The 576,716-nt window shown below is 41.6% G+C and overlaps 1 protein-coding gene, 2 pseudogenes and 5 gene segments (V, D, J or C); all 8 read left to right on the forward strand.

Moving 5' to 3' along the window:
- Nucleotides 1–17,654: 17,654 nt before the first annotated feature.
- On the forward strand, nt 17,655–30,290 carry LOC126060237 (immunoglobulin lambda-1 light chain-like). The gene is made up of 4 exons (XM_049856355.1): nt 17,655–17,743; nt 17,966–18,319; nt 19,810–19,894; nt 30,059–30,290. Exons 1-4 carry the CDS (start codon nt 17,656–17,658, stop codon nt 30,288–30,290), a joined length of 759 nt encoding a protein of 252 aa, XP_049712312.1. The 5' UTR covers nt 17,655.
- Nucleotides 30,291–44,894: 14,604 nt separating this feature from the next.
- Nucleotides 44,895–380,282, forward strand: LOC126060238 (immunoglobulin kappa variable 4-1-like). The segment is given in 3 exon segments: nt 44,895–44,977; nt 379,241–379,588; nt 380,191–380,282. Coding segments are annotated over 3 exon segments (489 nt in total).
- Nucleotides 380,283–401,441: 21,159 nt separating this feature from the next.
- On the forward strand, nt 401,442–402,071 carry LOC126060239 (immunoglobulin kappa variable 4-1-like). The segment is given in 2 exon segments: nt 401,442–401,533; nt 401,758–402,071. Coding segments are annotated over 2 exon segments (402 nt in total).
- Nucleotides 402,072–409,150: 7,079 nt separating this feature from the next.
- Nucleotides 409,151–409,972, forward strand: LOC126060445 (immunoglobulin kappa variable 4-1-like). The segment is given in 2 exon segments: nt 409,151–409,221; nt 409,447–409,972. Coding segments are annotated over 2 exon segments (483 nt in total).
- A 29,921-nt stretch (nt 409,973–439,893) lies between these two features.
- Nucleotides 439,894–485,550, forward strand: LOC126060241 (immunoglobulin kappa variable 3-11-like). The segment is given in 3 exon segments: nt 439,894–439,976; nt 483,738–484,087; nt 485,368–485,550. Coding segments are annotated over 3 exon segments (582 nt in total).
- A 44,994-nt stretch (nt 485,551–530,544) lies between these two features.
- On the forward strand, nt 530,545–531,360 carry LOC126060458 (immunoglobulin kappa variable 4-1-like; annotated as a pseudogene).
- A 12,000-nt stretch (nt 531,361–543,360) lies between these two features.
- On the forward strand, nt 543,361–544,012 carry LOC126060452 (immunoglobulin kappa variable 4-1-like). The segment is given in 2 exon segments: nt 543,361–543,438; nt 543,662–544,012. Coding segments are annotated over 2 exon segments (363 nt in total).
- A 28,235-nt stretch (nt 544,013–572,247) lies between these two features.
- LOC126060242 (immunoglobulin kappa variable 3-11-like) lies at nt 572,248–574,503 on the forward strand (annotated as a pseudogene).
- Nucleotides 574,504–576,716: the final 2,213 nt, after the last annotated feature.

Raw genomic sequence — 576,716 nt, forward strand, 5'->3', positions numbered from 1 at the left:
GTTGACAATTATTCAGATAGGAAAGATCTTGGGAGGAGTGGATTTGGGGAGAAAAATCAGGAATTTTAGGTTTGAGTTGTGTATTAGACCTCCACCTGTGGCTGTCAAGTAGACAATTGGACTTGAGTTTGGAGTTCAGCAGAGAGATATGGGCTGGAGAATTAAATCTGATAAGCAATGAAATGAGTGTTGCATAGATGAAGAGCAAAAGATGCCCAGGGACTGAGCTTTCAGGCAAGGGAGACAAGGAGGAACCAGCAAAGGAGTCTGAGAAGGAGCAGTGTGGATGGAAAAGAAGACGTGTGATGCCCGGGAGCTCAGTGAGGAGGCTGTATTAAGGAGGAAGGCGTCACCAATGTGTTTAACGTCACTGGTGTATTTGGTAAGAGGACTGAAAAGTGACCACTGGATTGGCCAGTGTGGAAGTCTTCGGTGGCTTTGAGTAGAGCAGTTTCTATGAGGAGTTGGGGTTAACAACTTCAATGGAGGGAGCCCAAGGGAGTATGAAAAGAGACAGTCTGTGTTTGGTGACTACATACAAGTGTTTCAATGAGCTTTAAGGTAAAGGAGAAGAGTGAAAGAGGACATAACTGGAGGGAGGTGTGAAATTGAAAGATTTTTTTTAAAATACTGTTTCATGCTGATAGGAATGATGCTAAAGTGAGGGGAACATGGACAGTTTAGAAAAGAGAGGTGAGGAATGCCAAGAAATACCCTTGGAAGGGAGAGGGGTTTAAGAGCAGAGGGCCGGGCCTCAGGTAGGAAGGCTGTCTGCTCATCTATAGTAATAGGAAGGAAGGAAGGAAGGAAGGAAGGAAAGAAGGAAGGAAGGAAGGAAGGAAGGAAGGAAGGAAGGAAGGAAGGAAGGAAGGAAGGAAGGAAGGAAGGAAGGAAGGAAGGAAGGAAGGAAGGAAGGAAGGAAGGAAGGAAGGAAGGAAGGAAGGAAGGAAGGAAGGAAGGAAGGAAGGAAGGAAGGAAGCACACACATGGGGGTGTAGACGCATGTGGATCAGAAGAAGCATGAGAGGAGCTAGCGGAAGCTCATCCAAGACACAGGAAATGAGGTCATTTGCTGAAAGGTAGGATGAGAAGTAGGTGTTAAAACTTGAAGAGAAAAGAAAAGAGAAAGGGTGGAGACTGAACCAACCAGGTAAATGAAGTACCAGTGTGAGGCAGGATTAAGGGCTGTCCTGAGGTAGTGTGCATAAATTTGTGGTGAGAGAATCAGAATAATCATGTGTTTTTCTCCAGCCACATTAGGGCCATGGAGGCAGGTATGCGGAGGGTGGAGTTTCCAGGGTTTAGGTTTTGCGAGATGAATGTGATGAAATAAGAGAGGGGCCATGGCGTTCTTGGTTTGGCTGAGGGCATTATTATAAAGGAGAAGCTTGGAATTTTAAATATCAAATCGACTTAACAGCAACTAACAACAAGAAGTAGGGAAAAGGGAATGTGAGGGGTGCAGACACAGCCAAAATAGATTTTGTAAAAACCTCTTTTCAGAAAAAGGTCAAATTCTGACTCATAAAATACAAGAAACGTTTTGTTTTTCCCCCGATGGAAGGAACTTATTTCCTCTTCCTCACTTTCATATTTGGATTTGTTGTTGTTGTTGTGAAAATGTGTTTGGAAAGACATAACTTGCATTGCTTTTACACAAGAGTAAGCAGGGCTCTAGTACTTTCTCAACCCTGAGATGTGTTCTCTGACATAAACTTGATCAGGGACAGAAGGACAGGAATGCCCAGGGGATAGTGGCTCTAGCCTTTGCCCTAGAGAGGAGGTGCTGTTCTGGGGCAGCAGGAAAGGCATTTGGGAGTCAGGGTTGACGCAGGTTAGAGAGGGTCAGATGGGACTGCAAATGGCCACCTAGTGACACCCAGGGTGAGGGCTGGAAACAGATTTGAAGGAAGCAAGCAGGAAGGGCAGGAGGCCTGCTCTCTTTTGGAGCCAGAGAAGGCCCAGCTGCCGATTTTCTGACTACTTCATGCCAACGTTTTTGCGTGATCAAAACAAATAAACCACAGCAGTCTCTGGGACAGTGTCTAGTAAGTGAGACCTTCTCCCACCTCTGCCCTGGTAAGAGGTTTATGATTGGGGTCACATTATTATGAGAGGATATCTTGATTTTGGAACACAGCAGTTTGTTGTACTACCTTTGATCTGAGGGTGAGGATGGTGAGAGTGAAGTTGGCCTCAGACCACCACCACTGAAGCGGGCGGGCACCCCATCAACGCGGGTGGAAGTGAAGTCAGTGAGGGCCTTAGGAGTCTGTCTAGGTTAAGTGGCCTCTCAGGTCAGTGTAGAGAAGACTCTGACTGGCCCTTCAGCTGATGGAAGCCCTTCCAGGGAGAGCTGTGAAGCCTGTGTCACTGCCGCCTGCTGGCAGGAACCTGCAATGACAGTGACACGGGATGATGCAGAGATTCTGTGCAATCAGGGATAGAAGAAACAGTGAAGCCAAAATGAACTCTGTCTACGATAGGTGGACAGGCCTGTGTTGCTGTAGCATTTATTTCATGTCTCATTTTAAAATTGTAGCTCTGAATGGAAGGATTCCTCTGGAGAGAAAACTCCCTCTCTAGGTTTGCAAATATCCTCTTCCAGGAAGAGAGCAGAGCAGGAGCCTGAGGTTCTGGATGGTGTCACTATCCTGCAGCTTCTCTCTCCTGTGATGTTGTTCAGGTTCCATTCTCCAGAAAAGGCTCCATTAATGAGGCTCAGGTCAGCAGGGCTGGGCCCAGGGTGGGGTGGTGGCGAGGGGACATTTACGGCAAGCGCCAGGGACTTTGATGGTGAAAGTCTTAGGACACAGGGTTGTGGTAAAAAAATATTGAAGGTGCTCTTTTCTGACTTACTCTTTGAATATGGCAGTGATGGGCACCTATGGTCTTGGATTATCTTCCCCAAATGAAGATTTAGCTAGCAATGTGGCGCTAATGTTTTGTGCTAGACTACTACTGAAAGGTTAACAGTTCGAATCCACCCTGAAGGGCTTGGAAGAAAGACCTAGTGATGCACTTCTGTAAGATGAAAAGCCATTTGCTGTTGACTTGATTCTGACTCATGGTGACCCCACGTGCGTCAATGGTGTGATTTTCAGTGATTCATTTCTCAGAAGCAGATCGCCAGGTTTTTGTTTATTTTATTTTACTTGATTTTGAGGCTACTGTTTTTGGACTAGGAGCTGAGTGCATTAACTGTTAAATATGATTTTTCATGAGTTAATTATTTTTTGATTGTTTCATGCGTGACGGTACATCTTCTCCTTGTTATTCCATTTAGCCTACAAGTGGAAGTCTGTCTGCTATTGAGTTTTAAAATTTTGGTGACTCTATTTCTAATTTGTAGAAATTCAACTCGTTCTTCTTCAGATTTGAAGTGTGCCCATTTTTGTTTTCTGTACCTTGCATACAATGTTAAGTTTGTCATCTGTTTCTTTGAATAAACTCATATAATGGCCAAATGTGAAGTATGAACAGAGCTCCTTCTGTTCCCTGTTATTTCTGTTGCATCACATTCGTATTCATATCATGTTGTTGTTCTGCATCATCACATTGGGGCCAACTGATAGTGACCCTCTGTGTACAACAAACAGAAACACCCGCTGGTCCTGAGCCGACCTCACAGCCTTTGCTATGTTTGAGCCCAATGTTGCAGCCACTGTGTCAACCCATTTCCTTGAGGCTCTTTCTCTTTTTCTCAGACACTCTCCTTTATGACGCATGATCTCTTGCAGGGACTGATCCCTCCTGATACTACATCCAAAGTAAGAGAGATGAAGTCTCACCTTCAAGGCTGAAGAGTTCCAGGCCCACCGAGACCATCCATACCTGGAAAGAAACTCTTTGAAGAGTTGACATTCAATCACAACTTTACAAGGAAATCCTGCTTGTTTTTCCCTCTCCATTTCCACAAATGATTCTAGAGCCCTCTTATCATGTCCTACCCAATGTGGGCATGAAAGATTCCACTTTCTCTTTGGTTCACATTTCCTCTGAGATCTAAGCCCTCCTGGACGCTAGCTCAATATAGGCTGCCTGAGGACTTTCAATACGAGTAAATTCGGGGCCTGTCTTCCATTTCTCTGGCCCCTCCATAGCCCCGGAATCTAATATCAAGTGCTTGCAGTGTCTTTTAGGTATCCTTCAGGATACAAGTATCTTCAGAGCTCAGATATTTTCTAGCTATAAATTTTTTATCAAACATTGAGGAAAAAATTTCCCATATTCTTCCCTTTCCTTCAATTTTTTTTCCAGCTTTTTTTATTGCTTTACGAAACTGTTGTTTTAAGGAAACTAATCCAACATTCATGTAGCCTGAACAGATTTAAAATTGTTTTTAAGTTAAAATTGAAGCTCTTCATTAAATTTTAGGTGTTTCAAGCAATTCAGTTGTGATGGGCTGCTAACCTAAAGGTTGGCAGTTTGAGCACACCCAGTGGTACCCTGGAGGAAAAGCCTGTCAGTATGCTTCTATAAAGAATATAGGCAAGAAAACCCTATGGAGCAGCTCTACTGTGTAACACATGTGGTTGTCATGAGCTGGAATCCACTGGACTACGAGTTTTCTTTTTTTTTTCTTTGAGAGATTTTAGAGCTTCTGTGAACCTGCTTTGTCTTTTCTAATCATAAAATTATACTTTATGTGATATATTTGGCTCTTGAAGTACATTGCCTAGTTTCACAAACTGTCGCCCATGTAATTTGCTTTCCATTCACTGACTGCTTTGCATAGGCCCCTCCAACACCAGGCTGGCTGCTCAGATACTATAAACAGGGCCTTTGCTATGGGAGCTGATCTGCATCAGGCAGGCAGGGCCAGCAAGATGGTGCCAGACACTCTCGTCCTCATGTCCCTGTTGCTCTGGGCCTCTGGTGAGAAATGAAAAGTGTTTCAATCTCTCTAGAGTAGTATCTTTCTAGAGTTGAAAAATGACTTTAACATAGAGCGGGAAATGACAGTTATTTGTAAAATGGAACCAACTATTTGCTGATATATAATGTCACTAAATGTTGTGGTATAAATGGTATCTTTTAATGTATACGTGAAAAAGTGTGTGTATACATATATGCATGGTAATTATCTACTCTGCTTGCAGGTGCCAGTGGGGACATTGTGCTGACCCAGTCTCCAGCCTCTCTGGCTAAGTCTCAAGGAGAAACAATCACCATCAACTGCAAGGCCAGCCAGAGTGTGTGCAGCTACTTAGCCTGGTACCAGCAGAAGCCAGGACAGGCTCCTAAGCTGCTCATCTACGATGCATCGAAACGGGGTTCTGGGGTCCCTGACCGGTTCAGTGGCAGTGGGTCTGGGACAGACTTCACTCACCATCAGCAACTTCCAGGCTGAAGACATCTCAGTTTATTATTGTCAGCAAGATTATGATAATCCACCTCCCACAGTGCTTCAGCCTCGAACACAAACCCTCCCAAGGGCTACAGGCCAGTGAGTCTTCACTGCACCAGCTGCTTCCTTTCTGCTCAGCCCTGAATATGCACGCTTCCTCTGTCTGCCCCAAAGGCCACATCTCCTGAAGAATTCCTTACAGGATTTCTAGGTTCCAAGGGAAAATTAAGGGATGTGGCTTCTTCTGGATCCCCTTTTGTGGTAAAATATAGAAAAAAGAATGCTGTGAAAATCCCTCGTGGGCTTTTTCAGGACCTTTCATATCACAGAAACCTCCTTGTTTCGCATGGATAGATCACATGACTGATTCGGGAAAGGGTCCAGTGAGTTTTCTACCCTGAAAGATCAGTTCTCTCTTCCTTGTGCCTTCTTGACTCTAGAAAGCTCTCATTTTAATTCATTATTTTATCGGACTTTTTCCTTTTTTTACCATCATCCCTCAAAAGTCTGCACCTAACCCAGTATTAAACCTGGATCCTTCATATTTTTAACCTCCCTCACAGAAGATAGTATTTCTGCCTTACTTTTACCTTCAATGAATCCTGTTTTCCAGCCAAGCCATCCTGGTCAATGTCAATGAAGGTGTTTTCCTGCTCTAAGCTTCTATTTTACTGACCTTTTCTCCTCTCTCCATGTCTTTCAGTGGGACTCATTCTTTCAAAGGCCAGCCTGTAACTCATTAACCGTATAACCCTAGAAACATGTGACAGCTTTCTCATGTTCTATTTTCATTAGTTTTCAATTCCTCTTTAAATTAATCCCCTGGGCGCCCAAGATTAATTTAGTGACTGAAGGAAATCATGGTTCTTTCTTCTTGTTAGTTGCCATCTTGTCAGCCCCTGACTCATGATGACCCCATGCACAATAAGATCCGAATGTTGTCATCCAAAGGGTTTTCATTGGCTGCTTTTTCTGAACTAGATCACCAGGCCTTTCTCTCTAGTCTCTACCATTCTGAAAGTGCTGCTGAAACCTCTTCAGCATCACAACATGCATAGAGGAAGTGAGGTGAATGAGGCCTGTAGGCCCCTCCTCGGGTTTATGCAGTTGCCAGCCTGAGTAGTGTTTCCAGTCAGTGTAGAGGAGACTCTGACTGGCCCTGCAGCTAATGGAGACTTTCTCTCCTGGGAGACAGCAGAGATTCTGGCACCTAGGGAGCAGGATCTGCCCCCTGGGACCTAAAATGAGAGGCACCCAAGGATGATCCAGAGATACTGTGCCATCAGGGATAGAAGGAAAATCAAACCAAAATGGTCTCTAACTGGGTAATGTGGACAGGCCTGTGTGGCTTGTAACATTTATTTCACATCTCTTTTCAAATCGTAGACCTATCTGAATAGGGGGATCACTCTGGAGAGAAAACTCCATGTTCAGGTTTTGTCTCACCTGGAACATAGTAGAGCAGGAGCCTAGCATCTGGGTGGTGCCCATCCTGCAGCTTCTCTTTGTGTGATGTTGCTCAGATTCCATCCCCCAAGAAATTCTATTTCATAGCTTTGTTTTTTCTTTTTTTTCAACTTGGTTGTGTTATCCCTGATTGCACAGTGGCTAAGAGCTATGGTTGCTAACGAAAAGGTTAGTAGTCCAAATCGACTGGCCGCACCTTGGGATCTTTATGGGGCAGTTTTGCTCTGTCCTATATGTCACTGTGTGTTGGAATCGACTCGATGGGAAAGGGTGTTTTTTTCTTGTTGTTGCTGTTGAGAACATGCCCAAGACAGCACACACTGATTCAACAGTTTCTGTACTTCGTAGCTCTTTATGAGGTTCAGATCAGCAGGTGTGAGCTCAGGTTGGGGTGTGCCAAACAAACATTTATGCAAAGAACCACAGAGTGTAATGGTGAAATCCTTAGATCAATGGATTCTGGTTCAAAAACTTCCACACTGCATGCTTCTTACTTTTTGAATAGGGCAGTACTATTTGAATATGGTAAAAATGTTTTTTTGGGATTCTCTGATAACAATAGTTATATTTTAGTTTTCCTGACATAATTGCTGCAGGTCACTGAGTGGTGCAAATAGTTCACGCTCAGCTACTAAACTAAAGCTTGGCAGTTGGGACCCACCCAGCGGAGCCGCAGAAGAAAGGCTTAGTGGTCTGCTTCCATGAAGATTACGGCACAGAAAAGTCTATGGAGCTCGGGTCTGCTCTGTAACTCATATGGTTGCTAGGAATTGGAATCAAGTCAATGGTAATGGGTTTGATTTTGGTCAATTACAGTTTGGAATGGAAAAACATTCTTGAAGAGCACTTATTGAAACTGCTCATGAGGAAATGGTACTAATGCTCAATTCACAGAGTCAACAATGTTTGCAAACAGAATGGTTGCAGAGGCTTCCAATATCCAGTGTTCCATCACTGGTGTCCAGTGGTGATGGAGCCAATCCATCTGTGGCGGTGGTGGGATCATACACAAACAGCTTCTTTCTCTGATTTATCATGAACTGTGCTTTTGCCAGCTCATTTCATGTACATTTTCTACACCATGATCTGTACAATTTCACTCAAATCTGCATGTCACCCAGTAATCATTTCATTTTCTGCTTAGTTTAGACTTGGTTGGTTTCTCTTCTTTGCAATCAAAATCCCTGACTGATAAGGATATATTTCAATATTTGACAGTACCAGATTTTTATCAATGTTTTTTCACCTTGAATGTTACTATTCATACCAACCATTTTACATTTCTGATTTTTGGAGTTGCAGAAAAAAAAATCTCATCAGTATATTACTCATTTTTGTTGTTGTTGTTAGGTGCTATCCAGTCAGTTCCAACTCTTAGCAACCATATGAACAACACAATGAAACACTGCCCAGTCCTAGGCCATCCTCATAGTTCTTGTTATGCTTGAGCCCATTGTTGTAGCCACTGAGTCAATCCATCACTTTGAGGACCTTCCTCTGTTTTGTTGACCCTCTACTTTACCAAGGATAATGTCCTTCTGCAGGGACTGATCCCTTCTGAGAACATATCCAAGGTATGTGAGCCGAAGTTTCGCCACCCTCCCTCCTTTAGGAGTAAAGATCAATCTGGTTGTACTTCTTCCAAGACAAATTTGTTCCTTCTAGAAGTCCATGGTATCTTCAATATTCTTCACCAACACAATAATTCAAAGGCATCAATTCTTCTTTGGTTTTCCTTATTCATTGCCCAACTTTCACATGTACAGGCGGCGATTGAAAACATCATGGCTTGGTTCACATGCATCTAAGTCTTTAAAGTGAAGCGTTTGCTTTTTAACACTTTAGACAGGTCTTTTGCAGCCAATGTTCCCAGTGCAATGCATCCTTTGATTTCTTGAATGTTGCTTCCATGGTCATTGATTATGGATCCAAGGACAATGAAATCCATGACAATTTCAGTGTTTTGTCCTTTTATTATGATGTTACTTCTTGGCCCAGTTGTGAGGATTTTTGCTTTCTTTACGTTGAGGTGTAATCCATACTGAAGGCTATGGTCCTTGATCTTAATCGGTAAATGCTTCAAGTCCTCTTCATTTTTAGCAAACAAGTTTGTGTCATCTGCATCATGCAGGTTGCTAAAGAGTCTTCCTCCAACCCTGATTCCTCATTCTTCTTCATATAATCCACCTTCTCAAATTATATGCTCAGCATAGAGACTGAATAAGTATGATGAAAGGATACAACTGTGACACACACATTTTATGACTTTAAACCATCCAGCACCTCTTTATTCTCTTTGAATGACTGCCTGTTGACCTATGCACAGGTCCTCAAGCACACATTTAGGTGTTCTGGAAATTCCATTCTTCGCAATGTTATCCAGAATATGTTACAAACCACACAGTGGAATGCCTTTGCATAGTCAATAAAACACAGGTAAATATCTTTCTGGTATTATCTGCTTTTAGCCAGGATCCATCTGACATTAGCAATGATATCCCTTGTCCCAGGTTGCTCTCTGAATCTGGCTTGCATTTCTAGCAGTTCCCTGCCAATATAATGCTGTAGCCACTTTTGAAAGAATATTGTTCGATGATTTCCACATTCAGTTGGATTACCTTTCGTGGGAATAGGCATAAATATGGACAGAGTCTTAAAAATCTTACCTTTAGAAAGAAAAAACATTTCTTTCATTCTGTATCCTTCTAGTAGTTTATGGAGTAAATGTCATTCTACATTTTTCACTTTGCTTTTTATTTTTGAAACCCAACTTATAAAATTTCTCGAAATCATTTTTCACAACACAAAGTAATTGGGGAAATTCAACGGTTGCAGATTTAGCATCTTGTGTCTCCTATATATTTACAAAAGGATTTCTGGAAGTTCAAAAACCGGCATCTTCACAAATTCTTCTTAGCCACGCTCCCCCTGAGGACATCTAATAGGGAATCATATTTCAACTATCTTAATTCAAGGGGAACCGCAAGTGGTAAAATAAGAAACGGGGTGTTGGGAAAGTGGGAAAATACTAATGGCTAAATATCATCAAATATTATCCTGATGAAATATACAAAAAGCCTACTTAACCTCCACATGTATTCAACTTGTGTTGCTACTGTCTCTGTCAAATGTATGCCTGTCATACTGAACAAATTTAACTGACAAATGTACACAGGCAGGAGGATTAGGATGAGCTCTCAGTCAGCTCTCCTGACATCTTGTCTAGTTGCTCAGAGGCACTTGGACGTCCTCCATTCTCCCTGCTGGCTCTGCCAGGTCAAGACTGGTGCAGCTGACCGGCCACGAACAGGCAGCATCTGAGGTGTAGCAGAGGCACACATGGTCTAGAGTCCTCAGCTTCAACCTATTCCCCTGAGGTCTCCGACGTCTTCCTCTTAGCAGCCTCAGAGAATCTGCTGGGACTGCTCCCCACACAGGCCACACATTTGGGCAGCTAGGACACCCCAAGCAGAGAGGTTTGCGTGCAGGGCTGGACCACTGTGGGAGGAAGTCGTATACTTCGCTGTCAGTAATAAACTGGAACATCCTCAGCCTCCTCCCTGCTGATTTTCCGAGTGAAATCTGCTCCTGACCCACTGGGACCTGAGAGAACAGGCTTGATGCCCTATAGATTAGGAGCTGTGGAGGCTGGCCCGGCTTCTGTTGGTCCTAGTTCAGATAAGTGTAACCATCACTATGTAGGAGGCTCTGACTCTACTTGTAGGAGATGGTGGCTGCCTCTCTAAGCATGACTGGCAGAGAGACTGGAGTGTGAGTCACCACAGTATCCCCATTGCAAGTTAAAATTATGAGAGAGAAATGAAAGGTTACATGCCAATATTAAGGAGGATTTTCAAGATTCCCTTTCGCTATTTATTTCAGACTAATTAATTGTTTTGTGTGAGTGTTTTTGTGTGTGTGTGAAATTACTATACATACCCTAAACCAGACAATTAAAAAAAAGAAAAATAGCCTGAGAATGCCAAGCATAAAAGAGCCCCTTTCTTTTCTAAAATCTTTACCAGAGATCAGGTCCCTCTTGTTCTTGTTCTCCTGAGTTTCACAGGTCTGAACACCACATTTCTCCCACAGTGTGTGTGACATCCTCACCTAACTTGAGAACAGAATGCACAGGGGAAGCAGTGGTGCCCTGAGAGCTGACCCTCCCCATCTCCTTCTCCTTTCCCATCCCCCCTCTATCCTCACCAAGGATCCACACCATTAACAACCCCAGGAGCTGAGCAGGAAACCTCATTTTACAAGTTGATCTGCTGAGTCCTGGTAAGGAAAGGCAGATTAGAGCTCAACTTGTATCTCAGACTTGGCCAGGGAAGGTCCTCCCTGGGGAACAATATGCAAATCCCTTGGTGGGTACAGCAGTGTGGAGAGGACCAAGGGGAGGGTGGGCCTCTCCTATGAGCAATTAAACAAGTGTCTTCTGTGTTTAGAGGAAAACCAACAGACAGAAATTTGGTCCTGCCTAGAGTAGTGGTCACTTTGGATTGTAAAATGCTGTATTCATGTCAAGGACACATTGCACATGGCCCTGACACTGTAAAAAAACATCAGAGACCCTGAAGATGGACAGATGAGTGTCTAGGGCCATCCTGCATGGTTCTCGCTCGGGTAACCTAAAAAAGGAATCATTCCCCACACCCACCATGCTGATCCACAGAGTGTCTGCAAATAATGAGATGGACCTGAGATCATTCGAGATTGTCTGGTATCCAGTAGTTAAGTAGAAACTTTAGTGAAGGGTAAGGCAGTACACAATAGCACAGAAGCCAGCACAACTTGTACAAGACAAGGTCATGGTAGCTCTGTAGATGCATCCAAACTCCCTAAGGGACCGAATTGCTGGGCTGAGGGCTGAGAGGACTGTGATCTTGGGGTATATCTAGCTGAACTGCCATAACATAGTTTGTAAAGAATATGTTCTACATTCTACTTTGGTGAGTAGTGTCTGGGGCCTTAAAAGCCTGTGAGCTGCCATCTAGGATACTCCACTTGTCTCCCTGCCTTGGGAGTAAGGAATAATGAAGAAAACTAAAGATACAAAGGAAAGATTAGTCCAAAGCACTAATGGACCAAATCTACCACAGCTTCCACCAGACTGAGTCCAGTACAACGAGAGGGTGTCTTGCTACCATCACTGACTGCTGTAACAGAGACTAAAATAGAGGTTCCCAGAAAGACCTGGAGATAAATGTAGAAAAAATTCTAACTCAGAAAGAAAGACCAGACCTGCTGGCCTGACAGAGACTAGAGAAACCCTGAGAGTATGGCCCCTGACATGCTTTCAGCTCAGTAATGAGTTCACTCCTGAAGTTTACCCTTCCGCCAAAGGTTGAACAGACCCAAGGAACAAAACAAAGCTAAAGGAGTGCACCAGCCCTGGGACAGGAATTGAAAGGCAGGATAGAATAAGAAAGATAACAATAGAGAACAAAGGATTGAGAAGGAAAAGTGTTGACATGTCATGGGGTGGTCAACTAATGTCATAGAACACTGTGTGTGCTAAATGTTTGATGAAAAAGAAGTTTGTTCTGTAAACCTTCATCGAAAGTACAATTAAAAAAACAAAAAACAGATTCCTGCTAAAAAATATTGTCTGGTATATGGTGATACCAGGTTAATTGATTAAGAATGTTGGAATCTAGTGCTACAAACTCTCTATCCCTGGGACTCAGTGAATGAAACTCCTAAAGAGCCTCAAGTCAAAAGAGGAAAGAAAAAATTGTCTCTTATACATACACAGCCAATAGCCCAGTTTAAGGCAAGGGGAAAAGAGGAAAGAATTTTTATGCCTCAGGTAGTGAATATGATATTCCTGGTAACCACTTGTTGACCTTGATGAATATTCTATCTTATTTGTCTTTCTTTATATGCATATATAAAGTTGTTCTGTTAGGTTCAGTAATGAATCAAATATAATCGAATCAATTTGAATCAAATCAAATTGAATTAAATAGGACAGAATGAAATAACAAAATATGATAAAATGAAACCTCATCAAAGAAATTTGAGCTCCCTAGAATTAAAAAAAAAAAAATTTTTTTTTTTTTTAAATAGTCAGGGAAAACCATACAGTTGAACAAAAATTTAGAGGCTATAAGACCTAGATAGAAACTTCCTTGGGCAGATCTCACTCCACTTTCATATTCTTTTCCTTGGAAATTAGAAACCTCCTTATTTGGTTCTCTTATACCCGAATATCTTGGCAGTCCTGGGTGAAATTTGAAACTAATTATGAGAATTAATCTTAATTGTCCGTCCCAGAATGCACCAGCATTATTTATTTAAGGCAAAGTAAAGATTCAAGGAGTCTCTGGGTGGCACAAACAGATTGCACTCACCTACTAAACCAAAGATTGATGACTCATAAACCCCCCATCGGTGCCACCAGAGAAAGGCCAGGAAATCAGCTTCCATAAGGATTACAGGGAAGGGAACCCTCTGGAGCTCACTTCTGCTGTGACATATATAGAGTAACCATTATTTGGAAGTAGCATGAAGATAATGGGTTTGGTTTTTTTTTTATGAATTATTTTCATTTTTAAAAGGGCAAAACTTGTTGATTATATTAAAAAAAGTATAGCAAATGTTTACTTGTCAATAATATTTCTGAGTAGCAAAAGAGCAATATCTTTTATTTCTGTGTTGATACTAAAGTTACAGGATTCATTAAAACTGATGTACCCTGGATTCAAACTGTACAATTAATATTGCTCGTAACAAAGCTCTTTTACCCTCAGAACTTGTACCAAAAAAAAGATAGTGGAAAAACTCTTATAAAAGTTGCCTGAGATTGATATCTGCAGGCAAACAGAGGGACAGGGACAGGAAAAGGGAGACAGAGAGAGAGGAAGAATTTGACTCAATGGCAGTGAGTTTGTTTTTTTTGGTTTTATAACAGTAACACTTTAATGTGTCAGGCAAATACAGACATTTTGGACTGCAAGCTGAAACAGGAGAAACATGTCAACAATTTGACCTGAGTGCCCCCTAGTGTGCTGTTGACTTAGGACCAAAAACCAAAAACCAAAAACCAAACCTGTGCTGGAGTGGAAAGGGACTCATTGGGATCCCAAAGGACAGAGTAGAATCACTCCATAAGGTATCCAAGGAGCGCCTGGTGGATTCAAACTGCCAACCTTTTCATTAGCAGCCTAACCCTTAACCAGTACGCCACCAGGGTTTCCTAAATACAAAAGAAGTACAGAATCTCCACTCTCCAATGTTTGGCCCTCCTAACAAGGAGCCCTGGTTTTGCAGTGGTTAAAGTGCTCGAATGGTAACCAAAAGGTCTTTGGTTTGAATCCACCATCCACTCTGCAGGAGAAAGATGGGGCAGTGCTCTTCCGTTAAAGATTTACACCCTTGGAAACTCTATGCAGCACTTCAACTCTGTCCTACAGGGCCGCTGTGAGTCAGGATCAACCCAAGGGCAGTGGGTTAACTAGAGCACCTGCTTCCATAAAGAAACCCCATGGGGCAGCTCTACTCGGTCCAAAAAGGTTTCTATGACTCAGAAGTGACTCAGCAGCAGCAGGTTATTAACCTAGAGCTCAGGAGTCCCTGGGTGGTGCAAGCAGTTCAAACACTTGGCTGCTGAGCAAAAGTCTGGAAGTTTGAGTCTCCAAGAGGCTTATCAGGAGAAAGGCAAGTTGGCCTGCTTCAGACCAGTCAGCCACTGAAAACCCTACGGAGCCCAGTTCTACTCTTACACACACGGGGTCACCATGAGTCTCAGTTGACAACATGGTAACTGGGTTCAATAGAGCACAAATCCAGGGATCAAGTCGAGATGAGCTAGGGGGTCTGAAAATGACCCGGAGGCTCTTCCTGGGTTGCCAGGCAACATGTTGGCTGAGGTCTGGTGGCTGATGTCCCCCCGTTGAAGGTGATCTTAAGCTTTTATTTATGAGAACTGTCCTCTATAAGCTGGCACAAAATGGTGTGAAATATTGTCCCCCCCATTTTTGTTGTGTGCCCAATAGACAAGGTGTAAGGAGGAATATACATTCTATCTCTGCATCTTTACCGTGTGCCTTTTTTCTTAAAGGAACGAAGCAACTGGTAGGCCTCTGAGTTCTGGACTTTCATTCCACCCCCAGGTATACTGGTGTGGCCCCTTCACCAGGTACATGGAGTTGGCCAGCGTCGAGAGGGCCTCAGAGCAGTAAAGGCTCCGTAGCACATCCAGCATGCAGTGCGGTCAGTTAGGATGTAGGAGACTGAACAAGGCAATCAACCGTCCTGACATAACTGACACTTAGAGGACACCCTCCAAACAACAGCAGGAAACACTTTTCTTTTCAAACACTTGCTAAGATAGGCCTATAACAACACTCAATCAAATTCAATGAGTTCAAATCATGTGAATTATTCCCCTTCAGCTGCTGGGAAGTCTTTCCCAGGGAGACAGTCAGGGTCCTGGAGACTGTGTCACCACCATCTGCTGGCAGGAACCTGCATTGACAGGCACATGGGATGATGCAGAGATGCTGTGCAATCAGGGATACAAGAAACAACCAAACCAAAATAATCTCTATCTGCGATAGGTGGACAGGCCCGTGTTGCTTGTAGCATTTTTTCATGTCTCATTTCAAAATCGTAGCTCTGAATGGAAGGATTACTCTGAAGAGAAAACTCCATCGTTAGGTTTGCAAATATCCTCTCTCCTGGAACAGAGCAGAACAGGAGCCTGAGGTTCTGGGTGGTGTCACCATCCTGCAGCTTCTCTCTCGTGTGATGTTGTTCAGGTTCCACCCTCCAGAAAAGGCTCCATTTATGAGGCTCAGATCAGCAGGGCTGAGCCCAGGGTGGGGTGGTGGTGAGGGGACATTTACAGCAAGAGCCAGGGAGTGTGATGGTTAAAGTCTCAGAGCACAGGGTTGTGGTAAAAAATCTGGTAGGTGCTCTTTTCTGACTTACTCTTTGAATATGGCAGTGATGGGCACCTATGGTCTTGGATTATCCTCCCCAGATGAAGATTTAACTAGTGATGTGGAGCTAATGTTTGTGCTTGACTACTACAGAAAGGTTAGAAGTTCGAATCCACCTCTGGGTCCTTGAAGAAAGGCCTAGCGATGCACTTCTGTAAGATGAAAAGCCACTTCATTCTGACTCATGGTGACCCCACGTGTGTCAATGGTATGGTTTTCAATGATTAATCTCGGAAGTAGATCACCAGGTTTTTTGTTTATTTTATTTTCTTTGGTTTTGAGGCTAGGACTAGGAGCTGAGTGTATTAACTGTTAAATATAATTTTTAATAAGTTAATTATTTTTCTATTGTTTCATGCATGATGATAAATCTTGCCCTTGTTATTCCATCTAGCCTACAAGTGGAAGTCTGCCTACCGCTGAGTTTTAAAATTATGGTAACTCTATTTCTAAATTGTAGAAATTCAAGTTGGTCTTGTTCAGTTCTGAAGTGTCCCCATTTTAGTTTTCCGTGCCTTGCCTACAAAGTTAAGTTAGTCATTTGTTTCTTTGAATAAACTCGTATAATGCCCAAATGTGAAGTATGAACAGAACTCCTTTTGTTCTCTTTTATTTCTGTTGCATCATATTCGTATTCATATCATGTTGTTGTTCTGCATCATCACATTGGGTCCGATTGATAGTGACCCTCTGTGTACAACAAACCGAAACACCCCCTGGTCCTGAGCCGTCCTCACAGCCTTTGCTATGTTTGAGCCCAATATTACAGCCACTGTGTCAACCCATTTCCTTGAGGCTCTTTCCCTTTTTCTCTGACCCTCTACCTTAGGACCCATGATCTCCTGCAAGGACTGATCCCTCCTGATAATATATCAAAAGTAAGAGAAATGAAGTCTCACTTTCAAGGCTGAAGAGTTCCAGGCACACCGAGGCCATCCCTACCTGGAATGAAACTCTTTGAAGAGTCGGCATTCAGTCACAACGTTACAAGAAAATCCTGCTTGTTTTTTCCTCTCCATTTCCACAAATGATTACAGAACCCTGTTATCAGGTCCTTCCTACTGTGGGCATGATAGGTTCCACTTTCTCATTGGTTCACGTTTCCTTTGTGATCTGAGCCCTCCCGGACCCTAGCTCAGTATGGGCTCCCTGAGGACTTTCAATACGAGTAAATTCGGGGCCTTTTTTCCATTTCTCTTTTTTTTTTCCGTAGCCCTGGAATCCAATGTCAAGTGCTTGCAGTGTCTTTTAGGTATCCTTCAGGATACAGTATCTTCAGAGCTCAGACATTTTCTAGCTATAAATTTTTATCAAACACTGAGGCAAAAATTTCCCGTGTTCTTCCCTTTCCTTCTATTTTTTTTCCAGCATTTTTTACTGTTTCACAAAACCGTTGATTTGAGGAAACTAGTCCAATATTTATGGAACCTGAACCCATTTCAAATGGTTTTTTAGTTAAAATTGAAGGTATTCATTAGATTTTAGGTGTTTCAAGCAGCTGGATGGGCTGCTAACCTGAAGATTGGCCCTTTGAACACACCCAGGGCTATCCTGGAAGAAAAGCCTGTCAGTCTGCTTCTATAAAGAATGCAGGCCAGAAAACCCTATGGGGCAGCTCTACTGTGTAACACATCTGGTTTTCATGAGTTGGAATGTGCTGGACTGCAAGGTTTTTTTTGTTTTTTTGAGAGGTATTAGAGCTTCTACGATCCTGCTTTGTCTTTTCTCTTCATAAAATTATAGGTTATGTGATATATTTGGCTCTTGAAGTACATTGGCTAGTTTCACAACCTCTCTCCCATGTAATTTGCTTTCCATTCACTGACTGCTTTGCATAGGCCCCTCCAACACCAGGCTGGCTGCTCAGATACTATAAGCAGGGCCTTTGCTATGGGAGCTGATCTGCATCAGGCAGGCAGGGCCAGCAAGATGGTGCCACACACTCTGGTCCTCATGTCCCTGTTGCTCTGGGCCTCTGGTGAGAAATGAAAAGTGTTTCAATCTCTCTAGAGTAGTATCTTTCTAGAGTTGAAAAATGGTTTTAACAAATAGTGGGAAATGACAGTTATTTGCAAAATGGAAACAATTTTATTTGCTGATGTGTAATATTATTAGATGTTGTGGTATGAATGGTGTATTTTAATGTATGTGTGAAAAAGTGTGTGTATAAATGTATACATGGTAATTGTGTACTCTGCAGGTGCCAGTGGGGACACTGTGCTGACCCAGTCCCCAGCCTCTCTGGCTAAGTCTCAAGGAGAAACGGTCACCATCAACTGCAAGGCCAGCCAGAGTGTGAGCAGCAGCTACTTATCCTGGTACCAGCAGAAGCCAGGACAGGCTCCTAAGCTGCTCATCTATGGTGCATCCAGCCGGGCATCTGGGGTCCCTGACCGGTTCAGTGGCAGTGGGTCAGGGACAGACTTCACTTTCACCATCAGCAACTTCCAGCCTGAAGACGCCGCAGTTTATTACTGTCAGCAAGATTATAGTTATCAAGCTCCCACAGTGCTTCAGCCTCGAACAAAAACCTCCTCCCCAGGGCTAAAGGCCAGTGAGTCTTCAGTGCACCAGCTGCTTCCTTTCTGCTCAGCCCTGAAAGTGCACGCCTCCTCTCTCTGCCTCAAAGACCACATTTCCCGACCAATTCCTTGGAGCATGTGCAGGTTTCAGGAGAAAATTAAGGGATGTGGCTTCTTCTGGATCTCCTTTTGTGGGAAATTATAGAAAAAAGAAAGCTCTAAAAATCTCTCATAGGCTTTGTCAGGAGTTTTCATATCACAGGAACTTGCTTGTTTCACAAGGATAGATCACATGACTGATTTGGGGAAACATCCAGTGTGTTTTACCCCCTGAAAGATCAGTTAATTCTCTCTTCCCTGTGCTTCCTTACCTCTGAAATATTCTCATTTTAATTCTTAGATTTCCTGGACTTTTTTCTTTGTTATCAATCACCCCTCACAACTGTGGACCTAACCCAGTATTAAACTTGGGCCCTTCATACTTAAAATCTCCCTTACAGGACGAAATATTCCTCTCTTACTTTTTCCTTCCATGGATCCTGTTTTCAACCAAAGCTTTCCCGGTCAATGTCAATGAAGGTGTTTTCTTGCTCTAAGCTGCCATTTGACTGCCCTTTTCTCCTCTCCATTTCCGTCAGTGACACTCATTCTTTCAAAGGTGAGACTCTAACTCATTAACCCTTTTACTCTAGAAACATGTGACAGCTTTCCCATGTTCTTTTTTCATTAGTTCTCAATTCCTCTTTACATTAATCCCTTGGGTGCCCAAATTTAATTTAGTGACTGAAGGAAATCACGGTCCTTTCCTGTTGTTAGCTGCCATCTTGTGACTCCATGACTCATGACAATTCAATGAACAATATTATTGTTGTGATCCACACAGGGTTTTCACTGGCTGATTTCTCAGAAGTAGGTGACCAGGCTTTCTTTCTACTCTGTATTAATCTGCAAGTGCTACAGAAACCTGTCCAGCATCACAAGATGTGTAGAGGAAGTGTGGTAAATGAGGCCTGTAGGTCCCTGCTCCAGTTTATGCTAACAACCCAAACAGTGTTCCCACTCAGGGTAGATGAGAACCTGACTGGCCCTGCAGCTAGGGAGACTTTCTTTCCTCAGAGACAGCAGAGATTCTGCCACCTACTCAGCAGGATCTGCCCCCTCTGGAACCTAAAATGTCAGATACACGAGGATAATCTAGAGATGCTCTGTAATCAGGGAGAGAAGGAAGATCAAACCAATGGTCTCTAACTGGGACAAGTGGACAGGCCTGGATGGCTTGTAACATTTATTTCATATCCCAGTTCAAAATGTAGGCCTATCTGAATAGGAGGATCACTATGAAGAGAAAACTCCATGTCTAGGAGATGAGCCTTCTGGGGCAGATAGAGGAAGTGTGCATGTTCAGGACTGTGGAGGAAAGAAGCAGCTGGTGCAGTGAAGACTCACAGACCTCCAGCCCTGCGAGGAAGCTTGTGTTCCAGGCTGAAGCACTGTGAGAGGGTAGCCATAATTTTGCTCACAGCAATAACCTGCCTCATCGTCAGCCTGGAAGCTGCTGATGGTGAGAGTGAATTCTGCCCCAGACCCACTGCCACGACGCCGGTCAGGTATCTCGGATGCCTAGTGGGATGCAAAAGAGATAAGCAGCTAAGGAGCCTGTGCTGCCTCCTGCCGGTACCAGGGTAAAATGCTGCTCACAGTCTGACTGGACTTGTACTGATGGTGACCTTTCCTCCTGGAGACACAGTCAAGGAGACAGGAGTCTGTGTTACCATGATGTCCCCACTGACACCTGTGATCAGAGAGGACAATTACTATACATACATATACACACTTTTTCCTAGGCACATTAAAATACACCATTTTAAATGTGCATTTCAGTGGAATACATGTCACACATCATTAACCCATTATTTACCACTGCGTCCTGAAATCATTTTTCAGCTCTACAAAGAAACTTCCCTAAAGGGATTGAAGCACTTTTCAACTCTCACCAGAGACCCAGAGCAACAGGAATAGGAGGACAGGAGCCTGTAACACCATCTTGCTGCCTTCACTTGCCTGTTAAAGATCAGCTCACATTGCAAAGTCCCCATTTATAAAATATGAGCAGCCAGACTTGGCCTGGAGGGTTTATGCAAAGCCATCATTGAATATCGAAGCAAAGTACATGGGCAATTTGTTGTGAAACTAAGCAATGTAAATCAAGATCCAATAATGAGAAAACACAAAGTAGTCAGCTTTGAAGCTCTAATATCAACTAAGAACCTCTAAAACTACAAACATGAGATTCTCCTTAGAAGTGTTTCTATTTGAAATAAGGAAAAAAAAAAAATGAAATGGGTTCAATGATGGGCTAGTTTCCTGAGATCTACAATCATGGTGAAATAATACAAAATGCTAGAAAGATATAAAAGAAAGAACAGACGACAATGGAGAACTTTTGGATCACTTTTTGATAAAAATTTATGACCCGAAAATGTCTGATTTCTAAAGCCACGTTGTATCCTGAAGGACAGTTTAAGGTCACTACATACACTAAAGATTTAATTCTAGCATATGTAAGATCCAAGGAAATGGACGACAGGCCCAGAAATTACCTGTGTGGGGAGTCCTGAGGGACCTTATGTTGTGCTAGAGCCAAGGGAGGAGGACTATAATCCCAAAGTCAGTGTGAAGCAAAGAAAGTGACCCTATCCTTCCCACAGCTCCTAGAAAACGATCAAAGGGCTTTAGGGCCATTGTGGAAATGGACAGGAAAAAATAAGCAAGATTTCCTTGGGAAGTTGTGTCTGAAAGTCAACTTTCCAAGGAATTTCACTCCAGGCGTGTATGGCCTAGGTGATTTTGAAACTCTCCAACCTTGAAATTTGTTTCAGAAAGCCCAATAGATAGGTCCGACAAGTGGAAGGTGCTCTGGAAGAGGGCACACCCATCATAAATCCTCAGGACACCTCACAAATAATTTTTCAAAGACTGATACCCCCAAGAAGTCAGAGATCCTTAACAGCCAAGAAAATAAGATAAGTAGGATATGAATATGAGGGTAATGCAACTGAAATAACAGAGAACAAAAGGCATTCTCTTCATGCTTCAGATTTGGGAGCTATGTGAGTTTATCTAAAGAAATAAATGATAAACTTTATATAGCATGCAAGGCACAAAAACTAAAAGCAGGGTACTACAAATCTGAAAAAAAATTTCCAGAAATTAGATACAGAATTCATGTCTGTCAGTTTGTCATACTGTGGGGGCTTGCGTATTGCTGTGATGCTGGTAGCTATGCTGCTGATATACAAATACCAGGAGGGTCACCACAGTGGACAGATTTCAGCTGAGCTTCCAGACTAAGACAAACTAGGAAGAAGGACCTGGTGGTCTGCTTCTGAAAGAATTTGCCAGTGAAAGCCTTATTAATAGCAGCAGAACAATGTCTGTTACAGTGCCAGAAGATGAGCCCCTCAGGCTGGAAGGCACTCAAAAGACGACTGGGGAAGAGCTGCCTCCTGAGAGTTGACCTTAATGACACTCATGGAGTCAACCTTTCGGGACATTGGTGTGGTGATGTGGCATGACTCAAAATGAGAAGAAACAGCTGAATAGCCATTAATAATTGAAATGTGGAATGTATGAAGTACGACTCTTAGAAAATGAGAGATTGTCAAAAGTGAAATAGAATGCATAAAGATCAATACCCTAGGCATTAGTCAGCTGAAATGGACTGGTTTTGTCATTTTGAGTCGGAAAATCGTATGGCCTACTATGCCGGGAATGACAACCTGAAGGGAATGGCGTTGCACTTTTCATCAAGAAGAATATTTCAAAATCTATCCTGGAGTACAAGGCTGACAGTGACAGAAGAACATCCACAGGCCTACAAGTAAGACCAGTTAATACGAGTAATATTCAAATTTACCCACCAACCGCTAAGGCCAAAGACGACGAAATAGAAGATTTTTACCAAGTTCTGTGGTCTGAAATTGATTGAATATGCAATCAGGATGGTGTTTGGAAGGAGAAAGTTGGAAATAAAAAAGGATCGGTATATGGAAAATATGGCCTTGGTGATAGAAAGCACTGCGGAGATTGCAAAATTTGGGGAGTATGAAAAGAGACAGTCTTGGTTTCGTGACTACATAGAAGCCTTTCAGTGAGTGAAACAGGACCTAGCTGGAGGGGATATGAAATCAGCAGAGTTTTTAAAAATGATGTTTCATGCTGATAGAAATGAAGCTAATGTGAGGGGAACATGGATAACTCAGAAAAGAGAGGTGAGAAATGCCAGGATGCCCTTGGAGGGGCAGGGTATAGGAGCAGAGGGCCTGGCCTCAGGTAGGAGGACTGTCTGCTCATCTACAGTAATAGGAAGGAAGGAAGGAAGGCAGCACATGGGGGTGTAGACGCCTGTGGATCAGAAGGTGCATGACAGGAGCTACTGGAAGCTTGTCCAAGACACGGGAAATGAGGTCATTTGCTGAAAGGTAGGATGAGAAGTAGGTGTTGAAACTTGAAGAGAAAAGAAAAGACAAAGTGTGGAGACTGAATGAACCAGGTAAATGAAGTATGATTGTGAGGCAGGATTAAGGCTTCTCCTGAGGTAGTGTGCATAAATTTACGATGAAAGAATGAGAATAATTACGTGTTTTTCTCCAGCCACATTACGAATATAGATGCAGGTGTGTGGAGGGTGGAGTTTTTTCCAGGGCTTAGGTTTTGCAAGATGAATGTGATGAAGTAAGGGAGAGGCCGTGGCGTCCTTGGTTTGGGTGAGGGCATTTTTATAAAGGAGAAGCTTGGAATATGAACCCAATGGCAGCTAGCAACAAGAAACAGGGAAATGGGAATATGAGGGGTGCAGAGAAAACCAAAATAGATTTGTTAAAAACTTCTTTTAAGAAAAAGGTAAAATTCTGTCTTATACAAAAAAAAAAGGAGACACTCCGTTTTTTAATTTTTCTTTTGCTTGAAGGACCGTATTTTCTGTTCCTCAGTTTTATACTAGGAATTTTTTTTGTTTTTTTACATATTTGGGATAATATAACTTGCATTGCTTTTATACAAAAGGCAAGCAGGGATCTAGTATTTTTCATTCCTGAGATGTTTTCTCTGACATAAACTTGAGTGGGGAAACAGGGACAGGAATGCTCAGGGGATAGTGGCTCTAGCCTTTGGCTTAGAGAGGAGGTGCTGTTCCAGGGCAGCAATAAAGGCCTTTGAGAGTCAGGGTTGACGCAGCTTAGAGAGGGTCAGATGGCACTGCAAATGCCCTCCTAGTGACGCCCAGGGTGAGAGCTGAAAGCAGATTTGAAGGACGTGAGCAGGAAGGGCAGGAGGCTTGCTCTCTTTTGGAGCCAGAGAAGGCCCAGTTGCTGCTTTTCTGACTACTTCATGCCAACTTTTTTGTGTGATCAAAACAAATAAGCCACAGCGATCTCTGTGACAGTTTCTAATAAGTGGGACCCTTCCCCCACTTCTGCCCTGGTAAGAGGTTTATGATTGGGGTCACATTATTATGAGAGGATATCTTGATTTTGGAACACAGCAGTTTGTTGTACTGTCTTTGATCCAATGGTGCTGATAGCAAGAGCGAAGTTGGCCTCAGATCCACTGCCAGTGAAGTGGGTGAACACACTATCAACGTTGGTGGAAGTGTGGTAAATGAGGACCCTAGGAGTCTTCCCAGTTAAGTGCTGTCTCAGGTCATTGTAGAGAAGACTCTGACTGGCCCTTCAGCTGATGGAGACTCTCTCCCAGGGAGACAGCCAGGGGTTCTGGTGCCTGTGTCTTCGCTATCTGCTGGCAGAAGCCTGTAATGACAGGCACAGGGGTATGATGCAGAGATGCTGGGCAATCAGGGATAGAAGAAATAACCAAACCAATAGAATCTGTATCTGTGATTAGTGGACGGGCCTGTGTTGCTGTAGCACTTATTTCATATCTTATTTTAAAATTGTAGATGGAAATGGAAGGATTACTCTGGAGAGAAAACTCCGTCTCCAGGTTTGCAAATATCCTCTCCCCTGGAACGGAGCAGAGCAGGAGCCTGAGGTTCTGGGTGGTGTCACCATTCTGCAGCTTCTCTCTCGTGTGATGTTGCTCAGGTTCCACCCTCCAGAAAAGGCTCCACTATGAGGCTCAGGTCAGCAGGGCTGAGCCCAGGTGGGGTGCTGGCAAGGAGACCTTTACTCCAAGACCCAGGGAGCATGATGGCGATGTCTTAGAGCACAGGGTTGTGCTAGAAAATCTTATAGGGCACTCTCTTCTAACTTCCTTTTTAAATATGGCAGTCATGGAAAACTTTCACCTTGTGTTCTCTGTCCAAACCTAAGGTTTTTCTAGAGATATGGAGCAAATGTTTCATGCTAGAATTCTTACAGAGAAAGTTAGCAGTTCAAATCCACCCATGAGGCCTTGGAAGAAAGGACTGAGAGTCTTCTTTTACAAGATTAAAAACTGTTTGCAGTTGAGTAGATTCTGACTTATGGTGACCCCACCTGTGTCCTAGTAATGCTGTAATCACAGTGTTTTCAAAGGCTGATTCTTCAGAAGTAGATTGTCAGGCATTTTGTTTGTTTGTTTTTTTCTGTTTTTGAGGTGACTTTTGATAGCCTAGGAGCTAAGGATATTAACCGTTAAATATATGTTTTATTACTTAATTCTTTTTTTGGTTGTTTCATGTGTGAGGGTAAACTTTGTCCTTGTCATTGCATCTAGCCTACAAGGGGAAGTCTTTCTTCCACTGACTTAAAATTTTGGTAATTCCATTTCTAATTTCTAGAAATTCGATTGGTTGTTTTCAGATCTGAAGTGTCCCTGTTTTAGTTTCCTGTAGTTCCTCACTTATTTCTTTAAAAAAAAAAAAAAACCCTATAATGCCCAAATCTGAAGTGTGAATAGAACTCCTTTTTTTTTGTTACTTCTGTTGCATCACATTTGTATTCATAACCTGTTGTTGTTGTTGTTAAGTTAGGTGCCATCAAATCTGTTCCAAGTCATAGTGACCATAAGTACAACAGAACAAAACACTTCCTGGTCCTACGACATTCTCAAAATCTTTACTATCTTCAAGCCCTTTTTTGAAGCCATTGTGTCAATCCATCTCATTTAGGGTGCTCACTCCTCTATGCCAAGAAATTTGCAAGACAGTTACCTGACCTACTGACTGGAAGAGGTCCACATTTATGCCTATTCCCAAGAACGTTGATCCAACAGAATGAGGGAATTATCAAACAATATTGTTAATATCACACACAAGCAAAATGTTGCTGAAGATCATTCAAAAGCAGCTGCGGCAGTAGTGTATCGACAGGTAACAGCCAGAAACTCAGGCTGGATTCAGAAGAGGATGTGGAACCAGGGATGTCATTGCTGAGGTCAGGTGGGTCCTCGCTGAAAGCAGAGAACACCAGAAAGATGTTTACCTGTGTTTTATTGACTGTGCAAAAGCACTTGACTGTGCGGATAATGACAAATTATGGATAACACTGCGAAGAATGAGAATTCCATAACACTTAATTGCGGTCATCAGGAACCTGCACATAGATCAAGAGGCAGTTGTTAGGACAGAACAATGGGATACTGAGTGCTTTAAAGTCAGGAAAGTTGTGCGTCAGGTTTGTATTCTTTCACCATACCTATTCAATCTGTATGCTGAGCAAATAATCTGAGAAGCTGGACCATATGAAGAAAACCATGGCCTCAGGGCTGGAGGAAGACTCATGAACAACCTGTGTTATCCAGATGACACAACCTTGCTTGCTGAAAGTGAAGAGGGCTTCAAGCACTTACTGATGAAGATCATAGACCACAGCCTTCAGTATGGATTACACCTCAACATGAAGAAAACAAAAATCCTCACAACTAGACCAATAAGCCACATCATGATAAACAGAGTGAAGACTGAAGTTGTCAAGGATTTCATTTTACTTGAATCCACAATCAACACCCATGAAAGCAGCTGTCAAGAAATCAAAAGATGTGTTGCATTGCGCAACTCTGCTGCAAAGGGCCTCTTTAAAGTGTTGAAAACAAAGATATCGCCTTGAAGGCAAAGGTGTGCTTGACCCAAGTCGTGGTATTTTCAATCGCATCACATGCATCTGAAACCTGGACATGACAAAGGAAGAAGGAAGACCAAAGAAGAATTGATGCCTTTGATTTGTGGCGTCGCTGAAGAATATTGAATAGTTCATGGACTACAAAAAGAACGAAAAAAACTGTCTTGGGACAAGTACAACTAGAATACCCCTCAGAAGCAAGGATGGTGAGACTGTGTCTTACATACTTTGGACATGTTGTCAGGAGGGATCAGTCCCTGGACAAGGACATCGTGGTTGGTAAAAGTACAGGGTCAGTGGGAAAGAGGAAGGCCCTCAACAAGATGGATTGACACAGCAGCTTCAACAACGGGCTCAAGCATAACAATGATTATAAGGATGGCGCAGGACTGGGCGCTGTTTTCGCTCTGTGCTACATAGGGTCACTATAAGTTGGAACCGACTTGACGGCACCTAACGACAACAACTACATTCATTGGCCAGCTTGTGCATGCATATGAGGTGATTGAAAATACCATGGCTTGGTCAGGTTAATGTTCGTCCTCCTAGTGATCAAAAAAAAAAAAAAAAAAAAATTACCGTCCAGTTGATTTCGACTCATAGAACAGAGTAGAACTGTCCCATAGGGTTTCCACAGAACTCCTGGTAGATTCAAACTGCCGACCTTTTGGTTAACAGCCGTAGCTCCTAGTGACATGTTTGGTTTTCAACACTTTAAAGAGGTCTTTTGCAGCTAATTTGTCCAAATCAATACATTGTTTGATTTCTTGACTGCTGCTTCCACGAGCATTGATTGCGGATTCAATTAAAATGAAATCCTTGACAATTCAATATTTTCTCCGTTTAATATAATGTTCCTTACTGGTGCAGTTGTGAAGATTTTTGTTTTCTTTATGTGAGTTGTAATCCATTCTGAAAGCTGTAGTTTTTGATCTTCATCAGTAAGTGCTTCAAATCCTCTGTGCTTTTAGCAAGCAAGGCTATACTAGTTATGTTTTGTCCTTGGATGTCAAGAGTCTCTGACTTCTTGGTGATGTTGGCCCTTGAAAAATTATTTGTGAGGCTTCCTGAAGATTTATGATGGGCGTGCCCTCTTCCAGAGGGGCTTCCATTTGTTGGCCCTACCAGTTGGACTACCTTAAAACAACTTCAAGATTGAAGAGTTCCAGGAACACCAAGGCCATGCATACCTGGAACGAAACTCCTTGAAGTGTTCATGTTTAATCACAACTTCAAAATGAAATCCTGTATTTTTTTTTTTCCTGTGGGTTTTAGTGGGTACTTCCACAATGAATCTAGAGCCTTATTATCAGTTCCTAGCCATGGTGGGCATGATAGATTCTACTTTCTCTTTGGTTCACACTTACTTTGAGATTCGAGCTCTCCTGGACCCTTTACTTAATAGGGTCCCTGAAGACTCTCCACAAGGGTAAATTCTGAACCTGTCTTCCATTTCTCTGGCACAGTCCTGGCATTCCAGGCATAGTCCATCTCAAGTGTTTGCAGTGTCTTTCAAGTATCCTTCAGGATAAAAGTATCTTTAGAGCTCATTTTCTAGGTATAATTTTTTATGAAAAATTGAGGCAGAAATTTTCCGTATTCTTCCATTTCTCTTGCCATTTTTTTCAGGGTTTTTTATTTTTTCTCAAAACTGTTGACTTGAGGAACTAGTCTACCATTTATGGGATCTTAACCCATTTAAAGCTGTGAGTTAGAACAGAAACCATTCTTTAGATCACGGTGCGTTAAGTAGTTTGTGATGGGCTGCTAACCTGAAGTTTAGCAGTTGGAACCCAACTAGTGCTACCATAGAAGAAAAGTCTCACGGTCTGCTTCTGTAAAGAATACAGGCAAGAAAACCCTATGGAGCAATCCTACGATGTACCACTTGGGGTCTCCATAAGTTGGAACACATTGAGTTGCAACAGGATTTTTTGTTTGTGTAAGTTGATATTAGAGCTTCTAAGTCACTGCTGGGTCTTTTCTAGTCATAGAATTATACTTCCTATGATAATATTTTTGGCTCTTAATGTCTATTGGTTAGTTTTACAAATCACTGCCCATGAAATTTGCATTCATTTCACTGAATGCTTTGCATAGGCCCCTCCACACCCAGACTGGCTGCTCAGGGATTATAAATAGGGCCTTTGCAATGTGACCTTATCTGCATCAGGAAGGCAGGGGCAGCAAGATGGTGCCACAGGCTCTAGTCCTCATGCCCCTGTTGCCCTGGGCCTCTGGTGAGAAATTAAAAGTTCTTTAATCCCTCTAAAATAGTTTCTTTGTAGAGCTGAAAAATGGTTTTAAGACATAGTGGGAGACGACTGCTATTTGCAAAATGAAACCATTTACGTGCTGATATGGAATATCACTAAATGTTGGGGTATAAATAGTATCTTTTAATGTGTGTATGAAAAAGTGTCTGTATATATGTCTGAATAGTAATTGTCCACTGTGATTACAGGTGCCAGTGGGGACATTGTGATGACCCAGTCTCCAGCCTCTCTGGCTAAGTCTCAAGGAGAAACGGTCACCATCAACTGCAAGGCCAGCCAGAGTGTGAGCAGCTACTTAGCCTGGTACCAGCAGAAACTAGGACAGGCTCTTAAGCAACTCATCTCTCGGGCATCTAATCGGGATCCTGGGGTCCCTGACCAGTTCAGTGGCAGTGGGTCTGGGACAGACTTCACTCTCACCATCACCAACTTCCAGGCTGAAGACGCCGCAGTTTACTACTGTATGCAAGGTTATAATAATTCACCTACAGTGCTTCAGCCTCGAACACAAACCTCCTCCCGAGGGCTACAGGCCAGTGAGCCTTGACTGCACCAGCTGCTTCCTTTCTGCTCAGCCCTGAACGTGCAGGCTTCCTCTCTCTGCCCCAAAGGCCACATCTCCTGACGAATTCGTTACAGTATTTGTAGGTTCCAGGGGAAAATTAAGGGCTGTGGCTTCTTCTGGATCCACTTTTAGGGTAAAATATAGAAAAAAGAATGCTGTAAAAATGCCTTGTGGGCTTTTTCAGGACTTTTCATATCACAGGAACCTCCTTGTTTCGCATGGATAGATCACATGACTGATTCAGGAAAGGGTCCAGTGAGTTTTCTACCCTGAAAGATCAGTTCTCTCTTCCTTGTGCCTTCTTGACTCTAGAAAGTTCTCATTTTAATTCCTTCTTTTCCTGGACTTTTTCCTTTTTCTACAATCAACCCTCACAAGTCTGCACCTAACCCAATATTAAACCTGGGTCCTTCATATTTAAAATCTCCCTCACAGAAAGCAGCTTTTTTCCTTCCATGGATCCTGTTTTCCAGCCAAGCCATCCTGGTCAATGTCAATGAAGGTGTTTTCCTGCTCTAAGCTTCTATTTTACCGCCCTTTTCTCCCCTCTCCATGTCTTTCAGTGGCACTCATTCTTTCAAATGCCAGTCTCTAACTCATTAACCCTATCACCCTAGAAACATGTGACAGCTTTCCCATGTTCTACTTTCATTAGTTTTCAATTCCTCTTTAAATTAATCCCTTTGGCACCCAAGATTAATTTAGTGACCCAAGGAAATCATGGTTCTTTCTTCTTCTTAGTTGCCATCTTGTCAGCCCCTGAGCCATGACAACCCAATGAACAATAAGATCTGACTGTTGTCATCCATACGATTTTCACTGGCTGATTTTTCAGAAGATGATCACCAGACCTTTCTCTCTGGTCTCTATTAGTCTGAAAGTGCTGCTGAAACCTGTTCAGCATCAGAACAACATGCATAGAGGAAGTGAGGTGAATGAGGCCTGTAGGTCCCTCCTCAGGTTTATGCAGATGCCAGCCCAAGTAGTGTTTCCAGTCAGTGTAGACGAGAGTCCAACTGGCCCTGCAGCTAATGGAGACTTTCTCTCCTGGGAGACAGCAGAGATCCTGGCACCTAGTGAGCAGGATGTGCCCGTTGGAACCTAAAATGACAGACACACGAGGACGATCCAGAAACAGTGTGCAATGAGGGATAGAAGGGAAACTAAACCAAATTGGTCTATAACTGGGACAAGTGGACAGGTCTGTGTGGTGTGTAACATTTATTTCATAACTCTTTTCAAATTGTAGACCTATCTGAATAGGAGGCTCACTCTGGAGAGAAAACTCCATGTCTAGGTTTTTTCTCACCTGGAACAGAGAAGAGCAGGAGCTTAGCATTTAGGTGGTGCCCATCCTGCAGCTTCTCTTTGTGTGATGTTGCTCAGATTCCATCCCCAAGAAACTCCATTTCATAGCTTTTTTTTTTTCTTTTTCAATTTGGTTGTGTTAACCCTGGTTGCACAGTGGTTAAGAGCTATGGTTGCTAATGAAAACGTTAGCAGTTTGAATCTACTGGCCGCACCTTGGAAACTTTATGGGGCAGTTTTACTCTGTCCTATATGTCACTGTACGTTGGAATCAACTCGATGGGAAAGGGTTTCGTTTTCTTGTTGTCGCTGCTGAGAACACACACAAGAAAGCACACACTAATTCAACAGTTTCTATATTCGCAGCCTTTTATGAGGTTCAGTTCAGCAGGTGTGAGCTCAGTTTGGGGTGTGCCAAGCGACCATTTATGTAAAGAACCAAGAAGTCTAATGTTGAAGTTCATAGATCCAAGGATTGTGGTTCAAAAACTTCTAAAGTGCAGGCTTCTTACATTTTGAATAGGGCAGTACTATTTGAATATGGCAGATACGGGTTTTTTGGATTCTCTGATGACAATAGTTATATTTTAGTTTTCCTGCCATAATTACTGATGTTGCTGAGTGGTGCAGACAGTTCGTGCTCAGCTACTAACCTAAAGCTTGGCAGTTGGGACCCACCCAGTGGAGCCACAGAAGAAAGGCTTAGTGGTCTGCTTCCATGAAGATTGAAGCACAGAAAAGTCTATGGAGCTCAGGGCTGCTCTGTAACTCATGTGGTTGCTGGGAATTGGAATCAAGTCAATGGTAATGGGTTTGATTTTGGTTGATTACACTTTCTGGGAATGGAAATATATTCTTGAAGAGAACTTATTGAAACTGTTCATGAGAAATTGGTACTAATGCTCAATCAGGGAGTCAAAAATGTTTGCAAACAGAGTGGTAGCAGAGGCTTCCAACAGCCAATGTGCCATCACTGGTGTCCAGTGGTGGTGGACCCAGTCCATCTGTGGTGGTGGTGGGATCACATACAACTTCTTTCTCTGATTTATCGTGAACTATGCTTTTGCCAGCTCATTTCCTGTACATTTTCTACACCACGTTCTGTAGACTTTCAGTCAAATCTGCATGTCACCCAGTAATCATTTCGTTTTCTGCTTAGTTTAGATTTGGTTGGTTTCTCTTGTTTGCAGTCAAAATTCCTGACTGATGAGAATATATTTCAATATTTGACAGAATTAAATCTTCATCAATGAATATTACTGTTTATACTAATCATTATACATTTCTGATTTTTGGATTTCCCAAAAAAAATCATCAGTATATTGCTCATTTCTGTTGTTGTTTGGTGCTGTACAGTCAGTTCCAACTCTTAGCGACCGTATGAACAACACAATGAAACACTGCCCAGTCCTAGACCATCTTCATAATTCTTGTTGTGCTTGAGACCATTGTTGCAGCCACTGAGTCAGTCCATCACATTGAGGGTCTTCCTCTTTTTTGTTGACCCTCTACGTTACCAAGCATAATGTCCTTCTGCAGGGACTAATCCCTCCTGATAACATACCCAAAGTATGTGAGATGAAGTTTCTCCACCTTCCCTCCTAAAGATCACTCTGGCTGTACTTCTTCCAAGACAAATTTGTTCCTTCTGGAAGTCCACAGTATGTTTAATATTCTTCGCCAACACAATAATTCAAAGGCATTAATTCTTCTTTGGTCTTCCTTATTCATTGCCCAACTTTCACATGCATAGGAGGCGATTGAAAACATCATGGCTTGGTTCACATGCACCTTAGCCTTTAAAGTGAAGTCTTTGCTTTTTAAGACTTTAGAGAAGTGTTTTGCAGCCAATGTTCCCAGTGCAATGCATCCTTTGATTTCTTGAATGTTGCTTCCATAGGCATTGATTAGGGATCCAAGGACAATGAAATCCATGACAATTTCAACGTTTTCTCCATTTATCATGGTGTTACTTATTGGCCCAGCTGTGAGGATTTTTGTTTTCTTTACATTGAGGTGTAATCCACACTGAAGCCTGTGGTCCTTGATCTTCTTCAGTAAATGCCTCAAGTCCTCTTCATTTTCAGCAAACAAGTTTGTGTCATCTGCATCATGCAGGTTGCTAAAGAGTCTTCCTCCAATCCTGATTCCTCATTCTCTTCATATAATCCATCTTCTCAAATTATTTGCTCAGCATAGAGACTGAATAAGTATGGTGAAAGGATACAACTGTGACACACACATGTTTTTTACTTTAAACCATGCAGCACCTCCTTATTCTCTTTGAATGACTGCCTGTTGACTTGTGTACAGGTCTCATTAGGTGCTCTGCAATTCCCACGCTTCACAATGTTATCCATAATTTGTTACAAACCACACAGTTGAATGCCTTTGCATAGTCAATAAAACACAGGTAAATATCTTTCTGGTATTACCTGCTTTTAGCCAGGATCCATCTGACATTAGCAATGATATCCCTTCTTCCAGGTTGTTTTCTGAATCTGGCTTGCATTTCTGGCAGTTCCCTGCCAATACACTGCTGTAGCCACTTTTGAATGAATGTTGTTCAATGATTTCCACATCCAGGGGGATTACATTTCGTGGGAATAGGCAAAAATATGGACACAGTTTTAAAATTCTGACCTTTAGAAAGAAGAACATTTCTGTCATTCTGTATCATTCTAGTAGTTTATGGAGTAAATGTTGTCCCTCAACTTTTAGTTTGTTTTTTATTTTTAAAACCCAGCTTATTCCCAGAAATCATTTTTCTCAACACGAAGTAATTGGGGAAATTCAACGCTTGCGGAATTAGCATCTTGTGCCTCCTATACATTTACAAAAGTCTTTCTGGAAGCTCAAAAACCAGCATCTTCACAAATTCTTCTCAGCCACACCCCCCACCCCAGGACATCTAATATAGAATGATATTTTAAGTATCTTAATTCTAGGGCAAGTGTAAGTGGTAAAATGAGAATCAGGGGGTTGGGAAAGTGGGACAATACTAATGGTTAAATATCACCAAATACTATCCTGATGAAATACACAAAAAGGCTACTTAACCTCCACATGTATTCAACTTATGATGCCACTGTCTGTGTCAAATGTCTGCCTGCCATGCTGACTAAATTTAACTGACAAATGGACACGGGCAGGAGGATTAGGATGAGCTCTCAGTCAGCTCTCCTGGCATCTGACCTAGTTGCTCAGAGGCACCTGGACCTTCTCCATCCTCCCTGCTGGCTCTGCCATGTCAAGACTGGTGCAGCTGACCGGCCACAAACAGGCAGTATCTAAGGTGTAGCAGAGGCACTCATGGTCCAGAGTCCTCAGCTGTAAACCCATTCCCCTGAGGTCTCCAACATCTTCCTCTTAGCAGCCTCAGAGAATCTGCTCGGACTGCTCCCCACACAGGCCACACGTTTGGGCGGCTGGGCCACCCCAAGCAGAGAGGTTTGTGTGCAGGGCTGGACGACTGTGGGAGGAACTTGTGTACTTTGCTGGCAGTAATAAACTGCAACATCCTCAGCCTCCACCCTGCTGATTTTCGGAGTGAAATCTGTTCCTGACCCCCTGGAACCCAAAAGAACAGGCTTGATGCCCTATAGATTAGGAGCTGTGGAGGCTGGCCCGGCTTCTGCTAGTCCTAGTTCAGACAGGTGTAACCATCACTATGTTGGAGGCTCTGACTTGAATTGTAGGAGGTGGTGGCTGGCTCTCTGAGCATGACTGGTAGAGAGACTGGAGTGTGAGTCACCACAACATCCCCACTGGAAATAAAAATTGTGAGAGAGAAGAGAAAGGTCACTACCACTATTAAAAATGATTTTCAAGATTCCCTTTCACTATTTATTTCAGGCTAATTAATTGTGTGTGTGTGTGTGTGTGTGAGTGTATGAGTCTGTGTGTGTGAAATTTTTGTTCATACCCCAAACGAGACAATAATAATAAAAAAAAAAAAGCCTGAGAATGCCAGGCATAAAAGAACTTCTTTCTATGCTAAAATCTTCACCAGAGAGCAGGTCCCTCTTACTCTTGCGTTCTCTTTTTTTTCACAGATCTGAACACCACATGACTCTCCTAGCGGCTGTAACATAGGCCTCTAACTTGAGAACAGAATGCACACAGGAACCTGTGGTGCCCCCAGTGCTGACCCTCTCCACCTCCTTCTCCTTTCCCATCCCCTCTCTGTCCTCACCAGGGATCCAGAGCATTAACAGCCCCAGGAGCTGAACAGAAAACCTCATTTTGAGAAGTTGAACGAATAAATCCTGATCAGAAAAGGCAGATTAGAGCTGACCTTTTATCTCAGACTTGGCCAGGGAAGGTGCTCCCTGGGGAACAATATGCAAATCCCTTGGTGGGTGCAGCAGTGTGGAGAGAACCAAGGGGAGGGTGGACCTCTCCTGTGAGCAAATAACAAAGAGTCTTCTGTGTTTGGAGGAAAACCAACAGAAATAAAGCTAGTACTGCCTGCAATAGTGGTTACTTTGGAGTGTAGAAGGCTGTATTCATGTCAAGGACACAACGCACATGGCCCTGACACTGTAAGAAAACAACAGAGACCCTGAAGATGGACAGATGGGTGTCTAGGGCCATCCTGCATGGTTCTCTCTCAGATTATCTAAAAAAGGAATCATTCCCTACACCCACCATGCTGATCCACAGAGTGTGTGCAAATAATGAGTTGGACTTGAGATCATTCAAGTTTGTCTGGTATCCAATAGATAAGTGGAAACTTTGGTGAAGAGTAAGACAGTACACAATAGTGGGGAAGGCAGCAGAAATTGTACAAGAGAAGGTCATGGTAGCTCCATAGATGCATCCAGACTCCCTAAGGGACCGAATTGCTGAGCTGAGGGCTGAGGAAACTGTGATCTCGGGGAATATCTAGTTCAATTGCCATAACATAGTTTATAAAGAACATGTTCTACATTCTACTTTGGTGAGTAGTGTCTGGGGTCTTAAAAGCCTGTGAGGAGCCATCTAGGATATTCCACTTGTCTCACCCCTTTGGGAGTAAGGAATAATGAAGAAATCTAAAGATGCAAGGGAAAGATTAGTCCAAAGGACTAATGGACCACATCTACCACGGCTTTCACCAGACTAAGTCCAGTACAATGAGACTTTGTCCTGCTACCACCACTGACTGCTGTGACAGAGATCACAATAGAGGGTCCCATAAAGAGTTGGATAAAAACGTAGGAAAAAATTCCAACTCAAAAAGAAAGACCAGACCTGCTGCCCTGACAGAGACTAGAGAAACCTTAAGAATATGGCCCCCAAAACACTTTCAGCTCAGTAATGAATTCACTCCTCAATTTTCCCTTCAGCCAAAGATTGAACAGACCCAGGGAACAAAACAAGGCTAAAAGAGTGCACCAGCCTTGGGACAGGAATTGAAAGTCAGGACAGAATAGGAAAGATGGTAATAGGGCACAAAGTGTTGAGAAGGGACAGTGTTGTCATGTCATGGGGTGGTCAACTAATGTCAGAGAACACTGTGTGTACTAAATGTTTCATGAAAAAGTAGCTTATTCCGTAAATCTTCATCTAAAGTACAATTAAAAACAAACAAACAAGCAATAAAAAACAAATTCCTAGTAAAAACTATTGCCTAGTGTCTGCTGATACCAGGTTAATTGTTTAAGAATGTTTGAATCTAGTGCTACAACTTTCTTTCGCTGGGGCCCAGTGAAGGCAACTCGTAAAGAGCCTCAAGTCAATAGAGCTTGATAGGGAAGAAGAAATTTGTGTCTTATACATAGTTAGCTAATAGCCCAGTTTAAGGCAAGGGGAAAAGAGGAAGGAATTTTTATGCCTCAGGTAGTGAATATGATATTCCTGGTAACCACTTGTTAAACTTGATGAATATTCCATTTTATTTCTCTTTCTGTGTATGTATATATGAAGTCATTGTTGTTAGGTGCTGGAAGTCGGTTCTGATTTATGGCAAACCTGTGGACACCACAAGGAGTCAGTGCCCAGTCCTGCAGCAGCCTTAGAATCATTGCTATCTTTGAGCCCATTGTTGCAGCCACTGTGTCAAGCCATCTTGTTCTAAGCATGAAGTCCTTCTCCGGGGACTGGTCCTTCCTGATAACATCTCCAAAGTACATGAGATGAATTCTTCTCGTTCTGGCTTCTAAGGAGCATTCTGGCTCTAATTCTTCCAAGACAGATTTGTTTGTTCTTCTGGAAGTTCATGACATAGTGAATATCTTTTTCCACAGCATAATTCAAAGGCATTAATTTTTTCTTCAGTCTTCCTTATTGATTGTCCAGCTTTCACATGAAAATGAGGCAACTGAAAATGCCATGGTTTGGGTCAGGTGCACTATAGTTCTCAAAGTGACATCTTTGCTTTTTAAAACTTCAAAGAGTTCTTTTGCAGGAGATATGCCCAATGAAATAAGTTGTTTGATTTCCTGACTGCTCCTTCCATGAGCGTTGTTTGTGGACTCAAGTAAAATGAAATCCTTGACGATGGCAATCTTTTCTCCACTTATCATGATGATGATTGATCCATTTGTGAGGATTTTTGTTGTCCTCATGTTGAAGTGCAATCAAAACTGAAGGCTGTACTCTTTGATCTTCATCCATAAGTGGCTTCAAGCCTTTTCTTTCTACAAGCATGGTTGTGTCATCTGCATATTGTAGGTTGTTAATGAGTCTTCCTCCAATCCTGAATCTGTATTCTTCTTCATATAGTCCAGCTTTTCAAACTATTTGCTCAGCATACAGATTGAATAAGTATGGTGAAAAGATACTACCCTGATGTATGTCCTTTCTGATTTTAAACCATGCAATATCTCTTTGGTCTGTTCCAATGACTGCCTCTTGCTCTATGTACAATTTTCTCATGTCCACAATTAAGTGTTCTGAAATTCCATTATGAAGGATTGTTTGATTTCTTAACATATTGAACTAAAATATCCAGAAATTGAAAAATCTTGTCAAAAATAATTCTTGCTTAGAAAATGGCTTTGTAATGTTCTTATGTTACCTGTGCACAGACAGTATAATATTCCTAATTCTAAAAGAATCACTGTCTCCTGTAAGTTAGGAAACCATACTCTGGCTTGGACAACAAAACTGACCAACAGTCAAAGATGGTCACCCCCCACCAGGCACAAATAACAAGGGCTGGTAAAAGAATGTTAGAAATAACCTCCATTCGTTCCTATGGGGAACAGCAGATCTCACTAATTCTCTCATCTTGATCACACTCAAAGGAACGTTGAAACTTGTATAAATAGATCACATAGTAGATTATCTACTGTAGTTTGGTGTACATTGAAACGGAAGCTAGGGTGGCAGTTTGGTGTACACTGAATTGGTGTACATTGATTTGGAAGCTAGGGTGTGATTTGTAGGACTTGGGAAAAAGCTGTGGGGGTGGAACGCTTTGAGCCTGTTACCCTTGTGTCAGTGTTTATGGGGCAGAGAGTGTGATATTCTCACAGATTCTGTAGACTTTGTTTTGTAGACTTTGTTACCCAAATAGCCCAAACCCTCACAGATTTACACAACAGGTCCATTTCCCACCTGGACCCAAATGGAGGTTCTTTCTGATAAAAGGTGAGATTTTTCCTTTGGTAGGACTTGAGATTAAGCCCCCAGCAGAAGGAGCTTTCCACCTGCAGGTGGGCATGAATGGATTCCTTAGCACCAGAAAAAAAAACCAAGGCATTACAAATAACAATTTGCTGCTATTTACAAACAGCAAATTGTCACGCACTAGGGGATACATTCATGGATAAATATTCTGACTGCAGGCAGCTCAGGACAGCTCTGTGAATATGTTTACCTTCTGAGTTTAGATGTTCTCTCTAAACTCTGTGAAAAACAAGGATGTTAACATGCCAGACTTTTGTGGAGGCTCAAGACCCTATTCTCCATCTTCCTAATCTGAGTCTGTTTCCAAACGTCTGAATTATTTTTCTTTTTTTTTTTCCTAGAATACATGGAAAGATCTGGTAGAGACACACAACTGAGTCTTAAGATAGGTGGGGGAAACATTTGCTGATTCCTTCAGTTGATCCCCAGCTCACTCCAAAGGGGACATTCATTCCATTGACTGTTTTGGCATTCTCTGCCTTGTAAGTTACCTCATCTGAGATCCCCTCTCAGGACTCACCCCTGAGGAAAGGGTCCTCTGTCTTCAAAACATGGCCTCCTTAGAAGTCACAACTTGCCTGCAAGTTTGATGGTGATGTCTGTCTGTTTGTCTGACCTTGTAAGAAGGCCTGTTTCACCTTAGAGATGGAGAGTGGAGGACCCAAGAAAACCCTGGGTGCCAAAAGGGAATTCTAGTCTTTTTAAATTGTTGCTGAAACTACCTTTGGCATGAGGATTTGTATGGATATACCAAGATGACAAAGACAATGTTATTTTTGTAATAGTTTTATTTTGGATAGTATGGTTTACCTACAGAAAAAAAGGAGAATATAGACTGAGACTTCTCCAATTCCATGATTCTTCTTTCATATTAAACAGTTTCAAGCATTTAAAAACCTGCTTATATGAATTATAAAAAGGAGATTTTAAGACCATCTAGGAAAATCAAAAACCAGTTAAATTACTTAAAATGATTTCTGAAGTCAGTTGATTCTGCCTTAACCACTTTGTCTCATCGCCTATTAGCAAACATTGAAAACTGAAAGCAAGAGTCAAGGGCTCAATGAACTATTTAGTAACCATTCTTTGTCTTATAATAATAATACAATCTCTTCATTAGGAAGTGACAACAGTAACTTTCAGCTTTAAGAAGGAAGCATTTTCTCAGCAGTAAACTTCAACCCTATCTTGGACTTCTTGTCAGGAACCAAGGATAACCCAAAGCTACTGCTCTTTGAAACATAAACTAGTCATCCTTCAGTATGCCATGGATTGAACTCTGTCCCCCCAAAAATGTGTGTATCAACTTGTTAGGCCATGATTCCCAGTATTGTGTGGTTGTCTTCCATTTTCTGATTGTAATTTCATGTTGAGAGGATTAGGATGGGTGTGTAACACCACCCTTATTCTGGTCACTCCCCTGATCCAAGATAAAGGGAATTTCCCTGGGGTGTGTCATGAACCACCATTTATCTCTCAAGAGAGAAAAAGAAAGGGTAGGAAGTAGAGAGTTGGGGACTTCAGACCACCAAGGAAGCAGCACCAGGAGCAAGAGTGCTTCCTTTGGACCTTGGGTGCCTCAGCCTGAGAAACTCCTACACCAGGGGAAGATTGATGACAAGAACTATTCCTCCAGAGCCAATAAAGAGGAAAAGCCTTCTCCTGGAGCCGACACACTGAGTTTGGACTTGAAACCTACTTGCCTGTGAGAGAATAAATTTCTCTTTGTGAAAGTCATCTACCTGTGGTATTTCTGTTACAGCAGCACCAGATGACTCAGAGCACTTCTAGAAATTTGTATGTTGACCCCTCTACAACAGCTCTTAGGCCAAGGTGAGAATGGAGGGTCAGTAATAAATCGAATATAATCTAATCAATTTGAATCAAATCAAATTGAATTAAATAGGATAGAAGGAAATAATACATTAAGATAAAATGAAACCAAATCAAACAAATTTGAGCTCCCTAGAATAGTCAGGGGATAAAACCATAAAACTGAACAAAAATTTGGAGGCTATAAGAACTAGATAGAGACTTGCTTGGGCAGATCTCACTCTTCTTTCATATTCTTTTCCTTGGATATTAGGAACCTCCTTATTTGGTTCTCTCATACCCGAATATCTTGGCAGTCCTGGGTGAAAGTTGAAACTAATTATGAGAATTAATCTTAATTGTCTGTCCCAGAATGCACCAGCAGTATTAATTTAAGGCAAAGTAAAGGTTCAAGTAGTCCCTGGGTGGCACAGTTTGCACTCACCCACCAATCGAAACATTGATGACTCAAACCCCCCCCCAGCGGTGCCACCAAAGAAAGGCCAGGAAATCAGTTTCCATAAAGATTACATGAAAGGAAACCCTGTGGAGCTCACTTCTGCTGTGACACACATGGGGTAACCATTATTTGGAAGGACCATGAAGACAATGGGTTTGGTATTTATTATTATTATTATTATTATTATTGTTTTTAAAAAGGGAAAACTTGTTGATTATATGAAAAAAATTATAGCAAATATTTGCTTTTCAATAGTATGTCCGAGTAGCAAAAGAGCAATAAGTTTTGTTTCTGGCTTGATACTAAAGTTACAAGATTCAGTAAAACTGATTTACTTTGGATTCAAACTATACAGTTAATATTGGTAGTAACACCAGCTCTTCTACCCTCAGAATTTGTAGGCAAAAAGAAGATAGTGGAAAACCTCTTAAGAAAGTTGCCCGAGATTAACATTTGCAGGGAAACAGAAGGGGAGGAGAGGAAAGAGGAGACAGAGAGAGAAAGAGAGAGAGGAAGAATTTGACTCAATGACAGTGAGTTTGGTTTGGATTTTTTGGTTTTATAACATTAACACTTTAATGATTTAGACAAATACAAAAAGCATTTTGCACTGCAAGCTGAAACAGGAGAAACATGTCAAGAATATGACCTGAGTACCCCCTAGTGTGCTGTTGACATAGGACCAAAAACCAAACTTGTGGTGGAGTGAAACAGACTCATAGTGACCCTATAGGACAGAGTAGAATCACCCCATAAGGTTTTCAAGGAGTACCTGGTGGATTCAAAGCACCAAATTTTTGGTTAGCAGTCGAACTCTTAACCACTACACCACCAGGGTTTCCTAAATACAAAAGAAATACAGAAACTACACTCTCCAATGTTTGGCCCTCCTAACAAGGAACCCTGGTTTTGCAGTGGTTAAAGTGCTTGATGGTAACCAAAAGGTCTTTGGTTTGAAGCTACCACCGCTCTGCAGAAGAAAGATGGCGCAGTCCTCTTCTGTTAAAGATTTACACCCTTGGAAACTCTATGGAGCATTTCAACTCTGTCCTAGAGGGCCGCTATGAGTCAGGATCAACTCAAGGGCAGTGGGTTAACTAGAGCACCTGCTTCCATAAAAAAACCCTATGGGGCAGTTCTACTCTGTCCAAAAAGGTTTCTATGACTCAGAATTGACTCAACAGCAGGAAGTTATTAAACTAGAACTCAGGAGTCCATGGGTGGTGCAAGCAGTTCAAACACTTGGCTCCTAAGCAAAAGGCTGGAAGTTTGAGTCTCCAAGAGGCTTATCAGGAGAAAGGCAAGTTGGCCTGATTCAGACCAGTCAGCCACTGAAAACCCTATGGAGCACAGTTCTACTCTTGCAAACATGGGGTCCCCATGAGTCCCAGCTGACAGCACATTACCTGGTTAAGTAGAGCACAAACCCAGGGTTCATGTCAAGATGAGCTAGAAGATGAGCTAGGGGGTCTGAAAACAACCTGGAGGCTTTTCCTGGATTTCCAGACAACATGTTGGCTGAGGTCTGGTGGCTAATGTCCCCTAGTTGAAGGTGATCTTAAGCTTTTATTTCTGAGAACTGTCCTCTGTAGCTGGCACAAAATGAAAAGAAATATTGTCCCCACTATAAATGTCATGCGCCCTATAGACAAGGTGTAAGGGGGAATATGCATTCCATGTCTGCATCTTTACCATGTGCCTTTTTTCTTAAAGGAAAAAAGCAACTGGTACGCCTCTTTGAGTTCTGGACCTTCATTCCACCCCCGGGTATACTGGTGTGGCCCATACGCCAGGTAGATGGAGTTGGCCAGCATTGAGAGGGTCTCAGAGTAGTAAAGGCTCTGTAGCAGGTCCAGGATGTAATGCGGCCATTTAGGGTGTAGGAGACTGAACAAGGCTTTCAACCATCCTGACATAACTGACACTTAGAGGACACTCTTCAAACAACAGCAGGAAACACTTTTCTTTTGAAACACTTGATAAAATAAGCCACGTTATGGCCTGTAACAACTCTCGATAAAATACAATGATTTCAAATCATGTGAATTATGGCCCTTCAGCTGCTGGAGACTCTCTCCCAGGGAGACAGCCAGGGGTTCTGGAGAGTGTGTCATCGCCACCTGGTGGCAGGAACCTGCAATGACAGGCACATGGGATGATGCAGAGATGCTGTGCAATCAGGGATCCAAGAAACAACCAAACCAAAATAATCTCTATCTGCGATAGGCGGACAGGCCTGTGTTGCTGGTAGCATTTATTTCATATCTCATTTTAAAATTGTAGCTCTGAATGGAAGGATCACTCTGAAGAGAAAACTCCATCTCTGGGTTTGCAAATATCCTCTTCCCTAGAACAGAGCAGAGCAGGGGCCGGGGATTCTGGATGGTGTCACCATCCTGCAGCTTCTCTCTCGTGTGATGATGTTCACGTTCCATTCTCCAGAAAAGGCTCCATTTATGAGGCTCAGGTCAGCAGGGCTGAGCCCAGGGAGGGGTGGCAGTGAGGGGACATTTACAGCAAGAGCCAGGGAGTTTGATGGTGAAAGTCTCAGAGCACAGGGTTGTGGGAAAAAATCAATAAGTGCTCTTTTCTGACTTACTCTTTGAATACAGTAGTGATGGGCATCTTTGATCTTGGATTATCTTCCCCAAATGAAGATTTAACTAACGATGTGGAGCTAATGTTTTGTGCTTGACCACTACTTAAAGGTTAGCAGTTCAAATTCACCCCTGGGGCCTTGGAAGAAAGGCCTAGCAATGCACTTCTGTGAGATGAAAAGCCATTTGCTGTTGACTTGATTCCGACTCACGGTGACCCCACGTGTGTCAATGGTATGATTTTCAATGATTCATTTCTCAGAGGTAGATCGCCAGGTTTTTTGTTTATTTTATTTTATTTAGTTTTGATGCTACTGTTTTTGGACTAGAAGCTGAGCACATTAAGTGTTAAATATAATTTTTAATGAGTTAATAAGTTTTTGATTGTTTCATGTGTGATGGTAAATCTTGCCTTTGTTATTCCATCTAGCCTACAAGTGGAAGTCTGTCTTCCACTGAGTTTCCAAATTTTGGTAACTCTATTTCTAAACTGTAGAAATTCAACTTATTCATCTTCAGATTTGAAGTGTCCTCATTTTTTATTTCCGTACCTTGCATGCAATGTTTAGTTTGTCATCTGTTTCTTTGAATAAACTCGCATAATGCCAAATGTGAAGTATGATCAGAATCCTTTTGTTCCCTGTTATTTCTGTTGCATCACATTCATATTCATATCATGTTGTTGTTCTGCATCATCACATTGGGTCCAACTGATAGTGACCCTCTGTGTACAACAAACCGAAACATCCCCTGGTCCTGAGCCGTCCTCACAGCCTTTGCTGTGTTTGAGCCCAATGTTGCAGCCACTGTGTCAACCCATTTCTTTGAGGCTCTTTCTCTTTTTTGCTGACCCTCTACTTATGAGACATGATCTCCTGCAGGGACTGGTCCCTCCTGATAATACCTCCAAAGTAAGAGAAATGAAGTCTCACCTTCAAGGCTGAAGAGCTCCAGGTCCACTGAGGCCATCCATACCTGGAAAGAAACTCTTTGAAGAGTTGGCATTCAATCACAACTTTACAATGAAATCCTGCTTGTTTTTTCCTCTCATTTCCACAAATGATTCTAGAGCCCTCTTTTCAAGTCCTACCCATTGCGGGCCTGAAAAGTTCCACTTTCTCTTTGGTTCACATTTCCTTTGTGATCTAAGCCCTCCTGAATGCTAGCTCAATATAGGCTCCCTGAGGACGTTCATTTCGAGTAAATTCGGGGCCTGTCTTCCATTTCTCTGGCCCCTCCATAAGCCCTGGAATCCAATCTCAAGTATGTGCAGTGTCTTTTAGGTATCCTTCAGGATACAACTATCTTCAGAGCTCAGACATTTTCTAGCTATAAATTTTTATGTAGCAATGAGGCAAAAATTTCCCATATACTCCCCTCTGCTTCTATTTTTTTCCAGCTTTTTTTTATTGTTTTCCGAAACTGTTGTTGTAAGGAAACTAGGCCAACATTTATGTAACCTGAACTGATTTAAAATTGTTTTTAAGTTAAAATTGTAGCTCTTCATTAGATTTTAGGTGTTCCAAGCAGTTGTGACGGGCTGCTAACCTAAAGGTTGGCAGTTTGAACACACTCAGTCTACCCTGGAAGAAAAGCCTGTCAGTCTGCTTCTATAAAGAATACAGGCAAGAAAACCCTATAGAGCACCTCTGGTGCATAACACATGTGGTTGTCATGATTTAGAATCCACTGGACTGCAAGTTTTTTTTTAAGATATTAGAGCTCCTATGAACCTGCTTTGTCTTTTATAGTCATAAAATTATACTTTGTGATATATTTGGCTCTTGAAGTACATTGGCTAGTTTCACAACCTATCGCCCATGTAATTTGCTTTCAATTCACTGACTGCTTTGCATAGGCCCCTCCAACACCAGGCTGGCTGCTCAGATACTATAAACAGGGCCTTTGCTATGGGAGCTGATCTGCATCAGGCAGGCAGGGGCAGCAAGATGGTGCCATACACTCTGGTCCTCGCGTCCCTGTTGCTCTGGGCCTCTGGTGAGAAATTAAAACTGTTTCAATCTCTCCAGAGTAGTATCTTTCTAGAGTAGGAAAATGATTTTAACATAGAGTGGGAAATGACAGTTATTTGTAAAATGGAACCAATAACTTGCTGATATGTAATATCACTAGACGTTGTGGTGTATTTTAATCTGTGTGTGAAAAAGTGTGTGTATATACATATAAATGGTAATTGTCTACTCTGATTGCAGGTGCCAGTGGGGACATTGTGGTGACCCAGTCTCCAGCCTCTCTGGCTAAGTCTCAAGGAGAAACGGTCACCATCAACTGCAAGGCCAGCCAGAGTGTGAGCAGCTACTTACACTGGTACCAGCAGAAACTAGGACAGACTCCTAAGCGACTCATCTATAGCGCAACGAACCGGGCATCTGGGGTCCCTGACCGGTTCAGTGGCAGTGGGTCAGGGACAGACTTCACTTTCACCATCAGCAACTTCCAGCCTGAAGACACCGCAGTTTATTATTGTCAGCTGTATTATAGTGCTAACACCCACAGTGCTTCAGCCTCGAACAAAAACCTCCTCCCGAGGGCTACAGCCTAGTGAGTCTTCACTGCACCAGCTGCTTCCTTTCTGCTCAGCCCTCAACATGCACTCTTCCTCTGTCTGCCCCAAGGAACACATCTCCTGAGGAAATCCTTGGAGTATTTGCAGGTTCCAAGGGAAAATTAAGGGATGTGCCTTCTTCTGGACCCCATTTTGTGGTAAATTATAGAAAAAAGAAAACTCTAAAAATCTCTTGTAAGTTTTGTCAGGAGTTTTCATATCACAAGAACCTGCTTGTTTCACAAGGATAGATCACATGGCTGATTTGGGGAGGCATCTGGTGAGTTTTTCCTCCTGATGGATCAGTTAGTTCTCTCTTCCCTGTGCTTCCTTGCCTCTGAAATGTTCTCTTTTTAATTCTTAGATTTCCTGGACTTATTACTTTCTATGCAATCACCACTCACAACTCTGGACCTAACCAAGTATTAAACTTGGGCCCTTCATACTTAACATCTCCCTCAGAGGACAAAATAATGCTCTTTTATTTTTTCCTTCCATGGATCCTGTTTTCCCACAAAGCTTTCCTGGTCAATGGCAATGAAGGTGTTTTCTTGCTCTAAGCTGCCATTTCACTGCCCTTTTCTCCTCTCCATTTCCTTCAGTGACACTCATTCGTTCAAAGGCCAGACTCTAGCTCATTAACCCTTTTACTCTAGAAACATGTGACAGCTTTCCCATGTTTTTTTCCATTAGTTGTCAATTCCTCTTTACATTAATCCCTTGGGTGCCCAAGTTTAATTTAGCGACTGAAGGAAATCATGGTCCTTTCCTGCTGTTAGTTGCCACCTTGTGACTCCATGACTCATGACAATTCAATGAACAATATTATTGTTGTGATCCACAGGGTTTTCACTGGCTGATTTCTAGTCTGCCTTTACCTGCAAGTGCTACAGAAGCCTGTTCAGCATCCCAACAGCATGTGTGGAGGAAGTGTGGTAAACGAGGCCCGTCGGTCCCTGCTCCGGTTTATGCTCACAACGCAAGTAGTGTTTCCAGTCGGTGTAGATGAGACCCTGACTGACCCTGCAGCTAGGGAGACTGTCTCTCCTCGGAGGCAGCAGAGATTCTGCCACCTACTCAGCAGGATCTGCCCCCTCTGGAACCTAAAATATCAGACACACGAGGATAATCCAAAGACGCTGTGTAATCAGGGAGAGAAGGAAGACCAAACCAATGGTCTCTAACTGGGACAAGTGGACAGGCCTGGTTGGCTTGTAGCATTTATTTCATATCTCATTTCAAAATTAGGCCTATCTGAATAGGAGGATCACTCTGGAGAGAAAACTCCATGTCTGGGAGATGAGGCTTCTGGGGCAGATAGAGGAAGTGTGCGTGTTCAGGACTGTGGAGGAAGGAAGCAGCTGGTGCAGTGAAGACTCACAGACCTCCAGCCCTGGGAGGAGGCCTGTGTTCCAGGCTGAAGCACTGTGAGAGGGTGGCCATAATGTTGCTAACAGCAGTAATCCACCTCATCGTCAGCCTGGAGGCTGCTGATGGTGAGAGTGAAGTCTGCCCCAGACCCACTGCCATGACGCCGGTCAAGGATCTCAGATGCCTAGTGGGATGCAACGGAGATAAGCAGCTTAGGAGCCTGTGCTGCTTCCTGCCGGCACCAGGCTAAAACGCTGCTCACAGTCTGGCTGGACTTGTACTGATGGTGACTTTTCCTCCTGGAGACACAGTCAAGGAGACAGGAGACTGTGTTACCATGATGTCCCCACTGGCACCTGCGATCAAAGACAACAATTAGTATACATGCATACACACACTTTTTCCTAGGCACATTAAAATACACCATTTTAAATGTGCATTTCAGTGGAATACGTGTCACACATCATTAACCCATTATTTACCACTACGTCCTGAAATCATTTTTCAGCTCTACAAAGAAACTTCTCTAAAGGGATTGAAGCACTTTTCAACTCTCACCAGAGACCCAGAGCAACAGGAATATGAGGACAGAAGCCTGTAACACCATCTTGCTGCCTTCACCTACCTGATAAAGATCAGTTCACATTGCAAAGCCTCTCTTTATAAAATATGAGCAGCCAGACTGGGCTTGGAGGGACTACGCAAAGCCATCATTGAACATGGAAGCAAAGTACATGGACAGTGGGTTGTGAAACTAACCAGTGTAAATCAAGAGCCAATAACTAGAAAAGACAAATTTTTTTTTTTTTTTTTAGAAACTCTAATATCAACTAAGAAGCTCTAAAACTACAAGCATTAGCTTCTCTGAAGAAGAGTTTCTATTTGAAATTAGGAAAAAGAAAAAATTGAAATGGGCTCAAGGTCCATAAATGATGGGCTAGTTTCCTGAGATCTATAATCCTGGTGAAATAATACAAAATGCTAGAAATATATAAAAGAAAGACTAGATGAGAGTGGAGAACTTTTGGCTCACTTTTTGAAAAAAATTTATGGCCAGAAAATGTCTGAGGTCTATAGCCACTTTTTATCCTGAAGGACAGTTTAAGGTCACTGCATACACTAAAGATTTAATTCTAGGGTATGTAAGATCCAGGGAAATGGAAGACAGGCCCAGAAGTTACCCATGTGGAGAGTCCTGAGAGACCCTATGTTGCACTAGAGCCAAGGGGGAGGGCTGTAATCCCAAAGTCAGTGTGAAGCAAAGAAAGTGACCCTATCCTTCCCACAGCTCCTAGGAAATGATCGAAGGGCTCTAGGGTCATTGTGGAAATGGACAGGAAAATATAAGCAAGATTTCCTTGGGAAGTTGTGTCTGAAAGTCAACTTTCCAAGGAATTGCACTCCAGGTGTGCATGGCTTAGGTGATTCTGGAACTCTCCAACCTGGAAATTAGTTTAAGAAAGCCCAGTAGATAGGTCCAACAAGTGGAAGCTGCTCTGGAAGAGGGCACACCCATCGTAAATCCTCAGGACACCTCACAAATAATTTTTCAAAGACTGATACCACCAAGAAGTCAGAGATCCTTAACACCCAAGAACATGAGATAACTGGGATATGAATATGAAGGTGATGCAACTGAAATAACAGAGAACAAAGGCATTCTCTTCACGCTTTAGATTTGGGAGCTGTGTGAGTTTATTTAGACAAATAAATGATAAACTTTATATATCATGCAAGGCACAAAAACTAAAAGCAGGGCACTCCATTTCTGGAAAAAAAAATTTCCAGAAATTAGGTACAGAATTCATGTCTGTCAGTTTGTCATACTGTGGGGGCTTGGGTATTGCTGTGATGCTGGTAGCTATGCTGCTGATATACAAATACCAGGAGGGTCACCACAGTGGACAGATTTCAGCTGAGCTTCCAGACTAAGACAAACTAGGAAGAAGGACCTGGTGGTCTGCTTCTGAAATAATCAGCCAGGAAAGCCTTATTAATAGCAGGAGAACAATGTCTGTTACAGTGCCAGAAGATGAGCCCCTCAGGCTGGAAGACACTCAAAAGACGACTGGGGAAGAGCTGCCTCCTTAGAGTTGACCTTAATGACATACATGGAATCAAGCTTTCGGGACACTGGTGTGGTGATGTGGCTTGGCTCAAAATGAGAAGAAACAGCTGAAAACATCCAATAATAATTGAAATGTGGAATGTATGAAGTAAGAGTCTTAGAAAATGAGAAATTGTCAAACTTGAAATAGATCAATATCCTAGATATTAGTCAGCTGAAATGGACTGGTATTGGTCGTTTTGAGTCGGAAAATCATATGGCCTACTATGCAGGGAAGGAGAACTTGAAGGGAATGGCATTGCACTTATCATCAACAAGAACATTTCAAAATCTATCCTGAAGTACAAGGCTCACAGTGCTAGAATAACATCTACAGGCCCACAAATAAGACCAGTTAATACAGGTAGTATTCAAATTTACCCACCAACCACTAAGGCCAAAGATGAAGAAGTAGAAGATTTTTACCAAGTTCTGTGGCCTGAAATTGATTGAATATGCAATCAGGATGGTGTTTGGAATGAGAAAGCTGGAAATAAAGAAGATCAGCACATGCAAAATATGGCCCTGGTGGTAGAAAGAATTGTGGAGATTGCATAATTTGGGGAGTATGAAAAGAGATGGTCTCGGTTTGGTGACTACATAGACGTCTTTCAATGAGTGAAACAGGACATAACTGGAGGGGGATGTGAAATCAGCAGAGTTTTTAAAAATGATGTTTCATGCTGACAGAAATGATGCTAAAGTGAGGGGAACATGGATAACTCAGAAAAGAGAGGTGAGGAATGCCAAGATGCCCTTGGAGGGACAGGGGTATAGGAGCAGAGGGCCTGGCCTCAGGTAGGAGGGCTGTCTGCTCCTGTACAGTAATAGGAAGGAAGGAAGGAAGGCAGTACATGGGGGTGTAGACACCTGTGGATCAGAAGATGCATGAGAGGAGCTAGTGGAAGCTCGTCCAAGACACAGGAAATGAGGTCATTTGCTGAAAGGCAGGATGAGAAGTAGGTGTTAAAACTTGAAGAGAAAAGAAAAGACAAAGGGTGGAGACTGAATGAACCAGGTAAATGAGGTAGGATTGTGAGGCAGGACTAAGAGCTGTCCTGAGGTAGTGTGCATAAATTTATGGTGAGATTAAACAGAATAATTATGTGTTTTTCTCCAGCCACATTACGAATATGGATGCAGGAGTGTGGAGGGTGGAGTTTTTTCCAGGGTTTAGGTTTTGCAAGATGAATGTGATGGAATGAGGGAGGGGCCATGGCATTCTTCGTTTGGGTGAGGGCATTATAATAAAGGAGAAGATTGGAATTTACAGTGGTTTTATGAATTGAATGTGAACTCAATGGCAGCTATACACAAGAAGTAGGGAAATGGGAATATGAGGGTACAGAGAAAGCCAAAACAGATTTGTTCAAATATTCTTTTAAGAAAAAAGTAAAATTTTGTCTTAGAAAATACAAAAAAAAAAAAAGGACACACTCCGTTTTTTAATTTTTCTTATGATTGAAGGACCTTGTTTTCTGTTCCTCAGTTTTATACTAGGAATTTTTTTTTTTTTTTAATGTATTTGGGGTAAAATAACTTGCGTTGCTTTTATACAAAAGACAAGCAGGGTTCTAGTATTTTTATTCCGGAGATGTTTTCTCTGACATAAACTTGAGTGGGGAAACAGGGACAAGAATGCTCAGGGGATAGTGGCTCTTGCCTTTGGCCTAGAGAGGAGGTGCTGTTCAGGGCAGCAGTAAAGGCGCTTGGGAGTCAGGGTTGACACAGGTTAGAGAGGGTCAGATGGGACTGCAAATGACCACCTAGTGACACCCAGGGTGAGGGCTGAGAGCAGATTTGAAGCAAGTGAGCCGGAAGGGCAGGAGGCCTGCTCTCTTTTGGAGCCAGAGAAGGCTCAGCTGCTGATTTTCTGACTATTTCATGCCAACTTTTTTGCATGATCAAAACGAATAAACCACAGCAATCCCTGTGACAGTGTCTAGTAAGTGGGACCCTCCCCCCACTTCTGCCCTGGTAAGAGGTTTATATCTGGGGTCACATTATTATGAGAGGATATCTTGATTTTGGAACACAGCAGTTTGTTGTACTATCTTTGATCTGATGGTGCTGATAGCAGGAGTGAAGTTGGCCTCAGATCCACTGCCAGTGAAGTGGGTGGACACACTATCAACATTGGTGGAAGTGTGGTAAATGAGGACCTTAGGAGTCTTCCCAGTTAAGTGGTGTCTCAGGTCATTTTAGAGAAGACTCTGACTGGCCCTTCAGCTGATGGAGACTCTCTCCCAGGGAGACAGCCAGGGGTTCTGGTGCCTGTGTCTTCGCCATCTGCTGGCAGAAGCCTGTAATGACAGGCACAGGGGTATGATGCAGAGATGCTGGGCAATCAGGGATAGAAGAAACAACCAAACCAAAAGAATCTATATCTGCGATAGGTGGATGGGACTGTGTTGCTGCAGCACTTATTTCATATCTCATTTTAAAATTGTAGATGGAAATGGAAGGATTACTCTGGAGAGAAAACTCCGTCTCTAGGATTCCACATATCCTCTCCCCTGGAACAGAGCAGAGGAGGAGCCTGAGGGTCTGGATGGTGTCACCATCCTGCAGCTTTTCTCTCGTGTGATATTGCTCAGGTTCCACCCTCCAGAAAAGGCTCCTCTATGAGGCTCAGGTCAGCAGGGCTTAGCCCAGGTGGGGTGCTGGCAAGGAGGCCTTTACGCCAAGACACAGGGAGCATGATGGTGACGTCTTAGGGCACAAGGTTGTGGTAGAAAATCTTGTAGGGTGCTCCCTTCTAACTTCCTTTTTAAATATGGCAGTCATGGCCACCTTTCACCTTGTGTTCTCTGCCCAAAACTAAGATTTATCTAGAGATGTGGAACAACTGTTTCAGGCTGGAACTCTTACAGAGAAAATTAGCAGTTCGAATTCACACATTAGGCCTCGGTAGAAAGGCCTGACAGTCTTCTTTTATAAGAATAAAAATTGTCTGCAGTTGAGTAGATTCTGACTTATGGTGACCCCACCTGTGTCCGAGTAGTACTGTGACCACAGTGTTTTCAAAGGCTGATTTTTCAGAAGTCGATTGCCAGGCATTTTGTTTGCTCGTTTGTTTGTTTTTTTCTGTTTTTGAGATCACTTTTGATAGCCTAGGAGCTGAGGGTGTTAACCGTTATATGTAAGTTTTATTAATTAATTCTTTTTTTGGTTGTCTCATGTGTGAGGGTAAACTTTGTCCTTGTTATTGCATGTAGCCTACGAGTGGAAGTCTTTCTTCCACTGACTTCCAACTTTTAAAACTTTGGTAATTCCATTTCTAATATCTAGAAATTCAATTGGTTGTTTTTCAGATCTGAAGTGTCCCTGTTTTAGTTTCCTGTCGTTCCTCATTTATTTCTTTACAAAAAACTCCTATAATGCCCAAATCTGAAGTGTGAATAGAACTCCTTTTTTTGTTGTTACTTCTGTTGCATCACATTTGTATTCATATCCTGTTATTGTTGTTAGGTGCCATAAGTACAACAGGACAAAACACTCCCTGGTCCTACGCTATTCTCAAAATCTTTGCTGTCTTCAAGCTCATTTTTGTAGCCATTGTGTCAATCCATCTCATTTAGGGTCTTTCTATTTTTGCTGACCCTCTGCTTTACCAAGAATGACGTCCTTCTCCAGGAACTGGTCCTTCCTAATAAAATGTCCAAAGTAAGAGAGATGAAGTCTTGCCATCCTGAAGGATACTTAAAAGTCACTGAAAACCCTTGAGATACGATTCAAGGACTGTGCTTGGATTGTCAAGGCTATGCCAGAGAAATGGAAGACAGGCCCAGAATTCACACTTGTGGAAAGTCCTCAGGGACCCTATTGAGCTAGGGCCCAGGAGACCTGGAATCATTGGCCAGGGCCATTCTGGCTCCAAAACAGATAGGTTCATTCTTCTGTTTGTTCATGGTATACTCAACACCATAATTTAAAAGCATCAATTCTTCTTTGGTCTTTCTTATTCATTGGCGTTCAGCCATTTCAAGAGGTAGGGTATGATCAGGAACCAGTGGTGCTAAAGGAAGAAGTCCAAGCTGCACTGAAGGCATTGGTGATAAACAAGGCTCCAGGAATTGACAGAATATCAAGTGAGATGTTTCAACAAATGGATGCAGTGCTGGAAGTGCTCACTCCTCTATGCCAAGAAATTTGCAAGACAGCTACCTGACCTACTGCCTGGAAGAGAGCCACATTTATGCCTATTCCCAAGAAAGCTGATCCAACAGAATGAGGAAATTATCAAAAAATATCATTAATATCACGCACAAGCAAAATGTTGCTGAAGATCATTCAAAAGCAGCTGCAGCAGTAGTATATCGACAGGTAACAGCCAGGAACTCAGGCTGCATTCAGAAGAGGATGTGGAACCAGGGATGTCAGTGCTGAGGTCAGGTGGGTCCTGGCAGTGAATACCAGAAAGATGTTTACCCGTGTTTTGTTGACTGTGCAAAAGCATTTGACTGTGTGGATAATGACAAATTATGGATAACACTGCAAAGAATGGGAATTCCATGACACTTAACTGTGGTCATCAGGAACCTGCACATAGATCAAGAGGCAGTTGTTCGGACAGAACAAGGGAATACTGAGTGGTTTAAAGTCAGGAGAGTTGTGTGTCAGGGATGTATTTTTTCACCATACCTATTCAATCTGTATGTTGAGCAAATAATCTGAGAAGCTGGACTATATGAAGAAAAGCATGGCCTCAAGGTTGAAGGAAGGCTCATGAACAACCTGTATTATGGAGATGACACAACCTTGCTTGCTGAAAGTGAAGAGGACTTAGAGCACTTACTGATGAAGACCTAAGACCACAGCCTTCAGTATGTATTACACCTCAACATTAAGAAAACAAAAATCCTCACTACTACACCAATAAACCACATCATGATAAACAGAGAGAAGACTGAAGTTGTCAAGGATTTCATTTTACTTGGATCCACAATCAACACCCATGAAAGCAGCTGTCAAGAAATCCAAAGATGCATTGCATTGGGCAACTCTGCTGCAAAGGACGTCTGTAAAGTGTTGAAAACAAAGATGTCGCCTTGAAGTCAAAGGTGCGCCTGACCCAAGCTGTGGTATTTTCAATCTCATCACATGCATGTGAAAGCTGGACATGAAAAAGGAAGACCAAAGAACAATTGAAGCCTTTGATTTGTGTCATTGCTGAAGAATATTGAAGAGTTCATGGACTACCAAAAGAATGAACAAATCTGTCTTGGAAGAAGTACAACTAGAATGCTCCTTAGAAGCAAGGATGATGAGACTGTGTCTTACATACTTCGGACATGTTCTCAGGAGGGATCAGTCCCTGGACAAGGACATCATGGTTGTTAAACTACAGGGTCAGTGGAAAAGAGGAAGGCCTTCAACAAGATGGATTGACACAGCGGCTTCAACAATGGGCTCAAGCATAGCAATGATTATAAGGATGGCACAGGACTGGGCGCTATTTTCGTTCTGTGCTACATAGGGTTGCTATAAGTTGGAACCAACTTGACTGCACCTAACAACAGCAACTACATTCATTGGCCAGCTTTTGCATGCATATGAGGTGATTAAAGATACCATGGCTTGGTCAGGCTAACCTTAGTCCTCCTAGTGACAAAAAAAAAAAAATTACCGTCCAGTTGATTTTGACTCATAGCAACCCTATAGAACAGAGTAGAACTGCCCAATAGGGTTTCCACAGAGCTTCTGGTACATTCAAACTGCCGACCTTTTGGTTAACTGCAATAGCTCCTAGTGACATGTTTGCTTTTCAACACCTTAAAGGGTGTTGATTTGTCCAAATCAATACATTGTTTGATTTCTTGACTGCTGCTTCTGGGAGCATTGATTGTGGATTCAATTAAAATGAAATCCTTGATAACTTCAGTATTTTCTCCATTTAATATAATGTTACTTATTGGTGCAGTTGTGAAGATTTTTGTTTTCTTTATGTGAGTTGTAATCCATTCTGAAGGCTGTAGTTTTTGATCTTCATCAGTAAGACCTTCAAATCCTCTATGCTTTTAGTACGCAAGGCTATACTAGTTATGTTTTGTTCTTGGATGTCAAGAGTCTCTGAATTCTTGGTGATATTGGCCCTTGAAAAATTATTTGTGAGGTTTCCGGAAGCTTTATGATGGATGCGCCCTCTTCCAGAGGGGCTTCCATTTGTTGGCCCTACCAGTTGGGCTACCTTAAAGAACTTCAAGATTGAAGAGTTCCAGGCACACCAAGGCCTGGAATGAAACTCCTTGAAGTGTTCATGTTTAATCACAACTTCAAAATGCAATCCTGTATTTTTTTTTTTTTTCCTGTCTATTTCCACAATGAATCTAGAGCCTTATTATCACTTCCTAGCCATGGTGGGCATGATAGATTCCACTTTCTCTTTGGTTCACGCTTACTTTGAGATTCGAGCTCTCCCGGACCCTACTTAATAGAGTCCCTGAGGACTTTCCACAAGAGTAAATTCTGGACCTGTCTTCCATTTCTCTGGCATAGTCCTGGCATTCCAGGCATAGTCCTGGAATCCTATCTCAAGTGTTTGCAGTATCTTTCAAGCATCCTTCAGGATAAAAGTATCTTTGGAGCTCATTTTCTAGGTATAATTTTTTATGAAAAATTGAGGCAGAAATTTTCCATATTCTTCCATTTCCCTTGTTATTTTTTTCTAGCATTTTTAATTATTTCTCAAAACTGTTGATTTGAGGAAACTAGTCCATCATTTACGGAATCTTAACCCATTTGAAACTGTTCGTGAGTTAGAACAGAAGCCATTCTTTAGATCACGGTGCTTCAAGCAGTTTGTGACGGGCTGCCAACCTGAAGGTTAGCAGTTGGAACCCAACTAGTGGTGCCACAGAAGAAAAGTCTGACAATCTGCTTCTGTAAAGAATACAGGCAAGAAAACCCTATGGAGCAGTTCTACTCTGTACCACATGGGGTCTCCATAAGTTGGAATACACTGAGTTGCAACAGGTTTATTTGTTTGGGTAAGTTGATTTTACAGCTTCTAAGTCATTACTGTGTCTTTTCTAGTGATAAAATTACACTTTCTGTGAAAATATTTTTGGCTCTTAATGTCTATTGGTTGGTTTTACAAATCACTGCCCATGAAATTTGCATTCAGTTCACTGAATGCCCCTCCACACCCGGGCTGGCTGCTCAGATATTATAAATGGGGCCTTTGCAATGTGACCTTATCTGCATCAGGCAGGCAGGGGCAGCAAGATGGTGCCACAGTCTCTAGTCCTCATGTCCCTGTTGCTGTGGGCCTCTGGTGAGAAATTAAAAGTGCTTCAATCCCTCTAAAATAGTTTCTTTGTAGAGCTGAAAAATGATTTTAAGACATCGTGGGAAATGATTGTTATTTTCAAAATGAAGCCAATTATGTGCTGATATGTAATATCACTAAATGTTGTGGTATAAATAGTATATTTAAATGTGTGTGTATATATGTCTGAATAGTAATTGTCCACTGTGATTACAGGTGCCAATGGGGACATTGTGATGACCCAGTCTCCAGCCTCTCTGGCTATGTCTCAAGGAGAAACGGTCACCATCAACTGCAAGGCCAGCCAGAGTGTGAGCAGCTACTTAGCCTGGTACCAGCAGAAACCAGGAGAGGGTCCGAAGCGACTCATCTCTGGTGCATCAAAACCGGGATTCTGGGGTCCCTGACCGGTTCAGTGGCAGTGGGTCTGGGACAAACTTCACTTTCACCATCAGCAACTTCCAGGCTGAAGACGCCACAGTTTACTACTGTAGGCAAGGTTATAATAATCCACCCACAGTGCTTCAGCCTCAAACACAAACCTCCTCCTGAGGGCTACAGGCCAGTGAGTCTTCACTACACCAGCTGCTTCCTTTCTGCTCAGCCCTGAACATGCACGCTTCCTCTGTCTGCCCCAAAGGCCGCATCTCCTAACTAATTCCTCATAGTATTTGCAGGTTCCAGGGGAAAATTAAGGGATGTGGCTTTTTCTGGATCCCCTTTTGTGGGAAATTATAGAAAAAAGAATGTTGTAAAAATCCCTTGTAGGCTTTGTCACGAGTTTTCATATCACAGGAACCTCCTTGTTTTGCATGGATAGATCACATGACTGATTCGGGAAGGGGTCCAGTGAGTTTTCTACCCTGAAAGATCAGTTCTCTCTTCATTGTGCCTTCTTGACTCTAGAACGTTCTCATTTTAATTTCTTATTTTCCTGGACGTTCTCTTTTTTCTGCAATCAACCCTCACAACTCTGCACCTAACCCGATATTCAACCTGGGTCCTTCATATTTAAAATCTCCCTCACAGAAGGTAGTATCCTCTCTTACTTTTTTCCTTCCATGGATCCTGTTTTCCAGCCAAGCCTTCCTGGGCAATGTCAATGCTCTAAGCTCCTGCTCTAAGCTCCCTTTGTACTGCCCTTTTCTCCTCTCTCCATGTCTTTCGGTGGCACTCATTCTTTTAAAGGCCAGTCTTTAATTCATTAACCCTATTACTTTAGAAACATGTGACAGCTTTCCCATGTTCTATTTTAATTGGTTGTCAATTCCTCTTTAAATTAATCCCTTTGTCACCCAGGATTAATTTAGTGACCGAAGGAAATCATGGTTCTTTCTCGTTGTTAGTTGCCATCTTCTCAGCCCTGAGTCCTGACAACCCAATGAACAATAAGGTCTGACTATTGTCATCCACAGGATTTTCACTGGCTGATTTTTCAGAAGTAGATCACCAGCCCTTTCTCTCTGGTCTATATTAGTCTGAAAGGGCTGCTGAAGCCTGTTCAACATCACAACAACATGCATAGAGGAAGTGAGGTAAATGAGGCCTCTGGGCCCCTCCTCAGGTTTATGTAGATGCCAGCCTAAGTTGTGTTTCCAGTCAGTGTAGAGGAGACTCCGACTGGCCCTGCAGCTAATGGAGACTTTCTCTCCTGGAAGACAGCAGAGATTCTGACCCCTAGTGAGCAGGATCTGCCCGCTGTGACCTAAAAGGACAGGCACCCAAGGATGATCCAGAGATACTGTGCAGTCAGGGATAGAAGGGAAATCAAACGAAAATGGTCTCGAACTGAGACAAGTGGACAGGCCCTTGTGGCTTGTAACATTTATTTCATATCTCTTTTCAAATCGTAGACCTTTCTGAATAGGAGGATGACTCTGGAGGGAAAACTCCATGTCTAGGTTTTGTCTCAGCTGGAACATAGTAGAGCAGGAGCCTAGCATCTGGGTGGTGCCTGCCCTGCAGCTTCTCTTTGTGTGATGTTGCTCAGATTCCATCCCCCAAGAAATTCTCTTTCATAGCTTTTTTTTTTTTTTTTTCAATTTTGTATTTTGTTGTAGGAGCACTGGTCACACAGTGGTTAAGAGCTATATTTGATAACCAAAAGGTCAGCAGTTCAAATCTACTGGCTGCACCTTGGAAACTCTATGGGGCAGTTCTATTCTTTCTTATACGTCACTATGAGTTGAAATTGTCCTGAAGGGAAAGAGTTTCGTTTTTTGTTGTTGTTGTTGTTATTGCTGTTGAGAATATACACAAGAAAGCACACACTAGTTCAACAGTTTCTATCCTGCATAGCTTTTTATGAGGTTCAGGTCAGCAGATGTGAGCTTGAGCTTAGGTTGGGGTGTGGGAAGGGCACATTTATGCAAAGAACATCGGAGAGTAATGGTGACATTCTTAGATCACAGGATTGTGGTTAATGAAGTTGTAAACTGCATGTTTCTTTTTGAATAGGGCAGTACTACTTGAATATGGCATATACTACTTTTGTGGAGGATCTGATGAAAATAATTATATTTTAGTTTTCCTCTTACACTTGCTGTAGGTCCCTGAGTGGTACAAATAGTTTGTGGTCAGTTACTAACTGACAGGTTGACAGTTGGAACTCATCCAGTGCAGCCACAGAAGAAAGGCTTAGTGGTCTGCTTCCATAAAGATTACAGCACAGAAAAGTCTACGGAGCTCAGGGCTGCTCTGTAACACATGTGGTTGCTAGGAATTAGAATCAAGTCAATGGTAATGGGTTTGATTTTGGTTGATTACAGCTTCTGCGAATGAAAATATATACTTTCTTTTTTTAATTAATTTTTATTAAGCTTCAAGTGAACATTTACCATTACAATCAGTCTGTCACATGTAGGTTTACATACATCTTACTCCCTTCTCCCACTTGCTCTCCCCCTATTGAGTCAGCCCTTTCAGTCTCTCGTTTCGTGCCAATTTTGCCATCTTCCCTCTCTATCTTCCCATCCCCTCTCCAGTCAAGAGTTGCCAACACTCTCTCCAGTGTCCACCTGATTTAATTAGCTCACTCTTCATCAGCATCTCTCTCCCCCCGCTGACCTGTCCTTTTCATGCCTGATGAGTTGTCTTCGGGGATGGTTCCTGTCCTGTGCCATCAGAAGGTCTGGGGAGCATTGTCTCCGGGATTCCTCTAGTCGCAGTCATACCATTAAGTATGGTCTTTTTCCAGAAGAACTAGTTGGTGCCTGGCCACAATCGATGACTGCCCTGACAGGGAGCACAGCAGAGGACCCCTGAGGGAGCGGGAGATCAGTGGGATACAGACCCCAAATTCTCATAAAAAGACCAAACTTAATGGTCTGACTGAGACTAGAGGAATCCCGGCGGCCATGGTCCCCAGACCTTCTGTTGGCACAGGACAGGAACCATCCCCGAAGACAACTCATCAGACATGAAAGGGACTGGTCAGCGGGGGGGAGAGAGATGCTGATGAAGAGTGAGCTAATGATATCAGGTGGACACTTGAGAGTGTGTTGGCAACTCTTGTCTGGAGGGGGGATGGGAGGATAGAGAGAGAGGGAAGCCGGCAAAATTGTCAAGAAAGGAGAGACTGAAAGGGCTGACTCAAGAGGGGGAGAGCAAGTGGGAGTAGGGAGTGAGATGTATGTAAACTTATATGTGACAGACTGATTGGATTTGTAAACGTTCACTTGAAGCTTAATAACAGTTATAAAAAAAAAAAGGACTATCCCAGCACCAAAAAAAAAAAAAAAAAAAAAAAAGGGAACCTAATTTGCTGTGTAAACTTTCACTGAAAACACAATAAAATATTATTTAAAAAAAAAAAAAAAAGTATGGTCTTTTTATGAGAATTTGGGGTCTGCATCCCATTGGTCTCCTGCTCCCTCAGGAGTTGTCTGTTGTGCTCCCTGACAGGGCAGACATCGATTGTGGCCGGGCACCGACTAGTTCTTCTGGTCTCAGGATGATGTAGGTCTCTGGTTCATGTGGCCCTTTCTGTCTCTTGGGTTCTTAGTTGTCGTGTGACCTTGGTGTTCTTCCTTTGCCTTTGCTCCAGGTGGGTTGAGACCAATTGATGTATCTTAGATGGCCGCTTGTTGGCATTTAGGACCCCAGGCACCACGATTCAAAGTGGGATGCAGAATGTTTTCATAATAGAATTATTTTGCCCATTGACTTCGAAGTCCCCTCAAACCAAGTTCCCCAGACCCCAGCCCCTGCTCCGCTGACTTTTGAAGCATTCATTTTATCCCGGAAACCTCTCTGCTTTTAGTCCAGTCCAATTAGGCTGACCTTCCTTGTATTGAGTGTTGTCTTTCCCTTCACCCAAAGCAGTTCTTATCTACTGATTGATCGATAAAAAACCCTCTCCCTCCCTCCCTCCCTCCCCCCTTTGTAACCACAAAAGTATGTGTTCTTCTCCGTTTTTTCTATTTCTCAAGATCTTATAATAGTGGTCTTATACAATGTTTGTCCTTTTACCTCTGACTCAATTCGCTCAGCATAATGCCTTCCAGATTCCTCCATGTTATGAAATGTTTCAGAGATTCGTCACTGTTCTTTATCGATGCGTAGTATTCCATTGTGTGAATATACCACAATTTATTTACCCATTCATCCGTTGACGGACATCTTGGTTGCTTCCAGCTTTTTGCTATTGTAAACAGAGCTGCAATAAACATGGGTGTGCATATATCTGTTTGTGTGAAGGCTCTTGTATCTATAGGGTATATTCCGAGGAGTGGGATTTCTGGGCTGTATGGTAGTTCTATTTCTAACTGTTTAAGATAACTCCAGATGGATTTCCAAAGTGGTTGTACCATTTTACATTCCCACCAGCAGTGTATGAGAGTTCCAATCTCTCCGCAGCCTCTCCAACATTTATTATTTTGTGTTTTTTGGATTAATGCCAGTCTAGTTGGTGTGAGATGAAATCTCATCGTAGTTTTAATTTGCATTTCTCTAATGGCTAATGATCAGGAGCATTTTCTCATGTATCTGTTGGCTGCCTGAATATCTTCTTTAGTGAAATGTGTGTTTATATCCTTTGCCCACTTCTTGATTGGGTTGTTTGTCTTTTTGTGGTTGAGTTTTGACAGAGTCATGTAGATTTTAGAGATCAGGCGCTGGTCTCAGATGTCATAGCTGAATATTCTTTCCCAGTCTGTAGGTGGTCTTTTTACTCTTTTGGTGAAGTCTTTAGATGAGCATAGGTGTTTGATTTTTAGGAGCTCCCAGTTATCTGGTTTCTCTTCATCATTTTTGGTAATGTTTTGTATTCTGTTTATGCCCTGTATTAGGGCTCCTAGGGTTGTCCCTATTTTTTCTTCCGTGATCTTTATCCTTTTAGTCTTTATGTTTAGGTCTTTGATCCACTTGGAGTTAGTTTTTGTGCATGGTGTGAGGTATGGGTCCTGTTTCATTGTTTGCAAATAGATATCCAGTTACGCCAGCACCATTTGTTAAAAAGACTATTATTTCCCCAATTGACTGACACTGGTCCTTTGTCAAATATCAGCTTCTCATACATGGATGGATTTATATCTGGGTTCTCAATTCTGTTCCATTGGTCTATGTGCCTGTTGTTGTACCAGTACCAGGCTGTTTTGACTACTGTGGCTGTATAATAGGTTCTGAAATCAGGTAGAGTGAGGCCTCCCACTTTCTTCTTCTTTTTCAGTAATGCTTTGCTTATCCGGGGGTTCTTTTCCTTCCATATGAAATTGGTGATTTGTTTCTCTATCCCCTTAAAATATGACATTGGTATTTGGATCGGAAGTGTGTTATATGTATAGATGGCTTTTGGTAGAATAGACATTTTTACTATGTGAAGTCTTCCTATCCATGAGCAAGGTATGTTTTTCCACTTAAGTATGTCCTTTTGAATTTCTTGTAGTAGAGCTTTGGAGTTTTCTTTGTATAGGTCTTTTACATCCTTGGTAAGATTTATTCCTAAGTATTTTATCTTCTTGGGGACTACTGTGAATGGTATTGATTTGGTTATTTCCTCTTCGGTGTTCTTTTTGTTGATGTAGAGGAATCCAAGTGATTTTTGTATGTTTATTTTATAACCTGAGACTCTTCCAAACTCTTCTATTAGTTTCAGTAGTTTGCTGGAGGATTCCTTAGGGTTTTCCATGTATACGATCATGTCATCTGCAAATAGTGATAGCTTTACTTCCTCCTTGCCAATCTGGATACCCTTTATTTCTTTGTCTAGCCTAATTGCCCTGGCTAAGACTTCAAGTACGATGTTGAATAAGAGCGGTGATAAAGGGCATCCTTGTCTGGTTCCCGTTCTCAAGGGAAATGCTTTCAGGTTCTCTCCATTTAGAGTGATATTGGCTGTTGGCTTTGCATAGATGCCCTTTATTATGTTGAGGAATTTTCCTTCAATTCCTATTTTGGTAAGAGTTTTTATCATAAATGGGTGTTGAACTTTGTCAAATGCCTTTTCTGCATCTATTGATAAGATCATGTGGTTTTTATCTTTTGTTTTATTTATGTGATGGATTACATTAATGGTTTTTCTGATATTAAACCAGCCTTGCATACCTGGTATAAATCCCACTTGATCAGGGTGAATTATTTTTTTGATGTGTTGTTGGATTCTATTGGCTAGAATTTTGTTGAGGATTTTTGCATCAATGTTCATGAGGGATATAGGTCTATAATTTTCTTTTTTTGTAATGTCTTTACCTGGTTTTGGTATCAGGGAGATGGTAGCTTCATAGAATGAGTTGGGTAGTATTCCGTCATTTTCTATGCTTTGAAATACCTTCAGTAGTAGTGGTGTTAAGTCTTCTCTGAAGGTTTGGTAGAACTCTGCAGTGAAGCCGTTTGGGCCAGGGCTTTTTTTTGTTGGGAGTTTTTTGATTACCGTTTCAATCTCTTTTTTTGTTATGGGTCTATTTAGTTGTTCTACTTCTGAATGTGTTAGTTTAGGTAGGTAGCATTTTTCCAAGAATTTATCCATTTCTTCTAGGTTTTCAAATTTCTTAGAGTACAATTTTTCATAGTAATCTGAAATGATTCTTTTAATTTCATTTGGCTCTGTTGTGATGTGGTCCTTCTCGTTTCTTATTCAGGTTATTGGTTTCCTTTCCTGTTTTTCTTTAGTCAGTCTAGCCAATGGTTTATCAATTTTGTTAATTTTTTCAAAGAACCAGCTTTTGGCTTTGTTAATTTTTTCAATTGTTTTTCTGTTCTCTAATTCATTTAGTTCAGCTCTAATTTTTATTATTTGTTTTCTTCTGGTGCCTGATGGGTTCTTTTGTTGCTCACTTTCTATTTGTTCAAGTTGTCGGGACAGTTCTCTGATTTTGGCTCTTTCTTCTTTTTGTATGTGTGCATTTATCGATATAAATTGGCCTCTGAGCACTGCTTTTGTTGTGTCCCAGAGGTTTTGATAGGAAGTATTTTCATTCTCTTTGCTTTCTAAGAATTTCTTTATTCCCTCCTTGATGTCTTGTATAACCCAGTCTTTTTTCAGGAGGGTATTGTTCATTTTCCAAGTATTTGATTTCTTTTCCCTCATTTTTCTGTTATTGATCTCTAGTTTTATTGCCTTGTGGTCTGAGAAGATGCTTTGTAATATTTCGATGTTTTGGACTCTGCAAAGATTTGTTTTATGACCTAATATGTGGTCTATTCTAGAGAATGTTCCATGTGCACTAGAAAAAAAAGTATATTTTGCAGCATTTGGGTGGAGAGTTCTGTATAAGTCAATGAGGTCAAGTTGGTTGATTGTTGTAATTAGGTCTTCCGTGTCTCTATTGAGCTTCTTACTGGATGCCCTGTCCTTCTCCGAAAGTGGTGTGTTGAAGTCTCCTACTATAAATGTGGAGGTGTCTATCTCACTTTTCAATTCTGTTAAAATTTGATTTATGTATCTTGCAGCCCTGTCATTGGGTGCATAAATATTTAATATGGTTATGTCTTCCTGACCAATTGTCCCTTTTATCATTATATAGTGTCCTTCTTTATCCTTTGTGGTGGATTTAAGTCTAAAGTCTATTTTGTCAGAAATTAATATTGCTACTCCTCTTCTTTTTTGCTTATTGTTTGCTTGATATATTTTTTTGCATCCTTTGAGTTTTAGTTTGTTTGTGTCTCTAAGTCTAAGGTGTGTCTCTTGTAGGCAGCATATAGATGGATCGTGTTTCTTTTTCCAGTCCGTGACTCTCTGTCTCTTTATTGGTGCATTTAGTCCATTTACATTCAGGGTAATTACAGATAAATAAGTTTTTAGTGCTGTCATTTTGATGCCTTTTCATGCGTGTTGTTGGCCTTTTCATTTTTCCACATACTTTTTTGTGCTGAGACGTTTTTCTTAGTAGATTGTGAGATCCTCATTTTCATAATGTTTAACTTTATGTTAGTTGAGTCGTTATGTTTTTCTTGGCTTTTTTCTTGAGTTATGGAATAGATATTCCTTTTTGTGGTTAGTTTATTATTTACCCCTATCTTTCTAAGTAAAAACCTAACTTGTATTGTTCTATATCGCCTTGTATCACTCTCCATCTGGCAGTTCAATGCCTCCTATATTTAGTCCCTCTTTTTGATTATTGTGATCTTTTACCTATTGATTTCCATGATTCCCTGTTATGTGTATTATTTTGCTTATTTATTTATTTTTTAGAATTAATCTTAATTTGTTTGTTTTCGTGCTTTCCCTATTTGAGTTGCGTTGATATCAGGACGTTCTGTTTTGTGACCTTGTATTGTGCTGCTACCTGATATTATTGGTCATCAGGCCAAACAATCTCCTTTAGCATTTCTTGCAGTCTTGGTTTAGTTTTTGCAAATTCTCTAAACTTGTGTTTATCTGTAAATGTCTTGATTTCGCCTTCATATTTCAGAGAGAGTTTTGCTGGATATATGATCCTTGGTTGGCAGTTTTTCTCTTTCAGTGCTCTGTATACGTCGTCCCATTCCCTTCTTGCCTGCATGGTTTCTGCTGAGTAGTCTGAACTTATTCTTATTGATTCTCCCTTGAAGGAAACCTTTCTTTTCTCCCTGGCTGCTTTTAAAATTTTCTGTTTGTCTTTGGTTTGGGCAAGTTTGATGATAATATGTCTTGGTGTTTTTCTTTTTGGATCAATCTTAAATGGGGTTCGATGAGCATCTTGGATAGATATCCTTTCGTCTTTCATGATGTCAGGGAAGTTTTGTGTCAGGAGTTCTTCAACTATTTTCTCTGTGTTTTTTGTTCCCCCTCCCTGTTCTGGGACTCCAATCACTCGCAAGTTATCCTTCTTGATAGAGTCCGACATGATTCTTAGGGTTTCTTCATTTTTTTTTTAATTCTTTTATCTGATTTTTTTTTTCAACTATGTTGGTGTTGATTCCCTGGTCCTCCAGAAGTCCCAGTCTACATTCTAATTGCTCGAGTCTGCTCCTCTGACTTCCTATTGTGTTGTCTAATTCTGTAATTTTATTGTTAATCTTTTGGATTTCTACATGCTGTCTCTCTATGGATTCTTGCAACTTAGTAATTTTTCCACTATGTTCTTGAATAATCTTTTTGAGTTCTTCAACAGTTTTATCAGTGTGTTCCTTGGCTTTTTCTGCAGTTATCCTAATTTCATTTGGGATGTCTTTAAGCATTCTGTAAATTAGTTTTTTATATTCTGTATCTGATAATTCCAGGATCGTATCTTCATTTCGGAAAGATTTTGATTCTTTTGTTTGGAGGGTTGGAGAAGCTGTCATGGTCTGCTTCTTTATGTGGTTTGATATGGACTGCTGTCTCCGAGCCATCACTGGGAAACCAGTTTTTCCAGAAAATCCGCAAAAAAAAAAATGCAGTCAGATCCCTATCAGAGTTCTCCCTCTGGCTCAGGCTTTTCGGATGTTAATGGAGCCGCCTGGGGAGCGTGGGGGAGGGGTCAGGGAGCTAGGAGTGTAGCACCTCAGAATATAGCCAGAGTTGTTTGTCTTACTTGGAATGACTCTTATATCTGAGATTTCCATGGGGCGCGTCGCCTATATGTACTGGGTGTGTGGAGATTACCCCCCGGGAGGTCTGGCCCGCTGGTGTCACGGTCAGATCCTCCGCTGTCAGCCCCACCCCCGAGGTTAAGGCTCCCCTACTGGGACGGTGCACTCCCCTCTCCAAAATCCGTCGCTGCCTCCCGGGGGCTCCCCGTCCTTCCAGCCGCGTCCCACACCGCTCCCGCGAACCAAGTGCGACTGCGTGTCCCGGCTGGGACGCCGCTCTCCCCACTCCAAGACCAGTCGCTTCCTCCCGGGGACTTCTCCCTCTGGCGCACGGCGCCGCTCACGAGAACTGGGTGGGCGCCTCCCGCACTAACGAGTGTGCCCCCCCCCCGGGGTCAATTTAGGGAAATGTAGCTGGTCCCCGTGCTCACGCCCCGCCCGCTTCCCGCCAAACTCCCGGCGGGATGGCTCCCCGGCTGGGACGCTGCTCTCCCTGCGCCAAGACCAGTCACTGCTTCCCGGGGACTTCTCCCACCGGCTTCGCCGCCATGCCAGCAGCGCCAACTGGCTGGGCTCGCTCCCAGGATGAGTTCGGGGGCTAGAGCTGGGCCCCTTGTCTGTGCCATCTGCCCCCCTGGGCTCTGCCTCAAATCGGGCTCCGAAGGTCACCTGCCTGGTGCGCTGGCTCCTGGCTCTGAAAACAATCGCTGTCTCCCCGTACTTGTTCGTTCTCCGTCTCTAAATCTTTGTTTGTTGTTCAGAGTTCGTAGATTGTTATGTATGTGATCGATTCACTTGTTTTTCCGAGTCTTTGTTGCAAGAGGGATCCACGGTAGTGTCCACCTAGTCCGCCATCTTGGCCCCGCCTCCTGAAAATATATTCTTGAAGAGCACTTATTAAAACTGTTCCTGAGGAAATTGTACTAATGCTCAATTCACAGAGTCAACAATGTTTGCAAACAGAATGGTAGCAGAGGCTTCCAATATCCAAAGTTCCATCACTGGTGTCCAGTGGTGGTGGAGCCAGTCCATCTGTGGTGGTGGTGGGATCACATACAATCTCTTTCTCTGCTGTATCGTGAACTGTGCTTTTGCCAGCTGGTTTCATGTACCTTTTCTACACCACGGTCTGTACACTTTCACTCAAATCTACATGTCACCCAGTAATCATTTCATTTTCTGCTTAGTTTAGACTTGGTTTGTTTCTCTTGTTTGCAATCAAAATTCCTGACTGATAAGAATATATTTGAATATTTGACAGTATTAGATCTTCATCAATGTTTTTTCCCCTTGAATATTACTGTTTATACTAACCATTTTGCATTTCTGATTTTTGGAGTTGCAAAAAAAAAAAATCTCATCAGTAATTGCTTATTTTTGCTGTTGCTGTTGTCAGGTGCTATGCAGCCATTTCCAACTCTTAGCAACCCTATGAACAACATGACGAAACACTGCCATCTTGACAATTTTTGTTATTTCAGCCCATTGTTGCAAGCACTGAGTCAATCCATCACGTTGAGGGTCTTTCTCCTTTTTTGTTGTCCCTCTACTTTACTAAGCATAATGTCCTTCTGCAGGGATTGATCCCTCCTGATAACTTATGCAACGTATGTGATACGAAGTTTCACCATCTTCCCTCCTAAAGATCACTCTGGCTGTACTTCTTCCAACACAAATTTGTTCCTTCTTCTGGACGTCCATGGTGTGTTCAATATTCTTCACCAATAGAATAATTCAAAGGCGTCATTTCTTCTTTGGCCTTCCTTATTCATTGCCAAACTTCTGATGAAAAAGAAGTGATTGAAAATATCATGGGTTGGTTCTTATCCATCTTAGCCTTTAAAGTGACATCTTTGGTTTGTAACACTTTAAAGAGGTCTTTTGTAGCCAAATTGCCCAGTGCAATGCATCCTTTGATTTCTCGAATGCTGTTTCTGTGGGCATTGATTGTGGATCCAAGGAAAATGAAATCCATGACAATTTCAGTATTTTCTCCATTTATCTTGATGTTACTTATTGACCCAGTTGTGAGGATTTTTGTTTTCTTTATGTTGAGGTGTAATCCATACTGAAGGCTGTGGTCCTTCATCTTCATCAGTAAATGCTTCAAGTCCCCTTTATTTTCAGCAAACAAGTTTGTGTCATCTGCATCATGCATGTTCCTAATGAGTCTTCCTCCAATCCTGATTCCTCATTCTTCTTCATAGAATCCAGCTTCTCAAATTATTTGCTGGGCATATAGACTAAATTAGTATGGTGAAAGGATACAACCATGACACACACATTTTTTGAATGTAAACCATGCCAAAAAAAAAAAAAAAAAAACCCAGGGCCATCGAATCACTTCTGACTCATAGCGAGCCTATAGGACAGAGTAGAACTGTCCCATAGAGCTTCCATGCAGTGCCTGGCAGATTCGAACTGCAGACCCTTTGGTTAGCAGCCATAGCACTTAACCACTAAGCCAACACGTTTTCTGTAAACCATGCAGGATATCCTTATTCTGTTTGAGTGACTGCCTGTTGATCTATGTACAGGTCCCTCATGGGTACATTTAGGTGTTCTGGAATTCCCATTCTTCAGAATTGTTGTCCATAATTTGTTACAAATCACACAGTTAAATGCCTTTGCATAGTCAATAAAACACAGGTAAACAACTTTCTGGTATTATCTGCTTTCAGCCAAGATCCTTCTGACATTAGCAATGATATTCCTTGTTCCACATTGTTTTCTGAATCTGGCTTGCATTTCTGGCAGTTCCGTGTCAATATACTGCTGTAGCCGCTTTTAAATGAATATTGTTCAAAAATTTCTACACCCGGTTGGATTACCTTTCATGGGAATAGGCATAAATATGGAACTTTTCCAGTTGGTTGACCACGTATCTGTCTTCCAAGTTTCTAGGCATAGACAACTGAGAACTGCCAGCACTGCATCTGTTTGTTGAAACACCTCCATTGGTATTGGGTCAATTCCCAAAGTCCTGTTTTTCCCCAATGCTTTCAGTGCAGCTTGAACTTCTTCTTTCTTCATTACTGTCAGTTCCTGATCATATGTTACCTCCTGAAATGTTTGAAAGTTGACCTATTCTTTTGGGTATAGTTACTCTGTGCATTCCTTCCATCTTCTTTTGATGCTTCATGTGTTGTCTAGTATTGTCCTCGTAGAATCCCTCAGTATTACAACTTGAGACTTGAATTTCTTCTTCAGTTCTTTCAGCCTGAGAAATGCTGAGTATGTGCTTCCCTTTTGATTTTCTATCTCCAGATCTTTGCACATGTCATCATAATACTTTACTTTGTCATCTCAAGCGACCCTTCAAAAACTTCTGTTTAGCTCTTTTACTTCATCATTTTTTCCTTTTGCTTTAGCTATTTGACATTGAAGAGCAATTCTCAGAGTCTCTTCTGACATCCATTTAGGTCTTTCCTTTCCCTCCTGTCTTCTTCGTGACCTCTTGTTTCCTTCATGTGTGATGTCCTTGACGTCATTCAACAACTCGGCTGGTTTTCAGTCATTAGTGTTCCATGTGTCAACTCTGTTCCTGAGATGGTCTCTAAATTCAGGTGGAATATACCCAAGGTCATACTTTGGCTCTCAAGGACTGGTTCTAATTTACTTCAGTTTCGACTTGACCTTGCATATCAGTGATTGATGGTCTGATTTGCACTCAGCCCCTGATCTTGTTCTGACTTGTGATATTGAGATTTTCCATCGTCTCTTTCCACAGATGTAGTTGATTTGATTTCTGTGTATTCCATCTTGTGGGGTCCATGTGTATAGTCACCATTTATATTGACGGAAAAAGGGATTTGCAATGAAGAAGTCTTTGGTCTTGCAGTATTCAATCATGCGGTCTCTGGCATCATTTCTATCACCAAGGCCATAATTTCCAAATACTGATCCTTCTTTTTTTTCCCCCAACTTTTGCATTCCCATTACCAGCAATTATCAGTGCATCCTGATTGCATATTCGTTCAATTTCAGGCTGCAGAAATTGGTAAAAATCTTGTATTTCTTCATCTTTGACCTTAGTAGTTTGTTGGTAAATTTGAATAATAGTCAAATTAACCGGTCTTCCTTTTAGATGTCTGGATGTTAGTCTATCCCGAACTGCATTGTACTTTGTATTTTTTTTTTTTTTTTTGATGATGAATTCAATGCCATTCCTCTTCAAGTTATCATTTCCTACATATTAGACCATATGATTTTCTGATTCAAAATGACTAGTGCCTGTCCATTTCAGGTGACTAATGACTAAAATATTGATGTTTATGCATTCTGTTTCATTTTTGACAATGTTCATTTTCCTAGACTTGTATTTTGCACATTCCACATTTAGATTATTAATGGATGTACTGAGCTGTTTCTTCTCATTTTGAGTCATGCCACATCAGCACATGAATGTCCTGAAAACTTGACTCCATGTATTTCATTAAGGTCAACTCTACTGTAAGGAAGCAGCTCTTCTCCAGCCCTCCTTTCAGTGTATTTCAACCTAAGAGGCTCATCTTCTGGCACTATTTAACAGATATTTTTCTGTTGCTATTAATAAGATTTCACTGGCTAATTCTTTCAGAAGCAGACCACCAGGTCCTTTTTCTAGTCTGCCTTAGCCTGGAAGCTCAGCTGAAACCTGTCCACTGTGGTGACCCTGCTGGTATTATTATATTGGCAGCTTAGCTTTCAGCATCAAAGCAACAAGTAAGTCCCCACAGCATGACAAGCTGACAGAAGTTTATTCTATATCTAATTTCTAGAGATTTGTTTTTTCAGATCTCTAGTACCCTTGCATTTAGTTTTCTGTGCCTTGCATGGAATGTAAAGGTTATCATTTATATCTTTATAAAAACTCACATAACTCCCAAATCTAATGTGTAAGGAGAACTCCTTTTGATCTCTGTTATTTCACTTTCATCACGTTCATATTCATATGCTAGTTAGCTTATGTTCTTGGATATCAAGAAAGTCTGACTTCTTGGTGGTATCAGTCTTTGAAAAATTTTTTGTGAGGTGTTCTGCAGATTTATGATGTGCGCGCCCTCTTACAGAGCAGCTTCCATTTGTTGATTCTATTATTTGGGGTATCTCAAACTAATATCCAGGTTGGAAAGGACCACACACATAGGCCATACACAGTTGCGGTTGAACTGCTTGGAACAGTGACTTTCAGATGTAACTTTACAAGGAAAACTTGCTTATTTTTTTCTGTCCATGTAGTTTGCTTCCACGTTCAATGATGTCTTCGTATAGACCCTCCAGGCCCAGTCTGGCTGTTCAGATTATATAAATGGGGGCTTTGCAATGTGCACTGATTTTTATCAGGCAGGTGGAGGCAGTAAGATGGTGTTATAGGCTCCTGTCCTCATGTCCCTGTTGCTCTGGGTCTCTGGTGAGAAACGAAAAGTGCCTCAATCCCTTGAGAGAAGTATCTTTGTAGAGCTGAACAGTGGGAAATGATGGCTATTTCCAAAATTGACTCAATTATGTGGGACATGTATTCCACTAAAATGCGCATTTAAAACGCCATATTTTAATGTGCCTATGAAAAAGTGTGTGCATACATGTATGTATGATAATTGTCCTCTCTGATTGCAGGTGACAGTGGAGACATCGTGATAACCCAGCCTCCAGTCTCCCTGACTGTGTGTCCAGAAAAAGCGGTCACCATCAGAGCAAGTCCAGCCAGAGTGCTAGCATCACCTTAGCCTGGAGCCAGCAGAAAACAGGACACTCTTCTAAGTTGCTTTTCTCCCTGGCATCCAACTGGGCGTCTGAGATCCTTGACTCCTTTAGAAGCAGTGGGCCTGGGACAGACTTCACTCTCACCATCAGCAGCCTCCAGGCTGAAGATGAGGCAGATTATTGTTAGCATCATTATGGCTGCCCTCTCACAGTGCTTCAGCCTGGAACACAAGCCTCCTCCCCAGGGCTGGAGGCTTATGAGTCTTCACTGCACCACCTGCTTCCTTCCCACACAGTCCTGAACATGAACACTTCCTCTATCAGCCCCAGAAGCCTCATCTCCTGTCTAATCCCTTGGGCCCTTGAGAAAAATAACAGCCAAGGACTTTTCTAAACTCCTTTTTCTGGGACATTACTGTAGAAAAATGCTGCAAACATTTCTTATAGCCTTTGCCATGTCAGGAATTTTCATAGTACAGAAACCTGCATGTTTCACATGGCTAGATCACAAGACTCATCCAGAGAAGCATTCAGTGAGTTTTATACCCTGAAAGATGAATTCTCTCTTCCCTGTGCCATCTTGACTCTGGAATATTTCCAATTTAACTCCTTGTCTCCCTGACTTTTCCCTTTCTCTGTAATTACCCCTTAAATCTTGACTTTCCCAAGATTAAATCTTTAACCCTTCATATTCTGAACCTCCCTTTCTGAACCTCCCTCATAGTAGGAAGTATACCTCTCTTTCTTTTTCCTTCCATAGATCCCCTTTTTGGCCAAGCCTTTCTGATCAATGTCACTGATGGTGTTTTTCTGCTCTACCTCTTTTTTTATTGACCTTTCTCTTCTCTTCATTTCTTTCAGTGGTTTTCATTCTTTCAAAAGCAAATGTCTAATTCATTAACCCCCTCCCTCTACGAATATGTAATATTATTCCCACATCTTTCTTCATTAACTGACAACTTTAAGTTCACTCCCTGGGCTCCCCAGTCTAACTTGGTGACTGAAGGAAATCATGGTTCTTTTTTGTTGTTAGCTGCTGTGGTTCCTACAACAATGGTGATTTCAGGAAGAATGGGATCGGGTCACGGTGATTCTTAGGGTTGTCACTGGCTCATTTTTCTATCTTGATCTCCAGGCCTTTCTTCCTAGTTGGTGTTAGTCTGGAAGTTTCCCTAAAACCTGATCAACATCATTGCAATGTGCAAGCCTCCACTGACAGAGTATTGCCTGTGTTTGAGGAGCATTGGCTGGGCATCAAACCCAGGTCTCCTGCATGGAGGAAAGAATTCTACCACTGAACCACTGCTGCCACCCAGGGTTCTTTGTTCAGCTATAACTGAATCCTTCTGACAGCATTTAATTAACATTCTCATCTCAGTGTAATAATACAAAAACTCCAGGTATTCTAGTGTTACTTCTGTGTCTCCTTCTGGAACACATGCATTGATAAAATATGGCATCAGAATGATATTAAAAAAAAAAAAAGGATCAGTATACTGTGAAGATTCTTATGTACATAACAATACCTTTTCTCTAACAACGAGAAATATTTTCAAAGAATGGATGTTAAAGTTTCCATGTCATTTATTCACTCAAGGTAAATTAACGAGAGCTTACTCTGTGTCCTACTCAGATACATTGCTTTCATCCTAGTAGGGGAAGATGGAAAATAAACCCACGGATAAGTTAAAATTTACTAAGTGATTTTGTAACCAGCATGAAGAAAAATGAAGAGGGGGAAAGAATAAGAGCTTGCTGGTGTAAGATGTTGTCTTAGTTGTCTAGTGCTGCTATAAGTGAAATATCACAAGGGGATGGGTGTAGTGAATTGAAATTTATTGTCTTACAGTCTAAGAGGCTAGAAGCCCCAGTTAAGAGTGCCAGCTCTAGTAGAAGGCTTTCTGTCTCTCTCGGCTCTGGAAAAAGGTCTTTGTCTTCAATTTTCCCCTGGTCTAGGAGCTTCTCAGCACAGGAACACCCAGTCCAAAGAATGAGCTCCCCTCCTGGTTTTTCACTCTTGGTAGTGGAAGTCTCTACTATCTGCTCAATTCCCTCTTTTATATTTCAAAAGAGATCAACTCAAGATAATCCTAATCCTGTAGTTTGAGTCCTGCCTCATTAATGTAACTGCCTCTAATCCTGCCTCATTAACATCATACCCAGAACCAAGCCAGTGAAACATGTTAATGTTAATGTTTTATTAACATTATAGATGTAGGATTTATAACACATAGGATAATCACAACAGATCAAAAAATCTTGGGCAACCGCACAATACCAGAAATTATGGCCTAGCCAAGTTGACATACATTTTTGTGGGACACCCTTCAATCCACAACAGATGAGTAGCAATTTGAATAAGGATGATATATCAGTTAGCTCTTGCCATCCACAAAACCCAGTGGCTAAAAGCAATAAGCATTTTTATTGCTTTCATGTTTATTGGTGAGTTGGACCAATAAAGAGATCTGTTGATATGGACCAGTCTTGAGTGATCTTGTCTGGAAAGCTCATGCATTTACAGTTATCTGGCAGGCCACCTGGGTGCTAGCTCATCTAGAAAGGCTGAGGTAACTTTCACATGTCTGTAGTTGGCTGGCCATCAGATGCGGCTATTGAGGTGACTTGGCCACATGTCTCTCATCACTTGGCAGAATGAAACTAGCTTGTTGTGTTAGCAATTGGAAGAATTCCAAGAGTATGTAAAAGCACATAAGTACCGTTGAAGTCTAGGTTCAATACTGGCACAGTGTCTCTTTTGCTGCATGTTATCTATCAACACAATTCACACAACCAATTCATACTGAAGGAGAGGGCAAATGGCACTTATCCCCTAATAGGAGCAGCTACGAAGTCATGTCACCAGTAGTATGGATACAGGGAGGGATAAAGAATTGGGGAGTTTTTGCAATTGCTATACAATAGATGGTGATGGAAGGCTACACTGAGAAGGAATGAACTGATTAAAGTTTTAATGTTGGTGAGAAAATGAGTCATAGGAATATCTCCAGGCAAAAATGTTGTAGGTAGATGAAATCACACATTTCTGAGGCAGAAATATAACCAGCATATTGGAAAAGAGGCAAGGAAGCCAGTGTTGGTAAGGCAGTGTTCTGAAGGGTAGTGTGGGCGATAAGGGCAAAGAAATAACGAAGGGGCTCATTTTGTAGAATTTGTAAGCTACTTTAAGGTTTTTCTTTTCATTTTAAAGAATGCGATAATAACTGGAATAGTTTCAAAAAAGGACATGACTGGATTTGTAGCTTAACAGGAACTCCTTGGGGGACACCGGCAGGAGAAGTATAAGTTAGCAGGCCATTACCATCATCCAGGTAGAAAGGACAATTGCTTTGGTGATGGTAGTAGCAGTGGAGCGGATGAGGAGTGGCATATTTTGAAAATAGATATACAATATTCTAATCTGACGAGGGTAAGTCCTGCTCCCTGTGACCCTTCAATTCAATTGAGAGACACCAGACCTTTGAGAAAGATAAAGTAGAATTTATTGCAAGCCAGTCAAGCAAGGAGTTCAGAGACTAAGTCTCAAATCAAGTTGGGGATTCTAGGACAGATGTAGTGTTATGCAGAATTCATGAACATTCTGAGAATGTACTGGGATTTTCAGGATCTAGGTGCCATGTATCAGAGTGTATTTGGGGTGCAATATGGCAGCAAGAAGGACAACTTTGTGGCTAATTGCCCACGTCTCAATAGAGGGGGTTCCACGGTGGGTGGTGAAGCGATCTCGAGAAGAGGAGCAGAAAGATGGACGTTGGGTTGTTACAAATGATGCTCCAACAGGAGCTCACAGGACCTGATATGATGGAAGAAGGGGGAACAGTTTAACCCTGTTGGTTACAGTATCCTAAAGATTTTGTCAAAGAGCATGAGAAGTCTCAAGATGACTGCAAGGTTTTGCTGTGAGTAACTAGGAGGGCACAGCTGACAATTATTCAGATCGGAAAGACCTTCGGAGGAGTGGACTTGGGGAGGAAAATCAGGAATTTTAGGTTTAAGTTGGGTATTAGACCTCCACCTGTGGCTGTCAAGTAGACAATTGGACTTGAGTTTGCTGTTCAGTGGAGAGATATGGGCTGGAGAATTAAATCTGACAAGCAATGAAATGAGTGTTGCATAGATGAAGAGCAAAAGATGCCCAGGGACTGAGCTTTCAGGCAACGGAGACTAGGAGAAACCAGCAAAGGAGTCTGAGAAGGCGCAGTGTGGACGGAAGACAAGAAGTGTGATGCCCGGGAGCTCAGTGAGGAGATTGTATTACAGAGAAAGTCATCACCAATGTGTTTAATGCCACTGATGTATTTGGTAAGAAGACTCAAAAGTGACTGCTGGATTCGTAAGTGTGGAAGACTTCGGTGGCTTTGAGTAGAGCAGTTTCTATGAGAAGGTGGGGTTAACACCTTCAATGGAAGGAGCCCAAGGGAGTATGAAAAGAGACAGTCTGGGTTTGGTGACTACATACAAGGGTTTCAATGAGCTTTAAGCTAAAGGAGAAGAATGAAAGAGGACATAACTGGAGAGTGATGTGAAATCAAAAGATTCTTTAAAAAATACTGTTGCATGCTGATAGGAGTGATGCTAAAGTGAGGGGAACATGGATAGTTTAGAAAAGAGACAAATGCCAAGAAATGCACTTAGAAGGGACAGCAGTATGGAAGCATAGGGACTGGCCACAGGTACGAGCACTGTCTGCTCATCTACAGTAATAGGAAGGAAGGAAGGAAGGCAGAACATGGGGGTGTAGACGCCTGTGAATCAGAAAATGCATGAGAGGAATTAGTGGAAGATCTTCCAAGACCCAGGAAATGAGGTCATTTGCTGAAAGGTAGGATGAGAAGTAGTTGTTACAACTGGAAGTGAAAAGAAAAGAGAAAGGTTAGAGACTGAACCAACCAGGTAAATGAAGTACCAGTGTGAGGCAGGATTAAGTGCTGTCCTGAGGTAGTGTGCATGAATTTATGATGAGAGAATCAGAATAATTATGTGTTTTTCTCCAGCCACATTAGGGCCATGGAGGCAGGTATGTGGAGGGTGGAGTTTCCAGGGTTTAGGTTTTGCAAGATGAATGCAATGAAATAAGAGAGGGGCCATGACATTCTTGGTTTGGCTGAGGGCTTTATCATAAAGGAGAAGCTTGGAAATTTAAATACAAAATCAACTCGACAGCAGCTAACAACAAGAGGTAGGGAAATGGGAATATGAGGGGTGCAGACACAGCCAAAATAGATTTTTTAAAAACCTCTTTTCAAAAAAAGGTAAAATTCTGACTCATAAAATGCAAGAAAGAACAGACACTTTTTTTTTTTTTTTTGATGGAAGGAACTTATTTTCTCTTCCTCAGTTTCATATTTGGATTTTTTGTTGCTGTGAAAATGTGTTTGGGAAGACATAACCTGCATTGCTTTTACACAAGAGTAAGCAGGGCTTTAGTACTTTCTCACCCTTAAGATGTTTTCTCCGACACAAACTTGAGTGGGAACCCAAGGACAGGAATGCTCAGGGGATAGTGGCCCTAGCCTTTGGCCTAGAGAGGAGGTGCTGTTCTGGGGCAGCATCAAAGGCATTTGGGAATCGGGGTTGACGCAGGTTAGAGAGGGTCTGATGGAACTGCAAATGACCACGTAGTGACGCCCGGGGTGAGGGCTGAAAGCGAATTTGAAGGAAATGAGCAGGAAGGGCTGGAGGCCTGTTCTCTTTTGGAGCCAGAGAAGGCCCAGCTGCCGATTTTCTGACTACTTCATGCCAACTTTTTTGCATGATCAAAACAAACCACAGCAATCCCTGTGACAGTGTCTAATAAGTGAGACCTTCCCCCACCTCTGCCCTGGTAGGAGGTTTATATCTGGGGTCACATTATTTTGAGAGAATATCTTGATTTTGGAACACAGCAGTTTGTTGTACTATCTTTGATCTGATGGTGAGGATGGTGAGAGCGAAGTTGGCCTCAGACCACCGCCACTGAAGCAGGCGGGCACCCCATCAACGCGGGTGGAAGTGAAGTCAATCAGGGCCTTAGGAGTCTGCCTAGGTTAAGTGGCCTCTCAGGTCAGTGTAGAGAAGACTCTGACTGGCCCTTCAGCTGATGGAAGCTCTTCCAGGGAGAGCTGTGAGGCCTGTATCACCGCCATCTCCTGGCAGGAACGTGCAACGACATGCACACGGGATGATGAAGAGATTTCTGTGCAATCAGGGATACAAGAAACAATGAAGCCAAAATGAACCCTGTCTACCATAGGTGGACAGGCCTGTGTAGCTGTAGCATTTATTTCATATCTCATTGTAAAATTGTAGCTCTGAATGGAAGGATTACTCTGAAGAGAAAACTCCCTCTCTAGGTTTGCAAATATCCTCTTCCAGGAACAGAGCAGTGCAGGAGCCTGAGGTTCTGGATGGTGTCACCATCCTGCAGCTTCTCTCTTGTGTGATGTTGTTCAGGTTCCACTCCCCAGAAAAGTTTCCATTTATGAGGCTCAGGACAGCAGGGCTGAGCCCAGGGTGGGGTGGTGGTGAGGGGACATTTACACCAAGCGCCAGGGACTTTGATGGTGAAAGTCTTGGGACACAGGGTTGTGGTAAAAAATCTTGTAGGTGCTCTTTTCTGACTTACTCTTTGAATATGGCAGTGATGGGCACCTATGGTCTTGGATTATCTTCCCCAAATGAAGATTTAACTAAGGACATGGAGCTAATATTTTTTGCTTGACCACTACTGAAAGGTTAGCAGTTCGAATCCACCCTTGGGGCCTTGGAAGAAAGGCCTAGCAATGCAGTTCTGTAAGATGACAAGCCATTTGCTGTTGACTTGATTCTGACTGATGGTGACCCCATGTGTGTCAATGGTATGATTTTCAAAGATTTTCATGATTTTAAATGATTCATTTCTCAGAAGTAGATCTCCAGGTGTTTTGTTTATTTTCCTTAGTTTTGAGGCTACTGTTTGTGGACTGGGAGCTGAGTGCATTAACACTAAAATATAATTTTAAACTGGTTAATAATTTTTTTGATTGTTTAATGCATGATGGTAAATCTTCTCCTTGTTATTCCATCTAGCCTACAATTGGAAGTCTGTCTTCCACTAAGTTTTAAAATTTTGGTAACACTATTTCTAATTTGCAGAAATTCAACTTGTCCTTCTTCAGATCTAAAGTGTCCCCATTTATGTTTTCTGTACCTTGCATACAATGTTAAGTTTCTCTTTGTTTCTTTGAATAAACTCTTATAATGCCCAAATGTGAAGTATGAACAGAGCTCCTTTTGTTCCCTGTTATTTCTGTTGCATCACGTCTGTATTCATATCATGTTGTTGTTCTGCATCATCACATTAGGTCCGACTGATAGTGACCCTCTTTGTACAACAAACCGAAACACCCCTGGACCTGAGCCGTCCTCACAGCCTTTGCTATGTTTCAGCCCAAAGTAGCAGCCACTGTGTCAAGCCATTTTTTTGAGGCTCTTTGTCTTTTTCGCTGCCCCTCTCCTTTATGATGCATGATCTCCTACAAGGACTGGTCCCTCCTGATAATATATTCAAAGTAAGAGAGGTGAAGTCTCACCTTCAAGGCTAAAGAGTTCCAGGCCCACCGAGGCCATCCATTCGTGGAAAGAAACTCTTTGAAGAGTTGGCATTCAGTCACAACTTTACAAGGAAATCCTGCTTGTTTTTTCCTCTCCATTTCCACAAATGATTCTAGAGTCCTCTTATCAGGTTCTACCCACTGTGGGCATGATAGGTTCCACTTTCTCTTTGGTTCACACTTCCTTTGTGATCTGAGCCCCCCTGGACCCTAACTCAATGCAGGCTCCCTGAGGACTTTCAATGAGAGTAAATTCGGGGCCTGTCTTCCATTTTTCTGGCCCTTCCATAGCCCCGGAATCCAATCTCAAGTGCTTGCAGTGTCTTTTAGGTATCCTTCAGGATACAAGTATCTTCAGAGCTCAGACATTTTCTAGCTATAAATTTTTATGAAACATTGAGGCAAAAATTTCCCATATTCTTCCCTTTCCTTCTTTTTTTTTCCAGCATTTTTTACTGTTTCACAAAACCATTGATTTGAGGAAACTAGTCCAACATTTATGGAACCTGAACCTATTTCAAATGGTTTTTTAGTTAAAATTGAAGCTATTCATTAGATTTTAGGTGTTTCCAGCAGCCGGATGGGCTGCTAACCTGAAGATTGGCAGTTTGAACACAGCCAGTGGTACCCTGGAAGAAAAGCCTGTCACTCTGCTTCTATAAAGAATGCAGGCAAGAAAACCCTATGGGGCAGCTGTACTGTGTAAGACATCTGGTTTTCATTAGTTGGAATGTGCTGGACTGCAAGTTTTTTTTTGTTTGTTTTTGAGAGGTATTAGAACTTCTACGATCCTGCTTTGTCTTTTCTCTTCATAAAATTGTGCTTTATGTGATATATTTGGCTCTTGAAGTACATTGGCTAGTTTCACAACCTATCGCCCATGTAATTTGCTTTCCATTCACTGACTGCTTTGCATAGGCCCCTCCAACAGCAGCCTGGCTGCTCAGATACTATAAACAGGGCCTTTGCTACAGGAGCTGATCTGTATCAGGCAGGCAGGGGCAGCAAGATGGTGCCACACACTCTGGTCCTCATGTCCCTGTTGCTCTGGGCCTCTGGTGAGAAATGAAAAGTGTTTCAACCTCTCCAGAGTAGTATCTTTCTAGAGTTGATAAATGATGTTAACATGTAGTGTTAATGGCAGTTATTTGTAAAAGGGAACCAATTATTTGTTGATATTTAATATCACTAGATGTTGTGATATAAATGGTATATTTTAATGTATTTGTGAAAAAGTGTGTGTATATATGAATACATGGTAATTGTCTACTCTGATTGCAGATGCCAGTGGGGACATTGTGATGACCCAGTCTCCAGCCTCTCTGGCTAAGTCTCAAGGAGAAACGGTCACCATCAACTGCAAGGCCAGTCAGAGTGTGAGCAGCTACTTAAACTGGTACCAGCAGAAACCAGGACAGGCTCCTAAGCTGCTCATCTATGGTGCATCCAGCCGGGCATCTGGGGTCCCTGACCGGTTCAGTGGCAGTGGGTCAGGGACAGACTTCACTCTCACCATCAGCAACTTCCAGGCTGATGATGCTGCAGTTTTTTACTGTCAGCAACATTATAACACTGCACCCACAGTGCCTCAGCCCCGAGCACAAACCTCCTCTGGAGGGCTACAGGCTAGTGACTGTTCACTGCACCAGCTGCTTCCTTTCTGCTCAGCCCTGAACTTGCACTCTTCCTCTGTCTACCTCAAGGAACACATTTCCTGAAGAATTCCTTGGAGAATTTATAGATTCCAGGGGAAAATTAAGGGATGTGGCTTCTTCTGGATCCCCTCTTGTGGGAAATTATAGAAAAAAGAAAGCTCTAAAAATCTCTCATAGGCTTTGTGAGGAGTTTTCATATCACAGGAATGTGCTTGCTTCACAAAGATACATCACACGACTGATCTGGGGAAACATCCAGTGTGTTTTAGCCCCTGAAAGATCAGTTAATTCTCTCTTCCCTGTGCTTCCTTGCCTCTGAAATGTTCTCATTTTAATTTTTAGATTTCCTGGACTTTTTTCTTTCTTATCAGTCACCCCTCACAACTCTGGACCTAACCCAGTATTAAACTGGGGCCCTTCATACTTACAATCTCCCTTACAGGACGAAATATTCCTCTTACTTTTTCCTTCCATGGATCCTGTTTTCAAACAAAGCTTTCCCGGTCAATGGCAATGAAGGTGTTTTCTTGTTCTAAGCTGCCATTTCACTGCCCTTTTCTCCTCTCCATTTCCGTCAGTGACACTCATTCTTTCAAAGCTGAGACTCCAACTCATTAACCCTTTTACTCTAGAAACATGTGACAGCTTTCCCATGTTCTTTTTTCATTAGTTTCAATTCCTCTTTACATTAATCCCTTGGGTGGGCAAGTTTAATTTAGTGACTGAAGGAAATCATGGTTCTTTCCTGTTGTTAGCTGCTACCTTGTGACTCCATGACTCATGACAATCCAATGAACAATATTATTGTTGTCATCCACAGGGTTTTCACTGGCTAATTTCTCAGAAGTAGATCACCACACTTTCTTTCTAGTCTGCATTAATCTGCAAGTGCTACAGGAACCTGTCCAGCATCCCAACAACATTTGTAGAGGAAGTATGGTAAACTAGGCCCATAGGTCCCTGCTCCGGTTTATGCTGACAACCCAAGTAGTGTTCTATGTCAGTGTAGACGAGACTCTGACTGGCCCTGCAGCTAGGGAGACGGTCTCTCCTCAGAGGCAGCAGAGATTCTGGCACCTACTCAGCAGGATCTGCCCTCTGGAACCTAAAATGTCAGACACATGAGCATAATCCAGAGATGCTGTGTAATCAGGGAGAGAAGGAAGATCAAACCAATGGTCTCTAACTGGGACAAGTGGACAGGCCTGGTTGGCTTGTAACATTTATTTCATATCTCATTTCAAAATGTAAGCCTATCTGAATAGGAGGACTACTACGGAGAGAAAACTCCATGTGTAGGAGACGAGGCTTCTGGGGCAGATAGAGCAAGTATGCATGTTCAGGAATGTGGAGGAAGGAAGCAGCTGGTGCAGTGAAGACTCACAGGCCTCCAGCCCTGGGAGGAGGCTTGTGTTCCAGGCTGAAGCACTGTGAGAGTGTAGCCATAATGTTGCTAACAGCAATAACCTGCCTCATCCTCAGCCTGGAAGCTGCTGATGGTGAGAGTGATGTCTGCCCCAGACCCACTGCCAGGACACCAGTCAGGGATCTCAGATGCCTAGTGGGATGCAAAGGAGATAAGCAGCTTAGGAGCCTGTGCTGCTTCCTGCCGGTACCAGGCTAAAATGCTGCTAACACTTTGGCTGGACTTGTACTGATGGTGACCTTTCCTCCTGGAGACACAGTCAAGGAGACTGGAGTCTGTGTTACCATGATGTCCCCACTGACACCTGTGATCAGAGAGGACAATTACTATACATACATATACACACTTTTTCCTAGGCACATTAAAATACATCATTTTAAATGTACCTTTCAGTGGAATACATGTCACACATCATTAACCCATTATTTCCCACTACATCCTAAAATCATTTTTCAGCTCTACAAAGAAACTTCTCTAAAGGGATTGAAGCACTTTTCATTTCTCACCAGAGACCCAGAGCAAAAGGAACATGAGGACAGGAGCCTGTAACGCCATCTTGCTGCCTTCACCTGCCTGATAAAGATCAGCTCACATTGCAAATTTCCCATTTATAATATATGAGCAGCCAGACTTGGCCTGGAGGGTCTATGCAAAGCCATCATTGAATATGCAAGCAAAATACGTGGGCAATTGGTTGTGAAACTAAGCAATGTAAATCAAGATCTAATAACTAGAAAACACAAAGTAGTCAACTTAGAAGCTCTAATACCACCTAAAAATCTCTAAAACTACAAACAAGAGATTCTCTCAAGAAGAGTTTCTATTTGAAATAACAGAAAAAAAAAAAAAAGTGAAATGGGTTCAATGATGGGCTAGTTTCCTGAGATCTACAATCGTGGTGAAATAATACAAAATGCTACAAATATATAAAAGAAAGAATAGACGACAATGGAGAACTTTTGGCTCACTTCTTGATAAAAATTTATGACCAGAAACTGTCTGAATTCTAAAGCCACGTTGTATCCTGAAGGACATTTTAAGGTCACTGCATACACTAAAGATTTAAGTCTAGCGTATGTAAGATCCAAGGAAATGGAATACAGGCCCAGAAATTACCCAAGTGGGGAGTCCTGAGGGACCTTATGTTGTGCTAGAGCCAAGGGAGGAGGACTATAATCCCAAAGTCAGTGTGAAGCAAAGAAAGAGACCCTATCCTTGCCACAACTCCTAGAAAATGATCAAAGGGCTTTAGGGCCATTGTGGAAATGGACAGGAAAATATAAGCAAGATTTCCTTGGGAAGTTGTGTCTGAAAGTCAACTTTCCAAAGAGTTTCACTCCAGGTGTGTATGGCCTAGGTGATTTTGGAACTCTCCAACCTGGAAATTTGTTTAAGAAAGCCCAATAGATAGGTCCAACAAGTGGAAGCTGCTCTGGAAGAGGACACACCCATCATAAATCCTCTGGACACCTCACAAATAATTTTTCAAAGACTGATACCCCCAAGAAGTCAGAGATCCTCAGCATCCAAGAAAATAGGATAACTAGGATATGAATCTGAAGGTGATACAACTGAAAGAACAGAGAACAAAAGGGATTCTCTTCACGCTTTAGATTTGGGAGCTATGTGAGTTTATTTAAAGAAATAAATGATAAACTTTATTTAGCATGCAAGGCACAAAAACTAAAAGGAGGGCACTACAGATGTGAAAAAAAATTTCCAGAAATTAGATACAGAATTCATGTCTGTCAGTTTGTCATACCGTGGGGACTTGAGTATTGCTGTGATGCTGGTAGCTATGCTGCTGATATACAAATACCAGGAGGGTCACCACAGTGGACAGATTTCAGCTGAGCTTCCAGACTAAGACAAACCAGGAAGAAGGACCTGGTGGTCTGCTTCTGAAAGAATTAGCCAGGGAAAGCCTTAATAATAGCAGCAGAACAATGTCTGTTACAGTGCCAGAAGATGAGCCCCTCAGGCTGGAAGGCATTCAAAAGACGACTGGGGAAGAGCTGCCTCCTTAGAGTTGACCTTAATGACACGCATGGAGTCAAGCTTTTGGGACATTGGTGTGGCGATGTGGCTTGACTCAAAATAAGAAACAGCTGAACATCCATTAAGAATTCAAATGTGGAATGTATGAAGTACAAGTCTTAGAAAATGAGAAATTCTCAAAAGTGAAGTAGAATGCATAAAGATCAATATCCTAGGCATTAGTCAGCTGAAATGGACTGGTATTGTCATTTTGAGTCGGAAAATCGTACGGCCTACTATGCCGGGAATGACAACCTGAAGAGAATGGCGTTGCACTTTTCATCAAGAATAATATTTCAAAATCTATCCTGAAGTACAAGGCTGACAGTGACAGAATAACATCTACAGGCCTACAAGTAAGACCAGTTAATACGAGTAGCATTCAAATTTACCCACCAACCACTAAAGCCAAAGACGAAGACATAGAAGATTTTTACCAAGTTCTGTGGTCTGAAATTGATCGAATATGCAATCAGGATGGTGATTGGAATGAGAAAGTTGCAAATAAAGAAGGATCAATATATGGAAAATATGGCCTTGGTGATAGAAAGCACTGCGGAGATTGCAAAATTAGGGGAGTATGAAAAGAGACAGTCTCGGTTTGGTGACTACATAGAAGCCTTTCAATGAGTGAAATAGGACATAACTGGAGGGGATGTGAAATCAGCACAGTTTTTAAAAATGATGTTTCATGCTGACAGAAATGAAGCTAATGTGAGGGAAACATGGATAACTCAGAAAAGAGAGGTGAGAAATGCCAGGATGCCCTTGGAGGGACAGGGGTATAGGATCAGACTGCCTGGCCTCAGGTAGGAGGGCTGTCTGCTCATCTACAGTAATAGGAAGGAAGGAAGGCAGGCAGCACATGGGGGTGTAGGCGCCTGTGGATCAGAAGATGCATGAGAGGAGCTAGGGGAAGCTCGTCCAAGACACAGGAAATGAGGTCATTTGCTGAAAGGCAGGATGAGAAGTAGGTGTTAAAACTTGAAGAGAAGAGAAAAGACAAAGGGTGGAGACTGAATGAACCAGGTCAATAAAGTAGGATTGTGAGGCAGGATTAAGGGCTGTCCTGAGGTAGTGTGCATAAATTTATGATGAGAGAATCAGAGGAATTACGTGTTTTTTCATGCCACATTACGAACATGGATGCAGGTGTGTGGAGGGTGGAGTTTTTTCCAGGGTTTAGGTTTTGCAAGATGAATGTAATGAAATAAGGGAGGGGCCGTGATATCCTTGGTTTAGGTGAGGCCGTTATTATAAAGGAGAAGCTTGGAATTTACAGTGGGTATGAATTGAATATGAACTCAATGGCAGCTAACAACAAGAAACAGGGAAATGGGAATATGAGGGGTACAGAAAAAGCCAAAATAGATTTGTTAAAAACTTCTTTTCATAAAAAGATAAAATTCTACCTTATAAAATATAAAAAAAAGAAAAAGGAGACACTCCGTTTTTTAATTTTTCTTATGATTGAAGGACTTTATTCTCTGTTCCTCAGTTTTGTACTAGGAACTTTTTTTTTTTTAATGTGTTTGAGATGATAAAACTTGCATTGCTTTTATACAAAAGCAAGCAGGGATCTAGTATTTTTCATTCTTGAGATCTTTTCTCTGACATAAACTTGAGTGGGGAAACAGGGACAGGAATGCCCAGGGGATAGTGGCTCTAGCCTTTGGCCTAGAGAGGAGATGCTGTTTCCGGGCAGCAGTAAAGGCTTTTGGGAGTCAGGGTTGACGCACGTTAGAGAGGGGCAGATGGGACTGCAAATGGCCACCTAGTGACGCCCAGGATGAGGGCTGAGAGCAGATTTGAAGGAAGTGAGCGGGAAGGGCAGAAGGCCTGCTCTCTTTTGGAGCCAGAGAAGGCCTAGTTGCCGATTTTCTGACTACTTCATGCCAACTTTTTTGCGTGATCAAAACAAATAAACCACAGCAATCTCTGTGACAATGTCTAGTAAGTGGGACCCTTCCCTCACCTCTGCCCTGGTAAGAGGTTTATATTTGGGGTCACATTATTATGAGAGGAGGATATCTTGATTTTGGAACGCAGCAATTTGTTGTACTATCTTTGATCCGGTAGTGCTGATAGCAAGAGTGAAGCCGGCCTCAGATCCACTGCCGGTGAAGCGGGTGGACACACTATCAACGTTGGTGGAAATGAGGACCTTAGGAGTCTTCCCAGTTAAGTGGGTCTCAGGTTATTGTAGAGAAGACTCTCACTGGCCCTTCAGCTGATGGAGACTCTCTCCTTGGGAGACAGCCAGGGGTTCTGGAGCCTGTGTCTTCGCCATCTGCTGGCAGAAACCTGTAATGACAGGCACAGGGGTATGATGCAGAGATGCTGGGCAATCAGGGACAGAAGAAATAACCAAACCAAAATAATCTATATCTGCGATTGGTGAATGGGCCTGTGTTGCTGTAGCACTTATTTCATATCTCATTTCAAAATTGTAGATGGGAATGGAAGGATTACTCTGGAGAGAAAACTCCGTCTCCAGGTGTGTAAATATCCTCTCCCCTGGAATAGAGCAGAGCAGGAGCCTGAGGTTCTGGGTGGTGTCACCATCCTGCAGCTTCTCTCTCGTGTGATGTTGCTCGGGTTCCACTCCCCAGAAAACGCTCCACTATGAGGCTCAGGAAAGCAGGGCTGAGCCCAGGTGGGGTGCTGGCATGGAGACCTTTACGCCAAGACCCAGGGAGTATGCTGGTGACGTCTTAGAGCACAGGGTTGTGGTACAAAATCTTATAGGGTGCTCTCTTCTAACTTCCTTTTTAAATATGGCAGTCATGGACACCTTTCACCTTGTGTTCTTTGTCCAAAACTAAGATTTATCTAGAGATGTGGAGCAAATGTTTCATGCTGGAACTCTTACTGAGAAAGTTAGCAGTTCGAATCCACCCATGAGGTCTTGGAAGAAAGGCCTGACAGTCTTCTTTTATAAGATTAAAAACTGTTTGCAGTTGAGTAGATTCCGACTCATGGTGACCCCACCTGTGTCCTAGTAGCGCTGTGACCACAGTGTTTTCAAAGGCTGATTCTTCAGAAGTAGATTGCCAGGCATTTTGTTTGCTTGCTTTTTTGTTTTTATCTATTTTTGGGGTGACTTTTGATAGCCTAGGAGCTGAGGACTTTAACCGTTACATGTAATTTTTATTACTTAATTCTTCTTTTGGTTGTTTAACGTGTCAGGGTAAATTTTGTTCTTGTTATTGCATCTAGCCTACAAGTGGAAGTCTTTCTTCCACTGACTTCTAAAATTTTAAAATTTCATTTCTAATTTGTAAAATTCAATTGGTTGTTTTTTCAGATCTAAAGTATCCCTGTTTTAGTTTCCTGTAGTTCCTTATTTATTTCTTTAAAAAAACTCCTGTAATGCCCAAATCTGAAGTGTGAATAGAACTCCTTTTTTTTTTCTTACTTCTGTTGCATCACATTTGTATTCATATCCTGTTGTTGTTGTTGTTGTTGTTAGGTGCCATCAAATCAGTTCCAACTCATAGTGACCATAAGGAAAACAGAACAAAACACTCCCTGGTCCTACGCCATTCTCAAAATCTCTCCCTACCTTCAAGCCCTTTTATGCAGCCACTGTGTCAATCCACCTCATTTAGGGTCCTCTTATTTTTGCTGACCCTCTGCTTTACCAGGAATGATGTCCTTCTCCAGGAACTGGCCCTTCCTGATAACATGTCCAAAGTAAGAGAGATGAAGTCTTGCCATCATGAAGGATATATTACAGTTACTCCAAACACTTGAGATAGGATTCAAGGACTGTGCCTGAAATGCCAGGACTATGCCAGAGAAATAGAAGACAGGCCCAAAATTTATGCTTGTGGAAAATCCTCAGGGACCCTGTTAAGCTAGAGTCCAGGAGAGCTAGAATCATTGGCCATGAGCATTCTGGCTCCAAAATAGGTTGGTTCATTCTTCTGTCAGTTCATGGTATACTCAACACCATAATTTAAAAGCATCAATTCTTCTTTGGTCTTTCTTATTCATTGGTGTTCAACCATTTCAAGAGGTAGTGTATGATCAGGAACCAGTGGTGCTAAAGGAAGAAGTCCAAGCTGCACTGAAGGCATTGGAGATAAACAAGGCTCCAGAATATGACAAAATACCAACTGAGATGTTTCAACAAATAGATGCAGTGCTGGAAGTGCTCACTCCTCTATGCCAAGAAATTTGCAAGACAGCTACCTGACCGATCCACTGGAAGAGATCCACATTTTTGCCTATTCCCAAGAAAGCTGATCCAACAGAATGAGGGAATTATCAAACAATATCATTAATATCATGCACAAGCAAAATGTTGCTGAAGATCATTCAAAAGCAGCTGCGGCAGTAGTACATCGACAGGTAACAGCCAGAAACTCAGGCTGGATTCAGAAGAGGATGTGGAACCAGGGATGTCATTGCTGAGGTCAGGTGGGTCCTGGCTGAAAGCAGAGAATACCAGAAAGATGTTTACCTGTGTTTTATTGACTGTGCAAAAGCATTTGACTGTATGGATAATAACAAATTATGGATAATGCTGTGAAGAATGGGAATTCCAGAACCCTTAATTGCGCAAATCAGGAACCTGCACATAGATCAAGAGGCAGTTGTTAGGACAGAACAAGGGGATACTGAGTGGTTTAAAGTCAGGAAAGCTGTGCGTCAGGGTTGTATTTTTTCACCATACCTATTCAGTCTGTATGCTGAGCAATAATCTGAGAAGCTGGACTATATGAAGAAAAACATGGCCTCAGGGTTGGAGGAAGACTCATTAACAACCTGTGTTATTCAGATGACACAACCTTGCTTGCTGAAAGTGAAGAGGACTTTGAGCACTTACTGATGAAGTCCTAAGACCACAGCCTTCAGTATGGATTACACCTCAACATGAAGAAAACAAAAATCCTCACAACTAGACCAATAAGCCACATCATGATAAACAGAGAGAAGACTGAAGTTGTCAAGGATTTCATTTTACTTGGATCCACAATCAACACCCATGAAAGCAGCTGTCAAGAAATCAAAAGATGCATTGCATTGGGCAAGTCTGCTGCAAAGGGCCTCTGTAAAGTGTTGAAAACAAAGACGTCCCCTTGAAGACAAAGGTGCACCTGACCTAAGCCGTGGTATTTTCAATCAGGTCACACGCATGTGAAAGGTAGACATGAAAAAGGAAGGCCAAAGAAGAATTGATGCCTTTGAATTCCTTATTTTTCTGGACTTTTTACTTTTTCAGCAATCAACCCTCACAACTCTGCACCTAACCCGATATTATATCTGGATCCTTCATATTTAAAATCTCCTTCACAGAAGGTAATCTTCCTCTCTTACTTTTTTCCTTCCATGGATCCTGTTTTCAGGCAAGCCATCCTGGACAATATCAATGAAGGTGTTTTCCTGCTCTAAGCTCCCATTTTACCGCCCTTTTCTCCTCTCTCCATGTCTTTCAGTGTCACTCCTTCTTTCAAAAGCTAGTCTCTAACTCATTAGCCCTATCACCCTAGAAACATGTGACAGCTTTCCCATGTTCTATTTTCATTAGTTGTCAATTCCTCTTTAAATTAATCCTTTGGGCACCCAAGATTAATTTAGCGACTGAAGGAAATCATGGTTCTTTCTTGTTGTTAGTTGCCATCTTATCAGCCCCTGAGTCATGACAGCCCAAGGAAAAATAAGATCTGACTGTTGTCAGCCAAAGGGTTTTCACTGGCTGATTTTTCAGAAGCAGATCACCAGGCCTTTCTCTCTAGTCTCTATTAGACTGAAAGTGCTGCTGAAACCTGTTCAGCATCACAACAACATGCATAGAGGAAGTGAGGTGAATGAGGCCTGTAGGTCCCTCCTCAGGTTTATGCAGATGCCAGCCTAAGTAGTGTTTCCAGTCAGTGTACAGGAGACTCCGACTGGCCTTGCAGCTAATGGAGACTTTCTCTCCTGGGAGACAGCAGACATTCTGGCACCTAGTGAGCAGGATCTGCCTGCTGGAACCTAAACTGACAGGCACCCGAAGATGATCCAGCGATACTGTGCAATCAGGGATAGAAGGAAAATCAAACCAAAAAGATCTCTAACTGGGACAAGTGGACAGGCTCCTGTGGCTTGTAACATTTATTTCATATCTCTTTTCAAATTGTAGACCTATCAGAACAGGAGGATGCCTCTGGAGAGAAAACTCCCTGTCTAGGTTTTGTCTCCCCTGGAACATAGTAGAGCAGGAGCCTAGCATCTGGGTGGTGCCCATCCTGCAGCTTCTCTTTGTATGATTTTGTTCAGATTCCATCCCCCAAGAAATCTCTTTCATGGCTTTATTTATTTTTTTTTTTTCAATTTTTTATTTGGTTCTGGAGCCCTGGTTGCACAGTGGCTAAGAGCTATGTTTGCTAACCAAAAGGTCAGCAGTTCGAATCTACTGGCTGCACCTTGGAAACTCCATGGGGCAGTTCTACTCTGTCCTATATGTCACTATGAGTTAGAACTGACTCGATGGAAAAGGGTTTCGTTTCTTTGTTGTTCTTATTCCTGTTGAGAACACAGACGAGAAAGCACACACTGGTTCAACAATTTCTATCCTTCATAGCTTTTTATGAGGTTCAGGTCAGCAGATGTGAGCTCAGGTTGGGGTGGCAAGGGGACATTTATGCAAAGAAACTTGGAGTGTAATGGTGAACTTCTTAGATCACAGGATTGTGGTTAATAATCTTGTAAACTGCATGTTTCTTATTTTTGAATAGGGCAGTACTATTTGAATATGGCATATACTCTTTTTGTGGATTCTCTGATGAAAATAGTTATATTTTAGTTTTCCTCTTACACTTGCTGTAGGTCCCTGAATGGTGCAAATAGTTTGCGCTCAGCTGCTAACCTAAAGGTTGGCAGTTGGAGCCCACCCAGTGGAGCCCCAGAAGAAAGGCTTAGTGGTCTGCTTCCATAAGGATTACAGCACAGAAAAGTCTACGGAGCTCAGGGCTGCTCTGTAACACAAGTGGTTGCTAGGAATTGGAATCAAGTCAATGGTAATGGGTTTGATTTTGGTTGATTACAGTTTCTGGGAATGGAAATATATTCCTGAAGGGCACTTATTGAAACTGTACCTGAGGAAATGGTACTAATGCTCAATTCACAGAGTCAAAAATGTTTGCAGACAGAATGGTAGCAGAGGCTTCCAATATTCAATGTTCCATCGCTGGTGTCCAGTGCTGGTGGAGCCAGTCCATCAGTGCTGGTGGTGGGATCATAGACAACCTCTTTCTCTACTTTTATTGTGGACTGTGCTTTTGCCAGCTGGTCTCATGTACATTTTCTACACCATGGTCTGTAGAGTTTCAGTCAAATCTGCATGTCACCCAGTAATCATTTTGTTTTCTGCTTAGTTTAGAGTTGGTTGGTTTCTCTTGTTTGCAATCAAAATCCCTGACTGATAAGAACGTATTTGAATATTTGACAGAGTTAGATTTTCACCAAAATTTTTCCCCCTTGAATATTCATTTTTATACTAACATTTTACATTTCTAATTTTTGGAGTTGCAAAAAAAGAAATTTCATTAGTATTTTGTTCATTTTTGTTGTTATTGTTAGGTGCTGTCCAGTTGCTTCTGACCCTTAGCGACCCTATGAACAACATGATGAAACACTGCCCAGGCCCGGGCCATCCTCACAATTTTTGTTATTTGAGCCCATTGTTGCAAGCACTGAGTCAATCCATCTCATTGAGGGTCTTTCTCTTTTTTCATTGACCCTCTGCTTTACTAAGCATAATGTCCTTCTGCAGGGACTGATCCCTCCTGATAACTTATCCAACGTATGTGAGATGAAGTTTCACCATTCTCCCTCCTAAAGATCACTCTGGCTGTACTTCTTCCAAGGCGAATTTGTTCCTTCTTCTGGATGTCCACGGTGTGTTCAATACTCTTCACCAACATAGTAATTCAAAGACGTCAATTCTTCTTGAGTCTTCCTTATTCCTTGTCCAACTTTCACATGCAAAAGAAGTGATTGAAAACACCAAGGCGTCTTAGTCTTTAAAGTGACATCTTTGCTTTTCAACACTTCAAAGAGGCCTTTTGCAGCCAAATTCCCCAGTGCAATGCATCCTTTGATTTCTTGAATGCTGTTTCTGTGGGCATTGATTGTGGATCCAAGGAAAAAGAAATCCATGACAATTTCAGTATTTTCTCCATTTATCATGATGTTACTTATTGGCCCAGTAGTGAGGGTTTTTGTTTTCTTTATGTTGAAGTGTAATCCGTACTGAAGGCTGTGGTCCTTCATCTTCATCAGTAAATGCTTCAAGTCCCCTTCATTTTCAGCAAACAAGTTTGTGTCATCTGCATCATGCAGGTTGCTAATGAGTCTTCCTCCAATCCTGATTCCTCATTCTTCTTCATATAATCCAGCTTCTCAAATTATTTGCACAGCATATAGACTGCATAAGCATGGTGAAAGGATACAACCATGACACAGGCATTTTTTGTCTGTAAATCGTGCCAAAAAAAAAAAAAAAAAAACCCGGTACGATCCAGTCAATTCTGACTCATAGTGACCCTATACGACAGAGTAGAACTGCCCCATAGAGTTTCCAAGGAGCGCCTGGTGGATTCAAACTGCCAATCCTTTGGTTAGAAGCTGTAGCACTTAACCACTACGCCACCACATTTTCTGTAAACCATGCAGTATCTCCTTATTCTGTTTAAATGACTGCCTCTCAATTTATGTGCAGCTTCCTCATGCGTACATTTAGGTGTTCTGGAATTCCCATTCTTCCCAATTGTTATCCATAATTTGTTACAAACCACACAGTCGAATGCGTTTGCATAGTCAATAAAACCCAGGTAAACAACTTTCTGGTTTTATCTGCTTTCAGCCAAGATCCATCAGACATTAGCAATGATATCCCTTGTTTCACATTGTTTTCTGAATCTGGCTTGCATTTCTGGCAGTTCTTTGTCAATATACTGCTGTAGCCACTTTTGAATGAATATTGTTCAATAATTTCTACACCTGGTTGGATTTTCTTTCACGGGAATAGGCATAAATGTGGAACTTTTCCAGTCGGTTGGCCACGTACCTCTCTTCTGAGTTTCTTGGCATAGACGACTGAGAACTGCCAGCACGGCATCTGTTTGTTGAAACACCTCAATTGCTATTGGGTCAATTCTGAGAGCCTTGTTTTTCCCCAATGCTTTCAGTGCAGCTTGAACTTCTTCCTTCAGTTCCTGATGATATGTTTCCTCCTGAAATGTTTGAACATTGACCTATTCTTTTTGGTATAGTTACTCCGTGTATTCCTTCCACCTTCTTTTGATGCTTCATGTGTTGACTAGTATTGTCCTCGTCGAATCCCTCAGTATTGCAACTTGAAACTTGAATTTTTTCTTCAGTTCTTTCAGCCTGAGAAATGCTGAGTATGTGCTTCTCTTTTGATTTTCTATCTCCAGACCTTTGCACATGTCATCATATACTTTACTTTGTCTTCTCGAGCTGCCCTTCAAAAACTTCTGTTTAGCTCTTTTACTTCTTCATTTTTTCCTTTTGCTTTAGCTCCTTGACATTCAAGAGCAATTCTCAGAGTCTCTTCTGACATCCATTTAGGTCTTTCCTTTCCCTCCTGTCTTCTTCGTGACCTCTTGTTTCCTTCATGTATGATGTCCTTGATGTCATTCACCAACTCGGCTGGTTTTTGGTCATTAGTGTTCAACGTGTCAACTCTGTTCCTGAGATGGTCTCTAAATTCAGCTGGGATATACTCAAGGTTGTACTTTGGCTCTCAAGTACTTGTTCTAATTTTCTTCCATTTTGACTTGAACTTGCATAGGAGTAATTGATGGTCTGATTTGCACTCAGCCCCTGACCTTGTTCTGATTTATGATATTGAGCTTTTCCATCATCTCTTTTCACAGCTATAGTTGATTTGATTTCTGTGTATTCCATCTTGTGGGGTCCATGTGTTTAGTCGCCATTTATATTGGTGGAAAAAGGTATTTGCAATGAAGAAGTCTTTGGCCTTGCAATATTCAATCATGCAATCTCTGGCATCATTTCTATCACCAAGGCCATAATTTCCAAATACAGATCCTTCTTTTTTTTCCCCAACTTTTGCATTCCCATCACCAGTAATTATCAGTGCATCCTGATTGCATATACGATCAATTTCAGACTGCAGAAATTGGTAAAAATCTTGTATTTCTTCATCTTTAACCTTAGTAGTTTGTTGGTAACTTTGAGTAATAGTCGTATTAACTGGTCTTCCTTTAGATGTCTGGATGTTAGTCTATCACTGACAGCATTGTACTTTGTATTTTTTTTTTTTTTTTTTTTTGGTGATGAATGCAATGCCATTCCTCTTCAAGTTATTGTTCCCTGCATAGCAGACCATATGATTTTCTGATTCAAAATGACCAGTGCCAGTCCATTTCAGCAGACTAATGACTAAAATATTGATGTTTATGCATAAAAATGTTCATTTTCCTAGACTCGTATTTTGTACATTCCACTTTTAGATTTTGATGGATGTATTAAGCTGTTTCTTCTCATTTTAAGTCATGCCACATCAGCACATGAATGTCCTGAATTCTTTACTCCTTGTATTTCATTAAGGTCAACTCTACTGTAAGGAAGCAGCTCTTCTCCAGCCCTCCATTTAGTGTATTTCAACCTAAAGGACTCTTTTCTGGCACTATTTAACAGATATTGTCCTGTTGCTATTAAGAAGATTTCACTGGCTAATTCTTTCAGAAGCAGACCACCAGGTCCTTTTTCTAGTCTGCCCTAGTCTGGAAGCTCAGCTGAAACCTGCCCTCTGTGGTGACCCTGCTAGTATTATTATATTGGCAGCATAGCTTTCAGCATCAAAGCAACACGCAAGTCCCCACAGGACGGCAAACTGACAGAAGTGTATTCTATATCTAATTTCTAGAAAATTTTTTTTTCAGATCTCTAGTACCCCTGCTTATAGTTTTCCGTGCCTTGCATGGAATGTAAAGGTTATCATTTATTTCTTTATAAAAACTCAAGTAACTCCCAAGTCTAAAGTGTAAGGAGGACTCCTTTTGTTCTCTGTTATTTCACATTCATCACGTTCATATTCATATCCTAGTCATCTTATGTTCTTGGATACCAAGAATGTCTGAATTCTCGGTGGCATCAGTCTTTAAAAAATTATTTGTGAAGCGTTCCGTGTATTTATAATGGGCGTGCCCTCTTACACAGCAGTTTCCATTTGTGGGTTCTATCAGTTGTGCTATCTTAAACTAATTTCAAGGTTGTAGACATCCAGACACACAGAGACCATACACACTTGGAGTTAAACTCCCTTGAGTATTGACTTTCAGATGCAACTTTCCAAGGAAATCCTGCTTATTTTTTCTGTCCATGTAGTTTGCTTCCACGTTCAATGATGTCTTCGTATAGACCCTCCAGGCCCAGTCTGGTTGCTCAGATTATATAAATGTGGGCTTTGCAATGTGCGCTGATTTTTATCAGGCAGGTGGAGGTAGCAAGATGGTGTTACACGCTCCTGTCCTCATGTCCCTGTTACTCGGGGTCTCTGCTGAGAAATGACAAGTTCCTCAATTCCTTGAGAGAAGTATCTTTATAGAGTTGAAGAATGATATTAAGACGTAGTGGGAAAGGATGGCTATTTCCAAAACTGACTCAGTTATGTGTGAAATGTATTCCACTAAAATGCACATTTAAAATGGTATATTTTAATGTGCCTATGAAAAAGCATGTGTATACACGTGTGTATGGTAATTGTCCTCTCTGATTGTAGGTGTCAGTGGAGACATCGTGATAACCCAGCCTCCTGTCTCCCTGACTGTGTCTCCAGGAGAAACAGTCACCATCAGAGAAAGTCCAGCCAAAGTGTTAGCAACGTCTTAGTCTCATACAAGCAGAAACCAGGATAGTCTCCTAAGCTTCTTATGTCCTTGGCATCCAACTGGACATATGAGATACCTGACAGTTTATTGGCATTAGGTCTGGGACAGACTTCACTCTCAGCATCAGCAGCCTCCAGGCTGAGGATGAGGCAGATTATTGCTGTTAGCAACATTATGGCTACCCTCTCACAGTGCTTCAGCCTGGAACACAAGCCTCCTCACCAGGGCTGCAGGCCTGTGACTCTTCAATGCACCTGCTGCTTCCTTCCCACACAGTCCTGAACATGCACACTTCCTCTGTCTGCCCCACACGCCTCATCTCCTGACTAATTCCTTGGGCTCTTGACGAAAGTAAGAGCCACGGACTTTTCTAAACTCCTTTTTCTGGGACATTACTGTAGAAAAATGCTGTAAACATTTCTTATAGCCTTTGTCATGTCAGGGATTTTCATAGTACAGAAACCTGCATGTTTCACATGGCTAGATCACAAGGCTCATATGGAGAAGCACTCAGTGAGTTTTACACCCTGAGACATGAGTTCTCTCTTCCCTGTGCTATCTTGACTGTGGAATATTCCCATTTTAATTCCTTCTTTCCCTGGCTTTTTCCTTTCTCTGTAATTACCCCTTAACTCTTGACTTTCCCAAGATTAAATCTTTACCCTTCATATTCTGAACCTCCCCTGTAGAAGGTAGTATTCTTCTCTTTCTTTTTCCTTCCACAGGTCCCCTTTTTGACCAGACCTTCTGGTCCATGCAACCGATGGTGTTTTTATGTTCCACCTCCTTTTTTAATTGACCTTCGTCTTCTCTCCATTTCTTTCAGTGGTATTCATTCTTTCAAAAGCTAGTGTCTAATTCATCAACGCTACCACTCTGTAAATATGTGATTTTATTCCCACATCTTTGTTCATTAACTCTCAACTTTAAGTTCACCCCCTGGGCAACCCAGTCTAATTTGTTGACTGAAGGAAATCATGCTTCTTTTTTATAGTTAGCTGCTGTGGTTCCAACAACAATGGTGATTTCATGCAGAATGGGATTGGGTCATGGTGATTCATAGGGTTGTCACTGGTTAATTTTTCTATGTTGATCTCCAGGCCTTTCTTCCTAGTTGGTCTTAGCCTGAAAGTTTCCCTAAAATCTGTTCAACGTCATAGCAATATGCAAGCCTCCACTGACAGAGGAGTAGTGCCTGTGTTTGAGGAGCACTGGCTGGGCATCAAACCCAGGTCTCCTGCATGGAGGCAAGAATTCCACCACTGAACCATTGCTGCCACCCAGGTTTCTTTGTTCAGGTATAGTTGAATCCTTCTGACAACATTTAATTAACATTCTCATCTCAGTGTAATAATACAAAAACTCCAGGTATTCTAGTGTTACTTCTGTTTCTCCTTCTGAAATACATGTATTGATAAAATTTGGCATCAGAGTCATCTCAAAAAAACTTGATCAGTATACTGTGAACATTCTTATGTATATTACAGCACCTTTTCTCTAACAATGAGAAATATTTTCAAAGAATGTATGTTAAAGCTTCTATGTCATTTATTCACTCAAGATATATTAATTGAGAGCTTACTATGTGTCATACTCAGATACATTGCTTTCATCCTAGTTGGGGAAGAGGGAAAATAAACACATGGATAAGTAAAAATTTACTAAGTAATTTTGTAACTGGCATGAAGAAAAATAAAGAGCAGGAAGGAGTAAGAGCTTGCTGGTGTAAGATGTTGTCTTTGTTATCTTGTGCTGTTATAACAGAAATACCACAAGGGGATGGGTTTACTGAAGTTTATTCTCTCACAGCCTAGGAAGCTAGAAGTCCCAATTAAGAATCCCACCTCTATTAGGAGGCTTTCTCTCTCTGTTGGCTCTGGAGAAAGGTCTTTGTCATCAACCTTCCTCTGGTCTGGGAGCTTCTCAGCACAGGGACACCCAGTCCAAAGAACGAGCTCTCCTCCTGGTTCTTCACTCTTGGTGGTAGAAGTCTCTAGTCTCTGCTCGATTCTCTCTTTTATATTTCAAAAGAGATCAACTCAGGATAAACTTAATCCTGTAGTTTGATCCCTGCCTCATTAATGTAACTGCCTCTGATCGTGCCTCATTAACATCATAGATGTAGGATTGATAACACATGGAAGAATCCCATCAGGTCAAAAAATCTTGGACGACCACACAATACTGGAAATCATGGCCTAGCCAAGTTGACATACATTTTTGTGGGACACAATTCAATCCACAACAGATGAGTAGCAATTTGAGTAAGGATGATGTATCAGGTAGCTCTTGCCATCCACATAAGCCATCCAGAAACCCAGTGACTAAAAGCAATAAGCATTTTTATTGCTTTCATGTTTATTGGTGAGTTGGACCAATAAAGACTTCTGCTGATATGGACCAGTCTTGAGTGATCTTGTCTGGAAAGTTGATGCATTTACAGTTATCTGGCAGGTCACCTGAGTGCTAGCTCATCTGGAAAGGCTCAGGTAACTTTCACATGTCTGTAGTTGGCTGGCCATCAGATGCGGCTATTGAGGTGACTTGGCCGCATTTCTGTAAACACTTGCCAGACTGAAACCAGTTTGTTGTGATAGCAATTGGCAGAATTCCAAGAGAGTAAGTAAAAGCACATAAGTACTGTTGAAGTCTAGGTTCAATACCGGCACAGTGTCTCTTTTGCTGCATGTTATCTGTCAACACAATTCATACAACCAACTCATATTGAAGGAGAGGGCAAATAGCACTTATCCCCTAATAGAAGCAGCTACAAAGTTATGTCACCAGTAGTATAGAAACAGGGAGGGATAAAGAATTGGGGTGTTTTTGCAATTGGTCTACAATAGATGGTGATGGAAGGCTGCACTGAGAAGGAATGAACCGATCAAAGTCTCAATGTTGGTGAGAAAATGAGTCATACGAATATCTCCAGGCAAAAGTGTTGCAGTTGGACTAAATCACACATTTCTGAGGCAGAAATACAACCTGCATGTTGGGAAAGAGGCAAGGAAGCCAGTGTTGGTGAAGCAGCATTGTGAAGGGTAGTGTGGGTAATAAGGACAAAGAAATAATGAAGGGGCTCATTTTGTAGGATTTGTAGACTACTTTAAGGATTTTCTTTTCATGTTAAAGGATGTGATAATGACAGGAATAGTTCTCAAAAGAGGACATAATTTGATTTTTAGCTTAACAGGAACTCTTTGGAGGACAAGGGCAGGAGAAGTATCAGTTAGCTGGCCATTACCATCATCCAGGTAGAGAGGACAATTGCTTTGGTGATGGTAGTGGCAGTGGAGGGGATGAGGAGTGGCATATTTTGAAAATAAATATACAATATTGTAATCTAACGAGGGTGAGTCCTGCTCCCTGTTACCCCTCAATTCAGGTGAGAGACACCAGGCCTTTGAGAAAGATAAACTAGACTTTACTGCAAGCCAGTCAAGCAAGGAGTTCAGAGACCAAATCTCAAATCAAGTTCCCTCGACTAGGGGATTCTAGGGCAGTTGTAAGGTTGTGCAGAGCTCATGAAATTGCTGAGAATATGCTGGCAATTTCAGGAACTAGACACCATATATCAGAGTGCATTTGGCGAGCAATATGGCAGCAGGGAGGACAACTTTGTGGCTAATTGTCCATGTCTGAATGGGGGGGGTGAGGCAGTGGGTGGTGAAGTGGCCTTGAGAAGAGGACCAGTAAGATGGACGTTGGGCTGTTATACAGAATGCTTCATCAGGAGCTCACAGGCCCTGGTATGATGGGAGTAGGGGGAACAATTTAACGCTGCCAGTAACAGTATCCTGAAGATTTTGTCAAAGAGCATGAGAAGTCTCGAGGTGACTTCAAGGTTTTGCTCTGAGTAAGTAGAAGGGCAGAGCTGACAATTATTCAGATAGGAAAGACCTTGGGAGGAGCGGATTTGGCTAGGAAAATCAGGAATTTAAGGTTTGAGTTGTGTACTAGACGTCCACACGTGACTGTCAAGTAGAAAATTGGACTTGAATTTCAAGTTCAGCAGAGAGATATGGACTGAAGAATTAAATCTGATAAGCAATGAAATGAGTGTTGCATAGATGAAGGGCAAATGATGCCCATGGTCTGAGCTTTCAAGCTAGGGAGACAAGGAGGAACCAGCAAAGGAGTCTGAGAAGGAGCAGTGTGGACGGAAAACAAAAAGTGTGATGCCCGGGAGCTCAGTGAGGAGGCTGTATTAGGGAGGAAGGCATCACCAATGTGTTTAATGTCACTGATGTATTTAGTAAGAGGACTCAAAAGTGACTGCTGGCTTGGTCAGTGTTGAAGTCTTCGGTGGCTTTGAGTAGAGCAGTTTGTATGTGAAGGTGGGGTTAACAACTTCAATGGAGGGAGCCCAAGGGAGTATGAAAAGAGACAGTGTGCGTTTGGTGACTACATACAAGTGTTTCAATGAGCTTTAAGGTAAAGGAGAAGAGTGAAAGAGGACATAACTGGAAGGAGATGTAAAATCAAAAGATTTTTTGAAAAAAATGCTGTTTCATCCTGATAGGAATGATGCTAAAGTGAGGGGAACATGGACAGTTTAGAAAAGAGAGGTGAGGAATGACAAGAAATACCCTTGGAAGGGACAGCAGTATAGGAGCGGAGGGCCGGGCCTCAGGTAGGAGGGCTGCCTGCTCATCTACAGTAAGAGGAAGGAAGGAAGGAAGGCAGCACATGGGGGTGTAGATGCCTGTGGGTCAGAAGATGCTTGAGAGGAGCTGGTGGAAGCTCTTCCAAGAAACAGGAAATGAGGTCATTTGCTGAACGGTAGGATGAGAAGTAGGTGCTACAACTTGGAGAGAAAAGAAGAGAGAAAGGCTAGAGACTGAGCCAACCAGGTAAATGAAGTACCGTAGTGAGACAGGATTAAGGGCTGTCCTGAGGTAGTGTGCATGAATTTATGATGAGAGAATCAGAATAATTATGTGTTTTTCTCCAGCCACATTAGGGCCATGGAGGCAGGTATGTGGAGGGTGGAGTTTCCAGGGTTTAGGTTTTGCAAGATGAATGCAATGAAATAAGAGAAGGGCCATGACATTCTTGGTTTGGCTGAGGGCATTGTTATAAAGGAGAAGCTTAGAATTTTAAATATAAAATCAACTCGACAGCAGCTAACAACAAGAAGTAGGGAAATGGGAATGTGAGGGGTGCAGACACAGCCAAAATAGATTTTTTAAAAACCTCTTTTCAGAAAAAGGTAAAATTCTGACTCATAAAATACAAGAAACAGCAGACAGAACATTTTTCTTTTTCTTTTTTTTTTTTTTTTTTATGGAAGGAACTTATTTTCTCTTTCTCAGTTTCATATTTGGATTTGTTGTTGGTGTGAAAATGTGTTTGGGAAGACATAACTTGCATTGCTTTTACACAAGAGTAAGCAGGGCTTTAGTACTTTCTCAACCCTGAGATGTTTTCTCTGACATAAACTTGAGTGGGGACCCAAGGACAGGAATGCCTAGGGGATAGGGGCTCTGGCCTTTGCCCTAGAGAGGAGGTGCTGTTCTGGGGCAGCAGTAAAGGCATTTGGGAGTCAGGGTTGACGCAGGTTAGAGAGGGTCGGATGGGACAGCAAATGATCACGTAGTGATGCCCAGGGTGAGGGACGAAAGCAAATTTGAAGGACGTGAGCAGGAAGGGCTGGAGGCCTGTACTCTTTTGGAGCCAGAGAAGGCCGAGCTGTTGATTTTCTGACTACTTCATGCCATCTTTTTTACATGTTCAAAACAAATAAACCACAGCAATCTCTGTGACAGTGTCTAGTAAGTGAGAGCTCCCCCCACCTGTTCCCTGGTAAGAGGTTTATATCCGGGGTCACATTATTTTGAGAGGATATCTTGATTTTGGAACACAGCAGTTTGTTGTACTATATTTGACCTGATGGTGAGGATGGTGAGAGTGAAGTTGGCCTCAGATCCACTGCCACTGAAGCAGGCGGGCACCCCATCAACGTGGGTGGAAGTGAAGTCAATGAGGGCCTTAGGAGTCTCCCCAGGTTAAGTGGCCTCTCAGGTCAGTGTAGAGAAGACTCTGACTGGCCCTTCAGTTGATGGAAGCTCTTCCAGGGAGACCTGTGAGGCCTGTGTCATGGCCATCTGCTGGCAGGAACCTGCAATGAGATGCACACGGGATGCTGCTGAGACTCTGTGCCATCAGGGATACAAGAAACAATGAAGCCAAAATGAACTCTGTCTACCATAGGTGGACAGGCCTGTGTAGCTGTAGCATTTATTTCACTTCTCATTTTAAAATTGTAGCTCTGAATGGAAGGATTACTCTGGAGAGAAAACTCCCTCTCTAGGTTTGCAAATATCCTCTTCCAGAAAGAGAGCAGAGCAGGAACCTGAGGTTCTGGATGGTGTCACCATCCTGCAGCTTCTCTCTCGTGTGATGTTGTTCAGCTTCCACTCTCCAGAAAAGGCTCCATTAATGAAGCTCAGGACAGCAGGGCTGAGCCCAGGGTGGGGTGGTGGTGAGGGGACATTTACGCCAAGCGCCAGGTACTTTGATGGTGAAAGTCTTAGGACACAGGTTTGCGGTAAAAAATCTTAAAAAAAAAAAAAAAAAACAATGCAGTTGAAAAACTTGTAGGTGCTCTTTCCTGACTTACTCTTTGAATACAGTAGTGATGGGCACTTTTGATCTTGGATTATTTTCCCCAAATGAAAATTTAACTAATGATGTGGAGCTAATGTTTTGTGCTTGACTACTATTGAAAGGTTAGCAGTTGGAATCCTCCCGTGCTGCCTTGGAAGAAAGACCTAGTGATGCACTTCTGTAAGATGAAAAGGCATTTGCTGTTGACTTGATTCTGACTCATGGTGACCCCACGTGCGTCAATGGTATCATTTTCAATGATTCATTTCTCAGAAGTAGATCGCCAGGTTTTTTGTTTACTTTATTTTTTATTTTATTTAGTTTTGAGGTTACTGTTTTTGGACTAGGAGCTGAGTGCATTAACTGTTAAATGTAATTTTTAATTAGTTAATTATTTTTTGACTGTTTCACGCATGGTGGTAAATCTTGCCCTTGTTATTCCATCTAGCCAACAAATGGAAGTCTGTCTGCTGCTGAGTTTTAAAATTTTGGTAACTCCATTACTAATTTGTAGAAATTCAACTTGTTCTTCTTCAGATCTGAAGTGTCCCCATTTTTGTTTTCTGTACCTTGCATACAATGTTAAGTTTGTCATTTGTTTCTTTAAATAAACTCGTATAATGCCCAAATGTGAAGTATGAACTGAGCTCCTTCTGTTTCCTGTTATTTCTGTTGCATCACATTCGTATTCATATCATGTTGTTGTTCTGCATCATCACATTGGGGCCAACTGATAGTGACCCTCTGTGTACAACAAACCGAAACACCCCCTGGTCCTGAGCCGTCCTCACAGCCTTTGCTATGTTTGAGCCCAATGTTGCAGCCACTGTGTCAAACCATTGCTTTGAGGCTCTTTCTCGTTTTTGCTGACCCTCTACCTTATGACGCATGATCTCCTGCAAGGACTGGTCCCTCCTGATAATATATCCAAAGCGAGGTGAAGTCTCACCTTCAAGGCTGAAGAGTCCCAGGCCCACCGAGGCCATCCATACCTGGAATGAAACTCTTTGAAGAGTTGACATTCAATCACAAATTTACAAAGAAATCCTGCTTGCTTTTTCCTCTCCATTTCCACAAATGATTCTAGAGCCCTCTTATCAGGTCCTACTCACTGTGAGCATGATAGGTTCCACTTTCTCTTTGGGTCACACTTCCTTCGTGATCTGAGCTCTCCTGGACCCTTGCTCAATATAGGCTCCCTCAGGACTTTCAATGAGAGTGATTCGGGCCATTTCTCCGTATTTCTGGCCCTTCCGTAGCCCTGGAATCCAATCTCAAGTGCTTGCAGTGTTTTCAGGTATCCTTCAGAACACGAGTATCTTCAGCGCTCAGGCATTTTTTAGCTATAAAATTTTATTAAGCATTGAGGCAAAAAATTTCCCATATTCTTTCATTTCCTCGTTATTTTTTTCCAACATGTTTTATTATTTCCCCAAACTGTTGATTTGACCAAACTAGTCCAACATTTATTGGGTTTCTGGGGTTTTAGTCTAACAATTATGGAACCTAAACACATTTGAAATTGTTTTTAACTTAAAATTGAAGCTATTCATTAAGTTACCGGTTTTTCAAGCAGTTGTGCTGGGCTATTAACATAAAGGTTGGCAGTTTGAACACACCCAGTGGTACCCAGGAAAAAAAGTATGTCAGTCTGCTTCTATAAAGAACACAGGCAAGAAAAGCTTATGGGGCAGCCCTACTGTGTGACACATGTGGTTGTCATGAGTTGGAATCCGCTGGACTGCACTTTTTTGTTTTGTTTTGTTTGAGAGATACTAGAGCTTCTATGACCCTGCTTTGTCTTTTCTAGTCATGAAATTATACTTTATGTGATATATTTGGCTCTTGAAGTACATTGGCTAGTTTCACAACCTATCTCCCATGTAATTTGCTTTCCATTCACTGCCTGCTTTGCATAGGCCCCTCCAACACCAGGCTGGCTGCTCAGATACTATAAACAGGGCCTTTGCTATTGGAGCTGATCTGCATCAGGCAGGCAGGGGCAGCAAGATGGTGCCACACATTCTGGTCCTCATGTCCCTGTTGCTCTGGGCCTCTGGTGAGAAATGAAAAGTGTTTCCATCTCTCTAGAGTAGTATCTTTCTAGAGTTGAAAAAAGATTTTAACATAGAGTGGGAAATGACAGTTATTTGCAAAATGGAACCAATTATTTGCTGATATGTAATATCATTAGATATTGTGGTATATTTTAATGTATGTGTGAAAAAGAGTGTGTACATATGTATGCATGGTAATTGTCTACTCTGATTGCAGGTGCCAGTGGGGACATTGTGGTGACCCAGTCTCCAGGCTCTCTGGCTAAGTCTCAAGGAGAAACGGTCACCATCAACTGCAAGGCCAGCCAGAGTGTGAGCAGCTTCTTAAACTGGTACCAGCAGAAGCCAGGACAGGCTCCTAAGCAGCTCATCTATTATGCATCCAGCCGCGTATCTGGGGTCCCTGACCGGTTCAGTGGCAGTGGGTCTGGGACAGACTTCACTCTCACCATCAACAACTTCCAGGCTGATGATGCCGCAGTTTATTATTGTCTGCAATATAATAACTCGCCTCCCACAGTGCTTCAGTCTCGAACACATACCTCCTTCCGAGGGCTACAGGCCAGTGAGTCTTCACTGCACCAGCTGCTTCCTTTCTGCTCAGCCCTGAACATGCACACTTCCTCCGTCTGCCCTAAAGACCACATCTCCTGACTGATCCCTTACAGTATGTGCAGATTCCAGGAGAAACTTAAGGGATGTGGCTTCTTCTGGATCCTCTTTTGTGGGAAATTATAGAAAAAAGAATGCTCTAAAAATCTCTTGTAGGCTTTGTCAGGAGTTTTCATAACACAGGAACCTGGTCGTTTTATGAGGATAGATGACATGACTGGTTTGGGGAAGGGTCCAGTGAGTTTTATACCCTGAAGGATTAGTTCTGTCTTCCTTGTGCCTTCTTTACTCTAGAGAATTCTCATTTTAATTCCTTATTTTCCTGGACCCTTTTCCTTCTCTGCAATTACCCCTCACAGCTCTGGACCTGACCCAGTATTGAATCTGTGCCCTTCGTGTTTAAAATTCCCTCACAGAATGTGATCTTCCTCTCTTCCTTTTTCCTTCCATGGATTCTGTTTTCCAGCCAAGCCTTCCTGGGCAATGTCAGTGAAGGTGTTTTCCTACTCTAAGCTCCCGTTTTACTGCCCTTTTCTCCTCTCTCCATTTCTTTCAGTGGCACTCATTCTTTCAAAGTCCAGTCTATAACTCATTAACCCTAACACACTAGAAACAGGGCCCAGTTTTACCATACTTTTTTTCATTATTTCCTCTCTAAATTAATCCCTTGGGCACCCAGGATTAATTTCGTGGCTAAAGGAAATCACGTTTTTTTCTTGTCGTTAGCTGCCATCTTGTCAGCCCCTAAGTCATGACAAACCAACGAACAATAAAATCTGACTGTTTTCATCCATGGGATTTTCACTGGCTGATTTTTCAGAAGTTGATCACCAGGCCTTTCTCTCTAGTCTCTATTAGTCTGAAAGTTCTGCTGAAGCCTGTTTAGCATCACAACACCGTGCATAGAGGAAGTGAGGTGAAGGAGGCATGTAGGTCCCTCCTCAGGTTTATGCAGAAGCCAGCCTAAGTAGTGTTTCCAGTCAGTGTAGAGGAGACTCCGACTGGCCCTGCAGCTAATGGAGACTTTCTCTCCTGGGAGACAGCAGACATTCTGGCACCTAGTGAGCAGGATCTGCCTGTTGGGACCTAAAATGACAGGCACCTGAGGATGATCCAGAGTTACTGTGCAATCAAGAATAGAAGGAAAATCAAATTAAAATGGTCTCTAACTGGGACAAGAGGACAGGCTTGTGTGGCTTGTAACATTTATTTCACATCTCTTTTCTAATTGTAGACCTATCTGAACAGGAGGATCACCCTGGAGAGAAAACTCCATGTCTAGGTTTTTTCTCACCTGGAACATAACAGAGCAGGAGCCTAGTACCTGGGTGGCACCCATACTGCAGCTTCTCTTTGTGTGGTGTTGCTCAGATTCTATCCTTCAAGAAACTATATTTCATAGCTTTTTTTTTTTTTTTTTTCAGTTTGATCGTGGTAAACCTGGTTGCACATTGGTTAAGAGCTATGGTTGCTAACGAAAAGGTTAGCAGTTCGCATCTACTGGCCACACCTTGGAAACTTTATGGGGCAGTTTTACTCTGTCCGATGTGTCCCTATGTGTTGGAATCAACTCGATGGGAAAGGGTTGCAATTTGTTGTTGTTGGTGTTGAGAATATACACAAGAAAGCACACACTGACTCAAAAGTTTCTGTACTTCGTAGATTTTTATGACATTTAGGTCAGCAGGTGTGAGCTCAGGTTGGGGTGTGCCAAGCGAACATTTATGCAAAGAACCACAGAGTGTAATGGTGAAATTCTTAGATCAACGGGTTGTGGTACAAAAACTTCTAAAGTGCACGTTTCTTACTTTTTGAATAAAATAGGGCAGTGCTATTTGAATATGTCAAATATGGCTTTTTAGATTGTCTGATGACAATAGTTATATTTTATTTTTCCTGCCATAATTCCTGAAGTTGCCTGAGTGGTGTAGGCAGTTCGTGCTCAGCAAGTAACCTAAAGGATGGCAGTAGGGACCCACCCAGCGGAGCCACAGAAGAAAGCTTTAGTGGTCTGCTTCCATGAAGGTTATAGAACAGAAATGTCTATGGAGCTCAGGGCTGCTCTGTAACACATGTGGTTGCTAGGAATTGGAATCAAGTCAATGGTAATGGGTTTCATATTGGTTGATTACAGTTTCTGGGAATGTAAATACATTCTTGAAGACCACTTATTCTAACTGTTCCTGAGGAAATGGCACTAATGCTCAATTCACAGAGTCAACAATATTTGCAAACAGAATGGTAGCAGAGGCTTCCGATATCCAAAGTTTCATCGCTGGTGTCCAGTGGTGCTGGAGCCAGTCCATCTGTGGCGGTGGTGGGATCACATACAAACAACTTCTTTCTCTGATTTATCGTGAACTGTGCTTTTGCCAGCTGGTTTCATGTACCGTTTCTACACCATGTTCTGTAGACTTTCAGTCAAATCTGCATGTCACCCAGTAACCATTTCATTTTCTGCTTAGTTTAGACTTGGTTGGTTTCTCTTGTTTGCAATCAAAATCCCTGACTGATAAGAATATATTTCAATATTTGACAGTATTAGATCTTCATCAAAGTTTTTTCACCTTGAATATTAATGTTTATAGTAACCGTTTTACATTTCTGATTTTTGAAGTTTCAAAAAAAAAAAATCTCATCAGTATCTTGCTCAGTTTTGTTGTTGTTGCTGTTAGATGCTGTCCGGTCAGCTCCAACTCCTAGCGACTGTATGAACAACACAATGTAACACTGCCCAGTCCTAGGCCATCCTTATCAGTCTTGTTAGGCTTGTGCCCATTGTTGCAGCCACTGAGGCAATCCATCGCATTGAGGGTCTTCCTCTGTTTTGTTGACCCTCTACTTTACCAAGCATAATGTCCTTCTGCTGGAACTGATCCCTCCTGAGAACATATCCAAAGTATGTACGACGATGTTTCACCACCCTACCTCCTAAAGATCACTCTGGCTGTACTTCTTCCAAGACAAATTTGTTCCTTCTGAAAGTCCATGGTATGTTCAACGTTCTTCACCAAAACAATAATTCAAAGGCATCAATTCTTCTTTGGTCTTCCTTATTCATTTCCCAACTTTCACATACATAGGAGGCGATTGAAGACATCATGACTTGGTTCAGGTGCACCTTAGTTTTTAAAGTGACGCCTTTGCTTTTTAACACTTTAGAGAGGATTTTTCCAGCCAATTTGCCCAATGCCATGCATCCTTTGATTTCTTGAATGTTGCTTCCATGGTCATTGATTAGGGATCTAAGGACAATGAAATCCATGACAATTTCAGTGTTTTGTCTATTTATCAGGATGTTACTTATTGGCCCAGTTGTGAAGATTTTTGTTGTCTTTATGTTGAAGCATAATCCATACTGAAGGCAGTGGTCCTTGATCTTCATCAGTAAATGCTTCAAGTCCTCTCCATTTTCAGCAAACAAGTTTGTGTCATCTGCATCATGCAGGTTGCTAAAGACTCTTCCTCCAATACTGATTCCTTATCCTTCTTTATGTAATCCATCTTCTCAAACTATTTGAGCAGCATATAGATTAAGTAAGTATGGTGAAAGGATACAACCATGACACACACATTTTATGACTTTAAACCATGCAGAACCTCCTTATTCTCTTTGAATGTCTGCCTGTTGATCTAAGTACAGGTCCTCATGCACACATTTAGGTGTTCTGGATTTCCCACTCTTTGCAATGTTATCCACAGTATGTTACAAACCACACAGTTGACTGCCTTTGCAGAGTCAATAAAACACAGGTAAATAACTTTCTGTTATTATCTGCTTTTAGCCAGGATCCATCTGACATTAGCAATGATATTCCTTGTTCCACGTTGTTGTCTGAATCTGGCTTGTACTTCTGGCAGTTCCCTTCCAATATACTACTGTAGCCACTTTTGAATGAATATTGTTTGATGATTTCCACATTCAGTTGGATTACCTTTCATGGGAATAGGTATACATATGGACACAGTCTTAAAATTCTGACCTTTAGAAAGAAAAACATTTCTGTCATTCTGTATCCTTCTAGTAGTTTATTGAATAAATGTTGTTCTACATCTTTTGGTTTGCTTTTTATTTTTAAAACCCAACTTATAACATTCCTAGAAATCATTTTTCTCAACATGAAGTAATTGGTGAAATTCAACGCTTGAGGAATTAGCATCTTGTGTCCCCTATACATTTATAAAAGCCTTTTTGGAGGCTCAAAAACCAGCATCTTCACAAATTCTTCTCAGCCACACTCCCCCTGAGGACATCTAATAGAGAATCATATTTCAACTACCTTAATTCAAGGGGAACTGTAAGTGGTAAAATGAGAAGCAGGGGGTTGGGAAAGTGGGATAATACTAATGGCTAAACATCACCAAATATTATCCTGATGAAATACACAAAAAGCCTACTTAACCTCCAGATGTATTCCACTTGTGTTGCCACTGTCTGTGTCAAATGTCTGCCTGCCATGCTGACTAAATTTAACTGACAAATGTACATAGGCAGGAGGTTTAGGATGAGCTCTCAGTTGGCTGTCCTGGCATCTGGTCTAGTTGCTCAGAGGCACTTGGACCTCCTCCATCCTCCCTGCTGGCTCTGCCATGTCAAGACTGATGCAGCCGACTGGCCATGAACAGGCAGTGTTTGAGGTGTAGCAGAGGCACTCATGGTCCAGAGTTCTCAGCTCCAACCCATTTCACTGAGGTCTCCAACGTCTTCCTCTTAGCAGCCTCAGAGAATCTGCTGGGACTGCTCCCCACACAGACCACACATTTAGGCAGCTGGGCCACCCCAAGCAGAGAGGTTTGTGTGCAGGGCTGGACTACTGTGGGAGGAAGTTGTATACTTTGCTGGCAGTAATAAACTGGAACATCCTCAGCCTCCACCCTGCTGATTTACAGAGTGAAATCTGTTCCTGACCCACTGGGACCCAGGGAACAAGCTTGATGCCCTATAGAATAGGAGCTGTGGAGCCTGGCCCGGCTTCTGCTGGTCCTAGTTCAGATAGGTGTACCATCATTAAGTAGGAGGCTCTGGCTTGACTTGTAGGAGATGGTGGCTGGCTCTCTAAGCATGACTGGCAGAAAGATTGGAGTGTGAGTCACCATAATATTCCCATGGGAAGTTAAAATTATGAGAGAGAAGTGAAAGGTTACTGCCAATATTAAGAAGGGTTTTAAAGATTTCTTTCAGGCTAATTAATTGTGTGTGCATGTGTGAGTGTGTGAGTGTGTGTGGGTGTGTGAAATTTTAATTCATACCCCAAACCAGACAAACAGAAAAAAAAATAGCCTGAGAATGCCAGGCATAAAAGAACCTCTTTCTTCGCTAAAATCTTCACCAGAGAAGAGGTCCCTCTTACTCTTGTGTTCTCTTCTGTTTCACAGATCTGAACACCACATGACTCTCCTAGTGGCTGTGACATAGGCATCTGACTTGAGAACAGAATACACAGGAACCTGTGGTGCCCCCAGAGCTCACCCTCCCCACCTCTTTCTCCTTTCCCATCCCGGCTCTGTCCTCACCAGGATCCAGAGCATTAACAGCCCCAGGGGCTGAGCAGGAAACCTCATTTTGAGAAGATGAATGAATAAATCCTGATAAGTAAAGGCAGATTGGAGCTGACCTTTTATCTCAGACTTGGTCAGGGAAGGTCTTCCCTGGGGAACAATATGCAAATCCCTTGGTGGGTGCAGCAGTGTGGAGAGAACCAAAGGGAGAATGGACCTCTCCTGTGAGCAAATAACAAAGTGTCTTCTGTGTTTGGAGGACTAGCAGCAGAGGTAAAATTGGTACTGCCTGCAGTAGTGGTCACTTTGGATTGTAAAAGGCTGTATTCATGTCAAGAACACAATGCCTACGGCACTGACACTGTAAGAAAACATCAGAGACCCTGAAAATGGACACATGGGTGTCTAGGGCCATCCTGCATGGTTTTCTCTCAGCTAATCTAAAAAAAGGAATCATTCCCCACACCCACCATGCTGACCCACAGAGTGTCTGCAAATAATGAGTTGGACTTGAGATCATTCGATTTTGTCTGGTATCCAACAGATAAGTGGAAACTTTGGTGAAGAGTAAGACAGTACACAATAGTGGGGAAGGCAGCAGAAATTGTACAAGACAAGGTCATGGTAGCTCCATAGACACATCCAAACTCCCTAATGGACCGAATTGCTGGGCTGAGGGCTGAGGGCACTGTGATCTCGGGGAATATCTAGCTCAATTGCCATAACATAGTTTGTAAAGAATATGTTCTACATTCTACTTTGGTGAGTAGTGTCTGGGGTCTTAAAAGACTGTGAGCTGCCATCTAGTATACTCCACTTGTCTCACCCCTTTGAAAGTAAGAATAAGTTGTTTGAATTCCTGACTGCTCCTTCTATGAGCGTTGTTTTTGGACTCAAGTAAAATGAAATCCTTGACAATGTCAATCTTTTCTCCATTTATCATGATGATGATTATTGATCCATTTGTGAGGGTTTTTGTTGTCCTTATGTTGAAGTGCAATCAAAACTAAAGGCTATAGTCTTTGATCTTCATCCATAAGTGGCTTCAAGTCTTTTTTTCTACAAATATGGTTGTGTCATCTGCATGTTGCAGGTTGCTAATGAGTCTTCCTCCAATCCTGATGCTGTATTCTTCTTCACACAGTCCAGCTTTTCAATCTATTTGCTCAGCATACAGATTGAATAAGTATGGTGAAAAGATACTACCCTGATGTATAAATTTTGTGATTTTAAACCATGCAGTATCTCCTTGCTCTGTTCAAATAACTGCCTCTCGTTCTCTGTACAGTTTTCTCTTGTGCACAGTTAAGTGTTGTGAAATTCCATTATGAAGGACTGTTTGATTTCTTAACATATTGAACTAAAATGTCCAGAAAATGAAAAATCTTGCAAAAAAATATTTCTTGCTTAGAAAATGGCTTTGAAATTTTCTTTAGTTACCTATACACAGACAGTATAATATTCCTAATTCTAAAAGAGTCACTGTCTCCTGTAAGTTAGGAAGCCATACTCTGGCTTGGACAACAAAACTTACCAAACGTCAAAGATGGTCACCCCCTAATAGGTACAAAGAACAATGTTACTGCAAATTGTGGATTTGTGCCACTTCTTGCCAGTCAGTAGTGAGATAAGTGGAGGAAAGGAGCAATACAGCTTTATTGGACACCGTACTCAGGAGACCGAGGGGGCAAAATTTCCTCTCAATTCTGTTTGCCCCGAGAGGGCTACAAAAGGGTTTTATAGTGAGAGGGTCAGGGTTTAGAAATTCCCAGGAGTGTTGATTCTTCTTCGAGGGGGACGTAATGATAAAGAGGCTTATTGTTGATGTCTTGGAGGCTTCTTTACGCCATCCTGGTTTCGGTCACTGGATGGGTCCGGGTTATGCTCAATTATCTCGGGTCCTGATGGCATCTCTCATTGTTTTTTTCACCTAGGAGAGAAGCATGGTTTAATCAACAACAAAAATCTTGATTACCTTCTTTTTCTACAATGGAATTTCTTTTTCTACAGTGGAACAAACGTGAGACAGATTCCAGAGCAAATAATCGACATTTTCAAAGACTAAAGATTTTAATCACAGCTTATACAGCTAAACTAGAAAACATATTCGCTCTTATTTTAATACTAAAACATTACAGAAAATGTATTTTCTCTACTTCAAGCCCTCCTTTTTCTGAAGGTTTCTCAATTTTGGGAAACGGGGAGTCGCTCAATTTGGCTACTTCCTGCTAAAGGGAGCATGAAGTCGGGAATGTTCAATTAGTGTGGTTGTTAGAAGTAGACTTAGAATAAAAGGCAGTAGTGTCTAATTGAATCAGATGGTGAACATTCCCTTGGTTTACTGGAGAATTTCCTCAGCCAATTAGGGCAAATATATTTCCTGCCTTTAAGGTGGTCTCAGTTCCTTTGGCCCAGATTTTTAGAAAACAGGGAACACAAATATGCACCATTAAAATTACAATTCACGAGGTGACAAGAGGGTCTAACAACATCCTATGGATGGGAATACATTCGAGATCCAATCCCACAATCCACTGGGCCGTGCTAAGGGATTTGTCCTTTTAGCAACTTCTTGGATTTCTTTTAATCTGAAGTCCACTTCCCCCGAAGTGTTAATCCAGGTACAACAAGTCTTATTAATCATGGCACAAACATGCCCTGATTCTGCCAATAGGAAGTCCAACGCAATTCTGTCGTCTAAGACCACTTCTGCCAGGGAATTTAAGGAGGCTTGCTGGGCCTTCAGGCCTCTTTCTGTACCCATGGCTAACAAATGGATTGTATCTGAAAGGTTTTTAATAGCCATTTCCATAAAGTATATGCCTAATCTGGGGATTATGGTCCTCAGATACCACTAACCAAAACCAGTTTCTTCTAACACTGGGTTATATCCGTCATTCTGGGTTTCTAATGTAACAGGATCTACAGAGAAAACATCGTGCTTTTCTCTTGATAGATGTGGGATGCTGGTGGTATAATAGACTTGGGTGGTGAAGACTAGGAACCCTAGGGTGCATTGACCCACAAAGTGGATCCCATTTAAGCATTGGATGGCCCAAGTCCAGAGTGAATTAAATGAATTGGGTGACTCACTATTGGGGTATGGCTTACGTCTCCATAGAAAAGTATAACCTGGAGGGGCATATGAAGACAAATTTTCATTTGGGACATCTGGAAGCCTTGAATGAAAATGTAATAAATGAGAGTTGACACGAGAGTCATTGCATGAAGAGAGGAGTCGGAAATCCCTGAAAATTTCCTGATATACTCATACTCGGGGTACTTGGGACTTTAATTCCCAATTTCCTTTTTCACTATGGTTATACAGATTAGAGAGGAAAAAACAAGGGATGGAAAAAGGATATTGCACTAATCTTGCCCTTACAGGTGCTCAGGGAGCACGGTGTGTTAACACACCTCCAGACATAATTTTATCATAGCCGAAAACTAGGGCAGCCATAAGACTTAGGGGTGCACCAGGTCTTGGCAAATAGTGGCACACCCAGCAATCACTGAGATTCCCTCCCTTAGCCACAGCTTGGGACATGGTACCTGGACCATTAGGTGACCAGTCCCTGCCATCTGGAAGGTGAGATGATTCTTTTTTCCCAATAATAATCATATGAGTCCCCTGCCCCCGGCTGATTTTGACATCCATAGGAGATCTTTTGCTATATTTCACACAGAAATATGTCCCTGTATTAGATAGAGTAACTAACATTGCAGATAATAATAGAGAAATCACAAGTTTTAGACTGAGTAATGTCTGTCGTGAGGGAAGCTTGAGGAAAATTCCCAGTCACTCCCCAAACTATAAACTACCTTTCATCTGAAGATTCCCGAATCCACGTAATAGGACCTACAAGAGTTAAAGTCAAAATAACACAAGAGAGATTCAGGGTATCTCCTACTTGTAAAGTCAAGATGCCTCCTGACTGGAGAATTGCAGGAGCCTGCCTTGACTCTTTTCTGTTCGGAGCAGGCCTGACCCATGCAGTTACTCTGGCCACTTTCAGAGAGGAATGAGTAGTCAGAAGGACTTCATATGGTCCCAACCAGATGGGGGCCAGTTGTTCTTCTGGATGTTGATTTTTCCAAACCTTTAACAGGGCCCGATCTCCTGGTTTGAACTTTTGAAGAGGCACATCAGAGGGGAAAGACAAATGGGAAGAGGCATATTTGTTAATGGTATTTATAACTGCTCCTAAGGATCAGCCCCAATCTCTCTTTTCAACTTCTGCCATGATGGAGGTGGGGAAAGTTGACCGTTTCAGGAATGGTCCCCATATGTAAGTTCATAAGGACTCAACTTAAGTCCACTTCGAGCGGCCACCCGGATCCTAAGTAGGGCGATTGGTAATACTTGTAACCAAGTGGAGTGGGTTTCTTGGCAAACTTTAGCTAGAGTCTTTTTCAAAGTATGGTTCATCTTTTCAGTCTTTCCAGTAGATTGCATTCTCTATGCTGAGTGCAGTTTCCAGGTGACGTCTAAGGCTTTATTAAGTTCTTGATTTACCTGGGCCACAAAGGCTCCCCCACTGTCGCTCTGAATTGAGAGTGGCAAACCAAATCGGGCAATAATCTCTTTGAGTAATGCCTTAGTCACTTCTTGAGCTTGTTCACTCTGGCAAGGAAAAGCCTCTACCCACCCAGAGTATGTGTCTACAAAAACCAGTAAATATCAGAAGTTTCTAGGTGCTCGAGGCATTACTGTAAAATCTACTTGCCAATTTTTTCCCACGTTCATTCCTCAGTGCTGGATTCTTGGCTCTCCTGGGTGGGGTACTCTCTTTGGATTGTTTTTAGCACATAACGGACATCTTTTAGTGACCTCTTATACTGTCTTAAGAATCTTTGGTCCCCCAACAATTTGTTGAATCCATTCGAGACTTGGTCTCTTCCATAGTGCATGCTTTCATGTAGTGTTGATATTATGTTGTACACTTGGTCTTCTGGTAACAATATTTTTTCTCCAGAATTAGCCAACTAGAGTGTGGTGAAGACTGAAACCCCCACTCTTTTGCTCTATCTAAATCTTGGGTAGTATATGTTGGCTTGGGGAATTCATTGAGTTTTAAGTGGGGAATCAGGGCTAACTGTTGTCCTGCCTTTCTCTATTCTTGTAAGGCAACCGTTTTTGCTTTTATGTCAGCTTTTCGATTTCCAATGGCCTCAAAGGACTGGCCTTTTTGATGCTCTGCTCAATATACCACTGCCATATGAAGGGGATCGTGAACAGCTTTTAAAAGCTCAAGGATCTCAGGCACATTTTTTATTTCTTTATTAGCAGCTGTGAGGAGTCTTCTCTCCTTCCATAAGGCTCCGTGGGAATGTAAAACTAAATGAGCGTACCTGCTGTCCGTGTAAATGGTCACTCGCTTCCCTTTTCCCAGACAGAGAGCCCAACTGAGAGCTATGAGCTCAGCTTTCTGGGGTGAAGTTCCCTCATGCAAGGGGGCAGCCTCCAAGATATTTGTCAGGGTTACCACTGCATATCCTGCTGCTCAATGTCATTCATGCATGAAGCTACTTCTATCTGTGAATATTTGAACCTCAGAATCCTGCAGTGCGACATTAGACAGGTCAGGCCCACTTGAATAGACTTCTTCAATGACCTCCACACAGTCGTGCATTGGCGGGTCTTCAGATACTGGCAGCAAGGTAGCGGGGTTCAGGGAGGAGACAGCTTCTAAAACAACATTAGAGTTATCTAGTAGGATGGCCTGACACCGTCCCATGCAGCCTGCCATAAGCCAGAAACCCCCTTTTTTGCTCTAAGAGAGGAAGAAGTGTGTGGGGGGTATTTACAGTCACCTTTTGGTTTTTTTTTTTTTTGGCCAAGTGTGAGCTTTTCAGCTTCCAGGAGCAAGTCGCAGGTTACAGCCACCACTTGTAAACAGAGTGGCCATCCCTTAGCCACAGTGTCCAATTGCTTTGAGAAGTATGCCACAGGGTGCCAGGCTGGGCCCCAAGTCTGACTCAAAACTCCCACAGCAATCCCCTTCCTCTTATGCACAAATAGTTCAAAAGGCTTCTGTAAATCAGGCAGTCTCAGTGCTGAGGCCATCATCAACTTATATTTAATTTTCTTCAAAGGCTTGCTGACATTTTTTAGTCCCTACTAAAGGTTCCCTTTCTTCTCCTTTTAAGGCTTTGTAAAGGGGTGTGATTTTTCCAATTATATAAGTCAGAGGTGGAAAACAGAGCATATCCCAGTATCAGCTTCCGAGTACGGCCTGTTTCATCCACCCCTGCTGGTGCCTCTCGAAGGGGATATTGCCCTGCCTGGTGTTCCGGGGCTCCCTCACTGCAAAATGTACCATGTTGGGTATAAGAAGGGGAAACCATATCCCAAGCCACGTCTCTACTTTCTGTCTCCTCCATGTCTCCCGTTTCTGCTCCCCTCAATGGACTAGTAGTAGAGTCTGTTTCTGACCCCAGTGGGGACGTGTGCATTCTACTCCTCCAACCCTGTTTTCCACCAGCAGCAGCATCACCCCCACCGTAAGGAGGAGGAGTCTCAGCCAGAACCAGACTCCATCCCTGCAGCAAGGGGTCCTGACTGGAAGAATCGGGAAGCACTTTTGGCTTCTCTGTGCCAAAACTTGGTTACAAGGTGCATATTCTGATATAGCGACATAAAAGCTTGAACATAGGGGACTTCGTCTCATTTCTTTTCTCTTCTACAAAACAGATCCAATTGAAAGATTGTATTAAAGTTTAAAAACCCAAACATAGGCCAAGCTTATTGACTTGCCAATTTATATTGTGGACAAACACTTTTGCATGGAAAAATCAACTTCTTTTTAGTCATTGGGGCATAACTATAGTGCTTCCATGTGGTCAGAAAACATTCCCAAGAGGGACTGTACCAGTATGGAGGATCCCCCTCCCATCCCTGGTCCCTGGTGAAGTTTCTCAACTGTGACGCAAGGCCAGGCCCTTCTCTTTTCTGCTTGAATGCAATCTGTGGCCCCATCTGCTTGAAATTGAATCTCTGCTGTTATCAACTTAATTTCAGTTAAAATGCCCCTGATACCTGTTTTTGGTCCCCAATTCTCACTGAGACATTTTTCCAACAACACCTGAGCTTGATGTGCTACTGAAAATTTATGAAACCAGTCGTCATGCTCCAAAAACCAAGACCAAAACTATTCATGAATATGGGGACAGGTCATATACAGATAGGGGCTGAAATGGCAGCACAGACAGCGCAGTACCTCCCTTGCCTCAGCTGGGCACTCTGTCAGTCAAGTTCAAACAAAGTTCCCACATTCACACATATACATACACACATACGCATACACACCTGCACCAGCTACTTGGCCTGGCTCCCATTCATCCCCAGCAATCTCAGCCTCCCAGACAACCCCTAGAATGACAGAGGTAAACTTGACAGCCTCAGCTGCCTCAACCTCTCAGAAAATTCTTAGGATGACAGAGGTAATCTTGACAGCCTCAGCTGCCTCAATTTCCCAGACAATCCTTAGAATGACAGAGGTAATCCTGACAGCCTCATTCACACACCCAAAAAAACAAAACCAAGACTTTAGAGCCACCAAGAGTCCCTTATGCGAACCTACTCACAGGGTCAGTCATCCGAAGCAGCACTGGCTTCAGAAACCAAGCGTCTATACCCCCTCTGGGCTTGCTCTGTGTGCCCTGGCCCTGAGCACAACAGGGAGAGCATTCGCGGACTCGCCCTAGGGGTTTTCTTTTTTTTAATCTTGCGCCCTGCTTACCTTGTTTCTGCGCGATTAAGGACGCATGGTGCCTTGGCAAATATAAGGACAGGGCAATGTTTCCCTTCTACGGTAAAAAAAAAAAAAAAAAAAACCTGTAGCAGCCGCTTAAGGGTTAATTGGCCTGTCCCTGCCCAGCCAGGGGCCTCCTGGTCTCCAGCTGCAAAGTGCGCCATGTTGGGGCCAGAATTTGTTACCACAAATTGTGGATTCCAGCCACTTGCCACAAGTCAATAGTGAGACCGGAAGAGGTAAGCAGCAAGAGGGCTTGTTGAACATCCTGTTCAAGAGACAGAGGGGGCAAAGTTTCCCCCATTTTCTGTCTGCCCCAAAACAAAAGGGTTTTATAGGGAGAGGGTCAGGGTTTAGAAATTCCCAGGAATGTTGATTCTTGTTTGAGGGGAACATAATGACCAAGTGACTTATTGTTGATGTCTTGCAGGCCTCTTTAGGCCATCTTGGTTTCGGTCACTGGATGGGGCCGGGTTTTGCTCAGTTATCTCGGGTACTGATGGTATTGCTCATTGTTTTTGTCACCTTGGAGAGAAGCATGGTTTACTCAACAACAAAAATCTTGATTACCTTCTTTTTCTACAGTAGAATTTGTTTTTCTACAATGGAACCATCGTGAGACAGATTCCAGAGCAAATAATCGACATTTTCAAAGACTAAAGATTTTAATCACAGCTTATACAGCTAAACTAGAAAATATATTCTCTCTTATTTTAATACTAAAACACCACAGAAAATGTATTTTCTCTACTTCAACAAGAGCTGGTAAAAGAACATTAAAAATAACCTGCATTTGGTCCCTCTGGGGAGCAGCAGATCTCCCTAATTCTCTCATCTTGATCAAAGGAATGTGGAAACTTCTGTAAGTTGGTCACATAGTAGACGGCACTGGTTTTTCATAGTAGATTATCTCTACTGTAGTTTGGTGTGCATTGAATTGGAAGCTAGGGTGGCAGTTTGGTGTACATTGGATTGGTGTACATTAAATTGGAAGCTTGGGTGTGATTTGTAGGACTTGGGAAACAGCTGTGGAGGTGGAGCTCTTTGAGTCTGTTACCCTAAACCCAGTTACCCTAGTGTCAGTGTTTAAGGGGCAGAGAGTATGATATTCTCGCACATTCTGCAGACTTTCTTCTGTAGACTTTGTTACCCAAATAGTCCAAACCCGAACAGATTTACACAAGAGGTCCATTTCCTACCTGGACCCAAATGGAGGTACTTTCTGATAAGACATGAGAGTTTTTCCTTTGATAGGAATTGAGATCAAGCCCCCAGCAGAGGGAGCTTTGCACCTGAGGGTGGACTTGAATGGATTCCTTAGCTCTGAGGCATTGCAAATAACAATTTGCTGCTATTTACAAACAGGGAGTTGTCCTCCACTGGGAGACGCATTCATGGATAAATATTCTGACTGCAGGGAGCTCAGGACAGCTCTGGGAATATGTTTATCTTCTGAGTTTAGGTGTTCTCTCTAAACTCTGTGAAAAACAGGCATGTTAACATGCCTGACACTTGTGGAGGCTCAAGACCCTATTCTCCATCTTCCTAATCTGAGTCTGTTTCCAAATGTCTGAATTATTTTTCTTTCTTTTTTCTTAGAATAAATGCAAAAATCCCATAGAGACACAGATCTGAGTCTTAGGAGAGGTGGCAGAAACATCTGCTGGCTCTTTCTGCTGATCCCCAGCTCACCACAAAGGGGACATTAACTCCAGTGACTATCTTGGGATTCTCTGCCTTCTAAGTTACCTTATCTGAGATCCCCTCTCAGGACTCACCCCTGAGGAAAGGGGCCTCTGTCTCCAAAACATGGCCTCCTAAGAAGTCACAACCTGCCTGGAAGTTTAATGGTGAGGTCTGTCCGTTTGTCTGACCTTGTAAGGAGGCCTGGTTCACCTTAGAGATGGACAGTGGAGGACCCAAGACAACTTTGGGGGCCAAAAGAGAATTCTAGTCTTTTTAAATTGTTGCTGAAACTTCCTTTGTCATGAGGATTTGTATGGATATAACAAGATGACAAAGAAAATGTTATTTTTGTAATGGTTTTATTTGGATATTATGGTTTACCTACAGAAAAATGGAGAATATAGACTGAGAGTTCTCCAATTCCATGATTCTTTCTTATTAAACAGTTTCAAGAATTTAAAAAACTGCTTATATGAATTTTACAAAGGAGATTTTAAGACCCTCTGGGAAAATCAAACACCAATTAAATCACTTAAAATGATTTCTGAAGTCAGTTGATTCTGCCTTAACCACTTTGTCTCATCACATATTAGCAAACATTGAAAACTGAAAGCAAGAGTCAAGGGCTCAATGAACTATTTACTAGCCATTCTTTGTCTTATAATAATAGTACAGCCTCTTCCTTAGCAAGTGGAAACAGTGACTTTCATCTTTAAGAAGGAAGTATTCTCTCAGCAGTAAACTTCAGCCCTATCTTGGACTTCTTGTCAGGAAACAAGGATAACCCAAAGTTACTGCTCTTTGAAACATAAACTAGTCATGTTTCAGTATGCCATGGATTGAATTATGTTCCCCCAAAAGTGTGTGTATCAACTTGATTAGGCCAAGATTCCCAGTATTGTGTGTTTGTCCTCCATTTTGTAATTGTAATTTTATGTTGAGAGGATTAGGGTGGGTTTGTAACACCACTTTTACTCTGGTCACTCCCCTGATCCAAGGTAAAGGGAGTTTCCCTGGGGTGTGGCCCCAACCACCTTTTTTCTCTCAAGAGATAAAAGGAAAGGGAAACAAGCAGAGAGTTGAGGACCATAGACCACCAAGCAAGCTGCACCTGAAGCAAGAGTACTTCCTTTGGACAGTGGTTTCCTAAATACAAAATAAGTACAGAATCTACACTCTCAAATTTTTGGCCCTCCTAACAATGAGCCCTGGTTTTGCAGTAGTTAAGGTGCTTGGATGGTAACCAAAACGTCTCTGGTTTGAACCCACCATCAGCTCTACAGGGGTAAGATGGGGCATTCCTCTTCTGTTAAAGATTTACAGCCATGGAAACTCTAGGGAGAAGTTCAACTCTGTCCTATAAGGCCACTATGAGTCAGAATCAATTCAAGGGCAATGGGTTAACTAGAGCACCTACTTTCATAAAGAAACCCTACGGAGCAGTTCCACTCTGTCCAAAAAGGTTTCTATGACTTGGAATTGACACAACAGCTGCAGGTTATAAAACTAGAGCTCAGGGGTCCCTGGGTAGTGCAAGCAGTTCAACCACTTGGCTGCTAAGCAAAAGGCTGGAAGTTTGAGTCTCCAAGAGGCTTATCAGGAGAAAGGCAAGTTGGCCTGCTTCAGACCAGTCAGCCATTGAAAGCCCTATGTAGCCCAGTTCTATTCTTACACACACGGGGTCACCAGGAGTCTCAGTTGACAACATGGTAACTGGGTTCAATAGAGCACAAATCCAGGGATCAAGTCGAGATGAGCTCGGGGGTCTGAAAATGACCCGGAGGCTCTTCCTGGGTTGCCAGGCAACATGTTGGCTGAGGTCTGGTGGCTGATGTCCCCTAGTCTAAGGTGATGTTAAGCTTTTATTTCTGAGAACTGTCCTCTATAGCTGGCAGAAAATGGTGTGAAATATTGTCCCCACAAAAAATTTTCTGTGCCTCATAGACAAGGTGTAAGAGGGAATATACATTCTACCTCAGCATCTCTACTGTGTGCCTTTTTTCTTAAAGGAAGGAAGCACCTGGTAGGCCTCTTTGAGTTCTGGACCTTCATTCCACCCCGAGGTGTACTGGTGTGGCCCATATACAAGGTATATGGAGTTGGCCAGCGTTGAGAGGGCCTCAAAGTAGTAAAGGCTCTGTAGCAGGTCCAGTATGCTGTGCGACCAGTTAGGATGTAGGAGACTGAACAAGGCTATCAACCATCCTGACATAACTGACACTTAGAGAACACTCTCCAAACAACAGCAGGAAACACTTTTCTTTTAAAACACTTGCTAAGATAGACCATTTTATGGCCTATAACATCTCTCAATAAAATTCAGTGAGTTGAAATCATGTGAATTTTGGCCCTTCAGCTGCTGGGGACCCTCTCCCAGGGAGATAGCCAGGGGTTTTGGAGACTGTGTCACTGCCATCTGCTGGTAGGAACCTGCTATGACAGGCACATGGGATGATGCAGAGATGCTGTGCAATCAGGGATACAACAAACAACCAAACCAAAATAATCTCTATCTGGGATAGGTGGACAGGCCTGTGTCACTTGTCGCATTTATTTCATATCTCATTTTAAAATCGTAGCTCTGAATGGAAGGATTACTCTGAAGGGAAAACTCCATCTCTAGTTTTGCAAATATCCTCTCCCCTGGAACAGAGCAGAGCAGGAGCCTGAGGTTCTGGATGGTGTCACCAGCCTGCAGCTTCTCTCTCATGTGATGCTGTTCAGGTTCCATTCTCCAGAAAAGGCTCCATTTATGAGGCTCAGGTCAGCAGGGCTGAGCCCAGGGTGGCTGGTGGTGAGGGGACATTTAAGGCAAGAGCCTGGGAGTTTGATGGTGAAAGTCTCAGAGCACAGGATTGTGGTAAAAAATCTTGTAGGCACTCTTTTCTGCCTTCCTGTTTGAATATGGCAGTGATGGACACATATGGTCTTGGATTATCTTCCCCAAATGAAGATTTAACTAGTGATGTGGAGCTAATGTTTTGTGCTAGACTACTACTGAAAGGTTAGCAGTTCGAATCCACCCGTGGGGCCTTGTAAGAAAGGCCTAGCAATGCACTTCTGTAAGATGAAAAGGCATTTGCTGTTGACTTGATTCTGACTCATGGTGACCCTGATGTATGTCAATGGTATGATTTTCAAAGATTTTCAATGATTCATTTCTCAGAAGTAGATCTCCAGGTTTTTTATTATTTTCTTTTCCTTAGTTTTGAGGCTACTATTTTTGGACTCGAAGCTGAGTGCATTAACACTAAAATATAATCTTTAATTAGTTAATTATTTTTTGATTGTTTCATGCATGATGGTGAATCTTGTTCTTGTTATTCCATCTAGCCTACAGTGGAAGTCTGTCTTCCACTGAGTTTTAAAATTTGGGGGATTTGGGCACCTAAGATTAATTTAGTGATGGAACGAAATCATGGTTCTTTCTTCTTGTTAGTTGAAATCTTGTCAGCCCTGCCAATGAACAATAAGATCTGACTGTTTTGATCCATGGGATTTTCACTGGCTGATTTTTCAGAAGTTGATCACCAGGCCTCTCTCTCTAGTCTGTATTAGCCTGAAAGTGCTGCTGAAGCCTGTTCAGCATCACAACAACATGCATAGGGGAAGTGAGGTGAATGAGGCCTGTAGGTCCCTCCTCAGGTTTATGCAGAAGCCAGCCTCAGTAGTGTTTCCAGTCAGTGTAGAAGAGACTCCGACGGGCCCTGCAGTTAATGGAGACATTCTCTCCTGCAAGACAGCAGAGATTCTGGCACCTAGCGAGCAGAATATTCCCCCTGGAACCTAAAAGGACAGGCAGGTAAGGATGATCCAGAGATACTGGGCAATCAGGGATGCAAGGAAAATCAAACCAAAATGGTCTCTAACTGGGAAATGCGGACAGGCCTATGGGGCTTGTAACATTTATTTCATGTCTCTTTTCAAATTGTAGACCTATCTGAATAGGGGGATCACTCTGGAGAGAAAACTCCATGTCTAGGTTTTTTCTCACCTGGAACACAGCAGAGCAGGAGTCTAGCATCTGGGTGGTGTCCGTCCTGCAGCTTCTCTTTGTGTGATGTTGCTCAGGTTCCATCCCCCAAGAAACTCTATTTCGTAGCTTTATGTATTTTTTTTCAATTTGGTTGTGGCAACCCTGATTGCACAGTGGTTAAGAGCTATGGTTCCTAACCAAAAGGTTAGCAGTTAGAATCTACGGGCCGCACCTTGGAAACTTTATGGGGCAGTTTTAGTCTGTTGTATATGTCACTATATGTTGGAATTGACTCGATGGGAAAGAGTTGCATTTTTTTGTTGTTGCTTTTGAGAACATACACAAGAAAGCACACACTGATTCAACAGTTTGTCTACTTTATAGCTTTTTATGAGGTTCAGGTCAGCAGATGTGAGCTCAGGTTGGGGTGTGCCAAGCGAACATTTATGCAAAGAACCATGGAGTGTAATGTTGAAATTCTTAGACCAAAGGACTGTGGTTCAAAACTTCTAAACTGCATGTTTCTTATTTTTTGAATAGGGCAGTGCTATTCGAATATGGCGAATATGGTGTTCTTGGATTCTCTGATGCAAGTAGTTATATTTTAGTTTTTGTGCCGTAATTGCTGAAGGTTCCTGAGTGGTGCAGACAGTTTGTGCTCAGCTACTAACCTAAATGTTGGCACTTGGGACCTACCCAGTGGAGCCACAGAAGAAAGGCTTAGTGGTCTGCTTCCATGAAGATTACAGCACAGAAAAGTCTATGGAGCTCAGGGCTGCTCTGTAACACATGTGGTTGCTAGGAATTGGAATCAAGTCAATGGTAATGGGTTGATTTTGGTTGATTACACTTTCCGGGAATGGCAATACATTCTTGAAGAGCACTTAGTGAAACTGTTCATGAGGAAATGGTAATAATGCTCAAATCACAGAGTCAAAAATATTTACAAAGACTTCACGGTCTTATATACAGAAATCCCTAAGGAATCCTCAAGAAAACTACTGAGACTAACAGAAAAGTTCGGCAGAGTTTCAGGTTACAAGATAAACATGCAAAAATCAGTTGGATTCCTCTACGTCAACAAAAAAGAACATCGAAGAGGAAACCACCAAATCATTAGCATTCACAGTAGCCCCCAAGAAGATAAAATACTTAGGAATAATTCTTACCAAAAATTTAAAAGACCTATACAAAGAAAACTACAAAGTACTACTGCAAGAAACTAAAAGGAACCTACGTAAGTGGAAAAACATACCTTGCTTATGGATAGGAAGAGTTAACACAGTAAAAATGTCTATTCTACCAAAAGCCATCTATATACACAATGCACTTCCAATCCAAACTCCAACGACATTTTTTAATGGCATGGAGAAACAAATCACCAACTTCATATGGAAGGGAAAGAAGCCCCAGATAAGTAAAGCTTTACTGAAAAAAGAAGAACAAAGTGGGAAGCCTCACTCTGCCTGGTTTTAGAACATATTATACAGCCACAGTAGTCAAAACAGCCTGGTACTGGTACAACAACAGGCACATAGACCAATGGAACAGAATTGAGAACCCAGATATAAATCCATCCACATATGAGCAGCTGATATTTAACAAAGGCCCCATGCCAGTTAATTGGGGAAAAGATAGTCTTTTGAACAAATTGTGCTGGCATAACTGGATATCCATCTGCAAAAAAATGAAACAGGACCTGTACCTCACACCATGCACAAAAACTAACTCCAAATGGATCAAAGACCTAAACATAAAGTCTAAAACGATAAAGGTCGTGGAAGAAAAAATAGGGACAACGTTAGGAGACCTAATACAAGGCATAAACAGAATACAATACATTACTTAAAATAACGAAAAGACACCAAATAACTAGGAACTCCTAATAATCAAACACCTATGCTCATCTAAAGACTTCACCAAAAGAGTAAAAAGACCACCTACAGATTGGGAAAGATTTTCCAGCTATGACATCTCCGACCAGTGCCTGATCTCTAAAATCTATATGATTCTGCTAAAACTCAACCACAAAAAGACAAATATCCCAATTAAAAATTGGGCAAAGAATACGAGCGTGCACATCACTAAAGAAGATATTCAGGGGGATAACAGATACATGAGGAAATGCTGTCGATCATTAGCCATTAGAGAAATGCAAATTAAAACTATGATGAGATTCCATCTCTCTCCCACAAGGCTGGCATTAATCCAAAAAACACAAAATAATAAATGTTGGAGAGGCTGTGGAAAGACTGGAACACTTATACACTGCTGGTGGGAATGTCAAATGGTACAACCACGCTGGAAGGTGATCTGGCGTGTCCTTAAACACCTAGAAATGGAACTACCATAAAAAAAAAAAGACCCAGAAATCCCACTCCAAGAAATATATCCTAGAGAAATAAGAGACTTTACACAAACAGATCTATGCACACCCACGTTTATTGCAGCACTGTTTACAATAGCAAAAAGTTGGAAGCAACCAAGGTGTCCTTCAATGGACGAATAGATAAATAAATTGTGGTATATTCACACAATGGAATACTACGCATCAATAAAGAAGAGTGATGAATCTGTGAAACATTTCATAACATGGAGGAACCTGGAAGGCATTATGCTGAGTGAAATTAGTCAGATGCAAAAGGACAAATATGGTATAAGACCACTATTATAAGATCTTGAGAAATAGTTTAAACGGAGAAGAACCCATTCTTTTGTGATTACAAGAGGAGGGAGGGAGGGAGGGCAGGAGAGGGTTATTACCGATTAGATAGTACATAAGAACTCCTTTAGGTGAAGGGAAGGACAGCACTCAATACAGGGGAGGTCAGCACAACTGGACTGGACCAAAAGCAAAGAAGTTTCCTGAATAAACTGAATGATTCGAAGGTCAGCGGAGCAGGGGCGGGAGTTTGGGAACTATGGCTTCAGGGGACACCTAAGTCGTTGGCGAAATAAATTCTTTTAAGAAAACATTCTGCATCCCACTCTGAAGTGTGGTGTCAGGGGTCTTAAATGCTAACAAGCGGCCATCTAAGATGCATCAATGAGTCTCAACTCACCTAGATTAAAGAAGAATGAAGGACACCAAAGTCACAAGGTAATTATGAGCCCAAGAGACAGAAAGGGCTACATGAACCAGAGACTACATCATCCTGAGACCAGAAGAACTACATGGTGCCTGGCCAAAACCGATGACTGCCCTGTCAGGGAGCACAACAGAGAACCCCTGAGGGAGCAGGAGAACAGTGGGATGCAGACCCCAAATTCTCATAAAAAGACCAGACTTAATGGTCTAAGACTAGAAGAATCCCAGCAATCATGGTCCCCAAACCTTCTGTTGGCCCAGGACAGGAACCACTCCCGAAGCCAACTCATCAGATATGGATTGGACTGGACAATGGGTTGGAGAGAGATGCCAACAAGGAGTGAGCTATTTGCATCAGATGGACACTTGAGACTATGTTGGCCTCTCCTGTCTCGAGGGGAGATGGGAGGGTTGAGGGGGTTAGAAACTGGCAAAACGGTGACCAAAGGAGAGTCTGGAAGGATGGAGCAGTCTGACTCATCAGGGGGAGAGTAAGTGGGATTATGTAGTAAGGTGTATACAAGTTTATATGTGGGAGACTGACTTGATTTGTAAACTTTCACTTAAAACACAATAAAAATTATTTTAAAAAATGTTTCCAAACACAATGGTATCAGAGGCTTCCAATATGCAATGTCCCATCACTGGTGTCCAGTGGTGGTGACCCAGCCCATCTGTGGTGGTGGTGGAATCATATGCAAATTCCTTCTCTGATTTATCATGAACTGCTCTTTTGCCAGGTGGATTCATGCACATTTTCTACGCCATGTTCTGTAGACTTTCGGTCAGATCTGCATGACACTCGGTAATCATTTCATTTTCTGCTTAGTTTAGACTTGGTTGGTTTCTGTTGTTTGCAATCAAAATCCCTGACTGATAAGGATATATTCCAATATTTGACAGTATTAAATCTTCATCAAAGTTTTTTCACCTTGAATATTAACGTTTATACTAAGCATGTTACATAATGTCATTAGTATATTGTTCATTTTTTTGTTGTTGTTGGTGTTAGGTGCTGTCCAGTCAGTTCCAACTCTTAGCGACTCTGTGAACAACACAATGAAACACTGCCCAGTCCTAGGCCATCCTCATAATTCCTTTTATGCTTGAGCCCATTGTTGCAGACACTGAGTCAATCCATCTCGTTGAGTGTCTTTCTCTTTTTTTGTTGACCCTCTACTTTACTAAGCATAATGTCCTTCTGCAGGGACTGATCCCTCCTGATAACTTATCCAACGTATGTGAAGCGAAGTTTCACCATCCTCCCTCTTAAAGATCACTCTGGCTGTACTTCTTCCAACACAAATTTGTCCCTTCTTCTGGACGTCCATGGTGTGTTTGATATTCTTCACCAACACAATAATTCAAAGACCTCAATTCTTCTTTGATCTTCCTTATGCATTGCCAAACTTTCACTCGAAAAAGAAGTGATTGAAAACATCGTGGCTCTGTTCTTATACACCTTAGTCTTTAAAACGACATCTTTAATTTGTAACACTTTAAAGAGGTCTTTTGCAGCCAAATTGCCCAGTGCAAGGCATCCTTTGATTTCTTGAATGCTGTTTCTGCGGGCATTGATTGTGGATCCAAGGACAATGAAATCCATGACAATTTCAGTATTTTCTCCATTTATCATGATGTTACTTATTGGCCCAGTTGTGAGGATTTTTGTTTTCTTTATGTTGAAGCGTAATCCATACTGAAGGCTGTGGTCTTTGATCTTCATCAGTAAATGCTTCAAGTCCCCTTCATTTTCAGCAAACAAGTTTGTGTCATCTGCATCATACATGATGATAATGAGTCTTCCTCCAATCCGGATTCCTCATTCTTCTTCATAGAATCCATCTTGTCAAATTATTTGCTCAGCATGTAGACTAAGCATGGCGAAAGGATACAACTGTGATGCACACATTATTTGACTGTAAACCATGCCAAAAAAAACCCAGTACCATTGAGTCAATTCTGATAGGACAGAGTAGAACTGCCCCATAGAGTTTCCAAGGAGCGCCTGGCAGATTCGAACTGCTGACCCTTTGGTTAGCAACCGTAGCACTTAACCACTATGCCACCAGGGTTTCTGTAAACCACCCAGTATCTCGTTATTCTGCTTGAACGACTGCCTCTTGATCTATGTACAGGTTCCTCACGAGCACACTTAGGCGTTCTGGAATTCCCATTCTTCCCAATTGTTATCCATGATTTGTTACAAACCACACAGTTGAATGCCTTTGCGTAGTCAATAAAACACAGGTAAACAACTTTCTGGTTTTATCTGCTTTCAGCCAAGATCCATTTGACTTTAGCAATGATATCCCTTGTTCCACTTTGTTTTCTGAATCTGGCTTGCATTTCTGGCAGGTCCCTGTCATATACTGCTGTGGCCACTTTTAAATTAATATTGTTCAATAATTTCTACACCCGGTTGAATTACGTTTCATGGAATAGGCATAAATATGGAACTTTTCTGGTAGGTTGGCCACGTACCTGTCTTCCAAGTTTCTAGACATAGACAACTGAGAACTGCCAGCACTGCATCTGTTTGTTGAAACACCTCCATTGGTATTGGGTCAATTCCCAGAGTCTTGTTTTTCCCCAATGCTTTCAGTACATCTTGAACTTCTTCTTCCTTCATTACTATCAGTTCCTGATCATACGTTACCTCCTGAAATGTTTGAACGTTGACCTATTCTTTTTGGTATAGTTACTCTGTGTATTCCTCCCACCTTCTTTTGATGCTTCATGTGTTGTCTAGTATTGTCCTCATAGAATCCCTCAATATTGCAACTTGAGACTTGAATTTTTCCTCAGTTCTTTCAGCCTGAGAAATGCTGAGCATGTGCTTCCCTTTCGATTTTCTATCTCCAGACCTTTGCACATGTCATCATAATACTTTACTTTGTCTTCTCGAGTTGCCCTTCAAAAACTTCTGTTTAGCTCTTTTACTGCATCATTTTTTCCTTTTGCTTTAGCTCCTTGACATTCAAGAGCAATTCTCAGAGTCTCTTGTGACACCGATTTAGGTCTTTCCTTTCCCTCCTGTCTTCTTCGTGACCTCTTGCTTCCTTCATGTATGATGTCCTTGATGTCATTCAACAACTCGGCTGGTTTTCAGTCATTAGTGTTCAAAGTGTCAACTCTGTTCCTGAGACGGTCTCTAAATTCAGGTGGGATATACTCAAGGTCATTCTTTGGCTCTCAAGGACTGGTTCTAATTTTCTTCAGTTTTGACTTGAACTTGCATATGAGTAATTGAAGGTCTGATTTGCAGTCAACCCCTGACCTTGTTCTGACTTATGATATTGAACTTGTCCATCGTCTCTTTCCACAGATGTACTTGATTTGATTTCTGTGTATTCCATCTTGTGGGGTCCATGTGTATAGTCACCATTTATATTGACAGAAAAAGGGATTTGCAATGAAGAAGTCTTTGGTCTTGCAATATTCAATCATGCACTCTCTGGCATCGTTTCTATCACCAAGGCCATATTTTCCAAATAATGACCCTTTTTTTTTCCAGCTTTTGCATTCCAATCACCAGTAATTATCAGTGCATCCTGATTGCATATACGATCAATTTCGGACTGCAGAAGTTGGTAAAAATCTTGTATTTCTTCATCTTTGACCTTAGTAGTTTGTGGATAAATTCAAGCAATAGTCAAATTAACTGATCTTCCTTTTAGATGTCTGGATGTTAGTCTATCCCTGACAGCATTGTACTTTGTATTTTTGTTTCATGATGAATGCAATGCCATTCCCCTTCAAGTTATCATTCTCTACATAGTAGACCATATGATTTTCTGATTCAATATGACCAGTGCCTGTCCATTCCAACTGACTAATGACTAAAATATTGATGTTTATGCATTCTATTTCATTTTTGACAATGTTCATTTTCCTAGACTGGTATTTTGTACATTCCACATTTAGATTATTAATGGATGTGTTGAGTTGTTTCTTCTCCTTTTGAATCATGCCACATCAGCACATGAATGTCCTGAAAACTTGACTCCATGTATTTCATTAAGGTCACCTCTACTTTAAGGAGGCAGCTCTCTCCTAGCCCTCTTTTGAGTGTCTGTCAACCTCAGGGACTCATCTTCTGGCACTATTTAACAGATATTGTTCTGTTGCTATTAATAAGATTTCACTGGCTAATTCTTTCAGAAGCAGACCACCAGGTCCTTTTTCTAGTCTGTCTTAGTCTGGAAGCTCAGCTGAAACCTGTCCACTGTCGTGATCCTGCTGGTATTATTATACTGGCAGAATAACTTCCAGCATCAAAGCAACACATAAGTCCCCACAGCATGACAAGCTGACAGAAGTGTATTCTATATCTAATTTCTAGAAAAATGTTTTTTCAGATCTCTAGTACCCATGCTTTTAGTTTTCTGTGCCTTGCAGGGAATGTAAAGGTTATCATTTATTTTTTTAGAAAAACTCACATAACTCCCAAGTCTAAAGAGTAAAGAGGACTCGATTTGTTCTCTGTTATTTCACTTTCATCACGTTCATATTCATAACTTAGTTATCTTATTTTCTTGGATATCAAGAAAGTCTGACTTCTTGGTGGTATCAGTCTTTGAAAAATTATTTGTGAGGTATTCTGCAGATTTATGTTGGGTGTGCCCTGTTACAGAGCAGCTTCCATTTGTTGGTTCTATCATTTGGGCTATCTGGAACTAATTTCAAGGTTGGAGAGGTCCAGACACGCTTAGACCATACACACTTGGGGTTAAACTCCTTGGGGCATTGACTTTCACATGCAACTTTCCAAGGAAAACTTGCTTATTTTTTCTGTCCATGGAGTTTGCTTCCAAGTTCAATGATGGCTTTGCATAGACCCTCCAGGTCCAGTCTGGCTGCTTGGATTATATAAATGGGGGCTTTGCAATGTGCACTGATTTTTATCAGGCAGGTGGAGGCAGCAAAATGGTGTTACAGGCTCTGCTCTCATGTCCCTGTTGCTCTGGGTCTCTGGTGAGATATGAAAATTGCCTCAATCCATTCAGAGAAGTATCTTTGTAGAGCTGAACAATGATATTAAGACCTAGTGGAAATGATGGCTATTTCCAAAATTGACTCAATTATGTGTGACATGTGTTCCAGTAAAATGCACATTTAAAATGGCATATTTTAATGTGCCTATGAAAAAGTGTGTGTATACATGTATGTAAGGTAATTGTCCTCTCTGATTGCAGGTGTCGGTGGAGACATCGTGATAACCCAGCCTCCAGTCTCCCTGACTGTGTCTCCAGCAGAAACGGTCAGCATCAGAACAAGACCAGTGAGAGTGTTAGTTAGCATCACCTTAGCCTGGTACCAGCAGAAAACAGGGCACTCTTCTAAGTTGCTTATCTCCCTGGCATCCAACTGGGCATCTGAGATCCCTGACTCCTTTAGAGGCAGTGGGCCTCGGACAGACTTCACTCTTACCATCAGCAGCCTCCAGGCTGAAGATGAGGCAGATTATTGTTAGCAGCATTATGGCTGCCCTCTCACAGTGCTTCAGCCTGGAACACAAGCCTCCTCCCCATGGCTGGAGGCCTATGAGTCTTCACTGCCCTGGCTGCTTCCTTCCCACACAGTCCTGAACATGCGCATTTCCTGTATCTGCCCCTCATGCCTATCTCCTGACTAATTCCTTGGGCCCTTGAGGAAAGTAAGAGCCACAGGCTTTTCTAAACTCTTTTTTGTGGGACATTACTGTAGAAAAACGCTCTAAACACTTCTTATAGCCTTTGTCAGGTCAGGAATTTTCATAGTACAGAAACCTGAATGTTTCACATGGCTAGATCACAAGACTCATCTGGAGAAGCACTCAGTGAGATTTACACCCTGAAAGATGAGTTCTCTCTTCCCTGTGCCATCTTCACCCTGGAATATTCCCAGTTTAATTCCTTGTCTCCCTGACTTTTTCCTTTCCCTGTAATTACACCTTAACTCTTGACTTTCCCAAGATTAAAACTTTAAGCCTTCATATTCTGAACCTTCCTCATAGAAGATAGTATTCCCCTCCTGCTTTTTCCTTCCACAGATCCCCTTTTTGGCCAAGCCTTTCTGGTCAGTGTCACTGATGGTGTTTTGCTGCTCTACCTCCTTTTTTATTGACCTTTCTCTTCTCTCCATTTCTTTCAGTGGTTTTCATTCTTTCAAAAGCAAGTGTCTAATCCATTAACCCTTTCACTCTAGAAATATGTGACATTATTTCCGCATCTTTTTCCATTAACTGACAACTTTAATTTCACTCCCTGGGCACCCCAGTCTAACTCGTTGACTGAAGGAAATCATGGTCCTTTTTTGTTGTTAGCTGCTGTGGCTCCTAGAACAATGGTGATTTCATGAGAATGGGATCGGTGAGAGTTGTCACTGGCTGATTTTTCTATGTTGATCTCCACGCCTTTCTCCCTACTTGGTTTTAGTCTGGAAGTTTCCCTAAAATCTATTCACCATCATAGCTATATGCAAGCCTCCACTGACAGAGGAGTAGTACCTGTGTTTGCGGAGCATTGGCGGGGCATCAAATCCCAGTCTCCTGCATGGAGGCAAGTATTCAACCCCTGAACCACTGCTGCCACCCAGGGTTCTTTGTTCGACTATAGTTGAATCCTTCTGACAACAATTAATTAACATTCTCATCTCAGTGTAATAATACAAAAACTCCAGATATTCTGGTGTTACTTCTGTATCTCCTTCTGAAATACATATATTGATAAAATTTGGCATCAGAGTGATCTCAGAAAAACTTGATCAGGATACTGTAAACGTTCTTATGTACATAACAGCACCTTTTCTCTAACAAAGAGAAGTATTTTCAAGGAATGGATGTTAAAGTTTCCATGTTGTTTATTCACTCAAAATATATTAATTGAGAGTTTACTGTGTGTCATACTCAGATACGTTGCTTTCATCCTAGTTGGGGAAGATGGAAAATAAACACATGGAGAAGTTAAAATTTACTAAGTAATTTTGTAACTGGAATGAAGAAAAATAAAGAGGGGAAAGGAATAAGAGTTTGCTGGTGTAAGATGTTGTCTTATTTTTCTAGTGCTGCTACAAGTGCAATATCACAAGGGGATGGGTTTAATGAAGTGAAATTTATTTTCTCACAACCTAGGAGGTTAGAAGCCCCAGTTAAGAATGCCAGCTGTAGTAGAAGGCTTTCTCTCCTTGTCGGCTCTGGAGAAAGGTCTTTGTCATCAATCTTCCCCTGGTCTAGGAGCTTCTCAGCACAGGAACATCCAGTCCAAAGAATGAGCTCCCCTCCGGGCTCTTCACTCTTGGTGGTAGAAGTCTCTACTCTCTGCTCAAGTCTCTCTTTTATATTTCAAAAGAGATCAAGTCAAGATAAACCTAATCCTGTAGTTTGAGTCCTGCCTCATTAATGTAACTGCCTCTAATCCTGCCTTATTAACATCATAGATGTAGGATTGATAACACATAGGATAATCACATCAGATCAAAAAATCTTGGACAACAACACAATACTGGAAATCATGGCCTAGCCAAGTAGACAAACATTTTTGTGGGACACATTTCAATCCACAGCAGATGAGTAGCACTTTGAATAAGGATGATGTATCAGTTAGCTCTTGCCAACCATGTAAACCATCCAGAAACCCTGTGGCTAAAAGCAATAAGCATTTTTATTGCTTTCATGATTATTGCTGAGTTGGACCAATAAAGAGATCTGTTGATATGGACCAGTCTTGAGTGATCTTGTCTGGAAAGTTCATGCATTTACAGTTATCTGGCAGGTCACCTGGATGCTAGCTCATCTAGAAAGGCTCAGGTAACTTTCACATGTCTGTAGTTGGCTGGCCATCAGATGCAGCTATTGAGTTGACTTGGCCACATTTCTTTAAACACTTGCCAGACTGAAACTAGTTTGTTGTGATAGCAATTGGGAGAATTCCAAGAGAGTAAGTAAAAGCACATAAGTACTGTTGAAGTCTAGGTTCAATACCGGCACAGTGTCTCTTTTGCTGCATGTTATCTATCAACACAATTCACACAACCAACTCATATGAAGGAGAGGGCAAATAGCACTTATCCCCTAACAGCAGCAGCTACACAGTCATGTCACCAGTAGTATGGATACAGGGAGGGATAAAGAATTGGGGTGTTTTTACAATTGCTCTGCAATAGATGGTGATGGAAGGCTGCATTGAGAAGGAATGAACTGATCAAAGCCTCAATGTTGGTGAGAAAATGAGTCATAGGAATATCTCCAGGCAAAAGTGTTGTAGTTAGACAAAATCACGCATTTCTGGGGCAGAAATGTAACCAGCATGTTGGGAAAGAGGCAAGGAAGCCAGTGTTGATGAAGCAGCATTGTGAAGGGTAGTGTGGGTAATCAGGACAAAAAAATAATGAAGGGACTCTTTTCGTAGGATTTGTAGACTACTTTAAGGATTTTCTTTTCATTTTAAAGGATGTGATAATGACTGGAATAGTTCTCAAAAGCGGACATGATTTGATTTTTAGCTTAACAGGAACTCTTTGGAGGACAAGGGCAGGAGAAGTATCAGTTAGCTGGCCATTACCATCATCCAGGTAGACAGGACAATTGCTTTGGTGATGGTAGTAGCAGTGGAGGGGATGAGGAGTGGCATATTTTGAAAATAAATATACAATATTGTAATCTGACGAGGGTGAGTCCTGCTCCCTGTGACCCTTCAATTCAGTTGAGAGACACCAGGTCTTTGAGAAAGATAAACTAGACTTTATTGCAAGCCAGCCAAGCAAGGAGTTCAGAGACCAAATCTCAAATCAAGCTCCCTCAATTTGGGGATTCTAGGGCAGTTGTAAGGTTATGCAGAGCTCATGAAATTGCTGAGAACATGCTGGCAATTTCAGGAACTAGACACCACATATCAGAGTGCATTTGGAGAGCAATATGGCAGCAGGAAGGACAACTTTGTGGCTAATTGCCCATGTCTGAATGGAGGGGGTGAGGCAGTGGGTGGTGAAGTGGCCTTGAGAAGAGGACCAGTAAGATGGACGTTGGGCTGTTATACAGAATGCTTCCTCAGGAGCTCACAGACCCGGGTATGATGGGAGCAGGGAGAACAGTTTAACCCTGTCAGTTACAGTACCCTGAAGATTTTGTCAAAGAGCATGAGAAGTCTTGAGGTGACTTCAAGGTTTTGCTCTGAGTAAGTAGAAGGGCAGAGTTGACAATTAGTCAGATAGGAAAGACCTTGGGAGGAGTGGATTTGGCGAGGAAAATCAGGAATTTCAGGTTTGAGTTGTGTACTAGACCTCCACATGTGACTGTCAAGTAGAAAATTGGACTTGAATTTGGAGTTCAGCAGAGTGATATGGACTGAAGAATTAAATCTGATAAGCAATGAAATGAGTGTTGCATAGATGAAGGGCAAAAGATGCCCAGGATCTGAGCTTTCAGCAAGGGAGACAAGGAGGAACCAGCAAAGGACTCTGAGAAGGAGCAGTGTGGACGGAAAACAAAAAGTGTGATGCCTGGGAGCTCAGTGAGGAGACTGTATTAAGGAGGAAGGCATCATCAATGTGTTTACTGTCACTGAGGTATTTGTTAAGAGGACTCAAAAGTGGCCACTGGATTGGTCAGTGTGGAAGTCTTCAGTGGCTTTGAGTAGAGCACTTTCTATGAGAAGGTGGGGTTAACTACTTCAATGGAGGGAGCCCAAGGGAGTATGGAAAGAGACAGTCTGGGTTTGGTGACTACATACAATTGTTTCAATGAGCTTTAAGGTAAAGGAGAAGAGTGAAAGAGGACATAACTGGAGGGAGATGTGAAATGAATAGATCTTTTGAAAAAATACTGTTTCATGCTGATAGGAATGATGCTAAAGTGAGGGGGAAATGGATCGTTGAGAAAAGAGATGAAAGGAATGAGAAGAGATACCCTTGAAAGGGACAGGGGTTTAGGAGCAGAGGGCCTGGCCTCAAGGAGGAGGACTGTCTGCTCATCTACAGTAATAGGAAGGAAGGAAGGAAGGAAGGAAGGAAGGAAGGAAGGAAGGAAGGAAGGAAGGAAGGAAGGAAGGAAGGAAGGAAGGAAGGAAGGAAGGAAGGAAGGCAGGCAGGCAGGCAGGCAGGCAGGCAGGCAGGCAGGCAGGCAGGCAGGCAGGCAGGCAGGCAGGCAGGCAGGCAGGCAGGCAGGCAGGCAGGCAGGCAGCACATGGGGGTGTAGACGCCTGTGGATCAGAAGATGCATGAGAGGAGCTAGTGGAAGCTCTTCCAAGAAACAGGAAATGAGGTCATTTGCTGAAAGGTAGGATGAGAAGTAGGTGCTACAACTTGAAGAAAAAAGAAAAGAGAAAGCTAGAGACTGAACCAACCAGGTAAATGAAGTATCAGCGTGAGGCAGGATTAAGGGCTGTCCTGAGGTAGTGTGCATAAATTTACAATGAGAGAATCAAAATAATTATGTGTTTTTCTCCAGCCACATTGTGAACATGGATGCAGGTGTGTAGAGGGTGGAGTTTTTTCCAGGGTTTAGGTTTTGTAAAATGAATGTGATGAAATAAGGGAGGGCCATGGCATCCTTGGTTTGGGTGAGGGCATTATTATAAAGGAGAAGCTTGGAATTTACAGTGGGTATGAATTTAATATCAACTTAGTGGCAGCTAATGACAAGGAAGTAGGGAAATGAGAATATGAGGGGTACAGAGAAAGCCAAAAGAGATTTGTTAAAAACTTCTTTTAAGAAGAAGGTAAAATTCTGTCTTATAAAATACAAAAAAAAAAAGAAAAGGACACACTCCATTTTTAAATTTTTCTTATAATTGAAGGACCTTATTTTCTGTTACTCAGTTTTGTACTAGGAATTTTTTCTTTTTTTTTTTAAACGTATTTGGGATAATATAACTTGCCTTGCTTTTATACAAAAGGCAAGCAGGGATCTAGTATTTTCTCGTTCCTGAGATCTTTTCTCTGACATAAACTTGAGTGGTGAAACAGGGACAGAAATGTCCAGGGGATAGTGGCTCTAGCCTTTGGCCTAGAGAGGAGGTGCTGTTCTGGGGCAGCAGTAAAGGCATTTGGGAGTCAGGGTTGACACAGGTTAGAGAGGGTCAGATGGGACTGCAAACGGCCACCTAGTGACGCCCAGGGTGAGGGCTGAGAGCAGATTTAAAGGACGTGAGCAGGAAGGGCAGGAGGCCTGTTCTCTTTTGGAGCCAGAGAAGGCCTAGTTGCCGATTTTCTGACTACTTCATGCCAAATTTTGCGTGATCAAAACAAATAAACAACGGCAATCTCTGTGAGAGTTCCTAGTAAGTGAGACCTTCCCCCACCTCTGCCCTGGTAAGAGGTTTGTATCTGGGGTCACATTGTTATGAGAGGATATCTCGATTTTGGAACACAGCAGTTTGTTGTACTATCTTTGATCTGATGGTGAGGATGGTGAGAGTGAAGTTGGCCTCAGACCACTGCCACTGAACCGGGCGGGCACCCCATCAACGCGAGTGGAAATGAAATCAATCAGGGCCTTAGGAGTCTGTCCAGGTTAAGCGGCCTCTCAGGTCAGTGTAGAGAAGACTCTGACTTGCCCTTCAGCTGATGGAAGCTCTTCCAGGGAGACATGTGAGGCCTGTGTCACTGTCATCTGCTGGCAGGAACCTGCAATGACAGTCACACAGGAGGATGCAGAGATTCTGTGCAATCAGGGACACAAGAAACCATGAAGCCAAAATAGCCTAACTGTGATAGGTGGACATGTCTCTGTTGCTGTAGCATTTCTTTGAGGCTTTCTCTTTTTTGCTGACCCGCTGCTTTATGATGCATGATCTCCTGCAGGGACTGGTCCCTCCTGATAATATATCCAAAGTAAGAGAGATGAAATCTCACCTTCAAGGCTGAAGACTTCCAGGCCTACCGAGGCCATCCACAACTAGAAAGAAACTCTTCGAAGAGCTGGCATTCGATCACAACTTTACAAGGAAATCCTGCTTGTTTTTATCTCTCCATTTCCACAAATAATTCTAGAACCCTCTTATCAGGCCCTACCCACTATGGGCATGATAGGTCCCACTTTCTCTTTGGTTCACACCTCCTTTGTGATCTAGCCCTCCTGAACCCTAGCTCGATACAGGCTCCCTGAAGACTTTCAATACGAGTAATTCGGGGCCTGTCTTCCATTTCTCTGGCCCTTCCATACCCTGGAATCCAATCTCAAGTGCTTGCAGTGTCTTTTAGGCATGCTTCAGGATACGAGTATCATCAGAGCTCAGACATTTTCTAGCTATAAATTTTATCAAACACTGAGGCAAAAATTTCCCATATTCTTCCGTTTCCTTGTTTTTTTTTTTTTTTCCCCAGCATTTTTTATTGTTTCACAAAACTGTTGATTTGAGGAAACTAGTGCAACATTTATGGAACCTGAACCCATTTAAAATTGTTTTTAAGCTAAAATTGAAGCTCTTCATTAGATCTTGGGTGCTTCAAGCAGTTGTGATGGGCTGCTAACCTGAAGGCTGGGAGTTTGAACACACCAGGTGGTACCCTGGAAGAAAAGCCTGTCAGTCTGCTTCTATAAAGAACACAGGCAAGAAAACCTTACGGAGCAGCTCTACTGCATAACACATGTGGTTGTCATGAGTTGGAATTCACTGGACTACAAGTTTTGTTTTTTTTTTTTTTAGACATTAGAGCTTCTGTGACCCTGCTTTGTCTTTTCTAGTCATGAAATTATACTTTATGTGATATATTTGACTCTTGAAGTACATTGGCTGGTTTTATAACCTGTCGCCCATGTAGTTTGCTTTCAGTTCACTGACTGCTTTGCATAGGCCCCTCCAACACCAGGCTGGCTGCTCAGATACTATAAACAGGGCCTTTGCTATGGGAGCTGATCTGCATCAGGCAGGCAGGGCCAGCAAGATGGTGCCACACACTCTGGTCCTCATGTCCCTGTTGCTCTGGGCCTCTGGTGAGAAATGAAAAGTGTTTCAATCTCTCTAGAGTAGTATCTTTCTAGAGTTGAAAAATGACTTTAACATATAGTGGCACATGAGAGTTATTTGCAAAATGGAACCAATTATTTGCTGATATGTAATATGTTGTGGTAAAAATGGTATATTTTAATATATGTGTGAAAAAGAGTGTGTATCAATGTATACATGGTAATTGTGTACTCCGATTGCAGGTGCCAGTGGGGACACTGTGCTGACCCAGTCTCCAGCCTCTCTGGCTAAGTCTCAAGGAGAAACGGTCACCATCAACTGCAAGGCCAGCCAGAGTGTGAGCAGCTACTTATCCTGGTACCAGCAGAAGCCAGGACAGGCTCCTAAGCTGCTCATCTACAAGGCATCAAGCCGGGCATCTGGGGTCCCTGACCGGTTCAGTGGCAGTGGGTCAGGGACAGACTTCACTTTCACCATCAGCAACTTCCAGCCTGAAGACGCCGCAGTTTATTATTGTCAGCAGAGTTATAATAATCCACCTCCCACAGTGCTTCAGCCTCGAACACAAACCTTGTCCCGAGGGTTGCAGGCCAGTGAGTCTTCACTGCACCAGCTGCTTCCTTTCTGATCAGCCCTGAACGTGCACGATTCCTCTGTCTGCCCCAAAGGCAACATCTCCTGATGAATTCCTTACAGTATTTCCAGATTCCAGGGGAAAATTAAGGGATGTGGCTTCTTCTGGATCCCCTTTTGTGGTAAAATATAGAAAAAAGAATGCTGTAAAAATCCCTTGCGGGCTTTTTCAGGACATTTCATGTCACAGGAACCTCCTAGTTTTGTATGGATAGATGACATGACTGATTCAGGAAAGGGTCCAGTGAGTTTTCTACTCTGAAAGATCAGTTCTCTCTTCCTTGTGGCTTCTTGACTCTAGAAAGTTCTCATTTTAATTCATTATTTTCCTGGACTTTTTCCTTTTTCTACCATCAACCCTCACAAGTCTGCACCTAACCCGATATTAAACCTGGATCCTTCATATTTATAATCTCCCTCACAGAAGATAGCATTTCTGCCTTACTTTTACCTTCAATGAATCCTGTTTTCCAGCCAAGCCATCCTGGACAATGTCAATGAAGGTGTTTCCCTGCTCTAAGCTTCTATTTTACTGACCTTTTCCTCTCTCTATATGTCTTTCAGTGGGACTCATTCTTTCAAAGGCCAGCCTCTAACTCATTAACCCTATCACCCTAGAAACGTGTGACAGCTTTCTCATGTTCTATTTTCATTAGTTTTCAATTTCTCCTTAAATTAATCCCTCGGGTGCCCAAGATTAATTTAGCGACTGAAGGAAATCATGGTTCTTTCTTCTTGTTACATGCCGTCTTGTCAGCCCCTGACTCATGATGACCCCATGCACAATAAGATCCAAATGTTGTCATCCAAAGGGTTTTCATTGGCTGCTTTTTCTGAACTAGATCACCAGGCCTTTCTCTCTAGTCTCTACTATTCTGAAAGTGCTGCTGAAACCTCTTCAGCATCACAACACGCATAGAGAAAGTGAGGTGAATGAGGCCTGTAGGTCCTTCCGCAGGTTTATGCAGATGCCAGCCTGAGTAGTGTTTCCAGTCAGTGTAGAGGAGACTCCGACTGGCCCTGCAGCTAATGGAGACTTTCTCTCCTGGGAGACAGCAGAGATTCTGGCACCTAGTGAGCAGGATCTACCCCCTGGGACCTAAAAGGAGAGGCACCCAAGGATGATCCAGAGATACTGTGCCATCAGGGATAGAAGGGAAATCAAACCAAAATGGTCTCTAACTGGGTAATGCGGACAGGCCTGTGTGGCTTGTAACATTTATTTCACATCTCTTTTCAAATCGTAGACCTATCTGAATAGGGGGATCACTCTGGAGAGAAAACTCCATATCTAGTTTTTGTCTCACCTGGATCATAGTAGAGCAGGAGCCTAGCATCTGGGTGATGCCCATCCTGCAGCTTCTCTTTGTGTGATGTTGCTCAGATTCCATCCCCCAAGAAACTCTATTTCATAGCTTTGTTTTTTCTTTTTTTTCAACTTGGTTGTGTTATCCCTGGTTGCACAGTGGCTAAGAGCTATGGTTGCTAACGAAAAGGTTAGTAGTCCAAATCTACTGGCCGCACCTTGGGATCGTTATGGGGCAGTGTTGCTCTGTCCTATATGTCACTCTGTGTTGGAATCGACTCGATGGGAAAGGGTGTTCTTTTCTTGTTGTTGCTGTTGAGAACATGCCCAAGACAGCACACACTGATTCAACAGTTTCTGTACTTCGTAGCTGTTTATGAGGTTCAGATCAGCAGGTGTGAGCTCAGGTTGGGGTGTGCCAAACAAACATTTATGCAAAGAACCACGGAGTGTAATGGTGAAATTTTTAGATCAAAGGATTCTGGTTCAAAAACTTCTACACTGCATGCTTCTTACTTTTTGAATAGGGCAGTACTATTTGAATATGGTAAAAATGTTTTTTTTGGATTCTCTGATAACAATAGTTATATTTTAGTTTTCCTGCCATAATTGCTGCAGGTGACTGAGTGGTGCAAATAGTTCGTGCTCAGCTACTAAACTAAAAGCTTGGCAGTTGGGACCCACCCAGGAGAGCCGCACAAGAAAGGCTTAGTGGTCTGCTTCCATGAAGATTACGGCACAGAAAAGTCTATGGAGCTCGGGTCTGCTCTGTAACTCATGTGGTTGCAAGGAATTGGAATCAAGTCAATGGTAATGGGTTTGATTTTGGTCAGTTACAGTTTGGAATGGAAATACATTCTTGAAGAGCACTTATTGAAACTGCTCATGAGGAAATGGTACTAATGCTCAATTCACAGAGTCAACAATGTTTGCAAACAGAATGGTTGCAGAGGCTTCCGATATCCAGTGTTCCATCACTGGTGTCCAGTGCTGGTAGAGCCAGTCCATCTGTGGTGGTGGTGGGATCATATACAAACAACCTCTTTCTCTGATTTATCATGAACTGTGCTTTTGCCAGCTCATTTCATGTACATTTTCTACACCATGATCTGTACAATTTCACTCAAATCTGCATGTCACCCAGTAATCATTTCATTTTCTGCTTAGTTCAGACTTGGTTGGTTTCTCTTCTTTGCAATCAAAATCCCTGACTGATAAGAATATATTTCAATATTTGACAGGACCAGATTTTTATCAATGTTTTTTCACCTTGAATGTTACCATTCATACTAACCATTTTACATTTCTGATTTTTGGAGTAGCAGAAAAAAAAATCTCATCAGTATATTACTCATTTTTGTTGTTGTTGTTAGGTGCTATCCAGTCAGTTCCAACTCTTAGCAACCATATGAACAACACAATGAAACACTGCCCAGGCCTAGGCCATCCTTATAATTCTTGTTATGCTTGAGACCATTGTTGTAGCCACTGAGTCAATCCATCACTTTGAGGGCCCTCCTCTGTTTTGTTGACCCTCTACTTTACCAAGCATAATGTCCTTCTGCAGGGACTGATCCCTCCTGAGAACATATCCAAGGTATGTGACCGGAAGTTTCGCCACCCTCCCTCCTAAAGATCACTCTGCTTGTACTTCTTCGAAGACAAATTTGTTTCTTCTAGAAGTCCATGGTATCTTCAATATTCTTCACCAACACAATAATTCAAAGGCATCAATTCTTCTTTGGTCTTCTTATTCATTGCCCAACTTTCACATGTATGGGAGACGATTGAAAACATCATGGCTTGGTTCACATGCATCTCAGTCTTTAAAGTGAAACCTTTGGTTTTTAACACTTTAGACAGGTCTTTTGCAACCAATGTCCCCAGTGCAATGCATCCTTTGATTTCTTGAATGTTGCTTCCATGGTCATTGATTATGGATTCAAGGGCAATGAAGTCCATGACAATTTCAGTGTTTTGTCCTTTCATTATGATGCTACTTATTGGCCCAGTTGTAAGGATTTTTGCTTTCTTTATGTTGAGGTGTAATCCATACTGAAGGCTATGGTCCTTGATCTTCATCAGTAAATGCTTCAAGTCCTCTTCATTTTTAGCAAACAAGTTTGTGTCATCCGCATCATGCAGGTTGCTCAAGAGTCTTCCTCCAATCCTGATTCCTCATTCTTCTTCATATAATCCATCTTCTCAAATTATATGCTCAGCATAGAGACTGAATAAGTATGGTGAAAGGATACAACTGTGCCACACACATTTTATGACTTTAAACCATGCAGCACCTCTTTATTCTCTTTGAATGATTGCCTGTTGACCTATGCACAGGTCCTCAAGCACACATTTAGGTGTTCTGGAATTCCCATTCTTTGCAATGTTATCCAGAATATGTTACAAACCACACAGTGGAATGCCTTTGCATAGTCAATAAAACACAGGTAAATATCTTTCTGGTATTATCTGCTTTTAGCCAGGATCCACCATCTGACATTAGCAATGATATCCCCTCTTCCAGGCTGTGTCTGAATCTGGCTTGCATTTCTGGCAGTTCCCAGCCAATATACTGCTGTAGCCACATTTGAAGGAATATTGTTTGATGATTTCCACATTCAGTTGGATTACCTTTCGTGGGAATAGGTATAAATATGGACACAGTCTTAAAATTCTTACCTTTAGAAAGAAAAACATTTCTGTCATTCTGTATCATTCTAGTAGTTTATGGAGTAAATGTCATTCTACATCTTTCACTTTGTTTTTAATTTTTAAAACCCAACTCTTAAAATTTCTCAAAATCATTTTTCTCAACACAAAGTAATTGGGGAAATTCAACGGTTGTGGAATTAGCATCTTGTGTCTCCTATACATTTACAAAAGGATTTCTGGAAGCTCAAAAACCGGCATCTTCACCAATTCTTCTCAGCCACACTCCCCCTGAGGACATCTAATAGAGAATCATATTTCAACTATCTTAATTGACGGGGAACCGCAAGTGGTAAAATAAGAAGCGGGGTGTTGGGAAAGTGGGAAAATACTAATGGCTAAATATCATCAAATAGTATCCTGATGAAATATACAAAAAGCCTACTTAACCTCCACATGTATTTAACTTGTGTTGCTACTATCTCTGTCAAATGTATGCCTGTCATGCTGAACAAATTTAACTGACAAATGTACACAGGCAGGAGGATTAGGATGAGCTCTCAGTCAGCTCTCCTGACATCTTGTCTAGTTGCTCAGAGGCACTTGGACCTCCTCCATTCTCCCTGCTGGCTCTGCCATGTCAGGACTGGTGCAGCTGACCGGCCACGAACAGGCAGCATCTGAGGTGTAGCAGAGGCACACATGGTCTAGAGTCCTCTGCTTCAACCTATTCCCCTGAGGTCTCCGACGTCTTCCTCTTAGCAGCTTCAGAGAATCTGCTGGACTGCTCCCCACACAGGCCACACATTTGGGCAGCTAGGCCACCCCAAGCAGAGAGGTTTGCGTGCAGGGCTGGACCACTGTGGGAGGAAGTCGTATACTTTGCTGGCAGTAATAAACTGGAACATCCTCAGCCTCCACCCTGCTGATTTTCAGAGCGAAATCTGTTCCTGACCCCCTGGGACCTGAGAGAACAGGCTTGATGTCCTATAGATTAGGAGCTGTGAATGCTGGCCTGGCTTCTGCTCGTCCTAGTTCAGATAAGTGTAACCATCACTATGTAGGAGGCTCTGACTCTACTTGTAGGAGATGGTGGCTGGCTCTCTAAGCATGACTGACAGAGAGACTGGAGTGTGGGTCACCACAGTATCCCCATTGCAAGTTAAAATTATGAGAGAGAAGTGAAAGGCTACATGCCAATATTAAGGAGGATTTTCAAGATTCCCTTTCTCTATTTATTTCATGCTAATTGTTTTTTGTGTGTGAGTGTGTTTGTGTGTGTGTGAAATTATTATACATACCCTAAACCAGACAATTAAAAAAACGAAAAACAGCCTGAGAATGCCAGGCATAAAAGAGCCCCTTTCTTTTCTAAAATCTTCACCAGAGATCAGGTCCCTCTTGTTCTTGTTCTTGTTCTCCTGAGTGTCACAGGTCTGAACACCACATTTCTCCCACAGTATGTGTGACATCCTTACCTAACTTCAGAACAGAATGCACAGGGGAAGCAGTGGTACCCTGAGAGCTGACCCTCCCCATCTCCTTCTCCGTTGCCATCCCCTCTCTATCCTCACCAAGGATCCAGAGCATTAACAGCCCCAGGAGCTGAGCAGGAAACCTCATTTTAGAAGTTGATCTGATGAGTCCTGGTAAGGAAAGGCAGATTAGAGCTGAACTTATATCTCAGACTTTGTCAGGGAAGGTCCTCCCTGGGGAACAATATGCAAATCCCTTGGTGGGTACAGCAGTGTGGAGAGGACCAAGGGGAGGGTGGGCCTCTCCTATGAGCAATTAAACAAGTGTCTTCTGCGTTTAGAGGAAAACCAACAGACAGAAAGTTGGTACTGCCTAGAGTAGTGATCACTTTGGATTGTAAAATGCTGTATTCATGTCAAGGACACATTGCACATGGCCCTGACACTGTAAGAAAACATCGGAGACCCTGAAGATGGACAGATGAGTGTCTGGGGCCATTCTGCATGGTTCTCACTCAGCTAAACTAAAAAAGGAATCATTCCCCACACCCACCATGCTGATCCACAGAGTGTCTGCAAATAATGAGATGGACCTGAGATCATTCGAGATTGTCTGGTATCCAATAGTTAAGTAGAAATTTTAGTGAAGGGTAATGCAGTACACAATAGCGCAGAAGCCAGCACAACTTGTACAAGACAAGGTCATGGTAGTTCTATAGATGCATCCAAACTCCCTAAGGGACCGAATTGCTGGGCTGAGGGCTGAGAGGACTGTGATCTCGGGGTATATCTAGCTCAACTGCTGTAACATAGTTTGTAAAGAATATGTTCTACGTTCTACTTATGGTGAGTAGTGTCTGGGGTCTTAAAAGCCTGTGAGCTGCCATCTAGGATACTCCACTTGTCTCACTGCTTTGGGAGTAAGGATAATGAAGAAAACTAAAGATACAATGGAAAGATTAGTCCAAAGGACTAATAGACCAAATCTACCAGAGCTTCCACCAGACTGAGTCCAGTACAACGAGAGGGTGTCTTGCTACAATCACTGACTGCTGTGACAGAGACTAAAATAGAGGTTCCTAGAAAGACCTGGAGATAAATGTAGAAAAAAATTCTAACTCAGAAAGAAAGACCAGACCTGCTGGCCTGACCGAGACTAGAGAAACCCTGAGAGTATGGCCCCCGACATGCTTTCAGCTCAGTAATGAGTTCACTCCTGAAGTTTACCCTTCCGCCAAAGGTTGAACAGACCCACGGAACAAAACAAGGCTAAAGGAGTGCACCAGCCCTGGGACAGGAATTGAAAGGCAGGAGAGAATAGGAAAGATAACAATAGGGAACAAAGGATTGAGAAGGGAAAGTGTTGATATGTCCTGGGGTGGTCAACTAATGTCATAGAACACTGTGTGTGCTAAATGCTTGATGAAAAAGAAGTTTGTTCTGTAAACCTTCAACTAAAGTACAATTAAAAAAACAAAAAACAGATTCCCACTAAAAAATATTGTCTGGTATAAGGTGATACCAGGTTAATTGATTAAGAATGTTGGAATCTAGTGCTACAAACTCTCTTTCCCTGGGACTCAGTGAATGAAACTCCTAAACAGCCTCAAGTCAAAAGAGCTTGATAGGAAAGAAAAAAATTTCTCTTATACATACACAAGCAATAGCCCAGTTTAAGGCAAGGGGAAAAGAAGAAAGAATTTTTATGCCTCAGGTAGTGAATATGATATTCCTCGTAACCACTTGTTGACCTTGATGAATATTCTATCTTATTTCTCTTTCTTTACATGCATATATAAAGTTGTTCTGTTAGGTTCAGCAATGAATGAAATATAATCAAATCAAATTGAATCAAATCTAATTGAATTAAATAGGATAGAATGAAATAACAAAATATGATAAAATGAAACCTCATCAAAGAAATTTGAGCTCCCTTTTTTTTTTTAGAATAGTCAGGGGATAAATCCATAAAGTTGAACAAAAATTTAGAGGCTATAAGACCTAGATAGAAACTTACTTGGGCAGATCTCATGCCTCTTTCATCCTCTTTTCCTTGGAAATTAGGAACCTCCTTATTTGGTTCTCTCATAGGTGAATATCTTGCCATCCCTGGGTGACGTTTGAAACTAATTATGAGTATTGATCTTAATTGTCCATTCCAGAATGCACCAGCATTATTTATTTAAGGCAAAGTAAATTCTCAAGTAGTCTCTGGGTGGCACAAACAGATTGCACTCACCTACTAAACCAAAGATTGATGACTCAAACCCCCCATCGGTGCCACCACAGAAAGGCCAGGAAATCAGCTTCCATAAGGATTACAGGGAAGGGAACCCTGTGGAGCTTACTTCTGCTGTGACACACATAAAGTAACCATTATTTGGAAGGACCATGAAGATAATGGGCTTGATTTTTGTTTTTTTCATTTTTAAAAGGACAAAACTTGTTGATTATATTAAAAAATGTATAGCAAATGTTCACTTGTCAATAATATTTCTGAGTAGCAAAAGAGCAATATCTCTTATTTCTGTCTTGATACTAAAGTTACAAGATTCATTAAAACTGATGTACCCTGGATTCAAACTGTACAATTAATATTGCTCAAAACAATAGCTATTTTACCCTCAGAACGTGTACAAGAAAAACGATAGTGGAAAAACTCTTATAAAAGATGCCCGAGATTGATATCTGCAGGCAAACAGAGGGACAGGGACAGGAAAAGGGAGACAGAGAGAGGAAGAATTTGACTCAATGGCAGTGAGTTTGGTTTTTTTGGTTTTATAACAGTAACACTTTAATGTGTCAGGCAAATACAGACATTTTGGACTGCAAGCAGAAACAGGAGAAACATGTCAACAATTTGACCTGAGTGCCCTCTAGTGTCCTGTTGACTTAGGACCAAAAACCAAAAACCAAAGTTGTGGTGGAGTGGAAAGGGACTCATAGTGATCCCAAAGGACAGAGTAGAATCATTCCATAAGGTTTCCAAGGAGCGCCTGGTGGATTCAAACTGCCAACCTTTTGATTAGCAGCCTAACCCTTAACCACTACGCCACCAGGGTTTCCTAAATACAAAAGAAGTACAGAATCTCCACTCTCCAATGTTTGGCCCTCTTAACAAGGAGCCCTGGTTTTGCAGTGGTTAAAGTGCTCGGATGGTAACCAAAAGGTCTGTGGTTTGAACCCAGCATCCGCTCTGCAGGAGAAAGATGGGGCAGTCCTCTTCCGTTAAAGATTTACACCCTTGGGAACTCTATGCAGCACTTCAACTCTGTCCTAGAGGGCCGCTGTGAGTCAGGATCAACCCAAGGGCAGTGGGTTAACTAGAGCACCTGCTTCCATAAAGAAACCCTATGGGGCAGCTCTACTCTGTGCAAAAAGGTTTCTATGACTCGGAATTGACTCAACAGCAGCAGGTTATTGAACTGGAGCTCAGGAGGCCCTGGGTGGTGCAAGCAGTTCAAACACTTGGCTGCTGAGCAAAAGGCTGGAAGTTTGAGTCTCCAAGAGGCTTATCAGGAGAAAGGCAAGTTGGCCTGCTTCAGACCAGTCAGCCACTGAAAACCCTACGGAGCCCAGTTCTACTCTTACACACACGGGGTCACCAGGAGTCTCAGCTGACAACATGGTAACTGGCTAAGTAGAGCACAAATCCAGGGATCAAGTCGAGATGAGCTCGGGGGTCTGAAAACGACCTGGAGGCTCTTCCTGGGTCGCCAGGCAGCATGTTGGCTGAGGTCTGGTGGCTGATGTCCCCTAGTTGAAGGGCATGTTAAGCTTTTCTTTCTGAGAAACGTCCTCTGTAGCTGGCACAAAATGGTGTGAAATATTGTCCCCCCCTTAAGATAAATGTTGTGTACCCCATAGACAAGGTGTAGGGAAGAATATACATTCTACCTCAGCATCTTTACCGTGTGCCTTTTTTCTTAAAGGAACGAAGCAACTGGTAGGCCTCTTTGAGTTCTGGACTTTCATTCCACCCCCAGGTATACTGGTGTGGCCCATACACCAGGTACATGGACTCGGCCAGCATTGAGAGGGCCTCAGCGTAGTAGAGGCTCTGTAGCGCGTCCAGCATGCCGTGCGGTCAGTTAGGATGTAGGAGACTGAACAAGGCTATCAACCATCCTGACATAACTGACACTTAGAGGACACTCTCCAAACAACAGCAGGAAACACTTTTCTTTTCAAACACTTGCTAAGATGGGCCTGTAACAACTCACAATCAAATTCAAAGAGTTCAAATCATGTGAATTATTCCCCTTCAGCTGCTAGGAAGTGTCTCCCAGGGAGACAGCCAGGGTCCTGGAGACTGTGTCATCGCCATCTGCTGGCAGGAACCTGCAATGACAGGCACATGGGATGATGCAGAGACGCTGTGCAATCAGGGATACAAGGAACAACCAAACCAAAATAATCTCTATCTGTGATAGGCGGACAGGCCCATGTTGCTTGTAGCATTTTTTCATATCTCACTTCAAAATAGTATCTCTGAATGGAAGGACTACACTGAATAGAAAACTCCATCGCTAGGTTTGCAAATATCCTCTCTCCTGGAACAGAGAAGAGCAGGAGCCTGAGGTTCTGGGTGGCGTCACCATCCTGCAGGTTCTCTCTCTTGTGATGTTGTTCAGGTTCCATCCTCCAGAAAAGGCTCCATTTATGAGGCTCAGATCAGCAGGGCTGAGCCCAGGGTAGGGTGGTGGTGAGGGGACATTTACAGCAAGAGCCAGGGAGTGTGATGGTTAAAGTCTCAGAGCACAGGGTGGTGGGAGAAAATCTTGCAGGAGCTCTTTTCTGACTTACTCTTTGAATATGGCAGTGATGGGCACCTATGGTCTTGGATTATCTTCCCCAGATGAAGATTTAACTAGTGATGTGGAGCTAATGTTTGTGCTGGACTACTACTGAAAAGTTAGCAGTTCGAATCCACCTGTGGGTCTTTGAAGAAAGGCCTAGCGATGCACTTCTGTAAGATGAAAAGCCACTTGATTCTGACTCATGGTGACCCCATGTGTGTCAATGGTATGGTTTTCAATGATTAATCTCGGAAGTAGATCGCCAGGTTTTTGTTTATTTTATTTTATTTGGTTTTGAGGCTAGGACTAGGAGCTGAGTGTATTAACTGTTAAATATAATTTTTAATTGTTTAATTATTTTTTGATTTTTTGATGCGTGATGGTAAATCTTGCCCTTGTTATTCCATCTAGCCTACAAGTGGAAGTCTGCCTACCGCTGAGTTTTAAAATTATGGTAACTCTATTTCTAAATTGTAGAAATTCGAGTTGGTCTTGTTCAGTTCTGAAGTGTCCCCATTTTAGTTTTCCATGCCTTGCATACAAAGTTAAGTTTGTCATTTGTTTCTTTGAATAAACTCGTATAACACCCAAATGTGAAGTATGAACAGAACTCCTTTTGTTCTCTGTTATTTCTGTTGCATCACATTTGTATTCATATCATGTTGTTGTTCTGCATCATCACATTGGTTCCAACTGATAGTGACCCTCTGTGTACAACAAACCGAAACACCCGCTGGTCCTGAGCCGTCCTCACAGCCTTTGCTATGTTTGAGCCCAGTGTTGCAGCCACTGTGTCAACCCATTTCTTTGTGGCTATTTCCCTTTTTCTCTGACCCTCTACCTTATGACGCATGATCTCCTGCAAGGACTGGTCCCTCCTGATAATATATCAAAAGTAAGAGAAATGAAGTCTCACCTTCAAGGCTGAAGAGTTCCAGGCACACCGAGGCCATCCACACCTGGAATGAAACTCTTTGAAGAGTCGGCATTCAGTCACAACTTTACAAGGAAATCCTGCTTGATTTTTCCTCTCCATTTCCACAAATGATTCTAGAGCCCTCTTATCAGGTCCTTCCCACTGTGGGCATGATAGGTTCCACTTTCTCGTTGGTTCACATTTCCTTTGTGATCTGAGCCCTCCCGGACCCTAGCTCAGTATGGGCTCCCTGAAGACTTTCAATAGGAGTAAATTTGGGGCCTGTCTTCCATTTCTCTGGCCTTTCCATAGCCCTGGAATCCAATCTCAAGTGCTTGCAGCGTCTTTTAGGTATCCTTCAGGATACAGTATCTTCAGAGCTCAGACATTTTCTAGCTATAAATTTTTATCCAACACTGAGGCAAAAATTTCCCATATTCTTCCCTTTCCTTCTTTTTTTTTTCCAGCATTTTTTACTGTGTCACAAAACTGTTGATTTGAGGAAACTAGTCCAACATTTATGGAACCTGAACCCATTTCAAATGGTTTTTTAGTTAAAATTGAAGGTATTCATTAGATTTTAGGTGTTTCAAGCAGCTGGATGAGCTGCTAAGCTGAAGATTGGCCGTTTGAACACACCCAGGGCTATCCTGGAAGAAAAGCCTGTCGGTCTGCTTTTATAAAGAATGCAGGCAAGAAAACCCTATGGGGCAGCTGTACTGTGTAACACATCTGGTTTTCATGAGTTGGAATGTGCTGGACTACAAGTTTTTTTTTTTGTTTTTTTGAGAGGTATTAGAGCTTCTACGATCCGCTTTGTCTTTTCTCTTCATAAAATTATACTTTATGTGCTATATTTGGCTCTTGAAGTACATTGGCTAGTTTCACAACCTATCTCTCATGTAATTTGCTTTCCATTCACTGACTGCTTTGCATAGGCCCCTCCAACACCAGGCTGGCTGCTCAGATACTATAAACAGGGCCTTTGCTATTGGAGCTGATCTGCATCAGGCAGGCAGGGGCAGCAAGATGGTGCCACACACTCTGGTCCTCATTTCCCTGTTGCTTTGGGCCTCTGGTGAGAAATGAAAAGTGTTTCAACCTCTCCAGAGTAGTATCTTTCTAGGGTTGATAAAGGATTTTAACATATAACGTTAATGACAGTTATTTGTAAAATGGAACCAATTATTTGTTGATATTTAATATCACTAGATGTTGTGGTATAAATGGTATATTTTAATGTATGTGTGAAAAAGTGTGTGTATGAATGTATACATGGTAATTGTCTACTCTGATTGCAGGTGCCAGTGGGGACACTGTGCTGACCCAGTCTCCAGCCTCTCTGGCTAAGTCTCAAGGAGAAACGGTCACCATCAACTGCAAGGCCAGCCAGAGTGTGAGCAGCTACTTATCCTGGTACCAGCAGAAGCCAGGACAGGCTCCTAAGCTGCTCATCTACAAGGCATCAAGCCGGGCATCTGGGGTCCCTGACCGGTTCAGTGGCAGTAGGTCAGGGACAGACTTCACGTTCACCATCAGCAACTTCCAGCCTGAAGATGTCGCAGTTTATTACTGTCAGCAAGATTATAGTTATCAAGCTCCCACAGTGCTTCAGCTTCGAACAAAAACCTCCCCCCGAGGGCTAAAGGCCAGTGAGTCTTCAGTGCACCAGCTGCTTCCTTTCTGCTCAGCCCTGAAAGTGCACGCCTCCTCTCTCTGCCTCAAAGACCACATTTCCTGACTAATTCCTTGGAGTATGTGCAGGTTTCAGGAGAAACTTAAGGGATGTGGCTTCTTCTGGATCCCCTTTTGTGGGAAATTATAGAAAAAAGAAAGCTCTAAAAATCTCTCATAAGCTTTGTCAGGAGTTTTCATATCACAGGAACTTGCTTGTTTCACAAGGATAGATCACTTGACTGATCTGGGGAAACATCCAGTGTGTTTTACCCCCTGAAAGATCAGTTACTTCTCTCTTCCCTGTGCTTCCTTGCCTCTGAAATGTTTTCATTTTAATTTTTAGATTTCCTGGACGTTTTTCTTTCTTATCAATCACCCCTCACAACTCTGGACCTAACCCAGTATTAAACTGGGGCCCTTCATACTTAAAATCTCCCTTACAGGACGAAATATTCCTATCTTACTTTTTCCTTCCATGGATCCTGTTTTCAAACAAAGCTTTCCCGGTCAATGTCAGTGAAGGTGTTTTCTTGCTCTAAGCTGCCATTTCACTGCCCTTTTCTCCTCTTCATTTCTGTCAGTGACACTCATTCTTTCAAAGGTGAGACTCTAACTCATTAACCCTTTTACTCTAGAAACATGTGACAGCTTTCCCATGTTCTTTTTCATTAGTTCTCAATTCCTCTTTACATTAATCCCTTGGGTGCCAAATTTAATTTCGTGACTCAAGGAAATCACGGTCCTTTCCTGTTGTTAGCTGCCACCTTGTGACTCCATGACTCATGACAATTCAATGAACAATATTATTGTTGTGATCCACAGGGTTTTCACTGGCTGATTTCTCAGAAGTAGGTGACCAGGCTTTCTTTCTAGTCTGTATTAATCTGCAAGTGCTACAGAAACCTGTCCAGCATCACAACAAGATGTGTAGAGGAAGGGTGGTAAATGAGGCCTGTAGGTCCCTGTTCCAGTTTATGCTGACAACCCAAATAGTGTTTCCATTCTGTGTAGATGAGACCCTGACTGGCCCTGCAGCTAGGGAGACTGTCTCTCCTCGGAGACAGCAGAGATTCTGGCACCTACTCAGCAGGATCTGCCCTCTGGAACCTAAAATATCAGACACACGAGGATAATCCAGAGAAGCTGTGTAATCAGGGAGAGAAGGAAGATGAAACCAATGGTCTCTAACTGGGACAAGTGGACAGGCCTGATTGGCTTGTAACATTTATTTCATATCCTAGTTCAAAATGTAGGCCTATCTGAATAGGAGGATCACTATGGAGAGAAAACTCCATGTCTAGGAGATGAGGCTTCTGGGGCAGATAGAGGAAGTGTGCATGTTCAGGACTGTGGAGGAAAGAAGCAGCTGGTGCAGTGAAGACTCACAGACCTCTATCCCTGGGAGGAGGCTTGTGTTCCAGGCTGAAGCACTGTGAGAGGGTAGCCATAATGTTGCTCACAGCAATAACCTGCCTCATCCTCAGCCTGGAGGCTGCTGATGGTGAGAGTGAAGTCTGCCCCAGACCCACTGCCAGGACGCCGGTCAGATATCTCGGAGGCCTACTGGGATGCAAAAGAGATAAGCAGCTAAGGAGCCTGTGCTGCTTCCTGCCGGTACCAGGCTAAAATGCTGCTCACAGTCTGACTGGACTTGTACTGATGGTGACCTTTCCTCCTGGAGACACAGTCAAGGAGAGAGGAGTCTGTGTTACCATGATGTCCCCACTGACACCTGTGATCAGAGAGGACAATAACTATACATACATGCACACACTTTTTCCTAGGCACATTAAAATACACCATTTTAAATGTGCATTTCAGTGGAATACATGTCACACATCATTAACCCATTATTTACCACTACATCCTAAAATCATTTTTCAGCTCTACAAAGAAACTTCTCTAAAGGGATTGAAGCACTTTTCAACTCTCACCAGAGACCCAGAGCAACAGGAATAGGAGGACAGGGGCCTGTAACACCATCTTGCTGCCTTCACCTGCCTGTTAAAGATCAGCTCACATTGCAAAGTCCCCATTTGTAAAATATGAGCAGCCAGACTTGGCCTGGAGAGTTTATGCAAAGCCATCATTGAATATCGAAGCAAAGTACATGGGCAATTGGTTGTGAAACTAAGCAATGTAAATCAAGATCCAATAACGAGAAAACACAAAGTCGTCAACTTAGAAGCTCTAATACCACCTAAGAAGCTCTAAAACTACAAACACGAGCTTCTCCTCAGAAGTGTTTCTGTTTGAAATAAGGAAAAAAAAAAATGAAATGGGTTCAATGATGGGCTAGTTTCCTGAGATATACAATCGTGGTGAAATAATACAAAAAGCTAGAAAGATATAAAAGAAAGAACAGATGGCAATGGAGAACTTTTGGATCACTTTTTGATAAAAATTTATGACCAGAAAATGTCTGATTTCTAAAGCCACGTTGTATCCTGAGGGACAGTTTAAGGTCACTACATACACTAAAGATTTTATTCTAGCGTATCTAAAATCCAAGGAAATGGAAGACAGGCCTAGAAATTACCTGTGTGGGGAGTCCTGAGGGACCTTATGTTGTGCTAGAGCCAAGGGAGGAGGACTATAATCCCAAAGTCAGTGTGAAGCAAGGAAAGTGACCCTATCCTTCCCACAGCTCCTAGAAAACGATCAAAGGGCTTTAGGGCCATTGTGGAAATGGACAGGAAAAAATAAGCAAGTTTTCCTTGGGAAGTTGTGTCTCAAAGTCAACTTTCCAAGGAGTTTCACTCCAGGTGTGTATGGCCTAGGTGATTTTGAAACTCTCCAACCTTGAAATTTGTTTAAGGAAGCCCCATAGATAGGTCCGACAAGTGGAAGCTGCTCTGGAAGAGGGCACACCCATCATAAATCCTCAGGACACCTCACAAATAATTTTTCAAAAACTGATACCACCAAAAAGTCAGAGATCCTTAACACCCAAGAATATGAGATAACTGGGATATGAATATGAAGGTGATGCAACTGAAATAACAGGGAACAAAAGGCATTCTCTTCACGCTTTAGATTTGGGAGCTGTGTGAGTTTATTTAGACAAATGATAAACTTTATATTGCACGCAAGGCACACAAACTAAAAGCAGGGCACTACAGATCTGAAAAAAAATTTCCAGAAATTAGATACAGAATTCACGTCTGTCAGGTTGTCATACTGTGGGGACTGGCGTATTGTTGTGATGCCGGTAGCTATGCTGCTGATATACAAATACGAGGAGGGTCACCACAGTGGACAGATTTCAGCTGAGCTTGGAGACCAAGACAAACCAGGAAGAAGGACCTGGCTGTCTGCTTCTGAAAGAATTAGCCAGTGAAAGCCTTATTAATAGCAGCAGAACAATGTCTGTTACAGTGCCAGAAGATGAGCCCCTCAGGCTGGAAGGCACTCAAAAGATGACTGGGGAAGAGCTGCCTCCTTAGAGTTGACCTTAATGACACTCATGGAGTCAACCTTTCGGGACATTGGTGTGGCGATGTGGCATGACTCAAAATGAGAAGAAACAGCTGAACAGCCATTAATAATTGAAATGTGGAATGTATGAAGTACGACTCTTAGAAAATGAGAAATTGTCAAAAGTGAAGTAGAATGCATAAAGATCAATACCCTAGGCATTAGTCAGCTGAAATGGACTGGTATTGTCATTTTGATTCGGAAAATCGTATGGCCTACTATGCCGGGAATGACAACCTGAAGGGAATGGCGTTGCACTTTTCATCAAGAAGAATATTTCAAAATCTATCCTGAAGTACAAGGCTGACAGTGACAGAATAACATCTACAGGCCTACCAGTAAGACCAGTTAATACGAGTAATATTCAAATTTACCCACCAACCACTAAGGCCAGAGACGAAGACATAGAAGATTTTTACCAAGTTCTGTGGACTGAAATTGATTGAATATGCAATCAGGATGGTGTTTGGAATGAGAAAGTTGGAAATAAAGAAGGATCGGTATATGGAAAATATGGCCTTGGTGATAGAAAGCACTGCGGAGATTGCAAAATTAGGGGAGTATGAAAGGAGACGGTCTCGGTTTGGTGACTCCATAGAAGCCTTTCAATGAGTGAAACAGGACATAGCTGGAGGGGATGTGAAATCAGCAGAGTTTTTAAAAATGATGTTTCATGCTGAGAGAAATGAAGCTAATGTGAGGGGAACACAGATAACTCAGAAAAGAGAGGTGAGAAATGCCAGAATGCCCTTGGAGGGACACGGTATAGGAGCAGAGGGCCTGGCCTCAGGTAGGAGGACTGTCTGCTCATCTACAGTAACAGGAAGGAAGGAAGGAAGGCAGCACATGGGGGTGTAGACGCCTGTGGATCAGAAGATGCGTGAGAGGAGCTAGTGGAAGCTTGTCCAAGACACGGGAAATCAGGTCATTTGCTGAAAGGTAGGATGAGAAGTAGGTGTTGAAACTTGAAGAGGAAAGAAAAGACAAAGGGAGGAGACTGAATGAACCAGGTAAATGAAGAATGATTGTGAGGCAGGATTAAGGCTTCTCCTGAGGTAGTGTGCATAAATTTACAATGAAAGAATGAGAATAATTACGTGTTTTTCTCCAGCCACATTAGGAACATGGATGCAGGTGTGTGGAGGGTGGAGTTTTTTCCAGGGCTTAGGTTTTGCAAGGTGAATGTGATGAAATAAGGGAGAGGCCGTGGTGTCCTTGGTTTGGGTGAGGGCATTTTTATAAAGGAGAAGCTTGGAATATGAACTCAATGGCAGCTAGCAACAAGAAACAAGAAAATGGGAATATGAGGGGTGCAGAGAAAGCCAAAATAGATTTGTTAAAAACTTCTTTTAAGAAAAAGGTAAAATTCTGTCTTATACAAAAAAAAAGGAGACACTCTGTTTTTTAATTTTTCTTATGATTGAAGGACCTTATTTTCTGTTCCTCAGTTTTATACTAGGAATTTTTTTTTTTAATGTATTTGGGATAATATGACTTGCATTGCTTTTATACAAAAGGCAAGCAGGGATCTAGTATTTTTCATTCCTGAGATGTTTTCTCTGACATAAACTTGAGTGGGGAAATAGGGACAGGAATGCTCCGGGGATAGTGGCTCTAGCCTTTGGCTTAGAGAGGAGGTGCTGTTCCAGGACAGCAATAAAGGCCTTTGTGAGTCAGGGTTGACGCAGGTTAGAGAGGGTCAGATGGCACTGCAAATGCCCTCCTAGTGACGCCCAGGGTGAGAGCTGAAAGCAGATTTGAAGGACGTGAGCAGGAAGGGCAGGAGGCTTGCTCTCTTTTGGAGCCAGAGAAGGCCCAGTTGCCGATTTTCTCACTACTTCATGCCAACTTTTTTGTGTGATCAAAATAAATAAGACACAGCAATTTCTGTGACAGTGTCTAGTAAGTGGGACCCTTCCCCCACTTCTGCCCTGGTAAGAGGTTTATATCTGGGGTCACACTATTTTGAGAGGATATCTTGATTTTGGAACGCAGTAATTTGTTGTACTATCTTTGATCCGATGGTGCTGATAGCAAGAGCGAAGTTGGCCTCAGATCGACTGCCAGTGAAGCGGGTGGACACACTCTCAACGTTGGTGGAAGTGAGGTAAATGAGGACCCTAGGAGTCTTCCCAGTTAAGTGGTGTCTCAGGTCATTGCAGAGAAGACTCTGACTGGCCCTTCAGCTGATGGAGACTCTCTCCCCGGGAGACAGCCTGGGGTTCTGGTGCCTGTGTCTTCACCATCTGCTGGCAGAAACCTGTAATGACAGGCACAGGGGTATGATGCAGAGATGCTGGGCAATCAGGGATAGAAGAAACAACCAAACCAAAAGAATCTATATCTGCGATTGGTGGACGGGACTGTGTTGCTGCAGCACTTATTTCATATCTCATTTTAAAATTGTAGATGGAAATGGAAGGATTACTCTGGAGAGAAAACTCTGTCTCTAAGTTTGCAAATATCCTCTCCCCTGGAACAGAGCAGAGCAGGAGCCTGAGGTTCTGGGTGGTGTCACCATTCTGCAGCTTCTCTCTCGTGTGATGTTGCTCAGGTTCCTCCCTCCAGAAAAGGCTCCACTATGAGGCGCAGTTCAGGAGGGCTGAGCCCAGGTGGGGTGGTGGCAAGGAGACCTTTACTCCAAGACCAGGGTGTATGATGGTAACATCTTAGAGCCCAGGGTTGTGGTAGAAAATCTTATAGGGCACTCTCTTCTAACTTCCTTTTTAAATATGGCAGTCATGGACACCTTTCACCTTGTGTTCTCTGTCCAAAACTAAGGTTTTTCTAGAGATATGGAGCAAATGTTTCATGCTAGAACTCTTACAGAGAAAGTTAGCAGTTCAAATCCACCCATGAGGCCTGGGAAGAAAGGACTGACAGTCTTCTTTTACAAGATTAAAAACTGTTTGCAGTTGAGGAGATTCTGACTGATGGTGACCCCACTTGTGTCCTAGTAATGCTGTGACCACAGTGTTTTCAAAGGCTGATTCTTCAGAAGTAGATTCCCAGGGATTTTGTTTGTTTGTTTGTTTGCTTTTTTCTGCTTTTGAGGTGACTTTTGATAGCCTAGGAGCTAAGGATGTTAACCGTTGAATATATGTTTTATTAATTAATTCTTTTTTTGGTTGTTTCATGTGTGAGGGTAAACTTTGTCCTTCTCTTTGCATCTAGCCTACAAGGGGAAGTCTTTCTTCCACTGATTTTAAAATTTTGGTATTTCCATTTCTAATTTCTAGAAATTCAGTTGGTTGTTTTCAGATCTGAAGTGTCCCTGTTTTAGTTTCCTGTAGTTCATCACTTATTTCTTTAAAAAAAAAAAAAAAACCCTATAATGCCCAAATCTGAAGTGTGAATAGAACTCCTTTTTTTTTGTTACTTTTGTTGTATCACATTTGTATTCATAACCTGTTGTTGGTGTTGTTAAGTTAGGTTCCATCAAATCTGTTCCAACTCATAGTGACCATAAGTACAACAGAACAAAACACTCCCTGGTCCTACGCCATTCTCAAAATCTTTACGATCTTCAAGCCCTTTTTTGAAGCCATTGTGTCAATCCATCTCATTTAGGGTGCTCACTCCTCTATGCCAAGAAATTTGCAAGACAGTTACCTGACCTACCGACTGGAAGAGGTCCACATTTATGCTTATTCCCAAGAAAGCTGATCCAACAGAATGAGGAAATTATCAAAAAATGTCATTAATATCACACAAAAGCAAAATGTTGCTGAAGATCATTCAAAAGCAGCTGTGGCAGTAGTATACCGACAGGCAACTGCCAGAAACTCAGGCTGCATTCAGAAGAGGATGTGGAACCAGGGATGTCATTGCTGAGGTCAGGTGGGTCCTCGCTGAAAGCAGAGAGCACCAGAAAGATGTTTACCTGTGTTTTATTGACTGCACAAAAGCACTTGACTTTGTGGATAATGACAAATTATGGATAACACTGGGAAGAATGAGAATTCCAGAACACTTAATGGCGGTCATTAGGAACCTGTACAGAGATCAAGAGGCAGCTGTTAGGACAGAACAATGGGATACTGAGTGGTTTAAAGTCAGGAAAGTTGGGTGTCAGGTTTGTATTCTTTCACCATACCTGTTCAATCTGTATGCGGAGCAATAATCTGAGAAGCTGGACCATATGAAGAAAACCATGGCCTCAGGGTTGGAGGAAGACTCATGAACAACCTGTATTATCCAGATGACACAACCTTGCTTGCTGAAAGTGAAGAGGGCTTCAAGCACTTACTGATGAAGATCATAGACCACAGCCTTCAGTATGGATTACACCTCAACATGAAGAAAACAAAAATCCTCACAACTAGACCAATAAGCCACATCATGATAAACAGAGTGAAGACTGAAGTTGTCAAGGATTTCATTTTACTTGGATCCACAATCAACACCCATGAAAGCAGCTGTCAAGAAATCAAAAGATGTGTTGCATTGCACAACTCTGCTGCAAAGGGCCTCTTTAAAGTGTTGAAAACAAAGATATCGCCTTGAAGACAAAGGTGTGCCTGACCCAAGTCGTGGTATTTTCAATCGCATCACATGCATCTGAAAGCTGGACGTGAAAAAGGAAGAAGGAAGACCAAAGAAGAATTGATGCCTTTGATTTGTGGCGTCGCTGAAGAATACTGAATAGTTCATGGACTACAAAAAGAACGAAAAAAACTGTCTTGGGACAAGTACAACTAAAATGCCCCTCAGAAGCAAGGATGGTGAGACTGTGTCTTACATACTTTGGACATGTTGTCAGGAGGGATCAGTCCCTGGACAAGGACATCATGGTTGGTAAAAGTACAGGGTCAGTGGGAAAGAGGAAGGCCCTCAACAAGATGGATTGACACAGCGGCTTCAACAATGGGCTCAAGCATAACAGTGATTATAAGGATGGCGCAGGACTGGGCGCTGTTTTCGCTCTGCGCTACATAGGGTCGCTATGAGTTGGAACCGACTTGACGGCACCTAACAACAACAACTACATTCATTGGCCAGCTTTCGCATGCATATCAGGTGATTGAAAATACCATGGCTTGGTCAGGTTAAGGTTAGTCCTCCTAGTGACAAGAAAAAAAAAAAAAATTATCATCCAGTTCATTTTGACTCATAGAACAGAGTAGAACTGCCCCATAGGGTTTCCACAGAGCTCCTGGTAGATTCAAACTGCCTACCTTTTGGTTAACAGCCGTAGCTCCTAGTGACATGTTTGGTTTTCAACACTTTAAAGAGGTCTTTTGCAGCTAATTTGTCCAAGTCAAGACGTTGTTTGATTTCTTGACTGCTGCTTCCACGAGCATTGATTGCAGATTCAATTAAAATGAAGTCCTTGACAATTCAATATTTTCTCCATTTAATATAATGTTCCTTACTGGTGCAGTTGTGAAGATTTTTGTTTTCTTTATGTGAGTTGTAATCCATTCTGAAGGCTGTAGTTTTTGATCTTCATCAGTAAGTGCTTCAGATCCTCTGTGCTTTTAGCAAGCAAGGCTATCCTAGTTATGTTTTGTCCTTGGATGTCAAGAGTCTCTGACTTCTTGGTGATATTGGCCCTTGAAAAATTGTTTGTGAGATTTCCTGAAGATTTATGATGGGCGTGCCCTCTTCCAGAGGGGCTTCCATTTGTTGGCCCTACCAGCTGGACTACCTTAAAACAACTTCAAGATTGAAGAGTTCCTGGCACACCAAGGCCACGCATAACTGGAATGAAACTCCTTGAAGTGTTCATGTTTAATTACAACTTCAAAATGAAATCCTGTATTTTTTTTTTTTCCTGTGGGTTTTTGTGGGTACTTCCACAATGAATCTAGAGCCTTGTTATCATTTCCTAGCCATGGTGGGCATGATAGATTCCACTTTCTCTTTAGTTCACACGTACTTTGAGATTGGAGCTCTCCTGGACCCTACTTAATAGGGTCCCTGAAGACTCTCCACAAGGGTAAATTCTGGACCTGTCTTCCATTTCTCTGGCATAGTCCTGGCATTCCTGGCATAGTCCTGGAATCCCATCTCAAGTGTTTCCAGTGTCTTTCAAGTATCCTTCAGGATAAAAGTATGTTTAGAGCTCATTTTCTAGGTATAATTTTTTATGAAAAATTGAGGCAGAAATTTTCCATATTCTTCCATTTCTCTTGCCATTTTTTTTCAGGATTTTTAATTTTTTCTCGAAACTGTTGACTTGAGGAAACTAGTCTGCCATTTATGGGATCTTAACCCATTTAAAACAGAACAGAAACCATTCTTTAGATCACGGTGCGTTAAGTAGTTTGTGATGGGCTGCTAACCTGAAGTTTAGCAGTTGGAACCCAACTAGTGCTACCATAGAAGAAAAGTCTGATGGTCTGCTTCTGTAAAGAACACAGGCAAGAAAACCCTATGGAGCAATTCTACGATGTACCACTTGGGGTCTCAGAAAGTTGGAATACACTGAGTTGCAACAGGATTTTTTGTTTGTGTAAGTTGATATTAGAGCTTCTAAGTCACTACTGGGTCTTTTCTAGTCATAGAATTACACTTCCTGTGATAATATTTTTGGCTCTTCATGTCTATTGGTTAGTTTTACAAATCACTGCCCATGAAATTTGCATTCATTTCACTGAATGCTTTGCATAGACCCCTCCACACCCAGACTGGCAGCTCAGGGATTATAAATGGGGCCTTTGCAATGTGACCTTATCTGCATCAGGAAGGCAGGGGCAGCAAGATGGTGCCACAGGCTCTAGTCCTCATGCCCCTGTTGCCCTGGGCCTCTGGTGAGAAATTAAAAGTTCTTTAATCCCTCTAAAATAGTTTCTTTGTAGAGCTGAAAAATGGTTTTAAGACATAGTGGGAGACGACTGCTATTTGCAAAATGAAACCATTTACGTGCTGATATGGAATATCACTAAATGTTGGGGTATAAATAGTATCTTTTAATGTGTGTATGAAAAAGTATCTGTATATATGTCTGAATAGTAATTGTCCACTGTGATTACAGGTGCCAGTGGGGACATTGTGATGACCCAGTCTCCAGCCTCTCTGGCTAAGTCTCAAGGAGAAACAGTCACCATCAACTGCAAGGCCAGCCAGAGTGTGAGCAGCTACTTAGCCTGGTACCAGCAGAAACTAGGACAGGCTCTTAAGCAACTCATCTCTCGGGCATCTAATCGGGATCCTGGGGTCCCTGACCAGTTCAGTGGCAGTGGGTCTGGGACAGACTTCACTCTCACCATCACCAACTTCCAGGCTGAAGACGCCGCAGTTTACTACTGTATGCAAGGTTATAATAATCCACCTACAGTGCTTCAGCCTCGAACACAAACCTCCTCCCGAGGGCTACAGGCCAGTGAACCTTGACTGCACCAGCTGCTTCCTTTCTGCTCAGCCCTGAACGTGCAGGCTTCCTCTCTCTGCCCCAAAGGCCACATCTCCTGACAAATTCGTTACAGTATTTGTAGGTTCCAGGGGAAAATTAAGGGCTGTGGCTTCTTCTGGATCCACTTTTAGGGTAAAATATAGAAAAAAGAATGCTGTAAAAATGCCTTGTGGGCTTTTTCAGGACTTTCCATATCACAGGAACCTCCCTGTTTCACATGGATAGATCACATGACTGATTCAGGAAAGGGTCCAGTGAGTTTTCTACCCTGAAAGATCAGTTCTCTCTTCCTTGTGCCTTCTTGACTCTAGAAAGTTCTCATTTTAATTCCTTCTTTTCCTGGACTTTTTCCTTTTTCTACAATCAACCCTCACAAGTCTGCACCTAACCCAATATTAAACCTGGGTCCTTCATATTTAAAATCTCCCTCACAGAAAGCAGCTTTTTTCCTTCCATGGATCCTGTTTTCCAGCCAAGCCATCCTGGTCAATGTCAATGAAGGTGTTTTCCTGCTCTAAGCTTCTATTTTACCGCCCTTTTCTCCCCTCTCCATGTCTTTCAGTGGCACTCATTCTTTCAAATGCCAGTCTCTAACTCATTAGCCCTATCACCCTAGAAACATGTGACAGCTTTCCCATGTTCTACTTTCATTAGTTTTCAATTCCTCTTTAAATTAATCCCTTTGGCACCCAAGATTAATTTAGTGACCCAAGGAAATCATGGTTCTTTCTTCTTCTTAGTTGCCATCTTGTCAGCCCCTGAGCCATGACAACCCAATGAACAATAAGATCTGACTGTTGTCATCCATACGATTTTCACTGGCTGCTTTTTCAGAAGATGATCACCAGACCTTTCTCTCTGGTCTCTATTAGTCTGAAAGTGCTGCTGAAACCTGTTCAGCATCAGAACAACATGCATAGAGGAAGTGAGGTGAATGAGGCCTGTAGGTCCCTCCTCAGGTTTATGCAGATGCCAGCCCAAGTAGTGTTTCCAGTCAGTGTAGACGAGACTCCAACTGGCCCTGCAGCTAATGGAGACTTTCTCTCCTGGGAGACAGCAGAGATCCTGGCACCTAGTGAGCAGGATATGCCAGTTGGAACCTAAAATGACAGACACACGAGGACGATCCAGAAACAGTGTGCAATGAGGGATAGAAGGGAAACTAAACCAAATTGGTCTCTAACTGGGACAAGTGGACAGGTCTGTGTGGTGTGTAACATTTATTTCATAACTCTTTTCAAACTGTAGACCTATCTGAATAGGAGGCTCACTCTGGAGAGAAAACTCCATGTCTAGGTTTTTTCTCACCTGGAACAGAGAAGAGCAGGAGCCTAGCATTTAGGTGGTGCCCATCCTGCAGCTTCTCTTTGTGTGATGTTGCTCAGATTCCATCCCCAAGAAACTCCATTTCATAGCTTTTTTTTTTTCTTGTTCAATTTGGTTGTGTTAACCCTGGTTGCACAGTGGTTAAGAGCTATGGTTGCTAATGAAAACGTTAGCAGTTTGAATCTACTGGCCGCACCTTGGAAACTTTATGGGGCAGTTTTATTCTGTCCTATATGTCACTGTACGTTGGAATCAACTCGATGGGAAAGGGTTTCGTTTTCTTGTTGTCGCTGCTGAGAACACACACAAGAAAGCACACACTAATTCAACAGTTTCTATATTCGCAGCCTTTTATGAGGTTCAGTTCAGCAGGTGTGAGCTCAGTTTGGGGTGTGCCAAGTGACCATTTATGTAAAGAACCAAGAAGTCTAATGTTGAAGTTCATAGATCCAAGGATTGTGGTTCAAAAACTTCTAAAGTGCAGGCTTCTTACATTTTGAATAGGGCAGTACTATTTTAATATGGCAGATACGGGTTTTTTGGATTCTCTGATGACAATAGTTATATTTTAGTTTTCCTGCCATAATTACTGATGTTGCTGAGTGGTGCAGACAGTTCGTGCTCAGCTACTAACCTAAAGCTTGGCAGCTGGGACCCACCCAGTGGAGCCACAGAAGAAAGGCTTAGTGGTCTGCTTCCATGAAGATTGAAGCACAGAAAAGTCTATGGAGCTCAGGGCTGCTCTGTAACTCATGTGGTTGCTGGGAATTGGAATCAAGTCAATGGTAATGGGTTTGATTTTGGTTGATTACACTTTCTGGGAATGGAAATATATTCTTAAAGAGAACTTATTGAAACTGTTCATGAGAAATTGGTACTAATGCTCAATCAGGGAGTCAAAAATGTTTGCAAACAGAGTGGTAGCAGAGGCTTCCAACAGCCAATGTGCCATCACTGGTGTCCAGTGGTGGTGGACCCAGTCCATCTGTGGTGGTGGTGGGATCACATACAACTTCTTTCTCTGATTTATCGTGAACTATGCTTTTGCCAGCTCATTTCATGTACATTTTCTACACCACGTTCTGTAGACTTTCAGTCAAATCTGCATGTCACCCAGTAATCATTTCGTTTTCTGCTTAGTTTAGATTTGGTTGGTTTCTCTTGTTTGCAGTCAAAATTCCTGACTGATGAGAATATATTTCAATATTTGACAGAATTAAATCTTCATCAATGAATATTACTGTTTATACTAATCATTATACATTTCTGATTTTTGGATTTGCCAAAAAAAATCATCAGTATATTGCTCATTTCTGTTGTTGTTTGGTGCTGTACAGTCAGTTCCAACTCTTAGCGACCGTATGAACAACACAATGAAACACTGCCCAGTCCTAGACCATCTTCATAATTCTTGTTATGCTTGAGACCATTGTTGCAGCCACTGAGTCAGTCCATCACATTGAGGGTCTTCCTCTTTTTTGTTGACCCTCTACGTTACCAAGCATAATGTCCTTCTGCAGGGACTAATCCCTCCTGATAACATACCCAAAGTATGTGAGATGAAGTTTCTCCACCTTCCCTCCTAAAGATCACTCTGGCTGTACTTCTTCCAAGACAAATTTGTTCCTTCTGGAAGTCCACAGTATGTTTAATATTCTTCGCCAACACAATAATTCAAAGGCATTAATTCTTCTTTGGTCTTCCTTATTCATTGCCCAACTTTCACATGCATAGGAGGCGATTGAAAACATCATGGCTTGGTTCACATGCACCTTAGCCTTTAAAGTGAAGTCTTTGCTTTTTAAGACTTTAGAGAAGTGTTTTGCAGCCAATGTTCCCAGTGCAATGCATCCTTTGATTTCTTGAATGTTGCTTCCATAGGCATTGATTAGGGATCCAAGGACAATGAAATCCATGAAGACTTCAGTATTTTCTCTTTTATCATGGTGTTACTTATTGGCCCAGTTGTGAGGATTTTTGTTTTCTTTACGTTGAGGTGTAATCCACACAGAAGCCTGTGGTCCTTGATCTTCTTCAGTAAATGCTTCAAGTCCTCTTCATTTTCAGCAAACAAGTTTGTGTCATTTGCATCATGCACGTTGCTAAAGAGTCTTCCTCCAATCCTGATTCCTCATTCTCTTCATATAATCCATCTTCTCAAATTATATGCTCAGCATAGAGACTGAATAAGTATGGTGAAAGGATACAACTGTGACACACACATGTTTTTTACTTTAAACCATGCAGCACCTCCTTATTCTCTTTGAATGACTGCCTGTTGACTTATGTACAGGTCTCATGCTCACATTTAGGTGTTCTGCAATTCCCACGCTTCACAATGTTATCCATAATTTGTTACAAACCACACAGTTGAATGCCTTTGCATAGTCAATAAAACACAGGTAAATATCTTTCTGGTATTACCTGCTTTTAGCCAGGATCCATCTGACATTAGCAATGATATCCCTTCTTCCAGGTTGTTTTCTGAATCTGGCTTGCATTTCTGGCAGTTCCCTACCAATACACCGCTATAGCCACTTTTGAATGAATATTGTTCAATGATTTCCACATCCAGCTGGATTACATTTCCTGGGAATAGGCATAAATATGGACACAGTTTTAAAATTCTGACCTTTAGAAAGAAAAACATTTCTGTCATTCTGTATCATTCTAGTAGTTTATGGAGTAAATGTTGTCCTACAACTTTTAGTTTGTTTTTTATTTTTAAAACCCAGCTTATTCCCAGAAATCATTTTTCTCAACACAAAGTAATGGGGGAAATTCAACGCTTGCGGAATTAGCATCTTGTGCCTCCTATACATTTACAAAAGTCTTTCTGGAAGCTCAAAAACCAGCATCTTCACAAATTCTTCTCAGCCACACCCCCCACCCCAGGACATCTAATATAGAATGATATTTTAAGTATCTTAATTCTAGGGCAAGTGTAAGTGGTAAAATGAGAATCAGGGGGTTGGGAAAGTGGGACAATACTAATGGTTAAATATCACCAAATACTATCCTGATGAAATACACAAAAAGGCTACTTAACCTCCACATGTATTCAACTTATGATGCCACTGTCTGTGTCAAATGTCTGCCTGCCATGCTGACTAAATTTAACTGACAAATGGACACGGGCAGGAGGATTAGGATGAGCTCTCAGTCAGCTCTCCTGGCATCTGACCTAGTTGCTCAGAGGCACCTGGACCTTCTCCATCCTCCCTGCTGGCTCTGCCATGTCAAGACTGGTGCAGCTGACCGGCCACAAACAGGCAGTATCTAAGGTGTAGCAGAGGCACTCATGGTCCAGAGTCCTCAGCTGTAAACCCATTCCCCTGAGGTCTCCAACATCTTCCTCTTAGCAGCCTCAGAGAATCTGCTGGGACTGCTCCCCACACAGGCCACACGTTTGGGCGGCTGGGCCACCCCAAGCAGAGAGGTTTGTGTGCAGGGCTGGACGACTGTGGGAGGAACTTGTGTACTTTGCTGGCAGTAATAAACTGCAACATCCTCAGCCTCCACCCTGCTGATTTTCGGAGTGAAATCTGTTCCTGACCCCCTGGAACCCAAAAGAACAGGCTTGATGCCCTATAGATTAGGAGCTGTGGAGGCTGGCCCGGCTTCTGCTAGTCCTAGTTCAGACAGGTGTAACCATCACTATGTTGGAGGCTCTGACTTGAATTGTAGGAGGTGGTGGCTGGCTCTCTGAGCATGACTGGTAGAGAGACTGGAGTGTGAGTCACCACAACATCCCCACTGGAAATAAAAATTGTGAGAGAGAAGAGAAAGGTCACTACCACTATTAAAAATGATTTTCAAGATTCCCTTTCACAATTTATTTCAGGCTAATTAATTGTGTGTGTGTGTGTGTGTGAGTGTATGAGTCTGTGTGTGTGAAATTTTTGTTCATACCCCAAACGAGACAATTAAAAAAAAAAAAAAAGCCTGAGAATGTCAGGCATAAAAGAACTTCTTTCTATGCTAAAATCTTCACCAGAGAGCAGGTCCCTCTTACTCTCGCGTTCTCTTCTGTTTCACAGATCTGAACACCACATGACTCTCCTAGCAGCTGTAACATAGGCCTCTAACTTGAGAACAGAAAGCACACAGGAACCTGTGGTGCCCCCAGTGCTGACCCTCTCCACCTCCTTCTCCTTTCCCATCCCCCCTCTGTCCTCACCAGGGATCCAGAGCAGTAACAGCCCCAGGAGCTGAGCAGGAAACCTGATTTTGAGAAGTTGAACGGATAAATCCTGATCAGAAAAGGCAGATTAGAGCTGACCTTTTATCTCAGACTTGGCCAGGGAAGGTCCTCCCTGGGGAACAATATGCAAATCCCTTGGTGGATGCAGCAGTGTGGAGAGAACCAAGGGGAGGGTGGACCTCTCCTGTGAGCAAATAACAAAGAGTCTTCTGTGTTTGGAGGAAAACCAACAGAAATAAAGCTAGTACTGCCTGCAATAGTGGTCACTTTGGAGTGTAAAAGGCTGTATTCATGTCAAGGACACAATGCACATGGCCCTGACACTGTAAGAAAACAACAGAGACCCTGAAGATGGACACATGGGTGTCTAGGGCCATCCTGCATGGTTCTCTCTCAGCTAATCTAAAAAAGGAATTATTCCCACACCCACCATGCTGATCCACAGAGTGTGTGCAAATAATGAGTTGGACTTGAGATCATTCAAGTTTGTCTGGTATCCAATAGATAAGTGGAAACTTTGGTGAAGAGTAAGACAGTACACAATAGTGGGGAAGGCAGCAGAAATTGTACAAGAGAAGGTCATGGTAGCTCCATAGATGCATCCAGACTCCCTAAGGGACCGAATTGCTGGGCTGAGGGCTGAGGGGACTGTGATCTCGGGGAATATCTAGCTCAATTTCCATAACATAGTTTGTAAAGAATATGTTCTACATTCTACTTTGGTGAGTAGTGTCTGGGGTCTTAAAAGCCTGTGAGGAGCCATCTAGGATATTCCACTTGTCTCACCCCTTTGGGAGTAAGGAATAATGAAGAAATCTAAAGATACAAGGGAAAGATTAGTCCAAATGACTAATGGACCACATCTACCACGGATTCCACCAGACTGAATCCAGTACAATGAGACAGTGTCCTGCTACCACCACTGACTGCTGTGACAGAGATCACAATAGAGAGTCCCATAAAGAGTTGGATAAAAACGTAGAAAAAAATTTCAACTCAAAAAGAAAGACCAGACCTGCTGGCCTGACAGAGACTAGATAAACCCTGAGAGTATGGCCCCCGAAACACTTTCAGCTCAGTAATGAATTCACTCCTGAATTTACCCTTCAGCCAAAGATTGAACAGACCCAGGGAACAAAACAAGGCTAAAGGAGTGCACCAGCCTTGGGACAGGAATTGAAAGGCAGGAGAGAATAGGAAAGATGGTAATAGGGAACAAAAGGGTTGAGAAGGGACAGTGTTGTCATGTCGTGGGGTGGTCAACTAATGTCATAGAACACTGTGTGTACTAAATGTTTCATGAAAAAGTAGCTTATTCCGTAAATCTTCATCTAAAGTACAATTAAAAACAAACAAACAAGCAATAAAAAACAGATTCCTAGTAAAAACTATTGTCTAGTATCTGCTGATACCAGGTTAATTGTTTAAGAATGTTTGAATCTAGTGCTACAACTTTCTTTCGCTGGGGCCCAGTGAAGGCAACTCGTAAAGAGCCTCAAGTCAATAGAGCTTAATAGGGAAGAAAAAATTGGTCTCTTATACATAGTTAGCTAATAGCCCAGTTTAAGGCAAGGGGAAAAGAGGAAGGAATTTTTATGCCTCAGGTAGTGAATATGATATTCCTGGTAACCACTTGTTAAACTTGATGAATATTCCATCTTATTTCTCTTTCTGTATATGTATATATGAAGTCATTGTTGTTAGGTGCTGGAAGTCGGTTCTGATTTATGGCAAACCTGTGGACACCACAAGGAGTCAGTGACCAGTCCTGCAGCAGCCTTAGAATCATTGTTATCTTTGAGCCCATTGTTGCAGCCACTGTGTCAAGCCATCTTGTTCTAAGCATGAAGCCCTTCTCCAGGGACTGGTCCTTCCTGATAACATATCCAAAGTACATGAGATGAATTCTTGTCATTCTGGCTTCTAAGGAGCATTCTGGCTCTAATTCTTCCAAGACAGATTTTTTTGTTCTTCTGGAAGTTCATGACATAGTGAATATCTTTTTCCACAGCATAATTCAAAGGCATCAATTTTTTCTTCAGTCTTCCTTATTGATTGTCCAGTTTTCACATGAAAATGAGGCAACTGAAAATGCCATGGTTTGGGTCAGGTGCACTATAGTTCTCAAAGTGACATCTTTGCTTTTTAAAACTTCAAAGAGTTCTTTTGCAGGAGATTTGCCCAATGAAATAAGTTGTTTGATTTCCTGACTGCTCCTTCCATGAGCGTTGTTTGTGGACTCAAGTAAAATGAAATCCTTGACGATGTCAATCTTTTCTCCACTTATCATGATGATGATGATTGATCCATTTGTGAGGATTTTTGTTGTCCTCATGTTGAAGTGCAATCAAAACTGAAGGCTGTACTCTTTGATCTTCATCCGTAAGTGGCTTCAAGCCTTTTCTTTCTACAAGCATGGTTGTGTCCTCTGCACATTGTAGGTTGTTAATGAGTCTTCCTCCAATCCTGAATCTGTATTCTTCTTCATATAGTCCAGCTTTTCAAACTATTTGCTCAGCATACAGATTGAATAAGTATGGTGAAAAGATACTACCCTGATATATATCCTTTCTGATTTTAAACCATGCAGTATCTCTTTGCTCTGTTCCAATGACTGCCTCTTGCTCTATGTACAATTGTCTCATGTCCACAATTAAGTGTTCTGAAATTCCATTATGAAGGATTGTTTGATTTCTTAACATATTGAACTAAAATATCCAGAAATTGAAAAATCTTGTCAAAAATAATTCTTGCTTAGAAAATGGCTTTGAAATGTTCTTATGTTACCTGTGCACAGACAGTATAATATTCTTAATTCTAAAAGAATCACTGTCTCCTCTAAGTTAGGAAACCATACTCTGGCTTGGACAACAAAACTGACCAACAGTCAAAGATGGTCACCCCCCACCAGACACAAATAACAAGGGCTGGTAAAGGAATGTTAGAAATAACCTCCATTCGTTCCTATGGGGAGCAGCAGATCTCACTAATTCTCTCATCTTGATCACACTCAAAGGAATGTTGAAACTTGTATAAATAGGTCACATAGTAGATTATCTACTGTAGTTTGGTGTACATTGAAATGGAAGCTAGGGTGGCAGTTTGGTGTACACTGAATTCGTGTACATTGATTTGGAAGCTAGGGTGTGATTTGTAGGACTTGGGAAAATGCTGTGGGGGTGGAACGCTTTGAGCCTGTTACCCTTGTGTCAGTGTTTATGGGGCGGAGAGTGTGATATTCCCACAGATTCTGTAGACTTTGTTCTGTAGACTTTGTTACCCAAATAGCCCAAACCCTCACAGATTTACACAACAGGTCCATTTCCCACCTGGACCCAAATGGAGGTTCTTTCTGATAAAAGGTGAGATTTTTCCTTTGGTAGGACTTGAGATTAAGCCCCCAGCAGAAGGAGCTTTCCACCTGCAGGTGGGCATGAATGGATTCCTTAGCTCCAAGGCATTACAAATAACAATTTGCTTCTATTTACTAGGGAATACATTCATGGATAAGTATTCTGACTGCAGGGAGCTCAGGACAGCTCTGTGAATATGTTTACCTTCTGAGTTTAGATGTTCTCTCTAAACTCTGTGAAAAACAAGGATGTTAACATGCCAGACTTTTCTGGAGGCTCAAGACCCTATTCTCCATCTTCCTAATCTGAGTCTGTTTCCAAACGTCTGAATTCTTTTTCTTTTTTTTTTCCTAGAATACATGGAAAGATCCGGTAGAGACACACAACTGAGTCTTAAGATAGGTGGGGGAAACATTTGCTGATTCCTTCAGTTGATCCCCAGCTCACTCCAAAGGGGACATTCATTCCATTGACTGTCTTGGCATTCTCTGCCTTGGAAGTTACCTCATCTGAGATCCCCTCTCAGGACTCACCCCTGAGGAAAGGGGCCTCTGTCTTCAAAACATGGCCTCCTTAGAAGTCACAACTTGCCTGCAAGTTTGATGGTGATGTCTGTCTGTTTGTCTGACCTTGTAAGAAGGCCTGTTTCACCTTAGAGATGGAGAGTGGAGGACCCAAGAAAACCCTGGGTGCCAAAAGGGAATTCTAGTCTTTTTAAATTGTTGCTGAAACTACCTTTGGCATGAGGATTTGTATGGATATACCAAGATGACAAAGACAATGTTATTTTTGTAATAGTTTTATTTTGGATAGTATGGTTTACCTACAGAAAAAAAGGAGAATATAGACTGAGACTTCTCCAATTCCATGATTCTTCTTTCATATTAAACAGTTTCAAGCATTTAAAAACCTGCTTATATGAATTATAAAAAGGAGATTTTAAGACCATCTAGGAAAATCAAAAACCAGTTAAATTACTTAAAATGATTTCTGAAGTCAGTTGATTCTGCCTTAACCACTTTGTCTCATCGCCTATTAGCAAACATTGAAAACTGAAAGCAAGAGTCAAGGGCTCAATGAACTATTTAGTAGCCATTCTTTGTCTTATAATTATAATAGAATCTCTTCGTTAGGAAGTGGCAACAGTAACTTTCAGCTTTAAGAAGGAAGCATTCTCTCAGCAGTAAACTTCAGCCCTATCTTGGACTTCTTGTCAGGAACCAAGGATAACCCAAAGCTACTGCTCTTTGAAACATAAACTAGTCATCCTTCAGTATGTCATGGATTGGACTCTGTCCCCCCAAAAATGTGTGTATCAACTTGTTAGGCCATGATTCCCAGTAGTGTGTGGTTGTCTTCCATTTTGTGATTGTAATTTCATGTTGAGAGGATTAGGATGGGTGTGTAACACCACCCTTATTCTGGTCACTCCCCTGATCCAAGATAAAGGGAATTTCCCTGGGGTGTGGCATGAACCACCATTTATCTCTCAAGAGAGAAAAAGAAAGGGTAGGAAATAGAGAGTTGGGGACTTGAGACCACCAAGGAAGCAGCACCAGGAGCAAGAGTGCTTCCTTTGGACCTTGGGTGCCTCAGCCTGAGAAACTCCTACACCAGGGGAAGATTGATGACAAGGACTATTCCTCCAGAGCCAATGGAGAGAAAAAGCCTTCTCCTGGAGCCGACACACTGAGTTTGGACTTGAAACCTACTAGACTGTGAGAGAATAAATTTCTCTTTGTGAAAGTCATCTACCTGTGGTATTTCTGTTACAGCAGCACCAGATGACTCAGAGCACTTCTAGAAATTTGTATGTTGACCCCTCTACAACAGCTCTTAGGCCAAGGTGAGAATGGAGGGTCAGTAATAAATCGAATATAATCTAATCAATTTGAATCAAATCAAATTGAATTAAATAGGATAGAAGGAAATAAACAACAAGATAAAAATGAAACCAAATTAAACAAATTTGAGCTCCCTAGAATAGTCAGGGGATAAAACCATAAAACTGAACAGAAATTTAGAGGCTATAAGAACTAGACAGAGACTTGCTTGGGCAGATCTCACTCTTCTTTCACATTCTTTTTCTTGGAAATTAGGAACCTCCTCCTTTGGTTCTCTCATAGGCGAATATCTTGGCAGCCCTGGGTGAAATTTGAAAATGATTCTGAGAATTAATCTTCATCGTCCATCCCAGAAAGCACCAGCAGTATTAATTTAAGGCAAAGTAAAGGTTCAAGTAGTCCCTGGGTGGCACAGTTTGCACTCACCCACTAATCGAAACATTGATGACTCAACCCCCCCCCAGCGGTACCACCAAAGAAAGGCCAGGAAATCAGTTTCCATAAAGATTACAGGAAAGGAAACCCTGTGGAGCTCACTTCTGCTGTGACACACATGGGGTAACCATTATTTGGAAGGACTATGAAGACAATGGGTTTGGTATTTTATTATTATTATTATTGTTTTTAAAAAGGGAAAACTTGTTGATTATATGAAAAAAATTATAGCAAAGATTTGCTTTTCAATAGTATTTCTGAGTAGCAAAAGAGCAACAACTTTTGTTTCTGGCTTGATACTAAAGTTACAAGATTCAGTAAAACTGATTTACCTTGAATTCAAACTATACAATTAATATTGGTAGTAACACCAGCTCTTCTACCCTCAGAATTTGTAGGCAAAAAAAAAGATAGTGGAAAACCTCTTAGGAAAGTTGCCCGAGATTAACATTTGCAGGGAAACAGAAGGGGAGGAGAGGAAAAAGGAGACAGAGAAAGAGAGAGAAGAAGAATTTGACTCAATGACAGTGATTTTGGTTTGGATTTTTTGGTTTTATAACATTAACACTTCAATGATTTAAACAAATACAAAAAACATTTTGTACTGCAAGCTGAAACAGGAGAAACATGTCAAGAATATGACCTGAGTGCCCCCTAGTGTGCTGTTGACATAGGACCAAAAACCAAACTTGTGGTGGAGTGGAAACAGACTCATAGTGACCCTATAGGACAGAGTAGAATCACCCTATAAGGTTTTCAAGGAGCACCTGGTGGATTCAAACTGCCAAATTTTTGGTTAGCAGCCGAACTCTTAACCACTGCACCACCAGGGTTTCCTAAATACAAAAGAAGTACAGAATCTACACTCTCCAATGTTTGGCCCTCCTAACAAGGAACCCCGGTTTTGCAGTGGTTAAAGTGCTTGATGGTAACCAAAAGGTCTTTGGTTTGAACCCACCATCCGCTCTGCAGGAGAAAGATGGGGCAGTCCTCTTCTGTTAAAGATTTACAGCCTTGGAAACTCTATGGAGCATTTCAACTCTGTCCTAGAGGGCCACTATGAGTCAGGATCAACTCAAGGGCAGTGGGTTAACTAGAGCACCTGCTTCCATAAAGAAACCCTATGGGGTAGTTCTACTCTGTCCAAAAAGGTTTCTATGACTCGGAATTGACTCAACAGCAGGAAGTTATTAAACTAGAACTCAGGAGTCCATGGGTGGTGCAAGCAGTTCAAACACTTGGCTGCTAAGCAAAAGGCTGGAAGTTTGAGTCTCCAAGAGGCTTATCAGGAGAAAGGCAAGTTGGCCTGATTCAGACCAGTCAGCACTGAAAACCCTATGTAGCACAGCTCTACTCTTACACACATGGGGTCCCCATGAGTCCCAGCTGACAGCACATTACCTGGTTAAGTAGAGCACAAACCCAGAGTTCATGTGAAGATGAGCTACAAGATGAGCTACGGGGTCTGAAAACGACCTGGAGGCTTTTCCTGGGTTTCCAGGCAACATGTTGGCTGAGGTCTGGTGGCTAATGTCCCCTAGTTGAAGGTGATCTTAAGCTTTTATTTCTGAGAACTGTCCTCTGTAGCTGGCACAAAATGACAAGAAGTATTGTCCCCACTATAAATGTCATGCGCCCTATTGACAAGGTGTAAGGGGGAATCTGCATTCCATCTCTGCATCTTTACCATGTGCCTTTTTTCTTAAAGGAAAAAAGCAACTGGTATGCCTCTTTGAGTTCTGGACCTTCATTCCACCCCCAGGTATACTGGTGTGGCCCATACACCAGGTATATGGAGTTGGCCAGCATTGGGAGGGGCTCAGAGTAGTAAAGGCTCTGTAGCAGGTCCAGGATGTGGTGCGGCCATTTAGGGTGTAGGAGACTGAACAAGGCTATCAACCATCCTGACATAACTGACACTTAGAGGACACTCTTCAAACAACAGTAGGAAACACTTTTCTTTTGAAACACTTGATAAAATAGGCCACGTTATGGCCTATAACAACTCTCGATAAAATACAATGATTTCAAATCATGGGAATTATGGCCCTTCAGCTGCTGGAGACTCTCTCCCAGGGAGAGAGCCAGGGGTTCTGGACACCGTGTCATCGCCACCTGCTGGCAGGAACCTGCAATGACAGGCACATGGGATGATGCAGAGATGCTGTGCAATCAGGGATGCAAGAAACAACCAAACCAAAATAATCTCTATCTGCGATAGGTGGACAGGCCTGTATTGCTGATAGCATTTATTTCATATCTCATTTTAAAATTGTAGCTCTGAATGGAAGGATTACTCTGAAGAGAAAACTCCATCTCTGGGTTTGCAAATATCCTCTTCCCTAGAACAGAGCAGAGCAGGGGCCGGAGGTTCCGGATGGTGTCACCATCCTGCAGCTTCTCTCTCCTGTGATGTTGTTCAGGTTCCATTCTCCAGAAAAGGCTCCGTTTATGAGGCTCAGGTCAGCAGGGTGAGCCCAGGGTAGGGTGGTGGTGAGGGGACATTTACGGCAAGAGCCAGGGAGTGTGATGGTGAAAGTTTCAGAGCACAGGGTTGTGGGAAAAAATCTATAGGTGCTCTTTTCTGACTTACTCTTTGAATATGGTAGTGATGGGCACCTTTGATCTTGGATTATCTTCCCCAAATGAAGATTTAACTAGCGATGTGGAGCTAATGTTTTGTGCTTGACCACTACTTAAGGGTTAGCAGTTCAAATCCACCCCTGGGGCCTTGGAAGAAAGGCCTAGCAATGCACTTCTGTAAGATGAAAAGCCATTTGCTGTTGACTTGATTCTGACTCACGGTGACCCCACGTGTGTCAATGGTATGATTTTCAATGATTCATTTCTCAGAGGTAGATCACCAGGTTTTTTGTTTATTTTATTTTATTTAGTTTTGATGCTACTGTTTTTGGACTAGAAGCTGAGCACATTAAGTGTTAAATATAATTTTTAATGAGTTAATAATTTTTTGATTGTTTCATGTGTGATGGTAAATCTTGCCCTTGTTATTCCATCTAGCCTACAAGTGGAAGTCTGTCTTCCACTGAGTTTCAAAATTTTGGTAACTCTATTTCCAAATTGTAGAAATTCAACTTATTCATCTTCAGTTCTGAAGTGTCCTCATTTTTTATTTCCGTACCTTGCATGCAATGTTTAGTTCGTCATTTGTTTCTTTGAATAAACTCGCATAATGCCAAATGTGAAGTATGATCAGAATCCTTTTGTTCCCTGTTATTTCTGTTGTATCACATTCATATTCATATCATGTTGTTGTTCTGCATCATCACATTGGTTCCAACTGATAGTGACCCTCTGTGTACAACAAACCAAAACACCCCCTGGTCCTGAGCCGTCCTCATAGCCTTTGCTGTGTTTGAGCCCAATGTTGCAGCCACTGTGTCAACCCATTTCTTTGAGGCTCTTTCTCTTTTTGCTGACCCTCTACTTATGAGGCATGATCTCCTGCAGGGACTCGTCCCTCCTGATAATACGTCCAAAGTAAGAGAAATGAAGTCTCATCTTCAAGGCTGAAGAGCTCCAGGTCCACTGAGGCCATCCATACCTGGAAAGAAACTCTTTGAAGAGTTGGCATTCAATCACAACTTTACAAGGAAATCCTGCTTGTTTTTTCCTCTCATTTCCACAAATGATTCTAGAGCCCTCTTTTCAAATCCTACACACTGTGGGCCTGAAAAGTTCCACTTTCTCTTTGGTTCACATTTCCTTTGTGATCTAAGCCCTCTCTGGATGCTAGCTCAATATAGGCTCCCTGAGGACGTTCATTTCAAGTAAATTCGGGGCCTGTCTTCCATTTCTCTGGCCCCTCCATAAGCCCTGGAATCCAATCTCAAGTATGTGCAGTGTCTTTTCGGTATCCTTCAGGATACAAGTATCTTCAGAGCTCAGACATTTTCTAGCTATAAATTTTTATGTAGCAATGAGGCAAAAATTTCCCATATTCTCCCCTCTCCTTCTATTTTTTTCCAGCGTTTTTTTATTGTGTTCCGAAACTGTTCTTGTAAGGAAACTAGGCCAACATTTATGTAACCTGAACTGATTTAAAATTGTTTTTAAGTTAAAATTGTTGCTCTTCATTAGATTTTAGGTGTTGCAAGCAGTTGTGACGGGCGGCTAACCTAAAGGTTGGCAGTTTGAACACACTCAGGCTACCCTGGAAGAAAAGCCTGTCAGTCTGCTTCTATAAAGAATACAGGCAAGAAAACCCTATGGAGGACCTCTGGTGCATAACACATGTGGTTGTCATGAGTTGGAATCCACTGGACTGCAAGTTTTTTTTTTTTAAGATATTAGAGCTCCTATCAACCTGCTTTGTCTTTTATAGTCATAAAATTATACCTTGTGATATATTTGGCACTTGAAGTACGTTGGCTAGTTTCACAACCTATCACCCATGTAATTTGCTTTCGATTCACTAACTGCTTTGCATAGGCCCCTCCAACACCAGGCTGGCTGCTCAGATACTATAAACAGGGCCTTTGCTATGGGAGCTGATCTGCATCAGGCAGGCAGGGGCAGCAAGATGGTGCCACACACTCTGGTCCTCGCGTCCCTGTTGCTCTGGGCCTCTGGTGAGAAATTAAAACTGTTTCAATCTCTCCAGAGTAGTATCTTTCTAGAGTAGGAAAATGATTTTAACATATAGTGGGAAATGACAGTTACTTGTAAAATGGAACCAATAACTTGCTGATATGTAATATCACTAGATGTTGTGGTATATTTTAATCTGTGTGTGAAAAAGTGTGTGTATATATGTATACATGGTAATTGTCTACTCTGATTGCAGGTGCCAGTGGGGACATTGTGGTGACCCAGTCTCCAGCCTCTCTGGCTAAGTCTCAAGGAGAAACGGTCACCATCAACTGCAAGGCCAGCCAGAGTGTGAGCAGCTACTTAAACTGGTACCAGCAGAAACCAGGCCAGGTTCCTAAGCTGCTCATCTATGCTGCATCCAGCCGGGCATCTGGGGTCCCTGACCGGTTCAGTGGCAGTGGGTCAGGGACAGACTTCACTTTCACCATCAGCAACTTCCAGCCTGAAGACGCCGCAGTTTATTACTGTCAGCAAGATTATAGTGCTAACACCCACAGTGCTTCAGCCTCGAACAAAAACCTCCTGCCGAGGGCTACAGCCTAGTGACTCTTCACTGAACCAGCTGCTTCCTTTCTGCTCAGCCCTCAACATGCACTCTTCCTCTGTCTGCCCCAAGGAACACATCTCCTGAGGAATTCCTTGGAGTATTTGCAGGTTCCAAGGGAAAATTAAGGGATGTGGATTCTTCTGGACCCCATTTTGTGGTAAATTATAGAAAAAAGAAAACTCTAAAAATCTCTTGTAAGTTTTGTCAGGAGTTTTCATATCACAAGAACCTGCTTGTTTCACAAGGATAGATCACATGGCTAATTTGGGGAGGCGTCTGGTGAGTTTTTCCTCCTGATGGATGAGTTAGTTCTCTCTTCCCTGTGCTTCCTTGCCTCTGAAATGTTCTCTTTTTAATTCTTAGATTTCCTGGACTTATTACTTTCCATGCAATCACTACTCACAACTCTGGACCTAACCAAGTATTAAACTTGGGCCCTTCATACTTAACATCTCCCTCAGAGGACAAAATAATGCTCTTTTATTTTTTCCTTCCATGGATTCTGTTTTCCCACAAAGCTTTCCTGGTCAATGTCAATGAAGGTGTTTTCTTGGTCTAAGCTCCCATTTTACTGCCTTTTTCTCCTCTCTCCATTTCCTTCAGTGACACTCATTCGTTCAAAGGCCAGACTCTAGCTCATTAACCCTATTACTCTAGAAACATGTGACAGCTTTCCCATGTTTTTTTCATTAGTTGTCAATTCCTCTTTACATTAATCCCTTGGGTGCCCAAGTTTAATTTAGTAACTGAAGGAAATCATGGTCCTTTCCTGTTGTTAGTTGCCATCTTGTGACTCCATGACTCATGACAATTCAATGAACAATATTACTGTTGTGATCCACAGGGTTTTCACTGGCTGATTTCTCAGAGGTAGATCACCACACTTTCTTTCTAGTCTGCATTAATCTGCAAGTGCTACAGAAACCTGTTCAGCATCACAACAAGATGTGTAGAGGAAGCGTGGTAAACGAGGCCCGTCGGTCCCTGCTCTGGTTTATGCTCACAACCCAAGTAGTGTTTCCAGTCAGTGTAGATGGGACCCTGACTGACCCTGCAGCTAGGGAGACTGTATCTCCTCAGAGACAGCAGAGATTCTGGCACCTACTCAGCAGGATCTGCCCTCTGGAACCTAAAATATCAGATACACGAGGATAATCCAGAGACGCTGTGTAATCAGGGAGAGAAGGAAGGTCAAACCAATGGTCTCTAACTGGGACAAGTGGACAGGCCTGGTTGGCTTGTACCATTTATTTCATATCTCGTTTCAAAATGTAGGCCTATCTGAATAGGTGGATCACTCAGGAGAGAAAACTCCAAGTCTAGGAGATGAGGCTTCTGGGGCAGATAAAGGAAGTGTGCACATTCAGGACTACGGAGGAAGGAAGCAGCTGGTGCAGTGAAGACTCACAGACCTCCAGCCCTGGGAGGAGGCCTGTGTTCCAGGCTGAAGCACTGTGAGAAGGCAGCCATAATGTTGCTAACAACAATAATCTGCCACATCCTCAGCCTGGAGGCTCCTGATGGTGAGAGTGAAGTCTGCCCCAGACCCACTGCCACAACGCCGGTCAAGGATCTCAGATGCCTAGTGGGATGCAACGGAGATAAGCAGCTTAGGAGACTGTGCTGCTTCCTGCCGGCACCAGGCTAAAACGCTGCTAACACTCTGGCTGGACTTGTACTGATGGTGACCTTTCCTTCTGGAGACACAGTCAAGGAGACAGGAGACTGTGTTACCATGATGTCCCCACTGGCACCTGCGATCAAAGACAACAATTAGTATACATGCATACACACACTTTTTCCTAGGCATATTAAAATACACCATTTTGAATGTGTATTTCAGTGGAATACATATCACACATAATTAACCCATTATTTACGACGACGTCCTAAAATCATTTTTCAGCTCTACAAAGAAACTTCTCTAAAGGGAATTGAAGCACTTTTCAACTCTCACCAGAGACCCAGAGCAACAGGAATATAAGGACAGAAGCCTGTAACACCATCTTGCTGCCTTCACCTGCCTGATAAAGATCAGTTCACCTTGCAAAGCCTCTCTTTATAAAATATGAGCAGCCAGACTGGGCTTGGAGGGACTATGCAAAGCCATCGTTGAACATGGAAGCAAAGTACAGGGACAGTGGGTTGTGAAACTAACCAGTGTAAATCAAGAGCCAATGACTAGAAACGACAAAATAGTCAACTTAGAACCTCTAATATCAACTAAGAAGCTCTAAAACTACAAGCATTAGCTTCTCTGAAGAAGAGTTTCTATTTGAAATAAGGAAAAAAAAAATTGAAATGGGTTCAAGGTCCATAAATGATGGGCTAGTTTCCTGAGATCTACAATCCTGGTGAAATAATACAAAATGCTCGAAATATATAAAAGAAAGACTAGATGACAGTGGAGAACTTTTGGCTCACTTTTTGAAAAAAATTTATGGCCAGAAAATGTCTGAGGTCTATAGCCACTTTTTATCCTGAAGGACAGTTTAAGGTCACTGCATACACTAAAGATTTAATTCTAGGGTATGTAAGATCCAGGGAAATGGAAGAAAGGCCCAGAAATTACCCATCTGGGGAGTCCTGAGAGACCCTATGTTGCACTAGAGCCAAGGGGGAGGGCTGTAATCCCAAAGTCAGTGTGAAGCAAAGAAAGTGACCCTATCCTTCCCACAGCTTCTAGGAAATGATCGAAGGGCTCTAGGGTCATTGTGGAAATGGGCAGGAAAAAATAAGCAAGATTTCCTTGGGAAGTTGTGTCTCAAAGTCAACCTTCCAAGGAATTGCACTCCAGGTGTGTATGCCCTAGGTGGTTCTGGAACTCTCCAACCTGGAAATTAGTTTAAGAGAGCCCAGTAGATAGGTCCAACAAGTGGAAGTTGCTCTGGAAGAGGGCACACCCATCATAAATCCTCAGGACACCTCACAAATAATTTTTCAAAAACTGATACCCCCAAGAAGTCAGAGATCCTCAACACCCAAGAACATGAGATAACTGGGATATGAATATGAAGGTGATGCTACTGAAAGAACAGGGAACAAAAGGCATTCTCTTCACGCTTTAGATTTGGGAGCTGTGTGAGTTTATTTAAAGAAATAAATGATAAACTTTATATGGCATGCAAGGCACAAAAACTAAAAGCAGAGCACTACAGATCTGAAAAAAAATGTCCAGAAATTAGGTACAGAATTCATGTCCGTCAGTTTGTCATACTGTGGGGGCTGGCGTATTGCTGTGATGCTGGTAGCTATGCTGCTGATATACAAATACCAGGAGGGTCACCACAGTGGACAGATTTCAGCTGAGCTTCGAGACGAAGACAAACTAGGAAGAAGGACCTGGTGTCTGCTTCTGAAAGAATCAGCCAGGGAAAGCCTTATTAATAGCAGCAGAACAATGTCTGTTACAGTGCCAGAAGATGAGCCCCTCAGGCTGGAAGGCACTCAAAAGACGACTGGGGAAGAGCTGCCTCCTTAGAGTTGACCTTAATGACATACATGGAATCAAGCTTTCGGGACACTGGTATGGTGATGTGGCATGACTCAAAATGAGAAGAAACAGCTGAAAACATCCAATAATAATTGAAATGTGGAATGTATGAAGTAAGAGTCTTAGAAAATGAGAAATTGTCAAACTTGAAATAGATCAATATCCAAGATATTAGTCAGCTGAAATGGACTGGTATTGGTCGTTTTGAGTCGGAAAATCATATGGCCTACTATGCAGGGAAGGAGAACTTGAAGGGAATGGCATTGCACTTATCATCAAGAAGAACATTTCAAAATCTATCCTGAAGTACAAGGCTCACAGTGATAGTATAACTTCTAAAAGGCCCACAAATAAGACCAGTTAATACAAGTAGTATTCAAATTTACCCACCAACCACTAAGGCCAAAGATGAAGAAATAGAAGACTTTTACCAAGTTCTGTGACCTGAAATTGATTGAATATGCAATCAGGATGGTGATTGGAATGAGAAAGTTGGCAATAAAGAACGATCAGCACATGCAAAATATGGCCTTGGTGGTAGAAAGAATTGTGGAGATTGCATAATTTGGGGAGTATGAAAAGAGATGGTCTCGGTTTGGTAACTACATACAAGTCTTTCAATGAGTGAAACAGGCCATAACTGGAGGGGGATGTGAAATCAGGAGAGTTTTTAAAAATGATGTTTCATGCTGACAGAAATGATGCTAAAGTGAGGGGAACATGCATAGTTCAGAAAAGAGAGGTGATGAATGCCAGGATACCCTTGGAAGGCACAGGGGTTTAGGAGCAGAGGGCCTGGCCTCAGGTAGGAGGACTGTCTGCTCATCTACAGTAATAGGAAGGAAGGAAGGCAGCACATGAGGGTGTAGACGCCTGTGGGTCAGAAGATGCGTGAGAGGAGCTAGTGGAAGCTCGTCCAGGACACAGGAAATGAGGTCATTTGCTGAAAGGCAGGATGAGAAGTAGATGTTAAAACTTGAAGAGAAAAGAAAAGACAAAGGGTGGAGACTGAATGAACCAGGTAAATGAGGTAAGATTGCGAGGCAGGACTAAGAGCTGTCCTGAGGTAGTGTGCATAAATATGTGGTGAGATTAAACGGAATAATTATGTCTTCTTCTCCAGCCACATTACGAATATGGATGCAGGAGTGTGGAGGGTGGAGTTTTTTCCAGGGTTTAGGTTTTCCAAGATGAATGTGATGGAATAAGGGAGGGGCCATGGCATTCTTCGTTTGGGTGAGGGCATTATTATAAAGGAGAAGATTGGAATTTAGAGTGGTTTTATGAATTGAATGTGAACTCAATGGCAGCTATACACAAAAAAAGTAGGGAAATGGGAATATGAGGGTGCAGAGAAAGCCAAAATAGATTTATTCAAATATTCTTTTAAGAAAAAGATAAAATTCTGTCTTAGGAAATGCAAAAAAAAAAAAAAAAGGAGACACTACGTTTTTTAATTTTTCTTATGATTGAAGGACCTTGTTTTCTGTTCCTCAGTTTTATACTAGGAATTTTTTTTTTTTTTAATGTATTTGGGATAATATAACTTGCATTGCTTTTATACAAAAGGGAAGCAGGGATCTAGTATTTTCATTCCGGAGATGTTTTCTCTGACATAAACTTGAGTGGGGAAACAGGGACAGGAATGCTCAGGTGTTAGTGGCTCTAGCCTTTGCCCTAGAGAGGAGGTGCTGTTCCAGCGCAGCAGCTAAAGGCGCCTGGGAGTCAGGGTTGACACAGGTTAGAGACGATCAGATGGGACTGCAAATGGCCACCTAGTGACGCCCAGGGTGAGGGCTGAGAGCAGATTTGAAGGAAGTGAGCAGGAAGGGCAGGAGGCCTGCTCTCTTTTGGAGCCAGAGAAGGCCTAGTTGCCGATTTTCTGACTACTTCATGCCAACTTTTTTGCATGAGCAAAACGAATAAACCACAGCAATCCCTGTGACAGTGTCTGGTAAGTGGGACCCTCCCCCCCACCTCTGCCCTGGTAAGAGGTTTATATCTGGGGTCACATTATTATGAGAGGATATCTTGATTTTGGAACACAGCAGTTTGTTGTACTATCTTTGATCCGATGGTGCTGATAGCAAGAGTGAAGTTGGCCTCAGATCCACTGCCAGTGAAGCGGGTGGACACACTATCAACGTTGGTGGAAGTGTGGTAAATGAAGACCCTAGGAGTCTTCCTAGACTCTGACTGGCCCTTCAGCTGATGGAGACTCTTTCCCAGGGAGACAGCCAGGGGTTCTGGTGCCTGTGTCTTCGCCATCTGCTGGCAGAAACCTGTAATGACAGGCACAGGGGTATGATGCAGAGATGCTGGGCAATCAGGGATAGAAGAAATAACCAAAACAAGATAATCTATATCTGCGATAGGTGGACGGGACTGTGTTGCTGCAGCACTTATTTCATATCTCATTTTAAAATTGTAGATGGAAATGGAAGGATTACTCTGGAGAGAAAACTCCGTCTTTAGGATTCCACATATCCTCTCCCCTGGAACAGAGCAGAGGAGGAGCCTGAGAGTCTGGATGGTGTCACCATCCTGCAGCTTTTCTCTCGTGTGATGTTGCTCAGGTTCCACCCTCCAGAAAAGGCTCCACTATGAGGCTCAGGTCAGCAGGGCTGAGCCCAGGTGGGGTGCTGGCAAGCAGACCTTTACGCCAAGACACAGGGAGTATGATGGTGACGTCTTAGAGCACAAGGTTGTGGTAGAAAATCTTGTAGGGTGCTCCCTTCTAACTTCCTTTTTAAATATGGCATTCATGGCCACCTTTCACCTTGTGTTCTCTGCCCAAAACTAAGATTTATCTAGAGATGTGGAGCAACTGTTTCAAGCTGGAACTCTTACAGAGAAAATTAGCAGTTCGAATCCACACATGAGGCCTTGGTAGAAAGGCCTGACAGTCTTCTTTTATAAGATTAAAAATTGTCTGCAGTTGAGTAGATTCTGACTTATGGTGACCCCACCTGTGTCCGAGTAGTACTGTGACCACAGTGTTTTCAAAGGCTGATTCTTCAGAAGTAGATTGCCAGGCATTTTGTTTGCTCGTGTGTTTGTTTTTTTCTGTTTTTGAGATCACTTTTGATAGCCTAGGAGCTGAGGATGTTAACCGTTATGTGTAAGTTTTATTAATTAATTCTTTTTTTGGTTTCTCATATGTGAGGGTAAACTTTGTCCTTGTTATTGCATCTAGCCTACAAGTGGAAGTCTTTCTTCCACTGACTTTTAACTTTTAAAACTTTGGTATTTCCATTTCTAATTTCTAGAAATTCAATTGGTTGTTTTTCAGATCTGAAGTGTCCCTGTTTTAGTTTCCTGTAGTTCCTCATTTATTTCTTTACAAAAAACTCCTATAATGCCCAAATCTGAAGTGTGAATAGAACTCCTTTTTTTTTGTTACTTCTGTTGCATCACATTTGTATTCATATCCTGTTGTTGTTGTTAGGTGCCATAAGTACAACAGGACAAAACACTCCCTGGTCCTACGCCATTCTCAAAATCTTTGCTATCTTCAAGCCCATTTTTGTAGCCATTGCGTCAATCCATCTCATTTAGGGTCTTTCTATTTTTGCTGACCCTCTGCTTTACCAAGAATGACGTCCTTCTCCAGGAACTGGTCCTTCCTGATAAAATGTCCAAAGTAAGAGAGATGAAGTCTTGCCATCCTGAAGGATACTTAAAAGTCACTGAAAACCCTTGAGATACGATTCAAGGACTGTGCCTGGAGTGCCAAGGCTATGCCAGAGAAATGGAAGACAGGCCCAGAATTCACACTTGTGGAAAGTCCTCAGGGACCCTATTGAGCTAGGGCCCAGGAGAGCTATTGGCCAGGGCCATTCTGGCTCCAAAACAGATTGGTTCATTCTTCTGTCTGTTCATGGTATACTCAACACCATAATTTAAAAGCATCAATTCTTCTTTGGTCTTTCTTATTCATTGGTGTTCAACCATTTCAATAGGTAGTATATGATCAGGAACCAGTGGTGCTAAAGGAAGAAGTCCAAGCTGCACTGAAGGCATTGGCGAAAAGCAAGGCTCCAGGAATATGACAGAATATCAATTGAGATGTTTCAGCAAATGGATGCAGTACTGGAAGTGCTCACTCCTCTATGCCAAGAAATTTGCAAGACAGCTACCTGACCTACCACCTGGAAGAGAGCCACATTTATGCCTATTCCCAAGAAAGCTGATCCAACAGAATGAGGAAATTATCAAAAAATGTCATTAATATCACACACAAGCAAAATGTTGCTGAAGATCATTCAAAACAGCTGCAGCAGTAGTATATTGACAGGCAACTGCCAGAAACTCAGGCTGGATTCAGAAGAGGATGTGGAACCAGGGATGTCATTGCTGAGGTCAGGTGGGTCCTCGCTGAAAGCAGAGAATACCAGAAAGATGTTTACCTGTGTTTTATTGACTGCGCAAAAGAATTTGACTGTCTGGATAATGACAAATTATGGATAACACTGGGAAGAATGAGAATCCCATAACACTTAACTGTGGTCATCAGGAACCTGTACATAGATCAAGAGGCAGTTGTTCGGACAGAACAAGGCGATACTGAGGGGTTTAAAGTCAGGAAAGTTGTGCGTCAGGTTTGTATTCTTTCACCATACCTATTCAATCTGTATGCTGAGCAAACAATCTGAGAAGCTGGACCATATGAAGAAAACCGTGGCCTCAGGGTTGGAGGAAGACTCATGAACAACCTGTGTTATCCAGATGACACAACCTTGCTTGCTGAAAGTGAAGAGGACTTCAAGCACTGACTGATGAAGATCAAAGACCACAGCCTTCAGTATGGATTACACCTCAGCATGAAGAAAACAAAAATCCTCACAACTACACCAATAAGCCACACCATGATAAACAGAGAGAAGACTGAAGTTGTCAAGGATTTCATTTTCCTTGAATCCACAATCAACACCCATGAAAGCAGCTGTCAAGAAATCAAAAGATGCATTGCATTGTGCAACTCTGATGCAAAGGACCTCTTTAAAGTGTTGAAAACAAAGATGTCTCCTTGAAGACGAAGGTACGCCTGATCCAAGCCGTGGTATTTTCAATCGAATCACATGCATGTGAAAGGTGGACATGAAAAAACAAGACCAAAGAGGAACTGATGCCTTTGGTTTGTGGCATTGCTGAAGAATATTGAATTGTTCATGGACTGCCAAAAGAATGAACAAACCTGTCTTGGAAGAAGTACAACTACAATGCTCCTTAGAGGAAAGGATGGTGAGACTGTGTCTTACACAATTTGGGCATGTCGTCAGGAGGGATCAGTCCCTGGACAAGGACATCATGGTTGGTAAACTACAGGGTCTGTGGAAAAGAGGAAGGCCCTCACCAAGATGGACTGACACAGCGGCTTCAACAATGGGCTCAAGCATAACAATGATTATAAAGATGGAGCAGGACCGGGCGCTGTTTTCCTTCCATGCTACATAGGGTCGCTATGAGTTGGAAGCAGCTTAATGGCACCTAACAACAACAACTACATTCATTGGCCAGCTTTTGCATGCGTATGAGGCGATTGAAAATACCATGGCTTGGTCAGGCTGACATTAGTCCTCCTAGTGACCAAAAAAAAAAAAAAATTACTGTCCAGTTCATTTCGACTCATACCAACCCTATAGAACAGAGCAGAACTGCCCCATAGGGTTTCCACAGAACGCCTGGTAGATTCAAACTGCCAACCTTTTGGTTAACTGCCATAGCTCCTAGTGATATGTCTGCTTTTCAACACTTTAAAGAGGTCTTTTGCAGCTGATTTGTCCAAATCAATACGTTGTTTGATTTCTTGACTGCTGCTTCCACGAGCATTGATTGCGGATTCAATTAAAATGAAATCCTTGACAATTCAATATTTTCTCCATTTAATATAATGCTCCTTACTGGTGCAGTTGTGAAGATTTTTGTTTTCTTTATGTGAGTTGTAATCCATTTTGAAGGCTGTAGTTTTTGATCTTCATCAGTTAAGTGCTTCAAATCCTCTGTGCCTTTAGCAAGCAAGGCTATATGTTTTGTCCTTGGATGTCAAAAGTCTCTGACTTTTTGGTGATATTGGCCCTTGAAAAATTATCTGTGAGGTTTCCTGAAGATTTATGATGGGCATGCCCTCTTCCAGAGGGGCTTCCATTTGTTGGCCCTACCAGTTGGACTACCTTAAAACAACTTCAAGATTGAAGAGTTCCAGGCACACCAAGGCCATGCATACCTGGAATGAAACTCCTTCAAGTGTTCATGTTTAATCACAACTTCAAAATTAAACCCTATATATATATATATATTTTTTTTTTTTTTCTGTCTGTTTCTACAATGAATCTAGAGCCTTATTATCAGTTCCTAAGGTGGGCATGATAGATTCCACTTTCTCTTTGGTTCACACTTACTTTGAGATTCGAGCTCTCCTGGACCCTACTTAATAGGGTCCCTGAGGACTTTCCACAAGGGTAAATTCTGGACCTGTCTTCCATTTCTCTGGCATAGTCCTGGCATTCCAGGCATAGTCCTGGAAACCTATCTCAAGTGTTTGCAGTGTCTTTCAAGCATCCTTCAGGATAAAAGTATCTTCAGAGCTCATTTTTTAAGTATAATTTTTTTAAGAAAAATTGAGGCAGAAATTTTCCATATTCTTCCATTTCTCTTGTTATTTTTTCCAGCATTTTTTATTATTCCTCAAAACTGTTGACTTGAGGAAACTAGTCCATCATTTATGGAATCTTAACCCATTTAAAGCTGTTTGTGAGTTAGAACAGAAGCCATTCTTTAGGTCACGGTGCTTCAAGCAGTTTGTGATGGGCTGCCAACCTGAAGGTTAGCCGTTGGAACAGAACTAGTGCTACCATAGAAGGAAAGTCTCACGGTCTGCTTCTGTAAAGAACACAGGCAAGAAAACCCTATGGAGCAATTCTACACTGTACCACATGGGGTCTCCGTAAGTTGAAATACACTGAGTTGCAACAGGATTTTTTGTTTGTGTCAGTTGGTATTAGAGCTTCTAAGTCACTGCTGGGTCTTTTCTAGTCATAGAATTACACTTCCTGTGATAACATTTTTGGCTCTTAATGTCTATTGGTTGGTTTTACAAATCACTGCCCATGAAACTTGCATTCACTTCACTAAATGCTTTGCATAGGCCCCTCCACACCTGGACTGGCTGCTCAGGGATTATAAATGGGGCCTTTGCAATGTGACCTTATCTGCATCAGGAAGGCAGGGGCAGCAAGATGGTGCCACAGGCTCTAGTCCTCATGTCCCTGTTGCTTGGGGCCTCTGGTGAGAAATTAAAAGTGCTTCAATCCCTCTAAAACAGTTTCTCTGTAGAGCTGAAACATTGTTTTAAGACATAGTGGGAAATGATTACTATTTTCAGAATGAAACCAATTATGTGCTGATATGTAATATCACTAAATGTTGTGGTATAAATAGTATCTTTTAATGTGTGTATGAAAAAGTGTGTGTATATATGTCTGAATATTCATTGTCCACTGTGATTACAGGTGCCAATGGGAACATTGTGCTGACCCAGTCTCCAGCCTTTCTAGCTAAGTCTCAAGGAGAAACGGTCACCATCAACTGCAAGGCCAGCCAGAGTGTGAGCAGCTACTTAGCCTGGTACCAGCAGAAACCAGGCCAGGCTCCTAAGCGACTCATCTATAGCGCATCTAACCGGGCATCTGGGGTCCCTGACCGGTTCAGTGGCAGTGGGTCAGGGACAGACTTCACTTTCACCATCAGCAACTTCCAGGCTGAAGACACTGCAGTTTATTACTGTCAGCAAGGTTATAATAATCCACCCACAGGGCTTCAGCCTCAAACACAAACCTCCTCCCGAGGGCTACAGGCCAGTGAGTCTTCACTGCACCAGCTGCTTCCTTTCTGCTCAGCCCTGAATATGCACGCTTCCTCTGTCTGCCCCAAAGGCCGCATCTCCTGACGAATTCCTTACAGTATTTGTAGGTTCCAGGGGAAATTTAAGGGATGTGGCTTCTTCTGGATCCTCTTTTGTGGAAAAATACACAAAAAGAATGCTGTAAAAATCCCTTGCAGGCTTTTTCAGGTGTTTTCATATCACAGGAAGCTCCTTGTTTCACATCGATAGATCACATGACTGATTCGGGAATGGGTCCAGTGAGTTTTCCACCCTGAAGGATCAGTTCTGTCTTCCTTGTGCCTTCTTGACTCTAGAAAGTTCTCATTTTAATTCCTTATTTTCCTGGACTTTTTAGTTTTTCTGCAATCAACCCTCACAATTCTGCACCTAACCCGATATTCAACCTGGGTCCTTCATATTTAAAATCTCCCTCACAGAAAGTAATCTTCCTCTCTTACTTTTTTCCTTCCATGGATCCTGTTTTCAGGCAAGCCATCCTGGTCAATGTCAATGAAGGTGTTTTCCTGCTCTAAGCTCCCATTCTACCACCCTTTTCTCCTCTCTCCATGTCTTTCAGTGGCACTCATTCTTTCAAAGGCCGGTCTCTAACTCATTAACCCTATCACCCTAGAAACATGTGACAGCTTTCCCATGTTCTATTTTCATTAGTCGTCAATTCCTCTTTAAATTAATCCCTTGGGCACCCAGGACTAATATAGTGACTGAAGGAAATCATGGTTCTTTCTTGTTGTTAGTTGCCATCTAATCAGCCCCTGAGTCATGACTGCCCAAGGAAAAAGAAGATCTGACTGTTGTCAGCCAAAGGGTTTTCACTGGCTGATTTTTCAGAAGCAGATCACCAGGCCTTTCTCTCTAGTCTCTATTAGTCTGAAAGTGCTGCTGAAACCTGTTCAGCAACAAAACAACATGTATAGAGGAAGTGAGGTAAATGAGGCCGGTAGGTCCCTCCTCAGGTTTATGCAGATGCCAGCCTAAGTAGTGTTTCCAGTCAGTGTAGACGAGACTCCGAGTGGCCCTGCAGCTAATGGAGACTTTCTCTCCTGGGAGACAGCAGAGGTTCTGGCACCTAGTGAGCAGGATCTGCCCGCTGGGACCTAAAAAGACAGGCACCCGAGGATGATCCAGAGATACCGTGCTATCAGGGATAGAAGGAAAATCAAACCAAAATGACCTCTAACTGGGAGAAGTGGACAGGCTTGTGGGGCTTGCAACATTTATTTCATATCTCTTTTCAAATCGTAGACCTATCTGAATAGGAGGATCACTCTGGAGAGAAAATTCCCTGTCTAGGTTTTTTCTCACCTGGAACATAGTAGAGCAGGAGCCTAGCATCTGTGTGGTGCCCATCCTGCAGCTTCTCTTTGTATGATGTTGCTCAGATCCCATCCCCCAAGAAATTTTCTTTCATGGCTTGATTTTTTTTTTTTTTTCAATTTTTTATTTGGTTGTAGGAGCCCTGGTTGCACAGTGGCTGAGAGCTATGTTTGCTAACCAAAAGGTCAGCAGTTCGAATCTACTGGCTGCACCTTGGAAACTACATGCGGCAGTTCTGCTCTGTTCTATATGTCACTATGGGTTCGAATTGACTCGATGGAAAAGAGTTTCATTTTTTTTTGTTGTTCTTATTGCTGTTGAGAATACACACAAGAAAGCACACACTGGTTCAACAGTTTCTATCCTTCATAGCTTTTTATGAGGTTCAGGTCAGCAGGCATGAGCCCAGGCTGGGGTGTGGCAAAGGGACATTTATGCAAAGAGCCTTGGAGTGTAATGGTGAACTTCTTAGATCAGAGGATTGTGGTTAATAAACTTGTAAACGGCATATTTCTTATTTTTGAATAGGGCAGTACTATTTGAATATGGCATATACTCATTTTGTGGATTCTCTGATGAAAATAGTTATATTTTAGTTTTCCTCTTACATTTGCTGTAGGTCCCTGAATGGTGCAAAAAGTTTGTGCTCAGCTACTAACCTAAAGGTTGGCAGTTGGAGCCCACCCAGTGGAGACCCAGAAGAAAGGCTTAGTGGTCTGCTTCCATGAAGGTTACAGCACAGAAAAGTCTATGGAGCTCAGGGCTGCTCCATAACACATGTGGTTGCTATGAATTGGAATCAAGTCAATGGTAATGGGTTTGATTTGGGTTGATTACACTTTCTGCAAATGGAAATATATTCTTGAAGAGCACTTATTGAAACTGCTCGTGAGGAAATGGTACTAATGCTCAATTCACAGAGTCAAAAATGTTTGCAAACAGAATGGTAGCAGAGGCTTCCAATATCCAATGTTCCATTGCTGGTGTCCAGTGGTGGTGGAGCCAGTCCATCAGTGCTGGTGGTGGGATCACATACAACCTCTTTCTCTGCTTTATCGTGGACTGTGCTTTTGCCAGCTGGTTTCATGTACATTTTCTACACCACGGTCTGTAGAGTTTCAGTCAAATCTGCATGTCACCCAGTAATCATTTCGTTTTCTGCTTAGTTTAGACTTGGTTGGTTTCTCTTGTTTGCAGTCAAAATCCCTGACTGATAAGAACATATTTGAATATTTGACAGAGTTAGATTTTCACCAAAATTTTTCCCCCTTGAATATTCATTTTTATACTAACCATTTTACATTTCTAATTTTTGGAGTTGCAAAAAAAGAAATTTCATTAGTATTTTGCTCATTTTTATTGTTGTTATTGTTAGGTGCTGTCCAGTCACTTCTGACCCTTAGCGACCCTATAAACAACATGATGAAACACTGCCCAAGTCTGGGCGATTCTCACAATTTTTGTTATTTGAGCCCATCGTTGCAAACACTGAGTCAATCCATCTCATTAAGGGTCTTTCTCTTTTTTCGTTGACCCTCTACTTTACTAAGCATAATGTCCTTCTGCAGGAACTGATCCCTCCTGATAACTTATCCAACATATGTGAGAGAAAGTTTCATCATTCTCCCTCCTAAGGATCACTCTGGCTGTACTTCTTCCAAGGTGAATTTGTTCCTTCTTCTGGATGTCCATGGTATGTTCAATACTCTTCGCCAACATAATAATTCAAAGACATCAATTCTTCTTGAGTCTTCCTTATTCCTTGCTCAACTTTCACATGCAAAAGAAGTGATTGAAAATATCACAGCTTGGTTCAGGTGTGTCTTAGTCTTTAAAGTGACATCTTTGCCTTTTAACACTTTAAAGAGGCATTTTGCAGCCAAATTCCCCAGTGCAATGCATCTTTTGATTTCTTGAATGCTGTTTCTGTGGGCATTGATTGTGGATCCAAGGAAAAAGAAATCCATGACAATTTCAGTATTTTCTCCATTTATCATAATGTTACTTATTGGCCCAGTAGTGAGGGTTTTTCTTTTCTTTATGTTGAAGTGTAATCCATACTGAAGGCTGTGGTCCTTCATCTTCATCAGTAAATGCTTCAAGTTCCCTTCATTTTCAGCAAACAAGTTTGTGTCATCTGCATCATGCAGGTTGCTAATGAGTGTTCCTCCAATCCTGATTCCTCATTCTTCTTCATATAATCCAGCTTCTCAAATTATTTGCTCAGCATATAGACTGAATAAGCATGGTGAAAGGATACAACCATGACACAGGCATTTTTTGTCTGTAAATAATGCCAAAAAAAAAAAAAAAAAAAAAAAAACGGTACCATCCAGTCAATTCTGACTCATAGTGACCCTATACGACAGAGTAGAACTGCCCCATAGAGTTTCCAAGGAGCGCCTGGTGGATTTGAACTGCCAATCCTTTGGTTAGCAGCCGTAGCACTTAACCACTACGCCACCATATTTTCTGTAAACCATGCAGTATTTCCTTATTCTGTTTGAATGACTGCCTCTCGATTTATGTGCAGCTTCCTCATGAGTATATTTAGGTGTTCTGGAATTCCCATTCTTCCCAATTGTTATCCATAATTTGTTACAAACCACACAGTCGAATGCCTTTGTATAATCGATAAAACACAGGTAAACAACTTTCTGGTTTTATTTGCTTTCAGCCAAGATCCATCAGACATTAGCTATGATATACCTTGTTTCACATTGTTTTCTGAATCTGGCTTGCATTTCTGGCAGTTCCTTGTCAATATACTGCTGTAGCCACTTTTGAATGAATATTGTTCAATAATTTCTACATCTGGTTGGATTACCTTTCATGGGAATAGGCATAAATATGGAAATTTTCTGGTCAGTTGGCCACGTACCTGTCTTTCAAGTTTCTTGGCATAGATGACTGAGAACTTCCTGCACTACGTCTGTTTGTTGAAACACCTCAATTGGTATTGGGTCAATTCTGAGAGCCTTGTTTTCCCCCAATGCTTTCAGTGCAGCTTGAACTTCTTCCTTCAGTTCCTGATCATATGTTACCTCCTGAAATGTTTGAACGTTGACCTATTCTTTTTGGTATAGTTACTCCGTGTATTCCTTCCATCTTCTTTTGATGCTTCATGTGTTGACCAGTATTGTCCTCACAGAATCCCTCAATATTGCAACTTGAGACTTGAATTTTTTCTTCAGTTCTTTCAGCCTGAGAAATGCTGAGTATGTGCTTCCCTTTTGATTTTCTATCTCCAGGTCTTTGTACATGTCATCATAATACCTTACTTGGTCTTCTCGAGCTGCCCTTCAAAAACTTTTGTTTAGCTCTTTTACTGCATCATTTTTTCCTTTTGCTTTAGCTCCTTGACATTCAAGAGCAAATCTCAGAGTCTCTTATGACATCCATTTAGGTCTTTCCTTTCCCTCCTGTCTTCTTCATGACCTCTTGTTTCCTTCATGTATGAAGTCCTTGATGTCATTCAACAACTCGGCTGGTTTTTGATCATTAGTGTTCAACGTGTCAACTCTGTTCCTGAGATGGTCTCTAAATTCAGCTGGGATGTATTCAGGGTTGTACTTTGGCTCTCAAGTACTTGTTCTAATTTTCTTCAGTTTCGACTTGAACTTGCATATGAGTAATTGATGGTCTGATTTACACTCAGCCCCTGACCTTGTTCTGACTTATGATCTTGAGCTTTTCCATCATCTCTTTTCACAGGTGTAGTTGATTTGATTTCTGTGTATTCCATCTTGTGGGGTCCATGTGTATAGTCACCGTTTATATTGGTGGAAAAAGGTATTTGCAATGAAGAAGTCTTTGGCCTTGCAATATTCAGTCATGCAATCTCTGGCATCATTTCTATCACCAAGGCCATAATTTCCAAATACTGATCCTTCATTTTTTCTCCCCAACTTTTGCATTCCCATCACCAGTAATTATCAGTGCATCCTGATTGTATATATGATCAATTTCAGACTGCAGAAATTGATAAAAATCTTGTATTTCTTCATCTTTAACCTTAGTAGTTTGTTGGTAACTGGTCTTCCTTTAGATGTCTGGATGCTAGTCTATCACTGACAGCATCGTACTTTGTATTTTTTTTTTTTTTTTGATGATGAATGCGATGCCATTCCGCTTCAAGTTATCGTTCCCTGCATAGCAGACCATATGATTTTCTGATTCAAAATTACCAGTGCCAGTCCATTTCAGTAGACTAATGACTAAAATATTGATGTTTATGCATTCTATTGCATTTTTGACAATGTTCATTTTCCTAGACCCATATTTTGTACATTACACTTTTAGATTTTAATGGATGTATTGAGCTGTTTCTTCTCATCTTGAGTCACGCCACATCAGCACATGAATGTCCTGAAAACTTGACTCCTTGCATTTCATTAAGGTCAACTCTACTGTAAGGAAGCAGCTCTTCTCCAGCCCTCCTTTTAGTGTATTTCAACCTAAAGGACTCATCTTCTGGCACTATTTAACAGATATTGTTCTGTTGCTATTAATAAGATTTCACTGGCTAATTCTTTCAGAAGCAGACCACCAGGTCCTTTTTTTACTCTGCCTTAGTCTGGAAGCTCAGCTGAAACCTGTCCACTGTGGTGATCCTGCTGGTATTATTATATGGGCAGCATAGCTTTCAGCATCAAAGCAACACCCAAGTCCCCACAGTATGACAAACTGACAGAAGTGTATTCTACATCTAATTTCTAGAAATTTTTTTTTTCAGTTGTCTAGTACCCCTGCTTATAGTTTTCCATGCCTAGCATGGAATGTAAAGGTTATCATTTATTTCTTTATAAAAACTCACTTAACTCCCAAATCTAAAGTGTAAGGAGAACTCCTTTTGTTCTCTGTTATTTCACATTCATCACGTTCATATTCATATCCTAGTTATCTTATGTTCTTGGATATCAAGAAAGTCTGACTTCTTGGTGGTATCAGTCTTTAAAAAATTATTTGTGAAGCGTTCCGTGTATATATAATGGGCGTGCCCTCTTACACAGCAGTTTCCATTTGTGGGTTCTATCAGTTGTGCTATCTTAAACTAATTTCAAGGTTGGAGACATCCAGTCATACATAGATCATACACACTTGGAGTTAAACTCCTTTGAGTATTGACTTTCAGATGCAACTTTCTAACGAAATCCTGCTTATTTTTTCTGTCCATATAGTTCGCTTCCACGTTCAATGATGGCTTTGTATAGACCTTCCAGGCCCAGTCTGGCTGCTCAGATTATATAAATGGGGGCTTTGCAATGTGTGCTGATTTTTATCAGACAGGTAGATGCAGCGAAATGGTGTTACCTGCTCCGGTCCTCATGTCCCTGTTGCTCTGGGTCTCTGGTGAGAAATGAAAAGTGCCTCAATTCCTTGAGAAAAGTATCTTTCTAGAGTTGAAGAATGATATTAAGACATAGTGGGAAAGGATGGCTATTTCCAAAATTGACTCAGTTATGTGTGAAATGTATTCCACTAAAATGCACATTTAAAAAGGTATATTTTAATGTGCCTATGAAAAAGTGCGTGTATACATGTATGTATGGTAACTGTCCTCTCTGATTGCAGGTGTCAGTGGAGACATTGTGATAACCCAGCCTTCTGTCTCCCTGTTTGTCCAGGAGAAATGGTCACCATCAGAGCAAGTCCAGCCAGAGTGTTAGCAACGCCTTAGCCTCATGCAAGCAGAAACAAGGATAGTCTCCTAAGCTTCTTATCTCTTTGGCATCCAACTGGACATCTGAGATCACTGACAGGTTTAGTGGCATTAGGTCTGGGACAGACTTCACTCTCAGCATCAGCAGCCTCCAGGCTGAGGATGAGGCAGATTATTGCTGTTAGCAACATTATAGCTACCCTCTCACAGTGCTTCAGCCTGGAACACAAGCCTCCTCACCAGGGCTGCAGGCCTGTGACTCTTCAATGCACCTGCTGCTTCCTTCCCACACAGTCCTGAACATGCACACTTCCTCTGTCTGCCCCACATGCCTCATCTCCTGACTAATTCCTTGGGCTCTTGACGAAAGTAAGAGCCACGGACTTTTCTAAACTCCTTTTTCTGGGACATTACTGTAGAAAAATGCTGTAAACATTTCTTATAGCCTTTGTCATGTCAGGGATTTTCATAGTACAGAAACCTGCATGTTTCACATGGCTAGATCACAAGACTCATCTGGAGAAGCACTCAGTGAGTTTAACACCCTGAGAGATGAGTTCTCTCTTCCCTGTGCTATCTTGACTGTAGAATATTCCCAATTTAATTCCTTCTTTCCCTGGCTTTTTCCTTTCTCTGTAATTACCCCTTAACTCTTGACTTTCCCAAGACTAAATCTTTAACCCTTCATATTCTGGACCTCTCCCGTAGAAGGTAGTATTCCTCTCTTTCTTTTTCCTTCAACTGGTCCCCTTTTTTGGCCAGACCTTTCTGGTCAATGCAACTGATGGTGTTTTTTTGTTCTACCTCCTTTTTTATTGACCTTCCTCTTCTCCATTTCTTTCAGTGGTATTCATTCTTTCAAAAGCTAGTGTCTAATTCATCAATGCTACCACTCTATAAATATGTGATGTTATTCCCACATCTTTTTTCATTAACTGACAACTTTGGGTGCACCCCCAGGGCAACCCAGTCTAATTTGTTGACTGGAGGAAACATGGTCCTTTTTTGTTGTTAGCTGCTGTGTTTCCTACAACAATGGTGATTTCATGCAGAATGGGATCGGGTCATGGTGATTCATAGGGTTGTCACTGGCTCATTTTTCTATGTTGATTTCCAGGCCTTTCTTCCTAGCTGGTCTTAGTCTGGAAGTTTCCCTAAAATCTGTTCAACCTCACAGCAATATGCAAGCCTCCACTGACAGAGGAGTAATGCCTGTGTTTGAGGACCAATGGCTGGGCATCAAACCTAGGTCTCCTGCATGGAGGCAAGAATTCTACCACTGAACCATCGCTGCCATCCAAGGTTCTTTGTTCAGCTATAGCTGAATTCTTCTGACAACATTTAATTAACATTCTCATCTCAGTGTAATAATACAAAAACTCCAGGTATTCTAGTGTTACTTCTGTATCTCCTTCTGAAATACATGTATTGATAAAATTTGGCATCAGAGTCATCTCAAAAAAACTTGATCAGTATACTGTGAACATTCTTATGTATATAACAGCACCTTTTCTCTAACAATGAGAAATATTTTCAAAGAATGGATGTTAAAGTTTCCATGCCATTTATTCACTCAAGATATATAAATTGAGAGCTTACTATCTGTCATACTCAGATACATTGCTTTCATCCTAGATGAGGAAGAGGGAAAATTAACACATGGATAAGAAAAAATTTACTAAGTAATTTTGTAACTGGCATGAAGAAAAATAAAGAGGGGGAAGGAATCAGAGCTGGTTGGTGTAAAATGTTGTCTTTGTTATCTTGTGCTGTTATAACAGAAATATCACAAGGGGATGGGTTTACTGAAGTGAAGTTTATTCTCTCACAGCCTAGGAGGCTAGAAGTCCGAATTAAGAATCCCACCTCTATTAGGAGGCTTTCTATCTCTGTCGACTCTGGAGAAAGGTCTTTGTCTTCAACCTTCCTCTGGTCTAGGAGCTTCTCAGCACAGGGACACCCAGTCCAAAGAACGAGCTCTCCTCCTGGCTCTTCACTCTTGGTGGTAGAAGTCTCTAGTCTCTGCTCAAGTCTCTCTGTTATATTTCAAAAGAGATCAAGTCAAGCTAAACCTAATCCTGTAGTTTTATCCTTGCCTCATTAATGTAACTGCCTCTAATCCTGCCTCATTAACATCATAGATGTAGGATTTATAACACATAGAAGAATCCCATCAGATCAAAAAATCTTGGACAACCAGACAATACTGGAAATTATGGCCTAGCCAAGTTGACATACATCTTTGTGGGACACCCTTCAGTCCACAACAGATGAGTAGCAATTTCAATAAGGATGATGCATCAGTTAGCTCTTGCCATCCACATAAATCATCCACAAAACCCAGTGGCTAAAAGCAATAAGCATTTTTATTGCTTTCATGTTTATTGGTGAGTTGGACCAATAAAGAGTTCTGTTGATATGGACCAGTCTTGAGTGATCTTGTCTGGAAAGTTCATGCATTTACAGTTAGTTATCTGGCAGGTCACCTGGGTGCTAGCTCATCTAGAAAGGCTCAGGTAACTTTCACATGTCTGTAGTTGGCTGGCTATCAGATGTGGCTATTGAGGTGACTTGGTCACATTTCTCTCAACACTTGGCAGACTGAAACTAGTTTGTTGTGATAGCAATTGGAAGAATTCCAAGAGAGTAAGTAAAAGCACATAAGTACCGTTGAAGTCTAGGTTCAATACTGGCACAGTGTCTCTTTTGCTGCATGTTATCTATCAACACAATTCACACAACCAACTCTTATTGAAGGAGAGGGCAAATAGCACTTGGCCTCTAATAGGAGCAGCTACAAAGTCATATCACCAGTAGTATAGAAACAGGGAGGGATAAAGAATTGGGGTGTTTTTGCAATTGTTCGACAATAGATGGTGATGGAAGGCTGCACTGAGAAGGAATGAACTGATCAAAGTCTCAATGTTGGTGAGAAAATGAGTCATAGAAATATCTCCAGGCAAAAGTGTTATAGTTAGATGAAATCACACATTTCTGAGGCAGAAACGTAACCTGCATGTTTGGAAAGAGGCAAGGAAGCCAGTGTTGGTGAAGCAGCGTTGTGAAGGGTAGTGTGGGTGATACGGGCAAAGAAATAACAAAGGGGCTCATTTTGTAGGATTTGTAAGCTACCTTAAGGATTTTCTTTTCATTTCAAAGGATGTGATACTGACTGGAATAGTTCTCAAAAGAGGACATGATTTGATTTGTTGCTTATCAGGAACTCTTTGGAGGACAAGGGCAGGAGAAGTACCAGTTAGCTGGCCATTACCATCATCCAGGTAGAAAGGACAATTGCTTTGGTGATGGTTGTAGCAGTGGAGGGGATGAGGAGTGGCATATTTTGAAAATAGATATACAATATTGTAATCTGATGAGGGTGAGTCCTGCTCTCTGTGACCCTTCAGTTCAGTTGAGAGACACCAGGTCTTTGAGAAAGATAACCTAGACTTTACTGCAAGCCAGCCAAGCAAGGAGTTCAGAGACCATATCTCAAATCAAGCTCCCTAAACCTGGGGATTCTAGGGCAACTGTATGGTTATGCAGAGCTCATGAAATTTCTGAGAATATGCTGGCAATTTCAGGAACTAGACACCATCTATCAGAGTGCATTTGGGGAGCAATATGGCAGCAGGAAGGACAACTTTGTGGCTAATTGTCCATGTCTGAATGGAGGGGGTGAGGCAGTGGGTGGTGAAGTGGCCTTGAGAAAAGGACCAGTAAAATGGACATTGGGCTGTTATACAGAATGCTTCCTCAGGAGCTCACAGACCTGGGTATGACGGGAGCAGGGAGAACAGTTTAACCCTGTCAGTTACGGTATCCTGAAGATTTTGTCAAAGAGCATGAGAAGTTTCGAGGTGACTTCAAGGTTTTGCTCTGAGTAAGTAGAAGGGCAGAGTTGACAATTATTCAGATAGGAGAGACCTTGGGAGGAGTGGATTTGGCTAGGAAAATCAGGAATTTTAGGTTTGAGTTGTATACTAGACCTCCACATGTGACTGTCAAGTAGAAAATTGGACTTGAATTTGGAGTTCAACAGAGAGATATGGACTGAAGAATTAAATCTAATAAGCAATGAAAGGAGTATTTCATAGATGGAGGGCAAAAGATGCCCAGGGTCTGAGATTTCAGGAAAGGGAGACAAAGAGGAACCAGCAAAGGAGTCGGAGAAGGAGCAGTGTGGACGGAAAACAAAAAGTGTGATGCCTGGGAGCTCAGTGAGGAGGCTGTATTAAGGAGGAAGGTGTCGTCAATGTGTTTAATGTCACTGAGGTATTTGTTAAGAGGACTCAAAAGTGGCCATTGGATTGGTCAGTGTGGAAGTCTTCGGTGGCTTTGAGTAGAGCAGTTTCTATGAGAAAAAGGTGGGGTTAACTACTTCAATGGAGGGAGCCTAAGGGAGTGTGAAAAGAGACAGTCTGGGTTTGATGACTACATACAAGTGTTTCAATGAGCTTTAAGGTAAAGGAGAAGAGTGAAAGAGGACTTAACTGGAGGGAGATGTGAAATCAAAAGATTTTTTGAAAAAATACTGTTTCATGCTGATAGGAATGATGCTAAAGTGAGGGGAACATGGATATTTTGGAAAAGAGAGGTGAGGAATTCCAAGAGGTACCCTTGGAAGGGACAGCAGTATAGGAGCAGAAGGCCTGGCCTCAGGTAGGAGGGCTATCTGCTTATCTACAGTAATAGGAAGGAAGGAAGGAAGGAAGGAAGGCAGCACATGGGGGCGTAGACGCCTGTGGATCAGAAGATGCATGAGAGAAGCTAGTGGAAGCTCTTCCAAAAAAAAAATGAGGTCATTTGCTGAAAGGTAGGATGAGAAGTCGGTGCTACAACTTGAAGAAAAAAGAGAAAGGCTGGAGACTGAACCAACCAGGTAAATGAAGTACCATTGTGAGGTGGGATTAAGGGCTGTCCTGAGGTAGGGTGCATAAATTTACAATGAGAGAATCAGAATACTTATGTGTTTTTCTCCAGCTACATTAGGGCCATGGAGGCAGGTATGTGGAGGGTGGAGTTTCCAGGGTTTAAGTTTTGCGAGATGAATGTGATGAAATAAGAGAGGGGCCATGGCGTTCTTGGTTTGGCTGAGGGCATTATTATAAAGGAGAAGCTTGGAATTTTAAATATAAAATCGACTCGACAGCAGGTAACAACACGAAGTAGGGAAATGGGAATGTGAGGGGTGCAGAAACAGCCAAAAAAGATTTTTTAAAAACCTCTTTTCAGAAAAAGGTAAAATTCTGACTCATAAAATACAAGAGAGAGCCGACACAACATTTTCCTTTTTTTTTTTTTTTTTTTTCATGGAAGGAACTTATTTTCTCTTCCTCACTTCAATATTTGGATTTGTTGTTGTTGCTGTGAAAATGTATTTGGGAAGACATAACCTGCATTGCTTTTACACAAGCGTAAACAGGACTCTAGTACTTTCTTAGCCCTGAGATGTTTTCTCTGACATGAACTTCAGTGGGGACCCAAACACAGGAATGCCCAGGGGATAGTGGCTCTAGCCTTTGGCCTAGAGAGGAGGTCCTGTTCCGGGACAGCAGTAAAGGCATTTGGGAGTCAGGGTTGACGCAGGTTAGAGAGGGTCGGATGGGACTGCAAATGACCACGTAGTGATGCCCAGGGTGAGGGCTGAAAGGAAATTTGAAGGAAGTGAGAGGAAAGGGCAGGAGGCCTGCTCTCTTTTGGAGCCAAAGGAGGCCCAGCTGCCAATTTTCTGACTACTTCTTGTCAACTTTTTTGCGTGATCAAAACAAATAAACCACAGCAATCTCTGTGACAGTGTCTAGGAAGTGAGACCTTCCCCCACCTCTGCCCTGGTAAGAGGTTTATATCTGGGGTCACATTATTTTGAGAGGATATCTTGATTTTGGAACACAGCAGTTTGTTCTACTATCTTTGATGTGATGGTGCTGATGGTGAGAGTGAAGTTGGCCTCAGACCACTGCCACTGAAGCAGGCGGGCACCCCACCAATGCGGGTGGAAGCGAAGTCAATCAGGGCCTTAGGGGTCTGTCTAGGTTAAGTGGCCTCACAGGTCACTGTAGAAAAGACTCTGACTGGCTCTTCAGCTGATACTGTCCCGCAGGGAGACACCTGTGGCTCAGGAGACTGTGTCACCGCCATCTGCTGGCAACAACCTGCACTTACAGGCACACGGGATGATGCAGAGATTCTGTGCAACCAGGGGTAGAAGAAACAATGAAGCCAAAACAGTCTAACTGTGATAGGTGGACAGGCCTGTGTTGCTGCAGCATTTATTTCATAACTCATTTTAAAATTGTACCTCTGAATGGAAGCATTACTCTGAAGACAAAACTCCATCTATAGGTTTGCAAATATCTTCTCCCCAAGGGCAGAGCAGAGGAGGAGCCTGAGGGTTTGGATGGTGTCATCATTCTGCAGCTTCTCTCTTGTGTGATGTTGCTCAGGTTCCACCATCCAGAAAAGGTTCCATTTATGAGGCTCAGGTCAGCAGGGCTGAGCCCAGGGTGGGGTGGTGGTGAGGGGACATTTATCCCAAGAGACAGGGAATATGAAGGTGAAGCCCTAGAGGACAAGATTGTGGGAAAAAATTTTGTAGGGTGGTCTCTTCTGATTTACTTTTCGTACATGGCAGTTATGGCCACCTATTATCTTGAATTCTCTGCCCAAAACTAAGGTTTATCTAGTGATGTGGCGCCAATGTTTTATGCTGGGCTACTTACAGGAAAGTTAGAGGTTCAAATCTACCTGTGGGGCCTTGGAAGAAAGGCCTGGCAATCATCTTTTGTAAGATTAAAAACTGTTTGAGGTTCAGTTGATTTTGACTTATAGTGACCCCACATGTGTCAGAGTATTACTGTGACCCATAGTGTTTTTAATTTTTAGAGGTAGATTGCCAGGCTATTTTTTTTTTCCTTTGAGGTCACTTTTGGTAGACTAGGAGCTGAGGGTATTAACTGTTACATGCTATTTTTAATTATTTTTTTTTTTTGGTTATTTCACATGTAAGGGTAAACCTTGTCCTTGTCATTCTATCTAGCCTGCAAGTAGGAGTCTCTCTTCCACTGAGATTTAAAATTTTTGTAATTGTGTATCTAATTTCTAGAAATTCAGTTGGTTCTTTTTCACATGTGAAGTGTCCCCTTTTTAGTTTCCTGTAGTTTGTCATTTATTTATTAAAAAAAAAAAAACTCATGTAATGCCCAAATCTGAAGTATGTGTAAAACTCCTTTTGTTCTCTGTTATTTGTGTTGCATTACATTTGTACTCATATCCTACTGCTGTTGTTGTTAGGTGCCACCAAATAGGTTCCAACTCATAGTGACCACATGAACAACAGAATGAAACACTCCCTGGTCCTACGCCTTTGTCACAATCTTTGCTATCGTAAGCCCATTGTTGAAGCCACTGTGTCAGTCCATCTTATTTAGGGTCTTCCTCTTTTTTTTTTGCTGACCCTCTGTTGTACCAAGCGTGATGTCCTTCTTCTAGGACTGGTCCTTCCTGATAATGTGTTTAAAGTAAGAAAGATGAAGTCTCACCATCCTGGCATCTAAGGAGCGTTCTGGCTGTAATTCTTCCAAGATGGATTGTTTCCTTCTTCTGGCAGTTTGTGGTATATTCAACACCATAATTAAAAAGCATCACTTCTTCTTTGGTCTTCCTTATTCATTGGCCATCTTTTGCATGTGTATGAGGCAATTGAAAATACCATGATTTGGGCAGCCTAATATTAGTTAGTGACCATAAATAAATAAATAAATAAAAACAACCCATTGTCGTCCAGTTGATTCTGACTTACAGCGACCCTGTAGGACAGAGTAGAACTGCCACATAGGGTTTCCAAGGAGTGACTAGTGGATTCAAACTGCCAACCTTTTGGCTAGCAGCCATAGGTCCTACTGACATGTTTGCTTTTCAACACTTTAAAGAGGTCTTTTGCAGCTAATTTGTCCAATGTAATACGCTGTTTGATTTCTTGACTGCTGCTTCCCTGGGCATTGAGTTTGGATTTAAGAAAATGAAATCCTTGACAACTTCAATATTTTCTCCATTTAACATGACATTACTTATTGGTGCAGTTGTGAGGATTTTTGTTTTCTTTATGTGAGTCGTAATCCATTCTGAAGGCTGTAGTTTTTGATCTTCATCAGTAAGTGCTTCAAATCTGTGCGTTCAGCAAGGAAGGTTATACTAGTTAGTTATCTTTTGTTCTTGGATGTCAAGAATCTCTGACTTCTTGGTGATATTGGCCCTTGAAAAATTATATGTGAGGTTTCCTGAAGGTTTATGATGGGTGTGCCCTCTTCCAGAGGAGCTTCCATTTGTTGGCCCTACCAGTGCAACTACCTTAAAACAACTTCAAGACTGAAGAGTTCCAGGCACACCAAGGCCATGCATACCTGGAATGAAACCCCTTGAAGAGTTCATGTTCAATCACAATTTCATAAGGAAATCCTGTATTTTTTTTTTTTTTCCTGTCCATTTCCACAATAATTCTAGAGCCATCTTATCAGTTCCTGGTAGTGGTGTACATGACAGATTCCACTTTCTGTTTGGCTCACACTTACTTTGAGATTTGAGCCCTCCTGGACCCTAGCTCAATAGGGTCTCTGGGGGCTTTCCACAAGGGTAAATTCTGGGCTTGTCTTCCATTTCTCTGGACCTCGTGTACCCCTGAAATCCTATCTCAAGTGTTAGAATTGTCTTTAAAGCATCCTTCAGGATAAAAGAGTCTTTAGAGCTCAGGCATTTTCTAGCTGTAATTTTTTATCAAAAATTGAAGCAGAAATTTTCCCTTTCATCCCTTTCCCTTGTTATTGTTTTTCCAGCATTTTTTATTATTTCACAAAACTGTTGTTTTGAGGAAACTAGTCCATCATTTATGGAACCTGAGCCCATTTAAAATTGTTTCTGAGTTAAAACAGCAGCTATTCTTTAGATCATGGGTGTTTCAGGCAGTTTGTGACCAGCTGTAAAAGATAGGCAGTTTGAATTCGCCTAGTGGTACCATGGAAGAAAAGCCTGGCGAGCTGCCTCTATAAAGAATACAGGCAAGAAAACCCTACGGAGCAGTTCTACTCTGTAACACTTGGGGTCTCCATGAGTTGAAATCGATAGGATTGCAACAAGTTTTTTTTGTTTGTTTCTTTAACTTGATATTAGAGCTTCTAAGTAACTTCTGTGTCTTTTCTGGTCATAAAACTATACTTTCTGTGATAATATTTTTGGCTTTTAATGTATATTGGTTAGTTTCACAACTCAGTGCTCATGAAATTTGCCTTCAGTTCACTGATTGCTTTGCATAGGCCCCTCCAACACCAGGCTGGCTGCTCAGACACAATAAACAGGGCCTTTGCTGTGGGGGCTGATCTGTATCAGGCAGGCAGGGGCAGCAAGATGGTGCCACAGACTCTGGTCCTCATGTCCCTGTTGCTCTGGGCCTCTGGTGAGAAGCTAAAAGTCCTTCCATCCTCTACAGTAGTATCTTTGTAGAGCTGAAAAATGATTTTAAGACATAGTAGGAAGTGATGGTTATTTCCAAAATGGAACCAATTACGTGCTGATATGCTGTGGGGCAGTTATACTCGGTCCTATAGGGTCGCTATGAGTTGGATTGACTAGACGGCAGTGAGTTTTTTGGGTTATGCAAATGGTATATTTCAATGTGCCTATGAAAAAGTGTTTGTGTGTGTATAAAAAAAGCATGGTAATTGTCTACTCTGATTGCAGGTCCCAGCAGGGACATTGTAATGACCCAGTCTCTGGCCTTTCTGGCTAAGTCTCAAGGAGAAACAGGCAAAATCAACTGCAAGTCCAACCAGAGTGTGAGCAATTTCTTAGCCTGGTACCAGCAGAAACCAGGACAGGCTCCTAGGCATCTCATCTACTGGACATCCAACTGGGCATCCGGGGCCCCTGACCAGATCAGTGGCAGTGGGTCTGGGACATCATCAACTTCCAGGCCAAAGATGCTGCAGTTTATTATTGTCTACAAAGTTATAACACTCCACGGACAGTGCTTCAGCCTCGAATACAAACCTCCTCCCAAGGGTACAGGCCAGTGAGTCTTCACTGCACCAGCTGCTTCCTTTCTGCTCAGCGCTGAACATGCACGCTTCCTCTCTCTGCCCCAAAGGCTGCATCTTCTGATGAATTCCTTGGAGTATTTGTAGGACATCACAACATGCATAGAGAATGTGGCTTCTTCTGGGTCCCGTTTTGTGGTAAATTATAGAAGGAAAATGCTCTATAAATCTCGTATAGACTTTGTCAGGAATTTTCCTATCACAGGAACCTGCATGTTTCACAAGGATATATCACATGACTGATTTGGGGAAGGGCCCAGAGTGCTTTACACCCTGAAAGATCAGTTCTCTCTTCCCTGTGCCTTCCTGACTTTGGAACATTCCGATTTTATTTCCTGGTTTTCCTGAAATTTTTCCTTTCTCTGCAACCACCCCTCACAGCTCTGGACCTAACACAATATTAAACCTGGGTCCTTCATATTTCAAATCTCCTTCACAGAGGGTAGTATGTCTCTCTTACTTTTTCCTTCATTGGATCCTGTTTGGCAACCAAGCCTTCCTGGGCAATGTCAATGAAGGTGTTTTCCTTCTCTAAGTTCCCCTTTTACTGCCCTTTTCTCCTCTCTCCATGTCCTTCAGTGGCACTTATTCTTTCAAAGGCCAGCGTCTAATTCATTATCACTCTAGAAATATATGACAGGTTTCCCATGCTCTTTTTTCGTTAGTTGCGAGTTCCTCTTTACATTTATCCCCAAGTTTAATTTAGCGACTGAAGGAAATCATGGTTCTTTCTTCTTTGTTAGTTGCCATCTTATGGGCCCCTGACTCATGATAACCCTATGCACAATCTGACTGTTGCGATCCATAGGGTTTTCACCGGCTGATTTTTCAGAAGTAGATCACCAGGCCTTTCTCTCTAATCTCTATTAGTCTGAAAGTGCTGCTGAAACCTGTTCAGCATCACAACAACTTGCATAGAGGAAGTGAGGTGAATGAGGCCTGTAGGTCCCTCCTCAGGTTTATGCAGAAGCCAGCCTAAGTAGTGTTTCCAGTCAGTGTAGAGGAGACTCCGAGTGGCCCTGCAGCTAATGGAGACTTTCTCTCCTGGGAGACAGCAGAGGTTCTGGCACCTAGTGAGCAGGATCTGCCTGCTGGAACCTAAAAAGACAGGCATCCGAGGATGATCCAGAGATACTGTGCAACCAGGGATAGAAGGGAAATCAAACCAAAATGGTCTCTAACTGGGACAATTAGACAGGACTGTGTGGCTTGTAACATTTATTTCATATCTCATTTTAAAATGTAGACCTATCTGAACAGGAGGCTCACTCTGGAGAGAAAACTCCATGTCTAGGTTCCATCTCCCCTGCAACACAGCAGAGCAGGAACCTGAGGGTCTGGATGGTGCCCCTGTCCTGCAGCTTCTGTTTGTGTGATATTGCTCAGACCTCATCCCCCAGGAAAGACTCCTTCATAACTCTTTTTTATTTTCAAATTTTCATATTGTCGCTTTTTTGAAAATATATACAACAAAACATACGCCAATTCATCAGTTTCTATCCTCTACAGCTTTTCATGAGGCTCAGGTCAGCAGGGCTGACCTGAGGGTGGGGTGTGGCAAGGAGACATTTATGCAAGAACCATGGAGTATAACTGAAATTCTTACAGAACACAGGGTTGTGGTTAAACATCTTGTAAGCTGCACTTTTTTGACTTTTCGAATATGGCACTATTATTTGAATATGGCAAATACTTTTTTCATGACTTCTCTGATGTAAATAGCTATATTTTCCTTTCCTGTTATTACTTGCAGAAGGTCCCTGAGTTGTGCAAATAGTTCGCACTTGGCTACTAACCTACCCAGTAGTGCTGTAGAAGAAAGGCTTAGTGGTCTGCTTCCATGAAGATTACAGCCCAGAAAACCCTATGGAGTTCAGTTCTGCTCTGTAACATGTGTGGTTGCCATGAGTCGGAATCAACTAAATGGCAGCTGGCTTGGTTTTGATTGGTTACAGTTTCTGAAAATGGAAATACATTCTTGAAGAGAACTTACTGAAATTATTCATGTATAATTTGTATTAATGCTCAATTCACGGGGTCAGAAATGTTTGCAAACAGAATGACAGCAGCAGAGGCCTCCAATATCCAATGTCCCGTGACTGGTGTCCAGTGGTGGTAGAGCCAGTAGGATTATCCACTATCCATCTGTGGTGGTGGGGTCATATACAACGTCTTCCTCTGGGTTGTCATGGACTGTGTTTATGCCAGCCGGTTTCCTGTACATTTTCTACACCATGTTCCCTAGACTTTCAGTCAAATCTGAGTGTTACCCAATAATCATTTCATTTTCTGCTTAATTTAGACTTAGTTGGTTTCCGTTGCTTGCAACCAAAAGCTCTGATTGATGAGAAGGTATTTCTGTTTTTGACGGTGTCAGATCTTCATCAAAGTTTCTTTCCCTTGAATTTTTATAGTTATGCTAACCATTTTACATTTCTTGTTTTGGAAGTTGCAAAAAGATAATCCCATTAGCATATTGCTTGTTATCGTTGTTGCTGTTAGGTGCAATCGAATCAGTTCCAACTGTAGTGATCCTATGAACAATAGAATGAAACACTGCCTGGGCCATCCTCACAATTTTTGTTATGCTTGATGTCATTGTTGCAGCCACTGAGTCAATCCATCTTGTTGAGGGTCTTCCTCTTTTTTGTTGACTCTCTTCTTCACCGAGCATAATGTCCTCCTCCAGGTACTAATCACTCCTGATGATATGTCCGAAGTATAGGAGTCCAAGTCTCACCATCCTCATTTCCAAAGGGCATTCCGGCTGTACTTCTTCCAAGACAAATTTGTTCCTTCTTCTGGAAGTCCATGGTATGTTCAATATTCTTCGCCAACACCACAATTCAAAGGTGTCAATTCTTCTTCTGTCTTCCTTATTCATTGTCCAGATTTCATATGCATAGGAGGCACTTGAAAACACCATGGCTTGGTTCAGGTGCATCTTTGTCTTTAAATTCACATCTTTGCTTTTTAACACTTTAAAGAAGTCTTTTGCCACCAATTTGCCCAGCTCAATGCATTGTTTGTGTTCTTGACTGCTCTGTCCATGGGCATCGATTGTGGACAAGTAAAATAAAGTCCTTGACAATTTCAATATTTTCTCCATTTATCATGATGTTACTTATTGGCCCATTCGTGAAGTTTTTTTTTTTTTTTTTAATGTTGAGGTGTAATTTGTACTGATGGCTATGGTCTATGATCTTCATCAGTAAATGCTTCAACTCCTCTTCACTTTCAGCCAGCAAGGTTGTGTCATCTGCATCATGCAGGTTGATAATGAGTCTTCCTCCAATCCTGATTCCCCACCGTTCATCATGTAATCCAGCTCCTCATATTATTTGTTCAGCATATAGACTGAATGAGTATGGTGAAAGGATACAACCCTAACACACGCGTTTTCTGACTTTAAACCATGTAGTATCCCCTTATTCTGTTCAAAGGACTGCCTCTTGATCTATGTACTGGTTCCTCATGTGCACAACTAGGTGTTCCAGAGCTCCTATTCTTTGCGATGTTATCCATAATTTGTTATGACCCACACAGTCGAATGCCTTTGCATAGTCAATAAAACACAAGTAAACATTTTTCTAGTGTTCTCTGCTTTCAGCCAGGATCCATCTGGCATTAACAATGATATCCTTTGTACCATGTCCTTTTCTGAGCCTGGCTTGAATTTTTGGCAGTACCTTTGGATGTACTGCTACAATTGCTTTTAAATGAACTTCAGCAAAAATTTACTTGCCCGTGACATTAATGATATTGTTTGATAATTTCCTCATTAGGTTTGATCACTTTTCTTTGGAATGGGTAGAAATATGAATCTCTTCCTGTCAGTTGGCCAGGTTGCCATCTTCCAAATTTCTTGGCATAGACAAGTGAGCACTTGCAGCTCTGAATGTTTGCTGAAACATTTCAATTGGTATTCCGTCAATTCCTGGAGCCTTGTTTTTTTTTGCCAATTTCTTCATTGCCGCTTGAATTTCTTCCTTCAGTTCTTGATCATATGCTACCTCCTCAAACGGCTGAACATCGACCAATTATTTGTGCTACAGTGAGGCTGTGTATTCCTTCCATCTTCTTTTGACATTTCCTGCTTCATTCTAAGTTTGCGCATAGAATCCTTCACTATTGCAACTTAAGGTTTGAATTTTCCTGCAGTTCTTTCAGCTTGAGAAATGCTGAGCATGATCTTCCCTTTCGGTTTTCTAACTCCACGTCTTTGCACATTTCATTTTAATACTTCATCTTCTTGAGCCGCCCTTTGGAATCGTCTGTTCAGTGCTTTTACTTCATCATTTCTTCCTTCTTCAGCTCTTCTACATTCACCAAAAGCAAGATTCAAAGTCTCTTCTGACATCCATTTTAGTATTTTCATTGTTTCCATCTTTTTAATGACCCCTTGCTTCCTTCGTATATAATGTCTTTCATGTCATTGCACAACTCTTCTTGTCTTCAGTCAAAAGTGTTCAATTCATCAAATTTATTTTTGAGATGGTCTCTAAATTCAGGTGGGTTATACTCAGGTTCGTACTTGGCTGTCATGGACTTGTTCTAATTTTCTTCAGCTTCAACTCGAACTTGCATAGGAGCGATTGATGGTCTGTTCTGAATCCGTCCCCTGGCCCTGTTCTGACTGATGGTACTGATGATACTGAGCTTTTCTGTTGTCTCTTTCCACAGATGTAGCCGATTTTATTCTGGCCAGGCCCATGTGTATAGTTGTCATTTATGCTATTAAAAAAAAGGTATTTGCAATGAAGAAGTCATTGGCCTTGCAAAATTCTTTCGTGGAATCGCTGGCATCATTTATAACACCAAGGCTATATTTTTCAACTACTGATCCTTCCTCTTTGTTGCCAACTTTCACATCCCAGTCGCCAGTAGTTACCAATGCATCCTGATGGCATGTTCAATGAATTTCAGACTGCAGAAGTTGGTAAAAACCTTCACTTTCTGCATCTTTGACCTTAGTGTTTTGTGTAAATTTGAATAATAGTCATATTAACTGGCCTTCCTTGTAGGCATATGGGTATTAACCTATCACTGACAGAATTGTACTTCAGGATAGATCTTGAAACGGTCCTTTTGACGGTGAATGCAATGCCATTCCTCTTCAATTTGTCATTCCTAGCGTAGTACACTGTATGATTGTCCAAGTCAAAACAGCCAATACCAGTACATTTCAGCCCACTAACACCTAAGACATCAATGTTGGTACGTTCCATTTAATTTTTGACAATTTCCAATTTTCCCAGATTCCTACTTTGTATGTTTTATGTTCTATTTATTAATGGATGTTTGCAGCTGTTTCTTCTCATTTTCAGTCATGCCACGTAAGCACATGAAGGTCCCAAAAACTTGACTCCATCCACATCATTAAGGTCAACTGTACTTTCAGGAGGCGGCTCTTCCCCAGTTGTACTTTCAGTGTCTTCCATTAAATGGGTACAATTTAAGTTGCTATATCTACATGGTGGATTGAAACATTTATCATCATGAACTGAACCTTTTTCCTAGAGCAAGGTTTTATGTATTAAAGTACATATATACTGAATATTATTGTAGCTAATTTACTTTTGTTTTAGAGAACACGAGGGTAAAAGGGAAAGGAAGTGGATGATATTGAAAAAAACAAATCAACAAAAAAACAAACTCATAAAACAAATGCCTTCCCCTGCAGTCAATTCCGACTCATGCAGACCCTCTGTCATATAGGACAAAACAGGACTGTCCTATAGGGTTTCTAGGCTATAGAATGCTTTGCATGTAGTTATGTCTTGCAATATTTTGAAGATATCATTCTACTGTTCTCTTGCCTTCATAGTTGCTACAGAGAAAGTCAGCTCTGTGTATAATGGTTGCTCCTCTTGTAACCGAACGCCACTCGGGTTCTTGTCCTGTCTTACTAGCCCATTGAAATAAGACAGACACTGATTGCAAGGGAAACAGAAAGGGGCAAGTTTATTGTCTGCGCATACAAAGAGAGTGTGGGGTCTAGTAACCACAAGGCCACGTGCTCGCTGACTAAGGGGGCTGCGGAGCTTTTTGTTTCTAACGGCTTCAGGGGTTGGATTTGGTACCTGGAATTTCCCGCCCTTAGTTCTCACCATGCCCATATTTGGGGGTTTGGATGTTAAATCATTTTCTGCTGATGTACGTGTAGTGGAACCTCTCGCTTGTAAAATGGAATTGGGTGAAATTATGGACTGGGAAATATTATCCCTTCTGGGGATAATCGGGTCCGGGAAGGTGCGGGGGCAGCTGAAGGATGCGATTTCTTCTTTATGCGCATGTTTTAAGGTGTAGCTTCGGCCAGTTCAGTGGATGGAGCCACTACCTGCTCCGACTTTCTGAAAAATGCTGCTCAAAACAAGCTTGTGGTTAACAAGACAAAGAAAGGGGGGAAGGAGTGTTGATTGGGGTTTTCACTCTGATGGTGATCTTTTTCCTCTGTTTGCTTCTAAGGTTCTTTTTTTTTGCTTTGATTTTCTGCAGTTTTCTGAGATTTGTCTACCTGTGCAATACTTTGTTTTTATTTAGTTTGGGACTTGCTGGACTTTTGAGTCTGCAAATTGGTGTCTTTTACTAGTTCTGGCAATTCTCAAACTTGATTTGTATAAATATTGAATCTGCCCACTAACTCTCTATCTTCTCATTCAAATCTGTATTACATGGTTTCACTGTTTCCGTCATGTCTATATTTTCTGTCTCCATGTCATATTTTGGGTCATTTCTTCTGCTTTATTTTCTACTTCAGTATAGTTGAGACAATAAATCTCTTACCATTTTTAGTTACCTCTATTAAGATTTCATTATTAGATGTTCTGGATCTACTTTCTAGAAATTCTATTTGATTTTTTTTTTTAATTTTTATTGTGCTTTAAGCGAAGGTTTACAAATCATGTCAGTCTCTCATACAAAAATTTATATATACCTTGCAATATACTCCTAGTTGTTCTCCCCCTAATGAGATAGCACACTCGTCTTTATCCTCTCTTTCTTTGTGCATTCAGCCAGCTTCTGTCCCCCTCTGCTGTCTCATCTTCCCTCCAGGCAGGAGCTGCCCACATTGCCTCATGTGTCTACTTGATCCAAGCTCACTCTTCACCACTATCATTTTCTATCATATAACCTAGTCCAATCCCTGTCTGAAGTGTTGGCTTTGGGAGTGGTTCCTTTCTTTGGCTAACAGAAGGTCTGGGGACCACGAACTCCAGGGTCCTTCTAGTCTCAGTCAGAACATTAAGTCTGGCCATTTAACGAGAATTTGAGGTGTGCATCCCACTGCTCTCCTACTCCCTCAGGTGTTCTCTGTCAAGGCAGTCATTGGTTGTAGCTGGGCACCATCTAGTTCTTCCGCTCTCAGGCTGATGAAGTCTCTGGTTTATGTGGTCCTTTCTGTCTCTTGGGCTCATAATTAGCTTGTCTTTGGTGTTCTTCATTCTGCTTTGCTCCAGGTGGCTTGAGACCAATTGATCCATCTTAGATGGCCTCTTGCAGCATTTAAGACCCCAGATGCCACTCTCCAAAGTGGGATGCAGAATGTTTTCTTAGTAGATTTTATTATGGCAATTGACCTAGATGTGCCCTGAAACCATGGTCCCCAAAACCCCACCCATGCTATGCTAGCCTTCAAAGTGTTCAGTTTATTCAGGAAACTTCTTTGCTTTTGGTTTAGTCTAGTTGTGCTGATCTCCCCTGTATTGTGTGTTGTGTTTCCCTTCACCTAAAGTACTTTTTGTCTACTATCTAATTAGTGAAAACCCCCTCCCTCCCCCCTCATAACCATCAAAGAATATTTTCTTCTCAGTTTAAACTATTTCTCGAGTTCTTACAATGGTGGTCTTATACAATATTTGTCCTTTTGCAACTGACTAATTTTACTCAGCGTAATGCCTTCCAGATTCCTCCATGTTATGAAATATTTCATGGATTCGTCATTGTTCTTTATCATTGTGTGAATATACCGTAATTTATTTATCCATTCATCCATTGATGGGCAACTTGGTTGCTTCCATTTTTTGCTCTTGTAAACAGCACTGCAGTGAATATGGGTGTACATATATCTGTTCTTCTAAAGGCTCTTGTTTCTCTAAGATATATTCCAAAGAGTGGGATTTCTGGATCATATGGTAATTCTATTTCTAGCTTTTTAAGGAAGTACCAAATCGATTTCCAAAGTGGTTGTACCATTTTATATTCCCTCCAGCAGTGTATAAATGTTCCAGTCTCTCCGCAACCTCTCCAACATTTATTATTTTGTGTTTTCCGGATTAATGCCAGCCTTGTTGGAGTGAGATGGAATCTCATTGTAGTTTTGATTTGAATTTCTCTAATGGCTAATGATCGTGAACATTTCCTCATGTATCTCTTAGCTACCCGAACGTCTTCTTTTGTGAAGTGCCTGTTCCTATCCTTTGCCCATTTTTTAATTGGGTTAGTTGCCTTTTTGTAATTGAGTTTTTGCAGTATCATGTAGATTTTAGAGATCAGACGCTGATTGGAAAGGTCATAGATAATAGGTAATCTTCATACTCTTTTGGTGATGTCTTTGGAAGAGCATAGTTGTTTGATTTTTAGGATGTCCCAGTTATCTCGTTTCTCTTCTGGTGTTTGAGCATTCTCAGTAATGTTTTGTATACTGTTTATGCCATGTATTAGTGTTCCTAGCATTATCCTTATTTTTTCTTCCATGATCTTTATCATTTTAGATTTTATATTTAGGTCTTTGATCCATTTTGAGTTATTTTTTGTGCATGGTGTGAGGTATGGGTCTTGTTTCATTTTTTTTGCAAGTGGCTATCCAGTTATGCCAGCACCATTTGTTAAACAGACTGTCTTTTCCCCATTAAACTCACTTTGGGCTTTTGTCAAATATCAGCTGTTCATGTGTGGATGGGTTTATGTCTGGATTCTCAATTCTGTTTCATTGGTCTATGTACCTATTGTTGTACAACTGCCAGGGTGTTTTGACTACTGTGGCAGTATAATAGGTAGTGTGAGGCCTCCCACTTTGTTCTTTTTCAGTAACGCTTTTGGTCTCATTAACTCTTTCTATTGTCTTTCTGTTCTCTATTTCATTTAATTCTGCTCTAATTTTTATTGTTTGCTTTCTTTTGGTGCCTCAGGCTTTCCTTTGTTACTCTCTGTCTATTTGTTCAAGTTGTAGAGATAATACTTTGGTTTTGGCCCTTTCTTCTTTATGTATGTGTGCATTTATTGATGTTAATTGGCCTCTGAACACTGATTTAGCTGTGTCCCAAAGGTTCTGATAGGAAGTGTTTTCATTGTCATTGGATTCTATGAATGTCTTTATTCCATCCTGAATGCTTTCTATAAGTCAGTTGTTTTTGAGCAGGGTATTGTTCTGTTTCCAAGTGTTTGATTTCTTTTCCCTGCTTTTCCTATTATTGATTTCTACTTTTATGGCCTTATGCTCAGTGAAGAAGCTTTGTAATATTTCAATGTTTTTGATTCTGCTAAGGCTTGCTTTATGGCCTAATTTGTGGTCTATTCTAGAGAATGTTCCATGTGCACTGGAAAAGAAATTATACTCGGCTGCTGTTGGGTGGAGTGTTCTGTACATGTCTATGAGTCAAGTTGGTTGATTGTGGCATTTAGATTTTCTGCATCTTTATCGAGCTTCTTTCTGTATGTTCTGCCCTTCTCCAAAAGCGGTGTGTTGAAGTCTTCTACTATTATTTTGGAGCTGTCTATCTCATTTGTCAGTGCTGTTAGAGTTTGTTTTATGTATCTTGCTGCCCTGTTATTGGGTGCATAGATGATTAATATGGTTATATCCTCCTGGTATATTGTCCCTTTGTTCATTATATAGTGTCCTTCCTTATCCTTTATGGTGGATTTAACTATAATGTCTATTTTGTCAAAAATTAATATGGCCACTCCTTCTCTTTTTTGATTTTTGTTTGCTTGATATATATTTTTTTCCATCCTTTGAGTTTTAGTTTGTTTGTGCCTCTAAGTCTAAGGTGTGTCTCTTGGAGGCAACATATAGACGGATCGTGCTTTTTTTTTTTTTTTTTAATCCCTTCTGCCACTCTCTGCTTCTTCATTGGTGCATTTAGTCCATTTACGTTGAGCATAATTATGCATAGGTATGAGTTTAGTGCTGTCATTTTGATGTCTTTTTTTGTGTATTGTTGACAGTTTTTTTGCAACTTAATGTTTTGTTCTGAGTAGTTATCTTTATTGTCTTTTCCGCTTGTTCATTGTTGTTGATTTTATTTTTGCTGAGTCTTTTTTTCTTTTTGTATTTTATTTTGATGAGTAGGATTGTTAGCCTCCTTTGTTATTACCTTAATATTTACCTCTATTTTTCTAAGTTGAAACCTATCTTTTATTTCTTTATATCTCCTTGACTTCCTCTCCATAGGGAGGATCCATGACTACATTTCTTATTCCCTCTCTATTGTTTTAATGTTGTCTTCTTTTACACAATGACATTGCTATTGCCCTGTTTTGAGTGTTTTTTATCTTGATTTATTTTTCTGATTTCCCTGTGTGGATTGACATCTGGGTGCTCAGTCCTCTGTTGCAGTCTTAGGTCGATACCTGTTATTACTGATTTTCTAGCCAGAGATCTCTTTTTAGTATACCGCGTAGATTTGGGTTGTTTTTTACAAGTTCCCCAAACTTCTGTTTATCTGGACATGTCCTAATATTGACTTCATATGTGGAAGACAGTTTTGATGGATATATGATTCTTGGCTGGCATTTTTTTTCCTTCAGTGCTTTATATAAGTCATCCCACTGCCTTTTGGTCTCCATGGTTTCTGCCGAGTAGTCCAAGCTTATTCTTATTGACTCTTCCTTTGTAGGTGACTTTTTGTTTATCCCTAGTCGCTCTTAAAATTCTCTCTTTGTCTTTGGTTTTGGCAAGTTTGATTATATTATGTCTTGGTGACATTCTTTTGAGATCTACCTTATGTGGAGTTTGATGAGCATCTTGGATAGATAACTTCTCATCTTTCATGATATTAGGGAATTTTTCTGCCAAGGAATCTTCAACAGTTCTGTCTGTATTTTCTGTTCTTACTCCCTGTTGTGGTACTGCAATCACTCACAGGTTATTTCTCTTGATAGAGTCCTACATGATACTTAGGTTTTCTTCATTTTTGAAAATTCTTTTATCTGATTTTTCTTTGAATATATTGGTGCCAAGTGTTTTATCTTCAATCTCACTAATTTTGCCTTCCATGACCTCAATTCTGCTCCTCTGACTTTCTACTGAGTTGTCTCTCTAATTTTATTGTCCATTTTCTGAATTTCTGATTTCTGTCTCTCTATGGATTCTTGCAGCTTATTAAATTTTTCATTGTTTTTGAATAACCTTTTTAATTGCATCAGCTTCTTTGTTTGTGTGTTTCTTGGCTTGTTCTATGTCTTCCCTGATCTTGTTCCTGATGTTGTGAAGTATTCTGTATATTAATCTTCTATATTCTAAATCTGTTAACTCCAGGAATACACCTTCATCTAGAATATCCCTTGAGTCTTTGTTCTGAGAGCTTGTTGAAACAATCGTGGTCTGCTTCTCTATGTGATTTGTTGTTGACCATTGTCTCTGAGCCATCTATAAGTTATTGTATTAGTTTATTTTATGTTTCCTTATGGTATCCTGGAAAAGCCGGTGGCATAGTGGTTAAGTGCTACAGCTGCTAACCAAAGGGTCCACAGTTCAAATCCACCAGGTGCTCCCTGGAAACTCTACGGGGCAGTTCTACTCTGTTTTATAGGGTCGCTATGAGTCGGAATCAACTCGACGGCACTGGATTTGGTTTGTTTGTTTGTTTGTTTTATGGTATCCTAGCTTTAAATTAGCTTTCTTTTGATATGCCCAAGTAGGCTGCTTGAATGAGTTAGCTTGATTATTTTCACCTTTGAATCTCTAACATCCTTTCACCAGATGACTGTTACCAGGTATATGAGCTTAGGAGTCCATTCACTTCTCTTGTATGAATTCAGCTCAGGTGTCCAGGTAGTTGGTCATGAAGTGTGTGGTAATGTCCCACAGTCTTAGAGGGGCAGAGGTGATCGGTTTAGGTACAAGTATCTGGTTGTAGCAGGGGGGTCACGCTCTGAATAAGGCAGGGGGCTGACAACCATCCCCCAACTGTCTGTGAGGATAGTGCATCCCTGTACTCTAGAGTGCACATGTGGGTACAGTCTGTAGCTGGACCTGGGCACTGAATGCTTTTGGTTGTGGGGACTGGGAGTTACCACTTATCCTTGGACCCCTGTTGAGGGTGGCTAGGTGACATGGGTGGAGCCACCAGTCCTCAGGTCCCTGATATGGTTAGAAGAGAACCCCGTTTAATAGGCAAAGTGGTGTCAAACATCAAACACCTCCCCTTCCACAACATAGCTGAAACAGTTACACTCTGCCAACAAAGACCTATTCTCCTGAAATGGACCCACACAGGTCCATGCAGGGGTGAAAGACATTCAAAGTCTGTGGGCCATTTTTGCCTGGACAGGAGCTACTTCTGTCCGGAGGTTCCCAGGTTAGTGGAGCTGGCAGTTTTCTAACTTTGCCTTTGATGTTCAGAGCTCTTAGTTTGTCATATATATAACTGTTTCATTTGTTTTTTCAGGTCTTTGTTATAAAAGGGATCACCAGAAACATCTGACTACTCCATCATCTAGGTCCCACCTCTCTATTTGATTCTTTTTAAGTGTTTAATGTACCATTTACACCTGTTTTTAAAATAAATATTTGCATGTTTGTTATTCATGTCTATAAATAAGCTCAGTAATGACATAAAAATCTGCAGAGTAAGGGGAACTTTTCTGATGTTTGTAATTATGTTGCTGTTTATGTCATTCTTGTTCATGTTGTGTCCTCAGAGTCCAAAATCACTGACAGCATGATGATATTGATCCTTAAGCATTATTTTTGAGGCTTCCTGACATCTTAGAATGGATGTGCCCCTCTGTCTTAGTCATCTAGTGCTGCTGTAACAGCAATACCACAAATGGATGGCTTTAACAAAGAGAAGTTTATTCTTTCAAAGTCCTGTAGGCTAAAAGTCTGTATTCAGAGTGCCGGCTCCAGAGGAAAGCTTTCTCTCTCTGTCAGCTCTGGAGGAAGATCCATGTCATCAGTCTTCTCTTGGTCTGGGAGCATCTCAGCGCAGGAGCCTCAGGTCCAAAGGTTTAAACTGGACCATGGATGTGACTTGGTAAGGGCATTACAATCCCTCCCTAATGCTGTTTAACATAAAATTACAATCACAAAATGGAAGACAACCACAGAATACCAGGAATCACAGCCTAACCAAGTTGATTCACACATTTTTTTGAGGGACATAATTCAATCCATGACACCTTCTCAAGAAGACATTTACAGTTTTTACCAGGTGCTTGGGGAATCTTCCAGTAGGTGGAACAGTTGAACCAAGTTCATTGTTGCCAAGTTCCAGACCCACTTAGGCCATGTATAGGTGGGGTGTGAATCCATGAAGAAACAGATCTGCAATCACAGTTTCTTAAGGAAGTTTTCATTTTCACCCCCTTCCTTTCCCTTTTCCTCTCATGTTCTGTAAGAAACTTAACCAGTTCACTTTGTATTTCCAAGGTAGGAAGTGAGGGTCAGAAAAGATCTGGTTTGTTCTTATCCTGAGATTGTAGCCCCCAGGGTTCTTGGGTTCATGTAGGATTGATTTCCCTCAGAAATTCCATCTGGGTGGTCTCTGCAGCCCCACTTGTACTACTCTGGTCTTACATGGTTCTGGAACCCAAACTCACTTCTTTGTAGTGTCTTGAATGCATTCATGATAATGAGTGCTATTACTCAAATATTTCTTGGTTACAGGAAATTCATAACTCCCCACTCTCTTACTTTTCAGGTCTTGAATGCTTTTAAGGCTATACCTGTACAGTTATAAAAAATGTAAATATAAAGAATTTATGTCTATATATAAATACAGATATAAAGCAGTCCCTGTAGGGTGCAAAAAGTTAACACACTTGCCCTTAACCAAAGCTTAGTGGTTTGAGTTCTCCGGAAGTGCCAGGAGGAAAGGTCTGATGATCTACTTCTGAAAAACAGACATTGAAAACCTTACGGAGCACAGTTCTATCTGACATACATGGGGTTGCCATGAGTGGTAATCAAACTCAATGGTAACAAGTATAGTTTTTTGGATATATATGTACTTTTTTTTTTTTTAAGAGAGGCTCTTGTTCAGATACGTTGTTGGTTGTTGGTTATATAAGAGGAAGTAATTTATATTCCATCTTCGTTAAACTCTTATTAGAAATAACACTTTCTAAATTGGTATTGTATCTTTCATAGAGTAACAGTCACTTTTCCGTAATGATATTTTTGGCCCTTTCTTTACTTATGTACTTCTGCAACACACTGTCTTTGCATAGGCCCACCTGTGCCGTGCAGGATACTCAGAGCTTTACAAATGGGCTCTGTTCCCTCAGTGTGAACTGAGCCCCATCAGGCAGGGCAACAATACAATGATGATGGCACAGACCCAGCTCCTCATGGTGCTACTGCTCTGGGTCTCAGGTGAGAAATTGATAAGTATGTCCATGCATCCAGATGAATATCTTTGTAGATTAGGAAGTTGATTTTAGATGCAGAATTAATTAACAATTATTTCCTAAACAGACCTGTTACATAAAATAGGCCTTGGAGCATGTCACACCATCAGAAAAGATGTTGTAAATACTATGTCTTTAAATGTGTTGACATATTGTATGCAAGTATGGTAATTACCCATTCTGTCTGAAGGTGCCAGTGGGGACATCATAATCACCCAGTTTCTAGCCTCCCTGGCTGTGTCTCCAGGAGAAATAGTCACCATCAACGGCAAGTCAAGCCAGAGTCTTTTTTACAGCTCTGACAAGAACTACTTAGCCTGCTACCAGCACAAACGAGGACAGGCTCCAAAGATGCTCATCTCTTGGGCATCCACCTAGGCATCTGGGATCCTTGACTGGTTCAGTGGCAGTGGGTCTGGGATGGATTTCACTCTCACCATTAGCAATTTCCAGGCTGAAGATGTAGCAGTTTACTACTGTCAGCAAGTTTATAGCTCTCCTCCCACAGTGCTTCATCCTCGAACATCAGCTTCCTATCCAGGCTGTGTGTCAGCGAGTCTCTGTAGTATCAGCAGCTGCTTCCTTCCCATAGGTCCTGGGCTCACACACTTCCTCTATCTACCCAGGAGTCTGTGTCTCCTGACTTATGTTTGGGAAGGATTGCAGTGCTCCAGAGATTATTAAGGGGTTTGGCTCTCTTTGATCCTCAGTTGTGGAGAGTCTACTAATAGAGCCTACTACTAAACTCTCTACTAATTAGTACATATATTAGTTCTGTGTCGTAGTGTCCTGTAGCTGCTATAACAAATTACCCAAAACCTATTGGCTTAAACAATACAAATTTATTTCTGTAGGTTAGAATTTTGACACAGATCTTACTAGGGTAAAGTCAAGGTGTTGGCAGGGCTATGGCACCTCTGGAGCCTCTAAGGAAGAATCTGTTCACTTGGCTTTTCTACCTTCAAGAAGAATGAGGCATCAGGATTGGAGGAAGTCTCATTAACAACCTGTAATATGTAGATGACACATCCTTGTTTGCTGAAAGCAAAGAGAACTTGAAGCACTTACTAATGATATTCAAAGGCTACAGCCTCCAGTATGGATTACACTTCAACATAAAGAAAACAAAACTCCTCACAAATGGACCGATAAGCCACATCGTGAAAAATGGAGGAAACATTTAAGTTGTCAAGAGTTTCCTTTTCATTGAATACCCAGTCAATGTTTATGGAAGTAGCAGTCAAGAAATCAAACAACATACTGTATTGGGCAAATCTGCTGCAAAAGACCTCTTACAAGTTTTAAAAAGCAAATAAGTTATTTTGAGGACTAAGGTGCTCCTGATCCAAGCCAGGGTATTTTCAATTGTCTCATATGCATAGGAAAGTTGGACAATGAATAAAGAAGACCGAATAAGAAATGAAGACTTAATTATAGTGCTAGCGAAGAATACAGAATATACTATGGTCTTCCAGAAGAATGAACAAATTTGTCTTCAAAGATGTACATCCAGGATGCTTCTTAGAAGCAAGCATGGTAAGACTTCATCTCACATAATTCAAACATGTTATCAGAAGGGATCAATTCCTGGAAAAGGACAGCAGGATTGGTAAGGGAGAGGGTCAGTGAAAAGAGAAAAATCTTCACCAAGATGGATTGACACATTGGCTGCAACAATGGACTCAAGCATTTCAATGATCATGAGGATGTCCAGTATGGGGCAGTGTTTCCTTCTATTGTATATTGGGTCGCTTGAGTCAGAACTGACTCAATGGCACCTAACAACAACAACAAAAAAAAAAATGTAAAGAGTAATTCTGCCTTTTATTTTTTTTTTTAGTGTTTTTGTGTGTAAAGATGAGTCAATAGCCATCTTTACAGATGGTCTGATAGTAATAAACAATTTTAGTTTTTGTTTGTCCAAAAATGTCCTTGTGTAGTCTTCATTCTAGAATATTCTAGTGTGTAGAATGCTAGATATGTAGATATTGTTTCCAACTCTTTGAAGATATCATTCTACTCGCCTTTCGTTTTCATTGCTGCTACTGAGAGAATGAAATCTGTGTATAACTCTGCCCCTCTGAAGGTGATCTGTCTCTTTGTCTGCTTCTAAGCTTTTCTCTTTGTTTTTGGTTTAATGCAGTTCTCTGAAATGTGTCTAGGTGTGAAACCATTTTTATTTATTTAGCTTGAAGTTTGCTAGCTCTCCTGTCTGTGGACTGATGTCTATTTCTAATTGTGGTTAATACTTGACCGTTCTCTGTTCAGTTGTTGTAAAGACCCATGAACTCTCTTGTTTTTCAAATCCATATTAGGTAGTCATACTGTTTTTCACTATATCCACTTTGTCTTTTTTTCCCCCCATATTTTTCTTTGTCCATATTGAATTTTGGATCATTTCTTCTGCTTTATCTTCTAGCTCAGTGAATCTTTTACTGCTGCCAATTACCTTGTGATTTTGGTTTTGCATAGCTAATTTCAAGAAATGAAGCTTAATATTATACATTTTAAAGAATAATCTCATCTCTTATAGATTTCTTCTCCCTATACCTACATTCATGTTTGTTATTCACGTCTTTAAATAAATTCTATTTCTGATAATTTTAAAATTTGATGTCTAAGGGGGACTTTACTTCTGTCTGTATTGCTCTTCACGCATGGTGTTCATGTCTGGGAAGTCTTGTTTTCTTGGATATTGAGAAATCTCTAACATCTTGCTGATATTGACCCTTCAAAAATTATTTCTGAAACTTAGGGTAGATATACCTTCCTTGGGAAGTTTTACCTATGTTTCTGCTAGGTTCTAGGGGGCACTAACATTAGCAGGCCCAGTTAAACAAGTTTAAGTTTGTGAAGGGTCACACCCAATTAGGCCATGCATGAGTGGGGTGCGTATCCCTGCAGGGATTGATCTGTAGTCAGGACTTCCTAGGGAGGGCTTCTTTTTTCCTCTCTTCCTTTTGCTTTTCCTCTCTTGTTCTGGAAAAAACCTAAGCATCTTTTTCTGCAGTTCCATGAAAATGAGAAAAGCAGAGGGTTCAGTCTAAATCTGGTTCATTCCTACCTGAGGTGGAGCCCACATGAGACCTCAGGATGCAGGATGATCTCACTCTGAACTTCTCACTTGGGTGGACTCTGGGTCACCACTTCTGGTTCACTGGCCTTTGAATGGCCCTGGAACTCAAGTTCATTTTTTTGCAATATCCTTAGTCGCCTTCAGAACAAAACAGCCTTAGTACTAAAACATTTCTTAGTTACAGGAAAGCCAAGCCATCTCATAATTCATCTTAACGATTCTCAAAAATGTTTATGGGAGGCGAGGCCAAGATGGCGGACTAGGTGGATGCTACCGCGGATCCCTCTTGCAACAAAGACTCGGAAAAACGAGTGAATCGATCACATACATAACAATCTACGAACCCTGAACAACAAACACAGATTTAGCGTCGGAGAATGAACAAATACGGGGAGGCAGCGATTGTTTTCAGAGCCTGGAGCCAGCGTACCAGTCAGCGGGTTTTCTGGAAAAACTAGTTTCCCAGTGATGTCTTGGAGACAGCAGTCCATATCAAACCACTTAAAGAAGCAGACCACGACAGCTTCTCCAACCCCCCAAACAAAAGAATCAAAATGTTTCCCAAATGAGGATACAATCCTGGAATTATCAAATACAGAATATAAAAACTAATTTACAGAATGCTTCAAGACATCATAAACGAAATAAGGCAAACTGAGAAAAAGCCAAGGAACACACCGATAAAACTGTTGAAGAACTCAAAAAGATTATTCAAGAACATAGTGGAAAAATTAATAAGTTGCAAGAATCCATAGAGAGACAGCATACAGAAATCCAAAAGATTAACAATAAAATTACAGAATTAGACAACGCAATAGGAAGTCAGAGGAGCAGACTCGAGCAATTAGAATGCAGACTGGGACATCTGGAGGACCAGGGAATCAACACCAACATAGCTGAAAAAAAATCAGAGAAAAGAATTTAAAAAAATGAAGAAACCCTAAGAATCATGTGGGACTCTATCAAGAAGGATAACCTGTGGGTGACTGGAGTCCCAGAACAGGAAGGGGGGACAGAAAACACAGAGAAAATAGTTGAAGAACTCCTGACAGAAAACTTCCCTGACATCATGAAAGACGAAAGGGTATCTATCCAAGATGCTCATCGAACCCCATTTAAGATTGATCCAAAAAGAAAAACACCAAGACATATTATCATCAAACTCGCCAAAAACAAAGATAAACAGAAAATTTTAAAAGCAGCCAGGGAGAAAAGAAAGGTCTCCTTCAAGGGAGAATCAATAAGAATAAGTTGAGACTACTCAGCAGAAACCATGCAGGCAAGAAGGGAATGGGACTACATATACAAAACACTGAAGGAGAAAAACTGCCAGCCAAGGATCATATATCCAGCAAAACTCGCTCTGAAATATGAAGGCGAAATTAAGATATTCACAGATAAACACAAGTTTAGAGAATTTGCAAAAACCAAACAAAAGTTACAAGAAATACTAAAGGATATTGTTGGGTCAGAAAACCAATAATATCAGATACCAGCACAATACAAGGTCACAAAACAGAATGTCCTGATATCAACTCAAATAGGGAAATCACAAAAACAAACAAATTAAGATTAATTAAAAATAATAATACACATAACAGGGAATCATGGAAGTCAATAGGTAAAAGATCACAATAATCAAAAAGAGGGACTAAATACAGGACGCATTGAACTGCCAAATGGAGAGTGATACAAGGCGATATAGAACGATACAAGTTAGGTTTTTACTTAGAAAAATAGCGGTAAATAATAAGGTAACCACAAAAAGGTATAACAACTCCATAACTCAAGATAAAAGCCAAGAAAAACGTGACAACTCAACTAACATAAAGTCAAACACTATGAAAATGAGGATCTCACAATTTACTAAGAAAAACGTCTCAGCACAAAAAAGTATGTGGAAAAATGAAGTTGCCAACAACACACATGAAAAGGCATCAAAATGACAACACTAAAAACTTACTTATCTATAATTACGCTGAATGTAAATGGACTAAATGCACCAGTAAAGAGACAGAGAGTCACCGGCTGGATAAAGAAACACGATCCGTCTATATGCTGCCTACAATAGACACACCTTAGACTTAGAGGCACAAACAAACTAAAACTCAAAGGATGGAAAAAAATATATCAAGCAAACAATAAGCAAAAAAGAAGAGGAGTAGCAATATTAATTTCTGACAAAATAGACTTTAGACTTAAATCCACCACAAAGGATAAAGAAGGACACTATATAATGATAAAAGGGACAATTGATCAGGAAGACATAACCATATTAAATATTTATGCACCCAATGACAGGGCTGCAAGATACATAAATCAAATTTTAACAGAACTGAAAAGTGAGATAGACACCTCCACAATTATAGTAGGAGACTTCAACACACCACTTTCAGAGAAGGACAGGACATCCAGTAAGAAGCTCAATAGAGACACGGAAGACCTACTTACAACAATCAACAAACTTGACCTCATTGACTTATACAGAACTCTCCACCCAACTGCTACAAAGTATACTTTTTTTTCTAGCGCACATGGAACATTCTCTAGAATAGACCACATATTAGGGCATAAAACAAACCTTTGCAGAGTCCAAAACATCGAAATATTACAAAGCACCTTCTCAGACCACAAGGCAATAAAACTAGAAATCAATAACAGAAAAACTAGGGTAAAGAAATCAAAAACTTGGAAACTGAACAATACCCTCCTGAAAAAAGACTGGGTTATAGAAGACATCAAGGAGGGAATAAGGAAATTCATAGAATGCAACGGGAATGAAAATACTTCCTATCAAAACCTCTGGGACTACTCAGCAGAAACCATGCAGGCAAGAAGGGAATGGGACGACATATACAGAACACTGAAGGAGAAGAACTGCCAACCAAGGATCATATATCCAGCAAAACTCTCTCTGAAATATGAAGGCGAAATTAAGATATTTACAGACAAACACAAGTTTAGAGAATTTGCAAAAACCAAACCAAAGCTACAAGAAATACTAAAGGATATTGTTTGGTCAGGGAACCAATAATATCAGATATCAGCACAACACAAGGTCACAAAACAGAACGTCCTGATATCAACTCAAATAGGGAAATCACAAAAACAAACAAATTAAGATTAATTAAAAAAAAAATACACATAACAGGGAATCATGGAAGTCAATAGATAAAAGATCACAATAATCAAAAAGAGGGACTAAATACAGGAGGCATTGAACTGCCATATGGAGAGTGATACAAGGCGATATAGAACAATACAAGTTAGGTTTTTACTTAGAAAAATAGGGGTATATAATGAGGTAACCACAAAAAGGTATAACAACTCTATAACTCAAGACAAAAACCAAGAAAAACGTAACGACTCAACTAACATAAAGTCAAACACTATGAAAGTGAGGATCTCACAATTTACTAAGAAAAACGCCTCAGCACAAAAAAGTATGTGGAAAAATGAAATTGTCAACAACACACATAAAAAGGCATCAAAATGACAGCACTAAAAACTTATTTATCTATAATTACCCTGAATGTAAATGGACTAAATGCACCAATAAAGAGACAGAGAGTCACAGACTGGATAAAGAAACACGATCCATCTATATGCTGCCTACAAGAGACACACCTTAGACTTAGAGACACAAACAAACTAAAACTCAAAGGATGGAAAAAAGTATATCAAGCAAACAATAAGCAAAAAAGAAGAGGAGTAGCAATATTAATTTCTGACAAAATAGACTTTAGACTTAAATCCACCACAAAGGATAAAGAAGGACACTATATAATGATAAAAGGGACAATTGATCAGGAAGACATAACCATATTAAATATTTACGCACCCAATGACAGGGCTGCAAGATATATAAATCAAATTTTAACAGAACTGAAAAGCGAGATAGATACCTCCACAATTATAGTAGGAGACTTCAATACACCCCTTTCGGAGAAGGACAGGACATCCAGTAAGAAGCTCAACAGAGACACGGAAGATCTAATTACAACAATCAACCAACTTGACCTCATTGACTTATACAGAACTCTCCACCCAACTGCTGCAAAATATACTTTTTTTTCTAGCGCACATGGAACATTCTCTAGAATAGACCACATATTAGGTCATAAAACAAACCTTTGCAGAGTCCAAAACATCGAAATATTACAAAGCATCTTCTCAGACCACAAGGCGATAAAACTAGAGATCAATAACAGAAGAACGAGGGAAAAGAAATCAAATACTTGGAAAATGAACAATACCCTCCTGAAAAAAGACTGGGTTATAGAAGACATCAAGGAGGGAATAAGGAAATTCATAGACAGCAACGAGAATGAAAATACTTCCTATCAAAACCTCTGGGACACAGCAAAAGCAGTGCTCAGAGGTCAATTTATATCAATAAATGCACACATACAAAAAGAAGAAAGAGCCAAAATCAGAGAACTGTCCCTACAACTTGAACAAATAGAAAGTGAGCAACAAAAGAATCCATCAGGCACCAGAAGAAAACAAATAATAAAAATTAGAGCTGAACTAAATGAATTAGAGAACAGAAAAACAATTGAAAGAATTAACAAAGCCAAAAGCTGGTTCTTTGAAAAAATTAACAAAATTGATAAACCATTGGCTAGACTGACTAAAGAAATACAGGAAAGGAAACAAATAACCCGAATAAGAAATGAGAAGGACCACATCACAACAGAACCAAATGAAATTAAAAGAATCATTTCAGATTATTATGAAAAATTGTACTCTAACAAATTTGAAAACCTAGAAGAAATGGATGAATTCCTTGAAAAACACTACCTACCTAAACTAACACATTCAGAAGCAGAACAACTAAATAGACCCATAACAAAAAAAGAGATTGAAACGGTAATCAAAAAACTCCCAACAAAAAAAAGTCCTGGCCCGGACGGCTTCACTGCAGAGTTCTACCAAATTTTCAGAGAAGAGTTAACACCACTACTACTAAAGGTATTCCAAAGCATAGAAAATGACGGAATACTACCCAACTCATTCTATGAAGCCACCATCTCCCTGATACCAAAACCAGGTAAAGACATTACAAAAAAAGAAAATTATAGACCTATATCCCTCATGAACATTGATGCAAAAATCCTCAACAAAATTCTAGCCAATAGAATCCAACAACACATCAAAAAAATAATTCACCCTGATCAAGTGGGATTTATACCAGGTATGCAAGGCTGGTTTAATATCAGAAAAACCATTAATGTAATCCATCACATAAATAAAACAAAAGACAAAAACCACATGATCTTATCAATTGATGCAGAAAAGGCATTTGACAAAGTCCAACACCCATTTATGATAAAAACTCTTACCAAAATAGGAATTGAAGGAAAATTCCTCAACATAATAAAGGGCATCTATGCAAAGCCAACAGCCAATATCACTCTAAATGGAGAGAACCTGAAAGCATTTCCCTTGAGAACGGGAACCAGACAAGGATGCCCTTTATCACCGCTCTTATTCAACATCGTGTTGGAAGTCTTAGCCAGGGCAATCAGGCTAGACAAAGAAATAAAAGGTATCCGGATTGGCAAGGAAGAAGTAAAGTTATCACTATTTGCAGATGACATGATTATATACACAGAAAACCCTAAGGAATCCTCCAGAAAACTACTGAAACTAATAGAAGAGTTTGGCAGAGTCTCAGGTTATAAAATAAACATACAAAAATCACTTGGATTCCTCTACATCAACAAAAAGAACACCGAAGAGGAAATAACCAAATCAATACCATTCACGGTAGCCCCCAAGAAGATAAGATACTTAGGAATAAATCTTACCAAGGATGTAAAAGACCTATACAAAGAAAACTACAAAGCTCTACTACAAGAAATTCAAAAGGACATACTTAAGTGGAAAAACATACCTTGCTCATGGATAGGAAGACTTAACATAGTAAAAATGTCTATACTACCAAAAGCCATCTATACATTTAACGCACTTCCGATCCAAATTCCAATGTCATATTTTAAGGGGATAGAGAAACAAATCACCAATTTCATATGGAAGGGAAAGAAGCCCCGGATAAGCAAAGCACTACTGAAAAAGAAGAAGAAAGTGGGAGGCCTCACCTTACCTGACTTCAGAACCTATTATACAGCCACAGTAGTCAAAACAGCCTGGTATTGGTACAACAACAGACACATAGACCAATGGAACAGAATTGAGAACCCAGACATAGATCCATCCACGTATGAGCAGCTGATATTTGACAAAGGACCAGTGTCAATTAACTGGGGAAAAGACAGCCTTTTTAACAAATGGTGCTGGCATAACTGGATATCCATTTGCAAAAAAATGAAACAGGACCCATACCTCACACCATGCACAAAAACTAACTCCAAGTGGATCAAAGACCTAAACATAAAGACTAAAACGATAAAGATCATGGAAGAAAAAATTGGGACAACCCTAGGAGCCCTAATACAAGGTATAAACAGAATACAAAACATTACCAAAAATGATGAAGAGAAACCCGATAACTGGGAGCTCCTAAAAATCAAACACCTATGCTCATCTAAAGACTTCACCAAAAGAGTAAAAAGACCACCTACAGATTGGGAAAGAATTTTCAGCTATGACATCTCCGACCAGCGCCTGATCTCTAAAATCTACATGATTCTGTCAAAACTCAACCACAAAAAGACAAACAACCCAATCAAGAAGTGGGCAAAGGATATGAACACACATTTCTCTAAAGAAGATATTCAGGCAGCCAACAGATACATGAGAAAATGCTCTCGATCATTAGCCATTAGAGAAATGCAAATTAAAACTACGATGAGATTCCATCTCACACCAGCAAGGCTGGCATTAATCCAAAAAACACAAAATAATAAATGTTGGAGAGGCTGCGGAGAGATTGGAACTCTCATACACTGCTGGTGGGAATGTAAAATGGTACAACCACTTTGGAAATCTATCTGGCGTTATCTTAAACAGTTAGAAATAGAACTACCATACAACCCAGAAATCCCACTCCTCGGAATATACCCTAGAGATACAAGAGCCTTCATACAAACAGATATATGCACACCCATGTTTATTGCAGCTCTGTTTACAATAGCAAAAAGTTGGAAGCAACCAAGGTGTCCATCAACGGATGAATGGGTAAATAAATTGTGGTATATTCACACAATGGAATACTACGCATCGATAAAGAACAGTGACGAATCTCTGAAACATTTCATAACATGGAGGAACCTGGAAGGCATTATGCTGAGCGAAATGAGTCAGAGGCAAAAGGACAAATACTGTATAAGACCACTATTATAAGATCTTGAGAAATAGTAAACCTGAGAAGAACACATACTTTTGTGGTTACGAGGGGGGGAGGGAGGGAGGGTGGGAGAGGGTTTTTTATTGATTAATCAGTAGATAAGAACTGCTTTAGGTGAAGGGAAAGACAACACTCAATACATGGAAGGTCAGCTCAATTGGACTGGACCAAAAGCAAAGAAGTTTCCGGGATAAAATGAATGCTTCAAAGCTCAGCGGAGCAAGCGCGGGGGTCTGGGGAACATGGTTTGCGGGGACTTCTAAGTCAATTGGCAAAATAATTCTATTATGAAATCATTCTGCATCCCACTTTGAAATGTGGCGTCTGGGGTCTTAAATGCTAACAAGCAGCCATCTAAGATGCAGCAATTGGTCTCAACCCACCTGGAGCAAAGGAAAATGAAGAACACCAAGTCCACATGACAACTAAGAGCCCAAGAGACAGAAAGGGCCACATGAACCAGAGACCTACATCATCCTGAGAGCAGAAGAACTAGTTGGTGCCCGGCCACAATCGATGACTGCCCTGACAGGGAGCTCAGCAGAGGACCCCTGAGGGAGCAGGAGAGCAGTGGGATGCAGACCCCAAATTCTCATAAGAAGACCAAACTTAATGGTCTGACTGAGACTGGAGGAATCCCGGCGGTCATGCTCTCCAGACCTCCTGTTGACACAGGACAGGAACCATCCCTGAAGACAACTCATCAGACATGAAAGGGACTGGTCAGCGGGTGGGAGAGAGACGCTGATGAAGAGTGAGCTAATTATATCAGGTGTACACTTGAGATTGTGTTGGCAACTCTTGTCTGGAGGGGGGATGGGAGGATAGAGAGAGAGGGAAGCCGGCAAAATTGTCAAGAAAGGAGAGACTGAAAGGGCTGACTCAAGACGGGGAGAGTAAGTGGGAGTAGGGAGTGAGATGTATGTAAACTTATATGTGACAGACTGATTGGATTTGTAAACGTTCACTTGAAGCTTAATAAAAGTTATTATAAAAAAAAAAAAAAAAAAAAAAAACCTCTGGGACACAGCAAAAACAGTGCTCAGAGGCCAATTTATATCGATAAATGCACACATACAAAAAAAGAGAAAGAGCCCAAAGCAGAGAACTGTCCCTACAACTTGAACAAATAGAAAGTGAGCAACAAAAGAACCCATCAGGCACCAGAAGAAAACAAATAATAAAAATTAGAGCTGAACTAAATGAATTAGAGAACAGAAAAACAATTGAAAGAATTAACAAAGTCAAAAGCTGGTTCTTCGAAAAAATTAACAAAATTGATAAACCATTGGCTAGACTGACTAAAGAAATACAGGCAAGGAAACAAATAACCCGAATAAGAAACGAGAAGGACCACATCACAACAGAACCAAATGAAATTAAAAGAATCATTTCAGATTACTACGAAAAATTGTACTCTAACAAATTTGCAAACCTAGAAGAAATGGATGAATTCCTGGAAAAACACTACCTACCTAAACTAACACAATCAGAACAAATAAATAGATCCATAACAAAAAAAGAGATTGAAATGGTAATCAAAAAACTCCCAACAAAAAAAAGCCCTGGCCCGGACGGCTTCACTGCAGAGTTCTACCAAACATTCAGAGAAGAGTTAACACCACTACTACTGAAGGTATTTCAAAGCATAGAAAATGACGGAATACTACCCACCTCATTCTACGAAGCCACCATCTCCCTGGTACCAAAACCAGGTAAAGACATCACAAAAAAAGAAAATTATAGACCCATATCCCTCATGAACTTAGATGCAAAAATCCTCAACAAAATTCTAGCCAATAGAATCCAACAACACATCAAAAAAATAATTCACCACGATCAAGTGGGATTTATACCAGGTATGCAAGGCTGGTTTAATATCAGAAAAACCATTAATGTAATCCATCACATAAATAAAACAAAAGACAAAAACCACATGATCTTATCAATTGATGCAGAAAAGGCATTTGACAAAGTCCAACACCCATTTGTGATAAAAACTCTTACCAAAATAGGAATTGAAGGAAAATTCCTCAACATAATAAAGGGCATCTAAAAAAAAAAAAAAAAAATTTTTTTTTTTTTTTATGCAAAGCCAACAGCCAATATCACTCTAAATGGAGAGAACCTGAAAGCATTTCCCTTGAGAACGGGAACCAGACAAAGATGCCCTTCATCACTACTCTTATTCAACATCGTACTTGAAGTCCTAGCCAGGGCAATTAGGCTAGACAAAGAAATAACGGGTATCAGGATTGGCAAGGAGGAAGTAAAGTTATCACTATTTGCAGATGACATGATCTTATACACAGAAAACCCTAAGGAATCCTCCAGAAAACTACTGAAACTAATAGAAGAGTTTGGCAGAGTCTCAGGTTAAAAAATAAACATACAAAAATCACTTGGATTCTTCTACATCAACAAAAAGAACACCGAAGAGGAAATAACCAAATCAATACCACTCACAGTAGCCCCCAAGAAGATAAAATACTTAGGAACTAATCTTACCAAGGATGTAAAAGACCTATACAAAGAAAACTACAAAGCTCTACTACAAGAAATTAAAAAGGACATACTTAAGTGGAAAAACATACCTTGCTCATGGATAGGAAGACTTAACATAGTAAAAATGTCTATTCTACCAAAAGCCATCTATACATATAACGCACTTCCGATCCAAATTCCAATGTCATATTTTAAGGGGATAGAGAAACAAATCACCAATTTCATATGGAAGGGAAAGAAACCCTGGATAAGCAAAGCATTACTGAAAAAGAAGAAGAAAGTGGGAGGCCTCACTCTACCTGATTTCAGAACCTATTATACAGCCACAGTAGTCAAAACAGCCTGGTACTGGTACAAAAACAGGCACATAGACCAATGGAACAGAATTGAGAACCCAGAGATAAATCCATCCACGTATGAGCAGCTGATATTTGACAAAGGACCAGTGTCAGTTAATTGGGGAAAAGATAGTCTTTTTATCAAATGGTGCTGGCATAACTGGATATCCATTTGCAAAAAAATGAAACAGGACCCATACCTCACACCATGCACAAAAACTAACTCCAAGTGGATCAAAGACCTAAACATAAAGACTAAAACGATAAAGATCATGGAAGAAAAAATAGGGACAACCCTAGGAGCCCTAATACAAGGCATAAACAGAATACAAAACATTACCAAAAATGATGAAGAGAAACCCGATAACTGGGAGCTCCTAAAAATCAAACACTTATGCTCATCTAAAGACTTCACCAAAAGAGTAAAAAGACCACCTACAGACTGGGAAAGAATTTTCAGCTATGACATCTCCGACCAGCGCCTGATCTCCAAAATCTACATGATTCTGTCAAAACTCAACCACAAAAAGACAAACAACCCAATCAAGAAGCGGGCAAAGGAAATGAACACACATTTCACTAAAGAAGATATTCAGGCAGCCAACAGATACATGAGAAAATGCTCTCGATCAGTAGCCATTAGAGAAATGCAAATTAAAACTACGATGAGATTCCATCTCACACCAACAAGGCTGGCATTAATCCAAAAAACACAAAATAATAAATGTTGGAGAGGCTGCAGAGAGATTGGAACTCTTATACACTGCTGGTGGGAATGTCAAATGGTACAGCCACTTTGGAAATCTATCTGGCGTTATCTTAAACAGTTAGAAATAGAACTACCATACAACCCAGAAATCCCACTCCTTGGAATATACCCTAGAGATACAAGACCCTTCACACAAACAGATATATGCACACCCATATTTAGTGCAGCTCTGTTTGCAATAGCAAAAAGCTGAAGCAACCAAGGTGTCCATCAACGGATGAATGGGTAAATAAATTGTGGTATATTCACACAATGGAATACTACGCATTGATAAAGAACAGTGACGAATCTGTGAAACATTTCATAACATGGAGGAACCTGGAAGGCATTATGCTGAGCGAAATTAGTCAGAGGCAAAAGGACAAATATTGTATAAGACCACTATTATAAGATCTTGAGAAATAGTAAAAACTGAGAAGAACACATACTTTTGTGGTTACGAAGCGGGGAGGGAGGGAGGGAGGGAGGGAGAGGGTTTTTTATTGATTAATCAGTAGATAAGAACTGCTTTGGGTGAAGGGAAAGACAACACTCAATACATGGAAGGTCAGCTAAATTGGACTGGACCAAAAGCAAAGAAGTTTCCGGGATAAAATGAATGCTTCAAAGGTCAGCCGAGCAGGGGCGGGGGTGTGGGGAACATGGTTTGAGGGGACTTCTAAGTCAACTGGCAAAATAATTCTATTATGAAAACATTCTGCATCCCACTTTGAATTGTGGCGTCTGGGGTCTTAAATACTAACAAGCGGCCATCTAAGATGCATCAATTGGTCTCAACCCACCTGGAGCAAAGGAAAATGAAGAACACCAATGTCACACAACAATTAGAGCCCAGGAGACAGAAAGGGCCACATGAACCAGAGACCTACATCATCCTGAGACCAGAAGAACTAGTTGGTGCCCGGCCACAATCGATGACTGCCCTGACAGGGAGCACAACAGAGAACTCCTGAGGGAGCAGGAGATCAGTGGGATACAGACTCCAAATTCTCATAAAAAGACCATACTTAATGGTCTGACTGAGACTAGAGGAATCCCGGCGGCAATGCTCCCCAGACCTTCTGTCGGCACAGGACAGGAACCATCCCCGAAGACAACTCATCAGACATGAAAGGGACTGGTCAGCGGGTGGGAGAGAGATGCTGATGAAGAGTGAGCTAATTATATCAGGTGGACACTTGAGATTGTGTTGGCAGCTCTTGTCTGGAGGCGGGATGGGAGGATAGAGAGAGAGGGAAGCTGGCAAAACTGTCATGAAAAGAGAGACTGAAAGACTGAAGGGGGTGACTCAATAGGGGAAGAGCAGGTGGGAGTAAGGAGTAAGATGTATGTAAACTTATATGTGACAGACTGATTGGATTTGTAAACGTTCACTTGAAGCTTAATAAAAGTTAATTAAAAAAAAAGAAAAAAATGTTTATGGATGAATATCTATATCTATCTGTGTGTGTGTGTATGTACATATACATATATATGCTTATACACTTTGTTGTTATTAGTTGACATTGAGTTGATTCCAACTCATGGCGACCCACTGTGTGCAGAGTGGGACTGCTCCATCAGGTTTTCAAGGCTATGATCATTTTGAAGAAGATAGCCAGACCTGTCTTCCAAGGGGCAAATCCATCAACCTTCCTGCTAGTAGTTGGGCTGTTAACTGTTTGCTTCACCTTTTTATACATATAAGGAAAATATATATATATATATATATATATATATATATATATATTTCCATTTTAAAAAGAGGATGTTTAGATTGTCTTGTTGGTTGTTGCTTGTGTAAGAGAATGCTATTAATTTTTTTTCTCTTTTTTTTGTTGTGGTTTAAGTGAAAGTTTACAATTCAAGTCAGTTTCTCATACAAAAACTTCATACACTCATTGGTGTGTGACCCGAGTTGCTCTCCCTACAATGTTACAGCATACTCCTCCTCTCTACCCTGTATTTTCCATGTCCATTCAACCACCTCCTGTCCCCCTCTACCTTCTCTTCTCACCTGCACACATAGTCTCATGGGTCTACTTGAGCCAAGAAGCAAATCCCTCACCAGTATCATTTTATGTCTTATACTCCAGTCTAATCTTTTTTCTGAAAAGTTGGCTTCTGGAATGGTTTTAGTTTTGGGCTCAAAAGAGTGTCTGGGGCAATGACCTCGGAGGTCCCTCCAGTCTCAGTCACACTATTAAGTCAGGCCTTTTTACTGGAATTTGAGTTCTGTATCACAATTTTCTTGTGCATCATCAGGGATTCTCTGTTTTGTTCCCTGTCAGTGCAGTCATTGGTGGTAGCTGGGCACCATCTAGTTCTTCCAGTCTCAGGTTGATGGAATCTCTGGTTTGTGTGGCCCTCTCTGTCTCTTGGGCTCTTATTTACCTTGTGTCTTTGGTGTTCTTCATCTTCCTTTTTTCTAGTTGGGTTAAGAACAATCGATGCATCTTAGACGGCCACTTGCTAGCTTCTAAGAACCCAGATGCCACTCACCAAAGTGGGATGCAGAAGGCTTTCTTAATATGATTTTTTATGCCAATTGACCTAGATGCTCCCTGAAACCATGGTCCCCAGACTTCTACCCCTGCTACTCTGTCCCTGAATGGTATTGATTATCTTTTTTATTAACTTTTATTGAGCTTCAAGTGAAAGTTTACAAATCAGGTCAGACTGTCACATATAAGTTTATATACACCTTACTCCGTACTCCCACTTGCTCTCCCCCTAATGAGTCAGCCCTTCCAGTCTCTCCTTTCATGACAATTTTGCCAGCTTCCAACTCTCTCTATCCTCCCATCCCCCCTCCAGACAGGAGATGCCAATACAGTCTCAAGTGTCCACCTGATATAAATACCTCACTCTTCATCAGCATCTCTCTCCTACCCACTGTCCAGTCCCTTTCATGTCTGATGAGTTGTCTTCGGAAATGGTTCCTGTCCTGGGCCAACAGAAGGTTTGGGGACCATGACCACCGGGATTCCTCTAGTCTCAGTCAGACCATTAAGTATGGTGTTTTTGTGAGAATTTGGGGTCTGCATCCCACTGATCTCCTGCTCCCTCAAGGGTTCTCTGTTGTGCTCCCTGTCAGGGCAGTCATCGGCTGTGGCCGGGCACCAACTAGTTTTTCTGGTCTCAGGATGATGTAGGTGTCTGGTTCATGTGGCCCTTTCTGTCTCTTGGGCTCTTAGTTATCGTGTGACCTTGGTATTCTTCATTCTTCTTTGATCCAGGTGGGTTGAGACCAATTGATGCATCTTAGATAGCTGCTTGTTAGCATTTAAGACCCCAGACGCCACATTTCAAAGTGGGATGCAGAATGTTTTCATAATAGAATTATTTTGCCAATTGACTTAGAAGGCCCCTTAAACCATGGCCCCCAAACCCCCGCCCTTGCTCCGCTGACCTTTGAAGCATTCATTTTATCCCGGAAACTTCTTTGCTTTTGGTCCAGTCCAATTGAGCTGACCTTCCATGTATTGAGTATTGTCCTTCCCTTCACCTAAAGCAGTTCTTATCTACTAATTAATCAGTGAAAAACCCTCTCCGACCATCCCTCCCTCCCCCCCTCGTAACCACAAAAGTATGTGTTCTTCTCAGTTTTTACTATTTCTCAAGATCTTATAATAGTGGTCTTATACAATATTTGTCCTTTTGCCTCTGACTAATTTCGCTCAGCATAATGCCTTCCAGGTTCCTCCATGTTATGAAATGTTTCACAGATTCGTCACTGTTCTTTATCAATGCGTAGTATTCCATTTTGTGAATATACCACAATTTATTTACCCATTCATCCGTTGATGGACACCTTGGTTGCTTCTAGCTTTTTGCTATTGTAAACAGAGCTGCACTAAACATGGGTGTGCATATATCTGTTTGTGTGAAGGCTCTTATTTCTCTAGGGTATATTCCAAGGAGTTGGATTTCTGGGTTGTATGGTAGTTCTATTTCTAACTGTTTAAGATAACGCCAGATAGATTTCCAAAGTGGTTGTACCATTTGACATTCCCACCAGCAGTGTATAAGAGTTCCAATCTCTCTGCAGCCTCTCCACCATTTATTATTTTGTGTTTTTTGGATTAATGCCAGCCTTGTTGGAGTGAGATGGAATCTCATCGTAGTTTAATTTGCATTTCTCTAATGGCTAACGATTGAGAGCATTTTGTCATGTATCTGTTAGCTGCCTGAATATCTTCTTTAGTGAAGTGCGTGTTCATTTCCTTTGCCCACTTCTTGATTGGGTTGTTTGTCTTTTTGTGGTTGAGTTTTGACAGAATCATATAGATTTTAGAGATCAGGCGCTGGTCGGAGATGTCATAGCTGAAAATTCTTTCCCAGTCTGTAGGTGGTCTTTTTCTTCCTTTGGTGAAGTCTTTAGATGAGCACAGGTGTTTGATTTTTAGGAGCTCCCAGTTATCGGGTTTCTCTTCGTCATTTTTGGTAATGTTTTGTATTCTGTTTATGCCTTGTATTAGGGCTCCTAACGTTGTCCCAATTTTTTCTTCCATGATCTTTATCATTTTAGTCTTTATGTTTAAGTCTTTGATCCACTTGGAGTTAGTTTTTGTGCATGGTGTGAGGTATGGGTCCTGTTTCATTTTTTTGCAAATGGATATCCAGTTATGCCAGCACCATTTGTTAAAAAGACTATCTTTTCCCCAATTAACTGACACTGGTCCTTTGTCAAATATCAGCTGCTCATACGTGGATGGATTTATCTCTGGGTTCTCAATTCTGTTCCATTGGTCTATGGGTCTGTTTTTGCACCAGTACCAGGCTGTTTTGACTACTGTGGCTGTATAATAGGTTCTGAAATCAGGTAGAGTGAGGCCTTCCACTTTCTTCTTCTTTTTCAGTAATGCTTTGCTTATCCGAGGCTTCCTTCCCTTCCATATGAAATTGGTGATTTGTTTCTCTATCACATTAAAAAATGTCATTGGAATTTGGATCGGAAGTGCATTGTATGTATAGATGGCTTTTGGTAGAATAGACATTTTTACTATGTTAAGTCTTCCTATCCATGAGCAAGGTATGTTTTTCCACTTAAGTAGGTCCTTTTTAATTTCTTGTGGTAGTGCTTTGTAGTTTTCTTTGTATAGGTCTTTTACATCTTTGGTAAGATTAGTTCCTAAGTATTTTATCTTCTTGGGGGCTACTGTGAACGGTATTGATTTGGTTATTTCCTCTTCGATGTTCTTTTTGTTGATGTAGAGGAATCCAAGTGATCTTTGTATGTTTGTTTTATAACCTGAGACTCTGCCAAACTCTTCTATTAGTTTCAGTAGTTTTCTGGAGGATTCCTTACGGTTTTCTGTGTATAAGATCATGTCATCTGCAAATAGAGATAATTTTACTTCTTCCTTGCCAATCCGGATAACCTTTATTTCTTTGTCTAGCCGAATTTCTCTGGCTAGGACTTCTAGCACAATGTTGAATAAAAGCAGTGATGAAGGGCATCCTTGTCTGGTTCCCGTTCTCAAGGGAAATGCTTTCAGGTTCTCTCCATTTAGAGTGATATTGGCTGTTGGCTTTGCATAGATGCCCTTTATTATGTTGAGGAATTTTCCTTCAATTCCTATTTTGGTAAGAGTTTTTAAGATAAATGGGTGTTGGACTTTGTCAAATGCCTTTTCTGCATCAATTGATAAGATCATGTGTTTTTTGTCTTTTGTTTTATTTATATGGTGGATTACATTAATGGTTTTTCTAATATTAAACCAGCCTTGCATACCTGGTATAAATCCCACTTGATCATGGTGAATTATTTTTTTGATGTGTTGTTGGATTCTATTGGCTAGAATTTTGTTGAGGATTTTTGCGTCTAAGTTCATGAGGGATATAGGTCTGTCATTTTCTTTTTTTGTGATGTCTTTACCTGGTTTTGGTATCAGGGAGATGGTGGCTTCATAGAATGAGTTAGGTAGTATTCCGTCATTTTCTATGCTTTGAAATACCTTTAGTAGTATTGGTGTTAACTCTTCTCTGAAAGTTTGGTAGAACTCTGCAGTGAAGCCGTCCGGGCCAGGGCTTTTTTTTGTTGGGAGTTTTTTGATTACCGTTTCAATCTCTTTTTCTGTTATGGGTCTATTTAGTTGTTCTGATTGTGTTAGTTTAGGTAGGTAGTGTTTTTCCAGGAATTCATCCATTTCTTCTAGGTTTGCAAATTTGTTAGAGTACAATTTTTTTAATAATCTGATATGATTCTTTTAATTTCAGTTGTGTCTGTTGTGATGCGGCCCTTCTCGTTTCTTATTCGGGTTATTTGTTTCCTTGCCTGTATTTCTTTAGTCAGTCTAGCCAATGGTTTATCAATTTTGTTAATTTTTTCGAAGAACCAGCTTTTGGCTTTGTTAATTCTTTCAATTGTTTTTCTGTTCTCTAATTCATTTAGTTCAGCTCTAATTTTTATTATTTGTTTTCTTCTGGTGCCTGATGGATTCTTTTGTTGCTCACTTTCTATTTGTTCAAGTTGTAGGGACAGTTCTCTGATTTTGGCTCTTTCTTCTTTTTGTATGTGTGCATTTACTCTGAGCACTGTTTTTGCTGTGTCCCAGAGGTTTTGATAGGAAGTATTTTCTTTCTCGTTGCATTCTATGAATTTCCTTATTCCCTCCTTAATGTCTTCTATAACCCAGTCTTTTTTCAGGAGGGTATTGTTCAGTTTCCAAGTATTTGATTTCTTTTCCCTAATTTTTTGGTTATTGATTTCCACTTTTTTTGCCTTGTGGTCTGAGAAGATGCTTTGTAATATTTCAGTGTTTTGGATTCTGCAAAGGTTTGTTTTATGACCTAATATGTGGTCTATTCTAGAGAATGTTCCATGTCGGCTAGAAAAAAAAGTATACTTTGCAGCAGTTGGGAGGACAGTTCTGTATAAGCCAATGAGGTCAAGTTGGTTGATTGTTCTAAGTAGGTCTTCCGTGTCTGTATTGAGCTTCTTACTGGATGTCCTGTCCTTCTCCGAAAGTGGTGTGTTGAAGTCTCCTACTATAATTGTGGAGGTGTCTATCTCACTTTTCAGTTCTGTTAAAATTTGATTTATGTATCTTGCAGCCCTGTCATTGGGTGCATAAATATTTAATATGGTTATATCTTCCTGGTCAATTGTCCCTTTTATCATTGTGTAGTGTCCTTCTTTATCCTTTGTGGTGGATTTAAGTTTAAAGTCTATTTTGTCAGAAATTAATATTGCTACCCTTGCTCTTTTTTGCTTATTGTTTGCTTGATATATTTTTTTCCATCCTTTGAGTTTTAGTTTGTTTGTATCTCTAAGTCTAAGGTGTGTCTCTAAGTCTAAGGTGTGTCTCTTGCAGGCAGCATAAAGACGGATCGAGTTTCTTTAACCAGTCTGAGACTCTCTGTCTCTTTATTGGTGCATTTAGTCCATTTACATTCAGCGTAATTATAGATAAATAAGTGTTTAGTGTTGTCATTTTGATGCCTCTTTAAATGTGTTGCTGACAATTTCATTTTTCCACTTACTTTTTTGTGCTGAGACGTTTTTCTTTGTAAATCGTGTGTTCCTCATTTTCACAGTATTTGACTTTATGTTTGCTGAGTCTTTATGTTTTTCTTGGTTTTTATTTTGAGTTATGGAGTTGTTATACCTCTTTGTGGTTACCTTAATATTTACCCCTATTTTTCTAAGTAAAAACCTAACTTGTATTGTCCCATATGGCCTTGTATTCCTCTCCATATGGCAGTTCTATGCCACCTGTATTTAGTCCCTCTTTTTGATTATTGTGATCTTTTACATATTGACTTCAATGATTCCCTGTTTTGAGCTTTTTTTTTTAATTAATCTTAATTTGTTTTTGTGATTTCCCTATTTGAGTTGATATCAGGATGTTCTGTTTTGTGACCTTGTGTGGTGCTGGTATCTGATATTATTGCTTTTCTGACCAAACAATTTCCTTTAGTATTTCTTGTAGCTTTGGTTTGGTTTTTGCAAATTCTCTAAGCTTGTGTTTATCTGTAAATATCTTAATTTTGCCTTCATATTTCAGAGAGAGTTTTGCTGGATATATGATCCTTGGCTGGCAGTTTTTCTCCTTCAGTGCTCTGTATATGTCATCCCGTTGCCTTCTTGCCTGCATGGTTTCTGCTGAGTAATCTGAACTTATTCTTATTGATTCCCCCTTGTAGGAGACCTTTCTTTTCTCCCTGGCTGCTTTTAAAATTTTCTCTTTATCTTTGTTTTTGGCGAGTTTGATGATAATATGTCTTGGTGTTTTTCTTTTTGGATCAGTCTTAAATGGGGTTCGATGAGCATCTTGGATAGATATCCTTTCGTCTTTCATGATGTCAGGGAACTTTTCTGTCAGCAGATCTTCAACTATTCTCTCTGTGTTTTCTATCCTCCCTCCCTGTTCTGGGACTCCAATCACACCCAAGTTATCCTTCTTGATAGAGTCCCACATGATTCTTAGGGTTTCTTCATTTTTTTTTTAATTCTTTTATCTGATTTTTTTTCAGCTATGTTGGTGTTAATTCCCTGGTCCTCCAGATTTCCCACTCTGCATTCTAATTGCTCAAGTCTGTTCCTCTGACTTCCTATTCCGTTGTCTAATTCTGTAATTTTATTGTTAATCTTTTGGATTTCTGCATGCTGTCTCTCTATGGATTCTTGCAACTTATTAATTTTTCCACTGTGTTCTTGAATAATCTTTTTGAGTTCTTCAACTGTTTTATCAGTGTGTTCCTTGGCTTTTTCTGCAGTTTGCCTTATTACATTTCTGAGGTCATCCCTGATGTCTTGAAGCATTCTGTAAATTAGTTTTTTATATTCTGTATCTGATAATTCCAGGATTGTATCTTCATTTGGGAAAGATTTTGATTCTTTTGTGAATGGTATTGATTTTGAAATGCATTTTATATTTCAAATTGCTTCTGAAGATTTTATTTACAGCTAAGCTTTCTGAATTGATTCCTGCATCCTTCATGGTCAGCCATTTCTTGTGATGATATATTGAAGTCTTTGTTTACATTATATACTTCCACGACTCACTGCCCACATTATTTGCTTCCATAACCCCTGTCTGCTTTGCATGGGCCCCTCTGGGCCCTGGCCAGCTGCTGAAAAACCCATTTCTTTCGAGTCGAGTCCAACTCACAGTAACCTGATAGTACAGAGTAGAATTTCTCCATAGGGTTTCCGACGTGAAGCTAGTAGATTCTAACTGCTGATCTTTAGGTTGGCAGCCATAGCTCTTAACTACCGCACCACCAGGCCATCTGCTCTGAGCTTTACAAAAGGGCCCTGTTGCTTCTGAATGAACTACATCAGGTGGGGCAATAACACAACGATGATGGCACAGACCCAGTTCCTTAGGTGTTGGAGTCTCAATGAGAGATTGAAAAGCCCTTCCATGCATCCAGATTAATACCTTTGTAGATCAGGAGAAATGATTTTAGCTGCAGAATGCAATAATGTTTATTACCTAAACAGACTTTGTTACATACGTAATGCTATGGAAAACACATCATTAACAACATGGTTTTAATTGTGTTGACCGAATCTTTGTGTCTATGGTAATTGTCCGCTCTGATTGCAGGTGCCAGTGGGGACATTGTGATGATCCAGTCTCCTGTCTCCCTGGCTGCAGCTCCAGGAGAAATGGTCACCATCAACTGCAAGTCCAGCCTGAGCGTGAACAGCTCCTAATCCTGGTACCAGCCAAAACCAGGACAGGCTCCGAAGCTGCCTCTTCTACTCATCATCCATCTGGGGATCTAGGGCCCCCATCTGGTTTAGTGGCAGTGGGCCTGGGACAGATTTCACTGTCACCATCAACAGCCTCCAGTCTGAAGATGTGGCAGATTATTACTGTCGGCAACACTATGGCTTTCTTCTCACAGTGCTTTAGTGTGAACACAAACCTCCTCCCCAGGCTGTGTGTCAGCAAGTCTCTGCAGGAGCAGCGTCTTCCTCCCACAGGCCCTGGGCTTGCACACTTTCCTCCACCTGCTGAGAGCCTGTGTCTCCTGGATTATATGCAGGAAGTTTTGCAGAGCTCAGGAGACAATTCAGGAGTTCAGTTTCTCTTTGGTTCCCCGGGAGGTTAAAGTTCTCAGTTGCTAACCAAAAGGTTGGTGCTTTGAACCCACCAACTGCTCAGCAGGAGGAAGATGTGGCAGTCTCCTTCCGTAGAGATTATAGCCTTGGATATTCTTTGGGGCAGTTCTACGCTGTCCTAGGTCACTATGATTTGGAATTGACTCCCTTGCAACGGGTTTAGTCTTAGGTTTGATTTCGGTTCCCTATGGTGGAAAGTCCCTGTAGGAACATGCATTCTAACCATCTGTATCAGTTTTCTATAGCTGCTGTAACAAATTATCACAGATATAGTGCATTAGAACAAAGAAATAAAAATTATCATTTTACAGAAGTCTTGAATGGGTCTCATTGGTTTAACATTGAGGTGATGTATTCTTTTTGGCAAAATTAGGGGAAAATCTCATTCTTTGCTTTTTCCGGTTCTTAGTAGCATCCTGCATTTCTTGGCTCCTATCTCGTACTTCCATCTTCAAAGCCAGTGACATTCCGTCTCTCTGACTCTTTAGTTTTCATGTCTCCCTCTGACTGGAGCCAAGAAGAGATCTCTGCCCTTAAGGACTCATGCATTAGTTGGGCCCACCCTGATAATCCAGGATAATCTGTCCATCTCAAAATCTGTACCTTCAATCACAACTTTAAGGTCCCTTTTCCGTGTAGGATAAGATATTCACAGGTTTCATTGGTTAGGGCCTGAACATCTTTGGGGAACACTATTCTGCCCAACACACCCTCCTATGGATACTTTGCCATGTTGTCAGAAGACTGTCAGCATGTCCCATGCAGATAGGTGTACCCAAGTGATCCAAGCAAAGCTCCAGCTCTGCTCACCGTTGGATAATATCCACTGATATTTAATACGTGATGGATCAACTTCCCTGTGTCTTCTGGGCTCTGAAGTCTCCTCCTTTAACTCCTTCCCATAATCTGCTATTATGCTATAAATCTGGGAGCTTTCCAGGATGCAATCTTGGCCCTTCAGGATCACACATCTACTGTAGGCCCTAGTTTGCCTCTCCCTCCCTCCCTCCTGGGCCTTCTTTTCCAGACAGGCTTTTCTGCTCAATACCATCTGGTTGAGCTTTTTGTACTAACACATTAGTTCCTTTGCTCAGCCCTGCTTTCTCTTTCAAATTGGATGAAAGAAAAGTAACTAAAAAAAAAAAAAGAAGAAGAAGAAGAAAAAAGTCATCTCTCAATTATACTTCTGTTTTTAAGGGCCGTTCTCTAATCCCAATGCCCTATAGATGTGCACAGATTTCACCATGACTGTGATCTTTCAGGTGTCAATTTTTTTTTTTTCATATAGCTCTGACCGTTTCTAGTCATGCGACCTTGAGTAAGTTATTCAATTACTTAGCCACAAGGTTTTCTTCTATGTAAAATGGATGTAATAATTCTACCTGTTTTGTAAGTTTGTTAGGAAGCAAGATGATTCAATACATGTAAAATTCTTCAAATAGGGCCTGGCACATAGGGAATACTTGGGCTGTACCGTTATTACTACTTTTTAACTGTCCTTCACAAGTAGCTCTTTCTTCTCCTTTTCATGCATTTGCATCACTGCATTAGTTTCCTGTAGCTGCTGTAACAAACTTGCACAAATTGGTAGTTTAATACTAGTGAAATTAATTCTCTCACATTTTTGGAGGCCAGAGTGCAGAGATCAGTATCACTGGGCTGAAATCAAAGTGTTTTGCAAGACCATGATTCTTCCAAAGGCTGTAGCAGAGAGTCTGTTCCTTGCCTTATCCAGCTTCTGGTGGCTGCCAACATTCATTGTCTTCTAGCCACATCACTGCAGTCTTCAAGGCCGGCATCTTTATATCTTTCTCTGCTCCAACTTCAGAAAGCCTTCTTTTCTGTGCATGGTCAATCTTCCTCTTATAGTAGGATCTATGCGATGGCATTTAGGGTCCAGCCTGGTAATCCAGGGTAATCCCCAAATTTCAAGATCTTTAACTGCAGATCATACCTGAAAATGCCATATATGATAACATGTACAGCTTCCAGAATTAGCACCTGATATCTTTGTGGTCCATAATTAAGTCTCTTACAATCACATAAAAAATATACCTTTAAACTGCATGTGTCATCTCTCAATTTGCCTTCCTTTCATTTGCAGCCTCCATTTCTTTATCTGATCTTCTCTTGAATGATCTGCAGCATCTTGCCTTTTTACCCACACTGCAATAAAGTCAGCCATGGACCCTTAATTTGCACGTCAAATACTCATTTTGAAATTCTTAGCTATTTTCATTACTTTTATATTTTAATAAAAATGATAATGGTTAACCTTTGCGATATACCTTTTACTCCTCATAAATACCATATGAATTAGGTTGTATTGGTCTACCTGATGTCACTGGGATGCTTGTGTGGGATGCAGCAGTGGTTTCTACATGCCTATTCACGGGCTGGTGTCACATACTGCAAAAGAAAAATCCGGGGACCTTGATAAAGTACAGATTCTCAAACCCCAATTCTGGGAATTCTGGCCAGTCTCACCAGAGTGTAGCTCAATATTCATTTTTGAAATAAGTTCTCAAATGATTCTGGTACACAACTAATCTAGGAAATCGTGATGATCCTTTTTGATTATGTTACCTAGTTTAAGTTATTTTCTGTTAGTTGGTCTGTTTGTTTTTGTATAAACTCTTGCATTCAGAATTGCCTGAAAAAGTCCTGGTTTGTATCAACTCCCTCAGTGTCCTGTCCAGTTTACCATTGTCCCAGATTTTTAAATTTTATTTTAAATAAAAAACAAAAAAACTTTGCTTTTTAAAGAAGTTTCAAGTTTACAAAAAAAAATTGTGCCCCAAGTACAAAGAGCTACCGCACGCGCTGCTGTCCCTATGGGATGTTTCTTCTCTTGGAAACATCTCTTATAAACATCTTATATTCACGCGGCACATTCATCACCACTGATGAACCGATAATGATACATTAGTATTAATTGATGTTAATTGATGTCCCTAGTTTTAGTTTACATTAGGGTGTACTCTTTGCCTTGTACAGTCCTGTGGGTTTTGACAAATGGATTATGTCACCTCTCCACCATTATAGGGTCGTACATCACTGACTGAAAAACGCCCTGTGCTCCACCTATTCATCCCTCCATCTTCCTCCTGAACTCCCTGCAACCACTTACTTTTTGCTGTCACTATACTTTTGCTTTTTGCCTCAGATTTTTAATTTTCTTATAAAGTATCATTTTTAATTGCTGTATAGGTTCGCTATGACTCGGAATCGACTCGACCGAGAAGAGTTTGGGTTTTTTGGGCATTAAAATGACTAGAAAGGTTTAAGACTTCTCCCTTCCACTCCCCTTGGCTTCTGTCATGGTCTTAGCTGATGAGGCCCATGTGTCTTGACCAGAGCTCTCAATTTAGCATGAGGTTAAATCTTAGAAGTAATGCATCTCATTTTCCCAGGTCTTTTTCCTTTTCGTCTTGGGACCTTGATCCCTTAGGCACAAAATTTTGATAATTTTTGATGAATTCCTCTTAGTCGCGTGTGGTGGTGGGTGAAATATTTGTTGCTTCTGTTCTCACCGGTCATTTGGTATGCCAGGCAATTGTGCCTTGGCCTGCAGTATGTCCAAAGCTGCCAGGCTGCCACTCAGTGGAGGCAGTGGAACTTGTTAGAAATGATAGACTAGTTATAAGGAAAATATGTGGGGGAAGTGGAGATTGCGGTTCTGCCATGAAGGGAATGGAGAGAGCCGCCTGTTGTCTCTTACTACAATGGTTTTGTCATTAATGTTTGGTGTGAACTTGTGACTCTTATTTGGTAACAGTTCTTTTTTTTTACTCTAAATGTTTTGGGCAGCAATGAGATAAAAAATAAAAGTGCATGCTTGACGCAAGATTAACTATTGAATTTTTGTTTTTCAAACTGAAGATAATGAAAGCGTAAATTGCGCAAAATATTTGTTGACATTTACCATACACCATGCGGTTGACCACATGAAAACCAGAAATCACAAATTTGTTAAAGGATCCTGTTGTTTTTAGTCGCTGTTAAGTTGATTCTGACTCATGGTTACACCATGTGCGCAGAATAGAACTGCCCTCCATAGGGTTTTCAAGGCTGTGACTGTTCAGAAACAGATCTCTAGGCCTTATTTCCAAGGCACCCCTGGGTGAGTTTGAAATGTCAACCTTTTAATACTCTAGAATTTAACCATTTCCATCACCAAGTACTCCTTTGTTAAAGAATATTAGCATCCATTTCAAATGCAAGGTGTTTATTTTCACAGCACTGGTCCCAACAACATCTGAAGCAGATTTCATTTAGATAAAATGATGGTACTTCTAAATTAATTTTACTCGTCTTTGATTTCTTGTTTGAATGGGGAGTGGGAAAGAGTTTATCACTAGTTACCGGGAGCGCTGTCTCCTGGTGGGAATTCCATGAAGCTGCTTTCCTGTACTTCCTGTCTGCTGATCTCCAACAGGAGTCCAATACAGGGAATCTGTACTGCCTTAGCTTATAGGGGACCTCTGCTCCAATTTCTCCTCGCTTTCTCTTCTCTGTCAGTTTCTTATTCCATTCGGTGCTTGGCTGAGTTGTTTGTATCTTCATTTGATGATAGGGTTCCAGGATTGAAGTCCGAGATGGCAAATCCATGCTGCCTTAGCTGATAGGAAACCTCCACTCTAGTATCTCTGTCAGTTTCTTATTCCATTCGGTGCTTGGCTGAGGTCTTTATCTCTTCATTTGATGCTTAGGGGTCCAGGATTGACAGTTTTCTATGTTTCACTTAGTTTTATGGGTCTTTGATGTGGAGGGACAGTGTTACACTTCTGACTATAGTGCCATGTTGGCTCCTCCTTTTCTTTCTTTTATGACAATAAAATACCAAAGTCATCATCTTCAAAATATTATTTAGTTTGAAAAAATAAAAGAAATTACCATTTCTGAGTAGAAAATTGCAGGAGGTGGAAGACCAACACAACTATTGTCAAAACTACAAAACCAAAAAGAATAAAATGCAAAAATGTTATTTTAGTGATATCAAAGGGTATAGAAAAAATGAGAACAAGATCACCTAAAATTTCAAAAAAAAAAAAAAAACACTCATAGCTGTGAAGATGTTCTCTTGCACTATTAGCAAAAAATAAATCTGTGCGGACAGAATTCTGACCTTGTCCAGACAGAGAAACACAACTCGGAAAGCATCTGCAGATCAATAGCTGAAATCTGTTATGTGCTCTTCGTGATTCCATTTTCTGCTGTCAACCCACAGTCTTAAAATTCTTACATTTGGAAAGAAAAAAAAACTCTGTGGTTCTGTATCCTTCCAGTAGTTGATGAAGTAATTCTATGGTCTGCATCTTTCAATTTGTTTTTCATTTTTAAATCCAAACTTTAAAATTCCGAGAAATCCTTATTTTTCTCAACACAAAGTAATTGGGAAAATTCAAAGACTTGTTTAATTGGGACCTTGTGTCTCGTATATATTCACATAAGGCCTTTTGGAGGCTCAAAGGCCAACAGCTTCACAAATTTTTCTCAGCCACATGCACCCTGAGGACAGCTAATATAGAATGATATTACAATTACCTTAATTCAGCGGGAAGTGTAAGTGGTAAAATGAGAAGCAGTGGGTTGGGAGAATGGGACAATACTAGTTTCTAAATATCAGCAAATATTATCCTGATGAAATATACAAAGAAGCCTACTAAACCTCCACATGTATTCAACTTGTATTGCCACAGTCTGTCAATCTCCTGCCTGTCATGCTGACTAAATTTAACTGACAAATGTATACAGGCAGGAGGATTAGGAGGAGCTCTCAGTCAGCTGTCCCGGCATCAGGTCTAGCAGCTGAGAGGCCCTTGGACCTCCTCCACCCTCTCTACTGGCTCTGCCATGTCAAGAATAGCCCAGCTGACTGGCCACAAACAGGCAGTGTCTGAGGTGTAGCAGAGGCACTCATGGTCCAGAGTCCTCAGCCACAACCCATTCCCCTGAGGTCTCCAACATCTTCCTATTAGCAGACTCAGAGAATCTGCTGGGCCTGCTCCCCACACAATTCACACATTTGGGCAGGTGGACCACCCTAAGCAAAGAGGTTTCTATGCAGGGCTGTACCACTGTGGGTGGATCTTAGATAGCTTGTTGGCAGTAATAAACTGAAACGTACTCGGTCTCCACCATGATGATTTTCAGAGTGAAATCTGTCCCTGACCCACTGCCACTGCACCTGTCTGGGACGCGAGAGCTGGTTAGAAACCGTATAGATCCAGAGCCATGGAGCCTGGCCTGGCTTCAGCTGGTACCAGTTCAAAAAGTGTTTCCATCACTATATAGGAGGCTTTGAATCGACTTGCAGGAATTGGTGGCTGGCTCTCGAAGAGTGACTGGCATCTGGGTCATCCCAATATCCCCTCTGGGTGCAAAAATAATGAGAGAGAAGTGCAAGTTTATGTACCAATATTAAGAACAATTTTCATGATTCCCTTCTGCTATTTATGTCAGGCTAATTGTGTGTGAAATTTTTATTTATGTCCCAAAATAGACAATTAAAAACAAACAAACAAACAAACAAAAAAACCCTGAGAATGTCAGACATAAAAGAACGTCTTTCATTGTTAAAGTCTTCACCTAAGAGCAGGTCCCTCTTACTCTTGTGTTCTCCTCTTTTTCACAGATCTGAACACCACATACCTCTCAAAGTGAATGTGACATATGCATCTAACTTGAGAACAGAATACACAGGGGAACCAGTGGTGCCTCTTGAGCTCATGCTTCTATATCCTTCTCCTTTCCTATCCCCTCTCTGTCCTCACCACTGACCCAGAACATTAACAGCCCCAGGAACAGACCAGAAATCCTCATTTTGAGAAGTCAAACTGATGAGTCCTGATGAATAAAGGCAGATTAGAGCTGACCTTTTCCCTCAGACTTTGCCAGAGAAAGTCCTCCCTGGGGAACACTATGCAAATCCCTTGGTGGGTGCAGGGCTGTGGAGAGAGCCAAGGGGAGGGTAGACCTCTCCTGTGAGCAAATAACAAAGTGACATCTGTGTTTGGAGGAAAACCAACAGAGATAAAGTTGGCACTGCCTGCAATAGTGGTCACTTTGGATTGTAAAAGCTGTATTCATGTCAAGGACACAATGCACATGGCCCTGACTCTATAAGAATCCATCAGAGACCCTGATGACATGCAGATGATTGTCTAGGTTCCATCTCTGGGACACTAGCTAATCTATGAAGGAAGCACCACCCACATCCACTGTGCAAATCCACAGAGTGCCTGCAAATAATAAGATGACCTTGAGATCATTCAAGATCATCTGGTATCTGCTGGTACCAGGTTAATTGTTTAAGAATGTTAGAATCATTTGCTACAAACACTGTTGCCCTGGGACCCAGTGAATTAAACTCCTAATGAGCCCTCAAGTCAAAAGACTTGTCTCAAGTCAAAAGACTTGTTAGGGAAGACAAAAAATTGTCTCTTACACATAGACAGCTAATAGCCCAGTTGAAGGAAAGGGAGGAAAAAGAAAGAATTTTTGTCACTCAGGTAGTGAATATATCCCTGGTGACCACTTGTTAAAATTGACGAATATCCAATGAGGCGGGGCCAAGATGGTGGAGTAGTCAGATGCTTCCAGTGAACCGTCTTACAATCAACACCCAAAAAAACAAGTGAAATGATTATATTTATGACAAGCTAGGAGCCTGAACATCAAAGGCAAAGTTAGAAAATGGTCTAAGCAGTAGGGGGAGGGAGAAATGGTTCAGAAACAGAGAGGAGTTGTCGGATCTGAACCACTGGGAACCCTCAGGCAACATTCCCAGAAGTGACAGCCACATGCTGGTGGTAGCATTTGAAGGCTGTTTCCTCAGGGAGAAACAGCCAGCTGCACAGGCTGCTCACACCTCCAGAGACCAAGAGGAACGGTGCTCTAGGCAAAAGCTAAGTACTTGCATATGTTATACTTCACACCCAGCCCCTAAGAAGGCTTCAGGGGCTGTTGATTTCCCTGGGCCTGAGATAGGTCCTACTGCACATCCCGAGCCATTCTCCCAGCCTTGGAGAAGGAATAAATTCACAATTGGGGGGAAAGATATTCTATCAGCTCCACTAACCTGGGGAGCTCAGGACAGAAGTGGCTCCTGTCCAGGCATAAATGGTCTGTGGACTTTGAATACTTTTCCCTCCTGCATGGACTTGTGTGGGCCGATTTCAGGAAAATATGCCTGTGTTGGCAGACTGCAACTGTTCCAGCTGTGTTGTGGAGAGGTGGGTATTTGATGTTTGACACCACTTTGCCCATTAAACAGGGTTCTCACTATCCACATCAGGGGCCTAAGGACTGGTGGCTCCACTCAGGTCACGCAGTCACCCACGACAAGGGTCTGAGGATAACTGGTACTTCCCAGTCCTTACAACCAAAGTATTGGGTGCCCATGGTCCATCTGCAGAACACACCCACCTGTGAGATCTAGGGAGCAGAGACATGCTTTCCTTACAGACAGCCTGGGGACAGTTATCATCCCCCTACTTATTCAGAGCGTGAACCCCTGCTGCAACTAGATAAAGGTACCTAAAACAATCACCACTGCCTCTCTAAGACTATAGGACAGAGCCTGTACCACACACTTGATGAACAACTACCTGGACACCTGAGCTGAACATACAAGAAAAGTGAATGGACTTCTAGGCTGATATAACTGATAAGATCTCTAGCCATCTGGTGAAAGGACGTTACAGCTTCAAAGGCAAAAAACAAAAAAACAAAAAAAAAAAAAACAAGCTAGCTCACTCAAGCAACCTATTTGGGCAGATCAAGACAAAATAAAGCGAGAAGCTAGGATAAGGTAAGCAAACATAAAATAAACTAATACAATATCATATAGATGGCTTGGAGACAAGGGGCAATATCAAATCACATAAAGAAGCAGACCCATGATCGCTTCAAAAAGCTCTCAAAACAAAGAATCAAGGGATCTTCTGGATGAAGGTGACTTCCTGGAATTACCGGATGCAGAATAAAGAAGATTAATATACAGAACTCTTCAAGACAGCAGCAAGGAGATCAAGCAATATGCAGAAGAAGTCAAGGAACACACAGATAAAGCAGTCAAAGAAATTAAAGAGGTTATTCAGGAACACAGTGAAAAATTTAATAAGTTGCAAGAAACCATAGAGAAACAGCAATCAGAAATTCAGAAGATTAACAGTAATATTAAAGATTTAGACATCTCAATAGAAAGTCAGAGGAGCAGAATTGAGCAGGTAGAAGGCAGAATTGGAGAGATGGAAGATAAAGCACGTGGCACCAATATATTTGAAGAAAAATCAGACAAAAAAAATTTAAAAAATTGAAAAAACCCCAAGAATCATGTGGGAATTTATCAAGAGAAATAACCTATAAGTGATTGGAGTACCAGAAAAGACAGGGAAAGCAGAAAATACAGAGAGATTGTTGAAGATTTGTTGGCAGGAAACTTCCCTGATATTATGAAAGATGAGAAGATATCTATCCAAGATGCTCATTGAACTCCACATAAGGTAAGGTCTTAAAAAAAAAGTCATCAAGCCATATTATAACCAAACTTGCCAAAACCAAAGATAAAGAGAGAATTTTAAGAGCAGTGAGGGTTAAATGAAAAGTCACCTCCAAGGGAGACTAAGAATAGGCTCAGACTACTCAGCAGAAACTATGCAGGAAAGAAGGCAATGGGATAACTTATATAAAGCCTGAAGGAAAAAAATTGCCAGCCAAGAATCATATATCCAGCAAAACTGTCTCTCAAAAATGAAGGTGAAATTAGAACATTTCCAGATCCACAGAATTCAAGGGAATTTGTAAAAAAAACAGACCAAAACTGCAAGAAATACTAAAGGGAGTTCTTTGGTTAGAAAATCAGTAAAACCAGGTATCAACCCAAGACTAGAACACTGGATGGAGCAATCATGTCAACCCAGACAGGGAAACCACAAAAACAAATTAGGATTAAAAAATGCTCAAAACAGGGAACAACAATGACATTATGTAAAAGGAGACAATATCAAAATAATAAAGAGGGACTAAGAAATGTAGTGAGAGATCTTTCATATGGAGAAGAAGACAAAGTGATATAAAGAAATAAAAGTTAGGCTTAAACTTTGAAATATAGGGGTAAATATTAAGGTAACCACAAAGGAGACTAACTATCCTACTCATCAAAATAAAATACAGGAAAAAAAAAATACAGGCTCAATAGAAACAAAATCAAAAAGAATGGATAAGAGGAAAAGAGAATATATAATGATAAACTACTCAGCACAAAAAATTAAGTGGGAAAAAGAAACTGTCAACAACACCCAAAAAAAGACATCAAAATGACAGCAATAAACTCATACTTGTCCATAATTACACTGAATGTAAATGGAGTAAATGCACCAATAAAGAGACAGGGAGTGGCAGAATGGATTAAAAAACACAATCTGTTTATGTGCTGCCTACAATAGACACACCTTAGACTTGGAGACAGACAAACTAAGACTCAAAGGATGGAAAAAATATATATTAAGCAAGCAACAATCAAAAAAGAGCAGGAGTTACAATATTAATTTTTGAGAAAATAGATTTTGAAGTTAAATCCACCACAAAGGATAAGGACACTATATAATGATTAAAGGGACAATATACCAGGAGGATATAACCAAATTAAACATGTATGCCCCCAATGACAGGGCTGCAGGATACGTAAAACAGTCTAAGAGCATTGAAAAGTGAGATGGACAGCTCCACAATTATAGTAGGAGAGTTCAGCTCACCACTTTTGGTGAAGGACAGAACATTCAGGAAGGAGCTCAATAAAGATACGGAAGATCTAAATGCCACAATCAATCAACTTGACCTCATAGACATATACAGAACACTCCACCCAAGAGCAGCCAAGCATACTTTCTTTTCTAATGCACATGGAACATTCTCTAAATAGACCACATATTAGGTCATGCAGCAAGCCTTAGCAGAATCCAAAACATGGAAATATTACAAAGCATCTTCTCTGACCATAAGGCCATGAAAGTAGAAATCAAAAACAGGAAAAGCAGGGAAGAGAAATCAAACGCTTGGAAACTGAACAATACCCTGCTCAAAAAAAGACTGGATTATAGAAGACATTAAGGATGGAACAAAGAAATCCACAGAATCCAATGAGAATGAAAACACTTTATATCAGAACCTTTGGGACAAAGTGAAAGCAGTGCTCACAGGTCAATTTATATCAGCATGTGCACACATGCATAAAGAAGAAAGGGCCAAAATCAAAGATTTATCCCTACAACTCGAAAAATAAAAAGAGAGCAGCAAAAGAAACTCTCAGAAACCAAAAGAAAGCAAAAAAAAAAAAAAATTAGAGCAGAAAAAAGCGAAATAGAGAACAGAAAAACAATTGAAATAGTTAACAAGACCAAACTCTGGTTCTTTGAAAAAAGCAACAAAATTTATAAACCATTGGCCAAATTGACAAAAGAAATACAGGACAGGAAGCAAATAACCCAAATAAGAAATGAGATGGGTGATATCACAACATACCCAACTGAAATTAAAAGAATCATATCAGATTATGACAAAAAATTGTACTCTAACAAATTTGAAAACCTACAAGAAATGGATGAATTTCTAGAAACACGCCACGTACCTAAACTGACAAAAAAAGAGGTAGAACAACTAAATAAACTCATAACAAAATAAGAGATTGAAAAGGTAATTAAAAACTCCCCTCCCCCACCCCCAAAAGCCCTGGCCTAGAGGGATTCACTGCAGAGTTCTACCAAACTTTCAGAGAAGAGTTAACACCACTATTACTGAAGGTATTTCAGAGCACAGAAAAGGACAGAATACTCCCAATCTCATTCTAAGAAGCCAGCATATCCCTGATACCAAAATCAGGTAAAGACACCACAAAAAAAGAATATTATGGACCTCGTGAACTCAGATGCAAAAACCCTCAGTAAAATTCTAGTCAATAGAATTCAACAACATAGCAAAAAAAAAAAAAAAAGTTCACCATGACCAAGTGGGATTCATAGCAGGTATGTAGGGACGGTTCAACATTAGAAAAACAGTTAATGTAATACATCATAAAACTGAAACAAAAGACAAGAACCACAGGATTTGACAAAGTTCAGCACACATTCATGATAAAAACTCTCAGCAAAGTAGGAACAGAAGGAAAATTCCTCAACATAATAAAAGGCATTTATACAAAGCCCAACAGCCAACATCTTCCTAAATGGAGACAGTCTGAAAGCCTTCCCCTTGAGACTGGGAATGAGACAAGGATGACCTTCATCACCACTCTTTTTCAACATTTTGCTGGAGGTCCTAGCCGCAGCAGTTAGGCTAGATAAACATATAAAGGGCAACAAGATTGGTAAGGAAGAAGGAAAACTATCTCTATTTGCAGATGACATGATCTTATGCCCAGAAAACCGTGAAGAATCCTCAAAAAAACTACTGAAACTAATAGAAAATCAGCAGAGTATCAGGGTACAAGACAAACATACAAAAATTAGTTGGATTCCTCTACACCAACAAAAACAATATTGAAGAGGAAATCACCAAATCAATACCATTTACAGTAGCCCCCAAGAAGATAAAATACTTAGGAATAAATCTTACCAGATACGTAAAAGAACTATACAAAGAAAACTACAAGACACTACTGTGAAAAACCAAAAGAGACCTACATAAGTAGAAAAACATACCTTGCTTATGGATAGAAAGACTTAACATTGTAAAAATGTCTGTTCTACCAAAAGCGACCTATGCATACAACGCAATTCCCATCCAAATTCCAAAGACATTTTTTAATAAGATGGAGAAACAAATCACGAATTTCATATGGAAGGGAAAGAGGCCCCAGAGAAGTAAAGCATTACTGAAAAAGAAGAACGAAGTGGGAGGCCTCACTCTACCTGATTTTAGAACCGATTACACTGCCACGGTAGTCAAAACAGCCTGGTACTGGTACAACAACGCACACATAGACCAATGGAACAGAATTCAGGATCCACACATATATCTAGCCACATATGAGCAGCTCATATTTGACAAAGGCCCAAAGTCAGTTAAATGGGGCAAAGACAATCTCTTTAAGAAATGTCGCTGGCATAACTGGATATCTACCAACAAAAAAAATGAAACAAGACCCATGCTTCACACCATGCAGAAAAACTAACTCAAAATGGATCAAAGGCCTAAATCTAAAATGGCAAAAATCATGAAAGAAAAAATTAGGGGCAACACTAGGAGGCCTAATACATGGCATAAACCCAAAAACCCACAGTACACAAACATTACTAACAATGCAGAGGAGAAACTAGATAACTGGGAGCTCCTAAAAATCAAACACCTATGCTCATCCAAAGACTTCACCAAAAAGAGTAAAAAAGATTACCTACAGACTGCGAAATAGTTTTTAGCTATGACCTTTCTGAACACTGTCTGATCCCTAAAATCTACATGATACTGCAAAATCTCAACTACAAAAAGACAAATAACTCAATTAAAAAGTGGGAAAAGGGTATGAACAGACACTTCAGGAAAGAAGACATTCAGGTAGCTAACAGATATATGAGGAAATGCTCACCATCATTAGCCATTAGAGAAATGCAAATTAAAAGTACAATAAGATTCCATCTCCAACAAGGCTGGTATTAATCTAAAAAAGAGAATAAAAATGTTGGAGAGGTTGTGAAGAGACTGGAACACTTATACACTGCTGATGGGAATGTTAAATGGCACAACCACTTTGAAAATTGATTTGGCCTTCCTTAAAAAACTAGAAATAGAACTACCATAGGATCCAGCAATCCCACTCCTCAGAACATATCCTAGAGAAATAAGAGCCTTTACACAAACAGATATATGCACACCCATGTTTATTGCAGCACTGTTTACAATAGCAAAAAGATGGAAGCAACCAAGGTGCCCAACAAGAGATGAATGGATAAATATATTAGGATATATTCACAGAATCGAATACTAAGCATTGAAAAAGAACAATGATGAATCTGTGAAACATTTCATAACAAGGAGTAATCTGGAAGGCTTAAGTTGAGTGAAATTAGTCAGTTGCAAAAGGACAAATATTCTATGAGTCTGCTCTTATGAGAACTCGAGAAGTATTATAAACAGAGAAGAAAATATTCCTTGATGGTTACTAGAGTGGGGAGGGAGAGGGCTTTTCACTAATTAGATAGTAGACAAGAACTATTTTAGGTGAATGGAAAGACAACAGACCATACAGGACAGGCCAGCACAACTAGACTAAACCAAAAGCAAAGAAGTTTCATGAATAAACTGAATGCTTCAAGGGCCAGTGTAGCAGGGCCGGGGTTGTGGGGGCCATGGTTTCAGGGGACATCTAGGTCAATTGGCATAATAAAATTTATTAAGAAAAAATTCTGCATCCCACTTTGGCGAGTGATGTCTGAAGTCTTAAGCACTAGCAAGGGGTCATAAGACGCATCAATTGGTCTCAACCCACCTGGAGTGAAGGAGAATGAAGAACACCAAGGACACAAGGTAATTATGAGCCCAAAAGACAGAAAGGGCCACATAAATCAGAGACTACATCAACCTGAGACCAGAAGAACTAGATGGCGCCCGGCTACAACTGATGACTGCCCTGACAGGGAACACAAAATAGAATCTCTGAGGGAGCAGGAGAGCAGTGGGGTGCAGACCTCAAATTCTCGTTAAAAAAAACAAACAAACAGACTTAATGGTTTCCCTGAGACTATAAGGGCCACGGAGGTCATTGTCCCCAGGACTTCTGTTAGCCCAAGACAGAAACCATTACCAAAGCCAATTCTTTAGATAGGGATTGGACTGGACTATGGGATAGAAAATGATACTGGTAAGGAGTGAGTTTCTTGGATCAAATAGACACATGAGACTATATGGGCAGCTCCTTTCTAGAGGGGAGATGAAAGGGCAGAGGAGGACAGAATCTGGCCGAATGAACATGAAAATAGAGAGTCGGAGGGAAGGAGTGTGATGTCTCATTAGGGGGAGAGCAACTAGGAGTATATAAAAAAAAAAAAGGAGGGGTATATAAATTTTTGTATGAGACATTGACTTGATTTGTAAATGTTCACTTAAAGCACAATAAAAATTTAATAAAATAAAAAACCAAAGACTGTAGTCTTTGATCTTCATCAGTAAGTACTTCAAGCCTTCTCTTTCAACAAGCATGGCTGTGTCATCTGCATATTGCAGGTTGTTAATGAGTCTTCCTCCAATCCTGATGCTGCATTCTTCTTCCCATAGTCCAGCATTTCAAATTATTTGCTCAGCGTGCAGACTGAATTAGTATGGTAAAAAGATACTACCCTGATCTGTACCTTTTCTGATTTTAAACCATGCATTATCTCCTTGCTGTGTTCGATTGACTGCCTCTTGGTCTATGTGTAGTTTTCTCATGAGCAAAATTAAGTGTTCCACAATTCCATTCTGAATGGTTGTATGATTTCTTAATATATTGAACTAAGATATTCAGAAAATGAAAAATCTTGTAAAAAATATTTCTTGCTCAGAAAATGGCCTTGAGATTTTCTTATGTTGCCTATCCAGAGCCATCACAATATCCCTAATTCTAAAGAATCACTGTCTCCTACGAGTTATGAACCCATACTCTGGCTTGGACAACAAAACTGACCAGCAGTCAAAGATGGTCACTCCACACTGGGCACAAATAACAAGAGCTGGTAAAAGGAATGTTAAAAATAACCTCCGTTTCGTCCAGGTGGGGAGCAGCCGATCTCTCTAATTCTCTCATCTTGATCACACTCAAAGGACCCTACCTATGTAATAGGCAGGTTGTAAAGTTGACTATCTCTGTTGCCAGATGCTGGTAGTTTGGTGTGCACTGAACTGGGAGCTAGGGTGTGATTTGTAAGCCCTAGGAAGACAATTGCGGAGGTGGAACTGTTTGAGTCAGTTACCCTAGAGTCAGTATTTACAGGGCAGAGAGAGTAATACTCTCACACATTCTGTAGACTTTGTTCTGTAGGCTTTGTTACCCAAATAACCCAAACACACCCAGAATTATATAACAGGTCTACTTCCCATCTGGACCCTAACGGAGCTTCTTTCTGATAAAAAGTGAGAGTTTTTCCTTGGGTAGGAATTGAGAGCAAGCCCCCAGCAGAGAGATCTTTCCACCTGCAGGTAGGCTTGAGTGGGTCCCTAGGATCTGATGTACCTGTGATTAAAGTTGATTGCCTTCTATAAATAACGGCAAATTTTCACCCACTAGGGGATACATTCATGGATAAATATTCTGACTGTAGGGAGTTCAGGACAGCTCTGTGAATATGCTTATCTTCTGAGTTTAGATGTTCTCTCTAACCTCTGTGAAAAACAGGGATGTTAACATGTATGATTTTTTTTCTGGAGACTCAGAAAAAAATCCTAATTTTCCATCTTCCTAATCTGAGTTGGTTTCCAAATGTCTGAATTATTTTTCTTAGAATAACTGGAAAGACCCCATAGAGATACATAACTGAGTCTTAGGATAGGTGGCGGAAACATGTGCTGGCTCTTTCTGCTGATCCCCAGCTCACTATAAAAAAAATAAGGCGACCTTAATTCCATTGACTATCTGGGCCTCCCCTGCCTTGAAAGTTATTTACCTCTTCTGAGATCCCCTCTCAAGACTCACCCTTGAGAAAAGGGTCCTCTGCCTTCAAAAGAAGGCCTGCTTAGAAGTCACAACTTGCCAGGATGTGTGATGGTGAGGTCTGTCTGTTTGTTTGACCTTGTAAAAAGGTCTCTTTCACCTTAGAGATGGAGACTGGAGGACCCAAGAAAACTTTGGGGGCCAAAAGGGAACTCTAGTCTTTTTAAATTGTTGTTGAGGCTCTTTTTGCCACGAGGATTTGTATGGATATGCCAAGATGACAAAGGAAAATGTTATTTTTGAAATATTTTTATTTGGATATTATAGTGTACCTGCAGAAAAATGGAGAGGATAGACTGTGAGTTCTCAAATTCCATGATTCTTCTTCCATATTAAAGCGTTTCAAGGATTTTAAAAACTGCTTATGTGAATTTTAATAAGAAGAGTTTAAGACCCTCTGGAAAAATCAAACACTAAATTAAAACACTTAAAATGATCTCTGCACTCAGCTGATTCTGCTTTAACTACTTTGTCTCATCAACTGTTAGCTGACATTGAAAACTGAGAGAAAGAGTCAAGGGCTCAATGCATTATTTAGTAGCCGTTCTTTTTCTTATAATAATAATGGCACCTCTTCATTAGCAAGTGGAAACAGCGAGTTCCTGCTTTAAGAAAGCAGCATTCTATCAGCAGTAAAATTCATCCCTATCTTCATCTTCTTGATCAGGAGCCAAGGGTAACCCAAAGTTACTGCACTTTGAAGCATAAACTACTCATCTTCCAGTATTTCTAGAAATTTGTATGTTGACTCCTCTACAACACCTCTTAGGCCAAGGACTGAATGGAGGATTGGTAATAAATCTAATACAATTGAATCAAATTGAATCAAATAGGACAGGATGAGATAATACAAAAAGATAACATAATACAAAACAAAATCAAATAAATTTGAGCTCCCTAGAATAGTAAGAGGATAAAACCATGAAGTTTACCGAAAAGTTAGAGGCTATAAGAACTTCATAGAAACTTACTTGGGCAGATCTCACTCCTTTTTCATATTCTTTTCCTTGGAAATTAGGAACCTCCTCATCTTGTTCTCTGATAGACGAATATCCTAGCAGCCGTAGATGAAATTTGAAACAGATTATGAGAATTAATGTTAATCTTCCATTCCAGAATGCACAAACATTATTTATTTAAGGCAAAGCAAAGATTCAAATAGTTCCTGGGTGGCACAGTTTGCGCTCATCCACTAATAGAAAGATTGGTGATTCAACCCCTCCTCCAGTGGTGCCCCAAAAGAAAGGCCTGGAAATAAGTTTCTATGAAAATTACAGCCAAGGAAATCCTGTGGAGCTCACTTCTACTGTGACACACCTGGGGTCAACATTAGTTGGAAGTACCATGAAGACAATGGGATTGATTTTTTTTTATTATTATTTTTGTTTTCAAAAAGGCAAAACTTGTTCATTATGTGGAAAAAAGCAAATACTTGTAAATAATATTTTTGAGTAGCAAAGGAGCAATATCTTCTGTTTCTGGCTTAATACTAAAGGTAGAAGATTCCGTAAAAGTGATTTACCTTGGATTCAAACTACACTATTAATATTGGTCATAAAAGTAACTCTTCTACCCTCAGAACTTGTAGAGAAAAAAAGACAGTGAAAAACCTGTTATGAAAGTTGCCTGAGATTAACATTTGCAGACAAACAGAGAGAGGGGAAGAGGAAAAGAGAGCCAGAGAGAGAGCAGAAGAATTTGACTTGATGGCACTGAATTTAGCTTTTTTTTTTTTTTTTTTCCTTTTACAGCGGCAACACTTTAATGAGTCAGGCAAATAGAGAAAAACATTTTGGACTGCAAGTTGAAACAGAATGAACACGTCAAGAATTTAAGTTCAGTGCCCCCTAGTGTGCTGTTGACTTAGGACTAAAAATCAAAAACTGAATGTGTGGTGGAGTGGAATCTGACTCATAACAATCATATAGGACAGAGTAATATCACCCCATAAGGTTTCCAAGGAGCACCTGGTAGCTTCGAACTGCCAACCTTTTGGTTCACAGCCAAACACTTAACCACTACCCCACCAGCGTTTCCTAAATGCCAAAGAAGTACAGAATTTACAGTCTCAAATTTTTGGTCCTCCTAACAAGGAGCACTGGTTTTGCAGTGGTTAAAGTGCTTGGATGCTAACTGTAAAAGGTCTGTGGTTCAAATCTACCAGTTGCTCTGCAGAATGATGTGGCATTCTGCTTCCATTTGAGAGTTAAAGCCTTGGAAACTCTATGGAGCAGTTTAACTCTGTCCTATAGGGTTGCTATGAATCAGAACAAACTCAAGATCAACTAGGGCAGTGGGTTAACTTGAGCACCTGCTTCCATAAAGATTACACTTTGGATACCTTTGGGGTAATTCTACTCTGTCTGAAGAGATTTCGATGACTCAGAATTGACTCAGCAGCAGGTTATTAAACTAGAGCACAGGAGTCCCTAGGTGGTGCAAACACTTAACACACTTGGCTGCTAAGCAAAAGGTTGGAGCTTCAAGTCTACAAGAGTCTTATCAGAAGAAAGGTAAGGTGACCTGCTTCAGAAAAGCCAGCCACTGAAAACCCTATAGAGCACAGTTCTTCTCTTACACATATGAGTCATCATGAGTCTCACTGGACAACTCAGCAACTGGCTAACCTGCCCAGACTTTATTACCATCCGATGGTGTCAGCCCTAGTATGTGCCACAAACAAACCATCCCATCCCCTCCCTTTCAGCTGGACCTCCCCTGCTGCACCATAGCTGAGTGACTGGCCTTGCCTATTGGACAAGAGATGAAAAATAATCATGACCATGGACAAGCAAACAACAAAGAATGCACAGCCCTCCTGCTCAGACATAACCAAATAAAAGAAAAAAGCAGGACAAAACAAACAGATCTACAATCAATAAATGAAAAAAATAACTACTGAATGTCCTGAAGATAGCAGACAATATCAAAACATAAAAAAGGATAGGATGGCTCAGATAGGCATCAATAATAAAACACCAGATGAATTCCCAGTAGAAGAAAAGGCACTAGAATTACCTGAAACAAAATTCAAATCTCTAATATTTGGAGCTATCCAAGAGTAAAGACAAAAAGACAAAAAATGAAGAAAAAATTGACAAGTTTATGAAAAAGGCACTGAAATTCATGAAAAATTCAGAAAAAAATGGAAGAATACAGGAACAAAGTGCCAAAATACATTCACAACTAGAAATCATACAAAAACAACAATCAGAAATCCAAAAGATAAATAACAAGATTTCAGAAAAAGACAGTATCATAAAAGGGCTGAGGATCAGGTTTGAAATGATGGGAGATAGGACCAGCAAAACTGAAATCAAAGACTTGGATACAACTTTCTTTGAGGAAAAATCAGAAAAAGAATGCAGAAAAATGAAGAAACCCTGAGAATTACATGGAATACAATCAAAAGCAAAAATTTGCAAGTTATCAGAGTTCCAGAACAGGGACAGAAAATGGAAAACACAGAGAGGACCAGTGAAGAATTGCTGACAGAAATCTTCCCTAATATCACGAAAGATGAAAAGCTGACCATCCAAGAAGGTCAATGAACCCCGTATGGGATAGACCCCAAAAGAAAATTACCGAGGCATGTCACAATCACATTCACTAAAACCAAAGACAAAGAAAAAGTCCTGAGAGCAGCTTGAGAAAAACAAAAAGTCACATACAGAGGAAAAACAATGAAACTAACCTCTGATTATTTGGCAGAAACCGCACAGGCAAGAAGGCAATCGGATGACATATATGAAACCTTAAAAGAAAAAATAGCCAACCAAGAATAATATATCCTTGAGAAGTCTCATTCAAATATGATGGAAAAATTAGGATATTTCCAGATTAACAGAAATAAAGGGAATATGTGAAAACCAGACCAAACTTACAATAATTATTAAAGGGAGTCCTTCAGTCTGAGAACAAACATCAGACCACACCATGAATCTAGGATGCAAGATTTTACCATCCAGATACCAACGTAGAACTCCCAAGGACTATCCAAAACCAAAATAATTACAATAGGGAACCAGAAAGGTTAATCTGTAAATGACAACAATGTCAGAACAATAAGAGGGAATAAACAGTGCAGGTACAGGACATTCTAATGAAGAGGAAGGCAAGGCAGACTGGTTCAAACGAGGAAGATAAGGATAAATTTCAAGGTAAACCCAAGGAAATTTAAAGAATCTACTCACCAAAATAAAGAAGAAAAATATAAAGTCTCAATAAAAAAAAAGAAATCTACAGAAACGAAAGAAATCCATGAACAAAAGGAATTCAGCAAAGGAGGGTAAGAAGAACAAAGAAAATGTTAGCACAACAAAAAAACCCACTACAAAATGACAGCAGTAAACTCACACATATCAATAATTACACTGAATGTAAACGGCCTAAATGCATCCATAAAGAGACACAGAGTGACAGAATGGCCTAGAAAAAGAAAAGACCCCATCGATATACTGTCTACAAGAGACATGCCTTAGAAACAAAGATGTAAATTTATTAAAAAGGAAAGGATGGAAAAAAAATATATATATATCAAACAAATAACTACCAAAAAAGAGCAGGAGTGGCAAAACTAATCTCAGATAAGATAGACTTTAAAACAAAATTCACCATAAAAGACAAAGAAGGACACTATACAATGACTAAAGGGACTATCCATCATGAAGGCTTAACCATAATAAACATCTATGCACCCAATGACAGGGCTCCAAAATACATAAAACAAACTCTAACAGCAACGAAAAGAGAAATTGACAGTTCCACAGTAATAGTAGGAGATTTCAACACACCGTTCTTGGTAAAGGACAGAACTTCTCAAAAGAAACTCAGCAAAGATACAGAATAGCTAATGGGCACAATCAGCCAACTTGACCTTATAGACATACATAGCACACTCTACCCCACAGTTGCAAAGCATACATTCTTTTCCAATGTGCATGGAATGTTGGCCAGGATAGACCACATATTAGGCTACACACAGCTACAGTACGGTAAACAAAACTTCCTGCTACTGGTACAACAACAGATACATTGACCAATGGAACAGAATTGAGAACCCAGATTAAGTCCATCCACCTATGGTCACCTGATCTTCGACAAGGGTCCAAAGTCCATCGAATAGGGAAAAGACACTCTTTAAGAAATAGTGCTGGTCAACAAAGAACCCCTGAGGGAGCAGGAGAGCAGTGGGATGCAGACCCCAAATTCTCATAAGACTAGGCTTAATGGTCTGACTGACACTGGAAGGACCCCAGTGGTCATGGCCCCCAGACCTTCTGTTGCCCCAGGACAGGAACCATTCCCAAAGCCAACTCTTCAGACATGGATTGGACTGGACAACGGGTTGGAGAGGGATGCTGGTGAGGAGTGAGCTTCTTGGATCAGGCGGACACTTGAGACTATGTTGGCATCTCTTGCCTGGAGGGCAGATGAGTGTGGAGGGGGTTAGAAGCTAGCGAAAAGGACATGAAAAGACAGAGTGGAAGGAGAGAGCAGGGTGTCTCATGAGGGGGAGAGTAATTGGGAGTGTGGTAACAAGGTATATATGGGTTTTTGTGTGAGAGACTGACTTGATTTGTAAACTTTCACTTAAACCACAATAAAAATTATTAAAGAAAGAAAGAAAGAAATAGTGCTGGCAAAACTGGATGTTCATCTACAAAATAATAAAACAGGGCCTATAGCTCAAACCATTTATAAAATAATGCAAAATGGATCAAAGACCTAAATGTAAAGCCAAAAAGTATGAAGGTCATAGAAGAAAATATAGGTTCAATGCTAGAGGCCTTAACACAGGCATTAATAGGATACAAAGCACAACCAATAACACATAAACTCCAGAAGATAAGCTAGATAACTGGGATCTTCTAAAACTTAAACACTTATGCTCATCAAAAGACTTCACCAAAGGAGTAAACAGAAAACCTTCAGACTAGGAAAAGAACTTTTTGGGTATTACAAATCAAAGATCTAATGTCTAAAATCTACAAGAAAATCTAATACCTCTACAACAAAAAGACAAATAATCCAGTTAAAAAATGGGCAAAGGAAATGAACAGACACTTCACCAAAGAAGACATTGAAGCACTTAGCAGATGTAAGAGGAAATGCGCCTGAGTACTAGCCATTAGAGAAATGCAAATCAAAACCACAAAGAGATACCATCCCACCCCGCATTACTGGCACCAATCAGAAAAACATGAAATAACAAATGTTGGAGAGGCTGCAGGGAGACTGGGAACACTCATGCACTGCTGGTAAAAAATAATACAACCATTTTGGAAAACGATATGGTGCTTCCTTAGAAAGCTAGAAATAGAAATACAATACCATCAGCAATCCCACTCGTAGGAATATATCCTAGAGAAATAAGAGTTGTCACACGAATAGACATAGGCACACCCATGTTCATTGCAGCATTGTTCACAAAAGCCAAAAGATGGAAACAACCTAGATGACCATCAACGGATGAATGGATAAACAAACTGTGGTACATACCCACAATGGAGTATCACGTAATGATAAAGAACATGATGAATCTGTGAAGTATCTCACAACATGGAGGAATCTGGAGGGCAATAGGCTGAGTGAGATAAGTCAATCACAAAAGGATAAATATTGTATAACGCCACTACTATAGAAACTCATGAAAACGTTTATACACAAAAAGAAGAAATCTTTGATGGTTATGAGGCAGGGAATGGATAGGGATGGAAAAACACTAAATAGACAATAGGTAAGTGGTAATTTTGGTGAAGGGTGAGACAGTACACAATACTGGGGAAGCCAGCACATCTCGTACAAGGCAGGGTCATGGAAGCTCCATAGATGCATCCAAACTCCTTGAGGGACCAAATGCTGGGCTGAGGGCTGTGGTGACCATTGTCTTAGGGAACGTCTAGCTCAATTGGCATAACACAGTTTATAAAGAAAAGGTTCTACTTACTAATTTGGTGAGTAGCATCTAGGGTCTTAGAAGCCTGTGAGCAGCCATCTAGGATACTCCACTTGTCTCACTCCTTCAGGAGCAAGGAAGAATGAAGAAAATTAAAGATACAAGGGAAAGATTAGTTCAAAGGACTAATGGACCACATCTACCACAGCCTCCACCAGACTGAGTCCAGTGCAAGTAGACGGTACCTGGCTACCTCCAATGACTGCTCTGACAGGGATCACAACAACGGGTCCCGGACAGAGCTAGAGAAAAATGTAGAACACAATTGTAACTCACAAAGAAATAACCAGACTTGCTGGCCTTACAGAGACTGGAGAAACCCTCAGAGTATACCCCAGATACACTTCCAGCTCAGTAATGAAGTCACTCCTAAGGTTCACACTTCAGCCAAAGATTGGACAGGCCCACAAAATGAAACAAGAGTAAAGGGGCACACCAGCCCAGGGGCAAGGACTAGAAGGCAGAAGAGAACAAAAGCTGATAATAGGGAATCCACGTTTGAGAAGGGAGAGTGTTGACATGTCGTGGGGTTGTTAACCCATGTCATAAAACAACAGATATATTAACTGTTTAATGAAAAACTAGTTTGTTGTGTAAATCTTTATCTAAAGTGCTATTAAAAAGGAGAAGAAGAAGAAAAACAATACTGGGTTATAGAAGAAATCAAGGACAAAATAAATAAATTCATAGAATCAAATGAGAATGAAAAGAAATCTTACCAGGCCTTTTGGGAAACAGAAAAAGCAGTGTTTAAAGGTCAATCTATAGCAGTAAATGCAAACACCCAAAAAGAAGGAAGGGCCAAAAACAAAACATTAACCCTACAACTTGAAGAAACAGAGAGAGGGCAGCAAAAGGAGCCCTTGGGCACCAGAAGAAATGAAATAATAAAGATTAGAGAAGAAATAAATGAAATGGAAATAGAAAAACAATGGAAAGATTCAACAAGATCAAAAGCTAGCTTCTTGAAAAGATCAACAAAATCAACAAATCGTTGGCCAAACTAACAAAAGTAAAAACAGGAGGGGAAGCAAATACCCTAAATAAGAAATGAGATGGATGATATCTCAACAGACCCAAATGAAATAAAAAGGATCATAACAGAATACTATGAAAAATTGTTCTCCAACAAATTTGAAAACCTAGAGGAAATGAACAAATTTCTAGAAACACGCTGCTTACCTAAACTAACACAAACTGAGGTAGAAATACTAAATAAACTCAAACAGAAAAAGATATTAAAGAGGTAATAAAAAAACACCCCCCGCTCCACCCCCCAAAAAAAACCTTGACCCAGGTAGCTTCTCTGGAGAATTTTACCCAACATTCAGAGAAGAGTTAACACCAGTACTACTAAAGGTATTTCAGAGCATATAAAAGGAAGGAATACTCCCAAACTCATTATAGGAAGCCAGCACGCCCTGATACCAAAGCCAGGCATAGAAATCACAAAAAAGAAAATGACAGACCAATATGACTCATGAACATAGTTGCAAAAATCCTCAACAAAATTCCAGCCAATAAAAGGTATTGGAGGGACACTGCAGGAGAAGGGCTATCCTGGTCAGTAGTGTGAGTGCGAGGATACCTGTGGGTTCTCTTTCCCAGCCACATGGTTCCTTGATGACTTTGCACTGTGGCCCAGCCTGATGACTACCTTACCACGGACCACTTTACAGGGCACTGTGTACACACCGGGATGATGCTGAGATGTTGTGGAAGCAGGGATAGAAGAAACAAACAAGTGAAAATAGTCTAACTGTGATAGGTGGATAGGCGTGTTTTGCTGTAGCAGTTATTTCAAATCTCATTTTAAAATTGTAGCTCTGAATGGAAGGATTACTCTGCAGAGAAAACTCCTTCTCTAGGTTTGCAAATATCTTCTCACCCGGAACAGAGTAGAGCAGCCACCATCTTGCAGCTTCTCTCTTGAGTGATGTTGCTCAGGTTCCACTCCCCAGAAAAGGCTCCATTTATGAGACTCAGATGAGTAGGGTTGAGCCCATGGTGGGGCATGGCATCAAGGCGATTCCGACTCATAGCGACCCAGTAGGACAGAGTAGAACTGCCCCATAGAGTTTCCAAGGAGCACGTGGCGGATTTGAACTGCCAACCCTTTGGTTAGCAACTGTAGCACTTAACCACTACACCACCAGGGTTTCTGGGGTATTGCAAGGGGGAGTTTATGCCAAGAACCAGGGAGTAGGATGCTGAAGCCTTAGAGCCCAGGTTTGTGGTAAAAAATCTTGTAGGGTGCTCTCTTCTGACTTTTTGAATATGGCAAAAGTGGCCACATATTATCTTGGATTCTCTGCTCAAAGCTAAGATTTAGCTAGTGATGTGGAGCAAGTGATTTGTACTCGACTACTAAACGAAAGGTGAGCAGTTTGAATCCACTAATAGGGCCTTGGAAGAAAGGCCTGGCAATCCACTTCTGTAAGATTAAAAACTGTTCACTGTTGAGTTGATTCTGACTTATGGTGATCCCATGTGTGTCTGAGTAAAACTGTGATCTATATGGTTTTCAAGGACTGATTTTCAGAAGTAGAGCGCCAAGTTTTTCTTTTTCTTTTTTTTTTTTTTTTTTGAGGCCACTGTTGGTGGGCTAGGAGTTGAGTGAGTTAACTGTTAAACATAATTTTTAATTAATTATTTTTTTGGTTGGTTCATGTGTGAGGGTAAATCTTGTCCTTGTGATTCCACATCTAGCCTACAAGTAGAAGTCTCTTTTCTACTGAGTTTTAAAATTTTGGTAATTCTAATTTTGAGAAGTTTAGCTGGTTCTTTTCCAGACCTGAAATGTCTCCATTTTAGTTTTCTGTACCTTGCATACAATGTCAAGATTGCCATTTATTTCTTTAAATAAATAATGACCAAATCTGAAGTAAGAACGAACTCCTTTTGTTCTCTGTTATTTCTATTGCATCGCATTTGTATTCATATCATGTTGTTGTTGTTGTTGTTAGGTGCCATCAAATTGGCTCCAACTGATAGCAACCCTGTGTACAACAGAATGAAACACTCCCTGGTCCTGTGCCATCCTCACAATCTTTGCTATGTTTGAGCCCAATGTTGCACCCACTATGTCAATCCATTTCTTTGAGACTCTATTTTTCACTGACCGTCTACTTTATGACACACGATGTCCTTCATCCAAGGCTTGGTCCCTCCTGAAAACATATCCAAAGTAAGAGATACGGAGCCTCACCTTCAAGATTGAGCTGCTCCAAGCACACCAAGGCCAAGCATACCTGGAATGAAACTCCTTGAAGAGTTGATATTCAATCACAACTTTACAAGGGAATCCTGTTTGTTTTTTCCTCCCCATTTCCACAATGAAGCTAGAGCCCTCTTCTCAGGTCCTACCCACTGTGGGCATGATAGGTTCCACTTTCTCTTTGGTTCACACTTCCTTTGTGATCTGAGCCCTTCTGAGCCCTAGCTCAATACAGGGTCCCTGAGGACTTTCCACAAGGGTAAAATCTGAGCCTGTCTTCCATTTCTCTGGCCCTTGCACAGCCCTGGAATCCAATCTCAAGTGCTTGCAGTGTCTTTTAGGTATCCTTCAGGATACAAGTGTCTTTAGAGGTCAGACATTTTCTAGCTATAAATTTTTATCCAACACTGAGGCAAAAATTTCCCGTATTCTTCCCTTTCCTTTGTTATTTTTTCCGAGCACTTTTTATCATTGCCCAAAACCGTTGATTTGAGGAAACTACTCCATCACTTATGGAATCTGAGACCATTTAAAACTGTTTTTAAGTTAAAACTGAAGCTATTCATTAGATCATGGGTGCTTCAAGTAGTTGTGATGGGCTACTAACCTAAAGGTTGGCAGTTTGAGCACACCCAGTCGTACCCTGGAAGAAAAGCCTGTCAGTCTGCTTCTATAAAGAATAAAGAATACAGGCAAGAAAACCCTATGGAGCAGCTCTACTGTGTAACACATGGGTTGCCATGAGTTGGAATCCACTTAACTGCAAGAGGTTTTATTTTTAAAGTTGATTTAGAGCTTCTAAGTACACTTCTGTGTCTTTTCTAGTCATAAAATTATACTTACTGTGGTATTTTTGGCCCTTCATGTGCATTGGATATTTTCACAACCCATCATCCGTGTAATTTGCTTTCAATTCACTGACTGCTTTGCATAGGCCCCTTCACACCCAGGCTGGCTGCTCAGATCTTATAAACAGGGCTTTTGCAATGTGAGCTGACCCACATCAGGCAGGCAGGGGCAGCAAGATGGTGCCACACACTCTGGTCCTCATGTCCCTGTTGCTCTGGGTCTCTGGTGAGAAATTAAAAGTCCTTCCATCCCTCTAGAGTAGTATCTTTGTAGAGCTGCAAAATGATTTTAAGGTATAAAGGAAAATGATGGTAATTTCCAAAATGGAGCTATCATGTGCTGTAGGTTTTATGTAATATCACTAGATGTTGTTGTATCAGTAGCATGTTTCAATGTTCGAATGAAAAAGAAAGTGTATATATGTATGCATGGTAATTGTCCACTCTGATTACAGGTGCCAATGGGGACACTGTGCTGACCCAGTCTCCAGCCTCCCTGGCTATGTCTCCAGGAGGAACGGTCACCATCAACTGCAAGTCCAGCCAGAGTCTTTTTTACAGCTCCAACAAGAAGGACTACTTAGCCTGGTACCAGCAGAAACCAGGACAGGCTCCTAAGCTGCTCATCTACGAAGCATCGAACCGGGTATCTGGGGTCCCTGACCGGTTCAGTGGCAGTGGGTCTGGGACAGACTTCACTCTCACCATCAGCAACTTCCAGGCTGAAGATGCCGCAGTTTATTATTGTTTCCAAAGTTATTATGCACCACCCACAGTGCTTCAACCTCGAACACAAACCTCCTCCCTAGAGCTACAGGCCAGTGAGTCTTCACTGTACCAGCTGCTTCCTTTCTGCTCAGCCCTGAACATGCATGCTTCCTCTGTCTGCCCCAAAGACTGCATCTCCTGACTAATTCCTTGGAGTATTTGCAGGTTCCAGTAGAAAATTAAGGGTCGTGGCTTCTTCTGGATCCCCTTTTGTGGTAAATTATAGAAAAAAGAATGCTCTAAAAATCTCTTGTAGGCTTTGTCAGGAGTTTTCATATCGCAGGAACATGCGTATTTCACATGGATAGATCATATGACTGATTTGGGGAAGGGCCCAGAGTGTTTTCCACCCTGTAAGATCAGTTCTCTGTTCCCTGTGCCTTCTTGACTCTGGGACATTCCCATTTTATTTCCTTGTTTTCTTGAGCTTTTCCCTTTCTTTGCCATTACCCCTCACAAATCTGGGCCTAAACCAATATTAAATGTGGGCCCTTCATGTTTAAAATCTCCCTCACAGGAGGTATTATTCCTCTCTTACTTTTTTCTTCCATGGATCCTGTTTTCCTGCCAAGCCTTCCTGGGCAATGTCAATGAAGGTGTTTTCCTGCTCTAAGCTCCTTTTTTACTGCCCTTTTCTCTTCTCTCCATGTCTTTCAGTGGCACTCATTCTTTCAAAGGCCACTCTCTAACTCATTAACCCTATCACTTTAGAAATATATGAAAGCCTTTCCATGTTCTTTTTTCATTAGTTGTCAATTCCTCTTTAAATTAAATTAATCCCTTGGGCAACCAAGTTTAATTGAGTGACTGAAGGAAATCATGGTTCTTTCTTCTTGTTAGTTACCATCTTATGGGCCCCTGACTTATGATGACCCCATGCACGATGGGATCTGAGTGTTGTGATCCATAGGGATTTCACTGGCTGATTTTTCAGTAGATCACCAGACCTTTCTCTCTAGTCTCTATTAGTCTGAAAGTGCTGCTGAAACCTGTTGAGCATCACAACAACATGTGTAGAGGAAGTGAGGTAAATGAGGCCTGTAGGTCCCTCCTCAGGTTGATGCTAATGCTGATGCCGGCCTGAGCAGTGTTTCCAGGCAGTGTAACTGAGACTCTGACTGGCCCTGCAGCTAATGGAGACTGTCTCTCCTGCTGAGACAGTCAGAGATTCTGGTACCTAGTGAACAGGATTTCGCCACTGAGACCTCAAATGACAGGCACATGAGGATGACCCATAGATGCTATGGAATCAGGGAGAGAAGGAAAATCCAACCAAAATGGTCTCTAACTGGGAAAAGTGAACAGGTCTGTGTGGCTTGTAGCATTTTTTTCATATCTCATTTCAAAATGTAGACCTATCTGAACAGGAGGATCACTCTGGAGAGAACACTCCGTCTCTAGGTTTCATCTCACCCGGAGCACAGCAGAGCAGGGGACTGAAAATCCGGATGGTGCACCTGGGCTGTAGCTTCTCTTTGTATGATGTTGCTCAGACTTCATTCCCCAGGAAAGACTCCTTCAGAACTTTTTTTTTTCAATTTTGTTTAATAGGCAATGCAGTGTGTAACATCATATGCCCACCTTTCCACCACACAGATGAAACAGTTGCAGTCTGCCAACAAGGGTGTATTCTCCTGAAATAGGCCCACACAGGCCCAGACATGGGAGGAAGGTATTCAAAGTCCATGGACTGCTTATGCCTGGACAAGAGCTACTTCTGTCCTGAGCTCCCCAGGTTAGTGGAACTGGCAGATAATCCTTTCCCCCAGTTGTGAATTTATTTCTCCTCCAAGGCCAGGAGAATGGCTCAGGACATTCAGCAGAGCCTATCTCAGACCCAGGGAAATCAATAGCCACTGAAGCTGGCTTGGGGGATGGGGATGCAGTAAAATATATGCAAGTAGTCAGCTTTTGCCGAAGAGCACCTTTCTTCTCTGGTTCTGGAGGTAGAGGTAGGCCCTGCAGCTGCCTGTCTCTCCCTGAGGAAACTGAGCCTGGAATGCTACCGCCAGTTTGCTGCAGTCACTCCCAGGAATGGTGCCAGAGGGTTTCTGGTGATCAAGGTCTGGTAACTTCTCTCTGCTTCTGAACCATCTCTTTCTCCCTCTGTCGCTCAGTCCAATTTCTAACTTTGCCTTTGATGTTCATGGCTCCTAGCTTATCATAAATATAATCATTTCACTGGTTTTGGGGGGGTCTTTGTTGTAAGGAGGACCGCCGGAAGTGCCTGATTACTCCACCATCTTGGCTTCGCCTCTCAAAATGGTCTTTTTAGTGATGAATATGATGCCATCCTTCTTCAATTTGTCATTCCTGGCATTAGAGGCCATATTTGATTGTCTTATTCACAATGGCCAATACCAGTCGATTTCAGCTCACTAATGCCTAGGATGTCGATGCTTATTTGTTCCATTTAAATTATGATGCCTTCCAATTTTTCTAGATTCATACTTCCTACATTCCATGTTCTTATTATTAATGAATGGTTGCAGCTTTCTTCTCTTTTTGAGTGGTGCCTGAAAACTTTCCTTCATCCACACCATTAAGTTTGATTCTACTTAAAGGGAACAGCTCTTCCTTGGTGGTATTTTGAGTGCCTTCCGACCTGAGGGGCTTCTCTTTTAGCACTATATCAGGTGCTGCTTTCTTGGTGGTATGAGCTCCTCCATCTCTGCTGGCTTCCCTTTCCTTTTACCACTTGTAAGATAAAAAGGTGGTGCAGGCCACACCCTAAGGAAACACCCTTTACACTGGATCAGGGATGTGACCTGCTAAGGGTGTCACAATCCCACCCTAATCTTCTTTAACATAAAATTACAATCACAAAATGGAGGGTCACCACAGAATATGTGGAATCAAGGCCTAACCAAGTTGATACACACATTTTTTGAAGGGCATAATTCAGTCCACTACACCCCCTCAAGAGTTTTACAGTTTCTGCCAGGTGCTTGGGGACTCTTCCAGTAGGTGGAACAGCTAAACAAAGTTCAATGTTGCCAAGTTGCAGGCCCACTTAGGCCATGTATAGGTGGGGTATGAATCCATGCAGGAACTGATCTGCAATCACAACTTCTTAGGGAAGTTTTCATTTTCACCCTCTTCCTTTCCCTTTTCCTCTAGTGTTTTGTAACAAACTTAAGCAGTTTTTCTTGTAGTTCCAAGATACTGAAGGGAGTGGTGGTCAGAAAAGATCTGATTTGTTCTTCCCCCGAGATTGTAGACCCCAGGGTTCTTGGGTTCATGTGGGATTGATTTCCTTCAGAAATCCCATCTGGGTGGTCTCTGGGGCCCCACTTGTGCTACTCTGGCCTTACATGGTTCTGGAACCCAAACTCACTTCTTTGTAGTGTCTTAAATGCATTCAGGATAATGAGTATTATTACTCAAATATTTCTTGGTTGGAGGAAATTCATAACTCCCCTCTATCTTTCTTTTCAGACCTTGAATGTTTTTAAGGATGTATCTGTATCTATAGATATAACCAATATAGACATAAGGAATGGAAATCTAAAGAATATATATAAATAGACATACAAAGGAGTCCCTGTAGAGTGCAAAAAATTAACACACTCGCTCTTAACCAAAGGTTGATGGTTCGAGTCCTCTAGAAGTGCCTGGAAAAAAGGCCTTATGATCTACTTCTAAAGAATTAGCCATTAAAAGCCTTATGAAGCACAGTTCTTTCTAACATATATGGGGTTGCAATGAGTGGTAACCCAACTCAATGGTAACTGGTTTAGTTTTCTGAATATATGTATGTAACTTAAAAAAAAAAAAACTTTTTAATGAAAGGATCTTGTTTAGATATATTATTGGTTGTTGCTTATCTAAGAGAAAGCAGTTTATATTCTATCTTCACTATACTCTTATTAGAAATTACAATTTCTAAATTGATTTTGCATCTTTCATAGTTTATCAGTCACATTTCCAGAATGACATTTTTGGCTCTTTCTTTACTTATGTACTTCCACAACCCACTGTCTTTGCAAGTTGCTTGCATAATTCTTGTCTGCTTTGCACATGCCCCTCTGTGCCCTGCAGGATACTCAGAGCTTTACAAATGGGCTCTGTCCCCTCAGTGTGAACTGAGCTTCATCAGGCATGGCAACAGCACAGTGATGATGGCCCACACCCAACTCCTCATGGTGTTGCTACTCTGGGTCTCAGGTGAGAGACTGAAAAGCACTTCCATGGATCCAGATTAATATCTTTGTAGTTTAGGAAATTGATTTTAGATGCAGGATGAATTAACAATTACTTCCTAAACAGACCGGTTACACAAAATAAGCCTGTGTAACATGTAACTCCATAAGAAAATTTGTGGGAAATAGTATGTTATTAAATGTGTTGACATAATATACACACGACATAATAAATATATGTATGGTAATTGTCCACTCTGCAGCTGCCAGTGGGGACATCATAATGACCCAGCCTCCATCCTCCCTGGCTGTGTCTCCAGGAGAAATGGTCACCATCAACTGCAAGTCCAGCCAGAGTCTTTTTTACAGCTCCAACAAGAAGGACTACTTGGCCTGGTACCAGCAAAAACAAGGACAGGCTCCAAAGCTGCTCATCTCCTGGCGATCCACCCAGGCATCTGAGATCCCAGACTGGTTCAGTGGCACTCGATCTAGGACATATTTCACTCTCACCATCAGCAGCTTCCAGCCTGAAGATGTAGCAGTTTACTACTTTCAGCAAGATTACAGCTCTCCCACCACAGTGCTTCATCCTCAAACAAAATCTTCCTTCCCAGGCTGTGTGTCAGTAAGCCTCTGTAGTATCAGCAGCTGCTTCCTCCCCACAGGTCCTGGGCTCACATACTTCCTCTATCTGTGTAAATTTGTGTCTCCTGATTTATGTGTGGGAAGGATTACAGGGGTCCGGAAATGATTTAGGAGTAGGACTCTATTTGATCTCCTGCTATGGAAAGTCCCTATAGGGAAACGTACACTAATTCTGTGTATTAGTGTCCTGTAGCTGCTATAAAAATGACCCAAAACCTTGGTTTCAACTTTTTGGCTCAAACAATACACATTTTTTAATGTAGGTTAGAATTTTGTCACAGATATCACTGGGATAAAGTCAAGGTGTTGGCAGGGTTGTGGTACCTCTGGAGCCTCTAAGGAAGCATCAGTTCACTTGGCTTTTCTACCTCCTAGAAGTAGAAGAACTAGGCATCCGGATTGGAGGAAGACTCATTAACAACCTGCCATATGTAGATGACACATCATTGCTTGCTGAAAGCAAAGAGGACTTGAAGCACTTACTGATGAATTTCAAAGACTATAGCCTTCCGTATGGATTACACCTCAGCATAAAGAAACCAAAAATCCTCACAAATGGACGAATAAACAGAGAAAATATCGAAGTTGGCCAGGATTTAATTTTACTTGAATCCACAATCAATGCTTATGGAAGCAGCAGTCAAGAAATCAAATGTCATGCTGCATTGGGCAAATCTGTCGTAAAAGACCTCTTACAAGTGTTAAAAAGCAAAGACGTCCCTTTGAGGACTAAGATGGGCCTGATCCAGGCCAGGGTATTTTCATACTCCTTATGTGCATGTGAAAGCTGGACAATGAATAAAGAAGACCAGAGAGGAAATGCCGACTTATTATGGTTCTGGGGAAGAATATTGAATATGCTATTGTCTTCCAGAAGAAGGAACAAATCTGTCTTGGAAGATGTGTAGCCAGAATGCTTCTTAGAAGCAAGCACGGTGAAGCTTCATCTCACTACTTTGAACATGTTATCAGGAGGGATCAGTTCCCGGAAAAAGACATCATGCCTGGTGAAGTGGAGGGTCAGTGAAAAGAGGAGGCTCTTCAATTAAATGGATTGACACCTTGGCTGCAACAATGGGCTCAAGTGTTTCAACGATCTTGAGGATATCCAGGATGGGGCAGTGTTTCCTTCTGTTGTACATAGGGTCTCTGTGAGTCAAAACCGACTCTATGGCACCTAACGACAAGAACAAGAAAATGCATAGAGTAATTCTACCTATTTTTTAGTGTTGTTGTGCATAAAGATGAACTAATACCCATCTTTACAGATGGTCTAATGGTAATAAAAAATTTCATTTTTTGTGTGTCTAAAAATGTCCTAATATAGCCTTCATTCTAGAATGATATTTTTGTGTATAGAATGCTAGATGTGTAGTTATTTTTCCAATTCTTTGAAGATATTGTTCTACTCACCTTTTGTTTTCATTGCTGCTACTGAGAGAATCAGATCTGTGTATAACTCTGCCCCTGTGAAGGTGATCTCTCTCTTTTCTCTGTCTGTTTCTAAGCTTTTCTCTTTCTTTTGGTTTTCTGCAGTTCACTGAAATGTGTCTAGGTGTGAGATCATTTTTATTTATTTAGCTTGGAATATGCTAGCCCTCGTGTCTGTGGAATAACGTCTCTTACTAATTGTGGTTAGTGCTTGAGCATTATCTGTTCAAAGGTTGTAAAGGGCTATTGACTCTCTCTCTTGACTTTCAAATCCATGTTAGGTAGTCGTACTGTTTTTCTCTTTACCCGCTTTGTCTGTTTTTTCCATATTTTTCTTTCTCCATATTGTATTTTGGACCTTCTCCTTTATCTTCTAGCTCAGTGAACCTTTTACTGCTGCCAATTACCTTGTGGTTTTGGTTTTGCAGTTCTAATTTCAAGAAATGAAGTTTAACATTATACTTTTTAAAGCGTTATGTCATCTTTTATAGTTTTCTTTTCCCTATACACACATTCGTGTTTATTATTCACTTCTTTAAATAAATTTTGTTTGTGATAATTTTAAAATCTGATATCTAAGGGGGACTTTACTGCTGTCTGTGATGCTCTTTATGAAAGGTGTTCATGTTCAGGAAGTCTTGTTTTCTTGGATATGGAGAAATCTCTGACATCTTGCTGATATTGGCTCTTCAAAAATTATTTCTGGGATTTCTGATACTTAGGATGAATAATCCTTCCTCAAGAGGAGTTTTACCTATGTTTCCGCTAGATTCTAGGGGGCACTAACAAGCTTAAGCTTGCAAAGGATCACACCCAATCAGGCCATGCGTATGTGGGGTACACATCCCTGCAGGGATTGGCCTGTAGTCAGAACTTCCTAGGGGAGGTTTCTTTTTTCCTCTCTTCCTTTCCCTTTTCCTCCCTTGTTCTGTAATAAACCAAAGCATCCTTTTTTGCAGTTCCCTGAAAATGAGAAAAGCAGAGGATTCAGTCTAAATCTGGCTCATTCATACCTGAAGTGGAGCCCACATGGGACCTCAGGTTAATGCAGGATGATCTCACTCTGAACTTCCCACTTGGATGGACTCTGGGTCACCACTTCTGCTTCACTGGCATTTGAATGGCCCTAGAACTCAAGCCCATTTTTAGTTGCCTTCAGAAAAAAACAGCTTTAATACTAACACATGTCTTAGTTATCAGAAAACCAAACCACCTCATGATTTATCTTAACATTTCTCAAAAATGTTTATGGATGAATATCCATGTCTGTGTGTGTATGTATATGCACATATACATATATGTATATGTGCATATACATATATGTATATGTACTTACATATGTTGTTATTAGTTGCTACTGAGTCGAGTGCAACTCGTGGTGACCCACTGTGTGCAAAGTAGGACTGCACCATCCAGATGTCAAGGCTATGAGGTTTTAGAGGATATCCAGACCTGTCTTCTGAGGGACATCTGTGTAGGTACAAACTGCCAACCTTCCTGCTAGTAATTGCGCACTTAACTGTTTGCTTCACCCAGCCATCTTTATATACATATAAGGAAAAATATATATACGTATTTCTATTTTAAAAATGGGGTATTTAGATTGTCTTGTTGGGTGTTCCTTATCTAAGTGAATGGTATTAATTTCAAAATGCGTTTTGTATTTCAACTTGCTTCTGAAGACGTTATTTACAGTTAAACTTTCTAACCTCATTTCTGTATCCTTCGTTGTCAGCTGCTTCTTGTGATGATATATTGAAGTCTTTTTTTTTTTTTTTATATACCTCCACGACTCACTGCTCACGTTATTTGCTTCCACATCCCCCATCTGATTTGCATAGGCCCCTCTGGGCCCTGGCCACCTGCTAAAAAACTTGTTCCTGTGGAGTTGATTTCAACTCATAGTGACCATACAGGACAAAGTAGACTTTCCCCATAGGATTTCCAAAGTGAACCTAGTGGATTCAAACTGCCAATATTTGGTAAGCAGCCATAGCTCTAAACTCCTGCACCACCAGGCTGCCTTCTCTGAGCTTTACAGAAGGGCTCTGTCCCCTCAGTGGGAATGAGCTGCAACAGACAGGGCGATGGCACATCAGTGATGGCACAGACCAAGGTCCCCATGGTGCTGCTGCTCTGGGTCACAGATAAGAAATTGAAAAGCACTCCCATGGATCCATATTAATATCTTTGTAGATCAGGAAAAATGATTTTAGATGCAGACTCTGTTGTACAAGTAGTGGAATGGACTCTGCTATACATGTAATACAATAGAAAAACACAAGATGGACAATATGCTTTTAAAAGTGTTGGTCTAATGTATGTGTGTATGGTAATTGTCCACTCTGATTGCAGGTACCAGTGGGGACATTGTGATGACCCAATCTCCTGTCTCCCTGGCTGTAGCTCCAGGAGAAATGGTCACCATCAACTGCAAGTCCAGTCAGAGTATGAAGAGCTCCTTAGCCTGGTACCAGCCAAAATCAGGACAGGCTCCTAAGCTGCTCACCTACTCACCATCCATCTTGGGATCAGGAACCCCATCTGGTTTAGGGGCTGTGGGCCTGGGACAGATTTCAATGTCACCATCAACAGCCTCCAGTCTGAAGATGTGGCACATTATTACTGTCAGCAACACTATGGCTTTCTTCTCACAGTGCTTTAGTGTGAACACAAACCTCCTCCCCAGGCTGTGTGTCAGCAAGTCTCTGCAGGAGCATCGTCTTCCTCCCACAGGCCCTGGGCTAACACACTTCCTCCGTCTACTGAGAGCCTCTGTCTCCTGACTTATGTGCCAGAAGGCTTGCAGAGCTCAGGGGACAATTCAGGAGTTCGGTGTCTCTTTGGTTCCCTATAGGAGCCCTGGTGGCATAGGGGTTAAAGTGCTCAGTTGCTAACCAAAAGGTTAGTGGTTTGAACCCGCCTACTAATCAGCAGGACAAAGATGTGGCTGTCAGCTTCCGTAAAGATTACAGCCTTGGAAATCATATGGGGCAGCTCTACTCTGTCCTGGTGTAACTATGAGTTGGAATTCACTGCAACAGGTTTGGTTTTTGGTTTGATTTTGGTTCCCCATGCTGGAAAGTCCCTACAGGAATATGTATTCTAACCCTCTGTAACAGTTTTCTACTGCTGTTGTAACAAATAATCACAGATTTAGTGGACTAAAACAAACAGACAAAAATTGTCATTTTACAGAAGTCCCGAATAGGTCTCATTGGTCTAAAATTGAGGTGTTGGTAGGGTTGCATTCTTTTTGGTGAAACTACGGGAAAATCTAATTCCTTGCTTTTCTAGGATCTTAGTAGCCCCTTGTATTTCTTGCTTCATTGCCTCCTATGCCCATGTTCAAAGTCAGTAACTTTGCATCTCTCTGATTCTTGTCTAGTTTTCACATCTCACTCTGAACACAGTCTAGAAGGGATCTGTGCTTGTAAGAATTCATGCAATTAGCATTGGCCCAGTATCACTGGGCTGAAATGGTTTTGGATCTTGGGAGGTATTAAATTGACTAAGACGGTCTTAAGACCTCTCCCTCCCACCCACTTTGGCTCCTGCCATGGTCTTAGCTGATGAGACCCCATGTGTGTTGACAAAAACTCTTACTTTAACATGAGGTTAAATGTTAGACTAGAAATAATCCATCTCACTTTTCCTTTTTATCTTGGGACCTTGATCACTTAGAAACCAATATTATAAGTTTTAATGAACTCCTCTTAGTCACAGGTGGTGATGGGTGAAATATTGCTTGCTAATGTTCTCACCAGTCATTTGGTTTACCAGCCAGTTGTGCCATGGCCTGCAGAATGTCCAAAGCTGCCAGGCTGTCACTCAGTGGAGGGAGTGGAACATGTTAGAAACGATAGGCTAGTTATAAGGGAAATATGTGGGGGCAGTGGAGACTCTGCAGTCCTGCTGTGAAAGTCATGGAGAACAGCCTGTAGTCTCTCACTATAGTGGTTATGTTACTTAATGTATGATGTGAACTTGTGACTCTTTTAGTGCTTGATAACGGTCGCCCCCCCCCCCCGCCACTGTAAACCTTTTGGGCAGCAATGAGATAAAAATTAAAAGTGCATGCTTGACACAAAATTAACTATTGAATTTTTGTTTTTCAAACTGAAGGTAATGAATATGTAAATTACAGAAAATGTTCGTGGATATTCACCATACACCATGGAATTGACCACATGAAGCCCAGAAGACACAAATTTGTTAAAGCATCCTGTTGTTTTTAGTTGCTGTTAGGTTGACTCTGACTCATGGTTGCACCATGTGTGCAGAATAGAACTGCACTCCATAGGGTTTGACAGGCTGTGACCTTTCAGAAGCAGATCTCTAGGCCTTATCCCCAAGGTGTCTCTTAGTGAGTTTGAAATGCCTACCTTTTAGTAGTCTAGAACTTAACCATTTGCATCAATCACCCAAGTACTGCTTAATCAAAGAATATTAACATCCATTTCAAATGCAAGTTGTTTATTTTCAGAGCACTGGGCCCAACAACATCTGAAGCAGTTTTCATTTAGATAAAATGGTGGTTCCCCTAACTTAATTTTACTCATCTTAGATTTCCTGTTTGAATAGGGAGTGGGAAAGTGTATATTGGTAGTTACTGGGTGCTCTGTCTCCTGCTGGGGGCTCCATGACGCTGCTTTCCTGTACTTCCTGTCTGCTGACCTCCAACAGGAGTCCAAGATGGCAGATCCGTACTGCCTTAGCTGAGAAGAGACCTCAGCGCGAATTTTTCCTCACTGTCTCTTCTCTGTCAGTTTCTTATTCCATTTGGTGCTTGGATGAGTTCTTTCTCTCTTCATATGATGTTTAGGGTTCCAGGATTGACATATGTCTCTGTTTCACTTAGTTTTTTGGGCCTTTGCTGTGAAGGGACATTGCGATGCTTCTGTCTGTAGTGCCATGTTGGCTCCTCCTGTCTCTCTTTTTATGACAATAAAGTACCAAAGTCATCACCTTCAAAACATTGTTTAGTTTAAAAAAAAAAAAAAATTACTATTTCTAAGTAAAAAAATTGCAGGAGCTGGAAAACCAACACAACTATTGGAAAAGCTACAAAAACAAAAGAATAAAATGCAAATATTTTACTTTAGTGATACCAGAGGCTATAGAAAAAATGAGAACTTGATCATCTAAAATTTCAAAGACAAAAAACCATCCGTAGCTGTAAAGATATTCACATGACTTTTTGTTCGCTTGCAGTATTTGCCAAAAATGTATGTGGACAGAAGTCTGACCTTGCCCAGACAGAGAACCACAAATGGGAAAGAATTCTGTAGACCAAATAGCTGACCTCTGTTATGTGGCTGACATGATTACATTTTCTGCAGTCTACCCATAGTCTTAAAATTCTGATGTTTAAAAGGAAAACATTTCCATCATTCTGTATCCTTCTAGTAGTGGGTGGAGTAAACTCTGTGTTCTACATCTCAGTTTTTGGTTTTTATTTTTAAAACCCAACTTTTAAAATTCCAAGAAAGCTTTATTTTTTACAAAAGAAGTAATTGAGGAAATTCAAAGACTTGTGGAATTAGGATCTTGTGCCTGAGATAAATTTAAAACAGGCTATTTGGAGGCTCAAAAACCAACATCCCAGACACACTCGCCCCGAGGACAGCTAATATAGATTGATATTTCAACTACCTTAATTCTAGGGGAAGTGTAAGTGGTAAAATGAGAAGCAGAGAGTTGGGACAGTGGGACAATACTATTTTCTAAATATCACCTAATATTTTCCTGATGAAATATACAAAGAATCCTGCTAAACCTCCACATATATTCAACTTGGGTTGCCACAGTCTGTGTCAATTGTCTGCAAGTCAGGCTGACTAAATTTAACTGACAAATGTACACAGATAAGAGGATTAGGATGTATGTGCATGCGTGTGTGTGTGTGTGTGTGTATGAAATTTCTATTTATACCCCAAAAGAGACAATTAAAAAAAAAAAAACCTGAGATCTGCCAACCATAAAAGAACCTCTTCCTTTGTCAAAACGTTCACCAGAGAGCAGATCCTTCTGACTCTTGTGTCCTCCTCAGTTTCACAGATCTGAACACCATGTGCCTCTCAGAGTGGGTGTGATATACTCATTTAACTGGAGAATAGAATACACAAGAGAACCAGTGGTGTTCCCAGAGCTGACCCTCCCCACCTCCTTCTCCTTTCTTATCCCAACTCTGTCCTCACCAGGGATCCAGAGCATTAACAGCCTCAAGAGCTGAGCAGGAAACCTCATTTTAGAAGGTGAACTATATGAGTCCGGATCACTAAAGGCAGATTAGAGCTGACCTTTTATCTCAGACTTTGCCAGGGAAGGTCTTCCCTGGGGAACAATATGCATATCTCTTGGTGGGTGCAGCAGTGTGGAGAGAACCAAGAGGAGGGTGAACCTCTCCTGTGAGCAAATAACAAAGCGTCTTCTGTGTCTGGAGGAAAACCGACAGAGATAAAGATGGTACTGCCGGCAGTAGTGGTCACTGTGGATTGTAAAAGGCAAAACTCATGTCAAGGGCACAATGCACATGACACTGACACTGTAGGAAACAATCAGAGACACTGGAGATGGACAGGTGGGTGTCTAGGGACATCCAGCATGTATCCCTCTCAGCTAATCTAAAAAAGGAAGCACGTTCTGCACCCACTATGCTGATCCACAGGTTGTCTGCAAATAATGAGATGGACTTGAGATCATTCAAGACTGTCTGGTATCTGCAGATATCAGGTTAATTATTTAAGAATGTTAGAATCAAGTGCTACAAACTCTCTTTCCCTGGGATCCAGTGAATTAAATCACTAAAGAGTCCTCAAGCCAAAAGAGCTTTATAGGGAAGAAAAAAAAAATTGTCTCTTACACAGACAGCTAATAGTCCAGTTTAAGACAAGGGGAAAAGAGGAAAGAATATTTATGTCTCAGGTAGTGAATATGATATTCCTGGTAACTCCTTGTTGAAGTTGATGAGTATCTCATCTTATTTCTCTCTCTTTCTTTATATGTAAATATAAAGTTGTTTTTCTTAGGTGCTGGTGAGTTGGTTCTGACTCATGGCAACCCTGTGTACATGACAAGGAGACACTGTCCAGTCCTGCAGCAGCCTTAGAATCATTGTTATGTTTGAGCCCATTATTGCAGCCACTATGTCAATCTATCTTGTTCCTTCTCCAGGGACTGGTCCTTACTGATGTCCAAAGTACTTAAGATGAAGTCTTGCCAATTTGGCTTCTAAGGAGCATTACTTTCTGCTTTTTCCAAGACAGATTTGTTTGTTCTTGTAGAAGTTCATGACATACTCAATATCTTTTGCCACAGCATAATTTAAAGGCATCAACTTTTCTTCAGTCTTCGTCATTCATTGTCCAGTTTCACAAGAGCATGAGCCAATTGAAAACGCCGTAGCTTGGGTCAGGTGCACTGTAGTCCTCAAAGTCACATCTTTGCTTTTTAACACATTGAAGAGTTCTCTTACAGGATATTTGTCCACTGAAGTAAGTAAGTTGTTTGATTTCCTGACTGCTCCTTCTATGAGCATTGTTTGTGGACTCAGGTAAAATGAAATATTTGAAAATGTCATTCTTCACTGTTTATCAAGAGACATATATTGGTCCATTCGTGAGGATTTTTGTTGTCTTTATGTTGAAGTATAATCAAAACTGAATTCTGTAGTCTTTGATCTTCATCAGTAAATGCTTCAAGACTTCTCTTTCAACAAGCATGGCTGTGTCATTGGAATATTGCAGGTTGTTTGTAAGTCTTCGTACAATCCTGGTGCTGCATTCTTCTTCGCATAGCCCAGCTTTTCAAAGTGTTTGCTCAGCATACAGATTGAATACATGTGGTGAAAAGATACTGCCCTGTTCTCATTTTAAACCATGCAGTATCTCCTTGCTTTGTTTGAATGACTGCCTCTTCATATGTGTATAGTTTTCTCATGAGCACAATTAGGTGTTCTGGAATTCCATTCCCAATGATCATTTGATGTCTTAATATATTGATCTAAGATACCCAGAAAATGAATAATCTTGTAAAAAATATTTTTTGCAAACCAAAAGAGACCTACATAAGTGAGAAAGATACCTTGCTCATGGATAAGAAGACTTAACATTACAAAAACATCTATTCTACCAAAAGCAATCTATGGATTTAATGCAATTCCGATCCAAATTCCAATGAAGTTTTGTAATGAGATGGAGAAACAAATCATCAACTTCACACGGAAGGGAAAGAGGCCCTGGATAAGTAAAGCATTACTGAAAAAGAAGAACAAAGTAGGAGGCATTACTCTACCTGATTTTAGAACCTATTATACCGCCACAGTAGTCAAAACAGCCTGGTACTAGTACAACAACAGATACATAGACCAATGGAACAGAATTGGGAATCCAGACATAAATCCATCCACATATGAGCAGTCGATATTTGACAAAGGCTCCAAAGAAGTTAAATGGGGAAAAGACAGTCTTTTTAACAAATGGTGCTGGCATAACTGAATATCCAACTGCAAAAACGTGAAACAAGACCCATACCTCACACCGTGCACAAAAAAGAGCTCAAAATGGATCCAAGACCTAAATATAAAATCTAAAACGATAAAGATCATGGAAGAAAAAATAAGGACAATGTTAGGAACCTTAATACATGACATAAACAGTAAGCAAAACATTACTAACAATGCAGAAGAAAAAGTAGATAACTGGGAGCTCCTAAAAATCAAACGCCTGTGCTCATCCAGAGACTTTGCCAAAAGAGTAATAAGATTACCTACAAACTGGGAAAAAGTTTTTAGCTATGGCATTTCTGATTAGTGCCTGATCTCTAAAATCTACATGATACTGCAAAAACTCAACTACAATAAGACAACCCAATTAAAAAATGGCCAAAAGATATTAACACACACTTCACTAAAGAAGACAATCAGGTAGCTAACAGATACATGAGGAAATGCTCACGGTCATTAGCCATTAGAGAAATTTAAATCAAAACTAAAATGAGATTCCATCTCACTCCAACAAGGCTGGCATTAATCCAAAAAAAACAAAACAATAAATGTTGGAGAGGCTGTGGTGAGACTGGAACACTTACACACTGCTGGTGGGAATGTTAATTGGTACAAACACTTTGGAAATCGATTTGGCACTTCCTTAAAAAGCTAGAAATAGAGCTACCACGCGACTCAGCAATCCCACTTCTTGGAATATATCCTAAAGAAATAAGAGCCTTTACATAAACAGATATATGCACACCCATGTTCATTGCAGCACTGTTTACTATAGCAAAAAGATGGAATCAACCAAGGTGCCCATCAACAGATAAATGAATAAAAAAATTGTGGTATATTCACACAATGGAATATTATGCATTGATAAAGAACAGTGATGAATCTGTGAAACATTTCATAATATGGAGGAATCTGGAAGGCGTTGTGCTGAGTGAAATTAGTTGCAAAAGGACAAATATTGTATAAGACCACTGTTATAAGAACTTGAGAAATAGTTTAAACAGAGAAGAAAATATTCTCTAATGGTTATTGGGGGGGAGGGAGGGAGGATGGGAGAGGGATATTCACTAATGAGATAGAAGATGATAACTACTTTAGGTGATGGGGAAGACAACACACAATACAGGCAAGGTCAGCACAACTGGACTAAACCAAAAGCAAAGAAGTTTCCTGAATAATCTGAATGCTTCAAAGGCCAGAGTACCAGGGGCGGGGTTTGGGGACCATGGTTTCAGGGGACATCTAAGTCAATTGGCATAATAAAATCTATTAAGAAAACTTTCTACATCCCACTTTGGAGAGTGGTGTCCAGGGTCTTAAATGCTAGGAAGCAGTTATCTGAGGTGCATTAATTGTTCTCAACCCACCTGGATCAAAGGAGAATGAAGAACACCAAGGACACAAGATAATTATGAGCCCAAGAGACAGAAAAGGTCACATAAACCAGAGGCTACATCAGCCTGAGACCGGAAGAATTAGATGGTGCCTGGCTACAACCGATGACTGCCCTGACAGGGAACACAACAGAGAACCCCTGAGGGAGCAGAAGAACAGAGGGATGCAGACCCCAAATTCTTGTAAAAAGACCAGACTTAATGGTCTGACTGAGACTAGAAGGACCCCGGTGGCCATGGCCTCCAGACCTTCTGTTGGCTCAGGACAGAAATTCCTCCCAAAGCCAACTCTTCAGACAGGGATTGGACTGGACAATGGGATCGAGAGGGATGCAGGTGATGAGAGAGCTTCTTGGATCAGGTGGATGTCTGAAATTATGTTATCATCTCCTGTCTGGAGGGAAGATGAGAGAGTAGAGGGGGTTAGAAGCTGGTGAAATGGACATGACAAGAGAGAGGTAGAGGGAGCCAGTGGGCTGTCTCATTAGGGGGAGAGCAATTGGGAGTATGTAGCAAAGTGTATGTAAGTTTTTGTGTGAGAGACTGATTGATTTGTAAACTTTCACTTAAAGCCCTATAAAAATTTTTAAAAAATATATTTTTTGCTTAGAAAATGGCTTTGAAATTTTCTTATGTTACCCAAAAAAAAAATTTTTTTTTTTTTTTTTTTTTTTTTTGGTTTTTACGTATACAGAGATATCACAAGACTTTTACTTAAAAAAGAATCAGTGTCTCCTGTGTGTTATGAAAGCATACTGTGGCTTACACAACAAAACTGACCAGCAGAAAAAGATGGTCACTCCACATTGGACACGAATAATAAGAGTTGATAAAGGCATGTTAAAAATAACCTCCATTTGGTCCAGGTGGGGAGCAGCAGACCTCTCTAATTTTCTCATCTTGATCATACTCAAAGGAGTGAGGAAACTGCTATGGACAGGTCATGTAGTAGATTACCTCTGTTACCGGATGCTGGTAGTCTGGTGCGCATTGAATTGGAAGCTAGGGTGTGATTTGTAGGAACTGGGAAGACAGTTGTGGAGGTGGAACTGTTTGAGTCGGTTGCCCTAGATTCGGTGTTTATGGGGCGGAGAGTGTCATACTCTCACACACTCTGTAGACTTTGTTACCAAAATAGCCCAAACCCACACAGATTTATACAAGAGGCCCAATTTTCACCTGGACCCAAATGGAGGTTCTTTCTGATAAAAGGTGAGAGTTTTTCCTTGGGTAGGAATTGAGATCAAGCCCCAGGAAAGGGAGGTTCCCACCTGCAGGTGGGCTTGAGTGGATTCCTAGGCTCTGAGGCACCTGTGATTAAAGCTGATAGCCTTTTATAAATAACTGCAAATTGTCACCCACTAGGGGATACATTCATGGAGAAATATTCTGACTGCAGGGAGCTCAGGACAGCTCTGTGACTGTGTTTATCTTCTGAGTTTAGATGTCCTCTCTAACCTCGGTGAAAAACAGGGCTGTCTACATGCCTGATTTTTCTGGAGGTTCAAGATCCTATTCTCCATCTTCCTAATCTGAGTCTGTTTCCAAATGTCTGAATTATTGTTCTTTCTTTTTTCTTCAAATAAATGGAAAGACCCCACAGAGACACACAATTGAGTGTAAGGATAGGTGGGGGAAGTGTGCTGGCTCTTTCTGCTGATCCCTAATTCCATTGACTATCTGGGCATTCTCTGCCTTGTAAGTTATTTACCTCTTCTGAGATCACCTCTCAGGACTCACCCTTGAGGAAAGGGATCTCTGTCTTCAAAAGATGGCATCCTTAAAAGTCACAACTTGCCAGGATGTTTGATGGTGAGGTCCGTCTGTTTGACCTTGTAAGAAAGCCTGGTTCACCTTAGAGATGGAGACTGGAGTACCCAAGAAAACTTTGGGGGCTAAAAGGGAATCCTAGTCTTTTTGAATTGTTGCTGAGGCTCTATTTGCCGTAAGGAATTGTATGGATATGGCAAGATGACAAATAACAATGTTATTTTTTAAATAGTTTTATTTTGATATTATGGTTTTCCTGCAGAAAAATGGAAAGTATAGTCTGTGAGTTCTCAAATTCCTTGATTCTTCTTCCATATTAAATAGTTTCAAGAATTTTAAATACTACTTATATGAATTTTAATACGAGTTTAAGACCCTCTGGAAAAATCAAACACAGAATTAAATCACTTAAAATGATCTCTGAAGTCAGCTGATTCTGCATTAACCACTTTGTCTCACCGACTCTTAGCCAAAATTGAAAACTGAGAGCAATAATCAAGGGCTCAGTGGATTATTTAGTGGCCATTCGTTGTCTTATAATAATAATGCCATTTCTTCCTCATCAGGTGGAAACAGTGACTTTCTGCTCTAAGAAAGCAGCATTCTCTCAGTAGTAAACTTCAGCTCTATCCGATCTTCTTGATCAGGAGCCAAGGATAACCCAAAGTTACTGCTCTTTGAAGCATAAACTACTCACCTTTCAGAACTTCTATAAATTTGCATGTTGCCTCCTCTACAACATCTTTAAGCCCAAAGAGAGAATGTAACATCAGTAATAAATTGAACGTAATCAAATAGAATTGAGTCAAATCAAATGGAATAGGATAGAACAAAATAATACAGTAAGATAAGATAAAAAGAAACCAAAACAAATAAATTTGAGCTCCCTACAATAGTCAGGGGATAAAACCTTAAATTTTAACAAAAAATCAGAGGCTATAAGAACTTGGTAGAAACTTACTTGGGCAGGTCTCACTCCTCTTTTAAATTCTTTTCCTTGGAAATTATTAATGTCCTCAGCTGATTTTCTCATATGCAGATAACCTAGCAGCCCTAGGTGACTTTTAAAACTGATTATGAGAATGAATATTAATCTTCCATCCCAGAATGCATATTTATTTAAGACAATGTAAAGATTCTAATAGTCCCTGGGTGGCACAAACAATTTGCACTCACCCACTATTCAAAAGATTGGTGTGACTCAACCCCCCCAGTGGTGCCACCAAAGGAAGACCTGGAAATCAGTTTCTATAAAGATTACTGCCAGGGAAACCCTGCGGAGCTCACTTCTGCTGTGACACACATGGGGTAACCATTAGTTGGAAGGACCGTGAAGACAATGGGTTTGGTATTTTTTAAGTATTATTGACTTTAAAAGGACAAAACTTGTTGATTATATGAAAAAATACATAGCAAATATTTGCTCGTCAATAATATTTCTGAATAACAAAAGAGCAGTATCTCTTGTTTCTGGCTTATTACTAAAGTTACAAGATTCACTAAAACTGATTTACCTTGGATTCAAACTCTACAATTATTATTGTTCATAACAGCAGCTCTTCTACCCTCCAAACTCGTAGAGAAATGTAATGGAAAACTTCTTATGAAAGTTGCCTGAGACTAATATTTTCAGGCAAACAGAAAGAGGAAGAGAAAGAGAGAGGGGAAGGATTCAACTCGATGGCAGTGAATTTAGTTTAGTTTTTTTGATTTTATAACAGTAACACTTCAAAGAGTCAGGCATATACAGAAAACGTTTTGGACTGCAAGTTGATATAGAATAAATACATCAAGAATTTGACTTGAGTGCCTCCTAGCATGCAGCTGGCTTAGGACCAAAAACCAAAAACCCAAACCTGTGGTCGAGTAGAATCCAACTCATAGCGACCCTATAGGACAGAGTAGAAACACATCATACGTTTTTCAAGGAGCTCCTGGTGAATTTAAACTGCTGACTCTTCCGTTACCGCCGAACTCTGAAGCACTGCACCAACAGGGTTTCCTAAATACAAAAGAAGTACAGAATTTACTCTCTCAAATTTTTGGCCCTCCTAACAAGGAGCCCTGGTTTTGCAGTGGCTAAAACACTTGTCTGCTAACCAAAGGCTTGTGGTTTCAACCCACCAGACTCTCTGCAGGAGAACGATGTGGCATTCTGCTTCCAGTAAAGATTTACACTCCTGGAAAGCCTGTGGAGCAGTTCAACTCTGTCCTATACGGTCGCTATGAGTGGGAATCAACTCGATGGAAGTGCGTTAACTAGAGCACCTGCTTCCCTTAAGATCACACTTTAGAAACCTTTGGGGGCAGTTCTGCTCTGCCCAATAAGGTTTCTACGACACGGACTTGACTCAACAGCAGCAGGTTATTAAACTAGAGCACAGGAGTCCCTGGGAGGTCCAAGCAGTTAATACACTTGGCTGCTAAGCAAAAGGCTGGAAGTTCAAGTCTACAAGAGGCTTGTCAGGAGAAAGGCATGGTGACCTGTTTCAGAAAAGTCAGCCATTGAAAACCCTATGGAGCCCAGTTCTACTCTTACAAACATGGGGTCACCATGAGTCTCAGCTGACACAACAGCAACTGGCTAAGTAGGGCACAAATCCAGGGATTGTGTCAAGATGAGCCAGGGGATCTGAAAATGACCCGGGAGCTCTTTCTGGGTTGCCAGGCAACATGTTGGCTGAGGTCTGGTGGCTGATGTCCCCTAGCTGAAGGTGATGTGAAGCTTGTATTTCTGGGAACTGCAATCTATAGCTGACCCAAAATGGCGTGAAATATTGTCCTTCACTGATAAGACAGCTGTTGTGTGCCCCATAGACAAGGTGTAAGGGGGATATACATTCTACCTCAGCATCTTTACTATGCACGTTTTTCCTTAAAGGAAGGAAGCACCTGGTAGGCCTTTGAGTTCTGGACCTTCATTCCAGCGCCAGGTATACTGGTGTGGCCCATACACCAGGTACATGGAGTCGGCCAGCATTGAGAAATCCTTAGAGTAGTAAAGGCTCTGTAGCAGGTCCACCATGCAATGTGGCCAGCTAGGATGTAGGAGACTGAACAAGGCCATCAACCATCCTGACATAACTGACACTTAGACGACACTCTCCAAACAACAGCAGGAAACACTTTTCTTTAAAAACACTTGCTAAGATAGGTCATGTTATGGCCTATAACATCTCTCAATAAAATTCAGTGAGTTCAAATCATGTGAATTATGGCCCTTCAGCTGCTGGAGACTCTCTCCCAGGGAGACAGCCAGAGGTTCTGGAGACTGTGTCATCGCCATCTGCTGGCAGGAGCCTGCAATGACAGGCACATGGGAGGATGCAGAGATGCTGTGCAATCAGGGATAGAAGAAACGACCAAACCAAAATAACCTCTATTTGGGATAGGTGGATATGTTTTTTGTTCTTTGTACCATTTATTGCATCTCATTTTAAAATTGTAGCTCTGAATGGAAAGATTACTCTAGATAGAAAACTCTCTAATTTTGCAAATATCCTCTCCCCTGGAACAGAGAAGAGCAGGAGCCTGAGGTTCTGGGTGCTGTCACCATCCTGAAACTTCTCTCTTGTGTGATGTTGCTCAGTTTCCACTCTCCAGAAAAGGCTCCATTTATTAGGCTCAGGTCAGCAGGGCTGAGCCCAGGTGGACTGGTGGTGAGGGACATTTACGGCAAGAGCTGGGGAGTTTGGTGGTAAAAGTCTTAGAGAACAGGGTTGTGGTAAAAAATCTTGTAGGTGCTCTTCTCTGACTTACTCTTTGAATATGGCAGTGATGGGCACCTATGATCTTGTATTATCTGCTCCAAACTAAGATTGAACTAGACTTCCAGCCAACATGGCAACATAGACAGAAGCACTATGCCATCCTTCCTCAGCAAAGACCCGAAAAACTAAGTGAAACAGACACAAACATCATTCCTGGAACCCAAAATATGAAATGAAGAGATAAAGAACTCATCCAAACATCAAATGCAACAAGAAACTGATAGAGAATAGAGAGTGAGGAGAGACATGTGTGGAGGTCCCCTATCACCTAGTGCAGTACAGATGCACCATCATGGACTCCTGTCAGAGATACTCAGACAGGCAGCACAGGAAAGCAGCTTCTCAGAGCCCCAGCAGGAGACAGAACACCCAATAAGCAGTGATACACAGCTTTCCCACCCCATTTTGTCATCTCTTGACTGCTCTACTTCTGCCCTTCCTGGCAGGTTGCAGTGGCTCAGCCAGCTGGGAAATGCAGCATTCGTGCATGTGGATTCACCCAACCCACATGGGAGATCGGCAGACAGGAAGTATGGGAAAGCAGCTTCAGGAAGTACACAGCAGAAGACAGAGCACCCGGTAGCCAGCGATATACGTTTTCCTAACCCTCACCCTTCTTTCACTCCCGCTTTTGCCTCCTCTGCTTTCTGCCATCGGCAGCCTCTTGGCAGGGAGGCAACTGCTTTGGCCCCGGGCCCCTTGGATTCACCCCACCTGCACAGATCAGCTCCCCGAGTGCCATTTGCCTGTTGCTGATGTTGTTTTTTTCCGTTTCTTTTGGTTTCACCCATGCCTCCTATCACCTTCCCATCCTTTCTTTTGAACACCCAGCTCTGTGTGCAATCTTTGCTTCTTCTTGAAATGCTGTGAAGAGCTGCTCAACTGGGGAACCGCTCCTCTGACCCACGACACCATGCTGTGGGATCCCTGGGCTTTTTTTTTTTTTTTTTTTTTGCTTTGTTTTGTTTTGCATTGTTCTGTTCCATTTTGTTTGTTTTCTATTACTTTTTGAGGCATGGGACCCCCTTCTAGCCAGGATGCATTACATGGCTTAGGAAACACGTCCCCAGGCTTTGCAGCCCCTGGGGGTATTTCTCTTTTCTTTCTTTCTGTTTTTTCTCTCTCTCTCTCTTTTTTTTTTTTTCCTTTCTGTCTGTCATGGATTGAATTGTGTCCCCCCCCAAAAATATGTGTCAACTTGGTTAGGCCATGATTCCCAGTATTCTGTGGTTGTCCTCCATTTTATGATTGCAATTTTTTGTTAAAGAGTATGTGGATGGGATTATAATACCACCCTTAACCAGGTCACCTCCCTGATCCAAGGTAAAGGGAGTTTCCCTGGGGTGTGGCCTGGACCACCTTTTATCTCTCAAGAGAAAAAAGGAAAGGGAAGCAAGCAGAGAGTTGGGGGCCTCATACTACCAAGAAAGCAGCACCAGAGCAGAGTGCTTCCTTTGGACACTGGGTCCCTGTGCCTGAGAAGCTCCTTGACCAGGGGAAGCCTTCATCCAGAGCCCACAGAGAGACAAAGCTTTTCCCTGGGGTTGACGCCCTGAATTTGGACATGTAACTTACTAGACTGTGAGGAAATAAATTTATCTTTGTTAAAGCCATCCACTTGTGGTATTTCTGTTATGGCAGAATGACGTGACTAAGACACTGCCTTTCTTCATTTCTCAGTTCCTGTCTCTGTATACTTACTTCCTTTTCCTGTCTTCTGAATACCTGGTGCTGTGTGACATCTAACCCCCTCTAGCCAGATCTACTATGCAACCTTGGAGCCACTTCCCCAGTCTTTGCAGCCATGCCAGTGGAAACCCTGGGGGCTTTTCTTTCTTTCATTCGTTTTTAATTTTTATCCAGTTAATTTGTTTCTTTTTCTCTTTTTTTTTTTCCATTTCTCACTTTCCATCTCTTCACTCCAACAGCAAGCTACCTTAGCACTCTTTTTTTTTTTTTTTCTGGCTCCTTTTTCTCTGTCCTCTCTCACCTCTTTCCCATACCCATATTACCTCCATAAGTCACAAACTCCCCCCTCCTTCCTGCCTACATGCACTGTGCCCAACCAGCACAGGCACAGACTACCGGAACCTGACCAGCCTTTATTCATATCCCATGCTGTTGGCCCTAGTACGTGCCACACACAGCCCATCCCAGGCCCTCACTTTCAGCTGGAACTGCCCTGCTGCACCATAGCTGAGTGACTGCCCTTACCCACTGGATATGGAGGTGAAAAGTATCAAGACCATGGAGAAGCATACAACAGAGAATGCACAAACCACCTACCCAAACATAACCAAATAAAAAAAATTTTAAAAAGGGCTACAGTCAACAAAGGAGGAAAATAACTACTGAATGTCATGAAGATAGTAGAAAATATCAAAATATATTTAAAAAAAAAAAAGGACAGGATGGTTCCAGTAGGCTTCCAACATAAAGCAACAGATCACTTTGCAGTAGAAGAAAAGGCAGTAGAACTACTTGACAGGGAATTCAAATTTCTAATATTCAGAGCTATCCAAGAGTAGAAACAAAAAGACAAAAGTGAGGAGAAAAAATAGACAAATATATGGAAAAGCCAGACAAAATCATGGAAAATAGAGATAAAAATGGAAGAATTCAGGAAAATAATACAGGAACAAAATACCAAAATATGTTCACAACTAGAAATCATACAAAAACAACAATTAGAAATCCAAAAGGTAAATAACAAGATTTCAGAAATGGACAGTGCCATAGAAGGGCTGAGGACCAGGTTTGAAATGACGGAAGATAGGATCAGCAAAATTAAAATAAAAAACTTGGCTACAACTCTGTTTGAGGAAAAATCAGAAAAAGAATGAAGAAAAATTAAGAAACCCTGAGAATTATGTGGGATAAAATCAAAAGCAAAAATTCACAAGTGATCAGAGTTCCAGAACAGGAAGAGAAATGGAAAACACAGAGAGGATCATTGAAGAATTGCTGACCGGAAACTTCCCTAATATCACGAAAGATGAAAACCTGACCATCCAAGAAGCCCAATGAACACCATGTGGGATAGAACCCAAAAGAAAGCTACCATGCATATCACGATCACGCTCACTAAAACCAAAGACAAAGAAAAAATCCTGAGCACATCTCGAGGAAAACAAAAAGCCACATACAGAGGAGAAACCATGAGACTAACCTCTAATTATTTGGCAGAAACCACCCAGGCAAGAAGTCAATCGGATGACATATATAAAACCTTGAAAAAAAAATTGCCAACCAAGGCAATATATCCTTGAGAACTCTCATTCAAATATGATGGTGAAATTAGGACATTTCCAGATTAACAGAAATTAAGGGAATATGTGAAGACCAAACCAAACTTACAAGAATAATAAAAGGAGTCCTTTGGTCTGAGAACAAAACACAACAGACCACAGCCTGAATCTAGGATGCAAGATTTTACTAGCCAGATCCCAACATAGGAAATGAACTCTCAAGGACTATCCATAACCAAAAGAATTACAACAGGGATCCAGAGAGGTTAATCTGTAAATAACAACAACGTCAGAACAATAAAAGAGGGAATAAACAGTGTAGGTATGGAACTTATTAATGGAGAGGAAGGCAAGGTGATACCACATAATATTAGACTGGTTCAAACTAGGAAGATAAGGGTAAATTTCAACATAACCCAAAGAAAGCTAAAAAACCCATTCATCAGAATAAAGAAGAAAAACATAAAGTCTCAATAAAATCTACAAAAACAAAAGAAACGAAATAGAGATCTACAAACAAAAGAACTCAGCACAGGAGACTAAGAGGAACAAAGAAATTGTTAGCACCAAAAAAGAAAAAAAAAAGCACTACAAAACGACAACAATAAACTCAAAGCTGTTAGTAATTAAACTGAATGGAAATGGCCTCATAGAGACACAGAGTGACAGAAAGGATTAAAACAAAACAAAACAGGAACCATCAATATGCTGTCTACAAGAGACACATCTTAGAAATAACGATAAACTTATTAAAAATCAAAGGATGGAAAAAATATATCAAACAAATAACCAAATCGGATAAGATGGATTTAAAACAAAATCCACCATAAAAGATAAAGAAGGACAGTATATAATGACTAAAGGGATGATCCATCATAGAGACTTAACCATAAAAAACTTCTGTGCACTCAATGACAGGGCTCCAAAATACATAAAACAAACTCTAACAGCAATGAAAAGAGAAATTGACAGTTCCACAATAATAGTAGAAGACGTCAACACACCACTCTCAGTAAAGAACAGAACACCTAGTAAGGAACTCAACAAAGAATAGAAGAGTTAACGGGCACAATCAGCCAACTTGACCTAATAGACATGTATAGAACACTCCACCCAACAGTTGCAATGTGCACATTCTTTTCCAATGCTCATGGAAATTTCCCGAGGAAAAAGCACATGTTAGGCCACAGAGCAACCCTCAAAAAAACCCAAAATGTTGAGATAATACAATGTATCTTCTCTGACCACAATGTCATAAAAGTAGAAATTAACAACAGGAAGACCAAGGGAAAAAAATCAATTACATGGAAACTGAACAACAATCTGCTTAAAAACGTCTGGGTAATAGAAGAAATCAGAGATGGAAAAAAAAATTCCTAGAATTAGAAGAGAATGAAAACACATCATACCAAAACCTTTGGGACACAGCAAAGACAGTCTTAGGAGGTCAATTTATAGCAATAGATGTACACATCAAAAAAGAAGAAAATGACAAAATTAGAACATTAGCTACACAACTTGAACGAATAGAAAGAGAACAGCAAAAGAAGCCCACAGCCACCAGAAAAAAGGAAACAATAAAGATCAGAGCGGAAATAAATGAAATAGAGGATAGAAAAACAAGAGAAAGAATCGACAAAACCAAAAGTTGGTTCTTTGAAAAGGTCAACAAAATTGACAAACCACTGGCTAAACTGACAAAAAGAAAAACATGAGAGGATGCAAATAACTCAAATAAGAAATGAAATGGGGGTCATTAAAACAGACCCAACTGAAATAAAAAGGGTGATAACAGAGTATTATGAGAAAGTATACTCCAATAAATTTGAAAAACTAGAGAAATGGACAAATTCCTAGAGACACACTGCCTACCCAAATTAATACAAAATAATGTTGAAACTTTGAACAAACCCATAACAAGGGAAAAGATAGAAAAGGTAAGGAAAAAAAACCTCCAACAGATAAAAGCCCTGGCCCAGATGGCTTCTCTAGAGAATCCTACCAAACGTTCAGAGAAGAGCCTATGCCATTACTATTCAACATATTTCAGAACATAGAAAAGGAAGGGCTCCTTCCAAATTCATTCCTTGAAGCCAGCATAACCCTGATACCAAAGATACCAAAACCAGGCAAAGACTCCACACACACAAAAAAAAGAAAAGACAAAAAAAAGAATACAGAACAATATCTCTCATGAATTAAGATGCAAAAATTCTCAACAAAATTCTAGCCAATTGCATTCAGCATCATATCAAATAATAATAATACACCACAACCAAGTAGGATTCATACCAGGTATGCAAGGGTGGTTTAGCATTAGAAAATCAATCAACGTAATCCACCACATTAATAAAAGGAAAGAAAAGAATCACATGATCATCTGAATAGATGCAGAAAAGGCTTTCGACAAAAGTCCAAAACCCATTACTGATAAGAACGCTCAATAAAATGAATATAAAAAGGACAATTTCTCAACATAGTAAAGGGCATCTACGCAATACCAAAAGACAAAATCATCCTTAATGTAGAAAGGCTGAAGACATGCCCTTTGAGAATACGAACAAGACTCCTATTTAACATTATAATGGAAGTTCTAGCTAGAGCAATAAGAAAAGAAAAAGAAATAAAGTGTATCTATATTGGTAATGAAGAAGTTAAATTCTCCCTATTTGTAAGTGATATGATAGTCTCCATAGAAAACCCAAAAGACTCCACAAGAAAACTACTGCAACTATTAGAAAGATTCAGCACATTCCCAGGATATGAGATAAAAATACAAAACTCAGTGGGATTTCCATACACCAAAAAAGACAACAACGAAAAGGAAATCAGGAAAACAATACCATTTATAAGAGCCCCTAAAAGAAATAAAATACTTAGGAATAAGTCTAACCAGAGATGTAAAGGACCTATAAAAAGAAACTACAAAACGCTCCTGAAAGAAACCAAAAGAGACCTACATAAATGGGCAAACATACATGCTCATGGATAGGTAGGCTCAACATTGCGAAAAAAACAATTCTGCCCAAAGTGATTTACAAATAAAAGCAATCCCAATCCAAATATCAGCAATATTCTTTAAAGAGATGGAAAAACTTATCATTACCTTCATACAGAAAGGAAGAAGCCCTGGAAAAGTAAAGCACTATTGAAGTAGAATAATAAAGTAGCAGGACTCACACTACCTCACCTCAGAATCTACTATACAGCTACATTACAATAATTAAAACATACTTTTACTGGTACAATGACAGGTACATTGACTAATGGAACAGAAATGAGAACCCAGATATAAGTCCATCCACCTATGGACATTTTACCTTCAACAAGGGCCCAAAGTCCATCAAATGGGGAGAAGGTACTCTTTTTAACAAATGGTGCAAGAAAAACCTGACGTCAATCTGTAAAATAAGGAAACAGGACCCATATCTCACGCTGTATACAAAAACAAATTCAAAATGGATTAAAGACCTAAATACAAAGCCAAAATTATAAAGGTAATAGAAGAAAAAATACGATCAATACTAGAAGCTGTCATACACAGCATTAATAGGATACAAACCGCAAACAACAGCACACAAACTCCAGAAGATAAGCTAGATAGCTGGGTTCTTCTAAAAATTAAACACTTATGCTCATCAAAAGACTTCACTAAAAGAATAGACAGGGGACCTTCAGACTGGGGAAAAAAATTGACTATTACACATCAGACAAAGGTCTAATGTCTAAAATCTATAAGAAAATCCAACACCTCTACAACAAAAAGGTAAATAATCCAATTAAAAAATGGGCAAAGGAAATGAACAGACACTTCCCCAAAGAAGACATTCAAGTGGCTAACAGACATATGAGGAAATGCTCCCGATCACTAGCCATTAGAGACATGTGAATAAAACCACAATGAGATACCATCTCACCCAGGCATTACTAGCACCAATAAAAAAAATCAGGAAATAAAAAAACATTGGAGAGGCTGCAAGGAGATCGGAACTCTCATGAACTGCTGGTGGGAATGCAAAATCAATTTGGAAACTGATATGGTGCTTCCTTAGAAAGGTAGAAATAGAAATACCATATGATCCACGAGTCCCACTCCTAGGGATATATCTTAGAGAAATAAGAGTCGTCACACGAATAGACATATGCACACCCGTGTTCATTGCAGTATTGTTCACGATAGCAAAAGGATGGAAACAACCTAGATGACCATCAACAGATGAATGGATAAGCAAACTGTGGTACATACACACAATGGAGTATTACACAATGATAAAGAACAACGATGTATCTGTGGAGCATCTCATAACATGGATTAATCTGGAGGGCATTATGCTAAGTGAAATATGTCAATCACAAAAGGACAAATATTCTATGAGACCACTACCGTAAAAACTCATGAAAAGGTTTACACACAAAAAGAAGCAATATTTGGTGGCTATGAGGGAGGGAGGGGAGGGATAGGGATTGAAAAACACTAAATAGACAATGAATTAGTGGAAATTTTGGTGATGGGTTAGACAGTACACGATACTGGGGAAGCCTGCACAACTTGTACAAGCAAGGTCATAGAAGCTCCAAAGACACATCCAAACTCCCTGAGGGACCAAATTGGTGGCCTGAGGGTTGCGGGGACCATGGTCTCAGGAAAGATCTAGTGCAAATGGCATAACACAGTTTATAAAGAAAATGTTGTACATTCTACTTTGGTGGATAGCGTCTGGCGTCTTAAAAGACTGTGAGTGGCCCTCTAAGATACTCCACTGATCATACCCTTTTGGGAACAAGGAAGAATGAAGAAAATGAAAGATACATGAGAAAGATTAGTCCAAAGGACTAATGGACCACATCTACCACGGCCTCTACCAGACTGGGTCCAATGCAACTAGATGGTACCCAGCTACCACCAATGACTGCTCTGACGGGGATCACAATAGAGGGTCCTGGACAGAGCTGGAGAAAAATATAGAACAAAATTCTAACTCAAAAAGACATACTAGACTTGCTGGCCTTACAGAGGCTAGAGAAACCCTGAAAGAATGGCCCCGAGATACACTTCCAGCTCAATAATGAAGTCATTCCTGAGGTTTACACTTCGGCCAAAAGTTGGACAGGTCCATAAAACAAAACAAGAGTAAAGTGGCACACCAGCCCAGAAACAAGGACTAGAACGCAAAAGAGAACAGGAAAGCTGGTAATAGGGAACCCAAGTTTGAGAAGGGAGAGTGTTGACATCATGAGGTTATTAACCAACGTCATAAAACAATATGTGTACTAACTGTTTAATGAGAAACTAGTTTGTTCTGTAAACCTTCATCTGAAGTATTATTTTAAAAAATCAAAAAACAAAGAAACAAACTACTGGCTTATATAAGAAAGCAAGGACAAATAAGGAAATTCATAGAATGAAAAGACACCTTACCAGAACTTTTGGGACACAGCAAAAGCAGTGCTTAGAGGTCAATTTATAGCAATAAATGCACACATCCAAAAAGAAGAACGGGCCAAAATCAAAACATTAACCCTACAACTTGAAGAAATAGAGAGCAGCAAAAGGATCCCTCGGGCACCAGAAGAAAGAAAATAATAAAGATTAGAGCAGAAATAAATGAAATAGAAAAACAAATGAAAGATTCAACAAAAGCAAAACCCAGTTCTTTGAAATGATTCACAAAAGCAACAAATCATTGACCAAACTAACAAACAAAAAACAGGTTGGGAAGTAAATAACCTGAAAGAGATGGGTGATATCATAACAGACCCAACTGAAATAAAAAGGATCATAACAGAATACTATGAAAAATTCTACTCCAACAAATTTGAAAACCTAGAGGAAATGAACAAATTTTTAGAAACATGTTGCTTACCTAAACTAACACTGAACTTTGGTAGAAAAACTAAATAAACCCATAAAAAGAGATTAAAAAGGTAACAAAAATCAAACAAACAAAAAAAAACCCTGACCCAGAAGGCTTCCAGGGAGAATTTTACCAAACATTCAGAGAAGAGTTTACACCAGTGCTACTAAAGGTATTTCAGAGCATATAAAAGGAAGGAATACTCCCGAACTCATTACACGAAGCCAGCATACCCTGATACCAAAGCCAGGAATAGAAACCACAAAAAAAAAAAAAAAATGACAAACCAATATCACTCATGAACATAGTTGCAAAAATCCTCAACAATTCTCCAGCCAATAAAAGGAGGGACATTGCAGGGGAAAGGCTGTCCTGACTGCTTAGTTTATCAGTAGTGTGAGTACGAGGACACTTGTTGGTTCTCTGTCCCATCCACATACTTAGAACACATTCTTCCTTGATGACTGCAGTGTGGCCCATCCTGATGGCTACCTTACCACAGACCACTCAACACGGCACTGTGCGCACATGGGGATGAGGCTGAGATGCTGTGCAGTCAGGGATAGAAGAAGCAATCAAGCCAAAATAGTCTACCTGTGATAGGTGGACAGGCCTGTCTCGCTGTAGCATTTATGTCATCTCATTTTAGAATTGTAGCTGTGCACGGAAGGATTACTCTGCCGAGAGAACTCTGTCTCTAGGTTTGCAAATACCTTCTCACCTGGAACAGAGCAGAGCAGGAGCCTGAGGATTTGGATGGTGTCACCTGCCTGCAGCTCCTCTCTCATGTGATGTTGCTCAGATTCCACTCCCCAGAAAAGGCTCCATTTATGAGGCTCAGATAAGAAGGGCCAAGCCCAGGGTGGGGTTTGGCAAGGGGGCATTTATGCCAAGAGCCAGGGAGTATGATGCTGAAGTCTTAGAGCACAGTGTTGTGGCAGAAAATCTTGTAGGGTGCTCTTTTCTGACTTACTTTTTGAATATGGCAGTACTGGCCACATATTATCTTGGATTTTCTGCCCAAAACAAAGATTTAGCTAGTGATGTGGAGCAAATGTTTTGTGCTCGACTACTAACCAAAAGGTTACTAGTCAGAATCCACTAGTGGGGCCTTGGAAGAAAGGCCTGGCAATCTACTTCTGTAAGATTAAAAACTGCTCACTGTTGAGCTGATTCTGACTTACGGTGACCCTGTCTGGGATGAGTAGAACTGTGATCAATATGGTTTTCAATGACTGTTTTTTCAGAAGTAGATTGCCAGGGTTTTTTTGTTTTGTTTTGTTTTTTTTGAGGCTCTTTCATGCATGAGCGTAAATCTTGCCCTTGTTATTCCATCTAGCCTACAAGTGGAAGCCTCTCTTCTACTGAGTTTTAAAATTTTGATAATTCAATTTCTAATTTTGAGAAATTCACTTGGCTCTTCTTCAGATCTGAAATGTCTCCATTTTAGTTTTCTGTACCTTGTATACAATGTCAAGTCTGTCATTTATTTCTTTAAATAAATAATGCCCAAATGTGAAGTAGGAACAGAACTCCTTTTGTTCTCTGTTATTTCTGTTGCATCATATTTGTATTCATATCATATTGTTGTTGTTATCATGTGCCGTCAAATCAGTTCCAACTGACAGCTGCCTTGTATACAATAGAACGAAACACTCCGTGGCCCTGAGCCATCGTCACAACCTTTGCTATACTTGAGCCCAATGTTGCAGCCACTGTGTCAATCCATTTCTTTGAGGCTCTTTCCCTGTTCTGTTGATCCTGTACTTTGCGAAGCATGATGTCCTTCTCCGGGGACTGGTCCCTCCTAATAACATCCGAAGTAAGAGAGATGGAGTCTCTCCTTCAAGACTGAGCTGCTCCGGGCACACCGAGGCCATGCATACCTGGAATGAACCTGCTCGAAGAGTTGGTATTCAATCACAACTTTACAAGGAAATCCTGTTTGTTTTTTCCTGTCCATTTCTACAATTAATCTAGAGCCCTCTTCTCAGGTCCTAGCCATTGTGGACATGATAGGTTCCACTTTCTCTTTGGTTCACACTTCCTTTCTGATCTGAGCCCTGGTAAGGCCTAGCTCAATATAGGATCCCTGAGGACTTTCCACACAGGTGAATTCTGGGCCTGTCTTCTGTTTCTCTGGGCCTTGCATAGGTCTGAAACCCAATCTCAAACGCTTGCAGTGTCTTTTAGATATCCTTCAGCATACACGTGTCTTTACAGCTCAGACATTCTGTAGCTATAAATTTTTATCAAACATTGAGGCAAAAATTTCCCATATTCTCCCGTTTCCTTTGTTATTTTTTTTCCAGCATTTTTTTTATTATTTCCTAAAACTGTTGATTTGAGGAAACTAGTTCATCATTTATGGAACCTGAACCCATTTAACTGTTTTTTAAGTTAAAACTGAAGCTATTTATTAAATCATGGGTGTTTCAAGCAGCTGTGATGGGCTACTAACCTAAAGGTTGGCAGTTTGAACACACCCAGTTGTACCCCGGAATAAAAGCCTGTCAATCTGCTTCTATAAAGAATACAGGGAAGAAAACCCTATGGAGCAGCTCTACTGTGTAACACATGGGGTTGCCCTGAGTTGAAATTCACTGGGCTGCGAGAAGTTTTAAATTGATATTAGAGCTTCTAAATACATTGCTGTGTCTTTTCTAGTCATAAAATTTTTCTTTGTGTGATATTTTTGGCTCTTGATGTACACTGGATGGTTTTACAACCCATGGTCCATGTAATTTGCTTTCAATTCTCTGATTGCTTTGCATAGGCCCCTCCACACCCAGGCTGGCTCCTCAGATATTATAAACGGGGCCTGTGCAATGTGAGCTGATCTGCATCAGGCAGGCGGTGGCAGCAAGATGGTGCCACAGACCCTGTTCCTCATGTCCCTGTTGCCCTGGGCCTCTGGTGAGAAATTAAAAGCGCTTTGATTTTTGAACCCTGTAGAGTAGAATCTTTGTAGAGCTGAGAAATGATTTTAAGATATAGTGGGAAAGGATGGTTATTTGCAAAATGGAACCAACTAAGTGGTGATATGTAATATCACTAGATGTTCTTGTATCAGTGGCATATTTTAACATGCCTATGAAAAAGTGTCTTCACATGTGTATGCATGGTAATTGTGCACTCTGATTACAGGTGCCAAAGGGACATTGCAATGACCCAGTCTCCAGCCAACCTGGCTGCGTCTCCAGGAGGAACGGTCGTCATCAACAGCAAGTCCAACAAGAGGCTTTTTTACGGTCTGGACTAGAAGGTATCAGCAGAAACCGGGACAGGTTCCTAAGCTGTTCATCTACTTGGCATCTAACTGGGCATCTGGGGTCCCTGACCAGTTCAGTGGCAGTGGATTTGGGACAGAGTTCACTCTCACCATCAGCAACTTCCAGGCTGAAGATGTCGCAGTTTATTACTATAAGCAGTATGATAACTTATCTCCCACAGTGCTTCAGCCTTGAGCACAAACCTCCTCCCGACGGCTACAGGCCAGTGAGTCTTCACTGCACCAGCTGCTTCCTTTCTGCTCAGCCCTGAACATGCACGCTTGCTCTGTCTACTCCACGGAACACATCTCCTGATGAATTCCTTGGAGTATTTGTAGGTTCCAGGAAAAACTTAAGGGTTGTGGCTTCTTCTGGATTCCCTTTTGATGTAAATTATGGGAAAAAAATAATGCTCTAAAAAGCTCTTGTAGACTTTGTCAGGAATTTTCGTATCACATGAAACTGTATGTTTCACATGAAGAGGTCACATGACTGATTTGGGGAAGGGCCCAGAGTGCTTTACACCCTGAAAGATCAGTTCTCTCTTCCCTGTGCCTTCTTGACTCTGGTATATTCCCAATTTATTTCCTTGTTTTACTGGACTTTTTCCTTTCTCTGCCATCACCACTCACAACTCTGGACCTAACCCAATATTAAACTTGGTCCCTTCATGTTTAAAACTTCCCTCACAGAAGGTAGTGTTCCTCTCTTACATTTTTCTTCCGTGGATCCTGTTTTCCAGCCAAGCCTTCCTGGTCAATGTCAGTGAAGGTGTTTTCAGGTGCTAAGCTCTAAATTTACTGCCCTTTTCTCCTCTCTCCATGTCTTTCAGTGGCACTCATTCTTTCAAAGGCCAGTCTCTAATTCATTAACTCTACTACTCTAGAAATATGTGACAGCTTTCCCATGTTCTTTTTTCATTAGTTGTCAATTCCTCTTTACTTTAATCCCTTGGGCACTCAAGTTTCATTGAGTGACTGAAGGAAATCATGGTTCTTTCTTGTTTTTAGTTGCCATCTTATGGACCCCTGACTCATGACACCCCAAAAGCACAATAGGATCTAACTCTTGTGATTCATAGGGTTTTCATTGGCTGATTTTTCAGAAATAGATCACCAGGCCTTTCTTTCTAGTCTGTATTAGTCTGCAAGTGCTACTGAAACCTGTTTAGCATCAAAAGAACATGCATAGATGAAATGTGGTAAATGAAGCCCGTAGGTCCCTCCTCAGGTTTATGTTGATGACATCTCAAGTGTGTTTCCAGTCTGTGTAGACTAGAGTCTCCTTGGCCCTGCAGCTAATGGAGACTTTCTCTTCTGGGGGACAGCAGAGATTCTGGCACCTACTCAGCAGGATCTGCCCACTGGAACCTAAAATGACAGACACATGAGGATGATCCAGAGATATGTGCCATCAGGGATAGAAGGGAAATCATACCAGTGGTCTCTAACTGGGACAAGTGAACAGGCCTGGTTGGCTTGTAACATTTATTTGATATTTCATTTCAAAATGTAGACCTATTTGAATAGGAGGAACGCTCTGGAGAGAAAGCTCCATGCCTAGGAGATGAGACTTCTGGGGCAGATAGAGGAAGTGTGCATGTTCAGGACTGTGGAGGAAGGAAGCAGCTGGTGCAGTGAAGACTCACAGGCCTCCAGCCCTGGGAGGAGGCTTGTGTTCCAGGCTGAAGCACTGTGAGAGGGCAGCCATAATGTTGCTAACAGCAATAATCTGCCTTATCCTCAGCCTAGAGGCTGCTGATGGTGAGAGTGAAGTCTGTCCCAGACCCACTGCCACGACGCCGGTCAGGGATCTCAGATGCCTAGTTAGATGCAAAGGAAATAAGCAGCTTAAGAGCCTGTGCTGCTTCCTGCCGGTACCAGGCTAAAACACTGCTCACAGTCTGCCTGGACTTGTACTGATGGGGACCTTTCCTCATGGACACACAGTCAAGGAGACAGGAGACTGTTATCAAGATTTCCCCACTGACACCTGCAATCAGAAAAGACAATTGCCATACATACATATATACAAAATAGGCACATTAAAACATATCTTTTTAAATGTACATTTTAGTGGAATAGATGTCACACATAATTGACCCATTATTTACCACTGCATCCTAAAATCATTTTTCAGCTCTACGAGATACTTCTCTAAAGGGATTAAACCACTTTTTATTTCTCACCAGAGACCCAGAGCAACAGGGACATGAGGACAGGAGCCTGGAACATCATCTTGCTGCGCCCACCTGCCTGGTAAAGATCAGCTCACATTGCAAAGTCCCCATTTATAAAATCTAAGCAGCCAGACTGGGCCTGGAGGGTCTATGCAAAGCCATCATTGAATGTGGAGGCAAAGTACGTCAGCAGTGGGTTGTGAAAGTAACCAAAGTAAATCAAGAGCCAATGACTAGAAAAGACAAAGTAGTCAACTTAGAAGCCCTAATATCAACTAAGAAGCTCTAAAACTACAAACATTAGCTTCTCTTCAGAAGAGCGACTATTTAAAATAAGGGAAAAAAAAATGAAATGGGTTCAGGGTCCATAAATGATGGGCTAGTTCCCTGATTTCTACAATCCTGGTGAAATAATACAAAATGATGGAAATATATCAAAGAGAGAAAGAAGAGTAAAGAAGAGATGACAATGGAGAACTTTTGGTTCACTTTTTGATAAAAATTTATGGCCAGAAAATGTCTGAGCTCTAAAGCCACATTGTATCCTGAAGGACAGTTTAAGGTCACGGCATACACTAAAGATTTAATTCTAGGGTATGTAAGATACAGAGAAATGGAAGACAGGCCCAGAAATTACCCATCTGGGGAGTCCTGAGGGACCCTATGTTGTGCTAGAGCCAAGGGAGGAGGACTATAATCCCAAAGTCAGTGTGAAGTAAAGAAAGCAAACCTATCCTTCCCACAGCTCCTAGAAAACGATCAAAGGGCTCTAGGGGCATTGTGGAAATGGACAGGAAAAAATAAGCAAGATTTCCTTGGCAAGTTGTGTCTGAAAGTCAACTTTCCAAGGAGTTTCACTCCAGGTGTCAATGGCCTAGGTGTGTCTGGAGCTCTCTAAACATGAGATTAGTTTAAGATCGCTCAATTGATGGGACCAACATGCTGAAGCTGCTCTGGAAGAGTGCACACCCATCATAAATCCTCAGGACGCCTCACAAATAATTTTTCAAAGACTGATACTACCGAGAAGTCAGAGATCCTTGACATCCAAAAAAATAAGATAACTAGGATACGAATATAAATCTGAAGTGACTGAAATAACAGAGAACAAAAGGTGTTCTCACCCTTTAGATTAGGGAGCTATGTCAGTTTATTTAAAGAAATAAATGATAAACTTTACACTGCATACAAGGCACAGAAAACTAAAAGCAGGGTACTACAGATCCGAAAAAAAAAAAATTTTCCAGAAATTAGATACAGAATTCACGTTTGTCAGTTTGTCATACTGTGGGGGCTTGCGTATTGCTGTGATGCTGGTAGCTATGCTGCCGATACACAAATACAAGCAGGGTCACCACAGTGGACAGATTTCAGCTGAGCTTCCAGACTAAGACAGACTAGGAAGAAGGACTTGGTGGTCTGCTTCTGAAAGAATTAGCCAGTGAAAGCCTTATTAATAGCAGGAGAACAATGTCTGTTACAGTGCCAGAAGATGAGCCCCTCAGGCTGGAAGACACTCAAAAGATGACTGCCTCCTTAGAGTTGACCTTAATGACATGCATGGAGTCAAGCTTTTGGGACACAGATGTGGTGATGTGGCATGACTCAAAATGAGAAGAAACAGCTGAAAACATCCATTAATAACTGAAATGTAGAATGTCCAAAGTATGAGTCTAGGAAAATGAGAAATTGTGAAAAATGAAATAGAATGCATAAAGATCAATATCCTAGGCATTAGTCAGCTGAAATGGACTGGTATTGGTCATTTTGAGTTGGAAAATGATACGGTCTACTATGCCGGGAATAATAACTTGAAGAAGAATGGCGTTGCATTTATCATCAAAAAGAGTATTTCAAAATCTATCCTGAACTACAACACTGACAGTGACATAAATAACTTCTACAGGCCTACAAGTAAGATGAGTTCACACGAGTATTACTCAAATTTACGCACCAACTGCTAAGGCCAAAGATGAAGAAATACAAGATTTTAACCTAAATCTGAAGTATGAAATTGATCTAACAGGCAATCAGATGCACTGATTATTACTGGTGATTGGAATGTGAAATTTGGGAAAAAAAGAAGGATCGGTATTTGGAAAATATGGCCTTAGTGATAGAAAGGATGCAGGACAGCACATGATTTAGGGAGTATGAAAAGAAAGGGTTTGGGTTGGTGATTACATAGAAGTCTTTCAATGAGCTTTAAGGTAAAGGAGAAGAGAGAAACAGGACATAACTGGAGGGGGGCGTGAAACAAAGCAAGTTTTTAAAAATGACGTTTCATGCTGATAGAAATGATGCCAAAGTGAGGGGAACATGGCTAACTCAGAAAAGAGAGGTGAGAAATGCCAAGATGCCCTTGGAGGGACAGGGGTATAGGAGCAGAGGGCCTGGCCTCAGGTAGGAGGGCTGCCTGCTGGTCTACAGTAATAGGAAGGAAAGAAGGAAGGAAGGCAGCGCAGGGGGGTGTAGACGCCTGTGGGTCAGAAGATGCTTGAGAGGAGCTAGTGGAAGCTCGTCCAAGAAACAGGAAATGAGGTCAATTGATGAAAGGCAGGATGAGAAGTAGATGTTAAAACTTGAAGAGAAAAGAAAAGACAAAGGGTGGAGACTGAATGAACCAGGTCAATGAAGTAGGACTGTGAGGCAGGATTAATGGCTGTCCTGAAGTAGTGTGCATAAATTTATGGTGAGATGAATCAGAATAATTATGTCTTTCTCCTGCCATATTAGGATCATGGAAGCTGTTATGTGGATGGTGGAGTTTTTCCTAGGGTTTAGGTTTTGCAAGATGAGTGTGATGAAATAAGGGAGGGGCCATGGCATTCTTGGTTTGGGTGAGGACATAATTATTAAGGAGAAGCTTAGAATTTCAAATCGCCTGGATGGCAGCTAACAACAAGAAGTAGGGAAATGGGAATGTGAGGGGTGCAGAGACAGCGAAAATAGATGTCTTAAAAACTTCTTTTCAGTAAAAGGTAAAATTCTGACTCATAAAATACAAGAAAGAGAAGACACTACATTTTTTTTTCTCGATGGAAGGAACTTATTTCCTCTTCCTCAGTTTCATATTTGGATTTTTTTAGTTGCTGTTAAAATGCATTTGGGAAGACATAACCTGCATTGCTTTTATGTAAGGGCAAGCAAGGATCTAGTACTTTCTCATCCCTGAGATGTTGTCTCTGGCATAAACTTCAGCAGAGAAACAGGGACAGGAATGCTCAGGGGATAGCGGCTCTAGCCTTTGGCCTAAAGAGGAGCTGCTGTTCCGGGGCAGCAATAAAGGCATTTGGGAGTCAGGGTTGAGGTCAGGTTAGAGAGAGTCAGATGGGACTGCAAATGGCCACATAGTGACGCCCAGAGTGAGGGCTGAGAGCAGATGTAAAGAAAGTGAGCAGGAAGGGCAGGAGGCCTGCTGTCTACTGAGCCAGAGGAGGCCCAGCTGTGTATTTTTGGACCATTTTATGCCAACTTTTTTGCATGATCAAAACAAATAAACGACAGCAGTCTCTGTGACAGTGTCTAGTAAGTGGGACCCTTCCCCCACCTCTGCCCTGGTAAGGGGTTTATATCTGGGGTCACATTATTATGAGAGGATATCTTGATTTTGGAAAACAGCAGTTTGTTGTACTATCTTTGATCTGATGGTGAGGAAGGTGAGAGTGCAGTTGGCCTCAGACCACTGCCACTGAAGCGGGCAGGCACCCCATCAACGCGGGTGGAAGTGAAGTCAGTGAGGGCCTTTCGGGTCTGTCCAGGTTAGGTGGCCTCTCAGGTCAATGTAGAGAAGACTCTGACTGGCCCTTCAGCTGATGGAAGCTCTTCCAGAGAAACTTGAGAAGCCTGTGTCACCGCCATCTGCTGGCAGGAACCTGCAAGGACAGTCACACAGGAGGACGCAGAGATTCTGTGCAATCAGGGACACAAGAAACAATGAAGCCAAAATAGTCTAACTGTGATAGGTGGACAGGCCTGTGTTGCTGTAGCGTTTATTTCATGCCAATCCATTTCTTCGAGGCTCTTTCTCTTTTTTGCTGACCCTCTGCTTTATGACACATGATCTCCTGCAGGGACTGGTCCCTGCTGATAATATATTCAAAGTAAGAGAGAGGAAGTCTCACCTTCAAGGCTGAAGAGTTCCCGGCCCACCGAGGCCATCCATAACTGGAAAGAAACTCTTTGAAGAGTTGGCATTCAATCACAACTTTACAAGGAAATCCTGCTTGTTTTTTATCTCTCCATTTCCACAAATGATTCCAGAGCCCTCTTATCAGGCGCTACCCACTGTGGGCATGATAGGTCCCACTTGCTCTTTGCTTCACACTTCCTTTGTGATCTAGCCGTCCTGGGCCCTAGCTCGATATAGGCTCCCTGAGGACTTTCAATACAAGTAATTCAAGGCCTGCCTTCCATTTCTCTTGCCCTTCCATAGCCCTGGAATCCAATCTCAAATGCTTGCAATGTCTTTTAGGTATCCTTCAGGATACAAGTATCATCAGAGCTCAGACATTTTCTACCTGTAAGTTTTATGAAACATTGAGGCAAAATTTCCCATATTCTTCCCTTTCCTTTTTTTTTTTTTCCCCAGCATTTTTTATTGTTTCACAAAACTGTTGATTTGGGGAAACTAGTCCAAAATTTATGGAACCTGAACCCATTTAAAATTGTTTTTAAGTTAAAATTAAAGCTCTTCATTAGATCTTGGGTGCTTCAAGCAGTTGTGATGGGCTGCTAACCTGAAGGTTGGCAGTTTGAACACACCGAGTGGTACCCTGGAAAAAAAGCCTGTCAGTCTGCTTCTATAAAGAACACAGGCAAGAAAACCCTATGGAGCAGCTCTACTGTGTAACACATGTGGTTGTCATGAGTTGGAATCCACTGGACTGCAAGTTTTTTTTAATTTTTTTTTTAGATATTAGAGCTTCTATGACCCTGCTTTGTCTTTTCTAGTCACAAAATTGTACTTTATGTGATATATTTGGCTCTTCAAGTACATTGTCTAGTTTCACAACCTATCCCCCATGTAATTTGCTTTCAATTCACTGACTGATTTGCATAGGCCCCTCCAACACCAGGCTGGCTGCTCAGATACTATAAACAGGGCCTTTGCTATGGGAGCTGATCTGCATCAGGCAGGCAGGGGCAGCAAGATGCTGCCACACACTCTGGTCCTCATGTCCCTGTTGCTCTGGGCCTCTGGTGAGAAATGAAAAGTGTTTCAATCTCTCTAGAGCAGTATCTTTCTAGAGTAGAAAAAAGATTTTAACATATAGTGGGAAAGGACAGTTATTTGCAAAATGGAACCAATTATTTGCTGATATGTAATATCACTAGATATTGTGGTATAAATGATATATTTTAATGTGTGTGTGAAAAACTCTGTGTATAAATGTATACATGGTAATTGTCTACTCTGATTGCAGGTGCCAGTGGGGACATTGTGCTGACCCAGTCTCCAGCCTCTCTGGCGAAGTCTCAGGGAGAAACGGTCACCATCAACTGCAAGGCCAGCCAGAGTGTGAGCAGCTACTTAAACTGGTACCAGCAGAAACCAGGACAGGCTCCCAAGATGTTCATCTATAGCACATCCAGCCGGGCATCTGGGGTCCCTGACCGGTTCAGTGGCAGCGGGTCTGGGACAGACTTCACTCTCACCATCAACAACTTCCAGGCTGATGATGCCGCAGTTTATTACTGTCAGCAGGAAAATAACAAACCTCCCACAGTGCTTCAGCCTCGAACACAAACCTCCTCCTGAGGGCTCCAGGGCAGTGAGTCTTCACTGCACCAGGTGCTTCCTTTCTGCTTAGCCCTGAACATGCATGCTTTCTCTGTCTGCCCCAAAGGGCACATCTCCTGACTAATTCCTTGGAGTATTTGCATGTTCCAGGAGAAAATTAAGGAATGTGGCTTTTTCTGGATCCCCTTTTGTGGTAAATTATACAAAAAAGAATGCTCTAAACATCTCTTGTAGGCTTTGTCAGGAGTTTTCATATCACAGGAACCTGCTTGTTTTACAAGGATAGATCACATAACTGATTTGGGGAAGGGTCCAGTGAGTTTTATACCCTGAAAGATTAGTTCTGTCTTCCTTGTGCCTTCTTTACTCTAGAACATTCTCATTTTAATTCCTTATTTTCCTGGACTCCTTCCTTTTCTGCAGTTACCCCTCAGAACTCTGGCCCTAACCTAGTATTAAATCTGGGCCCTTCATGTTTAAAACGTCCCTCACGGAAGGTGATCTTCCTCTCTTACTTTTTCCTTCCATGGATTCTGTTTTCCAGCCAAGCCTTCCTGGGCAATGTCAATGAAGGTGTTTTCCTGCTCTAAGCTCCCATTTTACTGCCCTTTTCTCCTCTCTCCATGTCTTTCAGTGGCACTCATTCTTTCAAAGGCCAGTCTCTAACTCATTAACCCTATCACTCTAGAAACAAGGGCCAGTTTTACCATGTTCTTTTTTTCATCACTTCCTCTTTCAATTAATCCCTTGGGAACCCAAGATGAATTTAGTGACTGAAGGAAATCATAGTTCTTTCTGAATAGGAGGATTGCTCTGAAGAGAAAACTCCATGTCTAGGTTTTATCTCACCTGGAACATAGTAGTGCATTAGCCTAGCATCTGGGTCATGCCCGTCCTGCAGCTTCTCTTTGTATGATGTTGCCCAGATTCCATCCCCCAAGAAATTCTCTTTCATAGCTTTTTTTGTTTTTTCAATTTTTTATTTGGTTGTAGGAGCCCTGGTTGCACAGTGGCTAAGAGCTATGTTTGCTAACCAAAAGATAAGCAGTTCAAATCTACCGGCTGCACCTTGGAAACTCTATGGGACAGTTCTACTCTGTCCTATAGGTCAGTATGAGTTGGAATTGACTCGATTGGCAAAGGTTTCTTTTTTTTTTTTCTTCTTATTGCTGTTGAGAACACACACAAGAAAGCACACACAGGTTCAACAGTTTCTATCCTTCATAGCTTTTTATGAGGTTCAGGTCAGCGGGTGTGACCTCAGGTTGGGGTGTGGCAAGGGAACATTTATGCAGAGATACTTGAAATGTAACGGCGAACTTCTTAGATCACAAGATTGTGGTTCATAAACTTGTAAAGTACGTGTTTCTTACTTTTCAAATAGGGCTGTACTATTTGAATATGGCATGTACTCCTTTGTGGATTCTCTGATGAAAACAGTTATATTTTAGTTTTCCTATTACACTTGCTGAAGGTCCCTGAGTGGTGCAAATAGTTTGCACTCAGCTACTAACCTAAAGGTTGAGAGTTGGAACCCACCCAGTGGAGCCCCAGAAGAAAGGCTTAGTGGTCTGCTTCCATGAAGGCTACAGCACAGAAAAGTCTATGGAGCTCAGGTCTGCTCTGTAACACATGTGATTGCCATGAATTGGAATCAAGTCAATGGTAATGGGTTTGATTTTGGTTGATTACAGTTTCTGGGAATGGAAATATATACTTGAAGAGCACTTATTGAAACTCTTCATGAGGAAATGGTACTAATGCTCAATTCACAGAGTCAAAAATGTTTGCAAACAGAATGGTAGCAGAGGCTTCCAACGTCCAGGGTTCCATCAGTGGTGTCCAGTCATGGTGGATCCAGTCCAAATGTGGTGGTGGTGGGATCATATACAACCTCTTTCTCTGATTTCTTGTGAACTGTGCTTTTGCCAGCACGTTTCATGTACATTTTCTACACCATGTTCTGTAGACTTTCAGTCAAAACTGCATGTCACCCAGTAATCATATAATTTTCTGATTAGTTTAGACTTGGTTGGTTTCTCTTGTTTGCAATCAAAAGCCCTGACTGATAAGAGTATATTTCAATATTTGACAGTGTTACATCTTCATCAAAATTTTTCTCCTTGAATATTACTATTTATACTAACCATTTTACATTTCTGATTTTTGGAGTTGCAAAAAAAAAAAAATTTCATTAGTATATTGCTCATTTTGTTGTTGGTATTAGGTGCTGTCCAGTCAATTCCGAGTCTTAGTGATCCTATGAGCAAGATGATGAGACATTGCCATTCTCACAGTTTTGTTATTTGAGCCCATTGTTGCAATCACTGAATCAATCCTTCTCGTTGAGAGTCTTTCTCTTTTTTTGTTGACCCTCTACTTTCCTATGCATAATGTCCTTCTGCAGGGATTGATCCCTCCTGATAACTTATCCAACGTATGTGAGATGAAGTTTCTCCATCCTCCCTCCTAAAGATCACTCTGGCTGTACTTCTTCCAACACAAATTTGTTCCTTCTTCTGGACATCCATGGTGTGTGTTCAATATTCTTCACCAACACAATAATTCAAAGACGTCAATTCTTCTTTGGTCTTCCTTATTCATTGCCCAACTTTCACATGTACAGGAGGCGATTGAAAACATCATGGCTTGGTTCTTATACACCTTAGTCTTTAAAGTGACATCTTTGGTTTTTAACACTTTAAAGAGGTCTTTTGCAGCCAAATTCCCCAGTGCAATGCATCCTTTAATTTCTTGAATGCTGTTTCTGTGGGCATTGATTGTGGATACAAGGAAAATGAAATCCATGACAATTTCACTATTTTCTCCATTTATCATGATGTTACTTATTGGTCCAGTTGCGAAGATTTTTGTTTTCCTTATGTTCAAGCGTAATCCATGCTGAAGGATATGCTCTTTGATCTTCATCAGTAAATGCTTCAAGTCCTCTTCATTTTCAGCAAACAGGTTTGTGTCATCTGCATCATACAGGTTGCTACTGAGTCTTCCTCCAATCCTGATTCCTCATTCTTCTTCATAGAATCCATCTTGTCAAATTATTTGCTCAGCAGAGAGACTGAATAAGTATGGTGAAAGGGTACAACTGTGACACACACATTTTTTGACTGTAAACCATGCCAAAAAAAAAAAAAAAAAACCACTACCACTGAGTCAATTCCGACTCATAGCGACCCTATAGGACAGAGTAGAACTGCCCCATAGGGTTTCCAAGGAGCGCCTGGCGGATTTGAACTGCTGACCCTTTGGTTAGCAGCTGTAGCACTTAACCACTGCGCCACCAAAGTTTCTGTAAACCACCCAGTATCTCGTTATTCTGTTTGAAGTACTGCTTCTTGATCTATGTACAGGTCCCTCATGAGCACATTTAGGTGGTCTGGAATTCCCATTCTTCACAATTGTTATCCATAATATTTTACAAACTACACAGTTGAATGCTTTGCATTGTCAATAAAATACAGGTAAACAACTTTCTGGTATTATCTGCTTTCAGCCAAGATCCATCTGACATTAGCAATGATATCCCTTGTTCCACATTGTTTTCTGAATCTGGCTTGCATTTCTGGCAGGTCCCTGTCAATATACTGCTATAGCCACTTTTGAAAGAATATTGTTCAATATTTTCTACACCGGCTTGGACTACCTTTCGTGGAAATAGGCATAAATATGGAACTTTTCCAGTCGATTGGCCACATACCTGTCCTCCAAGTTTCTAGGCACAGACAACTGAGAACTGCCAGCACTGCATCTGTTTGTTGAAACACCTCAATTGGTATTGGGTCAATTCCCAGAGTCTTGTTTTTCCCCAATGTTTTCAGTGCATCTTGAACTTCTTCTTCCTTCGTTGCTATCAGTTCCTGATCATATGTTTCCTCCTGAAATGTTTGAACGTTGACCTATTCTTTTTGGTATAGTTACTCCGTGTATTCCTTCCACCTTCTTTTGTTGCTTCATGTGTTGTCTAGTATTGTCCTCGTAAAATCCCTCAATATTGCAACTTGAGACTTGAATTTTTTCTTCAGTTCTTTCAGCCTGAGAAATGCTGAGTATGTGCTTCCCTTTTGATTTTCTATCTCCGGATCTTTGCACATGTCCTCGTAATACTTTACTTTGTCTTCTCGAGCTGCCCTTCAAAAACTTCTGTTTAGCTTTTTTACTTCATTTTTTCCTTTTGCTTTAGCTGCTTGACATTCAAGAGCAGTTCTCAGAGTCTCTTCTGACAACCATTTACCTCTTTCCTTTCCTTCCTGTCTTCTTTGTGACCTCTTGCTTCCTTCATGTATGATGTCCTTGATGTCATTCAACAACTCAGCTGGTTTTCGGTCATTAGTGTTCAACGTGTCAACTCTGTTCCTGAGATGGTCTCTAAATTCAGGTGGGATATACTCAAGGTCATTCTTTGGCTTTCAAGTACTTGTTCTAATTTTCTTCAGTTTTGACTTGAACTTGCATATGAGTAATTGATGGTCTGATTTGCAGTCAACCCCTGACCTTGTTCTGACTTACGATATTGAGCTTTTCCATTGTCTCTTTCCACAGATGTAGTTGATTTGATTTCTGTGTATTCCATCTTGTGGGGTCCATGTGTATAGTCGCCATTTATACAGGTGGAAAAAGGTATTTGCAGTGAAGAAATCTTTGGTCTTGCAATATTCAATCATGCAGTCTCTGGCACCATTTCTATCACCAAGGCCATATTTTCCAAATAATGATCCCTTTTTTTTTTTCTCCAAGTTTTGCATTCCCATCACCAGTAATTATCAGTGCATCCTGATTGCATATACGATCAATTTCAGACTGCAGAAGTTGGTAAAAATCTTGTATTTCTTCATCTTTGACCTTAGTAGTTTGTGAATAAATTGAGTAATAGTCAAATTAACTGGTCTTCCTTTTAGATGTCTGGATGGTAGTCTATCCCTGACAGCACTGTACTTTGTTTTTTTTTTTTCATGATGAATGCAATGTCATTCCTCTTCAAGTTATCATTCTCTACGTAGTAGACCATATGATTTTCTGATTCAAAATGACCAGTGCCAGTCCATTTCAGTGGACTAATGACTAAAATATTGATGTTTATGCTTTCTATTTCATTTTTGACATTGTTCATTTTCCTAGACTCGTATTTTGTACATTCCACATTTAGGTAATTAATGGATGTATTGAGCTGTTTCCTCTCTTTTGAATCATGCCACATCAGCACATGAATGTCCTGAAAACTTGACTCCATGTGTTTCATTAAGGTCAACTCTACTTTAAGGAGGCAGCTCTCCCCCAGCCCTCTTTTGAGTGCCTTTCAACCTCAGGGACTCATCTTCTGGCACTGTTTAACAGATATTCTTCTCTTGCTATTAATAAGATTGCACTGGCTAATTCCTTCAGAAGCAGACCACCAGGTCCTTTTTCTAGTCTGTCTTAGTCTGAAAGCTCAGCTGAAACCTGTCCACTTTCGTGATCCTGCTGGTATTATTATACTGGCAGAATAACTTCCAGCATCAAAGCAACACATAAGTCCCCATAGTATGACAAACTGACAGAAGTGTGTTCTATATCTAATTTCTAGAAAAATGTTTTTTCAGATCTCTAGTACCCCTGCTTTTAGTTTTCCGTGTCTTGCATGTAATGTAAAGGTTATCATTTATTTCTTTATAAAAACTCACGTAACTCCCAAGTCTAAAGTGTAAGGAGGACTCGATTTGTTCTCTGTTATTTCACTTTCAGCATGTTCATATTCATAACCTAGTTATCTTATTTTCTTGGATATCAAGAATGTCTGACTTCTTGGTGGCATCAGTCTTTGAAAAATTATTTGTCAGGTGTTCTGCAGATTTATGATGGGTGTGCCGTATTCCAAAGCAGCTTCCATTTTTTGGTTCTATCATTTGGACTATCTCAAACTAATTTCAAGGTTGGAGAGGTCCAGACACACATAGACCATACACACTTGGGGTTAAACTCCTTGGAGCATTGACTTTCAGATACGACTTTCCAAGGAAAACTTGCTTATTTTTTCTGTCCATGGAGTTTGCTTCCACGTTCAATGATGGCTTTGCATAGACCCTCCAGGCCCAGTCTGGCTGCTCAGATTATATAAATGGGGGCTTTGCAACGTGCGCTGATTTTTATCAGGCAAGTGGAGGCAGCAAGATGGTTTTCCAGGCTCTGCCCTCATGTCCCTGTTGCTCTGGGTCTCTGGTGAGATATGAAAAGTGCCTCAATCCCTTGAGAGAAGGATCTTTGTAGAGCTGAACAATGATATTAAGACCTAGTGGGAAATGATGGCTATGTCCAAAATTGACTCAATTATGTGTGAAATGTATTCCAGTAAAGTGCACATTTAAAATGGCATATTTTAATGTGCCTATGAAAAAGTGTGTGTATACATGTATGTAAGGTAATTGTCCTCTCTGATTACAGGTGACAGTGGAGACATCGTGATAACCCAGCCTTCAGTCTCCCTGACTGTGTCTCCAGGAGAAAGGGTCACCATCAGAACAAGTCCAGCCAGAGTGTCAACATCTCCTTAGCCTGGTACCAGCAGAATACAGGACACTCTTCTAAGTTGCTTATCTCTCTGGCATCCAACTGGGCATCTGAGATCCCTGACTCCTTTAGAGGCAGTGGGCCTGGGACAGACTTCACTCTCATCATCAGCAGCCTCCAGGCTGAAGATGAGGCAGATTGTTGTCAGCAGCATTATGGCTGCCCTCTCACAGGGCTTCAGCCTGGAACACAAGGCTCCTCCCCACGGCTGGAGGCCTATGAGTCTTCTCTGAACTGCCTGCTTCCTTCCCACACAGTCCTGAACATGCGCACTTCCTGCATCTGCCCCAGAAGCTCATCTCCTGACTAATTCCTTGGGCCCTTGAGGAAAGTAAGAGCCACGGACTTTTCTAAACTCCTTTTTGTGGGACATTACTGTAGAAAAATGCTGTAAACATCTCTTATAGCCTTTCTCATGTCAGGGATTTTCATAGTACAGAAACCTGCATGTTTCACATGGCTAGATCACAAGGCTCATCTGGAGAAGCACTCAGTGAGTTTTACACCCTGAAAGATGAATTCTCTCTTCCCTGTGCCATCTTCACCCTGGAATATTCCCAATTTAATTCCTTGTCTCCCTGACTTTTTCCTTTCCCTGTAATTACCCCTTAACTCTTGACTTTCCCAAGATTAAATCTTTAACCCTTCATATTCTGAACCTCCCTCATAGAAGGTAGTATTCTTCTCTTTCTTTTTGCTTCCACAGATCCCCTTTTTGGCCAAGCTTTTCTGATCAGTGTCACTGATGGTGTTTTGCTGCTCTACCTCCTTTTTTATTGACCTTCCTCTTCTCTCCATTTGTTTCAGTGGTTTTCATTCTTTCAAAAGCAAGCATCTAATTCATTAAGCTTTCACTCCAGAAATATATGGTATTATTCCCACATCTTTTTTCATTAACTGACAACTTTATGTTCACCCCCTGGGCACCCCAGTCTAACTTGTTAACTGAAGGAAATCATGTTTTTTTTTGTTGTTGTTAGCTGCTCTGGTTCCTAGAATAATAGTGATTTCATGCAGAATGGGATTGGGTCATGGTGATTCATAGGGTTGTCACCGGCTGGTTTTTCTATGTTGATCTCCATGCCTTTCTCCCTAGTTGGTCTTAGTCTGGAAGTTTCCCTAAAATCTGTTCAACCTCATAGCAATATACAAGCCTCCACTGACAGAGGAATAGTGCCTGTGTTTGAGGAGCATTGGCAGGGCATCAACCCAGGTCTCCTGCATGGAGGCAAGAATTCTACCACTGAACCACTGCTGCCACCCAGGGTTCTTTGTTCAGCTATAATTGAATCCTTCTGATAACATTTAATTAACATTCTCATCTCAGTGTAATAATACAAAAATTCCATGTATTCTAGTTTTATTTCTGTATTTCCTCTGAAATACATGTATTGATAAAATTTGGCATCAGAGTCAACTCAAAAAAACTTCATCAGTATACTGTGAAGATTCTTATGTACATAACAGCACCTTTTCTCTAACAATGAGAAATATTTTCAAAGAATGGATGTTAAAGTTTCCATGTCGTTTATTCACTCAAGGTATATAAATTGAGAGCTTACTATGTGTCATACTCAGATACATTGCTTTCATCCTAGTTGGGGAAGATGAAAAATAAACACATGGAGAAGTTAAAGTTTACTAAGCAATTTTGTAACTGGAATGAAGAAAAATAAAGAGGGGGAAGGAATAAGAGCTTGCTGGTGTAAGATGTTGTCTTAGTTATCTAGTACTGCTATAACTGAAATATCACAAAGGTATGGGTTTAATGAAGTGAAATTTATTCTCTCACAGCCTAGGAGGCTAGAAGTCCCAATTAAGAATCCCAGCTCTAATAGAAGGCTTTCTCTCTCTTTTGGCTCTGGAGAAAGGTCTTTGTCATCAATCTTCCCCTGGTCTAGGAGCTTCTGAGCACAGGGACACACAGTCCAAAGAACGAGCTCCCCTCCGAGCTCTTCACTCTTGGTAGTAGAAGTCTCTACTCTTTGCTCGAATCTCTCTTTTATATTTCAAAAGAGATCAAGTCAAGATAAACATAACCGTGTAGTTTGAGTCCTGCCTCATTAATGTAACTGCTTCTAATCCTGCCTAATTAACATCATAATGTGGAATTGATAACACATAGGATAATCACATCAGATCAAAAAATCTTGGACAACCACCCAATACTGGAAATCATGGCCTAGCCAAGTTGACATTTTTGTGGGAAACATTTCAATCCACAACAGATGAGTAGCACTTTGAATAAGGATGATGTATCAGTTAGCTCTTGCCATCCACATAAACCATCCACAAAACCCAATGGCTAAAAGCAATAAGCATTTTTATTGCTTTCATGTTTATGGGTGAGTTGGACCAATAAAGAGTTCTGTTGATATGGACCAGTCTTGAGTGATCTTTGTCTGGAAAGTTCATGCATTTAGAGTTATCTGGCAGGTCACCTGGGTGCTAGCTCATCTAGAAACGCTCAGGTAACTTTCACATGTCTGTAGTTGGCTGGCCATCAGATGCGGCCATTGAGGTGACTTGGCCACATGTCTCTCAACACTTGGCAGACTGAAACTAGTTTGTTGTGATAGCAATTGGCAGAATTCCAAGAGAGTAAGTAAAAGCACATAAGTACCGTTGAAGTCTAGGTTCAATACTGGCCCAGTGTCTCTTTTGCTGCATGTTATCTATCAACACAATTCACACAACCAACTCTTATTGAAGGAGAGGGCAAATAGCACTTAGCCTCTAATAGGAGCAGCTACAAAGCCATGTCACCAGTAGTATGGAAACAGGGAGGGATAAAGAATTGGGGTGTTTTTGCAATTGCTCTACAATAGATGGTGATGGAAGGCTGCACTGAGAAGGAATGAACTGATCAAAGTCTCAATGTTGGTGAGAAAATGAGTCATAGGAATATCTCCAGGCAAAAGTGTTGTGGTTAGACGAAATCACACATTTCTGAGGCAGAAATGTAACCAGCATGTTGGGAAAGGGGCAGGGAAGCCAGTGTTGGTGAAGCAGCGTTGTGAAGGGTAGTGTGGGTGATAAGGTCAAAGAAATAATGAAGGGGCTCATTTTGTAGGATTTGTAAGCTACTTTAAGGATTTTCTTTTCATTTTAAAGGATGTGAAAATGACTGGAATAGTTTTCAAAAGAGGACATGATTTGATTTGTAGCTTAACAGGAACTCTTTGGAGGACAAGGGCAGGAGAAGTATCAGTTAGGTGGCCATTACCATCATCCAGGTAGAAAGGACAAATGTTTTGCTGATAGTAGCAGTGGAGGGGATGAGGAGTGGCATATTTTGAAAATAGTTTTACCATTTCGTAATCTGACGAGGGTGAGTCCTGCTCCCTGTGACCGTTCAATTCAGTTGAGAGACACCAGGCCTTTGAGAAAGATAAACTAGACTTTATTGCAAGCCTGTCAAGCAAGGAGTTCAGAGACCAAATCTCAAATCAAGCTCCCTCAAGTTAGGGATTCTAGGGCAGTTGTAGGGTTATGCAGAGCTCATGAAATTTCTGAGAATATGCTGGCAATTTCAGGAACTAGACATCATATATCAGAGTGCATTTGGGGAGCAATATGGCAGCAAGAAGGACAACTTTGTGGCTAATTGCCCATGTCTGAATGGGGGGGGTGAGGCAGTGGGTGACGAAGTGGCCTTGAGAAGAGGACCAGTAAGGTGGACGTTGGGCTGTTATACAGAATGCTTCCTCAGGAGCTCAAAGACCCGGGTATGATGGGAGCAAGGAGAACAGTTTAACCCTGTCAGTTACAGTACCCTGAAGATTTTGTCACAGAGCTTGAGAAGTCTCAAGATGACCTCAAGGTTTTGCTCTGAGTAAGTAGAAGGGCAGAGTTGACAATTATTCAGATAGGAAAGATCTTGGGAGGAGTGGATTTGGGGAGGAAAATCAGGAATTTTAGATTTGAGTTGTGTATTAGACCTCCACCTGTGGCTGTCAAGTAGACAATTGGACTTGAGTTTGGAGTTCAGCAGGAGATATGGGCTGGAGAATTAAATCTGATAAGCAATGAATTGAGTGTTGCATAGATGAAGAGCAAAAGATGCCCAGGGACTGAGCTTTCAGGCAATGGAGACAAGGAGGAACCAGCAAAGGAGTCTGAGAAGGAGCAGTGTGGACGAAAAACAAGGAGTGTGATGCCCGGGAGCTCAGTGAGGAGGATGTATTAAGAAGGAAGGTGTCACTGATGTGTTTAAAGCCACTGGTGTATTTGGTAAGAGGACTCAAAAGTGACCGCTGGATTGGTCAGTGTGGAAGTCTTCAGTGGCTTTGAGTAGAGCAGTTTCTATGAGAAGGTGGGGTTAACAACTTCAATGGAGGGAGTCCAAGGAAGTATGAAAAGAGACAGTGTGCGTTTGGTGACTACATACAAGTGTTTCAATGAGCTTTAAGGTAAAGGAAAAGAGTGAAAGAGGCCACAACTGGAGGGAAGTGTGAAAGTGAAAGATTTTTTTAAAATACTGTTTCATGCTGATAGGAATGATGCTAAAGTGAGGGGAACATGTACAGTTTAGAAAAGAGAGGCGAGGAATGCCAAGAAATACCCTCGGAAGGGACAGGGGTTTAGGAGCAGAGGGCCTGGCCTCAGGAAGGAGGACTGTCTGCTCATCTACAGTAATAGGAAGGAAGGAAGGAAGGCAGCACGTCGGGGTGTAGACGCTGTGAATCAGAAGATGCATGAGAGGAGCTAGCAGAAGGTCGTCCAAGACCCAGGAAATGAGGTCATTTGCTGAAAGGTAGGATGAGAAGTAGGTGCTACAACTTGAAGAGAAAAGAAGAGAGAAAGGCTGGAGACTGAACCAACCAGGTAAATGAAGTACCAGTGTGAGACAGGGTTAAGGGCTGTCCTGAGGTAGTGTACATAAATTTACGGTGAGAGAATCAGAATAATCATGTGTTTTTCTCCAGCCACATTAGGGCCATGGAGGCAGGTATGCGGAGGGTGGAGTTTCCAGGGTTTAGCTTTTGCGAGATGAATGTGATGAAATAAGAGAGGGGCCATGGCGTTCTTGGTTTGGCTGAGGGCATTATTATAAAGGAGAAGCTTGGAATTTTAAATATAAAATCAACTCGACAGCAGGCAACAACAAGAAGTAGGGAAATGGGAATGTGAGGGGTGCAGACACAGCCAGAATAGATTTTTTAAAAACCTTTTTTCAGAAAAAGGTAAAATTTTGTCTCATAAAATACAAGAAAGAGCAGACAGACCTTTTTTTTTTTTTTTGATGGAAGGAACTTATTTTCTCTTCCTCAGTTTCATATTTGGATTTGTTGTTGTTGTGAAAATGTGTTTGGGAAGACATAACCTGCATTGCTTTTACACAAGAGTAAGCAGGGCTCTAGTACTTTCTCAACCCTGAGATGTTTTCTCTGACATAAACTGTATCAGGGACCCAAGGACAGGAATGCCCAGGGGATAGTGGCTCTAGCCTTTGCCCTAGAGAGGAGGTGCTGTTCTGGGGCAGCAGTAAAGGTATTTGGGATTCAGGGTTGACGCAGGTTAGAGAGGGTCGGATGGGACTGCAAATGACCACGTAATGACGCCTAGGGTGAGGGCTGGAAGCATATTTGAAAGAAAAGTGAGCAGGAAGAGCAGGAGGCCTGCTGTCTTTTGGAGCCAGAGGACGCCCAGCTGCCGATTTTCTGACTACTTCGTGCCAACATTTTTTGCATGTTCAAAACAAATAAACAACAGTAATCTCTGTGACAGTGTCTAGTAAGTGGGACCCTTCCCCCACCTCTGCCCTGGTAGGAGGTTTATATCTGGGGTCACATTATTTTGAGAGGATATCTTGATTTTGGAACACAGCTGTTTGTTGTACTATCTTGATCTGACGGTGAGGATGGTGAGAGTGAAGTTGGCTTCAGATCCACTGTCACTGAAGCAGGCGGGCACCCCATCAACGCGGGTGGAAGTGAAGTCGATGAGGGCCTTAGGAGTCTGTCTAGGTTAAGTGGCCTCTCAGGTCAGTGTAGAGAAGACTCTGACTGGCCCTTCAGCTGATGGAAGCTCTTCCAGGGAGACCTGTGAAGCCCGTGTCACCGCCATCTGCTGGCAGGAACCTCCAATGACAGGCACATGGGATGATGCAGAGATTCTGTGCAATCAGGGATAGAGAAACAATGAAGCCAAAATGAACTCTGTCTAGGATAGGTGGACAGGCCTGTGTAGCTGTAGCATTTATTTCATGTCTCATTTTAAAATTGTATCTCTGAATGGAAGGTTTACTCTGTAGAGAAAACTCCCTCTCTAGTTTTGCAAATATCCTCTTCCAGAAACAGAGCAGAGCAGGAGCCTGAGGTTCTGGATGGTGTCACCATCCTGCAGCTTCTCTCTTGTGTGATGTTGTTCAGGTTCCACTCTCTAGAAAAGGCTCCATTAATGAGGCTCAGGTCAGCAGGGCTGAGCCCAGCGTGCGGTGGTAGTGAGGGGACATTTACGCCAAGCACCAGGGACTTTGATGGTGAAAGTCTTAGGACACAGGGTTGTGGTAAAAAATCTTTAAAAAAAAAAAACCCAATGCAGTTGAAAATCTTGTAGGTGTTCTTTTCTGACTTACTCTTTGAATACGGTAGTGATGGGCACCTTTGATCTTGGATTATCTTCCCCAAATGAAAATTTAACTGATGATGTGGAGCTATTGTTTTGTGGTTGACTACTACTGAAAGGTTAGCAGTTCGAATCCACCTGTGGGGCCTTGGAAGAAAGACCTAGCGATGCACTTCTGTAAGATAAAAAGGCATTTGTTGTTGACTTGATTCTGACTCATGGTGACCCACGTGTATCAAAAGTATGATTTTCAATGATTCATTTCTCAGAAGTAAATTGCCAGGTTTTTTGTTTATTTTTCATTTTATTTAGTTTTGAGGTTACTGTTTTTGGACTAGGAGCTGAGTGCATTCACTGTTAAATATAATTTTTAATTAGTTAATTATTTTTTGACTGTTTCATGCGTGATGGTAAATCTTCTCCTTGTTATTCCATCTAGCCTACAAGTGGAAGTCTGTCTGCTGCTGAGTTTTAAACTTTTGGTAACTCAATTTCTAATTTGTAGAAATTCAACTAGTTCTTCTTCAGATCTGAAGTGTTCCCATTTTTGCTTTCTGTACCTTGCATCCAATATTAAGTTTGTCTTTTGTTTCTTTGAATAAACGCGTATAATGCCCAAATGTGAAGTATGAACAGAACTCATTTTGTTCCCTGTTATTTTTGTTGCATCACATTTGTATTCATATAATGTTGTTATTCTGCATCATCACATTGGGTCCGACTGAGAGTGACCCTCTGTGTACAGCAATCCGAAACACCCCCTGGTCCTGAGCTGTCCTCACAGCCTTTGCTATGTTTGAGGCCAATGTTGCAGCCACTGTGTCAATCCATTTCTTTGAGTATCTTTCTCTTTTTCCCTGACCATCTACCTTATGACCCCTGCAGCGACTGGTCCCTCCTAATAATACATCCAAAGTAAGAGAGGTGAACTCTCACTTTCAAGGCTGAAGACTTCCAGGCCCACCGAGGCCATCCATACCTAGACAGAAACTCTGCGAAGAGTTGGCATTCAATCACAACTTTACAAGGAAATCCTACTTGTTTTTTCCTCTCCATTTCCACAAATGATTCTAGAGCCCTCTTATCACGTCCTATCCACTGTGGCATGAAAGGTTCTACTTTCTCTTTCTTTCACATTTCCTTTGAGATCTAAGCCCTCCTTGACGCTAGCCCAATATAGGCTCCCTGAGGACTTTCAATACGGGAAAATTCGGGGCCTGTCTTCCATTTCTCTGGACCCTCCATAGCCCCGGAATCCAATCTAATGTGCTTTCAGTGTCTTTTAGGTATCCTTCAGAATACATGTATCTTCAGAGCTCAGATATTTTCTAGTTATCAATTTTTTATCAAACATTGAGGCAAAAATTTCCCATATTCTTCCCTTTCCTTCTATTTTTTTTCCAGCTTTTTTTATTGTTTCACAAAACTGTTGATTTGAGGAAACTGGTCCAACATTTATAGAACCTGAACCCATTTAAAATGCTTTTTAAGTTAAAATTGAAGCTCTTCATTAGATTTTAGGTGTTTCAAGCAGTTGTGATGGGCTACTAACATAAAGGTTCGCAGTTTGAACACACCCAGTGGTACCCTGGAAGAAAAGTCTGTCAGCCTGCTTCTATAAAGAATACTGGGAAGAAAACACTATGGAGCAGCTCTACTGGGTAACACATGTGGTTGTCATGAGTTGGAATCCACTGCACTACAAGTTTTCTTTTTTTTATTTTTTCTTTGAGAGATTTTAGAGCTTCTATGACCCTGCTTTGTCTTTTCTAGTCATAAAATTATACTTCATGTGATATATTTGGCTCTTGAAATACACTGGCTAGTTTCACAACCTATCGCCCATGCAATTTGCTTTCAATTCACTGACTGCTTTGCATAGGCCCCTCCAACAACAGGCTGGCTGCTCTGATACTATAAACAGGGCCTTTGCTATGGCAGCTGATCTGCATCAGGCAGGTGGGGGCAGCAACATGGTGCCACACACTCTGGTCCTCATGTCCCTGTTGCTCTGGGCCTCTGGTGAGAAATTAAAACTGTTTCAATCTCTCCAGAGTAGTATCTGTCTAGAGTTGAATAAAGACTTATAACATATAGTGAGAAATGACAGTTATTTGCAAAATGGAACCAATTATTTGCTGATATGTAATATCACTAGATGTTGTGGTATAAATGGTATATTTTAATGTATGTGTGAAAAAGTGTGTGTATAAATGTATACATGGTAACTGTCCACTCTGATTGCAGGTGCCAGTGGGGACATTGTGGTGACCCAGTCTCCAGCCTCTCTGGCTAAGTCTCAAGGAGAAACGGTCACCATCAACTGCAAGGCCAGCCAGAGTGTGAGCAGCTACTTAGCCTGGTACCAGCAGAAACCAGGACAGGCTCCTAAGCTGCTCATCTACGATGCATCGAACCGGGCATCTGGGGTCCCTGACTGGTTCAGTGGCAGTGGGTCTGGGACAGACTTCACTCTCACCATCAGCAACTTCTAGGCTGATGATGCCGCAATTTATTATTGCCTGCAATGTAATAACCCACCTCCCACAGTGCTTCAGCATTGAACACAAACCTCCCTCTGAGGGCTACAGGCCAGTGAGTCTTCACTGCACCAGCTGCTTCCTTTCTGCTCAGCCCTGAACATGCACACCTCCTCTCTCTGCCCAAAAGACCACATCTCCTGACTAATTCCTTGGAGTATTTGCCGGTTCCAGGAGACTCTTAAGAAATTTGGCCTCTTCTCGATCCCCTTTTGTGGGAAATTAGAGAAAAAAGGATGCTCTAAAAATCTCTTGTAGGCTTTGTCAGGAGTTTTCATATCACAGGAACCTGCTTGTTTTACAAGGATAGATCACCTGACTGATTTGGGGAAGGATCCAGTGAGTTTTATACCCTGAAAAATTAGTTCTGTCTTCCCTGTGCCTTCTCTAATCTAGAACATTCTCATTTTACTTCATTATTTTCCTGAACCCCTTCCTTTCTCTGCAATTACTACCCCTCAGAGCTCTGGACCTAACCCAGTATTAAATCTGGGCCCTTCATGGTTAAAACTTCCCTCACAGAACATGATCTTCTTCTCTTACCTTTGACTTCCATGGACTCTGTGTACCAGCCAGGCCTTTCTGGGCAAAAGAAATGAAGGTGTTTTCCTGCTCTAAGCTCCCATTTTACTGTCCTTTTCTCCTTTCTCCATTTCTTTCACTGGCATTCATTCTCTCAAAGGCTAATCCATAACTCATTAACTCTGTCACTCTAGAAACAGGGGCCAGCTTTTCCATGTTCTTTTTTCATTACTTCCTCTTTAAATTAATCCCTTGGGCACCCAAGATAAATTTTGTGACTGAAGGAAACCATGGTTCTTTCTTGTTGTTAGTTGCCATCTTGCCAGCCCCTGAGTCATGACAACCCAACGGACAATAAGATCTAATTGTTGTCATCCATGGGATTTTCACTGGCTGATTTTTCGGAAGTTGATCACCAGGCCTTTCTCTCTAGTCTCTATCAATCTGAAAGTGCTGCTGAAGCCTGTTTAGCATCACAACAACATGCATAGAGGAAGTGAGGTGAATGAGGCCTGTAGGTCCCTCCTCAGGTTTATGCAGATGCCAGCCTCAGTAGTGTTTCTAGTCAGTGTAGAGGAGACTCTGACTGGCCCTGCAGCTAATGGAGACTTTCTCTCCTGGGAGACAGCAGAGATTCTGGCACCTACTGAGCTGGATCCACCCGCTGGGACCTAAAAGGACAGACACCCGAGGATGATCCAGAGATATGCGCCATCAGGGATAGAAGGAAAGTTAAACCAAAATGGTCTCTACCTGGGACAAGCAGACAGGCCTGTGTGGCTTGTAACATTTATTTCATATCTTTTTTCAAATTGTAAAAATGTAAATATATGTGTATATATATATATATATATATATATATATATATATGAGGATCACTCTGGAGAGAAAACTCCTAATCTAGATTTTGTCTCACCTGCAACATAGCAGAGTAGGAGCCTAGTATCTGGGTGGTGCCCCTCCTGCAGGTTCTCTTTGTGTGATGTTGCTCAGATTCCATCCCCCAAGAAACTCTATTTCACAGCTTTATTTATTTATTTCAATTTGGTTGTGGTAACCCTGGTTGCACACTGGTTAAGAGCTATAGTTGCTAACGAAAAGGTTAACAGTTCGAATTTATTGGCCGGACCTTGGAAACTTTATGAGGCAGTTTTACTCTGTCCTATATGTCACCGTGTGTTGGAATCGACTCGATGGGAAAAGGCTGCAGTTTTTTTTTGTTGTTGTTGCTGTTGAGAACATACACAAGAAAGCACACACTGATTCAACAGCTTCTATATTTCGTAGCTTTTTATGAGATTCAGGTCAGCAGGTGTCAGCTCAGCTTGGGGTGTACCAAGCTCACAGTTATGCAAAGAACCACAGAGTGTAATGTTGAAACTCTTAGACCAAAGGATTGTGGGTCAAAAACTTCTAAACTGCATGTTTCTTATTTTTTGAATAGGGCAGTGCTATTTGAATACGGCAAATATGGTGTTCTTGGATTCTCTGATGAAAAGAGTTATGTTTTAGTTTTCCTGCCATAATTGCTGCAGGTGCCTGAGTGGTGCAAACAGTATGTGCTCAGCTACTAACCTAAAGGTTGGCAGCTGGGACCCACCCAGTGGAGCCACAGAAGGAAGGCTTAGTGGTCTGTTTCCATGAAGATTACAGAACAGAAAAGTCTATGGAGCATAGGGCTGCTCTGTAATTCATGTGGTTGCTATGAACTGGAATCAAGTCAATGGTAATGGGTTTGATTTTGGTTGATTACACTTTCTGGGAATGGAAATACATTCTTGAAGAGGACTTATTAAAACTGTTCATGAGGAAATAGTAATAATGCTCATTTCACAGAGTCAAAAATGTTTGCAAAGACATCATGATCTTATACACAGAAATCCCTAAAGAATCCTCAAGAAAACTACGGAAACTAATGGAAGATTTTGGCAGAGTTTCAGGTTACACGATAAACATACAATAATTAGTTGCATTCTTCTACATCAACAAAAAAGAACATCGAAGAGGAAACCACCAAATCAATACCATTCACAGTAGACCCAAGAGGATAAAATACTTAGGAATAAATCTTACCAAAGATGTAAAAGACCTATACAAAGAAAACTACAAAGTACCACTGCAAAAAACTAAAAGGGACCTACGTAAGTGGAAAAACATACCTTGCTCATGGATAAGAAGACTTAACATAGTAAAAATGTCTATTCTACCAAAAGCCATCTATATATAAAATGCATTTCTGATCCAAACTCCAACGACATTTTTTAATGTCATGGAGAAACAAATCACCAACTTCATATGGAAGGGAAAGAAGCCCCAGATAAGTAAAGCATTACTGAAAAAGAAGAACAAAGTGGGAGGCCTCACTCTGCCTGGTTTTAGAACATATTATACAGCCACAGTAGTCAGAACAGCCTGGCACTGGTACAACAACAGACACATAGACCAATGGAACAGAATTGAGAACCCAGATATAAATCCATCCACGTATGAGCAGCTGATATTTGACAAAGGCCCAGTGTCAGTTAATTGGGGAAAAGATAGTCTTTTTAACAAATTCTGGTGGCATAACTAGATATCCATCTGCAAAAAAAATGAAACAGGACCCATACTTCACACCATGCACAAAACCTAACTCCAATGGATCAAAGTCCTAAACATAAAGTCTAAAATGATAAAGGTCGGGGACAAAACAATAGGGACAGCATTAGGAGCCCTAATACAAGGCATAAACAGAATACAATACATAAAATAACAAAGAGAAACCAGATAACTAGGAGCTCCTAATAATCAAACACCTACGTTCATCTAAGAACTTCACAAAAAGACTAAAAAGACCACGTACAGAATGGGAAAAAATTTTCAGCTATGACGTCTCCGACCAGCGCCAGATCTCTAAAATCTATGTGATTCTGCTAAAACTCAACCACAAAAAGACAAACAACCCATTTAAAAATTGGGCAAAGAATATGAGCATGCACATCAATAAAGAAGATATTCAGGGGACTAACAGATACATGAGGAATTGCTCTCGATCATTAGCCATTAGAGAAATGCAAATTAAAACTATGATGAGATTCCATCTCTCTCCAACAAGGCTGGCATTAATCCAAAAAACAGAAAATAATAAATGTTGGAGAGGCTGTGGAAAGATTGGAACACTTATACACTGCTGGTGGGAATGTCGAATGGTAAAACCACTCGGGAAGGTGGTCTGGCATTTCCTTAAAAACCTAGAAATAGAACTACCATACGACCCGGAAATCCCACTCCTCGGAATATATTGTAGAGAAATAAGAGCCTTTACAGAAACAGATTTATGCACACCCACGTTTATTGAAGCACTGTTTACAATATCAAAAAGTTGGAAGCAACCAAGGTGTCCCTCAATGGACAAAGAGATAAATAAATTGTGGTATATTCACACAATGGAATACTACACATCAATGAAGAACAGTGATGAATCTGTGAAACATTTCATAACACGGAGGAACCTGGAAGGCATTATGCTGAGTGAAATTAGTCAGAGGCAAAAGGACAAATATGATATAAGACCGCTATTATAAGATCTTGAGAAATAGTTTAAACTGAGAAGAACCCATTCTTTTGTGGTTACAAGAGGGGGGAGGGCGGGAGGGTGGGAGAGGGTTATTTACCCGTTAGATAGTAGATAAGAACTACTTTAGGTGAAGGGAAGGACAACACTCAATACAGGGGAGGTCAGTACAACTGCACTGCACTAAAAGCAAAGAAGTTCCCTGAATAAACTGAATGCTTTGAAGGTCAGCGGAGCAGGGGCAGGAGTTTGGGGACTATGGCTTCAGGGGACACCTAAGTCATTGGCAAAATAAATTCTATTAAGAAAACATTCAGCATCCCAATTTGAAGTGTGGTGTCAGGAGTCTTAAAAGCTAGCAAGCGGCCATCTAAGATGCATCAATTTGTCTCAACTCACCTGGATCAAAGGAGAATAAAGAACACCAAAGTCACAAGGTAATTATGAGCCCTAGAGACAGAAAGGGCTACATGAACTAGAGACTTCATCATCCTGAGACCAGAATAACTACATGGTACCTGGCCACAACCGATGACTGCCCTGACAGGGAGCACAACAGAGAACCCCTGAGGGAGCAGGAGAACAGTGGGATCCAGATCCCAAAATCTCATAAAAAGGTTAGACTTAATGGTCTAAGGCTGGAAGAATCCCAGCGGTCATCATCCCCAAACTTTCTGTTGGCCCAGGAAGGGAACAATTCCCAAAGCCAACCATCAGATATGGATTGGACTGGACAATGGGTTGGAGAGAGATGCCGATACGGAGTAAGCTACTTGCATCAGGTGGACACTTGAGACTATGTTGGCATCTCCTGTCTGGAGAGGAGATGGGAGGGTAGAGGGGGTTAGAAACTGGCAAAACGGTCACGAAAGGAGAGCCTGGAAGGAGGGAGCAGGCTGACTCATTAGGGGGAGAGTAAGTGGGAGTATGTAAGGTGTATACAAGTTTATATGTGAGAGACTGACCTATTTGTAAACTTTCACTTAAAACACAATAAAAATTATTAAAAAAGAAAATGTTTGCAAACAGAATGGTATCAGAGGCTTCCAATATGCAATGTTCCATCACTGGTTTTCAGTGGTGGTGGAGCCAGTCCATCTGTGGCGGTGGTGGGATCACATACAAACAACTTCTTTCTCTGACTTACCTTGAACTGTGCTTTTGCCAGCTGGTTTCATGCACGTTTTCTACACCATGTGCTGTAGACTTTCAGTCCAATCTGCATGTCACCCAGTAATCATTTCATTTTCTGCCTAGTTTAGACTTAGTTCGTTTCTCTTATTTGCAATCAAAATCCATGACTGATAAGAATATATTTCAATATTTGACAGTATTAGACCTTCATCAATGCTTTTTCACCTTGAATATTAATGTCTATACTAACCATTTTACATTTCTGATTTTTGGAATTGCAAAAAAAAAAAATCTCATCTTTATATTACTCATTTTTGTTGCTGTTGTTAGGTGCTGTCCAGTCAGTTCCAACTCTTAGTGACCGTATGAACAACACTATGAAACACTGCCCAGGCCTAGGACATCATAATAATTCTTGTTATGCTTGAGCCCATTGTTGCAGGCACTGAATCAGTCCATTTCGTTGAGGGTCTTCCTCTGTTTTGTTGACCCTCTACTTTACCAAGCATAATGTCCTTCTGCAGGAACTGATCCCTGCTGAAAATATATCCAAAGTATGTGAGACAAAGTTTCACCATCCTCCCTCCTAAAGATTACTCGGTCTGTACTCCTTCCAAGACAAATTTGTTCCTTCTGAAAGTCCATGGTATGTTCAATATTCTTCGCCAAAACAATAATTCAAAGGCATCAATTCTTCTTTGGTCTTCCTTATTCATTGCCCAACTTTCACATGCATAGGAGGCGATTGAAGACATCATGGCTTGGTTCAGCTGCATCTTAGTTTTTAAAGTGACGTCTTTGCTTTTTAACACTTTAGAGAGGACTTTTCCAGCCAATTTGTCCAGTACAATGCATCCCTTGATTTCATGAATGTTGCTTCCATGGTCATTGATTAGGGATCTAAGGACAATGAAATCCATGACAATTTCAGTGTTTTGTCCATTTACCAGGATGTTACTTATTGGCCCAGTTGTGAAGATTTTTGTTTTCTTTATGTAGAAGCATAATGCCTACTGAAGGCTGCGGTCCTTGATCTTCATCAGTAAATGCTTCAAGTCCTCTTCATTTTCAGCAAACAACTTTGTGTCTTCTGCAACATGAAGGTTTTCTAAAGAGTCTTCCTCCAATCCTGATTCCTCATTCTTCTTCATAGAATCCATCTTCTCAAACTATTTGCTCAGCATATAGACTGAATAAGTATGGTGAAAGGATACAACTGTGACACACACATTTTATGACTTTAAACCATGCAGCATCTCCTTATTCTCTTTGAAAGACTGCCTGTTGACCTATGTACAGGTCCTCATGCACACATTTAGGTGTTCTGGATTTCCCATTCTTCGCAATGTTGTCCATAATATGTTACAAACCACACAGCTGAATACCTTTGCATAGTCAATAAAACACAGGTAAATATCTTTCTGGTATTACGCGCTTTTAGCCAGGCTCCATCTGACATTAGCAGTGATATCCCTTGTTCCATGTTGTTGTCTGAATCTGGCCTGCATTTCTGGCAGTTCCCTTCCAATATACTGCTGTAGCCACTTTTGAATGAATATTGTTTGATGATTTCCATATTAGGTTGGATTACCATTCGTGGGAATAGGCATAAATATGGACACAGTCTTAAAATTCTAACCTTTAGAAAGAAAAACATTTCTGTCATTCTGTATCCTTCTAGCAGTTTATGGAATAAATGTTGTTCTACATCTTTCAGTTTGCTTTTATTTTTAAAACCCAACTTATGTGATTCCTAGAAATCATTTTTCTCAACATGAAGTAATTGGGGAAATTCAACGCTTGAGGAATTAGCATCTTGTGTCTCCTATACATTTACGAAAGGCTTTTTGGAGGCTATAAAATCAGCATCTTCACAAATTCTTCCCAGGCACACTCCCCCTGAGGACAGCTAATAGAGAATGATATTTCAACTACCTTAATTCAAGGGGAACTGTAAGTGGTAAAATGAGAAGCAGGGGGTTGGAAAAGTGGGAAAATACTAATGGCTAAATATCACCAAATATTATCCTGATGAAATACACAAAAAGCCTACTTAACCTCCACATGTATTCAACTTGTGTTGCCACTGTCTGTGTCAAATGTCTGCCTGTCATGCTGACTAAATTTAACTGACAAATGTACACAGGCAGGAGTGTTAGGATCAGCTTTCAGTCAGCTCTCCTGGCATCTTGTCTAGTTGCTCAGAAGCACTTGGACCTGCTCCATCCTCCCTACTGGCTCTGCCATATCAAGACTGGTACAGCTGACCAGCCACAAACAGACAGTGTCTGAGGTGTAGCAGAGGCACTCATGGTCCAGAGTTCTCAGCTGCAACCCATTCCCCTGAGGTCTCCAACATCTTCCTCTTAGCAGCCTCAGAGAATCTGCTGGGACTGCTCCCCACACAGGCCACACGTTTAGACGGCTGGGCCACCCCAAGCAGAGAGTTTTGTGTGCAAGCCTGGACCACTGTGGGAGGAAGTTGTAAACTTTGCTGGCAGTAATAAACTGCGACATCCTCGTCCTCCACCCTGCTGATCTTCAGAGTGAAAACTGTTCCTGATCCAATGGGACCCAAGAGAGCAGGCTTGATGCCCTATAGATTAGGAGCTGTGGAGGCTGGCCCAGCTTCAGCTGGTCCTAGTTCAAGTAGGTGTAACCATCACTATGGTGGAGGCTCTGACTTGAATTGTAGGAGATGGTGGCTGGCTCTCTAAGCATGACTGGCAGAGAAAATGGAGTGTGAGTCATCACAATATCCCCATGGGAAGTTAAAATTATGAGAGACAATAAAAGGTTACTACCAATAAAAAATAAATAAATAAATAAATTTTATTTTTACCAATACTAAGAATGATTTTGAAGGTTTCTTTCAGGCTAATTGTGTGTGTGAGTGTGTGAGTGTGTGTGTGTGTGTGTGTGTGTGAAATTTTGATTAATACCCCAAACCAGACAATTAAAAAAAAAAAAAAAAGATAGCCTGAGAATGCCAGGCGTAAAAGAACCTCTTTCTTTGCTAAAATCTTCACCAGAGAGCAGGTCCCTCTTACTTTTCTCTTCTCTTCTGTTTCACAGATCTGAACACCACATGACTCTCCTAGTGGCTGTGACATAGACATCTAACTTGAGAACAGAATACACACGGGAACCTGTGGTGCCCCCAGAGCTCACCCTCCCCACCTCCTTCTCCTTTCCCATCCCCTCTCTGTCCTCACCAGGGATCCAGACCATTAAGAGCCGCAGGAGCTGAGCAGGAAATCTCATTTTGAGAAGTTGAAGGAATAAATCCTGATAAGTAAAGGCACTTTAACAAACCAAAACCCAGTGCCTTCGAGTCTATTCTGACTCTTAGCAGCCCTATAGGATGGAGTAAAACTCCCCCATAGAGTTTCCAAGGAGCACCTGGCAGATTGTAACTTCCGACCCTTTGGTACGCAGCCGTAGCACTTAACCACTACGCAACCAGGGTTTCTGATTAAGAGCTGACCTTTTATCTCAGACTTTGCCAGGGAAGGTCCTCCCTGGGTAAAAATATGCAAATCCCTCAGTGCCTGCAGCAGTGTGGAAAGAATGAAGGGGAGACTGGGCCTCTCCTGTGAGCAAATAACAAAGTGTCTTCTGTGTTTGGAGGAAAACCAACAGAGAGAAAGTTGGTACTGCCTGCAGTAGTGGTCCCTTTGGATGGTAAAGGCCGTATTCATGTCCAGGACACAATGCACATGGCCCTGTCACTGTAAGAAAACATCAGAGACCCTGAAGATGGACAGATGGGTGTCTAGGGCCATCCTGCATGGTTCTCTCTCAGCTAATCTAAAAAAGGAATCATTCCCCGCATCCACCATGCTGATCCACAGAGTGCCTGCAAATACTGAGTTGGACCTGAGATCATTCAAAATTGTCTGGTATCTAACAGAGATTAAGTGCAACCTTCGTGAAGGGTAAGACAGTACACAATAGTGGAGAACTCAGAACAACTTCTACAAGACAAGGTCATGGTAGCTCCATAGACTCATTCAAACTCCCTAAGGGACCTAATTGCTGGGCTGAAGGCTGAGGGGACTGTTTTCTAGGGGAATATCTAGCTCAATTGCCATAACATAGTTTATAAAGAGTATGTTCTACATTCTACTTTGGTGGGTAATGTCTGGGGTCTTAAAAGTCTGTAAGATGCCTTCTAGGATACTCCACTTGTCTCACCCCTTTGGGAGTAAGGAATAATGAAGAAAATTGAAGATACAAGGGAAAGATTGGTCCAAAGGACTAATGGACCACATCTACCACGGATTCCACCAGACTTAGTCCAGTACAACAAGATAGTGTCCTGCTACCACCACTGACTGCTGTGACAGAGATCACAATAAAGGGTCCCAGAACGAGATGAAGAAAAATGTAGAAAAAATTCTAACTCAGAAAGAAAGACTAGACTTGTTGGCCTGAGAGAGACTGGAGAAATCCAGAGAGTATGGCCCCGACATGCTTTCAGCTCAGTAATGAGTTCACTCCTGAAGTTTACCCTTCCGCCAAATATTGAACAGACCCATGGAACTAAATAAGGCTAAAGGAGTGCACCAGCCCTGGGACAGGAACTGCAAGGCAGGAGAGAATAGAAAAGATGATAACAGAGAACAAAAGGTTGAGAAGGGAGAGTGTTGACATGTCGTGGAGTGGTAAACTAATGTCATAGAACACTGTGGGTACTAAATGTTTGATGAAAAAGTAGTTTGTTCTAAAAACCTTCATCTAAAGTAAAATAAAAAAAAAAAAAAAACAGATTCCTAGTAAAAAATATTGCCTGGAATCTGGTGATACCATGTTAATTGTTTAAGAATACTGGAATCTACTGCTACAAACTCTCTTGCCCTGGAACTAACTGAATGAAACTCCTAAAGAGGCTCAAGTCAAAAGAGCTTGATCAAAAAAAAAAAAAAAAAAAAAAAAAAACACCAAAGCCAATGCCATCGAGTCAATTCTGACTCATAGCGACCCTATAGGACACAGTAGAACTGCCCGATAGAGTTTCGGAGGAGCGCCTGGCAGATTTTAACTGCCAACTTAAATTTAACTTAGATTTAACTTCAAATGAAAAGAGCTTGATAGGGAAGAAAAACATTGTCTCTTATACATAGACAGCTAACAGCCCAGTTTAAGGAAAGGGGAAAAAAGGAAAGAATGTTTATGCTTCAGGTTGTGAATACGATATTGCTGGCAACCACTTGTTTAACTTGATGAATATTCTATCTTATTTCTTTTTCTGTATGTGTATATATAAAGTTGTTGCTGTCAGGTGGTGGAAGTCGGTTCTGACTTATGGCAACCCTGTGTACACCACAAGGAGACAGTGCCCAGTCCTGCAGCAGCCTTAGAATCATTGTTATCTTTGAGCCCATTGTTGCAGCCACTGTGTCAAGCCATCTTGTTCCTCTTTCTCACTGGTCCTCTACTTTACTAAGCATGAAGTCCTTCTCCAGGGACTGGTCCTTCCTGATAACATCTCCAAAGTACATGAGATGAATTCTTGTCATTCTGGCTTCTAAGGAGCATTCTGGCTCTAATTCTTCCAAGACAGATTTGTTTGTTCTTCTGGAAGTTCATGACATAGGGAATATCTTTTTCCACAGCATAATTCAAAGGCATCAATTTTTTCTTCAGTCTTCCTTATTGATTGTCCAGCTTTCACATGAAAATGAGGCAATTGAAAATGCCACAGTTTAGGTTAGGTGCACTACAGTTCTCAAAGAGACATCTTTGCTTTTTAACACTTTAAAGAGTTGTTTTGCAGGAGATTTGCCCAATGCAATAAGTTGTTTGATTTCCTGACTACTCCTTCCATGAGCGTTGTTTGTGGACTCAAGTAAAATGAAATCCTTGAGAATGTCAATCTTTTCTCCATTTACCATGATGATGATGATTGATTCATTTGTGATGGCTTTTCTTGTCCTTGTGAGGAAGTGCAATCGAAACTGAAGGCTATAGTCTTTGATCTTCATCCGTAAGTGGCTTCAAGTCTTTTCTTTCTACAAGCATGGTTGCGTCATCTGCATATTGCAAGTTATTAATGAGTCTTCCTCCAATCCTGAATCTGTATTCTTCTTCACATAGTCCAGCTTTTCAAACTATTTGCTCAGCATACAGATTGAATAAGTATGGTGAAAAGATACTACCCTGATGTATATCCTTTCTGATTTTAAACCATGCAGTATCTCCTTGCTCTGTTCCAATGACTGCCTCTTGGTCTAGGTACAATTTTCTCATGTGCACAATTAAGTGTTGTGAAATTCCATTACGAAGGATTGTTTGATTTCTTAACATATTGAACTAAAATATCCAGAAAATGAAAAATCTTGTAAAAAATAATTATTGCTTAGAAAATGGCTTTGAAATTTTCTTATGTTACCTTTACACAGACAGTATAATATTCCTAATTCTAAAAGAATCACTGTCTCCTGTAAGTCAAGAAAACATACTCTGGTTTGGACAACGAAACTGACCAACAATCAGAGATGATCACCCCCTACCAGAAACAAATAACAAGAGCTGGTAAAGAATATTAAAAAAAAAAAAAAAAAAAAAAAACTCCTTTCGTTCCTATGGGGAGCAGCAGATCTCACTAATTCTCTCATCTTGATCACACTCAAAGGAACATTGAAACTTGTATAAATTGGTCACATAGTAGATTATCTCTACTGCAGTTTGGTGTACATTGAAATGGAAGCTAGGGTGTGATTTGTAGGACTTGGGAAAAAGCTGTGGGGGTGGAAAGCTTTGAGCCTGTTACCCTTGTGTCAGTGTTTATGGGGCAGAGAGTGTGATATTCGCACACATTCTGTAGGCTTTGTTCTATAGACTTTGTCACCCAAATAGCCCAAACTCACACAGATTTACACAAGAGGTCCATTGCCCACCTGGACCCAAATGGAGGTTCTTTCTCATAAAAGGTGAGATTTTTTCCTTTGTTAGGAATTGAGGTCAAGCCCCCAGCAGAGGGAGCTTTCCACCTGCAGGTGGGCAGGAATGGATTTCTTAGCACTGAGGCATTACAAATAACAATTTGCTGCTATTTACAAACAGCAAATTGTCACCCACTAAGTGATACATTCATGGATAAATATTCTGACTGCAGGGAGCTCAGGACAGCTCTGTGAATATGTTTATCTCCTGAGTTTAGATGTTCTCTCTAACCTCTGTGAAAAACAGGGATGTTACCATGCCAGACTTTTCTGGAGGCTCAAGACCCTATTCTCCATCTTCCTAATCTGAGTCTGTTTCCAAATGTCTGAATTTTTTTTCTTTCTTTTTTCCTAGATAAATGGAAAGATCCGGTAGAGACACAGAACTGAGTCTTAAGATAGGTGGGGGAAACATTTGCTGGCTCTTTCTGTTGAGCCCCAGCTCACTGCAAAAAAAAAAAAAAAGGGGGGGGGACCTTAATTCCATTGACTATCTTGGCGTTCTCTGCCATGCAAGTTACCTCATCTGAGATCCCCTCTCAGGACTCACCCCTGAGGAAAGGAGCCTCTGTCTTCAAATCGTGGCCTCCTTAGAAGTCACATCTTGCCTGGAAGTTTGATGGTGACGTCTGTCTGTTTGTCTGACCTTGTAAGAAGGCCTGGTTCACCTTAGAGATGAAGAGCGGAGGACCCAAGAAAACATTGGGTGCCAAAAGGGAATTCTAGTCTTTTTAAATTGTTGCTGAAACTACCTTTGGCATGAGGATTTGTATGGATATACCAAGATGACAAAGAAAATGTTATTTTTGTAATAGTTTTATTTGGATATTATGGTTTACGTACAGAAAAATGGAGAATATAGACTGAGAGTTCTCCAATTCCATGATTCTTCTTTCATATTAAACAGTTTCGAGCATTTCAAAAATGGCTTATATGAATTATCAAAAGGAGATTTAAGACCATCTAGGAAAATCAAAAGCCAATTAAATTACTTAAAATGATTTCTGAAGTCAGTTGATTCTGCTTTAACCACTTTGTCTCATCACCTATTAGCAAACATTGAAAACTGAAAGCAAGAGTCAAGGGCTCAATAAACTATTTAGTAGCCATTCTTTGTCTTATAATAATAATGCAGTCTCTTCATTAGCAAGTGGAGACAGTGACTTTCAGCTTCAAGAAGGAAGCATTCTCTCAACAGTAAACTTCAGCCTTATCTGGGACTTCTTGTCAGGAACCAAGGATAACCCAAAGCTACTGCTCTTTGAAACATAAACTAACCATCCTTCAGTATGCCATGGATTGAATTATGTCCCCCCAAAAATGTGTGTATCACCTTGATTAGGCCATGATTCCCAGTATTGTGTGGTTGCCTTCCATTTTGTGATTGTAAATTTATGTTGAGAGGATTAGGATGGGTTCGTAACACCACCCTTACTCTGGTCACTCCCCTGATCCAAGGTAAAGGGAGTTCCCCTGGGGTGTGGCATGAACCACCTTTTATCCCTCAAGAAAGAAAAAGAAAGGGTAGAAAGCAGAGAGTTGTGGACTTCAGACCACGAAGGAAGCAGCACCAGGAGCAAGAGTGTTTCCTTTGGACCTTGGGTGCCTCAGCCTGAGAAACTCCTACACCAGGGGAAGATTGATGACAAGGACTATTCCTTCAGAGCCAATAAAGAGAAAAAGCCTTCTCCTGGAGCCGACACCCTGAGTTTGGACTTGAAACCTACTAGACTGTGAGAGAATAAATTTCTCTTTGTTAAAGTCATCTACTGGTGGTATTTCTGTTATAGCAGCACTAGATGACTCAGAGCACTTCTAGAAATTTGTATGTTGACCCCTCTATAACAGCTCTTAGCAAAGGGGAGAATGGAGGGTCAGTAATAAATTGAATATAATCAAATCAATTTGAATCAAATTGAATTGAATTAAATAGGATAGAAGGAAATAAGGCAATAAGATAAAAATGAAACCAAATCAAACAAATTTCCGCTCCCTAGAATTTTTTTTAGAATAGGGGATAAAACCATAAAATTGAGCAAAAATTTGGAGGCTGTAAGAACTAAACAGAAACTTGCTTGGGCAGATCTCACTCTTCTTTCATATTATTTTCCGTGGAAATTAGGAACCTCCTTATTTGGTTCTCTCATAGATGAATATCTTGGCAGCCCTGGGTGAAATGTGAAACTGATTATGAGAATTAATCTCCATCGTCCATCCCAGAATGCACCAGCAGTATTAATTGAAGGCACAGTAAAGATTCAAGTAGTCCCTGGGTGGCACAGTTTGCACTCACCCACTAATTGAAACATTGATGACTCAACCCCCCCCAGCCCTGCCACCAAAGAAAGGACATGAGATCAGTTTCCATAAAGATTACAGGGAAGGAAACCCTGTGCAGCTCACTTCTGCTGTGACTCACATGGGGTAACCATTATTTGGAAGCACCATGAAGACAATGGGTTTGGTATTTTTTTATTATCATTATTTTTGTTTTTAAAAGTGCAAAACTTGTTGCTTATATGAAAAAAATTATAGCAAATGTTTGCTTGTCAATAATATTTCTGAGTAGCAAAAGAGCAATAACTTTTGTTTCTGGCTTGATACTAAAGTTACAAGATTCAGTAAAACTGATTTACCTTGGATTCAAACTATACAGTTAATATTGGTAGTAACTGTAGCTCTTCTACCCTCAGAATTTGTGGACAAAAAAGATAGTGGAAAACCTCCTAAGGAAGTTGCCTGAGATTAACATTTGCAGGGAAGCAGAGAGAGGAGAAGAGGAAAAAGGAGACAGAGAGCAAAAGAGAGAGAGGAAGAATTTGACTCAATGGCAGTGAGTTTGGTTTAGATTTTTTGGTTTTATAACAGTAACACTTTAATGACTTAGAAAAACACAAAAAACATTTTGCACTGCAAGCTGAAACAGGAGAAACATGTCAAGAATATGACCTGAGTGCCCCCTAGTGTGCTGTTGACTTAGGACCAAAAACCAAAAACCAAACTTGTGGTGGAGTGGAATGGGGCTCATAGTGACCTTATAGGACAGAGTAGAATCACCCCATAAGGTTTCCAAGAGCACCTGGTGGATTCAAACTGCCAACCTTTGGGTTAGCAGACGAACCCTTAACCAGTACGCCACCAGGGTTTCCTAAATACAAAAGAAGTATGGAATCTACACTCTCCAATGTTTGGCCCTCCTAACAAGGAGCCCTGGTTTTGCAGTGGTTAAAGTGCTTAATGGTAACTGAAAGGTCTGTGGTTTGAACCCACCATCCGCTCTGCAGGACAAAGATGGGGCAGTCCTCTTCTGTTAAAGATTTACACCCGTGGAAACTCTATGGAGCACTTCAACTCTGTCCTAGGGGGCCGCTATGAGTCAGAATCCACCCAAGGGCAGTGGGTTAACTAGAGCACCTGCTTCCATAAAGAAACCCTATGGGGCAGCTCTACTCTGTCCAGAAAGGTTTCTATGACTCAGAATTGACTCAACAGCAGCAGGTTATTAAACTAGAGCTCAGGGGTCCCTGGGTGGTGCAAGCAGTTCAAACACTTGGCTGCTGAGCAAAAGGCTGGAAGTTTGAGTCTCCAAGAGGCTTATCAGGAGAAAGGCAAGTTGGCCTGCTTCAGACCAGTCAGCCACTGAAAACCCTACGGAGCCCAGTTCTACTCTTACACACACGGGGTGACCAGGGGTCTCAGCTGACAACATGGTAACTGGCTAAGTAGAGCACAAATCCAGGGATCAAGTCGAGATGAGCTCGGGGGTCTGAAAACGACCCGGAGGCTCTTCCTGGGATGCCAGGCAGCATGTTGGCTGAGGTCTGGTGGCTGATGTCCCCTAGTTGAAGGTGATCTTAAGCTTTTATTTCTGAAAACTGTCCTCTCTAGCTGGCATAAAATGAAAGAAATATTGTCCCCACTATAAATGTCTTGTCCCCTATAGACAAGATGTAAGGGGGAATATACATTCTACCTCAGCATCTTTACCATGTTCCTTTTTTCTTAAAGGAACGAAGCACCTGGTAGGCCTCTTTGAGTTCTGGACCTTCATTCCACCCCCAGGTATACTGGTGTGACCCATACACCAGTTACATGGAGTTGGCCAGCGTTGAGAGGGCCTCAGAGTAGTAAAGGCTCTGTAGCACGTCCACCATGCAGTACCGCCAGTTAGGATGTAGGAGACTGAACAAGGCTATCAGCCATCGTGACATAACTGACACTTAGGAAACACTCTTCAAACAACAGCAGGAACCCCTTTTCTTTTAAAACACTTGATAAAATAGGACACGTTATGGCCTATAACATCTCTCGATAAAATACAATGAGTTCAAATCATGTGAATTATGGCCCTTCAGCTGCTGGAGACTCCCTCCCAGGGAGACAGACGGGGGTTCTGGAGACTGTGTCATCGCCACCTGCTGGCAGGAGCCTGCAATGACAGGCACATGGGATGATGCAGAGATGCTGACCAAACAGGGATACAAGAAACAACCAAACCAAAATAATCTCTATCTGGGATAGGTGAACAGGCCTGTGTTGCTCGTAGCACTTTTTCATATCTCATTTAGAATTGTAACTCTGAATGGAAGGATTACTCTGAAGGGAAAACTCCATCTCTGGGTTTGCAACTATCCTCTCCCCTGGAACAGAGCAAATCAGGAGCATGAGGCTCTGGGTGGTGTCACCATCCTGCAGCTTCTCTCTCCTGTGATGTTGTTCAGCTTCCACTCTCCAGAAAAGGCACTATTTATGAAACTCAGGTCAGCAGGGCTGAGCCCAGGATGGGATGGTGTTGAGGGGACATTTACAGCAAGACCCAGGGAGTTTGATGGTGAAGTCTTAGAGCACGGGATTGTGGTAAAAAATCTTGTAGGTGCTCTTTTCTGACTTACTCTTTAAATACGGTAGTGATGGGCACCTTTGATCTTGGATTATCTTCCCAAAAAGAACATTTAACTAGTGATGTGGAGCTAATGTTTTGTACTTGACTTCTACTGAAAGGTTAGCAGTTCAAATCCACCCGTGGGGCTTTGGAAGAAAGGCCTAGCGATGCACTTTTGTAAGATGAAAAGCCATTTGGTGTTGACTTGATTCTGAATCACGGTGACCCCACGTATGTCAATGGTATGATTTTCAAAGATTTTCATATGATTTTCAATGATTCATTTCTCAGAAGTAGATCGCCAAGTTTTTTGTTTATTTTATTTTATTTAGTTTTGATGCTACTGTTTTTGGACTAGGAGCTGAGCGCATTAACTGTTAAACATAAATTTTAATTGGTTAATTCTTTTTTGTTTTTTTCATGCGTGATGTTAAAACTTACCCTTGTTATTCCATCTAACCTACAAGTGGAAGTCTGTCTGCTGCTAAGCTTTAAAAATTTGGTAACTCTATTTCTAAATTGTAGAAATTCAACTTATTCTTCTTCAGATCTGAACTATCCCCATTTTTGTTTTCTGTACCTTGCATACAATGTTAGGTTTGTCATTTGTTTCTTTGAATAAACTCGTATAACGCCCCAATGTGAAGTATGAAAAGAGCTCCTTTTGTTCCCTGTTGTTTCTGTTGCATCACGTTTCTATTTACATCATGTTGTTGTTCTGCATCATCACATTGGCTCCAACTGATAGTGACCCTCTGTGTACAACAAACCGAAACACCCCCTGGTCCTGAGCCATCCTCACAGCCTTTGCTATGTTTGAGCCCAATGTTGCAGCCACTGTGTTAATCCATTTCTTTGAGGCTCTCTCCCTTTTTCTCTGACCCTCTCCTTTATGACGCATGATCTCCTGCAAGGACTGGTCCCTGCTGATAATACATCCAAAGTAAGAGACGTGAAGTCTCACCTTCAAGGCTGAAGACTCCCAGGCCCACTGAGGCCATCCATACCTGGAATGAAACTCTTTGAAGAGTTGGCATTCAATCACAACTTAACAAAGAAATCCTACTTCTTTTTTCCTCTCCATTTCCACAAATGATTCTAGAGCCCTCTTATCAGGTCCTAACCACTGTGGGCTTGATAGGTCCCACTTTCTCTTTGGTTCACATTTTCTTTGTGATCTGAGCCTTCCCGGACCCTAGCTCAATGTAGGCTCCCTGATGACTTTCAACACGAGTAAATTCGGGGCCTGTTTCCCATTTCTCTGGCCCTTCCATAGCCCTGGAGTCCAATCCCAAGTGCTTGTGGTGTCTTTTAGGTATCCTTCAGGGCACAAGAATCTTCAAAGCTGAGACATTTTCTAGCTACAGATTTTTATCAAATATTGAGGCAAAAATTTCCCAGATTCTTCCCTTTCCTTCTTATTTTTTTCCATCATTTTTTATTGTTTCACAAAACCATTGATTTGAGGAAACTAGTCCAAAATTTATGGAACCTGAACCCATTTAAAATCGTTTTTAAATTAAAATTGAAGGTATTGAGCATATCATACTTCTTTCAAGCACTTGTGATGGGCTGCTAACCTAAATGTTGGCAGTTTGAACACACCCAGTGGTACCCTGGAAGAAAAACCTGTCAGTCTGCTTCTATAAAGAATACAGGCAAGAAAACCCTGTGGAGCAGCTCTACTGTGTAACACCTGGGGATGTCATGAGTTGGAATCCGCTGGACTGCAGTTTTTTTATTTTTATTTTTGAAAGATATTAGAGCATCTATGACCTTGATTTTTCTTTTCTAGTCATAAAATTATACTTTATATGATATATTTGGGTCTCGAAATACATTGGCTAGTTTCACAACCTATCGCCCATGTAATTTGCTTTCAGTTCACTGACTGCTTTGCATAGGCCCCTCCAACACCAGCCTGGCTGCTCAGATATTATAAACAGAGCCTTTGCTATGGGAGCTGATCTGCATCAGGAAGGCAGGGGCAGCAAGATGGTGCCACACACTCTGGTCCTCATGTCCCTGTTGCTCTGGGCCTCTGGTGAGAAATTAAAAGTGTTTCAATCTCTCTCTAGTATATTATCTTTCTAAAGTCCAAAAAAGATTTTAACATACAGTGGGAAAGGACAGTTATTTACTGATATGTAATATCACTAGAAGTTGTGGTATATTTTAATGTATGTGTAAAAAAGAGTGTGTACATATGTATGCATGGTAATTGTCTACTCTGATTGCAGGTGCCAGTGGGGACATAGTGCTGACCCAGTCTCCAGCCTCTCTGGCTAAGTCTCAAGGAGAAACGGTCACCATCAACTGCAAGGCCAGTCAGAGTGTGAGCAGCTACTTAAACTGGTACCAGCAGAAGCCGGGACAGACTCCTAAGCTGCTCATCTACAGGATATCAAACCGGGCATCTGGGGTTCCTGACCGGTTCAGTGGCAGTGGGTCTGGGACATACTTCACTCTCACCATCAACAACTTCCAGGCTGATGATGCCGCAGTTTATTATTGTCGGCAGGGTAATAACCCACCTCCCACAGTGCTTCAGCCTTGAACAGAAACCTCCTCTGGAGGGTACAGGCCAGTGAGTCTTCACTGCACCGGCTGCTTCCTTTCTGCTCAGCTCTGAACATGCACACTTCCTCCGTCTGCGCTAAAGACCACATCTCCTGACTGATTCCTTGCAGTATGTGCAGATTCCAGGAGAAACTTAAGGGATGTGGCTTCTTCTGGATCCTCTTTTGTGGGAACTTATAGAAAAAAGAATGCTCTAAAAATCTCTTGTAGGTTTTGTCAGGAGTTTTCATTACACAGGAACCTGGTCGTTTTACAAGGATAGATCACATGACTGATTTGGGGAAGGGTCCAGTGAGTTTTATACCCTGAAGGATTAGTTCTGTCTTCCTTGTGCCGTCTTTCCTCTAGAGAATTCTCATTTTAATTCCTTATTTTCCTGAACCCTTTCCTTTCTCTGCAATTACCCCTCACAGCTCTGGACCTAAAAAAAAAAAAAACAAACCCAGTATTAAATCTGGGCCCTTCATATTTAAAACTTCCCTCACAGAAGGTAATCTTCCTCTCTTTCTTTTTCCTTCCATGGATTCTGTTTTCCAGCCAAGCCATCCTGGTCAATGTCAATGAAGGTGTTTTCCTGCTCTAAGCTCCCATTTTACTGCCCTTTTCTCCTCTCTCCATTTCTTGCACTAGCACTCATTCTTTCAAAGGCCAGTCTCTAACTCATTAACCCTAATACTCTAGAAACAGGGCCCAGTTTTACCATATTTTTTTTTCATTACTTCCTCTCTAAATTAATCCCTTGGGCACCCAGGATTAATTTCGTGGCTGAAGGAAATCATGGTTCTTTCTTGTTGTTTGTTGCCATCTTCTCAGCCCCTGAGTCATGACAACCCAACAAACAATAAGATCTGACTGTTTTCATCCATGGGATTTTCACTGGCTGATTTTTCAGAAGTTGATCACCAAGCCTTTCTCTCTAGTCTCTATTAGTCTGAAAGTGCTGCTGAAGCCTGTTTAGCACCACAACACCATGCATAGAGGAAGTGAGGTGAATGAGGCCTGTAGGTCCCTCTTCAGGTTTATGCAGAAGCCAGCCTAAGTAGTGTTTCCAGTCAGTGTAGAGGAGACTCCGACTGGCCCTGCAGCTAATGGAGCCTTTCTCTCCTGGGAGACAGCAGACGTTCTGGCCCCTAGTGAGCAGGATCTGCCCTCTGGGACCTAAAATGATAGGCATCCGAGGATGATCCAGAGATACTGTGCAATCAGGAATAGAAGGGAAATCAAACCAAAATGGTCTCTAACTGGGACAAGTGGACAGGCTTGTGTGGCTTGTAACATTTATTTCGCATCTCTTTTCTAATTGTAGACCTATCTGAACAGGAGGATCACTCTGGAGAGAAAACTCCATGTCCAGGTTTTGTCTCACCTGGAACACAGCAGAGCAGGAGACTAGCACCTGGGTGGCGCCTGTCCTGCAGCTTCTCTTTGTGTGATGTTGCTCAGATTCCATCCCCCAAGAAACTATATTTCATAGCTTTTTTTTTTTTTTTTCAGTTTGATCGTGGTAAGTCTGGTTGCCTACTAGTTAAGAGCTATAGTTGCTAACGAAAAGGTTAGCAGTTCACATCCACTGGCCACACCTTGGAAACTTTATGGGGCAGTTTTACTCTGTCCTATGTGTCCCTATGTGTTGGAATCGACTCGATGGGAAAGGGTTGCATTTTGTTGTTTTTGCTGTTGAGGACATACACAAGAAAGCACACACTGATTCAAAAGTTTCTATACTTCGTAGATTTTTATGACGTTTAGGTCAGGAGGTACGAGCTAAGGTTGGGATGTGCCAGGCGAACATTTATGCAAAGTACCACAATGTGTAATGGTGAAATTCTTAGATCAACGGTTTGTGGTACAAAAACTTCTAAAGTGCATGTTTCTTAATTTTTGAGTAGGGCAGTGCTATTTGAATATGTCAAATATGGTTTTTCGGATTCTCTGATGACAATAGTTATATTTTAGTTTTCCTGCCATAATTTCTGAAGGTGCCTGAGTGGTGCGGGCAGTTCATGCTCAGCAAGTAACCTAAAGGATGGCAGTTGGGACCCACCAAGCGGAGCCGCAGAAGAAAGCCTTAGTGGTCTGCTTCCATGAAGGTTATAGAACAGAAATGTCTATGGAGCTCAGGGCTGCTCTGTAACACATGTGGTTGCTAGGAATTGGAATCAAGTCAATGGTAATGGGTTCATACTGGTTGATTACAGTTTCTATGAATGTAAATATATTCTTGAAGACCACTTATTCAAACTGTTCCTGAGGAATTGGTACTAATGCTCAATTCACAGAGCAAATAATATTTGCACACAGAATGGTAGCAGAGGCTTCCAATATCCAAAGTTTCATTGCTGGTGTCCAGTGGTGGTGGAGCCACTCCATCTGTGGGTGTGGTGGGATCATATACAAACAACTTCTTTCTCTAATTTATCGTGGACTGTGCTTTTGCCAGCTGGTTTCATGTACATTTTCTACACCATGTTCTGTAGACTTTCAGTCAGATCTGCATGTCACCCAGTAATCATTTCATTTTCTGCTTAGTTTAGACTTGGTTGGTTTCTCTTGTTTGCAATCAAAATCCCTGACTGGTAAGAATATATTTCAATATTTGACAGTGTTAGATCTTCATCAAATTTCTTTCACATTGAATATTAATGTTTATACTAACCGTTTTCCATTTCAGATTTTTGGAGTTTCAAAAAAAAAAAAATCTCATCAGTATCTTGCTCAGTTTTGTTGTTGCTTTTAGATGCTGTCCAGTCAGCTCCAACTCCTAGCGACTGTATGAACAACACAATGTAATGCTGTCCAGTCCTAGGCCACCCTCATAAGTCTTGTTAGGCTTGTGCCCATTGTTGCAAACACCAAGTCAATCTGTCAGGTTGAGGGTCCTCCTCTGTTTTGTTGACCCTCTACGTTACCAAGCATAATGTCCTCCTGCAGGGACGGATCCCTCCTGAGAACATATCCAAAGTATGTGAGACGAAGTTTCACCGCCCTCCCTTCTAAAGATCACTCTGGCGCTACTTCTTCCGAGACAAATTTTTCCCTTCTGGAAGTCCATGATATCTTCAATATTTTTCGCCAACACAATACTTCAAAGGCATCAATTCTTCTTTGGTCTTCCTTATTCATCACCCAATTTCACATGCATAGGAGGCAATCGAAGACATCATGTCTTGGTTCAGGTGCATCTTAGTATTTAAAGGGACGTCTTTGCTTTTTAACACTTTAGAGAGGACTTTTCCAACCAATTTGCCCAGTGCAATGTATCCTTTGTTTACTTGAATGTTGCTTCCATGGTCATTGATTAGGGATCCAAGGACAATGAAATCCACACTTTGTCTATTTATCGTGGTGTTACTTACTGGCCCATTTGTGAAGAATTTTGTATTCTTTATATTGAAGTGTAATCCATACTGAAGGCTGTGGTCTTTGATCTTCATCAGTAAATGCTTCAAGTCCTCTTCATTTTCAGCAAACAAGTTTGTGTCATGTGCATCATGCAGGCTGCTAAAGAGTCTTCCTCCAACCCTGATTCCTCGTTCTTCTTCATATAATCCATCTTTTCAAACTATTAGCTCAGCATATAGACTGAATAAGTATGGTGAACGGATAAAACTGTGACACACACATTTTCTGACTTTAAGCCATGCAGCATCTCCTTATTCTCTTTGAATGAGTGCCTGTTGACCTATGTACAGGTCCTCATGCACACATTTAGGTGTTCTGGAATTCCCATTCTTCGCAATGTTATCCATAATTTCTTACAAACCACACAGTTGAATGCCTTTGCATAGTCAATAAAACACAGGTAAATATCTCTCTGGTATTATCTGCTTTTAGCCAGAACCATCTGACATTAGCAATGATAGCCCTTGTTCAAAGTTGCTGTCTGAATCTGGCTTGCATTTTTGGTAGTTCCTTGCCAATATACTGCTGTTGCCACATTTGAATGAATATTCTTCGATAATTCCCACATTCAGTTGGATTACCTTTCATGGGAATAGGTATAAATATGGACACAGTCTTAGAATTCTTACCTTTAGAAATAAAAACATTTCTTTTTTTGTATCCTTTTAGTAGTTTATGGAATAAACGTTGTTCTACATCTTTCAGTTTGCTTTTTATTTTTAAAACCCAACTTATAAAATTCTTAGAAATCATTTTTCTAAACCTGAAGTAATTGGGGAAATTCAACACTTGAGGAATTATCATCTTGTGTCTCCTACACATTCACGAAAGGCTTTTTAAAAAAAATTTAAAAAATCAGCATCTCCACAAATTTTTCTCAGCCACACTTCCCCTCAGGACATTTAATATACAATGATATTTCAACTATCTTAATTCGAGGGGAAGTAGAAGTGGTAAAATGAGAAGCAGGGGGTTGGGAAAGTGGGAAAATACTAATGGCTAAATATCACCAAATATTTTCCTGATGAAATACACAAAAAGCCTACTTAACCTCCACATGTATTCAACTTGTGTTGCCACTGTCTGTGTCAAATGTCTGCCTGCCATGCTGACTAAATTTAACTGACAAATGTACACAGGCAGGAGGTTTAGGATGAGCTCTCAGTCAGCTCTCCTGGCATCTGGCCTAGTTGCTCAGAGGCACTGAGACCTCCTCCATCTTCCCTGCTGGTTCTGCCATGTCAAGTCTGGTGCAGCTGACCGGCCACAAACAGGCAGTATCTAAGGTGTAGCAGGGGCACTCATGGTCCAGAGTCCTCAGCTTCGACCCATTACCCTGAGGTCTCCAACATCTTCCTCTTAACAGCCTCAGAGAATCTGCTGGGACTGCTCTCCACACGGACCACACATTTAGGCACCTGGGCCACCCCAAGCAGAGAGGTTTGTGTGCAGGGCTGGACCACTGTGGGAGAAAGTTGTATACTTTGCTGGCAGTAATAAACTGGAACATCCTCAGCCTCCACCCTGCTGATTTACAGAGTGAAATCTGGTCCTGACTCACTGGGACCCGAGGGAACAGGCTCGATGCCCGATAGAATAGGAGCTGTGGAGCCTGGCCCAGCTTCTGCTGGTCCTAGTTCAAACAGGTGTAGCCATCACTAAGTAGGAGACTCTGGCTTGACTTGTAGGAGATGGTGGCTGGCTCTCTAAGCATGACTGGCAGAAAGATTGGAGTGTGAGTCACCACAATATCCCCATGGGAAGTTAAAATTATGAGAGAGAAGTGAAAAGTTACTGCCAATATTAAGAAGGATTTTCAAGATTTCTTTCAGGCTAATTAATTGTGTGTGAGTGTGGGAGTGTGTGTGCATGTGGGAAATATTAATTCATACCCCAAACTAGACAATTAGAAAAAAAAAAAAAATAGCCTGAGAATGCCAGGCATAAAAGAACCTCTTTCTTCGCTAAAATCTTTACCAGAGAACAGGTCCCTCTTAACTCTTGTGTTCTCTTCTGTTTCACAGATCTGAACACAATGTGCCCTCCTAGTGGCTGTGACATAGGCACCTAACTTGAGAACAGAATACACACAGGAACCTGGGGTACCCCCAGAGCTCACCCTCCCCACCTCCTTCTCCTTTCCCATCCCCCCTCTGTCCTCACCAGGATCCAGAACATTGACAGCCCCAGGAGCTGAGCAGGAAACCTCATTTTGAGACGTTGAAAGAATAAATCCTGATAAGTAAAGGCAGATTGGAGCTGACCTTTTATCTCAGACTTGGCCAGGGAAGGCCTTCCCTGGGGAACAATATGCAAATCCCTTGGTGGGTGCAGCAGTGTGGAGAGAACCAAGGGAGGGTGGAACTCTCCTGTGAGCAAATAACAAAGTGCCTTCTGTGTCTGGAGGAAAACCAGCAGAGATGAAGTTGGTACTGCCTGCTGTGGTGGTCACTTTGGATTGTAAAAGGCTGTATTCATGTCAAGAACACAATGCACATGGCCCTGACACTGTAAGAAAACATCAGAGACTCCGAAGATGGACAGATGGGTGTCTAGGGCCATCCTGCATGGTTCTCTCTCAACTAATCTAAGAAAGGAATCATTGCCCTCACCCACCATGCTGACCCACAGAGTGTCTGCAAATAATGAGTTGGACTTGAGATCATTCAAGTTTGTCTGGTATCCAATAGATAAGTGGAAACTTTGGTGAAGAGTAAGACAGTACACAGTAGTGGGGAAGGCAGCAGAAATTGTACAAGACAAGGTCATGGTAGCTCCATTGCATCCAAAGTCCCTAAAGGACCGAATTGCCGGGCTGAAGGCTGAGGGGACTATGATCTCGGGGAATATCTAGCTCAATTGCCATAACATAGTTTGTAAAGAATATGTTCTACATTCTACTTTGGTGAGTAGTGTCTCGGGTCTTAAAAGACTGTGAGCTGCCATCTAGTATAATCCACTTGTCTCACCCCTTTGGGAGTAAGGAATAGTGAAGAAAACTAAAGACACAAGGGAAAGATTAGTCCAAAGGAGTAATGGACCACATCAACCACAGCTTCCACTAGACTGAGTCCAGTACAATGAGATGGTGTCTTGCTACCACCACTGACAGCTGTGATGGAGATCACAATAGAGGGCCCCAGAAAGAGCTGGAGAAAAATGTAGGAAAAAAGTCTAACTCAAAAAGAAACACCAGACTTGCTGACCTGACAGAGACTAGAGAAATCCAGAGAGTATGGCCCCTGACATGCTTTCAGCTAGTAATGAGTTCACTCCTGAAGTTTACTCTTTAGCCAATCATTGAACAGATCCAAGGAACAAAACAAGGCTAAAGGAGTGCACCAGCCCTGGAACAGGAATTGAAAGGCAGGAGAGAATAGGAAAGATGGTAATAGGGAACAAAGGGTTGAGAAGGGAGAGCGTTGACATGTCCTGGGGTGGTCAACTAATGTCATAGAACACTGTGTGTACTAAATGTTTCATGAAAAAGGACAATTAAAAAAGAAAAAAACAGATTTCTAGTAAAAAATACAGTCTGGCATCTGGTGATACCAGGTTAATTGTTTAAGAATATTTGAATCTAGTGCTACAAACTCTCTTTCCCTAGGACTTAGTGAATGAAACTCCTAAAGAGCCTCAAGTCAAAAGAGCTTGATAGGGAAGAAAAAAACTGTCTCTTATACATTGACAGCTAATAGCCCAGTTTAAGGCAAGGGGAAAAGAGGAAAGGATTTTTATGCCTCAGGTAGTGAATATGATATTCCTGGTAACCACTTGTTCAACTTGATGAGTATTTTATCTTATTTCTCTTTCTGTATATGTATATATAAAGCTGTTGTTGTTAGGTGCTGGAAGTCGGTTCTGACTTATGGCAACCCTGTGTACACCACAAGGAGACAGTGCCCAGTCCTGCAGCAGCCTTAGAAGCATTGTTTTGTTTGAGCCCATTGTTGCAGGCACTGTGTCAAGCCATCTTGTTCCTGTTCTTCACTGGTCCTCTACTTTACTAAGCAAGACATTCTTCTCCAGGGACTGGTCCTTCCCGATAACATCTCCAAAGCACATGAGATGCATTTTTGTCATTCTGGCTTCTAAGGAGCATTTTGGCTCTAATTCTTCTAAGACAGATTTGTTTGCTCTAGAAGTTCATGAAATGTTCAATATCTTCTCCACAGCATAATTCGATGCTATCAATTTTTCTTCAGTCTTTCTTATTCATTATCCAACTTTCACATGAAAATGAGGCAATTGAAAATGCCATGGTTTGGGTCAGGTGCACCGTAGTTCTCAAAGTGACATCTTTCCTTTTTAATACGTTAAAAGGTTCTTTTGCAGGAGATTTGCCCAATGCAATAAGTTGTTTGAATTCCTGACTGCTCCTTCTATGAGCGTTGTTTGTGGACTCAAGTAAAATGAAATCCTTGACAACGTCAATCTTTTCTCCATTTATCATGATGATGATTATGGATCTATTTGTGAGGATTTTTGTTGTCCTTATGTTGAAGTGCAATCAAAACTGAAGGTTATACTCTTTGATCTTCACCCGTAAGTGGCTTCAAGTCTTTTCTTTCTACAAGTATGGTTGTGTCCTCTGCATATTGCAGGTTGCTAATGAGTCTTCCTCCAATCCTGATGTTGTATACTTCTTCACATAGTCCAGCTTTTCAACCTATTTGCTCAGCATATAGATTGAATAAGTACGGTGAAAAGATTCTACCATGATTTATAAATTTTGTGATTTTAAACCATGCAGTATCTCCTTGCTCTGTTCAAATAACTGCCTGTCATTCTCTGTGCAGTTTTCTCATGTGCACAATTAAGTGTTCTGAAATTCCATCATGAAGGACTCTTTGATTTCTTAAGATATTGAACTAAAATATCCAGAAAATGAAAAATCTTGTAAAAAAATATTTCTTGCTTAGAAAATGGCTTTGAAATTTTCTAATGTTACCTATACACAGGCAGTATAATATTCCTAATTCTAAAAGAATCACTGTCTGTAAGTTATGAAACCATACTCTGGCTTGGACAACAAAACTGACAAACAGTTAAAGATATTTACCTCATACTAGACACAATAGACACAAATAACGATGTTACCGCGAATTGCAGATTTGTGCTGCTTGCGGCCCGTCAATAGTGAGATAGGAGGAGCTAAGCAGCAAGAGGGCTTTATTGAACATCGTGTTCAAGAGACAGAGTGGGCAAAGTTTCCCCCAGATTCTGTCTGCTCCAAGAGGGCTACACAAGGGTTTTATAGGGAGAGGGTCAGGGTTTAGAAGTTCCCAGGGATGTTGATTCTTCGAGAGGGGGACATAATAACCAAGTGACTTCTTGTTGATGTCTTGCAGGCCTCTTTATGCCATCCTGGTTTCGGTCACTGGATGGGTCCAGGTTTTGCTCAGCTATCTCGGGTTCTGATCGTATTGCTCTTTGTTTTTGTCACCTCATAGAGAAGTATGGTTTAATGGACAATAAAAACCTTGATTACTTTGTGTTTCTACAATCCAATTTGTTTTTCTACGATAGAACAATAGTGAGACAGATTCCAGAGCAAATAATTAACATTCCAAAGACTAAAGATTTTAATCACAGCTTTATACAGCTAGACTAGAAAATGCATTCTCCCTTCTTTTAATACTAAAACACTGCAGAAAATATATTTTCTCTACTTCAATCCTTCCTTTTTGTGAAGGCTTCTCAATTTTGGGAAATGGGGCATCACACAATTTGGCTGCTTCCTGCTGAAGAGGGGCATGAAGTCAGGGAATGTTTATTTAGGGTGGGTATTTTTTTATTAGAAGTAGAGTTAGTATAAAAGGCAATGGTGTCTAATTGAATCAGATGGTGAACATCCCCTTGGTTGACTGGAGAAGTCCCTCAGCCAATTAGGGCAAATGTATTTCCTGCCTTTAAGGTGGTCTCAGTTCCTTTGGCACAGATTTTTAGAAAACACGGAACACAAATACACACCATTAAAATTACAATTCTCAAGGTGACAAGAGGGACTAACTAAGATCCTATGGATGGGAATAGATTCGACATCCAATGCCACAGTCCACTGGGCCGTGCTATTGGATTTGTCCTTTCAGCAACTTTGTGCATTGCTTTTACTCCGATGTCCACTTCCCCCGAAGTGTTAATCCAGGTACAACATGTCTTATTAATTATGACGCTAACACCCCCTGATTCTGCCAATAGGAAGTCCAATGCAATTGTGTTGTCTAAGACCACTTCTGCCAGGGAATTTAAGGAGGCTTGCTGGGTCTTCAGGGCTCTTTCTGTACCCATGGCTAACAAATGGGTTGTATCTGAAAGATTTTTAATAGCCATTTCCATATGGTATATGCCTAGTCTGGGGATTATGGTCCTCAGCTACCAGTAACCAAAAGCAGTTTCTTCTAACACTGGGTTATATCTGTCATTCTGGGTTTCTAATGTTATGGGATCTACAGAGAAAACATCATGCTTTTTTCTTGATGTATGTGGAATGCTCGTGGTGGAATGGACTTGGTGGGGAAGACTAGGAACCCTAGGGTGCATTGACCCACGAAGTGGATCCCATTTAAGCATTGGATAGCCTAAGTGCAGGGTGAACTAGATGAATTGGGTGACTCACTATTGGGGTATGGCTTGCCTCTACATAGAAAAATATAACCTGGAGGGGCACATAAAGACAAATTTTCATTCGGGACATCTGGAAGGCTTCAATTAAAATGTAACCAATAAGGGTTGATGATTGAATCATTGCATGAAAAGAAGAGCTGGAAATCCCTGAAAATTTGCTGATCTGTTCATTCTCAGGGTACTTGGGACCTTAATTCCCAATTTCCTTTTTCACTATGGTTATACAGATTAGAGAGGAAAAAACAAGGGATTGAAAAAGGATATTGCACTAACCTTGCCCTTACAGGAGCTTGGCAGCACAGTGTGTTAACACACCCCCAGACATAATTTCATCATAGTCAAAAATTGGGGCAGCCATAGGACTTAGGGGTGCACCGGATCGTGGCAAATGGTGGCACACACAGTAATCACTGAGATTCCCTCTCTTAGCCACAGCTTGGGACATGGTAACTAAACCATTAGGTGAACAGTCCCAGATAACTGGAAGGTGAGATGATTCTTTTTTACCAATAATAATCACATGAGCTCCCTGCCCCCGGCTGATCTTGACATCCATATTTCACACAGAAATATGTCCCTGTATCAGATAGAATAACATTCTGGATAATAATAGAAAAATCACGATTTTCAGACTGAGTAATGTCCTCAGTGGGTTTGGTTTTTTTTTACTGTTTGTCGTGGGGGAAGTTTGAGGAAAATCCCCAGTCACTCCCCAAAGTATAGACTGCCCTTCATCTGAGTATTCCCGAATCCACTTAATAGGACCTATGGGACTTAAAGTCAAAATAACAGAAGGGAGAGTCAGGGTATCTCCTACTTGTAAAGTCGAGGTGCCTCCTGACTGGAGAATTGTAGGAGCCTGCCTTGACTCTTTTCCCATCGAGGCAGGCCTGACCCATGCAGTTACTCTGGCCAGTTTCAGAGAGGAATGTGTAGTCAGAAGGACCTCATATGGTCCCAAAAAGATGGGGGCCGGTTGATCTTCTGGATGTTGATTTCTCCAAACCTTTAACGGGACTCAATCTCCTGGCTTGAACCTATGAAGAGGCACATTAGAGGGGAAAGACAAACGGGAAGAGGCATATTTGTTAATGGTACTTATAACTGCTCCTAAGGATCAGACCCAATCTCTCTTTTCAACTTCTGCCATGACAGAGGTGGGGAAAGTTGACCATTTCAGGAATGGTTTCCCACTTATAAGTTCATAAGGACTCAACTTAAGCCCACGTAGAGGGGCCACCCGAATCCTAAGTAGGGCAATAGGTAATACTTGTAACCAAGTGGAGTGGGTTTCTTGGCAAAGTTTATCGAGAGTTTTTTTCAAAGTATGGTTCATCTTTTTCGTCTTTCCAGTAGATTGCGGACTCTATGCTGAGCGCAGTTTCCAGGCGATGTCTAAGGCCTTATTAAGTTCTTGATTTACCTGGGCCACAAAGGCTCCCCCGTTGTCGCTCTGAATTGAGAGTGGCAAACCAAATCGGGAAACAATCTCTTTGAGTAATGCCTTAGTCACTTCTCAAGCTTGTTCAGTCTGGCAAGGAAAAGCCTTTACTCACCCAGACTATGTGTCTACAAAAACCAGTAAATATCTGAAGTTTCCAGGTGCTCGAGGCATTACCGTAAAATCTACTTGCCAATTTTTTTCCATGTTCGTTCCTCAGTGCTGGATTCTTGACTCTGCTGGGTGGCGTACCATCTTTGGATTGTTTTTAGCACATAACGGACATCTTTTAGTGACCTTCCATACTGTCTTAAGAATCTTTGGTCCCCCAACAATTTGTTGAATCCATTTGAGACTTGCGTCTCTTCCATACTGCGTCCTTTCATGTAGAGTTGATATGACATTGTACACTTGGTCTTCTGGTAACAGTATTTTTTCTTCAGAATTAGTCAGCCAACTAAAGTGTGGTGAAGACTGAACCCCCCACTCTTTTGCTCTATCTAAATCTTGGGGACTTTATGTTGGCTTGGGGAATTCATTGAGGTTCCAGTGGGGAATCAGGGCTAAATGTTGTCCCACCATTCTCTGTTCTTGTAAGGCAACCCTTTTTGCTTCTATGTCAGCTTTTTGATTTCCAATGGCCTCAAAGGATTGCCCCTTTTGATGCCCTGGACAATATACCACCGCCACCTGAAGGGGATCGTGAACAGCTTTTAAAAGCTCAAGGATCTCAGGCACATTTTTTATTTCTTTATTAGTATCTGTCAGGGTCTTCTATCCTTCCATAAGGTACATGGGAATGTAAAACTAAATGAGCGTACCTGCTGTCCGTATAAATGGTCACTCACTTCCCTTTTACCAGACAGAAAGTCCAACTGAGAGCTAGGAGCTCAGCTTTCTGGGGTGAAGTTCCCTTAGGCAAGGGGGCAGCCTCCAAGATATTTGTCAGGGTTACCACTGCATATCTTTCTGCTCATCGTCCTTCATGCATGAAGCTATTTCCATCTGTGGATATTTTAACATCAGAATCCTGGTGAGCAGGAAGGGCAGGAGGCCTGCTCTCTTTTGGAGCCAGAGAAGGCTCAGCTGCCGATTTTCTGACAACTTCATGCCAACTTTTTTGCGTGATCAAAACAAATAAGCCACAGCAATCTCTGTGACAGTGTCTAGTAAGTGGGACCCTCCCCCTACCTGTGCCCTGGTAAGAGGTTTATATCTGGGGTCACGTTATTATGAGAGGATATCTTGATTTCGGAACACAGCAGTTTGTTGCACTATCTTTGATCCGATGGTGCTGAGAGCAAGAGTAAAGTTGGCCTCAGATCCACTGCCAGTGAGGCAGGTGGACACACTGTCAACGTTGGTGGAAGTGTGGTAAATGAGGACCCTAGGAGTCTTCCCAGTTAAGTGGTGTCTTAGGTCATTGTAGAGAAGACTCTGGCCCTTCAGCTGATGGAGACTTTCTCCCTGGGAGACAACCAGGGGTTCTGGTGCCTCTGTCTTCGCCATCTGCTGGCAGAAACCTGTAATGACAGGCACAGGGGTATGATGCAGAGATGCTGGGCAATCAGGGATAGAAGAAATAACCAAACCAAAATAATCTATATCTTCTATAGGTGGAAGGGCCTGTGTTGCTGTAGCACTTATTTCATATCTCTTTTTAAAATCCTAGGTGGGAATGGAAGGATTACTCTGGAGAGAAAACTCTGTCTCTAGGATCCCACATATCCTCTCCCCTGGAACAGAGCAGAGGAGGAGCCTGAGGGTCTGGATGGTGTCACCATCCTGCAGCTTTTCTCTCGTGTGATGTTGCTCAGGTTCCACCCTCCAGAAAAGGCTCCACTATGAGGCTCAGGTCAGCAGGGCTGAGCCCAGGTGGGGTGCTGGCAAGGAGATCTTTACGCTAAGACCCAGGGAGTATGATGGTGACATCTTAGAGCACAGGGTTGTGGTAAAAAATCTTGTAGGGCGCTCTCTTCTAACTTCCTTTTTAAGTATGGCAGTCATGGGCACCTTTTACCTTGGATTCTTTACCCAAAACTAAGATTTATCTAGAGATGTGGAGCAACTGTTTCAAGCTGGAACTCTTACAGAGAAAGTTAGCAGTTCGAATCCACCCACAAGGCCTTGGTAGAAGGGCCTGACAGTCTTCTTTTATAAGATTAAAAATTGTTTGCAGTTGAGTAGATCTGACTTATGGTGACCCCACCTGTGTCCGAGTAGTACTGTGACCACAGTGTTGTCAAAGGCTGATACTTCAGAAGTAGATTGCCAGGCATTTTGTTTGCTTGCTTGTTTGTTTTTTTCTGTTTTTGAGGTCACTTTTGATAGCCTAGGAGCTGAGAATGTTAACTGTTATATGTAAGTTTTATTAATTAATTCTTTTTTTGGTTGTTTCATGTGTGAGGGTAAACTTTGTCCTTGTTATTGCATCTAGCCTACAAGTGAAAGTCTTTCTTCCACTGACTTTAAACTTTTAAAACTTTGGTATTTCTGTTTCTAATTTCTCGAAATTCATTTGGCTGTTTTTTAGATCTGAAGTGTCCCTGTTTTAGTTTCCTGTAGTTCCTCATTTATTTCTTTTAAAAAAAACTCGTCTAATGCCTAAATCTGAAGTGTGAATAGAACTCTTTTTTTTTTTTTTCTGTTACTTCTGTTGTATCACATTTGTATTCATATCCTGTTGTTGTTGTTAGGTGCCATAAGTACAACAGAACAAAACACTCCCTGGTCCTAAGCCATTCCCAAAATCTTTGCTATCTTCAAGCCCATTTTTGTAGCCATTGTGTCAAACCATCTCATTTAGGGTCTTCCTATTTTTGCTGACCCTCTGCTTTGCCAAGAATTACGTCCTTCTCCAAGAACTGGTCCTTCCTGATAAAATGTCCAAAGTAAGAGAGATGAAGTATTGCCATCCTGAAGGATACTTAAAAGTCACTGGAAACCCTTGAGATAGGATTCAAGGACTGTGCCTGGAATGCCAGGACTATGCCAGAGAAATGGAAGATGGGCCCAGAATTTACACTTGTGGAAAGTCCTCAGGGAACCTATTGAGCTAGGGTCCAGGAGAGGTGGAATCATTGGCCAGGACCATTCTGGCTCAAAAATAGAATGGTTCATTCTTCTGTCAGTTCATGGTATACTCAACACCATAATTTAAAAGCATCAGTTCTTCTTTGGTCTTTCTTATTCATTGTTGTTCAGCCATTTCAAGAGGTAGTGTAAGATCGGGAAGCAGTGGTGCTAAAGGAAGAAGTCCAAGGTGCACTGAAGGCATTGGAGATAAGTCTCCAGGAATATGAGAGAATATCAATTGAGATGTTTCCACAAACGGATGCAGTGCTGGAAGTGCTCACTCCTCTAAGCCAAGAAATTTGCAAGACAGCTACCTGACTTACCGACTGGAAGAGAACCACATTTATGCCTATTCCCAAGAAAGTCAATCCAACAGAATGAGGAAATTATCAATCAATACCATTAATATCACACACAAGCAAAATGTTGCTGAAGATCATTCAAAAGCAGCTACAGAAAGGCGGGGCCAAGATGGCGGACTAGGCAGACACTACCTTGGATCCCTCTTGCAACAAAGACACAGAAAAACAAGTGAATCGATCACATACATAACAATCTACAAACCCTGAACAACAAACACAGATTAAGAGACGGAGAATGAACTAATACGGGGAAGCAGCGATTATTTTCAGAGCCTGGAGCCAGTGTACCAGTCAGGTATGGCACAAGCACAGAGAGCTGCTCCACCCCCCTGAACTAACACTGGGAGGGGGCCCAGCCAGTTCTCGGAGTTGGCACGGCGACGCGGCTGGCGGGACGAGAAGTCCCCGGGAGGCAGCGACTGATTTTGGAGTCGAGAGTGCACCGTCCCAGCAGGGGAGCCATGACCCTGGGTGTGGGCTGGAAGCGGAGGATCTGACCATGACTCCAGCGGGCCAGACCCCCCGGGGGCAATCTCCACACAGCCAGCATACATAGGCGACGCACCCCACGGGAATCTCAGATATAATAGTCATTCCAAGCAAGACAAGCAACTCTGGCTATATTCTGAGGTGCTACTCTCCTATCTCTCTGTTCCCTTCCCCACCCTCCCCAGGCGGCTTCATTAACATCCGAATAGCCTAAGCCAGAGGGAGAACTCTGATAGGGATCTGACTGCATTTTTTTTTTAGCGGATTTTCTGGAAAAACTAGTTTCTCAGTGATGGCTCAGAGACAGCAATCCATATCAAACCACTTAAAGAAGCAGACCATGACAGCTTCTCCAATCCCCCAAACAAAAGAATCAAAATCTTTCCCGAATGAAGATACAATCCTGGAATTATCAGATAGAGAATATAAAAAACTAATTTACAGAATGCTTAAAGACATCACAAATGAAATAAGGCAAACTGCAGAAAAAGCCAAGGAACACAGTGATAAAACTGCTGAAGAACTCAAAAAGATTATTCAAGAACATACTGGAAAAATTAATAAGTTGCAAGAATCCAGAGAGAGACAGCATGTAGAAATCCAAAAGATTAACAATAAAATTACAGAATTAGACAACACAATAGGAAGTCAGAGGAGCAGACTCGAGCAATTAGAATGCAGACTGGGACATCGGGAGGACCAGGGAATCAACACCAACATAGTTGAAAAAAAATCAGATAAAAGAATTAAAAAAAATGAAGAAACCCTAAGAATTATGCGGGACTCTATCAAGAAGGATAACCTGCGGGTGATTGGAGTCCCAGAACAGGGAGGGGGGACAGAAAACACAGAGAAAATAGTTGAAGAACTCCTGACACAAAACTTCCCTGACATCATGAAAGACGAAAGGATATCTATCCAAGATGCTCCTCGAACCCCATTTAAGAGTGATCCAAAAAGAAAAACACCAAGACATATTATCATCAAACTCACCAAAACCAAAGATAAACAGAAAATTTTAAAAGCAGCCAGGGAGAAAAGAAAGGTTTCCTTCAAGGGAGAATCAATAAGAATAAGTTCAGACTACTCAGCAGAAACCATGCAGGCAAGAAGGGAATGGGACAACATATACAGAACACTGAAGGAGAAAAATTGCCAGCCAAGGATCATATATCCAGCAAAACTCTCTCTGAAATATGAAGGCGAAATTAAGATATTTACAGATAAACACAAGTTTAGAGAATTTGCAAAAACCAAACCAAAGCTACAAGAAATACTAAAGGATATTGTTTGGTGAGAAAACCAATAATATCAGATATCAGCACAACACAAGGACACAAAACAGAATGTCCTGATATCAACTCAAATAAGGAAATCACAAAAACAAACAAATTAAGATTAATTAAAAAAAAATACACATAACAGGGAATCATGGAAGTCAATAGGTAAAAGATCACAATAATCAAAAAGCGGGACTAAATACAGGAGGCATTGAACTGCCATATGGAGAATGATACAGGGCGATATAGAACAATACAAGTTAGGTTTTTACTTAGAAAAACAGGGGTAAATAATAAGGTAACCACAAAAAGGTATAACAACTCCATAACTCAAGATAAAAGCCAAGAAAAACGTGACAACTCAACTAACATAAAGTCAAACACTATGAAAATGAGGATCTCACAATCTACTAAGAAAAATGCCTCAGCACAAAAAAGTATGTGGAAAAATGAAATTGTCAACAACACACATAAAAAGGCATCAAAATGACAGCACTAAAAACTTATTTATCTATAATTACCCTGAATGTAAATGGACTAAATGCACCAATAAAGAGACAGAGAGTCACAGACTGGATAAAGAAACACGATCCATCTATATGCTGCCTACAAGAGACACACCTTAGACTTAGAGACACAAACAAACTAAAACTCAAAGGATGGAAAAAAATATATCAAGCAAACAATAAGCAAAAAAGAAGAGGAGTAGCAATATCAATTTCTGACAAAATAGACTTTAGACTTAAATCCACCACAAAGGATAAAGAAGGACACTATATAATGATAAAAGGGACAATTGATCAGGAAGACATAACCATATTAAATATTTATGCATCCAATGACAGGGCTGCAAGATACATAAAACAAACTTCAACAGAACTGAAAAGTGAGATAGATACCTCCACAATTATAGTAGGAGACTTCAACACACCACTTTCGGAGGACAGGACATCCAGTAGAAGCTCAATAGAGACACGGAAGATCTACTTACAACAATCAACCAACTTGACCTCATTGACTTATACAGAACTCTCCACCCAACTGCTGCAAAATATACTTTTTTTTCTAGCGCACATGGAACATTCTCTAGAATAGACCACATATTAGGTCATAAAACAAACCTTTGCAGAATCCAAAACATCGAAATATTACAAAGCATCTTCTCAGACCACATGGCAATAAAACTAGAAATCAATAACAGAAAAACTAGGGGAAAATAATCAAATATTTGGAAAATTAACAGTACCCTCCTAAAAAAAGACTGGGTTATAGAAGACATCAAGGAGGGAATAAGGAAATTCCTAGAAAGCAACGAGAATGAAAATACTTCCTATCAAAACCTCTGGGACACAGCAAAAGCAGTGCTCAGAGGCCAATTTATATCGATAAATGCACACATACAAAAAGAAGAAAGAGCCAAAATCAGAGAACTGTCCCGACAACTTGAACAAATAGAAAGTGAGCAACAAAAGAACCCATCAGGCACCAGAAGAAAACAAATAATAAAAATTAGAGCTGAACTAAATGAATTAGAGAACAGAAAAACAACTGAAAGAATTAACAAAGCCAAAAGCTGGTTCTTGGAAAAAATTAACAAAATTGATAAACCATTGGCTAGACTGACTAAAGAAATACAGGAAAGGAAACAAATAACCCGAATAAGAAACAAGAAGGACCACATCACAACAGAACCAAATGAAATTCAAAGAATCATTTCAGATTATTATGAAAACTTGTACTCTAACAAATTTGAAAACCTAGAAGAAATGGATGAACTCCTGGAAAAACACTACCTACCTAAACTAACACATTCAGAAGTAGAACAACTAAATAGACCCATAACAAAAAAAGAGATTGAAACGGTAATCAAAAAACTTCCAACAAAAAAAAGCCGTGGCCCGGATGGCTTCACTGCAGAGTTCAACCAAACTTTCAGAGAAGAGTTAACACCACTACTTCTGAAGGTATTCCAAAGCATAGACAATGACGGAATACTACCCAACTCATTCTATGAAGCCACCATCTCCCTGATACCAAAACCAGGTAAAGACATTACAAAAAAAGAAAATTATAGACCTATATCCCTCATGAACATTGATGCAAAAATCCTCAACAAAATTCTAGCCAATAGAATCCAACAACACATCAAAAAAATAATTCACCCTGATCAAGTGGGATTTATACCAGGTATGCAAGGCTGGTTTAATATCAGAAAAACCATTAATGTAATCCATCACATAAATAAAACAAAAGACAAAAACCACATGAACTTATCAATTGATGCAGAAAAGGCATTTGACAAAGTCCAACACTCCTTTATGATAAAAACTCTTACCAAAATAGGAATTGAAGGAAAATTCCTCAACATAATAACTATGCAAAGCCAACAGCCAATATCACTCTAAATGGAGAGAACCTGAAAGCATTTCCCTTGAGAACGGAAACCAGACAAGGATGCCCTTTATCACCGCTCTTATTCAACATTGTGCTGGAAGTCCTAGCTAGGGCAATTAGGCTAGACAAAGAAATAAAAGGTATCCGGATTGGCAAGGAGGAAGTAAAGTTATCACTATTTGCAGATGACATGATTATATACACAGAAAACCCTAAGGAATCGTCCAGAAAACTACTGAAACTAATAGAAGAGTTTTGGCTGTCTCAGGTTATAAAATAAACATACAAAAATCACTTGGATTCCTCTACATCAGCAAAAAGAACACCGAAGAGGAAATAACCAAATCAATACCATTCACGGTAGCCCCCAAGAAGATAAGATACTTAGGAATAAATCTTACCAAGGATGTAGAAGACCTATTCAAAGAAAACTACAAAGCTCTACTACAAGAAATTCAAAAGGACATACTTCAGTGGAAAAACATACCATGCTCATGGATAGGAAGACTTAACATAGTAAAAATGTCTATTCTACCAAAAGCCATGTATACATACAATGCACTTCCGATCCAAATTCTAATGTCATTTTTTAATGTGTTGGAGAAACAAATCACCAACTTCATATGGAAGGGAAAGAAGACTCGGAGAAGTAAAGCATTACTGAAAAAGAAGAAGAAAGTAGGAGGTCTCACTCTACCTGATTTCAGAACCTATTATACAGCCACAGTAGTCAAAACAGCCTGGTACTGGTACAACAACAGGCACATAGACCAATGGAACAGAATTGAGAACCCTGATATAGATCCATCCACGTATGAGCAGCTGATATTTGGCAAAGGACCAGAGTCAGTTAATTGGGGAAAAGATAGTCTTTTTAACAAATGGTGCTGGCATAACTGGATATCCATTTGCAAAAAAATGAAACAAGACCCATACCTTACACCATGCACAAAAACTAACTCCAAGTGGATCAAAGATCTAAACATAAAGACTAAAACGATAAAGATCATGGAGGAAAAAATAGGGACAACGTTAGGAGCCCTAATACAAGGCATAAACAGAATACAAAACATTACCAAAAATGATGAAGAGAAACCCGAGAACTGGGAGCTCCTAAAAATCAAACACCTATGCTCATGTAAAAACTTCACCAAAAGAGTAAAAAGACCACCTACAGACTGGGAAAGAATTTTCAGCTATGACATCTCCAACCAGCACCTGGTCTCTAAAATCTACATGATTCTGTCAAAACTCAACCACAAAAAGACAAACAACCCAATAAAAAGTGGGCAAAGGATATGAACACACATTTCACTAAAGAAGATATTCAGGCAGCCAACAGATACATGAGAAAATGCTCTCGATCATTAGCCATTAGAGAAATGCAAATTAAAACTACGATGAGATTCCATCTCACACCAACAAGGCTGGCATTAATCCAAAAAACACAAAATAATAAATGTTGGAGAGGCTGTGGAGAGATTGGAACTCTGATACACTGCTGGTGGGATTGTAAAATGGTACAACCACTTTGGAAATCCATCTGGCGTTATCTTAAAGAGTTAGAAATAGAACTACCATACAAGCCAGAAATCTCACTCCTCGGAATATACCCTAGAGATACAAGAGCCTTCACACAAACAGATATATGCACACCCATGTTTATTGCAGCTCTGTTTACAAAAGCAAAAAGTTGGAAGCAACCAAGGTGTCCATCAACGGATGAATGGGTAAATAAATTGTGGTATACTCACACAATGGAATACTACGCATCGATAAAGAACAGTGACGAATCTCTGAAACATTTCATAACATGGAGGAACCTGGAAGGCATTATGCTGAGTGAAATTAGTCAGAGGCAAAAGGACAAATATTGTATAAGACCACTATTATAAGATCTTGAGAAATAGTAAACCTGAGAAGAACACATACTTTTGTGGTTACGAGGGGGGGAGGGAGGGAAGGTGGGAGAGGGTTTTTTTATTGAATAATCAGTAGATAAGAACTGCTTTAGGTGAAGGGAAAGACAACACTCAATACATGGAAGGTCAACTCAATTGGACTGGACCAAAAGCAAAGAAGTTTCCGGGATAAAATGAATGCTTCAAAGGTCAGTGGAGCAGGGGCGGGGGTCTGGGGAACATGGTTTGCGGGGACTTCTAAGTCAATTGGCAAAATAATTCTATTATGAAATCATTCTGCATCCCACTTTGAATTGTGGCGTCTGGGGTCTTAAATGCTAACAAGCGGCCATCTAAGATGCATCAATTCGTCTCAACCCACCTGGAGCAAAGGAAAATGAAGAATACCAAGGTCACACGACAACTAAGAGCCCAAGAGACAGAAAGGGCCACATGAACCAGAGACCTACATCATCCTGAGACCAGAAGAACTAGTTGGTGCCCGGCCACAATCGATGACTGCCCTGACAGGGAGCACAGCAGAGGACCCCTGAGGGAGCAGGAGATCAGTGGGATGCAGACCCCAAATTCTCATAAAAAGACCAAACTTAATGGTCTGACTGAGACTAGAGGAATTCCGGCGGCCATGGTCCCCAGACCTTCTGTTGGCACAGGACAGGAACCATCCCCGAAGACAACTCATCAGACATGAAAGGGACTGGTCAGCGGGTGGGAGAGAGACGCTGATGAAGAGTGAGCTAATTATATCAGGTGGACACTTGAGATTGTGTTGGCAACTCTTGTCTGGAGGGAGAATGAGAGGATAGAGAGAGAGGGAAGCCGGCAAAATTCTCACGAAAGGAGAGACTGAAAGGGCTGACTCAAGAGGGGGAGAGCAAGTGGGAGTACGGAGTAAGATGTATGTAAACTTATATGTGACAGACTCATTGGATTTGTAAACGTTCACTAGAAGCTTAATAAAAGTCAATAAAAAAAAAAAAAAGCAGCTGCAGCAGTAGTATATCGACAGGTAACTGCCAGAAACTCAGGCTGGATTCAGAAGAGGATGTGGAACCAGGGATGTCATTGCTGAGGTCAGGTGGGCCCTGGCTGAAAGGAGAGAATGCAAGAAAGATGTTTACCTGTGTTTTGTTGACTGTGCAAAAGAATTTGACTGTCTGGATAATGACAAATTAAGGGCAGCACTGCGAAGAATGGGAATTCTAGAACACTTAATCGCGCTCGTCAGGAACCTGTACATAGATCAAGAGGCAGTTGTTAGGACAGAACAAGGGGATACTGAGTGGCTTAAAGTCAGGAAAGTTATGCGTCAGAGTTGTGTTTTTTCACCATACCTATTCTATCTGTATGCTGAGCAAATAGTCTGAGAAGCTGGACTATATGAAGAAAAACATGGCCTCAGGGTTGGAGGAAGACTCATTAACAACCTATGTTATGCAGATGACACAACCTTGCTTGCGGAAAGTGAAGAGGACTTCGAGCACTTACTGATGAAGTCCTAAGGCCACAGCCTTCAGTATGGATTACACCTCAACATAAAGAAAACAAAAATCCTCACAACTAAACCAATAAGCCACATCATGATAAACAGAGAGAAGACTGAAGTTGTCAAGGATTTCATTTTACTTGGATCCACAATCAACACCCATGAAAGCAGCTGTCAAGAAATCCAAAGATGCATTGCAATGGGCAACTCTGCTGCAAAGGGCCTCTTTAAAGTGTTAAAAGCAATGATGTCGCCTTGAAGTCGCAGGTGCGCCTGACCCAAGCCGTGGTATTTTCAATCACATCACATGCATGTGAAAGCTGGACATGAAAAAGGAAGACCAAAGAACTATTGATGCCTTTGATTTGTGGCGTTGCTGAAGAATATTGAAGAGTTCATGGACTACCAAAAGAACGAACAAATCTGTCTTGGAAGAAGTACAACTACAATGCTCCTTAGAAGCAAGGATGCTGAGACTGTGTCTTACATACTTTGGACATGTTGTCAGGAAGGATCAGTCCCTGAACAAGGACATCATGGTTAGTAAACTACAGGGCCAGTGGAAAAGAGGAAGGCCCTCAACAAGATGGATTGACACAGCGGCTTCAACAATGGGCTCAAGCATAGCAATGATTATAAAGATGGTGCAGGACTGGGCGCTGTTTTCGTTCTGTGCTACATAGGGTCACTATAAGTTGGAACCGACGTGACTGCACCTAACAACAACAACTACATTCATTGGCCAGCTTTTGCATGCATATGAGGCGATTGAAATAGCGTGGCTTGGTCAGGCTAACCTTAGTCCTCCTAGTGACAAAAAAAAAAAATTACAACCCTATAGAACAGAGTAGAACTGCCCAATAGGGTTTCCACAGAGCTCCTGGTAGATTCAAACTGCCGACCTTTTGGTTAACAGCCGTAGCTCCTAGTGACACGTTTGCTTTTCAACACTTAGGGGTCTTTTGCAGCTAATTTGTCCAAATCAATACATTGTTTGATTTCTTGACCGCTGCTTCCAGGAGCATTGATTGTGGATTCAATTAAAATGAAATCCTTGACAACTTCAGTATTTTCTCCATTTAATATACTGTTACTTATTGGTGCAGTTGTGAAGATTTTTGTTTTCTTTGTGTGAGGTGTAATCCATTCTGAAGGCTGTAGTTTTTGATCTTCATCAGTAAGTGCTTCAAATCCTCTATGCTTTTAGCACGCAAGGCTATACTAGTTATGTTTTGTCCTTGGATGTCAAGAATCTCTGACTTCTTGGTGATATTGGCCCTTGAAAAATTATTCGTGAGGTTTCCTGAAGATTTATGATGGATGTGCCCTCTTCCAGAGGGACTTCCATTTGTTGGCCCTACCAGTTGGTCTACCTTAAAACAACTTCAAGATTGAAGCGTTCCAGGCACACCAAGGCCTGGAATGAATCTCCTTGAAGTGTTCATGTTTAATCACAACTTCAAAATGAAATCCCGTATTTTTTTTTTTTTTCCTGTCTATTTCCACAATGAATCTAGAGCCTTATTATCACTTCCTAGCTATGGTGGGCATGATAGATTCCACTTTCTCTTTGGTTCACACTTACTTTGAGATTCGAGCTCTCCTGGACTCTATTTAATAGGGTCCCCGAGGACTTTCCGCAAGGGTAAATTCTGGACCTGTCTTCCATTTCTCTGGCATAGTCCTGGCATTCCAGGCATAGCCCTGGAATCCTATCTCAAGTGTTTGCAGTGTCTTTCAAGTATCCTTCAGGATAAAAGTATCTTTAGAGCTCATTTTCTAGGTATAAATTTTTATGAAAAATTGAGGCAGAAATTTTCCATATTCTTCCATTTCCCTTGTTATTTTTTTCCAGCATTTTTTATTATTTCTCAAAACTGTTGATTTGAGGAAACTAGTCCATCATTTATGGAATCTTAACCCATTTGAAACTGTTTGTGAGTTAGAACAGAAGCCATTCTTTAGATCACGGTGCTTCAAGCAGTTTGTGACGGGCTGCCAACCTGAAGGTTAGCAGTTGGAACCCAACTAGTGCTACCGTAGAAGGAAAGTCTGACAATCTGCTTCTGTAAAGAACACAGGCAAGAAAACCCTATGGGCAGTTCTACTCTGTACCACATGGGGTCTCCGTAAGTTGGAATACACTGAGTTGCAACAGATTTTTTTTTGTGTGTGTAAGTTGATATTAGAGCTTCTAAGTCACTACTGTGTCTTTTCTAGTCATAAAATTACACTTTTTGTGAAAATATTTTTGGCTCTTTATGGGTTAATTTTACAAATCACTGCCCATGAAATTTGCATTCACTTCACTGAATGCTTTGCATAGGCCCCTCCACACCAGGCTGGCCGCTCAGATATTATAAATGGGGCCTTTGCAATGTGACCTTATCTGCATCAGGCAGGCAGGGGCAGCAAGATGGAGCCACAGACTCTAGTCCTCATGTCCCTGTTGCTCTGGGCCTCTGCTGAGAAATTAAAAGTGCTTCAATCCCTCTAAAACAGTTTCTTTGTAGAGCTGAAAAATGGTTTTAAGACATAGTGGGTAATGATTGCTATTTGCAAAATGAAACCAATTACATGCTGATATGTAATATCACTAAATGTTGTGGTATAAATAGTATATTTAAATGTGTGTGTATATATGTCTGAATAGTAATTGTCCACTGCGATTACAGGTGCCAGTGGGGACATTGTGATGACCCAGTCTCCAGCCTCTCTGGCTATGTCTCAAGGAGAAACGGTCACCATCAACTGCAAGGCCAGCCAGACTGTGCGCAGCTACTTAGCCCGGTACCAGCAGAAACCAGAAGAGGGTCCGAAGCGACTCATCTTCAGGACGTCTAACCGGGATCCTGGGGTCCCTGACCGGTTCAGTGGCCGTGGGCCTGGGACAGACTTCACTCTCACCATCAGCAACTTCCAGGCTGAAGACACCGCACTTTATTACTGTCAGCAAGGTTATCATAATCCACCCACAGTGCTTCAGCCTCAAAAACAAACCTCCTCCCGAGGGCTACAGGCCAGTGAGTCTTCACTACACCAGCTGCTTCCTTTCTGCTCAACCCTGAACATGCACGCTTCCTCTGTCTGCCCCAAAGGCCACATCTCCTGACGAATTCCTCATAGTATTTGCAGGTTCCGGGAGAAAATAATGGGATGTGGCTTCTTCTGGATCCCCTTTTGTGGGAAATTATAAAAAAAAGAATGCTGTAAAAATCCCTTGTAGGCTTTGTCAGGAGTTTTCATATCACAGGAACCTCCTTGTTTCGCATGGATAGATCACATGACTGATTCGGGAAAGGGTCCAGTGAGTTTTCTACCCTGAAAGAGCAGTTCTCTCTTCATTGTGCCTTCTTGACTCTAGAACGTTCTCATTTTAATTTCTTATTTTTCTGGACATTCTCCTTTTTCTGCAATCAACCCTCACAACTCTGCACCTAACCCGATATTCAACCTGGGTCGTTCATATTTGAAATCTCCCTCACAGAAGGTAGTATCCTCTCTTACTTTTTTCCTTCCATGGATCCTGTTTTCAGGGAAGCCATCCTGGTCAATGTCAATGAAGGCATTTCCTGCTCTAAGCTCCCTTTGTACTGCCCTTTTCTCCTCTCTCCATGTCTTTCAGTGGCACTCATTCTTTCAAAGGCCAGTCTCGAACTCATTAAACCTATCACCCTAGAAACATGTGACAGCTTTCCCATGTTCTATTTTCAATAGTTGTCAATTCCTCTTTAAAGGAATCCCATGGGCACCCAAGATTAATTTAGTGACTGAAGGAAATCATGGTTCCTTCTTGTTAGTTGCCATCTTGTCAGCCCCTAAGTCATGATAACCCAAAGAACAATAAGATCTGAATGTTGTCATCCATAGGATTTTCAGTGGCTGATTTTTCAGAAGTTGGTCACCAGGCCTTTCTCTCTAGTCTCTATTAGTCTGAAAGTGCTGCTGAAGCCTGTTCAGCATCACAACATGCATAGAGGAAGTGAGGTAAAGGAGGCCTGTGGGCCCCTCCTCAGGTTTATGCAGATGCCAGCCTGAGTAGTGTTTCCAGTCAGTGTAGAGGAGACTCCAACTGGCCCTGCAGCTAATGGAGACTTTCTCTCCTGGGACACAGCAGAGATTCTGACCCCTAGTGAGCAGGATCTGCCCGCTGTGACCTAAAAGGACAGGCACCCAAGGATGATCCAGAGATACTGTGCAGTCAGGGACAGAAGGGAAATCAAACCAAAATGGTCTCTAACTGAGACACGTGGACAGGACTGTGTGGCTTGTAACATTTATTTCATATCTCTTTTCAAACTGTAGACCTATCTGAATAGGAGGATCACCCTGGAGAGAAAACTCCATGTCTAGGTTTGTCTCACCTGGAACCTAGTAGAGCAGGAGCCTAGCATCTGGGTGGTGCCTGTCCTGCAGCTTCTCTTTGTGTGATGTTGCTCAGATTCCATCCCCCAAGAAATTCTCTTTCATAGTTTTTTTTTTTGATTTAGTATTTTGTTGTAGGAGCACTGGTTGCACAGTGGTTAAGAGGTATGTTTGCTAACCAAAAGGTCAGCAGTTCAAATCTACTGGCTACACCTTGAAAATTCTATGGGGCAGTTCTACTCTTTCCTATACGTTACTATGAGTTGAAATTGTCTTGATGGGAAAGGGTTTCGTTTTTGTTGTTGTTGTTGTTGTTATTGCTGTTGAGAATACACACAAGAAAGCACACACAGGTTCAACAGTTTCTATCCTGCATAGCTTTTTATGAGGTTCAGGTCAGCAGGTGTGAGCTAAGGTTGAGTTGTGGCAAGGGGACATTTATGCAAAGAACCTTGGAGAGTAATGGTGAACTTCTTAGATCACAGGATTGTGGTTAATACAGTTGTAAACTGCATGTCTCTTACTTTTTGAAAACGGCAGTACTATTTGAATATGGCATATACTATTTTTGTGGATTCTCTGATGAAAATAATTATATTTTAGTTTTCCTCTTACACTTGCTATAGGTCCCTGAGTGGTGCAAATAGTTTGTGCTCAGCTACTAACCGAAAGGTTGGCAGTTGGAACCCACCCAGTGCAGCCCCAGAAGAAAGGCTTAGTGGTCTGCTTCCATAAAGATTACAGCACAGAAAAGTCTACGGAGCTCAGGGCTGCTCTGTAACACATGTGGTTGCTAGGAATTGGAATCAAGTCAATGGTAATGGGTTTGATTTGGGTTGATTACAGTTTCTGCAAATGAAAATAAATTCTTGAAGAGCACTTTTTGAAACTGCTCATAAGGAAATGGTACTAATAATGCTCAATTCACAGAGTCAACAACGTTTGCAAACAGAATGGTAGCAGAGGCTTCCAATATTCGTTAGTATATTGCTCATTTTTGTTGTTGTTGTTAGGTGCTGTCCAGTCAATTCTGACTCTTAGTGAGCCTATGAACAACCTGATGAAGCAGTGCCCAGGCCCGGGCCAGCCTCACTATTTTTGTTATTTGAGCCCATTGTTGCAAGCACTGAGTCAATCCATCTCGTTGAGCGTCTTTCTCTTTTTTTGTTGACCCTCCACTTTACTAAGCATAATGTCCTTCTGCAGGGACTGATCCTCCCTGATAACTTATCCAACATATATGAGACGAAGTTTCGCCAACCTCTCTCCTAAAGATCACTCTGGCTGTACTTCTTCCAAGACAAATTTCTTCCTTCTTCTGAATATCCACGGTATGTTAAATATTCTTCACCAGGGCAATAATTGAAAGACGTCAATTCTTCTTTGGTCTTCCTTCTTCCTTGCCCAACTATCACATGCAAAAGAAGTGATTGAAAACATCATGGCTTGGTTCAGATGCCTCTTAGTCTTTAAAGTGACATCTTTGCTTTTTAACACTTTAAAGAGGTTTTTTGCAGCCAAATTCCCCAGTGAAATGCATCCTTTGATTTCTTGAATGCTGTTTCTGTGGGCATTGATTGCGGATCCAAGGAAAAAGAAATCCATGACAATTTCAGTATTTTCTCCATTGGCCCAGTAGTGAGGGTTTTTATTTTCTTTTTGTTGAAGCATAATCCATACTGAAGGCTGTGGTCCTTGAACTTCATCAGTAAATGCTTCAAGTCCCCTTCATTTTCAGCAAACAAGTTTGTGTCATCTGCATCATGCAGGTTGCTGATGAGTCTTCCCCCAATCCTGATTCCTCATTCTTCTTCATATTATCCAGCTTCTCAATTTGCTCAGCATATAGACTGAATAAGTATGGTGAAAGGATACAACCATGACACAGCCAATTTTTGACTGTGAACCAAGCCAAAAAAAAAAAAAAAAGTACCATCAAGTCGATTCCGACTCGTAGCGACCTTATAGGACAGAGTAGAACTGCGCCATACAGTTTCCAAGGGGCGGCCGGCGGATTCAAACTGCCGACCCTTTGGTTAGCAGCCGTAGCACTTAACCACTACGCCACCAGAGTTTCTGTAAACCATGCAGTATGTTCTTATTCTGTTTGAATGACTGCCTGTTGATCTACTCCTCATGAGTACATTTAGGTGTTCTAGAATTCCCATTCTTCCCAATTGTTATCCATAATTTGTTACAAATCACACAGTTGAATGCTTTGCATAGTCAATAAAACACAGATTAACAACTTTCTGATAACTATCTGCTTTCAGCCAAGATCCATCTGACATTAGCAATGATATCCCTTGTTCCACTTTGTTTTCTGAATCTGGCTTGCATTCCTAGCAGTTCCCTGTTAATATACTGCTGTAGCCACTTTTCAAAGAATATTGTTCAATAATTTCTACACCCGGTTCGATTACCTCTCACGGGAATAGGCATATATGTGGAACTTTTCCAGTCGGTTGGCCACGTACCTCTCTTCTGAGTTTCTTGGCATAGACGACTGAGAACTTCCAGCACTGCACCTGTTTGTTGAAACACCTCGATTGGTATTGGGTCAATTCCCAGAGTCTTGTTTTTCCCCAATGCTTTCAGTGCAGCTTGAACTTCTTCCTTCAGTTCCTGATCATATGTTACCTCCTGAAATGTTTGAACGTTGACCTATTCTTTTTGGTATAGTTACTCCGTGTATTCCTTCCATCTTCTTTTGATGCTTCATGTGTTGTCTAGTATTGTCCTCATAGAATCCCTCAATATTGCAACTTGAGACTTGAATTTTTTCTTCAGTTCTTTCAGCCTGAGAAATGCTGAGTATGTGCTTCCCTTTTGATTTTCTATCTCCAGATCTTTGCACATGTCAGCATAATACTTTACTTTGTCTTCTCGAGCTGCTCTTCAAAAACTTTTGTTTAGCTTTTTTACTGCATCATTTTTTCCTTTTGCTTTAGCTCCTTGATATTCAAGAACAATTCTCAGAGTCTCTTCTGACATCCATTTAGGTCTTTCCTTTCCCTCCTGTCTTCTTCATGACCTCTTGTTTCCTTCAAGTGTGATGTCCTTGATGTCATTCAACAACTCAGCTGGTTTTTGGTCATTAGTGTTCAACGTGTCAACTCTGTTCCTGAGATGGTCTCTAAATTCAGGTGGGATCTACTCAAGGTCATTCTTTGGCTCTCCAGGACTGGTTCTAATTTTCTTCAGTTTTGACTTGGAATTGCAAATGAGTAGTTGATGGTCTGATTTGCAGTCAATGCCTGACCTTGTTCTGATTTATGATATTGAGCTTTTCCATCATCTCTTTTCACAGGTGTAGTTGATTTGATTTCTGTGTATTCCATCTTGTGGGGTCCATGTGTATAGCCGCCATTTATATTGGTGGAAAAAGGTATTTGCAATGAAGAAGTTTTTGGTCTTGCAATACTCAATCATGCAGTCTCTGGCATCATTTCTATTACCAAGGCCATATTTAACAACTACTGATCCTACCTTTTTTTTTTTTTTAACCAAATTTGCTTTCCAATCACCAGTAATTATCAGTGCATCCTGATTGCATATTCGATCAATTTCAGACTGCAGACGTTGGTAAAAATCTTGTATTTCTTCATCTTTGACCTTAGTAGTTTGTGGATAAATTTGAGCAATACTCGTATTAACTGATCTTCCTTTAGATGTCTGGATGGTAGTCTATCACTGACAGCATTGTACTTTTTTTTTTTTTTTGATGATGCTGAATGCAATGCCATTCCTCTTCAAGTTATCATTCCCTGCATAGTAGACCATATAATTTTCTGATTCAAAATGACCATTGCCTGTCCATTTCAGCTGACTAATGACAAAATATTGATGTTTATGCATTCTATTTCATTTTTGACAATTTTCATTTTCTGAGACTCGTATTTTGCACATTCCACATTTAGATCATTAATAGATGTACTGAGCTGTTTCATCTCATTTTGAGTCATGCCACATCAGCACATGAATGTCCTGAAAACTTGACTCCATGTGTTTCATTAAGATCAACTCTACTTTAAGGAGGCAGCTCTCCCCCAGCCCTCTTTTGAGTGTCTTTCAACCTAAGGGCCTCATCTTCTGGCACTACTTAACAGATATTATTCTGTTGCTATTAATAAGGTTTCACTGGCTAATTCTTTCAGAAGCAGACCACCAGGTCCTTTTTCTAGTCTGCCTTAGTCTGGAAGCTCAGCTGAAACCTGTCCACTGTGGTGACCCTGCTGGTATTATTATATTGGCAGTATAGCTTCCAGCATCAAAGCAACACGCAAGTCCCCACAGGATAACAAACTGACAGAAGTGTATTCTGTATCTAATTTCTAGAAAAAAATTTTTTTCAGATCTATAGTACCGCCGCTTTTAGTTTTCTGTGCCTTGCATGGAATGTAAAGGTTATCATTTATTTCTTTATAAAAACTCACCTAACTCCCGAGTCTCAAGTGTAAGGAGAACTCCTTTTGTTCACTGTTATTTCACTTTCATCATGTTCATATTCATATCCTAGTTATCTTATGTTCTTGGGTATCAAGAATGTCTGACTCCTTGGTGGTATCAGTCTTTGAAAAATTATTTGTGAGGTGTCCTGTGAATTTATGATGGGCGTGCCCTCTTACAGAGAATCTTCCATTTGTTGGTTCTATCATTTGGGCTATCTGAAACTAATTTCAAGGTTGGAGAGATCCAGACACGCATAGACCATACACACTTGGAGTTAAACTCCTTGGAGCATTGACTTTCACAAGCAACTTTACAAGGAAACTTGCTTATTTTTTCTGTCCATGTAGTTTGCTTCCACGTTCAATGATGGCTTTGTATAGACCCTCCAGGCCCAGTCTGACTGCTCAGATTATATAAAAGGGGGGCTTTGCAACGTGTGCTGATTTTTATCAGGTAGGTGGAGGCAGCGAGATGGTGTTCCAGGCTCTGCCCTCATGCCCCTGTTGCTCTGGGTCTCTGGTGAGAAATGAAAAGTGCCTCAATTCCTTGAGAGAAGTATTTTTGTAGAGTTGAACAATGATATTAAGACGTAGTGGGAAATGATGGCTATTTCCAAAATTGACTCAATTATGTGTGACATGTATTCCACTAAAATGCACATTTAAAATGGTATATATTAATGTGCCTATGAAAAAGTGCGTGTATACATGTATGTATGGTAATTGTCCTCTCTGATTGCAGGTGTCAGTGGAGACATTGTGATAACCCAGCCTCCTGTCTCCCTGACTGTGTCTCCAGGAGAAACGGTCACCATCAGAGGAAGTCCAGCCAGAGTGTTACCAACGCCTTAACCTCATACAAGCAGAAACCAGGGTAGTCTCCTAAGCTTCTTATCTCCTTGGCATCCAACTGGACATATGAGATACCTGAAAGGTTTAGTGGCATTAGGTCTGGGACAGACTTCACTCTCAGCATCAGCAGCCTCCAGGCTGAGGGTGTGGCAGGCTATTGCTCTTAGCAACTTTATGGCTGCCCTCTCACAGGGCTTCAGCCTGGAACGCAAGCCTCCTCACCAGGGCTGCAGGCCTATGAGTCTTCACTGCACCTGCTGCTTCCTTATCACACAGTCCTGAACAAGTACACTTCCTCTCTCTGCCCCAGATGCCTCATCTCCTGACTAATTCCTTGAGCCCTTGAGGAAAGTAAGAGCCACGGACTTTCCTAAACTACTTTTTCTGGGACATTACTGTAGAAAAGTGCTTTAAACCTTTCTTATAGCCTTTGTCATGTCAGGAATTTTCATAGTACAGAAACCTGCATGTTTCACATGGCTAGATCACAAGGCTCACATGGAGAAGCATTCAGTGAGTTTTATACCCTGAGAGATGAATTCTCTCTTCCCTGTGCCATCTTGACTCTGGAATATTCCCAATTTAATTCCTTGTCTCCCTGGCTTTTCCCTTCTCTGTAATTACCCCTTATCTCTTGACTTTCCCAAGATTAAATCTTTAACCCTTCATATTCTGAACTTCCTTCATAGAAGGTAGTATTCTTCTCTTGCTTTATCCTTCCACAGATCCCCTTTTTGACCAAGCCTTTCTGGTCAATGTCACTGATGGTGTTTTTCTGTTCTACTTCCTTTTTTGTTCACCCTTCTCTTCTCTCCATTTCCTTCAGTGGCATTCATTCTTTCAAAAGCAAGTGTCTAATCGATTAACCCTTTCACTCTATAAATATGTGAAATTATTCCAATCTTTTTTCATTAACTGACAACTCTAAGTTCACCCCCTGGGCACCCAGTCTAACTTTTTAACTGAAAGAAATCATGGTTCTTTTTATTCTTAGCTGCTATGGTTCCTAGAACAATGGTGATTTCATGAAAAATGGGATTGGGTCATGGTGATTCATAGGGTTGTCACTGGCTGATTTTTCTATGTTGATCTCTAGGACTTTCTTCCCAGTTGTTCTTAGTCTTGAAGGTTTCCTAAAATCTGTTCAACATCATAGCAATATACAAGCCTCCACTGACAGAGGAGTAGTGCCTGTGTTTGAGGAGAATTGGATTGGCATCAAACCCAGGTCTCCTGCATGGAGGCGAGAATTTTACCACTGAACCACTGTTGCCACCCAGGGTTCTTTGTTCAGCTATAATTGAATCCTTCTGACAACATTTAATTAACATTCTCATCTCAGTGTAATAATACAAAAACTCCAGGTATTCTAGTGTTATTCCTATATCTCCTTCTGAAATACATGTATTGATAAAATTTGGCATCGGGGTGATCTCAAAAAAATTGATCGGTATACTGTGAACATTCTTATGTACATAACAGCACCTTTTCTCTAACAATGAGAAATATTTTCAAAGAATGGATGTTAAAGTTTCCATGTCATTTATTCACTCAAGATATATTAATTGAGAGCTTACTCTGTGTCATACTCAGATACATTGCTATCATCCTAGTTGGGGAAGATGGAAAATAAACACATGGTTAAGTAAAAATTTAGTAAGTAATTTTGTAATCAGTATGAAGAAAAATAAAGAGTGGGAAGGAAGAAGAGCTTGCTGGTGTAAGATGTTATATTAGTTATCTAGTGCTGCTTATTACTGAAATATCAGAAGAGGATGGGTTTAATGAAGTGAAATTTATTCTCTCACAGTCTAGGAGGCTAGAAGTCCCAAATAAGAGTCCCAGCTCTAGTAGAAGGCTTTCTCTCTCTTTCGGCTCTGGAGAAAGGTCTTTGTCATCAATCTTCCCCTGGTCTAGGAGCTTCTCAGCACAGGGACACCCAGTCCAAAGAACGAGCTCCCCTCCTGGTTCTTCACTCTTGGTGGTGGAAGTCTCTACTATCTGCTCGAGTCTTACTTTTATATTTCAAAAGAGATTAACTCAAGGTAATCCTAACCCTGTAGTTTGAGTCCTGCCTCATTAATGTAACTGCCTCTAATCCTGCCTCATTAACGTCATAGAGGTAGGATTGATAACACATAGGATAATCACATCAGATCAAAAAATCTTGGACAACCACCCAATACTGGAAATCATGGCCTAGCCAAGTTTGCATACATTTTTTGGGACACAATTCAATCCACAGTAGATGAGTAGCAATGTAAATAAGGATGATATATCAGTTCGCTCTTGCCATCCACATAAACCATCCACAAAACCCAGTGGCTAAAAGCAATAAGCATTTTTATTGCTTTCATGTTTATTGGTGAGTTGGACCAGTAAAGAGTTCTGTTGATATGGACCAGTCTTCAGTGATCTTGTCTGGAAAGCTCATGCATTTACAGTTATCTGGCAGGTCACGTGGGTGCTAGCTCATCTAGAAAGGCTCAGGTAACTTTCACATGTCTGTAGTTGGCTGGCCATCAGATGCAGCTATTGAGGTGACTTGGCCACATTTCTCTAAACACTTGCCAGAGTGAAACTAGTTTGTTGTGATAGCAATTGGCAGAATTCCAAGAGAGTAAGTAAAAGCACATAAGTACCGTTGAAGTCTAGGTTCAATACCGGCACAGTGTCTCTTTTGCTGTATGTTATCTATCAACACAATTCACACAACCAACTCATATGAAGGAGAGGGCAAATAGCACTTATCCCCTAACAGGAGCAGCTACACAGTCATGTCACCAGTAGTATGGATACAGGGAGGGATAAAGAATTGGGGTGTTTTTGCAATTGCCCGACAATAGATGGTGATGGAAGGCTGCATTGAGAAGGAATGAACTGATCAAAGCCTCAATGTTGGTGAGAAAATGAGTCATAGGAATATCTCCAGGCAAAAGTGTTGTAGTTAGAGGAAATCACACATTTCTGAGGCAGAAATGTAACCAGCATGTTGGGAAAGAGGCAAGGAAGCCAGTGTTGGTGAAGCAGCGTTGTGAAGGGTAGTGTGGGCGATAAAGACAAAGAAATAATGAAGGGGCTCATTTTGTAGGATTTGTAGACTACTTTAAGGATTTTCTTTTCATTTTAAAGGATGTGATAATAACTGGAATAGTTTTCAAAAGAGGACAGGTTTTGATTTGTAGCTTAACAGGAAATCCTTGGGGGACAAGGGCAGGAGAAGTATCAGTTAGCTGGCCATTACCATCATCCAGGTAGAAAGGACAATTGCTTCAGTGATGGTTGTAGCAGTGGAGGGGATGAGGAGTGGCATATTTTGAAAATAGATATACCATGCTTAGTCTGACAAGTGTGAGTCCTGCTCCCTGTGACCCTTCAATTCAATTGAGAGACACCAGGCCTTTGAGAAAGATAAATTAGAATTTATTGCAAGCCAGTCAAGCAAGGAGTTCAGAGACTAAGTCTAAAATCAAGCTCCCCGAAGTCGGGGATTTTAGGGCAGTTGTAAGGTTGTGCAGAGCTCATGAAATTTCTGAGAATACTCTGGCATTTTCAGGAACTAGACACCATGTATCAGAGTGCACTAGGGGTGCAATATGGCAGCAAGAAGGACAACTTTGTGGCTAATTGCCCCTGTCTGAATGGAGGGGGTGAGGCAGTGGGCGGTGAAGTGGCCTTGAGAAAAGGAGCAGTAAGATGGATGTTGGGCTGTTACACAGAATGCTTCACCAGGAGCTCAGAGGCCCTGATATGATGGGAGGAGGGCAACAGTTTAACCCTCTCGGTTACTTTATCCTGAAGATTTTGTCAAAGAGCATGAGAAGTCTCAAGATGACTTCAAGGTTTAGCTGTGAGTAACTAGAAGGGCACAGCTGACAATTATTCAGATAGGAAAGACTTTGGGAGGAGTGGATTTGGGGAGGAAAATCAGGAATTTTAGGCTTGAGTTGTGTATTAGACCTCCATCTGTGGCTGTCAAGTAGATAATTGGACTTGAGTTTGGAGTTCAGCAGAGAGATATGGGCTGGAGAATTAAATATGATAAGCAATGACATGAGTGTTGCATAGATGAAGGGCAAAAGATGCCCAGTGACTGAGCTTTCAGGCAACGGAGATGAGGGGGAACCAGCAACGGAGTCTGAGAAAGAGCAGTGGGGATGAAAAATAAGAAGTGTCTTGCCCGGGAGCTCAGTGAGGAGGGTGTATTAAGGAGGAAGACGTCACCAATATATTTAATGCCACTGATGTGTTTGGTAAGAGGACTTAAAAGTGACTGCTGGATTCGTCAGTGTGAAAGTCTTCGGTGGCTTTGAGTAGAGCAATTTGTATGAGAAGGTGGGGTTAATACCCTCAAAGGAGGGAGACCAAGGGAGCATGAAAAGAGACAGTCTGGGTTTGGTGACTACATACAAGTCTTTCAATGAGCTTTAAGGTAAAGGAGAAGGGTGAAGGAGGACATAGCTGGAGGGAGATGTGAAATCACAAGATTTTTTAAAAATACAGTTTCATGCTGATAGAAATGATGCTAAAGTGAGGGGAGCATGGATATTTTAGAAAAGAGAGGTGAGGAATGCCAAGAAATACCCTTGGAAGGGACAGCAGTATAGGAGCAGGGGCCTGGCCTCAGGTGGGAGGGCTGTCTACTCATCTACAGTAATAGGAAGGAAGGAAGGCAGCACATGGGGGTATAGACGCCTGTGGATCAGAAGATGCATGAGAGGAGCTAGTGGAAGCTCTTCCAAGACACAGGAAATGAGGTCATTTGCTGAAAGGTAGAATGAGAAGTAGGTGCTACAACTTGAAGAGAAAAGCGAAAGTTTAGAGACTGAACCAACCAGGTAAATGAAGTACCAGTGTGAGGCAGGATTAAGGGCTGTCCTGAGGTAGTGTGCGTAAGTTTACCGTGAGAGAATCAGAATAACTATGTGTTTTTCTCCAGCCACATTAGGACCATGGAGGCAGGTATGTGCAGGATGAATGTGATAAAATAGGAGAGGGGCCATGACGTTCTTGGTTTGGTTGAGGGCATTATTATAAAGAGAAGCTTGGAATTTCAAATTTAAAATTGACTCAACAGCAGCTAAAAACAGCACGTAGGGAAATGGGAATATGAGGGGTGCAGACACAGCCAAAATAGATTTTTTAAAAATCTCTTTTCAGAAAAAGGTAAAATTGTCACTCACAAAATGCAAGAAAGAACAGGCGCAACATTTTTTTTTTGTTGTTGGAAGGAACTTATTTTCTCTTCCTCAGTTTCATATTTGGATTTGTTGTTGCTGCGAAAATGTATTTGGGAAGACATAACCTGAATCGCTTTTACACAAGAGTAAGCAGGGGTCTAGTACTTTCTCATCCCTGAGATGTTTTCTCTGACATAAACTTTATCAGGGATGCAAGGACAGGAATGCCCAGGGGATAGTGGCTTTAGCCTTTTGCCTAGAGAGGAGGTGCTGTTCGGGGGCAGCAGTAAAGGATTTTGGGAGTCAAGTTTGAGGTCAGGTTACAGAGTGTCAGATGGGAAAGCAAATGGCCACTTAGTGATGCCCAGGGTGAGGGCTGAGACTAGATTTGAAGGAAGTGAGCAGAAAGGTCAGGGGGCCTTTTCTCTGTTGGAGCCAGAGAAGGCCCAGCTGCTGATTTTCTGACTGCTTCGTGCCTACTTTTTTTGTGATCAAAACAAATAAACCACAGCAATCTCTGTGACAGTGCCTGGTAAGTGAGACCTTCCCCCACCTCTGCCCTGGTAAGAGGTTTATATCTGGGGTCACATTATTATGGGAGGATATCTTGATTTTGGAACACAGCAGTTTGTTGTACTATCTTTGATCTGATGGTGCTGATGGTGAGAGTGAAGTTGGTCTCAGGTCCTCTGCCACTGAAGTAGGCAGGCACCCCATCAACGCGGGTGGAAGTGAAGTCAATGAGGGCCTTTGGAGTCTCCCCAGGTTAAGTGGCCTCTCAGGTCAGTGTAGAGAAGTCTCTGACTGGCCCTTCCAGGGAGACTTGAGAAGCCTGTGTCACCGCCATCTGCTGGCAGGAACCTGCAATGACAGGCACACGGGATGCTGCAGAGATTCTGTGCAATCAGGGGGAGAAGAAACAATGAAGCCAAAATAGTCTGTGATAGGTGGACAGGTCTCTGTTGCTGTAGCATTTATTTCATGTCTCATTTTAAAATTGTAGCTCTGAATGGAAGGATTACTCTGAGGAGAAACTCCATCTCTAGATTTGCAAATATCCTCTCCCCTGGAACAGAGCAGAGCAGGAGCCTGAGGTTCTGGGTGGTGTCACCATCCTGCAGCGTCTCTCTCCTGTGATGTTATTCAGGTTCCATTCTCCAGAAAAGGTTCCATTTATGAGGCTCAGATCAGCAGGGCTGAGCTCAGGGTGGGGTGGTGTTGAGGGGACATTTATAGCAAGGCCCAGGGAGTTCAATGGTGAAAGACTTAGAGGACAGGGTTGTGGTAAAAAATATTGTGCGTGCTCTTTTTTGACTTACTCTTTGAATATGACAGTGATGGGCACCTATGGTCTTGGAATATCTTCCCCAAATGAAGATTTAACTAGTGATGTGGAGCTAATGTTTGTGCTAGACTACTACTGAAAGGTTAGCAGTCGGAATCCACCCGTGGGGCCTTGGAAGAAAGGCCTAGCGATGCACTTCTGTAAGATGAAAAGCCATTTGCTGTTGAGTTGATTCTGACTCATGGTGGCCTCACGTGTGTCAATGGTATCATTTTCAATGATTCATTTCTCAGAAGTAGATTGCCTGGGTTTTTGTTTATTTGGTTTTGAGGTTACTATGCTTGGACTAGGAGCTCAGTGTAGAAACGGTTAAATATAATTTTTAAATAGGTAATTTTTTTTTTTTTTTTATAATAACTTTTATTAAGCTTCAAGTGAACGTTTTCGAATCCAATCAGTCTGTCACATATAAGTTTACATACATCTCACTCCCTACTCCCACTTACTCTCCCCGTCTTGAGTCAGCCCTTTCAGTCTCTCCTTTCTTGACCATTTTGCCGGCTTCCCTCTCTCTCTATCCTCCCATCCCCCCTCCAGGCAAGAGTTGCCAACACAATCTCAAGTGTCCACCTGATATAATTAGCTCACTCTTCATCAGCATCTCTCTCCCACCCGCTGACCAGTCCCTTTCATTTCTGATGAGTTGTCTTCGGGGATGGTTCCTGTCCTGTGTCAACTGAAGGTCTGGGGAGCATGGCCGCCGGGATTCCTCCAGTCTCAGTCAGACCATTAAGTTTGGTCTTGTTATGAGAATTTGGGGTCTGCATCCCACTGATCTCCTGCTCCCTCAGGGGTCCTCTGCTGAGCTCCCTGTCAGGGCAGTCATCGATTGTGGCCGGGCACCAACTAGTTCTTCTGGTCTCAGGATGATGTAGGTCTCTGGTTCATGTGGCCCTTTCTGTCTCTTGGGCTCTTAGTTGTCATGTGGGCTTGGTGTTCTTCATTTTCCTTTGCTCCAGGTGGGTTGAGACCAATTGCTGCATCTTAGATGGCTGCTTGTTAGCATTTAAGACCCCAGACGCCACATTTCAAAGTGGGATACAGAATGATTTCATAATAGAATTATTTTGCCAATTGACTTAGAAGTCCCCGCAAACCATGCTCCCCAGACCCCCGCGCTTGCTCCGCTGACCTTTGAAGCATTCATTTTATCCCGGAAACTTCTTTGCTTTTGGTCCAGTCCAATTGAGCTGACCTTCCATGTATTGAGTGTTGTCTTTCCCTTCACCTAAAGCAGTTCTTATCTACTGATTGATCAATAAAAAACCCTCTCCCACCCTCCCTCCCTCCCCCGCTCGTAACCACAAAAGTATGTGTTCTCAGGTTTACTATTTCTCAAGATCTTATAATAGTGGTCTTATACAATATTTGTCCTTTTGCCTCTGACTAATTTCGCTCAGCATAATGCCTTCCAGGTTCCTCCATGTTATGAAATGTTTCAGAGATTCGTCACTGTTCTTTATCGATGCGTAGTATTCCATTGTGTGAATATACCACAATTTATTTACCCATTCATCCGTTGATGGACACCTTGGTTGCTTCCAACTTTTTGCTATTGTAAACAGAGCTGCAATAAACATGGGTGTGCATATATCTGTTTGTATGAAGGCTCTTGTATCTCTAGGGTATATTCCTAGGAGTGGGATTTCTGGGTTGTATGGTAGTTCTATTTCTAACTGTTTAAGATAACGCCAGATAGATTTCCAAAGTGGTTGTACCATTTTACATTCCCACCAGCAGTGTATGAGAGTTCCAATCTCTCCGCAGCCTCTCCAACATTTATTATTTTGTGTTTTTTGGATTAATGCCAGCCTTGCTGGTGTGAGATGGAATCTCATCGTAGTTTTAATTTGCATTTCTCTAATGGCTAATGATCGAGAGCATTTTCTCATGTATCTGTTGGCTGCCTGAATATCTTCTTTAGAGAAATGTGTGTTCATATCCTTTGCCCACTTCTTGATTGGGTTGTTTGTCTTTTTGTGGTTGAGTTTTGACAGAATCATGTAGATTTTAGAGATCAGGCGCTGGTCGGAGATGTCATAGCTGAAAATTCTTTCCCAATCTGTAGGTGGTCTTTTTACTCTTTTGGTGAAGTCTTTAGATGAGCATAGGTGTTTGATTTCTAGGAGCTCCCAGTTATCGGGTTTCTCTTCATCATTTTTGGTAATGTTTTGTATTCTGTTTATACCTTGTATTAGGGCTCCTAGGGTTGTCCCAATTTTTTCTTCCATGATCTTTATCGTTTTAGTCTTTATGTTTAGGTCTTTGATCCACTTGGAGTTAGTTTTTGTGCATGGTGTGAGGTATGGGTCCTGTTTCATTTTTTTGCAAATGGATATCCAGTTATGCCAGCACCATTTGTTAAAAAGGCTATCTTTTCCCCAGTTAATTGACACTGGTCCTTTGTCAAATATCAGCTGCTCATACGTGGATGGATCTATGTCTGGGTTCTCAATTCTGTTCCATTGGTCTATTTGTCTGTTGTTGTACCAATACCAGGCTGTTTTGACTACTGTGGCTGTATAATAGTTTCTGAAGTCAGGAAAGGTGAGGCCTCCCACTTTCTTCTTCTTTTTCAGTAGTGCTTTGCTTATCCGGGGCTTCTTTCCGTTCCATATGAAATTGGTGATTTGTTTCTCTATCCCCTTAAAATATGACATTGGAATTTGGATCGGAAGTGCGTTAAATGTATAGATGGCTTTTGGTAGAATAGACATTTTTACTATGTTAAGTCTTCCTATCCATGAGCAAGGTATGTTTTTCCACTTAAGTATGTCCTTTTGAATTTCTTGTAGTAGAGCTTTGTAGTTTTCTTTGTATAGGTCTTTTACATCCTTGGTAAGATTTATTCCTAAGTATCTTATCTTCTTGGGGGCTATTGTGAATGGTATTGATTTGGTTATTTCCTCTTCGGTGTTCTTTTTGTTGATGTAGAGGAATCCAAGTGATTTTTGTATGTTTATTTTATAACCTGAGACTCTGCCAAACTCTTCTATTAGTTTCAGTAGTTTTCTGGAGGATTCCTTAGGGTTTTCTGTGTATATAATCATGTCATCTGCAAATAGTGATAACTTTACTTCTTCCTTGCCAATCCGGATACCTTTTATTTCTTTGTCTAGCCTGATTGCCCCGGCTAAGACTTCCAACACGATGTTGAATAAGAGCGGTGATAAAGGGCATCCTTGTCTGGTTCCCGTTCTCAAGGGAAATGCTTTCAGGTTCTCTCCATTTAGAGTGACATTGGCTGTTGGCTTTGCATAGATGCCCTTTATTATGTTGAGGAATTTTCCTTCAATTCCTATTTTGGTAAGAGTTTTTATCATAAATGGGTGTTGGACTTTGTCAAATGCCTTTTCTGCATCAATTGATAAAATCATGTGGTTTTTGTCTTTTGTTTTATTTATGTGATGGATTACATTAATGGTTTTTCTGATATTAAACCAGCCTTGCATACCTGGTATAAATCCCACTTGATCAGGGTGAATTATTTTTTTGATGTGTTGTTGGATTCTATTGGCTAGAATTTTGTTGAGGATTTTTGCATCAATGTTCATGAGGGATATAGGTCTATAATTTTCTTTTTTTGTAATGTCTTTACCTGGTTTTGGTATCAGGGAGATGGTGGCTTCATAGAATGAGTTGGGTAGTATTCCGTCATTTTCTATGCTTTGGAATACCTTTAGTAGTAGTGGTGTTAACTCTTCTCTGAAAATTTGGTAGAACTCTGCAGTGAAGCCGTCCGGGCCAGGACTTTTTTTTGTTGGGAGTTTTTTGATTACCGTTTCAATCTCTTTTTTTGTTATGGGTCTATTTAGTTGTTCTACTTCTGAATGTGTTAGTTTAGGTAGGTAGTGTTTTTCCAGGAATTCATCCATTTCTTCTAGGTTTTCAAATTTGTTAGAGTACAATTTTTCATAATAATCTGAAATGATTCTTTTAATTTCATTTGGTTCTGTTGTGATGTGGTCCTTCTCATTTCTTATTCGGGTTATTTGTTTCCTTTCCTGTATTTCTTTAGTCAGTCTAGCCAATGGTTTATCAATTTTGTTAATTTTTTCAAAGAACCAGCTTTTGGCTTTGTTAATTCTTTCAATTGTTTTTCTGTTCTCTAATTCATTTAGTTCAGCTCTAATTTTTATTATTTGTTTTCTTCTGGTGCCTGATGGATTCTTTTGTTGCTCACTTTCTATTTGTTCAAGTTGTAGGGACAGTTCTCTGATTTTGGCTCTTTCTTCTTTTTGTATGTGTGCATTTATTGATATAAATTGGCCTCTGAGCACTGCTTTTGCTGTGTCCCAGAGGTTTTGATAGGAAGTATTTTCATTCTCGTTGCTTTCTATGAATTTCCTTATTCCCTCCTTGATGTCTTCTATAACCCAGTCTTTTTTCAGGAGGGTATTGTTCATTTTCCAAGTATTTGATTTCTTTTCCCTCGTTTTTCTGTTATTGATCTCTAGTTTTATTGCCTTGTGATCTGAGAAGATGCTTTGTAATATTTCGATGTTTTGGACTCTGCAAAGGTTTGTTTTATGACCTAATATGTGGTCTATTCTAGAGAATGTTCCATGTGCGCTGGAAAAAAAAGTATATTTTGCAGCAGTTGGGTGGAGAGTTCTGTATAAGTCAATGAGGTCAAGTTGGTTGATTGTTGTAATTAGATCTTCCGTGTCTCTGTTGAGCTTCTTACTGGATGTCCTGTCCTTCTCCGAAAGTGGTGTGTTGAAGTCTCCTACTATAATTGTGGAGGTATCTATCTCGCTTTTCAGTTCTGTTAAAATTTGATTTATGTATCTTGCAGCCCTGTCATTGGGTGCGTAAATATTTAATATGGTTATGTCTTCCTGATCAATTGTCCCTTTTATCATTATATAGTGTCCTTCTTTATCCTTTGTGGTGGATTTAAGTCTAAAGTCTATTTTGTCAGAAATTAATATTGCTACTCCTCTTCTTTTTTGCTTATTGTTTGCTTGATATACTTTTTTCCATCCTTTGAGTTTTAGTTTGTTTGAGTCTCTAAGTCTAAGGTGTGTCTCTTGTAGGCAGCATATAGATGGATCGTGTTTCTTTATCCAGTCTGTGACTCTCTGTCTCTTTATTGGTGCATTTAGTCCATTTACATTCAGGGTAATTATAGATAAATAAGTTTTTAGTGCTGTCATTTTGATGCCTTTTTATGTGTGTTGTTGACAGTTTCATTTTTCCACATACTTTTTTGTGCTGAGGCGTTTTTCTTAGTAAATTGTGAGATCCTCATTTTCATAGTGTTTGACTTTATGTTAGTTGAGTCGTTACGTTTTTCTTGGTTTTTGTCTTGAGTTATAGAGTTGTTATACCTTTTTGTGGTTACCTCATTATATACCCCTATTTTTCTAAGTAAAAACCTAACTTGTATTGTTCTATATCGCCTTGTATCACTCTCCATATGGCAGTTCAATGCCTCCTGTATTTAGTCCCTCTTTTTGATTATTGTGATCTTTTACCTATTGACTTCCATGATTCCCTGTTATGTGTATTTTTTTTTTTTAATTAACCTTAATTTGTTTGTTTTTGTGATTTCCCTGTTTGAGTTGATATCAGGACGTTCTGTTTTGTGACCTTGTGTTGTGCTGATATCTGATATTATTGGTTCTCTGACCAAACAATATCCTTTAGTATTTCTTGTAGCTTTGGTTTGGTTTTTGCAAATTCTCTAAACTTGTGTTTGTCTGTAAATATCTTAATTTCGCCTTCATATTTCAGAGAGAGTTTTGCTGGATATATGATCCTTGGCTGGCAGTTTTTCTCCTTCAGTGTTCTGTATATGTCGTCCCATTCCCTTCTTGCCTGCATGGTTTCTGCTGAGTAGTCAGAACATATTCTTATTGATTCTCCCTTGAAGGAAACCTTTCTTTTCTCCCTGGCTGCTTTTAAAATTTTCTGTTTATCTTTGGTTTTGGTGAGTTTGATGATAATATGTCTTGGTGTTTTTCTTTTTGGATCAATCTTAAATGGGGTTCGATGAGCATCTTGGATAGATATCCTTTCGTCTTTCATGATGTCAGGGAAGTTTTCTGTCAGAAGTTCTTCAACTATTTTCTCTGTGTTTTCTGTCCCTCCTCCCTGTTCTGGGACTCCAATCACCCGCAGGTTATCCTTCTTGATAGAGTCCCACATAATTCTTAGGGTTTCTTCATTTTTTTTAATTCTTTTATCTGATTTTTTTTCAGCTATGTTGGTGTTGATTCCCTGGTCCTCCAGATGTCCCAGTCTGCATTCTAATTGCTCGAGTCTGCTCCTCTGACTTCCTAGTGTGTTGTCTAATTCTGTTATTTTATTGTTAATCTTTTGGATTTCTACATGTTGTCTCTCTATGGATTCTTGCAACTTATTAATTTTTCCAGTATGTTCTTGAATAATCTTTTTGAGTTCTTCAACAGTTTTATCAGTGTGTTCCTTGGCTTTTTCTGCAGATATCCTAATTTCATTTGTGATATCATTAAGCATTCTGTAAATTAGTTTTTTATATTCTGTATCTGATAATTCCAAAATTGTATCTTCATTTGGGAAAGATTTTGATTCTTTTGTTTGGGGGGTTGGAGAAGCTGTCCCGGTCTGCTTCTTTAAGTGGTTTGATATGGATTGTTGTCTCCGAGCCATCACTGGGAAACTAGTTTTTCCAGAAAATCCGCTAAAAAAAAACTGCAGTCAGATCCCTATCAGAGTTCTCCCTTTGGCTCAGGCTATTCAGATGTTAATGAAGCCGCCTGCGTGCAGTCCAAATCCCTGCGGGACGGTTCCCCAGCTCGGATGCTGCTCTTTCTGCTCCAAGATCAGTCACTGCCTCCCGGGGACTTCTCCTACCGGCTGCGTCCCACGCCGCCCGTGGAACCGGCTGGTCCCCCTCCCGGGGTTAGTTCAGGGGGGTGGAGCAGGTCTCTGTGCTTGTGCCGTACCTGACTGGTACGCTGGCTCCAGGCTCTGGAAACAATCGCTGCTTCCCCGTATTAGTTCGTTCTCCGTCTCTAAATCTGTGTTTGTTGTTCAGGGTTCGTAGATTGTTATGTATGTGATCGATTCACTTGTTTTTCCGTGTCTTTGTTGTAAGAGGGATCCGAGGTAACGTCTGCCTAGTCCGCCATCTTGGCTCCGCCCTCCGGTAATTTTTTTTTGATTCTTTCATGTGTGATGGTAAATCTTGCCCTTGTTATTCCATCTAGCCTGAAAGTGGAAGTCTGTCTTCCACTGGGTTTTAAAATTTTGGTGACTCTTTTTCTAATCTGTAGAAATTCAACATTTTCTTCTTCAGATCAGAAGTGACCCCGTTTTTGTTTTCCGTACCTTGCATACAATGTTAAGTTTGTCATTTGTTTCTTTGAATAAACTCGTATACTGCCCAAATGTGAAGTGTGAACAGAACATTCATTCCCTGTTATTTCTGTTGCATCACATTCGTATTCATATCATGTTGTTGTTCTGTATCATCACATTGGGTCAGACTGATAGTGACCCTCTGTGTACAACAAATCGAAACACCCCCTGGTCCTGAGTCATCCTCACAGCCTTTGCTATGTTTGAGCCCAATGTTGCAGCCACTGTGTCAACCCATTTCTTTGAGGCTCTTTCCCTTTTTCTCTGACTCTCTACCTTATGACTCATGATCTCCTGCAAGCACTGCTCCCTCCTGGTAATATATCCAAAGTAAGAGAAATGAAGTCTCGCCTTCAAGGCTGAAGAGTTCCAGGCCCACCGAGGCCATCCATACCTGGAATGAAACTCTTTAAAAGTTGGCATTCAGTCACAACTTTACAAGGAAATCCTGCTTGATTTTTCCTCTCCATTTCCACAAATGATTCTAGAGCCCTTTTATCAGGTCCTACCCACTGTGGGCATGATAGGTCCCACTTTCTCATTGGTTCATATTTCCTTTCTGATCTGAGCCCTCCAGAACCCTAGCTCAGTATGGGCTTCCTGAGGACTTTCACTACAAGTAAATTCGGGGCTTGTCTTCCATTTCCCTGGCCCTTCCATAGCCCCGGAATCCAATCTCAAGTGCTTACAGTCTCTTTTAGGTATCCTTCAGGATACAGTATCTTCAGAGCTCAGACATTTTCTAGCTATAAATTTTTATCAAACACTGAGACAAAAATTTCCCGTATTCTTTCCTTTTCTTCAATTTTTTTCTAGCATTTTTTACTGTTTCACAAAATCGTTGATTTGAGGAAACTAGTCCAACATTTATGGAACCTGAAGCCATTTCAAATGGTTTTTTGTTAAAATTGAAGCTATTCGTTAGATTCTAGGTGTTTCAAGAGGCTGAATGGGCGGCTAACCTGAATATTGGCAGTTTGAACACACCCAGGGCTACCCTGGAAGAAAAGCCTGTCAGTCTGCTTCTATAAAGAATGCAGGAAAGAAAACCCTATGGGGCAGCTCTACTGTGTAACAGATCTGGTTTTCATGAGTTGGAATGTGCTGGACTACAAGTTTTTTTTTTTTGTTTTTTTGAGAGGTATTAGAGCTTCTACGATCCTGCTTTGTTTTTTCTCTTCATAAAATTATACTTTATGTGATATATTTGGCTCTTGAAGTACATTGGCTAGTTTCACAACCTATCTCCCATGTAATTTGCTTTCCATTCACTGACTGCTTTGCATAGGCCCCTCCAACAGCAGGCTGGCTGTTCAGATACTATAAACAGGGCCTTTGCTATGAGAGCTGATCTGCATCAGGCAGGCAGGGCCAGCAAGATGGTGCCACACACTCTGGTCCTCATGTCCCTGTTGCTCTGGGCCTCTGGTGAGAAATTAAAAGTGTTTCAACCTCTCCGGAGTAGTATCTTTCCACAGTTGATAAAGGATTTTAACATATAATGTTAAATGACAGTTATTTGTAAAATGGAACCAATTATTTGTTGATATTTAATATCACTAGAAGTTGTGGTATAAGTGGTATATTTTGTTGTATGCGTGAAAAAGTGTGTATATGAATGTATACATGGTAATTGTCTACTCTGATTGCAGGTGCCAGTGGGGACATTGTGCTGACCCAGTCTCCAGCCTCTCTGGCGAAGTCTCAAGGAGAAACGGTCACCATCAACTGCAAGGCCAGCCAGAGTGTGAGCAAGAACTTAGCCTGGTACCAGCAGAAGCCAGGACAGGCTCCTAAGCTGCTCATCTATAGGGCATCTAGCCGGGCATCTGGGGTCCCTGACCGGTTCAGTGGCAGTGGGTCAGGGACAGACTTCACCTTCACCATCAGCAACTTCCAGCCTGAAGACGCCGCAGTTTATTACTGTTTCGCAGGTTATTATTATCAAGCTCCCACAGTGTTTTAGCCTCGAACAAAAACCTCCTCCCGAGGGTAAAGCCAGTGAGTCTTCAGTGCACCAGCTGCTTCCTTTCTGCTCAGCCCTGAAAGTGCACGCCTCCTCTCTCTGCCTCAAAGACCACATTTCCCGACTAATTCCTTGGAGTATGTGCAGGTTTCAGGAGAAACTTAAGGGATGTGGCTTCTTCTGGATCCCCTTTTGTGGGAAATTATAGAAAAAAGAAAGCTCTAAAAATCTCTTGTAGGCTTTGTCAGGAGTTTTCATATCACAGGAACTTGCTTGTTTCACAAGGATAGATCACATGACTGATTTGGGGAAATATCCAGTGTGTTTTACCCCCTGAAAGATCAGTTAGTTCTCTCTTCCCTGTGCTTCCTTGCCTCTGAAATGTTCTCATTTTAATTCTTAGATTTCCTGGACTTTTTCTTTCTTATCAGTCACCCCTCACAACTGTGGACCTAACCCAGTATTAAACTGGGGCCCCTCTTACTTAAAATCTCCCTTACAGGACAAAATATTCCTATCTTACTTTTTCCTTCCATGGTTCCTGTTTTCAAACAAAGCTTTCCTGGTCAATGGCAATGAAGGTGTTTTCTTGCTCTAAGCTCCCATTTTACTACCCTTTTCTCCTCTCCATTTCCGTCAGTGACACTCATTCTTTCAACGGTGAGACTCTAACTCATTAACCCTTTTACTCTAGAAACATGTGACAGCTTTCCCATGTTCTTTTTTCATTAGTTCTCAATTCCTCTTTACATTAATCCCTTTGCTGGGCAAGTTTAATTTAGTGACTGAAGGAAATCATGGTTCTTTCCTGTTGTTAGCTGCCACCTTGTGACTCCATGACTCATGACAATTCAATGAACAATATTATTGTTGTGATCCACAGGGTTCTCACTGGCTGATTTCTCAGAAGTAGATGACCAGGCCTTTCTTCCTAGTCTGTATTAATCTGCAAGTGCTACAGAAACCTGTCCAGCATCACAACAAGATGTGTAGAGGAAGTGTGGTAAATGAGGTCTGTAGGTCCCTGCTCCGGTTTATGCTGACAACCCAAGTAGTGTTCCCACTCAGTGTAGATGAGAACTTGACTGTCCCTGCAGCTAGGGAGACTGTCTCTCCTCAGAGGCAGCAGAGATTCTGGCACCTACTCAGCAGGATCTGCCCCCTGGAACCTAAAACATCAGACACACGAGGATAATCCAGAGATGCTGTGCAATCAGGGAGAGAAGGAAGATCAAACCAATGGTCTCTAACTGGGACAAGGGGACAGGCCTGGTTGGCTTGTAGCATTTATTTGATATCTCATTTCAAAATGTAGGCCTATCTGAATAGGAGGATCACTCTGGAGAGAAAACTCCATGTCTGGGAGATGAGGCTTCTGGGGCAGATAGAGGAAGTGTGTGTGTTCAGGACTGTGGAGGAAAGAAGCAGCTGGTGCAGTGAAGACTCACAGACCTCCAGCCCTGGGAGGAGGCTTGTGTTCCAGGCTGAAGCACTGTGAGAGGGTAGCCATAATGTTGCTAACAGCAATAACCTGCCTCATCCTCAGCCTGGAGGCTGCTGATGGTGAGAGTGAAGTCTGCCCCAGACCCACTGCCACGACGTCGGTCAGGGATCTCAGATGCCTAGTGGGATGCAAAGGAGATAAACAGCTTAGAAGCCTGTGCTGCTTCCTGCCGATACCAGGCTAAAATGCTGCTCACACTTTGGCTGGGCTTGTACTGAATGTGACCTTTCCTCCTGGAGACACAGTCAAGGAGACTGGAGTCTGTGTTACCATGATGTCCCCACTGATACCTACGATCAGAGAGGACAATTAGTATACATACATGCACACACTTTTTCCTAGGCACATTAAAATACACCATTTTAAATGTGCATTTCAGTGGAAAACGTGTGACACATCATTAACCCATTATTTACCACTACGTCCTAAAATCATTTTTCAGCTCTGCAAAGAAACTTCTCTAAAGGGATTGAAGCACTTTTCATTTCTCGCCAGAGACCCAGAGCAAAGGAACATGAGGACAGGAGCCTGGAACACCATCTTGTTGCCTTCACCTGCCTGATAAAGATCAGCTCCCATTGCAAAGTCCCCATTTATAAAATATGAGCAGCCAGACTTGGCCTGGAGGATCTATGCAAAGCCATCATTGAATATGGAAGCAAAGTACATGGGCAATTGGTTGTGAAACTAAGCAATGTAAATCAAGATCCAATACCTAGAAAAGGCAAAGAAGTCAACTTAGAAGCTCTAATATCAACTAAGAAGCTCTAAAACTACAAACATGAGCTTCTCTTAAGAAGAGTTTCTATTTGAAATAAAGGAAAAAAAAATGAAATGGGTTAAATGATGGGCTAGTTTCCTGAGATCTACAATCCAGGTGAAATAATACAAAATGCTGGAAATACATAAAAGCAAGAACAGATGACAATGGACAACTTTTGGGTCACTTTTTTGATAAAAATTTATGACCAGAAAATATCTGAGTTCTAAAGCCACGTTGTATCCTGACAGACAGTTTAAGGTCACTGCATACATTAAAGATTTAATTCTAGCGTATGCAAGATTGAAGGAAATGGAAGACAGGCCCAGAAATTACCCAAGTGGGGAGTCCTGAGGGACCCTATGCTGTGCTAGAGCCAGGGGAGGAGGACTATAATCCCAAAGTCAATGTGAAGCAAAGAAAGACAACCTATCCTTCCCACAACTCCTAGAAAATGATCAAAGGGCTTTAGGGCCATTGTGGAAAAGGACAGGAAAAAATAAGCAAGATTTCCTTGGGAAGTTGTGTCTGAAAGTCAACCTTCCAAGGAGTTTCACTCCAGGTGTGTATGGCCTAGGTGATTCTGGAGCTCTCCAACCTGGAAATTTGTTTCAGAAAGCCCAATAGATAGGTCCGACAAGTGTAAGCTGCCCTGGAAGAGGGCACACCCATTGTAAATCCTCAGGACACCTCACAAATAATTTTTCAAAGACTGATAACCACCAAGAAGTCAGAGATCCTTAACACCCAAGAACATGAGATAACTGGGATATGAATATGAAGGTGATGCAACTGAAATAACAGGGAACAAAAGGCATTCTCTTCACACTTTAGATTTGGGAGCTGTGTGAGTTTATTTAGACAAATAAATGATAAACTTTATATAGCATGCAAGGCACAAAAACTAAAAGCAGGGTACTACAGATCTGAAAAAAATTGCCAGAAATTAGGTACAGAATTCATGTCTGTCAGTTTGTCATACTGTGGGGGCTTGCGTATTGCTGTAATGCTGGTAGCTATGCTGCTGATATACAAATACCAGGAGGGTCACCACAGTGGACAGATTTCAGCTGAGCTTCCAGACTAAGACAAACTAGGAAGAAGGACCTGGTGGTCTGCTTCTGAAAGAATCAGCCAGGGAAAGCCTTATTAATAATAGGAGAACAATGTCTGTTACAGTGCCAGAAGATGAGCCCCTCAGGCTGGAAGGCACTCAAAAGACGACTGGGGAAGAGCTGCCTCCTTAGAGTTGACCTTAATGACACGCATGGAGTCAAGCTTTCGGGACACTGGTGTTGTGATGTGGCATGACTGAAAATGAGAAGAAACAGCTGAACATCCTTTAATAATTGAAATGTGGAATGTATGAAGCACGAGTCTTAGAAAATGAGAAATTGTCAGAAATGAAATAGAATGCATAAAGATCAATATCCTAGGCATTAGTCAGCTGAAATGGACTGGTATTGGTCATTTTGAGGAGGAAAATCATGTGGTCTACTATGCAGGGAATGACAACTTGAAGGGATGGCGTTGCACTTTTCATCAAGAAAAACATTTCAAAATCCATCCTGAAGTACAAGGCTGACAGTGATAGAATAACATCTACAGGCCCACAAGTAAGACTTGTTAATACAAGTAGTATTCAAATTTACCCACCAAAGACCAAGGCCAAAGACGAAGACATAGAAGATTTTTACCAACTTCTTTGGTCTGAAATTGATTAAATATCCAGTCAGGATGGTGAATGGGATGAGAAAGTTAGAAACAAGGAAGGATCAGTAGATGGAAAATATGGTCTTGGTGGTAGAAAGAATTGTGGAGATTGCATAATTTGGGGAGTATGAAAAGAGATGGTCTCAGCTTGGTGACTACCTAGAAGTCTTTCAATGAGTGAAACAGGACATAAATGGAGGGGGATGTGAAATCAGCAGAGTTTTCAAAAATGATGTTTCATGCTGATAGAAGTGATGCTAAAGTGAGGGGAACATGGATAACTCAGAAAAGAGAGGTGAGGAATGCCAAGATGCCCTTGGAAGGGACAGCAGTATACGAGCAGAGGGCCTGGCCTCAGGTAGGAGGACTGTCTGCTCATCTACAGTAATAGGAAGGAAGGAAGGAAGGCAGCACATGGGGGTGTAGACGCCTGTGGGTCAGAAGATGCATGAGAGGAGCTAGTGGAAGCTCTTCCAAGAAACAGGAAATGAGGTCATTTGCTGAAAGGCAGGATGAGAAGTAGGTGTTAAAATTTGAAGAGAAAAGAAGAGAGAAAGGGTGGAGACCGAACCAACCAGGTAAATGAAGGAACATAGTGAGGCAGGATAAAGGGCTTTCCTGAGGTAAAAAAAGAGGGAGTGTCCATAAATTTACAATGAGAGAATCAGAATAATTATGCGTTTTTTTCCAGCCACATTGTGAACATGGATGCAGGTGTGTGGAGGGTGGAGTTTTTTCCAGGGTTTAGGTTTTGCAAAATGAATGTTATGAAATCATGGAGGGGCTATGGCATTCTTGGTTTGGGTGAGGGCATTATTATAAAGGAGAAGCTTGGAATTTACAGTGGGTATGAATTGAATATCAACTAAGTGGCAGCTAACAACAAGAAGTAGGGAAATGGGAATATGAGGGGTGCAGAGAAAGCCAAAATAGATTTGTTAAAAACTTCTAAGAAGAAGCTAAAATACTGTCTTATAAAATACAAAAAAAAAAAGAGAGAGACACTCTGTTTTTTAATTTTTCTTATGATTGAAGGACCTTATTTTCTGTTTCTCAGTTTTTTTTTTTTTTAACATATTTGGGATAATATAACTTGTATTGCTTTTATACAAAAGGCAAGCAGGGATCTAGTATTTTTCATTCCTGAGATGTTTTCTCTGACATAAACTTGAGTGGGGAAACAGGGACAGGAATGCCCAGGGGATAAGGGCTCTAGACTTTGGCCTAGAGAGGAGGTGCTGTTCTGGGGCAGCAGTAAAGGCGTTGGGGAGTCAGGGTTGAGGCAAGTTAGAGAGAGTCAGATGGGACTGCAAATGGCCACCTAGTGACCCCAGCATGAGGGCTGAAAGCAGATTTAAAGGAAGAGAGCAGGAAGGGCTGGAGGCCTGCTCTCTTTTGGAGCCAGAGAAGGCCTAGTTGCCGATTTTCTGACTACTTCATGCCAACTGTTTTCCTTGATCAAAACAAATAAACCACAGCAATCTCTGCAAGAATGCCTAGTACGTGAGACCTTCCCCCTCCCCTGCCCTGGTAAGAGGTTTATATCTGGGGTCACATTGTTATGAGAGGATATCTTGATTTTCGAACACAGCAGTTTGTTGTACTATCTTTGATCTGATGGTGAGGATGGTGAGAGTGAAGTTGGCCTCAGACCACCACCACTGAAGCGGGCGGGCACCCCATCAACGCGGGTGCAGGTGAAGTCAATCAGGGCCTTAGGAGTCTGTCTAGGTTAAGCGGCTTCTCAGGTCAGTGTACAGAAGACTCTGACTTGCCCTTCAGCTGATGGAAGGTGTTTCAGGGAAACTTGTGAAGCCTGTGTCACCGCCATCTGCTGGCAGGAACCTGCAATGACAGTCACAGGGATTGATGCAGAGATTCTGTGCAATCAGGGATACAAGAAACAATGAAGCCAAAATAGTCTAACTGTGATAGCTGGACAGGCCTCTGTTACTGTAGCATTTATTCCATGTCAATCCATTTCTTTCAGGCTCTTTCTCTTTTTCGCTGACCCTCTGCTTTATGATGCATGATCTCCTGCAGGTCCTCCTGGTCCCTCCTGATAATATATCCAAAGTAAGAGAGATGAAGTCTCACCTTAAAGGCTAAAGGCTTCCCGGCCCACCAAGTCCATCCATAACTGGAAAGAAACTCTTTGAAGAGTCAGCATTCAACCACAACTTTACAAGGACATCCTGCTTATTTTTTTCCTCTCCATTTCCACAAATGATTCTAGAGCCCTCTTATCAGGCCCTACCCCCTGTGAGCATGATAGGTCCCACTTTCTCTTTGGTTCACACATCTTTTGTGATCTCAGCCCTCCTGGACACTAGCTCAATATAGGCTCCCTGAGGACTTTCAATAGGAGTAATTCAGGGCCTGTCTTCCATTTCCCTGGCCCTTCCATAGCCCCGGAATCCAATCTCAAGTGATTGCAGTGTCTTTTAGGTATCCTTCAGGATACAAGTATCATCACAGCTCAGAGATTTTTTAGCTATAAATTTTATCAAACATTGAGGCAAAAATTTTCCATATTTTTCCCTTTCCTTGTTTTTTTTTTTTTCCCAGCATTTTTTATTGTTTCACAAAACTGTTGATTTGAGGAAACTAGTCCAAAATTTATGGAACCTGACCCCATTTAAAACAGTTTTTAAGTTAAAACTGAAGCTCTTCATAGGATCTTGGGTGCTTCAAGCAGTTGTGATGGGCTACTGACCTAAAGGTTGGCAGTTTGAACACACCCAGTGGTACCCTGGAAGAAAAGCCTGTCAGTCTGGTTCTATAAAGAATACAGGAAAGAAAACGCTATGGAGCAGCTCTACCGTGTAACACATGGGATTGTCATGAGTTGGAATGAACTGGACTGCAAGTTTTGTTTTGTTTTAGATATTAGAGCTTCTATGACCCTGCTTTGTCTTTTGTAGTCATAAAATTATACTTCATGGGATATATTTGGCTCTTGAAGTACACTGGCTAGTTTCACAACCTATCCCCCATGTAATTTGCTTTCCGTTCACTGACTGCTTTGCATAGGCCCCTCCAACACCAGACTGGCTGCTCAGATACTATAAACAGGGCCTTTGCTATGGGAGCTGATCTGCATCAGGCAGGCAGGGGCAGCAAGATGGTGCCACACACTCTGGTCCTCATGTCCCTGTTGCTCTGGGCCTCTGGTGAGAAATTAAAAGTGTTTCAATCTCTCTAGAGTAGTATCCTTCTATAGTTGAAAAATGATTTTAACATAGCGTGGGAAATGACAGTTATTTTCAAAATGGAACCAATTATTTGCTGATATGTAATATCACTAGAAGTTGTGGTATAAATGGTGTATTTTAATGTATGTGTGAAAAAAGTGTGTGTACATATATGTGCATGGTAATTGTCTACTCTGATTGCAGGTGCCAGTGGGGACATTGTGGTGACCCAGTCTCCATCCTCTCTGGCTAAGTCTCAAGGAGAAATGGTCACCATCAACTGCAAGGCCAGCCAGAGTGTGAGCAGCTACTTAAACTGGTACCAGCAGAAACTAGGACAGACTCCTAAGCTGCTCATCTATAGCGCAACGAACCGGGCATCTGGGGTCCCTGACCGGTTCAGTGGCAGTGGGTCTGGGACAGACTTCACTCTCACCATCATCAACTTCCAGGCTGAAGATGCTGCAGTTTATTACTGTCTGCAAGGCTATAATAATCCACGCACAAGGCTTCAGCCTCGAACACAAACCTCCCGGGGGCTACAGGCCAGTGAGTCTTCACTGCACCAGCTGCTTTCTTTCTGCTCAGCCCTGAACATGCACTCTTCCTCTGTCTGCCCCAAGGACCTCATCTCCTAACTAATTCCTCATAGTATTTGTAGGTTCCAGGGGAAAATTAAGGGATGTAGCTTCTTCTGGATTTCCTTTTGTGGTAAAATATACAAAAAGAATGCTGTAAAAATCCCTTCTACGCTTTTTCAGTTTTCATATCACAGGAACCTACTTGTTTCACATGGGTAGGTCACATGACTGATTCGGGAAAGGGTCCAGTGAGTTTCTACCCTGAAAGATCAGTTCTGTCTGCATTGTGCCTTCTTGACTCTAGGAAGTTCTCATTTTAATTCATTATTTTCCTGGACTTTTTACTTTTTCTGCAATCAACCCTCACAACTCTAACCCGATATTATACCTGGATCCTTCATATTTAAAATCTCCCTCACAGAAGGTAATCTTCCTCTCTTACTTTTTTCCTTCATGGATCCTGTTTTCCAGCCAAGCCATCCTGGTCAATGTCAATGAAGGTGTTTTCCTGCTCTAAGCTCCTATTTCACTGGCCTTTTCTCCCCTCCCCATGTCTTTCAGTGGCACTCATTCTTTCAAAGGCCAGTCTCTAACTCATTAACCCTATCACCCTAGAAACATGTGACAGCTTTCCCATGTTCTATTTTCATTAGTTGTCAATTCCTCTTTAAATTAATCCCTTGGGCACCCAAGATTAATTTAGTGACTGAAGGAAATCATGGTTCTTTCTTGTTGTTAGTTGCCATCTTGTCAGCCTCTCAGTCATGATAACCCAATGAACAATAAGCTCTGAATATTGTCATCTAAAGGGTTTTCATTGGCTGATTTTTCACAAACAGATCACCAGGCCTTTCTCTCTAGTCTCTGTTAGTCTGAAAGTGCTGATGAAACCTGTTCAGCACCACAACACCATGCATAGAGGAAGTGAGGTGAATGAGGCCTGTAGGTCCCTCCTCAGGTTTATGCAGATGCCAGCCTAAGTAGTGTTTCCAGTCAGTGTAGAGGAGACTCCGACTGGCCCTGCAGCTAATGGAGACTTTCTCTCCTGGGAGACAGCAGAGATTCTGGCACCTAGTGAGCAGGATCTGCCTGCTGGAACCTAAAAAGACAGGCACCCGAGGATGATCCAGAGGTACTGTGCAACCAGGGATAGAAGGGAAATTAAACCAAAATAGTCTCTAACTGAGACAAGTGGACAGGACTGTGTGGCTTGTAACACTTATTTCATAACCCTTTTCAAATCGTAGACCTATCTGAATAGGAGGATCACCCTGGAGAGAAAACTCCATGTCTAGGTTTTGTCTCGCCTGGAACATAGTAGAGCAGGAGCCTAGCATCTGGGTGGCACCTGTCCTGCAGCTTCTCTTTGTGTGATGTTGCTCAGATTCCATCCCCCAGGAAACTCTATTTCATATCTTGCTTGCTTTCTGTCTTTCTGTCTCTCTTTCTCTCTCTCTCTCCCTCCCTCCCTCCCTTTCTTCCTTCCTTCCTATCTTTCTTCATTCATTCATTCAATTTGGTTGTGGGAACCATGATGATTGCACAGTGGTTAAGAGCTATGGCTGCTAATGAAAAGGTTAGCAGCTGGAATCTGTTGGCTGCACCTTGGAAACTTTATGGGGCAGTTTAGTGTGTCCGATATGTCCGTATGTATTGGAACCGACTCAATGGGAAAGGATTGCGTTTTTTTGTTGTTGCTGTTAAGCACATACACAAGAAAGCACACACTGATTCAACACTTTCTATACTTCGTAGCTTTTTATGAGGCTCAGGTCAGCAGGTGTGAGCTCAGGTTGAGGTGTACCAAGTGAACATTTATGTAAAGAACGACGGAGTGTAATGGTGAGATTCTTAGATAAAAGGATTGTGGTTCAAGAACTTCTAAAGTGCACGTTTCTTACTTTTTAAATAGGGCAGTGCTATTTGAATATGCCATTTATGGTTTTTTGGGATTCTCTGATGAAACTAGTTATATTTTAGTTTTGCTGCCATAATTCCTGAAGGTGCCTGAGTGGTACAAATAGTCTGTGCTCAGCTACTAACCTAAAGCTTGGCAGTTGGGACCCACCCAGTGGACCCCCAGAAGAAAGGCTTAGTGGTCTGCTTCCATGAAGGTTACAGTACAGAAAACCCTTTGCAGCTCAGGTCTGCTCTGTAACACATGTGGTTTCTATGAATTGGAATCAAGTCAATGGCAATGGGTTTCATTTTGCTTGATTACAGTTTCTGGGAATGGAAATACATTCTTGAAGACCACTTATTGAAACTATTCATGAGGAAATGGTACTAAAGCTCAAGTCACAGAGTCAAAAATATTTGCAAAGACGACATGAACTTATACACAGAAAACCGTAAGGAAATCCTCCAGAAAACTACTGAAACTAATAGAAGAGTTCGGTAGAGTTTCAGGCTAAAAGATAAACATACAAAAACCAGTTGGATTCCTCTGTTATTGTTGTTACGTGCGGTTGAGTTGGTACCGAATCATAGCTACCCTATGCACAAAAGAACGAAACAGTGCCGAGTCCTGCGCCATCCTCGCAATCATTGTTATTCTTGAGCTCATTGTTGCAGCCACTGTGTCAATCCACCTCGTTGACGGTCTTCCTCTTTTCTGCTGACCCTGTACTCTGCCAAGCATGATGTCCTTCTCCAGGGACTGATCCCTCCTGACAACATGTCCAAAATATGTAAGGTACAGTCTCGCCATCCTTGCCTCTAAGGAGCATTCTGGCCACACTTCTTCCAAGACAGATTTGTTCGTTCTTTTGGCAGTCCATGGTATATTCAATATTCTTCACCAACACCACAATTCAAAGGCGTAAACTCTTCTTCGGTCTTCTTTATTCATTGTCCAGCTTTCAGATGCATATGATGTGACTGAAAATACGATGGCTTGGGTCAGGCGCATCTTAGTCTTCAGGGTGACATCTTTGCTCTTCAACACTTTGAAGAGGTCCTTTGCAGCAGATTTGCCCAATGCAATGCGTCTTTTGATTTCTTGACTGCTGCTTCCATGGCTCTTGGTTGTGGATCCAAGTAAGATGAAATCCTTGACAACTTCAATCTTTTCTCCATTTATCATGATGTTGCTCTTTGGTCCAGTTCTGAGGATTTTTGTTTTCTTTATGTTGAGGCATAATCCATACTTAAGTCTGTGGTCTTTGATCTTCATTAGTAAGTGCTTCAAGTCCTCTTCACTTTCAGCAAGCAAGGTTGTGTCATCTGCATAACGCAGGTTGTTAATGAGTCTTCCTCCAATCTTGATGTCCCGTTCTTCTTCTTATAGTCCAGCTTCTTGGATTATTTGTTCGGCATAGAGATCAAATAGGTATGGTGAAAGAATACAACCGTGACGCACAATTTTCTTGATTTTGAACCAATCAGTATCCCCTTGTTCTGTCCGAACAACTGCCTCTTCGTCTATTTAAAGGTTCCTCATGAGCACAATTAAGTGCTCTGGAGTTCCCATTCTTCGCAGTGTTATCTATAGTTTGTTATGATCCACACAGTCGAATGCCTTTGCATAGTCAATAAAACAGAGGTAAACATCCTTCTGGTATTCTCTGCTTTCAGCCAGAATCCATCTGACATCAGCAATGATATCCCTGGTTCCACGTCCTCTTCTGAAACCAGCCTGAATTCCTGCCAGTTCCCTGTCGACATACTGCTGCAGCCATTTTTGAATGATCTTCAGCAAAATTTTGCTTGCGTGTGATATTAATGATGTTGTTCTGTAATTTCCACATTGAGTTGGATCACCTTTCTTGGGAATAGCCATAAATATGGATCTCTTCCAGTCAGTTGGCCAGGAAGCTGTCTTCCATATTTCTTGGCATAGACGAGTGAGCACCTCCAGCGTTGCATCTGTTTGTTGAAACATCTCAATTGATATTCCATCAATTCCTGGAACCTTGTTTTTCGCCAGTGCCTTCAGAGCAGCTTGGACTTCTTCCTTCAGTACCATCAGTTCCTGATCATATGCCACCTCTTGAAATGGTTGAATATCGACTAATTCTTTTTGGTATAATGACTCTGTGTATTCCTTCCATCTTCTTTTGATGCTTCCTGCATCGTTTAATACTTTCCCCATGGAATCCTTCACTATTGCAACTGGAGGCTTGAATTTTTTTTTCAGTTCTTTCAGCTTGAGAAACGCTGAGCGTGTTCTTCCCTTTTTTTTCCATCTCCAGCTCTTTGCACATGTCATTATAATACTTTGTCTTCTCGAGAGGCCCTTTGAAATCTTCTGTTCAGTCTTTTACTCCATCAATTCTTCTTTTTGTTTTCGCTGCTCCACGCTTAAGAGCAAGTTTTAGAGTCTCCTCTGACATCCATCTTGGTCTTTTCTTTCTTCCCTGTCTTTTCAGTGACCTCTCGCTTTTTTCATGTATGATCTTCTTGATGTCATTCCACAACTCCTCTGGTCTTCGGTCACTAGTGTTCAACACGTCAAATCTATTCTTGAGATCGTCTCTAAATTCAAGTGGAATATACTCAAGGTCATATTTTGGCTCTCGTGGACTTGCTCTGATTTTCTTCAGTTTCAGCTTGAAATTGCATATGAGCAATTAATGGTCTATTCCACAATCTGCCCCTGGCCTTGTTCTGACTGATGATATTGAGCTTTTCCATCGTCTCTTTCCACAGATGTAGTCAATTTGATTTCTGTGTGCTCCATCTGGCGAGGTCCATGTGTATAGTCGCCGTTTATGTTGGTGAAAGAAGGTACTTGCAATGAAGAAGTCACTGGTCTTGCAAAATTCTATCATTCGATCTCCAGCATTGTTTCTATCACCAAGGCCATATTTTCCAACTACTGATCCTTCTTCTTTCTTTCTAACTTTCACATTCCAATCACCAGTAATTATCAATGCATCTTGATTACATGTTTGATCAATTTCAGACTGCAGCAGCTGATAAAAATCTTCTATTTCTTCATCTTTGGCCCTAGTGGTTGGTGCAGAAATTTGAATAATAGTCTTATTAACTGATATTCCTTCTAGGCGTATGGGTATTATCCCATCACTGACAGCGTTGTACTTCAGGGTAGACATTGAAATGTTCTTTTTGATGATGAATGCAACACCATTCCTCTTCGAGTTTTCATACCCAGCATAGTAGACTATATGATGGTCCAATTCAAAATGGCCAATACCAGTCCATTTCAGCTCACTAATGCCTAGGATATCGATGTTTGCGTGTCCCATTTCATTTTTGACGTTTTCCAGTTTTCCTGGATTCATACTTCATACATTCCAGGTTCTGATTATTAATGGCTGTTTGCAGCTGTTTCTTCTTATTTTGAGTCATGCCACTTCAGCAAATGAAGGTCCCAAAAGCTTTAGTCCATCCACGTCATTAAGGTCAACTCTACTTTGAGGAGGCAGCTCTTCTCCAGTCATCTTTTGACTGTCTTCCAACTTGGAGGCTCATCTTCCAGCACTATATCAGTTAATGTTCCACTACTATTCATAAGGTTTTCACTGGCTAATGATTTTCAGAAGTAGACTGCCAGGTCCTTCTTCCTAGTCTGTCTTAGTCTGGAAGCTCAGCTGAAACCTGTCCTCCATGGGTGACCCTGCTGGTATCTGAATACTGGTGGCATAGCTTCCAGCATCACAGCAACACACAAGCCCCCACAGTATGACAAACTGAGAGGCACGAGGGGGTTGATTCCTCTAAATCAAAAAAAGAACATTGAAGAGAAAACCACCAAATCAATAGCATTCACAGTACCCCCAAGAAGATAAAATACTTAGGAATAAATCTTACCAAAGATGTAAAACACCTATATGAAGAAAACTACAAAGTACTACTGCAAAAAACTGAAAGGGACCTACATAAGTGGAAAAGCATACCGTGCTCATGGATAGGAAGACTTAACATAGTAAAAATGTCTCTTCTACCAAATGACATCTATATATACAATGCATTTCTGATTCAAATTCCAAGGACATTTTTTAATGTCCTGGAGAAACAAATCACCAACTTCATATGGAAGGGAAAGAAGCCCCAGATAAGCAAAGCATTACTGAAAAAGAAGAACAAAGTGGGAGGCCTCACTCTGCCTCATTTGAGAACATATTACACAGCCACAGTAGTCAAAACAGCCTGGTACTGGTACAGCAGACACATAGACCAATGGAACAGAATTGAGAACCCAGATATAAATCCATCCACATGTGAGCAGCTGATATTTGACAAAGGCCCAGTATCAGTTAACTGGGGAAAAGACAGCCTTTTTAACAAATCGTGCTGGCATAACTGGGTACCCATCTGCAACAAAATGAAACAGGACCCATACCTCACACCATGCACAAAAACTCACTAAAAATGGATCAAAGACCTAAACATAACGTCTAAAATGATAAAGGTCATGGAAGAAAAAATAGGGACAACGTTAGGAGACCTAATACAAGCACAAACAGAATACAATACATTACTTAAAATGATGAAGAGAAACCTGAAAACTGGGAGCTTGTAAAAACCAAACACCTATGCTTATCTAAAGACTTCACCAAAAGAGTAAAAAGACCACCTACAGACTGGGAAAAAATTTTCCACTATGACATCTCTGACCAGCGCCTGATTTCTAAAATCTATACGATTCTGCTAAAACTCAACCACAAAAAGGCAAACAACCCAGTTAAAAATTGGGCAAAGAATATGAACATGCACATCACTAAAGAAGATATTTAGGGGGCTAACAGATACATGATGAAATACTGTCGATCATTAACCATTAGAGAAATGCAAATTACAACTACGATGAGATTCCATCTCTCTCCAACAAGGCTGGCATTAATCCAAAAATCACAAAATAATAAATGTTGGAGAGGCTGTGGAAAGATTGAAACACTTATACACTGCTGGTGGGAATGTCTAATGGTACAACCACTCTGGAAGGTGATCTGGAGTTTCCTTAAAAAGCTAGAAATCCCAGAAATCCCAGTCCTCGGACTATATCCTACAGAAATAGGAGCCTTTACACAAACAGATGTATGCACACCCATGTTTATTGCAGCACTGTTTACAATAGCAAAATTTGGAAGCATCCAAGGTGTCCCTCAATGGACGAATGGATAAATAAATTATGGTGTATTCACACAATGGAATAGTACGCATCCATAAAGAACAGTCATGAATCTGTGAAATATTTCATAACATGGAGGAACCTGGAAGGCATTATGCTGAGTGAAATTAGTCAGATGCAAAAGGACAAATATGGTATAAGACCACTATTATAAGATCTTGAGAAAGAGTATAAACTGAGAAGAACCCATTCTTTTGTGGTTACAAGAGAGGGGAGGGAGGTAGGGTGGGAGAGGGTTATTTACCCATTAGATAGTAGATAGTAGATAAGAACTACTTTAGGTGAAGGGAAGGGCAACATTCAATACAGGGGAGGTCAGTACAACCGGTCTGGACCAAAAGCAAAGAAGTTTCCTGAATAAACTGAATGCTTCAAAGGTCAGCGGAGCAGGGGTGGGGGTTTGAGGACGATGGCTACAGGGGACACCTAAACCATAAGCAGAATAAATGCTATTAAGAAAACATTCGGCATCCCAATTTTAGGTGTGGTGTCAGGAGTCTTAAAAGCTGGCAAGCGGCCATCTAAGATGCATCAATTTGTCTCAACTCACCTGGATCAAAGGAGAATGAAGAACACCAAAGTCACAAGGGAATTATGAGCTCAAGAGACAGAAAGGGCTACACGAACTAGAGACTGCATCATCCTGAGACCAGAATAACTATATGGTACCTGGCCTCAACCGATGACTGCTCTGATAGCGAGCACAACAGAGAACCCCTGAGGGAGTAGGAGAACAGTGGGATCCAGACACCAAATTCTCATAAAAAGACCAGACTTAATGGTCTAAGACTACAAGAATCCCAGCGGGCATGGACCCCAAACCTTCTGTTGGCCCAGGACAGGAACCATTCCCAAGGCCAACTCATCAGATATGGATTGGACTGGACAATGGGTTGGAGAGGGATGCCAATACGGAGTGAGCTACTTGCATGAGGTGGACACTTGAGACTATGTCGACATCTCCTGTCTGGAGGGGAGATGGGAAGGTAGAGGGGGTTAGAAACTGGCAAAATGGTCACGAAAGGAGAGTCTGGAAGGAGGGAGCAGGCTAATTCATTAGGGGGAGAGTAAGTGGGAGTATGTAGTAAGGTGTATACAAGTTTATATGTGAGACACTGACTTGATTTGTAAACTTTCACTTAAAGCACAATAAAAATTATTTAAAAAAAATGTTTGCAGGGAGGCGGGGCCAAGATGGCAGACTAGGTGGACACTACTGCGGATCCCTCTTGCAACAAAGACTCGGAAAAACAAGTGAATCGATCACATACATAACAATGTACGAACTCTGAACAATAAGCACAGTCTTAGAGACGGAAAACGAACAAATACAGGCAGACAGCGACCGTTTTCAGAACTAGGAGCCAGCGTACCAGGCAGGTGACCTTCGGAGCATGATCTGGGGCAGAGCCCAGGGGGGCAGACGGCACAGACAAGGGGCCCAGCCCTACCCCCCTGAACCCATCCCGGGAGAGAGTCTAGCTGGTTGGCGTGGGCGGCGTAGCGGCTCAGCCGGAGGGAGAAACACCCGGGAGGCAGTGACTGATCTTGGAGCGGGGAGAGCAGCGTCCCAGCCGTGGAGCCGTCCCGCTGGGAGTTTGGCGGGAAGCGGGTGGGGCGCGAGCGGGGGGGGGTCAGCTATATTTCCCTAAAGCGACCCCGGGGCAGGGCCCACACGTTCATGCGGGGGGACGCCCACCCAGATCGCGTCTGTGGAGTGATGCACCGGAGGGAGAAGTCCCCGGGACGAAGTGACTGGTCTCGGAGCGGGGAAGGCAGCGTTCCAGCCGGGGAGCCGTCCTGCTGGGATTTGGGCAAAAGCGGGCGAGGTGTGCGCGCGGGGTCCAATTATATTCCCCTGAATAGACCCTGGGGGCGGGCCCACCCGTTCGTGCGGGAGACGCCCACGCAGTTCTCGCGAGCGGTGCCGCGCACCAGAGGGAGAAGTCCCCAGGAGGAAGTGACAGGTCTCGGAGTGGAGAGAGTAGCGTCCCAAGCGGGGAGCCGTCCCGCCCTGATTTTGGCGGACAGGGGCGGAGCATGTCCGCGGTGATCAGCTCTATATTCTGTGGTGCTACACTCCTAGCTCTCTGATCCCTCCCACACCCTTCCCAGGCAGCTCCATTACCATCTGAATACCTGGAGCCAGAGGGAGAATTCAGATAGGGATTTGACTGCATTTTTTTTTAGCTGATTACCTGGAAAATCTAGTTTCCCAGTGATGGCTCGGAGACTGCAGTCCATATCAAACCACATAAAGAAGCGGACCATGACAGCGTCTCCAACCCACCAAACAAAAGAATCAAAATCTTTCCCAAATGAAGATACAATCCTGGAATTATCAGATACAGAATATAAAAAACTAATTTACAGAATGCTTAAAGATATCACAAATGAAATTAGGATAAATGCAGAAAAAGCCAAGGAACACACTGATAAAACTGTTGAAGAACTCAAAAAGGTTATTCAAGAACATAGTGGAAAAATTAATAAGTTGCAAGAATCCATAGAGAGACAGCATGTAGAAATCCAGAAGATTAACAATAAAATTACAGAATTTGACAACGCAATAGAAAGTCAGAGGAGCAGACTCGAGCAATTAGAATGTAGACTGGGACTTCTGGAGGACCAGGGAATCAACACCAACATAGCTGAAAAAAAATCAGATAAAAGAATTAAAAAAAATGAAGAAACCCTAAGAATCATGTAGGACTCTATCAAGAAGGATAACTTGCGAGTGATTGGAGTCCCAGAACAGGGAGGGGGGACAGAAAACACAGAGACAATAGTTGAAGAACTCCTGACACAAAACTTCCCTGACATCATGAAAGACCAAAGGATATCTATCCAAGATGCTCATCGAACCCCATTTAAGGTTGATCCAAAAAGAAAAACACCAAGACATATTATCATCAAACTTGCCAAAACCAAAGATAAACAGAAAATTTTAAAAGCAGCCAGGGAGAAAAGAAAGGTTTCCTTCAAGGGAGAATCTATAAGAATAAGTTCAGACTACTCAGCAGAAACCATGCAGGCAAGAAGGGAATGGGACGATGTATACAGAGCACTGAAGGAGAAAAACTGCCAACCAAGGATCATATATCCAGCAAAACTCTCTCTGAAATATGAAGGCGAAATTAAGATATTTACAGATAAACACAAGTTTAGAGAATTTGCAAAAACTAAACCAAGATTGCAAGAAATGCTAAAGGAAATTGTTTGGCCTGATGACCAATAATATCAGGTACCAGCACAATACAAGGTCACAAAACAGAACGCCCTGATATCAACGCAACTCAAATAGGGAAAGCACAAAAACAAACAAATTAAGATCCATTCTAAAAAATAAATAAATAAACAAAATAATACACATAACAGGAAATCAATAGATAAACGATCACAATAATCAAAAAGACGGACTAAATATAGGAGGCATTGAACTGCCATATGGAGAGTGATATAAGGCGATATAGAAGGATACAAGTTAGGTTTTTACTTAGAAAAATAGGGGTAAATAATAAGGTAACCACAAAAAGGAATATCAATTCCATAACTCAAGAAAAAAGGCAAGAAAAACGTAACGACTCAACAAACACAAAGTTAAACATTATGAAAATGAGGATCTCACAAGCTACTAAGAAAAACGTCTCAGCACAAAAAAGCAAGTGGAAAAATGAAATGGCCAACAACACACATGAAAAGGCATCAAAATGGCAGCACTAAAAACTTATTTATCTATAATTACGCTGAATGGACTAAATGCACCAATAAAGAGACAGAGAGTCACGGACTGGATAAAGAAACACGATCCATCTATATGCTGCCTACAAGAGACACACCTTAGACTTAGAGACACAAACAAACTAAAACTCAAAGGATGGAAAAAAATATATCAAGCAAACAATAAGCAAAAAAGAAGAGGAGTAGCAATATTAATTTCTGACAAAATAGACTTTAGACTTAAATCCACCACAAAGGATAAAGAAGGACACTATATAAGGATAAAAGGGACAATTGATCAGGAAGACATAACCATATTAAATATTTATGCGCCCAATGACAGGGCTGCAAGATACATAAATCAAATTTTAACAGAATTGAAAAGTGAGATAGACACCTCCACAATTATAGTAGGAGACTTCAACACACCATTTTCGGAGAAGGACAGGACATCCAGTAAGAAGCTCAATAGAGACATGGAAGACCTACTTACAACAATCAACCAACTTGACCTCATTGACTTATACAGAACTCTCCACCCAACTGCTGCAAAATATACTTTTTTTTCTAGTGCACATGGAACATTCTCTAGAATAGACCACATATTAGGTCATAAAACAAATCTTTGCAGAATCCAAAACATTGAAAAATTACAAAGCACCTTCTCAGACCACAAGGCAACGAACCTAGAAATCAATAACAGAAAAACTAGGGAAAAGAAATCAAATACTTGGAAAATGAACAATACCCTCCTGAAAAAGGACTGGGTTATAGAAGACATCAAGGAGGGAATAAGGAAATTCTTAGAAAGCAACGAGAATGAAAATACTTCCTATCAAAACCTCTGGGACACAGCAAAAGCAGTGCTCAGAGGCCAATTTATATCGATAAATGCACACATACAAAAAGAAGAAAGAGCCAAAATCAGAGAACTGTCCCTACAACTTGAACAAATAGAAAGTGAGCAACAAAAGAACCCATCAGGCACCAGAAGAAAATAAATAATAAAAATTAGAGCTGAACTAAAGGAATTAGAGAACAGAAAAACAATTGAAAGAATTAACAAAGCCAAAAGCTGGTTCTTTGAAAAAATTAACAAAATTGATAAACCATTGGCTAGACTGACTAAAGAAAAACAGGAAAGGAAACCAATAACCCGAATAAGAAACGAGAAGGACCACATCACAACAGAGCCAAATGAAATTAAAAGAATCATTTCAGATTACTACGTAAAATTGTACGCTAACAAATTTGAAAACCTAGAAGAAATGGATAAATTCTTGGAACAATACTACCTACCTAAACTAACACATTCAGAAGTAGAACAACTAAATAGACCCATAACAAAAAAAAGAGATTGAAACGGTAATCAAAAAACTCCCAACAAAAAAAAGTCCTGGCCCAGACAGCTTCACTGCAGAGTTCTACCAAACCTTCAGAGAAGAGTTAACACACCATTACTATTGAAGGTATTTCAAAGCATAGAAAAAGACAGAATACTCCCCAACTCATTCTATGAAGCTACCGTCTCCCTGATACCAAAACCAGGTAAAGACATTACAAAAAAAGAAAATTTTAGACCTATATCCCTCATGAACATAGATGCAAAAATCCTCAACAAAATTCTAGCCAATAGAATCAAACAACACATCAAAAAAATAATTCACCCTGATCAAGTGGAATTTATACCAGGTATGCAAGGCTGGTTTAATATCAGAAAAACCATTAATGTAATCCATCACATAAATAAAACAAAAGATAAAAACCACATGATCTTATCAATAGATGCAGAAAAGGCATTTGACAAAGTTCAACACCCATTTATGATAAAAACTCTTACCAAAATAGGAATTGAAGGAAAATTCCTCAACATAATAAAGGGCATCTATGCAAAGCCAACAGCCAATATCACTCTAAATGGAGAGAACCTGAATGCATTTCCCTTGAGAACGGGAACCAGACAAGGATGCCCTTTATCACCACTCTTATTCAACATCGTACTTGAAGTCCTAGCCAGGGCAGTTAGGCTAGACAAAGAAATAAAGGGTATCCGGATTGGTAAGGAGGAAGTAAAGCTACCACTATTTGCAGATGACATGATCGTATACATGGAAAACCCTAAGGAATCCTCCAGAAAACTACTGAAACTAATAGAAGAGTTTGGAAGAGTCTCAGGTTATAAGAGAAACATACAAAAATCACTTGGATTCCTCTACATCAACAAAAAGAACACCGAAGAGGAAATAACCAAATCAATACCATTCACAGTAGTCCCCAAGAAGATAAAATACTTAGGAATAAATCTTACCAAGGATGTAAAAGACCTATACAAAGAAAACTATAAAACTCTGCTACAAGAAATTCAAAAGGACATACTTAAGTGGAAAAACATACCCTGCTCATGGATAGGAAGACTTAACATAGTAAAAATGTCTATTCTAGCAAAAGCCATCTATACATATAACGCACTTCCAATCCAAATACCAATGTCATCTTTTAAGGGGATAGAGAAACAAATCACTAATTTCATATGGAAGGGAAAGAAGCCCCGGATAAGCAAAGCATTACTGAAAAAGAAGAAGAAAGTGGGAGGCCTCACTCTACCTGATTTTAGAACATCTTATGCAGCCACAGTAGTCAAAACAGCCTGGTACTGGTCCAACAACAGACACATAGACCAATGCAACAGAATGGAGAACCCAGATATAAATCTATCCACATATGAGCAGCTGATATTGACAAAGGCCCAGTGTCAGTTAATTGGGGAAACGATAGTCTTTTTAACAAATTGTGCTGGCATAACTGGATATGCATCTGCAAAAAAATGAAACAGGACCCATACCTCACACCATGCACAAAACCTAACTCCAAATGGATCAAAGTCCTAAACATAAAGTCTAAAATGATAAAGGTCATGGATGAAAAAATAGGGACAGCATTAAGAGCCCGAACACAAGGCATAAACAGAATACAATACATTACTTAAAATAACGAAGAGAAACCAGATAACTAGGAGCTCCTAATAATCAAACACCTATGTTCATCTAAATACTTCACAAAAAGAGTAGAAAGAACACCTACAAAATGGGAAAAAATTTTCAGCTATGACATTTCCAACCAGTGCCTGATCTCTAAAATCTATGTGATTCTGCTAAAACTCAACCACAAAAAGACAAATAACCCAATTAAAAATTGGGCAAAGAATATGAGCATGCACATCACTAAAGAAGATATTTAGGGGGCTAACAGATACATGAGGAAATGCTGTTGATCATTAGCCATTAGAGAAATGCAAATTAAAACTGCGATGAGATTCCATCTCTCTCCAAGAAGGCTGGCATTAATCCAAGAAACACAAAATAATAAATGTTGGAGAGGCTGTGGAAAATTGGAACACTTATACACTGCTGGTGGGAATAAAAAAAAAAAAAAATATGGGACTGTAAAATGGTAAAACCACTCTGGAAGGTGATCTTGCATTTCCCTAAAAACCTAGAAATAGAACTGCCATACAACCCAGAAATCCCAGTCCTTGGAATATAAGAGCCTTTACAGAAACAGATTTATGCACACCCACGTTTATTGAAGCACTGTTTACAATATCAAAAAGTTAGAAGCAACCAAGGTGTCCCTCAATGGACGAAGAGATAAATAAATTGTGGTATATTCACACAATGGAATACTACGCGTCAATAAAGAACAGTGAGGAATCTGTGAAATATTTCATAACATGGAGGAACTTGGAAGGCATTATGCTGAGTGAAATAAGTCAGATGTAAAAGGACAAATATGATATAAGAGCACTATTATAAGATCTTGAGAAATAGCTTAAACTGAGAAGAATCCATTCTTTTGTGGTTACAAGAAGGGGAAGGGAGGGAGGGTGCGAGTGGGTTATTTACCGATTAGATAGTAGATAAGAACTACTTTAGGTGAAGGGAAGGACAACACTCAATATGGGGGAGGTCAGTACAACTGCACTGGACTAAAAGCAAAGAAGTTCCCTGAATAAACTGAATGCTTTGAAGGTCAGCGGAGCAGGGGCAGGAGTTTGGGGACTATGGCTTCAGGGGACACCTAAGTCATTGGCAAAATAAATTCTATTAAGAAAACATTCGGCATCCCAATTTGAAGTGTGGTCTCAGGTGTCTTAAAAGCTAGCAAGCGGCCATCTAAGATGCATCAATTTGTCTCAACTCACCTGGATCAAAGGAGAATGAAGACCACCAAAGTCACAAGGGAATTATGAGCCCAAGAGACAGAAAGGGCTACATGAACTAGAGACTTCATCATCCTGAGACCAGAATAACTACATGGTGCCCGGCCACAACCGATGGCTGCCCTGATAGGGAGCACAACAGAGAACCCCTGAGGGAGCAGGAGAACAGTGGGATGCAGACCCCAAATTCTCATAAAAACACCAGACTTAATGGTCTAAGACTAGAAGAATCCCAGAGGTCATGGTCCCCAAACTTTCTGTTGGCCCAGTACAGGAACCATTCTCAAAGCCAACTCATCAGATATGGATTGGACTGGACAATAGGTTGGAGAGAGATGCCGATAAGGAGTGAGCTACTTGCATCAGGTGGACACTTGAGATTATGTTGGCATCTCCTGTCTGGAGGGGAGATGGGAGGGTAGAGGGGGTTAGAAACTGGCAAAACGGTCACGAAAGGAGAGTCTGGAAGGAGGGAGCAGGCTGACTCATTAGGGGGAGAGTAAGTGGGAGTATGTAGTAAGGTGTATACAAGATTATATGTGAGAGACTGACTTGACTTGATTTGTAAACTTTCACTTAAACCACAATAAAAATTATTTTAAAAAAATGTTTGGAAACAGAGTGGTATCAGAGGCTTCCAATATCCAATGTGCCATCACTGGTGTCCAGTGGTGGTGGAGCCAGTCCATCTGTGGTGGTGCTGGATCACATACAACGTCCTTCTCTGATTTATCGTGAACTGCGCTTTTGCCAGTTGGTTTCATGTACATTTTCTACACCATGTTCTGTAGACTTTCAGTCAGGTCCGCATCGCACCAGGTAATCATTTCATTTTCTGCTTAGTTTAGGCTTGGTTGGATTCTCTTGTTTGCAATCAAAATCCCTGAATGATAAGAATATAATATTTGACAGTATTAGATCTTCATCAATGTTTTTTCACCTTGAATATTAATGTTTATAGTAACCATTTTGCATTTCTGATTTCTGGAGTTGAAAAGAAAAATCTCATTAGTATACTGTTCATTTTTGTTGTTGTTGTTAGGTGCTGTCCAGTCAGTTCCAGCTCTTAGTGACCGTACGAACAACACAATGAAACACTGCCCAGTCCTAGGCCATCCTCGTAATCCTTCTTATGCTTGAGACCCTTGTTGCAGCCACTGAGTCAATCCATCTCGTTAAGGGTCTTCCTCTGTTTTGTTGACCCTCTACGTTATCAAGCATAATGTCCCTCTGCAGGGCCTGATCCCTCCTGAGAACATATCCAAAGTATGTGAGATGAAGTTTTGACACCCTCCCTCCTAAAGATCACTCTGGCTGTACTTGTTCCAAGGCAAATTTGTTCCTTTGGAAGTCCATGTTATGTTCAACATTCTTCGCGAACACAATTCAAAGGCATCAATTCTTCTTTGGTCTTCCTTAGTCATTGCCCAACTTCCACATGCATAGGAGGCAATTGAAAACATCATGGCCTGGTTCAGATGCATCTTAGTCTTTAAAGTGACCTCTGCGCTTTTTAACACTTTAGAGAGGTCTTTTGCAGTCAATTTGCCCGGTGCCATGCATCCTTTGATTTCTTGAATGTTGCTTCCATGGGCATTGATTACAGATCCAAGGACAGTGAAATCCATGACAATTTCAGTGTTTTGTCCATTTATCAGGATGTTCCTTATTAGCCCAGTTGTGAAGATTTTTGTTTTCTTTATGTTAAAGTGTAATCCATACTGAAGACTGTTGTCCTTGATATTCATCAGTAAATACTTCAAGTCCTCTTCATTTTCAGCAAACAACTTTGTGTCATCTGCATCATGCAGGTTGCTAAAGAGTCTTCCTCCAATCCTGATTCCTCATTCTTCTTCATATAATCCATCTTCTGAAACTAGTTGCTTAGCATAAAGCCTGCATAAGTATGGTGAAAGGATACAACTGTGACACACACATTTTATGACTTTAAACCAGGCAGCATCTCCTTATTCTCTTTGAATGACTGCCTGTTGACCTATGTACGGGTCCTCATGCACACATTTAGCTGTTCTGGAATTCCCATTCTTCGCAGTGTTATCCATAATGTGTTACAAACCACACAGTGGAATGCCTTTACATAGTCAAAAAAACACAGGTAAATATATTTCTGGTATTATCTGCTTTTAGCCAGGATCCATCTGACATTAGCAATGATAGCCCTTGTTTCAGGTTGCTGTCTGAATCTGGCTTGCATTTCTGGCAGTTCCCTGTCAATATACTGCTGTAGCCACTTTTGAATGAATATTGTTCGATGATTTCCACATTCAGCTGGATTACCTTTCGTGGGAATAGACATAAATATAGACACAGTCTTAAAATTCTGACCTTTAGAAAGAAAAACCTTTCTGTCATTCTGTATCCTTCTAGTAGTTTATGGAGTAAATGTCGTTCTACATCTTTCTGTTTGCTGTTTATTATTAAAACCCAACTTATAAAATTCCTCAAAATCATTTTTCTCAACAAAAAGTAATTGGGGAAATTCAGCGGTTGAGGAATTAGCATCTTGTGTCTGCTATACATTTACAAAAGTCTTTCTGGAAGCTGGAACACCAGCATCTTCACCAATTCTTCTCAGCCACTCTCGCCCTGAGGACATCTATAGAGAATGATATTTCAACTCTCTTAATTCAAGGTGAACCGTAAGTAGTAAAATGAGAAGCATGGTGTTGGGAAAGTGGGAAAATACTAACTGCTAAATATCACCAAATATTATCCTGATTAAATATACATAACCTCCAGATGTATTCAACTTGTGTTTCCCCTGTCTGTGTCAAATGTCTTCTTGTCATGCTGACTAAATTTAACTGACAAATGTACACAGGCAGGAGGATTAGGATGAGCTCTCAGTCAGGTCTCCTGACATCTGGTCTAGTTGCTCAGAGGTACTTGTACCTCCTCCATCCTCCCTGCTTTCTCTGCCATGTCAAGACTGGTGGAGCTGACCGGCCACGAACAGGCAGTGTCTGAGGTGAAACAGAGGCACTCATGGCCCAGAGTCCTCAGCTGCAACCCATTCCCCTGAGGTCTCCAAACTCTTCCTCTTAGCAGCCTCAGAGGATCTGCTTGGACTGCTCATCACACAGGCAACACATTTAGGAAGCTGGGCCACCCCAAGCAGAGAGGTTTGCTTGCACGGCTGTATCACTGCAGGAGGAAGATGTACACTTTGCTGGCAGTAATAAACTGCAATATCCGCAGCCTCCACCTGTTACCGCAAATTGCGGATTTGAGCCTCCTGCCGCAAGCCAATAGTGAGACAGGGGGAGGTAAGTGGCAAGACAATTTTACTGAACACCGTGTTCAAGAGACAGAGGGGGCAAAGTTGGCCCCAGATTCTGTCTGCCCCTAGAGGGCTACAGAAGGGTTTTATAGGGAGAGGGTCAGCGTTTAGAAATTCCCAGGAATGTTGATTCTTCTTTGAGGGGGACGTAATGACCCAGTGACTTATTGTTGACGTCTTGGAGTCCTCTTTACGCCGTCCTGGTTTCGGTTACTGGATGGGTCCGGGTTTTGCTCAATTATCTCGGGTCCTGATGGTATCACTCATTGTTTTTCTCACCTCGGAGAGAAGCATGATTTAATCAACAACAAGAATCTTGATTACCTCGTTTTTCTACAATGGAATTTGTTTTTCTACAATGGAACAATTATGAGACAGATTCCAGAGCAAATAATCGACGTTTCTAAAGACTAAATACTTTACTCACAGCTTATACAGCTAAACTGGAAAATATATTCTCTCTTATTTTAATACTAAAACACTACAGACAATGTATTTTCTCTACTTCAATCCCCCTTATTTCTGAAGCTTTCTCAATCTTGGGAAATGGAGCGCCGCTCAATCTGGCTGTTTCCTGCTGAAGAGGGGCATGAAGTCAGGGAATGTTTATTTAGGGTGGGTCTTAGAAGTAGAGTTAGTATAAAAGGCAATGGTGTCTTAATGAATCAGATGGTGAACATCCCCTTGGTTGACTGGAGAATTCTCTCGGCCAATTAGGGCAAATGTATTTCTTGCTTTTAAGGTGGTCTCAGTTCCTTGGGCCCAGATTTTTAGAAAACAGGGAACACAAATACACATCATTAAAATTACAATTCCCAAGGTGACAAGAGGGACTAACCAAGATTCTATGGATGGGAATAGATTCGAGATCCAATGCCACAGTCCACTTGCCCGTGCTATGGGATTTGTCCATTCAGCAACTTTGTGGATTGCTTTTAATCTGATGTCCACTTCCTCCAAAGTGTTAACCAAGGTAGAACAAGTCTTATTAATTATGGAACAAACACCCCCTGATTCTGCCAATAAGAAGTCCAGCGCAATTCTATTGTCTAAGACCACTTTAACCAGGGAATTTAAGGAGGCTTGCTGGGCCTTCAGGGCTCTTTCTGTACCCATGGCTAACAAATGGATTGTATCCGAAAGGTTTTGAAAAGCCATTTCCGAATGGTACATGCCTAGTCCGGGGATTATGGTCTTCAGACACCACCAACCAAAACCAGTTTTTTTTACGACCAGGTTACTCCAGCCAGTTTCAGAGAGGAATGAGTAGTCAGGAGGAATTCATATGGTCCCAACCAAATGGGGGCCAGTTCATCTTCTAGATGTTGATTTTTCTAAACCTTTAACAGGACCCAATCCCCTGGCTTGAACCTATGAAGAGGCACATTAGAGGGGGAAGACAAATGGGAAGAGGCATATTTGTCAATGGTACTTGTAACTGCTCCTAAGGATTGGACCCAATCTCTCTTTTCAACTTCTGTCATGACAGAGGTGTGGAAAGTTGACCCTTTTAGGAATGGTCTCCCATATATAAGTTCATAAGGACTCAACTTAAGCCCACTTCGAGGGGCCACCCGAATCTGAAGTAGGGCAATTGGTAATACTTGTAACCAAGTGGAGTGGGTTTCTTGGCAAACTTTAGCTAGAGTCTTTTTCAAAGTATGATTTATCTTTTCAGTCTTTCCAGTAGATTGTGGTCTCTATGCTGAGTGCAGTTTCCAGGTGATGTCTAAGGCCTTATTAAGTTCTTGATTTACCTGGGCCACAAAGGCTCCCCCATTGTCGCTCTGAACTGAGAGTCGCATATCAAATCGGGAAATAATCTCTTTGAGTAATACCTTAGTCACTTCTTGAGCTTGTTCAGTCTGGCAAGGAAGAGCCTCTACCCTCCCAGAGTATGTGTCTACAAAAACCAGTAAATATCAGAAGTTTCCAGGTGTGCGAGGCATTACTGTAAAATCTACTTGCCAATTTTTTCCCATGTTCATTCCTCAGTGCTGGATTCTTGGCTCTGCTGGGTGGGGTACCATCTTTGGATTGTTTTTAGCACTTAACGGACATCTTTGGTGACCTCACATACTGTCTTAAGAATCTGTGGTACCCAACAATTTGTTGAACCCATTCGAGACTTGGGTCTCTTCCACACTGCATGCTTTCATGCAGAGTTGATATTATATTATATTGTACACTTGGTCTTCTGGTAACAATATTTATTCTTCAAAATTAGTCAGCCATCTAGGGTGTGGTGAAGACTGAAACCTCCACTCTTGGAGGGGCAGCCTCCAAGCTATTTGTCAGGGTTACCACTGTATATCCTGCCGCTCGACGTCCTTCATGCCTGAAGCTACTTCCATCTGTGAATATTTGAATGTCAGAATCCTGCGGTGGGACATCAGACGGGTCAGACTTACTTGAATAGACTTCTTCAGTGACCTCTACACAGTCGGTTATTGGCGGATCCTCAGATACTGGCAGTAAGGTAGCGGGGTTCAGGGAGGAGACAGGTTTTAATACAACATTAGGGGTATTTAATAGGATGGCCTAGTACTGTCCCATGCGGCCTGCTGTAAGCCAGAACCCCCCTTTTTTGTTCTAAAAGAGGAAGAACTGTGTGTGGGGTATTTACAGTCACCTTTTGGCCAAGTGTGAACTTTTCAGCTTCCGGGAGCAGATCGCAGGTTGCAGCCAACGCCTGTAAACACTGTGGCCATCCCTTAGCAACAGTGCCCAATTGCTTTGAGAAGTATGCCACAGGGCGCCATGCTGGGCCCAAAGTCTGACTCAGAACTCCCACAGCAATCCCCTTCCTCTTATGCACAAACAGTTCAAAAGGTTTTTGTAAATCAGGCAGTCCCAACGCTGGGTCCGTCATTAACTTATATTTAATTTTTTTCAAAGGCTTCCTCCAGTGTCCAAGATAAAGTCTATGGGGCATCCTCCCACCTTAAAGTCACCCGGGGCTCACGGAGGGAGATGGCCAATGGCGATATGGGTCCTGGCTTCGTTCCTCTGATTCATCTCTAGGGGATGATGCTTCCTAGTAAGCCTGTAAGGTGGCTGGCTGCACCGGCTTCTTTGGGCCATTGGGACACTCAAGTTTCCATTGCCCACGCTTTTTTCGATATGCACACTGGCCTGACCCCAAAGAGGGTCTTGGTCTATGTTCTGGCCTTAACCACTTTCTAGGCCCCTTCTCTTTCTCAGAATTCGGAGGTGACAGCGCAGCAGTGAGTAAAGCAGCCTTCTGTTTCATTTTTTGCTTTTCTTTTTGTTTGGCTCTCTAGTCTCTGTTATTACATAATTTAAAAGCAATTTCCAGCAGCTGTCCCATAGGCATGCCCAAACCTCCTTCTAGCTTCTGTAACTTTTTACGTATGTCTGGGGCACTTTGGGTAATGAAAGTCATATTCAGAAGTACGGAATTTGGGGGGGTCTCAGGGTCTATATCCGTATATTGCCGGAAACCATTTGTCACCCTCTCCAACAAGGTGGAAGGGTCCTCTTTTTCTCCTTGTATTATGTCTCGGTTTTTGCAAACTCTTCGGTTTAGGGACCCCAAACTTTGAGCCCACAGTAAGACAATTCTGATATAGTTGAAGTCGACCTCGCCCATCAGAGCTATTATGATCCCGTCCCGGATCTGGGGTAGGGACAGCTTTCACACCTGCGGGCCTTGATTCATTAAAAAAAAAAAAAAAATTTTTTTTTTTTTTTTTTTTAGTGGGGTCTAAATCATGTAGTGTATCTGCCTCCTTTTGTGCCTGTTCTAACACCATCCGACGCTCTTCTACAGTAAGGAGAGTAGTTAGAAAGTTTGTATATCTGCCCAAGTAGGGCGGTGAGTTGAGAACACAGAAAGAAAAAGTTCAGTCATGCGATTAGGGTTGCTCCGATATGGCCGGTGTGATTTTTCCAATTATATAAGTCAGAGGTGGAAAATTAAGTATATCCCAGTATCGGCCTCCGGGGACAGCTTGCTTCATCAACCCCTGCTAGTGCCTCTGGAAGAGGATATTCTCCTGCCTGGTGGTCCGGAGCTCCCTCATGGAAAACTGTGCCCTGCCAGGTACGAGAAGGAGAAACCATACCTGAAGCCCTGTCTCCACCGCCCATTTCCTCCCTGTCTCCCCTTTCTGCTTCCCTCGTTGGACTAGTACTAGAGGTTGGTTCTGGCCCTGGTGGGGAAGTGTGCGTTCTCCTCCTCCGACACTGTCCTCCTCCACCAGCGGCATCACCGCCACCATAAGGAGGAGTTGGGGCCGCAGCGGAAAGCAGAGCCCATCCCTCCAGCAAGGGGTCCTCACGGGAAGAATCAGAAACCACTTTTGGTTTCTCTTTGCCTTGAAAAAGAACTTGGTTAGAAGGGTGCATATTCTGATATAGTGACATAAAAGCTTGAACCTAAGGGACTCCGCCTCATTTCTTTTCTTTTCTAAAAAACAGGTCCAACTGAAAAATTGTATTAAAGTTGAATGACCCAAACCTAGGCAAAGCTTCCTGACTTGCCAATTTATCTTGTGGTCAAACACTATTGCATAGAAAAATCATCTTTTTAGTCATTGGGGCATAACTATAGCGCCCCCAACTGGTCAGAATGCATGCCAAGGGGGGCTCTACCAGTATGGAGGATCCCCCTCCCATCCCTGGTCCCCGGTGTAGTTTCTCAACTGTGATGGAAGGACGGGCCCTTCTTCTTTCTGCTTGAATGCAATCTGTGTCCCAATCTACTTGAAATTCAATCTCTGTTGTTATCAACTTAATTTCAGTTAAAATGCCCCTGATGCTGATTTTTGGTCCCCAATTCTCACTGAGAAGGTTTTCCAACAACACCTGAGCTTGATATGCTACTGAAAATTTATGAAACCAGTCATCATGCTCAGAAAACTGGGACCAAAAGTATTCACGGATTTGGGAACAGGTTGTATACAGATAGGGGCTGACACGGTGACGGAGACGGTGCAGTATCTCGCATGCCTCAGTTGGACACTCTCCATCAGTCAAGTTCAAGCGAAGTTCCCACATTCACACACATACATACACACATACGCATACACACATGCACCAACTACTTGGCCAGCCTCACATTCACCCTAGGCAATCTCAACCTCCCAGACAATCCCTAGAATGACAGAGGTAATCTTGACAGCCTCAGCTGCCTTAACCTCCCAGACAATCCCTAGAATTGCAGAGGTAAACTTGACAGCCTCAGCTGCCTCAACCTCCCAGACAATCCCTAGAATGACAGAGGTGATCTTGACAGCCTCAGCTGCCTCAACCTCCCAGACAATCCCTAGAATGACAGAGGTAATCTTGACAGCCTCTTTCACACACCCAAAAAACCAAAACCAAGACTCTAGAGCCACCAAGAGCCCGTTATATGAACCTACTCACAGGGTCAGTCATCAGAGGCAGTGCTCGCTTCAGAAACCAACAGTCTAAGCCCCCTCTGGGCTTGCTCTATCTGCTCTGCCCCTGAGCGCGACAGGGAGAGGATTCGCAGACTCGCCCCAGGAGTTTTTCCTTAGTCAATCTTGCACCCTGCTTACCTTGTTTCTGCGCGGTTAGGGACCCCCAGTGTCACTGCGAGAATAAGGACCCTACAATGTTTCCCTTATGAGGTTAAAAAAAAAAAAAAAAAACCCTCCAGCCGCCACTTAAGGGTTAATTGGCCGGTCCTAGCCCCTCCCAGGGCCACCACCTCTCAAGGGACAAAATGCCCCACTCTGGGGGCCAGAATTTGTTACCTCAGTTTGCAGATTCCAGCCCCTTGCCTCAAGCCAATAGTGAGACAGGAGGAGGTAAGCAGCAAGACGGCTTTACTGAACACCCTGTTCAAGAGACACAGGGGGCAAAATTTCCCCCAGATTCTGTCTGCCCCAAGAGGGCTACAAAAGGGTTTTATAGAGAGAGTTTAGAAATTCCCAGGAACGTTGATTCTTCTTCGAGGGGGACCTAATGACCAAGTGAATTATTATTGACCTGTTGCAGGCCTCTTTACGCCAGCTTGGTTTCTGTCACTGGATGGGTCCAGGTTTTGCTCAGTTATCTCTGGTCCTGATGGTATTGCTCATCGTTTTTCTCACCTCGGAGAGAAGCATGGTTTAATCAACAACAAAGATCTTGATTACCTTGTTTTTCTACAATGGAATTTGTTTTTCTACAATGGAACAATCGTGAGACAGATTCCAGAGCAAATAATCCACGTTTTCAAATACTAAAGGTTTTATTCAAAGCTCATACAGCTAAACTTGAAAATATATTCTCTCTTATTTTCATACTAAAACACTACAGAAAATGTATTTTCTCCCCTTCAACACCACCCTTACTCTGGTCACCGCCATGATCCAAGGTAAAGGGAGCTTCCCTGTGGTGTGGCATGAACCACCTTTTATCTCTTAAGAGATAAAAGGAAAGGGAAGCAAGCAGAGAGTTGCGGACCTCAGAGCACCAAGCAAGCACCACCTGGAGCAAGGGTGCTGTCTTTGGACCTTGGGTCCCTCAGCCTAAGAAGCTCCTACACCAGGGGAAGATTGATGACAAGGACTCTTCCTCCAGAGCCAATAAAGAGAAAAACCTTTCTCCTGGAGCCGAAACCCTGAGTTTGGACATGAAACCTACTAGAGTGTGAGAGAATAAATTTCTCTTTGTTGAAGTCATCTACCTGAGGTATTTCCGTTATAGCAGCACTAGATGACTCAGAGTACTTCTAGAAATTTGTATGTTGACCCCTCTACAACAGCTCTTCGGCCAAGGGGAGAATGGACGGTCAGTAATAAGTCAAACATAATCAAATCAATTTGAATCAAAACGAATTGAATTAAACAGGATAGAATGAAATAATATATTAAGATAATATGAAACCAAATCAAACCAATTTGAGCTCCCTAGAATAGTCAGGGGATAAAACCATAAAGCTGAACAAAAATTTAGAGGCTATAAGAACTGGATAGAAACTTGCTTGGGCAGATCTCACTCCTCTTTCATTTTCTTTTCCTTGGAAGTTAGGAACCTCCTTATTTGGTTCTCTCATAGGCGAATATCTTGGCAGCCCTGGGTGAAATTTGAAATTGATTATGAGAATTAATCTTCATCGTCCATCCCAGAATGCACCAGCAGTATTTATTTAAGGCAAAGTAAAGATTCAAGTAGTCCCTGGGCGGCACAAACAGATTGCACTCACCCACTAATCCAAAGATTGGTGACTCAAACCCCCCCAGTGGTGCCACCAAAGAAAGGCCAGGAACTCAGTTTCCATAAAGATTACAGCGAAGGAAACCCTGTGGAGCTCACTTCTGCTGTGACACACATGGGGTAACCATTATTTGGAAGGACGATGAAGACAACAGGTTTGGGATTTTGTTTTCAATTATTTTTGTTTTTGAAAGGGCAAAACTTGTTGATTATATGAAAAGGAGTATAGCAAATGTTTGCTTGTCAATAATATTTCTGAGTCGCAAAACAGCAATATCTTTTGTTTCTGCCCTGGTATTAAAGTTACAAGATTCAGTAAAACTGATATACCTTGGATTCAAACTATACAATTAATATTGGTAGTAACAGTAGCTCTTCTACCCTCAGAATTTGTACAGAAAATGATAGTGGAAAACCTCTTAGGAAAGTTGCCCGAGATAAACGTATGCAGGCAAACAGAGAGGGGGGAGAGGAAAAGGGAGAAAGACAGAGAGGAAGAATTTGACTCAATGGCAATGAGTTTGGTTTGGTTTTCTTGGTTTTATTATAGTAACACCTTAAGGAGTCAGGCAAACACAGAGAACATTTTGGACTGCAAACTGCAACAGGAGAAACATGTCAAGAATTTGACCTGAGTGCCCCCTAGTGTCCTGCTGACTTAGGACCAAAAACCAAGAACCAAATTTATGGAGGAGTGGAATGCGGCTTTTAGTGACCCTATAGGACAGAGTAGAATCATCCCACAAGGTTACCAAGGAGCACCTGGTGGATTCTAATTGCCAAATTTTTGGTTAGCACATGAACTCTTAACCACTACGTCACCAGGTTTTCCTAAATACAAAAGAAGTACAGAATCTACACTCTCCAATTTTTGGCCCTCCTAACAAGGAACCCTGGTTTTGCAGTCGTTAAAATGCTTGGATGGTAACCAAAAGGTCTGTGGTTTGAACCCACCATCCGCTCTGCAGGAGAAAGATGGGGCAGTTCTCTTCCGTTAAAGATTTACAGCCTTGGCAACTCTATGGAGCACTTCAACTCTGTCCTACAGGGCCGCTATGAGTCAGAATGAACCCAAGGGCAGTGGGTTAACTAGAGCACCTGCTTTCATAAAGAAACCCTATGGGGCAGCTCTACTCTGTCCAAAAAGGTTTCTGTGACTCGGAATTGACTCAACAGCAGCAGGTTATTAAACTAGAGCTCAGGAGGCCCTGGTGGTGCAAGCAGTTCAAACACTTGGCTGCTGAGCAAAAGGCTGGAAGTTTGAGTCTCCAAGAGGCTTATCAGGAGAAAGGCAAGTTGGCCTGCTTCAGACCAGTCAGCAGTGAAAACCCTATGGAGCCCAGTTCTACTCTTACACACACGGGGTCACCAGGAGTCTCAGCTGACAACATGGCAACTGGCTAAGTAGAGCACGAATCCAGGGATCAAGTCGAGATGAGCTCGGGGGTCTGAAAACGACCCGGAGGCTCTTCCTGGGTCACCAGGCAACATGTTGGCTGAGGTCTGGTGGCTGATGTCCCCTAGTTGAAGGTGATCTTAAGCTTTTATTTCTGAGAGGTACCCTTTACGGCTGGCACAAAATGGTGTGAAATATTGTCCCCCCTTAAGATCAATGTTGTGTGCCCCATAGACAAGGTGTAAGGGGGAATATACATTCTACCTCAGCCCCTTTACTGTGCGCCTTTTCTCTTAAAGAAACACCTGGTAGGCCTTTTTGAGTTCTGGACCTTCATTCTACCCCTAGGTACACTGGTGTGGCCCATACACCGGGTCCATGGAGTTGGCCAGCGTTAAGAGGGCCTCTGAGTAGCAAAGGCTCTGTAGGAGCTCCAGCATGCAGTGTGGATATAGGATATTGAACAAAGCTATAAAAAAAAAAATTTTTTTTTCATCAACCATGCTGACATAACTGACACTTAGAGGACACTCTCCAAACAACAGCAGAAAATGCTTTTCTTTTAAAACACCTGCTAAGATAGACAATGTTATGGCCTATAACATCTCTCAATCAAATTCAATGAGTTCCAATCATCTGAATCATGGCCCTTCAGCTGCTGGGGACTCTCTCCCAGGGAGACAGCCAGGGGTTCTGGAGACTGTGTCACCGCCATCTGCTGGCCGGAACCTGCAACGACAGGCACATGGGATGATGCAGAGATGCTGTGCAATCAGGGATCCAAGAAACAACCAAACCAAAATAATCTCTATCTGCGATAGGCGGACAAGCCTGTGTTGCTGGTAGCATTTATTTCATATCTCATTTTAAAATTGTAGCTCTGAATGGAAGGATTACTCTGAAGGGAAAACTCCATCTATGGGCTTGCAAATATCCTCTTCCCTGGAACAGAGCAGAGCAGGAGCCTGAGGTTCTGGATGGTGTCACCATCCCGCAGCTTCTCTCTCGTGTGATGTTGTTCAAGTTCCACTCTCTAGAAAAGGCTCCATTTATGAGGCTCAGGTCAGCAGGGTTGAGTCCAGGGTGGGGTGGTGGGGAGGGGACATTTATGGCAAGAACCAGAGAGTTTGATGGTGAAAGTCGCAGAGCACAGGGTTGTGGTAAAAAATCTATAGGTGCTCTTCTCTGACTTCCTGTTTGAATACGGTAGTGAAGGGCACCTATGATCTTTGATTATCTTCCCCAGATGAAGATTTAACTAATGATGTGGAGCTAATGATTTGTGCTAGACTACTACTGAAAGGTTAGCAGTTCCAATCCACCCGTGGGGCCTTGGAAGAAAGGCCTAAAAATGCACTTCTGTAAGATGAAAAGCCATTGGCTGTTGACTTGATTCTGACGCATGGTGACCCCACGTGAGTCAATTCTATTATTTTCAATGTTTCATTTCTCAGAAGTAGATTGCCAGGTTTTTTGTTTATTTTATTTGGTTTTGAGGCTACTGTTCTTTGACTAGGAGCTGAGTGCATTAACTGTTAATATAATTTTTAATTAATTAATTACTTTTTGATTGTTTCATGCATGATAGTAAATATTGCCCTTGTTATTCCATCTAGCCTACAAGTGGAAGTCTGTCTTCCACCGCGTTTTAAAATTTTGGTGGCTCTATTTCTAATTTGTAGAAATGCAACTTATTCTTCTTCAGATCTGAAGTGTCCCCACTTTTGTTTCCTCTACCTTCCATACAGTGTTAAGTTTCTCATCTGTTTCTTTGAATAAACTCGTAGAATGCCCAAATGTGAAGTATGAACAGAGCTCCTTTTGTTCCCTGTTATTTCTGTTGCATCACATTCGTATTCATATCATGTTGTTGTTCTGCATCATGAAATTGGCTCCAACTGCTAGTGACCCTCTGTGTACAACAAACAGAAACACCCCCTGGTCCTGAGCCGTCCTCACAGCCTTTGCAATATTTGAGCCCAATGTTGCAGCCACTGTGTCAATCCATTTCTTTGAGGCTCTTTCCCTTTTTCTCTGACCCTCTACCTTATGACGCATGATCTCCTGCAAGGGCTGGTCCCTCCTGATAATATATCCAAAGTAAGAGAGATGAAGTCTCACCTTCAAGGCTGAAGAGTCCCAGGCCCACCGAGGCCATCCATACCTGGAATGAAACTCTTTGAAGAGTTGGCATTCACTCACAACTTTACAAAGAAATTGTGCTTGTTTTTCCCTCTCCATTTCCACAAATGATTCTAGAGCCCTCTTATCAGGTCCTACTCACTTTGGCATGATAGATTCCACTTTCTCTTTGGTTCACACTTCCTTCGTGATCTGAGCCCTCCTGGACCCTTGCTCAATATAGGCTCCCTGAGGATTTTCAATGAGAGTAAATTCGGGGCCAGTTTTCCATATTTCTGGCCCTTCCGTAGCCCTGGAATCCAATCTCAAGTGCTTGCAGTGTTTTCAGGTATCCTTCAGGATGTGAGTATCTTCAGAGCTCAGGCATTTTTTAGCTATAAAATTTTATCAATCATTGAGGCAAAAATTTCCCATAGTCTTCCATTTCCTTGTTATTTTTTTCTAATATGATTTATTATTTCACAAAACTGTTGATTTGAGGAAACTAGTCCAATATTTATTGGGTTTCTGGGGTTTTAGTCCAACAATTATGGAACCTGAACACATTTAAAGTTGTCTTTAAGTTAAAATTGAAGCTATTCATTAAATTATAGGTTTTTCAAGCGGTTGTGGTGGGCTGTTAACATAAAGGTTGGCAGCTGGAACATACCCAGTGGTACCCAGGAAGAAAAGCCTGTCAGTCTGCTTCTATAAAGAACACAGGCAAGAAAAGCCTATGGGGCAGCTCTACTGTATGACACATGTGGTTGTCATGAGTTGGAATCCTCTGGACTGCACTTTTTTTGTTGTTGTTTTTGAGAGATACTAGAGCTTCTATGACCCTGCTTTGTCTTTTCTAGTCATGAAATTATACTTTATGTGATATATTTGGCTCTTGAAGTACACTGGCTAGTTTCACAACCTGTCGCCCATGTAATTTGCTTTCCATTCACTGACTGCTTTGCATAGGCCCCTCCAACACCAGGCTGGCTGCTCAGATACTATAAACAGGGCCTTTGCTATGGGAGCTGATCTGCATCAGGCAGGCAGGGGCAGCAAGATGGTGCCACACACTTTGGTCCTCATGTCCCTCTTGCTCTGGGCCTCTGGTGAGAAATTAAAAGTGTTTCCATATCTCCAGAGTGCTATGTTTCTAGAGTTGAAAAATGATTTTGACATAGAGTGGGAAATGACAGTTATTTGCAAAATGGAACCAATTATTTGCTGATATGTAATATCACTAGATGTTGTCATATATTTTAACGTGTGTGTGAAAAAGAGTGTGTACATATGTATGCATGGTAATTGTCTACTCCGATTGCAGGTGCCAGTGGGGACACTGTGCTGACCCAGTCTTCAGCCTCTCTGGCTAAGTCTCAAGGAGAAACGGTCACCATCAACTGCAAGGCCAGCCAGAGTGTGAGCAGCTACTTAAACTGGTACCAGCAGAAACCAGGCCAGGCTCCTAAGCTGCTCATCTATGGTGCATCAAGCCCGGCATCTGGGGTTCCTGACCGGTTCAGTGGCAGTGGGTCAGGGACAGACTTCACTCTCACCATCAACAACTTCCAGGCTGATGATGCTGCAGTTTATTATTGTCAGCAGGGTAATAACCCACCTCCCACAGTGCTTCAGCCTCGAACACAAACCTCCTCCCGAGGGCTACAGGCCAATGAGTCTTCACTGCACCAGCTGCTTCTTTTCTGCTCAGCCCTGAACATGCACACTTCCTCTGTCTGCCCTAAAGACCACATCTCCTGACTGATTCCTTGCAATATGTGCAGGTTCCAGGAGAAACTTAAGGGATGTGGCTTCTTCTGGATCCCCTTTTGTGGGAAATTATAGAAAAAAGAATGCTCTAAAAATCTCTTGTAGGCTTTGTCAGGAGTTTTCATAACACAGGAACCTGGTCGTTTTATGAGGATAGATCACATGACTGATTTGGGGAAGGGTCCAGTGAGTTTTATACCCTGAAGGATTAGTTCTGTTTTCCTTGTGTCTTCTTTACTCTAGAGAATTCTCATTTTAATTCCTTATTTTCCTGGACCCTTTCCTTTCTGTGCAATTACCCCTCACAGCTCTGGACCTAACCCAGTATTGAATCTGGGCCCTTCATGTTTAAAATTTCCCTCACAGAAAGTGATCTTCCTCTCTTCCTTTTTCCTTCCATGGATTCTGTTTTCCAGCCAAGCCTTCCTGGGCAATGTCACTGAAGGTGTTTTCCTGCTCTAAGCTCCCATTTTACTGCCCTTTTCTCCTCTCTCCATTTCTTTCAGTGGCACTCATTCTTTCAAAGTCCAGTCTCTAACTCATTAACCCTAACACGCTAGAAACAGGGCCCAGTTTCACCATATTTTTTTTTTTTCATAATTTCCTCTCTAAATTAATCCCTTGGGCAGCCAGGATTAATTTTGTGGCTGAAGGAAATCATGGTTTTTTCCTGTTGTTAGTTGCCATCTTGTCAGCCCCTGAGTCATGACAAACCAACGAAAAATAAGATCTGACTGTTTTCATCCATGGGATTTTCACTGGCTGATTTTTCAGAAGTTGATCACCAGGCCTTTCTCTCTAGTCTCTATTAGTCTGAAAGTGCTGCTGAAGCCTGTTTAGCATCACAACACCCTGCATAGAGGAAGTGAGGTAAAGGAGGCATGTAGGTCCCTCCTCAGGTTTATGCAGATGCCAGCCTAAGTAGTGTTTCCAGTCAGTGTAGAGGAGACTCCAACTGGCCCTGCAGCTAAAGGAGACTTTCTCACCTGGGAGACAGCAGACATTCTGGCACCTAGTGAGCAGGATCTGCCCGCTGGGACTTAAAATGAAAGGCACCTGAGGATGACCCAGAGATACTGTGCCATCAGGAATAGAAGGAAAATCAAACCAAAATGGTCTCTAACTGGGACAAGTGGACAGGCCTGTGTGGCTTGTAACATTTATTTCACATCTCTTTTCTAATTGTAGACCTATCTGAACAGGAGGATCACTCTGGAGAGAAAACTCCATGTCTAGGTTTTGTCTCATCTGGAACACAGCAGAGCAGCAGCCTAGCACCTGGGTGGCGCCTGTCCTGCAGCTTCTCTTTGTGTGATGTTGCTCAGATTCCATCCCCCAAGAAACTAAATTTCATAGCTTTTTTTTTTTTTTTTTCAGTTTGATCGTGGTAACCCTGGCTGCACATTGGTTAAGAGCTATGGTTGCTAAAGAAAAGGTTAGCAGTTCGCATCTACTGGCCGCACCTTGGAAACTTTATGGGGCAGTTTTACTCTGTCCTATGTGTCCCTATGTGTTGGAATCAACTCGATGGGAAAGGGTTGCATTTTGTTGTTGTTGCTGTTGAGAATATACACAAGAAAGCACACACTGATTCAAAAGTTTCTATACTTTGTAGATTTTTATGACATTTAGGTCAGCAGGTGTGAGCTCAGGTTGGGGTGTGCCAAGCGAACATTTATGCAAAGAACCACAGAGTGAAAGGGTGAAATTCTTAGATCAATGAGCTGTGGTACAAAAACTTCTAAAGTGCATGTTTCTTACTTTTTGAATAGGGCAGTGCTATTTGAATATGTCAAATATGGTTTTTTAGATTGTCTAATGTCAATAGTTATATTTTAGTTTTCCTGCCAGAATTCCTGAAGGTGCCTGAGTGGTGCGGGCAGTTCGTGCTCAGCAAGTAACCCAAAGGATGGCAGTAGGGACCCACCCAGTGGAGCCACAGAAGAAAGCCTTAGTGGTCTGCTTCCATGAAGGTTATAGAACAGAAATGTCGATGGAGCTCAGGGCTGCTCTGTAACACATGTGGTTGCTAGGAATTGGAATCAAGTCAATGGTAATGGGTTTCATATTGTTTGATTACAGTTTCTGGGAATGTAAATATATTCTTGAAGACCACTTATTCTAACTGTTCCTGAGGAAATGGTACTAATACTCAATTCACAGAGTCAACAATATTTGCAAACAGAATGGTAGCAGAGGCTTCCAATGACCAATGGTGGTGGAGCCAGTCCATCTGTGGCGGTGGTGGAATCATATACAAACAACTTCTTTCTCTGATTTATCGTGAACTGTGTTTTTGCCAGCTGGTTTCATGTACATTTTCTACACCATGTTCTGTAGACTTTCATTCAAATCTGCATGTCACCCAGTAATCATTTCATTTTCTGCTTAGTTTAGACTTGGTTGGTTTCTCTCGTTTGTGATCAAAATCCCTGAGTGATAAGAATATATTTCAATATTTGACAGTATTAGATCTTCATCAAAGTTTTTTCACCTTGAATATTAATGTTTATAGTAACCGTTTTACATTTCTGATTTTTGAAGTTTCAAAAAAAAAAAATCTCATCAGTATCTTGCTCAGTTTTGTTGTTGTTGCTGTAGATGCTGTCCGGTCAGCTCCAACTCCTAGCAACTGTATGAACAGCACAATGTAAAACTGCCCGGTCCTAGGCCATCCTTATCAGTCTTGTTAGGCTTGTGCCCATTGTTGCAGCCACTGAGGCAATCCATCGCATTGAGAGTCTTCCTCTGTTTTGTTGACCCTCTACTTTACCAAGCATAATGTCCTTCTGCTGGAACTGATCCCTCCTGAGAACATATCCAAAGTATGTACGACGATGTTTCATCACCCTCCCTCCTAAAGATCACTCTGGCTCTACTTCTTCCAAGACAAATTTGTTCCTTGTAAGTCCATGGTATGTTCAATATTCTTCACCAAAACAATAATTCAAAGGCATCAATTCTTCTTTGGTCTTCCTTATTCATTGCCCAATTTTCACATACATAGGTGGCAATTGAAGACATCATGGCTTGGTTCAGGTGCATCTTAGTTTTTAAAGTGATGCCTTTGCTTTTTAACACTTTAGAGAGGACTTTGCAGCCAATTTGCCCAGTGCCATGCATCCTTTGATTTCTTGAATGTTGCTTCCATGGTCATTGATTAGGGATCTAAGTACAATGAAATCCATGACAATTTCAGCGCTTTGTCCATTTATCAGGATGTTACTTATTGGCCCAGTTGTGAAGATTTTTGTTGCCTTTATGTTCAAGCATAATCCCTACTGAAGGCTGTCGTCCTTGATCTTCATCAGCAAATGCTTCAAGTCCTCTTCATTTTCAGCAAACAAGTTTGTGTCATCTGCATCATGCAGGTTGCTAAAATGTCTTCCTCCAATCCTGATTCCTCATTCTTCTTTATGTAATCCACCTTTTCAAACTGTTTGTGCAGCATATAGTTTAAGTATGGTGAAAGGATACAACCATGACACAAACATTTTATGACTTTAAACCATGCAGCATCTCCTTATTCTCTTTGAATGACTGCCTATTGACCTATGTATAAGTCCTCATGCACACATTTAGGTGTTCTGGATTTCCCATTCTTTGTAATGTTATCCACAGTATGTTACAAACCACACAGTTGAATGCCTTTGCATAGTCAATAAAACACAGGTAAATAACTTTCTGTTATTATCTGCTTTTAGCCAGAACCATCTGACATTAGCAATGATATCCCTTCTTCCATGTTGTTGTCTGAATCTGGCTTGCCCTTCTGGCAGTTCCCTTCCAATATACTGCTGTAGCCACTTTTGAATGAATATTGTTTGATGATTTCCATGTTCAGTTGGATTACCTTTCATGGGAATAGGTATAAATATGGACACAGTCTTAAAATTCTGACCTTTAGAAAGAAAAACATTTCTGTCATTCTGTATCCTTCTAGTAGTTGATGGAATAAATGTTGTTCTACATCTTTCAGTTTGCTTTTTATTTTTAAAACCCAACTTATAACATTCCTAGAAATCATTTTTCTCAACATGAAGTAATTGGGGAAATTCAACGCTTGAGGAATTAGCATTTTGTGTCTCCTATACATTTACAAAAGGCTTTTTGGAGGCTCAAAAACCAGCATCTTCACAAATTCTTCTCAGCCACACTCCCCCTGAGGACATCTAATAGAGAATCATATTTCAGCTACCTAAATTCAAGGGAAACTGTAGGTGGTAAAATGAGAAGCAGGGGGTTGGGAAAGTGGGAAAATACTAATGGCTAAACATCGCCAAATATTATCCTGATGAAATATACAAAAAGCCTACTTAACCTCCACATGTATTCCACTTGTGTTGCCACTGTCTGTGTCAAATGTCTGCCTATCATGCTGACTAAATTTAGCTGACAAATGTACACAGGGAGGAGGTTTAGGATAAGCTCTCAGTTGGCTGTCCTGGCATCTTGTCTAGTTGCTCAGAGACACTTGGACTTCCTCCATCCTCCCTGCTTTCTCTGCCATGTCAAGACTGGTGCAGCTGACCGGCCATGAACAGGCAGTGTCTGAGTTGTAGCAGAGCCACTCATGGTCCAGAGTTCTCAGCTTCAACCCATTTCGCTGAGGTCTCCAACATCTTCCTCTTAGCAGCCTCAGAGAATCTGCTGGGACTACTCCCCACACAGACCACACATTTAGGCAGCTGGGCCACCCCAATCAGAGAGGTTTGTGTGCAGGGCTGGACCACTGTGGGAGGAAGTTGTATACTTTGCTGGCAGTAATAAACTGGAACATCCTCAGCCTCCACCCTGCTGATTTACAGAGTGAAATCTGGTCCCGACCCACTGGGACCCGAGGGAAAAGGCTTGATGCCCTATAGAATAGGAGTTGTGGAGGCTGGCCCGGCTTCTGCTGGCCCTAGTTCAGATAGGTGTAACCATCATTAAGTGGGAGGCTCTGGCTTGACTTGTAGGAGATGGTGGCTGGCTCTCTAAGTATGACTGGGAGAGAGATTGGAGTGTGAGTCACCACAATATTGCCATGGGAAGTTAAAATTATGAGAGAGAAGTGAAAGGTTACTGCCAATATTAAGAAGGGTTTTCAAGATTTCTTTCAGGCTAATTAATTGTGTGTGTGTGTGTGAGTGTGTGAGTGTGTGTGGGTGTGTGAAATTTTAATTCATACCCCAAACCAGACAAACAGAGAAAAAAAAAATAGCCTGAGAGTGCCAGGCATAAAAGAACTTCTTTCTTTGCTAAAATCTTCACCAGAGAACAGGTCCCTCTTACTCCTGTGTTCTCTTCTGTTTCACAGATCTGAACACAATGTGCCCTTCTAGTGGCTGTGACATAGGCATCTAACTTGAGAACAGAATACACACAGGAACCTGTGGTGCCCCCAGAGCTCACCCTCCCCACCTCCTTCTCCTTTCCCATCCCCTCTCTGTCCTCACCAGGACCCAGAGCATTAACAGCCCCAGGAGCTGAGCAGGAAACCTCATTTTGAGAAGATGAATGAATAAATCCTGATAAGTAAAGGCAGATTGGAGCTGACCTTTTATCTCAGACTTGGCCAGGGAAGGCCCTCCCTGGGGAACAATATGCAAATCCCTTGGTGGGTGCAGCAGTGTGGAGAGAACCAAAGGGAGAATGGACCTCTCCTGTGAGCAAATAACAAAGTGCCTTGTGTATTTGGAGGACTACCAGCAGAGATAAAATTGGTACTGCTTGCAGTAGTGGTCACTTTGGATTGTAAAAGGCTGTATTCATGTCAAGAACACAATGCACATGGCCCTGACACTGTAAGAAAACATCAGAGACCCTGAAAATGGACAGATGGGTGTCTAGGGCCATCCTGCATGTTTCTCTCTCAGCTAATCTAAAAAAAGGAATCATTCCCCACACCCACCATGCTGACCCACAGAGTGTCTGCAAATAATGAGTTGGACTTGAGATCATTCGATTTTGTCTGGCATCCAATAGATAAGTGGAAACTTTGGTGAAGAGTAAGACAGTACTCAACAGTGTGGAACAATAGGTAAGTGGAAACTTTCGTGAAGAGTAAGACAGTACACAGCAGTGGGGAAGGCAGCAGAAATTGTACAAAACAAGGTCATGGTAGCTCCATAGACACTTCCAAACTCCCTGAGGGACCGAATTGCTGAGCTGAGGGCTGAGGGGACTGTGATCTCGGGGAATATCTAGCTCAATTGCCCTAACATAGTTTGTAAAGAATATGTTCTACATTCTACTTTGGTGAGTAGTGTCTGGGGTCTTAAAAGACTGTGAGCTGCCGTCTAGTATACTCCACTTGTCTCACCCCTTTGGGAGTAAGAATAGTGAAGAAAACTAAAGACACAAGGGAAAGAGTAGGCCAAAGGTCTAATGGACCACATCTACCACGGCTTCCACTAGACTGAGTCCAGTACAATGAGACGGTGTCCTGCTACCACCACTGATAGCTGTGACAAAGATCAAAATAGAGGGCCCCAGAAAGAGCTGGAGAAAAATGTAGGAAAAAAGTCTAACTCAGAAAGAAAGACCAGACTTGCTGACTTGACAGAGACTGGAGAAATCCAGAGAGTGTGGCCCCTGACATGCTTTCAGCTCAGAAATGAGTTCACTCCTGAAGTTTACTCTTTAGCCAATGATTGAACAGATCCATGGAACAGAACAAGGCTAAAGGAGTGCACCAGCCCTGGGACAGGAATTGAAAGGGAGGAGAGAATAGGAAAGATGGTAATAGGGAACAAAGGGTTGAGAAGGGAAAGCGTTGACATGTTGTGGGGTGGTCAACTAATGTCATAGAACACTCTGTGTACTAAATGTTTGATGAAAAAGGACAATTAAAAAAAAAAACAAAAACAGATTTCTAATAAAAAATACGGTCTGGTATCTGGTGATACCAGGTTAATTGTTTAAGAATGTTTGAATCTAGTGCTACAAACTCTCTTTCCCTGGGACTTAGTGAATGAAACTCCTAAAGAGCCTCAAGTCAAAACAGCTTGATAGGGAAGAAAAAACTGTCTCTTATACATAGACAGCTAATAGCCCACTTTAAGGCAAGGGGAAAAGAAAAAAGAATTTTTATGCCTCAGGGAGTGAATATGATATTCCTGGTAACCACTTGGGAAACTTGATGAATATTCTATCTTACTTCTCTTTCTTTATATGTGCTTATAAAGTCGTTGTTGTTAGGTGCTGGAAGTCGGTTCTGACTTATGGCAACCCTGTGTACACCACAAGGAGACAGTGCCCAGTCCTGCAGCAGCCTTAGATTCATTGTTATGTTTGAGCCCATTGTTGCAGCCACTGTGTCAAGCCATCTTGTTTCTCTTTTTCACTGGTCCTCTACTTTACTAAGCATGACGTCCTTCTCCAGGAACTGGTCCTTCCCGATAACATATCCAAAGTACATGAGATGAATTCTTGTCATTCTGGCTTCTAAGGAGCATTCTGGCTCTAACTCTTCCAAGACAGATTTGTTTGTTCTAGAAGTTCATGAAATATTCAATATCTTCTCCACAGCATAATTCGATGGCATCATTTTTTTCTTCAGTCTTTCTTATTCATTGTCCAGCTGTCACATGAAAATGAGGCAATTGAAAATGCCATGGTTTGGGCAGGTGCACTGTAGCTCTCACGGTGACATCTTTGCTTTTTAATACTTTAAAGAGTTCTTTTGCAGGAGATTTGCCCAATGCAATAAGTTGTTTGAATTCCTGACTGCTCCTTCTATGAGCGTTGTTTTTGGACTCAAGTAAAATGAAATCCTTGACAATGTCAATCTTTTCTCCGTTTATCATGATGGTGATTATTGATCCTTTTGAAGTGCAATCAAAACTGAAGGCTGTAGTCTTTGATCTTCATCCATAAGTGGCTTCAAGTCTTTTTTTCTGCAAGTATGGTTGTGTCATCTGCATATTGCAGGTTGCTAATGAGTCTTCCTCCAATCCTGATGCTGTATTCTTCTTCACACAGTCCAGCTTTTCAATCTATTTGCTCAGCATACAGATTGAATAAGTTTGGTGAAAAGATACTACCTTGATTTATAAATTTTGTGATTTTAAACCATGCAGTATCTCGTTGCTCTGTTCAAATAACTGCCTCTCGTTCTCTGTACAGTTTTCTCTTGTGCACAGTTAAGTGTTGTAAAATTCCATTATGAAGGACTCTTTGATTTCTTAACATATTGAACTAAAATGTCCAGAAAATGAAAAATCTTGTAAAAAAAATATGTCTTGCTTAGAAAATGGCTTTGAAATTTTCTTTAATTACCTATACACAGACAGTATAATATTCCTAATTCTAAAAGAGTCACTGTCTCCTGTAAGTTAGGAAGCCATACTCTGGCTTGGACAACAAAACTTACCAAACGTCAAAGATGGTCACCCCTAATAGGTACAAAGAACAATGTTACTGCAAATTGTGGATTTGTGCCACTTCTTGCAAGTCAGGAGTGAGATAAGTGGAGGAAAGGAGCAATACAGCTTTAATGAACACTGTATTCAGGAGACTGAGGGGGTAAACTTTCCTCCCAATTCTGTTTGCCCCGAGAGGGCTACAAAAGGGTTTTATAGCGAGAGGGTCAGGGTTTAGAAATTCCCAGGAGCGTTGATTCTTCTTCGAGGGGGGCGTAATGATGAAGAGGCTTATTGTTGACGTCTTGGAGGCTTCTTTATGCCATCCTGGTTTCAGTCACTGGGTGGGTCCGGGTTTTGCTCATTTATCTCGGGTCCTGATGGCATCTCTCATTGTTTTTGTCACCTAGGAGAGAAGCATGGTTTAATCAACAACAAAAATCTTGATTACCTTGTTTTTCTACAATGGAATTTCTTTTTCTACAGTGGAACAAAAGTGAGACAGATTCCAGAGCAAATAATCGACATTTTCAAAGACTAAAGATTTTAATCACAGTTTATACAGCTAAACTAGAAAATATATTCTCTCTTATTTTAATACTAAAACACTACAGAAAATGTATTTTCTCTGCTTCAAGCCCTCCTTTTTCTGAAGGTTTCTCAATTTTGGGAAACAGGGAGCCGCTCAATTTGGCTACTACTTCCTGCTAAAGGGGGCATGAAGTCGGGAATGTTCAATTAGTGTGGTTGTTAGAAGTAGACTTAGAATAAAAGGCAGTAGTGTCTAATTGAATCAGATGGTGAACATTCCCTTGGTTTACTGGAGAATTTCCTCAGCCAATTAGGGCAAATATATTTCCTGCCTTTAAGGTGGTCTCAGTTCCTTTGGCACAGATTTTTAGAAAACAGGGAACAGAAATACACACCATTAAAATTACAATTCTCGAGGTGACAAGAGGGTCTAAACAACATCTTATGGATGGGAATAGATTCGAGATCCAATCCCAGAGTCCACTGGGCCGTGCTAAGGGATTTGTCCTTTTAGCAACTTCTTGGATTTCTTTTAATCTGAAGTCCACTTCCCCCGAAGTGTTAATCCAGGTACAGCAAGTCTTATTAATCATGGCACAAACATGCCCTGATTCTGCCAATAGGAAGTCCAATGCAATTCTGTTGTCTAAGACCACTTCTGAAGGGGAATTTAAGAAGGCTTGCTGGGCCTTCAGGGCTCTTTCTGTACCCATGGCTAACAAATGGATTGTATCTGAAAGGTTTTTAATAGCCATTTCCATATAGTATATGCCTAATCTGGGGATTATGGTCCTCAGATACCACTAACCAAAACCAGTTTCTTCTAACACTAGGTTATATCCATCATTCTGGGTTTCTAATGTAACAGGATCTACAGAGAAAACATCGTGCTTTTCTCTTGATGGATGTGGGATGCTGGTGGTGTAATGAACTTGGATGGTGAAGACTAGGAACCCAAGGGTGCATTGAGCCACAAAGTGGATCCCATTTAAGCATTGGATGGCCCAAGTCCAGAGTGAATTAAATGAATTGGGTGACTCACTATTGGGGTATGGCTTACGTCTCCATAGAAAAGTATAACCTGGAGGGGCACATAAAGACAAATTTTCATTTGGGACATCTGGAAGCCTTGAATGAAAAAGTAACAAATGAGAGTTGACACAAGAGTCATTGCATGAAGAGAGGAGTTGGAAATCCCTGAAAATTTCCTGATTTATTCATACTCGGGGTACTTGGGACTTTAATGCCCAATTTCCTTTTTCACTATGGTTATACACATTAGAGAGGAAAAAACAAGGGATGGAAAAAGGATATTGCGCTAATCTTGCCCTTATAGGTGCTCGAGGAGCACGGTGTGTTAACACACCTCCAGACATAATTTTATCATAGCAGAAAACTAGGGCAGCCATAGGACTTAGGGGTGCACCAGGTCTTGGCAAATAGTGGCACACCCAGCAATCACTGAGATTCCCTCCCTTAGCCACAGCTTGGGACATGGTACCCAGACCATTAGGTGACCAGTCCCTGCCATCTGGAAGGTGAGATGATTCTTTTTTTCCCAGTAATAATCACATAAGTCCTCTGCCCCCAGCTGATTTTGACATCCATAGGAGATCTTTTGCTATATTTCACACAGAAATATGTCCCTGTATTAGATACAGTAACATTCCGGATAATAATAGAGAAATCACAGTTTTTAGACTGAGTAATGTCTGTCATGAGGGAAGCTTGAGGAAAATTCCCAGTCACTCCCCAAACTATAAACTACCTTTCATCTGAAGATTCCCGAATCCACGTAATAGGACCTACAAGAGTTAAAGTCAAAATAACACAAGAGAGATTCAGGGTATCTCCTACTTGTAAAGTCAAGATGCCTCCTGACTGGAGAATTGTAAGAGCCTGCCTTGACTCTTTTCTGTTCGGAGCAGGCCTGACCCATGCAGTTACTCTGGCCAGTTTCAGAGAGTAATGAGTAGTCAGAAGGACTTCATATGGTCCCAACCAGATGGGGGCCAGTTGTTCTTCTGGATGTTGATTTTTCCAAACCTTTAACAGGGCCCGATCTCCTGGTTTGAACTTATGAAGAGGGGAAAGACAAATGGGAAGAGGCATATTTGTTAATGGTATTTATAACTGCTCCTAAGGATCAGACCCAATCTCTCTTTTCAACTTCTGCCATGATGGAGGTGGGGACAGTTGACCATTTCAGGAATGGTCCCCATATGTAAGTTCATAAGGACTCAACTTAAGTCCACTTAGGGGCCACCCGAATCCTAAGTAGGGTGATTGGTAATACTTGTAACAAAGTGGAGTGGGTTTCTTGGCAAACTTTAGCTAGAATCTTTCTCAAAGTATGGTTCATCTTTTCAGTCTTTCCAGTAGTAGATTGTGGTCTCTGTGCTGAGTGCAGTTTCCAGGTGACGTCTAAGGCTTTATTAAGTTCTTGATTTACCTGGGCCACAAAGGCTCCCCCGTTGTCGCTCTGAATTGAGAGTCACAAATCAAATTGGGAAATAATCTCTTTGAGTAATGCCTTAGTCACTTCTTGAGCTTGTTCACTCTGGCAAGGAAAAGCCTCTACCCACCCAGAGTATGTGTTTACAAAAACCAGTAAATATCAGAAGTCTCCAGGTGCTCAAGGCATTACTGTAAAATCTACTTGCCAATTTTTTCCCACGTTCATTCCTCAGTGCTGGATTCTTGGCTCTGCTGGGTAGGGTACTGTCTTTGGATTGTTTTTAGCACAGAATGGACATCTTTTAGTGACCTCTCATACTGTCTTAAGAATCTTTGGTCCCCTAACAATTTGTTGAATCCATTCGAGACTTGCGTCTCTTCCATAGTGCATGCTTTCATGTAGCGTTGATGTTATGTTGTATACTTGGTCTTCTTGTAACAACATTTTTTCTCCAGAATTAGTCAGCCAACTAAAGCGTGGTAAAGACTGAAACCCCCACTCTTTTGCTCTATCTAAATCTTGGGGAGTATATGTTGGTTTGGGGAATTCATTGAGTTTTAAGTGGGGAATCAGGGCTAACTGTTGTCCTGCCTTTCTCTATTCTTGTAAGGCAACCGTTTTTGCTTTCATGTCAGCTTTTCGATTTCCAATGGCCTCAAAGGACTGGCCCTTTTGATGCCCTGGTCAATATACCACTGCCATCTGAAGGGGATTGTGAACAGCTTTTAAAAGCTCAAGGATCACAGGCACATTTTTTATTTCTTTATTAGCAGCTGTGAGGAGTCTTCTCTCCTTTCATAAGGCGCTGTGGGAATGTAAAACTAAATGAGTGTACCTGCTGTCCGTGTAAATGGTCACTCGCTTCCCTTTTCCCAGATGGACAGCCCAAATGAGAGCTATGAGCTCAGCTTTCTGGGGTGAAGTTCCCTCATGCAAGGGGGCAGCCTCCAAGATATTTGTCAGGGTTACCACTGCATATCCTGCTGCTCAACGTCGTTTATGCATGAAGCTACTTCTATCTGTGAATATTTGAACCTCAGAATCCTGCAGTGCGACATCAGACAGGTCAGGCCCACTTGAATAGACTTCTTCAATGACCTCTACACAGTCGTGCATTGGCGGGTCTTCAGATATTGGCAGCAAGGTAGCGGGGCTCAGGGAGGAGACAGCTTTTAAAACAACATTAGGGTTATCTAGTAGGATGGCCTGATACCGTCCCATGCAGCCTGCCGTAAGCCAGAAACCCCCTTTTATGATCTAAGAGAGGAAGAAGTGTGTGTGGGGTATTTACAGTCACCTTTTGGCCAAGTGTGAACTTTTCAGCTTCCAGGAGCAAGTCACAGGTTGCAGCCACTGCCTGTAAACACGGTGGCCATCCCTTAGCCACAGTGTCCAATTGCTTTGAGAAGTATGCCACAGGGTACTGGACTGGGCCCAAAGTCACTCAGAACTCCCACAACAATCCTCTTCCCCTTTTGCACAAACAGTTCAAAAGGCCTCTGTAAATCAGGCAGTCTCAGTGCTGAGGCCATCATCAACTTATATTTAATTTTCTTCAAAGGCTTGCTGACATTTTTTAGTCCCTACTAAAGGTTCCCTTTCTTTTCCTTTTAAGGCTTTGTAAAGGGGTGTGATTTTTCCAATTGTATAAGTCAGAGGTGGAAAACAGAGCATATCCCAGTATCAGCTTCCGGGGACTGGCCTGTTTCATCCACCCCTGCTGGTGCCTCTCGAAGGGGATATTGCCCTGCCTGGTGTTCTGGGGCTCCCTCACTGCAAAATGTACCATGTCGGGTATGAGAAGGGGAAAGCATACCCCAAGCCACGTCTCTACCATCTGTCTCCTCCGTGTCTCCCGTTTCTGCTCCCCTCAATGGACTAGTAGTAGAGTCTGGTTCTGACCCCAGTGGGGACGTGTGCATTCTGCTCCTCCAACCCTGTCTTCCACCAGCAGCGGCATCACCCCCACCGTAAGGAGGAGGAGTCTCAGCCAGAACCAGACTCCATCCCTGCAGCAAGGGGTCCTGACTGGAAGAATCGGGAAGCACTTTTGGCTTCTCTTTGCCTTGAAAGAGAACTTGGTTACAAGGGTGCATATCCTGATATAGCGACATAAAAGCTTGAACCGAGGGGACTTCGTCCCATTTCTTTTCTCTTCTAAAAAACAGATCCAATTAAAAGATTGTATTAAAGTTTAATAACCCAAACCTAGGCCAAGCTTATTGACTTGCCAATTTATATTGTGGACAAACACTATTGCATGGAAAAATCATCTTCTTTTTAGTCATTGGGGCATAACTATAGTGCTTCCATGTGGGCAGAATGCATCCCAAGAGGGACTGTACCAGTATGGAGGATCCCCCTCCCACCCCTGGTCCCTGGTGAAGTTTCTCAACTGTGATGGAAGGCCAGACCCTTCTCTTTTCTGCTTGAATGCAATCTGTGGCCCCAACTGCTTCAAATTCAATCTCTGCTGTTATCAACTTAATTTCAGTTCAAATGACCCTGATACCTATTTTTGGCCCCCAATTCTCACTGAGACATTTTTCCAACAACACCTGAGCTTGATGTGCTACTGAAAATTTATGAAACCAGTCGTCATGCTCCAAAAACCAAGACCAAAACTATTCATGAATATGGGGACAGGTCATATACAGATAGGGGCTGAAACGGCAGCACAGACAGCGCAGTACCTCCCTTGCCTCAGCTGGGCACTCTCCGTCAGTCAAGTTCAAACGAAGTTCCCACATTCACACATATGCATACACACATACACATACACACCTGCACCAGCTACTTGGCCTGGCTCCCATTCATCCTCAGCAATCTCAGCCTCCCAGACAACCCCTAGAATGACAGAGGAAAACTTGACAGCCTCAGCTGCCTCAACCTCTCAGAAAATTCTTAGGATGACAGAGGTAATCTTGACAGCCTCAGCGGCCTCAACCTCCCAGACAATCCTTAGAATGACAGAGGTGATCTTGGCAGCCTCAGCTGCGTCAACCTCCCAGACAATCCTTAGAATGACACAGGTGATCTTGACAGCCTCATTCACACACCCAAAAAAACAAAACCAAGACTCTAGAGCCACCAAGAGTCCCTTATGCGAACCTACTCACAGGGTCAGTCATCCGAAGCAACACTGGCTTCAGAAACCAAGCGTCTGTGCCCCCTCTGGGCATGCTCTATGTGCCCTGGCCCTGAGCACAACAGGGAGAGCATTCGCGGACTCGCCCTAGGGGTTTTTCTTTTTTTTAATCTTGCGCCCTGCTTACCTTGTTTCTGCACGGTTAAGGACGCGTGGTGCCTTGGCAAATATAAGGACAGTGCAATGTTTCCCTTCTAGGGTAAAAAAAAAAAAAAAAAAAAACCTGTAGCAGCCACTTAAGGGTTAATTGGCCTGTCCCTGCCCAGCCAGGGGCCTCCTGGTCTCCAGCTGCAAAGTGCACCATTTTGGGGCCAGAATTCGTTACCACAAATTGCGGATTCCAGCCATTTGTCACAAGTCAATAGTGAGACAGGAAGAGGTAAGCAGCAAGAGGGCTTTGTTGAACATCCTGTTCAAGAGACAGAGGGGGCAAAGTTTCCCCCAGTTTCTGTCTGCCCCAAGACGGCTACGAAAGGGTTTTATAGGGAGAGGGTCAGGGTTTAGAAATTCCCAGGAATGTTGATTCTTGTTTGCGGGGAACATAATGACCAAGTGACTTATTGTTGATGTCTTGCAGGCCTCTTTAGGCCATCTTGGTTTCGGTCACTGGATGGGTCCGGGTTTTGCTTAGTTATCTCAGGTACTGATGGTATTGCTCATTGTTTTTGTCACCTTGGAGAGAAGCATGGTTTAATCAACAACAAAAATCTTGATTACCTTCTTTTTCTACAGTAGAATTTGTGTTTCTACAATGGAACTATCGTGAGGCAGATTCCAGAGCAAATAATCGACATTTTCAAAGACTAAAGATTTTAATCACAGCTTATACAGCTAAACTGGAAAATATATTCTCTCTTATTTTAATATTAAAACACCACAGAAAATGTATTTTCTCTACTTCAACAAGAGCTGGTAAAAGAACATTAAAAATAACCTGCATTTGGTCCCTGTGGGGAGCAGCAGATCTCTCTAATTCTCTCATCTTGATCAAAGGAATGTGGAAACTTCTATAAGTTGGTCACATAGTAGACGGCACTGGTTTTTCATAGTAGATTATCTCTACTGTAGTTTGGTGTGCATTGAATTGGAAGCTAGGGCGGCAGTTTGGTGTACATTGGATTGGTGGTGTACATTAAATTGGAAGCTAGGGTGTGATTTGTAGGACTTGGGAAACAGCTGTGGAGGTGGAGCTCTTTGAGTCTGTTACCCTAAACCCAGTTACCCTAGTGTCAGTGTTTATGGGGCAGAGAGTATGATATTCTCGCACATTCTGCAGACTTTCTTCTGTAGACTTTGTTATCCAAATAGCCCAAACCCAAACAGATTTACACAAGAGGTCCATTTCCTACCTGGACCCAAATGGAGGTACTTTCTGATAAGACATGAGAGTTTTTCCTTTGGTAGGAATTGAGATCAAGCCCCCAGCAGAGGGAGCTTTGCACCTGAGGGTGGACTTGAATGGATTCCTTAGCTCTGAGGCATTACAAGTAACAATATGCTGCTATTTACAAACAGGGCGTTGTCATCGTCTGGGAGATGCATTCATGGATAAATATTCTGACTGCAGGGAGCTCAGGACAGCTCTGGGAATATGTTTATCTTCTGAGTTTAGGTGTTCTCTCTAAACTCTGTGAAAAACAGGGATGTTAACATGCCTGACTTTTGTGGAGGCTCAAGACCCTATTCTCCATCTTCCTAATCTGAGTCTGTTTCCAAATGTCTGAATTATTTTTCTTTCTTTTTTCTTAGAATAAATGCAAAAATCCCATAGAGACACAGACCTGAGTCTTAGGAGAGGTGGCAGAAACATCTGCTGGCTCTTTCTGCTGATCCCCAGCTCACCACAAAGGGAACATTAACTCCAGTGACTATCTTGGGATTCTCTGCCTTCTAAGTTACCTTATCTGAGATCCCCTCTCAGGACTCACCCCTGAGGAAAGGGGCCTCTGTCTCCAAAACATGGCCTCCTAAGAAGTTACAACCTGCCTGGAAGTTTAATGGTGAGGTCTGTCTGTTTGTCTGACCTTGTAAGGAGGCCTGGTTCACCTTAGAGATGGACAGTGGAGGACCCAAGACAATTTTGGGGGCCAAAAGAGAATTCTAGTCTTTTTAAATTGTTGCTGAAACTTCCTTTGTCATGAGGATTTGTATGGATATAACAAGATGACAAAGAAAATGTTATTTTTGTAATAGTTATATTTGGATATTATGGTTTACCTACGGAAAAATGGGCAACATAGACTGAGAGTTCTCCAATTCCATGATTCTTTCATATTAAACAGTTTCAAGAATTTAAAAAACTGCTTGTATGAATTTTACAAAGGAGATTTTAAGACCCTCTGGGAAAATCAAACACCAATTAAATCACTTAAAATGATTTCTGAAGTCAGTTGATTCTGCCTTAACCACTTTGTCTCATCACATATTAGCAATCACTGAAAACTGAAAGCAAGAGTCAAGGGCTCAATGAACTATTTACTAGCCATTCTTTGTCTTATAATAATAGTACAGCCTCTTCCTTAGCAAGTGGAAACAGTGACTTTCATCTTTAAGAAGGTAATGTTCTCTCACCAGTAAACTTCAGTCCTATCTTGGACTTCTTGTCAGGAAACAAGGATAACCCAAAGTTACTGCTCTTTGAAACATAAACTATTCATCTTTCAGTATGCCATGGGTTGAATTGTGTCCCCCCAAAAGTGTGTGTATCAAATGGATTAGGCCATGATTCCCAGTATTGTGTGGTTGTCCTCCATTTTGTAATTGTAATTTTATGTTGAGAGGATTAGGGTGGGTTTGTAACACCACTTTTACTCTGGTCACTCCCCTGATCCAAGGTAAAGGGAGTTTCCCTGGGGTGTGGCCCCAACCACCTTTTTTCTCTCAAGAGATAAAAGGAAAGGGAAACAAGCAGAGAGTTGGGGACCATAGACCACCAAGCAAGCAGCACCTGAAGCAAGAGTACTTCCTTTGGACTGTGGATCCCTCAGCGTGAGAAGCTCCTACACCAGGGGAAGATTGATGACAAAGACTCTTCCTCCAGAGCCAATAGAGAGAAAAAGCCTTCTCCTGGAGCCGAAACCCTGATTTTGGACTTGAAACCTACTAGGCTGTGAGAGAATAAACTTCTCTTTGTTGAAGTCATCTACCTGTGGTATTTCTGTTATAGCAGCACTAGATGACTCAGAGTACTTCTAGAAATTTGTATGTTGACCCCTCTACAACAGCTCTTAGGCCAAGGAGAGAATGGAGGGTCAGTAATAAATCGAATATAATTGAGTCAATTTGAATCAAATCGAATTGAATTAAATAGGATAGAAGGAAATAATACATTAAGATAAAATGAAACCAAACCAAACCAATTTGAGCTCCCTAGAATAGTCAGGGGATAAAATCATAAATTTGAACAAAACTTTAGAGGCTATAAGAACTACACAGAAACTTACCTGGGCAGATCTTACTCCTCTTTCATACTCTTTTCCTTGGAAATTAGGAACCACCTTATTTGGTTCTCTCATAGGTGAGTATTTTGGCACCCCTAGGTGAAACTTAAAACTGATTATGAAAGTTAATCTTAATCGTACATCCCAGAATGCACCAGCAGTATTTATTTAAGGCAAAGTAAAGATTCAAGTAGTCCCTGGGTGGCACAAACAGTTTGCACTCACCCAGTAATCGAAAGACTGGTGACTCAAACCCCCCAGCAGTGCTACCAAAGAAAGGCCGGGAAATCAGCTTCCATAAAGATTACAGGGAAGGAAACCCTGTGGAGCTCACTTCTGCTATGACACACATGGGGTAACTATTATATGGAAGCACCATGAAGACAATGGGTTTGGTATTTTTTTTTTTAAATTCATTTTGTATTTTCAAGGGCAAAACTTGTTTATTATGTGAAAAAAAGTATAGCAAATGTTTGCTCGTCTATAATATTTCTGAGTAGCAAAAGAGCAATACCTTTTGTTTCTGGCTTAATACTAAAGTTACAAGATTCAGAAAGCTGATTTACCTTGAATTCAAACTATACAGTTAATACTGGTCCTAACAGTAGCTCTTCTACCCTCAGGACTTGTACAAAAAAAAAGATAGTGGAAAAGCTGTTACGGAAGTTGCCCGAGATTACTGTTTAGAGGCAAACAGAGAGAGAGGGAGAGGAAAAGGGAGACAGAGAGAGAAAGACAGAGAGGAAGAATTTGACTCAGTGGCAGTGAGTTTGGTTTGGTTTTTTTGGTTTTATAACAGTAACACTTTAATGAGTCAGGCAAATACAGAAAACATTTTGGACTGCAAGCTGAAACAGGAGAAACATGTCAAGAATTTGACCTGAGTGCCACCCAGGGTGCTGTTGACTTAGGACCAAAAACCAAAAACCAAACTTGTGGAGTGGAATGGGACTCGTAGTGACCCTAAAGGTAGAGTAGAATCACCCCATAAGGTTTCCAAGGAGCACCTGGTGGATTCAAACTGCCAAAATTTGGTTAGCAGCCTAACTCTTAACCACTATGCCACCAAGTTTTCCTAAATATAAAAGAAGTACGGAATCTACACTCTCAAATTTTTGGCCCTCCTAACAATGAGCCCTGGTTTTGCAGTAGTTAAGGTGCCTGGATGGTAACCAAAACGTCTCTGCTTTGAACCCACCATCAGCTCTACAGGGGTAAGATGGGGCATTCCTCTTCTGTTAAAGAGTTACAGCCATGGAAACTCTAGGGAGCAGTTCAACTCTGTCCTATAAGGCCACTATGAGTCAGGATCAACTCAAGGGCAATGGGTTAACTAGAGCACCTACTTTCATAAAGAAACCCTATGGAGCAGTTCCACTCTGTCCAAAAAGGTTTCTATGACTTGGAATTGTCACAACAGCAGCAGGTTATAAAACTAGAGCTCAGGTGTCCCTGGGTGGTGCAAGCAGTTCAACCACTTGGCTGCTAAGCAAAAGGCTGGAAGTTTGAGTCTCCAAGAGGCTTATCAGGAGAAAGACAAGTTGGCCTGCTTCAGACCAGTCAGCCATTGAAAGCCCTATGGAGCACAGTTCTATTCTTACAAACATGGGGTCACCATGAGTCTCAGTTGACAACATGGTAACCGGTTCAATAGAGCACAAATCCAGGGATCAAGTCGAGATGAGCTAGGGGGTCTGAAAATGACCCGGAGGCTCTTCCTGGGTTGCCAGGCAGCATGTTGGCTGAGGTCTGGTGGCTGATGTCCCCTAGTTGAAGGTGATCTTAAGCTTTTATTTCTGACAACTGTCCTCTATAGCTGGCAGAAAATGGTGTGAAATATTGTCCCCACAAAAAATTTTCTGTGCCTCATAGACAAGGTGTAAGAGGGAATATACATTCTACCTCAGCATCTTTACTGTGTGCCTTTTTTCTTAAAGGAAGGAAGCACCTGGTAGGCCTCTTTGAGTTCTGGACCTTCATTCCACCCTGAGGTATACTGGTGTGGCCCATACGCAAGGTACATGGAGTTGGCCAGCATTGAGAGGGGCTCAGAGTAGTAAAGGCTCTGTAGCAGGTCCAGCATGCAGTGCGGCCAGTTAGGATGTAGAAGACTGAACAAGGCTATCAACCATCCTGACATAATTGACACTTAGAGAACACTCTCCAAACAACAGCAGGAAACACTTTTCTTTTAAAACAGTTGCTAAGATAGACCATGTTATGGCCCATAACATCTCTCAATAAAATTCAGTGAGTTGAAATCATGTGAATTTTGGCCCTTCAGCTGCTGGGGACCCTCTCCCAGGGAGACAGCCAGGGGTTTTGGAGACTGTGTCACTGCCATCTGCTGGTAGGAACCTGCAATGACAGGCACATGGGATGATGCAGAGATGCTGTGCAATCAGGGATACAAGAAACAACCAACCCAAAATAATCTCTATCTGGGATAGGTGGACAGGCCTGTGTCACTTGTAGCATTTATTTCATATCTCATTTTAAAATTGTAGCTTTGAATGGAAGGATTACTCTGAAGGGAAAACTCCATCTCTAGGTTTGCAAATATCCTCTCCCCTGGAACAGAGCAGAGCAGGAGCCTGAGGTTCTAGATGGTGTCACCAGCCTGCAGCTTCTCTCTCATGTGATGCTGTTCAGGTTCCATTCTCCAGAAAAGGCTCCATTTATGAGGCTCAGGTCAGCAGGGCTGAGCCCAGGGTGGCTGGTGGTGAGGGGACATTTAAGGCAAGAGCCTGGGAGTTTGATGGTGAAAGTCTCAGAATACAGGATTGTGGTAAAAAATCTTGTAGGCACTCTTTTCTGACTTCCTGTTTGAATATGGCAGTGATGGCCACCTATGGTCTTGCATTATCTTCCCCAAATGAAGATTTAACTAGTGACGTGGAGCTAATGTTTTGTGCTTGACTACTACTGAAAGGTTAGCAGTTTGAATCCACCCATGGGGCCTTGTAAGAAAGGCCTAGCAATGCACTTCTGTAAGATGAAGAGGCATTTGCTGTTGACTTGATTCTGACTCATGGTGACCTTGATGTGTGTCAATGGTGTGGTTTTCAAAGATTTTCATGGTTTTCAAAGATTTTCAATGATTCATTTCTGAGAAGTAGATCTCCAGGTTTTATATTATTTTCTTTTCCTTAGTTTTGAGGTTACTGTTTTTGGACTCGAAGCTGAGTGCATTAACACTAAAATATAATCTTTAATTAGTTAATTATTCTTTGATTGTTTCATGCATGATGGTGAATCTTGTCCTTGTTATTCCATCTAGCCTACAAGTGGAAGTCTGTCTTCCACTGAGTTTTAAAATTTTGGTGATTTGGGCACCTAAGATTAATTTAGTGACTGAATGAAATCATGGTTCTTTCTTCTTGTTAGTTGCCATCTTGTCAGCACTGCAGTCATGATAACCCAATGAATAATAAGATCTGACTGTTTTCATCCATGGGATTTTCACTGGCTGATTTTTCAGAAGTTGATCACCAGGCCTCTCTTTCTAGTCTGTATTAGCCTGAAAGTGCTGCTGAAGCCTGTTCAGCATCACAACAACATGCATAGGGGAAGTGAGGTGAATGAGGCCTGTAGGTCCCTCCTCATGTTTATGCAGAAGCCAGCCTAAGTAGTGTTTCCAGTCAATGTAGAAGAGACTCCGACGGGCCCTGCAGTTAATGGAGACATTCTCTCCTGGGAGACAGCAGAGATTCTGGCACCTAGCGAGCAGAATATTCCCCCTGGAACCTAAAAGGACAGGCAGGCAAGGATGATCCAGAGATACTGGGCAATCAGGGATGCAAGGAAAATCAAACCAAAATGGTCTCTAACTGGGAAATGCGGACAGGCCTGTGTGGCTTGTAACATTTATTTCATGTCTCTTTTCAAATTGTAGACCTATCTGAATAGGAGGATCACTCTGGAGAGCAAACTCCATGTCTAGGTTTTTTCTCACCTGGAACACAGCAGAGCAGGAGTCTAGCATCTGGGTGGTGTCCGTCCTGCAGCTTCTCTTTGTTTGATGTTGCTCAGATTCCATCCCCCAAGAAACTCCATTTCGTAGCTTTATGTATTTTTTTTCAATTTGGTTGTGGCAACCCTGATTGCACAGTGGTTAAGAGCTATGGTTCCTTACCAAAAGGTTAGCAGTTAGAATCTACGGGCCACACCTTGGAAACTTTATGGGGCAGTTTTAGTCTGTCATATATGTCACTATATGTTGGAATTGACTCGATGGGAAAGAGTTGAATTTTTTTGTTGTTGCTGTTGAGAACATACACAAGAAAGCACATACTGATTCAACAGTTTCTCTACTTTATAGCTTTTTATGAGGTTCAGGTCAGCAGGTGTGAGCTCAGGTTAGGGTGTGCCAAGCGAACATTTATGCAAAAAACCATGGAGTGTAATGTTGAAATTCTTAGATCAAAGGACTGTGGTTCAAAAACTTCTAAATTGCTTGTTTCTTATTTTTTGAATAGGGCAGTGCTATTCGAATATGGCGAATATGGTGTTTTTGGATTCTCTGATGCAAGTAGTTATATTTTAGTTTTCCTGCCGTAATTGCTGAAGGTTCCTGAGTGGTGCAGACAGTTTGTGCTCAGCTACTAACCTAAAGGTTGGCACTTGGGACCTACCCAGTGGAGCAGCAGAAGAAAGGCTTAGTGGTCTGCTTCCATGAAGATTACAGCACAGAAAAGTCTATGGAGCTCAGGGCTGCTCTGTAACACATGTGGTTGCTAGGAATTGGAATCAAGTCAATGGTAATGGGTTTGATTTTGGTTGATTACACTTTCTGGGAATGGAAATACATTCTTGAAGAGCACTTAGTGAAACTGTTCATGAGGAAATGGTAATAATGCTCAAATCACAGAGTCAAAAATATTTACAAAGACTTCACGGTCTTATATACAGAAATCCCTAAGGAATCCTCAAGAAAACTACTGAGACTAACAGAAAAGTTCGGCAGAGTTTCAGGTTACAAGATAAACATGCAAAAATCAGTTGGATTCCTCTACGTCAACAAAAAAGAACATCGAAGAGGAAACCACCAAATCATTACCGTTCACAGTAGCCCCCAAGAAGACAAAATACTTAGGAATAATTCTTACCAAAAATTTAAAAGACCTATACAAAGAAAACTACAAAGTACTACTGCAAGAAACTAAAAGGAACCTACATAAGTGGAAAAACATATCTTGCTTATGGATAGGAAGAGTTAACACAGTAAAAATGTCTATTCTACCAAAAGCCATCTATATATACAATGCACTTCCAAACCAAACTCCAACGACATTTTTTAATGTCATGGAGAAACAAATCACCAACTTCATATGGAAGGGAAAGAAGCCCCAGATAAGTAAAGCATTACTGAAAAAGAAGAACAAAGTGGGAGGCCTCACTCTGCCTGGTTTTAGAACATATTATACAGCCACAGTAGTCAAAACAGCCTGGTACTGGTACAACAACAGGCACATAGACCAATGGAACAGAATTGAGAACCCAGATATAAATCCATCCACATATGAGCAGCTGATATTTAACAAAGGCCCCGTGCCAGTTAATTGGGGAAAAGATTGTCTTTTGAACAAATTGTGCAGGCATAACTGGATATCCATATGCAAAAAAATGAAACAGGACCCGTACCTCACACCATGCACAAAAACTAACTCCAAATGGATCAAAGACCTAAACATAAAGTCTAAAACGATAAAGGTCGTGGAAGAAAAAATAGGGACAGCATTAGGAGCCCTAATACAAGGCATAAACAGAATACAATACATTACTTAAAATAACGAAAAGAAACCAAATAACTAGGAGCTCCTAATAATCAAACACCTGTGCTCATCTAAAGACTTCACCAAAAGAGTAAAAAGACCACCTACAGATTGGGAAAGATTTTTCAGCTATGACATCTCCGACCAGTGCCTGATCTCTAAAATCTATATGATTCTGCTAAAACTAAACCCCAAAAAGACAAATAACCCAATTAAAAATTGGGCAAAGAATACGAGCGTGCACATCACTAAAGAAGATATTCCAGGGGATAACAGACACATGAGGAAATGCTGTCGATCATTAGCCATTAGAGAAATGCAAATTAAAACTACGATGAGATTCCATCTCTCTCCCACAAGGCTGGCATTAATCCAAAAAACACAAAATAATAAATGTTGGAGAGGCTGTGGAAAGATTGGAACACTTATACACTGCTGGTGGGAATGTCAAATGGTACAACCACGCTGGAAGGTGATCTGGCGTTTCCTTAAACACCTAGAAATAGAACTACCATACAACCCAGAAATCCCACTCTACGGAATATATCCTAGAGAAATAAGAGACTTTACACAAACAGATCTATGCACACCCAAGTTTATTGCAGCACTGTTTACAATAGCAAAAAGTTGGAAGCAACCAAGGTGTCCCTGAATGGACGAATAGATAAATAAATTGTGGTATATTCACACAATGGAATACTACGCATCAATAAAGAAGAGTGATGAATCTGTGAAACATTTCATAACATGGAGGAACCTGGAAGGCATTATGCTGAGTGAAATTAGTCAGATGCAAAAGGACAAATATGGTATAAGACCACTATTATAAGATCTTGAGAAATAGTTTAAATGGAGAAGAACCCATTCTTTTGTGGTTACAAGAGGGGGGAGGGAGGGAGGGCAGGAGAGGATTATTACCGATTAGATAGTACATAAGGACTCCTTTAGGTGAAGGGAAGGACAGCACTCAATACAGGGGAGGTCAGCACAACTGGACTGGACCAAAAGCAAAGAAGTTTCCTGAATAAACTGAATGCTTCGAAGGTCAGCGGAGCAGGGGCGGGAGTTTGGGAACTATGGCTTCAGGGGACACCTAAGTCATTGGCAAAATAAATTCTTTTAAGAAAACATTCTGCATCCCACTCTGAAGTGTGGTGTCAGGGGTCTTAAATGCTAACAAGCGGCCATCTAAGATGCATCAATGAGTCTCAACTCACCTGGATTAAAGAAGAATGAAGGACACCAAAGTCACAAGGTAATTAAGAGCCCAAGAGACAGAAAGGGCTACATGAACCAGAGACTACATCATCCCGAGACCAGAAGAACTACATGGTGCCTGGCCAAAACCGATGACTGCCCTGTCAGGGAGCACAACAGAGAACCCCTGAGGGAGCAGGAGAACAGTGGGATGCAGACCCCAAATTTTCATAAAAAGACCAGACTTAATGGTCTAAGACTCTAGAATCCCAGCAATCATGGTCCCCAAACCTTCTGTTGGCCCAGGACAGGAACCACTCCCGAAGCCAACTCATCAGATATGGATTGGACTGGACAATGGGTTGAAGAGAGATGCCAACAAGGAGTGAGCTATTTGCATCAGATGGACACTTGAGACTATGTTGGCCTCTCCTGTCTCGAGGGGAGATGGGAGGGTTGAGGGGGTTAGAAACTGGCAAAACGGTGACTAAAGGAGAGTCTGGAAGGATGGAGCAGTCTGACTCATCAGGGGAAGAGTAAGTGGGAGTATGTAGTAAGGTGTATACAAGTTTATCTGTGGGAGACTGACTTGATTTGTAAACTTTCACTTAAAACACAATAAAAATTATTTTAAAAAATGTTTCCGAACAGAATGGTATCAGAGGCTTCCAATATGCAATGTCCCATCACTGGTGTCCGGTGGTGGTGACCCAGCCCATCTGTGGTGGTGGTGGGATCATATGCAAATTCCTTCTCTGATTTATCATGAACTGCTCTTTTGCCAGGTGGATTCATGCACATTTTCTACACCATGTTCTGTAGACTTTCAGTCAGATCTGCATGACACCCGGTAATCATTTCATTTTCTGCTTAGTTTAGACTTGGTTGGTTTCTGTTCTTTGCAATCAAAATCCCTGACTGATAAGGATATATTCCAATATTTGACAGTATTAAATCTTCATCAAAGTTTTTTCACCTTGAATATTAATGTTTATACTGAGCATGTTACATTTCTGATTTTTGGAGTTGCAAAAAAAGAAATGTCATTAGTATATTGTTCATTTTTTTGTTGTTGTTGGTGTTAGGTGCTGTCCAGTCAGTTCCAACTCTTAGCGACTCTATGAACAACACAATGAAACACTGCCCAGTCCTAGGCCATCCTCATAATTCCTGTTATGCTTGAGCCCATTGTTGCAGACACTGAGTCAATCCATCTCGTTGAGGGTCTTTCTCTTTTTTTGTTGACCCTCTACTTTACTAAGCATAATGTCCTTCTGCAGGGACTGATCCCTCCTGATAACTTATCCAACGTATGTGAAACGAAGTTTCACCATCCTCCCTCTTAAAGATCACTCTGGCTGTACTTCTTCCAACACAAATTTGTCCCTTCTTCTGAACGTCCATGGTGTGTTCAATATTCTTCACCAAAACAACAATTCAAAGACCTCAATTCTTCTTTGATCTTCCTTATGCATTGCCAAACTTTCACACGAAAAAGAAGTGATTGAAAACATCGTGGCTCTGTTCTTATACACCTTAGTCTTTAAAGCGACATCTTTAATTTGTAACACTTTAAAGAGGTCTTTTGCAACCAAATTGCCCAGTGCAAGGCATCCTTTGATTTCTTGAATGCTGTTTCTGCGGGCATTGATTGTGGATCCAAGGACAATGAAATCCATGACAATTTCAGTATTTTCCCATTTATCATGATGTTACTTATTGGCCCAGTTGTGAGGATTTTTGTTTTCTTTATGTTGAAGCGTAATCCATACTGAAGGCTGTGGTCTTTGATCTTCATCAGTAAATGCTTCAAGTCCCCTTCATTTTCAGCAAACAAGTTTGTGTCATCTGCATCATACAGGATGCTAATGGGTCTTCCTCCAATCCGGATTCCTCATTCTTCTTCATAGAATCCATCTTGTCAAATTATTTGCTCAGCATGTAGACTAAGCATGGCGAAAGGATACAACTGTGATGCACACATTATTTGACTGTAAACCATGCCAAAAAAAACCCCAGTACCATTGAGTCAATTCTGATAGGACAGAGTAGAACTGTCCCATAGAGTTTCCAAGGAGCACCTGGCAGATTCGAACTGCTGACCCTTTGGTTAGCAACCGCAGCACTTAACCACTATGCCACCAGGGTTTCTGTAAACCACCCAGTATCTCGTTATTCTGTTTGAACGTCTGCCTCTTGATCTATGTACAGGTCCCTCATGAGCACATTTAGGTGTTCTGGAATTCCCATTCTTCCCAATTGTTATCCATGATTTGTTACAAACCACACAGTTGAATGCCTTTGCATAGTCAGTAAAACACAGGTAAACAACTTTCTGGTATTATCTGCTTTCAGCCAAGATCCATTTGACTTTAGCAATGATATCCCTTGTTCCACTTTGTTTTCTGAATCTGGCTTGCATTTCTGGCAGGTCCCTGTCATATACTGCTGTAGCCACTTTTAAATTAATATTGTTCAATAATTTCTACACCCGGTTGAATTACCTTTCATGGAATAGGCATAAATATGGAACTTTTCTGGTAGGTTGGCCACATACCTGTCTTCCAAGTTTCTAGACATAGACAACTGAGAACTGCCAGCACTGCATCTGTTTGTTGAAACACCTCCATTGGTATTGGGTCAATTCCCAGAGTCTTGTTTTTCCCCAATGCTTTCAGTGCAGCTTGAACTTCTTCCTTCATTACTATCAGTTCCTGATCATATGTTACCTCCTGAAATGTTTGAATGTTGACCTATTCTTTTTGGTATAGTTACTCTGTGTATTCCTTCCACCTTCTTTTGATGCTTCATGTGTTGTCTAGTATTGTCCTCATAGAATCCCTCAATATTGCAACTTGAGACTTGAATTTTTCCTCAGTTCTTTCAGCCTGAGAAATGCTGAGCGTGTGCTTCCCTTTTGATTTTCTATCTCCAGACCTTTGCACATGTCATCATAATACTTTACTTTGTCTTCTCGAGTTGCCCTTCAAAAACTTCTGTTTAGCTCTTTACTTCATCATTTTTTCCTTTTGCTTTAGCTCCTTGACATTCAAGAGCAATTCTCAGAGTCTCTTGTGACACCGATTTAGGTCTTTCCTTTCCCTCCTGTCTTCTTCGTGACCTCTTGCTTCCTTCATGTATGATGTCCTTGACGTCATTCAACAACTCGGCTGGTTTTCAGTCATTAGTGTTCAACGTGTCAACTCTGTTCCTGAGATGGTCTCTAAATTCAGGTGGGATATACTCAAGGTCATTCTTTGGCTCTCAAGGACTGGTTCTAATTTTCTTCAGTTTTGACTTGAACTTGCATATGAGTAATTGATGGTCTGATTTGCAGTCAACCCCTGACCTTGTTCTGACTTATGATATTGAACTTGTCCATCGTCTCTTTCCACAGATGTACTTGATTTGATTTCTGTGTATTCCATCTTGTGGGGTCCATGTGTATAGTCACCATTTATATTGGCAGAAAAAGGGATTTGCAATGAAGAAGTCTTTGGTCTTGCAATATTCAATCATGCACTCTCTGGCATCGTTTCTATCACCAAGGCCATATTTTCCAAATAATGACCCTTTTTTTTTTTTTTCCAGCTTTTGCATTCCAATCACCAGTAATTATCAGTGCATCCTGATTGCATATACGATCAATTTCGGACTGCAGAAGTTGGTAAAAATCTTGTATTTCTTCATCTTTGACCTTAGTAGTTTGTGGATAAATTCAAGCAATAGTCAAATTAACTGATCTTCCTTTTAGATGTCTGGATGTTAGTCTATCCCTGACAGCATTGTACTTTGTATTTTTTTTTCATGATGAATGCAATGCCATTCTCCTTCAAGTTATCATTCTCTACATAGTAGTCCATATGATTTTCTGATTCAATATGACCAGTGCCAGTCCATTCCAACTGACTAATGACTAAAATATTGATGTTTATGCATTCTATTTCATTTTTGACAATGTTCGTTTTCCTAGACTCGTATTTTGTACATTCCACATTTAGATTATTAATGGATGTGTTGAGTTGTTTCTTCTCCTTTTGAATCACGGCACATCAGCACATGAATGTCCTGAAAACTTGACTCCATGTATTTCATTAAGGTCAACTCTACCTTAAGGAGGCAGCTCTCTCCTAGCCCTCTTTTGAGTGTCTGTCAACCTCAGGGACTCATCTTCTGGCACTACTTAACAGATATTGTTCTGTTGCTATTAATAAGATTTCACTGGCTAATTCTTTCAGAAGCAGACCACCAGGTCCTTTTTCTAGTCTGTCTTAGTCTGGAAGCTCAGCTGAAACCTGTCCACTGTCGTGATCCTGCTGGTATTATTATACTGGCAGAATAACTTCCAGCATCAGAGCAACACATAAGTCCCCACAGCATGACAAGCTGACAGAAGTGTATTCTATATCTAATTTCTAGAAAAATGTTTTTTCAGATCTCTAGTACCCATGCTTTTAGTTTTCTGTGCCTTTCATGGAATGTAAAGGTTATCATTTATTTTTTTAGAAAAACTCACGTAACTCCCAAGTCTAAAGAGTAATGAGGACTCGATTTGTTCTCTGTTATTTCACTTTCATCAAGTTCATATTCATAACCTAGTTATCTTATTTTCTTGGATATCAAGAATGTCTGACTTCTTGGTGGTATCAGTCTTTGAAATATTATTTGTGAGGTATTCTGCAGATTTATGTTGGGTGTGCCCTCTTCCAGAGCAGCTTCCGTTTGTTGGTTCTATCATTTGGGTTATCTGAAACTAATTTCAAGGTTGGAGAGGTCCAGACACATATAGACCATACACACTTGGGGTTAAACTCCTTGGAGCATTGACTTTCACATGCAACTTTACAAGGAAAACTTGCTTATTTTTTTCTGTCCATGTAGTTTGCTTCCAAGTTCAATGATGGCTTTGCATAGACCCTCCAGGCCCAGTCTGGCTGCTCGGATTACATAAATGGGGGCTTTGCAATGTGCACTGATTTTTATCAGGCAGGTGGAGGCAGCAAGATGGTGTTACAGGCTCTGCCCTCATGTCCCTGTTGCTCTGGGTCTCTGGTGAGATATGAAAATTGCCTCAATCCCTTGAGAGAAGTATCTTTGTAGAGCTGAACAATCATATTAAGACCTAGTGGAAATGATGGCTATTTCCAAAATTGACTCAATTATGTGTGACATGAGTTCCAGTAAAATGCACATTTAAAATGGCATATTTTAATGTGCCTATGAAAAAGTGTGTGTATACATGTATGTAAGGTAATTGTCCTCTCTGATTGCAGGTGTCGGTGGAGACATCGTGATAACCCAGCCTCCAGTCTCCCTGACTGTGTCTCCAGCAGAAATGGTCACCATCAGAACAAGACCAGTGAGAGTGTTAGTTAGCATCACCTTAGCCTGGTACCAGCAGAAAACAGGGCACTCTTCTAAGTTGCTTATCTCCCTGGCATCCAACTGGGCATCTGAGATCCCTGACTCCTTTAGAGGCAGTGGGCCTCGGACAGACTTCACTCTTACCATTAGCAGCCTCAGGCAGATTATTGTTAGCAGCATTATGGCTGCCCTCTCACAGTGCTTCAGCCTGGAACACAAGCCTCCTCCCCATGGCTGGAGGCCTATGAGTCTTCACTGCACTGCCTGCTTCCTTCCCACACAGTCCTGAACATGCGCATTTCCTGTATCTGCCCCTCATGCCTATCTCCTGACTAATTCCTTGGGCCCTTGAGGAAAGTAAGAGCCACAGGCTTTTCTAAACTCTTTTTTGTGGGACATTACTGTAGAAAAACGTTCTAAACATTTCTTATAGCCTTTGTCAGGTCAGGAATTTTCATAGTACAGAAACCTGAATGTTTCACATGGCTAGATCACAAGGCTCATCTGGAGAAAACACTCAGTGAGTTTTACACCCTGAAAGATGAGTTCTCTCTTCCCTGTGCCATCTTCACCCTGGAATATTCCCAGTTTAATTCCTTGTCTCCCTGACTTTTTCCTTTCCCTGTAATTACACCTTAACTCTTGACTTTCCCAAGATTAAAACTTTAAGCCTTCATATTCTGAACCTTCCTCATAGAAGATAGTATTCCCCTCCTGCTTTTTCCTTCCACAGATCCCCTTTTTGGCCAAGCCTTTCTGGTCAGTGTCACTGATGGTGTTTCTCTGTTGTACCTCCTTTTTTGTTGACCTTTCTCTTCTCTCCACTTCTTTCAGTGGTTTTCATTCTTTCAAAAGCAAGTGTCTAATCCATTAACCCTTTCACTCTAGAAATATGTGACATTATTTCCGCATCTTTTTTCATTAACTGACAACTTTAATTTCACTTCCTGGGCACCCCAGTCTAACTCGTTGACTGAAGGAAATCATGGTCCTTTTTTGTTGTTAGCTGCTGTGGTTCCTAGAACAATGGTGATTTCATGAGAATGGGATCGGTGAGGGTTGTCACTGGCTGATTTTTCTATGTTGATCTCCACGCCTTTCTCCCTACTTGGTTTTAGTCTGGAAGTTTCCCTAAAATCTATTCACCATCATAGCTATATGCAAGCCTCCACTGACAGAGGAGTAGTGCCTGTGTTTGCGGAGCATTGGCGGGGCATCAAATCCCGGTCTCCTGCATGGAGGCAAGTATTCAACCCCTGAACCACTGCTGCCACCCAGGGTTCTTTGTTCGACTATAGTTGAATCCTTCTGACAACATTTAATTAACATTCTCATCTCAGTGTAATAATACAAAAACTCCAGATATTCTGGTGTTACTTCTGTATCTCCTTCTGAAATACATATATTGATAAAATTTGGCATCAGAGTGATCTCAGAAAAACTTGATCAGGATACTGTAAACGTTCTTATGTACATAACAACACCTTTTCTCTAACAAGGAGAAGTATTTTCAGGGAATGGATGTTAAAGTTTCCATGTCGTTTATTCACTCAAAATATATTAATTGAGAGTTTACTGTGTGTCCTACTCAGATACGTTGCTTTCATCCTAGTTGGGGAAGATGGAAAATAAACACATGGAGAAGTTAAAATTTACTAAGTAATTTTGTAACTGGAATGAAGAAAAATAAAGAGGGGAAAGGAATAAGAGTTTGCTGGTGTAAGATTTTGTCTTATTTATCTGGTGCTGCTACAAGTGAAATATCACAAGGGGATGGGTTTAATGAAGTGAAATTTATTCTCTCACAACCTAGGAGGTTAGAAGCCCCAGTTAAGAATGCCAGCTGTAGTAGACGGCTTTCTCTCCCTGTCGGCCCTGGAGAAAGGTCTTTATCATCAATCTTCCCCTGGTCTAGGAGCTTCTCAGCACAGGGACATCCGGTCCAAAGAATGAGCTCCCCTCCGGGCTCTTCACTCTTGGTGGTAGAAGTCTCTACTCTCTGCTCAAGTCTCTCTTTTATATTTCAAAAGAGATCAAGTCAAGATAAACCTAATCCTATAGTTTGAGTCCTGCCTCATTAATGTAACTGCCTCTAATTCTGCCTCATTAACATCATAGATGTAGGACTGATAACACATAGGATAATCACATCAGATCAAAAAATCTTGGACAACCACACAATACTGGAAATCATGGCCTAGCCAAGTAGACAAACATTTCTGTGGGACACATTTCAATCCACAGCAGATGAGTAGCACTTTGAATAAGGATGATGTATCAGTTAGCTCTTGCCAACCATATAAACCATTCAGAAACCCAGTGGCTAAAAGCAATAAGAATTTTTATTGCTTTCATGTTTATTGCTGAGTTGGACCAATAAAGACTTCTGCTGATATGGACCAGTCTTGACTGATCTTGTCTGGAAAGTTCATGCATTTACAGTTATCGGGCAGGTCACCTGGGTGCTAGCTCATCTAGAAAGGCTGAGGTAACTTTCATATGTCTGTAGTTGGCTGGCCATCAGATGCGGCTATTGAGATGACTTGGCCACATTTCTCTAAACACTTGCCAGAGTGAAACTAGTTTGTTGTGATAGCAATTGGCAGAATTCCAAGAGAGTAAGTAAAAGCGCATAAGTGCTGTTGAAGTCTTGGTTCAATACCGGCACAGTGTCTCTTTTGCTGTACGTTATCTATCAACACAATTCACACAACCAACTCATATTGAAGGAGAGAGCAAATAGCACTTATCCCCTAACAGGAGCAGCTACACAGTCATGTCACCAGTAGTATGGATAGAGGGAGGGATAAAGAATTGGGGTGTTTTTACAAGTGCTCTGCAATAGATGGTGATAGAAGGCTGCATTGAGAAGGAATGAACTGATCAAAGCCTCAATGTTGGTGAGAAAAAGAGTCATAGGAATATCTCCAGGCAAAAGTGTTGTAGTTAGACGAAATCACACATTTCTGAGGCAGAAATGTAACCAGCATGTTGGGAAAGAGGGAAGGAAGCCAGTGTTGGTGAAGCAGCATTGTGAAGGGTAGTGTGGGTGATAAGGACAAAAAAATAATGAAGGGGCTCTTTTCATAGGATTTGTAAGCTACATTAAGGATTTTCTGTTCATTTTAAAGGATGTGATAATGACTGGAATAGTTCTCAAAAGCGGACATGATTTGATTTGTAGCTTAACAGGAACTCTTTGGAGGACAAGGGCAGGAGAAGTATCAGTTAGCTGGCCATTACCATCATCCAGGTAGACAGGACAATTGCTTTGGTGATGGTAGTAGCAGTGGAGGGGATGAGGAGTGGCATATTTTGAAAATAAATATACAATATTGTAATCTGACGAGGGTGAGTCCTGCTCCCTGTGACCCTTCAATTCAGTTGAGAGACGCCAGGCCTTTGAGAAAGATAAACTAGAATTTATTGCAAGCCAGCCAAGCAAGGAGTTAAGAAACCAAATCTCAAATCAAGCTCCCTCAACTTGGGGATTCTAGGGCAGTTGTAGGGTTATGCAGAGCCCATGAAATTGCTGAGAATATGCTGGCAATTTCAGGAACTAGACACCACATATCAGAGTGCATTTGGGGAGCAATATGGCAGCAGGAAGGACAACTTTGTGGCTAATTGCCCATGTCTGAATGGAGGGGGTGAGGCAGTGGGTGGTGAAGTGGCCTTCAGAAGAGGACCAGTAAGATGGACGTTGGGCTGTTATACAGAATGCTTCCTCAGGAGCTCAAAGACCCGGGTATGATGGGAGCAGGGAGAACAGTTTAACCCTGTCAGTTACAGTACCCTGAAGATTTTGTCAAAAAGCATGAGACGTCTCGAGGTGACTTCCAGGTTTTGCTCTGAGTAAGTAGAAGGGCAGAGTTGACAATTATTCAGATAGGAAAGACCTTGGGAGGAGTGGATTTGGCTAGGAAAATCAGGAATTTCAGGTTTGAGTTGTGTACTAGACCTCCACATGTAAGTGTCAAGTAGAAAATTGGACTTGAATTTGGAGTTCAACAGAGTGACATGGACAGAAGAATTAAATCTGATTAGCAATGAAATGAGTGTTGCATAGATGAAGGGCAAAAGATGCCCAGGATCTGAGCTTTCAGGCAAGGGAGACAAGGAGGAACCAGCAGAGGAGTCTGAGAAGGAGCAGTGTGGACGGAAAACAAAAAGTGTGATGCCTGGGAGCTCAGTGAGGAGACTGTATTAAGGAGGAAAGCATCATCAATGTGTTTAATGTCACTGAGGTATTTGGTAAGAGGACTCAAAAGTGGCCATTGGATGGGTCAGTGTGGAAGTCTTCAGTGGCTTTGAGTAGAGCAGTTTCTATGAGAAGGTGTGGTTAACAACTTCAGTGGAGGGAGCCCAAGAGAGTATGAAAGGAGACAGTCTGGGTTTGGTGACTACATACAATTGTTTCAATGAGCTTTAAGGTAAAGGAGAAGAGTGAAAGAGGACATAACTGGAGGGAGATGTGAAATGAAAAGATCTTTTGAAAAAATACTGTTTCATGCTGATAGGAATGATGCTAAAGTGAGGGGAAAATGGATCGTTTAGAAAAGAGAGGAAAGGAATGACAAGAGATACCCTTGGAAGGGACAGGGGTTTAGGAGCAGAGGGCCTGGCCTCAGGTAGGAGGACTGTCTGCTCATCTTCAGCAATAGGCAGGCAGGCAGGCAGGCAGGCAGGCAGGCAGGCAGGCAGGCAGGCAGGCAGGCAGGCAGGCAGGCAGGCAGGCAGGCAGCACATGGCGGTGTAGACGCCTGAGGATCAGAAGATGCATGAGAGGAGCTAGTGGAAGCTCTTCCAAGACACAGGAAATGAGGTCATTTGCTGAAAGGTAGGATGAGAAGTAGGTGCTACAACTTGAAGAAAAAAGAAAAGAGAAAGGCTAGAGACTGAACCAACCAGGTAAATGAAGTACCAGTGTGAAGCAGGATTAAGGGCTGTCCTGAGGTTGTGTGCATAAATTTACAATGAGAGAATCAGAATAATTATGTGCTTTTCTCCAGCCACATTGTGAACATGGATGCAGGTGTGTAGAGGGTGGAGTTTTTTCCAGGGTTTAGGTTTTGCAGAATGAATGTGATGAAATAAGGGAGGGCCATGGCATCCTTGGTTTGGGTGAGGGCATTATTAAAAGGGAGAAGCTTGGAATTTACAGTGGGTATGAATTTAATATCAACTTTATATTTTATGAATTTAATATCAACTTAGTGGCAGCTAATGACAAGAAGTAGGGAAATGAGAATATGAGGGGTACAGAGAAAGCCAGAAGAGATTTGTTAAAAACTTCTTTTAAGAAGAAGGTAAAATTCTGTCTTATAAAATACAAAAAAAAGAAAAGGAGACACTCCATTTTTAAATTTTTCTTATAATTGAAGGACCTTATTTTCTGTTACTCAGTTTTGTACTAGGAATTTTTTCTTTTTTTTTTTAAATGTATTTGGGATAATATAACTTGCCTTGCTTTTATACAAAAGGCAAGCAGGGATCTAGTATTTTCTCGTTCCTGAGATGTTTTCTCTGACATAAACTTGAGTGGGGAAACAGGGACAGGAATGCCCAGGGGATAGTGGCTCTAGCCTTTGGCCTAGAAAGGAGGTGCTGTTCTGGGGCAGCAGTAAAAGCATTTGGGAGTCAGGGTTGACATAGGTTAGAGAGGGTCAGATGGGACTGCAAATGGCCACCTAGTGACGCCCAGGGTGAGGGCTGAGAGCAGATTTAAAGGATGTGAGCAGGAAGGGCAGGAGGCCTGCTCTGTTTTGGAGCCAGAGAAGGCCTAGTTGCCGATTTTCTGACTACCTCATGCCAACTTTTTTGCGTGATCAAAACAAATAAACAATGGCAATCTCTGTGAGAGTTCCTAGTAAGTGAGACCTTCCCCCACCTCTGCCCTGGTAAGAAGTTTGTATATGGGGTCACATCGTTATGAGAGGATATCTCGATTTTCGAACACAGCAGTTTCTTGTACTATCTTTGATCTGATGGTGAGGATGGTGAGAGTGAAGTTGGCCTCCGACCACCACCACTGAAGTGGGCGGGCACCCCATCAACGCGGGTGGAAGTGAAATCAATCAGGGCCTAAGGAGTCTGTCCAGGTTAAGCGGCCTCTCAGGTCAGTGTAGAGAAGACTCTGACTTGCCCTTCAGCTGATGGAAGCTCTTCCAGGGAGATATGTGAGGCCTGTGTCACCGTCATCGGCTGGCAGGAACCTGCAATAACAGTCACACGGGAGGATGCAGAGATTCTGTGCAATCAGGGACACAAGAAACAATGAAGCCAAAATAGCCTGACTGTGATAGGTGGACATGTCTCTGTTGCTGTAGCATTTATTTCACGTCAATCCATTTCTTTGAGGCTTTCTCTTTTTTTGCTGACCATCTGCTTTATGACACATGATCTCCTGCAGGAACTGGTCCCTCCTGATAATATGAGAGATGAAATCTCACCTTCAAGGCTGAAGACTTCCAGGCCTACCGAGGCCATCCACAACTAGAAAGAAACTCTTCGAAGAGTTGGCATTCGATCACAACTTTACAAGGAAATCCTGCTTGTTTTTCTCTCTCCATTTCCACAAATAATTCTAGAGCCCTCTTATCAGGCCCTACCCACTATGGGCATGATAGGTCCCACTTTCTCTTTGGTTCACACCTCCTTTGTGATGTAGCCCTCCTGAACCCTAGCTTGATATAGGCTCCCTGAGGACTTTCAATACGAGTAATTCGGGGCCTGTCTTCCATTTCTCTGGCCCTTCCATACCCTGGAATCCAATTTCAAGTGCTTGCAGTGTCTTTTAGGTATCCTTCGGATACAAGTATCATCGGAGCTCAGACATTTTCTAGCTATAAATTTTATCAAACACTGAGGCAAAAATTTCCCATATTCTTCCCTTTCCTTGTTTTTTGTTTTTCTGGCATTTTTTATTGTTTCACAAAACTGTTGATTTGAGGAAACTAGTGCAACATTTATGGAACCTGAACCCATTTAAAATTGTTTTTAAGCTAAAATTGAAGCTCTTCATTAGATCTTGGGTGCTTCAAGCAGTTGTGATGGGCTGCTAAACTGAAGGTTGGGAGTTTGAACACACCAGCTGGTACCCTGGAAGAAAAGCCTGTCAGTCTGCTTCTATAAAGAACACAGGCAAGAAAACCTTACAGAGCAGCTCTACTGCATAACACATGTGGCTGTCATGAGTTGGAATCCACTGAACTACAAGTTTTTTTTTTTTTTTTTTTTTTTAGATATTAGAGCTTCTATGACCCTGCTTTGTCTTTTCTAGTCATGAAATTATACTTTATGTGATATATTTGACTCTTGAAGTACATTGGCTAGTTTTACAACCTGTTCCCCATGTAATTTGCTTTCAATTCACTGACTGCTTTGCATAGGCCCCTCCAACACCAGGCTGGCTGCTCAGATACTATAAACTCCTAAAGAGCCTCAAGTCAAAAGAGCCTGATAGGAAAGAAAAAGTTTTCTCTTATATATAGACAGCTAATAGCCCAGTTTAAGGCAAGGGGAAAAGAGGAAAGAATTTTTATGCCTCAGGGAGTGAATATGATATTCCTGGTAACCACTTGTTGACCTTGATGAATATTCTATCTTATTTCTCCTTCTTTACATGCATATATAAAGTTGTTCTGTTAGGTTCAGTAATGAATCAAATATAAGCGAATCAATTTGAATCAAATCTAATTGAATTAAATAGGATAGAATGAAATAACAAGATATGATAAAATGAAACCTCATCAAAGAAATTTGAGCTCCCTAGAATAGTCAGGGAAAACCATAAAGTTGAACAAAAATTTAGAGGCTATAAGACCTAGATAGAAACTTACTTGGGCAGATCTCACGCCTCTTTCATATTCTTTTCCTTGGAAATTAGGAACCTCCTTATTTGGTTCTCTCATAGTCGAATATCTTGGCAGTTCTGGGTGAAATTTGAAACTAATTATGAGAATTAATCTTAATTGTCCATCCCAGAATGCACCAGCATTATTTATTTAAGGCAAAGTAAAGATTCAAGGAGTCTCTGGGTGGCACAAACAGATTGCACTCACCTACTAAACCAAAGATTGATGAGTCAAACCCCCATCGGTGCCACCACAGAAAGGCCAGGAAATCAGCTTCCATAAGGATTACAGGGAAGGGAACCCTCTGGAGATCACTTCTGCTGTGACACACATAGAGTAAACATTATTTGGAAGGACCATGAAGATAATGGGCTTTTTTTTTTTATTATTATGAATTATTTTCATTTTTAAAAGGGCAAAACTTGTTGATTATATTAAAAAAATATAACAAATGTTTACTTCTCAATAATATTTCTGAGTAGCAAAAGAGCAATATCTTTTATTTCTGGCTTGATACTAAAGTTACAAGATTCATTAAAACTGATGTACCCTGGATTCAAACTGTACAATTAATATTGCTCTTAACAATAGCTCTTTTACCCTCAGAACTTGTACAAAAAAAAAAAGATAGTGGAAAAACTCTTACAAAAGTTGCCCGAGATTGATATCTGCAGGCAAACAGAGGGACAGGGACAGAAAAAGGGAGACAGAGAGACAGGAAGAATTTGACTCAATGGCAGTGAGTTTGGTTTTTTTGGTTTTATAACAGTAACACTTTAATGTGTCAGGCAAATACAGACATTTTGGACTCCAAGCTGAAACAGGAGAAACATGTCAACAATTTGACCTGAGTGCCCCCTAGTGTCCTGTTGACTTAGGACCAAAAACCAAAAACCAAACTTGTGGTGGAGTGGAAAGGGACTCATAGGGATCCCAAAGGACAGAGTAGAATCACTCCATAAGGTATCCAAGGAGCGCCTGGTGGATTCACACTGCCAACCTTTTGATTAGCAGCCTAACCCTTAACCAGTATGACACCAGGGTTTCCTAAATACAAAAGAAGTACAGAATCTCCACTCTCCAATGTTTGGCCCTCTTAACAAGGAGCCTTGGTTTTGCAGTGGTTAAAGTGCTTGGATGGTAACCAAAAGGTCTGTGGTTTGAATCCACTAACCACTATGCAGGAGAAAGATGGGGCAGTCCACTTCCGTTAAAGATTTACACCCTTGGAAACTCTATGGAGCACTTCAACTCTGTCCTAGAGGGCCGCTATGAGTCAGAATGAACCCAAGGGCAGTGGGTTAACTAGAGCACCTGCTTCCATAAAGAAACCCTATGGGGCAGTTCTACTCTGTCCAAAAAGGTTTCTATGACTCAGAAGTGACTCAACAGCAGCAGGTTATTGAACTAGAGCTCAGGAGGCCCTGGGTGGTGCAAGCAGTTCAAACACTTGGCTGCTGAGCAAAAGGCTGGAAGTTTGAGTCTCCAAGAGGCTTATCAGGAGAAAGGCAAGTTGGCCTGCTTCAGACCAGTCAGCAGTGAAAACCCTATGGAGCCCAGTTCTACTCTTACACACACGGGGTCACCAGGAGTCTCAGCTGACAACATGGCAACTGGCTAAGTAGAGCACGAATCCAGGGATCAAGTCGAGATGAGCTCGGGGGTCTGAAAACGACCCGGAGGCTCTTCCTGGGATGCCAGGCAGCATGTTGGCTGAGGTCTGGTGGCTGATGTCCCCTAGTTGAAGGTGATCTTAAGCTTTTATTTCTGAGAAGTACCCTTTACGGCTGGCACAAAATGGTGTGAAATATTGTCCCCCCTTAAGATAAATGTTGTGTACCCCATAGACAAGGTGTAAGGAGGAATATACATTCTACCTCAGCATCTTTACTGTGTGCCTTTTTTCCTAAAGGAACGAAGCAACTGGTAGGCCTCTTTGAGTTCTGGACTTTCATTCCACCCCCAGGTATACTGGTGTGGCCCATACACCAGGTACATGGACTCGGCCAGCACTGAGAGGGCCTCAGCGTAGTAGAGGCTCTGTAGCACGTCCAGCACGCAGTGCGGTCAGTTAGGATGTAGGAGACTGAACAAGGCTATCAACCATCCTGACATAACTGACACTTAGAGGACACCCTCCAAACAACAGCAGGAAACACTTTTCTTTTAAAACACTTGCTAAGATAGGCCTATAACATCTCTCAATTAAAATCAATGAGTTCAAATCATGTGAATTATGGCCCTTCAGCTGCTGGGGACTCTCTCCCAGGGAGACAGCCAAGGTCCTGGAAACTGTGTCATCTCCATCTCCTGGCAGGAACCTGCAATGACAGGCACATGGGATGATGCAGAGATGTTGTGCAATCAGGGATCCAAGAAACAACCAAACCAAAATAATCTCTATCTGTGATAGGCGGACAGGCCCGTGTCACTTGTAGCATTTTTTCATATCTCATTTTAAAATCGTAGCTCTGAATGGAAGGATTACTCTGAAGAGAAAACTCCATCTCCGTGTTTACAAATACCCTCTCCCCTGGAACAGAGCAGAGTAGGAGCCTGAGGTTCTGGATGGTGTCACCATCCTGCAGTTTCTCTCTCCTGTGATGTTGTTCAGGTACCACCCTCCAGAAAAGGGTCCATTTATGAGGCTCAGATCAGCAGGGCTGAGCCCAGGGTGGGGTGGTGGTGAGGGGACATTTACGGCAAGAGACAGGCACTTTGATAGTGAAAGTCTCAGAGCACAGGGTTGTGGGAGAAAATCTTGTAGGTGCTCTTTTCTGACTCACTCTTTGAATATGGCAGTGATGGGCACCTATGATCTTGGATTATCTTCCCCAAATGAAGGTTTAACTAGTGATGTGGAGCTAATGTTTGTGCTAGACTACTACCGAAAGGTTAGCAGTTCGAATCCACCTCTGGGTCCTTGAAGAAAGACCTAGCGATGCACTTCTGTAACATGAAAAGCCACTTCATTCTGACTCATGGTGACCCCATGTGTGTCAGTGGTATGGTCTTCAATGATTAATCTTGGAAGTAGATCGCCAGGTTTTTGTTTATTTTATTTGTTTTGAGGCTAGGACTAGGAGCTGAGTGTATTAACTGTTAAATATAATTTTTAATTAGTTAATTATTTTTTGATTGTTTCACACGTGGTGGTAAATCTTGCCCTTGTTATTCCATCTAGCCTACAAATGGAAGTCTGTCTGCTGCTGAGTTTTAAAATTTTGGTAACTCCATTACTAATTTGTAGAAATTCGACTTGTTCTTCTTCAGATCTGAAGTGTCCCCATTTTTGGTTTCTGTACCTTGCATACAATGTTAAGTATGTCATTTGTTTCTTTGAATAAACTCGTATAATGCCCGAATGTGAAGTATGAACAGAGCTCCTTTTGTTCCCTGTTATTTCTGTTGCATCACATTTGTATTCATATCTTGTTGTTGTTCTGCATCATCACATTGGTTCCAACTGATAGTGACCCTCTGTGTACAACAAACCGAAACACCCCCTGGTCCTGAGCCGTCCTCACAGCCTTTGCTATGTTTGAGCCCAATGTTGCAGGCACTGTGTCAACCCATTTCTTTGAGGCTCTTTCCCTTTTTCTCTGACCCTCTACCTTATGACTCATGATCTCCTGCAAGCACTGCTCCCTCCTGGTAATATATCCAAAGTAAGAGAAATGAAGTCTCGCCTTCAAGGCTGAAGAGTTCCAGGCCCACCGAGGCCATCCATACCTGGAATGAAACTCTTTGAAAAGTTGGCATTCAGTCACAACTTTACAAGGAAATCCTGCTTGATTTTTCCTCCCCATTTCCACAAATGATTCTAGAGCCCTTTTATCAGGTCCTTACCCACTGTGGGCATGATAGGTTCCACTTTCTCATTGGTTCATATTTCCTTTCTGATCTGAGCCTTCTGGAACCCTAGCTCAGTATGGGCTTCCTGAGGACTTTCAATACGAGTAAATTCAGGGCCTGTCTTCCATTTCCCTGGCCCTTCCATAGCCCTGGATTCCAATCTCAAGTGCTTGCGGTGTCTTTTAGGTATCCTTCAGGATACAGTATCTTCAGAGCTCAGACATTTTCTAGCTATAAATTTTTATCAAACACTGAAACAAAAATTTCCCATATTCTTTCCTTTTCTTCTATATTTTTCTAGCATTTTTTACTGTTTCACAAAACCGTTGATTTGAGGAAACTAGTCCAACATTTATGGAACCTGAACCCATTTCAAATGGTTTTTTGTTAAAATTGAAGCTATTCGTTAGATTTTAGGTGTTTCAAGCAGCTGGATGGGCTGCTAACCTGAAGATTGGCAGTTTGAACACACCCAGGGCTACCCTGGAAGAAAACCTGTCAGTCTGCTTCTATAAAGAATGCAGGCCAGAAAACCCTATGGGGCAGCTCTACTGTGTAACAGATCTGGTTTTCATGAGTTGGAATGTGCTGGACTGGAAGTTTTTTTTTGTTTTTTTGAGAGGTATTAGAGCTTCTACTATCTTGCTTTGTTTTTTCTCTTCATAAAATTATACTTTATGTGATATATTTGGCTCTTGAAGTACATTGGCTAGTTTCACAACCTATCTCCCATGTAATTTGCTTTCCATTCACTGACTGCTTTGCATAGGCCCCTCCAACACCAGGCTGGCTGCTCAGATACTATAAACAGGGCCTTTGCTATGGGAGCTGATCTGCATCAGGCAGGCAGGGCCAGCAAGATGGTGCCACACACTCTGGTCCTCATGTCCCTGTTGCTCTGGGCCTCTGGTGAGAAATGAAAAGTCTTTCAACCTCTCCAGAGTAGTATCTTTCTACAGTTGATAAAGGATTTTAACATATAATGTTAATGACAGTTATTTGTAAAATGGAACCAATTATTTGTTGATATTTAATATCACTAGAAGTTGTGGTATAAATGGTATATTTTGTTGTATGCGTGAAAAAGTGTGTGTATATATGTATACATGGTAACTGTCTACTCTGATTGCAGGTGCCACTGGGGACACTGTGCTGACCCAGTCTCCAGCCTCTCTGGCGAAGTCTCAAGGAGAAACGGTCACCATCAACTGCAAGGCCAGCCAGAGTGTGAGCAGCTACTTAGCCTGGTACCAGCAGAAGCCAGGACAGGCTCCTAAGCTGCTCATCTACAAGGCATCCAGCCGGGCATCTGGGGTCCCTGACCGGTTCAGTGGCAGTGGGTCAGGGACAGACTTCACTCTCACCATCAGCAACTTCCAGCCTGAAGACGCCGCGGTTTATTACTGTCTGCAAGTTTATAATAATCCACCTCCCACAGTGCTTCAGCCTCGAACAAAAACCTCCTCCCGAGGGTTAAAGCCAGTGAGTCTTCAGTGCACCAGCTGCTTCCTTTCTGCTCAGCCCTGAAAGTGCACGCCTCCTCTCTCTGCCTCAAAGACCACATTTCCCGACTAATTCCTTGGAGTATGTGCAGGTTTCAGGAGAAACTTAAGGGATGTGGCTTCTTCTGGATCCCCTTTTGTGGGAAATTATAGAAAAAAGAATGCTCTAAAAATCTCTTGTAGGCTTTGTCAGGAGTTTTCTTATCACAGGAAGTTGCTTGTTTCACAAGGATAGATCACATGACTGATTTGGGGAAATATCCAGTGTGTTTTCCCCCCGAAAGTTCAGTTAGTTCTCTCTTCCCTGTGCTTCCTTGCCTCTGAAATGTTCTCATTTTAATTCTTAGATTTCCTGGACTTTTTTCTTTCTTATCAGTCACCCCTCACAACTCTGGACCTAACCCAGTATTAAACTTGGGCCCTTCATACTTAAAATCTCCCTTACAGGACAAAATATTCCTCTCTTACTTTTTCCTTCCATGGATCCTGTTTTCCAACAAAGCTTTCCTGGTCAATGGCAATGAAGGTGTTTTCTTGCTCTAAGCTGCCATTTGACTGCCCTTTTCTCCTCTCCATTTCCGTCAGTGACACTCATTCTTTCAAAGGTGAGACTCTAAATCATTAACCCTTTTACTCTAGAAACATGTGACCGCTTTCCCATGTTCTTTTTTCATTAGTTCTCAATTCCTCTTTACATTAATCCCTTGGGTGGGCAAGTTTAATTTAGTGACTGAAGGAAATCATGGTTCTTTCCTGTTGTTAGCTGCCACCTTGTGACTCCATGACTCATGACAATTCAATGAACTATATTATTGTTGTGATCCACAGGGTTTTCACTGGCTGATTACTCAGAAGTAGATGATCAGGCCTTTCTTCCTAGTCTGTATTAATCTGCAAGTGCTACAGAAACCTGTCCAGCATCACAACAAGATGTGTAGAGGAAGTGTGGTAAATGAGGTCTGTAGGTCCCTGCTCCAGTTTACGCTGACAACCCAAATAGTGTTCCCACTCAGTGTAGATGAGAACCTGACTGGCCCTGCAGCTAGGGAGACTGTCTCTCCTCGGAGGCAGCAGAGATTCTGGCACCTACTCAGCAGGATCTGCCCCCTGGAACCTAAAACGTCGGACACACGAGAATAATCCAGAGATGCTGTGTAATCAGGGAGAGAAGGAAGATCAAACCAATGGTCTCTAACTGGGACAAGGGGGCAGGCCTGGTTGGCTTGTAGCATTTATTTCATATCTCATTTCAAAATGTAGGCCTACCTGAATAGGAGGAGCACTCTGGAGAGAAAACTCCATGTCTGGGAGATGAGGCTTCTGGGGCAGATAGAGGAAGTGTGTGTGTTCAGGACTGTGGAGGAAGGAAGCAGCTGGTGCAGTGAAGACTCACAGACCTCCAGCCCTGGGAGGAAGCTCCTGTTCCAGGCTGAAGCAGTGTGAGACTGTAGCCATCATGTTGCTAACAGCAATAACCTGCCTCATCCTCAGCCTGGAGGCTGCTGATGGTAAGAGTGAAGTCTGCCCCAGACCCACTGCCAGGACGCCCGTCAGGGATCTCGGAGGCCTAGTGGGATGCAAAGGAGACAAACAGCTTAGGAGCCTGTGCTGCTTCCTGCCGATACCAGGCTAAAATGCTGCTAACACTTTGGCTGGACTTGTACTGAATGTGACCTTTCCTCCTGGAGACACAGTCAAGGAGACTGGAGTCTGTGTTACCATGATGTCCCCACTGACACTGCGATCAGAGAGGACAATTAGTATACATACATGCACACACTTTTTCCTAGGCACATTAAAATACACCATTTTAAATGTGCATTTCAGTGGAATACTTGTCACACATCATTAGCCCATTATTTACCACTACGTCCTGAAATCATTTTTCAGCTCTACACAGAAACTTCTCTAAAGGGATTGAAGCATTCTTCATTTCTCACCAGAGATCCAGAGCAAAGGAACATGAGGACAGGAGCCTGGAACACCATCTTGCTGCCTTCACCTGCCTGATAAAGATCAGCTCACATTGCAAAGTCCCCATTTATAAAATATGAGCAGCCAGACTTGGCCTGGAGGGTCTATGCAAAGCCATCATTGAATATGGAAGCAAAGTACTTGGGCAACTGGTTGTGAAACCAAGCAATGTAAATCAAGGTCCAATAACTAGAAAAGACAAAGTAGTCAACTTAGAAGCTCTAATATCAACTAAGAAGCTCTAAGACTACAAACATGAGCTTCTCCTAAGAAGAGTTTCTATTTGAAATAACAGAAAAAAGAAAATAAAATGGGTTCAATGATGGGCTAGTTTCCTGAGATCTACAATCCAGGTGAAATAATACAAAATGCTAGAAATATATAAAAGAAAGACCAGATGACAATGGAGAACTTTTGGATCACTTTTTGATAAAAATTTATGACCAGAAAATGTCTGAATTCTAAAGCCACGTTGTATCCTGAGGGACAGTTTAAGGTCACTACATACACTAAAGATTTAATTCTAGCGTATGTAAGATCCAAGGAAATGGAAGACAGGCCCAGAAATTACCTGTGTGGGGAGTCCTGAGGGACCCTATGTTGTGCTAGAGCCAAGGGAGGAGGACGATAATCCCAAAGTCAGTGTGAAGCAAAGAAAGAGAACCTATCCTTTCCACAACTCCTAGAAAATGATCAAAGGGCACTAGGACCATTGAGGAAATGGACAGGAAAAAAAAAGCAAGATTTCCTTGGGAAGTTGTGTCTGAAATTGAAATTTCCAAGGAGTTTCACTCCAGGTGTGTATGGCCCAGGTGATTTTGGAACTCTCCAACCTTGAAATTTGTTTCAGAAAGCCCAATAGATAGGTCCAACAAGTGGAAGCTGCTCCGGAAGAGGGCACACCCATTGTAAATCCTCAGGACACCTCACAAATAATTTTTCAAAGACTGATACCCCCAAGAAGTCAGAGATCCTTAACATCCAAGAAAATGAGATAACTGGGATATGAATCTGAAGGTGATACAACTGAAATAACAGAGAACAAAAGGCATTCTCTTCACACTTTAGATTTCGGAGCTGTGTGAGTTTATTTAGACAAATAAATGATAAACTTTAGATTGCACTCAAGGCACAAAAACTAAAAGCAGGGCACTACAGATCTGAAAAAAAATTTCCAGAAATTAGATACAGAATTCATGTCCGTCAGTTTGTCATATTGTGGGGGCTTGCGTATTGCTGTGATGCTGGTAGCTATGCTGCTGATATACAAATACCAGGAGGGTCACCACAGTGGACAGATTTCAGCTGAGCTTCCAGACTAAGACAAACTAGGAAGAAGGACCTGGTGGTCTGCTTCTGAAAGAATCAGCCAGTGAAAACCTTATTAATAGCAGGAGAACAATGTCTGTTACAGTGCCAGAAGATGAGCCCCTCAGGCTGGAAGGCACTCAAAAGACGACTGGGAAAGAGCTGCCTCCTTAGAGTTGACCTTAATGACACACATGGAGTCAAGCTTTCGGGACATTGATGTGATGATGTGGCATGGCTCGAAATGAGAAGAAACAGCCGAACATCCATTAATGATGGAAATGTGGAATGTATGAAGCACGAGTCTTAGAAAATGAGAAATTGTCAAAAAATGAAATAGAATGCATAAAGATCAATATCCTAGGCATTAGTCAGCTGAAATGGACTGGTATTGTCATTTTCAGTCGGAAAATCATATAGCCTACCATGCCAGGAATGACAACCTGAAGGGAATGGCATTGCACTTGTCATCAAGAAGAATATTTCAAAATCTATCCTGAAGTACAAGGCTGACAGTGAAAGAATAACATCTACAGGCCTACAAGTAAGACCAGTTAATACAAGTAGTATTCAAATTTACCCACCAATCACTAAGGCCAAAGACAAAGCAATAGAAGATTTTTACCAAGTTCTGTGGTCTGAAATTGATTGAATATGCAATCAGGATGGTGATTGGAATGAGAAAGTTGGAAATAAAGAAGGATCAGTATATGGAAAATACGGCCTTGGTGATAGAAAGCACTGCAGAGATTGCAAAATTTGGGGAGTATGAAAAGAGACAGCCTCAGTTTGGTGACTACATAGAAGCCTTTCAATGAGTAAAATAGGACATAGCTGGAGGGGATACGAAATCAGCAGAGTTTTTAAAAATGATGTTTCATGCTGACAGAAATGAAGTTAATATGAGGGGAACATGGATAACTCAGAAAAGAGAGGTGAGAAATGCCAAGATGCCCTTGGAGGGACAGGTGTATAGGAGCAGAGGGCCTGGCCTCAGGTAGCAGAGCTGTCTGCTCATCAATAGTAATAGGAAGGAAGGAAGGCAGCACATGGGGTGTAGATGACTGTGGGTCAGAAGACGCATGAGGGGAGCTAGTGGAAGCTCGTCCAAGACACAGGAAATGAGGTCATTTGCTGAAAGGCAGGATGAGAAGTAGGTGTTAAAGCTTGAAGAGAAAAGAAAAGACAAAGGATGCAGACTGAATGAACCAGGTCAATGAAGTAGGATTGTGAGGCAGGATTAAGGGCTGTCCTGAGGTTGTGTGTATAAATTTACCATGAGAGAATCAGAATAATTGTGTGTTTTTCTCCAGCCACATTACAAACATGGATGCAGGTGTGTGGAGGGGAGAGTTTTTTCCAGGGTTTAGGTTTTGCAAGACGAATGTGATGAAATAAGGGAGGGGCCGTGGCGTCCTTGGTTTGGGTGAGGCCGTTTTTATAAAGGAGAAGCTTGGAATTTACAGTGGGTATGAAATTTTATGAATTGAATATGAAGGCAATGGCAGTTAGCAACAAAAAACAGGGAAATGGGAACATGAGGGGTGCAGAGAAAGCCAAAATAGACTTCTAAAAAACTTCTTTTAAGAAAAAGGTGAAATTCTGTCTTATACAAAAAAAAAAAAAGTAGACACTCTGTTTTTTCATTTTTCTTATGATTGAAGGACCTTATTCTCTGTTCCTCAGTTTTATACTAGGATTTTTTTTTTTTTTTAATGTATTTGAAATGATATAACTTGCACTGCTTTTATACAAAAGGCAAGCAGGGGTCTAGTATTTTTCATTCCTGAGATGTTTTCTCTGACATAAACTTGAGTGGGGAAATAGAGACAGGAATGCTCAGGGGATATTGGCTCTAGCCTTTGGCTTAGGGAGGAGGTGCTGTTCTGGGGCAGCAATAAAGGCTTTTGGGAGTCAGGGTTGACGCAGGTTACAGAGGGTCAGATGGCACTGCAAATGGCCGCCTAGTGACGCCCAGGGTGAGGACTGAAAGCAGATTTGAAGGACGTGAGCAGGAAGGGAGGAGGCTTGCTCTCTTTTGGAGCCAGAGAAGGCCCAGTTGCCAATTTTCTGACTACCTCATGCCAACTTTTTTGTGTGATCAAAACAAATAAACCACAGAGATCTCTGTGACAGTGTCTAGTAAGTGGGACCCTTCCCGCACTTCTGCCCTGGTAAGAGGTTTATATCTGAGGTAACATTATTTTGACAAGATATCTTGATTTTGGAACACAGCAGTTTGTTGTACTATCTTTGATCCGATGGTGCTGACAGCAATTGTGAAGTTCGCCTCAGATCCGCTGCCAGTGAAGCGGGTGGACACACTATCAACGTTGGTGAAAGTGAGGTAAATGAGGATCCTAGGTGTCTTCCCAGTTAAGTGGTGTCTCAGGTCATTGCAGAGAAGACTCTGACTGGCCCTTCAGCTGATGGAGACTCTCTCCCCGGGAGACAGCCTGGGGTTCTGGTGCCTGTGTCTTCACTATCTGCTGGCAGAGACCTGTAATGACAGGCACAGGGGTATGATGCAGAGATGCTGGGCAATCAGGCATAGAAGAAATAACCAAACCAAAAGAATCTATATCTGCGATAGGTGGAAGGGCCTGTGTTGCTGTAGCACTTATTTCATATCTCATTTTAAAATTGTAGATGGGAATGGAGGAATTACTCTGGAGAGAAAAACCCGTCTCTAGGTTTGCAAATATCCTCTCCCCTGGAACAGAGCAGAGCAGGAGCCTGAGGTTCTGGGTGGTGTCATCATTCTGCAGCTTCTCTATCGTGTGATGTTGCTCAGGTTCCACCCCCTAGAAAAGGCTCCACTATGAGGCTCAGGTCAGCAGGGCTGAGCCCAGGTGGGGTGCTGACAAGGAGACATTTTTGCCAAGACCCAGGGAGTATGATAGTAACATCTTAAAGCACAGGGTGGGGTAGAAAATCTTATAGGGCACTCTCTTCTAACTTCCTTTTTAAATATGGCAGTCATGGACACCTTTCACTTTGTGTTCTCTGCCCCAAAAAAGGTTTACCTAGAGATATGGAGCAAATGTTTCATGCTGGACCACTTACAGAGAAAGTTAGCAGTTTGAATCCACCCATGAGGCCTTGGAAGAAAGGACTGACAGTCTTCTTTTACAAGATTAAAAACTGTTTGCAGTTGACGAGATTCTGACTTATGGTGACCCCACCTGTGTCCTGGTAGTGCTGTGACCACAGTTTTCAAAGGCTGATTCTTCAGAAGTAGATTGCCAGGCATTTTGTTTGTTTGTTTGCTTGTTTCTGTTTTTGAGGTGACTTTTGATAGCCTAGGAGCTGATGATGTTAACCGTTAAATATTCGTTTTATTAATTAATTCTTTTTTTGGTTGTTTCATGTGTGAGGGTAAACTTTGTCCTTGTTATTGCATCTAGCCTACAAGTGGAAGTCTTTCTTCCACTGACTTTTAAAATTTTGGTAATTCCATTTCTAATTTCTAGAAATTCAATTGGTTGTTTTTCAGATCAGAAGTGTCCCTCTTTTAGTTTCCTGTAGTTCCTCATTTATTTCTTAAAAAAAAAAAAAAAAAACTCCTATAATGCCCAAATCTGAAGTGTGAATAGAACTCCTTTTTTTTTTATTATTCCTTCTGTTGCATCACATTTGTATTCATAACCTGTTGTTGTTGTGGTTAGGTGCCAACAAATCTGTTCCAACTCATAGTGACCATAAGTACAACAGAACAAGACACTCCCTGGTCCTACGACAGTCTCAAAATCTTTACTATCTTCAAGCCCTTTTTTGCAGCCATTGTGTCAATCCAACTCATTTAGGGTCTACCTCTTTTTTGCTGACCCTCTGCTTTACCAAGAATGACGTCCTTCTCCAACTACCGGTCCTTCCTGATAACATGTCCAAAGTAAGAGAGATGAAGTCTTGCCATCCTGAAGGATACTTTAAAGTCACTGGAAACCCTTGAGATAGGATTCAAGGACTGTGCCTGGAATGCCAGAACTATGTCAGAAAAATGGAAGACAGGCCCAGAATTTACACTTGTGGAAAATCCTCAGGGACCGTATTGAGCTAGGGTCCAGGAGAGCTGGAATCATTGGCCAGGACCATTCTGGCTCAAAAACAGATAGGTTCATTCTTCTGTCAGTTCATGGTACACTCAACACCATAATTTAAAAGCATCAATTCTTCTTTGGTCTTTCTTATTCATTGGTGTTCAACCATTTCAAGAGGTAGTGTATGATCAGGAACCAGTGGTGCTAAAGGAAGAAGTCCAAGCTGCCCTGAAGGCATTGGCTAAAAGCAAGGCTCCAGGAGTTGACAGAATATCAATTGAGATATTTCAACAAATGGATGAAGTGCTAGAAGTGCTCACTCGTCTATGCCAAGAAATTTGCAAGACAGCTGCCTGACCTACTGACTGGAAGAGAGCCACATTTATGCCTATTCCCAAGAAAGTTGATCCAACAGAATGAGGGAATTATCAAACAATATTGTTAATATCACACACAAGCAGAATGTTGCTGAAGATCATTCAAAAGCAGCTGCGGCAGTAGTGTATCAACAGGCAACTGCCAGAAACTCAGGCTGGATTCAGAAGAGGATGTGGAACCAGGGATGTCAGTGCTGAGGTCAGGTGCGCCTGGCTGAAAGGAGAGAACACCAGAAAGATGTTTACCTGTGTTTTATTGACTGTGGAAAAGCATTTGACTGTCTGGATAATGACAAATTATGGACAGCTTTGCGAAGAATGGGAATTCTAGAACACTTAATCGCGCTCGTCAAGAACCTGTACATAGATCAAGAGGCAGTTGTTAGGACAGAAGAAGGGGATACTGAGTGGCTTCAAGTCAGGAAAGTTGTGCATCAGGGTTGTATTTTTTCACCATATCTGTTCAATCTGTATCCTGAGCAAATAATCTGAGAAGCTGGACTATATGAAGAAAAACATGGCCTCAGGGTTGGAGGAAGACTCATTAACAACCTGTGTTATGCAGATGACACAACCTTGCTTGCTGAAAGTGAAGAGGATTTCCAGCACTTACTGAGGAAGTCCTAAGGCCACAGCCTTCAGTATGGATTACACCTCAACATAAAGAAAACAAAAATCCTCACAACTAGACCAATAAGCCACATCATGATAAACAGAGAGAAGACTGAAGTTGTCAAGGATTTCATTTTCCTTGGATCCACAATCACATGAAAGCAGCTGTCAAGAAATCAAAAGATGCATTGCATTGGGCAACTCTGCTGCAAAGGGCCTCTTTAAAGTGTTGAAAGCAATGAAGTCGCCTTGAAGTCGAAGTTGCGCCTGACCCAAGCCGAGGTATTTTCAATCACATGACATGCATGTGAAAGCTGAACATGAAAAAGGAAGACCAAAGAACTATTGATGCCTTTGATTTGTGGCGTTGCTGAAGAATATTGAAGAGTTCATGGAGTACCAAAAGAACGAACAAATCTGTCTTGGAAGAAGTACAACTAGAATGCTCCTTAGAAGCAAGGATGATGAGACTGTGTCTTACATACTTTGGACATGTTGTCAGGAGGGATCAGTCAGCTAGGGTCCAGGAGAGCTGGAATCATTGGCCAGGACCATTCTGGCTCAAAAACAGATTGGTTCATTCTTCTGTCAGTTCATGGTACACTCAACACCATAAATTAAAAGCATCAATTCTTCTTTGGTCTTTCTTATTCAACCGGTGTTCAACCATTTCAAGAGGTAGTGTATGATCAGGAACCAGTGGTGCTAAAGGAAGAAGTCCAAGCTGCCCTGAAGGCATTGGCTAAAAGCAAGGCTCCAGGAGTTGACAGAATATCAATTGAGATGTTTCAACAAATGGATGAAGTGCTAGAAGTGCTCACTCGTCTATGCCAAGAAATTTGCAAGACAGCTGCCTGATCTACTGACTGGAAGAGAGCCACATTTATGCCTATTCCCAAGAAAGTTGATCCAACAGAATGAGGGAATTATCAAACAATATTGTTAATATCACACACAAGCAGAATGTTGCTGAAGATCATTCAAAAGCAGCTGCGGCAGTAGTGTATCAACAGGCAACTGCCAGAAACTCAGGCTGGATTCAGAAGAGGATGTGGAACCAGGGATGTCAGTGCTGAGGTCAGGTGGGCCCTGGCTGAAAGGAGAGAACACCAGAAAGATGTTTACCTGTGTTTTATTGACTGTGGAAAAGCATTTGACTGTGTGGATAATGACAAATTATAGATAACACTGCGAAGAATGAGAATTCCAGAACACTTAATTGTGGTCATCAGGAACCTGTACATAGATCAAGACATAGTTGTTAGGACAGAACAATGGGATACTGAGTGGTTTAAAGTCAGGAAAGTTGTGTGTCAGGGTTGTATTCTTTCACCATACCTATTCAAACAGTATGCTGAGCAATAATCTGAGAAGCTGGACTATACGAAGAAAAACATGGCCTCAGGGCTGGAGGAACACTCATTAACAAAGTGTGTTACGCAGATGACACAACCTTGCTTGCTGAAAGTGAAGAGGGCTTCAAGCACTTACTAATGAAGATCAAAGACCAGAGCCTTCAGTATGGATTACACCTCAACATAAAGAAAACAAAAATCCTCACAACTAGACCAATAAGCCACATCATGATAAACAGAGAGAAGACTGAAGTTGTCAAGGATTTCATTTTACTTGGATCCACAATCAACATCCACAAAGGCAGCTGTCAAGAAATCAAAAGATGCGTTGCGTTGTGCAGCTCTGCTGCAAAGGGCCTCTTTAAAGTGTTGAAAACAAAGATATGGCCTTGAAGACAAAGGTGCGCCTGACCCAAGCCATGGTATTTTCAATCGCATCACATGCATCTGAAAGGTGGACGTGAAAAAGGAAGAAGGAAGACCAAAGAAGAATTGATGCCTTTGATTTGTGGCGTCGCTGAAGAATTTTGAATTGTTCAGGGACTAGAAAAAGAACGAAAAAACTGTCTTGGGAGAAGTACAACTAGAATGCACCTCAGAAGAAAGGATGGTGAGACTGTGCCTTACATACTTTGGATATGTTGTCAGGCGGGATCAGTCCCTGGACAAGGACATCATGGTTGGTAAAGTACAGGGTCAGTGGAAAAGAGGAAGGCCCTCAACAAGATGGATTGACACAGTGGCTTCAACAATGGGCTCAAGCATCACAATGATTATAAGGATGGCAAAGGACTGGGCGCTGTTTTCGTTTTGTGCTACATAGGGTCGCTATGAGTTGGAACCGACTTGACGGCACCTAACAACAACAACTACATTCATTGGCCAGCTTTTGCATGCATATGAGGTGATTGAAAATACCATGGCTTGGTCAGGTTAACGTTAGTCCTCCTAGTGACAAGAAAAAAAAAAAAATTATCATCCAGTTCATTTTGACTCATAGAACAGAGTAGAACTGCCCCATAGGGTTTCCACAGAGCTCCTGGTAGATTCAAACTGCCTACCTTTTAGTTAACAGCCGTAGCTCCTAGTGACATGTTTGGTTTTCAACACTTTAAAGAGGTCTTTTGCAGCTAATTTGTCCAAATCAATACGTTCTTTGATTTCTTGACTGCTGCTTCCACGAGCATTGATTGCAGATTCAATTAAAATGAAGTCCTTGACAATTCAATATTTTCTCCATTTAATATAATGTTCCTTACTGGTGCAGTTGTGAAGATTTTTGTTTTCTTTATGTGAGTTGTAATCCATTCTGAAGGCTGTAGTTTTTGATCTTCATCAGTAAGTGCTTCAAATCCTCTGTGCTTTTAGGAAGCAAGGCTATACTAGTTATGTTTTGTCCTTGGATGTCAAGAGTCTCTGACTTCTTGGTGATATTGGCCCTTGAAAAATTGGTTGTGAGATTTCCTGAAGATTTATGATGGGCGTGCCCTCTTCCAGAGGGGCTTCCATTTGTTGGCCCTACCAGCTGGACTACCTTAAAACAACTTCAAGATTGAAGAGTTCCAGGCACACCAAGGCCACGCATACCTGGAATGAAACTCCTTGAAGTGTTCATGTTTAATCACAACTTCAAAATGAAATCCTCTATTTTTTTTTTCCTGTGGGTTTTTGTGGGTACTTCCACAATGAATCTAGAGCCTTATTATCATTTCCTAGCCATGGTGGGCATGATAGATTCCACTTACTCTGTAGTTCACACTTACTTTGAGATTGGAGCTCTCCTGAACCCTACTTAATAGGGTCCCTGAAGACTCTCCACAAGGGTAAATTCTGAACCTGTCTTCCATTTCTCTGGCATAGTCCTGGCATTCCAGGCATAGTCCTGGAATCCCATCTCAAGTGTTTCCAGTGTCTTTCAAGTATCCTTCAGGATAAAAGTATCTTTAGAGCTCATTTTCTAGGTATACTTTTTTATGAAAAATTGAGGCAGAAATTTTCCGTATTCTTCCATTTCTCTTGTCATTTCTTTCTAGCATTTTTTATTGTTCCTCAAAACTGTTGACTTGAGGAAACTAGTCCACCATTTATGGAATCTTAACCCATTTAAAGCTGTTTGTGAGTTAGAACAGAAACCATTCTTTAGATCACGGTGCTTCAAGCAGTTTGTGATGGGCTGCCAACCTGAAGGTTAGCAGTTGGAACACAGCTAGTGCTACCATAGAAGGAAAGTCTCACGGTCTGCTTCTGTAAAGAATACAGGCAAGAAAACCCTATGGAGCAGTTCTACACTGTACCACATGGGGTCTCCGTAAGTTGGAATACACTGAGTTGCAACAGGATTTTTTATTTGTGTAAGCTGATACTAGAGCTTCTAAGTCACTACTGGGTCTTTTCTAGTCATAGAATTATACTTCCTATGATAATATTTTTGGCTCTTAATGTCTATTGGTTGGTTTTACAAATCACTGCCCATGAAATTTGCACTCATTTCACTGAATGCTTTGCATAGGCCCCTCCACACCCAGACTGGCTGCTCAGATATTATAAATGGGGCCTTTGCAATGTGACCTTATCTGCATCTGGAAGGCAGGGGCAGCAAGATGGTGCCACAGGCTTTAGTCCTCATGCCCCTGTTGTTCTGGGCCTCTGCTGAGAAATTAAAAGTTCTTCAATCCCTCTAAAATAGTTTCTTTGCAGAGCTGAAAAATGGTTTTAAGACATAGTGGGAAATGATTGCTATTTTCAAAATGAAACCTATTACGTGCTGATATGTAATATCACTAAATGTTGTGGTATGAATAGTATCTTTTAATGTGTGTATGAAAAGGTGTGTGTATATATGTCTGAATAGTAATTGTCCACTGTGATTACAGGTGCGACTGGGGACATTGTGCTGACCTAATCTCCAGCCTCTCTAGCTAAGTCTCAAGGAGAAACGGTCACCATCAACTGCAAGGCCAGCCAGAGTGTGAGCAACTACTTAGCCTGGTACCAGCAGAAACTAGGACAGGCGTCTAAGCGACTCATCTCTGGGGCATCTAACCGGGATCCTGGGGTCCCTGATCGGTTCAGTGGCAGTGGGTCTGGGACAGACCTCACTTTCACCATCACCAGCTTCCAGGCTGAAGACGCCACAGTTTATTACTGTCAGCAAGGTTATAATAATCCACCCACAGGGCTTCAGCCTCAAACATAAACTTTCTCCCGAGGGCTACAGTCCAGTGGGCCTCCACTGCACCAGCTGCTTCCTTTCTGCTCAGCCCTGAACATGCACGCTTCCTCTCTCTGTCCCAAAGGCCACATCTCCTGACGAATTCCTCGTAGTATTTGCAGGTTCCAGGGGAAAATTAAGGGGTGTGGCTTCTTCTGCATCCCCTTTTGTGGCAAAATATAGAAAAAAAGAATGCTATAAAAGTCCCTTGTGGCTACACATCAGTAAAGAACAATGATGAATCCGTGAGACATTTCATAACATGGAGGAATCTGGAAGGCATTATGCTGAGTGAAATTAGTCAACTGTAAAAGGACAAATATTGTGTGAGACCACTATTACAATAACTCAAGAAACAGTTTAAACAGAGAAGAAAATATTCTTTGATGGTTATGAGACTGAGGAGGGAGGGAGGGAGGGAGAGGGGTATTCACTAATTAGATAGTAGACAAGAACTATTTTAGGTGAAGGGAAAGACAACATACAATACAGGAGAGCTCAGCACAACTGGGTTCAACCAAAAGCAAAGAAGTTTCCTGAATAAACTGAAAGCTTCAAAGGCCAGCGTAGCAGGGGCAGGCGTTTGAGGACCATTGTTTCAGGGGACATCTAGGTCAATTGGCATAATAAAGTCTATTAAGAAAACGTTCCACATCCCAATTTGGCGAGAGGAGTTTGGGGCCTAAAATACTAGCAAACAGTCATCTAAGATGCGTCAATTGGTCTTAACCCACCTGGAGCAAAGAATAATGAAGAACACCAAAGACACAAGGTAATTATGAGCCCAAGAGACAGAAAGGGCCACATAAACCAGAGACTACATCAGCCTGAGACCAGAAGAACTAGATGGTGCCTGGCAACAACTGATGACTGTCCTGGCAGGGAACACAGCAGAGAACCCCTGAGGGTGCTAGAGAGCAGTGGGATGCAGACCTCAAATTCTCATAAAAAGACCAGACTTAAAGGCATTCGACTGTGTGGATCATAACAAGTTATGGATAACATTGCGAAGAATGGGGATTCCAGAACACTTAATTGTGCTCATGAGGAACCTTTACATAGATCGAGAGGCAGTTGCTCGGACAGAACAAGGGGATACTGATTGGTTTAAAGTCAGGGAAGGTGTGTGCCAGGGTTGTGTTCTTTCACCATACCTATTCAATCTATATGCTGAGCAAAGAATCTGAGAACCAAAAAAAAAAAAAAAAAAAACCCGTTGCCATCGAGTCGATTCTGACTCATAGCGACCCTATGGAATAGAGTAGAACTGCCCCATAGAGTTTCCAAGGAGCACCTGGCAGAATTGAACTGCTGACCTTTAGGTTAGCAGCCATAGCACTTGACCACTACACCACCAGGGTTTCCAATAAGCCGAGAAGCTGGACTATAGGAAGAAGAACCGGGCATCAGGATTGGAGGAAGACTCATTAAGAACCTGCGTTATGCAGATGACACAACCTTGCTTGCCGAAGTGAAGAGGACTTGAAGCACTTACTGATGAAGATCAAAGACCAGAGCTTTCAGTATGGCTTGCACCTCAACATAAAGAAAACAAAAATCCTCACAACTGGACCAACGAGCAACATCATGATAAACGGAGAAAAGGCTGAAGTTGTCAATGATTTCATTTTACTTGGATCCACAATCAACAGCCATGGAAGCAGCAGTCCAGAAATCAAAAGACGCATTGCATTGGGCAAATCTGCTGCAAATGACCTCTTTAAAATGTTGAAGAGCAAAGATGTCACCCTGAAGACTAAAGTGTACTTGACCGAAGCCATGGTATTTTCAATCGCATCTTATGCATGTGAAAGCTGGACAATGAATCAGGAAGACCGAAGAAGAGTTGATGCCTTTGAATTGTGGTGTTGGCAAAGAATATTGAATATACCATGGACTGCCAGAAGAATGAAGAAATCTGTCTTGGAAGAAGTACAACCAGAATGCTTCTTAGAAGCAAAGATGGCGAGACTGCATCTTACATACATTGGACATGTTGTCAGGAACTATCAGTCTCTGGAGATGGATATCATGCTTGGCAGAGTACAGGGTCAACGGAAAAGAGGAAGACCCTCAATGAAGTGGACTGACACAGTGGCTGCAACAATGGGCTGAAGCATAACAACGACTGTAAGGATGGCTCAGAACCGGGCAGTGTTTCGTTCTGTTGTGCATGGGGTCGCTATGAGTCAGAACCAACTCGACAGCATCTAACAACAACAACAAGTAATCTTTCATTTTGTGATCTGATGTGAGCAGCCAATCCGGTGGAAGAGGAGTTTCCTTGGGGATGTGGCTTGCATTCATCATAGAAACAAATGATCTGCAAAGCTCCCTCTCTCTCTTGATCCTGTATTTGTCTTGTCATCCTCTGACCTCTGGTTCTTGGGAGGCCTGCTGCCTGACCTGCAGATTTTGGATTCACCAGGTCCCGCAACCATTTGAGCCAGCAGCGTGACCTGCAGATTTTGGGTTCATTAGCCCCTGCGATCATATGAGTCAGGGAGAGATTTCAGCCTGACACCTTGACCCACAGATTTGAGACTTGCCGGCCTCCACCATTGTGTGAGCCATTTCCTTGAAATAAATCTCTCTCTGTATATTAAAAAAAAAAAAAATCCCTTGTGGGCTTTCTCAGGACTTTTCATATCACAGGAACCTGCTTGTTTCACACGGAGAGATCGCATGACTGATTCGGGAAAGGGTCCAGTGAATTTTCCACTCTGAATGATCAGTTCTTTCTTCGTTGTGCCTTCTTGACTCTAGAAAGTTCTCAATTTAATTCCTTATTTTCCTGGACTTTTTCCTTTTTCTACAATCAACCCTCACATGTCTGCACTTAACCCAATATTAAACCTGGGTCCTTCATATTTAAAATCTCCCTCACAGAAGGTAGCTTTTTTCCTTCCATGGATCCTGTTTTCCAGCCAAGCCATCCTGGTCAATGTCAATGAAGGTGTTTTCCTGCTCTAAGCTTCTATTTTACTGACCTTTTTCCCCCTCTCCATGTCTTTCAGTGGCACTCATTCTTTCAAATGCCAGTCTCTAACTCATTAGCCCTATCACCCTAGAAACATGTGACGGCTTTCCCATGTTGTACTTTCATTAGTTTTCAATTCCTCTTTAAATTAATCCCTTTGGCACCCAAGATTAATTTAGTGACGGAAAGAAATCATGGTTCTTTCTTCTTGTTAGTTGCCATCTTGTCAGCCCCTGAGTCATGACAATCCAAGGAACAATAAGATCTGATTGTTGTCATTCATAGGATTTTCAATGGCTGATTTTTCAGAAGTAGATCACCAGGCCTTTCTCTCTAGTCTCTATTAGTCTGAAAGTGCTGATGAAACCTGTTCAGCATCACAACACCATGCATAGAGGAAGTGAGGTGAATGAGGCCTGTAGGTGCCTCCTCAGGTTTATGCAGTTGCCAGCCCAAGTAGTGTTTCCAGTCAGTGTAGAGGAGACTCCAACTGGCCCTGCAGCTAATGGAGACTTTCTCTCCTAGGAGACAGCAGAGACTCTGGTACCTAGTGAGCAGGGTCTGCCCCGGGACCTAAAATGACAGGCACACGAGGATGATCCAGAGTTACTGTGCAATCAGGGATAGAAGGAAAATCAAATTAAAATGGTCTCTAACTGGGAAAAGTGAACAGACCTGTGTGGCTTGTAACATTTATTTCATAACTTTTTTCAAATTGTAGGCCTATCTGAATAGGAGGATCACTCTGGAGAGAAAACTCCATGTCTAGGTTTTTTTCTCACCTGGAACATAGTAGAGCAGGAGCCTAGCATCTGGGTGGTGCCCATCCTGTACCTTCTCTTTCTGTGATATTGCTCAGATTCCATCCCCCAAGAAACTCTATTTCATAGTTTTGTTTTTTCTTTTCTTTTTCAATTTGGTTGTGTTAACCCTGGTTGCACAGTGGCTAAGAGCTATGGTTGCTAACAAAAAGGTTAGCAGTTTGAATCTACTGACCGCACCTTAGAAACTTTATGGGGCAGTTTTACTCTGTCCTATATGTCACCGTGTGTTGGAATCAACTCGATGGGAAAGGGTTTCATCTCCTTGTTGTTGCTGCTGAGAACATACACAAGAAAGCACCCACTGATTCAACAGTTTCTATATTCATAGCCTTTTTTGAGGTTCAGGACAGCAGGTGTGAGCTCAGGTTGGGGTGTGCCAAGCGACCACTTATGTAAAGAACCAAGGAGTGTAATGGTGAAGTTCTTAGATCAAAGGATTGTGGTTCAAAAACTTCTAAACTGCATGTTTCCTACTTGTTGAACAGGGCGGTGCTATTTGAATACGGTAAACATGTTTTTTTTTGGATTCTCTGATGACAATAGTTATATTTCAGTTTTCCTGCCATAATTGCTGAAGGTGCCTGAGTGGTGCAAATAGTTTGTGCTCAGCTACTAAGCTAAAGCTTGGCAGTTGGGACCCACCCAGCAGAGCCACAGAAGAAAGCCTTAGTGGTCTGCTTCCATGAAGATTGCAGCACAGAGAAGTCTATGGAGCTCAGGGCTGCTCTGTTACTCGTGTGGTTGCTAGGAATTGGAATCAAGTCAATGGTAATGGGTTTGATTTTGGTTGATTACACTTTCTGGGAATGGAAATATATCCTTGAAGAGAACTTATTGAAACTGTTCATGAGAAAATGGTACTAATGCTCAATTCACAGAGTCAAAAATGTTAGCAGAAGGAATGGTAGCAGAGGCTTCCAATATCCAGTCTTCCATCACTGCTGTCCAGTCGTGGTGGATCCAGTCCCTCTACGGTGGTGGTGGGATCATATACAACTTCCTTCTCTGATTTCTTGTGAACTGTGCTTTTGCCAGCTCGTTTCATGTACATTTTCTACACCATAATCTGTACAATTTCACTCAAATCTGCATGTCACGCAGTAATCATTTCATTTTCTGCTTAGTTTAGACTTGGTTGGTTTCTTTTGTTTGCAATGAAAATCCATGACTGATAAGAATATATTTCAATATTTGACAGTATTAGATCTTCATCTATGTTTTTTCAACTTGAATATTACTGTGTGTACTAACCATTTTACATTTCAGATTTTTGGAATTGCAAAAAAAAAAAAAAGTTGTCAGTATATTGCTCATTTTTGTTGTTGTTAGGTGCTGTCCAGTAAGTTCCATCTCTTAGTGACCATATGAACAACACAATGAAACACTGCCCAGTCCTAGGCCATCCTCATAATTCTTGTTATCCTTGAGACCATTGTTGTAGCCACTGAGTCAATCCATCACATTGAGGGTCTTCCTCTTTTTTGTTGGCCCTCCACTTTACCAAGCATAATGTCCTTCTTCAGGGACTGATCCCTCCTGAGAACATTTCCAAAGTATGTGAGCCGAAGTTTCGCCACCCTCCCTCCTAAAGTTCACTCTGACTGTACCTCTTCCAAGACAAATTTGTTCCTTCTGGAAGTCCATGGTATCTTCAATATTCTTTGCCAAAACAACAATTCAAAGGCATCAATTCTTCTTTGGTCTTCCTTATTCATTGCCCAACTTTCACATGCGTAGGAGGGAATTGAAAACATCATGGCTTGGTTCACATGCACCTTAGTCTTTAAAGTGAAGTCTTTGCTTTTTAAGACTTTAGAGAAGTGTTTTGCAGCCAATGTTCCCAAGGCAATGCATCCTTTGATTTCTTGAATGTTGTTCCCATAGGCATTGATTATGGATCCAGGGACAATGAAATCCATGACAATTTCAGTGTTTTGTCCTTTTATCATGATGTTACTTATTGGCCCAGTTGTAAGGATTTTTGGTTTCTTTATGTTGAGGTGTAATCCATACTGAAGGCTGTGGTCCTTGATCTTCATCCGTAAATGCTTCAAGTCCTCTTCATTTTCAGCAAACAAGTTTGTGTTATCTGCATCATGCAGGTTGCTAAAGAGTCTTCCTCCAATCCTGATTCCTCATTCTCTTCATGTAATCCATGTTCTCAGATTATATGCTCAGCATAGAGACTGAATAAGTATGGTGAAAGGGTACAACTGTGACACAAACATTTTTTTTTTCACTTTAAACCATGCAGCACCTCCTTATTCTCTTTGAATGACTGCCTGTTGACCTATGTACAGGTCCTCACGCACACATTTAGGTGTTCTGGAATTCCCATTCTTCACAATGGTATCCATAATTTGTTACAAACCACAGAGTTGAATACCTCTGCATAGTCAATAAAACACAGGTAAATATCTTTCTGGTATTATGTGCTTTTAGCCAGGATCCAGCTGACATTAGCGAAGATATCCCTTCTTCCAGGTTGTTTTCTGAATCTGGCTTGCTTTTCTGGCAGTTCTCTGCCAATATACTGCTATAAGCACTTTTGAATGAATATTGTTCAATGATTTCCACATTCAGTTGGATTACTTTTCATGGGAATCGGCATAAATATGGACACAGTCTTAAATTTCTCACTGTTAGAAAGAAAAACATTTCTGTCATTCTGTATCCTTCTAGTAGTTTATGTAGTAAATGTTGTCCTACAACTTTCAGTTTGTTTTTTTTATTTTTAAAATCCAGCTTATTCCTAGAAATCATTTTTCTCAACACGAAGTAAACGGGGAAATTCAACACTTGCGGCATTATCATCTTGTTTTCGCTACACATTTACAAAAGGCTTTGCGGAGGCTCAAAAACCAGCATCTTCACAAATTCTTCTCAGCCACATTCCCTCTGAGGGCAGCTAATATAGAATGATATTTCAACTATCTTAATTCAAGGGGAAGTGTAAGTGGTAAGATGAGAAGCAGGGTGTTGGGAAAGTGGGACAATACTAATGGCTAAATATCACCAAATACTATCGTGATGAAATACACAAAAAGGCTACTTAACTTCCATAGGTACTCAACTTGTGTTGCCACTGTCTGTGTCAAATGTCTGCCTGTCATGCTGACTAAATTTAACTGACGAATGGACACAGGCAGGAGGATTAGGATGAGCTCTCAGTCAGCTTTCCTGGCAACTGACCTAGTTGCTCAGAGGCACCTGGACCCCCTCCATCCTCCCTGCTGGCTCTGCCATGTCAAGACTGGTGCAGCTGACCAGCCACAAACAGGCAGTATCTAAGGTGTAGCAGAGGCACTCATGATCCAGAGTCCTCAGCTGGAAACCCATTCCCCTGAGGTCTCCAACATCTTCCTCTTAGCAACCTCAGAGAATCTGCTGGGACTGCTCCCCACACAGGCCACACATTTAGGCACCTGGGCCAACCCAAGCAGAGAGGTTTGTGTGCAGGGCTGGACCACTGTGGGAGGAAGTTGTGTACCTTGCTGGCACTAATAAACTACAACATCCTTAGCCTCCACCCTGCTGATTTTCAGAGTGAAATCTGTTCCTGACCCACTGGGACCCGAGAGAACAGGCTTGATGCCGTATAGAATAGGAGCTGTGGAGACTGGCCTGGCTTCTGCTGGTCCTAGTTCAGATAGGTGTAACCATCACTATGTTGGAGGCTCTGACTCGAATTGTGGGAGATGGTGGCTGGCTTTCTGAGCATGACTGGTAGAGAGACTGGAGTGTGAGTCACCTCAATATCCCCATTGAAAATAAAAATTATGAGAGACAAGAGAAAGGTCACTACCACTTAAAAATGATTTTCAAGATTCCCTTTCACTATTTATTTCAGACTAATTAATTCTGTGTGTGTGTGTGTTTATGAAATTTTTATTCATACCCCAAACGAGACAATTAAAAAAAAAAAAAAGCCTGAGAATGTCAGGCATAAAAGAATGTCTTTCTTTGCTAAAATCTTCACCAGAGAGCAGGTCCCTCTTACTCTTGTATTCTCTTCTGTTTCACAAATCTAAACACCACATGACTCTCCCAGTGGCTGTGACATAGGCATCTAACTTGGGAACAGAATACACACAGGAACCTGTGGTGCCCCCAGAGCTCACCCTCCCCACCTCCTTCTCCTTTCCCATGCCCTCTCTGTCCTCACCAGGGATCCAGAACATTAACAGCCCCAGGAGCTGAGCAGGAAACCTTATTTTCAGAAGTTGAATGAATAAATCCTGATAAGAAAAGTCAGATTAGAGCTGACCTTTTATCTCAGACTTGGCCAGGGAAGGTCCTCCCTGGGGAACAATATGCAAAACACTTGGTGGGTGCAGCAGTGTGGAGGGAACCAAGGGGAGTGTGGACCTCTCCTGTGTGCAAATAACAAAGTGTCTTCTGTGTTTGGAGGAAAACCAACAGACAGAAAGTTGGTACTGCCTAGAGTAGTGGTCACTTTGGATTGTAGAAGGCTGTATTCATGTCAAGGACACATTGCACATGGCCCTGACACTGTAAGAAAACATCAGAGACCCTGAAGATGGACAGTTGGGTGTCTAGGGCCATCCTGCATGGTTCTCTCTCAGCTGATCTAAGAAAGGAATCATTCCCCACACCCACCATGCTGATTCACACAGCATCTGCAAATAATGAGTTGGACTTGAGATCATTCGAGATTGTCTGGTATTCAATAGATAAGTGGAAACTTTGGTGAAGGATAAGAAAGTACACAATAGTGCAGAAGCCAGCACAACTTATACAAGAGAAGGTCATGGTAACTGCATAGATGCATCCAGACTCCCTAAGAGACTGAATTGCTGGGCTGAGGGCTGAGGAAACTGTGATCTCGGGGAATATCTAGCTCAATTGCCATAATATAGTTGGTAAAGAATATGTTCTACATTCTACTCTGGTGAGTAGTGTCTGGGGTCTTAAAAGCCTCTGAGGAGCCATCTAGGATACTTCACTAGTCCCACCCCTTCGGGAGTAAGGAATAATGAAGAAATCTAAAGATATGAGGGAAAGATTAGTCCAAAGGACTAATGGACCACATCTACCATGGCTTCCACCAGACTGAGTCCAGTACAATGAGACAGTACCACCACTGACTGCTGTGACAGAGATCACAATAGGGGGTCCCATAAAGAGCTGGAGAAAAATGTAGAAAAAATTCTAACTCAAAAAGAAATACCAGACCTGCTGGCCTGACAGAGACTGGAGAAACCCTAAGAGTATGGCCCCCGAAACACTTTCAGCTCAGTAATGAGTTCACTCCTGAATTTACCCTTCAGCCAAAGATTGAACAGACCCACGGAACAAAATAAGGCTAAAGGAGTGCACCAGCCCTGGGACAGGAATTGAAAGGCAGGAGAGAATAGGAAAGATGGTAATAGGGAACAAAGGGTTGAAAAGGGAGAGTGTTGACATGTCGTGGGGTGGTCAACTAAATGTCATAGAACACTGTGTGTACTAAATGTTTCATGAAAAAGTACTTTATTCTGTAAATCTTCATCTAAAGTACAATTAAAAACAAACAGAAGAAACAGATTCCTAGTAAAAACTATTATCTGGTATTTGCTGATACCTGGTTAATTGTTAAAGAATGTTTGAATCTAATGCTACAAACTTTCTTTCCCTGGGGCCCAGTGAAGGCAACTCGTAAAGAGCCTCAAGTCCAAAGACCTTGATAGGGAAGAAAAAAATTGTCTCCTACACAGAGACAGCTAATAGCCCAGTTTAAGGCAAGGGGAAAAGAGGAAAGAATTTTTATGCCTCAGGTAGTGAATATGATATTCCTGGTAACCACTGGTTAAACATGATGAATATTCCATCTTACTTCTCTTTCTGTATATGTATATATAAAGTCACTGTTCTTAAGTGCTGGAAGTCGGTTCTGACTTATGGCAACCCTGTGTACACCACAAGGAGACAGTGCCCAGTCCTGCAGCAGCCTTAGAATCATTGTTATCTTTGAGCCCATTGTTGCAGCCACTGTGTCAAGCCATCTTGTTCCTCTTTTTCACTGGTCCTCTACTTGACTAAGCATGAAGTCCTTCTCCAGGGACTGGTCCTTCCTGATAACATATCCAAAGTACATGAGATGAATTCTCATCATTCTAGCTTCTAAGGAGCATTCTGGCTCTAATTCTTCCAAGACAGATTTGTTCATTCTTCTGGAAGTTCATGACATAGTGAATATCTTTTTCCACAGCATAATTCAAAGGCATCAATTTTTTCTTCAGTCTTCCTTATTGATTGTCCAGCTTTCACATGAAAATGAGGCGACTGAAAATGCCATGGTTTGGGTCAGGTGCACTGTAGTTCTCAAAGTGATATCTTTGCTTTTTAATACTTTAAAGAGTTGTTTTGCAGGAGATTTACACAATGCAATAAGTTGTTTGATTTCCTGACTGCTCCTTCCATGAGCGTTGTTTGTGGACTCAAGTAAAATGAAATCTTTGAGAATGTCAATCTTTTCTCCATTTATCATAATGATGATGATTGATCCATGCTTTTTTTATGATGAAGTGCAATCAAAACTGAAGGCTGTAGTCTTTTATCTTCATCTGTAAGTGGCTTCAAGTCTTTCCTTCCACAAGCATGGTTGTGTCCTCTGCATATTGCAGGTTGTTAATGAGCCTTCCCCCAATCCTGAATCTGTATTCTTCTTCACATAGTCCAGTTTTTCAAACTATTTGCTCAGCATACAGATTGAATAAGTATGGTGGAAAAATACTACCCTGATGTATATCTTTTCTGATTTTAAACCATGCAGTATCTCCTTGCTCTGTTCGAATGACTGCCTCCTGTTCTCTGTAGTTTTCTCATGTGCACAATTAAGTGTTCTGAAATTCCAGTATGAAGGATTGTTTGGTTTCTTAACATATTGAACTAAAATATCCAGAAAATGGAAAATACTGTAAAAACTATTTCTTGTTTGGAAAATGGCTTTGAAATGTTCTTCTGTTCCCTATACACAGACAGTATAATATTCCTCATCCTAAAAGAATCACTGTCTCCTGGAAGTTAGGAAGCCATATTCTGGCCTGGACAACAAAATTGATCAACAGTCAAAGACGGTCACCCCCCACCAGAAACAAATAACAAGGGCTGGTAAAAGAATGTTAGAAATAACCTCCGTTTGGTCCCTGTGGGGAGAAGCAGATCTCACTAATTCTCTCATCTTGTTCATACACAAAGGATTGTGGAAACTTATATAAGTTGGTCACATAGTAGAATATCTCTACTGTAGTTTGGTGTACATTGAATTGGAAGCTAGGGTGGCAGTTTAGTGTACATTGAATTGGTGTACTTTGAATTGGAAGCTAGGGTGTGATGTGTAGGACTTGGGAAACAGCTGTGGAGGTGGAGCTCTTTGACTCTGTTACCCTAGTGTCAGTGTTTATGGGGCAGAGAGCGTGATATTCTCACACATTCTGTAGACTTTGTTCTGTAGACTTTCTTCCCCAAATAGCCCAAACCTACACTGATTTACAGAAGAGGTCCATTTCCCACCTGGACCCAAATGGAGATACTTTCTGATAAAAGGTGACAGCTTAGCTCTGAGGCATTACAAGTAACAATTTGTTGCTCTTTACAAACAGCAAATTTTCACGTTTTAGGGGATACATTCAGGGATAAATATTCTGACTGCAGGGAGCTCAGGACAGCTCTGGGAATATGTTTATCTTCTGAGTTTAGATGTTCTCTCTAACCTTTGTGAAAAACAGGGATGTTAACAGGCCAGACTTTTCTGGAGGCTCGAGACCCTATTCTCCATCTTCCTAATCTGAGTCTGTTTCCAAATGTCTGAATTATTCTTCTTTCTTTTTTCTTAGTATAAGTGGAAAGATCCGGTAGAGACACACATCTAAGTCTTAAGATAAAAGGCAGGGGAAATATTTGCTGGCTCCTTCAGTTGATCCCCAGCTCACTGCAAAGGGGACATTCATTCCATTGACTATCTTGGCATTCTCCGCCTTGTAAGTTACCTCATCTGAGATCTCCTCTCAGGACTCACCCCTGAGGAAAGGGGCCTCTGTTTTCAAAACATGGCCTCCTAAGAAGTAACAACTTACCTGGAAGTTTGATGGTGAGGTCTGTCTGTTTGGCCTTGTAAGAAGGCCTGGTTCACCTTAGAAATGGTGAGTGGAGGGCCCAAAAAAAATTTGGGGGCCAACAGGGAATTCTAGTCTTTTTTAAATGTTGCTGAAACTTCCTTTGCCGTGAGGATTTGTATGGATACACCAAGATGAGAAAGAAAATGTTATTTTTGTTATAGTTTTATTTGGAGATTATGGATCACTTACAGAAAAATGGAGAATATAGACTGAGACTTCTCCAATTCCATGATTCTTCTTTCATACTAAATAGTTCCAAGCATTAAAAAACTGCTTATATGAATTTTAAAAAGGAGATTTTAAGACCCTCTGGGAAAGTCAATTACCAATTAAATCACTCAAAATGATTTCTGAAATTAGTTCATTCTGCCTTAACCACTTTGTCTCATCGCCTGTTAGCAAATATTGAAAACTGAAAGCAAGAGTCAAGGGCTCAATGAACTATTTAGTAGTCAGTCATTTTTTGTCTTATAGTAATAGTACAGTCTCTTCCTTAGCAAGTGGAAATAGTGAGCTTTAAGAAGGAAGCATTCTCTCAGCAGTAAACTTCAGCCCTATCTTGGACTTCTTGTCAGGAACCAAGGATAACCTAAAGTTACTGCTCTTTGAAACATGAATATCATTCAGTATACCAAGGATTGAATTCTGTTCCCCCAAAAATGTGTATATCAACTTGATTAGGTCATGATTCCCAGTATTTTGTGGTTGTCCTCCATTTTGTGTTTTAAATTTTATGTTGAAAGGATCAAGGTAAGTTTGTAACACCATCCTTACTCTGGTCACCCCCATGATCCAAGGTAAAGGGAGTTTCCCTGGGGTGTCGCCCAAACCACCTTTTATCTCTCAAGAGATAAAAGGAAAGGGAAGCAAGCAGAGAGTTGGGGACCTCAGACCACTAGGCAAGGAGCACCGGGACCAAGAGTGCTTCCTTTGGATCTTGGACCCCTCAGCCTGAGAAGCTCCTACACCAGGGGAAGACTCATGACAAGGACTCTTCCTCCAGAGCCAATAGAGAGAAAAAGCCTTCTCCTGGAGCCGACATCCTGAGTTTGGACTTGAAACCTACTAGACTGTGAGAGAATAAATTTCTCCTTGTTAAAGTCATCTACTGGTGGTATTTCTGTTATAGCAGCACTAGATGACTCAGAGTACTTCTAGAAATTTGTATGTTGACCCCTCCAGAACAGCTCTTAGGCCAAGTGGAGAATTGAGGGTCAGTAATAAATTGAATATAATTGAATCAATTTGAGTAAAATTGAATTGAATTAAATAGGGTAGAATGAAATAATACAATAAGATAAAATGAAACCAAACCAAATCAATTTGCACTCCCTAGAATAGTCAGAGGATAAAACCATAAAGTTGAACAAAAATTTAGAGGCTATAAGAACTAGATGGAAACTTACTTGGGCAGATCTCACTCCTCTTTCATCCTCTTTTCCTTGGAAATTAGGAACCTCCTTATTTGGTTCTCTCATAGGCAAATATCTTGGCAGCCCTGGGTGACATTTGAAACTGATTATCAGAATTAATCTTCATTGTCCATCCCAGAATGCGCCAGCAGTATTTTTTCAAGGCAAAGATTCAAGTAGTCTCAGGGTGGCACAAACAGTTTGCACTCACCAACTAATCGAAACGTTGATGACTCAAATCCTCCCACTGCTGCCACCAAAGAAAGGCCAGGAAATCAGTTTCCATAAAGATTACAGCGAAGGAAACCCTGTGGAGCTCACTTCTGCTGTGACACACTGGGGTAAACATTATTTGGAAATACCACGAAGACAATGGGTTTGGTATTTATTTTTTTAATGATTTTCATATTAAAAAGGGCAAAATTTGATTATATGAAAAAAGTAAAGCATATGTTTGCTTGTCAATGATATTTCTGAGTAGCAAAAAAGCAATATCTTTTGTTTCTGATTTGATACTAAAGTTACAAGATTTGGTAAAACTGATGTAACTTGGATTCAAACTATACAATTAACATTGGTCATAACAGTAGCTCTTCTACTCTCAGAACCTGTACAGAAAAAAAGATAGTGGAAAACCTCTTACGAAAGTTGCCTGAGATTAACATTTGCAGGCAAACAGAGAGAGGGAGAGAGGAAAAGGGAGACAGAGAGAGAAAGAGAGGGAGGAAGAATTTGACTCAATGGCAGTGAGTTTGGTTTGTTTTTTCGATTTTATAACAGTAACACTTGAATGTGTCAGGCAAATACAGAGAACATTTTGGCTGCAAGCTGAAACAGGAGAAACATGTCAAGAATTTGACCCGAGTGCCACCTAATGTGCTGTTGACTTAGGACCGAAAACCAAACTTGGAGTGGAGTGGAATGGGGCTCATAGTGACCCTATAGGACAGAGTAGAATCACCCCATACGGTTTCCAAGGAGCACCTGGTGGATTCAAACTGCCAACCTTTTGGTTAGCAGCCGAACTCTTAACCAGTACGCCACCAGAGTTTCCTAAACAAAAAAGAAGTACAGAATCTACGCTCTCCAATGTTTGGCCCTCCTAACAAGGAGCCCTGGTTTTGCAGTGGTTAAAGTGCTTGGATGGTAACCCAAAGGTCTGTGGTTTGAACCCACCATCCGCTCTGCAGGAGAAAGATGGGGCAGTCCTCTTCTGTTAAAGATTTACACCCTTGGAAACTCCGTGGGCACTTCAACTCTGTCCTAGAGGGTCGCTATGAGTTAGAATCAGCTCAAGAGCAGTGGGTTAACTAGATCACCTCCTTCCATAAAGAAACCCTATGGGGCAGCTCTACTCTGTCCAAAAAGGTTTCTATGACTTGGAATTGACTCAGCAGCAGCAGGTTATTAAACTAGAGCTCAGGAGTCCTTGGGTGGTGCAAGCAGTTCTAACACTTGGCTGCTGAGCAAAAGGCTGGAAGTTTGAGTCTCCAAGAGGCTTATCAGGAGAAAGGCAAGTTGGCCTGCTTCAGACCAGTCAGCCACTGAAAACCCTATGGAGCCCAGTTCTACTCTTACAAACACGGGGTCACCATTAGTCTCACCTGACAATATGATAACTGGTTAAGAAGACCACAAATCCAGGGATCATGTCAAGAAGAGCTAGGGGGTCTGAAAACAACCCGGTGGCTCTTCCTGGGTTACCAGGAAACATGTTGGCTGAGGTCTGGTGGCTGATGTCCCCTAGTTGAAGGTGATCTTAAGCTTTTATTTCTGAGAACTGTCCTCTATAGCTGGCACAAAATTGCGTGAAATATTGTCCCCACAATAAGATAAATGTTGTGTGCCCCATAGACAAGGTGTAAGGGGGAATATACATTCTACCTCAGCATCTTTACTGTGTGCCTTTTTTCTTAAAGGAAGGAAGCACCTGGTAGGTCTCTTTGAGTTCTGGACCTTCATTCTACCCCCAGGTATACCGGCGTGGCCCATACACCAGGTACATAGAGTCGGCCAGCGTTGAGACAGCCTCATACTAGAGGCTCTGTAGCAGGTCCAGCATGCAGTGCGGCCAGTTAGGATGTAGGAGACTGAACAATGCTATCAACCATCCTGACATAACTGACATTAGAGGACACTCTCCACACAGCAGCAAGGAACGCCTTTGTTTTAAAACACTTGCTAAGATAGACCATGTTATATCCTATAACATCTCTCAATAAAATTCAATGAGTTCGAATCATGTGAATTATGGCCCTTCAGCTGCTGGGGACTCTCTCCCAGGGAGACAGCCAGGGGTTCTGGAGACTGTGTCACCACCATCTGCTGGCAGGAACCTGCAATGACAGGCCCATGGGATGTTGCAGAGATTCTGTGCAATCAGGGATAGAAGAAACCACCAAACCAAAATAATCTCTATGTGCTTTAAGTGGACAGGCCTCTATTGCTGGTAGCATTTTTTCATATCTCATTTTAAAATTTTATCCCTGAATGGAAGGACTACTCTGAAGAGAAAACTCCATTGCTAGGTTTGCAAATATCCTCTCCCCTGGAACAGAGCAGAGCAGGAGCCTGAGGTTCTGGATGGTGTCACCATCCTGCAGCTTCTCTCTTGTGTGATGTTGTTCAGGTTCCACTCTCCAGAAAAGGCTCCATTTATGAGGCTCAGATTAGCAGGGCTGAGCCCAGGGTTGGTGGTGGTGAGTGGACATTCACGGCAAGAGCCAGGGACTTTGATGGTAAAAGTCTCAGAGCACAGGTTTGTGGTAAAAAAAATCTTGTAGGTGCTCTTTTCTGACTTACTCTTTGAATATGGCAGTGATGGGCACCTATGGTCTTGGATTATCTTCCCCAAATGAAGATTTAACTTGTGATGTGGAGCTAATGTTTCTGCAAGACTACAACAGAAAGGTTAGCAGTTCAAATCCAGCCGTGGGGCCTTGGAAGATAGACCTAGCCATGCACTTCTGTAAGATGAAAAGTCATTTGCTCTTAGCTTGATTCTGACTCATGGTGACCCCATGTGTGTCAATGGTATGATTTTCAAAGATTAATCTCGGAAGTAGATGGCCAGGTTTTTGTTTATTTATTCATTTTTTTTTTTTTTGGTTTTGAGGCTAGGACTAGGAGCTGAGTGTATTAACTGTTAAATATAATTTTTAATTAGTTGATTATTTTTTGTTTCCTTCATGAGTGACGGTAAGTCTTGCCCTTGTTATTCCATCTAGCCTACAAGTGGAAGTCTGTCTTCCACTGAGTTTTAAAATTTTGGTGACTCTATTTCTACTTTGTAGAAATTCAACTTGTTCTTCTTCAGATCTGAAGTGTGCCCATTTTTGTTTTCTGTACCTTGCATGCAATGTTAAGTTTGTCATTTGTTTCTTTGAATAAACTCGTATAACGCCCAAATGTGAAGTGTGAACAGAACATTCGTTCCCTGTTATTTCTGATGCATCACATTTGTATTCCTATCATGTTGTTGTTCTGCATCACCACATTGGGTCCAACTGATAGTGACCCTCTGTGTACAACAAACCGAAACACCCCCTGGTCCTGAGCCGTCCTCACAGCCTTTGCTATGTTTGAGCCCAATGTTGCAGCCACTGTGTCAACCCATTTCTTTGAGGCTCTTTCCCTTTTTCTCTGACACTCTCCTTTCTGACGCATGATCTCCTGCAAGGACTGGTCCCTCCTGATAATATATCCCAAGTAAGAGAGGTGAAGTCTCACCTTCAAGGCTGAAGACTTCCAGGCCCACCGAGGCCATCCATACCTGGACTGAAACTCTTTGAAGAGATGGCATTCAGTCACAACTTTACAAGGAAATCCTGCTTGTTTTTCCTTCTCTATTTCCACAAATGATTCTAGAGCCCTCTTATCAGGTCCTATCCACTATGGGCATGATAGATCCCACTTTCTCTTTGGTTCACACTTCCTTTGTGATCAGAGCCCTCCTGGACTGTAGCTCAATGTAGGCTCCCTGAGGACTTTCAATACGAGTAAGTTCTGGGCCTGTTTTCCATTTCTCTACACTTCCATAGCCCTGGAATCCAATCACAAGTGCTTGCAGTGTCTTTTAGGTATCCTTCAGGATACAAGTATCTTCAGAGCTCAGACAGTTTCTAGCTATAAATTTTTATCAAACACTGAGGCAAAAATTTGCCATATTCTTCCCTTTCCTTGTTTGTTTGTTTTTTTTTTTTTCCAGCTTATTTTATTGTTTCACAAAACTGTTCATTTGAGAAAACTAGTCCAACATTTATGGAATCTGAACCCATTTAAAATTGTTTTTAAGTTAAAATTGAAGCTTTTCATTAGATTATAGGTGTTTCAAGCAGTTGTGATGGGCTGCTAACCTACGCTTTGGCAGTATAAACACACTGAGTGGTACCCTGGAAGAAAAGCCTGTCAATCTGCTTCTATAAAGAATACAGACAAGAAAACCCTATGGAGCAGCCCCACTGTGTAACACATGGGGTTGTCATGAGTTGGAATCCACTGGACTGCAAGTTTTCTTTTCTTTTCTTTTTTTGAGAGACATTAGAGCTTCTATGACCCTGCTTTGTCTTTTCTAGTCATAAAATTATACTTTATGTGATATATTTGGCTCTTGAAGTACATTGCCTAGTTTCACAAACTGTCGCCCATGTAATTTGCTTTCAAGTTACTGACTGCTTTGCATAGGCCCCTCCAACAACAGGCTGGCTGCTCAGATACTATAAACAGGGCCTTTGCTATGGGAGCTGATCTGCATCAGGCAGGCAGGGCCAGCAAGATGGTGCCACACACTCTGGTCCTCATGTCCCTGTTGCTCTGGGCCTCTGGTGAGGAATGAAAAGTGTTTCAATCTCTCTAGAGTAGTATCTTTCTAGAGTTGAAAAATGGTTTTAACAAATAGTGGGAAATGACAGTTATTTGCAAAATGGAAACAATTTTATTTGCTGATATGTAATATTATTAGATGTTGTGGTATGAATGGTATATTTTAATGTATGTGTGAAAAAGTATGTGTAAAAATGTATACATGGTAACTGTCCACTCCGATTGCAGGTGCCAGTGGGGACATTGTGCTGACCCAGTCTCCAGCCTCTCTGGCTAAGTCTCAAGGAGAAACGGTCACCATCAACTGCAAGGCCAGCCAGAGTGTGAGCAGCTACTTATACTGGTACCAGCAGAAACCAGGACAGGCTCCTAAGCTGCTCATCTATGATGCATCGAAACGGGGATCTGGGGTCCCTGACCGGTTCAGAGGCAGTGGGTCTGGGACAGACTTCACTCTCACCATCAGCAACTTCCAGGCTGATGATGCCGCAGGTTATTATTGTCTGCAAGGTAATAACCCACCTCCCACAGTGCTTCAGGCTTGAACACAAACCTCCTTCAGAGGGCTACAGGCCAGTGAATCTTCTGTGCACCAAGTGCTTCCTTTCTGCTCAGCCCTGAATATGCAGGCTTCCTCTGTCTGCCCCAAAGGCCACAGCTCCTGACTAATTCCTTGGAGTATTTGTAGGTTCCAGGAGAAACGTAAGGGATTTGGCTTCTTCTGGATCCCCTTTTGTGGTAAATTATACAAAAAAGAATGCTCTAAAAATCTCTTGTAGGCTTTGTCAGGAGTTTTCATATCACAGGACCCTGCTTGTTTTACAAGGATAGATCACATGACTGATTTGGGGAAGGGTCCAGTGAGTTTTATGCCCTGAAAGATTAGTTCTATCTTCCTTGTGCCTTCTTTGCTCTAGGACATTCTCATTTTAATTCCTTGTATTCCTGGGCTCCTTCCTTTTCTGCAGTTACCCCTCAGAGCTCTGGCCCTAAAAAAATAAATAAATAAATAAATCTGGGCCCTTCGTGTTTAAAACTTCCCTCATGGAAGGTGATCTTCCTGTCTTACTTTTTTCTTCCATGGATTCTGTTTTCCAGCCAGGTCTTCCTGGGCAATGTCAATGAAGGTGTTTTCCTGCTCTAAGCTCCCATTTTACTGCCCTCTTCTCCTCTCTCCATGTCTTTCAGTGGCGCTCCTTCTCTCAAAGGCCAGTCTCTAACTCATTAACCCTACCACTCTAGAAACACGGGCCAGTTTTACCATGTTCTTTTTTCATTACTTCCTCTGTCAATTAATCCCTTGGGAACCCAAGATTAATTTAGTGACTGAAGGAAATCATGGTTCTTTCTGAATAGGAGGATCGCTCTGGAGAGAAAACTCCATGTCTAGGTTTTATCTCACCTGGAACATAGTAGTGCATTAGCCTAGCGTCTGGGTCGTGCCCGTCCTGCAGCTTCTCTTTGTGTGATGTTGCGTAGATTCCATCCCCCATGAAATTCTGTTTCATAGCTTTATTTATTTTTTTTTTTAATTTTTTATTTGGTTGTAGGAGCCCTGGTTGCACAGTGGTTAAGAGCTATGTTTGCTAACCAAAAGATAAGCAGTTCGAATCTACTGGCTGCTCCTTGGAAACTCTATGGGACAGTTCTACTCTGTCCAATAGGTCCCTATGAGTTGGAATTGACTCAATTGGCAATGGTTTCTTTTTTGTTGTTGTTGTTATTGCTGTTGAGAACATACACAAGAAAGCACACACAGGTTCAACAGTTTCTATCCTTCATAGCTTTTAGTGAGGTTCAGGTCAGCTGGTGTGAGCTCAGGGTGGGGTGTGGCAAGGGAACATTTATGCAGAGAACCTTGAAGTGTAATGGTGAACTTCTTAGATCACAAGATAGTGGTTCATAAACTTGTAAACTGCATGGTTCTTACCTTTCGAATAGGGATATACTATTTGAATATGGCATATACTCTTTTGTGGATTCTCTGATGAAAATAGTTATAATTTAGTTTTCCTATTCCACTTGCTGTAGGACCCTGAGTGGTGCAAATAGTTTGTGCTCAGCTACTAACCTAAAGCTCGGCAGTTGGGACCCACCCAGTGGAGCCACAGAAGAAAGGCTTAATGAGTGGTCCGCTTCCATGAAGATTACAGCACAGAAAAGTATATGGAGCTCAGGGCTGCTCTGTAACATATGTGGTTGCCATGGATTGGAATCAAGTCAATGGTAATGGGTTTGATTTTGGTTGATTCCAGTTTCTGGGAATGGAAATATATACTTGAAGAGCACTTATTGAAACTCTTCATGAGGAAATGGTACTGATATAGCTCAATTCACAGAGTCAAAAATGTTTGCAAACAGAATGGTAGCAGAGGCTTCCAATGTCCAGTGTTCCATCACTGGTGTCCAGTAGTGGTGGAGCCACTCCATCTGTGATGGTGGTGGGATCATATACAACCTCCTTCTCTGCTTTATCGTGAACTGGGCTTTTGCCAACTCATTTCATGTACATTTTCTACACCATGTTCTGTAGACTTTCATTCAAAACTGCATGTCACCCAGTAATCATTTCATTTTCTGCTTAGTTTAGACTTGGTTGGTTTCTCTTGTTTGCAATCAAAAGCCCTGACTAATAAGAATATATTTCAATATTTGACAGTGTTAGATCTTCATCAAAATTTTTGTCCTTGAATATTAATGTTTATACTAACCATTTTACATTTCTGATTTTTTGGAGTTGCAAAAAAAAATTTCATTAGTATATTGCTCATTTTGTTGTTGTTGTTGTTAGGTGCTGTGCAGTCAGTTCCGACTCTTAGTGACCCTATGAACAAGATGATGAAACATTGCCATTCTCGCAATTTTGTTATTTGAGCCCATTGTTGCAAGCACTGAGTCAATCCATCTCGTTGAGGGTCTTTCTCTTTTTTTGTTGACTCTTTACTTTCCTATGCATAATGTCCTTCTGCAGGGATTGATCCCTCCTGATAACTTATCCAGCGTATGTGAGACGAAGTTTCTCCATCCTCCCTCCTAAAGATCACTCTGGCTGTACTTCTTCCAACACAAATTTGTTCCTTCTTCTGGACGTCCATGGTGTCTGTTCAATATTCTTCGCCAACACGTTAATTCAAAGACGTCAATTCTTCTTTGGTCTTCCTTATTCATTGCCCAACTTTCACATGAAAAAGAAGTGATTGAAAACATCATGGCTTGGTTCTTATACACCTTAGTCTTTAAAATGACATCTTTGATTTGTAACCCTTTAAAGAGGTCTTTTGCAGCCCAATTGCCCAGTGCAATGCATCCTTTGATTTCTTGAATGCTGTTTCTGTGGGCATTGATTGTGGATCCAAGAACAATGAAATCCATGACAATTTCAGTATTTTCTCCATTTATCATGATGTTACTCACTGGCCCAGTTGTGAGGATTTTTGTTTTCTTTATGTTGAAGCGTAATCCATACTGAAGGCTGTGGTCTTTGACCTTCATCAGTAAATGCTTCAAGTCCTCTTCATTTTCAGCAAACAAGTTTGTGTCATCTGCATCATACAGGTTGGTAAAGAGTCTTCCTCCAATCCTGATTCCTCATTCTTCTTCACAGAATCCATCTGGTCAAGTTATTTGCTCAGTAGAGAGACTGAATAAGTATGGTGAAAGGATACAACTGTACCACACACTTTTTTTGACTGTAAACCATGCCAAAAAAAAAACACGTAGTACCATTGAGGCAATTCCGACTCATAGCGACCCTATAGGACAGAGTAGAACTGCCCCATAGAGTTTCCAAGGAGCGCCTGGCAGATTCGAACTGCTGACCCTTTGGTTAGCAGCTGTAGCACTTAACCAGGGCTTCTGTAAACCACCTAGTATCTCGTTATTCTGTTTGAACGACTGCCTCTTGATCTATGTACAGGTCCCTCATGAGCACATTTAGGCGTTCTGGAATTCCCATTCTTCCCAATTGTTATGCATAATTTTTTAAAAACTACACAGTTGAATGCTTTGCATAGTCAATAAAATACAGGTAAACAACTTTCTGGTATTATCTGCTTTCAGCCAAGATCCATCTGACATTAGCAATGATATCCCTTGTTCCACTTTGTTTTCTGAATCTGGCTTGCATTTCTGGCAGGTCCCTGTCAATATACTGCTATAGCCACTTTTGAATGAATATTGTTCAATAATTTCTACACCCAGTTGGATTACCTTTCATGACAATAGGCATAAATATGGAACTTTTCTGGGAGGTTGGCCACATACCTGTCTTCCAAGTTTCTAGGCATAGACAACTGAGAACTGCCAGCACTGCATCTGTTTGTTGAAACATCTCCATTGGTATTGGGTCAATTCCCAGAGTCTTGTTTTTCCCCAATGTTTTCAGTGCATCTTGAACTTCTTCCTTCATTGCTATCAGTTCCTGATCATATGTTACCTGCTGAAATGTTTGAAAGTTGACCTATTCTTTCGTGTATAGTTACTCTGTGTATTCCTTCCATCTTCTTTTGATGCTTCATGTGTTGTTTAGTATTGTCCTCGTAGAATCCCTCAGTAATGCAGCTTGAGACTTGAATTTTTTCTTCAGTTCTTTCAGCCTGAGAAATGCTGAGCATGTGCTTCCCTTTTGATTTTCTATCTCCAGACCTTTGCACATGTCATCATAATACTTTACTTTGTCTTCTCGAGCTGCCCTTCAAAAACTTCTGTTTAGCTTTTTTACTTCCTCATTTTTTCCATTTGCTTTAGCTACTTGACATTCAAGAGCAATTCTCAGAGTCTCTTCTGACATCCATTTACGTCTTCCCTTTCCCTCCTGTCATCTTCTTGACGTCTTGCTTCAGAAGGAAGGAAGGAAGGAAGGAAGGAAGGAAGGAAGGAAGGAAGGAAGGAAGGAAGGAAGGAAGGAAGGAAGGAAGGAAGGAAGGAAGGAAGGAAGGAAGGAAGGAAGGAAGGAAGGAAGGAAGGAAGGAAGGAAGGAAGGAAGGAAGGAAGGAAGGAAGGAAGGAAGGAAGGAAGGAAGGAAGGAAGGAAGGAAGGAAGGAAGGACACACATGGGGGTGTAGATGCATGTGGATCAGAAGAAGCATGAGAGGAGCTAGTGGAAGCTCATCCAAGACACAGGAAATGAGGTCATTTGCTGAAAGGTAGGATGAGAAGTAGGTGTTAAAACTTGAAGAGAAAAGAAAAGAGAAAGGGTGGAGACTGAACCAACCAGGTAAATGAAGTACCAGTGTGAGGCAGGATTAAGGGCTGTCCTGAGGTAGTGTGCATAAATTTGTGGTGAGAGAATCAGAATAATCATGTGTTTTTCTCCAGCCACATTAGGGCCATGGAGGCAGGTATGCGGAGGGTGGAGTTTCCAGGGTTTAGGTTTTGCGAGATGAATGTGATGAAATAAGAGAGGGGCCATGGCGTTCTTGGTTTGGCTGAGGGCATTATTATAAAGGAGAAGCTTGGAATTTTAAATATCAAATCGACTTAACAGCAACTAACAACAAGAAGTAGGGAAAAGGGAATGTGAGGGGTGCAGACACAGCCAAAATCGATTTTGTAAAAACCTCTTTTCAGAAAAAGGTCAAATTCTGACTCATAAAATACAAGAAACGTTTTGTTTTTCCCCCGATGGAAGGAACTTATTTCCTCTTCCTCACTTTCATATTTGGATTTGTTGTTGTTGTTGTGAAAATGTGTTTGGAAAGACATAACTTGCATTGCTTTTACACAAGAGTAAGCAGGGCTCTAGTACTTTCTCAACCCTGAGATGTGTTCTCTGACATAAACTTGATCAGGGACAGAAGGACAGGAATGCCCAGGGGATAGTGGCTCTAGCCTTTGCCCTAGAGAGGAGGTGCTGTTCTGGGGCAGCAGGAAAGGCATTTGGGAGTCAGTGTTGACGCAGGTTAGAGAGGGTCAGATGGGACTGCAAATGGCCACCTAGTGACACCCAGGGTGAGGGCTGGAAACAGATTTGAAGGAAGCAAGCAGGAAGGGCAGGAAGCCTGCTCTCTTTTGGAGCCAGAGAAGGCCCAACTGCCGATTTTCTGACTACTTCATGCCAACGTTTTTGCGTGATCAAAACAAATAAACCACAGAAGTCTCTGTGACAGTGTCTAGTAAGTGAGACCTTCTCCCACCTCTGCCCTGGTAAGAGGTTTATGATTGGGGTCACATTATTATGAGAGGATATCTTGATTTTGGAACACAGCAGTTTGTTGTACTACCTTTGATCTGAGGGTGAGGATGGTGAGAGTGAAGTTGGCCTCAGACCACCACCACTGAAGCGGGCGGGCACCCCATCAACGCGGGTGGAAGTGAAGTCAGTGAGGGCCTTAGGAGTCTGTCTAGGTTAAGTGGCCTCTCAGGTCAGTGTAGAGAAGACTCTGACTGGCCCTTCAGCTGATGGAAGCCCTTCCAGGGAGAGCTGTGAAGCCTGTGTCACCGCCGCCTGCTGGCAGGAACCTGCAATGACAGTCACACGGGATGATGCAGAGATTCTGTGCAATCAGGGATAGAAGAAACAGTGAAGCCAAAATGAACTCTGTCTATGATAGGTGGACAGGCCTGTGTTGCTGTAGCATTTATTTCATGTCTCATTTTAAAATTGTAGCTCTGAATGGAAGGATTCCTCTGGAGAGAAAACTCCCTCTCTAGGTTTGCAAATATCCTCTTCCAGGAAGAGAGCAGAGCAGGAGCCTGAGGTTCTGGATGGTGTCACCATCCTGCAGCTTCTCTCTCCTGTGATGTTGTTCAGGTTCCATTCTCCAGAAAAGGCTCCATTAATGAGGCTCAGGTCAGCAGGGCTGGGCCCAGGGTGGGGTGGTGGTGAGGGGACATTTACGGCAAGCGCCAGGGACTTTGATGGTGAAAGTCTTAGGACACAGGGTTGTGGTAAAAAAATATTGAAGGTGCTCTTTTCTGACTTACTCTTTGAATATGGCAGTGATGGGCACCTATGGTCTTGGATTATCTTCCCCAAATGAAGATTTAGCTAGCAATGTGGCGCTAATGTTTTGTGCTAGACTACTACTGAAAGGTTAACAGTTCGAATCCACCCTGAAGGGCTTGGAAGAAAGATCTAGTGATGCACTTCTGTAAGATGAAAAGCCATTTGCTGTTGACTTGATTCTGACTCGTGGTGACCCCACGTGCGTCAATGGTGTGATTTTCAATGATTCATTTCTCAGAAGCAGATCGCCAGGTTTTTGTTTATTTTATTTTACTTGATTTTGAGGCTACTGTTTTTGGACTAGGAGCTGAGTGCATTAACTGTTAAATATGATTTTTCATGAGTTAATTATTTTTTGATTGTTTCATGCGTGACGGTACATCTTCTCCTTGTTATTCCATTTAGCCTACAAGTGGAAGTCTGTCTGCTGTTGAGTTTTAAAATTTTGGTGACTCTATTTCTAATTTGTAGAAATTCAACTCGTTCTTCTTCAGATCTGAAGTGTCCCCATTTTTGTTTTCTGTACCTTGCATACAATGTTAAGTTTGTCATCTGTTTCTTTGAATAAACTCATATAATGGCCAAATGTGAAGTATGAACAGAGCTCCTTCTGTTCCCTGTTATTTCTGTTGCATCACATTCGTATTCATATCATGTTGTTGTTCTGCATCATCACATTGGGGCCAACTGATAGTGACCCTCTGTGTACAACAAACCAAAACACCCGCTGGTCCTGAGCCGACCTCACAGCCTTTGCTATGTTTGAGCCCAATGTTGCAGCCACTGTGTCAACCCATTTCCTTGAGGCTCTTTCTCTTTTTCTCAGACTCTTTCTTTATGACGCATGATCTCTTGCAGGGACTGATCCCTCCTGATACTACATCCAAAGTAAGAGAGATGAAGTCTCACCTTCAAGGCTGAAGAGTTCCAGGCCCACCGAGACCATCCATACCTGGAAAGAAACTCTTTGAAGAGTTGGCATTCAATCACAACTTTACAAGGAAATCCTGCTTGTTTTTCCCTCTCCATTTCCACAAATGATTCTAGATCCCTCTTATCAGGTCCTACCCAATGTGGGCATGAAAGATTCCACTTTCTCTTTGGTTCACATTTCCTCTGAGATCTAAGCCCTCCTGGATGCTAGCTCAATATGGGCTGCCTGAGGACTTTCAATACGAGTAAATTCGGGGCCTGTCTTCCATTTCTCTGGCCCTTCCATAGCCCCGGAATCTAATATCAAGTGCTTGCAGTGTCTTTTAGGTATCCTTCAGGATACAAGTATCTTCAGAGCTCAGACATTTTCTAGCTATAAATTTTTTATCAAACATTGAGGAAAAAATTTCCCATATTCTTCCCTTTCCTTCAATTTTTTTCCAGCTTTTTTTATTGCTTTACGAAACTGTTGTTTTAAGGAAACTAAACCAACATTCATGTAGCCTGAACTGATTTAAAATTGTTTTTAAGTGAAAATTCAAGCTCTTCATTAAATTTTAGGTGTTTCAAGCAGTTCAGTTGTGATGGGCTGCTAACCTAAAGGTTGGCAGTTTGAGCACACCAGTGGTACCCTGGAGGAAAAGCCTGTCAGTCTGCTTCTATAAAGAATATAGGCAAGAAAACCCTATGGAGCAGCTCTACTGTGTAACACATGTGGTTGTCATGAGCTGGAATCCACTGGACTACGAGTTTTCTTTTCTTTTTTTTTTTCTTTGAGAGATTTTAGAGCTTCTGTGAACCTGCTTTGTCTTTTCTAATCATAAAATTATACCTTATGTGATATATTTGGCTCTTGAAGTACATTGGCTAGTTTCACAACCTGTCGCCCATGTAATTTGCTTTCCATTCACTGACTGCTTTGCATAGGCCCCTCCAACTCCAGGCTGGCTGCTCAGATACTATAAACAGGGCCTTTGCTATGGGAGCTGATCTGCATCAGGCAGGCAGGGGCAGCAAGATGGTGCCACACTCTCTGGTCCTCATGTCCCTGTTGCTCTGGGCCTCTGGTGAGAAATGAAAAGTGTTTCAATCTCTCTAGAGTAGTATCTTTCTGCAGTTGGAAAATGACTTTAACATAGAGCGGGAAATGACAGTTATTTGTAAAATGGAACCAACTATTTGCTGATATATAATATCACTAAATGTGGTATAAATGGTATCTTTTAATGTATACGTGAAAAAGTGTGTGTATACATATATGCATGGTAATTATCTACTCTGCTTGCAGGTGCCAGTGGGGACATTGTGCTGACCCAGTCTCCAGCCTCTCTGGCTAAGACTCAAGGAGAAACGGTCACCATCTACTGCAAGGCCAGTCAGAGTGTGAGCAGCTACTTAAACTGATACCAGCAGAAGCCAGGACAGGCTCCTAAGCTGCTCATCTACGATGCATCAAGCCGGGCATCTGGGGTCCCTGACCGGTTCAGTGGCAGTGGGTCTGGGACAGACTTCACTCTCACCATCAACAACTTCCAGGTTGATGATGCTGCAGCTTATTATTGTCTGCTATTTAATAAGGCACCTCCCACAGTGATTCAGAGTCGAACACAAACTGCCTCTGGAGGGCTACAGGCCAAACGGTCTTCACTGCACCAGCTGCTTCCTTTCTTCTCAGCCTCAACATACAGGCTTCCTCTCTCTGACACAAAGGCCACATCTCCTGACTAATTCCTTGGAGTATGTGCAGATTCCAGGAGAAACTTAAGGGATGTGGCTTTTTCTGGATCTGCTAATGGGGGAAATTATAGAAAAAAGAATGCTCTAAAAATCTCTTGTAGGCTTTGTCAGGAGCTTTCTTATCACAGGAACCCGCTTATTTTACAAGATAGATCACATGACTGATTTGGGGAAGGGTCCAGTGAGTTTTATACCCTTAAAGATTAGTTTTTGTGCCTTCTTTACTCTAGAACATTCTCATTTTAATTCCTTATTTTCCTGGACCCTTTCCTTTCTCTCAATTACCCCTTACAGCTCTGGACCTAACCCAGTATTAAATCTAGGCCCTTCATGTTTAAAACTTCCCTCCCAGATGGTAATTTCCTCTCTTACTTTTCCTTCCCTGGATTCTTTTTTCCAGCCAAGCCTTCCTGGGCAATGTCAATGAAGGTGTTTTCTTGCTCTAAGCTCCCATTTTACTGCCCTTTTCTCCTCCCTCCATTTCTCTCAGTGACACTCATTCTTTCAAATGCCAGTCTCTAACTCATTAACCTTATCACTCTAGAAACAGGGGCCAACTTTTCCATGTTCTTTTTTCATTATTGCCTCTTTAACTTAATCTGTTGGCCACCCAAGATTAATTTTGTGACTGAAGGAAATCACGGTTCTTTCTTGTTGTTAGTTGCCCTCTTCTCAGCCCCTGAGTCATGACAACCCAATGAACAATAAGATCTGAGTGTTGTGATCCATAGGATTTTCACCGGCGGACTTGGCCTGGGGTCTATGAAAAGCCATCATTGAATATGGAGCAAAGTACACAGACAGTCAGTTTTGAAACTAAGCAATGTACATCAAGAGCCAATGACTAGAAAACACAAAGTAGTCAACTTAGAAGCTCTAATATCAACTAAGAAGCTCTACAATTACAAACATTAGCTTCTCTTAAGAAGAGTTTCTATTTGAAATAAGGAAAAAAAAAAAATGAAATGGGTTCAAGGTCCGTAAATGATGGGCTAGTTTCCTGAGATCTACAATCCTGGTGAAATAATACAAAATGCTAGAAATGTATAAATGAAAGAACAGATGACAATGGAGAACTTTTGGCTCACTTTTTGATAAAAATTTATGGCCAGAAAATGTCTGAGGTCTAAAGCCACCTTTTATCCTAATGGACAGTTTAAGGTCACTAAAGATTTAATTCTAAATTCTAGGGTATGTAAAATCCAGAGAAGTGAAAGAGAAGCCCAGAAATTACCCATGTGGGGAGTCCTCAGGAACCCTATGTTGTGCTAGAGCCAAGAGGGGAGGACTACAATCCCAAAGTCAGTGTGAAGCAAAGAAAGCGAACCTATCCTTCCCACAGCTCCTAGGAAATGATCAAAGGGCTCTAGGGGCATTGTGGAAATGGACAGGAAAAAATAAGCAAGATTTCCTTGGGAAGTTGTGTCTGAAAGTCAACCTTCCAAGGAGCTTCACTCCAGGTGTGCATGGCCTAGGTGATTTTGGAACTCTCCAACCTGGAAATTTGTTTAAGGAAGCCCCATAGATAGGTCCAACAAGTGGAAGCTGCTCTGGAAGAGGGCAAACCCATCATAAATCCTCAGGACACCTCACAAATAATTTTTCAAGAACTGATACCCCCAAGAAGTCATAGATCCTTAACAGCCAAGAAAATAAGATAACTGGGATATGAATATGAAGGTGGTGCTACTGAAATAACAGAGAACAAAAGGCATTCTCTTCACACTTTAGATTTGGGAGCTGTGTGAGTTTATTTAAAGAAATAAATGATAAACTTTATATAGCATGCAAGGCACAAAAACTAAAAGCAGGGCACTACAGATCTGAAAAAAAAATTCCAGAAATTAGGTACAGAATTCATGTCTGTCAGTTTGTCATACTGTGGGGGCTTGCGTATTGCTGTGATGCTGGTAGCTATGCTGCTGATATACAAATACCAGGAGGGTCACCACAGTGGACACATTTCAGCTGAGCTTCCAGACTAAGACAAACTAGGAAGAAGGACCTGGTGGTCTGCTTCAGAAAGAATTAGCCAGTGAAAGCCTTATTAATAGCAGGAGAACAATGTCTGTTACAGTGCCAGAAGATGAGCCCCTCAGGCTGGAAGGCACTCAAAAGACGACTGGGGAAGAGCTGCCTCCTTAGAGTTGACCTTAATGACACGCATGGAGTCAACCTTTCGGGACATTGGTGTGGCGATGTGGCATGACTCAAAATGAGAAGAAACAGCTCAAAACATCCAATAATAATTGAAATGTGGAACGTATGAAGTACGAGTCTTAGAAAATGAGAAATTGTCAAAAATGAAATAGAGTTCATAAAGATCAATATCCTAGGCATTAGTCAGCTGAAATGGACTGGTATTGGTCATTTTGAGTCGGAAAATCGTATGGTCTACTATGCCGGGAATGACAACTTGAAGGGAATGGCGTTGTACTCTTCATCAAGGAGAACATTTCAAAATCCATCCTGATGTACAAGGCTGACAGTGACAGAATAATATCTACAGCACCACAAGTAAGATCAGTTAATACAAGTATTATTCAAATTTACCCACCAACCACTAAGGCCAAAGACGAAGAAACAGAAGATTTTTAGCAAGTTCTGGGGTCTGAAATTGATTGAATATGCAATCAGGATGGTGATTGGAATGACAAAGTCGGAAATAAACAAGTATCAGTATATGGAAAATATGGCCTTGGTGGTAGAAAGAATTGTGGAGATCGCATAATTTGGGGAGTATGAAAAGATACGGCCTTGGTTTGGTGACTACATAGAAGTCTTTCAATAAGTGCAACAGGACATAACTGGAGGGGGATGTGAAACCAGCAGAGCTTTTTAAAATGATGTTTCATGCTGACAGAAATGATGCTAAAGTGAGGGGAACATGGATAACTCAGAAAAGAGAGGTGAGGAATGCCAAGATGCCCTTGCAGGGACGGGGGTATAGGAGCAGAGGGCCTGGCCTCAGGTAGGAGGGCTGTCTGCTCATCTACAGTAATAGGAAGGAAGGCAGCACATGGGGTGTAGACGCCTGTGGATCAGAAGATGCATGAGAGGAGCTAGTGGAAGCTCTTTCAAGACACAGGAAATGAGGTCATTTGCTGAAATGTGGGATGAGAAGTAGGTGTTAAAACCTGAAGAGACAAGAAAAGAGAAAGAGTTGAGATTGAACCAACCAGGTAAGGAAGGAACATAGTGAGGCAGGATTAAGGGCTGTCCTGAGGTAGTGTGCATAAATTTACAATGAGAGAATCAGAATAATTATGTGTTTTTCTCCAGCCACATTAGGAACATGGATGCAGGTGCGTGGAGGGTGGAGTTTTTTCCAGGGTTTAGGTTTTGCAAAATGAATGTGATGAAGTAAGGGAGGGGCCGTGGCGTTCTTGGTTTGGGTGAGGGCGTTATTATAAAGGAGAAGCTTGGAATTTACAGTGGGTATCAATTAAATGGAAAAAAAAAATTTTTTTTTTATGAGTTGAATATCAACTTAGTGGCAGCTAACAACAAGAAGTAGGGAAATGGGAATATGAGGGGTCCAGAGAAAGCCAAAACAAATTTGTTAAAAACTTCTTCTAAGAAAAAGGTAAAATTCTGTCTTATAAAATACAAAAAAAAAAAGGAGACACTCCATTTTTTAAGTTTTCTTATAATTGAAGGACCTTATTTTCTGTTACTCAGTTTTATACTAGGAATTTTTTTTTTTTTTTTTTAACGTATTTAGGATAATATAACTTGCATTGCTTTTATACAAAAGGCAAGCAGGGATGTAGTTAGTATTTTCTCGTTCCTGAGATGTTTTCTCTGACATAAACTTGAGTGGTGAAACAGGGACAGGAATGCCCAGGGGATAGTGGCTCTAGCCTTTGGCCTAGAGAGGAGGTGCTGTTCCTGGGCAGCAGTAAAGGCCTTCGGGAGTCAGGGTTGAAACAGGTTAGAGAGGGTCAGATGGGACTGCAAATGGCCGCCTAGTGACGCCCAGAGTGAAGGCTGAGAGCAGATTTAAAGGAAGCAAACAGGAAGGGCTGGAGGCCTGCTCTCTTTTGGAGCCAGAGAAGGCCTAGTTGCCGATTTTCTGACTACTTCATGCCAACTTTTTTGCGTGATCAAAACAAATAAACAACAGCAAGCTCTGTGAGAGTGCCTAGTAAGTGAGACCTTCTCCTACCTCTGCCCGGGTAAGAGGTTTATATCTGGGGCACACAGTTATGAGAAGATATCTTGATTCTCGAACACAGCAGATTGTTCTACTATCTTTGATCTGCTGGTGAGGATGATGATGAGTGAAGTTGGCCTCAGACCACCACCACTGAAGCGGGCGGGCACCCCATCAACGCGGGTGGAAGTGAGGTGAATGAGGGCCTTAGGAGTCTCCCCAAGTTAAGTGGCCTCTCAGGTCAGTGTAGAGAAGACTCTGACTGGCCCTTCAGCTGATGGAAGCTCTTCCAGAGGAACTTGAGAAGCCTGTGTCACCGCCATCTGCTGGCAGGAACCTGCAATGACAGGCACACGGATTGATGCAGAGATTCTGTGCAATCAGGGATACAAGAAACAATGAAGCCAAAATAGTCTAACTGTGATAGGTGGACAGGTCTCTGTTGCTGTAGCGTTTATTTCAGGTCAATCCATTTCTTCGAGGCTCTTTCTCTTTTTTGCTGACCCTCTGCTTTATGACACATGATCTCCTGCAGGGACTGGTCCCTCCTGATAATATATCCAAAGTAAGAGAGCTGAAGTCTCACCTTCAAGGCTGAAGACTTCCAGGCCTACCGAGGTCATCCATAACTAGAAAGAAACTCTTTGAAGAGTTGTCATTCAGTCACAACTTTACAAGGAAATCCTGCTTGTTTTTTTATCTCTCCATTTCCACAAACGATTCTAGAGCCCTTTTATCAGGTCCTACCCACTGTGGGCATGATAGGTCCCACTTTCTCTTTGGTTCACACTTCCTTTGTGATGTAGCCCTCCTGGACCCTAGCTTGATATAGGCTCCCTGAGGGCTTGCAATACGAGTAATTCGAGTAGTTGGGAGCCTGTCTTCCATTTCTCTGGCCCTTCCATAGCCCTGGAATCCAATCACAAGTGGTTGCAGTGTCTTTTAGGTATCCTTTTTTTCAGGATACAAGTATCATCGGAGCTCAGACATTTTCTAGCTATAAATTTTATCAAACATTGAGGCAAAAATTTCTCATATTTTTCCCTTTTCTTGTGTTTTTTTTTTCCAGCATTTTTTATTGTTTCAGAAAACTGTTGATTTGAGGAAACTAGTCAACATTTATATAACCTAAAATGATTTAAAATTTTTTTAAGTTAAAATTGAAGCTATTCATTAGGTTATAGGTGTTTCAAGCAGTTGTGAAGGGCTGCTAACCTGAAGGTTGGCAGTTTGAACACACGGAGTGGCACCCTGGAAGAAAAGCCTGTCAGTCTGCTTCTATAAAGAACACAGACAAGAAAACCCTATGGAGCAGCTCTACTTAGTAACACATGTGGTTGTCATGAGTTGGAATCCTTTGGACTGCAAGTTTTTTTTTTTTTTTTTTTTTTTAGATATTAGAGCTTCTATGACCCTGTTTTATCTTTTCTACTCATAAAATTATACTATATGTGATATATTTGGCCCTTGAAGTACATTGGCTTGTTTCACAAACTATTGCCCATGTAATTTGCTTTCAAGTTACTGACTGCTTTGCATAGGCCCCTCCAACACCAGGCTGGCTGCTCAGATACTATAAACAGGGCCTTTGCTATGGGAGCTGATCTGCATCAGGCAGGAGGGGCAGCACGATGGTGCCATAAACTCTAGTCCTCATGTCCCTGTTGCTCTGGGCCTCTGGTGAGAAATGAAAAGTGTTTCAATCTCTCTAGAGTAGTATCTTTCTAGAGTTGAAAAATGACTTTAACATATAATGGGAAATGAGAGGTATTTGCAAAATGGAAACAATTATTTGCTGATTTATAATATGACTAGATGCTTTGGCATAAACGGTATATTTTAATGTATGTGTGAAAAAGTGTCCGTAAAAATGTATACATGGTAACTGTCCCCTCTGATTGCAGGTGCCAGTGGGGACATTGTGCTGACCCAGTCTCCAGCCTCTGTGGCTAAGTCTCAAGGAGAAACGGTCACCATCAACTGCAAGGCCAGCCAGAGTGTGAGCAGCTACTTAAACTGGTACCAGCAGAAGCCAGGACAGGCTCCTAAGCTGCTGATCTATGCTGCATCAAGCCGGGCATCTGGGGTCCCTGACCGGTTCAGTGGCAGTGGGTCTGGGACAGACTTCACTCACCATCAGCAACTTCCAGGCTGAAGACGTCGCAGTTTATTATTGCCAGCAAGGTTATAATAATCCACCTCCCACAGTGCTTCAGCCTCGATCACAAACCCTCCTGAGGGCTACAGGCCAGTGAGTCTTCACTGCACCAGGTGCTTCCTTTCTGCTCAGCCCTGAATATGCACGCTTCCTCTGTCTGCCCCAAAGGCCACATCTCCTGAAGAATTCCTTACAGGATTTCTAGGTTCCAAGGGAAAATTAAGGGATGTGGCTTCTTCTGGATCCCCTTTTGTGGTAAAATATAGAAAAAAGAATGCTGTGAAAATCCCTCGTGGGCTTTTTCAGGGCCTTTCATATCACAGAAACCTCCTTGTTTCGCATGGATAGATCACATGACTGATTCGGGAAAGGGTCCAGTGAGTTTTCTACCCTGAAAGATCAGTTCTCTCTTCCTTGTGCCTTCTTGACTCTAGAAAGTTCTCATTTTAATTCATTATTTTATGGGACTTTTTCCTTTTTCTACCATCATCCCTCACAAGTCTGCACCTACCCCAATATTAAAACTGGATCCTTCATATTTTTAACCTCCCTCACAGAAGATAGTATTTCTGCCTTACTTTTACCTTCAATGAATCCTGTTTTCCAGCCAAGCCATCCTGGTCAATGTCAATGAAGGTGTTTTCCTGCTCTAAACTTCTATTTTACTGACCTTTTCTCCTCTCTCCATGTCTTTCAGTGGGACTCATTCTTTCAAAGGCCAGCCTGTAACTCATTAAACCTATCAGCCTAGAAACATGTGACAGCTTTCTCATATTCTATTTTCATTAGTTTTCAATTCCTCTTTAAATTAATCCCCTGGGCGCCCAAGATTAATTTAGTGACTGAAGGAAATCATGGTTCTTTCTTCTTGCTAGATGCCATCTTGTCAGCCCCTGACTCATGATGACCCCATGCACAATAAGATCCGAATGTTGTCATCCAAAGGGTTTTCACTGGCTGCTTTTTCTGAACTAGATCACCAGGCCTTTCTCTCTAGTCTCTACTAGTCTGAAAGTGCTTCTGAAACCTCTTCAGCATCACAACATGCATAGACAAAGTGAGGTGAATGAGGCCTGTAGGTCCCTCCTCAGGTTTATGCAGATGCCAGCCTAAGTAGTGTTCCCAGTCAGTGTAGAGGAGACTCTGACTGGCCCTGCAGCTAATGGAGACTTTCTCTCCTGGGAGACAGCAGAGATTCTGGCACCTAGTGAGCAGGATCTACCCCCTGGGACCTAAAATGAGAGGCACCCAAGGATGATCCAGAGATACTGTGCCATCAGGAATAGAAGGGAAATCAAAACAAAATGGTCTCTAACTGGGTAATGCAGACAGGCCTGTGTGGCTTGTAACATTTATTTCACATCTCTTTTCAAATCGTAGACCTATCTGAATAGGGGGATCACGCTGGAGAGAAAACTCCATGTCTAAGTTTTGTCTCACCTGGAACACAGTAGAGTAGGACCCTAGCATCTGGGTGGTGCCCATCCTGCAGCTTCTCTTTGTGTGATGTTGCTCAGATTCCATCCCCCAAGAAACTCTATTTCATAGCTTTGTTTTTTCTTTTTTTCCAACTTGGTTGTGTTAACCCTGGTTGCACAGTGACTAAGAGCTATGGTTGCTAACAAAAAGGTCAGTAGTCCAAATCGACTGGCCGCACCTTGGGATCATTATGGGGCAGTTTTGCTCTGTCCTATATGTCACTCTGTGTCGGAATCGACTCGATGGAAAGGGTGTTGTTTTCTTGTTGTTGCTGTTGAGAATATGCCCAAGACAGCACACACTGATTCAACAGTTTCTGTACTTCGTAGCTCTTTATGAGGTTCAGATCAGCAGGTGTGAGCTCAGGTTGGGGTGTGCCAAACAAACATTTATGCAAAGAACCACAAAGTGTAATGGTGAAATCCTTAGATCAATGGATTCTGGTTCAAAAACTTCTACACTGCATGCTTCTTACTTTTTGAATAAAAAAATAGGGCAGTACTATTTGAATATGGTAAAAATGTTTTTTTTTGGATTCTCTGATAACAATAGTTATATTTTAGTTTTCCTGCCATAATTGCTGCAGGTCACTGAGTGGTGCAAATAGTTCGTGCTCAGCTACTAAACTAAAGCTTGGCAGTTGGGACACACCCAGTGGAGCCGCAGAAGAAAGGCTTAGTGGTCTGCTTCCATGAAGATTGCGGCACAGAAAGGTCTATGGAGCTCGAGTCTGCTCTGTAACTCATGTGGTTGCTAGGAATTGGAATCAAGTCAATGGTAATGGGTTTGATTTTGGTCAATTACAGTTTGGAATGGAAAAACATTCTTGAAGAGCACTTATTGAAACCGCTCATGAGGAAATGGTACTAATGTTCAATTCACAGAGTCAACAATGTTTGCAAACAGACTGGTAGCAGAGGCTTCCAATATCCAGTGTTTCATCACTGGTGTCCAGTGGTGGTGGAGCCAGTCCATCTGTGGCGGTGGTGGGATCATATACAAACAACCTCTTTCTCTGATTTATCATGAACTGTGCTTTTGCCAGCTCATTTCATGTACATTTTCTACACTATGATCTGTACAATTTCACTCAAATCTGCATGTCACCCAGTAATCATTTCATTTTCTGCTTAGTTTAGACTTGGTTGGTTTCTCTTCTTTGCAATCAAAATCCCTGACTGATAAGAATATATTTCAATATTTGACAGTACCAGATTTTTATCAATGTTTTTTCACCTTGAGTATTACTATTCATACTAACCATTTTACATTTCTGATTTTTGGAGTTGCAGGAAAAAAAAATCTCATCAGTATATTACTCGTTTTTGTTGTTGTTGTTAGGTGCTATCCAGTCAGTTCCAACTCTTAGCAACCATATGAACAACACAATGAAACACTGCCCAGTCCTAGGCCATCCTCATAGTTCTTGTTATGCTTGAGCCCATTGCTGTAGCCACTGAGTCAATCCATCACTTTGAGGAACTTCCTTTGTTTTGTTGACCCTCTACTTTACCAAGCATAATGTCCTTCTGCAGGGACTGATCCCTCCTGAGAACATATCCAAGGTATGTGAGCCGAAGTTTCGCCACTCTCCCTCCTAAAGATCACTCTGGATGTACTTCTTCCAAGACAAATTTGTTGCTTCTAGAAGTCCATGGTATCTTCAATATTCTTCACCAACACAATAATTCAAAGGCATCAATTCTTCTTTGGTTTTCCTTGTTCATTGCCCAACTTTCAGGTGTACAGGAGGCGACTGAAAACATCATGGCTTGGTTCACATGCATCTCAGTCTTTAAAGTGAAGCCTTTGCTTTTTAACACTTTAGACAGGTCTTTCGCAGCCAATGTTCCCAGTGCGATGCATCCTTTGATTTCTTGAATGTTGCTTCCATGGTCATTGATTATGGATCCAAGGACAATGAAATCCATGACAATTTCAGTGTTTTGTCCTTTTATTATGATGTTACTTCTTGGCCCAGTTGTGAGGATTTTTGCTTTCTTTAGGTTGAGGTGTAATCCATACTGAAGGCTATGGTCCTTGATCTTAATCAGTAAATGCTTCAAGTCCTCTTCATTTTTAGCAAACAAGTTTGTGTCATCTGCATCATGCAGGTTGCTAAAGAGTCTTCCTCCAATCCTGATTCCTCATTCTTCTTTATATAATCCATCTTCTCAAATTATATGCTCAGCATAGAGACTGAATAAGTATGGTGAAAGGATACAACTGTGACACACACATTTTATGACTTTAAACCATGCAGCACCTCTTTATTCTCTTTGAATGATTGCCTGTTGACCTATGCACAGGTCCTCAAGCACACATTTAGATGTTCTGGAATTCCCATTCTTTGCAATGTTATCCAGAATATGTTACAAATCACACAGTGGAATGCCTTTGCATAGTCAATAAAACACAGGTAAATATCTTTCTGGTATTATCTGCTTTTAGCCAGGATCCATCTGACATTAGCAATGATAGCCCTTGTCCCAGGTTGCCGTCTGAATCTGGCTTGCGTTTCTAGCAGTTCCCTGCCAATATACTGCTATAGCCACTTTTGAATGAATTTTGTTCGATGATTTCCACATTCAGTTGGATTACCTTTCATGGGAATAGGCATAAATATGGACAGAGTCTTAAAATTCTTACCTTTAGAAAGAAAAACATTTCTGTCGTTCTGTATCCTTCTAGTAGTTTATGGGATAAATGTCATTCTACATCTTTCACTTTGCTTTTTATTTTTAAAACCCAACTTATAAAAGTTCTCGAAATTATTTTTCTCAACATAAAGTAATTGGGGAAATTCAACGGTTGCGGAATTAGCATCTTGTGTCTCCTATACATTTACAAAAGGATTTCTGGAAGCTCAAAAACCGGCATCTTCACCAATTCTTCTCAGCCACACTCCCCCTGAGGACATCTAGTATAGAATGATATTTCAACTATCTTAATTCAAGGGGAACCGCAAGTGGTAAAATAAGAAGCCGGGTGTTGGGAAAGTGGGAAAATACTAATGGCTAAATACCATCAAATATTATCCTGAAGAAATATACAAAAAGCCTACTTAACCTCCACATGTATTCAACTTGTGGTGCTACTGTCTCTGTCAAATGTATGCCTGTCATGTTGAACAAATTTAACTGACAAATGTACACAGGCAGGAGGATTAGGATGAGCTCTCAGTCAGCTCTCCTGACATCTTGTCTAGTTGCTCAGAGGCACTTGGACCTCCTCCATTCTCCCTGCTGGCTCTGCCATGTCAAGACTGGTGCAGCTAACCGGCCACGAACAGGCAGCATCTGAGGTGTAGCAGAGGCACACATGGTCTAGAGTCCTCAGCTTCAACCTATTCCCCTGAGGTCTCCGACGTCTTCCTCCTAGCAGCCTCAGAGAATCTGCTGGGACTGCTCCCCACACAGGCCACACATTTGGGCAGCTGGGCCACCCCAAGCAGAGAGGTTTGCGTGCAGGGCTGGACCACTGTGGGAGGAAGTCGTATACTTCGCTGTCAGTAATAAGCTGGAACATCCTCAGCCTCCACCCTGCTGATTTTCAGAGTGAAATCTGCTCCTGACCCACTGGGACCCGAGAGAATAGGCTTGATGCCCTATACATTAGGAGCTGTGGAGGCTGGCCTGGCTTCTGCTGGTCCTAGTTCAGATAAGTGTAACCATCACTATGTAGGAGGCTCTGACTCTACTTGTAGGAGATGGTGGCTGGCTCTCTAAGCATGACTGGCAGAGAGACTGGCGTGTGAATCACCACAGTATCCCCATTGCAAGTTAAAATTATGAGAGAGAAGTGAAAGGTTACATGCCAATATTAAGGAGGATTTGCAAGATTCCCTTTCGCTATTTATTTCAGGCTAATTAACTGTTTTGTGTGAGTGTGTTTGTGTGTGTGTGAAATTACTATACATACCCTAAACCAGACAATTAAAAAAAAAGAAAAATAGCCTGAGAATGCCAAACATAAAAGAGCCCCTTTCTTTTCTAAAATCTTTACCAGAGATCAGGTCCCTCTTGTTCTTGTTCTCCTGAGTTTCACAGGTCTGAACACCACATTTCTCCCACAGTGTGTGTGACAGCCTCACCTAACTTGAGAACAGAATGCACAGGGGAAGCAGTGGTGCCCTAAGAGCTGACCCTCCCCATCTCCTTGTCCTTTCCCATCCACTCTCTATCCTCACCAGGGATCCAGAGCATTAACAACCCCAGGAGCTGAGCAGGAAACCTCATTTTAGAAGCTTATCTGATGAGTCCTGGTAAGGAAAGGCAGATTAGAGCTCAACTTGTATCTCAGAATTTGCCAGGGAAGGTCCTCCCTGGGGAACAATATGCAAATCCCTTGGTGGGTACAGCAGTGTGGAGAGGACCAAGGGGAGGGTGGGCCTCTCCTATGAGCAATTAACAAAGTGTCTTCTGTGTTTAGAGGAAAACCAAAAGACAGAAAGTTGGTCCTGCCTAAAGTAGTGGTCACTTTGGATTGTAAAATGCTGTATTCATGTCAAGGACACATTGCACATGGCCCTGACACTGTAAGAAAACATCAGAGACCCTGAAGATGGACAGATGAGTGTCTAGGGCCATCCTGCATGGTTCTCTCTCAGCTATTCTAAAAAAGGAATCATTCCCCACACCCACCATGCTGATCCACAGAGTGTCTACAAATAATGAGCTGGACCTGAGATCATTCGAGATTGTCTGGTATCCAGTAGTTAAGTAAAAACTTTAGTGAAGGGTAAGGCAGTACACAATAGCACACAAGCCAGCACAACTTGTACAAGACAAGGTCATGGTAGCTCTATAGATGCATCCAAACTCCCTAAGGGACCGAATTGCTGGGCTGAGGGCTGAGAGGACGGTGATCTCGGGGAATATCTAGCTCAACTGCCATAACATAGTTTGTATAGAATATGTTCTACATTCTACTGTGGTGAGTAGTGTCTGGGGTCTTAAAAGCCTGTGAGCTGCCATCTAGGATACTCCACTTGTCTCACTGATTTGGGAGTAAGGAATAATGAAGAAAACTAAAGATACAAAGGAAAGATTAGTCCAAAGGACTAATGGACCAAATCTACCACAGCTTCCACCAGACTGAGTCCAGTACAACGAGAGGGTGTCTTGCTACCATCACTGACTGCTGTGACAGAGACTAAAATAGAGATTCCCAGAAAGACCTGGTGATAAATGTAGAAAAAATTCGAACTCACAAAGAAAGACCAGACCTGCTGGCCTGACAGAGACTAGAGAAACCCTGAGAGTATGGCCCCCGACACGCTTTCAGCTCAGTAATGGGTTCACTCCTGAAGTTTACCCTTCCACCAAAGGTTAAACAGACCCACGGAACAAAACAAAGCTAAAGGAGTGCACCAGCCCTGGGACAGGAATTGAAAGGCAGGAGAGAATAAGAAAGATAACAATAGAGAACAAAGGATTGAGAAGGAAAAGTGTTGACATGTCATGGGGTGGTCAACTAATGTCATAGAACACTGTGTGTGCTAAATGTTTGATGAAAAAAAAGTTTGTTCTGTAAACCTTCATCTAAACTACAATTAAAAAAACAAAAAACAGATTCCTGCTAAAAAATATTGTCTGGTATATGGTGAAATATGGTGATACCAGGTTAATTGATTAAGAATGTTGGAATCTAGTGCTACAAACTCTCTTTCCCTGGGACTCAGTGAATGAAACTCCTAAAGAGCCTCAAGTCAAAAGAGCTTGATAGGAAAGAAAAAATTTTCTCTTATACATACACAGCCAATAGCCCAGTTTAAGGCAAGGCGAAAAGAGGAAAGAATTTTTATGCCTCAGGTAGTGAATATGATATTCCTGGTAACCACTTGTTGACCTTGATGAATATTCTGTCTTATTTCTCTTTCTTTACATGCATATATAAAGTTGTTCTGTTAGGTTCAGTAATGAATCAAATATAATCGAATCAATTTGAATCAAATCTAATTGAATTAAAAGGGATAGAATGAAATAACAAGATATGATAAAATGAAACCTCATCAAAGAAATTTGAGCTCCCTAGAATAGTCAGGGAAAACCATAAGGTTGAACAAAAATTTAGAGGCTATAAGACCTAGACAGAAACTTACTTAGGCAGATCTCACACCTCTTTCATATTCTTTTCCTTGGAAATTAGGAACCTCCTTATTTGGTTCTCTCATAGTCGAATATCTCGGCAGTCCTGGGTGAAATTTGAAACTAATTATGAGAATTAATCTTAATTGTCCATCCCAGAATGCACCAGCATTATTTATTTAAGGCAAAGTAAATATTCAAGGAGTCTCTGGGTGGCACAAACAGATTGCACTCACCTACTAAACCAAAGATTGATGAGTCAAACCCCCCATCGGTGCCACCACAGAAAGGCCAGGAAATCAGCTTCCATAAGGATTACAGGGAAGGGAACCCTGTGGAGCTCACTTCTGCTGTGACACACATAGAGTAACCATTATTTGGAAGGACCATGAAGATAATGGGCTTGTTTTTTTATTATTATTATTAATTATTTTCATTTTTAAAAGGGCAAAACTTGTTGATTATATTAAAAAAAATAACCAATGTTTACTTGTCAATAATATTTCTGAGTGGCAAAAGAGCAATATCTCTTATTTCTGGCTTGATACTAAAGTTACAAGATTCATTAAAACTGGTGTACCCTGGATTCAAACTGTACAATTAATATTGCTCGTAACAAAGCTCTTTTACCCTCAGAACTTGTACAAAAAAAAAAAAGAGAGTGGAAAAACTCCTACAAAAGTTGCCCGAGATTGATATCTGCAGGCAAACAGAGGGACAGGGACAGGAAAAGGGAGACAGAGAGAGAGGAAGAATTTGACTCAATGGCAGCGAGTTTGGTTTTTTTGGTTTTATAACAGTAACACTTTAATGTGTCAGGCAAATACAGACATTTTGGACTCCAAGCTGAAACAGGAGAAATTGTCACGAATTTGACCTGAGTGCCCCCTAGTGTCCTTTTGACTTAGGACCAAAAACCAAAAACCAAACTTGTGGTGGAGTGGAAAGGGACTCATAGTGATCCCAAAGGACAGAGTAGAATCACTCCATAAGGTTTCCAAGGAGCGCCTGGTGGATTCACACTGCCAACCTTTTGATTAGCAGCCTGACCCTTAAACAGTATGCCTCCAGGGTTTCCTAAATACAAAGGAAGTACAGAATCTCCACTCTCCAATGTTTGGCCCTCCTAACAAGGAGCACTGGTTTTGCAGTGGTTAAAGTGCTTGGAGGGTAACCAAAAGGTCTGTGGTTTGAACCCACCATCCGCTCTGCAGGAGAAAGATGGGGCATTCCACTTCCGTTAAAGATTTACACCCTTGGAAACTCTATGGAGCACTTTAACTCTGTCCTAGAGGGCCGCTATGAGTCAGAATCCACCCAAGGGCAGTGGGTTAACTAGAGCACCTGCTTCCATAAAGAAACCCTATGGGGCAGTTCTACTCTGTCCAAAAAGGTTTCTATGACTCGGAATTAACTCAGCAGCAGCAGGTTATTGAACTGGAGCTCAGGAGGCCCTGGGTGGTGCAAGCAGTTCAAACACTTGGCTGCTAAGCAAAAGGCTGGAAGTTTGAGTCTCCAAGAGGCTTATCAGGAGAAGGGCAAGTTGGCCTGCTTCAGACCAGTCAGCAGTGAAAACCCTATGGAGCCCAGTTCTACTCTTACACACACGGGGTCACCAGGAGTCTCAGCTGACAACATGGCAACTGGCTAAGTAGAGCACGAATCCAGGGATCAAGTCGAGATGAACTCGGGGGTCTGAAAACGACCCGGAGGCTCTTCCTGGGATGCCAGGCAACATGTTGGCTGAGGTCTGGGGGCTGATGTCCCCTAGTTGAAGGTGATCTTAAGCTCTTATTTCTGAGAACTTTCCTCTGTAGCTGGCACAAAATGGTGTGAAATATTGTCCCCCCTTAAGATAAATGTTGTGTGCCCCATAGACAAGGTGTAAGGGGGAATATACATTCTATCTCTGCATCTTTACTGTGTGCCTTTTTTCCTAAAGGAACGAAGCAACTGGTAGGCCTCTTTGAGTTCTGGACTTTCATTCCACCCCCAGGTATACTGGTGTGGCCCCTTCACCAGGTACATGGACTCGGCCAGCACTGAGAGGGCCTCAGCGTAGTAGAGGCTCTGTAGCGCGTCCAGCATGCCGTGCGGTCAGTTAGGATGTAGGAGACTGAACAAGGCTATCAACCATCCTGACATAACTGACACTTAGAGGACACTCTCCAAACAACAGCAGGAAACACTTTTCTTTTAAAACACTTGCTAAGATAGGCCTATAACAACTCTCAATTAAAATCAATGAGTTCAAATCATGTGAATTATGGCCCTTCAGCTGCTGGGAACTCTCTCCCAAGGAGACAGCCAAGGTCCTGGAAACTGTGTCATCGCCATCTGCTGGCAGGAACCTGCAATGACAGGCACATGGGATGATGCAGAGATGTTGTGCAATCAGGGATCCAAGAAACAACCAAACCAAAATAATCTCTATCTGTCATAGGTGGACAGGCCTTGTCACTTGTAGCATTTTTTTCATATCTCATTTTAAAATCGTAGCTCTGAATGGAAGGATTACTCTGAATAGAAAACTCCATCTCCGTGTTTACAAATACCCTCTCCCCTAGAACAGAGCAGAGCAGGAGCCTGAGGTTCTGGACGGTGTCACCATCCTGCAGCTTCTCTCTCCTGTGAAGTTGTTCAGGTTCCACCCTCCGGAAAAGGGTCCATTTATGAGGCTCAGATCAGCAGGGCTGAGCCCAGGGTGGGGTGGTGGTGAGGGGACATTTACGGCAAGAGCCAGGCACTTTGATAGTGAAAAGTCTCAGAGCACAGGGTTGTGGGAGAAAATCTTGTACGTGCTCTTTTCTGACTCACTCTTTGAATATGGCAGTGATGGGCACCTATGATCTTGAATTATCTTCCCCAAATGAAGGTTTAACTAGTGATGCGGAGCTAATGTCTGTGCTAGACTACTACTGAAAGGTTAGCAGTTCAAATCCACCTCTGGGTCCTTGAAGAAAGACCTAGCGATGCACTTCTGTAAGATGAAAAGCCACTTCATTCTGACTCACGGTGACCCCATGTGTGTCAATGGTATGGTTTTCAATGATTAATCTTGGAAGTAGATCACCAGGTTTTTGTTTATTTTATTTTATTTGTTTTGAGGCTAGGACTAGGAGCTGAGTGTATTAACTGTTAAATATAATTTTTAATTAGTTAATGATTTTTTGATTGTTTCATACATGGTGGTAAATCTTGCCCTTGTTATTCCATCTAGCCTACAAATGGAAGTCTGTCTGCTGCTGAGTTTTAAAATTTTGGTTACTCCATTACTAATTTGTAGAAATTCAACTTGTTCTTCTTCAGATCTGAAGTGTCCCCATTTTTGTTTTCTGTACCTTGCATACAATGTTAAGTACGTCATTTGTTTCTTTGAATAAACTCGTATAATGCCCAAATGTGAAGTGTGAACAGAGCTCCTTTTGTTCCCGGTTATTTCTGTTGCATCACATTTGTATTCATATCATGTTGTTGTTCTGCATCATCACATTGGGTCAGACTGATAGTGACCCTCTGTGTACAACAAACTGAAACACCCTCTGGTCCTGAGCCATCCTCACAGCCTTTGCTATGTTTGAGCCCAATGTTGCAGCCACTGTGTCAACCCATTTCTTTGAGGCTCTTTCCCTTTTTCTCTGACCCTCTACCTTATGACGCATGATCTCCTGCAAGGACTGGTCCCTCTTGATAATATATCCAAAGTAAGAGAAATGAAGTCTCACCTTCAAGGCTGAAGAGTTCCAGGCCCACTGAGGCCATCCATACCTGGAATGAAACTCTTTAAAAAGTTGGCATTCAGTCACAACTTTACAAGGAAATCCTGCTTGATTTTTCCTCTCCATTTCCACAAATGATTCTAGAGCCCTTTTATCAGCTCCTACCCACTGTGGGCATGATAGGTTCCACTTTCTCTTTGGTTCATATTTCCTTTCTGATCTGAGCCCTCTGGAACCCTAGCTCAGTATGGGCTTCCTGAGGACTTTCAATACGAGTAAATTCGGGGCCTGTCTTGCATTTCCCTGGCCCTTGCATAGCCCCGGATTCCAATCTCAAGTGCTTGCGGTGTCTTTTAGGTATCCTTCAGGATACAGTATCTTCAGAGCTCAGACATTTTCTAGCTATAAATTTTTATCAAACACGGAGACAAAAATTTCCCGTATTCTTTCCTTTTCTTCTATTTTTTTCTAGCATTTTTTACTGTTTCACAAAACCGTTGATTTGAGGAAACTAGTCCAACATTTATGGAACCTGAACCCATTTCAAATGGTTTTTTGTTAAAATTGAAGCTATTCGTTAGATTCTAGGTGTTTCAAGCAGCTGGATGGGCTGCTAACATGAAGATTGGCAGTTTGAACACACCCAGGGCTACCCTGGAAGAAAAGCCTGTCAGTCTGCTTCTATAAAGAATGCAGGCAAGAAAACCCTATGGGGCAGCTCTACTGTGTAACAGATCTGGTTTTCATGAGTTGGAATGTGCTGGACTACAAGTTTTTTTTGTTTTTTTGAGAGGTATTAGAGCTTCTACTATCTTGCTTTGTTTTTTCTCTTCATAAAATTATACTTTATGTGATATATTTGGCTCTTGAAGTACATTGGCTAGTTTCACAACCTATCTCCCATGTAATTTGCTTTCCATTCACTGACTGCTTTGCATAGGCCCCTCCAACACCAGGCTGGCTGCTCAGATACTATAAACAGGGCCTTTGCTATGGGAGCTGATCTGCATCAGGCAGGCAGGGCCAGCAAGATGGTGCCACACACTCTGGTCCTCATGTCCCTGTTGCTCTGGGCCTCTGGTGAGAAATTAAAAGTCTTTCAACCTCTCCAGAGTAGTATCTTTCTACAGTTGATAAAGGATTTTAACATATAATGTTAATGACAGTTATTTGTAAAATGGAACCAATTATTTGTTGATATTTAATATCACTAGATGTTGTGGTATAAATGGTATATTTTGTTGTATGCGTGAAAAAGTGTGTGTATGAATGTATACATGGTAATTGTCTACTCTGATTGCAGGTGCCAGTGGGGACATTGTGCTGACCCAGTCTCCAGCCTCTGTGGCTAAGTCTCAAGGAGAAACGGTCACCATCAACTGCAAGGCCAGCCAGAGTGTGAGCAACTACTTATCCTGGTACCAGCAGAAGCCAGGACAGGCTCCTAAGCTGCTCATCCAGAGGGCATCCAGCCGGGCATCTGGGGTCCCTGACCGGTTCAGTGGCAGTGGGTCAGGGACAGACTTCACTTTCACCATCACCAACTTCCAGCCTGAAGACGCCGCGGTTTATTACTGTTTCGCAGCTTATTCTTATGAAGCTACCACAGTGTTTTAGCCTCGAACAAAAACCTCCTCCCCAGGGCTAAAGGCCAGTGAGTCTTCAGTGCACCAGCTGCTTCCTTTCTGCTCAGCCCTGAAAGTGCACGCCTCCTCTCTCTGCCTCAAAGACCACATTTCCCGACTAATTCCTTGGAGTATGTGCAGGTTTCAGGAGAAACTTAAGGGATGTGGCTTCTTCTGAATCTCCTTTTGTGGGAAATTATAGAAAAAAGAAAGCTCTAAAAATCTCTCATAGGCTTTGTCAGGAGTTTTCATATCACAGGAACTGGCCTGTTTCACAAGGATAGATCACATGACAGATTTGGGGAAACACCCAGTGTGTTTTACCCCCTGAAAGATCAGTTAGTTCTCTCTTCCCTGTGCTTCCTTGCCTCTGAGATGTTCTCATTTTAATTCTTAGGTTTCCTGGACTTTTTTCTTTCTTATCAGTCACCCCTCACAACTCTGGACCTAACCCAGTATTAAACTGGGGCCCTTCATACTTAAAATCTCCCTTACCAGACGAAATATTCCTCTCTTACTTTTTCCTTCCATGGATCCTGTTTTCCAACAAAGCTTTCCTGGTCAATGGCAATGAAGGTGTTTTCTTGCTCTAAGCTCCCATTTTACTGCCCTTTTCTCCTCTCCATTTCCGTCAGTGACACTTATTCTTTCAAAGGTGAGACTCTAAATCATTAACCCTTTTACTCTAGAAACATGTGACCGCTTTCCCATGTTCTTTTTTCATTACTTCTCAATTCCTCTTTACATTAATCCCTTGGGTGGGCAAGTTTAATTTAGTGACTGAAGGAAATCATGGTTCTTTCCTGTTGTTAGCTGCCACCTTGTGACTCCATGACTCATGACAATTCAATGAACAATATTATTGTTGTGATCCACAGGGTTTTCACTGGCTGATTTCTCAGAAGTAGATGACCAGGCTTTCTTTCCAGTCTGTATTAATCTGCAAGTGCTACAGAAACCTGTCCAGCATCACAACAAGATGTGTAGAGGAAGTGTGGTAAATGAGGTCTGTAGGTCCCTGCTCCGGTTCACACTGACAACCCAAATAGTGTTCCCACTCAGTGTAGATGAGAACCTGACTGTCCCTGCAGCTAGGGAGACTGTCTCTCCTCTGAGGCAGCAGAGATTCTGGCACCTACTCAGCAGGATCTGCCCCCTGGAACCTAAAACGTCGGACACACGAGGATAATCCAGAGATGCTGTGTAATCAGGGAGAGAAGGAAGATCAAACCAATGGTCTCTAACTGGGACAAGGGGGCAGGCCTGGTTGGCTTGCAGCATTTATTTCATATCTCATTTCAAAATGTAGGCCTACCTGAATAGGAGGAGCACTCTGGAGAGAAAACTCCATGTCTGGGAGATGAGGCTTCTGGGGCAGATAGAGGAAGTGTGTGTATTCAGGACTGTGGAGGAAGGAAGCAGCTGGTGCAGTGAAGACTCACAGACCTCTAGCCCTGGGAGGAGGCTCCTGTTCCAGGCTGAAGCAGTGTGAGACTGTAGCCATCATGTTGCTAACAGCAATAACCTGCCTCATCCTCAGCCTGGAGGCTGCTGATGGTAAGAGTGAAGTCTGCCCCAGACCCACTGCCAGGATGCCCGTCAGGGATCTCGGATGCCTAGTGGGATGCAAAGGAGATAAGCAGCTTAAGAGCCTGTGCTGCTTCCTGCCCATACCAGGCTAAAATGCTGCTAACACTTTGGCTGGACTTGTACTGAATGTGACCTTTCCTCCTGGAGACACAGTCAAGGAGACTGGAGTCTGTGTTACCATGATGTCCCCACTGACACTGCGATCAGAGAGGACAATTAGTATACATACATGCACACACTTTTTCCTAGGCACATTAAAATACACCATTTTAAATGTGCATTTCAGTTGAATACGTGTGACACATCATTAGCCCATTATTTACCACTACGTCCTGAAATCATTTTTCAGCTCTACAAAGAAACTTCTCTAAAGGGATTGAAGCACTTTTCATTTCTCACCAGAGACCCAGAGCAAAGGAACATGAGGACAGGAGCCTGGAACACCATCTTGCTGCCTTCACCTGCCTGATAAAATCAGCTCACATTGCAAAGTCCCCATTTATAAAATATGAGCAGCCAGACTTGGCCTGGAGGGTCTATGCAAAGCCATCATTGAATATGGAAGCAAAGTACATGGGTAAGTGGTTGTGAAACTAAGCAATGTAACTCAAGGTCCAATAACTAGAAAAGACAAAGTAGTCAACTTAGAAGCTCTAATATCAACTAAGAAGCTCTAAAACTACAAACATGAGCTTCTCCTAAGAAGAGTTTGTATTTGAAATAACAGAAAAAAGAAAATAAAATGGGTTCAATGATGGGCTAGTTTCCTGAGATCTACAATCATGGTGAAATAATACAAAATGCTAGAAATATAAAAGAAAGAACAGATGACAATGGAGAACTTTTGGATCACTTTTTGATAAAAATTTATGACCAGAAAATGTCTGAATTCTAAAGCCACGTTGTATCCTGACAGACAGTTTAAGGTCACTACATACACTAAAGATTTAATTCTAGCATATGTAAGATCCAAGGAAATGGAAGACAGGCCCAGAAATTACCCAAGTGGGGAGTCCTGAGGGACCTTATGTTGTGCTAGAGCCAAGGGAGGAGGACGATAATCCCAAAGTCAGTGTGAAGCAAAGAAAGAGAACCTATCCTTCCCACAACTCCTAGAAAATGATCAAAGGGCACTAGGACCATTGAGGAAATGGACAGGAAAAAAAAAGCAAGATTTCCTTGGGAAGTTGTGTCTGAAATTGAAATTTCCAAGGAGTTTCACTCCAGGTGTGTATGGCCTAGGTGATTTTGGAACTCTCCAACCTTGAAATTTGTTTCAGAAAGCCCAATAGATAGGTCCAACAAGTGGAAGCTGCTCCGGAAGAGGGCACACCCATTGTAAATCCTCAGGACACCTCACAAATAATTTTTCAAAGCCTGATACCCCCAAGAAGTCAGAGATCCTTAACATCCAAGAAAATGAGATAACTGGGATATGAATCTGAAGGTGATACAACTGAAATAACAGAGAACAAAAGGCATTCTCTTCACACTTTAGATTTGGGAGCTATATGAGTTTATTTAGACAAATAAATGATAAACTTTATATAGCATGCAAGGCACAAAAACTGAAAGCAGGGTACTACAGATCTGAAAAAAAATTTCCAGAAATTAGATACAGAATTCATGTCTGTCAGTTTGTCATACTGTGGGGACTTGCGTATGACAAGTCCGGTAGCTATGCTGCTGATATACAAATACCAGGAGGGTCACCACAGTGGACACATTTCAGCTGAGCTTCAAGACTAAGAAAACTAGGAAGAAGGACCTGGTGGTCTGCTTCTGAAAGAATCAGCCAGTGAAAGCCTTATTAATAGCAGCAGAACAATGTCCGTTACAGTGCCAGAAGATGAGCCCCTCAGGCTGGAAGGCACTCAAAAAGACGACTGGGGAAGAGCTGCCTCCTTAGAGTTGACCTTAATGACACGCATGGAGTCAAGCTTTCGGGACATTGGTGTGATGATGTGGCATGGCTCGAAATGAGAAGAAACAGCTGAACATCCATTAATGATGGAAATGTGGAATGTATGAAATACGAGTCTTAGAAAATGAGAAATTGTCAAAAATGAAGCAGAATGCATAAAGATCAATATCCTAGGCATTAGTAAGCTGAAATGGACTGGTATTGTCATTTTGAGTCAGAAAATCATATGGCCTACCATGCCTGGAATGACAACCTGAAGGGAATGGCATTGCATTTGTCATCAAGAAGAATATTTCAAAATCTATCCAGAAGTACAAGGCTGACAGTGAAAGAATAACATCTACAGGCCTACAAGTAAGACCAGTTAATACGAGTAGTATTCAAATTTACCCACCAATCACTAAGGTCAAAGACAAAGAAATAGAAGATTTTTACCAAGTTCTGTGGTCTGAAATTGATTGAATATGCAATCAGGATGGTGATTGGAATGAGAAAGTTGGAAATAAAGAAGGATCAGTATATGGAAAATACGGCCTTGGTGATAGAAAGCACTGCAGAGATTGCAAAATTTGGGGAGTATGAAAAGAGACAGCCTCAGTTTGGTGACTACATAGAAGCCTTTCAATGAGTAAAATAGGACATAGCTGGAGGGGATACAAAATCAGCAGAGTTTTTAAAAATGATGTTTCATGCTGACAGAAATGAAGCTAATATGAGGGGAACATGGATAACTCAGAAAAGAGAGGTGAGAAATGCCAAGATGCCCTTGGAGGGACAGGTGTATAGGAGCAGAGGGCCTGGCCTCAGGTAGCAGAGCTGTCTGCTCATCAATAGTAATAGGAAGGAAGGAAGGCAGCACATGGGGTGTAGATGACTGTGGGTCAGAAGATGCATGAGAGGAGCTAGTGGAAGCTCGTCCAAGACACAGGAAATGAGGTCATTTGCTGAAAGGCAGGATGAGAAGTAGGTGTTAAAACTTGAAGAGAAAAGAAAAGACAAAGGGTGGAGACTGAATGAACCAGGTCAATGAAGTAGGATTGTGAGGCAGGATTAAGGGCTGTCCTGAGGTCGTGTGTGTAAATTTACGATGAGAGAATCAGAATAATTGTGTGTTTTTCTCCAGCCACATTACAAACATGGATGCAGGTGTGTGGAGGGTAGAGTTTTCTCCAGGGTTTAGGTTTTGCAAGACGAATGTGACGAAATAAGGGAGGGGCCGTGGCGTCCTTGGTTTGGATGAGGGCGTTATTATAAAGGAGAAGCTTGGAATTTACAGTGGGTATGAAATTTTATTAATTGAATATGAAGTCAATGGCAGCTAACAACAAAAAACAGGGAAATGGGAACATGAGGGGTGCAGAGAAAGCCAAAATAGATTTCTTAAAAACTTCTGTTAAGAAAAAGGTAAAATTCTGTCTTATACAAAAAAATGAAAGGAGACACTCTGTTTTTTAATTTTTCTTATGATTGAAGGACCTTATTCTCTGTTCCTCAGTTTTATACTAGGATTTTTTTTTTTTTTTTTAATGTATTTGAAATGATATAACTTGCACTGCTTTTATACAAAAGGCAAGCAGGGGTCTAGTATTTTTCATTCCTGAGATGTTTTCTCTGACATAAACTTGAGTGGGGAAATAGAGACAGGAATGCTCAGGGGATAGTGGCTCTAGCCTTTGGCTTAGGGAGGAGGTGCTGTTCCGGGGCAGCAATAAAGGCTTTTGGGAGTCAGGGTTGACGCAGGTTACAGAGGGTCAGATGGGACTGCAAATGGCCGCCTGGTGACGCCCAGGGTGAGGACTGAAAGCAGATTTGAAGGACTTGAGCAGGAAGGGCAGGAGGCTTGCTCTCTTTTGGAGCCAGAGAAGGCCCAGTTGCCGATTTTCTGACTACTTCATGCCAACTTTTTTGTGTGATCAAAACAAATAAACCACAGAAATCTCTGTGACAGTGTCTAGTAAGTGGGACCCTTCCCGCACTTCTGCCCTGGTAAGAGGTTTATATCTGAGGTAACATTATTTTGACAAGATATCTTGATTTTGGAACACAGCAGTTTGTTGTACTATCTTTGATCCGATGGTGCTGATAGCAATTGTGAAGTTCGCCTCAGATCCACTGTCAGTGAAGCGGGTGGACACACTCTCAACGTTGGTGGAAGTGTGGTAAATGAGGACCCTAGGAGTCTTCCCAGTTAAGTGGTGTCTCAGGTCATTGCAGAGAAGACTCTGACTGGCCCTTCAGCTGATGGAGACTCTCTTCCTGGGAGACAGCCTGGGGTTCTGGTGCCTGTGTCTTCGCCATCTGCTGGCAGAAACCTGTAATGACAGGCACAGGGGTATGATGCAGAGATGCTGGGCAATCAGGGATAGAAGAAATAACCAAACCAAAAGAATCTATATCTGCGATAGGTGGAAGGGCCTGTGTTGCTGTAGCACTTATTTCATATCTCATTTTAAAATTGTAGATGGGAATGGAGGAATTACTCTGGAGAGAAAAACCCGTCTCTAGGTTTGCAAATATCCTCTCCCCTGGAACAGAGCAGAGCAGGAGCCTGAGGTTCTGGGTGGTGTCATCATTCTGCAGCTTCTCTATCGTGTGATGTTGCTCAGGTTCCACCCCCTAGAAAAGGCTCCACTATGAGGCTCAGGTCAGCAGGGCTGAGCCCAGGTGGGGTGCTGACAAGGAGACATTTTTGCCAAGACCCAGGGAGTATGATAGTAACATCTTAAAGCACAGGGTGGGGTAGAAAATCTTATAGGGCACTCTCTTCTAACTTCCTTTTTAAATATGGCAGTCATGGACACCTTTCACTTTGTGTTCTCTGCCCAAAAAAAGGTTTACCTAGAGATATGGAGCAAATGTTTCATGCTGGACCACTTACAGAGAAAGTTAGCAGTTTGAATCCACCCATGAGGCCTTGGAAGAAAGGACTGACAGTCTTCTTTTACAAGATTAAAAACTGTTTGCAGTTGAGGAGATTCTGACTTGTGGTGACCCCACCTGTGTCCTGGTAGTGCTGTGACCACAGTTTTCAAAGGCTGATTCTTCAGAAGTAGATTGCCAGGCATTTTGTTTGTTTGTTTGTTTGCTTGTTTCTGTTTTTGAGGTGACTTTTGATAGCCTAGGAGCTGATGATGTTAACCGTTAAATATACGTTTTATTAATTAATTCTTTTTTTGGTTGTTTCATGTGTGAGGGTAAACTTTGTCCTTGTTATTGCATCTAGCCTACAAGTGGAAATCTTTCTTCCACTGACTTTTAAAATTTTGGTAATTCCATTTCTAATTTCTAGAAATTCAATTCGTTGTTTTTCAGATCAGAAGTGTCCCTGTTTTAGTTTCCTGCAGTTCCTCATTTATTTCTTTAAAAAAAAAAAAAAAAAAAACTCCTATAATGCCCAAATCTGAAGTGTGAATAGAACTCCTTTTTTTTTTTTTATTCCTTCTCTTGCATCACATTTGTATTCATAACCTGTTGTTGTTGTTAGGCGCCATCAACTCATAGTGACCATAAGTACAACAGAACAAAACACTCCCTGGTCCTACGACATTCTCAAAATCTTTACTATCTTCAAGCCCTTTTTTGCAGCCATTGTGTCAATCCACCTCATTTAGGGTCTACCTCTTTTTTGCTGACCCTCTGCTTTACCAAGAATGACGTCCTTCTCCAAGTACCGGTCCTTCCTGATAACATGTCCAAAGTAAGAGAGATGAAGTCTTGCCATCCTGAAGGATACTTTAAAGTCACTGGAAACCCTTGAGATAGGATGCAAGGACTGTGCCTGGAATGCCAGGACTACGCCTGGAAAATGGAAGACAGGCCCAGAATTTACACTTGTGGAAAATCCTCAGGGACCGTATTGAGCTGGAATCATTGGCCAGTGCCATTCTGGCTCAAAAACAGAATGGTTCACTCTTCTGTCAGTTCATGGTGTACTCAACACCATAATTTAAAAGCATCAATTCTCCTTTGGTCTTTCTTATTCATTGGTGTTCAACCATTTCAAGAGGTAGTGTATGATCAGGAACCAGTGGTGCTAAAGGAAGAAGTCCAAGCTGCACTGAAGGCATTGGTGAAAAGCAAGGCTTCAGGAGTTGCAGAATATCAATTGAGATGTTTCAACAAATGAATGCAGTGCTGGAAGTGCTCACTCGTCTATGCCAAGAAATTTGCAAGACAGCTACCTGACCTACTGCCTGGAAGAGAGCCACATTTATGCCTATTCCCAAGGAAGTTGATCCAACAGAATGAGGAAATTATCAAAAAATGTCATTAATATCACACACAAGCAAAATGTTGCTGAAGATCATTCAAAAGCAGCTGCGGCAGTAGTATATCGACAGGCAACTGCCAGAAACTCAGGCTGCATTCAGAAGAGGATGTGGAACCAGGGATGTCATTGCTGAGGTCACTATGAGTTGGAACCGACTTGATGGCACCTAACAACAACAACTACATTCATTGGCCAGCTTTTGCATGCATATGAGGTGATTGAAAATACCATGGCTTGGTCAGGTTAACGTTAGTCCTCCTAATGACAAACAAAAAAAAAATTATCGTCCAGTTCATTTTGACTCATAGAACAGAGTAGAACTGCCCCATAGGGTTTCCACAGAGCTCCTGGTAGATTCAAACTGCCGACCTTTTGGTTAACAGCCGTAGCTCCTAGTGACATTTTTGCTTTTCAACACTTTAAAGAGGTCTTTTGCAGCTAATTTGTCCAAATCAATACGTTGTTTTATTTCTTGACTGCTGCTTCCACGAGCATTGATTGCAGATTCAATTAAAATGAAATCCTTGACAATTCAATATTTTCTCCATTTAATATAATGTTCCTTACTGGTGCAGTCGTGAAGATTTTTGTTTTCTTTATGTGAGTTGTAATCCATTCTGAAGGCTGTAGTTTTTGATCTTCATCAGTTAAGTGCTTCAAATCCTCTGTGCTTTTAGCAAGCAAGGCTATCCTACTTATGTTTTGTCCTTGGATGTCAAAAGTCTCTGACTTCTTGGTGATATTGGCCCTTGAAAAATTATTTGTGAGGTTTCCTGAAGATTTATGATGGGCGTGCCCTCTTCCAGAGGGGCTTCCATTTGTTGGCCCTACCAGCTGGACTACCTTAAAACAACTTCAAGATTGAAGAGTTCCAGGCACACCAAGGCCACGCATACCTGGAATGAAACTCCTTGAAGTGTTCATGTTTAATCACAACTTCAAAATGAAATCCTGTATTTTTTTTTTCCTGTGGGTTTTTGTGGGTACTTCCACAATGAATCTAGAGCCTTATTATCATTTCCTAGCCATGGTGGGCATGATAGATTCCACTTTCTCTGTAGTTCACACTTACTTTGAGATTGGAGCTCTCCTGGACCTTACTTAATAGGGTCCCTGAAGACTCTCCACAAGGGTAAATTCTGAACCTGTCTTCCATTTCTCTGGCATAGTCCTGGCATTCCAGGCATAGTCCTGGAATCCCATCTCAAGTGTTTCCAGTGTCTTTCAAGTACCCTTCAGGATAAAAGTATCTTTAGAGCTCATTTTCTAGGTATAATTTTTTATGAAAAATTGAGGCAGAAATTTTCCATATTCTTCCATTTCTCTTGTCATTTTTTTCCAGCATTTTTTATTATTCCTCAAAACTGTTGACTTGAGGAAACTAGTCCATCATTTATGGAATCTTAACCCATTTAAAGCTGTTTGTGAGTTAGAACAGAAACCACTCTTTAGATCACGGTGCTTCAAGCAGTTTGTGATGGGCTGCCAACCTGAAGGTTAGCAGTTGGAACCCAACTAGTGCTACCATAGAAGGAAAGTCTCACGGTCTGCTTCTGTAAAGAACACAGGCAAGAAAACCCTATGGAGCATTTCTACACGGTACCACTTGGGGTCTCCATAAGTTGGAATACACCGAGTTGCAACAGGATTTTTTATTTGTGTAAGCTGATACTAGAGCTTCTAAGTCACTACTGGGTCTTTTCTAGTCATAGAATTATACTTCCTGTGATAATATTTTTGGCTCTTAATGTCTATTGGTTAGTTTTACAAATCACTGCCCATGAAATTTGCATTCATTTCACTGAACGCTTTGCATAGGCCCCTCCACACCCAGACTGGCAGCTCAGATATTATAAATGGGGCCTTTGCAATGTGACCTTATCTGCATCAGGAAGGCAGGGGCAGCAAGATGGTGCCACAGGCTTTAGTCCTCATGCCCCTGTTGTTCTGGGCCTCTGCTGAGAAATTAAAAGTTCTTCAATCCCTCTAAAATAGTTTCTTTGTAGAGCTGAAAAATGGTTTTAAGACATAGTGGGAAATGATTGCTATTTTCAAAATGAAACCTATTACGTGCTGATATGTAATATCACTAAATGTTGTGGTATGAATAGTATCTTTTAATGTGTGTATGAAAAAGTGTCTGTATATATGTCTGAATAGTAATTGTCCACTGTGATTACAGGTGCGACTGGGGACATTGTGCTGACCTAATCTCCAGCCTCTCTAGCCAAGTCTCAAGGAGAAACGGTCACCATCAACTGCAAGGCCAGCCAGAGTGTGAGCAGCTACTTAGCCTGGTACCAGCAGAAACTAGGACAGGTGTCTAAGCGACTCATCTCTGGGGCATCTAACCGGGATCCTGGGGTCCCTGACCGGTTCAGTGGCAGTGGGTCAGGGACAGACTTCACTTTCACCATCACCAGCTTCCAGGCTGAAGACGCCGCAGTTTATTACTGTCAGCAAGGTTATAATTATCCACCCACAGGGCTTCAGCCTCGAACATAATCTTTCTCCCGAGGGCTACACTCCAGTGAGCCTCCACTGCACCAGCTGCTTCCTTTCTGCTCAGCCCTGAACATGCACGCTTCCTCTCTCTGCCCCAAAGGCCACATCTCCTGACGAATTCCTCATAGTATTTGCAGGTTCCAGGGGAAAATTAAGGGGTGTGGCTTCTTCTGGATCCCCTTTTGTGGTAAAATATGGAAAAAAAGAATGCTGTAAAAATCCCTTGTGGCTACACATCAGTAAAGAACAATGATGAATCCGTGAGACATTTCATAACATGGAGGAATCTGGAAGGCATTATGCTGAGTGAAATTAGTCAACTGCAAAAGGACAAATATTGTGTGAGACCACTATTACAATAACTCAAGAAACAGTTTAAACAGAGAAGAAAATATTCTTTGATGGTTATGAGACTGAGGAGGGAGGGAGGAAGGGAGAGAGGTATTCACTAATTAGATAGTAGACAAGAGCTATTTTAGGTGAAGGGAAAGACAACATACAATACAGGAGAGCTCAGCACAAATGGACTCAACCAAAAGCAAAGAAGTTTCCTGAATAAACTGAAAGTTCAAAGGCCAGCGTAGCAGGGGCAGACGTTTGAGGACCATTGTTTCAGGGGACATCTAGGTCAATTGGCATAATAAAGTCTATTAAGAAAATGTTCTGCATCCCAATTTGGCGAGAGGAGTTTGGGGCCTAAAATACTAGCAAACAGCCATCTAAGATTCATCAATTGGTCTTAACCCACCTGGAGCAAAGAATAATGAAGAACACCAAAGACACAAGGTAATTATGAGCCCAAGAGACAGAAAGGGCCACATAAACCAGAGACTACATCAGCCTGAGACCAGAAGAACTAGATGGTGCCTGGCACAACTGATGACTGTCCTGGCAGGGAACACAGCAGAGAACCCCTGAGGGTGCTAGAGAGCAGTGGGATGCAGACCTCAAATTCTCATAAAAAGACCAGACTTAAAGGCATTCGACTGTGTGGATCATAACAAGTTATGGATAACATTGCAAAGAATGGGAATTCCAGAACACTTAATTGTGCTCACGAGGAACCTTTACATAGATCGAGAGGCAGTTGTTCGGACAGAACAAGGGGATACTGATTGGTTTAAAGTCAGGGAAGGTGTGTGCCAGGGTTGCGTTCTTTCACCATACCTATTCAATCTATATGCTGAGCAAAGAATCTGAGAACCAAAAAAAAAAAAAAAACCCGTTGCCATCGAGTCGATTCTGATTCATAGCGACCCTATGGAATAGAGTAGAACTGCCCCATAGAGTTTCCAAGGAGTGCCTGGCAGAATTGAACTGCTGACGTTTAGGTTAGCAGCCATAGTGCTTGACCACTACACCACCAGGGTTTCCAATAATCCAAAAAGCTGGACTATAGGAAGAAGAACAGGGCATCAGGATTGGAGGAAGACTCATTAAGAACCTGCGTTATGCAGATGACACAACCTTGCTTGCCGAAGTGAAGAGGACTTGAAGCACTTACTGATGAAGATCAAAGACCAGAGCCTTCAGTATGGCTTGCACCTCAACATAAAGAAAACAAAAATCCTCACAACTGGACCAACGAGCAACATCATGATAAACGGAGAAAAGACTGAAGTTGTCAATGATTTCATTTTACTTGGATCCACAATCAACAGCCATGGAAGCAGCAGTCAAGAAATCAAAAGACGCATTGCATTGGGCAAATCTGCTGCAAATGACCTCTTTAAAATGTTGAAGAACAAAGATGTCACCCTGAAGACTAAGGTGTACTTGACCGAAGCCATGGTATTTTCAATCGCATCTTATGCATATGAAACCTGGACAATGAATCAGGAAGACCGAAGAAGAATTGATGCCTTTGAATTGTGGTGTTGGCAAAGAATATTGAATATACCATGGACTGCCAGAAGAATGAAGAAATCTGTCTTGGAAGAAGTACAACCAGAATGCTTCTTAGAAGCAAGGACGGCGAGACTGCATCTTACATACTTTGGACATGTTGTCAGGAAGTATCAGTCTCTGGAGATGGATATCATGCTTGGCAGAGTACAGGGTCTACGGAAAAGAGGAAGACCCTCAATGAGGTGGACTGACACAGTGGCTGCAACAATGGGCTGAAGCATAACAACGACTGTAAGGATGGCTCAGAACCGGGCAGTGTTTCGTTCTGTTGTGCATGGGGTCGCTATGAGTCAGAACCAACTTCGACAGCATCTAACAACAACAACAAGTAATCTTTCATTTTGTGATCTGATGTGAGCAGCCAATCAGTTGGAAGAGGAGTTTCCTTGGGGATGTGGCTTGCATTCATCATAGAAACAAATGATCTGCAAAGCTCCCTCTCTCTCTTGATCCTGTATTTGTCTTGTCATCCTCTGACCTCTGGTTCTTGGGAGGCCTGCTGCCTGAACTGCAGATTTTGGATTCACCAGGTCCCGCAACCATTTGAGCCAGCAGCGTGACCTGCAGATTTTGGGTTCATTAGCCCCTGCAATCATGTGAGTCAGGGGGAGATTTCAGCCTGACACCTTGACCCACGGATTTGAGACTTGCCGGCCTCCACCATTGTGTGAGCCATTTCCTTGAAATAAATCTCTCTCTGTATATTAAAAAAAAAAAAAAAAAATCCCTTGTGGGCTTTCTCAGGACTTTTCATATCACAGGAACCTGCTTGTTTCACACGGAGAGATCACATGACTGATTCGGGAAAGGGTCCAGTGAATTTTCTACTCCGAATGATCAGTTCTTTCTTCGTTGTGCCTTCTTGACTCTAGAAAGTTCTCATTTTAATTCCTTATTTTCCTGGACTTTTTCCTTTTTCTACAATCAACCCTCACATGTCTGCACCTGACCCAATATTAAACCTGGGTCCTTCATATTTAAAATCTCCCTCACAGAAGGTAGCTTTTTTCCTTCCATGGATCCTGTTTTCCAGCCAAGCCATCCTGGTCAATGTCAATGAAGGTGTTTTCCTGCTCTACGCTTCTTTTTTACTGCCCTTTTCCCCCCTCTCCATGTCTTTCAGTGGCACTCATTCTTTCAAATGCCAGTCTCTAACTCATTAGCCCTATCACCCTAGAAACATGTGACAGCTTTCCCATGTTGTACTTTCATTAGTTTTCAATTCCTCTTTAAATTAATCCCTTTGGCACCCAAGATTAATGTAGTGACGGAAAGAAATCATGGTTCTTTCTTCTTGTTAGTTGCCATCTTGTCAGCCCCTGAGTCATGACGACCCAAGGAACAATAAGATCTGATTGTTGTCATTCATAGGATTTTCAATGGCTGATTTTTCAGAAGTAGATCACCAGGCCTTTCTCTCTAGTCTCTATTAGTCTGAAAGTGCTGATGAAACCTGTTCAGCATCACAACACCATGCATAAAGGAAGTGAGGTGAATGAGGCCTGTAGGTGCCTCCTCAGGTTTATGCAGATGCCAGCCTAAGTAGTGTTTCCAGTCAGTGTAGAGGAGACTCCAACTGGCCCTGCAGCTAATGGAGACTTTCTCTCCTAGGAGACAGCAGAGATTCTGGTACCTAGTGAGCAGGGTCTGCCCCGGGACCTAAAATGACAGGCACACGAGGATGATCCAGAGTTATTGTGCAATCAGGGATAGAAGGAAAATCATATTAAAATGGTCTCTAACTGGGAAAAGTGAACAGACCTGTGTGGCTTGTAACATTTATTTCATAACTCTTTTCAAATTGTAGACCTATCTGAATAGGAGGATCACTCTGGAGAGAAAACTCCATGTCTAGGTTTTTTTCTCACCTGGAACATAGTAGAGCAGGAGCCTAGCATCTGGGTGGTGCCCATCCTGTACCTTCTCTTTCTGTGATATTGCTCAGATTCCATCCTCCAAAAAACTCTATTTCATAGTTTCATTTTTTCTTTTCTTTTTCAATTTGGTTGTGTTAACCCTGGTTGCACAGTGGCTAAGAGCTATGGTTGCTAACAAAAAGGTTAGCAGTTTGAATCTACTGACCGCACCTTAGAAACTTTATGGGGCAGTTTTACTCTGTCCTATATGTCACCGTGTGTTGGAATCAACTCGATGGGAAAGGGTTTCATCTTCTTGTTGTTGCTGCTAAGAACATACACAAGAAAGCACACACTGATTCAACAGTTTCTATACTCATAGCCTTTTTTGAGGTTCAGGACAGCAGGTGTGAGCTCAGGTTGGAGTGTGCCAAGCGACCACTTATGTAAAGAACCAAGGAGTGTAATGGTGAAGTTCTTAGATCAAAGGATTGTGGTTCAAACACTTCTAAACTGCATGTTTCTTACTTGTTGAACAGGGCGGTGCTATTTCAATATGGTAAACATGTTTTTTTTTTGGATTCTCTGATGACAATAGTTATATTTCAGTTTTCCTGCCATAATTGCTGAAGGTGCCTGAGTGGTGCAAATAGTTTGTGCTGAGCTACTAACCTAAAGCTTGGCAGTTGGGACCCACCCAGCGGAGCCACAGAAGAAAGGCTTAGTGGTCTGCTTTCATGAGGATTGCAGCACAGAAAAGTCTATGGAGCTCAGGGCTGCTCTGTAACTCGTGTGGTCGCTAGGAATTGGAATCAAGTCAATGGTAATGGGTTTGATTTTGGTTGATTACACTTTCTGGGAATGGAAATATATCCTTGAAGAGAACTTATTGAAACTGTTCATGAGAAAATGGTACTAATGCTCAATTCACAGAGTCAAAAATGTTAGCAGAAGGAATGGTAGCAGAGGCTTCCAATATCCAGTCTTCCATCACTGGTGTCCAGTCGTGGGGGATCCAGTCCCTCTATGGTGGTGGTGGGATCATATACAACTTCCTTCTCTGATTTCTTGTGAACTGTGCTTTTGCCAGCTCGTTTCATGTACATTTTCTACACCATAATCTGTACAATTTCACTCAAATCTGCATGTCACCCAGTAATCATTTCATTTTCTGCTTAGTTTAGACTTGGTTGGTTTCTTTTGTTTGCAATCAAAATCCATGACTGATAAGAATATATTTCAATTTTTGACAGTATTAGATCTTCATCTATGTTTTTTCACCTTGAATATTACTGTGTATACTAACCATGTTATATTTCTGATTTTTGGAATTGCAAAAAAAAAAAGTTGTCAGTATATTGCTCATTTTTGTTGTTGTTAGGTGCTGTCCAGTAAGTTCCATCTCTTAGTGACCATATGAACAACACAATGAAACACTGCCCAGTCCTAGGCCATCCTCATAATTCTTGTTATCCTTGAGACCATTGTTGTAGCCACTGAGTCAATCCATCACATTGAGGGTCTTCCTCTTTTTTGTTGGCCCTCTACTTTACCAAGCATAATGTCCTTCTGCAGGGACTGATCCCTCCTGAGAACATTTCCAAAGTATGTGAGCCGAAGTTTCGCCACCCTCCCTCCTAAAGTTCACTCTGACTGTACCTCTTCCAAGACAAATTTGTTCCTTCTAGAAGTCCATGGTATCTTCAATATTCTTTGCCAAAACAACAATTCAAAGGCATCAATTCTTCCTTGGTCTTCCTTATTCATTGCCCAACTTTCACATGCGTAGGAGGGAATTGAAAACATCATGGCTTGGTTCACATGCACCTTAGTCTTTAAAGTGAAGTCTTTGCTTTTTAACACTTTAGAGAAGTGTTTTGCAGCCCATGTTCCCAAGGCAATGCATCCTTTGATTTCTTGAATGTTGCTTCCATAGGCATTGATTATGGGTCCAGGGACAATGAAATCCATGACAATTTCAGTGTTTTGTCCATTTATCACGATGTTACTTATTGGCCCAGTTGTAAGGATTTTTGTTTTCTTTATGTTGAGGTGTAATCCATACTGAAGGCTGTGGTCCTTGATCTTCATCAGTAAATGTTTCAACGTCTCTTCATTTTCAGCAAACAAGTTTGTGTCATCCGCATCATGCAGGTTGCTAAAGAGTCTTCCTCCAATCCTGATTCCTCACTCTCTTCATATAATCCGTCTTCTCAAATTCTATGCTCAGCATAGAGACTGAATAAGTATGGTGAAAGGGTACAACTGTGACACAAACATTTTTTTTTTACTTTAAACCAGGCAGCACCTCCTTATTCTCTTTGAATGACTGCCTGTTGACCTTTGTACAGGTCCTCACGCACACATTTAGGTGTTCTGGAAATCCCATTCTTCACAATGGTATCCATAATATGTTACAAACCACACAGTTGAATACCTTTGCATAGTCAATAAAACACAGGTAAATATCTTTCTGGTATTATGTGCTTTTAGCCAGGATCCAGCTGACATTAGCTAAGATATCCCTTCTTCCAGGTGGTTTTCTGAATCTGGCTTGCATTTCTGGCAGTTCTCTGCCAATATACTGCTATAAGCACTTTTCAATGAATATTGTTCAATGATTTCCAGATTCAGTTGGATTACCTTTCATGGGAATAGGCATAAATATGGACACGGTCTTAAATTTTTGACTGTTAGAAAGAAAAAAATTTCTGTCATTCTGTTTCCTTCTAGTAGTTTATGTAGTAAATGTTGTCCTACAACTTTCAGTTTGTTTTTTTATTTTTAAAATCCAGCTTGTTCCTAGAAATCATTTTTCTCAACACGAAGTAATCGGGGAAATTCAACACTTGCGGCATTATCATCTTGTTTTCGCTACACGTTTACAAAAGGCTTTGTGGAGACTCAAAAACCAGCATCTTCACAAATTCTTCTCAGCCACATTCCCTCTGAGGGCAGCTAATATAGAATGATATTTCAACTATCTTAATTCAAGGGAAAGTGTAAGTGGTAAAATGAGAAGCAGGGTGTTGGGAAAGTGGGACAATACTAATGGCTAAATATCACCAAATACTATCGTGATGAAATACACAAAAAGGCTACTTAACTTCCATAGGTACTCAACTTGTGTTGCCACTGTCTGTGTCAAATGTCTGCCTGTCATGCTGACTAAATTTAACTGACGAATGGACACAGGCAGGAGGATTAGGATGAGCTCTCAGTCAGCTCTCCTGCCAACTGACCTAGTTGCTCAGAGGCACTGGACCTCCTCCATCCTCCCTGCTGGCTCTGCCATGTCAAGACTGGTGCAGCTGACCAGCCACAAACAGGCAGTATCTAAGGTGTAGCAGAGGCACTCATGATCCAGAGTCCTCAGCTGGAAACCCATTCCCCTGAGGTCTCCAACATCTTCCTCTTAGCAACCTCAGAGAATCTGCTGGGACTGCTCCCCACACAGGTCACATATTTAGGCACCTGGGCCGCCCCACGCAGAGAGGTTTGTGTGCAGGGCTGGACCACTGTGGGAGGAAGTTGTGTACCTTGCTGGCACTAATAAACTACAACATCCTTAGCCTCCACCCTGCTGATTTTCAGAGTGAAATCTGTTCCTGACCCACTGGGACCCGAGAGAATAGGCTTGATGCCCTATAGAATAGGAGTTGTGGAGACTGGCCTGGCTTCTGCTGGTCCTAGTTCAGATAGGTGTAACCATCATTATGTTGGAGGCTCTGACTCGAATTGTGGGAGATGGTGGCTGGCTTTCTGAGCATGACTGGTAGAGAGACTGGAGTGTGAGTCACCTCAATATCCCCATTGAAAATAAAAATTTTGAGAGAGAAGAGAAAGGTCACTACCACAATTAAAAATGATTTTCAAGATTCCCTTTCACTATTTATTTCAGGCTAATTAATTCTGTGTGTGTGTGTGTGTGAAATTTTTATTCATACCCCAAATGAGACAATTAAAAAAAAAAAAAAAAGCCTGAGAATTTCAGGCATAAAAGAATGTCTTTCTTTGCTAAAATCTTCACCAGAGAGCAGGTCCCTCTTACTCTTGTATTCTCTTCTGTTTCACAAATCAGAACACCACATGACTCTCCCAGTGGCTGTGACATAGGCATCTAACTTGAGAACCAAATACACACAGGAAGCTGTGGTGCCCCCAGAGCTCACCCTCCCCACCTCCTTCTCCTTTCCCATGCCCCCTCTGTCCTCACCAGGGATCCAGAGCATTAACAGCCCCAGGAGCTGAGCAGGAAACCTTATTTTCAGAAGTTGAATGAATAAATCCTGATAAGAAAAGTCAGATTAGAGCTGACCTTTTATCTCAGACTTGGCCAGGGAAGGTCCTCCCTGGGGAACAATATGCAAATCCCTTGGTGGGTGCAGCAGTGTGGAGACAACCAAGGGGAGGGTGGACCTCTCCTGTGTGCAAATAACAAAGTGTCTTCTGTGTTTGGAGGAAAACCAATAGAGAGAAAGTTGGTACTGCCTAGAGTAGTAGTCACTTTGGATTGTAGAAGGCTGTATTCATGTCAAGGACACATTGCACATGGCCCTGACACTGGAAGAAAACATCAGAGACCCTGAAGATGGACAGTTGGGTATCTAGGGCCATCCTGCATGGTTCTCTCTCAGCTGATCTAAGAAAGGAATCATTCCCCACACCCACCATGCTGATTCACACAGCATCTGCAAATAATGAGTTGGACTTGAGATCATTCAAGTTTGTCTGGTATCCAATAGATAAGTGGAAACTTTGGTGAAGAGTAAGACAGTACACAATAGTGCAGAAGCCAGCACAACTTATACAAGAGAAGGTCATGGTAACTGCATAGATGCATCCAGACTCCCTAAGAGACTGAATTGCTGGGCTGAGGGCTGAGGAAACTGTGATCTCGGGGAATATCTAGCTCAATTGCCATAATATAGTTGATAAAGAATATGTTCTACATTCTACTCTGGTGAGTAGTGTCTGGGGTCTTAAAAGCCTGTGAGGAGCCATCTAGGATACTTCACTAGTCTCACCCCTTCGGGAGTAAGGAATAATGAAGAAATCTAAAGATATGAGGGAAAGATTAGTCCAAAGGACTAATGGACCACATCTACCATGGCTTCCACCAGACTGAGTCCAGTACAATGAGACAGTACCACCACTGACTGCTGTGACAGAGATCACAATAGAGGGTCCCATAAAGAGCTGGAGAAAAATGTAGAAAAAAATTCTAACTCAAAAAGAAATACCAGACCTGCTGGCCTGACAGAGACTGGAGAAACCCTAAGAGTATGGCCCCCGAAACACTTTCAGCTCAGTAATGAGTTCATTCCTGAATTTACCCTTCAGCCAAAGATTGAACAGACCCACGGAACAAACCAAGGCTAAAGGAGTGCACCAGCCCTGGGACAGGAATTGAAAGGCAGGAGAGAATAGGAAAGATGGTAATAGGGAACAAAGGGTTGAAAAGGGAGAGTGTTGGCATGTCGTGGGGTGGTCAACTAAATGTCATAGAACACTGTGTGTACTAAATGTTTCATGAAAAAGTACTTTATTCTGTAAATCTTCATCTAAAGTACAATTAAAAACAAACAAACAAACTGAAGAAACAGATTCCTAGTAAAAACTATTATCTGGTATTTGCTGATACCTGGTTAATTGTTAAAGAATGTTTGAATCTAATGGTATAAACTTTCTTTCCCTGGGGCCCAGTGAGGGCAACTCGTAAAGAGCCTCAAGTCCAAAGACCTTGATAGGGAAGAAAAAATTTGTCTCTTACACAGAGACAGCTAATAGCCCAGTTTAAGGCAAGGGGAAAAGAGGAAAGAATTTTTATGCCTCAGGTAGTGAATATGATATTCCTGGTAACCACTGGTTAAACATGATGAATATTCCATCTTACTTCTCTTTCTGTATATGTATATATAAAGTCACTGTTCTTAGGTGCTGGAAGTCGGTCCTGACTTATGGCAACCCTGTGTACACCACAAGGAGACAGTGCCCAGTCCTGCAGCAGCCTTAGAATCATTGTTATCTTTGAGCCCATTGTTGCAGCCACTGTGTCAAGCCATCTTGTTCCTCTTTTTCACTGGTCCTCTACTTGACTAAGCATGAAGTCCTTCTCCAGGGACTGGTCCTTCCTGATAACATATCCAAAGTACATGAGATGAATTCTCGTCATTCTAGCTTCTAAGGAGCATTCTGGCTCTAATTCTTCCAAGACAGATTTGTTCATTCTTCTGGAAGTTCATGACATAGTGAATATCTTTTTCCACAGCATAATTCAAAGGCATCAATTTTTTCTTCAGTCTTCCTTATTGATTGTCCAGCTTTCACATGAAAATGAGGCGACTGAAAATGCCATGGTTTGGGTCAGGTGCACTGTAGTTCTCAAAGTGATATCTTTGCTTTTTAATACTTTAAAGAGTTGTTTTGCAGGAGATTTACCCAATGCAATAAGTTGTTTGATTTCCTGACTGCTCCTTCCATGAGCGTTGTTTGTGGACTCAAGTAAAATGAAATCTTTGGGAATGTCAATCTTTTCTCCATTTATCATGATGAAGATGATTGATCCATGCTTTTTTTATGATGAAGTGCAATCAAAACTGAAGGCTGTAGTCTTTTATCTTCATCTGTAAGTGGCTTCAAGTCTTTCCTTCCACAAGCATGGTTGTGTCCTCTGCATATTGCAGGTTGTTAATGAGCCTTCCCCCAATCCTGAATCTGTATTCTTCTTCACATCGTCCAGTTTTTCAAACTATTTGCTCAGCATGCAGATTGAATAAGTATGGTGGAAAAATACTACCCTGATGTATATCTTTTCTGATTTTAAACCATGCAGTATCTCCTTGCTCTGTTCGAATGACTGCCTCTTCTTCTCTGTAGTTTTCTCATGTGCACAATTAAGTTTTCTGAAATTCCATTATGAAGGATTGTTTGGTTTCTTAACATATTGAACTAAAATATCCAGAAAATGGAAAATACTGTAAAAACTATTTCTTGTTTGGAAAATGGCTTTGAAATGTTCTTCTGTTCCCTATACACAGTATAATATTCCTCATCCTAAAAGAATCACTGTCTCCTGGAAGTTAGGAAGCCATATTCTGGCCTGGACAGCAAAATTGATCAACAGTCAAAGACGGTCACCCCCCACCAGAAACAAATAACAAGGGCTGGTAAAAGAATGTTAGAAATAACCTCCGTTTGGTCCTTGTGGGGAGAAGCAGATCTCACTAATTCTCTCATCTTGTTCATACACAAAGGATTGTGGAAACTTATATAAGTTGGTCACATAGTAGAATATCTCTACTGTAGTTTGGTGTACATCGAATTGGAAGCTAGGGTGTGATTTGTAGGACTTGGGAAACAGCTGTGGAGGTGGAGCTCTTTGAGTCTGTTACCCTAGTGTCAGTGTTTATGGGGCAGAGAGCGTGATATTCTCACACATTCTGTAGACTTTGTTCTGTAGACTTTCTTCCCCAAATAGCCCAAACCTACACTGATTTACAGAAGAGGTCCATTTCCCACCTGGACCCAAATGGAGGTACTTTCTGATAAAAGGTGACAGCTTAGCTCTGAGGCATTACAAGTAACAATTTGCTGCTCTTTACAAACAGCAAATTTTCACTTTTTAGGGGATACATTCAGGGATAAATATTCTGACTGCAGGGAGCTCAGGACAGCTCTGTGAATATGTTTATCTTCTGAGTTTAGATGTTCTCTCTAACCTTTGTGAAAAACAGGGATGTGAATAGGCCAGACTTTTCTGGAGGCTCAAGACCCTATTCTCCATCTTCCTAATCTGAGTCTGTTTCCAAATGTCTGAATTATTTTTCGTTCTTTTTTCCTAGATAAATGAAAAGAACCCGTAAGACACACAACTGAGTCTTAAAATAGGTGGGGGAAATATTTGCTGGCTCCTTCAGTTGATCCCCAGCTCACTGCAAAGGGGACATTCATTCCATGGACTATCTTGGCATTCTCTGCCTTGTAAGTTACCTCATCTAGGATCTCCTCTCAGGACTCACCCCTGAGGAAAGGGGCCTCTGTTTTCGAAACATGGCCTCCTAGAAGTTACAACTTACCTGGAAGTTTGATGGTGAGGTCTGTCTGTTTGGCCTTGTAAGAAGGCCTGGTTCACCTTAGAAATGGTGAGTGGAGGGCCCAAAGAAAATATGGGGGCCAACAGGGGATTCTAGTCTTTTTTAAATGTTGCTGAAACTTCCTTTGCCGTGAGGATTTGTATGGATACACCAAGATGAGAAAGAAAATGTTATTTTTGTTATAGTTTTATTTGGAGATTATGGTTCACTTACAGAAAAATGGAGAATATAGACTGAGACTTCTCCAATTCCATGATTCTTCTTTCATACTAAATAGTTCCAAGTATTAAAAAAACTGCTTATATGAATTTTAAAAAGGAGATTTTAAGACCCTCTGGGAAAGTCAATTACCAATTAAATCACTCAAAATGATTTCTGAAATTAGTTCATTCTGCCTTAACCACTTTGTCTCATCGCCTGTTAGCAAATATTGAAAACTGAAAGCAAGAGTCAAGGGCTCAATGAACTATTTAGTAGTCATTCTTTGTCTTATAATAATAGTACAGTCTCTTCCTTAGCAAGTGGAAGTAGTGAGCTTTAAGAAGGAAGCATTCTCTCAGCAGTAAACTTCAGCCCTATCTTGGACTTCTTGTCAGGAACCAAGGATAACCTAAAGTTACTGCTCTTTGAAACATGAATATAATTCAGTATACCAAGGATTGAATTCTGTTCCCCCAAAAATGTGTATATCAACTTGATTAGGTCATGATTCCCAGTATTTTGTGGTTGTCCTCCATTTTGTGATTTAAATTTTATGTTGAAAGGATCAAGGTAAGTTTGTAACACCATCCTTACTCTGGTCACCCCCGTGATCCAAGGTAAAGGGAGTTTCCCTGGGGTGTCACCCAAACCACCTTTTATCTCTCAAGAGATAAAAGGAAAGGGAAGCAAGCAGAGAGTTGGGGACCTCAGACCACCAGGCAAGAAGCACCGGGACCAAGAGTGCTTCCTTTGGATCTTGGGCCCCTCAGCCTGAGAAGCTCCTACACCAGGGAAAGACTGATGACAAGGGCTCTTCCTCCAGAGCCAATAGAGAGAAAAAGCCTTCTCCTGGAGCCGACATCCTGAGTTTGGACTTGAAACCGACTAGACTGTGAGAGAATAAATTTCTCCTTGTTAAAGTCATCTACTGGTGGTATTTCTCTTATAGCAGCACTAGATGACTCAGAGTACTTCTAGAAATTTGTATGTTGACCCCTCCAGAACAGCTCTTAGGCCAAGTGGAGAATGGAGGGTCAGTAATAAATTGAATATAATTGAATCAATTTGAGCAAAATCGAATTGAATTAAATAGGTTATAATGAAATAATACAATAAGATAAAATGAAACCAAACCAAATCAATTTGTACTCCCTAGAATAGTCAGAGGATAAAACCATAAAGTTGAACAAAAATTTAGAGACTATAAGAACTAGATGGAAACTTACTTGGGCAGATCTCACTCCTCTTTCATCCTCTTTTCCTTGGAAATTAGGAACCTCCTTATTTGGTTCTCTCATAGGCGAGTATCTTGGCAGCCCTGGGTGACATTTGAAACTGATTATCAGAATCAGTCTTCATTGTCCATCCCAGAACGCGCCAGCAGTATTTTTTCAAGGCAAAGTAAAGATTCAAGTAGTCTCAGGGTGGCACAAACAGTTTGCACTCACCAACTAAACGAAACATTGATGACTCAAATCCTCCCACTGCTGCCACCAAAGAAAGGCCAGGAACTCAGTTTCCATAAAGATTACAGTGAAGGAAACCCTGTGGAGCTCACTTCTGCTGTGACACACATGGGGCAAACATTATTTGGAAATACCACGAAGACAATGTGTTTGGTATTTTTTTTTTAATGATTTTCATATTAAAAAGGGCAAAATTTGCTTATATGAAAAAAAGTATAGCATGTGTTTGCTTGTCAATAATATTTCTGAGTAGCAAAAAAGCAATATCTTTTGTTTCTGATTTGATACTAAAGTTACAAGATTTGGTAAAACTGATGTACCTTGGATTCAAACTATACAATTAACATTGGTTGTAACAGTAGCTCTTCTACTCTCAGAACCTGTACAGAAAAAAGATAGTGGAAAACCTCTTATGAAAGTTGCCCGAGATTAACATTTGCAGGCAAACAGAGAGAGGGAGAGAGGAAAAGGGAGACAGAGAGAGAAAGAGAGGGAGGAAGAATTTGACTCAATGGCAATGAGTTTGGTTTGTTTTTTCGGTTTTATAACAGTAACACTTTAATGTGTCGGGCAAATACAGAGAATATTTTGGCTGCAAGCTGAAACAGGAGAAACATGTCAAGAATTTGACCCAAGTGCCCCCTAATGTGCTGTTGACTTAGGACCGAAAACCAAACTTGGAGTGGAGTGGGATGGGGCTCATAGTGACCCTATAGGACAGAGTAGAATCACCCCATGAGGTTTCCAAGGAGCGCCTGGCGGATTCAAACTGCCAACCTTTGGGTTAGCAGCCGAACTCGTAACCAGTACGCCACCAGAGTTTCCTAAACAAAAAAGAAGTACAGAATCTACGCTCTCCAATGTTTGGCCCTCCTAACAAGGAGCCCTGGTTTTGCAGTGGTTAAAGAGCTTGGATGGTAACCAAAAGGTCTGTGGTTTGAATCCACCATCCGCTCTGCAGGAGAAAAATGGGGCAGTTCTCTTCTGTTAAAGATTTACACCCTTGGAAACTCTATGGAGCACTTCAACTCTGTCCTAGAGGGTCGCTATGAGTCAGAATCTACTCAAAGGCAGTGGGTTAACTAGAGCACCTGCTTCCATAAAGAAACCCTATGGGGCAGCTCTGCTCTGTCCAGAAAGGTTTCTATGACTCGGAATTGACTCAACAGCACCAGGTTATTAAACTAGAGCTCAGGAGGCCCTGGGTGGTGCAAGCAGTTCAAACACTTGGCTGCTGAGCAAAAGGCTGGAAGTTTGAGTCTCCAAGAGGCTTATCAGGAGAAAGGCAAGTTGGCCTGCTTCAGACCAGTCAGCAGTGAAAACCCTACGGAGCCCAGTTCTACTCTTACACACACGGGGTCACCAGGAGTCTCAGCTGACAACATGGCAACTGGTTAAGTAGAGCACGAATCCAGGGATCAAGTCGAGATGAGCTCGGGGGTCTGAAAACGACCCGGAGGCTCTTCCTGGGTCACCAGGCAACATGTTGGCTGAGGTCTGGTGGCTGATGTCCCCTAGTTGAAGATGATGTTAAGCTTTTATTTCTGAGAACTTTCCTCTGTAGCTGGCACAAAATGGCGTGAAATGTTGTCTCCACAGTAAGATAAATACTGCGTGCCCCATAGACAAGGTGTAAGGGGGAATATACATTCTACCTCAGCCCCTTTACTGTGCGCCTTTTCTCTTAAAGAAACACCTGGTAGGCCTTTTTGAGTTCTGGACCTTCATTCTACCCCTAGGTACACTGGTGTGGCCCATACACCGGGTCCATGGAGTTGGCCAGCGTTAAGAGGGCCTCTGAGTAGCAAAGGCTCTGTAGGAGCTCCAGCATGCAGTGTGGATATAGGATATTGAACAAAGCTATAAAAAAAAAAAAATTTTGTTTTCATCAACCATGCTGACATAACTGACACTTAGACGACACTCTCCAAACAACAGCAGAAAATGCTTTTCTTTTAAAACACCTGCTAAGATAGACAATGTTATGGCCTATAACATCTCTCAATCAAATTCAATGAGTTCCAATCATCTGAATCATGGCCCTTCAGCTGCTGGGGACTCTCTCCCAGGGAGACAGCCAGGGGTTCTGGAGACTGCGTCACCGCCATCTGCTGGCAAGAACCTGCAATGACAGGCACATGGGATGATGCAGAGATGCTGTGCAACCAGGGATCCAAGAAACAACCAAACCAAAATAATCTCTATCTGCGATAGGCGGACAGGCCTGTGTTGCTGGTAGCATTTATTTCATATCTCATTTTAAAATTGTAGCTCTGAATGGCAGGATTACTCTGAAGGGAAACTCCATCTATAGGCTTGCAAATATCCTCTTCCCTGGAACAGAGCAGAGCAGGAGCCTGAGGTTCTGGATGGTGTCACCATCCTGCAACTTCTCTCTCGTGTGATGTTGTTCAGGTTCCACTCTCTAGAAAAGGCTCCATTTATGAGGCTCAGGTCACCAGGGTTGAGTCCAGGGTGGGGTGGTGGGGAGGGGACATTTATGGCAAGAACCAGAGAGTTTGATGGTGAAAGTCGCAGAGCACAGGGTTGTGGTACAAAATCTATAGGTGCTCTTTTCTGACTTCCTGTTTGAATAAGGTAGTGAAGGGCACCTATGATCTTTGATTATCTTCCCCAGATGAAGATTTAACTAATGATGTGGAGCTAATGATTTGTGCTGAAAGGTTAGCAGTTCGAATCCACCCGTGGCGCCTTGGAAGAAAGGCCTAAAAATGCACTTCTGTAAGATGAAAAGCCGTTGGCTGTTGACTTGATTCTGACGCATGGTGACCCCACGTGAGTGAATTGTATTATTTTCAATGTTTCATTTCTCAGAAGTAGATTGCCAGGTTTTTTGTTTATTTTATTTGGTTTTGAGGCTACTGTTCTTTGACTAGGAGCTGAGTGCATTAACTGTTAATATAATTTTTAATTAATTAATTACTTTTTGATTGTTTCATGCATGATAGTGAATATTGCCCTTGTTATTCCATCTAGCCTACAAGTGGAAGTCTATCTTCCACCGAGTTTTAAAATTTTGGTGGCTCTATTTCTAATTTGTAGAAATGCAACTTATTCTTCTTCAGATCTGAAGTGTCCCCACTTTTGTTTCCTCTACCTTCCATACAGTGTTAAGCTTCTCATCTGTTTCTTTGAATAAACTCGTATAACGCCCAAATGTGAAGTATGAACAGAACTCCTTTTGTTCCCTGTTATTTCTGTTGCATCACACTCGTATTCATATCATGTTGTTGTTCTGCATCATGAAATTGGCTTCAACTGATAGTGACCCTCTGTGTACAACAAACAGAAACACCCCCTGGTCCTGAGCCGTCCTCACAGCCTTTGCAATATTTGAGCCCAATGTTGCAGCCACTGTGTCAATCCATTTCTTTGAGGCTCTTTCCCTTTTTCTCTGACCCTCTACCTTATGACGCATGATCTCCTGCAAGGGCTTGTCCCTCCTGATAATATATCCAAAGTAAGAGAGATGAAGTCTCACCTTCAAGGCTGAAGAGTCCCAGGCCCACCGAGGCCATCCATACCTGGAATGAAACTCTTTGAAGAGTTGGCATTCAATCACAGCTTTACAAGGAAATCCTGCTTGTTTTCCCTCTCCATTTCCACAAATGATTCTAGAGCCCTCTTATCAGGTCCTACTCACTTTGGCATGATAGATTCCACTTTCTCTTTGGTTCACACTTCCTTCGTGATCTGAGCCCTCCTGGACCCTTGCTCAATGTAGGCTCCCTGAGGACTTTCAATGAGAGTAAATTCGGGGCCAGTTTTCCATATTTCTGGCCCGTCTGTAGCCCTGGAATCCAATCTCAAGTGCTTGCAGTGTTTTCAGGTATCCTTCAGGATGTGAGTATCTTCAGAGCTCAGGCATTTTTTAGCTATAAAATTTTATCAATCATTGAGGCAAAAATTTCCCATATTCTTTCATTTCTTTGTTTTTTTTTTTTTTTTCCAGTATGTTTTATTATTTCACAAAACTGTTGATTTGAGGAAACTAGTCCAACATTTACTGGGTTTCTGGGGTTTTAGTCCAACATTTATGGAACTTGAACACATTTAAAATTGTTTTTAAGTTAAAATTAAATTATAGGTTTTTCAAGCAGTTGTGGTGGGCTGTTAACATAAAGGTTGGCAGTTCGAACACACCCAGTGGTACCCAGGAAGAAAAGTATGTCAGTTTCCTTCCATAAAGAATACAGGCAAGATAAGCCAATGGGACAGCTCTACTGTGTGACACATGCGATTGTCATGAGTTGGAATCCGCTGGACTGCATGCACTTTTTTGTTGTTGTTTTTGAGAGATACTAGAGCATCTATGACTCTGCTTTGTATTTTCTAGTCATGAAATTATACTTTATGTGATATATTTGGCTCTTGAAGTACATTGGCTAGTTTCACAACCTGTCGCCCATGTAATTTGCTTTCCATTCACTGACTGCTTTGCATAGGCCCCTGCAACACCAGGCTGGCTGCTCAGACACTATAAACAGGGCCTTTGCTATGGGAGCTGATCTGCATCAGGCAGGCAGGGGCAGCAAGATGGTGCCACACACTCTGGTCCTCATGTCCCTATTGCTTTTGGCCTCTGGTGAGAAATTGAAAGTGTTTCCATGTCTCCAGAGTAGTATCTTTCTAGAGTTGAAAGATGATTTTAACATAGAGTGGGAAATGACAGTTATTTGCAAAATGGAACCAATTATTTGCTGATATGTAATATCACTAGAAGTTGTGGTATAAATGGTATATTTTAATGCATGTGTAAAAAAGAGTGTGTACATATGTATGCATGGTAATTGCCTACTCTGATTGCAGGTGCCAGTGGGGACATTGTGCTGACCCAGTCTCCAGCCTCTCTGGCTAAGTCTCAAGGAGAAACGGTGACCATCAACTGCAAGGCCAGCCAGAGTGTGAGCAGCTACTTAGCCTGGTACCAGCAGAAACCAGGACAGGCTCCTAAGCTGCTCATCTACGATGCATCCAGCCGGGCATCTGGTGTCCCTGACCGGTTCAGTGGCAGTGGGTCTGGGACAGACTTCACTCACCATCAGCAACTTCCAGGCTGATGATGCCACAGTTTAATATTGTCAGCAGGGTAATAACCCACCCCCCACAGTGCTTCAGCCTCGAACACAAACCTCCTCCTGAGGGCTACAGGCCAGTGAGTCTTCACTGTACCAGCTGCTTCTTTTCTGCTCAGCCCTGAAATTGCACACTTCCACCGTCTGCCATAAAGACCACATCTCCTGACTGATTCCTTGCAGTATGTGCAGATTCCAGGAGAAACTTAAGGGATGTGGCTTCTTCTGGATCCTCTTTTGTGGGAAATTATAGAAAAAAGAATGCTCTAAAAATCTCTTGTAGGCTTTGTCAGGAGTTTTCATAACACAGGAACCTGGTCATTTTACAAGGATAGATCACATGACTGGTTTGGGGAAGGGTCCAGTGAGTTTTATACCCTGAATAGTTCTGTCTTCCTTGTGCCTTCTTTACTCTAGAGAATTCCCATTTTAATTCCTTATTTTCCTGGACCCTTTCCTTTCTGTGCAATTACCCCTCGCAGCTCTGGACCTAACCCAGTATTGAATCTGTGCCGTTCGTGTTTAAAATTTCCCTCACAGAAGGTGATCTTCCTGTCTTACTTTTTCCTTCCATGGATTCTCTTTTCCAGCCAAGCCTTCCTGGGCAATGTCAATGAAGGTGTTTTCCTGCTCTAAACTCCCATTTTACTGCCCTTTTCTCCTCTCTCCATTTCTTTCAGTGGCACTCATTCTTTCAAAGTCCAGTCTATAACTCATTAACCCTAACACTCTAGAAACAGGGCCCAGTTTTGCCATATATATATATATTTTTTTTTTACCTTACTTCCTCTCTAAATTAATCCCTTGGGCACCCAGGATTAATTTCATGGCTGAAGGAAATCATGGTTCTTTCTTGCTGTTAGTTGCCATCTTGTCAGACCCTGAGTCATAGCAACCCAACGAACAATAAGAGCTGACTGTTTTCATTCATGGGATTTTCACTGGCTGATTTTCAGAAGTAGATCACCAGGCCTTTCTCTCTAGTTTCTATTAGTCTGAAAGCGCTGCTGAAACCTGTTCAGCATCACAACAACATGCATAGAGGAAGTGAGGTAAAGAAGGCCTGTACGTCCCTCCTCAGGTTTATGCAGTTGCCAGCCTAAGTAGTGTTTCCAGTCAGTGTAGACGAGACTCCGACTGGCCCTGCAGCTAATGGAGACTTTCTCTCCTGGGAGACAGCAGAGATTCTGGCACCTAGCGAGCAGGATCTGCCCGCTGGGACCTAAAATGACAGGCACCTGAGGATGATCCAGAGATGCTGTGCAATCAGGAATAGAAGGAAAATCAAACCAAAATGGTCTCTAACTGGGACAAGTGGACAGGTTTCTGTGGCTTGTAACATTTATTTCACACCTCTTTTCTAATTCTAGACCTATCTGAACAGGAGGATCACTCTGGAGAGAAAACTCCATGTCTAGGTTTTGTCTCACCTGGAACACAGCAGAGCAGGAGCCTAGCACCTGGGTGGCACCCATACTGCAGCTTCTCTTTGTGTGATGTTCCCAGATTCCATCCCCCAAGAAACTATATTTCATAGCTTTTTTTTTTTTTCTCCAGTTTGGTCGTGGTAACCCTAGTTGCACACTGGTTAAAAGCTATGGTTGCTAACGAAAAGGTTAGCAGTTCACATCTACTGGCCGCACCTTGGAAACTTTATGGGGCAGTTTTACTCTGTCCTATGTGTCCCTATGTGTTGGAATCGATTCTATGGGAAAGGGTTGCATTTTGTTGTTGCTGCTGTTGAGAACATACACAAGAAGGCACACACTGATTCAAAAGTTTCTATACTTCGTAGATTTTTATGACGTTTAGGTCAGCAGGTACAAGCTCAGGTTGGGGTGTGCCAAGCGAACATTTATGCAAAGAACCACGGAGTGAAAGGGTGAAATTCTTAGATCAAAGGGTTGTGGTACAAAAACTTCTAAAGTACATGTTTCTTACTTTTTGAATAGGGCAGTGCTATTTGAATATGGCAAATATGGTTTTTTAGATTCTCTGATGACAATAGTTATATTTTAGTTTTCCTGCCATAATTCCTGAAGGTGCCTGAGTGGTGCAGGCAGTTCATGCTCAGCAAGTAACCTAAAGGATGGCAGTTGGGACCCTCCCAGCGGAGCCACAGAAGAAAGCCTTAGTGGTCTGCTTCCATGAAGGTTATAGAACAGAAATGTCTATGGAGCTCAGGGCTGCTCTGTAACACATGTGGTTGCTAGGAGTTGGAATCAAGTCAATGGTAATGGGTTTCATATTGGTTGATTACAGTTTCTGGGAATGTAAATATATTATTGAAGAGAATTTATTGAAACTGTTCCTGAGGAAATGGTACTAATGCCCAATTCACAGAGTCAACAATATTTGCAAACAGAATGGTAGCAGAGGCTTCCGATATCCAAAGTTTCATCGCTGGTGTCCAGTGGTGGTGGAGCCAGTCCATCTGTGGTGGTGGTGGGATCACATACAAACAACTTCTTTCTCTGATTTATCGTGAACTGTGCTTTTGCCAGCTGGTTTCATGTACCTTTTCTACACCATGTTCTGTAGACTTTTAGTCAAATCCGCATGTCACCCAGTAATCATTTCATTTTCTGCTTAATTTAGACTTGGTTGGTTTCTCTTGTTTGCAATCAAAATCCCTGACTGATAAGAATATATTTCAGTATTTGACAGTATTAGATCTTCATCAAAGTTTTGTCACATTGAATATTAATATTTATAGTAACCGTTTTACATTTCTGATTTTTGGAGTTTCAAAAAAAAAATCTCATCAGTATCTTGTTCAGTTCTGTTGTTGTTGCTGTTAGATGCTGTCCGTTCAGCTCCAACTCCTAGCGACTGTACAAACAACTCAATGTAACACTGCCCAGTCCTAGGCCATTCTTATCAGTCTTATTAGGCTTGTGCCCATTGTTGCAGCCACTGAGTCAATCCGTCTGGTTGAGGGTCTTCCTCTGTTTTCTTGGCCCTCTACGTTACCAAGCATAATGTCCTTCTGCAGGGACGGATCCCTCCTGATAACATATGCAAAGTATGTGAGATGAAGTTTTGCCACCCTCCCTCCTAAAGATCACTCTGGCTGTACTTCTTCCAAGACAAATTTGTTCTTTCTGGAAGTCCATGATATGTTCAATATTCTTCGCCAACACAATAATTCAAAGGCATCGATTCTTCTTTGGTCTTCCTGATTCATTGCCCAATTTCACATGCATAGGAGGCGACTGAAGACATCATGGCTTGGTTCACATGCATCTTAGTATTTAAAGTGACTTCTTTGCTTTTTAACACTTTAGAGAGGACTTTTCCAGCCAATTTTGCCAGTGCAATGCATTCTTTTTTACTCGAATGTTGCTTCCATGGTCATTGATTAGGGATCCAAGGACAATGAAATCCATATTTTGTCCATTTATCATGATGTTACTTATTGGCCCATTTGTGAAGAATTTTGTTTTCTTTATATTGAAGTGTAATCCATACTGAAGGCTGTGGTCCTTGATCTTCATCAGTAAATGCTTCAAGTCCTCTTCATTTTCAGCAAACAAGTTTGTGTCATCTGCATCATGCAGGTTGCTAAAGAGTCTTCCTCCAATCCTGATTCCTCATTCTTCTTCATATAATCCATCTTCGACTGAATAAGTATGGTGAAAGGATACAACTGTGACACACACATTTTATGACTTTAAACCATGCAGCATCTCCTTATTCTCTTTGAATGACTGCCTGTTGACCTATATACAGGTCCTCGTGCACACATTTAGGTGTTCTGGAATTCCCATTCTTCTCAATGTTATCCATAATTTGTTGCAAACCACACAGTTGAATGCCTT

Source organism: Elephas maximus, chromosome 17, assembly GCF_024166365.1.
Source record: "Elephas maximus indicus isolate mEleMax1 chromosome 17, mEleMax1 primary haplotype, whole genome shotgun sequence".
Lineage (NCBI taxonomy): Eukaryota > Metazoa > Chordata > Mammalia > Proboscidea > Elephantidae > Elephas > Elephas maximus.

Excerpts from the sequence above, each read along its gene's own strand:
- LOC126060237 (XM_049856355.1), top strand. The coding sequence starts at position 17,656 with ATGGGAGCTGATCTGCATCAGGCAGGCAGGGCCAGCAAGATGGTGCCA. Across the intron at positions 18,320-19,809 it reads CTCCCCAGGGCTAAAGGCCA|CAATAACCTGCCTCATCGTC; the intron begins GTGAGTCTTCAG and ends TTTTGCTCACAG. Across the intron at positions 19,895-30,058 it reads ACTGCCACGACGCCGGTCAG|TCTGAAAGTGCTGCTGAAAC; the intron begins GTATCTCGGATG and ends GGTCTCTATTAG.